Genomic DNA, 454,927 nt, shown 5'->3' with positions numbered 1-454,927 from the left:
TTCACCTTCACCTGCTTAACAAGGTTGACGAGAGAAATACTTGCTGCTGATTGACCAAAATCACTCTGAATATGTTGTAACACTTCCCCATGAGCTATGCAATTGCAATTAAAGAAGCTAACAGCAAAACCCCTACCACAACATTGGGAACTGAATGCACCACTGCTAAGGCAAACATTTCTCCTTGTGTGTGGGTGTACGCATTAAGTGTTGCCTTAACACTGCACTCCTTAGGTTTATTTATGTTTGTATTTGTGATTTTGGATTTGTTGTTGTTGCATTTGCATTCTTTTCAGAAAAATATGCAGGGAGACCTTAGGAAACCTAGGATTTCCCAAGAAGCACATCTGCAGTTTTGAAGCTTTGTTTTCTCTGAGGAGGTGGGGAGTAAAACCCAGCCTTGCTCAGCAACAATTATTTCATTTCATAACAAATAAACAGGGCATTGGAACATGTGAATATCCGAGACACTGACAGCAGTTTTTGGACAGATATCTTTCATCACAGAAAACAGGAGGACAAAAACCAAGTTTTGTATTATTTATCAAAGCCTTTGGATAAAGTCAGTAAGCCCGCATGGTTGCCGAAGGCCTAAGGCAGATTTTTGCGCAGATGCACCCAGCTCACCAGCCAGCCGTCAGTGGTGCTGGCTCCGAGTTGGTTCCTGCCGACTGGTCCCGGGGCTTTCTCTTTTACACAGGCCACAAAGGGCAGTGCGGGCATTCCCGCTCAAATTGGAAGTGGCGAGACAGCTCTCTGTTAACACAGCCTCAACAGAAATAGTGACTTGCTTACACGGCAACAGCCTTGGGATATGCTGTCCAAAGGCTGGTTGTGCAAACGCTTTTTGTGTTGCCCCCACCATGAGAATGGGTGCACAGTCCTTAATCTCAAGCGTTTTTTTGCTTTGTTTTTGTATCCAGGTCATCCTCTAGGGCCTACAGTAGAAATAGGCACATTTTTTCAGATACCATAAGCAGCATTTTCACTCCCTCTCCCTCTGTAATAAATAATTCATTAGCATAAAGTGTTATTTTAAGATACATTGTTACTATCTGTAGCAATCTTGAGCAAACGGTCTCTGTATTAAAGGACTATAATATATATAAAAAAAGGACCCAATTTGTGCTCTCCAGTTATTGCCAAGTCCCAACCCACATCCCATGCAACGGATACCGTGTTTTCAGGAGATGTAAAGGTACGGTCCATCTCCTTGCAGTCCTCTTGCTGGTTAAAATTACGAAACCCGATGAATTGTGACTATTTCTGGAGTGTGAGCTGTGCAGCAGCATGTGGGGAAGCCTGGACACCCCTCGGACCATCTCCTGTTGGAACAATCTCAGGAATAACAGAGCAGAAAGGTGGAGGTCTGCTGGCATGGCCTGTGCGATCTCAAGGAAAGCAACACCCGGGTGCCCCCCATCTCAGACAGGTCTCAGACACCTCGTGGGGTGTTCTGGATCTGAGCGGGAGGCTGCAGACACCGGGGTGACTTCAGAAAGCAGCTAACAAATCTGTGGAGTCAAAACCTGTCAAGTGCCACTCAACACGAACAATGCGGCCTTGGCCTGGGAGGTTGCCGAAGGCGCTGGGAGGCGCTGGCTGGTGGACTTGGTTTCTGCACGGCCTCCTACCGCAGCCATCGGCACTGGCCTGTGTGAAAGAGCAGACCCTCGGCCCTCCGGAGCTTTGACCTGGCCAACCAGGGGAAATTTCATCTTCTCACAGCGTCGCTCTGCGCCCTCGTTTCTTCATTCTAAGTCAAAGGGACGTGTGAGTAAGTCCTGACACAGCTGCGTGGTCAACAGGTAGGCAGAAAACAGTTTCTGAACCCGTGTATTTTGCTTTGGACAAATGCCTCATCTGTGGCAATGAAAGCTGCAAATACAAATACATTTTTCTTCTCTGTATGAACGGTGATTTATAGTTCACACTTCATACCACCGGAAAAAGCCTTTCAGATCTGATCAGCTTTCCTAAGGACGTCATTGCACGTTTCCAGCTGAGAAGCAACATGACTGACTCAAGCTGATCCATTTTGCTCAGGCAGCTGCAATATATATTGTTGGTATAGAACATCTAACACTGGCATCAAATCTAAAAATTCACCCTTTGTTCATGACTCATGCACATAAACGAGCGCAGTTTGAATTACAGTCAAAGAACAACAACAAAACGCACTTGAAAAACAGAATGGTTTCCTCTCCCAGAAGTGATTTGTGATAAGTCTTTGGCCTTCTGTTTGAGGAGCAAGGTGACATTTGGCAATCAGTTGTTGTCCCCAGTGGTGAAGCGCCACGTGCAATGCAAATGCAGTTGCGTGCTGTGCATGTTTCAGTGCAAAACCTGTACATTCGGTGACTTAGTTTACGAGTGGGATTATCATAATTAGCTACCTCCTAATGTTCAATAATTTTAAGTAAAAAAAAATATGACTAAATGATTTTTAATGTACAGCAAAGCATAATAAATGTTTAAGGCCAAAATAGCCCTCCAGCCTTTACTTTGATATGGTGTTAGGTGCTGTGTTGCTTTTGACAGTAAAAGCGTTTATTAAATGTATTGCATTTTTTTAAAGATGAAGAGGAATATAAAATCTTGTTGTCAGTGAAAATATCCAGCAGCAGCGTAGCAAACAGCTCGCTGTTATTTTGCAACGCCATTAATCCCCTTTTAGTTTAGAGGAGTGCAATAGACATGCCAAAATGTTTGCTTTGTATACGTGATGAGCACTCAGCTGTGGGCAACAAAGGTTTAATTACAGGACTCCGTGTTTGCGGCTAGCAGATCACTTTTGTACTGTTACAGAGTCAAAGGAAAAAAGAGGGATTTGCGAGCACGGGGCCGCGCTGCGCAACTCATTAAGCCCCAGGGCAAGGCATAACCTGGGTGACCCGGCACGGCCTCACCACGCAGGACTGACTTTTGCAGGAGAAGGCATCTCCGCTGGGAGCAGGCACAGCTCTGGGGCTGTCCCCCTGCCCTGTGGTGAATTTTACCTTAGCTCGCTTCTTCCCGAGGTTCACCAAGCCACCCAGTAATCAATGGGAGATGTTGAGCTTGAAGAGCACGCGATCCTCTGCTGTCTGATCTCAAATACCAATAGGAGGTTTTTATGGATTATTACTCCCAAGTGGTTCTCTGCCTCGTGGTACTCTTCAAAGCTTTATGCTGGTGTAACGTGTTTTCCCAAGGTCCTTCAGATCTTCCTTCTTGTGGGTGCCTTTGCTTCACCCCCAGATCCTAATTCTCTTCTCTCCGTTGGCTCTGTTCCCAGAAGAAACCCTTCTAGCTCACCTAATGCAGCTTAAATGGAGGTCATTCAGGAAATGCTGACCTCCCTCCCTCCCTCTCCAGGATCCCAGATCTCTGTCAGGAGCTGCTCCGAACACAGCTCAGACTGCACACAAGTTTCTGAAGCGAAGCGATGGAGAACCATTTTGCTTCCTTCCACCTCATGTATCTTTGCAGTCTGTTGTTGATTTCTTTTTGTTAGCTTGCAAGGCTTTGTTTATTAACTGATTTGCATATGAAATGGTACGCGGAGCAGGCTCACAGTCCCACTGAAGCCTATTCTGCTGTCTTCAAGGACACAGAGCCAGGCACAGTGGTACCTGGGGGCCACCTAATTCCCTGTAGCAAGGAGTCCCCATTTTTCCCCCATGATTTCTGAAGTCTAGAATTGACGTGTAATTTCCTAACCTGCCTTTGTAAGTAAACCCTGCCTGAGAAACAGGCTAATAAAAGGAAAAGCACTGGGGAAAAAGAGAGGAGAGGGAAGTGTCTGTTCACTGCTGACTGGAAAACGACGTGCTACAGCAATGGTTCCTGCGATGGCCAACAGCACGTGGCTGCCACGCTGTCCCTCCTCACGCCACACTGTCCCTCCTCACCCGTGCCTGCAGCTCCTGGATGACAAAGCCACCCGTGCTCCTCTGGGGCCAGGCTGTGGAAGAGCATGGTTCCACCAGGGATGGAGAGGAGGAGCCTGGCAAGGCCCTCCTGAGGCAGAGCTGCCGGTGCCACCTCCCGAACCAGCAGCCGGTACCAGACCACCCTGAGGAGAGGCAGCGCGGTGTACGTGTCTCTCAGATCCAGCTCACGGGGCTCTTCGCTCAAGTGACAGCTCAAGGTGCCACAAAGACTTCAGCGCTGGGTTATGAACTGGTGATTTGCCAGGTGGTCCTTAAAGGGCCCTTCCAACCCGAGCAGTTCAACTGGGAGTTTGAACTGGAGAGCCAAGATTCTCCCAAGTCATGCTCTGGTAATAGTGTTTCCCCCCAAAATCCCATCTTCACTTTATTTTATTCTTTTTTTTTTTTTTTTATTTTACCCCTCCAAATTTAATGTGACTAACCGTAACCCCTCCAAACCATTGCCTACACCCAATGAGAACAGTCTAGAAAGATCAGAGGCAAACACCCCAAGTTATGACAAGAGGAGAATTCATTTAACAGCAGTTCAGGAAAATTAAGCCATCCTCACAAAAGAAATAACAGAGAAGCCGTAATAAGCTGCTGGCTCTTCCTCTCCACGCTCAGCACAGGAGATGATTTTGGTGGGCACGCTGCCTGCCGACAAAGCAGGGGAATAAGGCCCTGAGCCTGTCCGGACAAAACACACGTCGTCCCAGCCTGGCCACTCCTTTAAGCAAGGGTTGCCTTCTTTTAACTCCTTTGCATCTACCGGAGGCGAGTGATGCAAAAGCGATTGCTTTTTGCCTAATGAAGCCTTTTGTGTGGTCATGTCCTTACACCGAACCACAACAAAAGGACTCCTGAGCAAGAGGAGCCGCGGTGCAGCCCTCTACCGCTGCGTGGGCAGCAGTGCCAACCCAGAGGACGCAGCACGTCCGACCTGACGGGGCTGCTCTTTGCTGCTTGCTCTTGTGATTTTCCACTTGCCCCCCGGCAGCACGCAGCCTGCTGCTGAGGCCTGGCTGCTTTTCTTTATCATCAGATCCAGCCGCCGAGCTCCTTCCCGCAGCGGCGAGCAGGGCACCAGCAGCCTGGGGCAGCGGGCCATAAGTCACTTCTGATGGCGGATCGCGCTGTCAGCTGCCCTCCAGAGAGACACCGAGCTTTTGAATTGCCTTTTCACGCCGCATTTTCCCTTTAGATGCCTCGATTAATGCGACGATATGATTTATCCTACCTTGTGATCGCAGGCAGGAGATGCGGGTGGGCAGATTTTACTTTGACCTACTTCACTACAGCAGCAGCGAAAGCAGAGCTTTGCCTGGGCTGAGGGGAACGGCAGCAACCCCCAGCAGAATTCACTTACGCGTGCTTACGCTGCCATGTGGGGAAGGCAGAGGGTCGTTATCTGAAAATATAAACTTGTGAAGGATTTCCCATTTGTTTTTTTTTCCCCTTTGCACAAACAGCTCCTCAGCTGCTCCATGGGAGTCCGTGGGCCAGCTCCTGCTGGGCACGGCCGCGAGCACCGCGCTCAGCGGTGCTCAGACCGAGCCTTAGGCATCGCGCCAAGGATATGGGAGGAGACGAGGTGGTTGCCTTGGCTGCTTTTATACAGATTGATGGACAAAGAGGGAGCCTCTCAATTGTATGCCTGTCTCAGAAGCTGTCTTTAGTAATTTGGAGACCTCGTTAGAAAGTAACGGATGAGTTTTGGAGAAGGCAGAAGGACACGAGCTTGATTTCTTATGTAACGTTATTGAAATACTACTGAATAAACTCATATTTAAAAGGGATATAAATCTCCATCTTGCCTAAATAAAATAACTTTTGAATTTTATGCTTCCCATAAATGTAAGCTAAAAAGTTCCACTTACGAAAACACTCGATATTAGAGAAGAATGCTTGCTCCCAGGACATACAAGATTCTTCCTCTTAATTTAGTGGGTGATTGCACCTTTAAAAGGAAACAATTTCTGGTCCCAGATTCTGCCTTTACTTTGAGCACCTTGGGACAACTCAGAGCTTGGGCACAGGAGCTGTTTTCATCAGACTAGAGTACGTGGCCTGACAACCAGCACAGCTCTCTTCTGTTGCAGCGTCTGAGTTTTACTCACTGAAGAACACCCCCGAGCCTTGCCTGGAGCCGGGGACATCCCAAACACATTCAGGAACTTCATCCCAGCCTCTGAACCTCACGAGGAGCCACCTCAAAACCCAGGCCCCACAGGCCTCATCCTCACGAGGAGTCACCACAGTGCCCAGGCCCCACGGGCAGCCTGTGGGAGCAGGGGCTCACAGAGCCCTTCCCCAGAGCACAGGCCTTCAGGTGTCCCCAAATGTTACCTGTCACAAACACAGGGCTCGCGTCAGCTGACCCAATATCATATCATTAACTGAGTCTTTTCAAAATGCTGCATGTTGATTAATGAGTGAATTAAGCCGTGAAATTCGGGCTCCCCCATCTCTCTGAGGTACAGCGCCTGATCCGCTGTGCTTTTGTGTTCCTCTCAGCTGCCTGTAGGAGTTTCTGCTGGGCTCGCCATGCTTGGCGACCTACCTTCGAGTGGCGTATTTTGATTACTGTAGCTAGATGTAGTTACTTGTCTCTTTGTGACTAATACGCTTTATGAGCTTCCCCTGCTGTTAATAAACATAGTGGTGTTTAATTATTGAGACATTTCATAAAAATGTTTTTGAGAAGGAGACAAATTTTATGTTCTGACTAAATAATTGAACATTATGCAAATGCTAACAACTCCAGCGCTCTGGTTATGTAAAACAATACTTGGATGATGGCCTTGTTTGCACACTGAGTTAGTATTGTTGGGCTGTAATTAGCAGCAGATAGAAGTATTACTCCGATTTAAAAACAAAAACAGGTTTTGGTGGAACAGGAAGAGCACCAGGGTAAGGCTGCGGGCCAGGCTGCAGACACGCTCTGAGTAGGAGAAGGTGGGACATTGTCCCCCAGGAAGCCCTTACCATCCCAGTCCCATGCTCTCCAGGAAGCAAGGCCAGCCCTGGGCTGATCCTGCAGCTGGCAGCGTCTCCTAAATGCACAGGGCAGGGCCAGGGCCAGGGCCTGTGACACAGCCCGTGCCGTGGGAGAGCAAAGGAAGAAAGCCACTGCTTGCCACCAAGCCCCTCACCTGTGCCCAGCGTGATGCTCTCCACCTTGGCCTTGCACTTTCCTCCCTTCAGCTCTGGCAGTCAGGGACAAAACGTGGCCCTTGACAGTTTAAAGGTTTCCTTACCCATAAAAAAGTTCATTGCGAGATGAGTCGTCCGGACGGCTGACTTTGAACGCCCTGGTACACATCTGCCATAATTCTGTAACCTGGGGTTAAGTTGTAATCACCCGAAAACACAAAGGGCTCTGTGTGTCAGCACTGCAATATGTTACGGCTTTTTTTTTTTTTTTTTTTTTCAGGAATAACAGCAGCAGTAAGCATGGCATGAAATATGCTAGTGGCACAGCTATTGCAGATATCAAACGTGTCATCTCTGACATGCTACAAACTTCAGAGAGAGTTTAGTAATTGCTTGGTGTGCTCCGGCTGCCAGTAGTACGCCTGCCTTTGATGGTGCCTGTTCCTGACCCCGTCCCATTTGCTCTCATTACCTGCGTGTTTGGTGGGTGGAATTAGCATTTGCCCACGCGGTTGTACAGCATGTGGTATCACACCGGGAGCTGTCATTCTGAAAAGTACTTTTTTTGGTATAAAATATGATATCAACATATTGCTCTTAAACTGCTGTTTTTCTTTTGTGCACGAGGAGAGCAATTTGCATGCGATTGAGAGAAAGCTGAGCGCCTCGTTTGCATGTGGAGACGGGAAGCTAAAGCTTCCTTTGAATCTGCAAAGAAAGGGATACACCACTTTATTTTAAAATGTGTGTTCTCGGTGTCCTTTCTAGGGAATGGAGCTGCCTAATAGTCCCAAAGCTCTCGTGCTATTACTGTCATTTCTTGTTGCTGGTTGGTGCTGCAGCAGTGCCTACGTTGTTGCTACTTACGCCTTATTCCAGATATTCGGTTAGAGCTCCTGTTTGATTGAGGCTCATTTTTCTTTTTCCTAAATCCTTGGTCTAAAAGGCCCTAAAATGCAGGAAAATGAACTCATTTCTAAATGCCACACTCCTGTCCTACCTCTATTTTCCTGGCCATCTACCATCCTCCCACTGCTGCTGGGATAACCGTAGGTTCACTCTGCGGGGAAGAGATGGGATTCTAAATTGGCAGAAAGATAACTCTCAAATGAAAGAAACATCACTAAAACCTTTAAGGCCAGTCAGGATGACTTAATATAGCCCGGATTCCTGCTGCGACAGGGCAAAGAATGAGATCTTTTCATTACAGCAGAGCACCAGCTCTGCTGGTTTAAATGGAGAGTGGCTTTGATAATTATTTTCAGTGCTCCCAAGTTCACGCGCTCGCAGGGATGGTCTTGACGCTTGCTGTGTCTCGGGGGGATACAAGTTAAGGTTAGCGAAACCCACTGCAGGTAATTTGAGCAGAGGGGGTCTAAAGATGTCGTTCCCTTATTCCTTCTCCCTCTCCCCTCCGCTCCAGATCAACTGCTGGCAAAATCACTTTGGCACGCATGGACCTTGGGTTCAAGTGACAGCTCTCATCCTCCCCGCGCTGGTCTCAGCTGCTCAGCATTTATGGCCACTTGTCCGTGGCCCTGCTGCGGCGTTGGAGGACACGCAGTGGATAAGGTATTCGGGGCAAGGTTCAGAGCAGACAGGGCCATGGGGAGAGCTGCAGGGCTTTGCGGAGCTGGTGGGCAGAGGCCGGGCAGCTCGGGTCAGCTGCAACTCTTGAACCAAGGCTGTTGCAGGTGCTTGTGAGCCTGTGCCATTTGGCAGCTTCCAAAAACAGTATTCCACGCTCCTGGGGGTTGCCCTGAAGTGAAATCTAGCATTTCAAACCGCTCCAAAATCCACCAGGGACTTTGCTTTAGAAATACTGACAAGGAAATTTGTGTTAGACAGGCAGGAGACCAAAAAAAAAAAATGTTACCAGTGATAAGGGATGCATCTAGAGTTTGAGCTTTTTACCCGTGTCTGATGCGATAAGGCTGGGCATGATTAAAAGGATGCGAGTTGCAGGGTAGTACTTTGTCAGGGCACTCATGAATCTCTCTCTTCTTCCCCTCATGCCAGTGTGAGCTTGTTTAAGATTTTCTGGTTGTTCTTCACACTTCTGGTAAAGGATTTTGAAGCAAAGCAGTCAGGGAAGAAAGGAGAGTGGCACAGAATCACAGAACCATTAGGGTTGGAAAAGCCCTCCAAGACCATCTGGTCCAACCATCCCCCTACCACCAATGTCACCCACTAAACCCTGTCCCTAAGCACCACGTCCAACCTTTCCTTGAACACCCCCAGGGATGGTGACCCCACCACCTCCCTGGGCAACCCGTCCCAATGCCTGACTGCTCTTTCTGAGAAGAAACGTCTCCTCATTTCCAGCTTGAGTTCGTTCCCTCTAGTCCTATCACCAGTTACCTGTGAGAAGAGGCTGACCCCCAGCTTCCCATGGGAATGAGGACTGATGGTGAAGAGCTGGGTTGGACCCGACCACAGGAGAGATGAGTCAAAGACAATGATGCAAAGACTAACGTGCAGCCAGCCCACTCTTTGGCAGGGGAGCCTGTGCCAGCACCTTGGAGTACGTAGCTTTGGCCTTTGCTTCTTGGCAGTCAGTTTTTTGTTTGTTTGTTTGTTGTTTTTTTGGTTTTTTTTTCCCCCCAGATTTTAGCTCAGACTTCACAAGAAAGAATAACTTCAGAAATCTATACACACCGAGGGCCTGATTCAGACTTCCCTTTAGCTGCATTTTCCTCACCAACAGTGGACTAGCCAACAAGTCGCCCCAAAGCAGGTGAAAGGAGACATCTTTTTGGTGTGTTTTGCTTATGATGATGTCCAATGCACAAAGATCTCAAAAAAAAAAATCCAGAAAATGTTTCTTTTCTGTCTTTTAAAAGACTCTCATGGAATACCACTAGAGAACGCCATGAAGCAGGCGCATGGAAATGAGCTGGCAATCAAAACGCTTAACTCTTAGCATGATTTCCTCTCACTTGAACTCTCCCCAAGAGTAACTGTATCTGACTGTTCCTAACCCGTGTGTTGGGCCTCAGCTACTGTCAGCACTATGGGCGCAACATGAACTTCATGGTTTCCAGGTTTATGTTTATGTCATAGCAGGAACTCAATTGAAAGCTTCTGTCTTCAGAAAGAGATGGGCCATGTCTGCAGTGCTGTGTCCGGTTCTGGGCTCCCCAGTACAACAGGGACATGGAGCTACTGGAGCGAGTCCAGAGGAGGGCTACGAAGGTGACTGGGAGACTGGAGCACCTCCCTTATGAGGGAAGACTAAGAGAGCTGGGACCGGTCAGCCTTGAGAAGAGAAGGCTGAGAGGGGATCCTATCAGTGTATCTAAATATCTTGAGGGAGGGTGTCAAGATGATGGGGCCAGACTCTTTTCAGTGGTGCACAGAAAAAGGACAAGAAGCAATGTGCACAAACTGAAGCACAGGAAGTTCCAGCTGAATATGAGGGGGCACTTCTTTATGGTGAGGGTGACAGAGCACTGGCACAGGTTGCCCAGAGAGGCTGTGGAGTCTCCTTCTCTGGAGATATTCAAACCCTGCCTGGATGCCATCCTGCACAATGTGCTCATGGTGACCCTGCTTGGCAGGGGGGCTGGACTAGGTGATCTCCAGAGGTCCCTTCCCACCTCGGCCATTCTGTGAGTCTGTGGTATGGCAGAGGCTTTTCTGGCTCAAAGAATGTTACCACTTCAATGAGCGAAATGCTGATGGGTGTGAGGGAACAGAAAAATGAGTTTGGAGATTCAGCCCTGTTCCTACATCCCCCAGAGACTTGGACAAATTATTTGCTCTCCCCCACCTCAGTTATTTTGTTGTGAAAGTGAATTGATAATTTACCTACAGAAAAGGAGTCCTGAGGTTTCCACAGGGTACTGTCACGCCTGACTTCTGGGTGAGGCACAGGTCTGTGCTGAGAAGCAGCATCACAACATGTAAGAGATTTCAGAAGGCAGTCATAGAAAACGCAGAATAGATGTTCTAAATGGGGCTCTTTTTTTTTTTTTGGTAACTGAGCATTTGCATCTGCAATCATATTTTAATGTATTTTTCTACATCCCTTTATTTATTGAACATCAACACTTCAATAGATGCTGCACAAGCCACACATTAATACATGAACTGTACATCTAGCAGCTTTGTGTACAAAACAAGTTTACAACATCACAAAACAAAAAATGTTTTTTTCTTTTTGCAAACTAGCTCAGCCACTGAAGCATTCATTTGTTTTGGCTTATGTCTATAAAAATGTAATGAGATCTGAATTTCTATGAGCATCAAAACTGCCTGTGAGATGGGGAAACCTTCTGTATTGTCACAAACGCACTGTTACCTGGTCATACAGAGGAGCAGCTCATGGGCAATCATTGCCAATCCTTCCCCAGTACACAGCGGGTGCATCTGTGCCCCTCTTCATTTTTATTGTTGGTATGGGAGTGCAGGAAAGGCCCAGCAGAAATACAGGTTCATTGGGGTAGGTGCTCCTCTGGCAGATAGCAAAAAAGATTTGGTTGTGAAAGGCTTACAGGTGAAAAAGGGAAAACCGGGGTGAGATGGAGGGAGAAGCACTGAGAGTCACAAGGTGTTTGCTCTGTTAAACAACAAGGTTACTGCCGAACAGGGAATAAATCCTGTCTCTGAGACAGGATTCAATTACCAGGTGGTAAACACAGACAATTTTTGGGCTGCCATTTCTCAGCCCAGCCACTGTTAAGACTTCTGCTGCCCACTGTTAAACACCTTTGCCTTTTTTGCATCTTTCCTCATGCCCAGGAAAGCCAGAGCACTAGCGGCGTGAAATGCAGGAACAACAATGCCTTCATGCTTCTGAATGAGTCAGGAAACGTGCCTGGATAAAAAGAGCTCCGATTTTATGAATGCCAACAATTGTGCAGCCCTACAAAAGCAGACTGACCAGGTGTGCCACAGTTACTGCAGTATACATGAAATTATGGCAGGCCTAGAGCATCTTCCACTGTTTTGTCTTTACTCTGACACTTAGGTAATACCTTAGCAAAAATATCACAGCATGAAATCTTTCCAGTGACGAAAGGTAGAAGAGAACAGTTTAGCTGGAAGGGACCTTCAAAGACCACTGAATCCCAACTGCCTGAGCTCTTCAAGGCTAACCAAAAGTTAAATTATTTTATTGAGAGCATTGTCCAAATGCCTCTTGAACACTGATGGGCATGGGGCATCAACCACCTCTGTAGGAAGCCTGTCCCAGTGCTTAGTGTCCCGCTAAAGATTTACACTTCCTATATTTTAGAAACAATTTCTAAAAACCCCACTACGGCTGCTCTAGCATTTGCACCCTTAACACTCACATGTCAACACAAAGTGTTTGGAAGCGCTTCATCTGCTCCGGATTCAAACTGATTCTCCAGTTTAACAGTGCAGGGTGAAAGAACAACTAGACAAGAAGACCAAATTTGGAGATCTGCAGGCATTAAAAAATGTTCAGGCCAAAAAGTGAACCTGAACCTAGCAGCATTTAAGTGTGTCAGCCAAACAGCCCCAAATCCTTTTCCCTGGCAGCTGCAGTATTCTCCTTCACCACGTAGTTTTTCTATGCATCAAGCCATGGAATATGCCAGGAGGCATTTGTTTATTGCTGTAGCAGGTCAGATGAGGGCAATGTTGAATTAATTTTTTTTTTTTCTCCTGCACTTTGCCTTCCTTCTCATGAAACTAACTCCAGGGGCAGATGTCAGATGAACTGAAAAACAAGCACATTATCACTTACGCTATTGTTCGTGGAAGTTAATAGTTAATTGGATCCTGTCAAGGTCTAGTTGGTAAACCTTCTAATGCAAACGTTCAATCAGCGAAAGAACAAAAAGTAGAAAGTATGAGATAGTCCTACTCAAATAAATGTCATCAAACTCACCTTGTAACACATTATTTTCTTCAGCAGACTGATCTCTCCTGACAAAAGGACTTTCATGTGAAAATATCTCCACCAGTTTGTTTTTTTTTTCCAGCACAGAAATGCAAAAATTCATATCCCTAAGCAACACTAATCTATTAAAGCCAAACAATGGTGGCTCTGATGTTTTTGGCTTGCTGGGATCTCCACTGAAAATGCTGCAGTAGATGTGTGTGTGCTTGTGTACATGCACATACCAGTCTTTGTTTGAAAGGTATTGTACTGATTTTTATTTTTTATATGAAAATATCACTTGATTATAAGGAGGAGGACTGAAGCACATAACTGCACAATAAATTCTCACCACCCAGTGAATAACCTCACAGAACAGCCCAGGCGTAAAGACATTGCAAACTTCTCCTGTGCTTTTTGCCCTCCCCTTAGCTGCTACAAGCCCCTCTTTGCAAGAGTTCAGAAAACAAAAACACTGAGAGCCACTGTGCATGTGAGTGGATGGACAAGAATACTGTAATATGTTTAAACTTTGGTTAAAAAAATCTACGGAGACTTGTTAAAAGTCACTCTTAGGACAGAATAACTAGAAAGATTTTTGTGTGGTTTATAACACAAGGTTTATTTATGCCTTGTTAGGCATTGGAACGGGCTGCCCAGGGAAGTAGTTCAGTCACCATCCCTGGAGATCTTTAAAAGATGTTTAGATTTAGAGCTTAGTGATATGGTTTAGTGGAAGACTTGTTAGTGTTAGGTCAGAGGTTGGACTCATTGATCTTGAAGGTCACTTCCAACCCAGATGATTCTGTGATAAAGTTCTGGTAGAGAACTATCCCACAACACCCACGGAAGTAGCTTTAACTGAAAGCAAGGGCTTCATCTAAATTAAGTGGAAAACAAACAAACAAAAAAAAGGGGATAGGCAGAAAAGGGCTGGACACTTATGTAGTTAGCAGTGTACAGCATGGTCCTTGCTAGGTATGCAGCACCCTACTGTAGTCTGAGGGCACTGGTCTTAAGGAGACCCTGCAGACCCAAAAACACGTGAGGCAGCAGGACCATAAACACACCCTTTGGCAAGAGCTTCACCCTGGAAGGACATGGTGTGTGTTTACAAGTTTGGGGCTGAACATCCTCCAGTGCAGTAAACAACGAAGTGCTGTGGCTGCTAAGCCCTCCTCCACCACAGTGCCCCACACCTCAGAGGAGAGCTCACCTCAGAGCACAACCACACGCTTCCCCCGCGCAGCTCCGACCCCCACCGCAACTGAGGAAGTCCTCGCGAGACCGCCTATTTATACCCGCACCCCAGCGGAGCGACAGGCAGCTCGACCAATGGGCGACGCCCTCGGCCTCCACAGCCCATTGGCGACCGGGGGCGGGGCTCACGCGCAGGAGGGGGCGGTGCGTCGCTGGCGAGAGGCGGGCGCCGGGCGCGTTGGGCTCATTTGGGGGCTGCCGCCCGACGGTGGCGGATCGCTGTGCGCAGGTGAGTGAGTGCCGGGCACCACTGCCCCCTTCCGCGGCTTTTTTTTTTTTTCCTTTCCTTTCCTGGCTTTATAATGAGTGCGGAGCCGGTAGCTGAGCAGATATCGCCCTGCCCAGACCCTCCGAGGGCTGCTGCTGCGGGGGGAACGGGGTTAACGGTCTCTAACGGTCTCTTAACGGCCGCCGGTTAACGGCTGGCGGCCGGGGCGGTCCCCGCCGCTCACCTGCGGAGCCGGTGCCCGTGACACCCCTCCTCGTCCTCCTCACGGGGCGAGTTGCAGCCTCTCGGGGTCGTGTGTCCTCCAGCCGGACCGCCCCTCAGCTCGGCTGGGAATTACCGAGCGCACCCGAAGTGCCCACCCGGGGCTTAGGTAACATACGTCCGCGTGGGCTTTTGCTGCCCTAACTGGCTCCGGTTTTTAAAAGCTGGGGCGCTTGTGGTGCGTGCACGGCCTGGCTGTGCGCGGCGGTTTGGGTCGCGAAAGGCTCGGGCGGCCGCCCGAGTGCCGCCGAGCTGCGGCGCTGGCAGGGGAGGGAGAAGGGGCACAGCGCTGGGAGAGAAAGGGGGAAAAACCCTCAGAACCAGCTAACAAGGCGATGGCAGTTAGCGAGTCGGCACAGTGTTGGGCAAACTCATAGCTAACCGAGTTACGTTACAGCTCAGTAATTATTTTTTCTAAATTGTTTTAGGCTGCGTTTTCCTGAGCACAGTGAGGAGCCCCGATCACAGCCTCTTGGTTTTTATTGCTGCAAATGTACGAGTGATGCCCGGGTTTTCCGGCAAGGCAGGCAGTTCTCTTTCTTACCATTATCAGTTGGTATTTTTATGTTCCTGGCTGTCCTCTCTGTGTGCACATTGGACCAGCTGTCTCTTGCCCCCTCTGGGATAATCCAGCCTAGCTTGCAGCCTGGTCCTTTGTGCACACCTGAGTTGCTTCGGAGAGATCTGGCTGCTGCTAGAGTCGCGGTGAAGGTAGATTACAGTTTAGGCATCCTTACTTCAGAGCTACTTCAGCAGCATGGGCTGTCAGTGTTGCTGTCAGAAGCCCAGTTGCTTATTCTGTTAGTTTGGGAATCACCTGAACTCTTTGCACTTCCTGCCCTGCAGACAGGCCTTGTGAAACTTGGGGGTTTTGACATCTTTTTCTGCCCTTGCTATGAAAGTTCATACAGGCTTTTATCTTTGACCTAATTATTCTTGCATACCCCTCTGGTGTTTATTATGTCCATCTCCTGCTCAAAGTACTGGTGATGATGATGCTTCCTGGCATGCCGTGCTCTCCACCTTAGCTTTCTTTAGCTCTCTCAACTGTCTTTTATCTTTTATTGTGTTAAATTCAGGTTTCTCATACCGTAAAGCCTTTCACAGTTTCTATTCCTTCTCATTACTTGGTTTCTTACCTAATCTTATCCTCTGCTTCGTCCTCTTTCTGTGTGCTTGCATTTGTTCTCCAACTTTGAAATCACACAGTACCTCTAAGGGAAAGTTTAAAGCCACCGACCTATCTGTGCATAAATTTCCTCGAAACAAAGCGTGCTACTGGCATTGTATGTGAGGTAATCGTAGTCAGAAGGTAAACACTTTGTGCAACCTGCATCTTGTGACCAAGGCTCGAATGCGAGAGTGTGTAGTTCCGTAACTGTGTGGTTCTCTTCCTTTCATTTGTTGACCAGGCCCTTTTGTTGTATCTTGTTTTACAAGCTCTTGGGTGAAAGTAGCATGTGCTGTGGTACAAGCCTGGTGAGAGCAGTTCAGACTTGACTGGAATCTCCAGTACAAGCATGATGAGAAGTACTTTCCCCTGTTCTAAATGTACCCAGGCAAGAGAGTGGCAGAGATTGCTTGTAAGGAAAGTCCAAAGTCAGTCTTTATTTACTGCTGGATAGCATGCTTGTATCAGATGTAGCTTGCGATGGGGAAAAACTGCCTCCCTTTCTTTTCTTTCTTAAAAGAACATCAAATGTTTGAGCTACTGTAAATGATACTTTAGCTCTCTGTAAATCAAATCCCCACCCCCCAGCTTCAAAGCAGGCCATCAGTTAATTTATTTCCATCTTCTCTTTGCCTTGCTTGGTTAGGACAGCATGTTTAGATGCTAGCTGGCTTTGGCCAGTTGGGGATTTCCTAGTCCCACAGTCTGGAACCTCCACCTGGGGCGAAATTGAGCTGTGGCTGACTTCTGCCTGCTGTCCTTGCCCCTGCACGGTGGGGAGAGGAGCGGTGCGGTCACATCGTGCTGTTTTTGTGGGGTTGTTGTGAGCTCTTACAGATTGAACAGTCTCTGCTTGCGTGACCGTCGTCTGTCCTTTCCCCGCAGCTAAGCGAGGGGAAAAAAATGGTTGTGGATGGATCAGATGCTTTCTCACTGCGCAGGGAGAGATGAATGATATAGGTTTGTAAATGCTATTTAAAGCTCTGGTCTCTCGGTTCACTGGGGGCGGTTCCACTGCTGCAGTTGCATCAGGGCTCTGCTCGCTGACCTCGGAGAGGCTTTGCTGAGGGGAGTGCTTAGCAGCGGGGCTCTGAGCTGCCGGCTTCCCAAAAAGCCTCCTGTATCCCTTCTGTGCCACCAGAGCGAGGTGTGATCCTGCCTTGGGTTGGTGGTAACATCATAGTGTAGGTGATAGGTGTGTTTGTCCTTTAACAACCAAATTCGGGTGACACGCAGCTCCTCCAGGTACAAGCAGTTCTAATGTAACAGGTGCTGTTCCCTGAGCCGAGACCGGAGCAGTGCAAGAGGGGTGCATGTAAGCCACAGTAATGGGCACACGGAAGTGTTTCTTTACTGTATTTTGGTACATGGGGGACACTTGTAAATATTTTTGGTCTAATTATTAAAACTTTGTTTTCTTTAAACAGGGATAGAAGAAAAAGAAAACTTATGAGAACTACAAGAAAGCTTACAGCAGTTCAGGATGGATTGATTCGTGATTCCTTTGATATGTGAGCTACGTTTTGTGCTGCTGCTGCTGGACTTCAGCTGACTTTGTTGCAGCAAGCCCAACAGATAGGCCCTGATCGCTAGCAGAACATAAACAAGTGTGATGGTGAAATGAGATGAGGCTCCGAAATGGAACTGTGGCCACCGTGTTAGTTTTCATCACTACTTTCCTCAGTTTGTCCTGGTATACTGCATGGCAAAATGGGAAAGGTAAGTAAAGGGCTCCGAAAACAAATTGACCTCTACGTGGCTGTATGGCTGAGGAATGAATAGTACAAGCGTGTGCTTTGCTGCTCTATGTTAGCAATGTGTAAACGGCTTGTTGACTAGCTCTGCTCCAGAAGGTATTGCCTTGGTGAGGGATTAACACCTGCTAGTAGATTCAGGAAAATCAACTTGGAGGGATCCTGACTTTTATATAAAAAAAAAAATGAGGAGAAACAAATCCTGCTGTTAGAGGAAGGCTGAATAGTTTGTTTTGTTTTTCTTGGTTTATGGTTGTTGGAAAAACAGATGTTCTTTTTTTCTTTTTTTTCCAAGTAACATATGGCCAGTGGACCAGGCTGGACAATGTTATTTTTGGTGCAGCTTTCTGTCTTCCCTGATGATTCGGTGATGGCAGTGGCAAACTGCCAAGCAGTGTTGTCCAGAGATTTTTTTTCTTGCTGTCTTTGTAGGAAATGTAAAATATTTCTTGTCTGAGTATGGTATGAGAAATAAAGTAATATGAACAAATTGACTGCGTAATGGGAAGTGTATCTATTTCATGAGATTGCACATATTATTATGAGTAACTATTGTCTGTAATAGATTTCTACCTTTTTAAATGTGTGTTGATTTTATTGCATTTCATGTGAACTCTGGAAAATTGAGTTTTTCTGCTGGTCAGGACTGTTTACTGCAAGTGAAATGTTTTGATTTCTGTCTTTCAGTAAAGCAAATAAACTTATTCAGTAATGCTTTCTAGAAGAAGGTTTTTTTTTCCTTTATAAACATCTGATCTCTTGGAAAAAATACTAGACTGTCCTTCAAAGATCAAATCATCCTGAAACACATTCTGCATTAAATGAGATTGCTACATGGTTTGTTCTGACTATTCTGCTGAGAATGTTATCATCAGTTTTGCTTCAGGTCCAGTAAGAGGAGGCTGAGTTTTTCTAGAAATACTGTCAGTTTTAGAACAACCGACTTGCAACCCTTTTATACTTAAATAAGAAGGGAAAAGATCCTTTGCGAAGAAGCAGATGAGTTTTGTGGCATATTGGTTTTTTTTTTGACACTTGTAGGAGAAGCAGATGCTTTGTGGTCTGATCTCTGCTGTAGCAGTTGGTTGGCAGGCCTGCCCTCTGAATGTAAGGATCAGTAAAAATGTCAGGTTCTTGAGGTTGGGGTAATATACAGATCTTTTAATTTCACAACAAAGTCTGGAAGTGAAAAACACTGACAAGAGAATATTTGAATTGCATTCTAAGTAGTATTTTATTCATTTTGGATAATAACACATTCTATAGTTAAATTTCATGTTATTGATTCTTCTCTTGTTGAGGAACCTCAGAAAAATTTCGCTTTCACTTCAGCAAAGATACAGATATATGAAATTCTGTCTTTGTGCTTTCATTCTAACTGGACGTAGTTTACAGGTCTTGCTCTCTTTTGCCAAAGAATAACACAACCTTTAACTAACAAAAATCCACTGTTGGGAAAGTACTAATATGTATATATATATAGTGCTTGGTGACAATTCAAGCTTTTGTTGGTCAGACAGCTCTATTTTTTTATACTTTTTTCCATCTGAATGCTCAGAATCGATACTTTCTTAATGGTGGTGTAAAAGTTCTGCGTTTATCTTCCACCAGATCTTTCTTTTGAGCATTATGACTAATTTGTTAAATAAACACTTGTGTAACAAGATATCAGTAATGTGTTAATTATGAATCACAGTTATGAAATTACAGTGTTCTAGAGAACTTGCTTTTAAGGTATGGTTTAAGGAGAAATTTATACAGAGAACATTGTTTTTAAAAAACTTGTTTTAATTTGCACAAGTTAACAAAACACAAATCAGGTTGTCTAAAACAGATTTGAGTTCATTTCAGTACCACATTTTAATTCCAAGATGCTTCTACACCAATGGGAAAAGTTGAGACACTAACAATGCACGTTTGTTAAGAATCCGTATTTTTTTCCAATTTCCAATCCTTTTTTTAATTATTCAATAAGCATTGCGTGGTGGTCTCTTAATTCACTGACTCTTTTGTTGTAAATTGAGTGGCTCGGTTAGAAGGAAATAAGGTGCTTGCTGTTCCCATCAACTGAAAGGCTATGAAATGTCAGGTATTATGGTCATAATCTTTTGTTACCTATTACAGTTATATGGCATGCATTACATTCTTATAGGTATTTGTCAGTCTTTGGGCAGCAAAGTAAATCTAAGCTTAGAAAGAAAATATTATTTTGCATTTTAAAAAACTAAAAGGTAAAACACAAATTATTAGCTTCCCATTGGAACCAAACAAAAACCCTAATCCAGTCCTCAGGTGATTCATTTTAATTGAATAACCAAGTTCCTGGATGACTGTTGCTTAAAGTGCAGAGCCACTTGTAGAATAATAAGACTGGGATGACATGGTGCGTTTGCATATCATGTCCTCCTCTAGTAAATACACCTGGTCCCAGTCTGTGCAGGACAGAATTTAGGCACTTCAAAGCGATACAGGCTTTGCTACTTATTCAAAGTCCAAAAAAAAATTGTCTCTGCAAAACAGAGCTTTACAAACTTTGTGGATGTGTTGAGAAGTTGTTGGCAGTTGAAGGAAATACTTTGCCTGAGCTGCCATCACTGGCAACAGCATGGCTCTAGCTTACCCCCTGGCTGAGTTATGTAAGTAACCTTTCACGGGGCAGATGCTGTTTTTGGATGAAATGGCCAATTACATGCTTTCGCTTCTAAAGATATGTTTGAAGAAGGCAGACTGAACTACTTCTCATCTCTGGAGAGTGTTTTCAAAATTAGGGCAAGATCCTGGGCTCTTTCTGGAGGCCCTGCGGTGCCGAGAAGCACTGGAGTTGTAAAGAAGCAGGGCAGGGGGCCCTGGGAAAAACCTCGCTCTTCTGTGGGATTCATGAACAGGAGCTGTAAGGCTGCTTTTTGTATGTTAAAAGCGTGCTATGGTTAGCTCTTAAGTGAAAACAGGTACTGGAAATCCAATCATACCAAAATGGATTACTTGGGTGCGTGTAAGGAACAGTTTTAATGAATCTGCTGTTACTTCAGAGCTAGTTTGGCTTAAGATGTCCTTCGCATCCTCCTGAGGCAATTCCTCCTTTTCCTCTTATGCCAGTGCTAACTTTGTGCTTAACACCATCTCTTTTGACTAAACTGTGCTTTCCAGTACTACTGACCTGCTTAGGGTCACAGGCCTTCACTGCCTCGTTTGTGAGCTACAGAAATAAAGTATTTTTTTATCCTAAAGGCACTGCTCTTAAGAAGATCCAGCTAGTAGAATACTGCTTTGTACCTGGCACACCACTCACAAAAACTGCATCAAAGCTGTTGCCTGCTATGTGGAGAGTGTAGTCTTGGTGCTTTGATATTTAACGTGACCAGTGATCTGAGTGCGTAACGCTCCAGGAGAAGCTGCTGGGGCCCAGCAAACTTCCAGATGCTTGTTAGCGGAGCATGGAAATTGGTAAAGAAGGTAAAGAGCTTTCCTGGATTAGGGCCGGCATGTTAGGATGAACTTCCTCAGCAAAGCTCATCGCTTGCTTCCCATGTGAAAGTCCTGCTCTGATCCTGCCTTTTTTTTTTAGGAAAAAAAAGAGCACAGCAGCTTTTTGTTTAAAGTATGCGTGCTTTGTTCTTGGAGCCAGACAGTAGTTGGCAGTGTCTTGTGTCACTTTCAGAAGGCACTTGGCTACTGGAAGTGATGAGGACGTGTATGGAATACATATTGTGAAAATCCGATGCAGCTTAACCCTTCAGCATTGACTAAGCTACGTCATTTCCAGAGCAGTCTGAAGCTAGCAGTGTGTGCCATCTTTTTCCCTATGTAAAAAACATTCTTCTCTTACGAAGAATTGTTGAAAAAGCTCCAGCAATGCTTGAATTGTTGAAAAGCTGCTGTTTTACAGCTCTTCCAGGACTGTTGTCATAACCATAAAGTCTCCTCACTGTGCGAGGATGGCTGACGCTGGTACGCTGCTTTAAATCCACATGGAAAGATCTCCGAGAAGACTTTGACTTATGAGATGTTTAACCACTTACGGGATGTTTAACCAGCTTCCTAGTTTGCTGAATGTTCCCTCATCCTTAAGTAATGATGGTAGGAGCTACTGTTGTCTTGTGTCAAGCACCACCTTTTCTCTCCTTTGGTGCAAGAATGAAAAATGTTCTGGGCTGTGTAATAAAAGCGTTGTCATCTTTCTTCCCTGGCTACTTTCATAATAGAATTATCCCACTGAGTCTCAGCCACAGTAACCTTAAGTGCTGAAAAATATCTAAACTTAACAAGGATAGGAAAACCGAACTTAGCCTAAAACAAAGGTATCAGCCAGTGATGGAAAACTTTGGAATAAGATCTGGGAATATTAATTCCCAGAGGGAGAAAAGTCCTACAGGGCCATGGAGGAAATAGGGCAGGGAGGAGAGGATTATTTTTTCTTGGCAATGGTTATGCGTATGCTCTCCTCAGATGCAGAATAGAAAGCTGGGAGATACACGTTAGCGCTTTGTGACCATAACCCTTTGTAGTTTACGCTTTGATCCTAAGAGAAGCTGTTAGCTGGGTAAATGCTGGTTACGGTCCCCCGGCAGCACATTCTGATTCTCAGTTACCTGCCAATTTCCCAGTGAGGCGAATTAAGACTGATCAATGAAAAAAGTTAAATGGGCTACAAACTGGGAGGAGTGGAGGCAGGGGAAGGGAAAGAATGGGCTGCTAAAGTAGAATACGCATGTGAAAATGTGTATTGGTTAGCTTGTTTGGGGGGCAAGAGATGTTTGTGTGTTTTTTCTCCCTGTTTAATGGAAAGGAAGTATTGGTTTCCTTTGGAAATTCTGTTGCAAATCTTCCAGGAACTGAAATTAAAGGAAATAGGTGTTTCCTTTTTCTTAACACCAGCACATAGATGTTACTCTTTTTTTTTTTTTGATCTGAAATACATCCTGAGCTTGGTTTCTAGAGCTGACAACCTGGCATATAGATTACTGATGTTAAAAACAGGAGTTGGTTTGCGTTAAGGCCGGTCAGGAGCGCAGGTTTGCAATGGTTGCTGCGATTCCTGTGCAGGTGGTGGTCCTGCTGTCCCAGACGAGTGGAACCGAAGCGGTGTCTGCCCCAGCTGCTCAGGTGGGCCGTGCTGGGGCACGCAGCATCTCCATGCCTGCCTTGCCTGCTGCAGCAGAACTCCTGGCACGGTGATTTGAATGAGTGGCGCCGGGAAGGATCACAGTCAGAATCACAGTCACAGGGGCTTTTTCAGCCCAGCTCTGTCCTCCTGCCTTGTTTGCAAACTGCTAGCTCTGCCGGCGTGCCAGTCGGTGGGGTTCTGAAACGTGGTTGCCGCCAGCGTTTCGTACGGCCAGCCTCAGCCAACAGCTTGAGGCACTGCTCTTGATTGCCATCCAGCCCTCGGAGCTGGGGAAAGTCGATGCTTTTGCTCTGCGTGGGTTCTTTTAATAGCTCCCCAGCCTGAGTCGCCTGTGCTTGCGTGACTCCTCCGAAGCACTGGCTGCTGCTCTCACGCAGAGACTATCATAGGAGTGATTTAGCCAGCCCGGGAAAGACCATTGCATCTGACACAGCTGCTCATAATAACAGCTCTACTGCAAAATACATTTCCACAAGTTTATCTAATAAGATGCATTTGCATTTATTTATTTTCTTGTTCATCGTGTCTTCCCAGAGCAGTTACTAACAGGTGCATCCTCACATTTTTAAGTGAGCGAGAAGGGCTTCACAGTGATCTGTCCTGGTTTTGGTGCTAGCTGATATTTCTGTTAGTGAACCTGGGTGATGAAAAGGAGCAAGCGCTTCCTAAATTTCAAACAGCAGCATGCCGGGAGGAGTAATGGAGGTGGGCTGAGAGACTGGGGTTTAAAGGAACTCAGGCAAGGCGAAGACATCAAGGAGGGGAGTGATGGAGGGTTGGGACAGACCCAAGGTGCTGTTGAAGGTAGAAAAAAATGCCCCAGACAAAATGCAGGGTGCAGTAAGGCAGAAGATCAAATGTACGCATACAGGATGGGGAAGAAAGGTGGTGTTAGGGTTCTGGTTAGGAATGACAGTTTGCTGTAAGTCATATGCTAAACGTGAGTCATCACATTGTTGCAGAGGTTGAAAGCAATTGAACAGAAAAGGGGTGCTTAGGAAGTAAGGGAATAAAGAGTGTACTATCCCAGCAAGATGCAGGAAGCGTTCTTTCTGCTCTGCTTGGCACTATTTCTGCTTCTGGAAGGTGCACTGCAAAGAGGACATTCGTTGGGTAGGGTTCAAAGAAGCAACAAGTAATCAAAGATCAAAATAATGCGTACAGTAAGGAAAGAGTTTGTACCGGCATTGCTTAGCTTGAAGGGAACGTGTGAGAAGAGAGGAAGATAATTTTCAAATATTTTAGAGTCCTTGCAAAAACAAAGGACGTAATCTGTTATTCATGGCCATCCTGGATAATAGAATATAATGGACTGAAAATGAAATAGAGAGCAAGGTTAGATCGTGGAGGAAGTTTTTGTAATGGGAAGTACAGTTAGGTACTGAAGTGGATGGTTGGGAGGGGTGAAGAACTTCCCTTGCAGGCATTTTCAAGAACAGGTTACGCTGGTGATGACAAGTCAGGCACCGATAGCCTGTCTGAGACCATTGGAGGTTAGGGATGGCACAAAAAATGAGTCTCGCTGGTTTTTAAAGCCAGTATGACAACCCCAAAAGAAAGCTCAGGTGGGGATGATGCACAGCTGGCAGGAACGGTCCAACTTTGAACCAGCTGTGCTGCTGAAACTAGATCTGAGGGGACAGGGTTTGGACTAGATGACCCCTAGAAGACCTTTATAACCTGAGTTGTTATGAGGTCTGCTTGACCTTGGCCAGGTTTCTCTCTCCTTGTGCCAGGACTGACATGCCAGCATGTTTCATTACTAAATAATAGCAATGTTTGCGTAAGATATGCAGGAGTTGCCCCTTATTATTGTAAACATCCAATCCCTTAAAATACACAAAATGCTTGCTTGTATTTTAGCAGATTCACTTCACCTTTCATTGTTAATGTCCACGGACCTTTCTATGGCTAGGAACCTTTAAAATATGCTGTTAGAAAAACCACAAAGTTGCTTGTTTTTATTTTTAAGTGCAATTTTTTCCTTACCCCCACAGTTTAGAGCAGTATCTTATTCAATAACCCTATTCCTGCTGTGTAATCACAATTTTATTTGCTGCCCGGACAACAAAAAAGCTTTTTCCTTTATCGATGCGATCTCTAGGATTAGAATCCTGGAAGCTGTTTCTTTTTAGGATGAGACACTGATAAGTCTATAATTTAGATCTGTTTATTTATAATGCACTGTGTTTTCTTTTCCTGAACATGGCAGAAAGGGAATAGAAAGTGGTTTCCTTGCTCACAGCGCAAGGCTTTTCCCCAGCTCGTCTCTGCCTGAAAAGCAGTTGCTCTAGTTTGTATTTTAGAGCTGTGCTTCCAGCTGCTTTTCTGGTTGTCTCCCTGGCTTTCATGCAGCTTTCTGGCTATTCCTGCAGATGCTTCCCACAGCCGTGCCGCCCATCCATCTAGTAATCAACAGCAGAAACCCTATTTGTGCTCGCAGCACTAGATCATTTCACTCTCTTGTTCTCAAAAATCATTTGTTCCCTGCGCTCGTCGTGCATACCTGTTGCTTTTGCGGTCAACAGCTGCATTGCGGTCTTCACATCTCAACATCACGGACATGCAGGTTTCCTCAGGTGCTTCAGGTATGGACGGAACTAGTTCTCTTTTCCATTGCAATTTACTGGTTAAATAATTGTGTCAATAAACAGCCCTCTGCTTTGGTTGCACAGTCCCTAGAGGAAAAACTGCGGAGGTGCTGCTTAAGAGAGATTTGAATATTACAAGTATGATGGGATCGCGTTTCACTTGAGGTGGTGGTGTTGATTCCCAACAGTATGGGAGCGTGGTGGAGCTTTGATTCTAATTTTTTATTTTTTTCCAAGAAGGACAAGTTAGAAAGAAGCTGTACTTGGAAACCAAGCTTGTTCAACATAGTGATGCACAGAGAAGCATCAACAGCCTCAATCCGCTTGCAAGTGCAGAAACAATAACCAAACTTATACAGTACTTGAATTTTGTGCCCAAGCTACTGAGAATTTCTAGAAGTTTTAGCTCTTGGAATAGCATTGTTCATTGTGAGGTGGTAGCGCTCTCTGGATCACTGTTACCTTTTGTTAGATGGATTTTTTCCTAATGTATGAGAATGTTAAACAGTTAGCTGTGGACCTATCATTACTAATCTTACTATAATTTAGGAAACGAGTTTTTCTTGCTGTAGTTTCTGGTTTTTAAGTATATGTTTTGTGGTTTCTGAGGGGGAGGAAAGGATTGATTTAAAGTAAGTGGCTCGGTTTACATGTACAGACTCCCAGATAGTTATTGACAATAATGTGGTAGAAACAAATCATGTTATGATTTTCAAAAGCTTTCAGGTTGTAAGAATGGAAAGGTTGGTTTGTCTTCCTGCACCGTGGTTTTGTTTTCCTGTGTGCTTTGTTTTCTGTGCCACGTTGGTCTGTAGCTGAGATCATCCATCCAAGACCGTACAGCATCTTAAAAGTCGAGCCCTGAACGTTCAACAGTGCCTGGAACAGATTATATCAATGATGAGTCTTGGAGAAGGCTTGGGGTACCTGGGTGTTGCTGGACATGACTTCTTTTTCTGTATGGAAACCTGGCTGACCGGATGACAGCGTGACCAGAAATCCCGACTGCAGTGATCGGTTGGGCGTGCACAGTAGGTGACACCTTTAGGAAGTTTCATGCAAGTGCGGATCTGAGATAACTCCTCACTGAGCGCTTCCACAACAGTGCCTTGGGCATGACCCAGAGGGGTCAGCTGCTCAGCCACTGCCCAGCTGCTCGCCGTAAATCGTGCTCGGGAGAGTGTGTCGAGGTGTTGTGGGTTTTGTTTGCCTGTAAGCGTGAGGGTTAAACATTTCTGCTTTGCAAAATGTATCTGGTGATCAGGGGGGCTCTAAGCAGAAATTCGTGAGACCTTTCTGCAACTCCCATGTGAAGACACGTGCTGGCGTAATAGCTCTTCTCTCTCCTGATGGAAATGGGACGTACACGTTCAGAGCTAGAGATGACCTTTATTAGGTCAGGGCTCATTTTCCCTTGTTTTCCTCCTGCACACTGCTTTACTGAGAAGGCAGTTGAGTTGTTTGCAATAAAAGTGCATTTTTTATAGCACACAGAGACATTTAAAAATAGACTAATGCTTTGCCCTGTATTTACAATGCATTGCATTAAAACTAACAGTATTTAACTTAGTCTGACAAAGTTTTTATCTTGGAATGAGCTAGAATTGAATCGAAGACTTTACTCTCTTGAGTTTTTGGGATGAGTTGCTTCAGATTTTGAGGTATTTGAGCTATGTGTAGCTTGCAGTGATCGAAGATTTGAATTGGGTAAGGCTGAGAGTTCACCCCCATGCAGGAAAAAAAAAAGAAAAGGATGCTAGAACATTCATAATATGTCCCTATATTCGGTATCTTGTTACAAGTGGTACCAATGACTAAGTTGTTCTCCCCTGAAGTCAGACTGATAAACTGTTTACTTAGGTGATGAAAGTAGGAGGTTGCAGTTGACTTTTTTCAAGAATTGAAATGTCTTTGCTGCTCCTTCTGTCACAGGACATGCCACAGTATCCTTTTCCCTCATGTCATTTGAACCATGTTTCAAATTTGGTGTTCTAGATGGTGCTGAGGATAGGTGCAGGAATAGGACAGAACAAGTCCTATGAGGATTGGCTGAGGGCACCGGGGTTGTTTAGTCTGGAGAAGAGGAGGCTCAGGGGAGACCTTATTGCTCTCTACAGGTACCTGAAAGGCAGAGGAAGGGAGGATCCTGGGCTGTGGGAAGGAGCCTTGGGGAGCAGCTGGAGTTCATGTCCCCAGCAATGAGAAGGTGTGGAAGCAGCTGTAGGAAAGCAAATCAGTGGAGCTTGCACGGTTGCAGTATCTACGTTGGTTTTTGGGTGTTGCCTCCCCACCCCGCAATCTTGGCTCTCGCCGATCACATGAAAATACCAGAGAGCAAGGTGACAAAGGGAGCGCTGCTTCATTTGAAACTCAAGCAGACGTTTGCACACAAATTATGAATATTGTTTTCTGGTTGTTCACGCTGCTGCCGGTTAAATCCTGCTTCAAAGCTGGAGCAAACTGCTTCTGATTGTGCTCACGGGTGTGGTTTTGTGCTTGGTCCTTTTTTTGTCTTAGCGGAGAAGAGCCTCCTGGCTCTGGCGAGAATCTGTGCTTAAGCTGTTTGCTCTTATCTGTGCCTGATCTCGTGCACATCTTGCTGTTTGTAGGATACGTGTACCGTTGTTAAATGCACCATAAAGGAAAAGGACGTTCATGGCAGCTTTGCTGTGTTCTTTACTTAGAGGTTATAAATGCATTTTACAAACAGAAATTAAATGTAGGAAGCTGATGGTTGAGCTTTTTCTGATAAAATGGGTGTTGCCACTTGTGGTGTGTAAGGGAAACCGTGGAGCTGGTGGCTGATGCCGTTGACTCTGCTCTTCACAGTCAGATAAAAAGTTGCACAGCAGATTGATTTGCATTCTGCAGGAATGGCCTAAGAGTAATGAGGCTCTTGCACCTCGGCTTTTGATAATTCCTGCGCTGGGCTTGACCTTCCACAGAGTGTTTGCTTCCTTGTTACAGAAGAGATCAGTGTGAAAGTTGTCATTGTACCACGAAACCTTAACCCGTTTGAAATACAAAAGGAACCATGGCTCCCTGTGGCACTGTAGCATCACAAACTAATGTTGAATAATACTGATGAAGAGTAGTGCAATGGAAAAAAAATATGTATGTGTAATTAACCCATTGATTTGAGAAAGTTAAACCAAAGTGTTAACTTCAGCACTGAATATTTTGTACTTTTTTTGTGAAAAGCACAATCTTTCAGCTTCTTATTCAAGTGATACATTCCGATGGCTTTAATCAAGTCTAACTCGAAACCAAGTAGCGCCTTCTCTAACCTTGTGAAAACATGTTTCTTGCTGCTTTTAGGCCATTCCTTTTCTTTTACAGCTTAATTTGCCATGATTGAAATTCTGAGCTGTTGAAATACATTAGTTGCTGTAGCGTTTGCACACGACATAAAATCAAACGTGTCACCTCCACCCTACCCCCGCCGTCAGGATTTTTAACCTTGTACTTGTTTTTATTCAGGTAGAAGTTAAGTCTGGGGAACAACGACAGAAAATGATAGGCTGATTCCATGTTAGAATTGGGATCAAACTAATTTCAGGTGTCCAGCTAGGGTTGAATTTTTAATTGCTCTAATGCTGTAATTATAGCGTGATTGCCGTCTCTAAACCGGAGTACCTGACTCTGTGTTTTTCCAAGTACAGCCCTGTCTGTGTCTATTGTAATCCTTCTGCTAGCTAGTATTTAACTCTGTCATCAATATTTTCCAAATTATAGTTATTTAAAACTTACAGATACTTCCAGAACAAAAAGGACCAAACTCTCACCTTATTCTCAGTTCTTAACCGAGACTTTTTGATTTCATGGCTTCAATCAGGAGGTCCCTCAGCTCTGGGCGCCGTGGGAGGCACTGGCTGGCTTTGGTTCCAGCTGTGTATTTAACAGTGCGTACTGTTAACAACATGGTTCAGTTGTGTAATGAGAGCTGGAGAAGGGAAGTGCAAGCTGATTTGGGATTAATTCATTTTTAAGTTTTCTAATATGAGTTACATCATGAATTCAGGGAATAACATGAGTAACCTTTGAATAAAACTTTATTTAAGATATAGCTGCAACTCTAGCTGTTAAAGCAGAGAGTTGATGTGGGGGCATCAGATATGCAAAAGATTAAAAAAAAAAGAAGTAAAAGTGTAGGATGCAGATTCAGTTAATGAGTGGCTGTTACCAAGATGTGAGTGACTGGTAGTCATTCAGGCTTTCTCTGATCCTAATTGATTTGGAAATTGGTTAACTGTTTGTGCAAACTGGTTTGGATAATAAACTTGTTCAACAAAATGTTTTTCCTGTGGGCTTTTATGCAGACTTTTTCTTCTTTCAAATTCCTTTCCAGTTTTGACCTATCAGATCAACAGCAAGGAAAATCAAGGACCGCACTTTCATAAAATTCTGTTATGGTAGAGAACACCATTTTAGTAAATTGGGTTAGAAGTTCAGTAGCTTATCAAAAGGTGGTTTGCAGAGAAATATATATATATATATATTATATTTATTTTTAAAACCAAATCAGTAACACCCCACAAATTTGAGACCGCTTGACAGCATGCATATTTCGATCAGGTGTCTCAATATGAGTATATGCACTTGTCTGTAGAAAGTAGCTGGACATCTTGGGTGCTTGAGGTCTGAAGAGGAACACGAGATGTCACAGATGACTTCTTCTAGTCCAGCTGACCGAAAGGGGTTGAATTACCTAAAGATAATTACATTTGTTTACACTGCCAGCAAATCTCCCTAAGTACTTCAGGTGAAAGGGTTGTCCCCTGTTCTCTTGTGTCAGATGGGAAAGAACGGTGTTGTACCAGGGATAGTTTGTGGTATTATATTTAATGGAGAAATTGCAATACCACACAAATTGTTATAAAGCCACTCTCTGCTGGAACTACATAAGCAGTTATGGCTTCTTCTCTACGTCTGGTTAGAAAGCAGAACAACCAGCTATTCTGTAGTTTTAAGAAGATGCTGTTTTTATATTGGTAGCAATAACGTGTATGAACTCAAGGATGGAAACAAACCTAACAGGATGCAGTGCCTGCTTAGCATATTTCTGCAGAAATGTAGAGTGCAATGATTTGGTTTAACATATAAAAATAAAAAGCATGCAATCGGCGTGCTTTCAGCTCAGGTGCTTCAGTCCCTCAGCACTGCCAGGAGTGCAGTCTGGGGATCAACCCGTCCTGTATCTGAGTGTTTCAGTGCTCCGATCCTGACGCCTGCCCCGACAGGAGCTCCATGTTGCTTAAGCAGCAGTAGTTCTGCAGGACATTTTAGTCAGAGTTGTAGCGTGGCTTTTTAATTAGTAGTTAATCTGAAAAATAATCACGACATAATGAGCTTTGTAACAGCTGTCCCTGCAAATTGCGTTTTTGAGGCAATGCTGTGACATTGCTATTGACCACTTCCCGGTTTCGGTTGTACGCTTTGAGTCTCATGCAAGACAAGCAGGAACTGTTGAAGTGGAGGTTTTTGATGAAGGCTGTTTAAAGGGAATGTATTGTTTTTTTTCTGACACTGTGAAGAGTTAATATCCAAATTACATAAAATCAATGGATTGCATGCTCATCTGAGCTCCTATTAATTTCTTAAACTGAACTTTTTGAGCTATATATATACCTAAAGCAGAAGTTAGAATATTTTTCCTTGGTCTGCTTTGCCTTTTGGGAACAGACTCTCTGAAGCTCATATTTATTCCTTACTGTTTCTGTTCGGGGTTAGAGAGGTGTTAAGTGCTGATTGCTTATTGTGGAACTGATTTAGCAAATGATTTCAGTGACCTTTTTATATCACTTTCCCTTTAAAGAAGAAATGCCAGCAGAGCTGACAGTGCTTCTTAGCACTGGGGGGTTTATTTATTTATTTATTAAAAAGAAAAAAAAGCTGGAACATTAAAACCTTTGAGGATTAATTTGTCTATAGAGTCCTGGGCACTGTTGTTTACTAGGCAAAGGAGAGTGAATGCTATTAGATGAACAGTCAGGGCAGGAGAAAGCAATTGCAAATGTGAGATTTATTATTATTTTTTTCCATCACTGTAGCTTGCTTTTCTTTCTTTTTAAAGGAAGACCAGATCAAGTGCTGCCAATTACTCTTCTCAAGCAAATCATGTGTTTAATTATCCTCATTGTCTGAAGCCAATGCACAGACAGAACACCATATGCTTCTGTTGACTTGACCTCCTTAGTTGTGGTTGCCTGAGTTTTCTGATACATTATTCTTTCTATTCCTTGCGTCTGAAGTAACGTTCAGAGCCTCTGTCAGCCCTCATCAGTTGACATTTGAGAGTGGTGTCGTAGCAGGTTTTATACCTGTATGGGAAATCTTCTAAATTGACCTTTCTGGTTTGATGATTTGTATATAGAGGCAAAGGTGAGCCTTTGCAGCTGGAGACATTTAAAGCTGTTCCTGGCTGCTACATTCAGCTTTTAAAATATCCCTTCAGTAAAACATTCATTAGTTCTCACAATTCTAGTTTGGCCTTTTTTTTTTTTTTTTTTCTGATTGCTCAGGATAGTTTTTTCTCCAGGAAAATGTTTTATTCTGGAGTTTTTTTAAAAACAACCTGCCTGAAGTACTACTTTGTGCCTCCTTTCTGATGTGCAAGTTGCAGCATTTTTAGTATCTTTAAAATACAAAAATATTTTAATTAAAGACACCAAAAACGGGGTTCTGAAGATTTCAGCTATCTTGCTTTCCCATTTTTTCTGCTTCATGTAAGTGGGATTTCTGAGAAAGTAGGGGTGTTTTTACTACTTCAGAAGAATGTTTAGAAGTAAATTGATTCTGAAGTTTGCATTTCAGAGTGGAAAAGCTTTACCAGGTTGTATTACAAATGTTTATATTCAGATTGCTTTAAAAATTTTAGTAAAAACATCTTCAGCTCCTGCTGCAAAGGAATGTTTAAACAAAAGTATCTGGATGTTGATTGGATCGGGCCCTGGTATTTTCAAAGCAAGCACTTGAGACTTGTGCTAGTGCTTTTAGGATCAGAACAGAAAACATCATTTGTTTACACAGAGCCTGGAAGTGCGATATGTGAAAAAGCTACAATGGAAAAAATAATAATTCTGGTGGTTTTTTGTTTGGTTAGTTTTTAAGTTAGGAAAAGCTGCAGAACCTTCTCTTAAAAAATAAGGTGCTCTTCACAGGGCAAGCTACTTGGAAAAGCATTTTTTTAAATACTTCTTTGTGAAAAACAAGGGCAATAAACAGTAATTCTACCTGATTGCTTGGGTAGATTGAAATACAAGGTTGCTAAAATGATCTGCCAGTTTGAGTAACAAGATTACAGATAAGAGAATGATTCGATCACTTGTTTTCTGAGATTCTGGCTTTTGTTCCATGAAGCATGAATTACTATTTTTTGTGATTAGTAGGATTACCCTACTTTACAGTCTTTAATTCCACAGAATAATATATTTTTAAAACAATTACATACTCTGTAGTCATGTCAGAATAATAACTTTATCCTGGTTTACGTATGACTTAAACAAAAAGGGCCCAGGATGAAGCGTTCAGATAGGGCTGATGAAATTTGACCTTGAGCAGTTTTCTTAACAGCTTTTATTTATAGCATGTCTGTTGTTAGCATTTACAGTATACTGCTTTATTCTATGATTTGCATGGTTGATTACTTTTCTGCTTCAGATTTTATAACTCATCATAACTTGCTTATAAAAGGTTTTCATTTCACTTTAGGAACAAGGAAGCTAATTAGCTTATGGGGAGTAGTCATCCGTGATAATGTATTGTAACATTTCAAGGACACCATTTATCAACGTTTAGGCAGTTTCAAGACAGAAATTCAGAATCTGATTTGTAAACACACTTGATTTAATTTTTTGGGCCAATTTTTTCGAGACCTTCTTTGATCATCACTTAGTTTGACATTTTGGTTACAAATATGATTTGTACCTACATACAGTTTTTCAACACCCGATCATTACCTCAGCTTGTTACAACATTTCACCTCTTTTTTTTTTTTATAAGCCTAAATGGCATGGGTGGTTTCTGGAACCTCTTTAATGTCTCTTTTGTATGGACAGAGCTTTTTGGCCATGTCTCTCTGGTTGGTCTGATGTTTCCTCTCCTCAGCTGCAATGCTTTCGCCTGCTTCATGGGTATCATCTGAGCGCTGGAGTCACTGCTAAAGGGCAACCAAAGTGATGTATTTTCTCAGTCAACGCCACTCTGTATTTCTCGTCTGTGTATCTTGGGTGCTGGGTGGTTGTACAGTGACAGTGAGAGCAGGATTTTGTATCACGGTATTGAGTATTTGTATTTACATTTAAGTTTTGCAAAACCCACGTGAAATAGGAAGTCGTTGTCAAAAAAAGGTGTCAGCGTTAAGATGTTGAAAATCATCATCAAAATAAATGCCAGCGTAGTAAGAAGAATTTTGTTTGACTTGCTGGAGGAATTCAGGCTTTCTTTTTTTGACTGACATTGAAAATAATTTAGTCTGCCATGCATTAGCATAGCAGGATTTCAGTTTAAAGAATATCTGTGTGTGAGGGACAAAGAGGAAGTAGAGATGTGATAGCTTGTAAGCTGCTTGGATATTATAGATCAAGCATGGTCTAAAAAAAATAAATTGCACGCATCCCTGTGGGAGTGAAGTGCAGGTCAGTGCAGGTATTGTCATCACGTAGCGGATACTGATTTCCTTGATACCATGATCTGATGGATCACGTAAAGCATCTCAGCGAGTTTCAGGGGATGTGCAGAACTTCTTTTTTTTACACCTTATGTAACAGAAACAAAGAGACTTTCTTGTAATAGATGTGCCAGATGGAATTGCCTGGCGTGTTGACAAGTCCCAAACTCACCGAGGAGCAACATGCCGTTTGTGCTCCTGCCGACCCTACAGAAACCGCGGGGTGGGAGCTCTCTGTCCATTAAGCTTTCTAGTTTGTATCAACTTGTAAATTGATCAATGTTCTTTCTGCAAGCGTAAGAGGAATTAATTCATGAAGCTTGTTGCTGACTTGGCATAACAGTAACTGCTGCTTTATTTTTGTAATGGCAGTGAGTTGTAGAGTAACTTGGTAGTGAGTGCCTGAATTACTGTTTACTACAGCGTGCTACCACAGATTCACTTATTTACTGGCATTTCCATAATTTTTCAACAGAGCGCATACAGAAAAATATGATGTTTGCTGTGGAACCCTTTGACTTGTAGCACCTCAGCTGAAAGGCTTGGTTTTGTTTTGTCAGGAGGCGCAGGCTGTTTTGCTTTTGGGTGAGGCGCTGAGAAGGAACCCAAGGGCTGGAAGAGGAAAACTGGAAGGGTTATCACTAGGGTGGGCCATGAACTTGAGCGTTGCTGGATTTGGTAGTGTTGCCAGCGAGACGCTGTTCGTTTGAATAACATTTTGAGTATCCCCCTGTTGGATAGAGGAAAGATCCTGCCCCATCAGGTGCCTGTTCTTGCTCCTACCCGTTTTACTAATCGAATATTTGTGTGCAGTGCTTTGTTGCCAGCCAAAGCCTTTTGTCGGTGTGTCAGAAGGCAGTCATTCTTCCTGTTCCCATTTAGTGAACAAAGGGTCTGAGAGGTTTCAAGAGTTCAGTTTGGTAAGAGCAGGAAATATAAATCAGGCCTACAATGTGGCAAAACGAAGCCTTCTGTACTTGCTGTCTTTTATGCGTGCCAGGTCCGTGGCTGGTTATCTTTTTCTCTGTGAGGCAGATCCATTACCGGGGTGTTTAGCTGATTTGCAGACTGAGGGAAGACTCGACTGCCTGCTGTTGATATGGAAAGGTCGTGCAGCTTTTTGTGATTTTTGTCGTCTGGTGCATCTGCCTTTGGAGACAAGCAGCTGTACCACCATAGAGCTCTTGACCAAATTACAGCTTGCTTTTTTTTTTTTTTTTTTTAAATACAGTCACCTTAGTTCAATATGTCCTATTTCCAGTTGTGGAAATGGCCTGTGATTTAACATATTTGTGAACCTGCTTGATTGATTAGACAAATAACAGCTTGCAAAGCTTTCCTGCTGCTTTTCATGTTGTAGGTAGTGCTCCCTTTAGCACACAGTAAAAGGCTTTCCTTGAGGAAGGATTGCAATACTGACTGAGAATTGCTGAAACACGCCTGGGGATTGTAAGGGTCTTCATGCAATTCTGCTTTCCCCAGTCTCCCCTTTCCTGGTCTCACTGCCACCCCAAAAAGAAGAGGTGGCATACTGACATGCAGTCATAGATCTTTTGTTCTTGTAGAGCAGCAGGGTTTTCACTGGAGCCACTGGCTATCAGAGCACGCCTGTTGCAGGCTAGATGGAATAAAGCTTTGCAGAGATTGTCAGGAAAGCAAACTCCCATTTTTAGATGGTTTCTGGCTCCTTGTCCAGTATTTTACTCATTCTTTTTGAAAGAGATGCTGTCAGAGGCACCAAACAACTTGGATTTTCATAGTGCTTGTATCTCCTTTCTCCAGTGCAACATTAACAAAGGTGGTGTATGCACATCATCTAAATATGTACTGTTCTTTGTATCTCCTCTGCTACTGCCAAAGATATGTGAACAAAATCTGAATTCTCATTTCAGCAAACGTGCAGCTTTGGTCTTGTACTTGCATGCTCTCAAAAATACTAAATTGCAACCACAACCTGACTGTTGGATCAAGCAGTTCTACAGACTTCTGAATAGTGAATTGGGTATGTTCCAGCGATTGTTGCTTTAATAATACCAGGGTTTTGACCAGGAATCCTATTCAACTGTACTTTCAGTGTTTTAAGATTTATGCCAATGTATATATGGGTTTTAATATATGGGTTTCAAGTGTGCATTGTGATCGAAGGTTAGGTGCATAGGTTCTTTCTTCAATACTGACCATCTCTGTTTCCTTTTTCAGTGGTTTATGGCAAACAAAAAGGCAGTCACGGCAGAATTTTGCTGATGCTATAGGTGTCCGTACTCCACTCTGACAGTTTAAAAGTGTACCCAAAGTAATTCCCTCACTAACATTTTTAGAAAAATGTGTTTTTTGTTTGCCTTTTTTTTTTTCATGTGAAAACTAACACAAAAAAAAACTAAGAGCTATTGATGGTTTTAAGAGCACTGAAGTTAAATATCCATAGAATTGCTTAACTTGTGTTCCCAGGATATTTTCACTATCTTAGTAGGCTCAGTATGTTTTCTATTTGAAATTACAATACACTGAGCATTCTGCCAGTAAAGGTAATTTACCTACAATTCATACTTTAGCTATTTTAGTGCTGAAATAATCAGCAAAATGCTTTTGTAAATTCCAAGTATAGGATATTTTCTTGTTCCTTTACTTTGATACTATTTTTTTTAATCCAAAGGGAGAGCTCACTTTGCTCTTAAAAATCATGTGTTGAAGCACACAAACAGATTGTAAGTGTAGTACGGAAAACAAAATGAAGAAACTAGATGTATGATAAGATATTCAGAAATTCCATGTTGAGTTTAGAAAATTGGCATGTGGTTTAAAACTTGGCTTATGAGCTGTCTAAATTTGGTGCAAAAATCAAATGATGTAATCAAGAATGTGGCAAATAGGAGAATCGATTGAGTTTGTTACTTGGGGTAATGTTGTCTTGTGGGGATGACTACTTTTCACAGTAGTTTAATAGGAGAACCATAAATAACCCAGAGAAGGAAGAGTAGGCCAAGAACTGCAATTCCATCTCTGGCCAGAAACTTGCAAACCTTCGCAGTTCATAGAATCAGTTTGATTTGCATTTCTAATTTTCAAAATATTTCATCAACGTTTGAGTGAGCTTGTCTGAATTCTAGGTTAGCATATTTAGAAGAACATCTTGCAACAAGGGAAAAAAAAAAGTTGAGAAAACAAACTACAGAATGAGTTGAAATAGTGTTAATTTTCCAAGAAACGCACAGCATCAAGCCAGCTAAAATATTTAAGTTTTAGCTTCTGGGGTTTTGCTGAAAGTACTAGAGTTTAAAAGAAAATGATGAAGAATTAATGCTTTCAGTTCTCAAGTAATTTCTTAACAAGAGTATTCTTATTTGAAGTGTAAGGGCCAGTTATTTTTATTTGGTCTTTTTGGCTTCCCGAACAAAGTATGGAAAAGCATCACCTTCTCATTTCAATGTAAAATAGTATAGCATTCTAAAAATTATGACTATATGCTCAAGCTATTGGAGACTAAACATTTTACATTTGCTACCACTGCTGTTAAAGAGGGATGTTTTATTTGTCAGAGATCAGATGTGTTTTGGGGTTCTTCCATCAGCTATGTAAGGCCAATAACTGACTGTCTGAATTCCTTCCTCTGTTTTGTTAAATGATTCTAGGTTTCAACATTAGAAGAAAAAAGTCATTTATAATATTGTAGAAACACAAATATATTCTTTCAGAACAGTAATCGCTGGTCTCTGTGACTGTTTCCTTTGTGGTTTTAGGTTCAGAATTTTTCTTTTCACCATAACAGCAATGGAAAAAGTGGTTTGATTCTTTTTGACAGAAAATCAATTCATTTTTTTAAAGTTTTAGAGAAACCTTTGAACAATAAAATATTAAATGGTCAAATGTCTTTTGAAAATATTGGCTACACTATTGACTTTGTGTGTGTGTGTGTATATATATATATATATATACATACACAATACTTGTAAGTCAGCTTGCCATACATAAACATTTCAGAAAGACTGCCCTGAATTTCTGGAGAAACTTGTACAGTCATTTGCAAATTTTCATTCCCTCCTCCTTGTGAGGAAAGAGGTGAGATTTAAAATACAGGAGAGACTCTACATAATACAGTAACGTGTGTCTTCACCTCAAACCCATAATTTTTTGATGAAAAGATTTTACTCATGTTCGTGTAAATAGAAGTGAAGGGAAAAAGCTGTCAAATGAATTCCTATTTTGGAGAGGGGAAAGAAAAAAAATACCAAACTTGAGCTAAGTCAAAGTTTAAATAAAAATAAGACCTTAAAGTTAGTTTTGTAGGCTTATGCCTAAGTATTTAGGAGTGAGATTTGATTTATTTATTTTCTTTCAGAGTTTTTTGAGTATTTAGAAACTCCTCCTGCCTTAAGGGACATTTACTTTTCCAGAGTTGGGAGGGGTGGGAGCACCGAAGGTGGTACTGTAAGAGCCCGAGCAGTATTTTCTCCTTCACAAGTGCCTTTCAGTATGAAATCATATTTGGTGTTGCTGCAGTTGTGTGGTTGTGTTTTTTTGTTGTTTAACTAGGTATCTGAGCAGTTGATCTAGGTTTTGAAGTACTGCAAGTATACCTTTTAAAGAAACTGCTAAGTGCTGTTAGAAACTTAAATTTAATTCATTTTATTTCAAATCACAGCCAGTCATATTGTAAAACAAGTACTAAAAGACCAACTTACATGTTAATCTCCAAGTACACAAAAAGAATAACGCATCTTTACTAGTATTAGAGATGTGAATGTTTTGTATTACCGCAGTTCTTGCAAAGAATGAATTTTACTTCATTTTGCATAAATAAGTAGAAAAATTCTTATAGGTTAGTGGACTTAAAATATGATTATGTACATCTTGTTAGCATTTTCTGATTTTACTTGGCTCAATAATATTGTAACCTAACAAAAGCAGTAATACGTTTTTAAAAGATGTATTTCAGGAGTTTACATGTCTTTTAGAGCAGCCTCCTTAACCCAGATGCGTCTGGTTGAAGAAATTGTGCGAATTTGACTACTTTGAACCAATTAATTGGTATTTCTTAAAGAAATTCACTTTTGAGGTCTGAAGTAATATAAATGTAATACCAGTACAGCACACTGGGAGACCCAGAACTACTTGCTAATACTTATATTGGGAACAATTTCATGGTGCCACAGCTAGAAGCCTGAGTTCTCAATGGTCTTTGCTCAAGAACTGCTGTGATAAGTTATGAAAATAAAATTTTACTTCCATTTATATTACTTTAAATTTATTTAAAGAGAAATTAATTTTTTATTTTTGACATTAATTATAATTTGAAGATGTGATAACGACTGCCCCCTTTGAAAGTATCCTGTTTTCAGTAAGCGATTTTTATTGGTAGCTCTTAAAATTGTGATTTTCATTCCTTCACATGATAAAAAGGCCTTTTCATTTGGCTTTTAAGTTTCTCATGGTTTTAGGACTAAGGTTTTTAATTGCTATGGAACAGTAAGGGTCCTGTAATTCTAATTCTTACTACCCACCTGAATTAGGAAGGTAGAAAAATCTTAATTTCTGCATACAGACTGAGTTTAGTAGTAAGACATTACTGATTGTGCAGTATGGATTTTGCTAGGTGGAGGTGGCAGGAAACTATTGCAGTTCTCCACCGACTGACATATTCCTAAAGGAGTTGTTCCCCCTGGACTCTGCTGCTCCTTGGAGCACTGGAATCATCAGAGCGCTGAGCGTGACGCCTTACCTTGGTGTAAGTGCCTGGAGAGCACTGGTCTCTGCCAAAACTTCCTCTTTCAGGCAAAGGAAGGGAGGACATGAATTCATCTCGAGGTGCTCTTCTGAACCACAGGGTCCTATTTGTTTTACCTGGAGAAACACAGACTCTGCCACAGCGGAGTTTAGCCTTTCGGAAGTAGGAAGGTCGTTACTGGTAAAGTTTGTCTGCTATCTTGTACCATAAAGAAAGGCAAGAAGAGAGATCTGATGTGCCAGGCTGCTTTGGAGGCTATCCACTGCTATGGCAGCCCTTAGACATGCTTTGGTGGCTTACCTGGTTTTTCCTGTTTAGACAGAAATTGTCAGGGATCTGTATAACCTGCCATCACCTGTTCTGGGGAGGGATATCAGTGTATTGGGCTTATGTGGCAACGTTTTGGTAGTGTGGGTGCTGCAGGGGTGGCCTCTGTGAGCAGAGCCCAGCAGCTGCCCCATGTCAGACCAGAGCCAGCTCCCAATGGCTCCAGAAGGGGCCCACCGCTGGCCAGAGCCAGGCCAGGGAGCGATGCTGGGTGGGCCTCTGGGAGAGCAGAGTTAGGGAAAGGGGAAAAACCTGCTGGGCTACAGCAGCTGGGAGAGAGGAGTGAGAAAATGTGAGAGAAGCAGCCCTGCAGCCCCCAAGGTGAGTGCAGCAGGAGGGCAGGAGGTGCTCCAGGCAGGCAGCAGCAGTTCCCCTGCGGCCTGTGGAGAGGCCCCTGGTGGAGCAGGCTGTCCCCCTGCAGCCCATGGGTCCCACACGGAGCAGATCTCCACGCTGCAGCCCGTGGAGGAGCCCCCGGTGGAGCAGGTGGCTGTGGCCTGGAGGAGGCTGCGGCCCATGGAGAGCCCCCGCAGGAGCAGGCCCCGGGCCGGAGCTGCAGCCCGTGGAGAGGAGCCCACGCAGGAGCAGGGGGTCTGGGGGGAGCTGCCGCCCGTGGGGGACCCGTGCTGGAGCAGTTTGCTCCTGGGGGATGGACCCCGTGGTACGGAGCCGTGTGGGAGCAGTGCTTGAAGAGCTGCTGCCTGTGGGCAGCCCCCGCAGGATCAGTTCGGGCAGGACGGCATCCCGTGGGAGGGACCCCACGGGGAGCAGGGGCAGAGATACTTTGTAACCTTACTGTAACTTGTAGACATGTCTCCAAGCAATCTTTGATTTCTTTCGATTATCATTGGCAAGTAAGAATGCCCTTCTTGCCAGAAATTCCAGAAAACTTTCCTGGCCATCTCAGTCCTGCTGACTAAAGCAACAGGTCCAGTTTCAAGCAGCAGTCTGGATTCACTTGTCAGTGTGTAAGCATTGCATTGTGCGACAGCATAGCTGTGTTCTGGGTTTGTTGGCACAAAAGCAATAACCATTTGGTTTTAATGAAAAAGGAAAACAAGGTTGGCAAGGGAAGTGTTTTCGAGAGGTAGTGAACTATATTTTTATTTTTCTTTCCTCTACACGCAGGGCATGTTAGCTAATTATGTTTTCAAAATACAATCAGAACAGTACATTCCAACTACAAAAGAAGAAATATGTGAATTGAAAGAAGTTGGAGGAAATGCAGCATTATTAACAAGGGAAAACCGTAATTCCTTCATTATTCCATGTATTACTGTAATGTAGCAACAGGAAGAGACTCAAATTGCTTGCAAAACTTCTGCTTCTTTACCCCTGCAATAGGTGACAAACCAAAACAATATCTCTGTGGATGGCAACTGTGTGGTTGCAATATTGATGACAAGATACAAAGTCACTTAAGATACACCGTTCAATATTTGCAGATTGGCTAAAGGAAAGTGATGGTAAGCAGGAGATTTGAGGAATGATCAGTGGGATGAAGGAAAGATGCACAGGACAGAGATGCTTATTTTGGGTAATAAGAGCATAGGCAAGATGTGAACAAATGAGTTGTGGTGTTTCCTTCTCCCTTTTGGTCTTCTTTCGAAGAAGACATGCATTTATTCCGCTCGTTCGTACAACGTATTCAGAGAGGGCTTTCAAGAGACATGACCTGTGCTCTTTTTAAGGCACTGCTCCTGTCATGCTTTTTAAAACAAAGGGTTTGTTTTAAAAACAGGGCATCTGTTCCAAAAAAGGGACTCAGAATTGCCTTGTGGTGTTGAGTAATGGGAGCTTAAAGGTTGCTCCTGTCTGTGGCTGTGGTGATGAGGAGCATATCCCCTAGCGCCTGCCTTGCATCCCTGCCTGGTGCAGTTATTCTTCCCTCTGTATGGTGTGTAAATACTCAGGAAGGTTTGTGCTGGGCTGCGTCCTTGCTGGCTGTATTTCAGGTGCTACATAGCTGAGCAGTCTCTGTCCCTTGTTGGAGCTCTCTGTAGTCATTTGTTGCCCGAAATAACCAGCATCGTTTTTTTTCTCTGTAGAAAAGTTGATTGCATATCAACGGGAATTTCATGCTTTGAAGGAACGTCTTCGTATAGCTGAGCATCGGACTCTGCAACGCTCTTCTGAGCTGAATGCTATCTTGGAGCAGTTCAGGCGTGCAGTAGCAGAAACAAATGGAAGTAAGAATGCACTGAATAATTTTTCAGGTACATACTGTGATTGAGCTTTTTTTTAATAAGTATGGACTATGAATATCTCTCTATTACTATAGAATAAGAAATTAATACCGAGAAATCTGAGTGAAATTGTTCAGTGGTGTGAATAACGAATCTATGTAATATGTTGCATCTGGTGGCTGGTTTTCTTTTCCAATTTCTATTCTTAGCAAGCCACCCACTCTTTATTCTTATGACTTTAGAGAATGAATACTGATTCCATGCTCTGTTTGGAACTTCTGGTTGTTTATTTAGCAGACTTGGACAATAACTTGCCTCACTTTTTAAATAGAGCTTGAAGGGAAAAGTGAGCAAAGTCTTTATGAAAAGGATGAACTTGAATGAATTAAAATATATTTAAAAATCAGATGGATGATTAAAAAGCATACAGGCAACCTGAAGTATTGTTTGTGATTTGTAAAATGTACAAGTAATGCCCTTTTTAATAACTAGTCATTAATTATTAAATTAGTAAAGTCTTCTGTATTTTTTTATCCATTTCTGAGGCTGATGCTCAAGTTTACTAACAGCTGTGTTTGGCAATGTTAGAGAATGCCTTCACACTAGTCATGAAATTATTAAAGTTACCTTTAAAATCATGCTCTAATTGCTTTAGTTGCTCTGATTATTTTTTTTAGATGGAAAGTGAATAACAAATAAATACAAACTTTCTGGCCAGAAGTCTGATTTGGTCATTTGCAGAAATGTCACTGTATTGGCCTAGTGAGGATAAGAAAAACAAAGATTTTTGCAAATCCAAAAGTTGGATAGTTTTTAAATCTGTTGTCTAGTTGCATTTGTGCAATGTTTTACCATCTTCTATAACTTAAAAAAATTTTTTTTTTGAGGGTTATGATTGTAGGCCCTTAGTGCTGAGATTAATATTGTTCTGATATTAATAAGAGTTGCTCAGACACTAATGGCCTGTCCAGCCTGAACTGTGTAGTTCCCTGGATCTCCAGGAATGGTACGCATAAAGGTTACATTTGACATAGTCTGTGATTCTTGTCTTACTCTTCTGTGTGTATCTTTCTGCTAAAGTAAACAACTATAGAGGAAGTTGTGTAAATTTGATACTGGATTTACAATTGGATTTACAATGTGGTATTACCACATGCATTTCTAAAAGTGAGTTAGCTCGCTTATATGCATGGTAGTCATAGACAATTACTCTCTTCTGATGCAGTTGAAGTTACTGATTCACATTTTTAACATTTTAGCATCTCTGGATCCCAACTGCCTGTGGAGCATCCTTTTTTTTTTTCCATGTGGAGCCATGACTGGCAATCAGCTGAAGTCTGAATTCCTGAGCTTTGTCACGATTTAGGATTAGATAGATTTTACTAAGTTTAATGTACTTAAGTATACATAATACCTTGTACTATTTGCTGTCTTTGAATCTGGAAGAATTCTGGATTGTTTTATGTAAATCATTATTCATTCATACAAAGAAGGTCATATTTTGAGGGACTTTTAGGCCTTTTTTTTTTTCAGTTGAAACTAAACGAAATGTTAGCAAAAAGAAATGAAAACTTGTATTGGAATCTATCAAAAGTAGCATCTCTACTATGGCATCTATTTTCAAAGCATTTTTCAAGAGCAGAAAGTGCTATGAATTGTTTCATTGCTCCCCCCTTAAAAAATAAAAAATAAATCCTCATAGCAAACCGAAAGACAATGAGCAGGCAACCCTTCTGTTTTTGTTGTAGTTATGCTCAGAATCTGAGAGGAGTGACATTTATGGAATTACTTTAGGCACTTCTGTACAACTCAGATTTTCTTGGAAACCTTGAGTCCAGTTTCTCACTTAACCTGTGAACCTTACAATATGAAGTTTTTAAAAGCCCATGTGCTATCATATTGCTCGCTTGAAATGAGAGCTGTTTTCACCCTTGATGTAAGAAAATTAACACATAAGAAACTGTTATTTGCAACTTTATGAGAACCACCTGGGTGTCCTGAGAGGCAGTATTCTCTAGAGAAAGCAAGAAGTATTTTAAATAATCTAGTGGAATAAATTAAATTCACATCAGTGTGTGCTTTATTGCAGAAACACTCAAAATCTTGATTATATATTTAATATTAATTTTGTGTCTATATTTACAATCTATCCAACATGTATTTATAGTTTTGAAAAATTAATTATTTGCAGTAGCATTACTACGTGGTGATGACTCTGTAGGTTTATGTAAAAAATAATCTAGGTAAACAGACCTGCCATTTTGATCTGCTGGAGGGGAAAAAACAAAAACCACTAAATAAATGGAGCATTCTTTACTTTTGTGATTAGGCACTGCAAGTCTTGTGTTATCAGGTGAGTATTAACTGTATCTGGAGGAAACTAATCCTGACGATTGTTTACTTTAAAATTTAAAATGAGAAAAGACTTCCTTTGTACACAAGATACAATGCCTCAGTAAAATGGATCATTTCTTCCTTTTTTTTTCAGTTAAGATCAAGCTGTGAATCTTATATGATTTACCACTGCATAAAACTTTTCACTGTTTGTTTTTCTGCATGGCTGACTTCATGTGTGTTTGCAGATGAGACACTGAAATTGTTAAAAGAACTAACAAGTAAAAAATCTCTTCAAGTGCCAAATATCTATTACCATTTGCCTCATTTGTTGAAAAATGAAGGAAGCCTTCAACCTTCTGTGCAGGTTGGCCTTGGAAGGACAGGAGGTAAGCTGATACAATGTTTGTTTTATGTTTTAAATCTGGAGGAATTTCTAGTTCTTGTAATACAACATACTGCATTGCTTAGTAGATCAAGGACATCTCATTTAACTTGTGTGATATTGATATCTCTCAGAATTCACACTGAATCCAGGATGAAAGGAGTTTGGCTTCAGCTTTGCTCTTTTCTGCATAATCTCAGTCACGCCCCACCCCACGTTAAGCTCCGCATTAAGAAGCATTTAGTTTGGATGAATTTTTGTAACTAAGTAAAAGAGAACAAAGCACAGAAGTGTTACAGTTTCTGAACTGCTAATGGACATACCCCTTGGGCTTTTTCAGATTTGTGTGGCAACCATGCATAGATATAATTATTTTAGAGTTGGTCATAAATTAAAGTATAATTTAGAGTTGGACACACTAAGATAATAAGATAGAATTGCGTCAATAAAATGTGGGCATTGGTTGGAGGGGAAGAAATAAATATTGTGCTGCAATACCATTGATCCCCTTTTCTTTTTAATCCTCCCAAATTCTGAACTTTGGTCATTAGGATAGCTCCATTGAATCCCATTCTTATAGCTCTAGAAAATAGTTAGGCTGAAGCCAAACCAAGCTGGCGTACCTCAAAGCGTATGTATGTGTTTCCAAGCATGAAGGCCCCACCAGTGAATCCGCAGGCATGCCTCTGTGTCAAATGTGTGGGCTCAAGCCATGAGGTTATTTTTCTGACTATAAACACCATTTGTTTCGAAGTTGTTAATCAGGAAGGCAAATGTTCATATTCCTTTATTGTTTTAAGTGAAGCCTGTGTTATATTCCACTGGGAATATATGACAGAAGTTTGAAGTTAGAAAACAGAAACTAGAGTCAGGTTTATTTAATTAAAAAGAGGGAGAAAAATGAGCTTAATTTATTTTCCTATCTTCTCCTTTCCTGATCATGATGCTTTTTGAGTGTTTGTTTTAAAAAATCAGAACTCACTAATGTATAGTTGCTAGGTGAAGCAGGTGGTGTAAGTAAGGATAAACAAAATTTTTAATAGTTGTTTGATTTTATATATTTATGATCTGGTAAATCATTTCACACAGGTGGCTCGGAGCACTGAATGACTTCATGAAGTCTGGTCTATCCTTTTATTGTGTTCCTGTTGTTACCTGTTGTGTTTACAGTAGGGTGCCAGCCCTGTGTGCAGGGTGGGGTGAGGAAGAAAGAAGACTATGGTGAAATTAAGGAACTTAGGAGCTGAATGGCCATCTGGCCAAAGAATTGTAGTATGGGCCAGAGTGCTTTGCATCTGAGGTACTTTTAACAGGGATGAGAGGCTTGAATATGGAATTCTTGGGCTGCCCTGATGACCTGAGCTTGTTTTTCTAGAAGAACCAAAATCCCATGCAAAGGAAGTAAGAATTTTTCACCAGTACAATTTTAAAAGACTTCTGAGGAGTTAAAAATAAATACTTGAGTTGTGAAGAATGATTATGCCAGCTTGAAAATAAAACTAGGTTAGGGAGGTTAATCATTCTGTGAGTCGTGGTGCAGCCTTACCTGATTAATATCGTGGTGGTTGATTATTACCTCTGCAATAGCCTGGCATGTCTAGGATTACATTTTTTTGTTTGTGATGTTTGCTCTGAGCATTGGTGGTGATTATGTTAATCATGTTCCTGTTGATGGGTGTTATATTTTTAAACTATTTTAAATTACTGCTATCTCAACCTTTTAACTCTTTGTGTTTCTTAAGTGATACTTTATTATGAGACAAGCTTTTTGTTTTCACTGTGTATGAAATTACTGAAAGTACATTTCTGTTTTGTTTGATTTCAGTTTCCATTGTAATGGGAATACCTACAGTGAAAAGAAAAGTCAAGTCTTATCTTACAGAAACTCTCCACTCCCTTATTGATAAGCTGTCCCCCGAAGAAAAACTGGATTGTGTTATGGTTGTCTTTATAGGAGAGGTAATCACATAAATATTTTTATATGCTTTCTAACCTGCCTTTAATCACAAGTATTCCTTTCAGGAATTGATGAGGAGCTCCTTTTTCTTTGCAATTTAGACAGATGACTGTCTGTGCCTCGATCTCCTTTACATTTAAGGAAAAGTCTTGTTTCTCTGAGATAAATGATTGTGAAGAGCCCAGCCTTTTCTATTTATGAAGTGGGTGTGGATTCAGTGGACTGCTTATTTTGCACATCTTCTGATGTTATACTTAATGATTGAGATGTCCTAATTATCTTACTCCTTCAGTATCAGCATAGTGGCTGAGGCTCTATGGTATGGTAGGGAGTTTTTTTTCCCCTTCTCTTCATGCTCCTTTTTAGTCAGTCCTTCCTCGGGTTGGTGCCGCAGTTGGGGAAGTTAGGTGCAGATTGTTACTGATTTTATTTTTTGGACTTCCTGGACATTAAAAGTCCAGACCTTTTTGATGGACTAATTCAAACATTTTTCAGTTGGACTCTGGTCAGTTTGACTCTTGATTTAGCTGAACGCTTAAGGAAAATGATAGACTGCTTTCAGAAGTAATTTTGTTGGCTGCTGAGAGTTGTGTATGCTTATTTTTTCTTAAGAGTCTGACATGGAATGGGGGATTTTTTTTTTACATATGTTTGATCTTCAGCCATCTAACCATGTAGTGCTCTGTTCAATCAGTGTTTTGTGAATCCCACAGAGGAAAATTTGAGTCCTCTAGTTATAACTGTGAACACCGTTTTAATCTTGTGAGCCAGTGTCCTTTCAGCGATGATTAAGTGACAAAACAGCGTGCTAATACATCTAGTTCTATTAACAACAGATTTTAAATCTTTCTTTTAGAAGTTTATAAACTCTTTTGCTGTACCTGAGACTGACCCTTATAGTCTTCTAATATAAATCGCTCTGGTTTGTTTTTTTTTCTGACAGTGAGTCAGTCAAAAACCATCAGTCTAATAGGTACTGCTTTTCTGCAGAAAATGCTCTTAAAACATCTCTTGGTTGAGAATATCAAGTGATCAGAATTAATTTAGGAATTACTGGAGCAATGGCATTCCTTCTCTGTACTGATTGGAATAATTTTATTGCCTTTTAATACGGCTTCTTTTCAAGGTTTAAAACTTTCAAGGTTTAAAAGTTCCATTTTGTTTTGTTTAAGGAGGTCTGAGCTGTGAAGACTGTGTGTTATCATTGGATTCTCAGTCTTCTACAGATCTTAGAGTAGGGGTGAAGAGAATCCACACCCCGTCCCCAAATGCACAAGTTTCCCTTGTAACCTTAGACAAACCATGTAGGTATGCTTGAGTTTTCCATAGTTAAATAATTTTTGTCCTTTGAGGTGTTGTGAAATTTTCTTTTGTCTTGGGAATGATGCTGTGAAAGCAGCCTTGAAGAAACTCAACATTTTAAAATGGGAGCTATGGCATCTCTGAACAAGGAGACTTGTGTGTTTTACTCTGGAGTGGGACCCTCTGTATCTTTTGGATATGGCTGTTCGAGGGGAGCACAATGTACTTACTCCCATGTCTGCTTTGGGCACAGCAAGCCATGAATGTCTGGGAAAATCTGAAGAGCCTAGGTTTGGATTCTTGTCCCATTATAACTTTTCCCTAGCTTTGCATTTCTTTTTCCATCTAATTTCTCCATCCGATTTTGTCTCCCCTGCTTTACTTACTCCTTTTACCATGCTTTATATTTCCTTAAGTTCAATATCTTATAGTTTGTTCTGTAATTATTACAGAAAACTCTTCCGGTGAATAATATGGTACAGTAAATTCGTTATCCTGAACTGTGCTGTGTTATTCTCTGGGTTATGCTGTATTTTTCAGCTTCCTTTTGCAAGATGGATTGTGTAGGTTTAATAAGCATTTTCTCTGGCTACTTGAAGGAAAATCTATTCCCCTATTGGACTTCTGTTTGTTCTTAAACAAAAGGAAGGGCTTTTACTCTTAAACTAACTTTAACTGTGGAGTTTCCTAGCCTAAAATGTGTTAGACTGTTGCTAGAACTAACGTTTGCATTAATGAAGGCAATTCAAAAATACGTTAGGACTTTGATCAACTATGCCTGTATTAAAGATGATGGCAAAAGCTTCTGAAAAATGGTATGGCCTCTGCTAAACATTTGTGCAGCCTCAAGTACAGCAAGAAATGGTCATAGTGTGAGGTTAGGTAATGTTACTAATAAATTTAAAACTACTATTTGTGCTTTCTATATAGCTTGTACCACCACCACCACCAACAAAAGCAATAATTACAAAATTATTTTTACAAGAGAACTATATGAAAAGTGGTATTTTAGAAGGATTGCACGAGTATTTTCTTGTTGACTCGAACTGAGAAATCGAACTGACAGTGTTTAATAAGCATTGCTGGGAGACAGTCTTAAACGATAGTTGCACCCTAAAACTTCTTCAATGGTTAATTTCTTTCTTTTAGCAGTTCTACCTCACTTCTGTCTCACAAATTTGACTTTTCTGGAACACAAGTTGAAAATTACAGCTAATGGCCTTCTGCAAAGAGCATGAACAGTGTAAACAGATAAGCTAGCAAATATAGGTGCATTATGGTTGCTAAATAAAGAGATCTGCATATTCATTTACTGTATGGATATTTCTCAGTAATGTGATTATACACAGTAAATTTCCATTACTGAAAGTTCAAGGAATTCTAAAATATCTTGGTTGATGTGATACCTAATCACCAATTTAAATAATTACTAGAATTGCTTGACAGTAAACTGTGCAATTGTCCCAGTAACTGACATATGTCTGTGTTCTCCAATTTGTTAAAATAATTTTATTGCAGAATAATTTGCAGGGATTAATTAGGATGACTAATAAATAGGCATGAATCATTATATGTCTATACTTAAAATCTTTTTATTCCCCTTGACTGTGTAGTTAGCTCAGATGCTCATCAGATGATTTGAAACAAACAATTCATCTCTTACCAACCCGGTTTGTATGAAAACCTTCTTTCTGAAGAAACTATAGGCTCTGGGTTTAAGGAACTGTGAACTCCACATGAAAATGAATGTCCAGTTTTTTATTTTTTTTTCATAGGGATTGCAAATAACAAGGGAAACAAGGTTTTGAAATACTTTACATCATAGTGAAACAACAGATATAAACATGTATGCTACTGAATATGAGAGAAATTAAAATATTTTTCTGGTATCTAAAGATTTTTTTTTTGTATGAGGAGATCTCATTTACCATGAAGAAAGTGCATCTTAGACTTGTTCTAAATATATCACAAATAATCGTCAGTCCACTTCATTAATCAGTGACTGTGGTTAGCACAGCCTTTTGTACAAACAGTAATCAATGTATATTGGAAAGATCATAAGTCCTTTATTTGACCAAGAATATCAAAAAGGCAGATCATTTCAGAAAGAATCAGAAGACACTTAGAGCTATGCAAAAGTACGTTGCTAATATTATATACTACTGATTACATCTGATTGGGCAGTAATTGTCCAGCCATTTACTCTTGGAGCACCAGTCCACATGCTATGCTTTCTCACACATTGCTTATTAAATCTTATACTGTTGTTTCACATGTAATCCTAGCATAAACACACGCATGTATACATATGTATGAATGTGTATATATTAAATAAATAAATTAAAGCTAAACAAGGCTGTTTTGCTAAATAATATAATCATCACCAGGTAATTTTAAGGGCCTGCACAGGTGGTAACCTTAGTTTTGGATTCAAAACCAATCAAGATGACCGCAGTTTCTAGTTATAATGTTAGCTCTTGTAACTAGAAGGCAGCTTGGCATACCAGTTAGAAGTTGAGATACCTATTTAAACTGCTGTTTTATTCTAAGCTTCTTTGGCATCCGAAGACTGTGGACTGTTGATACTGGGCAACATCACAGGATTTTACATTCCTCTTTTCATGGTAATGGCTAGCAAAGTTTTATATGAGATTAAATTGGTGATAAAAATCTTTCTTAGATCTTGGAGAAGATTTTTGACAGGAGTTTGAAACCTGCTATGGACCTGAGACAAATTTAGTGTCTCAACAGAAAGATGAAATTGCGCTTTTTTTCTCAAGCTCTAGATTTGAATGACTGAAATGCTTCTCTTTATCTACAAGATACCTTTTGAGATGTTCCAGACCCACAGTAACTATCTGATGTTTCTCATAAGGGAACATCACTGTTAATAGTTGTAAATGTTCTCACCAGTAACATCTAGAGCATGTATTTGTGAGATGAAAAGTAGCAGTAATAATCTTATTTCAGAAGCCTTACAGTAGGCGACTTTGTACCTGGATGATTGACTGAATTAACACTGTATTAATAAGCAAGTTTAGGACAACATTCTCAAATTTTACTTCCGTGGTCTGCTTTGGCCTAAAGACAATGAGGACGAATTCCTTCTGTCCTCCAAGTAAACAACACAGTTCACCGAAGTGTGCTTTTGATTGTACACAACTGCTCCCTGCGTTTGACTGGAAAAAATAGACCTTCTAGACCTTTTCAATGATTTACAGGCTCACCCAAGGACACGAAAAAATTTCCCCAGGTTTCCAGGCCACATGTTCTGCCTTCTTTCAGACTCTACAAAGAAGGCTTTGTCTGTAATACATTACAAAGTTAGCTGAGAGCTATATGATGTTAACATGATTTCCACCTAAATGTGCTGTTCTGAGTTGTCCCTTGACTTTTTGTTCTGGCTGGCCTTCTTAAAATCTAAACTTGTTCTCTGATGTGGTGCTGTGGTTCACAGCACGACTCCTAGGGACTTGTGCCTTCATGACTGAGGAGGTGGCATGCAGGATACGAGGGTAGGGACAAATGAGAGTGGAGTGATAGAAGAATAAACTTGTATTCCTGATACTGCCATGAAAGGCTTTGCATTGTGAGACCCTGTCCATTAGACTTTTTTTTTTCTTTGTGCGTTGTTCTCCTTGTTCCTGTGTTTAACTTAAAACTGCTGCTTCAGATCTGAAAGCAGAAACTGTATTCCTGAAATAATCTTTTTCAGCTGTATTGGTTGAACTTTAACAGATACTGTTACCTTTTTCCGCAGGCTTTGTTTATATCCTTACACTGTTGAAACCACTGGAAAACACTGCTGTATTTCTATTCCTTAGGGCTTTTTCACTGTATAAATCTTCAAAAATATGTCTAAATGCTATTTTAGTGGATGATTTTTTCTAGGTGAATTTTAAGGTCTTGTATATAGGTAATCATATTCATATGTACTTTCACCATTTTTCAAACACAGGTTTACTTTGCCTTTTCTGGAGGTTGTTCAGTTTTGCATTGCTTGTTATTTAAAATACACTGTAAAAATATTCCACCCATATTCTACAAGGGTGGTGAAAGATCAGATAAAATTGTTGAAATGCATAAGCAATTAAATTACTACTTTTTTTTGGGTGGGGGGGTTGTTTCTTGAATAAGTTAAGACTGATTTATAGTAGATAATCATTTAAGAATTAAGATCTGGGCAAGTTGACAGACTAGATAAAGCACATTGTTTAGAAGGAACTGTACAGTTGATGTCTCAATTCTTCACTGTTTTCCCTGCAGCTTCCCATCTTGAATTTATAGTATTTTGATAGTTTTAGTGCCATCTTTGATCTATTTGCGCTTCTCTTCCTAAAACCAACTGTTAATAACAACTGAAATAGAAATTTAATCCGAACAGATGTTTGGTCTGCTGAGGCAATACCCAACAGACTCACAAAGATTGGAAGGGACCTCTGGACATCGTCTAGTCCAAGCCCTCTCCCCTGCTCAAAGCAGGGTCAACTGCAGTAAACCTGTGCATTTTGCAGAGCATTTCAACGTGCATCTTGAAAATTACAGCTTATTAAAAAAGTTAAGCTTGGTAAGTCAAGCTTCCAGAACAAGAAAATCATAGAATCGCAGAATGGTTTGAGCTGGAAGGGACCTTTAAAGACCAGCTAGTTCCAACCCCCATTCCATAGGCAGGGGCATCTTCTACTAGATCACATTGCTCAATTGCACCGCTCAATTGCTTGTACGTGGTATCATGGCATTCCATCATGTTTTACCTGCTTTTTTTTGTGTGTGTGTCTGTGTTTTTTTTCTACTCCACTTGGAGAACCTAATAAAGGAAGTGCTCATTGGCTGGGTGTCAGCGTTGATGCATAGAGTTTAATTTTGTATAGCTGCTGCTATTTTGTAGTGCTTTATTTTGCCTAAGTCCAGTTTTTAGCACTTCTGCTCACTTGTGGTGGAAACGTCATGGAAACTGGGATAAAGTTTAGTGTTGAGTGGCAAACTATGGAAAACTTAAAATTTAAGTGATGTCTCCAGTAAGAGTAGAGAAGCGTTTACAGGAAGAGTGGGACAGAAAATAAAATAGGACAGGAATCCCATGCTTTACAATGGAATGTAGTTGTCTGAAATTCAATTCAATATTTTTGCTTCTTCTAGCTTTACCATGTCTTGTTCATTCTGTGGTTTGATGCAAAACACTTGTGCACTTACTGTGCCTGTGTTTCAACCAAGTTCCAGTCCTGTTTGGACTCACTGTTATTGCTTGTTTAGATTTTATATATGTGGATTAGAGCTGAGTCTCTGTGGTGGTATGGATGCAGTCTGGATGCCTCTAAATGAAATTAAGAGGCGAAATCTGAAATGAAGACAACATTTCTCATAGAGTACATAGCTAAATTGTGAACCTTGTTGCTACTGGATATTGTGAAATACAAGTGAGTAAATAGGTTCCGGAAGGCATTAAGCAAATTCACAGAGAACAGATACAGAAGGAGTTAATGAATCTAATGACATGGATGCCACTCAGGCCTAGCAATTATAAATTGTTAATTACTGAGAACTGGGAGGTGTATGAAAGGAAGGAAGATTTGTTCTGTACATACCCTGTTTATTACTTCTTTTTTTTTCTGAGCATCTGCTACTGGCTAAGATCGCACATAAACTTTAGATGCAGATAGACCTTTGTTCCGTACTGCCATGGTTTTGAGAAGCAGTTCACCTTCTGTATGCTTGCAGGTATTAAATAGATAGGTTTTAACAATATGAAAGAGTTGGTTCTTAAAACTAGAAATCTTTTTCTCTGACAGTTGGTTAGCCATTAATGAGAGCATTCTAACCTCTTGTTTTGTCTGCTAGCTAATGTATTCTACTGCTTTACTATGTGCATCCTCGCTCATAAAATCAATAAAAAAAGATTGGACTTTTGTTCACTGCTGCTCTTGTTCTTTGTGCATTTGTTACGAATAACAGTGTTTGTTCAGACAAACCTTAGAATAATTGCAAATTTGAAATATGGCCTCACATAAAGTAGAGAAGGTACTGTAAGCAACTGTAGAGCAGCATCTTACAAAAACAGGAAATTTGAGAAAGACTCTGACTCTCTGAAACTTTTTTTCCACAATGGACTCCAGGTTTTCTTTTAGAGAGATTCATCAAAGCACTGTGTGTGTCTGTCATCAAAATAGCTGATATATGAGTTAAACCTTAGATGTTGCCAGTTCAGGCTTATGAAACACCATAGATTTCATAAGCTAAAATCTTCTTGTCCTGCTGAAAGTTTAGGTAGGCTCAAGGGGGGATACTGGCGAGGTACATGGAAAAGGGGTCTACTGAGGAATATTAAGTATACAAAATCACACCTGGCTCAGGAAGTGACCGGAACTGAAGGCAGTCAGAGCATGGATGGTAGCAGGAGGAAGTACTACGTGTGCTTGTCCTGTTTGTACTCTTTTCTATGTATCCATTTTTGGCTGTTGCTGCTGGAAGCAAGATGCTGAGTTGGGCGAATCTTTGGTCTTGATCTAGTATGAATGAAAAAAGGAGGATGTCTCACCCCATGTGTTCTTGCTTTGTCTGAGATCAATAATTTCTTATGACTAGGAAGAAAGAATGGGCAGGAAAAATTTTATCTGCTGATATTGAAATAACCACTCGTGTTTACACCTTTCATTAGTCCTCAGAGATCTACTTAACAAGACAAACTTGTTTTTGAAGCTCTGCAATTCATTGATAAGATGCATCTTTTTGGCTGGCGGTGTTAACTCTTTGGCTGTGGACTATCACAATTTGGCATTTAATCTTTAAGGGGATTAGTTCTTTAAATATTAATTTTTGCTGCTTTTTCTCAGGTTCCAAACTCCTAGGGATTATTTCATCTCCAACCTTAAGAGTTTTGTGAAGGAACGTTAATGCCTTCTGATGTAGTACATCATTCATTGTTGTTTTCTTACAGGTTGTGCTGCTTTGATTGGGATCACCAGTGACATTTCCTTTCAATAGTTGCAAATAGCACTGATACCATGAGCCAGGTTCTTCATAGCTGTTCCAAGGTCAAACTGGTATCTACCAGATGATCTTTAGTGGAAGCCTGAAGAACAGTTACACTTTCTTTCATGGATGATTTCCTTTTGATTAATCGGGATTTGTCTTGTCCTCTTTAAGGTTCTTGGAGAAGACAAGGTCTCCTTTATATTATCTGTTGTTCATACTTGTTTTCAGCAGTCTCATGTCCTGTAGGTCGATAAAGAGGACCATAGGTCTTATTTTATCAGGCAGTAAATGCCTTCTTCCTCAAAAATGGAGAATAGATCTTGGTCAATAATAGATTTTTCCATCACTCTTCAGTTACTGGCTGAATTTATTGATAGTGCTTGGAAGATCCTTAGGCTAGAGCAATTCTCTGACTATTCCGGATATCCTGCTATTGCTGCACTATGAAGTCTTCTCTGTAGTTTTAACTCTTCCCTTGGGTATTGCGACAGATTGATCGAATTAATTGGACTCTCTCATATGTATTTCATCAGGTTGTGTGAAATAACTTCCGAGTGCCACCGTCCTGGCACCTGTCCACAGCTGAAGGGTGTTGGCAAAGATCCCATTGAGCATTAGGCTGGGTAATGAGAAGAGGTGGTTGCCTCTGGAGGTTCTGACGTGGAAGGATGGCGCTCAGCCTGCTGACCTGAGGGGAGGAGTTTGGTGTTGAAACCCTGCTTCTGAATCTCAAATGCTGCTGGTAGATAAAAACACCCTTATTTAGAAATAATGGCAGGATATCAAGTTTTTAATGCATTTGCTCGCATAAAAAATGGCATCAGCAAGGTTACTACTAAACCAGCAGCAGCATTTGCCTTCTGTTTTGTGTAGCTAGACCAGGCAATCTTGACTTGGTTTGACAGTAGCACAGGTTACAATATGAAATTGAAAGTCTACAGGCTACATCACTTTAACGTGAAGCTATTGTGATTGCTGTTCTGACTGGGAAATTGCCAACCTTGTGTGTTGAGTGTGTGACACACACACACAAAAATAGTTGGAAGTACGGAAAAAACTCTTATTCCAGACTTTCTAATCTTTCTGGATGTGGTCCATCCTGTATTAAGGACATCAGGTTTTAAAAGCACTGTAAACCAGGACAAAGCTATGTTCATTTTAAGGAGAGTTACAGTGAAGCATGGGCTTGTTACTAATTATATGCTTCCAATTACAATAAAATTCTGCTTTTATTTTAATGTCTGGAATACTGTGTAGAGACTAGCTGTGCTTTTGGTGTCTATTCATTTAAAAACAAAATGAAAAACCCCACAACTTGTTTTCCTACGTAATTACATTATGGACAGTTTAACAAGTATTTAACTTATTAATCCTAGACTAAGTAATTGGCGTTTGGAATGTCAACTAGAAATTCAGATTGTTTCTTTTTCCTGTGTTGACTAAACAATTTTTAATGTTTAAAAGTAAAAAAAAAAAAAAAAAAAAAGGAAATGTTTCAGTAAAAGATAGAAATATTATTGAATTATCTTTACATAGTGATTTGCAGCTATTAAATCACAACAGAAGTTGTTGTCTTAGACTCCATTCTTGTAAAGAACTGTGCCTGAACAATCCATATGTGTAATTAAAGACTTAGTGATATGTGAAGGTCCATATGGGTCTGTGAGTCTGCTTGGGTGGAACTCATTGTGGGACAAGTTTTAAATTGCTAACACCTTAACTGCTTATTAGGATTTCTATCCTGTGAAGCACTAGGAATAGTGCGTACAAAGGAAATATTTATGGAAAAGAAAGCATGAGAAATGCTTTCAACTCACTTCTTCATATAGTGTTTGCAACCTGCTTTTGGAAGAAACCCACTGCTATCCTTTTTGAAAATGTGCGTGTCACTGGCATTATGTTGGATTTTATATAAGTAAATCTTTAAAAATAGGAATGGTGATTTCTAAGATCAAAGAGTAAGAACCTTTATCAAACAAGATTAGTGGTTCTATAGAAATGCTTGGGAAGGACTTATTCTCGGTGTGTATAATCCTTTAATGATAATCTGCATTACAAATTCATCAGAAAGATAGTATGAACTGTTCCTTTGTTTCCAGCATTTCAAAGGCAGCTGTTTCTGCAGAATCCTCTTGAGCTACCAGAATCTATATTGATTTACAGACTGTAACTTTTCTTTTTAAAACTGATAAATAATATGTCAAATTATTAGGTTAGTAATACAGCAGAGACTAGTTTTTCTTAGTCTAGTTTGTGAATTCAAAACCTCTCCTTTCCTGCATGCATAAGACCAAGCTAGTAGGCTGCATAAGAGGCCTGTTCTGGCAAGTTAGGTGATCTATACTCTTCCTGAATGTCAGAATTAATTTTTTAACCGACAAGTAATTTTTTTAGAATATTTGCATCTTAAGAACCAGGTGATTTATCAAATTAATAGTCCCTCAAGTTTAGTCTCTGCAAAAAAGCAACCCTTGTTAGGAAAACAGCATGTTCATTGTTGTCTGAGGTTGGGGTATCCATGCTTTAAGTGCAAAGTTTAGGAGATGTATTTATGAAAGAGGTGTCTGTTTATTGCCCTGTTCTTCAGAAGTCTTTCCTTGATAATATTTTTGTATAATGTAATATTGTTAACAATATGTTCTTCCTACACAAACACTGGGTGAGCATTTTGTCATTAAGACTATGAACTGCAAGAAAATGCCAGTTTTGAATTAGGACTGTCTATTAAAAGCAGATATAAAGCAAATGTTATTTCCCTGTGTTTACATAAAAGAATCATTTTTTCTTCTGTTAGTCAAAGGACACAGTTACCTGAGTGATGTGTTCCTATATTACTCAAATATCTTACACGCTGAAATTGATTTTCAAGTACCTCACCAATTGTTACTGGGTTCTTTTAAAGAGTAGCTGCAAAACGGTTAAGTATTTTATTTGATAGTGTGTTTTTGTTTTTCAGACTGATCTTGATTATGTTAACAATGTTGTTGCAAGCCTGGAAAAAGAGTAAGTTGTAGTTCTAAATAACATTGTGATAAGTAATAAAAAGTATTATGGAAATAGAAGTTCATACATTTTTGTATTTTGGGGAATTTGTACTTTCGAGCCAAAAGGTATTAGATAATAAATTAAGGGCAATGATTCAGTCAGTTAAGTTGTAAAATAATAAATGGAATTAAGTTGATTCTGTGCACCATAAATAGATATAATTGCCTTTAAAATAAATGGGAATTTGTGACATCTCTGTTACTGTCTTGTATTCCATACATTCCAAGAGAACTGTAGGGGGGAAAAAAAAAGCAAGCAGTGTTTAGAATCTAGTTAGAATTCCAATTATTGGTCAAGAAACTAAGAGGCTATGCTTTTCTGAAAAAGCTATTAGGGAAAACAATATCTTCTTATATAGTAATTTTACTTCACATCCCTTATTTGAGTAAGTCCTTGCTATAACCAGGCATAGTAACTATACCAACAGAAAGCTAGCAGGAAGTCTACAGAACTCAAAATATCTCATGACTTTATGATGATTCTATTGGCAGATTTTCTACAGAGATCAATTCTGGCTTGGTGGAAGTAATAGCCCCTCCTGCATCTTACTATCCTGACTTGTCAAACTTGAAAGAGACATTTGGAGACTCAAAAGAGAGAGTGAGGTTAGTTTATTCCTCCAAATCCTTTCCCATCTCCTCCCACATTCACACTTTTCTTGTTTATAAAATGACAAGTGGGATGTGAATTCTTTAAATGTTTTCTTACTGTAATTCTTGAAAGTGTGGGGAAGTTAAATGAGCACTGAGTCCTTTTCAGTCTTATCTGCATGCTGTTCTGTGCGTGATCAGAGCCTAATGCTGAGCTTGGTTGAACTCATTTAGTGTTAGATTCTGGGAGGTGAACAGAGACTTTTGTTGCTGTTTTTTTGTTTACTGTTTTTCTTTCTGAAATATGGTGTAAAACCGAGTAATTCCTGCTGAATTACTATTTAAAATGCACATGTGTTTGTAGTGAAATGCCAGGTAGTTTTCACAAAATTGGAATCAAAATAAACCAATTTTTTGTCTGTATTAAAACATAAGGTGAAAGCTTTGTTCCTTTTTTTCAGACAGAGGATTTCCTGAGGGAACGATGCCAAAAGCAGTTGTCCTAACATTTCACCAATATGCGTCATTTTTCATAGTGAGATTTACTTTGAATTACCAGTGTGTATTGAAATAACTTTTTTATTATCCTTAAGTTTTTAATTGAATTTCAGATGGAGAACAAAGCAAAACTTGGATTACTGTTTTCTCATGATGTACGCCCAGAAGAAGGGAGTTTATTACATTCAGGTAAATTTCTGTTCTTTCTTTTCAAATGAGTCTGCATAAATTTTCAAATGAGTCTCCAGAAATCCTGCTGTTGGGTACACCAGAAGGACCTACATAGAGCAGAGATAACATGGTTCTATTCTTGGAGGGCACTGAGTATGGGCGTAATGGTGTCTGAGGAAGTAATCTGTGGAGGACACTGTCTCTGAAGTAGAAAGCTATTTGTCATACATGATTGATTTTATCTTAAGAAGCTTAGCAAAAAAGGTGAAGGAATGTAGACAGCTTAACTACTGTTTTCTCCCTTGTCCCCCAACTGAGGTACAACTGAGTCTCCTAGGCAGAAAACACCAGCATAGTTTTAAGTGGAAATTAAGCTAAAATCTGTTCTTCTTTCTCTTGAAAGCAGGTGCAGTGTAACTTTAATATAACTCTGTGGTGTATAGATATATTTTGAATGTGTTGCTAGACTTGTTTTCTTTTTTGTTTCATTTTTTAAAAGAGGTTTTCAAGAACACAGTTAAGCAATTAATCTTAAGTTTAATCTAGTTCAGAATCGTTCCTGTCATGCCTTCCTGCTTTGAAGTAGAAGCCTTACCTATAGGTATGGCAGATCTAGTGGGTAGCTGTGCTTATGATCTTTATTTAGATTTTGGGACTGTATCCTCTGGGTGTAACGCCCCACTCATCTAGTTTTTACAAAGCAAGCTATGCTGTCTGCTCTTTGAAAGCTGTTGGAGACTGATTTTTCCTGGAAGCTGTGCAGCCAGTGATATATTGACAGCCTGTTTGAAACTAGGCAGTCACACAAATGTTAGTGCCAGCACAAGGGGGAGAGCATGAATGTTCTAGGAGATAGGACAGGAGGAGCAGCATCCTTAAAGCAGCAGCCTTCACTTAGTGTGAATTAAAAGGATTGTAGCACAGCATCCTGGGAATTGCACTGTCTGGACTAGATTGGACTACGCACCTGTTCTTCTCTTTGGCAACTGATGTAGAAAATGGAGAAATGAATCCTGGCTCTGTAGATAACGTGTCTCTTAGCTTCTAAGAGGAGAAATTATTTTAGTACTAGTAGGGAAGTGAGTAAACTGAGTCACATTTTTGTACAAATAGTACAGAAGTTCTAGTTTTTCTCCACATAATGTCCTGATGATGTCACTTAGTCCAAAATTATTTCATGGATGATTCTTCTTTGAAGAAAGAAGCTAGAAAAGCAATGTGATTTTACTACCTAGTTTACATCTCCATTATGTTGAGATATATTCATGGATTCTTATTACAGTAAAATTCTGGATTAATTCTCCACAAACAGACAAACTGTGATCCCTATAATAGTTATTTTTGTCTGTAGAGTCTAGGCTTTATAGCAGTGCTTGCACTAGAAATACGTGGATATGGGTTAGCAATATATTATAAATCAATATTTCCTACTAGTACTTTTCCTATTGCTTTGGTGTTATTTTATTTATAGTGATATCATTGCTACCTTCCTCTAGCTTGAAGACGACATCGTTGTCAAGCAGAATTATTTCAGCACAATAAAAAATTTTGCGCTTCAGCTTGCTTCTGAAGATTGGATGATTCTAGAATTTTCTCAGCTGGGTTTCATTGGTAAGAAAAAGTTCGTTTCAATAGTTTGAAAGAACACATTCATCCTTAGATGCTGTGATTAATAGACTTCAAAGCTATCTTCTTTGTACTGGAAATAGACCAAGAATTAGAAATTCATTGGCTTTTTTAGGAACTCTGTGGTTTAACTCATGTTTGCTTTTGTTAGGTTTTTCATCTATTTTTGTATAGCAGTTAAATTCAAACTGTTGGAAATGGAGACATTTTTATAACCAAAAGTTGGTTTATTTATAAAAATATTAACAGTTCAACTGCAAGGAATTACTTATTTTAAATTTGACTGCAGTTAAAATAGAAATATCATTAAAACAAAATGACTGTGAAGTAAAAGGAAAGAAGCATAAAAACTAACTCCACCTAAAACAGTCTCACTGGTGTTTATGACAAGAGTTCCCAAAAGAACCAACAGACATCAGTTTGTCTTGGTTGCTGAGCCTGTTCTATCTTCGTCATTCTGCTCCATCCAGAAGTTAGGACAGTCCTCTCCTTAGAGTTAGGTAGAGTCTGCCTGTCATTTGCAGTCAACTACAGTGAGAGAAGCTAACGTAGCATCTGGGGCTGTCATGCATTGACTACCAGGGGACTGATGAAATTACTTTATGAGTATTTGTTCTGTCTTACACTCACACGTTTTTACAGAGAGATACTAGTCTTAACAGAAAAACAATGAAAGAAGTTTTGAAGGGATTTTACACATTGAAAAGGTATTTTGTTATTGCAGTGATGTGTCATGAACTAATAAAAAGCACCAAGGTGGAGATACGTGAGGAAAAATTAAACTAAATCAGGCTGGGGAGATTCCTGTACTATCCTTTTTAGAGCTCAGCATCAGATGTGTTGCTGAGGCAATAGTTTCCTGATACTCAGCATTTCAGAGACTGATAGATTTGAAAGGAAACCAGCAGTCATCTCCTAAAATACTGCTAGGTTACAAAATTGTGCTTTGTAAGTTTGCCTGCCAGTCTCATCTGTGATGAAGAGCAAGAGAGGAAATGGGCAGAGGGAGGTCTCCTAATCTCCTTTCCGGCTACCCACATAACCAGTCTGCTTGGTTGCCTTGGGCTACCAGCAGAGAACGATTTCAGCTGCAACATATGTAACTGGTATCTTTGCCTCAGAGTTGAAGGGAGAAACAGGAAATGGAGCTGCCTAGCATGGAGAAAAAAGTATTTAAATAATTTACTGGAGCTTTTGCCTTAAATAGACTTGTCTCTTGCTAGGGGGCCAATTTGCAACTCTTGGCTCTTTGTGGTTCTTGTGGCTGGAGAAATTGCTTGAATAATGGCATCTGATTAAACTTTATTTCTACTTTTTTTAATTGTGGACTTAGATGGGGTTAGAGTTTTAACTCCTGTCCTAATTGCACTTTGAATGTAAATTCTGTGTGAAGTTTCTAGGCTGTAGAAGCAGCTTACCTCCATTCTGCATTTGCTTAATTAGCGCAGTACAGATGGAATAGTAGAGTGCGACACTTGCAACTTGCATTTTCATAATACTGAGATATCAAAATGGGCATAAAACCAACAGTTTAGGGCAAGCACTGTCTAGCGCCTGCAAATATATTTCAGAAAGCTTATTTTCGTATTTTGCCTTTCACATCCCTATGTTCTTAGTCCTGCTATAGAGGGGACAGAGTCTAAGCCAGAAGGGTTAGTTAGATGGTTCTCTTTAATACTGAGATTTGGCTTAATCATATGCAAAGCTGTATAAAAATATTTGAAAATTTGTTGTTGTTCCTGCATTGTCTACATGCTGATTGTTTGCAGTGTAGGCTCTAAAGATAATTGTAATTACATGTATTTGTTATCTCCTTTGGCTGGGCATCCCTGTTATGGTCCTTGTATCATATTTGCTTGCCTGGTATCTAATTAGATACTATCAGTAGATTTTCAGATGCATTTAGCTACAGTTGCACATCTTAATGTTGTTTTTTACCCAGAAAATTATTTTTTTTCCCACTGAATTTATCTACTTATCCTGTTTTTAAGTTTTGAGAGAAGAATTAGCATTCATGAAAGGGATTAATAGTTCTGGCTTGGAGACACATTGGTGTACTGTAACTATATCCTGCATAGAAGTTTTATGCAAGTAATATAGATTTGTCTTGTCTCTAGTATTGCTTTATGGATCTTGATGCAGACTGATAGTATGATAATTTGGTAATGCAGATAGCTAGGGAGAAGAGCAAGAGTAGTTGCTTGCAATTTGGGATGATTTTTACGTGCAGATATCTGAGAGAGAAAGCAGAGTGCTGAATTGCTAGTGATTCAGAAGTAGTAACTTGAAAAGAGGTATGACTGATTCATCATAAGCTATTGCAAGCCTTGATCAGCTTGCAAATTCTGCTAGGAAAGTGATTTTTGTCATGGTGTATTTCTGAACTGAAAATCTAGCTTACGCAAGTAGTACATGAGGAAGTGGCAAATGCAACTGTTTAGGCTGACAGCAGAATTACAGAATTCTGTCACCTCTGCCATAGAGCAGAAGTTGCTTTCTTTGATTTTTAAAATTTTTTTTATATTTTATTTTTTGATACTGAAAGCATAACCCTAAGTGCTGTCAAGGGTCTAATAAATAATGTGTGAGATGTATGCTGTTTCCCTGAGAAGCTCTGTGGAAGGAGGTGTATCTTTTGAATTCTGGGCTGTGCTGCAGTCCCTGGCATAACACAGTAAAGTCCTGCCAGACTTTTATGAGAAACACCGATTTGTCTTCCAGCTGCTTGTGAGCTGAAGTGCTTTCCTGGGGATCTGCAATACCTTGTCCTGTTGCTATAATGTCAACTGTCAATTTTTTAATGGAGCAGTCAGAGATAAGCCTCTTGGTTGAATTTTGCAGTTCCTCTGGCTCTTGTTTTATCCTGATGTTTTAAGGCCTGTTCTGATTTTTTTAAGTTGTTCTGATTACAGTTTTGCTCAAGTTGTTCACATAAGTGGAAGTTTGGGAAAGAATAGATCAAGTCAAATATCTGAGATATAAATAATTCTAAAGCCATTCTGGTTCTAAGGTCAGTAATTTGCATATCATAAACAGGGAAAACATTGAAAGGCTTGAACCTTAGAAAATATGTGCTCACAGGTATAAAGTTATTGTTGTAGACTGAATACATGCATCATAGTGCTTATACAGAAGAATGCAAATGAATCTTTGCAGTCCAGAGAACTGTAGAAAAAGTTATTTTTTTTATTTTTTTTATTTTGCATGTGTCTTAAACTTGCCAACAGAATGCTGTGAGAAGGTCAGAACAGTTCACTAGGGATAGCATTTAAATGCACTGAAAATGAGATGGAAGCCTTGGAAGGGCACAATAAATAGCAAAAAAAATGTTCCACAGTATTTTTTTCAGCCCTAGCACTCACTTTTGTCTATGTAAATAAAACAAAAGTGAGAAAAGAAGAGAGAGTTTCTTCCACATCTTGTAAACCTCTAGGGATTTATGGAGCATCATCTTACCTTTGAGTCTAATTCTTTTGTGTTTTGAAGTTTCCTTGCAAGAGTAGCTTGTGTGCACCCAGAATCTGAAACCTCTGAAGTTTTGTCAGCAGTATCTCCCTGATGCCTGTCTGTTCCCAGGCACTTTAACAAGTGCATGAACGTGGTGCAAGGCTAGCCATTGCTTCAATTCTTTCATTTCCTCTTTGGTTTGAGGCAGTACATGTAGACTCTTATTTTTGCTTAGGTCTCTGGCTTAATGATTTTTGACTGCATGTTAGGGATGGCCAATGGGCAACCTGCAGGCTGGATTTGGACGGCATCTGAATGACTTGATGGCTCACAGCCCTGTGGGAGGTCACAGGACTGTGGGGCTCAGGCAAATGCTGCTGCTTGTTCTCAGGCCCTGGCTATGCCCCAGGGGAGCCAGGCTGCTGCCGACACCCTCACTAAAGAGAGGTTAGGCAAGGGCTTGGCTGGTTGGGATTCAGAGGGGCTGGGCTGATGGATGTACTGGGCTGCTTACATCGCAAAGAATAGCTGTGGATGGTCAGGGGTCCAGAGCTTTGAAGAACTGTTTTGCTGCAGGCTCCCCTGCAGAGGCCTGTTCTTGGGCTGCTGTGGGAAGGGTGTTCTGGGGCAGCGATCCATGGTAGTGTGCAGCTGACAGAAATGAGTGATGGGTGGATGTTGTGTCGTACTGAAGGGCAAGGAACTGGGGGAAAGCTGTGCCAAGCTGTGTGTGAAAAGTGGTGACAGCATTTCAGCAAGCAGCGTGTATGTGTCTGTCCTTGGTTAGAGGCAGCGTTAGTCAAGGTAGGTGTCTCAGGCTTGAGGAGCAGGGTGTTGCCTGTCAGTCTTTGCTCCAGTGCTCATTGTGAACTACCATGGGAAGGCTTTGCCTGCGCTATTGAACCCTTCCACAAGCTGGGGAGTGTAACACAGAGAGGCCAGCTGGATCTGAAGGTCCTGGTGCAGGAGGTACAGCCAGCTGATGCTTACCTAGCATCTTTTGACTAGTTGCAGTTGAACGTATCAGGCTGTGGTTTTTTGTTTGGTTTGTTGTTTTGTTTTGTTTTATTTCCCTGGTCTGTTCTGTAACATCACCATATTACCTGGAGTCTTCCCTGAGTCAGGGATGACTGTTACGTTGACAGTAGCATGCCAATGCCAGCTTAGAGGAGAGTGCCTCTGGACCTATGCCAGTTTGCCATATGGAAGTAAATACATATATGTATATAGTTAATATATCCTGTTTCTCTTTTAGATGAAATTAGGATAATTTAAATTAGGGAGAAAGAGTATGTTCCTACTCTTACCTTCAGTCTTGTTCTCTGCTTATTTAGTTGTAGGTAAGGATCCTTTACCTTAACATTCAGGTTTTAAGTGGCATGTTCTGTGAGTGTCTTTTCACCACAGATGACAACTGAAGACTACAATCTTTGTACTCTTCAGAAGATGAGGTAATCAAAGGAAGATGTGGTGCTATGCTGTGTCCTTGAGTAGAGAAAGAAAAGGATTCCAGAGCATCTTGAGTACATATAGCTCCTGGAGGAGGATAAACTGTTTCTTCAGTCAGTCAGCTTCCACTGGGATTGGAACAATAGTGTGAGGATGTTTTTGTCTTCCGGTCGTGTGGTATTGTGCATCTCTGTCACCACATGGAAAGGTCCATTTCCTGTGGAAGCAGGTGTGACTGACAGACTGCCTCGACAGGTGTCATCCAGATGGTTTCAGTCCCACAAACACTTGATGAGCCCCTCCATTTTTCAGCTGATCTTTGATTAGGGTTTCTTGTATTTTTCCCTTCTCCTGTGCTGTGTTGTTGAAAGCAGTAGGCAGAGATGAATCATCAGGAAAATTGGGAGCCCGTTTAGCTGGAAGTGTGACAAGCTGAATGAGCTGTTATTCCACATGAATATTTTACACAATATTGTACAAATCATTTGATTGTTTCCTACACAATTTTAAATATTTACTTCTACAAATAATGTTAAACAATATGACAACAATAAAAGTATGCAAATAGTAACAATATACTAATAAAAACCATGACATCGTTCTTATGTCTTTAAACAAGAAAGCTCTGCAGTAATCCTTTGTTTAGTGGGAGTTGTCCCTTGTTTAGTGGAGCCTCAACTTAGTCACACACAGTATTTTCAAGTGGAGATGTCTATTTGAGGACCTCATTGCAGCAGGCACTAACAAGTAGTGTCAATGTTTTTGCAGTAAAAAAAGCAAAATTTAAGGTTTGTGTAAGGGACAACTTCCTGATTTAGCAATGTCAGGTCAGTTAATGTATGTTACCACACTTCCTTCTCCACCCAGCTGCATGAATGGTCTCCTTTATGATCATAACATCATTCCAAAGGATGAAATAATTGGGGCTTATGTCAGATGCTGCTTCCATATTGTACTGTGTCATGATATAGTGGTTTTTTTTATTTTTATTATTTTTGAAAAAGATCTAAAATTAGTGGTTGGTGGTCCACCTCTGCTTTTTGTACCTTCAAAAGCTGAACTTGTGTGACTGGACAGATAACACTTGCAACAGCTCCATGTCTCAGATGCTTGAAATTTACAACATGGAGAATAATAGACACACATCCATAACATTTCTTCCTCTATTTTTGCAGACTGAAAATATCTGTTCTTAACAAGACTGTGTTGTAGTACACGCTGAATATTTTAGTGGCATCCAGATACATTGCAATGAGTTCTTGTTTGAATAGTTGTTCTGTTTTATTTAGCTTTGCATAGCTGACAGCTATGGAAGCAAGGACAGCCTGGGAGCAATACAGAGAAATTGTCCGAGCAGCAAGGGATCAGGTTAGGAAAGCTAAAGCCCTGATATAATTAAATCTGGCTATGGACATCAAGGGCAACAAGACTTCCGTAAGTACATCAGTGATAAAACAAAGATTAGGGAAAATCTGTGCCCTCTCCAGAAGGAAATGAGAGACCTGGTTACCTGGGATATGGAAAAGGCTGAGGTACTCAACAACCTTTCATCCTCAGTCTTCATTGACAAGTGCTCTAGCCACACCACCCAAGTTACAGAAGGCAAAGGTAAGGACTGGGAGAATGTAGGATTGTCTCCTACCTGCTGTAGGAGACAACTGGGTCTGAGACCATCTAAGGAACCTGAAGGTGCACAAATCCATGGGCCCTGAGGAAACCGGTGGATGAAGTTGCCAAGCCACTGTCCATCATATTTGAGAAATCATGGCAGTCTGGTGAAGTTCCCACTGACTGGAAGAGGGGAAACAACCCCCATTTTTAAAGAGGGAAAAAAGAAAGACCTGAGGAACTACAAGCTAGTCAGTCTCAACTCTGTGCCTGGCAAGATCATGCAGCAGATCCTCCTAGCGTCTATGCTAAGGCACATGGAAAATAAGGAGGTGATTGGTGACAGCCAACATGGCTTCACTAAAGGCAAGTCGTGCCTGAGAACTTTGGCCTTCTACAATGGGTTTACAATATTATTGGATAAGTGAAGAGCAACTGACATCATCTACTGGACTTGGGCAAAACATTTGTCCCCCATGATATCCTTGTCTCTAAATTGGAGAGACATGGATTTGACAGATGGACCACTGAGTGGATAATGAATTGGCTGGATGATCACATTCAAGGAATTGTAGTCAATGGTTCAATGTCCAGGTGGAGACCAGTTGATAAGTGGTGTTCCTCAGGGGCTGGTATTGGAACCAGCGCTATTTGACATCCTTATTGGTGATGTGGACAGTGGGATTGAGTGCACCCTCAGCAAGTTTGCTGATGACACCAAGCTGTGTGGTGCAGTCAACACGCTGGAGGGAAGGGATGCCATCCAGAGGGACTTGGACAGGCTTGAGAAGTGGGCACCTGCAAACCTTGTCCAGTTCAACAAGGCTAAGTGCAAGGTCCTGCACCTGGATCACAGCAATCCCGAGCATAAATACAGGCCAAGCAGAGAATAAATTGAGAGCAGCCCTGAGGAGAAGGACTTGGGAGTACTGGGGGATAAAAAAAATCGACATGAGCTAGCAATGTGCACTTGCAGCCCAGAAAGCTAACCATGAGGGAGATGATTCTCCCCCTTTGCTCTCCTCTCAGACCTGACCTGGAGTGCTGTGTTCAGCTCTGAGGGCCCCCAGCATAACCAGGACATGGAACAATTAAGAGCAGGTCCAGAGGAGGGCCATGAGGATAATGAGGGCCTGGAGCACCTCTCCTGTGAAGACAGGCTGAGTGAGTTGGGGTTGTTCAGCCAGGAGAAGAGAAGCCTCTGGGGAGACCTTAAAGGGGCCTAAAAGTACCTAAAGGGGGCCTACAGGAAAGCTGGGGAGGGACTCTTTGTCAGGGAGTGTGGCTACAGGACAAAAGGTAATGGATTTAAACTAAAAGAGGGTAGATTTTGACTAGATATTCAGAAGAAATTTTTCACTCAGAGGGTGGTGAGGCTCTGGAACAGGTTGCCCAGAGAAGCTGTGGGTGCCCCATCCCTAGAGGTGTTCAAGCCCAGGCTGGATGGGGTTTTGAGCGACCTGGTCTGGTGGGAGGTGTCTCTTGCCCATGGTGGATGGGTTGGAACTACATGATCTTTATGGTCCCTTCCAACTCAAACCATTCTGTGATTCTCTGAAAAATATAGAGTTTTTAATAACATTGAGATTTCAAGTTGTTCATCACTAACATACCTTGTGATGGTACATACTTATCCATTATCTCAGTGATTTCAAAATACAATGTTATCTTTAATCTAAAGTAACTCCAGTTATTTTTAATGTCATTGCAGGTAAAATGTTCCAGTCTCCAGATATCACTCTTATTGTAGAGTTCATATTTATGTTTTATAAGGAGAAACCGATTGATTGGCTTCTGGACCATATCCTCTGGGTGAAAGTATGCAACCCTGAGAAAGATGCTGTAAGTTTGATTTATTAAGAAGCTTCTGAAATGTTCTCATGTTAGTGAACAAGTTGAGTTTGGTGAATTGAAGGCTAGCATACTGTGTATCCTGAAAGAATCTCTCTTCCTACCACAATTTTAATCTCAAATAAACCTTCAGAGACAGTTTTCAGAAGCATTATAATTGTTGTTTCAGATTTCAGAGATGGATGCGGTAGCTGGTGAAAGAAAAAGTCTGGTTAGTTTCTGTATGTAACGCTCCTAAAATAAATTCATTCTTGTAACCCCTGCTGAGGCTCTGCAGAATACTACTACTTGGATAACAGTCATAGAGAAAGTTCCAAATGGCGATAAAATAGAATTTTTGTCCTTCATTCCTCAAGTAGTAGCTCCCTTGCTGAAAGACTGAATAAACGAGTTCTGTGCAAGAAGGAAGAGATGTAAATTTCTCCTTTATTAACTAGTATTATATTTGCACAGCAGTCTTGCTCGATTTCTGGAACAAAACCAGGAAGAATTCAGTAAATAAGCCTACGTTCTTGTTGAGTCTTTTTGGTTCATGTAACATCACATACTTTCAGTAAAAACTCAGCAACCTTTTGTTGAATTTACTAATGTGTTTTTTATCCCTCCCCTCTTTATTTCAGAAACATTGTGACCGACAGAAATCAAACCTACGAATACGTTTCAGGCCTTCTCTTTTCCAGCACGTTGGCCTCCATTCCTCCCTGGCAGGGAAGATCCAGAAACTTACAGTTAGTAGCTAAACTTTTCCTTCTTTCCTAGAACAGGCTGATTCAATGAACAATTTTTTTTAGCCTTTGAGAAAGCAGGCATTTTCTTGGTTAGCATTTTGAATTGTGTTATAGCAGTTGGAATGAAATCTGATTTAAACTGGTTGCTATCAAGTATAAGAACTACCAATCTTAGCTTATTTTTGTGGATATCTGTTACTGAATATTTTTATTTTTTACTTGATGGCATGTTCATCTTATTACTTAGATTACAAGATCTGATATATTCAAAAATGAGTAATGCATTTATTTTCCCATTTTTTCCAAGTGTTTATTTTAAGTGTAACTACTTGAGAAAAACAGTAAAAAAAAAAAAAAAAATCTGACCAGCATAATGTTTGTCTTTCAATTAGGATAAAGACTTCCTGAAACCATTGCTGCATAAAATCCACGTGAATCCACCTGCAGAGGTTTCCACATCTTTAAAAGTCTACCAAGGGCATACACTAGAAAAAACCTACGTAGGGGAAGATTTTTTCTGGGCTGTCACACCGGTTGCTGGAGACTATATTCTATTTAAATTTGACAAGCCTGTCAATGTAGAAAGGTTAGTAGTTATTTGCCTTTGGTCTCATATCTAAAGCTGCTTGCTTGCCAAGAATGCTTGAAGGTAGAATTTGAGGCTGTCATAATACACTAAAGTGAAATCATCTGGGGTATTTGAAGTCTAGCTGAAACTGTGATCATCAGAGTCTTTTCCTCCAATTCTCTTGCTGCTTTAAATGTTGTCTTCCTCTTTACTTTTTCTTTTAATTTTATCTGGAGCTTTTTTGATAAACGCAATTCAAACCCAGTGTTTCTCTGGCAGGTCATAAGGGAATTCAAAAGAAGTCAATTTGATTCTATTTGTGTTTGGTTGGTCTGCTTCTAATTACAATTACAACTGTGCAACATGGTGTGTGCTCCAGAATGTTGTGCCCTGCAGGCTCAGTCCATTGATTGTCCAGACCAGCAGTCTTGCTGGAGCATGTCACAATGTTCCTGTACCTGGAAGTTGGAAACTGGGAAGGGTAGCATTAATTTATTTTGTTAGATTTTGCTTTAGGGCTTGAGAAAAAACACCATGCTAAGACTCCAAGTTGACCTATTTAAAAATTAAAAAAATAAAAAGACTTGAAATAAAAGTATCTGTGATTTGTTAGAGGACTAAAAGTGACTTTTCCTTTGGATTTACTGAGACTTGTTTGCTGTTTTGGTTTTTACTGTCTTGCCAACAGAATAGTCCTAGACATACAAAATAAATTGTTTATTTAGTGTCTGCTTAAGTGTTGCTGTGTTAGTAGATTTCTTTTTCCTTTCTTCACATACTTTATATGCTTTTTTAAGGTCAATACCTATAGTCTGGTAGAGCAAAGTTTCTTTGGCTCGATTGACTGGATGCTTTTCTTGTGAAGGAGCCCTTTCTGCAGTTCTGAACTGAATCCAGTTAGTCAACTTCTGTGCATGGGTACATAATCAAAGACTAAGTCTTCACCTTGGCTTAGCACAACAGTGAGGATCAGTAGTTTCCTTGTTCTATGTTGTACCAAACTGGTCTGACCTATGAAATTCAAGTTTGTTGTGTGACATGTCAAATTAATCTCCCAGTTGATTGCTGTGCTTTAAAAGACTTTCTTGGATAGCTTTCACAACAAGATGTATGTGTTGAGAAATATGACTGCCATACCTCCTTGGATTAAAGGCAGAATCTTTTTTACCCTGTGCCAGTAGTATTAAAAAACCTACATATTTTTCAAATCAAGTGCATGAATTCATTGATTCTTTTTTGATCAAGTTTTCCTCTTCAAAATTATGCTGCGAATGTTGTCATTTTTTAAATAATTTTTTTAAGAATAATATGCCTCTACAATATGAATAGGGTAACTGTAACCAACAAACATTGATCTTAGGTGGACTGTTTTTTTATTAGAATGAGTCAAGTGCACAATGGCAGTTCTGGAAAGCGTTGCTAGCAAGTGTCTTAGGTCAGCCCTGTAATTCAAAAGTCAGCATGTGCAGGTCTGAAGAAAATAGATATTTTTATATATACCACCTTAATGGTGAGGGAATTGGGGGAACAAGTAAATACTTATTATCTATGCAAAAAAGCTGGTGAGGGGTCTGGAGAACACGTCTTACGAGGAGCGGCTGAGGGAGCTGGGAATGTTCAGTCTGGAGAAGAGGAGGCTCAGGGGCGACCTTATCGCTCTCTACAGGTACCTTAAAGGAGGCTGTAGAGAGGTGGGGGTTGGTCTGTTCTCCTACGTGCCTGGTGACAGGACAAGGGGGAATGGGCGAAAGTTGCGCCAGGGGAGGTTTAGGTTGGATGTTAGGAAGTACTTCTTTACTGAAAGGGTTTTTAGGCATTGGAATGGACTGCCCAGGGAGGTGGTTGAGTCACCATCCCTGGAGGTCTTTAAAAGACGTTTAGATGTAGCCCTTAGTGGTATGGTTTAGTGTAGGACTTGTTAGTGTTAGGTCAGAGGTTGGACTGGTTATCTTGGAGGTCTCTTCCAACCTAGACGATTCTGTGATTCTGTGAAAATGTGGGAAGACGGTGTTCATTATTATGCTTTGAAAAATTGTAGCTAGGGCTAAGGTAGTTGTGTCTACCTGATGTGTTAAGAACAGTGTCAGCAATAGAGGATTATACAATTTTTTTTGGTATTTCTACTTGTCGAAGAAAGTCATTCCAGTTTTAGAAAAAAGGGAACATCTTGGATCCCATTGCTTTCTCAAAGGAAGTCCACTAATTAGAATGATGTTACGTGTTTAGACTTAAAAACTTAGGTTTACCATTGTTTAAACTATCATTATAGGCCATTTCAATATTTATTGTGATTTGTGTTTCTGTTGCCACAGGATCCTCAAAAATACAGTATTTTGCCTTTGTATATATTGTTGTTGTTAAAATTATTTTATTTTTTTATTTATAATTATTTTATTTTCCCTTCCTTTTCCGTCCTATTAAACTGTCTTTCTCTCATGAGCTTTACCTTCTTTTCTGGTTTGCTCCCCCATCCCACTGGGGGTGAGTGAGTGAATGGCTGGGTGGTGCTGAGCTGCCTGCTACCTTAGACCACAACAGCATCAGGAAAAGTTGCCCTGTGGGGAGATGTATCTGATTGTGGCAATTAAAAGCAGAAAAGCCCTCTTGTGTTTGTGAACCTACATAACAGGTGCTGTTTGTTTTATGTTGTTGTTTTTAAAGTAATAGAAAAGCTCCTTGAATTCACACCAAATGTTGTCTGCCAAGTCAGTTTGAGGTGCAGTAATAAATCCAGTAATAAATTCTTGGTAAGCAAGCTTTCTAATGGAAATATTTACCACAACTGACAGAATGAATGGCAGGTCTGTTACGGTGTGACAGAACACCAACTTGTTCCTATAGCTTGTTTTTCCATGCCAAATGTTTTACTGAACTGAATTTAACGTTTCTGTTGAATATAGCAGTACAGTAATTAGCTTTCATCGAGTCTTTAAATATTTAATTTCTGAGACCTGAGAATATTGTCAGGGATAACAGTGGCAAGGATCTCTTAATAATCTAAAGTGAGATCTGAACTCATGTAGTGGAGCAGAAAATAACATTTGTGGCTATTTTGTGCAAGGCCTACTTGACATAGCCCTGCTGAATGTTGAAGTCTGCTGCTGATTGTTTTAAACCACACCTGAAGAACAGGGATGTGTAAATTGAAATTGTCTAATGTTGCCTAAGTTTGAGCACTCCCTATAGGTTTGAATGACATAAGTTGGATAGTGCACGTGTTTTTTGAAAACACTAACTAACACCAAGGAAGTCCTTGGAAGTGCCTAACCTATGGCCATTTTGATTATTGTCAGCTTTTCTGCAATAGGAATTTAGAATAGATATTTACAAAAGTAAAGGGTTCCAGGTTTAAAAAGGAAAAAAAAAAGCTGTGGAAAATGACAAGGGTGTATTTTATACTGTGGGAAGGGGAAAAAAAAACAACCTCACCAATTTATGTTAATTTGCTTTATAATTTTTGGAATATGAGGCTCATTCTTTTTTGTATGTGACTGCTTGGCAGTGTTAGTTTGAATATCTTCAAGAGGGTTAGCAGAATTTTTGTGGTTTTGAGTGTTTTTGGAGGGGAAGGGAAAAAGGGGAGGTGGTGATTTATTTAATTATTTTACACCCCATAACACTGCTTTTAACTCTGTAGTTGCCCAGTAGTTGTCCTTGCTTTTAACAAGTTGTTGGTCCTAATGTGCTGTTGGTTGTTAATAAAGTGATTTTTATGAGGCCCAACTTGCTGTCCAGAATTTCAACTTTAAACTGAAATCTTAATACTTTGACAAATCAGCTTGTAGATTACACGTACTTCTTTGCGTTCTGATGTTGGCATAGATACTTGATGTGCAGTATTTGAGACTAATCATCTAATTTTCTGTGCTGTTGACCCTAGAATCGCAGGGAATGTGTGATGTTAACCTTGCACGTATGTCCTATGGTGGCTTCTTGCAGTGTATAATTCTCACTCATGCGAGAAATATATATTTGACTATTTAAACTAGAAAATCATTGTATTGTGTGAAGAATATCATTTCTGGCTCCTGATAACATACAAGTTAATTTATCTGCTTTTAAATTGTTGTGACACTGCTGAAAATTACCTGCACAAAAGGTGATGGTTGCTTGCCTGCTATTACTGCCACTAAGTTGTAGAGAAAAAGAAGCACAGCTTGTAAAGCATGTTCTCTAGCAGTGAGAGTTTGTGTTGGTTTTGGGTTTTTTTTTTGGTGTTTGTTTATTTTAAGTAGAATAAAGTTGCTAAAAATGCATCATAGCACCTGGTTATATATGTATCTAAAGTATAGTTAATTATCTATGCAGTGGGATGCATGTCCTCTTTTTTGAAAAGAGATCCACAAAATCAAGTGTATTACAAAGGAAAAAAAGGTTTTCTACAACAGCTTTGCAAAACTGGCAATGAAGTGGAGCCTTCTCATTGTTTCCTTTTGCAGTAACAACCACGTAAAACCTAGGGAATTATGAAATCATTGGGGTTTGGAGTAACACAGCAGTAACTTAACTAATGCGTAAGCTGTTCTCTGTTCATAAGCAGTGTCCAGTATAGAAACTCTCCTTGCACAATGCAGTATGTTCTACTTTTCTTGTGCAATTTTAGCTGAAGTAGCACACACATACATGCAGCCACACACAGCCACTATGTGTATGATTTAGAAATAATCTTTGTTTTGATTTCAAATATGTAATTATGATATAGGTTGTTAAAGCTTAATGTCAGCTTCATTTTATTAGGCTTTAATGGTGGTGTCAGATGATAGAAAATGTTTGGAAGTCTCTTAAATTTATTAGACTTTTGGTTTGTCAGTGTATTTCAGGTAGGCTAACGTTTTTAGCATGTATGAAAAAAAAAGAGAGGAATTGAGGACTTGATTTCTGTGTTTATATAAGATTCTGTACTAATGAGCAGAACATCCTCCAATGGATACCCTGACAGCAGGGATTTGGCAGACAGGCTCCCAGCCACTGATGCTGTTTGCTCCGGGCATGGGAACTCTGCCCACAACGATGAGGCAAGAACTTCGTAGGAAAAGAAAAATAGTACAGATCAGAGACAGAAGAAGGGAGCTCTCTGAGCCAAGGACATGCTGCTTTCTCCTGATGGCACTAATATTCCAGATTGGTGTCTTTGGCAGCATTCCTGGGTTTACTGTTCTTAGTCAGAAATCTTAGAGGTTTAATGCAGTTGCCTAAATGTTAGGTGTCTAATGCCACTTGAGATACCCTAAAATGTTTCACCTGATTTTCAGAAGGGCTTGAGTCTCTGATATGTCACAGTTGCATCTGCCAGCCTGTGAGGACGTCCATACCCGAGGGCATCCCAAATGACAGTAAATGCTGATGTTTAAGAAAACTGAAGGGAGCTCCTGGTGTCTGTGCTTTCTGGAGAAATAATATTCCAGGTGTGTATGTGTATATATAAACTTAAATAAACACATACACACACACATCTCCAGTAAAATGTGGAAAGATTTTTTTGTTTTATTTATTATAGATATATTATAAAACATATATTCCAGCTTTACATATTTATGTATAGAATATATGTATATGACCTATATAAAACAAAAATAAAATCTGAAACTTTCTACATTTCATTGGTTTAAGAGCTTAGCAGAATTAACCTTGCAGAAGAACATAAGGGCCTTTTAACTAATGTCAATCAGATTGAGAAAGAGCTAAATTTCTTAAAGAAGAGTGAAGATTTCATGAGAGAACCCCTCCCTTTAATAATAAAACAACCCCAAAACCAGTGCTCTCTGAAACCTCACGTTAGAAACAGTGAAAATGAATTTAATGCCAACCCCTTTTCTATTACAGTTGACCTGTATGCACTCCAGAGAGCACACTGGAGGTTTAGAAAGCTGTTCTCATAGTCCTCACCGGGACATAATATATATGTCCATAACATATATTGACAGTGAGACTGGCTATTTTGGGCAGAGAAAATAAAATCCTACCAAGCATTGTGCATAAGAGTTAATGGGGTAACCGTTCCTTCCCCACCGCCTCCCCCCCACAGTGTTTTTGGATCAGAAACTAACAAGATGAAAACCTCTTATTGGTTTTCTTGCCTCTTATGAGTACTTGTGTGTGTATATATATAGGCTTGCAGAATTAAGCTTTTTCTTTTTTTCCCAATTATAAGCAATTTTTGCAAAGGAATGGGTGAGAAGCATAAAGGATAGGAAAAGAAATTGAACCTGAGAGAGGGAAAATAAGTTATTCATCTTTCTTTTATAATATATACAAGAAAAACAAAAAATAATGCATGGTTAATACCTGTTTCCAGTGACAGTAAATTAACATTTCCTGGTGAGGGTTCTGGGAAAATGACAGAGTGGGGTTAGATTAAATTTCTTTTACCACATTTGCATCCAGTGATCAAAAATCCTGGACAGGATTGGTGGATAATGACTCTTGCAGGGGTGACAGCGTTTGTAGAGAGCCAAAAATTTGCTGACTGAATGTTGCTTTTATAGAAATTCACACTGTGTGGAATTTAAAACTGTTGTCCTGCAGATAGTGCAAAAGTGGAAGGAAACATTTCCTCTCTGCCTTCCTATCTCTTCCTTTTTCTGCAAATGGGATATACTAGCATATATCAAATTGCTAAAAAGAGACGTAAGGAGGATATGCAGAGAAAAAGATTTGATTCCTGATATTTACAGCGGACAAAGGCCTGTGTTCATAAATAGATTCTTAGAATATTTTTGTTTAGCATCCAGTGAGATAAGACTTTTGTTTCTTTCAGAACAAAAATGTATTGGTAGTCGATGTGAATTGTGCTTTTTTTTTTGGTGTGTGTATTATTTCCTTTTATAAAGCTGCTATTTACTGGTAAGTTTTTTTTGTGTGTCCTGTTCTCTGCTCTGTTTTTAATGGCTCAACAAAGCAGAAGATGCATAGAATTGCACTTTTGTTTAAAAAAATTTAACACAATTGGCATTTCCATTTTTTTTGAATAAGATATAAAAGGCAGTAAGACACACTTGTTAATGCCTAAAAGGAAACAAATCAGGTAATGGAAAAAATTACACTTTTCTGAGTCTAAATATACTTTGATGTGGGGGGAAAGAAGAAAGATACAACCCCTCCATAAGCAAAGTAAGAGGAGGGTAAAGAGGTGCGTACTCGCTTTGTTGTTGTTGTTTTGTGGTGTGTTTTTTTGTGCCAAAAGTGCAAGTGATGAACTTGTACTGAAAGATGGAAAAGTTTAGCCATTTAAAGAATACTAAAGGTAACTAAAGTTAACTGCATTGGCAAGCTAATGATATCTTATGTCAATGTATTAATGATGATCGTGCTTCTGTCCTTCCATTCCTCTGTGTTAGGATGTATATGAGTACTGGTTTAGCTGAGTGGTTTTATTTTTATTTTTTTCCTCCAGCTGACTTGACTGTGTAGGTGAATCTAGTTCCAAGACAGAAGTCAAACCCGCAGCTTTCATATTCAAATCACTCAATATGGAAACTGAAATCTTATTTGCAACTTTGACTTTGCTCCCTTTTGTGTTTGTTTGTTTTTTAACCTTTGTTGCTCTTTAAATTTTATTGTGTAGGTTTTTATATGCCACGTGAGATGTTAATGTTTAGCATCCTCTTTTACTCTCTTATTACACTGAGGTCAAGAACCGAATGTATGTGAGCTGGTTCATACATCTAGGAACTTCTGGCAGATAGGAAGTTGTGTCTATTCTTGAATATATGTACAGTAGCTAGTTATTATATTTGACCCTTGCCTCTTTAAAGAGAGACTGAAAATGGAAAAAGGTTCTCTGAAGTTTAGGTACATTGGTATTTCACTTAGCAGTTGTGAGTTAGTTACTTTTTGCTGATGACTCCCATCAAGAATGTCCAAATGTGCCCATCTTCATGTTTGGTAATTAAAACAAGCTGTGAAGTAATGTTTTATAAGGCAATAGTAGTTTGGTTTTTTTTTTTTAGGTTAATATGTATTTGTTTGGGATTATTATATTTAGAGGTCTGTGGCTTTCAGAATTTTAATTGGAAGGAACGCTTCAGAAGGCACTAGGTTTAAACAGCAGGTAGACAAAAAATGTCTTTGATTCAACCCCAGGAAAAATGTCAGGTAACCAGAGGAGAAAAAAACCCCACGTTTTTAGTATTTACACAGGCTGTCACCTGCAAATCCCAGGACAGATGTCAGAATAACTTAGCCAAAAGCACAGCTACTTCCGTGGCTTTCAGTTTCTGTCTTTCAGTCTTCAGAAAAACATTTCATAGCCTGAACGCCTTGTGATTTAGCAGTGTGTCGGGGAGGCAAGTTTTATAAAAGAACAGCTAAATGATGCTTCTTTCAGAAGCTGTAGAACAGCAACTCACTTGTAAATGAACTGTTATTCCTAAGCAAATTTTCTAATTCATAGATTTTATTTCTAAGCAAAAGATTGATTATAGACACGAGCTGTGTATGTGCATTCATACTTCCATTTTTAATCTCTGTGTAACTTCTGTCTAAGTAGGTGTTATCTAACAAATGTTCAGGCAAGGCTCAGATTTAAAAATGTCCCTTCTGTTCTAAACATAATCTGAAGTAAGATGTGGAACATATGCATATGTTATAAATGTATGTGCATATGGCAAACATACTGGAAAAGTGGTTTTGACTACATGGAAATCTGCAAATCCGTTTTTATTACTTCCATAAATTGTTTCAGCTTTGTGCCGGTTTTTGAGCTCGGTGCCCTAATGGCACAATATCTGTGGGGAGTGCAGGGGGAGAATCCCCCCACCCCTTTAATTTCAGAAGTCGATAGCACTGTAGGACAAACAGCTGGCTGTGTTGTTCTTCAAACCAAACCCCCACCTGCCCCCACAGCACCCCTGAAGCATTATCTTCTGTTGAGAGCGCAGGATCACAGAGGAGGGTTATTTTTAATTTTTGTGGCTTTTTAGGTGTGTCTTCTCAGAAATGAGATTTGTGAAATAGAAAGCACTACAGAGAAGTACTGCACCTGGGGTTTGGTAGGAGAGTTTGATGATGGCATCTCAGATGCAAGTGTTCAATCTCTGGCATTTAAAAATATAAATCTTGGGATTTTCAGTGTTTTCGTGAGAAGAATTCCCGTGAATGTTTAGAATAATCGACAGGCTAAAGGAGAGCAATTCAGATCTGCTAGGTCAGAATACATCAGAATATACTTATAGTCCTCTTCTGGTCAGCTTTGCCAAGAGTTTGTTTTGCTTATTAATGAAACATACAGTAAAAACATTTTCTCAGAATGGAAGCATGAATCTTTGTGGGTGTTTAGATAAAACTGCTTCTAATAAGATTCATAACATTTTTCTTTAAAGAACTGTATATGTCTTAGGTTGCTTCTGTACATTAGAATCAACTAACCTCTATATTAAACTGCTGTGAGGCAAAAGTTCTTCAAGCACGTACAACACCAGAGCTTTCTGAATCCAGTCAGTGCAATAGAAATCAATGTAGCTTTCATAGATCTGAGTGTGTGATTTTTACTCCTCTTCTGAGCCTTGACAGAAGACATGCTACATGCCTCCGAGTGTCTGTGTATTTTTAAAATACTTCCTCTCATTTTAGGATCACAGACCCTTCTAATTCAGAGTCAGAGAGCTCTGTTTTCTTCTACTTTTTGACTTGTAGCTATGGAGAATGGATTAATGGCAAGTACTTACCTGGCTTCAGACGTACTGGATAAAGACAAACTGGAATTTACATCTCCAATTACGTCTTAATAAATTGCAAATTGAGCTAATGTTTGTAATTTTAATCAAGTGATAATTTCTGAACTAATTTTGTCCCTGGCTGGTGATGTGTGTAATGTAGAAGATAGTGCTTACTGTTTATTTCTCCAGTTTCCATCTGAAGGAAGGTTTGAAATGTGTTGATGGATCGTTACATATTCATTTAAACGCATTAAAAGGAAAATAGATTTGTTAAAAGTGACATTTGAGTAGGTATAATATATAAGTAGTTTTCAGATAGTAAACTGAATAAACTCCTCTGCGGTCTACTAGAAAAAAATGACAAGGAATAATTTTTCAAGCATTGATACCACCTAGTGGTAAAAAAAGATTGTTACTTATTTGCATAGTGTGTATTTGACATCAAAAATACTATCAAGTTTGTGTTATATATAAAGAAAGGTAAATTAAACCCTGTCTTTTGTAACTGATTATCTACAGGTGCATAGTACTGCAAAAACTGTTGGAGAGCGGGTACTTAGATTTCTAAGACCTGCACTTCACCAGGTGATACGTATAGGGATGGTTTTGATACAGTTCTTGACATTAAAGAATTGACAATTCTTTGATACAGTTCTCTCCATTAAAAAAAAAAAAAGTTCATTAAATGCACATCTGAGTGAGGGTAACTTTGTACAGGTTTAAAATAATAATAATAATCCTTCTCTGTGTATACAGTTAAAAGAAAATGCTTTTGTAAAAATAATAATCTGTCTTTGGAAAAGAATTTTATATTCAGATAACGTTATGCTGTGCGTATGGGCTGGGAGTTCCTGGCACAATCATTAATGAGAGTGTGCAGTGAACCAGAGCAGAGAACTGGTCTTAGGGAAAACTGGCCTGGCAAAAGAGTTGCTGCAGATAAGTTCCCTGACCTGGCTCTGAATGGATCTGCAGAGTTCACTCTGCTGGAACAAGGTGGGGGTGACCCATGGTGGGAAGCATCTTTTACTTATAATCAGCTGATGTAGGTCAAAATAGAAGATACATTATTGTAAAACATACAAAGCGATTATTAAGATACAAGGTTAAGTTATTAATACACTTAGCTAATTCTGACTGATGTATGTAGGCTATTTTTCCTTTTCCATTTACAGGTACTTGTTTCACAGTGGCAATCCAGAGCACCCAGGAGATATACTTCTAAACACAACTGTGGAAGTTCTGCCTTTTCAGGTATGAATGTATTGATTTGTCTCTTCTCCATTCTAGGATAAAAGCAAAGTCTGCTAATTGTATTGATTTTTCTTCTTTTATAACTGTAGGCTTTTGATGCTCTCATACTTTTTTTTAAAATTGGATCTATTCACAGAGAACTAATGGAACTATTCAGATGTTCATTCAAAGTGCACCCTGCTACATGTGCTGTTGGTAATTTGGAGGTGAACAAACTCATTTTCTTCCAATTCACTGTTACTATTTAAAACAAAAAATAACCAACCAGTCTGCCATCTCCAATGTATTTTGGAAAATGGGAAAGCTATGTCAATCTCCTTTTTGACTTAGTAAAAACAAAACAAACAAAAAAAACCCTCTTGGTTCAGGAGTTGACATGCATCTAAACCATAGCACAAATACCTTATAGGAACTTCAGTAACTGGATTCTCAGACTAAGTCTGAAATTTGTTTCAGGAGGGCACTATACTGTCTAAAGTATATTCTTGCTTGAAAGAAGATGATACAGGTTCTTTTTCTTCAACTGAATATTGTACCTGATCATTTATATCACAAAACTCTGTGTGAAGATTAAGATATTACTTAAAATAGGTTTATTTTATTTAGTCTTAAAACAGCAAAGTATTTCTGTCTTCTTCCATACACCTCATGCGGGTATCTTGAAATTTGTGCTTTAAGTGCTATACAAAAAATTAAAACAAAAACAAACAAACAAAAAACCACAAATGATCATGGAGGGATTCATTTCACTATTCCTGTAGTCCACTCTCCAGGAAGTGGAAAAAAAAAAAATACAGATTTCTGACCAGCTCCATCTCCCAGTAGAAGTTTGATTCTAGTTATACGACATGATACCTGGGCTATCATGTTGTACTATAAAATTTAAACAATTTTGTTTCTCAAGACCTCAATACCATATAGGTAATTCAGTATCTGGATTCTAAGTCTGTTCCTTTCCCCTGATAACTGATTTTTCCTGATAACTGATATTATACCTTTCCTCAAGGAAATATATTCAGCCATAAAACCAGCAGCAGCCCTTACCTCATCTGGCCCCAAGATATCACGGGAATGGTTATGTCTGGCTTTCAGGTGCCCCTCAAATGGGGACATCCATTAAGCACATAATGCTCCCAAACTTCCCTTGCTATTGATGCAATGTGCGGAAAGGTGAACAGGAAATTCTGTACCTGGCGCATTCCTAAGCCATTGGTGTTACCAGAAAATGTCACCAGTACAGAGACAGCAGCTGCAGAATGATAGGTGCTGTTTTGAGAGAAGGATTTCTCCACCATGGACTTGAGTACAGCCAGAAGCCCATTCATATACTTCTACCCGGATCCCCCATAAGCAGAAATCAGGTTGGGGGCAGGAGGAATCCTTAGAAAACCAGTGTCCCTAGGCTGGATTTGTCAAGGAACTCAAGCAACACACTCAATAAGTAAATAAATAAAAATCCACCAGACCAAAACCAAACAAAACCGCTTTTCAGCACCATCCCTTCAAAGTAGGAAACAACAACAAAAAGCTGATGGATTTAATTTTCTGGGCCTGTCAAGAATTTTTAATTGATTCCTAGGAAATTTTTATAGGGGTCTTTTAGTACTGGGTCATGTGATTCTGGTTGCAATTTCCAGGCTGTTTTTGAAGCTCTGGTCTACAATTTCATTTTTCTGTTCTTATTAAAGAAGCTCATTGATATCCACCCTTTTTAGTAAGGTGGCGATAATTGAAATGCTTCCCTTGCTGGTCTGAAGGCTTTTCATTTTACCCAAATTCTTACATCAAGAAGTGAGCTGCAAGATTCATTTGTCATGAGAGAAATCCGGCTCAGCCATAGGAAAAGAAGGCAAGGTTTTGCCTTTGCTTTTCTTCTTCTCTGTTTGCCAGTATCTGCTGTGTATTCTGTTCATGTGGCAATTAGCATATCAGTTAAGTGGGGCACCTGAAGTACTTCCTTTTTCTACCTTGAAGCCAAATACAGTTCAGTTCTGGAGCACTGCTCCTTTTTCTTTTCTGTGTTGGTTTGTCTAAGGCTATAAATAATTATTCTAGGCTTGTTCATAATTATTTAGAAAAGGTGGATGCTGGATACACACATGACTTTCGCTGGCAAAGTTGTATGTCAAAATAAATGATCTTATCTGTGCTTTGTTGTCGTAGAATGAAGAATTGGTATTGAGCAAAGAAACCAAAGACAAACGCTTAGAGGATGGTTACTTCAGGATAGGTATGCCACAGACAGCAATGCTTTTTTGTTACACATGTAGAAAGACATGTATTTTGTTACTGTTGCACACGTTGAGACACTTTAATTAAAAACAAGACAGACTTAAAACTGAGTTTTTTGATCCTTCATTTTGGGTGTGTGACCTTATGTAGGCTTTCCTTACTATTGCTTCCAATATTTCTTCTTTGAGACTGATGGTCTGGCACCACTCTCGTTTGGATTGCAGCTACACCCAACTTATCTGCCAGAGTAGACCCACTTAAGTTATTATAGAGGCATCTCCAGGTTGCTTAAGATCACCTCTAATGTCCTGTGACTACATAAGTGCCTCTCTGTGAGCTGTTGTGCTCGAGTGTGTGCCGTCAGGGTCTGGGCTTGAACCAACCCTACAAGTAGAAAATCGGCTCTCTCCTCGTGGGATGAGATTGGCGTTTCCATAGCCAAGCAGCTGCTGGGGCAAGTGGCAGGATACCTGTTGCCAAGGAGGAGAAATTTTACTCATAGGTTGTATTTAGCTTGTTGGACATAGGTTGGGCATCCCTGTTATAGTGAAAGCAAGCTTTTTCATCTTAACGAATTGCAGTTGGTGTATGCATGGTTTAAGTGTAAATTCTAACTAGGCTTTTAAATTGGATTCTTATCCGTCCTAATACAGTTGAGGATTCTTTAAATTGGAGTACATTAGGCTTGAATGGTGTCCCATGTAGGTGCATTTTTCTGGGCGTAGATTCTGTACTTTGTTAAGAGGAATTAATGGAAGATATACTTTCACTTCTTTCGCAGGGAAATTTGAAAACGGCGTAGCTGAAGGAACAGTTGACCCTAGCCTAAACCCTGTTTCATCATTCCGGCTTTCAGTAATACAAAATTCAGCAGTATGGGCGATTCTGAATGAGGTGAGAGGTGGTATATTCTTTTAAAAATAAAAAGACAAATGTGAGATTTCATTCTTTCAGTGTGTTTGAAGCTCAAAATTTTGGCTACCACTGAGAATGTTTACGTCTGATTACTAAGAGAACTGTAGTGTCCTTAAAATATAACTTTCTTTCTGATTCTTTGTTTCAGATTCATATTAAAAAGATTACAAGCTGATCATCGAATCCTCCTTTAGAGGAAAAAGAAAGAATCCTTGAAAACTTTTCCTGTAAAATCTGACATCCTTAACAAGTCATAAATTGAAAATACTGAGCATGCACCTTATCCCAAATTTCTTTCATTTTCACTTGAACTCTACCTCTTGTGAAATCTACTGTAGATGAGAAGATTGTATTTACCCCTTCTTATCTGATCCATCCAGAAACTGATGCTCCACACTGATATTGTTCATCTGAGGCCTAGGTTGCCCTCCACTTTAATGTGACTTTACCATCTTATGGTTGCAGAACCCTACTACGCTTAATCTGTACTATTTTGATAGTATAGTAATATAGAGAAGTTGTACATATTGTTACATTCCTGGAAGAAGAAGAAAAATATAATTATTGTTAAATATGTTTTATGAAGGGGGTACTTTCGGAGTTCCATTTATTTTCTATAACAAGAACCCTCTTTTATAGATTGTCAGGGATATATATTAAAAATGTTAGGGATATTTAATTTATTAAAATAATTTGAAAAGTACATATTTTTATGCAGTAAAATTTTAAATTGATATAGTTTTTTTTATGAATTCTCTAGTTTAAGTTATCTTTCTACATTTTTCTTTGGAGATGCAAACATAAATTAATACCATATTTCAAATATACTGCCATGTTAAAAAAAAAAACTAGATTAAGTTTCTAAATTATGTAGTTTTGTACACAGAATCTGAATTATGTTCAGTGGCATTAACAGAGTTCTGAAGAGCATTATTCTTTGGAGCTATGAATTTCCACTATGTACAGTTTGTAGCCACATGGAGACCATGTTGAAATGTCTTATTTCATATTATGTACTAAATCTGCAGTGATTTTAGATTTAATCCATTGCATTTTAGAAGAATTTTTCAATTCCTAACTGTTCTTTCTTAAAAAAAAAAAAAAAAAGAAGAGGAAAAAGAAAAAAAAAATTTTAGACATTTCCTAGCCTGGACAAATTCATTTTCTGTACTACAAAAATCAGTCCCCAGCTTTCCTTGGAGTGACAGAGGTTAACCTCTTTAAAAAGAGTTAGTAGTAATTAGATATACTTGATCTACAGCAGTATCCTCTTAAGCAGTTATTGCAGTATTTATTTTAGATACATTACAGTGAATAGTTCTGGTTTACTTTTATTTTGTTCCATTGTTCAAGAATAAGGTTTCAGTTTGACTCTCTTTATCGATCAGTGTAATAACTCGCACTAATTTTACTAAGAACTGAATTTGGCCGCAAGTTAGTACCCTGCCTTTTTGTTTCAAGGGAAACAACAGTGATCTTGAATCAGAAACTCCGTCAGGAACATGAAATGGTTTGGATTAAATCCAGAGTGGATTTGTTGCAGTATTAATGCTGCCAATGTTCTTAAGAGTTTTTCTGTTAGGTGCTAATGTGTAAAGGACACAGGCACAGGAAGATTTAAGTTACCCAGTCAGAAATGGTCGGGAAGGAAAGAGGCAGGATCTTCTCTCTTCACTAGGAATGAAGTGCCTGATTGACACCGGAGGGGGGCTGCTGCCCTGGCTTGGGGATTCTCAGCTGCTGTGAAACAGCCTCCTCGAGCTGACATCTCGAAAGGTGGCACAGTTCTTGTGGGGTGGAGGAATTCCCTTATCCCCAACAGCTCCGTGGCCAGGGCACAGACATGGAAAACTGCTGCGGGGTCCCTAAACTAGGGCAGGGATCTTGAATTCGTGTCTCCAGCAGGAATGTTCTTCTAATGGATTTGGTCTCTTTTTCATGACCTATTAATAAGGATTAGGAGCCTAAACCTGACTCTCCAGCAGTGCAAGCTGAGAGCTGTCACCACTGGGATATGGAGTCAACTTGTGTTTTCTTCTGCCTTCCTGGCTAATTGTGTTGTATCTTAGAGACAGTTCAGCAGTATTCAAGTTTGTAAGGTTTATAAAGCTTAACTACTTCTACAGACCGTAGTCATTTTCTTTTAGCTATGTCATCTGAGAACACAGATAAGATAAGATTTGTACACGGAAGTAAGATCTTCTATTTAGACTAACTGGTGTAAGTTGAAAAAATAAGGAAGCTACTAGGCAGGCCTTGTTTACTTTTTTTCTGATTATATCGGATGCTATAAATAAAATATGTTACTTGGAAAGCTTGCCTTGCCCACAGAGACTGTGGACAAGCTAAGCACTGGCCTCATACATAGAGTTTATTCTTGGAGTAAGGAAGGTAAGGTAATAGGCTCAGAATCCTACCCGAATCTAGCCTGGTATGATGCACAGCCCAGTTTGTTATATGTGCAATGCTATTGCATCAAATTATTACCAGTGGCTTTTTATCATAGATCAACTAGCAAAGGTCTAAGGAAGTATTTATGTTTTCTTCTCAGCTGTGCCTGTGAATGAATGATGCAGACAAGGTAGGCTCTAGCTATTTACTACAATTTAGGTTGCGGAAGTACATTAGATACTGCAGTTTCTTAAAATAAGTAGTTCTGTTGGTAGTGGCTTTCATCTTTTTCTGTGAGTTCGTAAGTTTACTGGTACCATTAATCAAGGATGCTGTGTGCTTACTCTCAAAGCATCACCATTCCTGATGTTTCATAGTAGTTAAGATGAATCATTGATAATACACCTAATCACACTGAACCCTTCCAGCACTGATTGCAGAACTCTGGTGTTACCATTATATTTAGATCTCAAGAACACCAAGATGGAATTTATCAAAAGCAACAAATTAACTAGTGCTTGATAAAGTACGTTCGGTTGGTTGGTTTGGTTTTCATAAAGATTATTGCATTTTTACTGCATTGTACTAGAAGGAATTGGAAATACTCAGGGCTCCTTTGACACTTGCAATGTTCTTGAGCATATGTACTATTGAGATAATTGTGCCACATTAATACAAATCGTGTTCTGTAGATTCAGGTAAATCAGGCTTGGTGTTTTCTGAAAGTTCTGCAAATTTGCTTGGAAATTATCTCTACAGACAGCTATTTTGGGTTTTCAAACTTTCAAATTCTAATCCCCAAGTCAGTCTAGTGCAAGTCTCCCTCCTGGAATTATGCTTGAAATAAGAAAGCTTCAGCTGTTTGGCTCAACAGTCACTAGCTTGGGTACTCTGTGACCAGATGTGCTCCGAATGGGCTGGGCTGTCTTACATATGTCACAAGTTACGTTATTACCGCAAGAGTTCCTCTCAGCATCTTAAACCAATTACCTGATTTTGGGGGAGTTTTTTTCTATATTTATTTAACTTCAAATTATTTTTGTTTTGGTCTTAAAAATCCCCAGTAGGTCAGTGAATCTTATGGTAATCAAGTAATAGAAAGCGTTTCAAAATAAACTGCATTATCCTATTAGCTCTTTCTGATGTTGTTAAAGCCTCAGAAAAGAAGCCGAAGTTATTACTCAAAAACTTCATTTTCTGGACAAATTATTCTTAACTTCATGTATTAGATGATAAACAGACCAGCTGATTACAGCTCTGGCTTTTCTGAGCTGATCATGACTGCTCTGGACCAAGGAAATACAAGTCGCAGTATTATCTTGCTTTGCTCGTTTGGTGGGTAGACTTACTGAAACCCTTGTAAATAAGAAGAACAGGATATGATCCCAAGTTAACACTTTAAAAACAAAACAACTGAAGAGTATTTCTAAAGCTCTGTATAAGGCTTCATGCTTTTGCAGACATCTTAACCATTTGTTGGCATTGATAGAAAATATTCCTATAGGCACATTTATTTAATTAAACATTTATTAAATTAAATGTTACTCACGGACCAATGACAGACTGGACTCCTGTTATATCACTGCTTTTCTAGCTCTTCCAAAAGAAACTTTTAAATATCTTGAGTCAGTCAAGAGCAAAGCAATTTATACTTTGCCCATATGATATATGATTCCTTGAATGGGCTGGAGTATTAGTCTTTGGCAAAACCGTATGAATTTGTAATGCTTTTCTTTCATTTTTTTTTCAAATATATATCATTTCAATAATGCTTGTTTTTTGTTGGAAATGCTGCAAATGAAATATTGTAGTAATTTGTAGTTTGCTTCCAACTTGGCAAAACATTAATTTTTTAAAAAAGAATCAAATTTTTTCAATCCTTACTCCCTTGAAATAAATCAACCTTCAGTTCTATATTCGTTCCTACCAGGTAGGATGTGTTCTGAAAAAGCTAAGGCAAGTAACTGTAGTAGAAATGGGAGAAAGCCCTACATTTTATAACATCGTTACAATCACCAGCATAATGCTGAAAGACTTTTAAGCAACTGGTGTTTTCAGGCTAGCATCAAATACTCATTTAAAAACACCCCACCCAGACATAATGAATTGTTCTTTAAGTGTTGCTTTTTTGACCTTGGTGTTCTCCTAAGGGTTTTTCTGATTTCTGTTGTAAACAGTGAGCAGCTAACCCTTCAGGAAGCTTAATTTTGAGATCTGAAGCCTTGTTTCAAGGGGACAAACTTTGATCTCTCTAAAGGCAAGGTATACAGGCCCCGAGTCCTCCATTGATTTCAATGGTATTGCACCGTAGGGCACTAAACATGAAAAATGTTCACAGTTGAACTTCCCTGAGTGGGTGGTCGCTGGTGCTAGGATTCCTGTTAGGGAATGCTGTACAGTTTAGGCCGCAGCTGCCTGCAGGACAGGAGCTCGTACTTTTAGCCAGGGCGGATGGCGGTTGTGACTGGAGTCCTTAGCCTTCCTTGGATCCGCGGTTCAGCGCGCTCCTTCTTAGGAGGGGAACTTTGCTCAGTGTCTGCTGGGAGGGGAACACAATTCTCTTCAAGCCTTAACAGTGGCTGAAACACACAGTACTGTAAGATGCACTGCCAGCATATTTGGTATTTTAAGGTAAATGTGGTTTTTCCTTAGAGATCAAGTTCTAGTACTGGAATATTAAGTCTTACTGTATCCAGTTTACTCTCGTGTTGTTTTTGAAACTGAATCCTAGTACTCATGTTTCATATTGAACACAATCTTTGGAAAATTGTCATCTTCATTTTCTGGAAGGTGTTGTTTGTGACGGTCAGTTTATACTCCTGCCTTGTGGACTTCACAGCTGTAGGCATTGCCATAAGTCTGTGTGGCCAAATTAACTTGGACTTTCCTTCCCTTTTCATTAACACGCCACTCGTAATAGTGGATGTAATAATACCCAGTGGACTTCTTTAGATTAGGTTTAAAAACTTGCTGCTATATTTGGGAACCTGATATGGGGTCATGTTAATTGTGCCTTTCATCACTGTTTCTCCTGTGTGCCAGCATTGTCCATGTATAGTTGAAGTAATCACGAAAATGAAGTGATCTAAAGTTCTTTCACAAAAGGAAGGGACGGTTCTATACCTAGAGCTACTTGTTGCTTTACCATTGCAACACTGTTAGGAGTTCTACTTTCATGCAATCCCAAGGCAAGGTATTCCAATATTCTTCTTATATAAAACTGCTCTTTGGTGTCATTTGAAACCCTAGTAACGTAGAGCTTATGCCAGTATGTGTAAAATAGCTGCAGTAAGAGTTATGCTAAATAGACTTGTTGCAGTTAAATTTAAGTTACAGTGTACAATTGTTTTTAGGAATGTATTGCAAAAGTATTTGAACAAAATTGCTAACATGTTTACTGTTGTAAATATTTTAATAAAAATGACACTTCAAACTTTTTTTTACACAATTATCTACAATAAAGAGAAATTTACAACCATTTACAATAAGTTCTTAACTGTTTTTCTTTATCATCAAGACAGCTAAGGTAAAACCAAAGTAAACATTAGATAGATGAAGTCCGGTTTTTATTTCACTCTGTATTTATAGAAGGAACAAAGCATCTTGGTGAAGTTCCATCCACATGCTAATGAGATCAAATAGAGCATGATGAGAAGTGCAAACGGGTACAAAAGAATAGCTGTGTTCTTCAAAAATGGCAATGCTGAAAAAGAAACAACAATGAAGCATGTGTAAAGTAGTGCTCTTTCAAAAAAAGGTGCTTTGTCTAGAATGGCCTTGGGGAAAAACAGCAAGAAAAAATAGTACCCCTCTAGAAGGGGTTCTTAGAAGAAGAGGCTTAGAAGAACAGGCTGGTCATCTCTATGCTCTCAGTCCTACTCTCACCACGGAGTTAAGAGTACTTTTGTTAAGCAGTACAGGTAAAGTCCCGAGAAACTGTTTCACCTAAAACTGTACACTTGAACTTGATACAGAGTTTTTATCCAATGCAAACATTTTGAAGTGGATTTACAGGGGAAAAAGAAAACCAAGCTGAGTTGTTACAGGTCTAAAAGAACATGAGGCTGGTATGGTGAAGAACATAAAGCCTGCTGTTGTTTACCCACCTGAAAATATACATTAGGTACATTTTTATCAAACTTTTTAAGTTTTTAAGTGGTAAGTCAAATACTTACCACTGTATCCTAGGAATGTCACATAGATGTAGTAGCCAATTGCTATCAGCCATAACGTGTTCCCAACAAAATATCCGATGACTGAATCAGATATGATGACATCTGAAAGAAACAACTGCTCTCAGCTGTTGCAGTAGAGCATGATTTTAGAGCAGAGAACACATAAAAAGTCTACTTACAATTGATGAAAAACAGCTGGATAAAGTGCAAAATGACTAGAAGTGGATAGAAGGCATTCAGATGAACATCAAAGGCATATCCCCACTCCACATCATAGTCTCTGTTCTGCTGCTTCACCAAGTACTTATTAGAAATGAACCTACACAAAGAGATATTTGAGAACACGGTTAATGCAGAGCTTCGAAGTTGACTGACAAAACACTGGTCTTAGACAGTCAGCCATATGTGATCCCAACTCTGTGCTCTGACGTTTCTGTTATATGGGAGAAAGATACCCAACAATGAGCACTGCTGGTGTTTTAGATTACAGAACGAACCTTGAGACCTTACATTTTCTTCAGCTTAAGGCCTGCCGACATCAGAAAAACGATCCCTTTTACAAGTGGAACAAGAAGTCAGTATGTCCTCAGAAATCAGAAGCTGAGACTGCAGATTTTGTGGCAGCTTTATCTGAAATACTCTTTGTACCAAAAGAAGGGTCAGAAAGAGGCAGACCATAGATGCAGAGTAAAGCAAGGCAAGAAGAGGTTTAGATTCATTAGGCACACGGGAAGCTTTTGCAAAAAAGTTGAGTCTGTACAGAAAGAAAGGACTTGAACCAAAGTGGAGCCAGGTGACTGGTATTTAGGCCTGTAGGAAGCTAACGCAAGGACAGAGGAAAACTAGCAGATGCAGAAGTGTTTCTGGTTCGGGACAGCACAGCCTGAGACACAAACTGCGGGAGGAGAAGAAAGGCATTACTGATTCTATGATTCTGTTTCAGGAAGCATTATACTTATGCTCCTCCTCAGGCATTTTATGGGCTGCTGCCCCAGACAGGACAGAAGATGAGATGGGCCTTTCATCTATCAGATGCCGTTCTTGTATGTATCTGATTCCTGACTTTTCCAGTTAGAATCACAGAGTCATTAAGGTTGGAAAAGCCCTCCAAGACCATCCGGTCCAACCACCCCCTGCCACCAATGTCACCACTAAACCATGTCCCTAAGCACCACGTCCAACCTTTCCTCGAACACCCCCAGGGACGGTGACTCCACCACCTCCCTGGGCAACCCGTCCCAGTGCCTGACTGCTCTTTCTGAGAAGAAATGTCTCCTCATTTCCAGCCTGAACCTCCCCTGGCACAACTTGAGGCCACTCCCTCTAGTCCTATCACCAGTTATCTGTGAGAAGAGGCCGACCCCCAGCTCCCCACACCTTCCTTTCAGGTACCTGTAGAGAGCAATGAGGTCTCCCCTGAGCCTCCTCTTCCCCAGACCAAACAACCCCAGCTCCCTCAGCCACTTCTCAGAGGACTTGTGCTCCAGGCCCTTCACCAGCTTCGTAGCCCTTCTCTGGACACACTCCAGGGCCTCGATGTCCTTCTTGTAGTGAGGGGCCCAAAGCTGAACACAGCACTCGAGGTGCGGCCTCACCAGAGCAGAGTACATGGGGACGATCACCTCCCTGGTCCTGCCGGCTGCACTATTCCTGATACAAGCCAGGATGCCGTTGGCCTTCTTGGCCACCTGGGCACACTGCTGGCTCATGTGCAGGAGAGCATCAGTCAGCACCCCCAGACCCTTTTCCTCTGCACAGCTTTCCAGCCACCCTGCCCCAAGCCTGTAGCACTGCATGGGGTTGTTGTGGCCAAAGTGCAGGACCTGGCACTTAGCCATGTTGAATCTCATCCCGTTGGCCTCTGCCCATCGATCCAACCTGTCCAAGTCTCTCTGCAGGGCCTTCCTACCCTCTGACAGACCGACACTGCCCCCCAACTTGGTGTCGTCTGCAAACTTACTGAGGGTGCACTCAATTCCCTCATCCAAGTCATCAATAAAGATATTAAAGAGGATGGGACCCAACACCGACCCCTGGGGAACACCACAATTACAAGTGGGAGTTTCCAATGTCGCTGTTTGAAAGGAACCTATCCTCTTCTGATCAGCATCAATTTAAGAAGTCAGATACATTACTGAGAACTCTTAAGTGTCCTTGATTCGTTGTACATTTTTCTTTCCACCATTACCAAGAAAAAGCTCTTGGTAAGATAAAAATTCTTTCTTTTGTGCCCTCGCCTTGCCACACTGCAGAAACACTGATGTCCTGTTTTACGGTTCCCTTGCTGAGGTAGAATATATTAATAACATGCTGAGGCCTGGGTTACAAACTGTCTTGTCACTGCCTCTCCCCTTCTCTAACTCTCTAGAAGTTACAAGGTAAAACTGGTAGTAACTACCAGCAAAGGCAACATGCACGAAATAAATACGAGAGACATTGCTTGTAGTGGAAATAATAGCTAAAATCTTCAGCAAGAAGCACAGACCAATTTTATATCACCCTACTTAAACATAATCATCCTCAGGCTTACATTATTTAACCAAGCTGTTCAACCAAATTAAGGAATGAAGATTCTTTTTTGATTACCAACTTTCTGATCTGGAATTATTGCTGAAGGCCAACCAGCTCAGGAAGAAAGAACGCAGAATGAAATGTTCATCATAATACAGACTGATTATTAATTATCTTCTCCAGGAAACGGTAAAGAAAACTATGCCTTTTTTAAAAAGCAAGTTTTAAAATAATTCCATCAACAGCACAAAACCTACAGTCAACACTGTAGTTTACTTTATAATTTTGCCCCAGAGAGGGAACCAAGTGTCTCACAAACAGCAGAAGACTATCAGTGTCTATCTAGTGTCTATCACTATCAGTGTCTAGAAGACTATCAGCAATACTGAACTCAGTTTCAGACGTTAATACTTACCACATTAAAGTTGCTATCAGGAGACCAACACCTACACAGTCTATGAATACAACCCAAAGAAGCAGCTTTATTGTTTCAAAAAAACCCATGTCCAGCACAAATCCAAATCCTACAGTGGACACTAAAAAGAGAAAAAAAATATTATTAAAGTTAACTGCAGAAAAGAAAGGATGAGATTGTAAATCAATATTCTTTTTTGAGTATGCTGTTAGGAAATCTCCAGTTTTCTTTTTCACCTTGTGATTTTTTCAGTCCAACAGTTCATTTTTCCTCCAAATACTAAGTGCATCGCAATTAGTTTATGATATAACTCCTTTACAAATTGAAGAATGCTAACATTAAGCCCAAGTGCAAATTAACACCAAACTTCTATTGCCCTCCCAATTATTTTAAAAATTCACACAATGCTAAAGCAGAATATTCTTTGTTTCATAAAAGCCCATTGTTAACCAAAACCATGTATCTGGTGGGGTATGCTTTTATTTTGGAGTTAACAGCTTTGATATAAGTAACAGCAACGTGCTATATAGAAGAGAAGTCAACCAGGGTAATACTTCTGGGTTTTCAATTCAGTTTAACAATTATATGCGAGAGACTGTGCATAGTTTAATTCTGCAATATACAGAATTGCTCTTAAGGCCTTTATTGGAAAACAGTATTTCATCTATGTTAGATAAACTGGATGTTCAGTACTTTTTAACCAAAGTATTGCTATGTGACGTGGCTTTTATTGTTGTCTGTGAAGTTACAGGGAAGTACCTCGTTCGGAATGCAGTAAGAAGCGAGTTGCAAGAGATTTATTCAAAAGAACTACAGCTCTGCTTCTGGCTTTCTAGCTGCCCAAAGGATGGGCCACCTTCTTTCACTCCATTCTGATTAGAGGATACTCCATACAGACTGGACTTTTCTCCCCTGGAGTGAGAAGGGATACAGATGTGGATCCCCTCCGTCTCCCCCGCACTCACCGCAGAGCCAGATGCTGAGGAGCACCAGGAACGCGGGGTCGTCCCTCGCCCACTGGTCCTTGGTCTGCTTCCTGTAGTGGAAGTTCCTGTAGACCCTCTGCGGCGAGGTGAACAGGTAGAGCATCTGCCAGAGGGCGAACTCGAAGTCCATCTGTCGGAAGTGGAGCAGCCTCCGCAGGTACTTGTAGCGCTTCGCCCCGGCCGTGTGCCGGGCCGCGTCGCGGGGGCTCAGCGCCCCGTTGCCCTGGCTGCGGGCGCTGACGGAGGTGGTGGGCAGCATCGCGCCGGGGCGGGGCGCTCAGGGGCCGCACCTGCCTTGGCACACCGAGGGGGAAACGTCCGAGTTCAGTTTGCGTTACGCAGGCCCGAAGCAGGCCGCGAGCAGCGCCGGCTCGGCTGGGCAAGCTGCGAGCGCGGGGGCGGCCATTTCGCGACCCCCCCCCCCCTTCCCCCCCGGGGCGGCCATTTCGCGACCCCCTCCCCACCCCGGGTCGGTCATTGCATCGCCCACCCCCCTGCTCCCCTTCCCCCCCCCCCAGCCGCAGGACCCCCAGCGCCCCCCCATGGCTCGCACCCCCTCACGGCAAGGCAGAGCCGGCGGGGGGACGGCGGGACCCCGGCTCGCTTCAGCCCCTCAGGCGGCGGCGGGGAGCGGGCAGCGGCGGCGGGGCCCCTCGGCGGTCCCCACCTCACCCGCAGCCTCTTCCGGCAGCGCTGCCCCGCGCCTGCGCGGCGGCCGCTGAGGGAAGCGCCAAGATGGCGGCGGCCGCCCCGGGCCGGTGGCGGTGCTCGTGTGGGGCGTAGCGGGCGGCGAGGGGTCGTTGGCGCCGCCATGCCCAAGTACTACGAGGAGAAGGAGGAGGACGGGCGGGCCTGCGGCGGGGTGCGGGAGGACCTGCGGCAGTGCCTGCTGGAGAGCCCCTGCGTGCTGCAGGTGAGCGGGGCGGGCTGAGGCAGTGCCGTGAGGGGCAGTGCCAGCCCCTCTCAGCCCCGTCCCCAGCGAGCCTCTCCTCGTGCCTCTCGGCGTCCCCCCGAGCTGCGGAGGGTCCTCAAAAGATAAAAAAAAAATAATCCTTTGTTTGTCATCCAACAGGAGAACAAAAGCCCCAAGCAATGCTTGAGGGAAGGACACTGTAGAAGTTTGCAAAATACGTTTTTTGCATGCAAAAGGTCGATGGTAAGTGCCCGTGTGTTTTCTTCGGCCAACGGCCAGGCTGCTTTCTGTCCCTCTCCTTGTTTTTTTAAACAAAACACTTCAATTCGGTAAAGCTGGTGTCACTAAGCAGTGTCACTAAGCAATGTTTAATGTTCTTGCTTCTGAATTTCATGTAATAAGTGTGAATATTGCCCACTGTTCTCATTGAGAACAACACAATTCTAGAGTGAATAAGCTAGAAGAGATGCATGTCTAAATTGAATCAGACTTAAAATGTGGCAGCTAGGGTAAATGAGTTACACGTTCTTAGTATTGCTTTTAGTAAGGCTTTGATTTAAGCACTATTTATGGATCGTGTAGTCTTAAGATACTGACTTAGGCTAATATTTTTTTTTTTCTGTGAGGTCACTGGAAAAAATGTGTGTAGATAATTCTTTAGTTAGAAGGATGTCCTGCTGAAAGGGACTTTCACTACTGATGCAGGCTTCTGCATTTGAAGGTAGGCAGACATTGTTTCTTTTTGGAGGACTCAAAAGAGCAGGAGTTTGTGTTTTTCTTAACTGAGTTGTCAAGAAAGGTAGTGAGAAGCCAGTTGTAAAAATGTAATTAGATGATGTTTCCCCAGTTTTGATAGGAGTTCCTTATCCAGAAATGCCTTGCTTGTGTTTCCGTAACATTTAAAATAGCTGAGTCATGGCAAAGATGGTATCAGATGGTATCAAAACTTTGTAAACACTAGTAATAAAAGCCCCCCCCCCCCCCCCCCCCCCCCCCCACTTTTTTAAGCCAATTGTGATACCTAGTGAGGGATATACAGCTGGAAATCAAAGTAAACATCCTGTCCTGTACAAATTGCATTAATTTGTGACAAATGGATGTAAAGATATGCTATGTATGTAATACTTTAAATATTTACCATTTGATACTGCAGCTGCAATACATGTGTCTCTAGATGATGGGTCTGTGTTTCTGTCTGTATATCGTTAAGCAAGCCTGGTGAAACAAGTGTTCTAGCAAAGTGTCTCTAGTCATGTGGGAAGAGGCCTGGCTCTCACCTGCTTACATTTAACTGCTCCAAATTCTGAGGATGAAGAGTGATGTTTTTCCTGTCCTCTTAACTCTGTAAATCTTTGTGATAGTGCTCTGCCAAAGCTGTTACTTGATATAACAGTGAGGCCAAAAAGAGTAGTTTTTTTAAAAGGTAGAAAATAAATGCAACTGTAAACTTTAGTATGCTTCAGATATAAAAGTAGCAACAACGTTTAAAACAGAAGTTGCTTGGTTATTGGACAAGCCCATTGCGAGTTAGCTCTTTAATTTTGCTGCAGTTCTGAATTCTGAAAGAGGATCAGTTATTGGAGATAAGATACCTATTCAATCTAATATCTAGATGTTCTGGATGTGGCTCAATTGCAATCTGTATCTGTAATCTTCAAGACTGACTATCTAAATTCATAAGAACTCTATCAAAATCAAAGTATGTTTTTCTGCTTTACTGGGAAAGAACTTGCCATTTAGTTTCAATCGGGGTTGCGTGAGAGATTATATTTTAGCTTTACTGACTTGCCCTCTATTAAATGCTGGTTTTTTTGTAACTGCCAAGAATAAACTTAAAGTTTTAATAGGCTGAATATTTATTTCAGTTTTTACTGATTTTTTTTTTTCCAGACACTTTCTGTATATGTTATCCCTGTCCTCACTGACATTTCCAGTGACTCTCACTTAAACCCAACCTGAATTTTCCTCTTTCTACTCATCAGTTGTTGGGGGGGAGCTCTTAGCAGATCTACATTCCTTTGTTTTCATGTGTTCCTTGCCAGCCCCCAATGCTGTTCTTTATTCGTGGTGTTATAGTGTTTATTTCAGAATGCACAGGGTACTTACCACTTCATTTTAACTTTATATGAGATTTAAGGTAGTATAATATCTGTTTAACTGGAAAAAAAAACACCCTATGGCATGTTGGTTATATCACTAATTTTCTGTACAGTGACTTCTGCTTTATTTTGTACTTTATTCTGATGTTACCAGTGCCAAAATAGCATAAGCGCTCTGAAATACTTCTTTTGTAGGATGTAGTATGATCTTAATATATTGCCTTCAATTTTCAGTTGGATGCCAGGGCAAGATTCAGAGGAAAGAAGGGATACTGAAGTCCTTGTGAGAAAGAGAGCCAGCCGCGGGAAATCAGGATTCATCAGCACATTAACCAAAACAGAGGCTTAAGTAAGAAGATTGTATCTGCTGCATCCTTTCGTGCAGTATTTTCATAGAAGGTATCTACTGCTGAGAATTCTGACAGATTGACCTGGATGTGCATTTAAATGTTAAAAAGAAGGTGTGCATAAAGCTGCAAGTTCTGGCCAAAATGGGTACCTGTCATGCACTTGTAATAAAATATGTATAATCAGAATAAGCTGCAAAAGTTATCACTGTGTTTTGAAGTTAAATTTTGGTTATATTAACTCTGATAACGTTTTACAGTTGCAAATAATACAGAATTACAGACTTGGGGCTGGTACTTGACAGGTATGCCAGAAGATACCTCAGGACAGAGATGTTTCTGGAGTTGATGAGTTGACCAAGGTTATGAAATGTGTGTGCAAGCTGCTTCCTTCCCAGTAGGTTTGTTACACAATAACCCTGCACTAATAGGTAGGAGTGTCAGTGCTTTGCAGTGCCACGTATACAAGGGTGGCATCTTTTTCCTTGTGCTACAAACGCCCTTTAATATGATGTTGGCATACCTGTTTGTTAGCATGGTCTAGTTGTCAGATTGGACAACTAGATTAAAATATGGTTTCTCTAAATTAAATGTCTTAATCAAATGTCTGATTAATCTTACAGTAATCTGATTTCTCATTGTATTGACACAAGTACAACAGAATGATACCATTATTTTATTCTGTAACTTGAGTGCTGTATGCCAGGACATGGCTAGTTATATACTGTTGGATGGGGGAGGAGGGAGTTCCTGACAGGCCAACAGGTAAGGAGACCGTGGATGCTGTCACCGTATTCTAGAAATAGTTACAACAGTTTTTAAGTTCCTCTGGGATGATGCTGGACCATCCATTTGCGTTATTTTTTCAGGCAAACATAGAGTACTCATCCCAACATATGTACAAACTATGAGTGATGATTTGGACCTTACTGTTTGTTGGAAATTGCGTTCCACAAACTGTGAGAATATTCCTTGTTTTCGCTTCGTCGCTTCTCTGAATTCTTTGGTTTGCATTTATGGGTGTAAAAAGTTCAAATTGCCATTCGTGTTCAATTAAATTTTAACTGGTTTCTATTAGAACTTAAACTCATGCTTCCTTTATTTATTTTTTTTCTTGTGCTCAAGAAAAATTTCATGTAACTCCATAAGTTATGGAACAGATGCAGTGAAAAAGCAAATGAATGGAGGAAAATGATGTTTTGCTTTACGTTGATCAAGGGTGACTGGCAGATCTGCCTGCAGCATGGCAGTGTTCTTTCATATGTAGGTAACATCTATGTTAGTCTCTTGCCACACCTTGGTAAGGAAGCAGGATTTATGGGGGTAGCAAACATTAAATAACACTTAAACCATGACTAGTCAATATTTGCAACTTTTGTTTAAGAACTTGTTCCTGAAGAACGGGTTTCTTTCCCTCAGTTCCTTCCTTCCTTACCTGCCTTTTATATAAGAAATAAGTAATAATATAACTCACGTAGAAACTCAAGTACTTACAGACAAGCTGATTAGAAGCAAGATTAGGAAAGAGTGAGAAGGGAGAAAGCCATAGTAACTTCTTTTCTTGGCTAAAACTTGCAGCCATGTAGCTGATTTGCATTTAGTCTGAACAGATGGATGCAACACTTACTGTTGCATTTCATCAATGATAAAATTGATGGCTTCTGTGAATGAGCATGTTGATGATGTAATTCTGTCTTGAGAAACTTCCCTGTGATAAGTCAAAGTATGTTTATATTGCTTGTATATATAGAATTTGCATATTTTTTGCAATCAAATCAGCACTGATGTCACAGTTTCATTTTCTGATGATCACATGAAAACTAGTTCATTTGTTGAAGTGCTGCAAATGTTGTTTTCCACAATCTAGGTACCACATTATCTATATATAGTAAACTGCTGAATTGATGTGATATCTTTGAGACATCTTAACTTTGCCCAGGGAGGTAGTGGCATCACCGTCCCTGGGGGTGTTCAAGGAAAGGTTGGACGTGGTGCTTAGGGACATGGTTTAGTGGGTGACATTGGTGGTAGGGGGATGGTTGGACCAGATGATCTTGGAGGTGTTTTCCAACCTTAATGATTCTATGATTAGTGCTCTAATTTCAAAATATTACTCACAAGCCTTCTTTGGAAAAAGGTAATTAAATGGGAGTAAAACCAAATTTAAATCTACTTGGCAGATAATTAAATGTCACTTAGAGTGAATGCTACAGAGTAGGAATGGGATGTGGTTTGGTACTCGAGGAGTCTTCCACTGGCTGCCTTACTGCAGGGGACTACAGGCTCGATGCTTCATGTGGTCTGTTCCTTTCTCTCAGCCCTAACCACTGAACTTCACCTCATGGTGCTGCAGAAGCTCCTTTGGGGAAGGAGCAGACAGGAGAGCACAGGCAGGTGACTAGCTGAAGCTATTTTTAGTCATTGGCTTAATCCAAGTGTTGAAATTACATCTAGCATTTGGTACTGAATGCATCAGGGTTTCATAAGGAATTTAACAGAAGTCTTACAAGATTTGATCTGTTACAATTTTTTGGTGTCAAAACTTCCTAATGGTTCACTGGGTTATCTAGACCACCATAAAAATGCATGTACTGCGTATCTAAATACTGACTTGCTCAAGAGACTATCATTGTTCAATTCCAATATTGTGTAACATCATATTCTGTCTAAAAATGACTAATTATATAATTGCCTTGGGAGTTTAAGCACTGTTCTACTTGAAAGCTGTTAGTGTTTCCTGTGTGACTTCTAAAAATAATTTGTTTTATTAATGGAAAGCCCTAAATACTCCAAACTTGTGCACATGATTGCAGCTTTCTTTCTTCTATTGCAGAAAAATGTTTTCCTTTGAACAATCTGACATTAAGTCTTGTGTGTTGTGCTATTCCAGTTTTCTTTTATTTAAAAATACAGATTTCCAGCCCATGGAAGGTTCTGCAAGATTGACCATGTAATGTCTTGGAAGTTGCGAAATTGGACTGCTGAGAACAAAAGGTCAAAATGGTGCCCAAAGGCTCCTGGGTGTTTTATAACCACTCCTACACGCAGTGGTAATAATTCCTGTCAAGGAAGTGCAGGATGCAGCTTGCCAAAACCTTTCATTGCTGCTCTCGCTTCTCCCATTGGTTTCACGTGGTGGTGGAGTTCAGGGGTGCTGGATGCTTTGAGTTCCACGCTGCAGATGGGGCTCAGCCGATGTTGGGACATGTCTGTTGTTACCACATCTCATTTTGTCAGGGAGCATGTTCTCTCCTTAGTCCAGTCCTGCAAACACTTCTGTATGTGCATAGCTGTAAGCACCTATTGCAGAACTACTCACATGTTTATTATGATTTAAAAAAAAAAAAAGGTTGCAGTCATACTGTGGTCTGAAAATTCGTTAGGACAATTCTTGCTGGTTAGTATACAAAGGTAAGCACGTTGTTTAAGCAGAATCTGTTTAATGAAGGCCCACCTGTATGTACTGAGGCATGAAAGAAGGGGGTTGGCTTTTAACAAGGATGCACTGCTGAGTAATGCTAAAGTGACACCTCTGAAAAGAAAGGACATGGCACCCTAAAAATAATCGCTACTGAAAGCTGTTCAGCTTCCTGAATGCATGCATTTGTATTACAAAAAGCTTTAATCACTGGTTGAACAAGTTACGTATCCTTTCTTCACTTCTAAGTTTCTGGAGAGTAGCAGGTTGGATGATGGAGCCTGAACTTTTGAAAGGTACTTTTAATTTTTTTTCCAACATAGACTTTTTAAATAATAGTCTTATTTGAGTGGAACCCCCCAACAAACTAGACTGATACCTCATACTCATAAGAAAGACACTTATTGAAGTCATCTTCTAAAAATTCAGCCCCAGAATGTAGGTGGTAAGTAAGCGGTAGCTGTTGTTTAAGCCTTTTGTTGGAAAGCTTTGAAACATGGAATTGCAGCAGCTTTGTTGATGTGATGAATTTCAGGAAGTATTCATGCTGCCGTAGCAGTTGATACATGATTGTTTAGGTTATGTATATTTATTGTATGTGTGTATATCGACCATTGTGTAAAACTAAGATCATGGCAGAGTTTTCCATCATAAACTGCAGTTGACAGAACAGTAACCAGAAACTTTAAGATCCTTTCTTTATCCAAACGTGCATGCTGAATTTTTGCTTTATCTGTCTCTGTCATGGTTTTGCTGCAGTTATCTTCAGAAAATTATTTACCAATTATTTCTGTAAGTGGTGCACTCCACAGTGACTTACTTGGTTGACTCTATCCGGAAAAAAATCTGTAAACATAGAAGGTAGCTTCTTGAAGTGAACTGTGCTTTATTTTCAGTATTTACAGTAGGTTGATTAATAATGCCCTTAAACATTGAAGGGAGAAGCTTAATAGCTGCTTAATGATGTTAATAACAGGTGATAGATTTAAAATGTTGATGTATTTAACAGATAAACATTGAATTTATTTTTATATCAAGCTGAGATTTTTTTTTTCCCATGATGAAAGCTTTCATGTGCTATATTTTTATTTTTTTGCAGCTAGGTACTAATGGGCTGCAGTGAAATGGAAGGGAATAATTTCTTAAAGATTTCTGGTAGCAGAGGAAATAAGTGAATCTCTGTGACTTAGTACAAGATCTCCAAAATGATTTTTGCAGTATTACTACTGTTATTGTAAAAGGAGTTAGGGAGAAAACAGTGAATCTAGGAATTGGTTTGTAATTCATAAGTTTTATCATAACCATGCTAATGTAAAATTGTGTTGTCCTTCATTATTGTGAAGGATGAGGAATATATATTTTTTCTGACAATGCGTTTAAAACTAAATAAAAATACCATAACATTTTTTGAGGAAATGCATACATTGAGTTCCTAAAACCTTGTGTTATGCCTCTCTTAGTCCCATCACAAAACTGTAGTGTTTTTTTAAGAAGGAGATAAATCCCTGTTACAGGGGTTTTGAGTGATCTCTGTATATGTAAAGTCCTCTCTTCTTCCCTTGTATACTGTTGATTGTGCTTCTTAGGTGTGTGTCACATTTTGTCCCAGTGTGAAGTTGGGATCTTGTATCCAATTCCTTCTCCATTATGACCCTGATTCCATTTTCAGTCATAGTTTTTCAGTCTGCTGTTTTCCCAGTATTCAAGGTGTGCCTTTGTAATCTTTGCCTGGATGTATAGCCTATAACCTGAGATTTGCCTTTATAAAACAAACAACCCACATACATTTTATCAGCTGTTCCAGATCTGTCGTGGGATGGCCCAGTCCTTCTGTTTACCATATTGCTCTCATTTGTGGTGTCCACAAAATCAGCAGTGAATTTAAACTTGCTTTCATGTAGTTGAGGAAAATGTTGAGCAGTCCTAAACCTACTGACAGTCCCAGGGCAACTGTGGCAGTGCCTCTGCTCGAGTACACCTCCCCTCTGGCAGTTAGGTTTTGAGGTTTGCTACTTAGGTGTGGTTGGCTTTGTTCTGAACTGTGACCAAAGATAAATGTTAAAAATCACGTATGTTTGACTAGGCACTGAAAGCAAGCTCTCCTCTGTAAGCTCTGTCTATGGCTTTGAAACAGAAGTGCTTGGATCAGTCCTACTGCCCTGCTAAAAATTGATCTTCACCACTGACAGGTGGAAAGAAAAATGACAAATTCAAGCCATGTCCCCTGGCTTCTCCCCCAGCTTCAGCTCATGTTGAGGTCTCAAGCTGACAGCTTTAGCGGCAGGCAAATTAAAATCCTTATACTAGGGTGATGCTGGGACTGACTCAACTCGGAGCTGGCAGCAGCCCTCTGCAGATCTTACAGGGCAGGCTGGGGGGTATCCAGGCAGCTGTGTGCCTCCCTAAATCCCTCTTCAGTGCCTTTTCTCCCTGCAGTTCCCGCAGGACGTGCCCTCTCCGAAACGCCCGGTCCCCCCTTGCCGCGCCCGTGGCGTCCTCTCAGCGCCGGGGTTGACCAGGCGGCCCTGTGGCTGCCGCTCAGGGCGGGCCGTGCGGGGCCCGCAGGGGGCCGGGCCCGGTGGCGGGGCGGGGCAGGGCCGCTCCCGGTGCCGTCACCAGCGGGCTGGCGGCGGAGCCTCGGCGGGGGCCGGCGGCGCTGCGGCGGTGAGCGAGGCGGGGAGAGGCCCTGAGGGGCGAGGGGCGGCCGGGGGGGCGGCCATTATGTGGGGTCGGGCCGGGGGGCGGGCGCCATTTCGTCGCCGCCGCCGCCCGCGCCCTGGGGCGGGTGGCCGCGGGTCTCGCCGCCCGCTCGGCTCCGTCCCCGGCGTGCCCGCGGCACCTGCACGCTTCTTGCCCCCCCCGGGGGGCACCGGGCACGGCTGTCGTGGCCGGGTGCCCCCGCCCAGCCCTGGCGGAGGGGGAGCTGCGCGGCTCCGGCGGCGATGCCGCGGTCGGGGAGCGGCAGCGAGGGGCGGAGAGCGGTGCGGTGCCCGGGAGCCCGTAACCTCCGGTCGTTCCTTCGGGTTTTGTCGTTCCCGAAAGGAAGCGGGTTGCTCGTAGGGTTTGGTGCACGGCTCGGCGGGTTGCAGGGCACAGCAGACCTGCCTCCGCGGTGCTGATGCGCCCTCGCCCCTTTCGCTTGGCTCTGGCAGAGCGGCGGGCGAACGCAGCTGTGGCTCAGCCCCGCTGGCCTACATTTCCCCCGTACAAAACCCAGCCGAGTCAGCTGGTGATGCTCAAAGCCCGGCGAAGTCAGCTGCGGATGGCCAGGGCTCGGCGTGGACTGCACGACGGCGGAGGGGCTCTTTTGCCCGTACAGCCCGGCACCCTGTGCTGGCAGCAGCCCTCCGTCTGCAGGCCGATGCGATTCTTCCTGCACAAGTCTGTAATATCAAGCTTGACCATACTAACAGCTTGCAGGGAAGGTTTTGGTCTTTAAGCAACAGAAGCAGAGGCTCTTGTATGTTTTTATGCCCTCAGACTGTAAAGCAAAGGAGATAAGCTTGCAAAACCCTGTTGTCCTGGAAACCAGATTATCTGTTTCCCCTTGAGAAACCGCCATATGCTAATGCTTATTTCAGAAGGTTGTATTTTAAAAACTTAGCAAGGTTTTTCCTGCATCTGAAGACTTAACTCGGTGAGCTACCTGGCTTCTAGGAACTCAGCGGGCCCGCAAAGGAAACGCGATGTTTTTGTAATTCTCCCTCAAGTCTCTCAGACTCTCGATGCAGATGTTAGGTGGAAGCAAATGGGGGCAGAAGATGGACATAAACCATTTTAGCAAGAGTTTGAAATTCAGTATTCTTAAATTTGGAAGTCTGGCGCTTTCCAAACTTTGCAGTGGATGTGGCCCCTCTGATTCGCTTCTGCCTGTTGGCAGTACCAAGTTGTTAGCAAGTCATGATTTCAGAGCTGTTTTCAAGTATCCATGTCTAGGTTGTATGCGTTTGTCTCGATAAATGACAGTGTTGCCAGTGGTTTAATTTATTTTTAATGCTCTGATTTTAACTTAATCTATAATGGATGGCAGGTTGTAGAGGTCCACGGAGAAACAAACAACCTTGCCAAAATGCGACAAGGAGTTGCGTGATCTTAGGAGGGTGGCTCTGTTACCAAAGACAGTGATCAAACCTCTGCAAAAACTCCTTTACTTCTGTCCCACTTGCTGTCAGCTGAGTCAGAAGGCATCAGCTCTCTCCCCAGGCTTGTTTTAAATGTTCCTTCAGCTTAAGATCTGAGATATGTTGAAGGTTGGACATCATCTGTCATCTCAAACCTCTTTAAGTTCAGTCTGGTAATGCAGGTGCTGTATTGAAGGGAAGAATTTCTCCCTGTGGAGCGAAATGGGCGCTAGGAGAAGTGGCTGCTCTACTTCCTACACGTTCTGGTCTCCTTAATCTTCTTATTGTTGTAGTAGAACTGGGAAGGAAAATAGGAAGACCAAGGATCCCCTGCAGCTCTTGCCTTCCTGTTAAGGTGAATCCAGGCATCTGGAATGTGCTTGGTTACAGCAAATTTTAATTATCTAATTACTAGTACATAAGATACAAATTTAGAATATAAGAATACCTCCTGGACCCCCTTTGTAGATTACTTTGCTGAAAATACTTCTCCATTTCTTGCCTGGGTGTTGCTCGGAGATGAAGCTTGAAACCTCTACCTGTGGGGAGGTAGCAGGTCGAGTACTGCAGGCAGCGTAGCTCAGAGCCCTGTTTTACGTGCTCTTTGTTTCTGCCTGTCACTCCTGTTCCTGTTTCTTTTCTGACAAACCGAATTTCCTCTCTATTGTTGGATTATCTACCTAAATCTCAAACAGACATCCTTTGCAGAAAGGATGTTGGAAAATGACCTTGGAAGAAGAAAGCTTTGGGGCGTATCTACCTCATCCACGTCAGTCAGGCAGCTCGGCATAGCCTCACGTGTGTTTGTCCAACACGTTGCTGTTTAACCTAGTATGATAAGTTCTTTACCATAGGCGAAGTTGTTTCCTCTGGCCTTCAGATACAAGAAGTTTCCCTTTCCCATTTCACAGCCATTTACTGCTCTCTTTCCTTCACTTCCAGTGATATTTTCCTTGCAGTGGTCTGCGTACTGCAAGGAAATTGTCACCGCGGATCAGCAGCAGGCCGTCCTGGGAGGCAAAACCAAGCAACAAAGCAAAAGGCAAAGCAGGCTGAGCAGTAAGCGTGGGCCGAGTGAAGTAAGGAAAATAAAAGGGGCATTTGCAAGTTCAAGAAGTGACCGAGAGAAGGGTGTGTGTCTTGGCTGCGCAGGGGAGTGGTGGAGTCATAGCTGGCTTTTGTGGTTTGTACGGCACGTGTTAAGGGAGGCATGCAAGAGATAGCAGAAGGAAACTCCCGGGTCGCTTACCTGGCGGTTGCTGCTGTATTTTCCCTGTTTCAGGAGCTGGGGTTAATTGCGTTACATTAGCCAGCACAGGTAGAGAGATCACACTTCTGCTTCTGCCAGGCTGCTGAGCTGGCCGCTTCTCTCTCTCGCAGAGGAAAGGGAGGTGCCAGCTCTGCAGAAATATATTTGCACTTCTTGAAAACAATATCTGAAAGCTGCAGTAAAGCGCATTCACTCAGGAAGAAGGCTGTTCCTGGTCATTTGTACTTCTACCAAGTGTGAATTTGTTGAATTTATGATATTTTTTCCAAATATGCAATAAGTACGGAAATGGAAGTGCCAGGGTATGTCCTAACTTAGCTAAAGCCATACTGATGAAATATGAGAGAGTAACATGATTTTCCCTCTAATCTTCAGGATCTTGATCTTAGGTGAAGGAGATTTTCTGTGCTGCTGACATGAGAAAGGATTTCTGTGCAGCTGAGGTTTGTGAATGTGTGCCTGTGCTCACTGAAAGTTCATACAGCAATGAGCTGTTGTTACGACCCAGTATGAAATCAGCAGAATACATTGAGAAAGCCATTGACATTCTCGAGTTGGTGCGTGTAGACCTGGCCCACTCACGGGAATATGACCTCTTCCCTGTTCTTGTATTTCCCATGAAGGCCTGCGTCGCGTTTGTGGCCTGCTGCTCTGTCATGCTGACAGAGGAGCCTGTTGTGTGCGAGCTGCTATTCCCTAAACGCGGCTCTGTTCTTCCAGTTTGCTGCGGGCAGAGCAGATTTTGTGGTGGAGATAACTGAGTGGTGTGAAAGGGAGTAGCATGTGAGGAAACGAGCGTGGAGACAGAGGGGAAAAGTGAAGGAGAAAGCAGAGAGGGTGTGAGCGTAGATGGTCCCTGCGGGAAAGAGAAGAGACTGCGACAGAAAAATACACGCAGCATGGTTCTGATCCGCGTTTCGTAATGCTTGCCTGTGGAGCGCTTTACAGCTGTCCCTTCTGCAAAGAGCTGGAGAAGGAGCCACAAGCCCGTCGTGCCAGCAGGGCTGGGCGATGCCTGCTGGTAGCACTGCACCCCATGGCAGGCACAAAGAAGGGGAACGAGCGCATCCTGAGCCTGGGCAAGGGCCTGGCCCTCGTCCTGCCTGTTCCATCTGGCTGACAAAAATTTTATATCACCTCTGTAAACATTATAAGAGTAATTATTCTTTCCACCAGTTCATGTTAATATGACTAATTATAGGAAGCGTAGGTGTACAGGTGTCACCCGTCTTTGGCAACAGCACCAAGTGCTCAGAAAGAATTAGATGCCTGGAATTTCGCCTTGCAATGAGTAGGACAAGTCTCTTAAGGTAGAAATTATGACCAATAGGGGAGGAACAGAAGATACTGGATTTGCTGAGAGTTTGTTCTTCCCGTCTCCCTAACTCAAAATGTATGGGCGTTGCCATGTTGCTTGAGAAAACTTGAAGAAATACTTGAGAAAGCTACATGTGCTCTGACCGAATCCTTTCCCCAGCCTGTTTCTCTTGGCAAGAACAGATTACCCAAGAATAGTTATTTTTTCCTGTTAGTTTGACCAGATCTGTATTTTAATAAAATTATCACTTTCCAAGAAGTAGTGATAAGAACTGTATTTCTGATAGAAGTGCTAGTGGCTATGGTAGCAGCATTTGCGATACAGGCTTCCAGCATGAGGCTTAGGTTTGGGCTAAGAGATGGACAAGGAACAAGCCACGTTAACGCCGCATCAGGTTCTCATGTAGCTTTCTATCTCTGTTTGCTATTTCTGTGTCATGGTGTCTGAAATGTTCTGTACTTTATATATTAACGGCAGATTACAACCCTGTGTTCCCAAGAGGCTTTCTAGCTGCGAGCAGGCAATCTGTTATGACCCGTAGATTATATACCCTATAAAAAGATCGTACAGCAAAATATAGTCCGTCAAGAAATCTACACAAAAACTTCGAATCTGCAATGAGACTTTGGATGTGTGCGCTCTATTGAACTTTGAGAACATTTCAGGTTAAATATCTAATGAATATATTGAATGAACGTGCCTACATAAAATATTTAGCAGTTCCATTGTGAAGCGTAGGTAGACCTGTAGGTAGAGAGATATATATGTTCAGGTGTTTTCAGAAACAGGGAACTTCAGCACCCTGCGGGCTTGGGTGTGAAATGAGCAATTGTATTAAAATCTGTTAGATTAAGTAAGCATGCTGCTAAAAATGGGCTGGTGGGATGTAAATGAAGCCATTAGAAGTTATCAAAGGCTCAGCGTTGGCTTTTTGTATGTGGACTGTGCTGCTTTTCAGTAGGAGCACAATGCTGTCACCTCTCCGCAGGACAGCACTGCCCTGGGCGAAGCGATGGTGGTGGAGTGGAGGCTTCTGCCCTGCTGTGTAGGAGCAGCTCAGCAATTAGGCTGGCTGAGAGGCACAGGGAGCCTTGGAGAGCTGCCCTAAACACACCCTCCAGTCCTAGTGGAAAGCGGGTATGTGGGAAGATGATTAGGGGGGAATGAACTGCAAGGCATGGTTGTAGATCAGTGTTATTTATAGTGAGATTTTCCTTTCCAGGAAGAGTAGTGAGAACTTTAGATGTCTCCAGGGGCTAAAAACATAGTGTAGGAATAGAAGTTGTTTATTTTCATGCTTGTCTTTTGTTGCCTCTGTGTCCTGTTGCTCTGAAGGGACATTTCCCCCCCTGCTTCCCCTTACCTCAGAGTTAAGGTGCTACTACTCAGAAAGTGATGTGCTACTTGTTACCCTTGGAAAAACAGGGCGATATTGCATTGTCAGCTTGCTGTAGCATTCCTGGGTCTAGCTTTGAACATCTCCTGCCTAGCTTTGGAGTGTTAAAATCCCCAGAATGTTTGCTCCTGGGGTATCTGCTGTTGTGTGGAGAAGGCAGGGCAGCACAGTCTCGTCCACTGGTGCGTATATATGAGCAGGGTAGTTCAGCCCAGCAGTTACCATTAGATGAGCAAGCATTAGGTAACAATCTTCCTTTCCATACCATGTCTAACAGGTCTCAGCTGGAGAGAGAAATGGTGATAGAGTATTCCTCCTGCCAGGATGCTCCCGAGACCTTTCAGTCTGTGTGTGGAAACTTATTTTGCTGTAAGTGCATCTTTCCCCCCTACCATTTCTTACTCTGGATATTTGCACTTGAGCCTGGCACCTGGTGAGCTTTAAGGGTGAGGTTGGCAGGAGGGGGAAGAGAAACAGTTCTTTGAAATTAGTTGTGAGAATCCAGTGATAGATTCTTTTAGGACAGACCATGGTGGTCATGTCCCAAGTAAAATAAGGCCATGAGTAATTCTCTCTTGATCAAAGGAGTTGTAAGGCCTGCCTTTTACATGCAACAGTTGAAAAAGTTTCAGAGGATGTATGTGGCAGTAGTATTATCAACCTTGGGCATTTGGAAATCACGAAGCCTTCAAAATCATGAGAGGTTTTTGAAATAATCTTTGTCATGTACTTCATACTTGTCTTCCAGCTTTGGAGCTTTTAGGTGGCTCCCAGTCTTGATGGCTCCTGTTCAACAATTTTCAGTACAGTAGCAAGCTGTGGGCATCTTATACATTGACCTTCCATTTTCACCTCATGTTTTAAGTTTTATGTGCCTGTGAATGGTGTTGAGGAACTAACGTGTCCTGCCAGCTTTAGGAATTGACCTGCAAGGTGTGTTTACAAGCTCTGTGCTGAAACCAGTAAGCTGAGAGGTCTTGGCTCTTGTCTTTCCTATGTGTAACATGTCCTTCAGGGAGCTGGGGTTTTCAGGAAAAGGCCAAGTACTGTGAGACTCGGACAAAACAGTCAGAAAGACCTGAAGGATCCCTGATGGAATAATTGCTGGAGGTTCTACAAAGCCCGTGTGTTTCTGGGTTTCTGCGAGGCCTTTAACAATGGTTGTGAGGATGGGCAAAACCTACCTTTATTTGGACTTCTGAATACGTCTCGACTTGTGTAACTGTGCATGGTCGTTGTTTCCGGGGTTTGCGGTGCAAAATTATGCGCAGGATGCCAGTTTGATGCTAACACCAGTATCTGTATGTGTGGCACTTACCTGGGGCGTTTAGAAAGCGAAAAATCAGCAAAATGCAAACAGTCCGGTTTGTGGTATTTCTGCAGCAGAGCAATAAAAGGAGCTAGGCAGTCTCTGACCTGAAGGTTTTGAGCTGGGCGCTTCATGGAAAGCGTTTAATTTCGGGCTGCTCCCATAGCCAGCGTGGTGACCCTCCTGTCACGACAAAGGCCTACCAGGGCCCTGAGAGCACAGCGTACCCTGGTGATTTACAGCTGGGGCCTAGTACTGAGGTTTGTAAATTAGAGCTGACAAACACTTGGTCTGGGTTAAACTGCAGCATCTAAGGGTTGGAGGAGGCAAGTGGTAGTAGAAATCCGTCTGTACTCCTGTCCTTTTTGGATTTAATGTTTATCAGCTAGGCTGGGGAGCCCAGGAAGGCATATGTCTCTGGGAAGCATAATGCTGTGTGGCTCTGGAAGGAGAGCTTTGAGTTCATCTAAAAAGTGTCAAGAGCTTGGGAAACAAAAGAGAAAACAGAAGTGCTATTCTCTGTAAGTAGAAGGAAATGTGATTTCTTTTGTTCTGTTTTTTGATGACCCCCTTTTCTGGAATGCTGCAGTTATGCTTACAGATTAGGCATGGACTAGAACTGAGACCTTTGGAAACAACGAAGCCATGCTGGTGGAAAGAGATACACCTGAACAGAAAGAGTACTGTCAGAGCACAAGGTGAGAGGCACGGGCTGTCTGTGAAAGCTGAACAGCGTTAGGAACAGGAAAGCCCGTATCTATAATTCCCAGGGAAACAGACTTCAAAACACCTTTATAATAATTTGTGGGTAAGACAGGGAAAATGTCATTTCTCTGTCATTATTTTTGTAATGTAGTTGATGGGAAGGGGATAGTGAAAGAACCTCTAGAATTATCAAAGACTGTGACAGTGTAACTTACAGAGCTGCAAGAAACCAAACGTGATAAAAAGGGGGAAAAAAAATTAACAAGGAAGTGGAACTGCGAGCTCTGAGGGAACTTTGGTAGTACCAAAATAACAGAATTAGCAGTCAGAAAGTGAAAGTGTGCAGGAGTATAAAAACTTCTATTTTATATTTCTCAGAAGGAAAATGAAAGGAGAAGCAGCCTTCTGTGCAGTAAATATTCCAGATTTTGAAGTGACGATTGACGGGCCCACCTTCAGTGCATTGTGTGAGTTGGAAGGTCTGTTGCAGGGGCAGCGTAACAATTTTAAGTGATAAGAATTTGTTGTACTTTCAGAATCAGCCTGGTAAAACACAACAGGGAAAAAACAAAACCCCAAAACGAAACATGAGGTTACCACATTGACATCTGCAGTCAATACCTAAATCAAAGGAAACTATTAATTGCAGTTAATGCATATAGAAATAGCATTTCACTTCTCAGGGCTATCCTAAAATATTCTGGTTGGTATGCTCTGATTTTTAGAGATGATGATTACTAATATAAAAACTTCCTTTTGGTTAGCCTGTGGGTGAAGAGAAGTATGCAAATTTAGTTAATTTCCAGAGAGGCAGAAAGATGACTTAAAAATAAACCTCTGGTTGTTTATGTGACTGTGTCTTCAGCAAGCCATTGACACCGAGGACATTGCTAGTTGACCTGCCGTTGGTAATCCCCAGGCATGATCTCATCTTGCCCATTTCCGACAGCTCCAAGATGCACAGCAATTTCTTCTGTCTCTGTCCAAAGCAAAAGCTTTTTATTTCTGACCAGGCACTTTGGTAGGGTCCTTTTTTAAGGTCAAACTCTTGTGGCTGGAACTTTGATGGGTTCCTGAAACGCTGGCTCGTAGCCTTTCTGTTTGTTAGCTCTGAGTACTGCAGCGTATTGGATGCAAAGGGTTCTTTGTTTCCTACTGAACCAAAAGAGTGGGCTAACATCCCATGGGTGAGCTGCTCCTCGGTCAGTTCCTGTCCGAGGAACAGCTGCCGGTCTCCGAAGAGCTGCTTCCTGGCCTTTCCAGTCTGTGCAGTGGCAGCCAGCCCCGTCCCCATCCTGTCACCTGCAGTCCCATTTACTTGTGCACAGCTACCATACTCTGTTACAAGGTGAGAGGGTGTGTTAACCAAACCCGAGGAAGGGTTTGGTTGACAGCCTTGAAATGCTTTGTGCAGGTGGGTAAGTGTAGGGGGGGGGGGGGGAAGATTACAGGTGGTTTTCTTTTTTAGTGGAGATTCTTTGTAATAGAGTTCTGTATTTGCCTGAGGTGGTTGTTTGCAGACAAGAATGAGTTGATATAATGGTGCAGGAGGTATTTGTGCTTTCCTGTTGTGGTACGTGTGGTTGGAAGGAATCTGGGCGTAGACTTGTTTTTCTCCTGAATGATGTTGCACAGGGCTGAGAGTGGGAGCTGTGAATAAGGTTGTGGGGACATGCTTGAGGACTTCCTATCTGGAGGTTGAAGAGAAAGGGAAAGCAACACGCTTCCTTTTAATGGTTGAGTAGTTTCATTTTGTTGTTGCTTTTTACATGTTTTGGGGCATTTGTTTGAATTTTCTTTAATAACCTTTGGTGAAGATTTGAGAGAGAGAGACTGCACCTGTGTGTGGATATAGCATGTGCTTATAATTACCAGAATATCAGTATGGATGATAGCCCATCTCCTCTTGTGACAGCCCAGTTAAAGCCATCGTCCATGTTGCCTTTCAGGCCCCTGTCCTGCTCTTGCCCCAGATTTATACAAAGAAACCCTGCCATATCCAGTCCTGACTTGATACCCTGGCTTACTGTGCTCTGGATACTCAAAGTCCTTTCCCAGAGAACTCTTCTTCTGTTGCATTCAAATTTGAAAGTGATATTTTGGTACTGATGCCTGCGTATGACTCTGCGTGTACTGGATGCTCAGTCCCCCTGCACCATTCAGTATTTTGTGCTAGCAGAGGTGGAAGTGAGGGAAAGGTTTAGACCCAAGAAGAGAAGTGTCACTGGCAGCGACGGCCAGCGTGGAAGCCCTTGACGTGATGCACACGATGAGCAGAGTTTGTAGGGTGAGTAGGAAGGGAGTGGTTTCCTCTCTGGAGAACAGGACTTTTACTGGGTGGCAGTGGATGACGAGAGGGATTTGCAACACATCGGAAGCTTTCAGAGATGTGATACTGCCATTTGTTCGCGCTGTCAGGCTGACTGGCCTACTTTTCCTCCGAAAAGGGTTCGGTAACAGCTGTGTTAAAAGCCCTCCTAGTGCAGGCCCAGCCCCACACAGCAGCAGCAGTCCCTACCTGTTGGAGCTGGAGTTCCTCCTTTCCATCTGCTTGAATGTGAAATGTGCTGCTGCTGGCAGCAGCTCAACCCCCAGGCTTTAGCTGAATTTCCATATTCATTGCACTAGTTGTTGGCTCGCAGATGGAAGCGGAGACAAGTTCTCTGCTAAAGAGTCACAGAAAATCTGCTGCTGTCTGCACTGCCGCTTTGCTGATACCACAGCGTTTAATATGGCCAGCGGGGTAAAGCCACCACAACTGCTAATTAACTTTATACCCCGCTTCCGCTGCCAGAGAAGTGCTTGAAGCAGTGTGGGTTTGCTCCTGTTGTTGGAGTACTGATTTCAGGCAAAGCTGAAATGAAAGAAGAAGGGGGGGGGGGGGCCTCACTGCAGCTTGGTAACACATTTATATATTTATTGTTTTAAGGTGTGATGCATCAAAATCAGCTGTCTGTATTTTTCAAGCAAGTTGTTTTTTAATTTTGTTAATATAAAGATATTTTGGCATTACGAAATGTGTATGCAACACCTGGGACGGCATTGCACAAAGTTCCCATTTAATGCCGGAGCTTTAGCCTCTGTAGGACAGAGTGTTTGCTTAATCATACCCTGCTGGATCTTACCTTCTGCTTTTTCCACCCCTGTTTTTCACCCCCAGTTCAAACGGGTGGCTGAATATATGTGCTTTGGATGCCTCAGCATGAAATTTTGCAGATGGCCACCAGCCTTAATACACGCAAAGCTGTGATCACAGTTTTCTAAACAGTGCCAGAGATGCTGAATTATGTTTTCAGTATTGCCAAATCTCTTTAATCAGTCTTGACTGAAAAATGATGGCAGAAATCCCGGATTAGTAATGGTGCTTCAGTGAGTCATTAGCGGTGAGAGCTGATTTTATGAGATACTCCTTACAGGCACGAAGGGGCTGGCGTAGGACGGAAGGGGACCGCCAGGGCATGGTTGAGGTAAAGCCATTTTGGGTTTCTTGAGCATGTACCAGAAGAACCTTCCTACCTAATTTTCTCAACCCAGTCCTTTTTGTAGCTAGGATCTAGAATCCCATGCTCTCTGCTGGTAAGATTTTGTAAGTCAGGACTGGACAGGTGCCACTTTTCTGCTGTCTCAGCAGCAGCTTGAGAGCTGTGGGGCTAGGACTGTGGGGCAAAGGGTGACTCTCCTGTCTCCGCGTTAGAAACGTTTGATACTAAACAAAAAATCAAAATTGTCATCCGCAAGGACATTCAAGCTTGCACCAGTATCTCCATAATGAGTATCCTGGGGGACACGGGGGGGCCTTTCTGTTGGTGGTGGTTCCAGCCTGGCGAGAATTGCCCGTTGCAGAAGGCTTTCGTGCCAGCTCTGATGCAGGCCAGGTTTCCCCTTGTGAGCCCTAAGGTGTTGGTGAATGTTCTCTCTTTTTTTTTTTTTGTTTTTTAGCTTTAACTTTCTGAAAGGTTGTGTTTTGACAGCCCTGAGGAATTAAGACTTAAACAAATCGTGTATAAAGTTTGAGCAACAGGAGCATATTTTCCTTCACACTGCAGGTCTTGAACTGGAAGGCCTGCTTTTAATGAAAAAAAGACACCTACAGAGAAAAAAGGCCTCTTTGTTTGGATCACCTTGGTTTCATACAAACACTAAAAAGACCATTTTCTAAGCTCCTGTCCAGAAATATTTCTTAAATGTACAAGCTTAACTGAGCAAAGTGATTAAACTTTTTCCATTATCCAGACTAAGAGCTCTGTTTGAAGAACATGAAGCACTTGTCTTCTACTTGGATTGAATGCTTCTACTTTTAAAGCAGTCTATTTCTGCTCACCACTTAAATAAGAAACAGGAAAGAGAAATGTTGTGGTGTTTTTAATCCTACTTGAAAACATTTGCATGAGAAAAATGCTGTATGTTTTTCTGGACTTGTGCTTAAGTTATAGGAGAAAGGATATAACAAGTTTTATTTTGTGCCAATTTAAGTGGCAAAGGTGTGTTGCTTATTTTTGTCCTTGAATTTTGTCAGGATACTTGGAATAGTGATCACTTCTATATGTGCAGACATGCATTTTCTAGGATTTTGTTCAAAGTTTCACTCGTCTGATCACTAACAGTCCTGTTGTTAGATACAGAATTTCACATTTATATGCCAGAGTTTCAATGTCTGTAACTGTGATGCCATACACCTTCCAAATTCTTTCACAAGTGTATGCTCCAGATTTTGGATCATGATTTAGGTTACAATTTTTGCAGATATTTTTAGAAATTTCTTTAATATTTGTTATTCAGTGCCTGTGGTTTCAGATTTTCTTTGGCTTTAAAGTTAGTGAAGAAACAAAATATTCAAGAAAAACAGTAAGTTTCTGTTTATTAAAAAATATACATTTTAGCAACATATATTTGAGCTTGAGATGTTTTCCTGGTGAAGGAAAAGAGAAGCAGTTCAGACCAACCACAGGCAAATTCATCTGTAAGATAGTCAAATTACTCGTTTTCTTCCAGGTAACAGTAGTTTAAATAGAAGAAGGGAATAAATGTATTTTCATGTCTAATTAATAGATGTCAATGTCTGTTGAATGTAATGATGGTGTCTACATAAGGCAAACACGCATTCTGTGCTCTGGCTTTGGGACAGTTTTGTAGTTTTTGTGTGTGTGTTTGTTTTTATACGCTGTAAAGCTCTGGACTTCAGATGCTAAATTTGTTCGGATCAATCTTCCTCCCCATCCCCAAGATAATTCTAAATGTATTTAAATGTACTGCATTATTGTTATTTTCTTCCTTTCGTCCTCCCTCCCTTTTTAAGTGAAGAAACCAAATCCCACAAAGCGCATTTGGTATTTTTGGATTCCCATGTCTATTTTTGGCTGCTTGCATGATGGGGGGAAAAATGTGACACGGCTCTTAGCAGAGTGACATACGAGGCTCCACGCGTCTGTTCCCTGGTGGGAGTTTTAGTCCTTTGTGAACGTCCCGAGGAAAAGCGTAAGCACGAACATTGCAGTGGTTCTTTACGGCCCGGGGTGTTTCGGTTGGTTTGTTGATACAAGTCCCCGCCTGCATCAGAATCTGCAACTTTCCTCTCCTTCCCTGCCTCTGGTTTTGTCCCAGGCAATCACTGACGGCGGGGCAGAACCAAGGAGGGACCTCCAGCGGCACAAAAGGAGCCTCGTTGGCATTGTCAAGCCAGCACCGTGCTGCCAGGCGAAGCAATCAGCTCTTTGCTTGGTCCTGGGCCTCACCTGAGCTTGTGCTGCCCGTGGGCTGTGGGTTTCTCGAGTTGTTACGCCGGGTGATTTTAATCATCTGTCTCTTTTGGGGCAGTTGAATGAGGCTGGGGTCCTGAATTTGAGAGGGAAGCTTTTAACGTAATTTTGGGTTTGCACAGGGATACGAGGTATATGGCACTTGCTGGTTGTTATGGTATGATCAGTATTGACCTTCCTTTGGAAAAAGGGTTTGGTTTTCCCTTGCAATGTGAATGTAAACTTTAATACAAAGAATTGTGTTAATGTGTGAGAAATTAAAATGAAGAATTCCTTATTGCTCAAAGAAAACAAAGTATCAAAAGGGAGATAGCTCAGGACAGTAAATTATTATGATAATTTATTTGCTGGACAAAATTGTTGCTACCCTTGAAAGTGGCTTTTAATTTCAGTGAAATAGAAAACAGTTAGTAGCTGTATCTTTTACTGTGTGGAGGTCTCCAAAAATAATGAGGAAGCCATTCAAAATAGTTTTTTCTTCTGACCCGTTGGCTGCTTTCCTCTTTGAACTGGACGTAATAATGACAGATTTGCTTAAGAAAAGTTGTGGGCACACACAGTATTCTTTGGTGATGGCCACGGAGAGGGCAAATAAATGAGACAACTGTAGATGGGATTTTGTTCAGGAATAGTTGTTTGTATACACATCTCTGGGGGACACACACTTATAAACCTGTGAACTTGTACATCCATGTAAGTTACCTACATGCACAAACTCCTAGATCTGGCTTTATGGCTGTACAGATCGCATATTTGGCTAAGTAGGGACAACAGACCAGAAATTGCAGGTAAAAGAAGATAGGCTAATATTTTTTTTCTCCAATATTTTTCTAAGCAATTCCTTTTTAAAGAAGAATTTCAAGTTCTGTTTTGTTTCAGGAACATAAATAGGTCACAGCAAGTGCATAGAGTTAATGCTGACTACGAAACCCAAGAGAATGAAGACTACACAAAACCCAACCCCATCTTTGCTCACGGTATCTGCCGACTCTCAAGCTCAGTAGTCTTTGTTCTTGGCTCTTGCTGGTGTGGTTACAGACTGCTAATTCTAGGCACTAAATTGGTCACAACAGACCTTGTACAACCTGGCTATTTTCCTCTCTTTATGGTCTGTTTGTCTCTTCCTCTGACATCAGTGGGTGCTAGATCAAACTTTTATTTCAGTTAAAGTCTTAGAGATGGGAATTAAAAATCTCTAAATGTTTGCAGCAGGAGAAAATGCAAGCAATGCAGGAAGTAGTGTTATTTACAACAGCCTCATAATTTTGGCTTTGTAGCAATTGTTACAAGTTTGTTGCAAGTTCATTAACTGACTTCCGACCCTGGTTTGTGCTGCCTGTGGTTGTCACAGGCAATTAAACCTGAAAGTCTCACAGTCAACGCTTGCCGTACTTCTAGGTGGAGACGTGTCATCTGGTGTGCAGGAAGAGGCCACCTTCTCGCGCTGTTAAGTCACAGTCCTGTAGCCTTGCATCTCGGCCTCTAAAACCGGGCAATCTGGTGAAAACATCTAGCAAATGCCTTACCCACTAGCACGAGTTTGCACCTCTGCAGCTGTAAATGTTGCAAAATCGTATTACTTGCTTATACACGTTTTGCTGTTTAAGTGCAGTGAGGTGTCGTATTGCAGGATTTATATTTTACCTGAATTCTTCATCTGAGCTATTTTATTGTGTAATAGCTGTTCCTGCAAAGGTAGAACTTCAAAGCAGAGCAGACCAAGGAGGAAGGAAATAATTTGTAACTAATCATGTCAACAGATAGGGAACAAGTTGTTCAGGATTATAAAAGTATATGCATTTCTCTCTTATGATATACATAAAAGAAAAAAATCCTTCTGGTGGGCCACTGAAAATAATTTTTTACCGAGCTGTTCTTTCCTCCTGGAGTGTAAGTCCTCAAGAAGTTTGAAATAGGACAAGCAAACATGAGGCAAGATAACAAGCAGTATATGGGGAAAAATACTGCTAGAATTTATAGCTTTTTGGTTTTAGATGGGAAAAAAAAACATGACTTCTTTTAAACAAAAATGGCATCATATTCTGGTTCATCAACAAAGTCTTGCCAGGTGAGAGTTGAGGTGTCTGCACGTAGCTTCTTTGGGGAATAGAAACTCCCTGCTTTAGCTTCACCGTCTCCTTTCTACCCACAGACCTTTGGACCCCAGAAATGATTAAATGTAAGAGAAAATACAAAACTGGTTGTTAAGAGTAGTTTAGGCAAAGTTAAGAGGTTTTTAGGTAACTGTTGGAAACCAGCTAAAACAAGATGTGCTTGTTCGCATCAGCATTGTTGTTTTTGAGGAGGATGCCTGCATGCTCCTTTTTGTCTGGGCTCTAACCCCGTTGCCTGCACCCTGAGTGGCATGAGCCTGCTGGCAGAAGCTGGGTGGGAGTGAAGGACTGACTCAGAATGGTTTTTCCTGCAGGTTTTACAGGTGTAACCAGCACCAATCTGGCTTGAAACAACTTGCTTAGGCTTCTGCAAGTAGCCATGTTAGAAAGTCTGGTAATAAAGAGGTGAGAAATTACACAACGTATCTGTGAGTTCTTCTTGGCGAAGGGTTGTGGGAATAACGTGCACAAGCCAGCTGAGGCCTAAAGCACCGATGGATTTCAGCTGGGGATAGCTGTCTGTAGCCAGAGGAACCTGAGGTCTCTGTAGAGTTAAATACTCTTTTTTTCCTTAATGTTTTTTATTCCTGCCACTCAGTTATTTAAAGTACTTTTGCTGTATTAAGCAAAGGAAACAAGGAAATAGTTGCTAAAAAGGATTTCTTAAGTAGTTTACGTTTTACAGTAGAGGTTCTCAGGTTTTGTGGTCACTTTTTCATTTTTGTGGTCACAAAGCCTGTCAAAAGAAACACCAGAAATGTGGATCACAGATGTGTTAGGTCTGCTAGTCTCTGCTTTATTGTGTGCCTTGTGTCCCCACAGATTCTCTTGCATTCTTTTTATTCATTGATAAATGGAATATTTCAGCCATATACAAAGTGAAGTACTTCAGAGCTATGTATATCTGTTGATCAGTGCTTCCTGTCTATTTTCTGAAGGGTACAAATTTGCACAAGTCTTGAGACACTTGGGATTGACAATGTGTATTGGGTTTCTCTTCCTTGTCTGGTGCTGTGCTCAGAGAACCCCAGGCACAAAACTCTCACCTTGGGAAACTGGATTCTTCCTGTGTTGCACCCAAGCCTACATATTGAAAACAACTTAATGTCATGTGTTGGTGCTTTTCCTGTGCTGAGGTAAGTTTCACTGACATCAGTGAAGTTACTTGCGGAATAAGGAGGTATGTGAGTGGACTCAGTGTTTTAGATACCTTCTGTTAAAGAAATTATGCAGCCATAGGGAAAACCAGTTTGTTCTTAAGCATTTTTCACTGAAATTGAAAGGAGTCACTGGAGGGAGAAAGGGAGCTGGCTTTGTGGCGGTGGAGTCAGAGGGCAGGAATAATTAAGGTGGCAGCATCCAGTGATCTAACAATGCGTAGGAGATGCCTGTGTCTTTTTAGGGGGAAGTCTCACATTGCTGTTGTCCTTCTGAGAGTGAAGCACAGTCCTTACGAAGGGAGACAGCTCTCTTTTTACAGGGTTATGGAGAAGGAGAAACAAAATTCATTGTAGAGATCCAAAATCAAACCACATTGCTAATACTTCTGACCTGCATAGGCTGCCTAACATAATGTTAAAAATTAGGATGGTACTTGCACTGATACTTACTACAGTATCTACTTATTTCTAGAATAGGAAATTTGTCTTCAGATGCTTACTTAATGTAACCACTTGAGAACTTCAAGGAGTTGCTGATTTGTGTGGAAAACCATGAATTGGGAAAACCTCTCTCTTGTTTAAGTAGCTGTCATCTTTAAACCTCTCTAGTCCCAGTGGTAATAACAGAGGTAAATATCTTTTTAATTGGAAAACCTCTGAGTAGTAACCCTGTTTCTTATCTTTGACTCACCTGTCTCCTGACTTACTTCTTTGTGTATGTGACTGTCATATTCATATTCACCATGCAGCCGTCTCCCCCAGGGATGGTCTGAGAGGTCAGAAGGTGTTCTTGCGCCGTGGCTTCAGCAGGTCTCAATCTGTGAACAGTCTAGCTTGTAAGAGATGTATTTGGGATGATTTTGTCTATTCAGGTCAGTGACCTGAGAATCTGACCTCTTACCCTGTCACTGATGTTTAACTAGTAATCTTATGCAGGTGTATTCTTAGCTTGCTGCAGCTGTAAAGAAGTTTATTTATCTGTGTGTGTATATATATATATATATATAGTTTACAGCAGAGCGTGCTTAAGCTAAGTGACCTTGGTTTGCTGTGGTTCAGCTGATGTGTTATAACTCATTAAACTTCAGTACTTTGATCCTTAGCTTTTATCTTTGTAGCCATAAATGTAAAATGTCTGATCATAGCAAGCAGGTCTTCTGAGTCCACGGTTGGCATTCCTGTCTGTTGCGTCTGTGCTTTTCCTGTGTCTAAGATTGTGTTATGCTATTTTGATTCTAAGAAATATTCCTTGAACTCCTTCCTCCACCTCAGCACCCTGAATGCCAACGTTCTGGTCCAGAGTACAGTTCTTACAGCGTAGTGTCTGGATTGCATTGGCTATTCTTCATCGGTCCCTTAATCATATCAATCACAGAATCATTAAGGTTGGAAAAGCCCTCCGAGATCATCTGGTCCAACCATCCCCCTACCACCAATGTCACCACTAAACCATGTCCCTAAGCACCACGTCCAGACTTTCCTTGAACACCCCCAGGGACGGTGACCCCACCACCTCCCTGGGCAACCAGTCCCAGTGCCTGACTGCTCTTTCTGAGAAGAAATGTCTCCTCATTTCCAGCCTGAACCTCCCCTGGCACAAGTTGAGGCCATTCCCTCTAGTCCTATCACCAGTTATCTGCGAGAAGAGGCCGACCCCCAGCTCCCCACACCTTCCCTTCAGGTAGCTGTAGAGAGCAATGAGGTCTCCTCTGAGCCTCCTCTTCCCCAGACTAAACAACCCCAGTGCCTTCAGCCGCTCCTCACAGGACTTGTGCTCCAGGCCCTTCACCAGCTTCGTAGCCCTTCTCTGGACACTCTCCAAGGCCTCGATGTCCTTCTTTAAGAGAGATCATATTCTAGGGGAAATAAGCTTCAATTAATTCTGCCCTGCACACGTGTTAATACTACAATGTTACTGCACTGAACTGAGCTTTACTTTTATTTGGTTGCTGGAAAAAAAAAGGTGGCAGGAACCTATTTCTGTAGTTAAGATCTAGTCTGGCGTACTGCCGGAGTGAATCTTTATACACTTGTTTCAATTATCATGAGCATTTTTATGTGAAGAGCTGCTTGTTTCAGACATCACTGCCCTTGCCGGAGGGACTCACAGGAGACAGGAGGTTGCGGCTTTTCACTGGGCTAGCTGCTGCTTCTGGGCCTGCGGCCGAAATGCTGTGGCTGCAGCTTGCCTGGGCCTCCTCTCTGCTCATGAAGGAAGGCTTTGGCACAAAGTTAACATTGCTTAAAAGTTGCCAGGAGAAAACACTTCTGCCTTTACTTTAAGAATTACCGCTGCCTGTAGGCCTAGCTTTCAGGTAGGCCGTCAGCTCCGTGCATTTTTTTGTCAGGTGTCTTTTAATCATTTGAAGGGTGACAAAGCAGGTAGACTTAGCAAAACAGAACAAACTGGCTAACAGACTAGCTGCTTGATCTTATTTTGTGTTTTTACCAGCAAGGAAAGTTAAATGCTCGATTGTGGTGCATTAGTGGGACATTGCCCTTAATCAGCCCCGAATGTACAAGTCTCACCCTTCTTTAGTACCCATGTGTCAGTCTGTATGCTGCAAAAATAGATTATATTTTGTTTGTTGGTTGAGCTTTTTTTTTTTTTCCAAACTGGCAACATGATAAAAATTTTCCAGAACACTGACTGCTGTTTGGATGTTTGACTGTTTAGTTGATGTCTAAAATAAGACGTATCAGTTTACCTACTTGAAAAATGTTATTGTCTTTTTCTTCTTTTTTTCTTGGTATTATTAAGGTGGTTGGCTCTCAGGCTTGAGAGACTGAAGGCAAAGAAAAAGGACTAACAGCCTTTTCCTTATTTTTCTCATTTTTGTGCTTGCAGATGATGATAGGAACACTGTGGGACTTGATAACATCGTAGAGATTAGCTTGGAGACATCCTGCTCAGCACCAGCTGCTCTCAGTGCTCTCCCAAATTGAGTACTAAGGATGCTATGTTCTGCTAGGATTAATTTTAGGCTATTTTGAAAAACTAGGGCTGGCCTGCTTTGGTGCACAAATTGGTGTATGTTGAGTGCTACGTGAGCTGAAAACGATTTTTCCTTCTGACCGATGCTTTATTCTCCACAATGTCGTGTCTATGCTAGGTTTGTCTTGCACATCAGCTGCTACTGCCTTTAGTTTTTGGAGACCAGGCAGCCCCTGGCTGAGGCTGGAGTACCGTAATACTGATTATGTATCTGTCTCTCCATCTGTCTTTTCTCACCTTCCTTCACTGCTCTTTGCACTGTGAGAAGACTGAAGAGGAAGCGATTTCTGAGGAAAAAGGGAGATGAGCAACCCCCAAAAGTTCCAAGATCCAAAAAAGCAGTCCTGTTAGTTATCTCTTCTTCAAGTATTTGTCATCCATCTCCTCAAGAAGGCCCTGTACTTAGGAGCTCCTTCTGCTAGTGCTCAGTTGACAGGGAGGAGAACAAAAATAAATCAGGAAGAGGACTGTGGCTGGAGAGCAGCCACTCATGCGTGGCCCTTCTTGAAATAACCTGTGTTCCACCCAGATTGCTGGGCAGATCTTAAATCTGGGTTTTGCCCTGCACAATTTACTCCTTAGAGTATAAAAAGCAGTGTGTGGACTTCAAGAGGACAATAAAAGGCAACTGCTTCAAGCAGCTGTGATATAAATTTCAGGCTGTTGGTAAGAGTATCGTAGGAGGCTTAAGCATCACAGTACTGTTTTTTCCTTTCTCTGCGGATGTGTGGGCTCTGCAGCAGTAGAGGCCAAGCCTGCCCCAGTTCCTTTCCAGGCCTATAGCCTGTACAGCAAAACGTCCCTTCACACCATGTAGCACTTGACTGGATGGAAGAATTTTTTGCACAATGAGAAGTGGTTAGTCCACTGAACAAGGAAGGCTTGATTTTGAACTGAATGAATCTTGAAGCATCTGATATAGAGTTTTAAGGCTTAGTTTCTCACCAGGTACCTGCCAGTCAGACTGAAAATTTTGAGAAGTGAAAGGTTCGCATCTTAAAGTGCCATTGGCCAAGGGACGATTTGAGCCTTTTCCCAGACTGATGCCTGCGGAGGTCTGCATGGCTCTTTGGTCACCTGCCTCAGTGGAGAAGCCCTATCACCGTGAAGGAGTGCAGTTCAGCAGGCGAAGTCTTAACAGCATTAAAACTTTCTTATATTCTAAGCTGAAGGTACAGGAAACAGAGCTTAAAAAGTTTTTTTCCAGAGACCTGACAAAACACTGTTTTTCTTGCCAAATAACACTTTACAATGCTTTCCTGATGACTTCTGCCCAAGTCCCTATGCCTCCTCTCTCTCCCTTTACTGTTAGAGAGCTTCCCTAAGCATCTCATTTTCTTGTCTTGCCTTCTGAGCAGCCTGTCAGTCAGGCAGCTTACAAATGTCTGTCTGTCTCTATACCAACTACTCCTTTCCTGAATCCACTCCAGATCTTTCTCCATCATACTATTAAACATGTGGTTTGACTTGCCATCCGTTCTCCATTTCCCATTCTCTAAACTAGTTTGCCCTCTGCTTCCCTGGCTCCTTAGCACAGCCATTAGCAAGCCACTGCAGTGCCATTAGCTTCTCTCCTTTCAGGGCCACGTGCTGGGAACTGCACACAGGTTGATATATTAACTGGAACTCATTTTGCCTACTCTTTCCTCTTGATGCTAACATCGATCTTCTTTGCCTTGGTGAGAGTCTTGATTCACCAGCTCTGACATTTCCTCTATCTGTCATCTTCTAAAAACATCCATCTCATACCTCACAGCCAAATCCTTCCCATCTATATTCTATTTTGAGCTCTGCTTTTACTGGATAGTCTGCCTATTTAACTTTAGCACTTAGAAGACATACAGAAATGCTGCAGTGGCCTGTGGACTGCTTTGTTCTTTGCTGAGCCTGGTTGGAGCATATTAGCGCGAGCAAACTTCAGCCCCTCTGCAGTTTTGAAGGGAAGCAAGTGCTTTCAGAAGGTGATTTTTGGCACCTAAGTCAGCAAATTAGCTCCTGCTCAGCTTACGTGCTCTGACTCCCCTCCTTCCTGCCTTGTTTCTGAGGAAGTGGAGAATTCAATACGTTTTCTGACTCTCCTGGACTTTCTTGTTAATGTAGTCTGTTCAAACTCCACATTGCATATAATGGGTATGCATGGACTGAAGTAATTTTCTACCTATTAAAGAGATGAGAAGCATTACAGAATGTTAAAATACTACTTTTTGATTTATATTCTTAAATAATCCTTTATTTCTGGTTAGCAGGTAGGAGGAATCAATAGATTTTTCTTTAATGCAACTTCTGCAGTTCCTACTTTTCATTTTTTTTCTTAATGGGAGATTTTTCAATAAAAAATAACTTTACAAACTAGATATTTTCTCTTTGTAGTACCTACATCACAAGTTTTTAGCCCATAGTGATAAGGATCATCAGAGTAATAAAGCTGAAAAGGCTTCTCTTAAAAACAAACCAAACGAACCAAGAGATCACAAGTAAGATGCCAACAATATGCTACTTTCCTGTGTGGAGAATTTTTTATGTGGGTTAAAAAATAATTATTTCCTTCTCACACTCTTAAAAAAAAAAAAAGCTACAATTGCTACCAATTTAATGCAACGTTTGCTAGTATTTGTAAAAAGGCTCAGGCGGGTCTCTATGATATTTTTTGAACCTTCAATCAAGGACTTTGGGGAAGAAGGAGCAGGGGGTAAAGAGTGGGTAGACGAAATGCGCAACCACAACAAAAAATGGCTTGTGCTGATTAGCTGCTATCTAAATTATAGACTATAAAAATGAATATTAAGCACATTTAAGTGACAGCTGGCAATGTCAGGTCCTTTTGAAAGTGTTTGACCAGTATGGGTTTCAGCTTGTTATACTGCTTCCTTTTTATTTTTTTATTTTTTAAAGAAGCAGGCTATTTAGGCACAGTGCATAACAGGTACTGCTTGCATCTTCTCCCTTTTTAGACTTACCGTAAAAGGAAAGCATACTGTGAGGATGGCTTTTACTTGTCTTCCTTTAATTTTAATTTTATTGTGTCAGTTTCCTTTTCCACCTTAACCACAGCTGTTATGCTGTTTTAGGAGCCCTATTTTAAGAGTCCATCCATAGTTAGGGGTTTGGCTCACACAATTGCGGGATCCTGCTGCGCCTGGGTAGGACTCGAGGAACCTGCAGTTTAGCACCAGTGTTCATCCTTACGTGTGATTTCCTCAGTGAACCAGTGCTGTGCAGTAATTAACTGAGCTGGGGATAGTTCGCTGGTTCTCAGGCAAAATGAATGGTTCTGAAGCTATAAATGACTATTCTTGTGTCAGGGAGAGAATTTCTTTCTCAGATTGTGCTGAAGACTTGGTACAGTTTAAATGCTCTGTCTTCTTTCTCTTTGTTCATCTTGGTGTCTCCATTCAATCTTGATACAATCAACAAAGAAGAATGTGCTGTGTTCTATTTCAGAAGCCCTCTGATGAAGAGAAATTTTTCCCAAGAGAAATTAACAGAGAATTAATGCTATTTTGGACTATAGTAATCGATACAATATTTTTACACTACCTGTCTTTATGGATCTTGCTGGCTTACGCTTGCATCAGTGATCATGACTTAGAGTCAGCCCTTTTCAGTAGATCTTCTTTATCTCTGCAATTATTTCATGAGTGTTTGAAATCCTCAACTTGCAAAACCGAATGTATTTTGGAGTGTCTCTTTATAAGAATGTGACTGCCATTTATTAACTAGTTCTTTAAATAGTTCTGCGTTGGTAAGAACCAGCCTTACAAGGTTTGGATGGTGGATAAAAAGATATCTTCCTTCCAAAACTAAGAATTCTCTCAAAATTACTCAACGCTGTCTTGAAAGAAAGCTCCTCCAATGTTAATGCACTAATCAGAAATTAAGATTGGGGCACCTCCCACCAGACCAGGCTGCCCAAAGCCCCATCCAGCCTGGCCTTGAACACTTCCAGGGATGGGGCACCCACAGCTTCTCTGGGCAGCCTGTGCCAGGGCCTCACCACCCTCACAGTGAAGAATTTCTTCCGAATACTTAATCTAAACCTACCCTCTTCTAGTTTAAAGCTGTTACCCCTTGTCCTATCACTACAATGTATGAATGAATATATGCCTTACACTTGATAGGAAACTGAGTGGATGAAGGCTTTGTAGAATCATAGGATATAGATGTCAAAATATTACTTCTAAGAAGCACACTTACCGTTATTTTTTCCATGGCCTGATTTTGGGAAAAATCCCAAATGATCTAAAGTCAATTAAGTTCTGAATGTCAAAATTTAGAATAATCATGAAATAAACACTTTTCCATCATGAGCGTTTTTAATAAGCTTTTCCACCTCAGGCTCCTACTGGTGTTGATTCTGATCCGCAATGCAGTTTGTGCAGTACTTTAATCTTCGAATGGTCCCAGTGATATTTGGTGGCATTAATCTGGAGAATAATTTATGGTGCACCACAAATAGAGGTTGGATTCACACGAGGCAATTTTGTGAGCTTCTGGATAGCTCTTTCTGATTGAATTGTTACATAATTTATTTTGAAAGAAGAAATTATCAACTTGGAGAAGGAGAGAGAGATGAAAAATATTCAACTTTGGCTTTCCTCCTTATTAGATCTGTTACTATTCCACATGCATTTGGGGTTCCTCTTAGCTCTTGGTGTAGTGCTGTATTATACTGTACTGACTAGAGGGCTTTTTTTGCAAGGCAAGGGCAAACAATACCAAGAATGGGAATAACAGGACAAGGTCCCTAACGTGTCTAGGTAGGCAGTTCCTCTTCATGACCTTACTAATGAGGAACATAACAGAAGATGATTTCCCTGCTAAAAATCGGAGCTGATTAACTTGCAAAGGAGTACGGATGAGTTGAGAAGACAAGACAAAGCATTAAAAATCTGTTGTGCAAACACAGAAATCTTGCATCACAGTTCTTTCTTCATGCAAATAAGGGGGAGTACATTATATTAAAAAAATGCTGAGGAATAGTCAGCAAAATTGGCCAGCTTCACATTCACAGTTTTACGTGTTGTTGGTTTTTTTTTTTTTTTTAATTTAGTTTACCCAGTGCAGCAGATGGTATTGAGAAAACAGTAAGTCTTTACTTCTACTTTCTTCCTCCAGCACGGGCAATTGTTCTTTCTGAGGCATTTTAAGAACCTACCACTCACAGGTCACAAAGACTGGCATGAGATCTGCAAGTCCTGCATTGTGAAGACAGCAGGAAGAATTTAACTCAGAAAACGTATAGGGTATAATGAATAAGCAAAATGAGTGGATGTAGACAATTCCCACCAGAGTACAGTGTTTTGTTTGATGGTGCAAGGAAATGAAATGTTTAAGTCATATAGTAACATCTGAATGCCTCAAAATGAGTTTACACCTGGGTTTGATCATCTCTTTCATTGGATTCAGCTGAACTCATTGTACCAGTGCTGCAAACAGGGCATGCTGGTTTGAAACAGAGAGGCAGTTGTGCATTGTAGAGAAAAATAAAGATGGTTTGGAATGGGAAAACTGTGTCTATGTTGGTGGAACAAACTATAATATTCTCAGAAGCCTGGGGAGAACAGGTGTTTTCTGAAGTGCCTTCTCTGTTATCCAGAGTGATTTTTAAGGCACATACATGACACTTGAGATTACAGATGCTTCCACGTTTGCACTATCTAGTTTTTTAGGAAGAGGCAGAGCTCTGAATTAAGGGGAGTAATATTGGGCAGATGTTAATTGGAAATGGTGCATCATTTGATTGAGGTTTAATGTATTATTAGGCTTGCCGACCTTCCCTGTCAATGCAAAACACGGGCAGATGTTGGCAGTAAGGAGAAAAAGAGAACAGAAGTGGATAGATACGAGCAGGCTAGCTGCCAAAAAAGATCAGCTGACACTATGCTGACATCAAGGGCAATCTGGGGAGTCCTTATGCCAGCGAGCTTTCCTAAGCAGCAAATGTGTCCCTGTCTGGGTCCCTGCTCTGCAGCAGCCACAGCAGTGTCCGTGAACTCGGCTCTCATCCGGGCAGTGCGTCTTTGTTGTCATGAGATACGTTTTTCTTGTCTTGGTTTAGCTGCTTTCTCTGATCTTAATGTCTCAGTCTCTGGTTTCATCTGCTGAGGACAGAACGTAAAGAGGAAAAGGACAGTAAGGTCATCTTGTACATTGTCACTACGTGCACAAAAGTACTTCCCTCTGAGAGAATGATCCTTATGGGTCCCTTCCAACTCGGGATATTCTGAGATCTGTGCGCAGCGTGTTACAGGTGCCCCGGAACTGTGTAGTTGCTTTCCAGTGCAGGATAGGGAGCTTTGGGTTGGTACAGGAGGAATAAAAAATGTCTTGCTCGGGTCATAGCCGTAGCAGTAGCTTGAGGAGGTGATCTCTATGAAGAGATGTACTTGTGTGGTATGCTGGAAATGGCTTCACACAGCTTCTTCTGGCTTGCTTTGCTAGCTACTTTTGTAGAGATGGGTGCAAGATGCTACCGAGATGTTGGTGGATGAGGTATTGATGGTAGAAAGTAGTGCCTCCTGTTATTTATCTTCAGAAGCCTTGAGATGAAAGTGATAAGTGCATCCTCTCCTCTCCTCCCACACCGTTCAGTCAAGCTCCACTTCCACGTGTGGCTTCCTCTGGCGCTGATGCTATTGCCAGCAGGATTTTTAATTTTCCTGAGAAGCACAGTGCTTCTGTCGTGGTGTATCACAATTCCCACGAAGGGTGATCAGCTGGAAGAAATGTCCTTGCTACTGAGGTGCACTGGAAGGGGAGCCTGAGGTTCATTTCAGCAAGACACTGAAGTCTAGTTTCTGCTTTTGGCTTTGCTATGGACGTGTTAAGCAACCTTGGTCAAGTAAAGTAGCTGTGCTTTGTAAGATGGAAGGGTATTTCCCTTCTCAACTTGTAATCTCTCTCTCTTTTCAAAATATGTGCTCCTTCTGCAGTGGGTCTCTTCTGTATGCATAGTGCTTACCTCCATATGTGGCTGCTCACTGGTGAGGGCTTATGGAAAGCACTGTAATGCCTGTAACAATGATAAAGAGAGTATGAGCCTGTTCAGAAAACAAGCTCTGCTTTTGTCTTGAAAACAAATGTCAGTGCTCCTCAGCAATTAGTCTCTCTGAACACCCTCCTTTCCATAGGGCTCAGATAAACAGGGCTGCAAACCATCGTCAGGATGCAGCAGAGTGCATAGCGGATGGAAAGGGGACTGGAAGGAGGAAGGAAGGTGTCACTGTGGGTACAGCCAGTGGTCCTTGATCTGCCTCTGTTACTCTATTGCAGTGGAAGCCAGCTTTGTCCTTGAAGAACATGAATGCGTTTTTTTCCCTCTTACAGTACAGCTAAGAAAAAAAAAAGGCTCAAGAACAGAGGTGCAGTTAAATATACTCAGTAAGGACAATTTGACTGTAGACCGAGCTTTCATAAGAAAGCAAGTTAATATGGAATCGGATGACCTGCAAGAGGCAGCAGGAAGCCGTTTCCACCATCACCGGCATCATGATGGCTTGAAAAAAAAAAAAAAAAAAAAAAAAACCAAAATCCCCGAGACAGGGAAATGATAAGGAGGAACAGGATTCCCTGCCCTAGCGTGCTCTGGAGTACCGTGTTGAATAGGTACTATAGAAGAGCCATGGCTTGTTTGTTTTCTGAAGGAGGAAAAGGAAAAAAAAATATTATCTCTAGTCCTTGAAAAGTGTGTAATAGTCTGCAGTGCCTTTAACACAAAATCTCTTGCAGTAGCGTTCAGTTTAGCAGGCTGTACAATATTCATGTTCAAGATTTCATCCAAAGCAGTGTCAGTTTTTAGATTTTCACTTCTCCTGGGGCAAGAGTCTTTAGGTTTTCCCACTTTCAGACCCGGGATCCAAACCCTTTCTGCAGCAGAAGGTCAAGCCAGGGCAACTGAAATTAGGCAACACAGAACTGCTGCTTACAGCAGCTGGATCACTTCTCATTTTTAGGTGGGATCATTTGCAGATACGTATTTGCATGTTACACAGTGTGTGCTCGCTCTTGATGTGTTTCGTCTCCTTATGTCTTTAACAGCTCTTTTCTTTGAGTCATCTTTGATCCCAATCTATGCTTTTAGGTGAACCACAGCACAAAACTGAGTGTAGAGATATAAATGCATGCCATACTTTCAAAAAAACAGACAAAAAAAACAACAAAAGAAAAAAGTGTGAAGTACTGCCCCGTTCGGTCCTCTCTACCTGTGTCATAGATGCCATTCGGACTGTGTCCTGGCTGTTACTTTTAATATTTAAAAGACTTAGGGGTCTTGGTTGGTTTTGGGGTTTTTGATTATATTTTTCCAGGCATGCTGGGGAGTTTAGCATTCTTCTGCATATGCAACATTTTCAAAACAACAAAGCCCTGAAAGCTTGGCTGGAGCAAAAACTCACTGCCATTAGTAAATTGAGGAAAAGGGTGGGATTTAGCAGCTCCTGAAGATATTCCAAGGGATAGATATAATACGGGTGTTTTTAGGGGAAAGACACCAGTTATTCTTTATCCCTTTGTTTGTGTTATCTCCATGGCCATGCTTCCAGGATTGTTTTGCTCAGCTTGATTCCTTCTCATCTCGTGATCCCTGCCAAGCCAGTGTTCTTGGCTGCTTCGAGATACAAGGAAGGAGTAAACATTACCATCAATAGTATGAAGTTTGTTCAGCGGCTTTAATAGCAAGCAGATACAGTAATGAAGGGTGTAGTGCACCTGCTTGGATCGGACGGAGAGGCTTACCTTAAATTTGATTGGGCTTTGCATAAGAAGTATGCCTTTAACAAAACAAAACCCCACAAAACCTGTGAAAGTCAGTCATGCTTTGCTATCAGCTTTTCCGTGAGAAATCTCAGCCCAAATCTGCTTATCTGGGCGATAGCCAGCAGGACATTTGCTAAGTATGAGGAAAGATGTTTCGCTTGTAAATGCTTTGACATAAACCAAGTGCCTTTTCCCAGACTGTCTGGGATGTTTATATGAATGGCTGATAAGCAGGTCTGCATGTTTTAATGGCATAGTTCTTGGGCCAGCAGCTTCTTCTGACAATGCTCTCTCTTCATTCATCCCATCATTTGTTTCTGTGGGGTTGACCTGCTGGCTCGGTAGCAGAGGGCTTCACCTGCCTTGCTCGAGCCTGGGTTTGCTCAATGCTTAGTGTAATATGCCTTTCAGAAATAAAATGCAATCAGTACTGCACTCCGTCTTCACACTGCCTAGCATTAAGTGCCTAACAGGCTGCGTAGCACCTGCCCTAAGTTAAATGTGGTGGGGAGTCTGGCAGGCCTGGCGAGTAACCGCATGGATCGCTGCTGCTGCTGTGACAGTGGCCACCAGTGCCTGGTGAGACAGGTGACTATGGGGGAGGCTGCAGGAATCAGTTTTTCCCCCAAGGCACTGCCCCTGGCCGTCATGCAGCGGTGCTCTCTCCTGCAGGCGCTTCGCCCTGGTGTCAGGCATGTGGGGCTTCTGCTCGCCTGCATCCCCCAGCTCTCCTCTCGCTGCATCTCAGGCTCAATTTGCCCCCAGAGGCACTTTGTTATACACTCATGGTGGGTAAATGGATATTGCCCCAACTTATTTTTTCTTCTGGAATCTTTCCTGGGGTAGTTGAGTTCTTCCCTTGAGTCTTGATGGGAGGCGTGAGCTCACAGATAGGCGCCCGTCGCATACCGCCTGGCACACCACGGGACTGACCTGGCTCGCAGAGCAAGCTTCGCATTCAAGACGAATATATTTACAGCGAAGACAGAATCAGAGTTGCCAGCCCAGAAATAAAAAGCAAGATTGCACAAAGAAAGAAGCCCAACTCGCTGCCGAAAGGCCGCGGCCGTCTGCAGGCGTGCGTACACCCAGGCACACGGGCGGCGCGTGCGTGCGTGCCTGTGCGACACGGAAAGGAAGCCCTGAAACTTAAACTCCTCCTGCAGCTCTGCATCTGCTCTGAGTCACTGCTATGACTCACGCTGACAGCGTTCACGTTTGCTAGCGTGCAGATGGAGCAGCTCTGGCAACAGGAGAGGCAGGTTGCATTATTGATTACCTGCTGCAGCAGACGCTTGCGCCAAGGTTTTCTTTTACGAGCACAGACGAAACGCAGCAGGCTCTACTGAGCACGGTTATGGTTCTTGCTTGCTTAAAGGTAAGAATGCCTGTTATTTACTAGGGAAAGACAGGAAGGGGAAATTAGAGCTTGGGAAGGTTGAGTCTTGCTGCTGCTGCTGCTTGTTCTCAGAGGGAGCTGCGTTACCGCAAAGCTTTGTCTTGGCTTTGCAGAGCCGTATGGGGAATCGTGCGGCTAACGGGCAGTGCATGTCCGAGGAAACAAAATAACATGTTCTCATTCATTGTGTTATGTAAGGCATGGCAGCCATGTTAAGGACAGAAGACCTCTTTCGAAGAAACAGTGCTGCTAGACATCAGGGCAGGGAGAACGGCGGGTGTTTAAGCAGCCCTCTGCCTGCGCTTCGCAGATCGCTGCAGTTCCCTAGCTCTCGCTTCCGACTAAGCGGACCCACTTCTGAATGGCTTTGGTAATAGAATAAAGAGCAGTGGCGGTAGGAATAGCAAAGTAATGATTGTTTACCTTTAAAATCACAGCGCTGTTTTGCCTTCAGCGTTCAGGCTGGGAGCGTGCACACGCCGTGCTCTGTGCAGTGCCTGGATGTAAACAGTCTCCTCACATACTCGAAATGCTGTATCCTGGTCCCGGGGTTGTTTTCATTTTGTGCTGCCAAAAACCCGTGTATATGTCCTGCTTTAACAATTGGTTATATGCAAAAAGGGGGACATGTTCTAGTTAGTGTTCACTTATGCAGAGTGAGGAAAAGCAGGTTTTTCGTAGTGGTTTGCTGTTGTTTTCTTCACTCTGGTGCAATAATTTTAATGTAGTCTAGATTTGTATTGCTAATTATCCTCAGGTAGAACCCACTGAGTGTTGAGCCTTTGCTTTGTCCCCAAGAGATTTGCTAAGTTATGAAGCCTTTGGTTTTGAATTGCGATAATGAATTTATCTTAAGTTCATTCTTCCTTTTTTTTTTTCTTTTTCTTTTTATTTCTTTGCATTTATGTTGTATTTGCAAGACAGCGTCATTTTCAGGTGCATATAACAGTGAGGTCAGCAGCTGCTCTTAATAACAAGGGAGTCTGGTCACTTCTGTGTATTATTTTTCAGAATGAGAAAAAGAGGATGTTTTTGAAAACTCATCATTTATTAGCTTACTCTCAGCTTCTTGAAACTGCCATGCATTTCCTTGTAAAATCTGCACAGAAATCACTGCTCTCGAGACGTAGTAAGCAATGTAGTAAGATCATTTAAAATGACAGCATGCTTTAGGTTCGTCTTCTGTTTATAATTTACAGCGTTCACTGACGCACAGTGTTTTCATTGCTATGAATTAATTACATTTGGCATGACTTCCTTAAAAAAAAAAAAGATTGAGTTTCATAACAAAATGGAGAGCAAGGTTTGTTAGCACATCAGTAGTGTCTGTACACATCTTGTGACATCCAATTTAGAAAACCACTCTGAGTGAAGCTTGTAAAACAGTGTCACTCATGGACTCCCATCTCCAAGAGCAAAATTTTTGTCGCTGAATTTAATGATTAATGTTCTGGATATAAAATATTTCGGATGTTACAGTGTTATGAATGCAAGCTAATTTATCCATTATTTAATTTTAGGGTTGTTTTTAGGGCTGCTTACTAACAGAGTTCTGGCACGTGGCAGTCTTTCCTTCCCCTCCCACATCAAACAAATCTGAATAAAACACTCTTTAAAGTCCTAATTTTTCCACTGATTTGTATCTAAATTATTGTTTTCTGAGATTGTGTCAGAATTGTGTTTGCCTTCACGTCTGCCTTTCAGTATGTATACATTTAGACTACGAACTCTCTACTATGTCAAACCAGAACAAATAATTTATGATAATAAAACTTAAATATCTTCAATTGAGTTTACTACATTTCCTTATTAATATGTTGTGGGTGCATTTAAATAATTAACAGTTAACATTTTTGAAAAGAAATTGCAAGAACGTGCTTAAAATCAAAAAGAGAGGATGATGGGTAGCCCGGGAGTCAACCCAGCCCTGAACACAGCCTCTCCGTCCCGATTGTCCGTAAACCATCCGTGGAAGAGATAACCATCAGAGAGGCTCCTTCTCTGCAGGGATTTTGTAATAAGTATAATATGGTTTGTCAAAAGTCTGCCCTCTGGTCACCCTGAAAGTTGTTTTTTCTTGCCTGAAGTTGGCTTTGCATTAGGCCATGAAGGCAACATGGAAGAAGCTGCTGGGGCCATTTCACCTGTACTTTTAGCAGAACACGAAGCGTGAGAGTTCGTGATCTCCTCGACTTTCTTTTCTGCAATAAAGGTACGGTGTTCGGCTGTCCTTTTATTTGTTTCCTCCTTGGTCCAACCTGCAGCTTTTTCCTCCGGTTTCCCATGTGGCTCTGCCCTACCGATGTTATTTTGAGCCCTTAGGCTGCCTTCCTGGCATGTGCAAAGAACTTTGAGGAGATCCAGTCTCCTTATTAGAATGAGTTTGCGCGAATCGCATTTAACATGGGTGATTTTTGGACCGTATGACAGCTTTACCCGGTTATCAGAAATGAAGCACTGTTGCATCAGATGCTGAGTTTATGCAGAGCAGAAAATGGCCCATGCGTTGAGTAAGGATTTATGTCACAAAAAAATGATCACCGTATTTTATATGGTGATTTGGTATTGATATTAGACTTTTTGAAAGAGGGCTCTGCAGTATATGAAAAAGCAGCAATATATCAACGTTTATTTAACACTTCTTTGTGTCACAGAACAGCATGGCATTTTTATTTTCAACTCAAAATTTGAAAAAGAGGAGGGAAAAAGTTTGTTGGAGCTGGCTTGGTTACAAGTTTTTTGTTTCTTTTTTTTTTTTGTGTGTGTGTTTGAAATAAGCTCCTGGAGTTTATATGGGAATAAAAATCCGTGCACGTGGGCAGTATGAATAGCACTGCTTGCAATACTGAACCGTCTCGTTTGTTGGAGAACTCACCTTTTGTATTTGAGTGATTTTTAGAAATGGCAACTTTTCTGTGAGTTGTTTTGGTGCTCTTTCATTTATATGTCTGTACACATCTACAGGGCATCCACTTTGTCCCTATAGCTTTTCCTGTTTTCTGAATAAGTGGTCTTGTGTGGATTAGATTTGTTCCCTGGTTTTAAAGAGGAGGGGGAAAGAACTGTTAAATCTTTTCACATACCATGAAGCTCTTTACTTAATCCTGGGGTAGGTTAAGCGGGGGGACGCCGGGAAAGGTGGTGGACTCATCCCGTTTGCCCTGGAAGGCCCCTGTTGTAGAGGGCCTCCTGCCTCATCATATCGTGAGGTTTTGTATCGTTTATGATTTTTGCCTGTTGAAACTTTTGTGTATTCTTGAGTGTGTGCAAATTTAAGTAAAGGGCAAAGGGTGATGCCTGTACCTCGACTCTATCAGTGATGATTTGCCTTCAGGGGCCAAGTTTCCACCTGACTAGTTCTTCGTGACTGAAGTCTCTTTGCCCCCTGTTCTGGAATCAGAGCCAGTTTGAGGATGAGTATAGTTCATTCTGCTCTGGTTAAATGAGATTATGGCCTGGATTATGATGATGTGTTATTTCTGTGCTGAGTTCTCCTTGTATTTTATAGGGATGTAGAAATCTGGGATTAATTCTGCTTTCAGTTTGGTGCTTCATCTGTTAAAGCAGCAGAGTACCTCAGAGTTTGCTGCGTGGGCTTAAAGGAAGAATAGTGAATTGGTAAATAAGATGTCTTGCATGACTGTAAAGTGACCTCCTGTGCCCAGGTAATGCAGAATTAAAAAGGAGTGGGTTCATGATCCTTAATTCAGATTTATTTTTTAGATAAATGCTTGGTAGTGCCAGATGGCAGAGCTGCTGCGGGCAAAGGTGAATGACGGAGCGTGTCATTCCTGCCTCCATTTCTGCAGGCTATTTTCAAACCAGTAAATGTGATTTTTAAAATGCAAAACAACACAAAAGACGCTGCAGTATTCTGGACTGCACTAAAAAGCCACTAATTTCAGCAAGTTTCCGGTGTGTTGTGGGTAAGATTTTAAGCCCTGGATCTGTGAAAACAAGCTGCTATAAAAGATTTCTTCTTTCTCGCTTCAGAAATAGACACTAGTGGTGTGACTGTAAAGCCAAAGATATATTTTACCCCGTCATCGGTGTGATTTCTGTTGGGCAGGTGGGTGGGCTTCTCCTGGGGACTTACGGACCAGCATGGCAAAATGTTGGTTCTTTTAATGCATGGAAGGCCATGAAATAATCACATCAGGGTGACAGTTTCTTCTACTGTTTCAGGAAAGTTTGCAAGAAGAGAAGTTTCAAGCTCTGTGCGCTACTGTAGTGGGTTTGGATGAAAAGGATCGCATCCTGAATGTTGCTAGCAGTAAATGCAGTATCGTGGCTATGAATGTGTGACATAAAAATGCATGCAGTTGAGCTGGCTAGGATGAGGTCTTTCTGTTTTAAATTCTCTCTGACGTGATTGCCTGGGAAAAGTTAGTTAAATTATTCTCTTCCTGAGATAAGTGGATGACTTTCAATGGCATTTTGGTAAACAGGAGGTAGTGAGTAATAGGAAGAACGTGGCCTTTGTGGTTTTGCCTACATAAGAAAGATTTCTATTGTCCCATACCTTTGGAGGTTCACTGCTGAGAATACGAAATTCAAATCACCGATACTTCTACAGAACAGCGATTTTACACTGAAAAGTTGTGTGAAAAAGTGACTACTGTTTCACCAGTATGTATGCAGTGAGGCAGACTTGCAAACTGGACTACCAGAGACGGGCTTTGGAAAGAGAAATGGGGAATTAGAGGAGATTTGTCGTCTTGGCTGCTCTTCTGTGAAGCCTCCCCAGTTCAGCTGGGGAATAGAAGAGGGCCGGGACAAATTTGGTCTCAGATTTGTGAATTTCAGAGAAATTGCTCACGATCTTCTTGCAGAAAGCAAATAGGGCGTGTCTATATTTGCAGATTGGCCATTTTTAGAATTTATAACATACTGTAACTACTCATACTCTTTTGTAATTTGCTTTTTTCCAACAGTAGGTATTGCTACCATGCAGAAGCAAATTAAATGAAGCTTTAGTCCTAAGCTTGTTTTGAAATAACTTGGTGTCTTATGGATACTGAGAGAGCTCCTAGAGGGCTTTGAAGTCTATACTAAATGTTCACAAAGGGCTTGTACAATCAGGTTATCCACAGCACTTACACTAAAATGTATGGTGAATGGAAGTAGCCAGTTTAAGGGTGTGGGTAATACGATAGATTAAGGTCAGAAATGTTGAATTGAAGGGAATTGTGTCTGGCGGTGTTTAATCCGTGCTCCAGTGATCCAGACCTGTGTTCTATGGAGGGAAGCCACCAGGACCATGACTGGAGGTTTTTGAGAGACTCGTTTTGGGGAGCCCCATGAAGCCATAGCTGGAGGGATCGGAATGAAATAGTCAGACTCATCTCCCTTGCCGTGACCTTAATTTGTCACATTTATTGCTGTATGGTAAAATTGCATCCTTTATTGTTGCCTCCCTTTATCAGCAGCTTTTGCAACTGAATGCACGTGAGTATTACTGACTTTTACTGTCCTTTCAGCTCAGATGGTCTGAGAGAGACTCGGGGCCTCGGCCACCTGAGGGCTCCTCCTCAGTGAAATTGCAAATGGCGCCCAGCAGCGAGCTCCTGTGGCGGGCAGGAGGGCCCCGCGGCAGCCTGGGGCTTACAGGATCCTTCTCAAGACACCGAGTTGTTTCAGTGCATGGGGGTAGTGGGAAGGGCTGAGCGCCTTCAGGGTACAGAGAGCAGTAGAGAGGGAGCATGCTTGGGCACCTGGAGGGACAAACTTCCATTTGCACAGGGAGCACTTGAAGGAAGCATCTGCTTTTGTGCGTGGAAATAATGCGAGGCTGCCAACGTGTGATTGTGTGGGCTGAGGAAGGGAGGAGCTTGGCTTCAGCACCAGCCTGTCTGAATTTTGGCTATCTTGTAAATGCTTTGCCTTTTCTTTGGGGATGGAAGGATTTCCTAATAGCTCAGGAAGAACAGAACATTCTTTTCTGTGCTTGTTAGGAGGATTTATGTTTTGGATACGAGAACATCCTCCGTCTTTAATCAATGGCAAATCCAAGAATGTCAGAAGGAGACACTGGTCAGGTTTTATTGAGGGCTAGAAACAGTTTGACATGTGCAATAATTGTCTCTTTAAACACTGGAGGTGTCTAAATACCAATTGCGTGTTACATTTAGCAAAAAGAAGAATGGAAGACAGAACAGTCACTTACCATTCTGAAGATCTGTTTAGCTGGTGTTATATTCAGGATAAGCAGCAGACAGGTACCCACTAGTAACTTGACTCAATTTGCCTGAGGAGTTGATGCCCCTTTCTGCCATGAGCAAGGCACCCAGGATAGATGGGAAGAGTGGTTCCTTCCTAGCACGTGGCTGACACGGCACTAGGAACATTTGCGAGCCTCAAAAAGGCTTCCAGGAGAAAGAAGGCAGGTGGCACACAGGCACTTGGGAGGGCTGTGGTAGCTGATGGAGAGTGCAGTATTTTGCAGCATTTAGTTTTTGAAAGTTTAACATTGCTTTCCCAACTTTGCTACATCTTGCACTTTTTTTCCCCACCATTCCTCTTTGGTTCATATTTCTGGGACCCAGGAGAACAGTGTCTTCCCAGTAAATGTGACTGTTTGTGTGACTGTAATACAGCCTAAAATTCCCCGTGTCACACTGCACGTTCCATGGCAGAAGTGCTCAATGTTCCAGTCTGCATCAGCCCTCATGTTGCGTTTGGGGCTACATAAAATCTGTGTGTATGACAAGATCAGTGTGGTGGATTACTCTAGAGGGAAAACTGCTCTTAATGTCATCTTCCTAGGGATTTTCATAAAACTGAACTAACTCCCTTGGAAAATTATCATATGGTTACATTGCACGAAGATAATTTTCATCCGTTAGTACTTGAATGTTTGGCTTTACAGTGGAATATTATTTAGCCTGAAAGCATAGCCTCCTGTGGCAAGAAAAACAGGCACATGGACATTCAGTAGCTAAGAGAAATGTGTCTTGTTTATTTGTGTCTTATTTACAGCGTTCCTGTAGGCCCCCTTTAGGCACTGTCAGGCCGCTACAAGGTTTCCCCAGGGCCTTCTCTTCTCCAGGCTAAACAACCGCAAATCCCTCAGCCTCTCTTTGTAGGAGAGGTGCTCCAGCTCTGATCACCCTCGTGGCCCTCCTTTGGACTTGCTCTAGTACTTCCATGTCCTTGTGCTGGAGGCCCCAGAGCTGAACACAGTGCTCCAGGTGGGGGTCTCGTGAGGGCAGAGAGGAAAATATTAAAAAATGGAAGAAGGGAGAGAGAATTTTAGGTACTGGACTCAATTCATTTTACTGTGAACAACATCACAAACCTGTTAAAGTTCATTCACTGTTATCCTGGGTGTTCTTCATGTACCTCATCTCTTCTGCACAAGCACATAGTGAACAGTTGGGCTGGTCACACTTGTAATAGCAAACCGAGGCCCCTCCTTAATATTTAAAATGGAATGTGAAATACAGGATGCACTCGTGTAAACCAGTTTGACCTCGAGACTGTGTTTTGTAATCTTGCTTTCCTCTCTTCCTGTGTTGTGGGACAGCGCTCGCTAGCCAGACTGACTTGTGGAGGTGGCGGCTCTGTGACGACTTTGAGGAACAGGCCTGATGTCGGGGCATGCTGCTGGAGGTTCTGGCTCCATGTTTGTTTGAGCTGGGGAGGTATTGGCATGTACTGTGATTTTCTTTCCATGAAAATCTAGTGCAGAGTAAGTAAATGGTGGCTGTGTTTCTGCCCAGCAAGAAGCTGCGACTCATTCAGGAGCACAGCCAAGCATTAGGATGCTAAAGAAAGCACTGCTGCAGCCAGGAATATGGATACAGCCATAGATGAGTGTTTTATTTCTTTCCAAACTAGAGCTGAAAATAGCTGAAACTTTTATGTTCTGAAAGCACAAGCCGCATACATAATGCAAGGAAATGTGATACAATTCTGAGGAATCAGATCGAGACAGTTTCCTCTCTTTCCGTAAGGCCTCTTGATATAAACGTGATTGCATCTTGTAGAAGTCACTACTTCAGAAAGAGTTCCCATACTGATCACAGTAATCATTTTCTCAGAATGGAGAGAGCTTTTGTTCTTTAAAATCTTGAAGACTGGTATTTTGAAATGTGGAATGTGAGCTAAGACTCGAGGAAGTAACATACAGTTAGTCTGTGAAAGAGTTTAAAGAATCCTGCGTTTTATTTGCCACAAGGCAAAGGACAAGGACAGACAGAGCACAGCAGGATGGATGCACGGTGTCTTCTACCTTCTGTCTAGTTGAGGTTTGTAGCAGGGGTCGTGACTATCTTGACCTAGAAAAAGAATATGTTGCCTGAGTTTGCAGGCTGATTATTGGAAACTTGAGCCTTTAAAATATGTTCACAGGAAATGTCTTCTGTGCTACACTGAGTCTGACAACTTGCTTTGAATGAGCATTTGTTTGCAGCTCTTCTGTCATGTGGTTCATCTGCAGCTGCTTGGCTGCTGCAGGGGTTCCTGCTCCTCAAATTTGCCATCATAAAAAGCTAATATAGTTGTTCCTCAGAATGATACTGTCAAAGGGATTTGGTTTAAATTGTTCCTGTTGTAAAGTGTTTTGTTTTATTTTTTTCCTGTCCAAGTATTCTAGGTCCAAGGTCCTAAAAAAAAAAAAAGGTTGGGTGGTACCAACATGCGATTATGCTGACAGATACGAGGTGCAGAAAAATGAGGACAAGCAGCGGGAGGCAGTAACTTAGATTGGCTCAGCTCCCATGGAAATAAAATGTCTGTTGGACTGAGTCAGGATAAAAGCTAGCCTCTGTCAGATTAGCTTTGTTTTTCTCTGCTTAACTAATGGACAAAATCACTCCTTGTATCATGGGTTGCAGGTACCCTTCAGAGATGTTGACAGCACATTTAATTAGAAAGGAAAAGGGTTAGTCATTCATTCCACTCTGGAATGATTTAGCTGTTCTCTAGTGAGTGAGAAAGAAGGAAGGAGCATAGGGAGGGAGAGAAAGTGAAGAATTTCCAGTAGAAGCGCGTGCTCCCAGTCATTTCTGTGTTTGTTTTGTATCAAACTTTCAGGAGGTTTCTCCGCAGGGAATAGCATCACATGCTTTGTGCTCTGCAGTAAGCAGAGAGCAGGAATAAAAGTATGGTGGATTTAACTCTTAACTCAGAACTGGCATTCTTACCAGTTTGCATGGTGACCCTGGTTGCAAGTACAGGGACTGGGGGAAAAAAGTCTCACTACATAGCATCTCCTTACAGTGAAGGATCTGAATGGCTTTTAAAATCTTGCAGCAAGCATTAGGGTTTGAACTGCCGTCGTCAGTCAGTTGCATACCAATTTCCATTTAGTTTTAATTAAGCAAAAATATACTGCAGTCTTTGAAGATTCTTTTCCTTATCATCATCATTTCTTAATGCAGGAAGCCAGAGGCGGAGCACGCCAAGAAGAAGCTGGTGCTCTGGTGTGGCTGTAGTGCATTACCACACTCTGCTGTGGTCTTACTGCTATGGCAGGGCCGTGTAATTTAAAAAGCACACAATGTAGGCTAAAGCACAGGGGTCTGAGCTTGCACCCAGTCAGTCTTTCATATGCAAGTGAGGTTGGCCTCTTTGGGATTACTACCTGGGCATGTACCTCCCTTCGGTGGTTCTACATCCAGTGCCAAAGCAGAACAGAACTGGAGTGCAATTCAAAACCACAAGTGGTTGTGTCAAAGAGGAGAAATCATAGGCAGATGAGAAGTGCAGTTAAACCAAGTTTCTTTTAGAGTGCAGTTCAAAGAGGGCACCTGCAGGAGATGGCAACGTGCTAGGGTATTAGTAGGTACGACATGCCTTCTGTACAGAAGCTGCAGTATTTTTCTAAAAATCTCTTTGACAGACTAATGATAAGACCTGTCACTCTGAAATGTGTGATTTCCGGTGTAGCTCTGCAAAGTAAGTGTGACTTCCTGATGCTAGGGAGCAAGGTTTCAATGGAACTTGCCTGCATAAAAACTCTTAGGTATTTACAAAGTCACATCATCTGTGTGCAGATGTGCTAACTAAACCACAGAGGTGATGGGACTTCCCTGTGGCCACTGCAGTAGTCATAGTATATTAATAGGATTTCTAAATTCCTCCATCATCTCTTCCATTTTCATATCTTTATTTTAAGTGAAATGAAAGATAATGTACCATGTTTATGTATTTATATTAAATTTCCTGAAGATGAATGGTGGTATAACATGTTACAGGGTTATAATGTAGCACGTCCATTGTATCAGCCCTTGATCTTGTGACTGTGGCTGGCTGGCAGTGACTTGCTTTGTGAGTAGCTTTTACTGTGCCTACAAGCTTTCACAGCATGTGCTCTGCTTTTAGAATGGAAAAAGAAAAAAAATAGCTATACTAAGTAAAAGCAGTTATAAGTTATAAATAAGGATACCAATTAGGAACTTTATGTGCCTGCACTGAACTTACCAAAATGAAAATGATTAAAAATAGTAAATGACTTTGCCAAAAACTATTGCACATCGCATTTAACCCTGAACATGGCTCCACATAATGTCATATGTCTCTGTCCTTACTGAGGAACTCTCCAACAGACAGGGTAAGTAAAATGCTGTCTAACTTCTGTGACTGTCAGTTCAGATGAGAAGTGAACCTCAAGTTTGTTCTGCCTTTACCTTGGAGAATGAAATGAGAAGAAAACTTGAGCTACCTCGTAGGCCACTTCTGTGAGTGGCCTACTTGAGCTGCTGAGTCTAGTCTCCTGTTAAAGTAATAGCATAGTGTTTCTTTTGTATGGATACCATTTTTCTCCTTGGTTAAATTAGCTTTCTTTGTTGCTGTTACTCCAGTTAGGCTAGCTGTTTCGGTGACATCATGTTTGTCATAACTCTGTTTTCACCCCTCTGGTGCTTATCCTTTGTCATGTTTTTCTGGAGAGCCAACTGTAAGACATCTTAGCCTCCATTTTGTTGAGCTTAACAATCTTGTGTTTAGCTCTGGTGAGGATGGCTCTGTTGTCCTCATAAGCCTTTCTCTACACCTGTTACCGACTGAGGTGGTCAGTGTTTTGCCTGCACTATCCAATATTCTTGATTCAGTTTCATCTCTGCTTTTTGTGCAGGTCATTGCCTGGTACACCCTAACACAATATCTACCTCTTTTGTGGGTGCGCTGTCTGACGCTGAGGTCTTCCTTCTTTGTTCTTTTCAACTGATAAAAATTATAGCGGAAGCTCTTCTTGTTAGTCTGCAGGCGTGTGGTTTCGTATTAGTGCTTTCTAACTTCATCTGCTTTCTTTTATTTCAGTGCTGGTGGATCTTTAATAGTTTGATTTTCTGAATGTTTACCAGCAACATTGTAAACTGATAAATTGCATCTGAACTACTATATTACAGATCTGAACACTGTTTGCTTTAGGTATGAGCTTCCCCTGAATTTAACATTTTCAGAAGTGTTTTGCTTGTGACTGGTCAGTATATTTTCCTTTGAACTGAAGTTTTAGCTTTGTTAATCCTTCTGTATATATGTATGTATCTGCCCCACTTGTATATTTTACTGGAGAACTACCTTCTCTACGTAGGAGCAACCTGTTGCCTTGCCACAATTTTGTGGTGTCACAGTCTGAGGTTTCTATCGTGCACTGCTGTAGCAAAATGGCCAGTATTTTAGGTTAAAAATCATTGTTGTTCTCATCCCAGAGAGCATAGTAATTGAAGAGTTTTTGTTTTAGCCTTAAGATTGAAAAAAAAAAAGAAAGAAACTTCCCAGGTACCCAGTTAATGCCTTTGTTCTATAGTTTGGAAATTCAGTGAGAATAGGTGGGCGAAGATGTGAAACCTAAAGATCATTTTGCCTCAGTTGTGCAGTAATTAATTGTGAATAGATTATTGTTTTCCTTCTCTAAAGCTTTTGGAAATGTGAAATAATTGTACTACTGGTTCTAGCAGCACTTGTAATAACAGGTTATCTAGCAGGCAAGCAGTGTGCTGAGAGAGGATGAGCAGTTTCCATCTTTGGAGGTTTTAAGACCCAGCTGGAGAAGCTCTTGTCTGACCTGAGAGGCAGCAACTTCAGTGGTACTGCATTAGAGGAAGCCTGGCTGTTGTCTTCGCAGTGTGAGGATGAGGAGAGCCAGAGCATTCGGCTGGCTGCTGTCCTGGGCTGCCCTGTCGCAGCCCATTTCCCATCAGGTTTATCCACACGTTGCTTTCCAGTTCACTCCCTCATGCTGATCCCTTGCTTGTGGTGTGACCAAGGACAATATGTTCCCTGTCACAATGGAAGAGCTGTGAGTTTTGGAAACAAGAAATGAAACTGTTGAACCTCTCTGTCAGTGACATCTGAATTCAGTCTGGGCCTGCAGGGAGTGAAAATTGCTTGGGGACCTTCACAGAAGAGGGCAGGGGCTTGGTGCCGTTGCTGGTGTTCCTTTTGTGTGGAGAAACCTCTCAGGGAAGGAGTTGTGGTGTCGTGCAGTCACCCAGCACTGACAGCAGCTGGAAGGAGCAGACAAGACAAGGTTAACAAGAGTTAAGAAGCTGTGCTGGGAGAACGAGATTGTTGCTGGGGACATGAGGCAGCTACGTTATTAAGCTTCCTATATCATGCACCGCGTCTTTATAAGGTTAATAGAAAAGTCACCTTACTTAAATGCATATTTTCGTCAGTATAGTAGAAGGAAGATGAACAGTCCCTAAGCGTAAAATGGTACAGTAACAGTACCCAATTCTGAAATTTCTCATCCAGCTTTATTCTTAGGTTCTCTTTGCTCAGAACTGATCCACAATCCAGATTCTATTGGATTCAAATGGCAGAGGAACTAAACTATAAAATGTTAGCACTCTGCATTTTTAATGAGTTTTTAGTGATTTTTTTTCTACTTGTTCCTATATTTGTTGTTTTCCCTGTAATACTAGACTGTTTATTTCGATCCATTCAGTCAGAAACACTTTGTCCTTTTTAATCTTTCAGGCTTTATTTAAAAAGAACTGGGTACCCATGCCAAATTTCATCTCTGAAAGCTATGGTAAGGTAACACAAATTTAGTGATTAGTACTATCACATGTGGTGATCTACGGGCACTGAATGCAGAGGTTCAAAGATGAAAAAAGTTAGAGGCAGGTGAAGCAAAAGGAACTTCAGCCTTAGAAATACCAAAGTGGAAATTTGTGAGATTTAAAGTACTTCCTGTGCTGAAAGGCCCATATTTTAACCTATTTCTGCTATAAGAACAAACTGGTGGTTCTTTAGATTTCCTCCTTTGAACATCCTGAGGTAATGGAGAGGGAAGAAAGCAGATCTGTTTTTTGTCGTCAACTGAATATTGCTCTAGCATAGAGCAATATCCTTTAAGTCAGGAGCTGAATCCTGTCGGGCACATCGCAGACATTTGTCAAGCATTTCCTTCTCCACAGTTAAAAAGCATTTAGGTCCTGTGATGTGGGAGTGTGAGGAGATTGACGGCTGCATTACCAGGCCGTGAGGTGAATGTGTGTCCTGGTGGGGTTCCTGTTAGCAGAAGACTCTTTATGGGGTGACCTTCTTCCCCTCTTGCTCCCGGAGATCAGCCATGGGGCTCTTCTTGCCTCCTCTGGGCCACAGTGGCTCGTGGTGGGCCTTGTGTCGGTCTCACCAGCTGCACCTCACGTCTGGGATTTCAGGGACTGAGAGAAGCGGTGGCACACATGCTGGTGGTGTGAGGGACACGGCCTTTACCACAAGGCATTACGAAGCAGGCAGCCAGTCCATTAGGTCATCTGGTAGAGGCAGAAGGTTTTGCTGGCCTGGGAGCCGGAGGCCGTGAGAGGTGAAATACCAGACTCGTGGCCATGTGGTTAATCATGTGCAGGAGTTGGGAGGGAACCCTCCTCAGCCCTGATGCAGTCTCCTCAGGGTCGTTTTACAGAGCTCAGCAAAGGGTGTTGTCTTGGAGACAGCGGTGAACAGTTGTTACTTCTCAGAGACATTTTTTCCATACTACTGCTGAGGGCGAACAAGCTTATATATATCTCAGGCAGAGTCAACAAACGCACTTTCTCATGTAGCAATTGCCTTTCTTGTGTCAGATGTGTGTCTCAATGCAGACTGAGGAACAGTTTCTGAAAAGTCCAGGGAGGGGTATTACCACGATTGTACCTGAATCTGGAATTAAAGCAAGCAGTGAATACCGTGGACTGGGCTATTTAACTGGGGCAGAGTGGAATGCAGTGCACAACGGGATGCTCCGGGGTCTCGTGTGTAATTTTTCCTTGTGCTATCTCATACGGTTCAGTTAAGAATAGTTTGGGAGTCAGGCAGGCACTTACAGATCTTTCTGGATCCCAAGAAGGCGGGGATGAGGTTGCCAGCAGCAAATTAGCATTGTCAGAGCCTGGAGCTAGCTTTACTGAGACTTAAAAGGAATTGCAGTAATACTAGTCATTCATGCCATCTTTCTTTCTTCTGTTAGTCATTGTCTCCATTGGAAAAGATATGCCTGGGGCAATCCTGCATCTCCATCCAGTTCAGTGCTGCTTCTTACTGAAGAAATTAAAAAAGAATTTCTTATTCTTCCCCAAGACAGCCATGCCTTCTCCCCTGTGGGGTCTGTCTCCACACTTTAAAAGAAATCCGTAACAATAGAGGAAAAAACAGCATTTAGGGCTGCCCTGCAGGGACAGCATGTCATCCTAATTAAGTGTTTCTCAAAAATGGCCCTGGCTGCGCAATCAACTCCTTATAGACAGATCCCACTACTCATTTGAAGCTTTGTGTTAAGTTGGGTCTGAAGAGGAAATGTGAAAGAAAGAGAAGAGAATGCCACCCACTTCTGTTTGCCTGCTTGCTTGATGTTGTGGTGCATGCTTTCTTTCAACTAATTTGGATTCAGTGGTTTCTTCATCAAGAGTCAAGCTCAGTGTTGTATGTATCAAGCTCCACATAGCTTTTTTGGTTGCGCCTCCTTAACGTGTGCGTATGAAACATAATTTGTTTCCAGTGGCACCCTTTTTAAGTAGCAGTCCTTGCCATCTCTTCAGTCAGTGCCTGGGTGACATCTACTGAAAATGTGCTCTGCTAAAGCACGTTCTGGTCTATGTGACTAGTAGGCAAACTGCACAAGTGACTGACTAAGGAGAAATGTTTTTTCCGAGCACATAAAGCTTCTTTGTGACTGTTAATGTTAGTTTTTAATGCAAGGGTGCTATCTGCTTTTGTTATGTTTTCTTTTTTTTTTATAAAAACCAACATTAATTACCTTGTTTCTTCCCCTCTTGCTTTTCCCTTCTTACCAGTTTGGTAAAGTATATTAAAATGCAGAGCAGGCCACATGTGAATACATGGCTGTGTTAAATATGCAGTGATTGTGTTTCATAGACCATCATGTTCATCATCCTCTTGTTAGTGCTGGAACAATTGCATATGCCGTGACTGATTAGTGTGTATAATTGCAGTAACTACGTGTGCAGCTAGTGCGTAATGTGAGGCAGTTGGCCTTTTGATAATGTTCTACATTACATTAAGTGGTTTTCTATCTGACTCTGCTGATTCTAGTCTGAAGAATTAAGCATGACACCAGCAATGCAGACAGAGACAAAGGGCTGAGTCTGAATAACACACTAAACGAAGGCGTAATCAGATTGAGTAGAGCCTGAATGCACGGAGAGAGACCGACAGCAGGGTTAGAGGACATGGTGATACTGAGCTAATGAGAACATCTGTAGAGGGCAGAGACTTAGGGAGAAGAAAGAAGCAGAATTTCAAATGTTTTAAGCATCTGGAGAATACAATCGTCTGTGGGTTATTACTTTGTTTCTTCACTGTGATGACTTCTATGTCTTTTTGCAAGTATTTAACCTACATTAGGTTCCATGCAAGCACAAAATAAATGAAGGGTTTTCTAGAATTGAGTGCCACTGTTATGTCAAGATATTAGGAGTGTTTGAAACATTATCCTGTCCTAGTTTACATTTGATTCAATAACATACTAATTTTACCGCTGTGCTTGCATTTTAATTATAAAGCTATTACAGTGTTTAAATTACAATTTTTCCAGTACCTAGTTGTTAATAATCTCAGTGTTATCCTTGGGGGATACACAGCCAAACTACCACAGAATAATCATTGTGAGCATTTCAGGAAGGATGGTTTCACTAAAACATGCTGAGAGGGTAGCATTTAATCCAAAACATCTAACCCAACCCACAAAATCAGCTCCCTGTCATACTGCTTTCATTCTTGGGAACTTCGTTTATGGATCATTTTCTCTTTCGGGGTCAGAGTTTGCCTGCAGCGATATTTTCCATATAGCTAGGAAGGTAAGATTGGAAGTGACCGTGTGAGTCCTCAAGTCTAGACCTCCATACATCAAAAGCAGCCCTTGGTGAAGTCAGGAGCAGTTGCCAGTGATCCAGGGCTCCCAGGAAGATGGGCCAGTCTTAAAATCTACATCAGGAGAAATCTTTTGGTAGAGATATAAAAGTGCTAAAAGAACAGGAAATTTCTCATAGGAAAAAAAAAAAGAAGGTTCTTAAGTGCTATTGAACTATTTTCTTGAACTGGGTAATGTATTTATCCTTTTAAAAAACTTTTAAATTTTATTAGGAAAATCATGGCTCAGCATGAAAACCTCTCCAGATCTAGAATGCTTGAAAGAGACCCAACCAATCAGAAAGTCTACGTGAACGTGGTTAACAGTTTGTGAATGTAAGGAATTGTCCTGAATGGTGGGGGGTTTAAGGTACTATGCACCTCTTGCAGAGGTTGTGTAACACAGATCCCAGACAGATTGGCAGGGGGATTTCGCTTGGCAAGTTAAAAAAGGGCCATAGCTATATCTTGCTGTATATCTTCTCACTTGGAGGTCTCCGGAGATTTCAAGAAGTCTTGGATATTTCACTCATAATTTCACATAACTCCTTGTAATCTCAGAAGAAGCATGCGGTTTTTGAATCTTGTGCTTCTTGCTGTAAAAGCAATCACTTTCACGCTGTCAGAGTGGCTTGTTAAGTTGCCATGCAATTAGGAATTTCTTACAAGAACCTTTTTTACTGTGTAATTAAAATATAGATCAGCTAAGATTTTTTAAAAGGATTTTGGTAACTTGATACTATTGGATATAATATAACTCTCAAAGGAAATGGAAAATATGATTTAGGCAACTTTAGAGTTGTTAATTTCACCTTAAAAACCTTACAAAAAATTTGAAGGAGTGAATAATTAAAGACATGGGAGGTGAATAGAAAGAGGATAAAATATAACCTATTTTACTAAGACAGGTCATGTCAGACTGACCTAATATCTTTTTTTATTTTATTAAGAAATTAGGTTTTCTAGAAAAAGAAAGCTGTGCTAGATCTGGTCTCTCTGGATTCTACTGAAGCATTTAATATCGGGTGCCTTCAAAGTTACTGTTTAAGGTGGAGGAAGGTTAGTGGAGTACTCAAGTAGAGAAATGGCACAAGGGGGGACAACAGGTAGATATATAAGATGAATTAGTTATGAAGTTAGTTGACTTTTTTTTTCTGAGTTGTTATTGTTGTAATGTATCGGAAGCAGGCTGTTGAAACTTGCTGGTGGGAGAAGGACATTCATTCATTCCCAGGGCGGTGTCTTAGATGAAGTGACTGTACAGGAACAATTACCTACACTATTAGATAGCACTGAAGGGGTGGAATTCAACACAGCAAAGTGTCAGGCCTCACGCTGGCAGGAATTCACTTACCGACTTTAACCTTGGTGTCAAAATTAGCAGGCTAAGCTCTTATATAATCAGTGGAAAGAGGCAGATTTTTAATTAGGCACCCAGCTCCTGCCTTTTTCTCTTAACAGAGCCTAGGCACCTGACTGGAATGCCTGAGATTGAGTGGTGCTACAGCTTCGGTTTAGGAAGTAAGGCAAGACCTTTTCCCATGAACAGGAAGTTCAGCAGCTGAAGACTTCGAAGGAGAAAGGCCTGTGTGAGGGTAAGTGGGTTCGGGTTGGTATCTGGCCCATCAATCTGACACCCTCATGAAAACGATAGATGGGATCCAGGAAAGTGTCAGGAGTATTTCCACTGAGGGAGGGCACCTTAGCTGGTGCTTAGTAAGTGAGCAACGCTTACTGCAGCATCCGAGAAGCTGCAGCTCAGGGTGTAACGGATGCGGAGAAAGGCTACGGGGATGATCGATGGCACGATGTTACAAGAGGAGTCTGGATATGTCAGGGAGGCTGGCAAAATGTGGTTTTTAATTGCCGCAGCTATGTAGCTGGAGTAATAGGGAGCTTGGGAATGCGGCTGGTAGCAGCTAGGTGATAACTGACAAGCAGGATGTCGTAGTCCACCAGAGGACTAATGACAGCCTACGTGTAACAGCGTGGTACTGTAGGAAGATAGCGGCACAGAAACAGAAGTGCCCAAATATTTGATTTAGAGGTGGTGTGAACTGGTTATGGACAAAATATTTCACTAGTGTAAGCATGCATATCGATAATACCATAATATCAGACGGTAGTCGGTAGGAGAACTCTTGCTGTATATTTAAGGAGCAGCTTAAAGATTTATGAAGGACAGCTTGGGTTCTCTGGATTTAGGCTGTTTGGCTGCCTGTGCTTTTTGATCACCAGTATACAGGTGAAACTTGCTGTCTGCTGTATTGCCCTGCAGTTTCCCAGTAGTACACAAGGAAATCTGTGATAAATGGGCCTGAAGTGAATTTGTAGGGCTGAACAAAGGTGTGTAAGGTTAGCCTGTGATAAGGATGCATTTAGAGGCAGATTGTTGGGCAGCAACTCATGGGCAGTGGAAGAAAAGCTTGCTCTGAAGTGAAAACTGTGGCTGAAGATCCCCGATGTGCCTGCGGTGACAAATGACGGGTGCAGTACTTACCGGCAGTGACAGCCCTGCCCCAGATACCTTCTTAGTTTGACAAATGCTTAAACTTGCAACTGTCTGCTGGCGAAGGACTGCTCGTTGTGTAGATGCCAGTTCGTCTCAGCACCAGGTTCAAAACAGAGCTGAATTCTTGGAGTAAGGGTGAGTAACCTGCTTGCTGCTGTTCTTGTTCTACATGGCTTTGTCAGCAATTAAGACATTGATCAGGTCATTCTTTAAGAGAATGATCCATAAAACAGCAGGAGCACAATGCCGCAGCGAGAAGCCTTTTAAATGGCTTTTAAGTGGTGCCTACTTCTGGCACCACTGTGTTTAGTTCTCCAGTTACTTGTTTATTAATAAGTGCTTAGCTTGTGTTTTTGAGGTTTTTAAGTGCCTAGCAGAATATCAGCAGAGAATAGTGCAGCTTCTCTTTTTTTTTTTTTCTGCTTCCTAATTAATGATTACATAGTGGTACTAAGTAGTTATTGTTCCGTGGTAAAAACAATTGTGTGGTGATCTCACAGTCCTTACTTGGAAAATTGCCACAGTAAAGAAAAAAAAACAAAAAACAAAAAACAAAACACTGTTTATGGACCGAATTGTTAATAGTTTGGAAGGGGAGTGCTCTGTTGGAAACACAGAGCTTTGAGTGGCGATCCGAGAGGGTGGATGGCAGGGGGGAGGACTGAGGAGACAGGCATGAAAACGTGTGAGTGCTTTTTCAGAGTTCCTGTTTTATTTATTAGAGTCGTGGTCTGTTTCCTTAGATTTAGAATCTGTGTCCCAGTTTGGGTTTGGCCTTTTTTTTCAGTATTCTGGGTTTTATTTAGCTCTAAGTGAAGCTTCGCTGGCTAGTAAACATCCCAGAGTTTTAATTTGAAGTTCTGTCTAAGCCTTTTCCTGAGAGCTGACACTTGAGAGAATCTCAGACTTGCACGGCTGTTGCTTATAGGATTCCCAGAAAAACGGGAAGAGCATCAGTTGAAGGTGTTTCTGGTTTAAGTTTCAGGAAAAAAGGCACCTCACATTCCTACTGAAGAGAGAAATAGAGGAATTTGCAGTAAACCATTTTTTGTAGAGTTAAACAGAGCCTGTATGAACTGTATCTCTGCTAAGCTGTAGGCAGTACAGAAGAGAAGGTAGTTCCAGCTCAGTTGGAGCTTTCTGTCACGGTATTTTTAACGGTATGTTTTCTGTTTGGAGAGATTCTATGCTACAAAAACTAAAAATAAGATGTGCCAAAGTATTTTGGGGGTTTGTAGGCAAGCATGACAGGCAGGGAATGTCAATTTCTTTTTCAAATGTGTTTATGCTAATTTGGCTTTGAAATGAAAATATATCCATTTGGGAATAATTATGTTCAAGATTGTTCTGTAATTTCCATATTAAAAAAATCGTGAGGCAACTCCTGCTAGATTTTAACCCCAGAAATGCCTAGAACACGCAGATGAGTTGGTCTAAAAGATGGATTGTGGCTCAGGCCTCTGCAAGAGCGTAATTGTCTTTGAATGAATTTTAAAAGTACGCTGTCTGAAATTGTACTTTCTTGTTGACTTTTTGCCCAGGTTAACTTGAGCAAACAAAGACAAAGAATAAGAAAGCACTGCTCAGCTGTTAACACCAAGCTATTTTCAGTGGAACATTTGAACATCGATCTTGTGCTTCTGAAAGGAGGCGTTTTCACTGTGACTGTACACGTTCTCTTTGGTGACTTTCCTTTAGTCAGATGTGCTGTGATTTTGATAAGGTGATGTTGGGAATTGTCCCAGGCAGCTGCCAAGTAGAATATTTGTGTGGAAAGACACCGGTTGTGTGGAGAAAGCTCCAGCTGTGTAAACCTATAGGCTTGGTAGAAAGTCCTGTAAACATCCTTGGTTAGCGGGGTTTCCACCACTTCAGTTGGGAGCTTCGCTCCAGAAATGTAGAAATCTCCATCTTGAGGTGTTTTTCTTGTTTTTCAGCAGACACTCTCATGTTCGTTAATGCCATCCCACAAGGTGACACAGGCTCCATTTGATAGACGTGCATGTTGATACAGACAGGTACCTTAGTCTTCAGTGAAGGTGATGAGCACTAAATGAACAAGGTCTGGCTTTAGAAGCTAAACCTGTTTGAACCAAGGCACCAGCACTGATTTTTATGGGTGGTGGGAGAGAAAGCAACCACTGTGAGACACCTTTTGTTGATTTTCTTCTTTTTGGTGGTCTTCGCTGGGCATTAAGATGTGGAGTAAAGATATTGTCTTCAGGGGGAATTTCTAGCTAAACTGACACAGAACCTAAAGGAAAACACTTCTGAAATATTTTTCAACACCTTTATTCCTTGCATAGAAAATGGGATTCCCTGTATTCTGTTTCTTTTAATGCATGAGCCCAGGTTAATACAGGAACTCTGTGATTTTACTATGAAGAATCTGCATAGTCTTTAGGAAAGCAAAAAAAAAAAACAAAAAAAAACTAACACCTTCCTTACAAAAATAAAGTTTCCTTACAAAAATAAAGTAACAGCTTTAGGAAAGAGAAGAAGACTGGTAAAAACAAAGCTAAAATTGTGGCAAGTTAATCATTCAGATATCACGGTAATGGTCTCTTTGTAATAGGAATGCAGAAAAGATGGTAAATAATCAGACTCCATTCAGTTTGGCTTGATACCATGTCCTGCAGCAAGAGCCAATTTTTAATGTAATTCTATCCACTGTTACTCATTGGGAGAGGGATTTCTTGCTTTCTAATTATGCATGTACATAAGTAGTTTAGTTTGGTTCGTGCTATATATATATGTGTATTTTTTTTTTCTCTTGATGGTTCTTCAACATTTTAGCAGAAGAGCTGTTAGTATTTTCACATTCCAGTCTGCGGTGGTTTAAGCTTGGTACAGAATTGCAGTTATCAATCCAAGTGATTTTGATGCTTTCATTGTTAGTGGAAAAAATGTTTCTGCTGCTTTTGCTCATTGCTGTTTCATAGTTTGTAGGCTGTAGAAATAAGAACTAAGGAAAAGAGAAATCAGAGGTTAGGGGTAGGAAGTAATATGAGGTATTCTAGATCAACTGATGCACTCTCAAACAAGTGAGTTCTTTGCTAGTGTTCAAGTGTGATGTCTTTAACAGTATGCTAAAAAGATGGTTGAAGAGAAATTCTAAAAGAGTATCTTTTGTAAACATTTCACATGTGTAGCTAGGAAGGTAGCATTTCGTTTCTGAATTGCAAGCTTTAGTATTTTATGTTTATTTCCCTGCTATTTCTCTATGAATCAACTTTGAAATCCATATACTGTAACAGGAAGAAAACCCTTTTCTATTTTGAATTGATATATATGACAAATCAGCTTTGTTTTGTATGGTGCCTGTTGGTGCGCTTCATACGAAGATGAACAATGGGTTACGTGTGTTAACCCATTTGCACTGCTGGGTTAAGTGATAAAGTCAAATAGCATCGCCACCCAGCCTTTTATTTCTTTGAGAAGGAAAGTAGGAATATAATATCTTTCAGATAGTATTTGTGTGGAAAGAGGAAAAATTGATTATTTTTTCCAGATTTTTCAAGAAGGCACTGTTGGGAGCAGTGGTTGTGGATAAAACAGCCACCCAGAGCTTTGAGCAAGTGAGCTCAAGTGATTGTATTTTGCTGTGCAAGTTTGTTGGTATTTATTCAGCTTTATGGAGAAATGGATTTGGTGGTACTCCAGATTATCTGTAATTGAGAGCTTGGATATCTTGTTCTGCAGTGAAGGGAAGAGACAGCACAGACAAAAAAAATTCTGATGATTTTTCTTCAAGACTTAAAGTAAAAGCAGCTTGTAATTTCCCCATTGGGTCTTGTTTAAAAACTGTGCTTTTTCTCTTTTCCCAGAAGCACCAGTAAGTACCAGTAAGTACTTGGCATCCAATACAAGATGTCTTTTATTGGAGTAGACAAAATAAGTGCACTAAATAGGAGCATCACAGACTAGTCTATGACCAGCTGCATCCATCACTAGTGAGATGACACCGGCATATTGTAACTTAACGTTCTGGCTTTGAAATCATATAGCCCAAAAAGCATAAGGTGTATTCTGTCCTGAGGTCACTTTCCATACTCGTGATCAAAAAAGGAAAATCTGAATGTGAAAGCTGAAAAGATTGTGGTTGTAAAGGTGCTTGAAAAGCAGATGCAGCAATTACCACACGGTCACAGCTGTCCCAGAACCGGGAAGAAAATCGTGGATTTTAAACTATTGACTCCTGCAGTCTGATCTGTAATCTTGGCAGAATAAAGAGCCCTTTTCTAATATGACTGATTAGATTGGGAAAATCCATGTAGATAAGTCTGTGCAAACTTTATTGTCACTTATGCAGGAGTGACTTGTGGGTGTCACTGGGAAGGAAAATAGAACGTGCTTTACGCTGGTTGTCTTGGTGCCACCATTGTCCGCTCCCAGATAGAAAAGGCAAATATAGCTGCAGTTTTGTGATGTTTCCTGTTACACCAGTTTAGCTGCACACGAAACTGCCCATTTGTGTAGTGGTCATAGTGTTTTAAAAAATGAAATCTTAGTAAATATCTTACGTTTGCATCTTCTACTTGACTGTACTGTCAAACTTTTATACCTTCTCCCCTGTATAGACTTCTGAAAACACTGATCGACTTGTAAGATTGGACTTCAGGGTACCAATCAATCGAATTAGCTACACTGTGAGTGGGGCTTAGATCATTAAAAAATTTATAGTACAGCAGAAGCATAGAGAACAATATTGTTGTGACTTTATTGTGAATGGAGGTTGCATCCCTGAAGGTTGTCTAGCTCTGCGTTTCACAGACAAGATAATGCTGCAATTCTGTAGCTCGTTGTCTATGGAGTTGTCTTTAAAATCTGTGTCTTCAATATCGCAGAGCCATCCCTCCTGTACTTAGCCTCAGGGCTTTTCAGAGTGGAAGAGTTAACAAAGAGCTGACATTTGTGGAATGCACACTGATACCAGTGTTTCTGCATCACCCATGAGTAGCCCGAATTTTCATAGGGGTTTGGTACAGTTACAGGTTCGGTATTAAAAGACCTGCTGGGCACAGGTCAAGTGCTGGTCTCACGCATTTCAGCCAGAGGTGCCTGGCTTCATTCGCTGTAGGTAATGCCAGACTCTGATTTTTTTTTAACTCACTTTCATTGTTGTTAGTGAGTTGCTTGTTTGTTTGCTTTTTCTAAGTGCATACCTCACAAAGAACTATTTGCCATGTAGGATTTCAGTTACAGTTTGGTTTTATTTTCTTTGTTGGAAAAAAATGACTTTTTTTTTTTCTTAATTGGATAAAGAGGTATTATTAGGCTTCCATTTTTCACTACTAGAAAACGCCCAGAAAGGCTTATGCTCACACTTCCCGAATACAAATTTTCTTCTAGATTAAGACCAAACATGGAAAAATGTAGAATGTTAGGTGAATAATTTGTGTAGTCCTGAGCAGATGGAAGCAATGTAAAATGGAAAAACAAAGATTAGTCCTGACAGTCACAGCTGGTTTGGTTCTTATAACGTTTAAGTCAGTGGTTTTACATTGTCCATCAGCTATGCAAATAAGCCCATGAAAAGTGACTAAGGAAAGCAAGCCTACAATCAGTAGCTTTAAATTAGCTGATACTGAAATGTTCTTCCACTGGAAAATTTTCATGGAACTTTCAAATCAGAAAAGACAGAAAAGAAAGACACGTTATAATTCACAGTGGTACCACTGCAAGTGGGCAATCATTTTTTGTTTTTAGTGGAAGCAAATAGATTGTGCTTGGAGCATGGATCCCAGCGACCACAAACTATCCTGACAATGTTATTTCTCTCTCTCTCTCTCTCTCATTCTTGCATTGTTAGTCCATAAGGACTCTCTAAAAGAAGCTACAGATATGAGATCTGCAGGACTCAAAAAGCTGGAAACTTAGTAAAATTAGTGCTCCCAGCTGTTTAAAGATTTCTCTCCAGAAATACAGGATGACAGGAGCATCTGCTGGTGCAGGTAAATGGTGAAGAATGACATTAAATTCTACATCTGTGCTGCTACAATAAAATCTCTTTTTATGGGCAAAGATGAATCACTTTATATCTAATGCCAAGAAGCTGTTGTTGTTGATATAAATAAAATCTTTGTAGTCTAATTCAGGAATCATTCTTTGTCCAGATCCAATAATTACAGGAAAAGAAATACTTAATGCAATTAAAACGATTGGGCGCGTGCAGTGCCTACCTCTTTTTCCTGCTGTAATGCTCACCCTTCCCCTGCTCCTCTGGATCCTAAGGTTGGTGGTTTCATTTTGCTGGTGGGGATGGGGGTGTTTCAGCAAGCTGTCAGCATCTGAAGTCCTTCACTGGGAGGAAAATGATGTTTGTGTTGAGGGTTTCTTCTTCTTCGCTCTAGGATCCACCTGGGGTCATTTTTCATGTTTGCTAACAAGCTTTCAAACTTGCCTCTTTCTCCACTGGTTTGCAGTAACACATTACATCCGAATTTGGCATGTGTGGTACTCTTCACACACAGGATACTATTTCTTTCTTCTGTTTATGACCCCTAAAAGCAGTTTTGGCCATCCTCACGTCTATATTTCTTTAGGTGACCATGGGTGAGCCATCTACAGACACGATGCCTCCAGTGTCTATAGTCTGTGCCCAATCTCTTGTTCTCCTCCCTGCTGCATCCTCCATCTCTGCTTCTCAAGACCTCTGTTATCGTACCAGGCCTGTATTTTTCTACGCCACATCATTGTTTTAGAGTTGTAAAATCATGATGGTACCACGCAAAAATAAACAGAAGTAAAAACAATTAGTCACAGACATCTGGGCAATCAAGAAAAAAGGTTGTTAGAGCTGAACCGAGTTAAAATAAAGTTGCGGGCAGGTCAAGAAAAGTTCAGATAAGGCAAACCTGAGAAGCCTCAGTCCGGCCTTGCAACCCCTGCAAAGCCCAGGGCCAGTCACTGGTGTTGCTGTAGGCTACCACAGGGCTACAGGATAACGGTGCTGCCAAGTGCAGGGCAACACTGAGTTGTTGCCCTACCAGTGACCAGTAAATGTGGTCGTAGTTTGGGGCGCTGACTCCTGGGGTGCTCCTCACCCCAGTCTGGGAGGCGCCTCACAAGATCCCAGCCCTGCCCGTTGTGGGGTTTGCCTCAGTGTCTGTCACTGCCCACTCTCAGAGGGGGCCGCAGGCTTCATTAACCTTTTGCTCTGAGCCAATTTTCGTATTCAGCTCTTGGTCCTGCTCTTGTGCCAGCGGGTACTCCCTCTAGTCTCTTAGTTTAACCCGGTGCTGAAAGCGGTTTTGATTAGGTGGCAGACTGTGATCCAGCAGAGCCGAAATGCAGATACCTGCTCTCAGCTAGGCCGGAGGAGCGAGGCAAGGAGCTGTGGGCAGAAGCACCATCCCTGCTGCCTTGCCTTGGAGATTTGACTGCTGGGGTTGGCAGCTTGCGTATGAATTCCTGAGAAGGTGTGGTGGGAGGAAGGCAGGAATACTGAGGCGCCAGGAGGTAGCAGGAGAAGCTGGCGTCACTGCTGCTAGCCTTCAGCATATAAAAAAAAAAGTCAAGTACATCAGTCGTGAGAGTGACTTATTCATGAACTTTAAGAAAAGCAAATAATTTGCGATGCATCCTTTGCATTTCCAGGCTTTTCTGCATCCGTGAGAAATGTGCTTTAGAAGAAGTGAGATCCTGATAAACTTGGCCTGCAGCAACACAGCACTTTTATAAGGAATGCTAGCGCTTGGAGAATTGACAAAACCATGACATTTAAGCTCGTATTTTTGAGTACTGAGTGCTGCAAGGAACTCGGCACTAATATTTGCCCTTTGTCCTTGCATAGCGTTTGTATCTTTTATGGTCGTTGCTAGCATCCCTGCTGCAGTTGTTATTTTTTCAAATAAACTTCTGTAGCCCTCAAAATTACGTCAATTCTAAAGACTGATCATTAGCAATTGCTGAAAATAAGCCAGTAGATTAAGGATACAAGTATTTGAAAATAGTTTTTAAAAAAACTGGATTCCGGAAATGCAAGATCTATGGCCATAGCCTGTAGGAGGCTGAAGTTTTCTCTGAATTTGTGACTGAATGTTTATTACATTTGGTCTGTTAGTAGATGGGAGTGAAAGAAAAGAATATTGTTGGAGCAGGACAAAGAAAATGTTGCACAACACATACTGCAGCTACACAAATCCTTGCTACCTTCACGTGTTGGACAGACTGCTTTCATCTGTACTGTATTGGGGTGAGGAGACATGAAACTGTGAAGAGCCCACAACAGTTTTGTTTGTCCATGAGTGTTTCTATGCTTGTTTATTTTACACATTAAACTGATCAGAATAGTAGGAATGCTTCTAATTACTCTTTTCAAACTTTGTCTTTTCTGTCTTAGAGCTGGCATCACAATGTCCCCTGCAAGATACGTATTTTTTGTAACAGCTCATCACACCTCAAGAGCGAATACAGTATTTCACTAAGGCTGATATTCAAAGCTAAAAAACCTCATGCAAATTTTCACAAGCTGGGGACAATTGTTGAAATACGATATTCTACTAGAAAGCTGCTGAACTTACATTGGAGAATTATTTGTAGTTAAATATGTAGAAATATTTCAGTGATATTTGGTCTGATTTCTATAAGTAAGTTTACTTCAAGGACACACAAGCCACTTGTGGTCTATTTTTTTTTGTAGGTCACATACTTTAATCTAGTTTGTGTTACTCATTTAGGCCTTTTTAGTTCATCAATCAAGTAAGGCAGATTTCAGTATATTCCAAATATTTTTCCGGTGTGTTTTAAAAACCGCCCAAGTCTGTCAATACATGTAATCTTTTCCAGAGAGTTGTTTTTCAGTAGCTCTGCTGGAACTTAAGAACCCATTCAGTAAATGACGGTCAGGTCCTGGTGGCAGCAGTTCAGTTCGTTCTTGCTAGGGACATTGATTTTTGCAAATGTGGTGAAACGTACTTTCTCTTAAAATCTGAGTGTTAAAAATATATAGGCAAATACGTTGGTCAGCAAATTTGTGTTCCTGATTTCTATGAACTGTTTCAGTAGGCCTTGCTTATATCTTCCTATTTCTGTTTTCTTTCTAGCTTGTAGTCTTTCTGTCCGCTGCTGACAATTCCTACCAACACAGTTGCTAAAATGAAACTATTGCTTTTGAAGTGTAGAAAGGTTTGTTACTCTGAAGTTACGGTCTTAACGTGTTTTTTTGTTTGTTTGTTTGTTTTTTGTTATTTTGACTTTTCCGAAAATCCTCATAGTGTATTTGCTTGTGACCTGGAATGGGCAAGTGGTGACATTCTGCGACTTCTGAAAAGCTGCTTCTTAACGTGGTCAGGGTTTGATGGAAAATGAAATCGTGGCTTCCTTTTCTGAAAGAGAGATGTCTGCAGCTGTTCCTTGCCTATCTAGCAGAAAGCAGTTGGACAAACTGCTGTGTCTCAGCCCCCGTCGCCTCCTTTCCCACTTCCCCTTCTCATTGCTCTTCATGAGAGTGCAGCTGCTGTGACGGCGCTGTGCGGGGCAGGGAGGACGGGCGGGTGGTGGCGTGAGTGCGGGCGTGTGGGAGGGAGGGAGGCACAGGATGCGGGGGGCAGCTGGGGCAGCACATCTGCATCGTCTGCCCCAGAGCACAACCATTGCATTGGGCACTGAAGGCAGAGGATAACACGGTCCCGTTAGTTGTCCCTGTCTTGCAGCATAGCCAACAAGTGATGAGCTCTGCGTTTTGCTCCATTAGTCCCAAGCCCTACCACTTCTCGAGAAACAACTCAGCTCTCCACCTTTCCTCAGACCTACCGGCTGTCCTCCCTTCTGGCTGTTATCTCCTCACCTCACAGCTGCCCAGAGAAGCTGTGGGTGCCCCATCCCTGGAGGTGTTCAAGGCCAGGCTGGATGGGGATTTGGGCAGCCTGGTCTGGTGGGAGGTGTCCCTGCCCATGCAGGGTGGGTGGAATTGGATGATCTTTAAGGCCCCTTTCCACCCAAACCTTTCTGTGATATACCAGTAGCTTCTGGTTCCTTTCTGGAGGCCCTAAAGGCTGTAGCTCAGCCAGGGCCAGAGGAGTATGATAGGGGCCCCTGTATTTTCACTTATGCTTTGTCTCGTTTGTTTTTTTTTCATGGAAAGGACAATGGCCAGGAGAACTACTGTGCCCTTTCCATGTCATTTCATCCCACAGCATTTCCACACTGTGCTTGGATTTCCCCTCAGAGCACAGCTTTCCTCAGCTCTACAGAGCAGCAACTGAGGCAGACGTGCTGGCTGCCTTCTCCACAGTTTCTCCTCACAACTTGGACAAGAAAGCAAACCAAATCTTGGGGGTCTTTGGCCCAGCTCCTAAGAATCCTGACAGGATTTTCTGGATGAATTTGGTCTCTGACAGTGCCAATAAGCTGGGGTCTCTGCGTGCTGTCTAAATAGATCTTCAGGGAAAATAAGACACTGGCAAATAAGAAACTGGCAAGACACCGAAGCAGCAGTTGCGCACATACGCACGCACACCTTTTATCTTACAGGGTCGTCTTACTTTTAACCCACAGGGTAGGACTGGAGTGAAAAAGGATTCCTTTCACCCTGACAGCTGTCCCAGCGAGGCGTTGAAATGAGAACAGTGGTGGGAAGTGTAGACTGTTGTTGGATTGTGTGGAGCTGGATGCTTTACGCTTCAAACCGCCAGCATCCCACTGCTTGGGAAGGGGGGGCTGTTTACGTGACTGCAGAAGTGAGTCGAGGGAAGAGCCTTGCAGTCAGCATTTTGGCCCACAACAGCCCTCTCCCCCACTGATTTGGAGAGATTGGGGTAAACAAACAAATCTCTTTGTTTTCCAGGAAGCACGAATGAAAGCAGCACAACGGAAACAGATATCTGGAACCAAACAAGAATTATTTTGTTAGAAAAGACATACAAAATCATTGCCAATAGGCACAGACTAGGCATGCACAATATAAGAAAAAAGATGTATCAGAAGTACACACACACACCCAGTTTAGAAGTACAAACCAAATGTTGATGGAGATACGCATTGACAGATTTGTGTTAGTTGCAGCAGTTTTGCTATGCTGCATCACTGCTGGTAATAACCTTTGTGCAATATTACTCCCACACTAGCATTTATTTCAAACTTTCTAAATACATGACACTGATTGTTTCATTTCCTGAGTCAATTAATTATGTCTTATTGAAAGCCACATATGTTAGAGAAATAATTTGTACGTTTCTGGCTTGCCCTCTGCTTCTCTTTGGTATTTTTAATTTATATAAACGTTTCAAATGGTAAGTGTAGGAAGCAGAGCATGTCAGATGAATGCCACATGAAAATGAAGAGTGCTTGGGAGATTTTCTGGTGTGTTTGTGACCTAATGGAGCATTTTTTTCCATCTGGGAAAATTCAGAGTCAAGAAAGTAAACTAATGTTTAGTCTGTGACCCCGGAGCACAGCTGAAGCTGAACACAACCCAGTGGTTTCCGAGCAGAATGTGAGATCTGACCCAGGCACACAGAGGACAGCGCTAACAGTAGCTCGTCAGTGATTCCCGGGTTGTTTTGACCAGAATAAACTGCCTTTAAGTAGTGCTACGTTAGTCTGTGAAGTGGATAAGTATCGCAGGCAGACAGTTCAGATAGTTCCCTGGGCTTTCTGTTGTAATCAGATTTGAACCAAAACTTCCCACTGCACATGCAGTTCGCGTGCTTTTATTCCTCTGTGTTTTCTGTGGTCCCCACAGCCTCTCACTGCCTGTGTGATGGGGGATATTTCATTGCCACCCGTCGTGTCGGAGAAGAGAGCCAGCCATCTGTAATCAACAGCTGTAATGAACGCTGCAGCAAATGTAAGGGTGTATCTGGTTCATCTCCAGGCCATAAACTGCCAGATTTTTTTACTTTTTTTTTTTTTTGTCCCGTTCCTCCCTTCTCCCCCACCCCTTTCCTGCAGCAGGAGGACCTTGGAGGAGGAGGTTTAGCTCTTTGCTTTGCCAGCCATTACTACGCTGTTTCTGCTCTGTGAGCATCAGGTTATGGTGAAAGGTGGCTTCAGAAGAAGGAGGCTTTAGGAGGGTGCCCAAAGGACCGGCACATTCAGCCGTTTGTTCCCCATCCAAACTCCTCAACAGTGAATATGTCATTCGCCAGTCTCGTGGGCTTCTTCCGTGTCTGCGTGGGCAGTGTGAGAGGCCCAGGTGGTATGGAAAGAAGTCATCCCGTGCACAGGAAGCTTTACTGTAACATACCCTGTATATTTCTCGTGAAGAGCCTAAAGATTAACCTAGAGAAAAGACCATCCGTAAGCTGTTGGTAAAACAGTGGAGGAGGCTGAGAGGGCTGGACTTGAAGCTGCTCTGTAGCAAGGCTCGTCGTTTTCCATGGCGTTGTGCCGTGTTCAACATGATAAGAAATCTGCAAAGTGAAAAAGAGCTGTGCTTTTTCTTTTTCAGTTAGCAAACCTGCACCTTACGGATGCTCTCTTTCACATGGGGGTGTGCATAATCTTGCGCTCGCAGAAGGAGTACTGAAGAAATAGAAGCGTTGTGAGCACAAGAAAAAATAAAACGGTATCTCATTAAGCTAGGAAGAATGTTAATTGTGTTTCAGTTGTGGATATAGACAAACGGTCTTCATTTGCACAAAGAACTAAGCGGCCTAAATTGCACTTTTCTATTAGAAGTACCTAAATAGATTGAGGAGAGAAAATCAGGTTTTTAGATTAATTGGGTTTGCTGAAGCTTCTCATGACTTTGTGGTGGGGGTGAACGATCAAGAAGAAAGAGTGTGACTTAGATTTGTGTAAGTAAGTGGGAGAGGGTGGAAGGGAAAACAAAGAGAAAGCAAGCTACTTCCTGCTGCTGAACAGGCATTTTATCTAAATATCACCGAAAGGTCGCTTTTGGGGATTTCCATGCTGCACAGCTACGTTCATTGTGTCTTGCAGCAGTTGATTTCTTTTTCTTGTGGAGGATGTTTCCCTGTTCTTGCTGAGGTCACCCCCTTGATCAGAGTCCTCAGGAGGGCTTCCGGAGGACAAGAGACACCATTCAGGGCAAACTTGTTTTCTGTTCCTGATAGTGGGGTTTCTGGTCAGTGAGAGGAGGAAACATTGAGCCGTCTCAGGAGGGGAAGCTAGACTTAAGGAGCCGACTGAGGGGGGAAGGCAGCCTCTCTGTGGGGCTGACGGACTAGCACCTGCTGAGGATGTTTTGGTTGGGGAGGTAATCTCGGTGGGAGGCAAAGGTTCACACTGGGTGCTGGCACCGCTTGCTTCTTTCCGCCTTCCCAGGTGGCCTGGTAAAGGGGATGTCCAGGGTCACCGAGGGCGCGAAGGGGAGTGAAATTTGTCAACCCATAGATCTGCAGTTGGCGTTGAAATAGTTTATATTTGGTCAATGGCAACAGCTGGAGCATTTGCAACTCATGGGAGGCTGCTGGTAGGACAAATAAATGAGCCATAGCTGGTCTTATGGCTGCATCCATCTCCGCATTTTGTTTCAGATTAGGAGTCCATTTCGGAAGTAAATCTTGCGATCATCCCCAGTCACTGCATTTTTTGTTCGTATCTTGGAGCACACGAATCAGGCTTCTTGCCTGAAGCTAAGTTGGAGAGGGCACGCTGTTTAATGTGTGTTCATTCCCCAGAGCCAAATTAGCTCTGGACCATAGTGCTAAGTATCACCTTGAGGTGTGCACTGGGTGGATATCAGCTTCTTGCACCAGCTGCTTCATTCTACAGATCCCATCCTTACTAGCATCGATATCCTCTGTGTTGTTGCTCCCATGGGTTTGGCTGGAAGGAAAAATCTGACTCCAGGTATCAAGCTCATGCCTCCGATTTTTCCTTTTGTTGTGTGACCTGCACCAGATTCAGGACATTCAGTGTGCTGTTAAAAAAGACAGAAGAGCAAAGTGCTCATGAGACTGCAAAAAACAGCAGTTAATCGGTGTCGGTCTTAGGAGGCTTTTGCTGGAGCTGCAGACCTTGAGCTGGCGTGCTGCTCTTGGGCTGCCTCTGCAGCCCTGAGTGATGGGCTTGGTCCAGACCTTCACCTCAGACCCTGAGGCAGGGTCAGTAAGGTTCCTTGCACCCTCCTTTGAAATGGCTACCGGAGATGGGATGCTGGAACTGCTGGAAGATTGGTCCTGAGACAGCGTGGCAAATCTCATTTAAATACTGAGGTTTTCAGTAATTGGAGGTAAAAAGGAAGAAAAAAAAGTATCTGATAAGCATACTGGAGATGGTGCTGTTACGTGCAAGGAAATGTAGTCATAACTTAGTGTCTGGTATTTCATCCTTTCCTTTGTTTTGTCCATGATGATACAGTTAATAAGATGCTAATTGAAAACCTGGCTACGTTGCAGATTCAATGTAGTGTTTTTCAGGCAGTATTCATTTCCACTTTTTTGATCACTCACTGTATTGCTAAAATATTTTCAACCTGAGCACAGGAGACTTTTTACTATGATGTTACCTGAAGAGGCCAGTTGGCTGGAGGTGCCCTTTTGAAGTTTCAGAGCGGATTGTTGAGGAGCAGCAACCCTAATTTGTAAGGTCCAGAGAGTGGGCCTGGCAGTACAGAGAGCAGTAAAACAGTTTGTTAAGTACCCACAATTACTCTTTTTCACTCCACCTTGGAGATGATGGTAAACTGTCAGCAGGATTTCATCCCCAGACCTTTTTTCAAAGCATTAAATGAGCTGCCACATTTTCCCTTTCTCTGTTATGCTCCTCCTGAAGATTTATCAGCAACATCCACTGTTCGCAGTATTAGTAAGGGCAAAGCCAAAGGCTATGTGTAGGTGTGTCATGCCGTGTTCCAGATGAGATTTGCCTGGACATGATGACTGAATTACGTTGCCCTTTGGGACAGGTGTGATACCCGTCTTAGGTGCCGTCTCAGGAAACTGCCAGGTGTGTTTGTACTACCTTTAGTTCAGAAGGAATCACGCCTCCAACGATTTCTATCAAAAACATGTTCATAAAGTTGCAATGGTAGAAATGGTTGCAATCCAGGAGCAGCTATTGTTTGGGTCTGTCAGGCCATGCAGTGAATGGGAGGAAGTCATCCCTGCCTGAGCTAGCACAACTGGGGGAGGGATTCGGTTTGCCCAGCTGCAGTGTCAGGCCTAAACTAGTCATCTAAATGGTTTCTAAAATGAGAGCGAGAGGTATCTTCATGGCGTGATTCATCCCACCTACCCTGGGAAATGGTGAATCATTTTCTGGAGGTGCCTGTGTCTCACCATTGATTGCGTAGAGAACCTGGGCAATGAGGTGAGATCAGCTACTTGCCTCCTACACGAATGAAGTTAGGTGAGATGAAACCCTTTCCGTAAGTGATGATAAGAGCTCAGACCTGTTTTCTTAAGCAATCCTGGGTTATTGGTAGGGCTGGCGATGAAATCCAAAAGCTGAGCCTCGACTCCCTCATCTCTTTTGTTTGTATGCCATACATGTGAGGTCTTAAAAGGCATATCCTATTCATGTAAATATACTTGAATTAGATGGTACCATTAGCAAATGCAAACCTTCAGGTAACCTGTAGTATATTTATAAATAATTCACTTTTCCTGTATGCCTATTGCTAGCTGTTCATGGAAGCCTACCTCACGTAATTTCACCAAATGGAGAAACAGCCCTACGTCCCGATATTTTGATTTTCCGTGTTTTGACTACTTTGCATGATCTTTCCTTGTGATGTTTTAACTGTTATAAGTTATAACTCTTCCAAACAATATAAATTGGGAAGTTTAACTTATAGAAAAGCAAGTATAGTAACTTTTTCATTATAGAAGCTTTTCATTCTCAATGTGTGTCATCTACAATCCTTTTTCTTATAGCACCAGGCCTTTCTGTAAACATTTTAATGTATGTTTCTTACAGCCATTGCACCCACTCACCAAATTCTGACCTGAAGTCAGTCCTTTTCAGCATAAGCTTATTTCTTTGTGTTCCTGCTCTGTCTGGCTATTGCTATCACCAGTAGTGGGTCAGGTTCATCAGAGGATTGTACTCTTCTTTATTTGCCTCTTAGTTTTCAGTAGATTGTAATGCAAGATCTAGTAATCAGAAGTGAAACTTACAGTTAATCTAAGAAGGATACTTTTCTGTTGGCAGTGATTTACACTGTATAAAAGATGATTATTTATACTGATTGTTTTGTTCATTTCCAGATGTGGACTTAACCGATGTTATGACATGCAAAATCCCTCCGCACATGAGGAAAAGAGCCCTCTTGTAAGTAAGATTATTGTAAGCTATTGCCAGTAAATTAAGAATTTATCATATTATCATAGGTGATAAATTAATATTGCAATGTAAAGGAACAGTTGAGGACTTAGGCTTGGAATATTATTCTCAGTAATATTTAGATAGAAATAGTTTTAAAAAAAATCTATCCCTATTTTAACTTTTGAAAGATTGACCCTTTTTAAGGATGTCAGCAATTACAGAGATTCTGATTTTAAAAAAAAAAGTAGACTCTTTCACCTATCTGCTGTTTGATTCTTAGCTATGAGAACATGTTAGTTATTGTCTAATAGGGTATTTGTAGGATTTGGGGGAAGGGACTATGGCATCCTGCCTAAATCTCTGCAACCACGTTTTGTAGCTGTTCTGTTTCATTAGGCACTTAGGTTTAATGTACTTACAAACCGTTAACATTACATTACATAAAGAACAAACCAAGAAAAATGTATTGCTGAAAGAAGGAAAAAGAATAGAATTGTGAGGGACTTGTAAACCGGCAAAGAGTTCTGATGGAAGTTTTATTTGACCAAATCTTAGGACATTCAATACTATTGCAGAAAGACTGGTGGTTCTCTAGCCACTTTACCACTTAAATGTTAAAAGAAAAGATAAAAAGCTTTTTTACTGTCAGTAATCAGACATGGGAACAACCAGGTTGCCCAGAGAGGTTGTGGAGTCTCCATTCTTGTCCACAACTCAGCTGGAGGCAGTCCTGAGCAACTTGCTCTAGGTGACACTTCGTTTGAGCAGAGGGTTTGGGCTAGATGAACTCCAGAGGTTCCTTCCAACCTCTGTGATTCCAACCTCGACTATTCTGTGATTCCGCAAGAACTGGAAAACTACCTGCTCCAATTTTTGGCTGTCATTTTGCATGCTGTTAGAGTTTCAAAGCTTTTGGAGATGGGATGTTCAGAGTTCTCAATTTCTGCTTCTTCCACTCAACAGTTTCCTTTTTTTTTTCTACTTGGAATTAGTTTATGACATCCTATTAATGATTTAGTACTGTATTGAGTACGACAGTATTCAGTTGTGAATTGAATCACTGAAGGAAATTACTAGTTCTAAGGGGCAATAGACCGGCCCATCTGCTGGACATGGCCCAAATTCCTTCCTCCTTAGAATTAGTTGCCCATTTCAAATCCCATTCCTAATCTCATGTAGATGGCCAGGACTGTGCTCAATTCAGTAGTCTTTGGTACTTAACTTGCATCTAAATATTAGATGTTTAGTGAACCAGAGCTAGTTAAGGAGACACTTGAATTCCCTGTGGAGAGAGGGAGATTATTTTGAAGTGTTCCAGAGGGAGGTGCTCATTAAATTTAGAGTTTTGAGTTAAGCAGGTTGAATATTCCTCTGGGTGGCCCTCAGACAGATTTAAAATGCCTTTTAAAAACACAAGTAAAAGTTAGGTGGTTTATTTAAATATAATGCATCTTGTCCGTTGTTAGGTCCCTCAACCTAAGAGGAAAAAAATGCTACCATTATGCAGTGTGGTTCAAATATTTTGTAATATGAATAAAGGGCTTCTCTGAGGGCATTAATCATTGTATTTCTACCTTTCAGTTTTTCAGATTTTACTCCTAATGTCACTTTCTAAATGAATGGATTTTGTCAAAATACTGTGAAAGGAATAGAAAAGTTCCGTAAGTGCAGTGCTGACGTGGCTGATGGAAGGAAAATACAAATTTACCAGTGAAACCAAGTGCACTACATTTAACCAAATTTAACAACGTAATCAAATGTTCTGTGGGCACTGTGTTTCTTTTCTAGCATAATAATTGACTTTATAGACATTGTGAAAGGAAGAAAACCTTTCAAGTACGTTCACAGAGTACTGGGTGAACAAAAAGCACAAACGCTGCTGTATGGCACATCATCAGTCATCCCGTTTTGCTTTTTCTTTACATTGCCATGCCAGAATTTCAACCTCACCCTGACCCGGAAGGTTTTATTTATAGTTTTCAATATCCCTTTCTCATGGTGATAGAGCCTAGAAAGACACAGCTTGCTGACACTAAAAACATTTCCTGCTCTTTTGTTCCACATTCTGCCAACCCCGTGTCCCTTTGTCCTAATCTGTTGTCCTACCTCTGCAGACGGAGGCCCCATCTGACAAATTTACTTGTGCTCCCTAGGGATTATGAAAACCAGGAAGCTTCATTAAGCGTGATTTAATAACTTAGACAAAGGGGAAGAGCAGCTGGTCTGTTAACGAGTCTCTCAACCCCTGTTCTCTGACAGAAGAGCCTTTCTTGCGTGTGGTACAGTCTTCAACAAGTTGCAGTAAAATGCTACAGATGTACGGTTCATGAAAATTGACTTACTGTGCTTTGGATCTGCCTTGAGCGGTTTATTTGAGTGACCTGAGGCAATTTTATGGCAGGAAGTTTGCTGCTGTTAAAAAGAGCAACAGCTGATCGTGGCCTAAAATTCTGGTGTACATTTTTTCTCCCTTTATGGTTTAGCATGGTAATGTTAGAGGAATAGCACTTGGAGACAACCTGCTGCACTCTGCTGCTCCATAAGACAAACATCAGTAAAGCCAAGCAGCAAGAAAAGAAGGGTTCTTCATGAAAAAATGACAGCAAGAGAACACAGTCCCCGCCATGGTGCAAAGTCCCGCACCGTGCAACGGGCCTCCACCATTGATGTCACCTCAGACATGCTAGGCCTTTCTCTCGCAGGTACGTACCTTCTTATCAGCTATTGCTTTATTGCCCCTTTCAGAATCTGCCCTTTACTAACATTACCGTTTTTTAATTCCCATTTCTAGAAGATTTAGATGTGTCTTATTATCTGAAGTGTTCAACAGTCTTAAAATTGTCATTCTTAATGCAGACAAAACACTCAAATTGGAGAGGGAAGAAAAAAGAAATTAAAGTAGATTTTGTGCAGTTATGTTTTTCAGTGAAAAATAGGCAACGGGGAAAAAAACAGTAAAAGAATGTCAAGGTTGTCTAGGAAGAGTCTTGGCAGCCTCCTAGTTTGACATTGCGTATAATTTTCAAGAGAGTTCAGGAATCTTAGATTTATCTTCCCCATCTTTTACGGTGAGTAAATTAGCACTGTAATCCCTGGAGTCTTTATTTGATTAGTGAGAGAGACAGGTACTTTCCAACTCTTCCCTGTTCACTGATCACTGAGGAGATATATCTGATTTAATAATTTGGAGCTAATAGTGGCTCAGACACTAAGTGGCTTTAATTCTTTTATTTTCCACTGAGATTTGGCATTTTGTATTCCCATATTCAGTATAATCTTGTGTAGTTTTACATATTTTAGTCATTGTTTTAACATATCTTAGGAAATCAGTTCATCTCAGGTTTTTAAAATAAATTTTAAGTACCAAAGATTAGCTAATGAATATTCTAAATATTCATGGCTCATTGAATTAAGAATGTTAATATTTTCTATCAAATCTAATTTCTTCCCCTGTAACTACAATTTCAAGGACGGGTTCACATGAGAGCAATGCTTCGCTAACCTTGTGCTAATTTTTTTGGTTTACAGGAAATATTCAAGATCCAGATGAGCCGATATTAGAGTTCAGTTTAGGTATGTTTAGTGTTTTTTAGGATTGTTTAGACTTTTGATAATTTTGACTATATGTGCTATTAAGTATATGTGGATTTATTTTTTTTAATTTTGATTTTGAAGTGCCTTTCATATAGTAAGGATTGAATCTTTGCTGTGATTCTTATGGAGATGAGGTACAGCTTTCTTGCTGCCTGTACTGTAGCTTTTGATAGACAGCCAAAGGATTTTGTGATGTTTTTAAAAATCTGCATTTAAAACATCTGCCCTATAAACTTCTAAATGTTTGCTATGTGAATGTTATTTTTAAATGTACATTTAGTTTATGTGAAGATACTATGAAACTGTCCTCAGTCTCAGTATATCAACAGTTCAAGTCTTCAAGCAAACTGAAGATTTGCTGGAAACACCATTTTCAGACGGAATATTTTGTAAGAGTTACCAACTATCACACATACCTTTTTTCCTGTGGTCTTTGCTATCAAGTGATAATGTGAGATGCTTCAGTGACCTAATTTCTGGGATGTTTCAGTATGGACAAGAAACTTGTGCATTGACTCACCTCACTTGAAAAATAAGTGAGAAACATTTTTTTCATTAAAATTCAGTCCACATTTTCAACTGCAGCATGCTTTTCTTGCTCTAATAGTGTTCAGTTGTTTGGAAGTTTCTGCTCTTACCAGTATGATTGAAATGAAAATTAGATAATTTGCACAGATTAGATAAATTGCACAGATGTGTATAAGATTACTATGAATAATAATGTTAACTAGAATTCCTCGGAACTGAATAAGGATTTTTAAATATTTTCAGATAAATTTAAAAATACACAGAACTGCAAAGCTGTTCAGTGTACATTTAAGCATTTTGCTAGCCCAGGTAAATTCAAAATTAACCTTGCACATCTAGCTGAAGCAGAGCAAGACCATGCTGTAATTACTTGTATCTAGCTAGCTAGAATTTAGCTCTGAATTGCAATGTAGTTGTGTAGAGTCATTCACTGGAATTTCTGATAGTTGTTTTCTATTCACTGTAGTCCCTTCCCAGCAGTTAAACTCTCTGTATCATTTTAGAAGAGATAAATTATTGTCCTTTTGTAATTACAAGCTAGTTCTCCTCATAGTAGTGCTTCTTGATCAACGTTCAAGGACTCCTTTTGGTTCTCCATGGCAAAATAGGGTTTGTTAAAGGGGTTATTGGAGTGTGACTTCAGGTCAAATACAGCCGTGCTCATGAGATTCCCAGTGGAAATTCTCTGCATGTACACTGTTTTAATGAGCTGTGCTGGAGGGATGGATAGGCAGGTGTTGGAAGAGAACAAGCTTAATGTACAGTTGTACAGCTTGGAGCAAGAGTGATCTGATGGCGTATTTACTGTCTGTATGCACAAACGTGAATGATGTCTGCTTTCATGGTGTAGTGGTAGACTGAATCCTAGGCCTTTCATGGTTTTCTTGCTCGCATTATATGCTTTTAAAACAATGTAGAGTCTTACAGAATTATGAGAAAAACTGTGGATCTAAATTTATTTCTCTTTTACATGCCTCAAGCTTGCAGTGAGCTGCTAACTCCATCACTAGACCGAAAGCCAAATAGTTTTGTAGCAGTGAGTGTAACTACACCTCCTCAGGCATTCTGGACGAAGCATGCACAGACAGAAATTATTGAGGTAAGTGTTGAGGTACTGCTGGATTAGATTTAAAATTGAAGTTAACACAAGAAGTATTTCCTCCTAACAAACATCACCTTGTGTTATTCTCTGCCTCTTTCGTTTATGATTACAGGGAACAAGTAATCCTATATTTCTAAGCAGCATTGCCTTTTTCCAAGACTCTCTTATCAATCAAATGACACAAATCAAACTCTCCGTGTATGACGTCAAAGATAGATCTCAGGGAACAGTAAGTATTCGTCATTCTGTTGCCTCCCCAGTCAGTGTGGAGCAAGCAAATGAGAAGCAATGAGATAAAACTAGGAAGTTTTGTGGAAAAAAGCAAAGACATAGCAACATGCCTCCTAGAGAAAAGATGGGTAGGGGAAGGAGGGACAAATGCCACAGGGTGGACTTAACAGAGTGGGGAGTACTGCCAGTTTTCTCAGGTAAGGCTGGTCTGTAGCAAGATTGCCCTTAGTTTAACCACAGTCATTTTCTTCTGTAAGATAGCAAGGCAGAGAGAGCAGCAAAAAAGTTTCTGGGGAAGAATGTTTTTCCTTTGCTCTCAGAAATTCCCCTGCCCTGATCCCTTAGTGATTTTGTTCAGGGATAACATTTGCTGCCTTACAGAAAAAAATGTAAGTGCCAGCCCTCCCACGTAACTACCTGAATCAGGGGGCCATTCGAGCCGATTGTGCTCAGGCTGTTGCCCAGCATACTGATTCAGGCCCCGTTTGCCTGCTTTCTCGCAGCTTCCTCAGGGGCAGCCGGGCTGTCCTCCTCTGTAGAGTGCTTCATGGGGGAGGCTGTAGGGAAAGAGGAATACCTCCTGAAAAGGTGTGTTCTTCACAAGGAGCCAAGTCTGGGTCAGGGAGGGACTATGAAGTGCTGACCTACTCAGTCTGAGTCCCATTCAATCATTGCTTTCAGTGTTCCTGTATCACTGGGCCTTAGCTTCTAAATACTGAGGTGCCTTCTCTTAAATCTTTGAGAAAGAAAAGGACTTACCGTCCTCAGATAGAAAAAATATTTTTAATAAATTACTAAATTTATTAATTTTTAAAGGGTTTTAATTAGTTATATATGGGCATATGTAATTAGGTTTTTCCCCTCAGACTTTGAGGAAGAATAGAAATTGTATTTTGGACTTTGGTGGACATAGGCTTTGTTTGTTGCGAAGGTAAATAATTACAGTTTTGGTAATCATCTTCTTTCCAGATGTATCTGTTGGGTTCTGGGATGTTCACTGTAAAAGAGCTTCTTCAGGAGAAGAATCACAGGTTGCACTTAACACTAAGGTTTGTAGTGTTTTCCTCCATTTAGGAATCATCTATCTTAATTTTTGGAAGCTGGTTAGGATGTAGTGAAAGCTGTCCATGAGATGGGATGAAGACTTTTTTGTTTATTTTATTGTTTTTAAGTTCCAGGCCACTACTAAGGAAAGAAAAAAAAAAATTAAAAAGGGGGAGATTTTATATTACATGGCAATTAAAACTTGTGGAACAAGACCTTTTCAGACATGCTGAATTGTGTTAGACTTTGGTTCTAGTTCTACAAGTCAAAGAGTGTTGTCAAGACCAATTGCATTTTTGTTCATTTTGTCCTATCGTCTCTCTGTATGTGTGTGTGGAGAGTGGCAAAACAGAACATTTTTAGCTATGCTGATAGGTGAAGAGCTTGTGGGAGGGAGATTGGAACCCATCAAAACAGAGGCTTACCTTACCTGTTTGGAACACTTTGGCTTAAATAGGTAATAGAAGAGAAATAATAGATAAAAAGTAGGAAATGAAAAAGAAGAGGGTGTGAGTTTGCTACACATCCTGAAGGTAATAGTTCTAATCAGAAGAGTTAAACCGCACACATGAAATCCAGTGTGGGATGAAGTTAAGTGGAGGCTTGGAGAAGAATGAGGAAAGCAAAGTGAGATTAAGAAAAGAGAGCCTTGGAGTGTAAGTGTGCATTGTAGTAATGTGTGTTGAAGGCTGGACAGGAATTCTTGTCGGAGAAGGCAAGGGAAAATCACTTGAAGGGGAGAAACATAATCAGAGAGGCTGAAGAAGAATGTGTTTGTAAATCAGCATTATTAGCACTAGAAACGGTGACTGTGACAAACATTCAGAAACTTCATAACACAACTAACCAAGCCATGGACAAAGCTTTTGACGTGAAGAGGAGAGAGAAGTAAAATTTTGGGCTTTTCTCTCCAATGTTTTGTAAAGAAAAATAAATACATGATTTAACAGGGGGAGCAGATGAGGGAGGTGAGTCAGAAAAGACACCAAAAGTATGACACTGATGATGGGTGGAATAGTATAATTTATCGTAACTGTGAAGATGAGGGTGAAAAAGAAGAGGAATGTGATAGCTGAAATTTCATGGTTGTGTGATAGATGTCATTATTCTATTAGATTTAATCTTTCATGACACAGTTGAAAGTGGGCTTTAATAAATGCCCTTTGTGATATCAAGTGTATTCTGATTAGTAGAGCGAAGTGTGTGAATACATGCATATCTTTTCATTGTCATATTACCTGTCGGATGTGTAAGCTGGATGCTAAGCAATGTTTATAAACATACTGCATGACTTGGATGTTTAGACCTTTTCTTGTAGCCTTCCAGTGTGCTTATTTCTTTTGTCTCTCCAGTGTTGTCTTTTCAAGGGTGGTGGTGGTTGTTGTTGTTGTTGTTGTTATTGTCTTGATTGTCCCAGCATATTTCAAAATGTAAACAACAATCTTAAAATACCACTCAGAACTTATCTTCAAATAATAACATATATCTCTGCCAAGATTACTCTGTGTCGTGGGAGAGACAGAATAAATAGCAGCTGTGGTAGATGAGGGTACTGGGGTTTATTTAAAAACCAGCAAGGTTAGAGCTTTTACCTTATTGGGTTCTGTCTCACACACACACTTCCTCCCTCCTCTGTGATACGCTCATGTGGTCTTGACTTCCATCCCCAGCAGGGAGATTGCTGCTGGTCTGGGAAGGTTGGGCAGAAAGTTGTGTCAGTTCATGCTGTGCGGCTGCTCAGCTGTTAGTGGCTAAGGATCCTGGCTGTCCTTGGTATTTGTGTCCTTGCACCTCCCTGATCTGTAGGATAATCCCTCACCTCCATCCTCACCTTTCCTCCATTGAGGATCTTCACCTTCTTCTTCCCTAGACCACTTCCTTTTGGGATCCGTCTCTCTAGCATCAGCTCTTCTTTCTGGAATGTCAGGCCCCTGATTTTCCCAATCTAAATAACCTAACTGCAGAAGCACAAAACGTGATCAGACTCCTAATGGGTGGCTTTGACTCAAGTCTCTCTTAACTGGAGGGTTTTCAGTGTGCTACTTCTATCTAGTCCGTGCATTATCAGAATTTACAACCAGCCTGTACCAGTTGCTGCATGCAAGTAGCAGGCTCCTGATTGAGAGTTAAAAGATTAGATTTTGGATGTACAGGCACACATGTGCAGGTATGCATCCAATTATCTGCTCTCTGTTAATGTTCACAATTTCAGATCTTTATTTTTTTTGACTACAACAAGCTAATTGTAAAATTTGAACCCTTTCTGGTTTTACAAAAGTATTGAAACACACTCATGGTTTTAGGTTGCCTTCAATTAGGAGGTCTGACAGTATCCCTAAGGAACGAGAACATTTTCCTATTGGAGTAGCTTATTGTAAGAATATGTAAAATTAAATTGAAAAGCTTCCTATTTAAAATGTTCATCAAGTCTGAAGATTAATAGCCTTTTATAAGTGTTCCCTTGTTGATAAACAGGTCCACCTCCAAAAAAATTTCAACGCAGAGTGTTTGTTGCAGGTCTGCTGAAAGTGACCGCGTAGGTAACATTACAGTTATTGGATGGCAAATGGAGGAAAAAACTGACCAAAGGCCTCCAGTGACAAGGTCACCTGATACAATTAATGGAAGGGTGAGTATAACCATTATATCAGCTTCAGAAAGATGAAGATTTATTGCTAGCGTTGAAATAAACTGTGTTGAGACCTGCTGTCAACTTGCCTTGTAATTTATTGGTGCTTTCCAATTTCAAAATACTATGAAGAGCAGCCTAATGCTGTGGAGCACTTTCGTATTTGGCAGAGATCTTATTGCTCATGTTTGGAGTTTAAAATCTAGAGGAAAAAAATAGCTTACAGTAACTAAGCTTTAGCTTCAAGTGCCTTTCATCAGAATAGGCTTGTGGTAGTGTATGTTAGTACACCTGCTACACTGAGGCATCCACAAGCAGTTTCACTAAGCTGGGGTATTGCACACTGTGAATTGGACAGTGGTATCAAGCAAAGCTGTATGGGGTGGTCAGGGAACATTAGGCAGAATTTCCAGAATTTTCCCAAGCACCTTTTAAAAACGTATCTTAAAAGTAGCATAAAAGATTTTAATAAAACTGAACAGGTTACTTGAATACTGCTTTTTTTTTTGTGATCAAAAAAAGTTTTATTAGAACAGGTATGGTGATTTCTCAACCCAGACATATGCTTAATTCTGTAAACCTTGTGTGCTGAATGTACTGGTGATAATTGCAGCCATATCTGTGTATCACAGTTGCAATGTGTATCAGTATCACTTTATATCAGAAAAAACCTACAGCTGGCGTATGTTTGAGTAGCTCTGAGGACTCTGGAGCTGTGCTAACATTAAGTAGTTCAAGGACTAGATGAAATTTTTTACAGCATTTGAAACTGCAGTAGCATTGAACAAGAATGTTTAAATTGTTGCATTTAAGTGGATTTATTATTTCAACCTGCGATAGTTTGTTTTTTTTTTTTTTTTTTGCAGTGAACATATCTGGAATATCTATTTTTAAACCTGCCTTGTGTCGAATATTTCCTTTAAGTCTGTCTAATAGGGTCATCACTTCATGTTGCCTTGGCACTGAGGCTTTTTTCTTTATTGTTTGTTTTTGTTTGTTTTTGTTTAGACCGTGTTACCAGTTGACGAAAGTTTAACAGAATCTTTAGGAATCAGATCCAAATATGCTTCATTACGGAAAGATGCACTACTGAAATCTGGTAAGCTGCTGTGGACTGTAACAAGTAGGCTTTCAGCATCAGTAAAAGCTAAGCTCTTGCTCTTTGCTTTGGCCCCAGGGCATTTAAGCAGATGTTTCATTTGAATAGGAACAGGCTGCTGACTGAGCAGCCTATTTGAGGGTCATACAAGAATAAATTATTTTATCATTTGCGCTATCGTTTTGTGTCGTAAAAGCAACAGAAGCAAACTTTTTAAATTGTTGATTGTGCTATAAAAGTTTCCATAAAATTTGCTAGTCCACTCCTAAGCATTTTTTTGGGGTGGGGTGAAGCAGAGCAGTTGTTTAAATTTTTTATCTTGAAGAAAGATTAGCTTTCCAGCAACTGCTTACATGAGAGGAAAGTGCAGGAAGTGAGGAAAATAAAAGTTCACAAGTTGAATCTGTGTTTTATTTCCTTACCAGTGTTTTAAATCATTTCGAGACTTTTCATGTGAATGCTGGAAGAATGATCATTGCAGAATGTGCCTGTTTGGAAAAGCTAGATGGCTACCTAGTTAAATTGGATTTTTATAGCAGTGTGTTACAGCATGTTAGTGAATCAAAGCCTCTCTAAAAAAAATAGTAGGAGAGACTTTGTATGCTTTTAACTCAAACCCTCTGATTAAATAACATGTTTTTATTACTTCAGTGTTTGGTGGCGCCATTTGTCGGATGTATCGCTTCCCCACCACCGATGGAAACCACTTGAGAATCTTGGAGCAAATGGCTGAGAGCGTGCTGTCGCTGCACATACCCAGGCAGTTCGTGAAGCTTCTTCTAGAAGAGGATGCAGCAAGGTGAGTATGGACTGGTTTCACATGTGGTAATAAAGCAGTGATGTGGCTGTTACTGAGTTACCAAGGAATTTATCTGTGCTTCAGCAGCACTGAAGGAGAAATAGTACAAGCAGCAACTTGCTGACTGTGCTGTTACAGTGAACAAGATTTTGTGTCAAAGTACAGAGTTTGGGCTTGAGTATATGATAACATGAGCATACAGAGGTGTTAATGGAAGAAAATTCTTGGCAGACTGAACAATTAAGATCATACTGCAAGTATCTGCACTTAGGTGTTATCTGTTCTTCTTTCTGAAGCAGTTATCTCTCTTCCAGGCAGCTTACCCATTTATGTGTATTACTTCCCTACATTTGTAGGCTGTGCTTTGCAAACAGAGGGTCATACAGAACGGTGTATGTCTTCTTTAGAAAAGACAGGATTTCCATTGGGATGGTAAAAGAATTTTAGCCTTATTTCTGAGTTTTCAGTGTGTGTTTTTGGCTGCGTTTGAATCCCTCTCCTAGAGGCCTAATTAAGCCCAACCTTACCTAAAAGTAAAGCTATTCAGTGCTCTCAGTGTCCTATATTAAAACATTTCAACCCTCTTGGGATGTTCTGAAAGAAAATCAAGTGTTAATCCATATGAGGAGGCAGAAGCAGTCTACAGCGTTAGCAAGTATTTTTCATATTTTGCAAAAATGATAACTTCAAAAGAACATTGCAGTGATTTTTTGTAATGTATAGAAAAACTGCACAACACAACTGAGTTTCTGAAGTTCACACTGATTTTACTTGCTATTGCCTTTTGTTTAGAGGGCTGCACTTACTTAAGAGTAGTCAGGTTAAGTCAAGTTAAGGCTTTTAAGTTCTTAGACTTTAGAGAAAGAATGATGTATCTTGCATAGCAGTGCTGCTACATCCTTGGTGGTGGAAGGGGCTTGGGATGTGCCATTACACATTTAGATATGATTTATTCATTGTTTATTTTATACTTGGTTCTCTACAGCTTTCCTTGCAGTACATTTAAAAGCACCTATTCTGTGCAAGGTTCAGTCAAGATAATGTAAACAGTTGGCATGCTTACCCGTCAGGTACCATTTGTGATAGATGTGTATTAAGGACTTGAAGATAAGGAGAAGAGAATTCAGGGAGAATGGGGAAAAAAAAGATGTGGCTTCCTTTAAGACTGTGGGCAGTGAAGTTCCTAAAAGTCTTAGCCATAACATATGATAGCTCAGAGGCTCTCGCTAAAGTCATATAGAGATCAATGGATGCATACTGCATACAGTTCGGGGTTAGTAACAGCCCAGGTGATTGCTAGTATAATTCTTTATGCTCTAAATTGCATGGCTGAAAGGTAAACACCATTTCTGTGTAATTAGTGAGAAAGACTTCCTTCTCTCCTTTCAGCCAAGGGGACCCTCAGTGACATGCAGAATTCTTTTCTGTCAGTGCTTTTATATTTCCAATGAATAATTGTTTTCCTTTAAGGTGTGTTACTGCTGTGTCCATGTTGAATTAGTGCCCTGTTTTGTTCTAGTGTGGGAAATAGCACAGTCACAGTTTGTATTTAGCAGGATATCTCAGATTTGGCCAAGTGCTCTTTTCTTCAGTTTCTGTGCTGTAGCCCAGAAAAGTGGTGAGCAGCTACACAAGCACAGCTGCTTCTGTCTTAACGTTATGGTGACTTCTAAAATACCCTTGGATAGTCACAGCTGCTGTCACTTACATAAAGCCATTCTGGTCCAGAGCTCTTTGAAAGGAAACATATAACGAGGGAGATATTTTGACTACCTAATTACTTATGATATGCACATCCCCTGCTGTCTTAGCCTCATAGGGTAAACAAAGAAGCTTGTTTTAAGCTGTGAATTTACTTCAGGAAGACCTGGGCTCAAATGCATGTTTGTTTGTTTTGTTTGTTTGTTTGTGTTTTGAGTAGGGAACTGGACAAGGAGGTTACTATAGCATATCATGTAGAAACAGTTTATAACATGAAACTAGAAGTGTCTTTTTCCAAGACACTGATACATGTAGTTTACAGTGTTGCCTGTTGGCAAATCAATATGAAGGGTTTTTTTGAAACCTGCCTCCTTCTAATATATCTTAAATAATGTAGGTAGAAATTATTCTGTCACATGCTGCCTCAAATTTTGTATAGACAATTGATTAGCGCTATGGATTAGGGATATTGAGAAAACTGCAAAAAAACTTCTACATCATTTTGACAGATGATCTACCTTTTCTATGGTAATATTCTGTTGAATTCTGTCTAATGTTGACTTGTTTACTTTTTCCCACTTCTTTATTACAAATAATGTATTAGTTCAACAAGGCAATAGTCACAAGCATGACATGAGATACACTGAATATTTTTTCAGCAGCGCTGTTGGGGAACACTATGTAACATAGGATAGCCATGCGTGACTGAAAATTTGGCAGTCAGGGTACAGTGGAAACAGATCTGGGGGGATTTGTTCATCCTGTATTCCACCCAAAGTGAAACTTGAGTGCCTAAATTCTGGAATCCTAGGTGAAGGCTTTGTTGGGTTACCTCCTGTCTTTCCAAACCCTTATTAATGCTTATAGAATCATAGCATCATTAGGGTTGGAAAAGACCTCCAAGACCATCTGGTCCTACCACCAATGTCACCCACTAAACCATGTCCCTAAGCACCACATCCAGCCTTTCCTTAAACGCCCCCAGGGACGGTGACTCCACCACCTCCCTTACTTCATAAGACTTCCCTGCCTGGCCTTGAAAACTGTCATGTAGATATATCTGGCCAGCACAGATATTCCTTGTACCTAATGTCAGGTGCTTATCTCCCAGCTACAGTCTGTCGTAGCTCTGATTTAATTTAGAGCCATAAATGTTCTGTGGAGTGTCCTAAAAAGGTCATCATTGTCCCAAGTCACCTGACATGATGGCAGTGCTCATCATTTGCAAATCATCGTATAATCTGAGGGCTCCTGCAGAAGGTGGGAAGCTTTGCTTTTGACTAACACCTTGGGTTCCTGGGGAAACACGGTGTATTCAACCTGCAAAGAACCTCTGTTCCTTGGGACAGAGCTCAACAGAAGTGCTTTGAGACATACGGTGGGGAGCATTCCCAGTCTGGTGACTGGGTTAAATAGGAGTGAGTTCACAATGCATCAGCTGAGGAAAATGCTGCATTGCTACAATGTGAAACTTATTCTCAGTCAAGTAGACAATGGAGCTAAACACCTCTCTCTTTTTTTTCTTTTTTTTTTTTCCCCTAGGGTTTGTGAACTAGAAGAACTGGGAGAATTGTCTCCTTGTTGGGAAAGCCTTCGTCGACAGATAGTAACTCAGTACCAAACGATTATTTTAACCTATCAGGAAAATTTAACTGACCTGCATCAGTATAAAGGTCAGCAAGATTTCTTTTTCATAATAAAGTGATACTAAAGTGATACTTGTCAAACATGACTGTTAGTGCTTATCTTAAATTGGGAAACTGGAATGTTTTAGTTTGAGCAAAAAATACTATTTAGATTAGTTTTCTTTATTATTTGTGAGGGAATATTTGCTACTCTATTCATTCCCTATCTTTACTCTTAGAGTATGGAATTATAAACACTAACAGAAAGACACATCTTTTTATATTTATTTTCCTCTGCTTTATTTTCAGCATGTAGCCAATGATGAATGAAGCCCCTTGAGTATTTTAACATAGGCAGATGCAGTGTTTTTATGCTTACTTTTCTCCTGCATTTCTCAGGTCCTTCGTTTAAAGCCAGTAGCTTGAAAGCTGATAAAAAATTGGAATTTGTTCCCACGAATTTGCATATACAGAGAATGAGAGTCCAGGATGATGGAGGATCAGGTATTTGTTTCTTTATGTCTTTCTTCACACTGTTCTGTTTCTTTTGTCTTTTTTCATAGTCAAGTTTCCACAAACTACTGCTCTGTAGTATTAACACTACATGGCGTTTGTATAACACTTTCTATCCTTGGATTCCAAAACTCTTTGCAAAAGAATATGTGTAGATATAATTATACCTGTTCTATAGGTGGCAAAACTAAGGTTTGGAGTTAACTTTGCCCTAGGTGACACAGGCCAGCCTTTGTGCTAGGGAATATATTGGATTAAGCTGCTGTGTCACTTCTACTTGTTTTGGTTTGTGTCAGAATAGCAAAGATTCTGATCATTAATTACTGTTAAGTTTGTATGCTTTTTCTCTCGAGTCACCGTGTAGGGTTATGCAAAATTACACCAGTTTGTTCACGTCAGGCTTGTTTCTTCATAAATAATCTAAGTTATCTCTTCTTTTAACACTGATTCCCAGATTCCTACTAACCATGGGCACACACTTGTCCCGTGTGTCCATGTGAGCAATTCCAGTAATGGCAGTTTGGGTGTAAAGGCCAATTCTCAAGGCTTCCTTTTCACTGTCAGACTTGCAGATTAAGAAATGGAGGACTTGCATTCAAGTAGAGTTCTTTTACCTCAAAAGTACTTGATGGATTTCCAGGGCCTCTAAAACAATACGGGTTTTACATGTCCTTCAAAACATTGGCACAATGCTTTACAAAATTATTTACAGAATAGTTTTTGAATTTCCACAACTGTTCATATAAAGATGATGAGCTTTCATCTGTAAGTCCTTTTTGTCCATCTTAGATCAGAACTACGACATAGTCACCATAGGAGCACCAGCAGCTCACTGTCAAGGCTTTAAATCAGGTGGCCTGCGGAAAAAGCTTCATAAATTTGAAGAGGCAAAGAAACAGTAAGTAGAAATGTTGTTGTGTCAGCTGATATCTTGGCCTTTCCTAGCAGCCCATGTTCAGTGATTTAAAAAAACATTCCATTCTATGTTTTCGTTGCACCTCATTCAATAGTTCTACTATACAGTGTGAAGATTGTTCTATATTTTCTTCCAAAGGAGGTGAGGAAAAACAGTTTCCCCTTTATATTACCGTATTTGTTTGTTTAATGATAGGTCCTTACTAATAGTTCTTTTAGTGAAATCTTTAATTTTCCTGAATACTTGTTGATTCATTTATTTAGCTACTTTAAGTGTTGGGTTTGAGTTTACCAAATTGTGGCGTAGAAAATTTTCCTTTAGAAGCTCTTCAGCTGCACTACATCGTGCTTTCAAACCACAGCTGTGCCTGATGGGCAAATGCCTCATTGACAATTTGTGTTTATTGCTTTTCTCTTGAGGCTTTTCTATATTCCCTCAATGTTTATGTACAGTTTAGGCTTCTGAATCTGGCCTCACTCCGCTCTACAGGCAGGATACTTGACCTCCATGGTCCTGTCTTCAGGGACTGTCTAGTGATCTCTCTGGCAGTACAACCACATGTACTACAGGAAGAGTCAGAAAATGGGAAGGTCACATATACTAAAGGGAGAGTCAGCAGTGTGCCCTTGACGCAGAGAAGGCTAATGGTATCCTGGGCTGCATTAGGAGTGTTGCCAGCAGATCAAGGGAGCATGCCTGAAGAAATGCATCCAATTCTGGGCTCTTCAGAACAAGAAAGGCATGCACATACTGGAGAGAGTCCAACAAAGGGCCACAAAGATGATGAACGAACCAGAGCATCTCTCCTATGAGAAAAGGCTGAGAGATCAGATCTATGACTGTTCAGCCTAGAGAAGAAAAAGCTCAGGGGGATTTCATCAATGTCTATAAGTACCTAAGGGGAGGGTGCAAAGAAGACAGAGCCAGGCTCTTTTCAGTGGTGCCCAGTGCCAAGACAAGAGGCAGTAGGTGCAAACTGGAACGCAGGAGGCTCCCTCTAAAGCCCAGGAAGCACTTTACCATGCAGGTGAAGGAGCACTGGTACAAGTTGCCCTCAGAGGTTATGGAGTCTCCCTCCCGGGAGATCAAAAGCCACCTGGAGATGGTCCTGGGCAGCCTGCTCTGGGTAGCCCTGCCTGAGCAGGGGTTGGACCAGGTGGCCTCCAGAGATCCCCTCCAATCTCAACTATTCTGCATTTCTGAGAGACACTGCATGGCATCCACGCCAATTACTAAGGAAAAGATAATATCATTTGGGTCTGCATTAGTTTTGCTGCAGTATGGAGAATTGGAGGAACAGCGAGAGCAGCATTATACAGAGTCATTGTAGCCAGGGAAAGGAGAGTTTTATAATGCCCTTCCAAAGAAAGGATTTATACTCTTCGGAGCTGATCTGCCAAGTGCAGCATCAGTTTTGGCAGCTGATAATGAGTAACAACATCCTGTGGACATCAGTCAGATATGTACTGGAAAGAAAAGTGCAAAAATATGCCTGGTGCAATTATTCCCAACTTAAAGAGTGTGCTAGGATGGGACTAGGGAAAACTGTAAACCAGGAAACACTGTTAGGCTAGGCTTACTTTTCCCATTCTTTTGACACCACTGTTGCTTTCTGAAATACTTCCCTTCTATTAGGTTAGGTACTTAAGTGGGCCTTACTCCTGCAATATCTAAATTCCCATGTCTTTCTTTTTCTTTTTTTCTTTTTTTCTTCTCACTCAATAACTGAGCTCATCAGAGAGCTTAATTTCTACCCAGTGCTTTTCCTGTAAGTGTTACTGAACTGTTCTTTCTGGGTCCATTAAAACTGCAGGTTCCATATTTGAAGAATAACATTTCTGTGGTAGTATGCTCAGCAGAAGATTACACAGGTTGTGGGCCCTTCTTCGGCTACCCCGTAGAATCAGTTTGGGGGGAATTTTGTTTCTCCAGCATTCACTTAGAAGACAGGTAACAGTAGTGTAGCAATTTATTCCTAGTCATCTAAAAGCAAGGAGGCACGTATAGTGTATCTGTCCAGAGAATCAGAGTAGATTTTTGATGCAGCAGAACAGAGAATCAGGCATTCCATTTCAGCCAGTTTATTCCGTTTAAGTAGGCATTTCTGTCTTGGAGCAGTTGCTACACTCATTATTTGGGAATGTAGAAAGCACACAAAAAAATGAAGTGCTCTGATGTTTGAGGCTAACAGAATACACTGTGAAAGACCTTGTACTGTATAATTGAACCCTCCTGTCATGAGCTTAAAGTGTAAAACCATCTCTATGGGCTACAAAAAAAAAAAAAAAGAAAATATGAACAAGTGCAAAACAAATTCAGTTAATACAAAAGAGTCTCTTCCATTTGAGTAGGTGTTTAAAAAAAAACAGTGACACTCCCAACAACAACAGTCTGCAGAAATCTGCAGGTAAAGACAATGTTTCAGTCAGGAGTGGTAGAATTCACGTCCTTCATCTTTAGATATCCTCAGTGCAGATGTAAACATCTGAGCTAGTTATCTTGGGTTGCCTCCAGAGTCAGCGGGGGACATGGTAGATACCTGCATGTGGTGGGTCAGCCAAACTCCCAGCCAGCTGCTTGCCACCCCCTTCTCTCCAGAAGGACAGAGGGAAGAAATAGGAAATAAACAGGAATGGAAAAGCTTGTGGTTGAGATAAAGACAGGGAGATCACTTACCAAGTACTATTGCAGGCAAAACAGACTTTTACTTGGGGAAAATTAGCTTACTGTCAATTAACACAGATTCAGATAGTGAGTAGCTGAAAGACAAACAGTAAAGCAGCACCTTTTCTCCCCTGTCTCCCAAGGTCAATCTCACTCCTTTGCTGCAGTCTCCTCTCCCCCTACCCCGAGTGGCTCAGGGCAGGCGGAGGTGGGAAAGGGGTTATATTCAGTACATTGCAGTTTCCCTCTGCCACTCCTTCCCCCTCATACTTCTCTGCTTCAGAAGGTCCTCTGTGGGCAACAGCCCTCCAGGAATACCCATCTGCTCCAGCATGTGTCCTCCTCTGGCTGCTGGAGATGTCTGCTCAGGCGCCTGGAGAACCCCCTGCTCTGACCTTAGTGCTTCCTCAGCTGCTACTCACCGATTTTGCTCCCTCCTCCTCTCTCCGCCAGATGTTTTTTTCACCTTTTCTTACACACATTTTCCCAGAGGTGTCACCAGCATGGCTGCGGGGCTTAGCTGTGCCCTGCGGTGGGGCCATTGGAGCATGGGGTGGCCCCTGACCCCTTCTCACAGAGGCCACCCATGCCATGCCCCACTGCCAACAGCGTGCCAGGTAAATCCGATGCACTTCAGTAAGTCCTGCTTCTTACCATGGACTGCGCAAAGAGACCAAGACTAGCTAAAGTTATAGGGTATAGGTACATCTAGGTTATAGGTGTCTGAAGCTAGGGGAGTTGTAGCTAGTCCTTTAGCTCTGTATACATCAGTATTGATTTTAAGGCGTATATTTCCAAGAAGTTAGGGTTTGCTATTGCAGGGGGCCCTACTAGCCTAAAACACATCGGGAGTGAGATTCTAATTTGGATTATTGATTAAAAAATGCATTGTGTTATGAATGCCATGTCTTGATAGCTAACTCAAGATATGCCAGTAAGCTATTCTTTGTACCACTCTGGAGATACGAATTTCATCTTGGCTGTTAATATAAAATACAATTTTAGGATCTCCCTGGTAAGATGGCTCTTTTAATTATTTCTATGCTATCATAAAAACACTATAGTAGAACTGAGTTCCATCTCCTCAATTTCATCGTTATATAGATACTGTTCAGTTCTTTCTCCTTTCACTGGCAAAATTGTGTGTACTGCATCCCCAACATTTCCCAAAACAACACACAGTCCCCTGGCAATCTGTGTTTTTTTGCTTAAAAGTTTAATCATATGTACCTGCCTTGTTGAAAAGATGACACAAATATGTTATTTCCCCGAGCATTTGTTTTGTTTTCTGCTTTTGGTATTTGCTAACAATCTGCTAATTTTATTTTGGTTTTTGTTTTTTTTAGCAGTTATGAGGAGTGTTGGTGAGTTTTCTGTTTCTGAGAGTTCTGTAGAGAGAGCTTATGTTCTTTGGGTTGTTTTATTTTCCTTTTCTTTCTTTTCTTTGGCAGAGATCTGGTGTGTTTTAATGTGTGCAGGGCTTTTTAATGTCATGCATCATGGCATCCCTAATTGTGCTCTAAATAATCATAGCTGCTTTGTAGAACACAATGTGTGAATGAATTTCATTTCATCTGCAATGTTTGCTTATAATGAACAGCTTCCTGGCTCTCTCTGAGTATAAGAAGTTAGAAAGCTGAAGAACAGAGCACGAGGATGTTGTACCTTTTCCTCTGTTATTTCCAGAGAGAAACCTTCTGCCAGTGATGAAAGATAATTAAGACAATGCTACAGATTTTTGAACCTTTGTAGCAATAGATTGGGCATAGGTTATATTTTTGTGATCTATGTCTGCATTTAAACATTTCCACTTAACTCTTGTTTATTTTTCTTCATGTTGTGGTGCTCAGTGCTATGAAAATGAAACATTACTCGATGGTTCAACAGTGCAGAAGTTCTCTCTAAATTGCTTGTATTAAAGGTTGAACCCCTAATTCACTGAGCATTTAATCCAGTGTTCCAGCTTCCTGATATTATGCAATGAGAGCTGTTCATTTGAAAAAGCAATTGCAGGTTGGAAGGTGAATTTATGTGAACTTTATGCCATAAAATTTTCCCCCAGTCATCCCAGCAAATGTTTGTGATTGAAGATGTAATAATTCTAAATCAGATCTCAATACGCTGCATGGCCTTTCCTGCCAAATACATCTTTGTGCATGTTGTCCACGTTGTTGTGGAAAGAAATTGCTCAGAGGAATTGTCACTAAGATCACTTGTCAATACAGAGCACAAATCACGTTCAAAGAAAGACCTAAAAGCTAAGATTAATTTGCTATATAGCATAGCAGTACTGGGCAGTGGTTGTTCTCTGCTCCACTCAGGTGGGTAACCAGAGGGACACAAACAAGGAAACTCTTTCAAGAATCATTTCTGCATTATGTCCTATCCTTGGAAAATGAATCCCCCATCTTTTCCTGTAACAGAGCTCAAACAAGATAAGGGATTAAGTTCCCCCTTGCCTTAATACCTAGTAAGGGGCAAGAACTGGTATTTGTGGATTTTAAAGCGTGCCTCATGCAACTCTCCTGTATTACCTCACAGAGACACTGCAGAAATGAATGGTATCACTCTAGGAATAGCAGAGGAATTCACATTTCCCAGAGGTAGCGGTCTGAGGCAACTGTGCCTGGAAAAGAAGCTCCTCTCTGTGTAGTCCCTCGGCATTGCTGTGTCCTTCAGGCAGTGCTGAGATCGATGCTCACAGCAGGTTCGTCTGTGCTGTGACCACACTGAAACCATTTGTGAGTGGAAAAAAAAGAGTGTAATTAAGATAATAGAGAATGGATGCTCGTGCTTGATGCCACGTCATGAACGGGCATCACACTTGTCACAGCTGGAGCTGAAGTAAAGTCTTGATCTTCGTGTAGCTTTCCCTCCAGGGAAAAAGAGTCTTTTGTCTGGCAAAAGGAGAGGTGGTGGGTGGGTTGGTTCCAAATAGCTGTGCCCTTTTAATTAACTTCAGTTTAAATTAATTTCCTAAGCTAGAAGGCAGCTTTTGTGATTTTTTTTTTCTTTTTCCATCAGGTAGGATTAACTCATCCTTTAGATGAGTTAACTACTATCTCCCCATCAGTTAGAGAGAGAGAGTCAACATCTGTCTTAGGTTAGGAAAGCAACTTCTGTAGGTGTCTAAACAACACGTGAACATTCATCCTCTCCACTACCAGGTAAATGGTCTTAGTGGACCTGCAGTGTACCAATATAAAGATACGTTTTACCTCAATAGTTTTATATAATTTAGTAGTATAATATTTTTATAATTTGCTTTCCTAGATGGAAAAAGCTAGTTTTTTACAGCTGAGCTTGTGCTAGAGTTTTACCAGGTCCCTAGTTTAGTAGAGTGAGGGTGTGCTAACAGAGGCTAAACAAAGGATGGAGGCCTCGGACTAGCCTAGAGATACAATTTGTGTTTGATATATCATAAGATTGATTTTCCTGCTGTAACTCCAGTCAGGCCTGCAATAGAGGGAAGGATATGCTAGCAGAAGGAATTTTTGTTAATACTACACTGTCTCCGTTACAGACCTGGGTGCCATTTCTGTATTGGAAATAGTGCAGATTTTCTTTTCACAGCACTGATAGCTGTGTGGTAATACTGTTTTGCAAACCAGGCCTCAGTGAAGTGTCTGTGTTGTAAGGAGAGGGAGAATGGGGCAAGCTGTCATTGCAAACGCTGGTTCTGTCGCTGACAGTAAAATCTATCTCATCAGCAAAATTGTCCCTCTGGTATACACGCTCTGCCCACAGTCACTTGGCATAAGGGATGAGTAAATCTGCATCTGCCTTTCAGTAAAGGCAGAGAAAGCTCTAGGATCATGTTCCTGCTGTGCAATTGCCCACTGGCCTTTCACTGTTGATTGCTAGCTCAGGTAAAATTTTGTTGTCTGCCATTAATTCCCCAGCATGCTGCCGTAATGTGTGTACCTCTAGAGCATTTTTCCGCCTTAAATCCATCTTTCTTTTTCAGCACTTCAACAGGTTCCCAGTCTATAATATACATCCCCCAGGACATTGTTAGAGCAAAGGAAATTATTGCACAAATCAACACCCTGAAAACTCAAGTCAGCTACTATGCAGAAAGGCTTTCAAGAGCTGCCAAGGACAGATCAGCTAATGGCCTTGAAAGAACACTTGCCATCCTGGCAGATAAGGTAGGACAATAATATATCTTCACACTGAAGCACACCTTTTTTTAACCCTTCTTTAGTAAATTTTCTTGAAACATTTATTTTACCTTTTCAGTAGTGTATTGTAATATGCATAGTCCTAAATAAAAAACGAAATCAGACTAGCTTTTAGAATTTGTTGCATTTTATTTGGGTTCTCTCCTACTCTTCACACTCCTTTGCCTTCACCTCCTCTTGAGAGTGCAATGAAGAGCAATGTCCTCTGTTTGCCTCTCTTCAGTTGTCCTATTCCAGAAATGAGCATTTGTTTGTTTTCTTTTATACACTTTTCTCCATAACCACCTTTTTTTAAATTCCCAAGTCACCTGTCAAGCAGCAGCAACAGGACAAAACTTAAGTATATCAAGCTCTTCTTAGTGTTCCACTGGTGAAATAAGGAATAACGGTGACAGCCTTTGCCTGAATTAGTGATGTCAATCAGTTATTTTTTGATAGCTGTTAGCAGAAAACAGACTGAAACCACATCTGAACACAATCTTATTTACAGAGATAAAAACAACTACAGTTTTAGTGATGTCTTCTGTCCCAGAAGCAGATCTGAAGGTTGTAAATGGCAGGAATAGCAGTGTCAGATCACCTTGCCATAAATTGTTCCAGCTGAGGGGATATGTATACAGCTTTGTAGACCGCAAAAGATAATGTGACCACATGTAAATGTATTAGTTATAACGTTCACTCTAAATGACTACAGTGTGTATAACTAATCTGTGGGATTTTCTAAAGCTGGACAAAGTGTGTATATATAAAGAGAAGTTTGTTTTCTTAATAGACAAACAGGCCAGAGCCTTTTCATATTCACATAACTTATAGAAATCTTTTGATATAACATTACTAAATAAGGAAGCAGGTTATATTGATTCGTGAGTTATAACTTCAACTTTTCCTCTTAATTGCTGTGATTTGAGACAGGTTGGTGGGGCTTAAGCATGGTCCGTCTGGTGTGGTAACTATAGTGTGGGCTATAAAAATGTCTGCATGTTGTTCTAAACTTTCATCAAATGCAGGGTGAAATGCAAATAAAAATGCTAAGAATTGCACATCTATTAGCGAAATTTTCATCAACAGCAGGGCTAGTGTAGTAGTACAGACTTTGGAAATGTACCCTTTGTGTTTTGGTACCCCATATAGCTTTTTAAGGCCATGGTATAAAATGATTTAAAGGCACCTCATAGATTCCTAAACAGTGGCTATTTTCTTTTATAGGATACTAGTGTGGTTTATTTATTTATTTATTTCTGTGAAAGAATGTAGTATAAATTGTATGTAGAATAATAGAAAGGTGTTAAAATTTGAGGGGTTTATTGCTTTTTAGACCCGGCAACTTGTCACAGTCTGTGACTGCAAACTGTTGGCAAATTCAATACATGGACTGAATGCTGCAAGGCCAGATTATATAGCCTCAAAGGCATCTCCAACCTCTGGAGAAGGGGAACAAGTGATGCTGAGGAATGATCAAGATACACTTGTGGCCAGATGGACAGGAAGAAATAGCCGATCTTCTCTACAGGTGGATTGGCATGAAGAGGAATGGGTATGTTTGCTCAGTGGAGTGATGAATATTTTTTCCTATTTTTTGTTTTTCTCTGTTCTGTTATTTATAATGTTTGTAACTGCTCACCAGATATGCATAGGATTTTTTTTTGGAGTATATTTTTATGCGTCTTACTCATCTACCGGAGGTACTAGTCAACAAGAAAAGAAACTCTCCAGCCTATGCGCACTTACTCCTTGGCATGGAGATGTAAACTGGCCTTAATAAATAATTCTCAGTCTCCTAAACATCAGAGATCGCTACAATTGGTGCATTTTTTTTTAAGTCAGTTCCAAGGGAAAGTAAACAGCGTTTAAAGTAAACTGACCGTACTACAAAGGGCTCTTAAACTTCTCCAAAATAAAGCATATTTTGTGTGTGTTAGCTATACAGTTCAGCCTTCCAAACTTTTCTCTGGTTTTATATTCTCATCTAAATATTTAGAACTCGCTGTCCATCTCTGTTTTGATTATGAACAGCTTTTAAAAACTGTTTGCACAAAGAATATAAATGGTTTTCCATACCACACTGCCAATTGAAATGAGACTTGGCCTGTGTAAATTTTGTCATTGTGTAATATAAACAGAAGTAAATTAAATCTCAAAAATAGTCAAGATAAATTAAAACAATGATTAATATTGTGCAATTCCACTTTAGAAATGAGATCCGATTTGTTTTTGAAATGCATCCTTGTTTGTTTTAATTGTTCTGGCATGCTTTGACTTAGAGTCAGACTCAAAATGATGAGATACTAATAAGGCCGATTCAGTTCATTAGATACCAATACGATACAGTAATTTTATCTGTTACTCTGATTTATATAGGAAAAAGGCATCTGTATAGAATTATTGTCATCTTTCTTATTCATAAAGTGTTTCTTGCTATTATTTCAATTAACAGTATAGTTGAATAAGTTTTTCTGCAATACAAAATGGTAGATCATTCTGAATCTTTGTAGGTATTCCAGAAACATTTTAGATAATTTGACTGTGGTGTTTTTACCCAGCTGGACAGCTGAGCTCTACCACAGCTGCTCTGTCACTCCCCCTCCTCAAAGGGAAGGGGGGAGAAAATGCAATGGAAAAGTCTCAGGGGTTGAGATAAGGACAGGGAGATCACTCAACAATTATCATCACGGGCAAAACAGACTCAGCATAGGGAGATTAATTATTTATTACGTATTGCTAACAAGCTAGGGCAGTGAGAAACTTAAAGCAAACTAAAAACACCTTCCCCCATATCCACCCTCTTCTCTCTCCTCCCCCTGAGCGGTGCAGGGGAATGGGGAATGGGGGCTGTGGTCAGACTATAGTGCTTCTCCTCTGCTGTGCCTTCACTGTCCCTCTCTGCCCCTGCTCCCCGTGGGGTCCCTCCCACGGGATGCCGTCCTGCCCGAACTGAGCCTGCGGGGGCTGCCCACAGGCAGCAGCTCTTCAAGCACTGCTCCCACACGGCTCCGTACCACGGGGTCCATCCCCCAGGAGCAAACTGCTCCAGCACGGGTCCCCCACGGGCGGCAGCTCCCCCCAGACCCCCTGCTCCTGCGTGGGCTCCTCTCCACGGGCTGCAGCTCCGGCCCGGGGCCTGCTCCTGCGGGGGCTCTCCATGGGCCGCAGCCTCCTCCAGGCCACAGCCACCTGCTCCACCGGGGGCTCCTCCACGGGCTGCAGCGTGGAGATCTGCTCCGTGTGGGACCCATGGGCTGCAGGGGGACAGCCTGCTCCACCAGGGGCCTCTCCACAGGCCGCAGGGGAACTGCTGCTGCGTGCCTGGAGCACCTCCTGCCCTCCTGCTGCACTCACCTGGGGGGCTGCAGGGCTGCTTCTCTCACGTTTTCTTACTCCTCTCTCCCAGCTGCTGTTATGCAGCATTTTTTTTTTCCCCTTTCCCTAACTCTGCTCTCCCAGAGGCCCACCCAGCGTCGCTCCCTGGCTTGGCCCTGGGCAGTGGTGGGCCCCTTTGGAGCTGACTGAAACTGGCCCTTACCTAACACGGGGCAGCTGCTGGATTCTTCTCACAGAGGCCAACCCTGCAGCTCCCCTGCTACCAAAACCATGCCATGTAAACCCAATACATATTTGTACATATTGTGTCTTTTTATTCCTTCATCCCATAGAAAGCTAGAATGGCTTGGGTCAGAAGAGACCTTAAAGATCTAGTTCCACCGCCCTGCCATGAGCAGGGATGCCATCCACTAGATCAGGTTGCCCAGGGCCCCATCTCAGTTCCTTTCAACAGCTTTTCTAAAAGTAGCATTTACACTTGCAGAAATAACCACTTTTAAACATAGAGCAGACACACCCACTGTATCTGACTTAACAAGTCTTCGATCAAATTTCTAAAATGATTTTAAAATATTTTCTGCATTTAGCTAGCTTTTGGGCTCATCCCTGTTTATAAGGGAATGCCAGTTGTTTTTTTTTTTTTTTTCCTATCTGATCCTAGCTTTGAAAAGAATGGAGGATGTCAGCTTCTGCTATCCTTTTGAAGGGAGGAGAGGCTGTCACTGAATTTTAATTGCTCTGGGCCTTAAGGAAATACAACTTTAAAGGAGAAATGTAAACATTTGTCAGCAAAAGTGATTAGGCATTTCCTAGTCAAACATTAGAGTCTAAAGAATAAACAATAGTGCAACTTTAAATGCGACTAATTGGTGAAGGAAGAGGCACTTAAAATTGTTCAGCAAATTTACTTTGAAAATAGTTTTGCAATTTAACACTCATTGATTTTACTACATGTTGCTGACTTGATCGTGTATGTTATTTACATATACAGAGCTTGTGTGTGCACAAATGTAAGCATGATTGCCCAGAGGAAACTTTGCAGAGGAATTGGGACTGAAATCATTGGAGGAAATATATTGCCAAGGGATTTGTTACCTAATGTCTCTTCTTATTAAATTGAGAAAGGAATGTTTTCTTTTAAGGAGAAAGTTTGGTTGAATGTTGACAAAAGTCTGGAGTGTATTATACAAAGAGTGGACAAACTTCTCCAGAAAGAGCGCTTGCAAAGTGACAGCTGTGAAGATGTTTTCCAGTGCGACATCAGCTGTACTAGTAAGAAAGGTAATCGTGACACTCGTGCCTACTGGATAAATCCAGAAGATTTAAATGAGAGCTCATCATCCTCACCACCACCATCATCATCCTCACCACCACCATCATCCACACCATCCTGTGCATGCCATTCTCTCACAAAGACAAGTGCGTATGCCAGACACTGCTTCTCACTGCTGCTCTCTCGCTGTGCGCTGGCATCGTTCCTACGCCTCTGTTACATCCTTCCATGTGTTTTTAGTTCGGTGGTGTTGTTAGGCACTGACATCAGGCAGAGAGGGCTGGTGGCGTACGTGGAGCTGCTAAGTCCGTAACTTACTTTGAAATCGTGATCCCACTGAAATCATTGCTAAATCTCCTACTGATGACAGTGACATTTGGGTGTCTTAAGCTAGCAAAGCAGAGGTTTGGGTTAGCATGTGTAGCTTTCCTCTTAGCTTCATCTTCTTTGCGGCAAAGCTTAAAATGGTGAACCTCTATAAAAGATTAAATAAAACGTGAGAGAAGTGCAAATACTACTGCAACATGAATCATCCCAACTGAGCAGCCAAAGTGTAGGAGGGGAGCCAAGTAGTCCCATGTAGACTGAACTCAACTTGCATGAACCTACCGGAGTTTAACCCAAATTATCAAAAGCTGTAGTGCTGAAGGACTCAGTTAGTTAGACTTCATGTAGCTGGAAAGTAAGAATTGGCAGTGCAAGCTCTCAGTAGAATAATCCTAACAAAAATTGAGGTAAAGTGGATGCTGTATTGAATGCAGTTGCATGTTACCACGAACATGCGAATGAGAGGGACCCTTACCAGTTTAAGGCAGCCTTGCATTAAATTTCAAAATTATTTCATTTTTATATGTACTTCTTTGATTTACTCTCACATTCGTTACATGTGGTCACTATGATATGACCACTTAATAGAGCAGGTATGCCAAATTAAGCTATAGCAAGATTGGTTTGTGTTTTTGTTTCCTTCTGTTATGTCTTATGTTTGATGGATCTTTGTCCCTCAGTGTCTGTCTGTGACTTCACGTCCATTCCATTGGTAATGTTGCAGAAAAGTTAGAAGGCAATACCTTTAAGAAAAAGAAAACAAGAAGAAAGTTAAAATAAATGTTTAAATATCTTTGTAAAGCTCTTGTTACATGTTAATGTATGTTTTGCTTAGTATTTTAAATGACCATATTTTTCTAGATTAGACTGACATTTTTGTGTATTGTAAAGGAGAGCATAATAGGAGAGTTGGCTCTTGTTTCAGAATGTGTTCTCTATTAATCTTTGACTAAGTTTGTTCTAGCAGTTTGACACCTTTAAATGCTTTTATTTGCTGGCTAGTTTATATGAAGTTTGGTATGTATTTACATGAAAGTTTTATCGGTAAACTTCAATGTACCTTCATATCAATGATTACCAGTTTTGCATTGTTAATATTAAAAAAAAAAAAAGGAAGAATCTGTTGTGGGTAATATCAGAAGCTTTTCCCAAGGCAATTCTATGCTGAAAGCATCTTAGAATAGTCATTTTCTTTCCATTTACTCAGCATTTTCAGTCAATCTTACATCTGCTCAGGATCTTGATACCTGTGCAATATTAAAGCGGTATCAAGCTTTAAAGCTATGGGGCTTGGTGCTGTTTCCCATTGCTACCTAAGCATAAGGGCTAAACCTGAAGTCTGACTGTTGACCAGTGTTGAGCAAATGTAAAAAATCCTGGAGAGGCAATCCTGTTTCTTAGGTACCTGGTCTTAATGAGGAATTTGAATTGCACATGGGAAGTTTTCTGTAAGGCCAGAGTGAGCCAAGTTCTCAATCACATTCTCATAAGATTTTGTTCCTAGTCAATAGTCAGTATTTTTGACAGAGGAACAGGTTCCTATGGAATAAATAAATAAATAAATAAAGCTTTGCATCGACTCCACACCAAACCTGGCCTCTAATTCCCTTTCTGTGTCACTTTCCACAGCTGATCACAGGAAAAACTGAGAGACAAAGAAGATCCTTTCTCTAAGTTTAGAATCAGAAAAATTTAAAGCTTTTACTTCTCATATATTTAAAGAACTAACGCTTTTTTGTTAGTAATTCTGAGTTTTGAATAAATGACACTGAACAGATAGCAGCCAGAATTTATTTTTTTAAACAATGTAAGAAACAACAAATCAAGATAGAACTGGTAGAGACCAGAATGTTATTGTAATACTCTAGATCATCTCTCTGTAAATGGATGATTGTATAGAAAATACTGCCTGAAATAGTAGAAAGAAGAGTTAAGGGATTTTGTTTTGTTTTTATTTTATTTTATTTTATTTTATTTTATTTTATTTAGAGGTATAGGTATTCATTACTAAAATTGCATGGGATCATATAGCATCTTTAATGAATATGAGTTTTAATTTACTGAGAGGTTATCCCAGATTGTATAGCTCAGCTGATTGCCCTAATGCATAAAATCGAATGTGATATTTCTGTTGTTATTTTGGAATTCATAATTCATTGAGTAGTGAATCCAGATATAAATAGGAGAAGTTTAAATCTTGCCAGTTGAATAAACTATTTTTCAAAAACGCAGGTGTATGCAGGGTATATATTATCCTTTTACTCTTTGCACTGCACTGCAGTGTTTTTTCATCTGAGAGCCTGTTCTTCCCACCGAAGTGAGCGTGACACACTTACAGGCTTCTCTCGTGAGGTTTCAGCCCTCAATATACAATCTAATTTTTGTGTTACCTTTCTTAGAAATTGTATAACAGAGATGTGTCTAAAATAGCATGGTAACGATTCTCTATTACTCTCGCAGTGTGGGTGCCTTAATGCCTTTTTCTGTTAAGTGCATTGAATTTACTGCTAGTCTTTTGCTATTCTGTTTAGCAGCCTTTCAGCCAGCTTATTCTATAATTGCACTAGACCAGTGGTTCTCAAATTGTGCCCTGTGGATCTCTGGGGATTGGCAGTGCACTCACTGGTAATCCACAGCGAACTCCTGAGCTAGCAGGTACTGGCTTTCCTCCAAGTCCCCATCCTCGGGTCTCTCTGAAAAGAAACAGTGGAGTGGAGGAGGCAGCCCACGCCCTCAGGGCCCACAGGTATCTGCTGAGCTCCTGTTCAGTCAGCGAAAGTGTTTGAGAACCCTGGCGTTGAGCATTTGAGTTGCTTATGTTGGGACTGTGTTGCCGCTCCTTAATCATGCATGTTGCCCCTCCATTTCTGTGCAGATTGCAGCCCCGCTCCGGAAGAATCTGGCCCAGGTATGTGCGTTCATGGCTTCTGCTTCTTCTGAAAATTGCAAGTTTTTGTTCATAATTTACAACTGAACAACTGCCTTGCTGTTAAGAACGACCATTTTCAAATGGTAATGCTCTGCAATATCACATGACCTACCTAAAGATACCGAGAAGCGATTATTTACCCATATAATAGTGCAAGCAGGTATCTGGTAACTTCTCAGCTGTGGGAGAACGCTTGTTAATGGTCACTTCGGTTTCTCCAGTTGACATGTTTTAGCAAACTAATGCGGGTGACAATGATTTTCCAAATGTCACTGAAGTCTGTGAGGGTCTGATCTTAATGATCTTTCAGACATGTCCTTTCACATGTGCTGTTGAGCTTGCCTTTCTGAATGAGAACTCGAACAGAACACAGAGCAGTCAAGAAGAGTGATGGTACAAACCAGTCAGTATCAGGCACTGCAAATCTAATGTTTCAGAATACAGAATTTAGAAGACTTTCTTCATGCTGTTAGTCTTTCCTCTCTCATTGTGCTTCTGTACATTGGTGTTACAGTTACAAGGTCTCCCAGCTGGATGGCTGTAATTTCTCCCATTTCAGACTGGCTAATGTGAGTTCAGTGAAGGTTCAGTCTTCGAATTGTTACAGCGTGGGCTCCTGGGTTTAGTGAAACCCATGGGAAATAAAGCCCCTGTGCAGGTGTGATTTTCATCTTCAGAGAGACTATAATGAATAAAATTCATTATGCACTAACTTTTAGTTCTTGGAACATCCTTTTAGTTTTCACAAAATAGGAATATGGTACATAAATGAATACGGAGTTATTTTTAAGATTAAAAGGAGTCAGGTTACCCCAGCTGGGTACCCAGATGTATCCAAAACTGCAGCTTAAACGTAAGTGGCCGAGGCTGCAGTGCAGTGAAGCACGTAGTGCTTGCTTCCCACTGAAGTCAAATGTGACGTGACTCTGTGCTCAAGTGGGTTCTCAATTACTCTTTGCTGGATTAGGGCTAAGCAATTAATTTAATAAATAAGCAATTTATTAAATAAATATTTCACTTTTTTTTTTTTTAGAGGTGAGTCCTTGCAAGCCTGACCTAAATCTAAGGGCAACTGCAGGTGCCCAGTACTTTGATTTACAGTTGATAGTTGTTTGTTTTTTTAATATGAAAAGACTCAAGATATCTTTTCAAGGCTCTGGAGGCCAGTTACTTTAATAATGATATTATTGTTCTGGGGAAGAGAGACTCTTGGGGGTGGGAGGAAGCAGAAGCTTTTCCCACCTGCTATTAGATATTTCCTTTATATAGACATATGTATTAGGATTTCTTATCACATTGACATTACTTATCCCTCACCTTTGGACAGTGTATAGTCAGAGAACTTCCAATGTGTGACTTTGTAGACTTTCCCAGCATTTCTTTTATGTATTTATTTATTTATTTATTTATTTATAATACCACATTTCAAAGAGTACATGAAGGTATGACTTCTGTCAGCAGTGGTCATAAGAAAAACAGCAAAGATTTACAGGGTCACATCTGGCCCTTATTTACTGGGCAGAATTTAGTTATAGCTGCCTGAGTGGAAACTGCAAGATTTGTCTTTAATGTTCAATATAAAACACCTAAAGTAAATGACAGGCTTCCTGTCAGTTTGCCTATTGCCAGTTTTTAAACAAAATAGCTTTTAGCATGAAGTAGAAACTTCTGATTAAGAAGTGGGGCTTGTGTTCAGGATATATCAACAGTTAGCTTGGATCAGATCTCTGTCTGTTTTAAATCTATAACAGCTTGTTGAATCTTCATCGTTTCAGGCACTTTGCCAAATCGTTCTACATATGGATCTGCACAAGGGAGTGTATAAATAGTTTTAAAATGGTCTGGTCATCTCACAGAACATAAAAGCAGATCTGAGAATGGTTTTCACATTAGAATTAGTGCCTCATGGTGTTTAAAGATGCCACTGATTGATTAGATAGAAAATACTCTTTCAATAATAAAAGTTTTGTGAGGTAAATTACAAGCAATAGACTGAAGAAAGGTGGAAAAACCCAAGTGAGCACTTACAGTCCTTTCAAATTCATTTAAACGCTGTCAATGAAATATTTCAACCTGATTTGAGCCTGAATAAAATTCCTTCGATTCTTGTTTACTGTTAATGGCAGCTACCATTGAGCAAGCAGTTAAAAGCAACACCTCTGTGAAGCAGTGTTTAGAATTTTGTAGGCTGACAAGGACTTATTTTTTTCATGACCAATATCTGAAACCAAGAAGTGGATGATTTTTGCTCACTCCCTTAGATGAGCCATTGCATTGCATGTGAGCGCTGGGAGAAGAAAGCACCTAAAGATTGCTTTCTCTTCAGGCATGCAGTATACCACCAGTATACTTTGTGATTACCACAGATAAACTTATCTTTCAAATGAAGTGCTGCCCCACACACTACAATCTTAAACCTCCACTGAGTTAATAACTACATGCATGTATGTATATCCAGGCAATGAAATGATGATGTTCTAGATGATCTTTTCAGTTCTTTCTGTCAGTTTTACACATTTATACAAAAGCTCTTAAATGTAGTAAGAGAAATGCTCTATTAGTATTATCTGTACTTTGCTTTATAATTATTTACAGGTCCATGTTACAGTGTCTGTTTTATTTTGAGAGAAGAACAATTAATAGAATAGAAAAGCTGTAATTCCTTACCTGCTCTTTTGATGTTTCCTGCTTTCTTTGTGGCAGTGGAACAGAGCCAAATAACTTCCCCTTTGTGTAGTTTGTAGGTATTGCTATGCAGTTTATCTACCACATAACAAAAAGGATAGTTCTGTTAACCTTGTCAGTTATGTTTTTGTTAGCCAGTTTCCAAAGTTCTCTTTGTGTCTGGTTATCAAAATATATATATATATGTATATTAAAAAAAAAAATTATATATATATTACTAGCTCTTAGTCCAGTTGAGTCAAAATCACAAATAACTTCCTTTCAGGGGCTTGAACTGACTCCATTCTTTAAGGTTTTGATCTGTACATTGCCTTGTTTGTACAACCTACCAGGCTGGGGTCACACATGTGCTGTTTGTGGTGCTTTTTAAATATAAAACAGTGTCCTTTCCTTTAAAAAGAAACGTGTTCTTCTCTTTCAATGTTCTTTACATTCAAAAGAGCAAATTTTCCATTCTGTTTTCTTTTTATATTGCAGAGAGAATGGATTTTGATACAGTATCTGAGTAATATTTTATACAGTCATGGAAATAGGTTTTAAAAATTGGTGGTTGATTGAGACAAAAGATGAAGGAAGGAAAGAAAAGAAATTGAGCCTATCGGATATTTTAAAGCAGCCCAGTCCCTTCAGGGAGAATGAATGGCACAATGTTTGGGGTACTAAAATAGGACTTTGGCAACCCAATTTAATTTCTTTGCTTCCTGTGTAGGACCTTGAGCAGAGTCACTCTGGGACATATTTCACGTGTTTCAGTGCAAGTCAAGCTCATAAATACTTCAAGGATCTGGCCAGCTCCCATCTAAGTTACTGTTCTTAGTGTTTCTTGCTAGCTAGCTGTAGGCCTTCAAAGCCACTCAGCCCAACAGACAGGGCACATGTAAAAGAGTACCTACACAAGTTTTCACCTCTTTACTTTATTACTCCTATGCTGCAAATGGGGAAAAGCGTTGCCTTACCTGACTGAAAATAAATATCTTTAAAATTGTGAGGTAGTTGATTGATACACCCAAGTCCACAAAAGGTTCAAAGGCAGAAATATCTGGGAGAATTCTCATTCATAGAAATGGCCAAACAGATGTTCACTGTATCTGTTATGCGATGGGCTCCATACTGTCTGTCAATGAATGCACTGTGAAAGGGTGTGTTTGAACATGTACACACAGATCTGTACACTTGTGTGTATAGATATTCACCTTTCTGTTATGCTTTCCAAATCAGCTATTGTATGGCCTGTTCTGCGGGCACAAATCTGGGAGCTACTACATGGCCGGGAAAGTCATAACAGCCTTAGAGAGTGAAATTCTCCATGTTTTCCCTGTGCAATATCCACTCTGTAACATTAATTATTAACAAGCAGGGAGTAGCCAGCCAGCCAAAATAAAATGAGCACCACATGTGGATTATCAATAACTTTTACTTGCAATGGGAAGTTTCTTCTTAATGTATGTTGGGTTTTTTTTCAAATAAAGTACTTACAGTGCTGTTAATTTTTTTCTTTCAACCAGGTGAATGGAGCGAAGCTCTTTATCCCTTGCTGACAACACTCACAGACTGCGTGGCCATGATGAGTGACAAGGCAAAGAAAGCCATGGTCTTTTTATTAATGCAGGACAGTGCCCCAACAATAGGGCTCTGCCTGAGTCTTCAGTATCGCAGGGATGTTGTCTTCTGCCAAACTGTAAGCAAGCAAATTTACAGGATTTGATTACACTAGGACCTGTGCTGGGTTTTTATGATATATGAAAGATGGCTATTTTCAGAATTTTTCAGATCTGTTCTTAACGCTGTGGTCTCCTCTCACAGACTGTGCTATCCTCTCCTTATTGGTCACTTACATGCATTTGGCAATATAAAACTTAAATGTTCCTTGGGATATATATTCCCAATTTCAAAACAGATTGTGACAGAAATACTGAAAATTCTCCTGTGTAAAGAAACAACCTTTGTCATCCAGTGCCACCAAACTAAAACCAAAAGTGAGATGTGATGTGAGAGAGGTTGAAAAAAGAAAAAGTCCCATGAGCAGAGAGTGTACTCCTTTGATTACCTTCTATTGTTTTCAGCATCAAGAAAACCAATAGTACCAGCAGTCCCTAAGGAGGAGAGAAGCAAGGAGGAATGAGTGCTGAGGTTTCTCTAAAAGTTCTGTTTCTGGGCCTACTGGGGTCTCTTTTGTGTCAGTCACTGACTAGCAGATGTCTGTAATAAAAAACCTTCCACACCTCATCTGCCCAGTGCACTTCTGCAGTGTGTCTACTCCCTGTGAGATTAATATCTCATTCATTTATTTCAAACAGCTTATCTCTTGGACATTGTTTGGTAGGGTTGTTGTCCCAAAACATAGTATCTCATAAATTCAGAGAATTTTCCTATACAAAGCCCACTTCATAACACAGCTTTTTTTTTTTTTTTTAACTCAGTGCCTTGAATGTGTTTACTCATCATAAATATAACTTTAGTCCTTCCTTTCTGGAAGTCGTATCCCTGTGTATGTAGCATCTGGCAGTCACCTTGGAAATTCCTGTGTTGACAGAAAGGGTGAATTACAAATAGTACTAGTTTTAGATCTTAGTACCGACCGTAGTACTAGATCAATCCAAGAGCCTTGTGTAGAATATCTCATAACACTACAGAGTTTGAATCTTTGCATAATGCAGACATCACATTTTTAAGCTTTCTTAAAATATCATTTTAAAAAATCATTTATTCATGCTATCAACATTTTACCTTAGAACTGGTAGTATTGCTTTTCCATCTGTAACTAAAGTAATTCTCCAAGGAGACTCTTTTGTAATTCATAAGTTGTAGATTCCAATACAAGTGGTTGTGTCAAGAAAACAAATAGCAGCAAGTCCACCTTGGAAGGGTTTGCGAGATGAAGGCAGTGTGCCCTAAATCAGTTTTTATGAGTGTTTTGATTTTTGTTGGTTGGCTGTCTCTCTTTAGCTGCAAGGAAAGAAAGAGTGTCATTTAAGGTAAAAGAGCATCAGTCTGACAGATTTTATGGCACCTCTTTCTTACGTGCAGTGTTGTTTCCATTTGGGGCTGAAGAGCCTTTTCTGTCTTTGTTTTCTCTCCCACAGCTGACAGCTCTCATTTGTGGTTTCATTATCAAGCTGAGGAACTGCCTGCATGATGATGGATTTCTAAGACAACTCTACACCATTGGCTTGCTGGCGCAGTTTGAGAGCCTGCTGAGCACTTATGGTAAAGGCACAGGGCAAATGGGAGATAGCAGCTGTTGAGTCAGCAAATTCTGCTTTAAATTGGCTACAGCAGAACATGAGTGTTTGGTACAATCTGCAGCTCAGCTACACAATGGTTTTGAAAATTGAAATGCAAAACCAGATTATGTATGGGGTATGTAATTTGCTAACAACTCCGAATTCTTCACTTTTGATTGAATTACTTCTAAAAATAAAATGAACTTGCCTTATGACATAATAAGGCCAACGCTTAAAAAATAATTTTGATTATTTTTAAAACAAAGAAATGGAGTAAAATTCCAGTAAGCTGGGAGAAACTGTGCACAAAATATGCTTTCTGGATTTTCTTTGTAATTTTTCTTTGTAATTTTCTGTTGTAATCCTACAGTACAATGTGAGATTGAAGAGAGAATATAAAAAGGGAAAGTACTTCACTAGTACTGTTCTTGTGTCAGAATAGCTATCTGGATTCCAGTTAGGGAATAATTTACTGAACAAATCTGGAATACCTTGTAAGGTACTGCAGTACAGTATGCCAAAAACAGATTTCCAACACAAAGGATGGCATGTCTGTGACAACGCAGGGAAGATCTTACTAGCATTGTCTAAATAAGAAAATCAGTGTGCAGTCTACATGAAGGACAGTAGCCTGGACTGTGCTAGATAATTGGTGTTTTCTAACCTTGGTAAACTCATAAAGTCAATCACGCCATCATCTGCAGTCTGTAGACCACGGAGAAGTCATGGGCTCCCTAGCCTCTTCGTCCACAGAACTTCATGAGATCGATGACCTACAGCCTTAATCAAATCGATAAAGGGAAGTTGTACATAACAACTAGTGATTACGATCCACTTTTTCCTCCTTGGTTTAGGTGAGGAGCTGGCAATGCTGGAGGACATGAGTTTGGGAATCATGGACTTGAGGAATGTAACCTTTAAAGTAACTCAGGCAACATCAAGTACATCTACTGACATGCTGCCAGTCATCACTGGAAATCGGTAAGAAAAAATGGGGAGGGGAGGAAGTGGGGTGGGAATGCAGAAGGGAGAAGTAATGATACTGTGCTTAAAATTCAAGTGAATTATGAGCTTAGAAACCATGCTGTATTTTCCCTCAGAACTTTAGAGAAATGTCATGAAGCTGACTTACCGTTTTTACTGATGCTTCATTTTTCAAGGAGTTAAGCTGAAATGGGATATATGGCAAAGCTCAGACTGACAGTATTGTTTTACAAATAAATATAATCTCAACCTCGCCTTCTATAATCACAAGACAGAAGTATACAATCTTTTCTTAGGCACTTGTGCTGTTTCTAGATTTCAGACTGACTTTTGAGGCTGATCGCTTCTGAAATTCACTGGGGTTGATAAGTTAGTCAGTGCTTTACTGTATGCCATTGACTAACGGGTCACCATTAGCACAGTAGGGCATGAAATGTCTATCAGGCAGTTGATGAGCTGCTGTTGAGGCCTATTTAGCATCAGTTTCTAAACTATCAGGGCCAAACTGGATTTAATGTATAGATGCTTGTGAAACACAAGACTGCTTCTCGTTTTGGCCACTTGTCTAAAAAGAGCTGTTTTCAAGTTTGAGCTTGCAAGCAATTAAAAAAAAAAAAGTCTGTCTGAAGTAACAAGCATCCGCATCCTTTTGTAGCGTGAGAGTGATCTGTTACAGCTTTATTGTGATGGGAAGCTTTTACAAGTCTCACTTCCATCAGGCTGCTCAGCCTGCTTATCAGCTGTCCTCACACTGGCTTCTGAGGTGATGCTGATGGGCGCCTGCAGGAGAGCTCTTGCCCAGAGGAAGCTAGTGCACAGATAGGGATAAATGGATGCGAGGACAGTTGCCTCGCGGAAGTCAGAGTTGTAATGTTTTAATGTTTCTGTGTTTTAGAGTCTGTAGAATCTTTTAGTTTTGAATCTGATTTCTGGGGGAAATAAGGCTTATTCGATTACAGTTTGGTGTGACGAGCTCCATTGAAGCTCTGCCCAGCTTCATCCACATATGAAAAACAGCTGGAATTCTCTAAGATAAGGACTTTAAGAGAAACTTAATTAAGTTTAGGTTAACATGCAATGAAAAGTGCACTAGCTGAAGGAGGACTTCAGTGAAATCATGTACGTAACAGAAATTGATGAGACCGTTGAGAAGGGCTGAGAGATGACAGAAAATCCTGTTCAAAGAAATTTTTTTTAGTTAAAACTTGCTGTCAGCCGTAGGACACAAATCAGTAGGAAACCAGTCTCCACTAGATTCAGGCCTTGTTTATTATTTTGCTTTAGAGATTTTATCCTAGAAAGAAAAGAAAAAAACCCTGCTTATTTATTTTGTGCAAACTACTGGAAGCTTTAGAGTCAGAGGTGAAAACAGGCTTTTTGCTTTCAGACACACTCCAGGATTTGTACCTCCATCCAACGTAAATGTGGGACAGGCCAATTTTGATTACCTTGTATACTTCCCAGAGCTCTTCTGCTATGCTTGAAAGTATATGCTGTACTTGAGAGTGCTGCTGACAGTGTCTTGTGAGCAGAAAAATGATCATAGGAATGTTGGTTGCACTGTAAAAACTTGGACTTGGACTGCTGCTGTTAGGTTAGCGCACAGCGCTCAAATCAGAGTAACTTTTGTCCTTGCAATCCCTCAGCCTATAGCAGGTGTAAGGTAATGTGACTTACCTTAGTATGCTCTTACGTTATGTGTGAAGGTAAGTTGCATTACCTCACATTTATCAGGAGACAGAGCATTCACATTGCTCTTTGGTGTAGCTCAGCAGACCCAAGGTAACCTGCTGTGCAGCAAGAACAGGCTTGTAGGTCTGAGTCACACGGTTCCATATCAGGGCTTGTGTTAGCTCCCCCTTCAATTTACGCTTGGGTCACTCCTATCATTGCCTCTGTCCTTCAGCTATGAAACGTCAACACTACTTACCATATCCAAAAATGTATCCTTCTTTGCACATGCATCATCATCAGCCTCTACCAGTTTAAAATCAAGTGCACTTTACTCTTGATGAGACAGAGACATGACAAAATTTGGCTTTTTTTACCCAACTTGTATGAGAGCTGCAGTATTAATGAGAAGAGCAAAATCAGCTTTTATTAGTAATTGGCAGATCTGATTGAAAAGTCCATGATGACATAAAATCAACATTGCAGGTTGTTGCTGGTTTGGGTTTGAGCTAGAATAGCTTGTCTGACTAGGAGCAAGCTGTAGCAGTTCTTTCAAGTCCTCAGCCTTGACCAATACTTATTTTTTTAATAACTGGGTTACATTCTGGATGTAAGCCCATTCTCAGAATGTTGCTTTTTGATCTGTATGTCTAATATCTGTTTTTTTATTCACAGTGATGGATTTAATGTGAGGATCCCTTTGCCAAGCGCCTTGTTTGATTTACTGCCGCGAGAGATTCAAAGTGGCATGTTACTGAGGGTTCAGCCTGTTCTTTTCAATGTGGGAATCAATGAGCAGCAAACCCTAGCAGAGAAGTAGGTATTCGTTCATGCAAGCTTGCCCTTAGTGGCAGTTCAGCATTCTCTTCTGATGGTAGTATATCTCTGTGGCATTACACTGTTGCATTATTAACAGCAGTTTGGTTTCTCCTCCAATACAAAAACAAGGGAACATTAAACGAAGCTGGCAAATTCGAAACAAACAAAAGGAGATACTTCACATGGCACATGGCTGTGGAGCTCCTTACCTCATGGGTTTGTGTCTAGTACAGGTTCAGAAGTGGATTTACGGAAGAGGAGATGTATCGTGGGCTGTTTAACACAGAGGTGCTGCTCGTGACCTGAAACCTCTGTGAGCCGTAAATCACTAGAGGCTGAGATTATTCTGAGTATCGTTGTGTATTTGCCCTTGTGCTTTTGCATTCTTCTCTAGACTTCCTCTTCTGGAGGAAAACTGTCAAAAAACAGGATATTGGGCTAGATGGTCCTTTGTTTTAATGTATTGTTGCAGGTTTTACATAATGCAGCATCGCTCTAGTAAAGCTGAACAATGTTATCACGTAACAGTTTTTGTAAGGGAAACTCCAGTTCTGGAATAGCCACCAGAGCTTCCCTTTGTTACGGCCATATCTTTAAGAAGCACGTTGACAGATTCTGCTTTAATGGAGAACTCCGTGAAGTCAGGCACAGGCATATTGTGGCAGCAGGATTGTGCAGACAACTAGAAAAATCTAACTATGGCATTCCAGGACTTGCTTTTGCCTACAAAGGAAGCTCAAGGTGACTAGCATAGCTGTAGATGTCAACACCATGTGCATGCTTATATGCATGTATGTGTATATATGTATGTACATATACATACAAGTATATATATAGTTAGGTGAGTTGTATCACAGCATTGATGACTATTACATTCACATTTTATCACTCTTGGATCCATATTTCTCATTCACATGTCTGAAATCAAAGTTCTTAAGCCTGTGTCCTGATGCCATGGTCATTATTAGTTTATGAACTAAACTGGTAAATCAAAATTCAAAATCAAAGTTTATGAACTAAACTGGTAAATCAAAATTCAAAGTTTGAGTTTTGGCAAAATGATTTACCAGATGGGCATTTAGTATTGAAAGAGAGATACAAAACGGAAAGTGTTTTAAGTATTGTTTTCTACAAGGTTTTTCTTTCTGCCTTCCTTCCCACTTTTCCCATCACACCCAAGTATTTTCTTTTTCTGGAGTGAATCGCTGCAACTCCTTTCTTTTCTGCTTTACTTTGCATTTAAGTGTTTAGGAATTTTGGGAGATGAATCTCTGAACTGTTTTCTCATAGTTGTATCACCAAGTGAAGTTGTTTTGAAGAAAAGGAGAAGGATTACCTTATGTTTAACTATTCCCTTCTTCACCCTTTAAAGGTTTGGAGACACCTCACTGCAAGAAGTAATTAACATGGAAAGCTTAGTGCGGTTGAATTCGTATTTTGAGCAGTTCAAGGAAGTTTTGCCTGATGATTGTAAGTATTTGATAATCCACAGCAAATTTGGTTGAACAGCGGTTCAGGCTGATGTTCTTGTTTGCTTGCTTCGAGTTAGGTGCTTACACGTTGATGATAGGCTGGAGTCAGTAACCTCTAAGAAATGATGCGACTCTATTTTAATACATTAGTACTAAGTAGAGTAAATTCAATTTTTTTGAAGTTCAGTCTGATTATCTTTCCTTTTTTAAATTTACTTTTGCACCTAAGTGGCATTATGTATTGTATAAACATACAGATAGTAACATACTATGAGGGGAAGGCAAAAATGTGACAGGTCATAGCAGCAGCACTTCTATGTGCAGTTTTTGGTCATGTTCTGTTGATGACCTGTACAGAGAGCAACTGACATTTTGGGGAACTTCTTAATCACTTTCCCTCTGCTTATTTGGCACTTGCATGAAATCGTTGCATCTGCAGCCAACAACAGAGAAGTCTAGAACCTGAAAGAGAGACAGTAGCTACAAGCTTGAACTTCACTGGCTGTATAGGAAAATGTCTTGCTTACTGTATTTTGAGGAGGCAGTGGAATAAGCTGCCCCCAGAAACGGTGAGAATTCATTGGTTTGTTATCAGTAGTACCAAACATCTTGTAAGCTGATTTCATGGGTTCCACAACTGCAGTTTATTGCAGAAATAGAATATTTTGATGCAGATGAGAGCTCTCTCTTCCCAGTTGTTCACAATTGCGCATAATAATTTCTCTGAAATTTAGCTGCAAAATTTTAAACTGTGTTTTACTATATGGTAGTCTAGCATCAGATTTTCTTGTAAACTTCAGAAGTTAATTAGTTAACATTGATTTTTCTTCCACTTTTCTCCCCATTCCTTCCTGTTTCTGTCCATAGTCTTTCATAACATATTTCTCATTCAGTTCCTTCCTCTCCTTCTTGGTTTAACTTGCCTTTTTTTTTTTTTTTAACTTCAGTCGTTTTCGTCATTCTCAAACCTCTTATGCAGTCATCTGTTAACTTTTGCCTTTTTCTGTAAACATCTTTTATTCTGCAGTCTGTTTTCCGTCCTGTAATTTGTTCATTCTTTTCCATGGCTTTTGAATTCTGTTTTATCGTTACACTTACTCTCCTCTGTTTGTAAGGAGCACCGGTGCCACAACTTTGACCTTCTCATTTGCCAGTAACACTTCCTCCTTATACCAGAGGTTTTTCCTCAAGCAGCTTGAAATTCTGAATAAAACTAGAGGCAGTGTTGGACAGGTGGTGTTGACATGCACCTTAACAGTAAAACAAAAGAAAACAGTCTTGTGTCCACCTGCCTTTTCTCCTTCAGTCCAGTTACCTGTCATTACACTAAACTCCCTGCCACATGAGATGAATACCACTAAGGGGAAAAATCTGCCCTCTGCCTAAACTTCATTCTGCTTCACTGTTTGTCCTGGGTCAGTGCAGACATATTTTTGCAATCCAGCTTGGATAAATGTTTTGTGGTTATAAACACTGAGCAAAAATTTGGAGTAGAAGTGTGAAAAAAATACTGCAGGTGTCCCAGCAGATTTGTTAGAGATACTCTGTGAAAAGCTGGGACTATATGGACAAACCTTGGGATTGTGCTTGTCCTAAGAAAGGTCTGAGAGTATGTTTGGTACCTCCTCTGTGGTGATATTTGGGTTGTATGTAGTGAAACATGCTTTTCCATGAAGCTTGTCAATAGAAAATAATGTTTTCTTTAACTAGAAGACCAGCTGGTAGTATATTATACTATGATATAGTATATTATGACCAGCTGGTAGTATAGCCTGTGTAAGTTTGGGAAGAAAAAAAAGCAACAACAAAAAAGCTCATTCTAGGGGTCAAGTGAAGTATCTGCTGGCAGCTTGTGGAAAATGTTCCCTTCGAGAACAATGCATAAGGAAAGTTGATGCCTGCTCCACTGTCCTTTTTCTGAAAAATGTGTGCTATGAGTTCTAAGCACTGCAGAATTTCCAACAAGCCAGCTACTGCCATAGTTGCTCCATTAGATCTCCTTGTCTTTAGACATACCTGGATAGATGGTCTGTGCCCTCTTTTCAATCACAAATATGTCTTTCCAGGTGTATAGTTTACATAGAGCAGACCAGGACAGGCACAATATTAGCTTACATACTATTTGAGATGAGAAAAGATGTGTCCCAAACTAAAACCTCATATACCACCCATGCAGGGACTTTTTAACACAGCAGTTTTCTAACAGTGCATACCACCTTATTTATCCAGTCACAACTTTAGTTGGTGTCCTCTGTAGATAACCCTTAAAAAAAAGAAAAAGACCTATTTAATACTTATCGTTGGTTGTCATTGAGTACATTGCTACATGTGTGAGAGACAATGTGTAGCACTTCAAACATGTAGGCATGAGACGGCTGTTGAAAACACTCTGGCATGCTGAAAAATTTCAACAGCTTTATTTGCACTTACTGAAATATTAATAAATGAATTTTGGCAGTTCTATTGGAGTGTGTGTTTCTTGTAACCGAAAACTGCCTAGGCTGCAAATTGAATATGTGAGCAGAACATAAACTGATACCTTTAGGGTTTCTGTGGAGACATATATGTTATCCTATCACCTCTGAGGGGGGAATGATACAGTTACATGTTTATGCACAGTTCTGAGCAGTATGTCAAAGGAAGTATGCCCAGGACACACCAAACAAGACAATATACCAATCTTTCTCCCTTTGTTCCCTCTATTACTATATTGCCATCATTATTCTGGATCTCTGAATTTTTAAATAACCTGAATGCATATTTCCAATTGAGTTTAATTAAACTTGAATTTGGTTTGTTAGTGTTACTAAGTAATTAAGAATTGGGTTAGTTGTAAGCTTTGATAGCTTCAAGAAAACATGACTGCCTTTCCAATGGACATATAGGAACACTTCTCTTTATAAAAGTTGAATACAACTAAATAAGTGGAGTTTGTGTTTTTTGTATTATAGGTCTACCTCGATCTCGTAGTCAGACGTGCCTGCCTGAACTGTTAAGATTTCTGGGACAAAATGTACATGCAAGGAAAAATAAGAATGTCGATATCCTTTGGCAAGCTGCTGAGGTATTTATTAGTCTAAGCATCTCTGTATAGTTCAGTTGATTTTTTTGTATATGTGCCTATTTTCTCCTTTTTTATTACTGATATGTTTAGATTTCATCATTTGCATGCATGTTGTTTGGAAATGCTGCCTTGCTCCCCTGGCCATGGGGAGATAAAGAAAATGTTTTTATTTTCACATCACTATTTTCCCTACAACTCATGCAACAAAGTACTGCTGCACCAAAGTTGACAACTTTTGACATCACAGTCCTACAAAAGATTTTTGTCTATGTAGGGAGGAGAAATACAGGTGTGTTCTCTGATGGAAAATTATACTTGAGGAAGGAATGATGAATTTCATATCTCGTTTCTAGATATGCCGCAGACTAAACGGTGTTCGGTTTACGAGCTGTAAAAGTGCCAAGGATAGGACTGCCATGTCGGTCACCCTAGAGCAGTGTTTGATCCTACAGCATGAACATGGAATGGCCCCACAGGTCTTCACCCAGGCTCTGGAGTGTATGAGGAGGTAAGAGATTGACTGTGTCCCTTATTCCTAAATGAGGAACCGTGCAAACTGCAGAGGAGCAGTGGTGTCTGTTTCTATCAAAAGAAACAAAAAGAAAAATAAAGCTAGAAAGCTGCAAAACTGGCTGCTAGGATTCATCCCTCACTTGCATGTATTAGTGTGTTTTATATGGTAAAGCTGGCGGTTCCCAGATTTGCATCAGGTGGGTTTTAGTTTTCAATAGTGAATTGGAAGTTTTCAGAGAAGCATGTAAAAACATGTTTTCAGTTAATGCTGAGCTTAACAGAACAGAAAAGTGATGCTTCTCTGAAAATTGTTTACTGAGGTTGCCTTTACTGTCATAGTAGTGGGTTTCTTAGTTCTAGATTAGGCAAGTTTGTCCGAGGTGACTTGTATGTTGTTCGTTGAAACATAGACACCTGCAGTTTGCACTGGGTTGCCACCATGTATTCTTTAGCAGTGAAACACTTTGCTCACTGGGCAAAACGTTAGTGTGAGTGTTTCACAATACAGCACCCAAATTTCATCACAGCGTGTCAGTGTGCTGTTGTCATATCGATATAATGATGTTCTGTATTCTGAAGCAGCAGAGATGTTTGCAGAGTTAACTACTGTACTAAAAAAATCTGTTTACTGTTGTTCAATGCCTTGTTTCAAGCACTGCTGGAAAACTCCGTAACTCACATACCAAAAGAAAGGATAAGAAATCTAGCTTTAGTCTTTATCAATGTAGTTCAACAATGCTGTTCAGTCCTGTTTTTCAACATTCACTCTTACTGAATGTACTGTACTGTGTGTCTTCTCACCAAATTCTCTAGAGTGTTCAATTCTCTTATCCTTTCTGTATGTTTTTGCTGTTTGACCCTTTCTTACTGTTCAGTTACTTAGAAGGAAAATATCTCGTATAGTAGTACTTGCAGCATCTCACACTAAAAATTTGATTTTCATTTCTACATCTAACTGGATGTCACCGGACTTTTTTATTTTCACGTTTTTGCTGCACTTTTTGCTGGATCATTACACAGTTGCTCCAGGACATGAAAACTGTGTATCCAGAGACTAGCTGAACCTTAATATTAGAAAAAAAAAAAAAAGACAGCTTGGACCAGCTTTGTGAGGGAGAAGTTACTGACTTAAAAATGGAGCTAAGTGTCTCTCAGATATCTCATTATTTAAATTACGCAACTTGTTGACTGAGACACCTGAAACAAAAAGCTTTGTTGCACAGTTTCAGTAAAGTTGTTATTAAAACAGTTTAGTAAGTTTTGAATAAAAACTGAACAAGTATATTGCTAGAAATCTTGCTATTTTCTTTAAGTTGGTTACTGAGTTAATATTTTTTAATGCAGTCATGGTCACAGTAGAGAAAGAGATCAATAATAACATTGTTTTGGACCATCAATTTAATTTAACACAAAATCAAATAAAGCATTGACACAAGAAACACATTGCTTTATGTCAACCAACATTGGGATGTTGAAAGTGGGCCAGCTTAATCAAAACGTTTGGCTGACATGTTCTAGCAGCATCGGGAACTTGCTCTAATAGGTGAAAGATGTGTCATTCTCTTCTGTTAAATTGTTGACCAAGAGGGATTGTGCAGAACAAATACTGAGTAGACCTGATGGAATACAAAGATTGGATGGGTTTTCATCAAGCCCATCACTCTTCCTCACATCTCATTGATTTTCAGGGTAGGACGTGATTTGTTGTTGTTTGTGTGTTTTTTTTCATAAGTTCTCCAATTCTATTCGGAAACAATGGCACAGAATTAACAAAGCTTGAAGAGACATATAGGATTACAAAACAAATATGTAGGAACCCAACTCCACCCAAAACCATTTCAACATGGACAGGATGACCTGACCAAGATGACATATACAGGAAGTGAAAGAGTTGCAATTTACTTTTAGGGCATTCAAAAAGCTTCCTTTTTCTGGTAACTGGGACCTTTGATTTATGTAGTTGTACTAGAAAAGGAAGGCTTGGTTCAATCTTGAATCCTTCGGAATTTTCTGGGCCAGCTGGAAGGTCAGGGAAGAAGTTATGAGAGTCAAAGACTTGAAGTGTTTCATCTCTTTGCTGGGAAGTTTCCAGAGAAGAAAAGCATCTTTTCTTACAAGATCCTTTTGCTCTATGGGCTGCAGTTTCCTTCAGGAAGTATCCGGCTATTATGTTGTGGGGTCCTCCATGTGAATGTCTGCCTGGCCATGGTCCTTTCCACGGGCTGCAGGGGAACCTGCTCAGGTGCCTGGAGCACCTCCTGCCCCCTTCTCTGACTTCAGTGATTGTAGGGTTGTTTCTGGCACTTTTTTTTTTTTCCTTGCTTCTCACTTCCATGCGGCATATCCTGTTCCTTAAGTATGTTTTCCCAGCGACAGCACCAGCGTGGCTGCCAGGCCCAGCTGTGCCCTGTGGTGGGGCCATTGGAGCCAGTTGGAACCAGCCTTGTCCAGCACGGGATGGCCCTGGCCTCTTTTCACAGACAGCCCCCCGGTTTGTCACCCCACCTCATTGCCTGCACCCAATACAAATATTTTGGGAAATCGCTCAGGATTCATGTTTTGGTTTTGATAAAAACACATTTTTAGTTGGGCCAATATACAGAACTGTTCCTGAATCTTGGAGAATAAACCAAAGCGCTGCTGCCTTATTATTCTTTGAAGCATACTGACAGTATATCAGGTGTATAAAGTTTTCCCTGCCTTTGTGGGAACTCTGGGGAACTGATTTTGTAATCTACGAACAAAATAACACAGGGCAGGTTACCTGAAGAAGTGTATCCCCCGATAGGCCCTCTGTGCTCAAAGCAACGTAGGAAGCAGGGGCATAATGAGATGGGCTGTGCAACATCTTCCCTTCACACGTGTACATTGGGGCACTCCAGAAACAGGTATTTTGGGAAGTGTATTGATACACACTTGAATTCATTCTGAAGCTGAAAAACAAGCGGGTGGTTTGGGTGTTGTGGTTTTTTTTGTTTATGTGTTGAGCAAGTAGTTAGGAGGTTAAAGTATTTCACTGCAGCTCACATGGAAAGATGTTTGAAAGGGTCAAATACGACAATGGTTATTCATGTTCAGCTTGCTTTTCAGAGCTCCACTTTTTTGCAGCATGCGGGAGCATGGCAGAGCAGCATGGGATATTGCTTGGTAATCTGAAAGAATGAACATGGAAAACCATTTATGTTCAACCTACATGTGTTTATTTTCAGTAGACTACAGTACTTCTTTCTTATTTTTCTCTTTTATTCTCTTTCCCTCTCCTTATATCTGTAATTGTGCTGATATATATTTTTGAGATGTTTTTCCACTCTTTCTTTACTTCATATTCTGGTTTTGTTGTGGCTTCTTCCATCTTTTTTTCATCTTCTTGACCACCTTGTGTTGCCATCTCTTTTTATACATTCATTTGCATGTCCGTCTTCCTTTCTGTTTTATTTTCCCTCCTCCCAACCTTCTTCCTTTTCACAGCATTGGAACACGGGAGGTAGTCACCCAGAAGAACTTGAGTGGCTTGGTGCCCATCCGAGATTTCAGACTAGATCCCAGCCTCCTCTACTCTATTCCTTTACTAGCTCTCAGCCCCAATTTACTGATTGTGTGGCTGTTTCTGAGCATAGCATACCTGGTGGCCAGATTACGTTGCAAGTGAAGATAAAGTTAAAATAAAAACAAAAACAAAACAAAATATTGCTTGAATGTGTATTGCCACTTGGTACCTGCTGGACAAAGGAATGTGTCATAGCATTGTCTGCCAAGAATTATTATTATGCCTTACAATTTTACGTTTCTATTGTACTAAACTGTAAATATACATCAAATTATTTTATCAAAAAGAATTGTATCGAAACTTTAAATTATTGTTCTGCTTTCAGTGCTTGTAACATAGTCTGACATTTGGCCTGTTACCTCGTTACTTTAGCCGGCCTGAAGATCTCTTACCAAATATAGTTTTGTGTTATTTGTTTCATGTATTCCAGAGAAAGGAACTCTGAAAAAAAATTTGTATCTTTTGTATATCAAAGATGTATGGTAATCTTGCCTTTCATTTTTACGAGGTATGAAGAGAAAAATAAAAATATGGGTGGGGTTTATAAGAAATTATAAGAAATTTATTTAAAGAAATAAACAAATTTCTACCTTCATTTCAAAGCATAATAGCCAAATTACATTATTATTATACAGTTTGTAGAACCATAGTCGTGTTCCTTTCTCATGGTTAAGTATGTTCCAGTAGACTAGTGTACCCACTCAAAATGCAACTTGCGGTGTGCTGCATGCAGAATTATTTCATTATATTTGTAGATCTGCGTTTTGTAATGTACTAAAGACATAATGACTTGTGGTTAGGGAGAGTATGTAATCGGCAGAGCCTGCTAATGATCCATTATCAGTTTCAGGTGCTTTGTTATATAACTTACTCTGGAACAGGGTCATTGTCATCCTACTGAAGTTAGTCTTCAGTATTTCAGGCGAGAAAATGAAGCTGTTAATTAGCTCCTTCATTTAGGTGGGTTCTAGGTTTTCCATTGGGCTTTGTGTTAATGACACTAGGCTAAATATTATTGTTATTTTCACTGTTAAGTGTTGGACAGCTTTAATAAATGATGATGTTGATAGATGGTGACTTAGAGATAAATGAATTATGGTAAGTTAACGTTTATTTAAGTGGTGATACTAAAGAAACTTACCAAATTTAGTCATGAACGATGGTAGAAGAAATTTGATCACCATTTATATCTAACACCAACCTGGCAGATGCCTGTTTAAATTGAAGGGTTTTGTTGATGTAGTGGTCTGGAAGAGCTTGTCAATAGCAATAGTTCATCAAAGACCTAACCTCATTTAACATAGTTTGCTAATTTCATAAAGGGATTTACTTTGCTTGGTGCCTGAGATGACAGAAAATTGGGCTTGATGACTTGAGAAGAACTCTTGTAGTACTGTGATTTCTAATTTCTACTGTTACTGACTCACTCAGAAAACATAGGTAGCTGCAGCTTGTATTATTAATTTTAATCAATTTTGAAAGCTTCTGAAAGAGGCAAGCCTAAAAAAGTAGAGAAAAAATAAGATAAAATCAAATGCTGAATTTGGTAAATATTCTGACTAATTAAAGTACATATTTATATTTGTGTCTTCATGAAATAAGGCTGTACAGTACACCATCTCCTGGTATTTTTCTCACTATTCTTCAAATGTTGTTTTTAAAATAGAAAAAAAAAGCCCACAAAGACGTGTGTATATATATATACACACACACACACACACACACACTATTTATTTATTATTTTAATGAACTTAGGCAAAGCCTTACTGCTGATGAGATTTAAAATCATAATATGATGGTAATGGTCATTTCCGCATCCTGTGCTGCTACCCAGTACCACTGCATCTCTGTACAAATCATTTCTTGTCTCTGAAGAAGACTGGTTCATTTGCTATGTGTACCAAAATCTATTTTTTCACACATTGAAGGAATGTCAGGTTGCACTGTAGCCTTGTTGTAGCAATGCATTGAATGTCCTGGGTTCAATCTAACAAGGTGTGAAAGTAACTTTAGCAGGAGCATCTCCACTGAACTCCCTGGAACAATTAATCTGTTTTAAAATAAAGTATGAAGTGACTTTGCTTGTGACTGTTGATAGGCCAGATTAGGACTACCCCTAAATGAATTTAGAAAGAAAGCCTCGACCTTTTGAAAACAGTGTGTTGGGGAGGGGGTTCCTAAACTTCAGTAGGGGCAAGTTTTGTTTTTCTTTTTAGCTCGGTTTGTGCTTTCACTCAGGGTTTCAGATTTAAAACGCTGCAGTGCATACTGCCCACGTGCCTCTGGCAGAACCACGGCACATGAAGTGGTGTGAAACATGTCTTTGTCACTGAACGTGGTCAATAACCAGATGCAGTGGAATAGGTAATGAACAGGACGATCCACCTCCGACTGAAAATGCTCAGTCAGCATCCTGTTATGTTTTATTTAAGCTTGATGGTTTCATTACTACACTGAAACATATTTTCTGCTAATTCTTGATTAATCTATTTGTCTGCAACAGTTGGCGAGGGTGTCTGTAAAACAGAAAACAATGTCGTAGAGACAGTGTCATAATGTACGGTCCATTCTATAAAAGACCGTCACAGAATACACTGCAGAGACAAATTTCAGATATAAACTGTTCCTTGGAATGAAAAGTTATGGTGCCAATACATTGTGAAGCTAGGTGGTATATATATATATGTATATCTGTAACAGAGCTACAGTCGGTTTAATTAACCAAAATCAGACGAACAATGAGATCAGGAAGAGCAGAGAGCTTTCACACTGAGCCAGGATCCAAACCCTCCTTTTAAAAGAGATTACTGACATTTACCTGATACCTGCTGCAGCCACCTCCAAGACAGGAGCAACAGGACATTTCCACCATAAGATTGTGTACTGTACACTTGGTCATGAACCTTCACTATTAAATGGTTGTTTAGGTTCCAGTTCTCTATCAGGGAAAGATGTTCTCATGCAAGCCTAATTTGATTTATAATATATATTTAAAACAGTGCTTCCTCTTTGTATGTCTGTTTTGGATATAATCAAAGGAACTTTGATGTAGATTTACAATTGTAAAGAAGCCTTATAACTGGAGTAATATTTTTTTTTATCGTAGCGCAGGACGTCTTTGTAATGTGGGGCAGTTGCACCGAAACATTGGGTAGAAGTTAAGCTCTACGTTCTGCACAGCTTTGTTTCATTGGGGTGATGACTGCCAACGCAGCCAATCTTTTTTGCACCCACACAAAGCTGATATTTCATGATTAAGATTTTTTTTTTTAAATATGCTGGTTTTCAAGTCAATTTATGCATGCAGAGATAACTGGAAAGCCATTATTTTTGTATCAGCTCTAATCTTTAAGTAAGTTCTGATAATACCAACATGCAGGGAACAGGAGAATTACTTTAAAGCTCCTTTGGAGAGATCAGCAATTTTTCTTTTTCAGCTTAATGTACTAATAAATTAGCAGAACTGCTTTTAAGCAATCTTTTGGGATCCCTTGTGCAATGAAGCGGCATGTGAACTCCACAACAGTATACCTGGAAATACATGAAACCTCCGTAAAAGAACTTTTTCAGTAGATGCACTGCTGCTTTTTAGAAATGCAAAACTAGCAACCAGACATAGCATGTGTCCATTCTGTGTGCTTCTTACTAGCATTGTATGATGAGTCATCATTTTTAATATTTGCAGTGGCAAATTAATTAAACGCTCATTAAATATAACCAACTTTTTTTTTTTAATGCTATAAAATAACCAGTTCATTTCATCTTAGTTTAAGTCTTTTTTTTTTCTTTTTCCTTTTTACTGCTGTCATTTTTTTGTGCTTGTTTTTTTTCCCCAGCGAGGGTTGTCGGCGAGAAAATACAATGAAGAATGTTGGATGTCGCAAGTATGCGTTTAATTCCCTGCAACTGAAGGCTTTCCCAAAGTATTACAGGCCTCCAGAAGGAACTTATGGAAAAGTTGAAACATAAGCATACCATGTCCTTTAATTGCTGTTCCATTAAACTCTGTGGATACACTCTAGATTAACACCTGATTCTGTCATCCAGAAGAGATAAATAACCTTTTTGTACGTTTCACTAGGTTATACAGAGCATGTTACTTACCGAATTGGAATCTATAGTAACAGTTATTCTGACACCTTAGCTTGAGAATAGTGTGATGACTGTGCCCATTTAAATAGCCTCCAGTGTATGTAAGATGAGCAGATATTGTACTACTCGGTAATTACCTATATGCAAAGCGCTAGGTACCTCCTGGATGGGCAAGGACTCTATGAATGGCATTTAGGCAGCTGTTTCACACAACATCTTTTTATACTGAGTTGACTTGAGATTGAGCTTTTCATAAACTTTTTAAAACAGAGTAAAACTCAAAAGTTGTAAATAAAAAGAGATTGGAACCTGGGCAGTCTAATAACTGTAGAATGCATCGTTACAATCAAGAAACAGGTGTTTAACTTTTAAAAATAATCAGCACAATAAAAGCCAGGAGTAGAAATCGTTTCACTGTATATAGGATACCATCTTGATAAATGAAAATAATAATGCATAAAAGGCATATGAGGTCTAGTTTCTAGTTCTGTCCAAATAAAGACAAATTCCTGTCATTTTCAGCACAAAAGGACTTTAGCAAACATCTTAACCAGTTTTTAAAAGTGTTTTTCAAAAACGTCATGATGCTTAACCATTGATGCCAGCAACAGTTCCCCCAGCCCTTCCCAACTATAACATGTTGAGTATGTCTCATGGTACTGTAAATTAATTAACACATTTTTTTATCCATGGCTTTTTTATAATCGCTTCTGGATTGTAAGCATTAGTATATCAGGAGGTTAAATTTTTTTGACTGATTTTTTTTCAGTATCTGTCAATTCGAAAATGCTCAGAATGCCCAGCACATCCCTGTTACTCCATAACAAAAATTTGTTTCTGGTATTTTAGGACTGTAAAAAATAGCTTTGCATTTTACCTTACTGAATGTTCAGAATCATGTGTGGGCAGCATGACTATTTTCAGAATATTTCTGAAGAAGATAGCAATGTCCCATTTTGATAGAAAGTAAGTCATGTGCTAATGCACGAGAACCTCAGATGTGTTCTAGCCTAAGACTAAGGTGATCAGTTTGATAGCATTTGATAAAAAATGTTCAACAGATCTCCTTGGAAATCATGTCCCAACGAATGCCTTCGAAGATGAGATACCTTCTTAAAAAGCAGCTAAACATTAAGTTCCAAATTTTAACAGGATTAGATCATTCCTAGCTAGCTTCATCCAGCCCACTGTGCCCTCCCCCTCTTGGTTTCTAGGACAGAAAAATCTGGTCGTTTGTTCTTGTGAGAGTAGCAACAGCCAGGTAAGTATATGGCTGGCTTCTTTCTCCCTCGCACTGATGTTTGTCTGTGCTGTCACTGCTCTATCAGTCATGTTCATTCTGCTCCCATACAGGTTTGGGGGTTTTAAGTCTAGCAGTTTTTGCATTTTGCTTTCTGCAGTTTAACACTGAGCAGCATGTCACAACGCCAGTTAAGAGAGTTCTGCTGAACTAGGTTGTTACCACTTCTTCAGTCTTTCTAGGAGAACAAAACAAAAAATTCTGTGCAAATTCAATGCATTTGTACCCAACCTGAACAAATCATCTGTAGAAGAACAGTCCCTTGGAAACTTTATGGACCTGTTCTCCAACTAATAAATGTGTTGCTTTTTTTTTGGTTTTTGCAAATACGTAAACAAATATACAGTGGAAAAACTTTTCAGTGGGATTTCTTTAGACATTATTCCATTAGTTCTGCTCAACCTTCAGTCCCTGGCCTGTTATTAAATGCTACATTTATTTTTGTATAAACTATACTCTTTGTATCCCTTAGTTTTTATGAGTTGATGATTTTATTTTGTATATTTCAAACATAGTTAATATTTTAAGTCCTGTATTGTTACACTAAAAACCTTCCAATGTTCAGCTTCAGAAGAAAATACCAAGAGGTCTGTTGTAACAATTAGCAGAGCCACTCTCTTAGGTTGTGGCCAACAATCATTAGACCTACTCTAGAGCTTAGTGAGCCTTTATTTATTTTGTATACCAGTGTAATCAGAAAAAGTTCCCGACTTTTCTATATGCATGGTTTTCGCTGACCTTTTTAAAGTGGTGGCATACCAGTCTCGAGTATTGTGTTATTTTGTTTAAAATATTCTGATTTTAGTACGCTTACATGTAAAACATCATCGTCCAGCTAACGTTTTATATATACAACGGTGTCAGTACATGCACGTCAATGGCTTGTTTTAAAGGGCATAATGAACAGTAAGATCTTGAGCAGTTCATCGACAAAGAAAAACTGTGAAACTTTAAATCCACATAGGAGACTTCACAGGGGTGAAGTAAGCTTTTCTGTTGCACAGGAGAGGCAAATTTAAGGATTACTGTAAAATGAAGTTCTGTCTAATGTTCTTTTTTGAGTAATTTTTTAAATTATAAAACATACAAAGGTAAAAAAAAAAAGTTGCCAAGTATGTTCTGTGTATGTTCTGTGAAAGTACCTACAGCACAGTTGCCTTTTGTTTCATTTATACATGTAAAATTATTGTATAATACAACACTGTTTTGTCCCAACACAATTGTATTTGCCAAGCTTTGTGCATTGAAATATTTTTATTTATTTGTTTTTGGGCAGTATTAATATATCATAAACATATGGCTACTGTTTTATATATTCTAGTTCATCCAATCCATGTATGCTGTAAATGTGCTAGTCTTTAGGATGAAAACCAATAAAGAACTGACAAGAATAACAGATGGTGGCTTACTTTTACTGCTTTGGGGGTGAATTAATCAATGCTTTCAGGTTGCTTGGCTTGACATGCTTTATCTGTCGGAGAATATATGAAGTTGTTTGTGGAGATATTTTTACACGGATTTGCAAGTTGGGAACTCCTAAACCCTGCCGCTATCAATTTTCTGCAGTGAACTCAGGCACTGGTTTGTCCCATGCGCTGTACGGTCTGCAGCAACAGTTAAAGAAGTGGTAAGAGATTTGGGGGTTTCGAGCTTGTTTCTTCTCCGTTCATCTTCTGTAACACCTTCCTGAGCTTCCGTCTCCATTTTGCACTCTTTCTTCCAGTAACAATTCCTCCTCTCTTCTTCAGTCAACGCATCCCTACAGCAGCTTTGGTAGCTATGCTGCTTTTCAGTAGAGATGGGTTGTCATTGTTTATTCTCATTTTGATATCAGATTAAATAAATTTCATGTGGGAGTGTAACAGACAATCATCCAAAGCATTCGGGTTTCAATAAAATAAAAAGAATAGAACATAAATATTGAATTCTTATGTCACTGGATGTTTGAGAATTGCCAAATATAATTTTATTTGTGTGATAGAAGACCGAAGGCCACAGATGGGGAATGACTTCTATGAATTTCTTTTTCAGGTTACACAAAGAAAAACAGTACCAGGGAAAAAAAAAAGAAAAAAAAAAACACACTGATTTTGTTAAAGATGCAGAAAGAGGAGATGCTTGACAGGTGGGATTTCCTAAATGGAATATACAAAATACATCTACATATGTGTGTGGGTATATATACATACATTAGTATTTCGTGACTTTTTAACTGGTGTCAAAAAAAGTTCATTTTAATTTAAAATAATCAAAATCCTACAAAAATAACGTTTTGGATTTTGATGCATACTCATAGCAATGATGAGCACTGGGATTCGTGGGTCTGCAGAACAGAGCTGGTTCCCACGTTGCCATGAGTTTCGTTAAGCGATGCTTTTAACCTGGGGCTATTGATTAGTGCTCGACTCACCGGAGCCACCCGGGGTGCCTGCAGTGACTCGGTGTAAGCACAACGTAACCGCTCTGTTCACAACGTGAGACCCTCAGGTGCTGCTTAGCATAAAATGCAGGGTAACCCCTAAGAATAAGGGTTAGTTACAGATGAAAAAGCATCGGGGGTCTCTTCTGTGGGACAAAGATGCCTTCAATATTTGCATTGCCCTCTTCTTACAGCTGCATACAATACACAAATCACCCAGCTCAGCCAGCCACCAGACTGCACGTTGTGCACAAATACAATTCGCTGCCAAGCAGTTGCTCCACAGAAGATTCATGTGCTGAGGGTTTTAAATCATGTTCAATCACAACAGAAATACAATGCTTAAAGACCTGACTTTCATAACCAGTTTTTAATGCCCCAGAGCTGACGTACCAAGCACGTACCTCTCTCCTAACATAAAAATGTTGCTGTGTAGCTCTTGCCATGAGGTGTTTAAAAGATGGCTGGAAGTTTAACATCACTAAAGGGCAATCTGAGCTGTTAGAGAAGTGGTTTGTCGCTGGTTTGAAGTTGATGTACGTCTCCACAAAGACTGCGTCTTTCCAAACCCAAGGCAACGAGGAATCCAGGCAGCCTGTGTAGCTACGGCTATGCGAAGGGCACGGGTACGTCCAGAGGTTATCACCACCAAGGTGAGGCGCTGCTGAGAGCAGCACTGACCGCTCTCGAGTCTCTACATCCAAGTCCTTGCCATGACTTTTGCTGTGCTACAGCCTTCAAGCAAGACTTGAAGCTCTGGTACAGCCTTCCGAGTAAGGATGCTAATTGTGCTTCAGCAAAGCGTACCCGGTGTTGCAAAAGTAGCTTCTTACAGTTTCAGAAATGTGCTCAGACAGCAGAGAGGAAATTTTAGTAAGTACAATACAAAAAATGCATCAAAGGATAGGAAGCAGAGTACAAGAAATAGCAAAATGCTTCTTTAAACTGGAAAAAAAGTCGTCATCAGAAGAAATTGAAGGTAATTCTGGTGAGCACAAATAATAAAGCTCTTTCACCATTTTTCAGTTTGTGGGTTCCTAAACATTTCTAACATCTACCTTAGAAATTCTGTATTTATGTATTATTGCTGGCTGCATAGGGCTTTGTTTAAAGCTGCTTTCCTAGTGAACGTGTGACACAAGAATTTCAGGCGATGAATTGAAAGCTTAGCCCAACAGCAACCTCTTTTTCTCAGATTATTTTAAACACCGGGAATACTTTCCCCTCCCAATGCACTTGGTGTAGTAGTGCATGATGGTGACATGGGGAACTGTGCCCTGCTTTATTCAGGAGTGTCCAACACAATCAGCTGATGGCATGAAAGTGTTTTATAAGAGCCTGGTATCTGTGCCAGGCGTCCCATTTTACACTGTAAGGAATGTACTGCGCATCCCCTGGAGTAATTTATTGTAACGTTTAGGTCCTTGCAGTCAAAATATTTGGGATAATGTGTTTATTACTTCTGTGTATCATTTAGTACTAACCCCAAATCAGCGTGCTTTTCCCCCGTTCCTGAGGGAGCAAGGTGGAGGAGTCCCCCCCGATGTCTCCAGCAGCACTGACAACTGCAGCCCAGACTGAATCACTTGGTCTGGAGTCAGTCTTTGCCCGTCAGGCTCCTTGGGTATTTAATTATTCATAAAGTTGAAAAGTTCAAAGGAAAGAGATTGAGAAGACCCATCCTACAGTGGCTAATGGTGGAGGAATTATCTGGGACATTAACACTGTGGCGCAAAGCAGCGATCTGGGGTGGGAAGGTGTGCGTTTGCTCGGCTCTGTCATCAGGGACACCACGAATCTCTTCTGCTGAACCTGCACAAAGGTTCCTGGCAAAAGCCTTTGTTGGGAGGAATGAAATAACTTCCGTTTGGCTGGGGGGGGGGGGAGAAGGGGCAACATTTCAGAAAATTCTCAATCTATTTGAATTAAAATTTTAATGATAATCAATATGGAACTGGGGCATAAACAGCTGCTTATCCACATGGCCTCCAGATCAGCCCTGGTTCTGGCGACTAAGATGTATGCTTAATTGCTTCAGTCTACTCCTTCACACAGAGCCATAAAGCTTCTTGAACATGCACATCACCGCTTCAACAAAATCTTATTGCTGCCTAGGACTCATGGGAGTTGTACTTACTTGCCAGTATGATGCAGAGAAAAGCTGCTCAACTCTTAGGCTTTAAATCAAGTCAGGATGGGTGAGGTTTATCAATTTATTGATGACATGTAATTAACCATCAATCAGTGAATATGTTCAGAATCAGTGTGAGCAGTACAGAAGATAAACCACAGTCTCAGACACTTATAAAATCTTCCTGGACACCTAAAAATGTCTAAGTACCCTTCTGTAACTAATTATAAAAGTTTCACAGCTTTGCGTGTGTGACTCCTTTACAGCCACATGGTTACACGTGTGCACCCCAGTCCCCCATGTGGTGGGTGCCTCCTTCTTTGCCCACTCCTTCAGGCAAGGAGGCTGCAGCAGCTCCATGTCATAGAATCACAGAAAGGTTTGGGTTGGAAGGGACCTTAAAGCCCACCCAGTTCCAACCCCCTGCCATGGGCAGGGACACCTCCCACCAGACCAGGCTGCCCAAAGCCCCATCCAGCCTGGCCTTGAACACCTCCAGGGATGGGGCATCCACAGCTTCTCTGGGCAGCCCGTGCCAGGGCCTCACCACCCTCTGAGTGAAGAATTTCTTCCGAATTTCAGAATTTCTTCTGAATATCTAATCTAAACCTACCCTCTTTTAGTTTAAAGCCATTTCCCCTTATCCTGTCATTATCTGACTGGATATCTGACACATTTTCCCCCATGTCAGGCTCACATGACTCAACTCGGTGTTGGTACCTCTGCATTTCAGAAAGCTTGTCTTAAGATGCTCTGCAAAGCATAAGGAAGTGAAAACTATCTAATGTTACAAAGGAGAAGATGAAGACTCATTGAAGGAGGATGGAAGATTTATTTGGCCTGCCCTCACATCCCAAGAGAAAAAAAAAAAAGAAAAAAAAAAGGAAGTGTTCCTTTTTTGTTGTTTTGTTTTGGTTTTTTTTTTGAATTTATGCATCTCTAAATTTTGTTTGGTTCCCTAATGTCAGCTGAATCAGAATGTGAAATTCACATTTCAGCCTCAGCTCCGTGCTCTACTTACGCAGTTACACGACGTGTCTTGTTTGCTGCTGGCACCCTCTGCTCTTTGGTGCCCCACTCTTCCTCTCTGGATCCTTTTTGTGGCTCTGCTGCATGAGCTTGTTGCATGGGCTGCTGGAAGCTGGGCTTTTCTTTTTCTTTTTCTTTTTCTCTTGTGCATCTCTCCCTTTCCCCCAGCTGTCATCAGAAGACAGCGTTAAAAGCACCAGGCATTTTTGTGAGTGCGTTGGTTGTCATCCAGCACGGCCTTTTCCAGTAAGGCCGCGAAGTGCTGCCGTGTAATGCTGTGGAAACTTGGTGGGGATTTCAGCGAGTGGAGAGGTAGGCGAGGGACTTCTCGTCTCACCGGGTGGAATTGTCACTCTTCCCGCTTCCACGGGGGATTCCCAGCAGTGACCGGCTTCCTGGGGCAGAGGCCACCCAGATTAAGTACCTATTTCCCTATATGAGGGTTTGAATGTGTGGAAAACGCCTCTTATTCGTAATGCCATAGCACGATTGTTCCCCAGGACGCAGGGCCCTCAGGGGTAGTTTCGCAGCCCAGTCCTGCTGGGGCCTGGTGAGCGCTCACACCCGTGGAGCTGCTCTGGGCGGGATAACGCGTGTTGTGGGTCCTGCAGGGGGGCCTACACAGCTCCAGGGCTGCCTAATTAAACGGGCAGGTCATCGGTAAGTTTAGGCAGCCAGCCAGAGTCGAGACTTACCGACCTAAATTAAGAACCCCCCCAAATGCCTGTAGTTTGTCACACTATTTTTAGGCCGAGCGTCCTGTCTCTGACAGCAGCTTCTAACTTCTAGCCCTGAAAGGACGGAGTAGACATAGCATGGGATTTCCAGGTGTGTTTGTACAATCTTTTTGTGACGTGTGTTTTAGGAAACATCTACCCTCTTCTTCAGGTATTCATTTCTTCCTTTTGGGGCTCTCATCATTCAAGTCTCGGAGGAGAGGGATTGTGGGGTTTATGCAGCTCACGCATGGAGTACTGGAATTAACCTATGATGAGTTTGTTCTTGTGGTGGAGGTAGTTAACTAGACAGTAGATGTCCTGTAAGCCAGAATTTTTAGGTGATTTTATTTGTATTTTACTGTTTTTGACCCTGTCTACTGCCAGATTATGGATCTAGACAGACATTAATCTGATTATTATTCCTGTTTTGGTATCGTAAAGCAAGAGTGATAGTTATTTAAAGAACACAGGGCTCTTGAACAGTGGCACTAAAAGTGCACGAAGGAAAACTTTTGAACTCCTGGCAGCTTCACAAGACTGATCGAGGAGAAGCCAGCGGCTCTTCTGGTCCCACCACGTACTCTGTCGGCCCAACAAAAGGTGTGCTGACAGCCCAAAGCCTGTGCTCACGGTGGTTGAGCAGCACCGTGTGAGGGCGTGCGGGGCTGGTTCAGAGCCATACAGCTCTGTAACACCTGAGGGCCGTGACGGTGTCTCCCAGGGGTGCTGTGCTCTTGTCCCTGAGCAAGGAGACAGGGCTAAAACTGAGTAGAAAAGTAGAAAAGAAGGGCGGAAGCAGTGAAGGTGCTTAAACTGAGGGTGCTTTTTTGCTTAAGCATGTTTTCTTTAGTTACTATTTACTGCATCAGAAACCTTGATACGAAGGTGAGCTCTTGCGAGGGAGCTGTGTTCTGCACGGGGCTCTTTGGATCTTAGTAAGGCATGACAGCAAGCAGCATAACAAACTTCACCATTTTTGCTAAAACACAATAAAAAAGAGGAAAGTAGCTAGGCAGTAAATCTCACGTCCCATCAGGTGCTGGAAACCCTGCTTTGGTGCAGCATGAGGCAGGGCTGGATGAACCCCAGGGCTCGGCAAAGGCCTCCTAGAAGCGGGCCGAGTGACTGGGGGCACGCCAGAAGCTACTGCCTTGGGGACTTGAGCAAAAATACCAAATAAAGGCACAAAGTGCCTTGGGCAGGGGTGTAGAATGGAGTTGTCTGGGGAGAATTGGAGGAGCTGAGTGTCGTGAACATCAGGGAAATAAACACGGAAAGGATTTTGCTATGTGAGCAGATGTAGAAGAAAAGATACCAAAAGCATGGAAAACAGGGGAGAAAGAAAAGTGCTTAATTTGTTGAGAGTTTGATTAAATACTAAAATAAAGATAGTAAATATATTGATCACATTAGGCTTGCCTAGCATGTTGGGATGTTGTGCTTGAGTAGAAGTAAAAGCTTGAGAAGACTAATGGGGGTGCCTTGATGCTTAGGCTTCCACACTTTCACCATTGAACTGCAAGAGCTGTATATTGCCCCATGTACAACTTCTTAAACCAAAATGCTGCTGCTAGAGCTGAGGTTTTTTTAAGGTGTCAGGAAAAAACACAGAGGAAATTTTTAAGGCCAGCTGGAATTGCTGTGAGCTCCCGAGTGCCATTTGTAGCCACACAGGGGTGCTGTTTTTCTAAATATTAGGACTGTAATTCTTCACTGGGTAGAGAGAGGGAAGTGCATTATTAACATTTATTGAATTAAGAAAAATGTTTTCCAGTTTGCTGATTTAATCAGAATTCCCAAAAGCCTACAGGATTTTTTTTCCCCTGGGGGGTAATATTGCTGTATTGACCAAATCTGTGAATTTTTTCACAAGGACACTCCATTTTAATTAAGAACGAGCAAACAAACAAAACAACAGCAAAGCAAGCACAGCAAAGCACTGTCCATTTTCTAAAACTGGTCTTACTGCTGTAATAACAGCATTATACGGCTTTTTGCTTGCAGTAGATCAGTCAGTGGCACTAAGGCACCATGCCCTGGGCTGCACCCTCATTCCCGGTACCTGGCACCACAGGTTAACGCTCCCTGCCAGTGCCCAGGTCCCACATTTGCACATCTGAAGCTAAGCTCTGCCTGCCACTGAGGCTGTCCTGTGCACTGCTTGTAGTAGTGCAGAGGTTGGGGTTGTGTTACAGCTGGGACAAGCTACCCTTTTGAAGTACATCTCCAGACCATTGGGTTTGTCTGCTTCAAAGCAAGGAACCCTCTTTCAGTCCTCCTGTCCTCCCTCCCATCCTAACATGTGCATAAAGTCTGAATTTATTGCTAACTAACTTTCTAAATTAAATACAGCTGAACTATTTTCTTACTTCCTTTTATTTACTTACTTATTTATTTATTTATTTCCCACTCAGGTTATTGCAAAGCATGAAGCTATTCCCTTCTGCCACGACCTTTGGTTGCTTAACTGAGGCACTCAGGCTTTATCCTACTGCCGTATGCTGCAGCTCCATTAACTTCCACCCACCCCCAAAAACTGGAGGCCGAGCTGTCAGCCCCAGCAGGGCTCTGACAGGCAGGCAGGCGTGAGTCAGAGCAGGCAGTCAGCCCCGCATCAGACGCTCACAGGAAGAAGCCTCCGTGTTGCTGGTTTGTTATGGGATGCGAGTGAGTAGTCCTTGGGGCTGGCACGGTCCTCCTGTTAGATCCCCGGTCTGTACAGCACAACAAGAATTTCCCCGCGACTCGTAAGCTGAGTCATACCCACTTTACGTAGAAATGGGTAATTGCGTAGTTTTTAGGGACTTTCTTCATTGCCAGACTCTAAATCTCAGCAGAATTTTATTGGTAGCTTGACTGCTGAAGGAGGGGATATGCTGTGTGGACCGGTGACTGAAGGGGCTAAAAGTTCTTTCCCTTCCCCCAGAGCCAACAGCAGCCAGTGAAGCTGTTTCCCAAGGAGCATTTTACTCTCCCATCCAGTTCCAGTATTCCCCTGTTGAATGACTGAGCCAGCCCCCCGAGCTTCTGCCGTTTTCCTGCGTTGCCACAAAACTGGTTAGTGTCCTTTGCCTGGTGAATATCATCTTCCCTGAAAATAACTCCAGAAAGGGGCAGTGAATGACCTTGGGTGAAGCAGAAACTGCTCCAGATATTTGCCCCCTGGTAGATGTACTGCCCAGCAATTTTCTTGTAACTAACCCAAAACAGTCTCAAGCCACTTCATCTTCTTGTAGCCCCATAGCACTGCTGCCACTCAAGGACCACTTGAGTGCGGTAAAAGTTCAGGGGAGACTGGGGTACCCACTGAAGATACGATGTTATCCAGTGTTAATGTCACTAACGCACGCTTTTGCTTCACAGTAGGCAATTAGAGTGAAGTCAGGTCTCAGACACACGGTTCTTCCTGAAGGACCACTAGGTGTTCCTCGCTTGAAAAAACCCCTTAAAGGTATTTCCTTAGGTAGTTTCCATAAAATCCGTCTTGACCTTCCACTTGGCGCACTGCTCTCGGTGCAGTGCGACGTGCTGCTTCCATCCAGCTGATCCAGCCGATGCTTTTGGACCTGAGCAGCTACTTTTGCGCAGTTCTGCTCAAAAAAAAATCTTTCTTTAGGGCAGTAAATATGATGTTTATTGCTCCTTAAGACTCTACATTTTTATTAGTCCCCCAGAATTTAGGCTAGCATTTTATTGCATTTTCTATGGCTCTTGCAGATGCTTCTGGTTTTGTGTTCTGGATGTTTGAGTTCTCTACTACATAGGGGGAAAAAAAAAGAAATAACCATACTCCACTCACTGTTGGATCACAGAACGGCTACGTAACAAACTACTGGTAGTGAGCACGGTTAGCACTCGCATTCGGTGTGCCAATCCAGACATCCTGAAGACTGCTTCAGTACTGATGCGAGTGAAGCAGCGGTTGGACGTGACGTCCACCCTTGACTGGTGCTAGATGAAACCGGACACTGGGCAAAAGGCTGCTTCGAAGCAGAACCTGTTTGAAATGAAGCGACCGAACCTCAGCTCTTCCAGTAGCTGCAGGCACACGGTGGAAGCTGGGCTGTTTCCGATCTCAGCACGTCTTTGTTCGTGCTGTGACTCACCGTGAGCTGAAGCCGTCATCCTTTCATGAGGCCGAAACACCGAAGCTCAGAAAACTTGCTCATAATTACAGGCTGGCAAACCAGACAGCGCAAAGTCAGAGCTACGCTTGGCAAAAACATCACTCCGAGTGGAATAGCTTCAGTGAAAGGTGGCTCCTTACCCCACGAAGGAAAACACCTGGGCACTCCCAATTTCACCTTCAGTTGGGTCAGGCAGGTGGCCCAGTGGAAACCTTCAGGATGCCCTGACTGTCCCGCTCCTGTGTCGAGAGGCTGTGCTTTAATCACGTTCTGCATCCCGTGCCATCGCAGCACTTGGCACCCTTTGGTACTTCTCTGGCAGGGCAGCGGCCACGCTGTGGTACTTTGCTGGAAGATCCATCGTCAGGGCGGGGGCCAGACCCAAGTTTCCATGGCTGCGAAATAAAAACCAACTGGGCCTTCCTTGGAATGGTGTAGCCTGTGTCAATTTGGTCTTATGCTAAACCAGGACCTCGAGTGCCTTTCGAGTGCGTTTTGAAACAGAACTAATGCTAACGAAACTGATTGCACGTTAGGGATGCACTTAGCCAGGTCAGGCTTCCAGATTTCAACAGAGCAGGAACTTTGCAGGCTTTTAAAGTTTATTTGCTAAAGTTGGCAGAATAGAAATGCCATTTGGAGCACCAAAATAATTAAGAAGAATTAACAGTAATTATTTCCCCTCATTGCTGGGAACTCTGTACTCCCAGTAGCTTCCAGGTCTGGAAGAAAAGAGCTGACTCATGGTAGCCTGGCCCTGATGCTATTTTGGGCCAGAAAAAAAATAATGGTTTGAATTATCAGCAGGGCTGTGAGCTCCAGCCCATCTTCAGAGAACCCTTTTTTTTTTTTTTTCTTCCTCTGGTCTTTGTATTTGAGGTGGAACCTCCCTTGGGGGCTGAGCTCCAGCCTCAGTCAATTCCACTTCTGAAAGCACGGTCTGCTTGTTTCAGGGCTTCTGACCTTACTCTGCTCCCTGGCTTCGCATTTTCAGCCCTATCTGGATTTTTTTTTTTAATGCAGTATACCACTCGTGTCATCGCATCTTCTTTTATTTTTACCTCATCATCAGAGGTCTGTTGTCATCCACTATTCTGGGATGTCTGTGGAGAAGGTTTCTGGATTATCACCCCCCCCCCTCCCTGCTTCTCCCCAGGCTCGAAAGCTTTGGATATTGCTTACTCTTGAATGATTTTATTCATGGCAAAACTAGAAATAATACTTCGGACTTCAAGGTGACCACGCCAGGCTCACCAACCAGCATTTTCAGTGCCTGTGAGGAGTGACTGCACCATAAAGCTGGCAAGCAGGGTTTGCTGTTTCCTTCCTGAGCTTTCTGTGTTGTACACAAACCATACACAGAGGTTGCTTTAGAAATGCCTGAGTTTTGTCCAATTTCATTTGACCAAAATTCTGTAAATTAGCTAGGACTTATTTTTTCAAAAGGTAGCTCTTTTGATTACTGTACCTGGGCAGAACAGAGTGAAAGCGCTCTCCAAAACAAACTCTGAATAGAGAAAAGACTCAGAAAGAAGAAGCTTTTGGCCCAGGACTTTTTCCATACAGATCAGTGGAGAACAACTTGAATGACTTGCTGCTGCTTCTCTTGTGAAACTGAAAATCACCTGCCGAAGATCTTGAACTTTTGGGTTGTTTCAACACTGAAATTTAATAATATTTAATTGGTGTTTGCAAAGAGACTCTTCAAAAGCAAGAAATTAAAATATTCTAAAGGCAGCAGAGGTTATTTGCATTAACACAGAGGAACAGCTCACATTTTGGGGGGAAGAGTCTAAATTACATGTGGTGCCTTGTCTTGTTCAAAGGGGAATTTTCACAGAAGATTTTTTTTCCTGTCCCCACAACTGCTTAAGCCACGGGGACTATCAGCGTATCTAGAACTCATTTCTGCTCATAGCCTCCGCGGAATCAATTCTAATATAAAGACCTCTAATATAAAGACCTGCCAGGGAAAGGAGGTGGTCCATTATTAAGTTAAGCAGCTTCCTTCACCCTGAGGTTACCGCTCGGTTACCTTCCCAAGCTCCATCTTACAGAGAAGCAGGCCCCAGCATGCCAGTAGCTGAACTACTTATCCTTTATTTTGCACGCAGTAAGAGACTTGTTTGCCCAGTTGCTCAAAAGGAAATTACACATAAACCCAAGTTGAACATTTCATTAGCTTGCATGGCCCTAGAAATACCCAGATTTTAAGGACAAAGGAGTTCCAGCAAGTTTGCATTTCAGAGCTCTCTCTCTGCAGCTGCTGCTGGTGGCAGCAAGACAACAGCAACCTGACATCTGTGGAGATTCTGTTTGCATAATGCTAGCTGGAAAAGTGCTCACTTTAACCCTTGTTGGTTGTTGGTTTTTTTTTTTTTGCATACAATATTATTTGTAGCATAAGGTTTTAACTAAAATATCAAGTTCCTACACTTTAAAAAAAAGGATTCTGATAAAAATCTGCTGTAAATGTTGAGCAGTGCCACTGAGCTGTAAGTGATTTTATGGTGCTAGTGTCTATTGATGCTTTCTTGTAACAGAAGGTTCCTTTTTTTTACCTGGCATTAGCACAGATGAATATATTTAGTCAATTAGACTTGCCTTACAGTTAGTGGAGAGAAAGACACATTAAAGGGAGAGTAAAATTGTGTCTACAAATAGTGAAGTTCTTTAGATCTGTCGGAGAAGTGTTACAAAGGTATGGGTGCAGCATGAAGAAGAGCAGCTGCTCTTATGCCTGATACTCACAAACTTTAATAGTCTAGATGTTTTTTCAGCATTTTGTTATCCAGCAACTCTTCAAGTGGGTGGCATCTCAAAGCACTGTGTAACCCTGAAAACAATTTATAATTCTTATATGCTATACAAACCCATGCTGCTGAGAAACTGGGTTTCAGTTGCAGTGAAGTTTCTGTTAATATAGGCGCTGTGCACAGGAGATTTTGGCCTCAAGGCTACTACCATCAAGTAGATTCATGCAGGCACAAGCTTAGAAAATAGTTGGAGAACAGAACTACAGTGGGCAGATCTTGAAAAAAGCATTATTTATTTTAAAGTACAACCCAAAGTTGTATCCCTAAGAAATGCACAAGGTATCTTGTTTCTTCCACAAGTCTTGGCTGTGTGCATTTCAGTTCAACTTAAAAATGCATTCAGGTTTACAAATGTACAAACAGCACAGAAAGTGTATTACAGTCTTAACAGAATGCTCTTACATTCAGCCATTTTACTCTTAAGGTTTTGTGTTTTTTTTTTAATTTTTTAATTTTTTTCCTTTTTTATTTTTTTTATATTTTTTTTACATTCTTAGAACCTGTGTTAACAAAGACAGCCTTATTTTAAAAAAATACTCTGCATTTTAGCACAAAGTGCCTTTTTTCTCTTTAAATTAGAACTTGGAGGGTAATACTGGAAAAAATTTAAAAACCAAAACCGGTACTTTCATAAAAGTATTGCATGCCAGGACCGTTTTATAGTTCAAATTGTTTTCTAAATGAAAGTGGCAGATGGTAAAATATGAAACCAGCTAAATTGTTCGAATTTACAGGCTTCAGCTGCAGTTTGGATTTGTGACCACACCCAGACTTTTTCAAGCTTATCCGCAATCTCACACTACCATATCGCAGGGTAGACTTTAAAAACGAGCAAGTGGTGAAAGCGTGACTGGCGGGATGAAGGGGAAGGGAAGGAAAGGGGCAGGAGAGAAAAAGAAAAGCAATGACCAGCAACAGCCTGAAAACGATGTTTCAAAAATCCGCATTCAGAATTGTTTCATGACCTGGATGAGAGTCCTTTCCTTTTGCTTGACTTCAGATTTCAGTTTTCGTGAGGATAGTGTGAATTAGACCAAGGATCTGAACTTCTTCTTCCAATTGTTGGGCTCCAAATTCTCCAAGGATTGTAGGTCTGTCCCATGTCTTCAGCAGGATTGGCAATGGCGGCAGCAGTGGATGGAGGAGGAGGAGAGGAGTTCTCACTACCCATGAGATCAATACCTGACAAGGCGTTTGTTGGAGTGGTGAAGGGAAGGCCACTGTTGAGATTACTTGACCAAATGGAACTGCTGAATGGAGTGGTGGACCACAGGCCGCTTGGGTTGCCAAGGATCGACTGTAGTAAAGACAGAGCCGAGTAAGTAGCCGTCAGGTAACCTCTATTGTCACCACTTTTTAATTCTATTTATTTTTACAGCCCCCCTGAAAGAAAAGTATCTAAGAAAAAGCAAGCCTGTTGTGGAAGCCCTTCCATCTTCACTGCACCGTGCAGTTTTGAGGTACCTTTACTAGAGTTTGCCCAGAGGAATCACACTACTAACGATATCACCAAGTGTGTCCAGTAACTGATGGGCCAAAGAATGCAATTACATCACAGACTTAAGCTGGTTTCATTTGAGCTTATACATCCCCATACCATTACTAATTTAAGCACTACAGGTATTCAAGCTTAGACACACAAAGGCCAAAAAGCTTAAGCTTAATTAAACTAGTTAGAACAAGGTAGATAAACGTGGTTGAAGTCTGGAAAAAAAAAATTCATTTGGAAGGTAGCAGTGAAGTTTATTCCTTGATCCTTTTTTGGCAGTTTGCAAAGCAGTCTCCTTGTATTCATACATAATCATTAAAAACATCATACAGTTTGGATGACCCTACCTGTGTTCAGCCCCACTGTATCTCCCCATATTCCCAGTATTTGCTCTTTTCTCCCATCCAGATGAAGGGAGATGAGATGGAATAACTGGCCATTTGTCATGGAGTTCAGAAAGTCTGTCTTGGCTCTCAAGACAGGTCTCTCTGACAAGCGGTCGTGGTGCAGACACAGCTGTGCTGCAACATGTCACAAACGCACTTGGGAGGCATGGGACATGTACAGCAAGCCTAGAGAATGCACGCAGAAATGAACAGGGGCCAGTTTCTGTGAACTGCTTCATGACAGCCCAAACAGTGGCAAGCAACAAGCAGAGGAATCTAACCAGCGCTGTTGTGGGAAGTGATACTCAGAAGCAGCCAGAGACGGCGATGAGAAAGGTTAGCGTAACTTTCATGCTAATATTAGCACAGAACCTGCTCCATGTAGGCTTAACGCACTACATACCTCCGTGCCAGACTTAAAGCACATATGCTGTAAATTCAATTTGCAAATATACAGCAAGCTTGATACATCCAAAAGGCAGTGGACTTGCTGAGTATGTGCTGTAAGGTACAAACAACCTTGTGTTTGGATTTACTGGGTGGAGAGATGGCAACCCTTCCCAAGATCTCAGCCCTCAGATAACGCACACTGAAGGTTAACCAGTACCAGTGTGCTCTGCATCTGAAGACTAAAATCAGAATACTTTTAGAAAAGCAAACAAGGTAAACTCTGAAAGTGGTTTTTTTTTTTTTTAATCTTTTCCCCTGGAATGAAGATAAATTCAACCTAACCATACCTGAAACTAACACACTGGACGCTAACACGTTAGCAAAAGGCCCTCCCAGAATTTGATACACAGAGGTGGATAGGAATTTTGAGCATCTGAAAGGGTTAAACTAGGCCAGCATCATTAGGACCCTCCAATGTCACTGAGGTGTTGAGTTAAACTGGGGTCACAGCTTATAACCATTACATAACTAAATGGTTATATTTAAGCTATGCAAGCATTAGACTACTAAGCCTGCAGCAAGAAACACTCATTCAGACAGCATCTCTGACACACTAAATCCACTCTATTTCTTGCTATGGCCAAAAGAGCCTGGAACTATTCCTGTGTGTCCCAAAAGCACTTGGGAGAGTCTGGTAGAAAGGCGATTGCTCATGAAGTAGAAGCAGCAACCAGGTAAGGACTGGCAGAGAAGAATACCTTTGATTAGACAGCTACTCCTATTCAAGGCTTGTGGAGGGAGGTGCAAAGCAGCCCACACACAGAAGTACACGTAGGAAAACGGAGGGAAGACAAATAAGGGGTTGTCATTAGAAAGAAACTTGGGGAGAAGTAGCACTAATGCAGTAAGGCTTGAGGGGAGAAGAGATGCAGAAGTCAAATGCTGTTTAGTACAAAAGCAAAGTTATGCATAAAATGGGAGAGCAAGAAGGATAAGGAAGGATAAAGTCAACTCCCTAGAGTCCTTCCTAGAAAAGGGTAATACAGAAGCCACTATATAGCTGCTATTTGCAAGAAGAGATCTGGCTTTCGAGCCAGAAAGAAAAAAAGCACAGGCCCTGGTCTGGTACCCGCTGTCTTATCTAGAAACTAGCTTCAGTGGCAGGAGTAGCAAAGTCTTCCTATTCTGTCTCACCATAAGCACTAGAAAAATGACTAAAAAAATTACTGTAAATAAAAAGGCTTTGCACATTTCCATCTGTTTCCTGCTTTCTTGTTTATTAAGTGATTTTCTTGAATAATGTTTATCTTGAATAATGTTTAAAATGCTATTTTTTTCAAAGCAGAGACTAACAATTTCTCTATACCATTTGTCTGGCTTCTGTCTCAATGCTTCCTGAAACACAAGTGGCCAAGAAATAGTTTGAGAGCTAGAGAGAGTGTTCTGGTTGTCCTTGATCCCTCCTTGCATCACTTGAGAAATCTGCCCTCCATGTGACCAAAAAGCAAAAATTTGTTTTTATACAGTGTACTTAGCAATATACATAGTTTTACACAGTGATGTTATAGCCGCAGTTTTAATGACATGACAAACAAGGGATCAGCAAGTGTGCATCTGTAAGAAGCCATGTCATGTTCTTCAGATTTCCCTGCCTGCCACCCACTCCACCTGAGCTGCTACCAGGTGAAGTAAATACTGCATCTTATTCACTACAGAAACACTTTCAGGAGACAAGATGAAGAACAGTTTCAACTGGCACTGAAGACAGCTATTGTGGTATAAATTTTATTCTGACTTAAAGGCAGAAGGGTGAGAGAGCAATGCTACAGTCTGTGTAAAAATTTTTTTTCCATTTTTGTCCATACAGATCTTTTGTCAAGATCTCCATCAAACTTAAAGACTTCACCTCATGCTCAGTCCCCTAGTGTTTTTCTGATGCTGAAAAACACACTTGAGTTTTTTGGTTTTGATTTTTACTTTAAGATTATTATTATTAGGTCTTACGTTAATTTACAAGGAGGTGTCACATTGGATTCAGCAAGCAGAATCAAAATCTGAAAGTTATCACAAGGCTGTTTTGCAACTGTCCATCAAATTGGAAGTGACAGAAGTGGCCTTCAGCCATAGTGCGTGCTCAGAATGTCTCCTCACAATCCTCAAGCATGTGGAAACAGAGCACCCTTTTGTAAGTGCTGTATGACCCTCTCATGGCAAATTTTATGTGAACCAATTGACTCGGCTTCCTTCATTATCTGCGTGCGAGCAAACTAATCACTCTTTGTCCAACAGCCATTTCAACTTGAATACGTAGAACAATGTATACATTTAACTTTCCTTTTCCTTTATAATTCAGCTGATTTTTTTCCACCTCTATTAAAAATCCCCTAACTGAAATTACATGGCAGGTACAGAACAGGTCGGTAACAGTAACAAAGCATTGTATTTGCACAGAATACTTACTGCAGTTGTGTGAGTCGGAGAACTTGAGCTTGTCGGCCAGGAGGGTACAGAATCTGTAGCTGAAGGATCCCAGATGGATGATGGAACATTATTGAATTCACTCCAGTTTCTTTGAACATCCTGCCCATAAGCAGATCGAGCTGAACCAAGTTTGCTAAAGACCTCTAAAAATAAAATGAAATAAAACTGAGTACACGTGGCTGTTCCTCCTTTTTCAAGAACAGCAGCAGACTAATATAGTTCACTGTTACTTCCCATATTTTTCTAGTAGGTCCTGGTGCAGTACAAGAACAGAGATTAGAAAAGGTCACGTAGTAACACAGATCTCATCTCACCTGCCCTGTATCAGACACTGGCTACAAAGTTGAATCAAGATTGTAGTGGGGAAAAAAAAAGTTCTACGCTTACTGTGCACATTTCAGTATCAAGCAGTGGAATTGATTTCATCCCAGATACTGTTTGCACAAAGCCAAATAGTCAGAGAACCTGGCACAAGCACAGCGATACTGAAAATCCTGCCGGTTCATCGTAACAAGTGAACTGCAGTTGGAGTAAGTGATGGTGCTGAAGCAGCCTCTTGCAAGCGCAGCGCTCCCTTCCCAGGTAACTCCTGGTAGGGGACACGGCACTGCCTGCGCCCTGGCCCACCCAGACCCCAGCTCTGCTAAGAGAAGGAAAGGGCAGCTCAAGCACTCGTGGTTTGCCTAGTCCTTGTGCACAGAATTGATCCCAGGCATCTTACTGCAGTCCTTTGAGTCACTGGTGCCAGGAGCTTCAGATGAAGGTGCAAGCAGACCCCCAGCATTTTTCAGCAAACATACAATCAAACAGCATGCAGACACCTTAAAAAATACCATGCACACCCAAACATGGTATGCAAATCTATGTTAAGTATGTAGAACATTTGTCCCTGACAATACAGCCTGCCTGCATTAAGGTCTCATCTTATTAGCCACTTATGGGAAGTTTACCTAAATATTTCTATATTTAAACACAGGAACTAATTGCTGGTTTTAATATGCATCAGTTCATTATGCAGCCATATGAATGCTGAGGAATACACAAGAGGAAAGCGACGTGAGGGATGGACCATTACCTCATGTATATAGCAATGGCTTTATGCAAGTGTGAACTGTTCAGGAAACCACAGGCTTAGTGGCACACTTCTGAGACTTACTGTAAAGCTTTGGGGGAGGGATGGAGGGGAGGAAGACAAACAAAGAAATTGTTCTGAAACTGAGAAAACTTCAAAGACACTATTTTCAGCACAACAAAACCTGAAAGTTTCCACTAACACTCTCTGGGCTGAAACACAGAACGTGGCACCAAATTAGAACGCATTTTCCTATACAGTCATCCTTTTGGGGGTAGGCATGGAAGCATGGGCCCATACTTAGAATGGTGTCATGGAAACATCATTTCTTTACCTGTGCTCCAAAATACTGGAAAAGAAAACCTCACCTCCAGTTAAGTTAAAAGAATGTCCAAATGCAGAGAACGAATTGAGAGGCGTGAAGTCAGGACTGCTGGGATTGCTGATAGGACTCCACAAACCCGAACTAAATATTAAGGAGTAATGGGAAAGAAATACACAACTCATTAAAAAAACATTACCAACAACTAACAAATGCAAATACGTATATGGACAAATGTGTTTGTACACACACACACACACACGTATAAAAACTAAAATGGTATTAAAAAGTTGGGAAATTAGCTTATTTTAATTTTAAAAAATGATTACAGTGAAACACCATTATCCTGTGTATACATCCACTTTAGAGCAGCACACTCCTGTAGATACAATGCTCTTTAATCTGTATACTGAGCTCCAACACAAATCTGAGGACAGCTCTTTTGCTCTGTTTTTCAGAACACTTGCAGACATAGTGCAATTTTTTGAGAAGCAGATAAAATTTAGAACTGCTCAGGAGCTGTAACAAATGCTCACACTCTATCTTGTAGGCAAGTTTATCAAAAATACAGATGGGCTAAGTGGAATCAGTGATAAACATTTACAAAAACAAACCAGAAACCCACCCACAAACCTTGCTCAGAAAAGCAACTCTGTTGTGTATTAAAACTTGATTTCCAGTCTCATTCCTATTCCAGAAAGGCTAACAGACACACACTGCTCTTTACAGACATGCACAGCCAAAATATATCAGAAAAGTCACTGTGCATTGGGGAATATGACTGAGTGCAGCTATATTCTCTTTCTACATGTGACAAAAAGGCCAGTTATTGTTCTGGTCTTAGTGTTAAAATTGGGAGTGACAAACATTGCTGTACAGTGTGAAATTCTGCCTGTGAATTATTTTGAGTCACCCTGGTACATACTCCTCAATACTGAAACAGCCAAGCTGATTTCTCATTGTTTGGATGCCCAGAGAGCACAAAATTATTGAGTTACTGGGAATGGGGGGGGGGGGGGGGGGGGGGGGGAGTTCCTATCATATCCAGAATATTCTTTTCTCTACTTTTGAGTCTAAGTTCTGATTTATTTTTATTTTGTAAATGAGAGATGCTGTGCCTGAACTTTATATATTAAAAAAACAACAGAACCAGAATAAACTCTGCTCACTACCTTCAAAATGCTATTAACTGCTTTCTAGGAGGCTAGATATTTTCAAGGGGTATAAAGGTTACCTGTCAGATCCATCACTGTCAACAACTGCGTGGGAAATGCTGATATTGCTGGAAACATCCGTCTTACTTGGTGAAACCTTTGGTAAACCACTGCCACCTGCAACAATATATCTAAACTGAGCAAAAAGTAAACCAACCAACTAAATAGAATATTCAGGAAATATTCATAGGTATTTAGTATGCCAAGCTGGTTCTAATACCTGGGCTCTTGTCATAACCAGCAGCTACAGCAGCAAAAGTGGGGTTACCATTCCTGCCTGGAAGAGATGCTGCCTTTGCCAGCTTGTGTTTGGTACCACTAGGCTGCTTGCTTTTCATTTCGCTGAAAGGTTAAAAAAAATGTTTAAGGTTTTGGACTTCAGCACTTTGAACAACCAATAATTTAAGCTGGTAGTCATGAAAATGTAAACAACAGTTCAACAGTTTTATCTAAGTTCACATTTTTCTAATCTACCAAGTTGTAACAAACCCCAGAAAAAATACATATAGCACGGTAAGATATGCACGGTAATATCTGCAAAAAAGCAGTTTCCATGGGAAGAGGAAATGGGTATGAGAAAAGGGAGATGAACCATATCAAGCCCATCGGTTCCTCAAGTATTCTGTGCTTGTGACATCAGGAGGAAGTACAGATCTGAACTCACTTGCTGCAGCTGCTGTTCACAATGCTGCTGTAAGTGCCTCCGCGTGGCCCAAAAGCTAAGGATGCAGGAGGAGGAGGAGGAGGAGGAGATGGAGAGGCAGGGGTAGGTGAGGGCTGTCGCTGTTTCAGGAAAGCATCTGCGTTCATGGTTTGTAGAGAGAGTTTATAAAGGTTGTCCGTAGCTATAAAAAGAAGCATAAAATACCTTCCTGTAGTATTTACTTTAAAACGATGGCTACTCACACTCTGCTATTATTCTGTTCAAATTGAGGAATTATTTCAAAGGCTGTTCCCAGTTACTGAAGAGGTGGCTCCTTCCCTATATTCACCTACTATAGATCAGGTTTACTAAATACTGTGAGACTGTATATCAGAGAAAGCACCAACATAAACTGATTTGTACGGAAGAAAAAGAATGAAACTTTTAACCTTTCTAAGCGAGCACCACGGAGAGAGATGACTTTATGATCACATGCAACCAAGAGGAAGGTGACTCGGTTCCCACAAGGGGACTTACCATGCAACCAAAACTTATAATAGTGCCCCATGCTAACCACTGCAATAAGGTGTTTCCAATGTTTCCTCTCAAGCAGGGATCACTTAATTAGTTTAAACTTTGGCTGCAGCAGACTCGAGCAAGCAAAACCCCACCTGCTGCAGAAAATACATTTTGTTTTCAAGAGGTAATTCTCATTTCCTCAGCAGCTTCTGAAGAATTATTCATCACTGAAGAACTGTGGAATGACCCATGTGGTTTTCAAATCTCCCAAACTGTACAGGTTGCTATTAGTATTAGGCCTACAGCAGAAAATGGGAGCACAGCTATGCAGTGAAAAAAGGCTAGGAGGATCTATAAACAGATTAAGCCTGCCTACAGATATTCATTGCAGAAGACTAATTCTGTCATCCTCTAGTGACTACTTACAGCTGCCAGCTTTGTGAAGTGGAACAGAGTCCCACTCTGGTGGTGGAGAATCCTTTTCACCTTCTGAGCTGCTGGTGTTTCCTAGTTCCTGTCCAGAACCACTGGGGAGAAATTTTGCTAATACTGATGGCCTGCTCTCCATTAACTTACTGTTTGGACCTATTAAAACAAACAAACAAAACAAAAGCAAGTCCGTGGATAATAAAGTGAGCAGCCTTATAACACCAAACTGAGAATTACACATTTAAAAGGGGTTACAAACAAGCAGAATGAAAGTTCCAAGATATTTCTGAAAACAGAGTCACACTACCTCTTGTTTTTGGGAGGTTTCTTGATTTGGACCCATTCGTCAAGAGGTGCTGTGTAGATATCTTGGATGGAAAGGTTTTGCGCTGCTTGTTTTCCAGGGGGGGAGTATAAGATAATTCCAAGGAACTAAACGAAAATAGAGATACATTTATTTTTTTTGCTCTCTGAAGTGCTGAATTTTTTTTTTTAATATATACACAAGGTACAATACATACTTTTTTAAAAACTATATTTATATATAAATATGCGTATGCCTGCCATACAGTCAGTTTTACAGAAGACTGGTCTCCTGTGGCTTTTTTACGTCAAACTTATGCTCACTTCAAAGCTATTCATGAACATAGTTTTGCTGTCATCTCTTGTATTTCTCCTATATGCAGCTCCACCCTTTCATCCTTCCTAACCCCAGCTCATTTCCTTCCCACACTACTGCGCACGTGTACTATGGCTCACTCATCTTGCAGGAGCAGCCTTCATCCTGGAGCTCCACGATTACAAAACCTGCTTGATTTTGCAGGGGCAACCAAGAGATGGCAATTGCTGTTTTACTACTCTCATGCCACTTGTGTGCTCCTCATAAACTATTGCCATGAATGCACAGGACGATCTATTAATCAATGACAAAACTATTCCAACCCACCAGCAAATTTATTTGGCTATATATTTTTATTTCTCCAGCTATATATGTCTCACTTACTGTAAATTTTCTAGGGATAAACTATTTTATTCATTTCTTGCAGAAGAATTCCAACTCAACTCTTACTTGGGCCTTTGAATACTGTCACATGTAATAACCTTGTGATTTAGATGACAGAGGAAAGTAGCTAACGGTAAGAAGAAAAAAATTCAAAGGGACTTCGCCAGGCGATGTTCTCAGAAATGTTTTGAAGAAAATGAATGTATACTAACTACTCAAACTAAATCTCCGTTAGTCTAGTATTAACTACAGCAACAGGGAAAACAACGCAATGCCACACCTCCATATGTGGCAAAGGTTACCTTTGTGGCACTCTAATACTGATCTGACTTTAGAATTTCAGAATAAGATTTCAAAATGAACTGGATACAGCAAGACTGAGGTTCTTTGTTTTCCCTACTCTATAATCTGCAATCAATTACCTGTCAGTGAAGGAAAGGGACTGACAGCAGCAGCCTCTTTTAACAACATATCCAAGACACCAATTTTATTCTGATAAAAACGAAGGGAATTGCATGGCTGTAACTCCACCAAGAGCAACTAAAGGTACTCATGCTAACACTGGCTTACAGTGCTGCCACTAGAAGCTCCTGTAGAAATGTTTACCTTGTTTTGTGTCTGTGATACTTATTACAAAAAAACCTCAACATTGCTTAACGTGATTTTCTTCTCTGGATTTAGTTCTCGTATTATTAACGCACCATACTCCCACCAAATAATTCATTATTTACAAGCTTCAGATATTCCCTGATATCAGGAATGAAGAGGAAGCTGCCTGAAGCTATCTGCTGCTGTCATTAGCCAGACTGGCAGCCACAACAGTTGAACACAGATTTTTATCAATCCATCTTCCCTCCAAGCATGATGCCTTCCTACCAATAAACCTGTTATGCTTACCTGGTTTTCACATCTACAGGGATTTCTTTCTTGATACTTGTTAGCAGTTTTTTACTTTTCTGTTTTACTTGCACTGTTTCATTTTCAGTTTTTTCTGGTGTAACTTTTCCCTTTTGTTTTTCAGGTTCCTATAAAAGACATTATAATAGCGTATCAACAGTGATGAGAAGTAAATGAGAAGTCCCTCTTGCATTGCAACAAACACAGTGCAAGTAGGACTGAGGAAAGAATGCCAGTTGAAAATAAGAGCAATTTTGAAGCACAGAAGTTATCTTTTTACTTCTTAGTAAGTATGCTTATAAAGCACACTATCCAATTTTTCCTAGATGTTTTAATTCCTGCTTTTCCAAACAGCAAATTAACATACACTGAGCAGATCAAAGCCATGGCCTCAAAAAAGATTAGCTCTGCACTGAGACCTACATAGCATCCATTATACGCAGTCCAGACCATTTATAACAAACTGTTAGATTTAATCAACAAAGCAATGAGTAAGTGCACCTTCACCATACAATTATTTCTACCTGCACTTCTAAAACTTTCTGAATAGGTGTATACAGTCAAATAGCCATCCTGAAAATCAGAAGTGATTAAACTAAACCGTAACTTTTAAAATGAAGTAGATGGACTATTTTTTTCCCCTCCAGCTAGAATGTCCATCTTTTCTGAAGTTGAAATTTAAGACATGCCAAAACTTAGGCTTTGTTTTCTTCTCTCACCAACTACCTTTGCTTTGTTTGGTTCCATCGTATATGCTTTAGAAGAAAACATTCATGACAAACTGACCACTACACAAGTGGTTAAAGAACTTCTGTTTATTACCTAGAAGCATGTAAGCTCAGTGAATAAACTAATAGTAGAGGTATGGTTGCATTGGCAGAGGTAATTAAGTTAATACCTGTTGACAAGTTACCACCAGAGAACTGACCCTTTGTAACCGATTAAATGCATTGTTTTAGTGTACGCTAAGTATTGAGTAAAGTTAGCGTCCATACCTTGTGTTTTATTCTGCAAACAGAATAGGCTAGGAGCATGCAGAGATGATTACCACAATTCTGCTGACAACTGGTAGCTTTTCAAACCATAGTCACTCAAGCACTTTGCCCTGAGACTACATGATTCAAGCATGTTTACATTCCTCGTTTGTAGAGAAAGAAACTGAGAAATGAAAGCAAGGATTGTGAAAGAGGGTTTTTAACGTTCTTTCTTTGCTAGGTATTATAGTACATGAAGGTTGGGGAAAAAAAGACCCTATTCCCAAAGTGCCATGCTGCTCTCTAACAGGCGATCGATCCACCAGCTCACAGGAACCTCCTTTTGCGAGCAGTGCTGTACCTCTTTGAGAAGTGGTTCTGTATCTGGGTTGGAGGTTTCGGTTGTGGTTGAAGAACTGTCATCATCTGCCAAGGAATCCTTCAGTTCATCTTCCTGTTGCTTTCCCTTCCCTCTTCTGTCCTTTTCTTCCCGTTTCTTCTGTGGCTTAGTCTTCCGCTGAAGTGTTTTCCCTTTCCCTGGGGAGATAAGGACACCTCAGATTCTCAGCAGCAGTACTCTACAATGGACTAGTTCACTTCATTTTGGTGGCTAATACACATGATTAAACATCTGAAGTTAATCTTGTGTTACGATACAGAAACATTTACAACCACTTCACACCAAATGCGAGCAATATCAAACCTGAAGAACTCTTATCACCACTGTTACATTTATGCTCCTGAGCCCTACCTCCATTGCCTCTCTGTAGAGATGGGGCACCTGGCTATATGCAGTGCTCCTCTGCTATATTTCTGGGATTCAGTTTGACAGTTTCACCACGCAGGAGTAGATTTAAACAAGAACTTCAGAAGTTGGTACAAGCTTTATCATCCCAACAAATGAATAACAGAAATGCTTAGCATGCTTGTCAGTTAAAACAAAACCAAACCTTACAGTAAGACTAGAGTGGATAAGAAAGATCACTAGCAGTGTTTGCTTGGCAAAGATGTCAAGAAAAAAAGAAGAAAATTGAAAATCTCACACCCAAGTGAACTTTCTCTCCTTGACATGTTTTATTCTTTCAGAGTGTACTGTTTTAAGAGCTATAGCTAAGCTGACTGTAAAATAGATTGGCCTTGACACATTTAAGTGTTACTGCATCTCAAGGTAGGGAAAATAATGCATTAGGTGTTCTCGAAGCAATCCACATATAAATAAATAGTGCTACATGAACAATCAATCATGTTTTTCCTGCATTTTCTACAGGCTAACTGAAATGTAGCCTAGTATAAGTTCAAAATGTGGAGGTTTAAGAACCTTCCAAATCAAGCCGGAGGTCCTGGCTTGCAAAATAGAAGGGTATAAAGTAAGCTCCTGGGGAGTAAAAGTTATCGAGAAACACATCAGTACAGAGAAATTGTGTGCGCCTGTAGAGTCATCACGATCTTACCATCGCCTCTTGTTATTCTCATACAGGATGAGAGCATTCACAGTACTATTATCATATCTTTCATTAGACACTATATACGCCATTACCAATAAGATCTTTTAGATATTAAACTTCAGACTAAGTGTTTTCATTTATAAGCCATGTGGTGCTGGCCGTGCTGCTTGCAGGACAGACTTAATAGTTCACTCGAAGATTCACTTAACCTGTGCTGAATAACTGGGTTCAAGCCCTACTGGGATTTGTACCAGCTCACATCCAAATTCAGTTTAGTAGAAGAACAAAGGCAGCTGTCATATTTAACTTGACAGTATGTCCCTCAGGGACAGTTTGTACCAAAACAAATTTGCTTTCGGTATTTTAGTAAATACCAGGTACATATCAAAGGGCAGTGTCTTCACATTTTCTTTTTCAGACAATGTTTTCAGTATCAGTAACAACAAAAACACTGTTGATAATTATCATTTTTTTTTAACGTGAATGCAAATAGAAGTGTAAATACAAATAGGTCTGTACATAAATTTTATGGAGGTCAACTCCAAACTTATTGGGGGTATTCTATTTTTGCCTCAGAAGGCCTCATTATAAGATTTGCAACTTTAGTCTACATTCAGGATTGCTGAGCAATTTAATGCTCATCATTAGCAAAAAGGAATCTGAAGTGCTGTCATAAAATAAAAATGTAACATGAAGTAGCTGTTTAACAAAAATCTAGTGTAGCCTTTGCAGCACTCTACTAGGACACAGGTATTAGGAACGTGAAACAAGACTGAAATCCTGCACAAGATATTCTGACAGAATTTTAGTTCAGAAGCTGCTGCTTCTGCAAATGTCTGCAACTGGCTCTAGCTATTTATCTAAAGAAAAAGATCAGAATGTCTACATAGATTCAGATAGATATGGAACTTCCCTTACAGTTTTACATTTTTGAAGAGGGCAAATGGAAACAGGCAAATTTTATTGGATGTGTTGAGCTTCTCAAAGTCTAGTTATGGTTTATAGATAATGCTGGGGTTTCATATAAAGCTTACCCAAAGAAAGTCCACGTGAATAAATCTCATTTATTGATCTCAGGTGGCAAAGAAGTCAAAAAACTACCTGAATTGCAAAAAACTCATTATATATTTTGCAATACGTGACATGCTTAAATATTCAGTACACCACCATGCTAAAACACAAATGATGAAAAAGCTCCATAATAGGAAGAAAGAAGTGAATTTATCCAAATGCATTTGTAATCAGGAGAAAGTTGGAAAAAAATAAAAATGAAAGTTGTGCCAGAAGGTGATTCCCATGTAGAGTGATAAAGAAACAAGTATTTTTATCACCTTTCAGAAAGCTTTCCAAACTGATAGACAAATCAATAGAAGCATCCATCTCAAGAAATTGTATTTAAATATGGTTGGAAAAAGTAATCAAAGGTCCATCAAACACTTAGGAGCAACTACTTGCTAAGACAAGTTTCCAATACGTAAACTGCTAGAAATTGCTATCGGTGCAAAAATGTTAATGTAGATGTATATACCATGTTATTTGGATCAGGAATGTTTCTGAAACAAAACTCAGTTGTCCCCACATACTGTGTAGCAGCTACATTGTACAGCAGTCTTGGAGTGCAAGAATCAGTTTCTTTTTGGACTGAACTACAAATGGAAGATGCACTCCTCAAACGCTCCTAACTCTCTGGCATTCAAATACATGGACTGGACCAGACCACTGTAAATCCCCTCAGACATTGCCCATGAAGATGTTGCATCCTCTCTACCAGCAATTTTACTTTACAGAGCTCCAATACCGCACTATTTGCTAATGTCAACACTACCTAAAGTCATGTAATTAGTTGGAGTACCATTTAACCTTTATGAAGTGGATACCTGGCGAGCTGGTTGTAGCTCTCTTAAGAAGCTTTTTCTTCTTTAATTCCTCCTACCACATCCCTCAGCTAAATTAAAAAACAAAACACAAAGTAGCAGCATACTTCAGTAGGACCCCAAAACATCTCATCACTTCAGAGTGTCCCATTTGAAAGTCCAAATGCAACATTGCATCCTGCTCATTACTAAAAACAGCGAAGCTTTCTTCTGCTGTTGTGCGTGACCATACTTCAGGATGTACCTTCCCACCTTTCTTTTTCTTAATCTTTAATAAATTAAATAGTACCAGTACCGTTTCTGCACAACATTGCTAGGAAAAAGTGAAAAATTATTTAGAAAGAAACACATGAAGATTAAATTTGTAACAACATAGCTCTAGGACAACTAAAATGGCTAATACAAAAAGCATAGTAAGAAGTTATACTCTAACAAAGTGTTTATAGAAACATGTATTTTTAAGATATGAACGTATCTGATGTATGAAATCCAATAAGTTACTTAAAGCATTAGACAACTGAAAAGATCCACAAAGAATTAAAACTCAATTCCAACCTCATACAAAGATAATGGTAACATTAATTTACTGACCACCTGACATCAAGGATTTTCTAAAACAACTGCAAGCCTGAGCATGAAAAAATCCATTCCTGAACAATACCACAAGGGTTTATAGATCTCTCCTCCTCTTTCTTTCCTTTCCTCAACCCCCAGCTCCAAGTACAAAAGTTGGAGGTGGGAGGGATTGATGCTAACCCACAGGGGAACGGGTTGCAACCAAAATCATTTTTTTCTTCAGAGGGTCAGATGTCTATATATTCACATTTGCTTTCATCAAAACGTTCCAAAAATTTTGCAGGAAGATCTAGCACTGTATGGAGAACTTTACTGCTGTAAAATAGAAAGAGGAAGTGTTTCAAGGCACGGATGCATACAGTAGAGTAGGGAAGAGCTATTACCTTCCACGCTATGAAAACATGACCTTTACAGTTGATTAAATCTTGTTCTGTGGCTTACATAATGAATCATCCTGTTAAAAAAAATGCAGAATTGTATTACCTTTGTTTTTTGCTAGCGGAGATGGGGGCTGCTCTGTAAACACATCTGGGGACGGGGTTTCTGGGTGGTCAAAGTCTTTTTCCATAGTTTCTATGAGCCCAGTGAGATCTGAGTCCTCTGAGCTGTGCCTCCTGCTGCTGGCACATTCGACATGAGGCGTGCTGAGAAGCGGTAGCTGTGGCAAAGCACTTTCAGTCTGTTGCTCTTGCTGCTGGGGCCCGGATGCTGGGGCTTGCTGGAGGGGCTGCTCTGCCAAAGCTGGTGCCTGCTGCTGTGTTGGCTGCTGGTTCTGCCTCGTGCCCTTGGCTCTTTTGCCTGTGGCATGAGTCTGAGCTGTGGCACCTGAATCCAAGGTAAAGGGGCCCGTTCTGTTCACTGTTTGCATGGAAGCTGCTTGTGCTGAAGTCCTATTAGGTATGCTTGAACTGTTTTTGGATTTGATGTTTTCAACATCAGGTGCACTTCTATTGCTGTGAAGGTGTGCTGTTGCATTGCATTGTTTATGATTTCCTGCACTGGATCGTGAAGATGAACTGCCTGCTCCATAGATCCCTCTGGACGAGCCGTGATTGGAATCCGATCCAAGTGCATTCAAGCTGAAAGAACAGCAAGTGTTTAAATGTACTCCACAACGTTTCCATTCTTCCACATGACAAAAGAATCACTAAGTCCAAAAGAAACCTTTAACTACACTGTTCTTGGCAAATAATCAACAGAAATGTTGAAAACTTGCTTGACAAGTCAGTAGCTTTTACCATTTCCTGTTCACTTGCTCACTGTACATATGGACAAAAAGAGTAAGATGGCATTCAAAATTAATGTTGGAGGAAAAGAAGATTGCCTTTAAAAACAATTTAGACCTCAAAGGTAGGAAATTCAGGCCTGCTATTTTTTCTGCAGTTTATACCTCCCGTTTTTCTAGAGCAGAACCAGAAATTTTACAGGGTTTGTTTTTAGAAAGAGATGAATAATCCTCTCAACCACAAAGTCCATTTTTTATAACTCATCTTCCACCCATGGGAGACTCATTCATTCATCTGTTCTAAAGAGCATATTACTTTTTAACTGGCCTTATAACTAAAGAGGAAAAAATAAAGAGGAAAAAAGAAAAAGGAAAAAAAAGAAACATGTACTTACTTTCCATCAGATGAAATTCCAACTATTCTCCTGAGATCAAGTGGCCTTCCCATATCAAAGGGTGGGCTTGAGGCCTCAAAAGACAAGCGTCTCCTAAATGGCTCCCAAATTCCTTGAGCTTCTAGATAGGCTGTTCCAATTACCAAGAGAAAGAGCACACTGCAGAGTAGAGAGGCAGTCATTTAAGTATTTCTATGTTTTGAGTATTTTAAGGTTAATGACGTTAATAACACAAGATGAAAAGTTTGTATCTTCTATAAAAAAGCTGAAAACTGCATCCAAACCACATTTCTGTCTAACAGAAACATAAATTACAGAAGTCTAGGATAACATGCACATCAACAATACTGAGAATAAAGGTTAAAGATGCAAATCTGATATGAAGTCCCCAATTACATTAATTGAAATTTAAAAAATAAGATACAATCAAAATATTAAAATGGCATACAAGTGGTCAGCAGCTCTCACAGACTGTTGGTGTAATTCTGTTTTAAAAGCAGAGATCCTCCATAGATAAATGTACTGCTGAGAGAACTAAAATCTAGCATTATGTCAAGTTTTACAACTAGTTGCATCTGCTGCAGTAGTGTTTAGGAGTTCTCCACTTACATAACACACTGCAGTGAACTGTATTTCTGATGAAGCCATAAAATCACTGCAGAGACATTCAGCACAGTGCTATGGAGTACATCGTCTAAGAGGTGGGAATTTTGGGGTGATGGTGGGGGTATGAGACACACTGTTGATTACTAAAGATTGCCTTGCCTATTACCCTAGAAGGTTTATGCAAAAATAACTTCAAATTAGCAACTTCAGTTTCTGTTCTCTTCTCAGTTTTGACTGCTGGTTTTTGTAAGCCAAACGTATGAACGAGCATCAATTCACAGAAAAGGATGAGATACCTCTTGCTTAACTTTAGCTGTCTCGAAGGAATTTAGTCTAGATATCATCTTAAGTTTCAACTGCCCGCAAAAATGCAAGCAACTCTGGAGACCAACTCAGCTGGTTATAGCTGGTTATAAGTGCTTTTTTCCACCCCAGGAATTAAAAAGGATTGCAGACATATAACCCGACAGCAGATGGTAGCAATATAAATTTCATCCAAAGTGTCAACAAGCTACAAAAAAGGTAAATAAATAAGGGAAGTTTTCAGACAAGCTTTCACAAACTCCTACGCAACAGAGCGATGCCTGCCTTGGGTGCTATACCATCAAATATACAATTATTTTTGGAATATAAAGAATAAGGTATGACCTCGTTCATTTTTTAAGTATAATCCATGGTACTATCTCAAAGTTTCAGGAGACTGATACCAACAAGAGTATTACATCTCTATAGTGCCAACAAACTTGAGACGGAGCACACAGGGGTTTGGTGGGCTGGGTGAACATGGTTCCCACTCAAGCCCACACCACTCCCCTCAGTGTACCAGTGCTGGGCCATTCTGGATAAGAACTCTACTCCCTTTTTCCTTAGTAAACTTTGTTGTTTTCATAAACGAGTACCAACTTTGAAATTAAAAACAACAAAAAAAACACAGAACAAGTCTTGCTTTGTAGTCTTTTTAACTGCACTTTTTTGTCTTGCTATGGTGGTAACAGTGCTGGTCCATTTTTTTTGTTTGCTTCTTTGATAACAATAGAAAAAGATAACTAGCCTAGTGTATTTATGTCATTTAAACTAGTGTGAGGAACACCATGCAGTGGGGAATAACATGTTCTAGACAGAGTTGCTGGTAACACCTTTTTCCCCTCAAAGTTTTAGCCTGGGGCAAACACGTGCATCCTTAGTAAGTTCATAAATAGGACTGGGTCCTTCACACAAGGCCTATCAAGTTGGACTTAAAAACTTGGAGCCACAAATATGGTACCAATACATGCCAAGCAGTGATTTAGGGAAGGCACACCTCAGACAATATTTTATTAAAAGAGAAAGATGAACTAGACAAACTCGAGTTGTTCATTTGTAGAAATTAGGGATAACTGATAATATGGAACTACGTTAGTGGCAACAGGCAAAACTCTATCTTATGACTTCCTGAAAGTTAGAGGCTGTCTGTGCACCTGATCCTTGGAATATTATGAAATGGTCACATTACGACTCCTCTAATTTGCTGCTGAGTTTTGTACTTGCAAGAAAAAACAGTGAGCGAAAGGATTAGCATTCTGTATCATTTTGTAAAGTCTAATTAACAAATACAGTACACATAAAATTACAAACTACACCTAGGAGCTGGCAAACATCATTCACTCCATCAAACTAAACAGATACGTAGAAGAAAAATAAGAAAAACACTGCATTACTTTGGAAAGTGCTGAAGAATCAAAAAAGAAAAAGAAGCAAGCTTTATCTTCTCTATTTCTTTTATCAATCCCTAGACAAGGAAAGAGCTTCACCAAATATTTATATAATGCAGTACAGCAAAATGGAAAAAGCAGTATTTTAATCTGAAAGAAACACAAATATTACACCCCTGACTTGCTACAAAGGCTTTGGATAATGCTTCAGATTTGCAGCACACAGGAAAATCACTTTTTCGTCACAGCAGCTATTCATCACTCACTAAAACACAAGTTTAACACTAACTAAACAGTAAAAACATTTGTTGCCACTGATTAACTTTCTATGCTACGGTTTTCTCTGGATAAAGGCAGTGGAGGACAGTGTCTCATATCCAGTAGACAAGTACAAAAGCATTGTTTATAACTTCAGATTATTTATAACTTCAGACTAAAAAAACAGGTAGAAGTTAGACTAGGAAAACACAATGGAACTTTCAACTCAAGTTTCAACCAGTCATAGCTAACATACGTCACTGAGGGGAAAAAAGTGCACCAATACAATGCCCTTCAGGTTCTCAGAAATGCCATTATTAGTACCACCAGTTGCCTGTCACATACAAGTGGCAGCAAAGTTAAATTCATCCAAGGCATCTGCTAAGCTCACTGCAGTCATTGCCTCATCTTTCTAAAGCACAGTACTCATGAAGAATGCTTCAACCTGTACATAAATATACTGCTAGCAGTGCTCTAATACCTGATTTGATTCAAGTTTGGCTGAACATGTATTCAAATGGTGGTACCTCATGCACATATACTGATAAGAACAAACATATACACACTACCTCATTATTCCTGAGGTAAGGATGTACAGTGCCAATTCCCAGTTGGGCCTGGGTAGCGCTTCTGCACATGTTGCTAACATATGATATGGAAGGGATGCATTCAAGATAAATACGAATTCAGAGCCTCCTGCAGTGATGAATTTTAATTCACGAATTACTCTGGAAGCAGTGAAATCGGGTGTAAACCTGAAAACAAAGTAAATAATGTTAGAACCTGTCATTTGAACAGCACAAAAATTTGAGATAATATTCAGCCATTTAACAATCCCCACCCCTTCAATTACTGTCATGACTGGGATTCCATTCAAACATTTACAATAAATAACCCTAGCAGTACAAGTAAGAATCATCCACACAATTAGCTTACAAACACTAATGAATACCTTTCAAATACCTCAAGATGCGTTCGAAGTTCATAAACACCTACGCTTAACACATCTGATACTAGATTACCCTGATATACCATAGGAAAATACAACTGAAATCAAGTTTTGACCAAATCTGCTAAAAAAGCTATGAATGTGGTAAAAGAAAAAAACAAAAACACAGCAATGGCTATAACTAAGCAATAGAACCGATCATTATGTGAGCTATAAAGTTTTTAAACATTTCACTTTTAAATCAAAATTGCATTCCTTTTCAAAACATTGCTACTTTCCTGTCTCCAACTAAGATTGTAGCAGAAATATTGGCGAAGTTTCACTGCCTGCAATATCTTCTATGTTCTCTTGCATAACAGTACTACCTTCTGAACTATTTAGACACTGTATTCTGAACAACTAGCTTTAAATCCAAGCAGTGTTAAAGAATAGTTTTTGATGCAGAGATTTTTTTTACAATAATACAAATAACTGGCAGAATTTAATTGTTGTCATGAAGGTACCGGACATAATATTTAAGACTGAAATGCTGTGTATTATGATGCTAACCCTTACACTAAAGGCCCTTTTGTATCTACTGCAATGCACCAAAAACATACATAAATCTACAGCTCATGTGCATTCATAACCCAAATGAAGGAAGTGTATAAAAAGCTGTATATAGCCCTTTTCCAATGCAGGATAATATCAAAAATAATTCTATAGTCAGTCATGAAAACTTGAAGTTCTTTAAAAATCAAATAGTTGTTTGCAAGAAGAGAGGTTTTATGTTTTATAAGAAAACAAGAAAAAATACTCAAAGCTTAAGTAAAAAAAACCTTAGAATTTAACCAACACTCACTTCCTCTAAAACAGAAATAGGTACACAGAATTTCTCAGGTATGACTATTTAGATGTAAGAAGAAAAAGATACTTACAATATGACAATGTCTTTAGAGGCATTGGCACTTAGTGCAAACTCTTGACAGTTAACTACTTTAAATCCATATCCCTCACATGTATAGCCACTGATTTCCATTGTTTTCACATTAATCTGCAGCTGCCCTGTATTCTCCACTTTAAATGTTCTTCTCAATGTGAAATTTGGTTCCTTGTATTTCATTTCTGGAAACAAACAGATAAAAGTAATTAATACTGTGCTAAATGGATATCCTTGACTATGCTCATCTTCTACAACAGGGCCTATGGAATCATTTACATAAGTGACAGAACAGATTTCTGTTACCAGACTCTTGTGCATTCTAACTCATAAGGGAAGAAAACAAAAACCCCCAAATGTGACAGCGCTACCTCCTTACACAAAAAAAAAAGTATCTCAGCTGTAAAGTTCTGTGACATACTGCTTAGTGTAGTAGTATTCAGTGAAAAGTCTCAGCACTTGGAGTATTAGAACTTACTTTTTGTGCCTTAAAAGTAAAATCCATTGCTGAGCTACAACAGCAAAAAAAAAATCCCTAACTTACAACATGAAAGAGGTAATGACTAAGCTTTACTTGATTTTTTTTTTTTTACTCATCTCCCAAAAAAGCAGTAAAATTTCAGACAGTAATTAACGGGGTATCTTGTAAATACATCTGGAAATTTGCAAAGTAATAAAGCGGATTTTAATACCAGATAAAAACTAAACTGCTTTTACCAGTTCCTTTAGAAATACAGGTACTCTTGGCCCTCTGCTCAGAAGCAAGCCTGGGGCATGGAGTAGAAAACCTCTGACCCCAGAGAAGAATTTGCCTGGGATTTAACTTTCATCATGGAATCAAGGAACATCATATCCTTCCCTTTTCCCTGTTGGTCATGTGCATGCAGATTCTGAACTTTCTCAGTTTTCTTAATTTTCATGTTAAAATGAAAAGAACAAATATACCATTTTCTGTCTAAATTAAGAAGCAATTTTAATGTATTTAAAGGTTAAAAAATTCTGGCCCACTAGAACAGGGAAAAAAACATTTCCACACATACATATTTTAAGCTGCACATGTAAAATGTCATTTATTTTCTGTTCAGCACAGTAGTTCATGAAGTACTCACTTTCTGAACAGTCTTTTAATAGTGCTTCTGTGATTTTAAAGCGTAAAGAACTTCCAGGACCAGGAGGTTTGCCTGCAACCTTCAAGCTCTCAGTCGTTCCCTGTCCTTGTACCATTATGGCATCTATTACAGTCAAATTATTTCTGTGTGTAAAAAAGAAAGGGGGGATTGGAAACACTCATGAAAGAATTATGCAGTCTATTGCTTCTGCAAGCTTCTCTACAGAATACAAAGCTATACCGTAGTCCTGAAAGACAGAAATATAAGCAGTCCCACAGGTAATTCCCCATGTAGAGGAATAAGTAGTGCGAATTGCCATATATATAGCTTTTGAAAGACTAAAGCCTAGGAAAGCGCACCATAGCATACAATTAATAGAATGATGACATACTAGTTATAGTTCGTATTTCATCATCATATTAAAGTATCACATGATACAAAAGGTAAATAATTACGCAAAAAAACTCTTAAAGGGAAAAACTGAGATTGCAACTTTACCTTGCAAATGGCACCTATAACTAGATACTCTACTTTCAAAGCAGTACAGTATGTATTTAAGGAATTGAATCAAACTATAGCTATGGATTAGCTTGCTAATATATCTGTATTAGCAAGTACATACCGAATACAGCTTAACTACTGCAAAACATGTCAAAATTACATTTAAAGTAAATTTTTCTCCAGACACACGATTCTACAATTACTCTTGTAAAAGCAATAGTTTCTTATTGACAGTAAGTATGACTATATAAGTAAATAAAGACATATCAGAAACTCTAACTCATTTCAGAAATATCTACCGTACCTGATAACAATTAACGATGAAACAGTTTTATTAAGAACTGGAGTGAATTTTACTTTGACGGACTTTCTCTCACCAGGTTTTAATAGCAGGCTTAAGACTGAATGACGAGCCAGGCCCTTTGTAAGGCCTACAGTGCTCTGTAATGGCTGGACCTTAAAAGAATGGGGAAAACAAAAGCAACACTTTAAAAAAAGGAATTTTTAACACATATTTAATAGAACTTTTATTAAGATAGAAAATTGTGTTGTAGACTAGTGTACTACCAAATGGAATGCACTGATTTTTGTTTTTTAACAGAAAAAACTTTTAGCACAAGAAAATCCACATTTATTAGTAAATCATCTGTTTGACAAGCAGTAGAACACAGCAAGACAGAATGGAACTAAACTATACACATGTGGATTCATAAAACTCTAATACTGGGAGTCGAGAAGGTTTTAAATGTATAGTTTAATACCAAATTAACGTTAAGCCATTATGTAACATTTTCTACCTTCAAAATGTTCCACTAGTAAAACATTTTTAAAATACCGTCTTTCCAGAGTAAAGAAAAAAAGGGGAAAAAACTTAGAATAGAAGACCTGTTGAAAAAAGTATATTTTGCCTAGTTTGCCTTTAGATGCATTGCAAATTGCTAATATAAAACTATTGCTAATATAAAACAAATGGAGAGGAAAGTGTCTATATATTGGATAAGAAAAGTGTTCAGGATGCGGCATACTCTATACAAAAAAATGCATATTTAAAGTTGTACACAAAATACTAAAAAAATACTTTAACATGAAGAACAAAGCAATGGAAAACTCAGTACTTTGCTAATTTTAGAACTACCAAGCACAACACTGAATAATCCTGTATCAGTAAGAGAATTGATAAAGCAGTAGTTTTCCTGCAACTTGTGCAATTGTGTTGTTAACACAAGCATATAAAGTTAAAATGTAACTGTTATATTTGAAGAAATATTTTACCCATTTCTGTAAGAATATACAATAGAAGTACCATGTTTTTCCACACACCCCCCTCTAAAATTCAATGCATGTATGACTGAACTCTTCTTAAAACATTAAAAAATGTATCTAAAGAATGTAGTGAAATACTTACACAATTTCTGAAGACCTGGAACTCTAGAGTCCTCAGATTGAAATTAGTTGGTTTACTCAAATTAAACCTGAAACACATAAGTGTTTTTTTTTTTTCTTTCCCAGATAATTGAAGATAGCAACATACTTAAGTACAGGCTTTAGCACAAATCAATAGCTTATGGTAGGACTCAAAACGCAGCTGACAGAATCACCTGACTTTCCTTATTTCCCCCCTCACCTCCTCAAGTTAAGGAAAAAAAGTAAACATTATTTTAACTCAGCAAAAAATATATTCTACGGGAATTCACCCTGATTCAGTTCCCAACTGGACTAATGATACAAATTCTAGAAGTGGACAACACTAACTATGAACACAGTGTGCATTTTTTTGTAAAATGCATTTTGCTGTACAGTGAAAATACCCTATGCACTCTAAGGCAATACTTACCGTTCTAGCATTTTATCAACAAATGTGGATGGGTTAGAATACAGGGCTACAGGAAGGAACTGAACATACACAGGAACATCAGCTGGATTTTCTAGAAAAATTTCTTCTTCCTAATCAGAAACACAATTTTTTGTAAAGCTTACTTTTGATTAACTGTAATTAGAAGCTATTAAAAATGCAGAAGCTATTAAAAAGCTATTAGAAGCTATTAAAAACATTTTTAAAAATGGTACTACCAACAAAATAACTTACTGATGAACTGTTTGTATTGGTGAGTGGGAAGCTTAATTGGCGTGGTGAACTTAGTATGGAAGGCCAAGTCATTTCTGCTGTAATTTTCAACCGGACATCTTTCTGAAGGTCTGTGTCAACTTCAAATATAGCATTCAGTCTGGAAAAATAGTTACAAAGCTTACTTTACAGGAGTAAAATGGCAAAAGCCTTGATAAAAACAACCCTGTAAAAAGCAGAGTGCTTAACAGTACCCTGAAAACAGTATTAGTTTGAGAAACAGTATATCACATTTGTACACAAACAAAATTAAGCTCTGCCCGTATTTACTGCTATTAAAAACTGCAATAGAACCCCCCAAATATGCTCTAGGAGACCAAGTGAAAAATTCTAAAGATGTTCACCATTTAAATATTGTTGTCAACATCCATCCGTTCTAAATTCTATTAGGGCCTATTTATGGAGAAAGATGGGCAGAAAACACAATAGGACTTATGTACTGTATCACAAATCTTTCATTATTTTTCTTACATCAATATTCTCTAGACAGTGAGACATTTTATTGTTTGTGAGAAAATGCCTAGCTCTTACTTTTGCAGAAACAAGTTTTGAGAATATGATTGAGATTCAGATCATTAAACAGAAATAAAAGTTTGAGAGAGATTATTTAACAGTGGTTGACTATGACAACTTGCAAAGGTATAAACAGCTGAAAGGAAAAACATCAGCCCTACTACAGTGTGTTTCTAACACAACATTCAGATATCCACTATCCAGAAAACATACTGTGCATCCATCAAACTGTACAAGCATAAAGTACAGTAAATCTGATGCATGTTAGCTGCAGTGGAAACAATGAAATATGTGCCTATATTCCCATCTAACAAATCTTCATGAAATCTGAATTAGCCACTTGGTGTGAGCTACTATTTTCACAAGTGAATGAAGTCCTTTGCTGTCAGCCAACCTGTACAACAGACTTGACTCCTGTCCCCCACAAGCTTTCCACCATGAGTTGAAACAAGACTAGTAGCACTGAGCTCTCCTGTTAGCAAAACAGACCAAACGCTACACTTCAAACCGAGGGAAGTATTTTGGAGAGAATCTAAATACTCAAGTCAGAAACCCTCTGTATTCAGGAGCATTTTCTCCTTTGCTTGGATAGTGGGTTGATTTTAACGCTCTTTAAAAAGCATTATACATTCACTAGAATTGCAACTTAGTCAGAAGTAGTTTTTAGATAGTATATTCCTTTACTGTCTTTTTACTCTAGGTGATAAAACATTCCTGTAGAGAATTCTGTTTATGTCAAATTTATTTATGAGTTATTAATATATCAGCATTATAATAAAGAAGTGATAAAGGAAGTATGTTTTTGTTACTCTAGTTAGTTAGTCATTTTGTTTTTCTGCAAATGTACACTTTTTTGAAACGAGTCTAGATGTTATCACCATCAAAGACACTTGGTGTTACAGTTAACATCTCTTGAAGCTTAATTGCTTTACATATTAGAAAACAGATATTTAAAAAGTATATAGAAGCCTGCAGAGTTTTCTAAAAATTAGATAGCAGTGATTAATGACTTTTTATTTAGCATCTCTCAAGGAGAAATACCAGACAATTTGACAATTCCCTAAATGATCTCAGAATAGCAGCAATAGAAAACCTTATGAAATCCTAAAGGGATATTGAGGTTACTACTTTAAAACAGATTAAGCAGAGATACTACAGAAACAGTATAATCTCTTTTAGGAAAGTTTTGCAGAATAGAGACTGTCCTGCTGTTGCCATGTTTTAAAGAACTGCAGCATGCTCCAGTTAATAGTAACTTCTAAAGCTGTGATTGACTTGAGGAAATTATTATTAGTAGTAGTATATTTAACTTTTTACATGTTTTCTTTAAGGTTTTGCACAGAAGGCCAAGTGACTCCTTGACCCTCTCTCATAGAGCACCGCAATATATATATAAAAAATAAACTTGTATATTATAATATCACATGTAACAGAATTATCTAGTGATTTAACATCTGAGGAAGTAACAGGCATAAAACACTTACCTATGGCTTGAGTTCTCTCTTATTTCTGTCCATGCTTTGAATAAGTTCTCGTGCAAATCCCAGTCAGAATCCCACACATCATCTTGCATTGATATGCTGTGCTGAACTTTAGATTCCGCTTTAAAAACATAACATTTTTAAACCCTTCATGTAAAATCAATGCAAGGAGGAAACAATTGTTTTTTATTTTCATTAAAAAGGTGACTGTTACTTACATTTTGATAGAAAAGGCAATCCTACATAACAACGATCCCCACATTGTAAACCAGGATCAAAATAAACATTTGCAATCTGCAAAACAGGTAAAATCAGACCAATTAAGAAACTGCACAGTAAATCTGATGACCAAAGAAAGAAGGAATAAGATTTGACCACAGGACACTTACACCAAAAGACAATTTGTGAACTTGTAGAAATAAGGCAAAAAACAAACCTTTGATTTTTTTCCTGGCTCTAAATCTTCTTTATTACTTCTTAGCCTCTTATAATAAAACCTTACATCTTCAGACAGGGAGCGAATGTGTTGTATTTTCACTTTCTGAGAGAAGGAGTTCATAATGTTCAGGCTCTGGTGAACTACTTTCCCCTAAAGAAAAGAAAGGATGAAAAAGGCTGCATGGCAAGCATCTTCCCTAGCATATATATTTAGGTAGACTGGCAAAGACCACAGTAGAGCTGCAATAAACTCAGATTTTAACTGTGCTTTCTTAAAAATGCCATTTGTAACTTTAAGGTAGGTTTCTGTGAATTTGACTTCTTCCTTCATCTGCTTTCAAACACAGTTCATCTCTTTTTAAAGAAGTACAGCTTAAGGGTTTTGGAGAACTAGGACAACAGTTCTGCTTAATCAAATCATGCTTTGAGAGAGTGCCAGAGGAGGAAAATTTTGGTTTTCTCAGCCCCCAGAAGAGAAACAAGCTTCTTGTAATAGATCTAGGACATAGTTACTACTAGTTAGGAATTATCTTAACAGAGCAGACGAATGAAGCTGCAGATTATCAACGTTCCAGGTGAGAGGCCATTTTAAAACACAAGTATAACCCTCCCTTCCCTTCCCAATGACATTAAGACACTAGGCACTTAAACTACAACATTTAAAAGGAAAACAGTGTATGTTTTTTCCCCATCACACCTTTACATCCTGAACCTTCTTCTGAGGCCAACACTGTTTTATCTTTTAGATAGAGCATGTAAGGTTTCATAGTATGTCATGACCAGAATCATTGCAATGTTCAAGCTCTATACTCCGTACCCTTTTTAAAGCTCACTCCAGTGTGATCTCAATTGTAAGTCACTGATTCCGTAACCGTATTTTTCCTCTTATCTCAAAACCAGCCCTGACAAGTATATGGCAAACAATAAATGAAAGAAGTGAAAGGCTACTCAAGAGTGGTGACTGGTTTTCAGTCCTACATAAAAAAAACAAATAGAAGCAAATTTAAATGCCTAGGACTATCTTCTAACAAACAGGTTTTAATGTTCCCCTTAAATCAATATTCCAGTTGTTGTTTTTGTTTGTTTTTTAAATAAATTTGTCAAGCGGGAAGATGAAAAGATGAACTTTGCATGATCAAAATTTAACTGTTGTCTGAGGAAATGATCACATAGCAAAACAGTCTCGATGGTAACAACTGAAAAAGAAATGAGACAAGAATATTTCTCTAAACAATATAGTCCTGTTAAAATGAATGGGAAGTAGAAATGACAATGCCTGAACTCCATCTACAGAATCCTATGAGTAACCAACTTCCACCAATTGGGCAAGATAAAGGTTCATTAAGCAATGCAGAACAAATAGAAAGTAGTATACTGAGACCCTTACACAGCTTTAAAACGTGAAACAACAGACAAGGAAAGACTTTACCACTCAGTAAATACAAAAATATTAAAAGATAACATATTTAGCATACAGTTTCTCAAAGATAATTTTGGTTCAGGGAAGAGAGTTGAGAGGTGGCTCTGTAAACTAACAATGCCCTTACAAAGCAGAAGTCAGCACAGCAAAGGTGTTTAAATCAAGTCACTGATCTTCAGAAGGCCTATATGCACCATTAGCCTATTGCTGATGGAATTTTACAGAATATCAGCAACTGGACTTAGGTGCAGATACAATAAAATTAGAGACAGCAGCACGGGGAACTGGGCAGCTGCAGGAGAATTATATCCTAGGTATGAATTGATAAGTAAGTGTTGCTAAAATTGTAGCACCTAGTTATTCCTGGATGTTATAACTGTCAGATTTCTCTACCAAAAGATGGAACTAGAAGAACTAATGCTATTTTAGGCTTATTTTCATAAGTAATAGAAGCATTAGAGAACAGCTAGATGCAAGAGTATCATGAATTCAGTGATCACAAGTTTAGTTTGCCTTTTTTTTGGATTAATTTCAATCTGCTTTCAGTGTTTTCAAATATCAAAAGAACTAAGTGATCAACTAACAGTAGTAGTCAGGGAAGCCAACTGCTCTGAGAAGCTTGAGGCCTGAACACAGAAAAGAGCCTAGAATTCTGTCAAAGGTGATAATGCTCTCTGAATTTATACTCTCAAACAAAATGTAGGAGCTCAAGGGCTCCCTGAATGAATCATCTTGTGAAAATCTAAGATACATCTAGAAGTTACTTAGTCATCCTAGTTAGAAGAATGAAACAGAAAGTTAGAAAATTACTCCTTTATGACTCCAAATTTAACAGAATAGTTTATTGCAGTATTCGAGGGACAAAGACCTTGATAGGAATTAGGATATATAAACTAGGATACAGCATATAGAAATTGCTTAGTCTATGGTGAAAGGGAAATGAACCATTAAGTTATTTCTGTTTATCAAAGACTCATGGAGCAGCTGATGAATGAAGTTACAGATAGAAAAGTCAGTGCAATAAATATCCAGAGAATGGTGAGGCTGTACTGTAAAACAGGACACACAGATAAAAGATAAAAAGTAACAAATAATCCCTGCAACTGTAGGCATGACTGTTTGACCTTGAGAGTAACAACAGACTTTAGAACAATTTGTGAAAGAGATGGATTGGATAATGGGACAAACGTAGCGACAATTTACTGAAGTCCTGCTGCTTAGCCTGTCTTCCCCTGATGAGCCCTATTGCGTTACTTTTTCAAAAAGTGATCATTTATCTACTGAACATGAAGTAAAGCACTCGATAAAATAGCGCTGAAAAGTACTATTTAAGAGTACACAAGTGGTAAGATCAGCAAGAGGTATTAAGGAGCTATTGGAAGAAGACGTAATGAACAGGCAGTGTTCTAAGAATGAAAAAAATCAGGGTGAAATAACTCATGTTTATTAAAGTTTAGTAGATACTGGTCTAGGAATATTTTTTATTAATTGCTTTGGTACCAAAAAGTAGGAAGAGAAAAGTTTATCTTACAAAGTTAAGAGGCATTTTCAGAATAGGAGGAAGAGCAAGATGGCATATAGATTGACCTACTGAACTTGAGTAGGGAAAGTAGATTGAATTCAATAATTGCAAATATAAGGTTGTGAATCTAGAACCTCCCTGTTTGAAAAGACAAAGCAGGTAGAGGGGATGAAGGCCTGTATCTTGTCATGGATCCCACAACAGATTAAGACTATACAGGACAGACAAAGAAACAAAACCATTTCCACCAATATGCATTACCTGAGGTATCCTCACTAGAGATAATTAAGACTTTTAAGAGTGTGGTAAAACCTTACTCAGATGACAATGTACAATTGCAATCACTCATTAAGAAAAGAGACTGCTAAAGATGAAAGATCAGAATGATGAGCAGGGAAATGCACAGCCTGTAAAGTAAGATAAAAAAACAAAACACAAACCCTACCTCATGGCTTTTTAAATAAAAAACAACTACCAACAGGAAGCCCCAGCAGAAGCACTGCTCTATACCAATGTCAAGTGCTAAAAAAGAGGGGAGGGAACTAATTAAACTCAAGTACAGGGATGACATGGGATCAATGGTTACAAAATGACAAGGAATAATTGTGGGCTGAAAATGCAGGAATGTTTGCAGCCCTAAATACAATCCAAGAGGAGCTTCTTAGGAGGAAGAAGGAAGGCAAGTGCCATTACTATCAAAAAAAAGAAATAGTAAGAACCTTAAAATATTGTAAAAATGCTCTGGCCCCCGAAGAATTAAAAAAGGGTCAGAGGAGATCCATACCCTTATCTGAAACCAAGAAAAGATGGGAAAAAAATTGTCCTGACTAAATACGGTGCTGTGACAGTGGGGTTACATACTGAAGGCAGCCCTGAAACATATGCCTCTAAGCTAAACTAAGCATGAAACAGAATGTGTTCACATACACAAGTCATCTGAGTGGTATACAAGAGACACCTGTCAAATAGGCACCAAGCCAGACATTGCTTCAAGTATTTGTACAGTGTAGATGTGACCAGTCTGTTCAGGAAGGTGCTGTCTATAAGATGTTGATCTCAAAGTGACCTGCAAAAGACAACTCACCACTGACTGCTTACTGGAATGGGTAACAAAATACAAATTAAAGGTACAAACCTCTCAGATTCAGAATATATTCAGACTATATATACTATATAGTCACATGGTCTAAACTTTGGGCAGACCTGTGCAGTGCCAAGAGTTGGACTAGATGATCCTTCTGGGTCCCTTCCAACTCGGGATATTCTATGATTCTATAGGAGGGATGGTGTTTTGTTATTCTGTCATAACACACTGTCAAGTCTTTATTTTTTTCCTAAAGCTGCACAGTAGTCACAGCAAAAACACTGGAGAACTATCCCTTTTTTGCATTGCTGCTTTTTCAAAATACATTTAATGTAGTTTTACTATTTCAGAAAATTGCCTGAATAGTATTTCCATCCTGCTGTCCCTAACTCCTTTTGCTACTTTTTTTTCGGTTTTCAATCTCTCCCTATGATTTTCCATCATAGTATGTTCCCTATTCATTATAAAGCCACATGAAGCTCTGACTTCAATGAAATACCAATTGCAAAGTCAACATAACTCAATTCCCCATGCTTCTACGGTGATGTTGAATGCCCCATAAGAGAAAGGTTTTATCTGGTTAATAGCTTGGTGTGCAAGTCTGTAACCCTGAGCAAAGACACTGCCTTCAGCACTCACTCAATAACCACTACTGCAGGAGCAGGGATGAAAACAGCCTCTAGATACTTTTGCCGAGAGTTGTAGACCCTCAGAGCTTTCTTGCTTTCCTGTTCCTGTACTCCATCACGTACCTTCAAAGATATCTACTTTCAGTGTGGAAACAATACAATAATGCTTCCACAGAGACCAAGGATTTCTTACACTGAAACTTCAGTTCATTAGCTAACTTTGCTCTTTGGCATTACACTTCAGAAATCTGGAAAGTGTCTTTATGCAATTTTATCTCTTAGTCTTCATGCTAATACACACAGTAACCACAGTAACTTTAGAATGAAGTTGCAAAGAATCAGTTTTGGTATCGTAACAGTATTCTAAGATCTCATTCAAGTGCTCAGTAGAGGAGAAATAGGGATAATTCATGCTTGGGACATCAGGGGGAAAAAGTGACAAACACAATCATATAAATAAAAACGAATCTCTCCAGTAATTTGACATTTAACAATTCAAGACAGAGATCTCTCTTGAAAAGACAGATAAATAAAAATAAAAAATACAATAAGAAAATATTTAATGCTGTGATCTATCTTACCGGAAAAGAAGGTGGAAGAAAAACATGTTTGGGGGAGCAAGTAAGTGAGCCTACAGCAATCACTGCCTTCACTGGTATAGTTAAAATCTGGAAGAAAAAAAAGAACAAGGTAAGTTGAGGAAAAAACATGTTAATTTCAGCTTTCAAACATCTCTTCCACATAAATTGCACAGAGTAGCAAAACCTGAAATTTTACAATTAATGTAGCCTAGGCTATAAACACCTTTAAAACATGGAAACACAGATCAAGATTTCAACATCATATTTGAAACAGTCATTTCATACTGTCAGGGAGCACACCTTTGCTCAGTCATACTTAGCATCATTCTACATGGAACACAAAAGCAAAGTTAAAATAAAAGCTCTCCAATGGGGCATTACACAGGTCGCACCTGAGTGGAGCTCACTCTCTTGAAAAGCAGCAGGATGACATTTAAAATGAATTACTATGAGGGAAAAGAATATACTAAATTTCCCCAAGAACATTAGAAGTCATGATAAGACATAAGACCAAGATAGAAGTAGACTTCGAAAAGGGAGCGTAGAAGGTCCAGCAATAAGATCCTTACTGTGGATGGTTAAAGCTAGCAATAGAAGTAGAATAACTTCTAGGAAAAAAAAAGAAATAGAAGACTTCAGGCTCTAAAACTGGAGTCACATACATATGTGGACATATAAAAAAAGTTCAAAATCTCAGTTTCTATTATGTATTGGAAGCTTTCTCTTCTGCAAAAAAAAATTAACACGAAAGGCATATGAAATTCAGAATTAACTACTTGTTCTTCTCTCCCTTACTACCTTCAGTGTAAGATCTGTTTCATCAATTGTCAGCAAACTGCAGTTTCTCCAAAGCAATTTTCACATTGGGTTTTGACAAAATCCCTTCAAAGTTATAGCTCAATTTCAGTAACTGACAACGTACTAAAAAGTAAATTATAGGTGTTAATGTCAGAACTTTCTTGCCTTGATGCTCAAGAACCCATATCACAAAGCATCAGGTGAGACTTAAATGGAAATTCCTGAAAGCCGGTTGAAAAGCTCAATGTAAGTCATTCTTGTTCCTTGAGAATATACAGTAGCATTACTGTAGTTCCCTGCAAGAGTTAACCTGCAGAGTTAACTTGACCTCCAGATGTCCCTTTCAGCCCCAGCTTCTCCCTGATACTACAATCTGTCTATTAATACAACCCTTCGAAATTCACACTTAAAAATTGAACACTCCATTTGGACAACACCCATGAGTATACAATAAATGTACCTCATAATCTGTTGTGATCTGTACAGCTCCATCATGAATTCCTTCAAGTTCTTTTGCTGTTAATTTTACTCTAAACACAGCATAATAACCTGATGTTAGTATCACCTGTAAATGGCAGAAAAGAGAGTCATCCATTGTATTTCATTAAAAACAAAAAGAAATTTCACTAAGAAACACATCCAACAATCCCCGATTTCCTTGAACTGAATCAAAATCCAATTGAAACAGCTTACAGTGGTAAAAATAAAAATTCAGACAAGTATTTCTTGTGCTGATAAATTCCACTCTTCCCTAATGATAAGCATCATTGAGTTTACGGAGATAACTTTCTGAAATTCCCCTTTCAAATTCTTACCAACCCGAAAGTAACACTATTACTTGGAATATATTAATAATAATTTTTAAAAGTTTACATGCTATATCTTACTGAATAATTCTTATGTAATAATTCTTATTCTCCCTATCCCTTGCTAAAATTAAATTATAAAAAAAATTGCACTTTTTTATTCCCCTCCAAAATCTAGCTTTAAGCAATAGATTCAAAGGATTACTTACTGAAGACTGATCAGATGCAGTAGCATTTTGTAGTTCATGGTGGTTTGCGATTACTGTTGTTCTGTTGCCCTTTTCAGTTGTTAGGAGTTCTATGGCCAAACCATCCCCTATAATATGCCAACTTTTTATAGCCAGCTTAAAAAGAACAAAAAGGTACTCTTTCAGTAACAAGACCAATGTAAAATTTTTAAAAGGCAAGCTAAAAATAAACCCATCCTTACCTCTATCGGATTGCTGTTGATGACTGCAAATAAAATGCTGGTAGCTTCTGTTGCACTCAATATGCCAAAATCTATAAATCGTTCCTCAGTTTTTGGAGGCAGTACAAAGTACTAGAAAGATTGATAAAGGTGTTTTAGCATATGTTAAATATAAAATATGCTCAAATTCTACTAAGCTCATTAACAAATTAATAAGTCAAATGCAGGAAGCAATACTGTGATAACCTCAAAAGTCTATACATCTTCTACGTGTAACTAGAGGGAACAAAATTTTTTTAGCAGTAACAGAAGTTGTTTAAGGACAAATCTGGTGAAGTGGGTGACATTTTCCATATCTGTAAAATCTGTTAAAATTTTAAAAAAGCCATCCTCCCATAGAAGCAGAATAAAGGAAGTCCCATGAAGTCTGCCTCTAAGTAGACTGGAATAGCTAAAAAATGAAAATACTTACATCTAAAAATCCTGTGTATGCTCGGACAGGTAGGTGAAATTTAGAAGCATTGGTGATAAGTAAAATATTGTTATCTATGTGAACAGATGATGTGGAAGGCATAAAATGAAGTGTAAAAATATATCTGGATTCATTAGGTGGAATTAAGACAGGTTTGCTGAAGTTCTGGACCTAGATCAGTGAAGAATGAAGATCAAAGTTAAAATTCAACAAAGTGCAGCATGCTTAAACATTTACTACTAGGTAAAAATGTTCCACTGAAACAAGACTCACTTTAAACATTGGTTTTGCTTCTTCTGGTAACACAACATCATGTATAAGGACTGCAAAATTGAATGTGTTTGTTAAATAGATTGGTCTTTCCACGGACTCAGAAGCACTGTCGCGGATGTGGAAGAGTGTAGCAGCATGATCAAATCCTAAGTACCTATTAAAAGAAAACAGCATGAAAAAAATGAAGACTTTCCTCAAATATATATTTTTCAAATACATATGGAAAATCTGGAAAAATTTCTAACATCTCATCTAGTCTTCAGCTACTCTGAAAAACAACTCATGCAGGTCACTTTGAATCCAAGCCTTCAAACCAGTTTGTGCGTTACTGAGACTACCTCATCTATTAGTGTAAAAACAGAAAATTTTACCAGTAATTGTAGTTCTAAATTAGCTCCAGATATAGAAAACATAGGTACCACCTCTCTATATCCCCTCACTCCCCAAAAAGGCTGATTTTACCTTCTATACCAGCATTTAGTTTTTGAACAATGTTCAACTGTAAACTTACCCATCCAATACTTCTGCTTGATATGGAATTTCAAGTTTGGAGTAGCTTTTCTCTTTTGCTTTAACAGTTATTTTCCCAGAAGACTGTGATGCCTTTTTTGCTTTTGATGCTGTAAAAGAATATAAGCCAACCATCAGGTTAGATTAGCATGAGTGAAAAAATAAAAGCAAAGGGCTAGCCCAGAGAAAGTACCACAGAAGAGGAAAATGGATCTTCATGAAGTTCCAATAAGCATCTGACATGGAGTGAGTCTTGGAAGTAAAAGATCTGAATTCATCCCCCTTATACCAGTTCGCTGACATAGCTAAGTTATTGGCCTGGCTTCATCTGGGACAGAGTTAATTTTCTTCCTATTAGTTGGTATGGTGCTGTGTTTTGGATATAGCATGAGAATAATGTTGGTAACACCCCGATGTTTCAGTTATTGCAGAGCAGTGCTTACACAGAGCCAAAGACTTCACTTTCTCGTGCTGCCCTGCCAGCCAGGAGGCTGGGGGTGCACCAGGAGCTGGGAGGGGACATAGCCAGGACAGCTGGCCCAGGCTGACCAAAGGGATATCCCGTACCACATGCTCAGCAATAAAAGCTGGGGGAAATTGGCTGGGGCTCAGCAGCTCAAGTACTGGCTGGGCATTGGTCAGCAAGTAGTTAGCAATTGCACTAACCATCATTTGTTTTGTGTGTGTGTGTGTGTATATATATATATATATATACACACACACACACACACATATATATATAAAAAAATTGGTTTTAATCATTATTTTCCCTTCATTTCCTGTCATAGTAAACTCAACCCATGAGCCTGCTGGTTTAAACCACAACAGTTATGTACTTTATGGAAGCCTTGTTGTTCCCATCAAACAAACAAACATGTCCAGAAGATAGTTCAGATCCTAGATGAGCCAAATTCCCCACTTACAGTATGGATCTCTCTCTCTACACTAACAGAACAGAAACTTATGGCTAGGCTCTGTATTTACAACTACCAGTCGAGCAGAACCTTGGACCAGGAACACAGGGATAGAAATAGGATCAGAATCCATGCAAGAACCCAGACCACACAAGTGCCAAGAACAAAACTGACAGGTCTCTTCCAGTATCACAGAACAAGCAATGTTATCCTGATGGCAACACCACCAAAAAAGTCAATGAATTCAAATACTGGTTAGTAGAAATTGCCAGCCCCTAAAGCCCCTGCATATAGTAGGACAGCTGAAAGAGCAAATATTTATAGCAGGCAGCTTCACTGAAAATGATTCACCAAGTCAATCCCTTACACATAGTAAGCAGTTTGACTGGATTTTTTTTTCCACCTACCAATCCTTTCAAAATCTACCATGTGTTGGTCAGTATGTCCTCATACAACAATTTCTTCCAGCTTCAAAATCTGGACATATTACACCACCTCAGGTTGGCAGAGCTCAGCTATTTCAGAATTTAATATTTATAGGCTAAGACATATTTAACTCATCTAATAAACTGTAAGCTATTCAAACTCTGAAGTACTAATCAAAAATGATAAATAAATCCTTTCTATGCATACAAATTCTGAAATTATGTCTACCTGAAAAACACTGCAACTACACAATTCCATTTTTAAGCAATCCAGGCTGAGAGACTTACAGCACTGACTAGTATCTTAATGCAGTAACATCTGAATAGGTCAACAGCATTCTGACAGTTGATTAAAATTTCTAATGAAAATGGAGGTACCTTTCTATAAAATGTCAGCATAATATTTACAGTCACACTACATAGGAGGGAAATAAACCAGCACTTCTTTCATAAAGATGTAAATGAAAGTCAGTATCAAGATACATATCTTTGTAGGAAAGGTAACAGTGAAAGGTTTTGCCACCCTCACCTGCCTTTTTCTTTAATATGAATTCAAGACAACAAATAAAGCTAGCTAAAGTAAGATGCTCAAGCGCATGACAGAGCCCTATTTCTGTGGACATTACAATATTTATGGGGGGAGGGTGGAACAGTATTTTGGATTCTTCTTTAAACTTTGTGAAGCTTGAAGGGTAATCTAAGGGATATACTCTCCTTTAATTTACATTACTGTGAGGAATGTGTCTTGGTTTGTTAGGATTTCTCCAAAAAATGCATAAATAAGCATTGTAATAGGTTAATAATACTTTTTTAAAAAGGGTGTCCTAACATAAGAATGCCACTTATGTTAAATACAATCTGATGTTCAATTTTTTTTTTTTTTAAACTACGCACGTATAAGATTGCTTAGGAATTCCTGTTCTTCTATTAGTTAGCTATCAGTCTAAGTTACTGACCAATTGTGATTTCAGAAATGACCCTTCTCAAATACATGGTGTTGGAGGAGATGTAAAGATGTAAAATTTTCCAGATAGGTAAATTCCATTTCCTCCTCGAAACAACAATTACCATTTTCTTAAGAGACTGGAAAACAATTCATGAAGTTTCAGGAAGTGTAAGAAGCATTTGACAAGTTCTAAGAGGAGAGAAGCAGTACTTACCATCAAAGCTAATACTTGCAACTTTGGTATATTTACTTTCAGAGGCTTTCAACGTAACTGGCTTGAAATGTACTGTTATAGCTTCATTCTGTGGTGTAGGTCTAACACTCTGCAAAAAGAATCAAAATATGAAGCATCTTTAAATTTATCATTGTTAACACAGTGTAGCCTTCAAGTATCTTTCAAAGTGATACAACTGCAAATAGTTTTTGCAGAGTTACTACAGGTCTGTCTTCTCTATAACAAAGCAGAATTACACGAGGCTTTAGATTATTTTTTTCAGGTCCTGAAATTACTCAGTCACCATTCAGGAAAGTGGGCAAAAGAGAATTCTCCTTGGGAAAACTGGGTAAAGTGACAGTATAGCCAGAAACACACAGATGAAACAAAAAATATATATATTTTAAAATTAAGATTTATTTTTTATTCTTAATGCCGCAGGGTACAATAGCTACAGCCTATTTGTTTCTGCTTCATTCATTAACAAAGCTGTTAGCTGACTTGTGTAATTCCTGGTGATACATTCAGCTTGTCTCTGATCCCATGCTAAGTCTGCAAAGCTGCCACAGGAATAAAAAAATCCGTACAGCGAATAGTTCTGTAAGTCTGAGACGATGTTCACTTTATAAGAAAAATTTTACAAGATTGCCTTTTGTAACTGAGAATTACTGTTTTAAACTAAATCGAAAAGGTGAATTGGGCTGCAACAGGATTATAGATTTTGAGTACCAATATCTGAAGAGTCTATACTGATTGCTAGCAAACTTTATCTAGATTCCATAGATAGAAACTGGGTACAAAGTACTTAAATGCTCTTATTCTTATTTTGCATAAAATTGGGATGGCTGCCATGATTCCTCCTCCCCAGCTGCCGTCTTCTGCTGTAAGAACAGCTCAGCTGCTCATGTAGCAGCTGCTAAGCTACCGCAAATTACAAGACACCGCACTAAGGAAAGTGAAATGAGTGCTGGTTTACCTTATGCTATGCTGCAGAGGTTTAGCACCTGCTTCATCAGCAGCTGAGCCCTTCTTGCTCAGAGAGGAGAAAGGCAGAAAGCTAGTGCTACATGCCAGTTACAGTTCTTCCAGTTAAACTGTTCTCAATTGTAAATTAAAGTCATAAAATTTTGCATACATAATTAACTTCTGCTACGTTATATAACTAACACATGACCCTTAAAGGAAACAAGCTGCGCTGCTCCTGTAGCTAATGAATAATCTGTTAGCTCAACTAAAAGATTTTGTATTTTGGATTTACAGCACTGACCTTTGTCAACCACCTGCATATGCATGGTGCGGATATTTGATACCTCTTGTCATGAGTTGACTTATAAATATCACAATTTCTTTTTAATGAAATCCATATTACAAAACTGAGATCTTGAGGTATCTTTAAAAAAACTTAAAAGCAGACAAAATTGAAGCCACAGTCAAGTTCATAATTTTTGCATGGCTCAAAGAAGAACCATTTATAGCAGCTTTTTTCATACAAATGGCTGGTTTTTGAGTTATTAAAGTTTAAAAGGATGCTGATTTCATTTGGCAAATCAAACACAAAAATACTCAAAAGGAGAGCCTATTGTAAGAAAAACGACCCGTTTCAGAGGTTTATTTCTTAAAGTCACAAATACAACAAACCTAGATGGATTTACTCAAAATGTCCACAGCTAATGAATTTAGTTAAGGAAGGAATTTAGCACTGTTTTGTCAAAAAAATCTTAGCTTTATCAGCCACATTTCTGTCTTGCTGCTTGACTACATGCTACAAAAGAGGGTAGATTTAGATTAGATATTAGGAAGAAGTTTTTTACTTCGACAGTGGTGAGGCAGTAGAACAGGTTGCCCAAAGAAGCTGTGGATGCCCCATCCCTGGAGGTGCTCAAGGCCAGACTGGATGGGGCTTTGGGCAACCTGGTCTGGTGGGAGGTGTCCCTGCCCATGGCAGGGGGGTTGGAACCGGGTGATCTTTAAGGTCCCTTCCAACCCAAACCATTCTGTGATTCCATGATACTATAAACAGAAATACAACATTAAGACAACTAAGGGAAAAAACAAACTTCCTTAAGAATCCTTCCAACTTTTTTCCTCAAAATTTTAACCCATTTCATATAAAGCCCAAGCAAAATTTGTTTCCTGAGATGTGCTTTACGAACCATCAAATATGGACTCCTAAATAACAGATCATGAGAAAACATGCAAAAAAGTTCCACTGAGAATCTAATACCACCGATTTTCTCAGAAAATCTCCAATCAGCAACTTCTGTGCAGAAAAATCATTTCAAATACATGTGCTTCATTAACATATGGCCCTCTCATGGAGTGCCCCAGTCGAGCTTCAAGACCCTGTTTTATGAAAATACATTCAATATCGAGCATAACAGCAGAAAATGTGGACCTTAAACGTTCTGGAGAACATGAGATGTGGGGGGAAGATTTGTGTAATAGCCATCAGTTACTGGGGGAAATTTATAAGGTTTAAGGGCTCACGGACTATACCCATTCTAGTAAGACAAAGAAGAGTATGAGCTGAAACATGTTCATCATACTGTTTATCTGTCAGCAAGCTCCCAAACATAGTTTTGCCTCATCCACCTAGCATATTGCTCTAAAGACTGAGCAGGCCACAGAATTTTTCTTATAGATGGTAAAGACAAGACCACTCTGGTACAAGAGGAAAAAAACCTGTGGATGCAGGCAGCACTCTAAGGGGGGTTCTATTAGTATCAGAACAACCTCTGTGCTGTTTTATCCACATTAACAGATAATTATTTTGTCAGTTTAACTCATTTAAACTGGCCTCCAGTTTAAACAGGGACACAACTTAACCTAACTTCCACAGGAAGTGGAAACAGAACTATAATGCACCATCCAGAACTGCCGTGTGACAAACTACTACTAGACTTTTATCTTTGAGATAACTTTCCCCTGATTACTTTAGATGCACGCACTCCAACACAGACTGAAAACGTAACTCAGAAGTAAACTACTTCTCAAAAGTTGGTAAGAGCAAAAAAAACTACTCAAGTATTTGAATTGTGATGAAAGCAAGTACTTTCCTATAGAAGCACTTTTATTATCAAACTGATAAAACAGCTTCATTATGCAGCTGTCCTCGAGTTCCTGCTTTATGCACGAACATGATCAGCAGCTGGAACTTTAAAATGGGCCTTTGCTCTTCGCAATCAAATTGGCTTAAACTGCCTCAAAAAACATAAAACTTTTGTGCTAGAGAAGGGAAAAATTCACATGATCAACCATCTAGATTTATTAGACTTTTGACAGCATGGCTTAATTGTTGCAGTGTGACAACAGTTCATACATGAAACGAGCATGACGCTCCTTAACATAGAAAACTCTAAAAAAAATGTGAATAAGGAAGTCCTTACAAAGAGTTCTAGAACTCAGAAAAGAAAGTCAAGTGACTCACTATTATTTTCCTTAACCAAATTGTTGGAACACAGCATGACTAAGTACTTGAAGGCAGAACTACAACTCTGGCAACACTACTAGCAGTCTCTCATACACAGATGACCTGAAGATATTTAGTTCCTCCAGCAGCCAGATTAAATATATGCTAAATATAGCCCTGGCCTTTTCTTCTGACATTAAGATGAAATCTGTGACAGAACTCTGCCTCACTGCTTTTAAACTCTAGCTCTAAAGGGCCAGAAATCCATTTCTTAAGCCTTCCTAGAAATAAACCATTTGCCAGGTTCTTTCCAAAAATTCTTTACTCTTTCTTACATTTTTGAAACTATTTGATTGGCACAGCAGTGGAAGTTCACACAGTGCTTTAACTACTAGGAAGGTTACACAGTTCACAAACTTCACAAAGTTGTACCTTAATGAGAAGAACAATTGACTTGGATGTGCCATATGCAACAGCAAAAATACATCATATTTGTACTTAAATAAGGTAACTTTATCATCACAAAATTAAGTTCTAAAGCCCTTCAAGATCTCCAAATTCACTGCTTTGATACACTGTAAAAGAGTAATTCATCCAGAAAAAAAATCTGTCATGACCTGTAGAATGGCCTACAGCCATGGTATATGGCCTAAGACTATAGTTTAAAAAAGTGTACATTTATTTATTTTTCTCTGGAGAAGTATGATTCAGGTCTTAAGTTATCAGATATCGGAAGTGATACTGGTGGTTTGAATATGAAGTTATTTGTGTTGCACTCACAAATTATGTTAGCCACTTTACAAAAAACATGGCAAATCTATGAACATGGGCATGATATAAGAGAGCATACATAGCTGGAAAAGCTGTTTAATGAATTTACCAACCCTCTGATTGTAAGAACTATACAGAGATTTTTTTTAGAGGAAAATAAAGACAAACTTTTCAACTAGAACGTATTACCACACTCTATTGGAGGGTGGTTCATAGCTTACAAGGCCACAAGGGACCATATAAGATCATCTAAGCCTCACTAACATAACAAAGAGTAGGACTTCCATTAATTAAATTCTCTTTGTACTACGCTATGAATTTGTCTTGACTTGAAAATTATCAGCGAATAACAACTTAGCAAGCATTGCAATTGACTATTCACTTCAGTGGAAAGCTATCCTGGTTACTAAACAGGTGTCCTGTTTCTACTGTAAATTTGTCTCACCTTATGTCTTGTATCCTGTTTTATGTTTGTTAGACCTCTACCATTAAAATATCATTCCCTACAGTTATAGCTATAAGCTTCAAAAACACAGTAACGCCCTCCAAGAGCTCAGTAAGAAACCTTTGCCAATCCTTCAGTCATTCTTCTGGCTCCTTTGGTTTCCTTTCAACACTTCAACATCTTTTGAAATGCACCAGGACAAGATATAGCTAACCATACAAATAAATCTGGAGAACAAGGAAGACAGGAGGAAAAGAAAGAAGAACTGAGAAAACTAGTGGACAAAGAAAAGTTACACAGGAAAAAGGCATGAATGAATACGGGTGGACCACAAGAACACAGCCAAAATTCTGTAATAAAGAACAGAAAGCAGAAAATCCCCAAACTGGAATTCTGAAACTGTCTGCACTTTATGTGCAGCTGCAGTGATCTCACTGGAAAGGGCTCTAGAGTGTTCTCAGGACTTTTTCTTATTTCAAGCTACAATGGAGACAGACTTAAGAAAACAAGGGCCATTTCACAGTCTGCTTCTGAAAGCTACTCTTTGCTTATGTTAAAAGATTACGTTGGACCATCACTTACACACACTCATGGAGTCTCAGTTAATCTCTCACATGCTGAGCTGAGTTACTACTCACGAGCAGAAAAGCCTCAATAGGCTACGATATTGTAGACACAACCTATTAAATGCTGTTGAAAGAAGGCTATGAAGCAAATTAATTTTACCATGCATACACATTATTTCTGGTCCAACTAGAAAGTTATATTTTAAATCACATATCACCTAGCTTCTAATTCTGAACACCGTATCATGAAACTGGAAATGATCAATTTTTAGGAGAGGAAGTAAATCCAAGTAGAAAGTTTCAAATTGAAAGGAAATAAAACTTACTGTAATTGGCACATCTTTTGTTCCTGAATTTAATAAATGCAGATTTAAAATTTTTGGCAGATCTGTTAAAGAACAAAAAACATACCTGGCTATTAGGCTATATTAACATGAAAATCTTATACAAAGTCATCTGCACTAACTCGTTCCTCATAATAATCCACTGTTGTTCAGTGTTTAAAAGTGAGATTAACATGATAGTACAGCCAGTCAAAATTGCTAGCACCAAGAACCTGACACACTTGAAAACTGTATTTTTGTATAGTAGCAGGTATTACATGCCTCAGCTAACCATTCTTATTTCTACCACATTAAGAAATGAGCTGGCTAAAAATGTTAAAATGAATGATTTTGCCAGGTGCACCCATGTTCAACAGAGACTAATCTTATTCAATCTTTACATGTTAACTAAGCTGCATGGAAAAGTACTTCAGAGGCTACCTTGCAGTGGTTTCTTGTGTGTTGTTTTTTTTAAATGATAGAAGTGGAATATTTTTCATCAGTAGTGGCAAGCCCTTTTACAGCTTCAAAAGATAGCTTTGGTTTTTACTATTTTCCGTCATACACATATAATTTTCCTGATTCCACTAAACAATATTAACTTAAGATGTAAAACACATTTGCTAAAAAAAAAAGATCAAATCATAAACAAGTTTAGTCAAGTTCATACACCTTTAGTGTTCCCTGTGTCTGAATGTTAAAACTTATGCAGATACAAAGCAATCTTTCAAGAAAAAAAGTTCACAAAGTAAACTGACAGCAGTTTTCAGACAATTCCATGTGTAAGACTAATGTCATTATTAGACTTATAACTGGATGTGCAGACTACTGTTTGCTTGTACTCTTCTCAAGTGCACTCAAAGGTGAATACATTTGTGCACAGTTGAAACATATCCTATTTTTGAAACTGTCTCTTAAAGAAAAAACAATATCACACCACAATGAATCCTGAATAGTACAAAGATAACCCATCTTTTTTTTTCCCTTCCCTCTTTACAAATACTTTGAAGTCATTAAGTATAGTTTTACCTTGTGTTCGTAGTGTACCAAAATCTAGCATTTCTGTTGACGAATAGATTCCTGGTGCTTTAAGAAAAAAGAAGTTAACTTTTAAAAATTGTATTACAAGTTAATTAAGCTGAATAACTTCAAAAATGCTTTTCTACAAACCTGTTGTAACCTCTACCTCAACAGGGAGAATGATAAATTCTGTGTTGTCTGATGCATTTGTTTTTATTCTAATGAACGCTGTATGATTATCTGCTTCTCTTGATGAAAAGCTGGCTCTCATCACTCCTTTTGTTTCATAGGGAGGTATTTCCTAATAAAATATTCAAAGCACATCTGTGAGAGTGTAGTAATTACAAAAAGAGCTGCCACACCAAAAAACTACAACTTAAGTATAATTGTATTAAGAGAAAAAGCTGCAATAGCAGCAAGAGATAGGCTGTATGTCTTTAAAGTAACCATTACATTTAGTTAGGAGAGTTTTTTCATTTAACATGATACTGATTAAAAATAGTTAATAAACAAGAGGACTTTCACGCCCCATTGGTTTAAGTTCTAATTATTAAAACTCCGGCAAAAGGACAGTAGATTAACTAAATTGACAGAACCTATCAATAAGAAAAATCTAGTGATGTTTTTGAGAACAGTAACATCAAACATTGCTTTTACACACTTTTTTTTTCCTCTAAAGCAAACACAAGGCATACAGAGTTTCATACACATGCAGAAACACATGTCAAAACAATCTAGCTAAACCCAAAATAGTGTAGAATTGCAAGTAGCCAGAACTTTGTGGAGTTGAAATACTAATATTGCATGCTGTTCCCATCAGATTATGGAAGGGTTAGAAAGCTCAATTTTATTTATTTATTTATTTATTACCAATAGAAGATGAAAACCTTGATTTCAAATTTGGAGCTCCCTCCACTTCAAATGCAAATAAATATAGTAGAAAATAAGAATTTTTGATCAGTAGCCTTTGCACCAACTGATCTTTCTTCAGCTGACAGCTTTTTTCTTTTATGTTTTTGATAAAGGAAACTGGACAGGACATGATTCACATGGGTACTGATTGTCTCACATCTCTTCTGCGCTTTCTGTAGTACAAACTCATTATCAATCCATTGAGGAGGTCAAGCCATATTTTGCATGGCATAATGACTGTAGATGTATTCTTTTGAGGTGTCAAAGATCACAGTAAGTATATTGAACTACTACTATTTGATGAGTTCCTAAACTAAAAATTACACAGGCCAGTCTAGCTCTCAAGTTGTTTTCACACTTATTCAGAGACTTAACATAATACAGCAGTTTATTAACACTTCCAAGGGTGTGATTTGACTCTTCCACACGTGTAACCAGCGATCCAAGGTTTGTCAGATCCCTGAATTACCTTTAAACAGTTATCACAAAAACACCCCTGCATATGTGGACTGCTTCGTCCAGTCATTGAAGCATTTGGCATCAATACAACTTGAGACAATGATGCACATCCATATATCAAACTATCAGCATCATATTTCAAATAATTTCTTCTACTTTGTGGCTTTTTCTTACTGCAATGCAGCTCTTGACAGAAGCAATACAAACTTTTTTGAAACACCAATCGTTGATATGACAGCAAGGGAATTAATGCCGAATAGAATTAATCCGTCTTACTATGCAATACACTGGTAGCTTCCACATGCATGTCAACATTGCTTTAACTGGCAACCTGGCCTAGGGAAGCTGAAAAGACACTTGCTCAAGAAACAGAAGTAGAAATAAATCAGACATTTTAAAGTCTTCTGTGCTTTCGCTAGTGGTTCTAACCACCAAACTGGTATGTTTGTTACCTACTTAATGACAACTACGGAATTCAACGTTCCCCTTATCACTTGTCAGTGATCTTTACAAGCAATGCCATTTGACTAAAACTTTGTCAAAATATTAGGATCTTCATTTTTTTAAAATCCAATTTTAATGTTTACTTCTAACTCCCAGCATTTGTTTGATCCTTCCACTAATTTTTAAAATGCTTGCAATCTGTACTCCTACTCACTTGTTTGTATTTTTTGCATCTAAAACTAAGATGCTGCCATTATCATAGACATTCTCCAGAAAAGTCAGGAATTAATTTGTGTGATCTTCCTTCTTGCCTTACTTGTAAATATCCTGGCTTTACTCATTACAACAGATGTAACAGTCAGTAACTATAATGATACACTTGAGGAAGAGACAAGTTTTGGAGACCAGTGACTCCCAGACAAAAAACAGACGTCAAAAAAAAGAGTAACTTTAATCACAGAGGAATATAGGTTTCATCTCCAGTTGGATGTTGCCAAGTTTCTGATATACAGCACGAAGCCAAACTTCACCTTCAGGATGCTTCCAAAATTTATTTGACTTGAAGATATCAGTATGTGCTACTTCAAAACTACATTAAGCAAAGAATGCAACAAAATAGTTTTAACAGGCTGGACCAAGTGTCCATCCAACCCATTATTCTGTCTCCAGCAGCAGATATGTAGAATAGAGTAACTGCATAGCATGCATAGAAGAACATCCTCCAGAACAGCGTGCCTGGCCACTTTTGATTCATGATTCAGGGATTTATTGTTGCTGGACACACTTTGTTTTATTTAATAGTCCTCAACAGATTCTTCTTCCTTAAGTTCATCCAGCTGATTTTTCAACCCATGTAAATATTCCTAGTGATTTACTGAAAGGACTCCCTCAGTTTAAAAAAAAAAAAAACACGTTTTTTCCATATTTTGCATTTTTCCTGTGGGCTAGATCCAGCTCACAAGCCATAGGAAGGACTACATTGCCCCATATGTTCAAGTGGGTGTAATTAATCCTCTCATTTGAAAAAAGAACAATTTAATGCAGATGGCTTCCTGTAATTCTTCCTTCAACTATTCCTCTAATTTGTGTATTACATACTATTCTTGTAATTCTTCTTCCAATTCCTATTACTGTACAATTAATAGACTCTGCTATTGTTTCAGTTTTCATGGGCTACTTTTAATGATTACGTGACAAGAAACTAAGTTGGTAAAAACAAACAAATCCTAACAGTATATCAAAATAAAACCTCCTCAAACAGCTATAATAAATGCTGCAAGACATTATTACTCACCCATAGTTTCCTTGTACCTCCTTGTTGACCTGTTGGAAGCTCTAAATGGAGATCACCTCCACTGGAATACATTTCTACCACCTAGAGTGGACAACAGGGAAATATTAACACTCAGCGTTAAAGGGAGCCTGTTTTAGCGATCAGATAATTATAATGCGCAATGTTTGGCATTAGCAACTATTTGACCATTGCAGTTTCTCATAAATTCACTTTCAATGATGATAAAGCTACTGCTACACTTTATCTGTTGTCTGTAGCATTTTGCAGTCTGTAGATCATTTACTGAACAGAAGCACAACTTCATCATCAGATTATTCATTTACTTGTTCGGTTAGGTTCAGACATCATTTCAGACATTTAACCCGCTTAATATAAGAACACTTGCCATTGCTACATTGTAAAGACACCTTGAGCTATAAGGAATTATAATCATAGAATGGCTTGGGTTGGAAGGAACGTTAAAGATCATCTAATTTCAATCCCCCAATATAGGCAGGGATGCCACCCACTAAATCAGGTTGCTCAAAACCCCATCCAACCTGGCCTTGAGCACTTCCAGGGCTGGGGCATCCAAAGCTTCTCTGGGCGACCTGTGCCAGTACCTCACCATACTGAGTGAAAATTTTCCTCCTAACATCTGATCTGAATCTCCCCTCTTTTAGTTTATAATAGTACTATATTGTACTTTTCAATAAAGTCTGGAGAGAAATTCATTTTATTGTATTTGTGTCACTGGTGAACCTTTCTGGCAGTATTTATCAGATCAAGAGAACATTCTTCATTCGTTGATTAATGATAAAGCTCATCACTAATAAAATACTAATAAAACATGGATGACCACAACAACCTCCTCATATCATGCAAAACAAGCAAAAGGGAGCTAAGAGATACGCCTGGATTGAAAACACAAAATCTATTTTACTTTGTTTCATTGTTTTTCTCAATTACCAGTGAAGTTTAATTCTTTGTCTTGCAGTAATTACGACCATTTTTAAAATGGGAATTTTATAGTAAAAACTCAATCCATCAAAATAAGGAGATCCATGAACATAACCTATAATTTCTAGAACTGATTTGCATTTAAACAGAGAAACATTTATATAACCTATAAAATTTCAAATATCCTCAAGTAGCTTTACAGTTCAAAGAATTTTAAGAAATACCAAAATAAACAAAATTTCAGTCTAATATTGTGACTATAAATGAGCATTTCATGCTCTTAGGCTTACCTGCAAAGGCTCACTGTGAGGGTTATGTATATTTATTATAGGAGAAAAACTGCTATTTACAGGAACTCGTGCCCCAATAAAGGGGCGCAAACGATAGGGGTTCGGTACTCCAATGCCAAACACCTGGTTCAGAAAAAGAAAAAACAAGCTTAAGTAGCTGTATGCAATTGTTGTAGAGCCTAATATAAATGCCAACTTTAGTAATCTACCGAGTACTCTTTTAAATGAATTTTTTAACATACTTCTAACTGAACACTTAAAATCAGCATCATGCTAATACACTGAAATAAAGCTGGTTTCATTTACAGCAAACAAGTATTTCTCATAGCTACTACTTACTTACACTGACATATTTAGAACACAGGAAGTCAAAATACCACCTTTTTTCTGATTCTCTAAAATAGATAGCAACTAAAGGTTAAAAAGATGTGAAATATCCTTTAATGATATCACTGTGGAACAAACTACCCATATGGGAAGGGTTTTTCCTGTTGTTTTCTAAATTTTGCCATGTAAGACTTATCTTTCAACAGTAGGATTTCTCTCACTTTTCAGACTCTTTCATCTGCATGGTTTATCTTTTTGAATTTCAAGTGAATAGATTTCTTTTTTGCCAGCTAAATGAATAAAATTGTCTTGTCATTATATCAGATGAACACAGAGCAAAAGAATGAGCTAGATCACTGCAATTAACTGCTCAAATAACACACAAAAAAAGCTGTTGGAAGGATTTAAAATCCTATATAATTCCAGCAATCTGGCTTAACAGTACTGCCCTACAGATATTTGCTGCGGTATTGCATTACAACAAGCAGCTGGGAAGGAAACTTCTTCAACTAGGCTGAAAAATATTGTTGAGCAAATATCCTTGGGTGGTTAAATACACAGTAATAGATACAGTTGTGGCTGATTCACACTTTACAACTTTTTCTGACAGAATGTTCTGCACTTCTCTTACCTGATAAGTAAATACCCCATGGTTAGAAGTGTTAATAAATAAAGTGTTCTCTACATTTCCCACTACTCTTGCGAGGAAAACTACATCGAAGGATGTATTGCCTCCTGGAAGAATTTTCTGGAAAAAAAATTTAAAAGAACAGAACTGTTTATTGGGGTCATTGCACCTTGCAGATGAACGAAATTTTGTGATACAGAAGATTCCTATGTGTTCTTTATTGAACACTGAAGTTAGAAATCCTGTTACAGATTAGGAGAAAAAGCACAGAAGCATGTAATAAAATAATCAAAATAACAGTATTTTACAACTAATGTCTAGTGCAAAATTATATTTAACCGTATTTTTAAGCTGAACTGTAAATTCAGAATTGAATGTTGCACAGAAGTATTTTGGACTGAGTTTAGAGAACATTGGAGAAAGGCAATTACAACTGAACTTTATGGAACCTGCTAAACCACAGGCCCTACATACAAAACTGAAACTAGATGACTATGTCTGACATTAACATGGTTAAGAGTTAACCCTACTGATACCAAGCTTTTCAACTTGCAAGTTCCCGTGACATGACTGTAGTAGTTACACCTGCATTAAAGTGACTGCTTCAGGCTAATACCACCTCACTGGACCTACAATTTTCACTAATATTCTAAGAACAGCATGTTCCTCTACACGTTCTGATGTACAGTACACTTAATCGTCACTTCAGCAACAAGGGATGTCTGCAGTTAAACTGTCCGTGACAGCATATACTTCCACCTCTGACAGACCTCCGACGAAATATTTTATTTCTTCTCTTATAGTAGGACTTGCACGTTTCCATGCTCTGTTCAAATTTGCTTGGTAACCGTTTTGAGATCAAGAACCAATGCATCTTAAACACTTTAAGGTATGTAATTATTGCAATAAGTAGCTCTGTTACAGAAGCAGCAGGGCAAGCAGGAATCAAGTTCACTTTCGGGAAAAATAAAAAAAGTCTTGGAAAAAGCACAATAGCTTACCCTATTTTGAAAAAATGACGCATGAAAATGCGATGTTGTAGCAGATATTGATACTAATGTAATTGTTTCTTCTGAGCTAGGGTTATGTAGGTAAACTTTTTCCATTTTTGGCATTCCAACTGGCCTGTCAAAAAACAAAACATTTTAAAGAGTTAGAATTCTGGAAAACAGAACACTGAGCTGTGCCCCTTAAGCCAGATAGGTACAAAGCAATCATGAACACCGACAATAAGACTTCGCATTAAATGCTGTGAGTTTTTTTCTGTTCTTTTTTTTTCCTTAAATAATACGTACATTTAATCTTAAAGACAGGATTCATATTTTTTCTGTTCTCTTATTGAATACTTTTTGTGAAGGTTTACTTAACATTGTATCATCCTGTAACTTGGTACCTATCCAAAAAGAAATGCTATTTTTCAGGTTTCTATTTCACAATCAGAAGAAGCAAAAATTTCTATTCCTAGGCTAGAACCTTTAAATAATCCTCTTTAAGCATTCCTTCAGTGACATCAGTATAGAAGGACTTGAGCATTTTATCTGCTTTGTAACTGAAAGACTCTCATAAGCCAGCAATTTCACAGTTAATTCATTGTTTAAAGAAAGCAACCATGCCTTAAACAAGTACTTTCTGATTCTACTGACACAAAAAAAAATGAATGAAATTAAATAGTCCAACTCCTCCAATACTGAAGAAAGCTTTCAGTGTCTCCTGAGGATCGGCTGTCTATTCCCAATTCTCACTGCAATTTCTCATGCTCTCCAGCTGAAGACAAGTTCCCAGCACCTTGTTGCAACTCTCTTGCTTGCCATAGTGCAGTTTCTGGACATTTCTCTTCCCCTTGGAGAGCCTACTGAGCATGATCAGAAGGGGAACCCATCCTCTTCCTCTATGACATTGCACTTGACTGAGTCTTCATAAGAGGAGCTTAACAGCCAACACCGAAACCAAAGCAGAATAGTTCCAGCCAACTACAACAGCAGGAATTGACAGAATATGAGGTAGATTTTGAGCACTGTATTACTTATGAGCAACCTACATGATGAGCATATCACCTGTGCTCTCAGCAGAGAACCAACTATGTACAGAAAACGTAGGATTGGAGTTGATTTAAATACCATTTTTTAATTATGTGTACCTAACGTGTGAAACAGCACAAAGCCAAGAGAATCGTGTTGAATGAACTGCTAATACCGAAGTGCTAGCCTGTTCCTGTCAGAATGGGAGTGGGGAAGTAAAACCCATTATCCCTGGAAGCATTCCAAATGCTAACAAACTCTTAAGGCATGACCACTTTTCCTATACTGAGGTGAATGTAAGTGAGTATATTTGAGAGGCTAAAACCTACAAAAATAACTGGTAAGGAAGCAGTCACTTGACAAACACCACAGTTCACTGAACTTCAGATTCCAAACTAAAACACCACATTATAGGTGAAAGGCAAAAGTCCCTACAAAAGGAATTCTATTGTTAGGACTACCTTTTATTTTACTATTTTGTTGACCATTCTGATTTTGTAACAAGTCTAATTATTTTATTTTCCTCAAATGTTGCTTTCCTTGTGTACCTTAAGCTTGATGTTAGCCAAATCTACGGAAACATGAAAAATTTTGCCTGTTTTTTCCTCTTATCAGACATGGTAAAATTGAGGTAAAGCAATGTGCACCAGACACCTTTGATGAACCTACATCCAAGGCAAAAACCAGCTAAGGGGTGCTCTCCAGGCTGTGGATTACAACTTGCACAAGTACAGTGTTACCTGGTGCCTAGTTTTGCAGAATTCCTGGAGCAGTTACAGCTAGCACATTTCATTGCAAGAAGCTGGTATAGATACGCACCATCAGGCAAACATGAATTGTCAACGCGTGCAAGAATTTGCTCCTGATCTTTTGGTTCTGCAAAATGCTAGGTCCACCTACACTGATAAAAAGCAGATACATCGACCTGGATGAGAAGATGGTAATTAACAACGGTGAGGTGCCTGTTCAAATGGGTAAATAAAATAAGCCTATGTTGATGTTTTTTACTGCTGCACCTCAACTCTTTCCAATATCTTAGTATCTGCAGTACACTGTAAGCACATCTTTGTAATGGAATTAATTTCTACTCTAGGGATCAAGAGGCAGACTGTTTTGACTAAAGGAAACCAGCTCCAGCAAGAAACTGGGGAGACAAGTCCTTGAGCTACTGGCTCAATCTTAACTTGGAAAAATATTTAACTATTCACTATAAAGCAAACATGGATTGAGAAACTGTCCTTTTAAAAGAATAACTACCATTTTTTCTTATTGCATATAGTTTAGACACTTCTGTAAAAAAGATGGCCTAACTTACAAAAAGTGATACCAATCCATTTGTAAAAAGCAAGTGAAGGAAATTCGGCCGATGCATTCTTCCTCTTCCATCTCCTATTTTTTCAGTGAGACTAGAAAGAAAAACGAAGTCAACCAAGAGCTTCCCACTCAAGATTAGGAAATGCTTGGAGTTACCCCTGGAGACTGAAAGCGAATGCCTTCTGTACCCTGCTGTTAAGAAGATGCTAGCTCCTCACATGAAGGAAGCCTGTGTGGTGTTCAAGAGTAGGGAATTAGTGAATCAAGCACTCTTCCTGTTTGACACAGGACTATACACATCGCTGGCTGAGCGACTCATGCATGCTACTTCACTAACTGAAGTTAGAGTAACTGAAGCACAGGAGTTTGAGAATGCAAATACGTCTCATTAACTGAGAAAATCTAAAAAAAACAGAAGGGATCTGTATACTAGCATATAGGCCAATTGTTTATCAGCTACCAGATTATACCATCTTTTACCAAATCAATAAAGTTCTTTTCTATTACACTTGACAAAAAAAATTGCGCCCATGTAACATACAAAGCAGCAAATGCCTCATTTTATATGAGGAATCAAAATCTGATCCCATTAGATGCATCATGATTTTTCCAAACAGTTAGCAAAACCCTGTGTTCAAAACACCACTAGTTGAGTCCTAACCAATAATGTCACCAGCTGTGATTTGAATGAAGTTAGTAGTGTAATAAGCTGTTGTTTGATTTGGCAGCATTTCTACATGCAAACAAAAGCAGAGGTAGATCTGGACTAAATGGCAATTTACTGTCAACAGTTTCTTACATTTAACCGACTCCAACAGAAATGAAAATTTCATTTTGCAACATTAAAAAAAAATCTAACAATCTCAACGTTGAAGAATATCAAATGTACTTTATAAATGCTTGGCTGCAATTGTAGGTACCTTGGAAGCCCTTTCACCATTTATAAATATACCTGTTTGAAATAAAAGATTCTTACAACATCTAATGATTTGGATAAACACTTCAGCTGATAAAATTCTCTGCTATTTACTGTTAAGAGATCAGAGTTCTTGAAGGAGAGAGATCAATTTACTAATTTCCCATGCTCTTTTTTAAATTTAAGTCATACAATTGCAGCAAAGTCTCAAATATTTGAGTACTGCCAAACAATTCCTTTCAAGGCTATCTCAAGCCTTCAAAGATGAAACATCCTTCCAAATACTACAGCTCATAGATGTGAAAATTCTACTAGAGCCCCCTAAGCAAAATATTTTAAAGAAAACAAAACAAGATTGTTGATAAACAGAAAACTGAAAGACAGCTTTTCAGAATACTGCCCTACAACCAAGAAAACTTTGTTTGTAGAATGGGACCTTGCTCAAAGTGAGCGATGCAAGAATGCCTATCCACCACAGAAGCACAGTAAAAGCATCTTTTCACATGCTACCATTCATTACTCTGAAAAGCAGAGGTAACAAGACAACTTCAGCTTTAAAATAATTTAACATTTAAAACCTTTGATGGTAAGCAGTTCTAGCTTATATTGTTAGTATCCTAAACTTCCCAGTACCCAAATACTCCATTACCAGTAGTTCTGCCAGAAGTTAATCGCAAAGAACTTACTAACTTTACTTTTGATATTGCCAGAGTTGAATTAACCCAGATGAAAGCAATGTATCCAGATTTATCAAGATTCAAGTTTCATCATAAAGCAGGTGCAAAAAGAGTATAAGCTACCTGGTATCAGTAGTGTTCATCTAGATGGGCCACCTGCGAGAGCTCCAATATGAAGATGCGTGCCAAACAGAGAAAGTCGTAAGTAATGACTGTACTGCCAAAACAACCCCTGAGCAACCAGCTCCCAAAGTTATGGAAGACAACCCAATGGTTACTCTTTTCACAATAAAAAACAGAAGGTTTTTGTGTTAAAAAAATCAAAATAAAAATCAAGAATTCCGCTTAGTCTAAGCAGTTCCCTGGAGCACTGATCTGAAAGAACTTGCCTCAGTCCCACCCCATTCCCAGAGGCCTAATGTGTAACAAGAACGTTTGGGATCTTCTGAAATGAACTAAAGATTTGCTTATCATAACACAGAGCACACACTTCCTTTGATAAATTTGTGATTACCTGGACTGTCTCCAAAGGGGTAAAATATTGTATTGTTTGTTTTATATTAAAACAGCATTACAAAAACCACCCATTATAAAACAGAAGCTTAAATCCACTGAAATCTCATCTCCAGGTGCAACACAGGATGTGTGCCAACAGCATCTATTTATCAAGTGAATACTGATTTTGATTTTCTACAATCACCAGATAAAATAGCTTTTAATAAATACCATGTGTTCACGTTGCCATATTTTTGAAACATCTGATTAAACCCAAAGAGTATTAGCAGATGAAAAATATCACAAGGATAGGTTTAATACCTTATGGCTGAAATTAAATAGTGCAACCTTATTTAGCCTAGGAATGATACTACACGTTGATAGTTCTGCATTAACACAAACTTTGAACAAGCTTACTCTACTAAATGCTACCTACTAACAAAACCCTGTTTAGGTACAATTCTTACTAAGAAACTAAAGATACATTTTATGCCTTTTCTATAATCCATTATTAACACAAAAGGAAAAGACAGAAATTTAGCATGAAAAGCCTGCCTAATTTAAAGCTATTGGCTTTTTGCCTTTAAGTCTGCATTATATGACTTCCAAGGTGCTTGGCACCTGCAGTTTATTCACACCATAAAGCTGAGTTACTCAGCATTTCTCCAAGTTGGTTCACTTTAAAATCTATATTTAGGCATTAAAATAAAAGTGAGCTGTGGGGCTCCAGATCAAAAACCTTTTCTAAAGCTCTTTTTGACATCTTACTGAAGTTTTAATAAATTAGAAGATGATTTCTGCATGAAGTTATGATGAAAACTATGACAGCTAATTGAATGATCATGTATTTCTAGATTTAAAAAATAAAATGAAAAATAAAATACATAAAGAACAAAGAATACATAAAGATCTGACACACAGGATTCCTATTTAACTGATAATAATTAGCAATCCCCTGGTACAGTTCTGTATTTATTGTACAGAATCGTTCATGCCTTTCCTAAGTAATTGATTTGCATTACTTTTAACAGTGTACTAGAGCTATACTACTTTGGTGCTTTCAGCTCTGACAAGAACAGCTTACATAAAAAGCCAAAATATAATGAAGAACAGCTAAAAAAAGAAAAGGAAGCATCTCTGGAAATCCACAATAAAAGCGTATGCAGCTTTCTTCAGAGAAGCATGTAAACTACAGATGACCTTTAAAAGTAACATACTTCAAACTACATCAAAAGAATACTTCATTCATATCCACTGAGAATCAAAAAGCTATATAAAATATAATTTTAAATGTCAAATTCCGTAATTATATAAGTTGAAAACAATTTTAAGAGAAATTCACCTAAAAACAAATCAATAAGCAAGTCTATACAGGAACTCAAGTTACACTGCTGAGCAAACTGCTGTGCAAGTTTCTGAGTCTGTACTGCACTCACCATTATAATTTAACTATAACATAATGGTGTTTGTTATAGCAAAGAAGCAATAAAGCCAGGCTTACCACTATGTATCTTACTACTCAGTTTAGAACCTCGATATCCTCTTAGCTATGACCAGTTACTGACAAATAAATAAGAAAAAACATTAAACGCTAGAGATTCTGATACTTTGAACAAATAGTAAAGAGGGGAATAGAGTGATTTATGTTGTTTTTCTAATCAGAATATTACGAGTTCATGGATTATTGTATTTCTGTCAGACTGAGCACAGATAACCTCTATAAAATGAGGCATTTCCATATAGCTTTGCTATTTAGCGACATTAAGGTGTGGTTTTTTTTTTTGGATAAAGGCTACTTCTGGAAAACCACTGTCTACAAACAATATTACAATTACAGCTTTTCCTTCTTCAGAAATGCATAAGCACGCACTGTATCAATACGCAGGAGCCTCCTTGAATATATCTGTAGTCACTGCACTGACCATACATTGGTATTTCCTACAAACAAGGGGTACTATAGTTTTTATTAATAATTTGTGATTTATTTGAAAACAAAACAGCCTTTCATCCAGAGGCAGTGCTGGCTGGAGATGGTGGAAATTTATGTCACAAGCAATACCGCACTAGGGCATGCCTGGTCTGCTTTCTTTCTACCTTGTTGAACTGTTAACAACACATAGGAAATGTCATCACTTCGCTTTACATTGTGCCAAAACACCAGTCAAGCACAGAAACTGCTGCACCTCTGCACACCAAGACCGGAACTAATTTCAGCTGTTAACAAGAAAACGATGGTAGCTACCTATAACACAGTAACCAGTCACTGGTAAGAAGAAACTCCATAGCAGTTCTCATGAGAACTGATTACAAATGGGTAACTCTTTAAAAAAAACTCTTAAAAACAGCCTTCCTCCTTCATGTCTTCTATCTTTTAGAGAAGTCACGTTTGCTGTAAACCACTCAATTCATCCACTGAGAATCAAAACAGCAACTAGGTGTGAGGTGGAACACAGGCCCAGTCACGGAGGAGCCTCAGAGCTGCATGTTCACAACTCCACGTTACTGTTTTAATAACCGCAGATCTATTGACAAAATTTCTGACAAAGTTTCTTTTTGTACTGGACCATTTCACAGCTTACAAGTTGGTCAAACACTTAGAAGAGTAGAACTGAGTGTGTAAGCACTCACAAGAGCACTAGAACAAGCTGTGAGGATGAAAAGAATATTGTGCACCTTTCAAGTTGCACCTGCCACCAAAACAGCTGTAAAACGGACAGACTGAAGTACCAGCTCTCTGAGGTAGGATATTTATAGGCAGAAAGGTAGCATTGCCTCAGTATGTTAGAGGTCTAAATTGAACAGTTTCCATTCTTCAGAGCAGTTGTACAAGGACATATTCCACCCCTGGGTACTCCGTGGAAGTGATTTCTACACAAAGACTGATGTGATTCTACACAAAGACACGATGTTTAAGACCACATACACCGGCTCTCTGGAACATGCAGGTCAACTACATGTACAGATGAGGTAACAATGCAATCCATATACACAACCTTTTCCTTCAGTTTTAAATGCTCTTCAGATTTATTCTATTTGCCTAAACAAATTAATCAAAAGATGTGTCAACTTACTGTTCATGGAAATCTAGCATCGGTGGCTCGAACCGGAGAGGTCGGCAATTTCCCCGATATAGGGATACACTGCAAGAAAAATGAAAATGCTCTAAGAGATACTGTAGATGATACATTTTTGCTCCCTTTCATCTTGAATTGCCCTGTCTTAGCAGATTTATGAATACTAATAACAGCATAACTAATTCAACAGAAGAAACAGACTGACAAACTTGCCCAGTAAGAATATCATAATTTTACCAATACTACATGAATATGTCGTGCCTACAAGAAAGACTACCCAAGAGTACAATTTTTAGAAATCGATATAATAGAAACATCAGTCATCGCTATTTAGAGGAAAACTAAGTATAACAGTAAACTAGATAGGTTTATATCATCTGTCAGCTATATCCAAACATCCTCCTCGGAACATATAACAAAGACATTCACATGCACATCATAAGTTTCTCTACTTACAACCACACTAGCACATAAACCATCCTGAACCAATTTGCTGGTACTGAGGCCATATGGGAGAAATCAGCCCATGTCTCTACTGTTAAAATCTCTTCATCTACAAAGTACAACTACTTTGCTCTAGAAACATTCCTTGGCTTTGCCTGTACTAACCTCCTGCTGGTAACTGTTTTGGAGAGTGGTAGTAGATGAAGGCTAAAACTTAAATACCACTCAAACAATCCAGCAGTAAAGACCGTAAATTATCTGGATATATTCTCTGGTACTGCTTATTTTACCAGAACAGTCGTAGTCAGAGAGCACAATCAATAAGCCACAACTTAAGTTACAACAAAGAATACAATGGCAGTTTAATTGACAGAAACATTTTCTCTTTCACAATGAAGAAACTGCAACCACACTTCTGTATCTCTGCAATTCAGTAACACTCTGTCTTGGGCTGGGTAAAATTCATATTCACACTATGAACATACAACAGGGAGACAACGTAAAGTAAACAGGAAAGGCTAAAGAATGGCTCGAGATCAATGGCTGCTAAATGGCTCAAGATCAATGGCTTTGCTTTTTCTTTAGATGCTTCTTTTTCTGATAGTAGAATACCACTTTTCTTCAGATACTTGGTTTCTGACTTGGCATCAGCAATGACAAACTCCTGAAGACTGAATTGCAACCAAGCATCCTGAGTAAACAGAGCTGCTCCACAAAGGCCGCCAGGGCAACTGAACCACCCAATTCTGCCTCCACAGAGAGAAAAACAGAGAGGTAGAAGATGCCTTGTGGTTGGGCTTATGACAGCTGAGGTCTTAAACTTGATCAATTTAAGTCCATCCAGCATGCTTCCAGGAAAACTAATTATCGATCAAATTCGGATGCCCTTTCATAATCCAGAACCATTTCAGCAAAGACGTTATTTAGAGGAGTAAAACTTCTAAAATGGGTATGAAATTTCCCCTGTATTCTCTCATAGCCTAGATTTGGGCAACTACAACAACAGCATATTTTATAACAAATTCAAGAATTCTCAATGATTCACTCCAGTATTCTATAACAGAATCTTCCCGCTTCAAGTATAATACATGTGTAATAGGGAGGTCTATTTATGTTGATTGTTACAAAGCTCTCCAGGTTTGGATGTTGAACCATTTTCAATGCTGATTATAGCTTAGCCATTAAAAATAGCCTTATTCACATGGCAAAACTAAAACACTATTGGGATAAGAGTAGGTATAAAACAGCTTTAGTCACACACATCTCAAAACAGTAAAAGTGAAGGTGCAAGACACAGTGACAGGAAGAACTGAATTCAAGTTTACAGAAAATAACAATTCTTGCTACTGTCAAGTGTTGCTATGACTTGGACTATTCAGAGAGCACTTGGGTATACCTTTTCAGTCTAAAACCAAACCTCACAGGAACACATGCTCAGCAAAACAAAAGTTAAAAAGACAATTAATTTGGAAAATTATATTAGCATTAATATTTTGAAAGGATAAAATGAGTTTAGAACAAGTCTTCAAAGTGATCAACTCACTTTTCAAAGTTTATTGTAAAATTTAAAAAAAAGTTTTGAGTGCACTTTTTAACTGAAAATGTTAAAAAGGCCATGCATCTCTATTATCAACATAGTCCTAACACCAAATGGAACTACTTTTCTTCTAGAATGATTGTTAAAGCAGTTCTTTCAATAATACTCTACAATTTGTCCCAATTTTAAACCTCTGAATAGTCAGCCATGCAGCACCTCTGTTGTTGTGTTTGGTTGTTTTAATGAAGAACGTATTTCTTGGTAAAATGAATCAACTTTTAAAAAGTTACCAGAAATATTTATAATATTTACAAAACTGATTGCAAAGATCTTTATTTCAAATGCATTGAAAAGAGTCAAGAGTCACTTAACCTAATTGCAACAATCAGGACATACGCAACTCCTCACATACTTGAAAGGTTTAAGTATCATTTTTCTTAGAATTCATAGCTATGTTATCCTGAATAACCATTTAGACAACACAGAATTTTTAAATGGCTATATTTTGGTAATGGCAGCTACATCATAACAAATGCCAATTATAATAAAAGTAACTGTAATGAGGTTCAAATGGGAACAAACAATATAGGAATTCCCAAACTTTGTCTACTGAAAGGCTCAACACGAGTCAACTTGCAGCAGACCTACAAAATGATGATAATGTCTGCTCTGCTGGGCACTTGCTCACTGAAGACTGGATACACCCATGGGTAGGGCAACTTTACAGCATAATGACATTTAAGTTAATTATTATGGATGCATGTAGAGCTATTGCTTGCTTCCCAGACTTATACCAGAATTTAAACATTTTTCTTTCCCTACCCCTCTGAGTTGTCTAATCTTCAAAGTCAAAAGAACATGAAAAAAAGATGCAACTGAATGAGAGAGAACTACTGACATATGCCAACAAGCTCCAGCAGACAAGAATTAGCCAGAAGTCATATGAGTCTATGAAGTATCAGGAAAGTCTAGTTCCTCATAGTGATTTAAGATGGTCCCTACACTTTTACCCTTCTGTGAGAATTTTGACTTTAAAAGTAAGACTTGAGAGTGAACTCCAATCAGTCCTGGAAACAACCATTTCCCTCACTGTACCATCCATTCTGTCACCAAAGCATTTACCTCAACTACTAAAATAACTACTTTTGTAGTAGAACATAAGCAGAAACAGCATACTACAAGATGTGATTGAAAAAAGGTAACAAACTCCCAATAAGTTTGATCACAGATGCAGTTATACAGATGGTTAAAATATCAATGCCTGGGAAGACTGTAGGGGAAATAGATATCCACCAGTGCCGAGATACAATATTCTACTATCTAAGGACATTCTGCAAAATTTTATTAAAATGTTTTGCTGCTTACCATAGCATGCTACGTGTTCAATTTTAATCACCCCCACACACACTGCATTTGGACAAAGTACTTGTCAAACATAATATTTATAGAGTTCTGTAAAGTTGGGCAGTAACTGTTTTTCTGTATTCTCACTTTACCTTTCTAGCTGTTCTGGGATTTCTGGAGGAGGTCGGTGCTCTGTGGAATCTTATCTGTACCATCTTTAATTGCTACTGCGGAAAATTCAAATCTAACATTACTCTATATGTATTTTTCCCACGTTACTTTAACATTTGTTTAAAGGGTTTTACTTCCTTTCCTGTGCCATAAATCAGCAATAAAAAAGAAATAAAGACAACAAAACCATCAAATGACAATGACATTTCATGATTTTAGCAACATTTAGGCTCTTAGAAAGCCACTACTTTGTTATTTCTACTACCACAAAATAAAATGAAAGTATCTCCAAAAATAGCTATGTGAATTTTTAAAGTAACAAACAGTCAAATTTCTCATAATGGGAACTTTTTATGCCAGAATGTCCTTGAAAGAGTCACCTAAAAGCAGAACATTTTTGGCTAAAATAGTAAGTAACCAATCACATTTCCCCAACCACATCCAGAATTTGTGAATATTAAAAAAATAAGGCTGAGCTGCAAATATCCGAAGATGTATTCAAATTTTTACAGTTGAAATGATTTTAGAAATATGGGTATTAAAAGCAGCCTCAGGGAGAATGTTAGCTCCCACAAAACATTTGACCCTTTAGATATTTGGCAGTAGCCACAGCTATAAGCACAGATGAACAAAAACACTAGCAAGAAAGGCTTCTCATAAACTACACCCAGCTAGTGGCTGGCTCAGTTATGCCAACATTAACCCTTTATCAGGAAAATGTACTCATAATATCAAAAGTTAAAATCCAAAGTTTTCTTCCTGAGGGGTTGTCTGTGGAAAGGGTGGGGAAAAGATGGAGAAAAGCTTGAATAGATGCACTGTAGCCTGATCACGGGCAAGAACAAAACAAATTAAATGGCTAGTTCATTTCCCTCCTTCCAATTAGTGTTAAAAAGCAGATCAAAGAAATGAATAAACTGTCTAGGTGGTGAAGATCTACAAGCTGTACCAAGAAAGATTATAATCACTAATAAGGACTGTGAAGGATAAGTCATCTATAGAAGTTAAGCATGTGGAGGAGACACTCAGGAGATTTCAGCAATGCCATTTAAAAAAATCACCTAGCAAGAAAATACCTATAAAGAAAAATGCATGCAAAAGCAATAACCGGGGCGGGGAGGGGGGGTTGTTGGGAATTGCATATTCACTTTGCAACACAGCATTGAAAAGTTTGCAATGCTGGTCTTTATCATACTGCGACTGAACGACAAATAGGCCAGTGATCTTAAGTGGAATGGGCTGTTTGTATATTTCTTTTACAATATGAAAATGAGGAGATTTTTCAAATCTGCAAAGCCACTGTTTTTATCAGAACACACTCTAATACACCAGAACTTCAAACACAGAAAGCTATCTTCTTGGACGAGAAATGAAAAGAAAGAAAACTGGAAGATCTAATCTGTGGACTAAGCCTCTTTCTCAAAGACCACTGAGAACAGGTCTAATGAGCAGGGACCTGGGGATGTTGGTTGATGAGAAGCTCAACACGAGTCAGCAATGTGCACTTGCAGCCCAGAAAGCCAACCATATCCTGGGGTGCAAATCAAAAGAAGTGTGGCCAGCAGGGCAAAGGATGTAATTTCCCTCCTCTGCTCTGCTCTCATGATACCCCACCTGGGCCCTACGTTTGGCTCTGGGGCCCCCAGAGCAAGAAGGACACAAATATTAGCATGAGTCCAGAGCAGGGCCACAAGGACCAGAGGGCTGGAGCACCTCTCCTGTGAAGACAGGCTGAGGGAGTTGGGGTTGTTCAGCCTGGAGAAGAGAAGGCCCCAGGGAGACCTTATGGCAACCTTCCAGTACCTAAAGGGGACCTACAGGAAAACTGGGGAGGGACTCTTATCAGGGCGTGTAGCGATAGGACAAGGGGTAATAGCTTTAATCTAAAAGAGGGTAGGTTTAGATTAGATATTATAAAGAAATTCTTTACTGTCAGGGGGGCGAGGCCCTGGCACAGGCTGCCCAGAGAAGCTGTGGATGCCCCATCCCTGGAGGTGTTCAAGGCCTGGCAGGATGGGACTTTGAGCAACCTGGTCTAGCAGAAGGTGTCCCTACCAATGGCAAGGGGTCTGGAACTGGATGATCTTTAAGGTCTCTCCCAATCCAAACCATTCATTGGTTCTATGACCACAAAGTTCTGCTGTTTCTTGGGAGACAAAAAAGTTGCACATAATCCCCAAGTCCCAGTAAAGGCACCTTCTTTTTGCCATGGAGACACAATGATTTAAACAAGATATTATTCCACTTAAACTCCATAAAGACTGACTCTACATAAGATGAAATACATTAAACACAGGTCTTAGAAGTTCCATCATTATTCCTTGATTCATGTTTTCATCCTTGCAATCTGACTGACATATGCTACAGCTATACGTGCTGCAATATGTGGAAGATCTATGCTGTAGCACGAAGTGGAAACATTAAGCTGAGAGACTTCACAGATGAGAAATGAACAGATAGAAGTCCTGAAGGGCAGAGAGAAGCCTCCATTGTTGGGGAAGGGGAAATAGGAAAGATGTAGGGAAGGTGCAGCAACAAGAATTTTCAAGTTTTATGCAGACTTTTTTGACTAAGCCAAACTTCTTTAATTAAAGAAGTAAATGAGAAGTTAGGATAATACAAGTTTGACAAAATTTACATTACCATAATACAGAAATTGCCTCAAGCTTCAGATTAAAATATGCAGTAACTGCCTTATTTCAATACATAATATTAACTCTTCTCTTTCACATTATCACAATAAAGATAAAGTGAGTTTATATTTTAATTTCATCTGAAGACTTGCCACATCCTCAAATTCTTCATGTTTGCTCTTTCCTCCTATTACCCTGCTTTCCAAGTTCACTGAGAAACCTAATACAAGGTAAGCCAAAACTTAAAATATTTTCATGCAAAACAGAAGATTTACATCACAGGATTTATGTCAATGTCTAATCAGGAGGCAGCAGAGTCTTGCAGCATGTGATAGAAATAGAATGAAGGCTTTTTAGGTGTAAATTGAAAAAAAGTCATGTTCCCCCCTTCCTTCCCCATCCCCACCCCCAAGATTTTTCAAAACTTCATGCGAAGAGATGCTCTTAAGCCCACATTTAGGCAACCTAGAACTACATACATAGCAAAATAAGAACTTTTCATTAACTCTTCTGAAATTATGTAGTTTAGTCCTTCCCCTAGATTTCTTTGGAAAGAAATGGAAACAGCTTGTGAAAAAGTCTAGCTGTATTTCTTTAAATAGATATGTTGTACATCCCATCTTGTTGAAAACCCAATCCTTTCTCAATAAAACTTCAGTAAAACGATACTAGTAGTCTCTACAGTAGCAGTCTCAGTTTATCGCCCCTCTTTATTTACATAGAATCACTCTGTGGTATATATTATAAACTGAATTAAAGAATTCAATTTATTGATTCTTCTATTTCTTATTTCATATGCTAAGTGATTTAATTGTCCTAGCCTTCTCAATATTAAAAATACTATTACTCACACAGATACAGTGGGTATTTTCAGTATAATAGTGGAGACTCTTATTAGCAAGAAAATTCTTATCAAGTATGAATAAATTGAATCATTTTAAATGCATAAGTAGTGTGTCCTTCCTCATACATTCAAAGGACATAAAATGTCTAAGCAAAGGCATTTTATCTATACAGAAATACTTTAAAACAGAAGTATTAGAAAATGTTTTACATTTAAAAATTTCTCTGTACAATACAAATAATTGAAAGGTTACAAGATTTGTACTTGATTTTTGTTTACACAAAGACTTCACTATTCTTGCAAAAAATATTAACAATCTCTCAATAGGATGTCTGGATTAAACTGTCAGACAATCATGCTTACCTTTTCTGTTGATATGAACTGAGGCCTATAGTTGTCTCAGTCTGTAACAGAAAAAGAAAATGACAGTATTATACTTCCTGCAGGGGGAAAAAACAACTGTTACAAGTTATTAGATCAGATTTTGAAAGACGAAAGAGAAAGTTCTGATCTGGAGCAGAAAATGCAAACTGGCTTTTTTGCACTTAATTACTTGAAGAAATTAAGCTATCAGCTTCTATCCAAAGACAACTTGGCCCCAGACGAGAACTACAGGTAATTCCAGTGGCAGGAACTGCTACAAACTGTGAGATAAGCAGTAACTAAAAATGTTAAAATTGAGAGAAAGAAAAAAAAGATAACGTAGGGAGCAAAAGAAAAACTTACCATAGACATAATAAAAATATTACCAAGAAAAACACATAAAACAAGTAACAGCCAAGCATACTGATGTAATATAACAAGCTAAAAAAACAGATATGTGATTAGGAAACTTGAACCTCCTTCCCAGCTATCTTCTAGCCTCTCTTATTCATACAACTTTACTACCTCTCTACTGGACATTACAGCTAATTACCTGAAAAGAAGGAGGTTAGGTTTTCTAAGAAATTTCAACTAGTTTACCCTTGCCTAAGGAATCCCAGCTAGTTAAGAAGGTTATGTATGGAACGTCCTCTTTGAAACACTAAAATCACAGAATGGTTTGGATTGAAAGAGACCTTGAAGATCTAATTCCAAACCCCCTTCTCCCCAGGGACACCTCCCACCAGACCAGGCTGCTCAAAGCCCCATCCAGCCTGGCCCTCAACACTTCCAGAGACGGGGCATCCACAGAGGGTAGAGAATCACTTCTCTCACCCTGCTGGCCACACTTCTTTTGATGTAGTACAGGGTACGGTTGGATTTCTGGGCTGCAAGTGCACACTGCTGACCTGTGTTGAGCTTCTCAATCAACACCCCAGTTTCTTCTCCTCAGAGCTACCTACTCTCAATCCGTTCCCCACTCAGCCTGCATTTGTGCTTGCAATTGCCCCAGCCCAGATGCAAGACCTTGCACTTGGCCCTGTTGAACTTCAGGACGTTCACACAGGCCTACCTCTCAAGATTGTCAAGGTCTCTCTTGATGGCATCTCTTCCCTCCAGCATGTTGAATGCACAACACAGCTTTCTGTCATTAGCAAACTTACTGAGGGTGCACTCAATCCCACTGTCCGTGTCACTGACAAATATGTTAATACCAACTCCTGCGGAACACAACTCGTTACTGATCTCCACCTGGACATAGAGCCATTGACCGCAACTCTTTAAATGTGACCATCGAGCCAATTCCCTACTTATTGAGTGGTCCATCCATCAAATCCATGTCTCTCCAATTTAGAGACAAGGATGTCACATGGAATAGTGTAAAATGCTCTGCACAAGTCCAGGTAGATGACATCAGTTACTCTTCCAATGAAACTACCAACTTTTAAGAAATTCTGTCTTGCCATAGGATACAAAGCTCAAATTTAGGATTTCAGTCCTTCTCGAAAATGCAATTTATGTCTAAGCCCAAAAATATTAATCTTCTGGGAGAAGGAAAAAAGGTTACAGGTTTGATAACGCCTACAGTGCACACCCTGACTCACCTGACACAGTTCATACCTCTAGTAAAAGGATATCTGTTCTCAAGGAGAATGGGATTTTTTTCATACTGCATTTCAGAACCGAAGTCCCTTAGCTGGGTCACTGACTTCTATTTCAATTAGAAATTACACTTTGTCCTCCTCTTCGCTAAGAAAAAAAATCCTTTAAAAAAGTACCAGAATGTGCAAGTGTGAGAAGACCTACAATTAAAGAAGCTGTATTTTATTTTGCTTTTTTGGAGACACTTATGAAATTGCTACTACTAATAATTTACTTCACAAAAATAATGCTTGATTCACAGCAAGGACCAATTCCTTACCAGTGTCCTTGGAAGTGCATTATTCACCCTAAATAAGTAACAACTTCCTTCCAATAACCGATTTTCTTTAGAATCATAACGAAAGCACATCATTAAACTATTAGCACTTACCTAACAGTCAGATGATGGAGCCAACAGGTTCAGATCCTATGACAGGGCAATCAAAATAGTTGCTACCAACACTGTCCCACCCTTGACAACTAGCTTTGGCTCTAGCAAGAGAGCATATTTTTGACTATTTGGGAGAGGAAGTTGTCTGTTATCTACTCTTAAGCATTGCGACTGGTGGTCAATATTCCCTAATGCTAGTCTTAGTCTAAGATCCCACTCAGGTCAACTTTTAGACAGAAGGCAGTGGAAACTAAATTTAACCCAAGAACATAGAGGAACAAATGGAAATATACATCATTAACAATAGTTGAACTACTGCACAGCTAGAGCTGTAGTTGACTTTTTGGAGTTAAATTCTCTGGCTGATTTTACACACAAGTTTTCCCTCCTATATTCTGTAACTACAGATCTGCAATGAAAATATTAGTCTGTACATCAAGTTTAAAGTGACAAATCACTTTGGCAGGACATTGTAAGTCTGAAACATTTTAAACATCTTCTTCAAATTCTAAGCACGAAGTAAAAATATACTGAAGACTCATGCTTATGAAGGAAAGCTTTTTTCTTTTTTTTTTGCTTAAAAATGCCTGTTAAATACAACAAAATGACAAATTGATTTCAATGACTTTTTGGGGGCTTGAAATCCGGGTCAATCAAGAGCAAAGATACAGCATACCAACTTCAGCAGCTCATCAGCTTAACCACAGCATCATGGAACTAAACCAAAAATAAATCTCATGTGGCAGTTTCTATAATTATCACTCATTTTTATTACATGTCAACCTTTATAGTCTTGCAGTAAACAAAAACATACAAATGTGCTGTGTTACATGTTTTAAATTATTCTTATTTGATATTCAAGCAAAATCACGGATTGACTGTGTTGCAGTCTGGTATGCTATGTTTCCTGTGTGACTATACCCCCTTTCCAAAAACTGTCAAACAAATACCAAGAACTATATAATGGATTGATCTGATACACTGTTTTAAAGTGAACGTTTTGTTGAGTACTGCTGGTTTATCAGGTAAAAAGAACTATAAATTAAGCTTTTAAATAAATATAGTTTATTCTTTCCTAGTGCAGAGGATAGACCTGTAATACAGCAGTACAAGAAAGTAATTTATAGGAAAAATTTATTACATCTTATCTGTACAGAAGTACTACAAATAAGAAAACAGTACCTTGCAATGGCAAGCTTAGTACAGATCCAGAAGAAGGTTGCATGTGAACACTATTAGTATTTCAACAGATATAGTAACCTAAGTTATAGGGGGAAAAATGCAATTGGAATAGTTTTCAGATCCAGCTGACTGCCTAACAACAAAAAATTAAGGTCAGCATAAGAAAAGCAGTAGAAAATATACAACCGAGTAGGATAATGAAGTGGGAGAGGGAAAGATCAGTACTGTGGGCTTTGAAATCCTCCCACCCCAAAAAAACGTGCGTTCAAGTCTTGAAAATGGATTAGAAAATTTGAAGGCATCGAGCACTGGTTTCAATACATCAGTTTGCATCCAGGGGCTTACACCCTCAAAAAAAAGATTTCACACACAGAATCTGTACCTCAAAGCATGCCTTCCAAACTCAGTAAGAGTTGTGGGGTGATCCTGGACAACAACTCTATGGCATACACAAAGAATCCCAAAAAACAGACCTTACAGACTGAATGCTGTGTCTAAACAAGTGGGTTAACTTTAGCCAGAAAAACAAAACAAACAACAAAACCCAACCAACACCCAATTTTAATATCTCACCTGTTTGTTATAACTGCTATTCTTCAGTTCTTGGTAAGAGGTCACATTACCTAATACTACATTCAGTTATCTAAACATAGGCCTCCGCTGCTGCTCGAGATCAACGTCCCATGGCAACGTGCCTGGCCACAGGCTGACAGTCCAGAAGGGTGCCCGGTTTCTCCTATGCCCTGTGCCATTATCTGCCACGTCTGTGTAGACGTCCTGGATAGTCTGGGGCATCTCAAATAGCACCGGTTACCTATGTTTAGACAAATGAATTAAAGCCCTAATGTCTTGAACAAGGTTAAAAAAGGGTGAAGGGGGGTAGGGAACAAGTGGAATAAAGCTCTTGATCAAAACCTGAGGTTTCTGGACACCAAATGTATTCCTTTAATGTGAAATTCTCAACTACAAAACCTTTCTGTATTCCTACATCCTTCCAGGTTCCTTTTTCTGTAAAGATTCAAAATATTTTTATTTTATAGTATGGCAGGTTCCTACTCATAGCAGAGCTACGTGCTGCTTGCAACTACATGCTGAGACAACTACAAAACTGATACACAGATGGCAACTTAAGTCTTCATTGCTGCATTCATCAGCTCTATGGTAAGTAGTAGGATAATTAAAATAAAATTATTGATGAATATCTTGCTTAAGGTAATGTAAAAAAAAAAACAGACTGCTGTAATCTGGGAAGTAGCTGAAAGTGGACTGAGAATGCACTGCCATGCACTTTCATGACCCAAACTCAGAGAAAGAAACAAAAAGCATCAGTTGACTTTAGCTGATGCAACACATGCTTATTGACAGTGGCTTTGCAGCAGTCACTGGCTCCTGGGCAGCAATTAATGATTTTTAAACTAAAGCCTGGGGATGGCAATTCTTCCTGCACAAGAAGAAACTGCCTTTTTTTTTTTTTTTAAAGGAGCAGAGGGATATCAGCCACTCATAAGCAACGGTGAAGAACTGAGATGATGGCTATTCTTTTGTAACGTCACATGCATTGGAAGGGAGCTCCAGAGGCCAGCTAGTCCAAACCCCAGCTCAGAAGAGGTCCAGTTAGTACAGGTCACTCACAGCTTTTTGCCACTGGGTTGTAAATATCCACAAAGACAGAATTTCTACAATTTCTTTGAGCAACCTAGTCCAGCGTGTGATCAGCCTCAGGTCTAAAAGCCTTTTTTCCCCTCACATTAGTTTGGAATCTCCCATGGTGCAACCCGTGTCCAACGCTGCTCATCCTTCCACTGTGCGAAGTCTGGCTCTGTCAACTGTACACTGCCCTTGTGGGGCAGTGCGAGGGAAATCACATCCTTTATCTGCTGGCTCCATTTTTGTTCATACAGATCAGCAGGCAGTTGGCCGCCTTTGCAACAAGGGCACACGGCTGACTTCTGTTCAGCTTGTTGTCTACCAGGACCCATCCAGCTGCGTTGCATGGTGTTACTCAGTTCCAGGTGCAAGCCCCTCCGAATGGCAGCCCTGCCTTCTTCCAGTGTATCAACTACTTTGCACAATTTGGCAGCATCCACAAACTTACTCATGGTGTTCTCTCCCCCATCATCCAGGTTGATGAAGACGAGGTTAGGTTGCATTGTGATCAGTATCAAGCTCTAAGGAACATCACACAACTGACTGCCAGCAGAACTTTGTACTGTGGAGTACACTCATAGAGGTCATGAGTCCAGCAAATTTTCCACGTGCTTTTTTTTTGTCCATTTATGCAGCCTCTATCTTAGCAGTTGGGCTATGTGAGTATTAACGCAGATCATGTCAAAACCATGTTTTAAGTCAACATACAATGTGAAAATCTGAGGTAATAAAAAACATACTTCCACTTTACACCTGAATCCAGTCACCAATACACCAGAACCAAACGGTTGCCACTTCTGTTGAGGTGATAATTCTAAATTTACCATGCCATAACAAATGAAGTACAGATTCTGCAGAAAATACTGAAATTCCTCCAGAAAGCAATAGCAATGCTGATTTCCATGCATGTAACTGAGTCCCTTAGTATTCAGCTTCCTCATGGCAAAGCCACTGCTAGTCACATTAAGGTTCTATCTGTTTGATTTTAAGGACAGTTGTGTTTCTGATTACCAGCTTTTGTGACTAACAGTTCATAGCAGTTTATCAACTTAACGAGTTTAGCAAATACGTATTAACAATATATATCACACCATTCTCTATTGCTATTTCAGCTATTCCACAATACGAGTAAATAGCAGTAAAAAAAATTTCTAGGAGTCAACCTGAAAAAAAAAGGGGGCATTTCATACCCTTACTGTGATGATCTTAAGTGTAAGTATAATGAATGAAGTATTTCATATTAGACAATTTGACTGAAAAGGAGAGTTCTACCATTTTCCTTTTTCCTTGCAGGAATATCACAAGAATTACTTTCCAAACACTTATCCTCAATGGAAGATCACTCACTATTGAGCTGGAAATATGAGATACCTATGATAAGAGATGTCACGATAAATAGATTGACCTGGGAAACAGCCTTTTATAAACTAAGAGCAAATGAAAACTTTGTTCTGAAACATAAATTTTGCACTACAGTTTACTTTTCACAATACATTCCTCAAAAAGACAGTGTGTTACCTTAACACGCAACCTACAATTGTTACTTTTAACAAATTATGTCAGCACTCCTAATATTTGCAAATGACATCAGAGTCAGAGGGGCTGGAAGCATCTGTCAGGTCTGGATGAGGCACTGAAGGGGGGCCTGAGACTGACAAGGTGAAATTCTGCTGAAGGAGAGCTCAAATATAAAACTAGGAATAACTGACTAAGCAGTAGTTCTAAAGAAAGAATGTGTCTGGAACTCACAGCGAAATGCAAACTACATGAGCACACAAGATGCTGCTGAAAGTCTACATCTCATTTGAAATTATTAAAACAAGTGTTATTATGCAGGGAAGCAACTACTCTGTCCTTTCGCAAAGCCTCAAATCATTAATGCCCTGATTAAGTGCCATGCCTTAAGTACTGGATTTCTATTTGTCTGAGCACTAAAGAAAGTTACCCAGTGTTTTTAAAATTCTGTATAAATAAGCTATAGGTATTTTTAGTACAAAATGATCATTATGAAGAGGGCAGGAAAAAAATCAACTCAAATATGTATTAGAGATAAAAGAAAAGCAAAAACAACTTAGGTATGAAACATAGGTACTTCAGGAAGCCTGTGAAAATTACTTCACTAGAGGTTTTAACAACAGGGGAGAGAAGCATCTGCGCCAAGGGCAGTCCATCTACTCACAACACTACCCATATAAAGTACCAGGTCATCTCCTGAGGTCCATTTCAATAAAATCTATGTCTGTAAAGTGCCAACCAATTAAACAGACTTCTGCAAATTGCCTGCAACTGAAGAAACCTCCACGTATAAATTAAGGAGAATCTTGTATTGAGCAGCAGACAATTTGCATTAATACAATTCTTACGCAATGCTCAGGATCTAAATAAATTATTTCAAGAGTTCAAAGAGTTGTTGGGTTCTTAAGGGGACTGAATTACATGAACCAAAGATGGCAGAAGGAAGTTCTCCCATTACATGTAACTTACATCCATAGGCAGAAGTAACAAATTTATTCAGATATAAACCTTTACTCTAAGCATGTATGTTAGAGAATAAAGTTCTCGCTATTGCTCTGTTAAGGCTACTTGGTGGAATATTGTGTTCAACCTGAATATTGTGTGCAGTCTGGGGCCCCTCACTACAAGGTCACTGATTTGCTCGAGTGTAGGCAGGGAAGAGCAGAGAAGCTGGTGAAGGGACAAGAAAACAAGACTTAGGAGGAGCAGCTGAGGGAACTGGGGCTGGAGAAGAGGAAGCTGAGGGGAGACCTCATCGGTCTCTACAGCTACCTGAAAGGAAGTTGCAGTGAGAAGAGCACTGCTCTCTTTTCTCAGGTGAAAAGTGATAGAACCCAAGGAAATGGTCTCAAGTTGTGCCAGGGCAGGTTTAGATTGGATATCAGGAAGAATTTCTTCATGGAGAAGGTGGTCAAACATTGGAACGGGCTGCCCAGCAAAGTGGTGGAGTCCCCATCCCTGAAGGTATTTAAGAGACATGTAGATGTGGCGCTAAGGGACATGGTTTAGTGGTGGGACTCAGTAGATGGTTGGACTTAGTGACCTTGAAGGTCTTTTCCTACCTACATGATTCTAAATGGAGAACTCTAATCCATGTACTCGTAGCCCACACTCAAAGGTAGTCTTCACTTTGCTACAGTTACCCATTAGCATTAACTAATGAAATTTCCACTGCCACTTCATTTTTACTAAATTCAAGTTATTTACTTAAATATGTAAAGATTAATGCCTTTTCAATAAATAACTTTAAGTCAGCCTGGCCAAGCACAATTTTCCCAATACATTTTGCTTGTTTTTGACAAGAGAAGTCCTAAAATGTGATTGCGTCCAGTGGTTTCATAACATGCAGCGAATGTTCACCAATAGTACCTAGTTCAAGTAAGTACAGAAACAGTATTGAGAAGATATACTCTTAACTGGAGAGAGGTGGCACGAATTCCTAACAAGTAAGTTATGCTGGATCCAGCACTTGATTTGCCTTATTTAGAAAGCAATTCCTTCAAACAAGAAAAAGGCCTGCTTCCGCTGAAGAGATACCAAATTCTCTGAGGATAGAAAAGTAGACCAAGATTGGAGAGGGCTTAGAAATTATCATTTATTGAATATTAATTGCTTTGTGCACAATTATTTTTGATATTTAAAAAAATAATCTGAAGGTCACATAACAACTAGACAATATGAAGTTACTACTACATCACTGTATTTACTCTGCAATGATGGATGACCTAGAATCAAGAGACATTTGTGAGAAATTACAGAAAGACTAAAAAAGAAACACTCAATGACATGCAGTAGAATTAAAACTTCAGGAACTGCTGTTCACAAGATATAAATCTGTTTTTACAGCAACGAATATGCTCTGGTCTTATTTTTTAATTGCACTAGGTAGTCACAAGAGGTCACCATGTTAAAATTGACAGAAAAGGAAATAAACTGTAAGCTACAGCAAACTTGCTGTATCATTCTGTTTAAAAGGAACTAGCTTTAATTATGTAAGAATTTTTGGCCTAAAAGCCATAAGTAATTAATATAATAATATCTAACATATGAAGCAATTATTAAAATTTTTGTCTCCCTTGCTGTGTTTTAAATTAAATATTCAGTGATGTATTAGGAAAAGTGGCAGCCAAATGCAATCCAAAGCATTGCAAAGTTTACACTGTCAGTGTTTGACTGTTCCACCCTCATATTTAAACTAACTTTTCCCTGTCACAATAAAGTCAGAATGATTAACAATCCATTTTACTTTTCTTTTTCATTTTTAAATCAATTATTGAGGTGGTTCAAAGCACCACCATCCTAGTCCTGAGAGCTACAGCAATTAAATGTGCTAATAAATAAAAAGAAATAAATATCAAAATTTGTAAAATTAATCTTAATTGGTTAAATAAGGAGTCCTGTGGAAAAAAATCCCTAAAATGTAGATAGCTGAATTAACTACATCCTTTTCATCTCAAAGATTGGGCCAACAACTGTCAGTCATTTTTATTAAACCACTCTTGTCAAGCAAAATATATTCTAATCGAGTATGCAACAGAAAAGAAGCTAAGCCTAGTGATTTTTTTCCTACATACTTATACTGATATGTGGCATTTCCATGCAAGTTAAAAAAATATTGAGTCAAAAATGCAGTAATTGAGACCATAACCACTATTTGGAAAGTTTCCATCATTCTACTCTAAGTCCAAAAATAAGCCTACATATGCATCTAGTAGAGAATGTGTTTAGTGTATGACAAACTACTATTTGATTAGGGACCTGATTTTGGGGTGGCTTCTTTTTGTATGGGGGGGAATGTTTTGTTTTTTTGACTGCAACCTTTTCAATTGTCAGTTTAGATCATTTTGAAGGATCTTACCCTTGCACAATATAATCTTAAAACCTGCAATAAGTTATTTTTGACTCACATTAAAGGCCAAGCAGTAGAAGGGAAAAAAACACAACTTAGGAAAGTAGATGGGAGTAGGGGGAGCCCTCACTAACCTGAAATAAATGATCGCATCATGAACCCAAAACTACACAGCTTTCACATTTGTAGACTCTTCTGGACTAGACAGGAGGTAGGAACTGTAAATCAAATATTAACTAATGAAGTTAAACACAGTCATCTGACTGACACGTTAATTGTTTAAACAATTACTGTTGTTGGTTTTTTTCCCCACTCATCTCTCCTCCCTTTCACCTACCATGGCTAACAACATCAAGGAATTTTAACAAAACATATTCTCACCATAAATACTACCCACAGGGTGTACTTATGAAATTCTAGTCAACAAAACTTCAAAACTCAGTAACTCAAAAGCATTAAGCCATACTGCTATGTCTTTCAACCCAACATTTATCACCATCTCAAAGTTTTAGTACATAATTCTTTTAAAGTTATGTATTTTTCAGGTAGTGTAGTGCTGCCATTCTTGTCAGCTTTCTTTTGGCACATGACAAACCAGACAAGATAGGATTTGCAACAGCAGTCACCTCTCTGCATTGATGTGAACTTTCTTTAAACCTGGTGGTGACTTGGTGCCAAGGTCTACATTTACATTAAGGAATCCTGTAACACTTCCCAGTTCCTCTAGCTGGACTATCCAACTGAATCATGACTCTGTATCAAGATGAACCTTAAACACAAAGAAGTAGTCAGATTTCCAGGGGTGGTGGGTGGGTGGGGGAATAAAAAATTGAAGGGAAACCTGAACAAGCTGACCAGACGGAACTTGTGGTAAGCTCCATCAGTTTCCTGACATGAAAAGGCCAGGGAACAAGAGCCTCCGAACACAAGTGCATACTGTTGAAAATAAACCTGGAAGGCCAAAAAGTCTTTGGACTAGCTGAAGTTCCATGTTTATCTGTCTTCAAAAATCCACTTACCCTTGAGCTTCAAAAAAACAGCTATCAAAAAGGAGATGGTGAAACATTGCTAATTCAGATCATTTACTCCGAGTACGTACCTGCAATAGGTCTCCTTCATCAAAACGTAGCATTTCTATTATGCCATCCGACTGGATGAAAGCTATGAAGAAAAACAAAAAACTAAGTTACTTAACAGAAAAAGACATCTTGTTATTAACAAAAATAACTTACACATCTAAAATCAGCAGTACCTTGTTTTTTTAAATAAAATCATAGAATCATTAAGGCTGGAAAAACTCTCCAAGATCATTTGGTCCAACCATCCCCCTACCACCAATGTCACCCACTAAACCGTGTCCCTAAGCACCACGTCCAACCTTTCCTTATACGTCCCCAGGGACGGTGACCCCACCACCTCCCTGGGCAACCCATCCCAATGCCTGACTGCTCTTTCTGAGAAGAAATGTCTCCTCATTTCCAACCTGAACCTCCCCTGGTGCAACTTGAGGCCATTCCCTTTAAATGAGAACCCAAAATAAAAATGCAGAGTTTAACAAATCAGCAAACACAAGCTTATGATATTAATTATCTGAGAGCTCCAAGATGTTCAAATTAATAAGCAACACACTTTGCAGATCAGTCTTTTAGCACAACAATGTTTAACTTCAAAGTGAACAATTTCTTCTGGGTTCCCTAAAAAGATTAGCTGTACCATGCTAATTTAGTATTTTAACTGGTATGAATGACTGGGTACCTAAACAAGTTCAATGCACCAAAGGCCATGCTGAATTCTGACACTTAGAAATAGCATTTCAGTTTCATAATCCCTACATCTAAAAGTCTTAACTGTACATCTGGAAAACCTTGTTCACACTGTTCCCTAATCCTCAGGAAAGCAACGACTCTCCCCATCTTGACAGTAACATAATAAAATTTGGAAGTTTAGAAGTGTTTGCACCAAGAACTTCCACGTGACTCAAGTCAATGGAAAGCTCATGCCTCGGTCACATATAGGATAAACAAATTGAGCATTCCTCCTCCACTCACTTCCTCTAAATGCTTGGTCAAGTAATTGTTCTCAATTCCTCTAAAAAGGGAATGCACAATTCCTCTCTGTAGGGAATGCTATTTTCTTTGAAAGACAAAGAAATAAGGGCATTGCCCTTCCTGTAAAATATAAAAAACTGTACAAGAACGAACATGGGTTGGAAAGGAAAGAAGTTCAAAGAGATTACCCCTCAAAAGACTATGCCCCCCCACATACAAATCACAGGTCTTTGAGATGAAATACAGTAACAACCTCAAGCCAGAAAAGTAAAAAAAATAAAATTAAAACCCCTCCATATAAGTAACTCATACCCTCTTCTACCACCCTTTTTCATAATTGTCTTTAAAATTAAGTTTGATGAAGTTAATCAAACTTCACACAAACCGTGTGTGAGAACACACACCTCTCTCTCTGCAAGGAGGCACAACTTCAACAGGAAGAAGCTGAAGGTTTCCAGTTCACACAAGCACACTGTGCTTCCAGAAGATGTTACTGCAATCACAGCCCAAAAAAAGGGGATTTGAATCTTCATCTCCCCCTTTAAAGTCAGTGTTCTAACAACTACAATTGTAAGGTCACCAACACTGCCACTCGCCTCTGATGTTTTACAAGAAAAAGCAATATGCATTATTTTCAAATGCTACCTGACATATCAGTGTTTGCACATCCCATTTCGGGCCCCTAGCTCCCCCCATACTCTGACACATCCTCCTAAAAAAAAGGTACACTGCTCCTGAACCTTGATTTCCTATTTTCAGAAATACAAGTTAACACCAACCAAAGATCACTGCTGCCATCTCCAAGTCTGTTTTTATGCAAAACAAAAGCAAAAAACCAACACCCCAAAACAACATGATGTATTACATATCACTTTTCAAGCCGCCACACTTCAGAATTGTGAAGCTGAGCAAGGCCAGGCTGAGAACACAGCCCCAGCTCATGCCGAAGGGTGAAAATCATGGTAGAGGGAGAGGCGGGCTCTGGCTATGAAGGAATGCATTGCACACCAGGCATATAACAGTGGCATGAGCAGGACTAGTCATCATGTCAGCAGTAACTTACAATTTTGTGTATTTATCATTACCTTAATGATTTTCAGAACAAACAAAAGGCATCCTTACGGTAAGAAATGGGGTATTTGTCAATCCTTTATAATGAAGAACTATACAGAACACGGGGGAAAAAAAACAAACACACCAGAACAAAACAGCATTTTAACAGCTGTTATAATATCAAGTCCTAGAGTTCATCAAGATCTGGGCTTTTAAAACTTAAATTACTGGAGCAGATCTGTCAGTTTAAAGTTTAATCCGTAAAACAAAGAACAAGAGGATTCTTGTATGTGCATTGCCAGTTGAATCGACATTTAAGTCACTGTTTATTTTTGTCTTTAAAACCACCCAAAAATCTATACAAGAATCGCAGCACAAAAAGAAAGTAAAGCTCTGACATGTTACATTTAGAACCAAAGTATGACAGTGGATCAGGATTTCACACGAAAGTCATGCCTATCCTCTGAGCAAAAAAATCCAAGCTATGGATTAGCTGATACTGAGGGAAAATTCTCCACTTCTAACTTAGGGAGAAATCCAGAATGAACTGATGTTTTTTATTGTACTTCATTGAAAGTAAGTTTAACAACACTAGTTTCATAAAACAATAAGAGCACCCCTTTCCTAACAGTGAAAAGGAATTGTACCTCTGAGGTTGGGCTTGTTGGTATTCCTTTAGTTTTCTAGCTTTCAGCTCCAGAGATGAATAATATGCAGAATGTGACTGCAACATCAGGTGGGAAAAATAATAATTAGAAAACAGCTTTTTCTATTCATAATCTATCAGTAAAATGCAAAATGTTACTTCTTCATATGTACATTTTTACATCAAATTACAAATTCTTAATGTTTTCTCTTAATATTTTCATGAGGCTTTTTTCTCCCCATTTTTAATGATACACTGTAGGTACAAAGAGCAGACAGTAGCATTATTTCTTCCCTAAGGACAGTAATACAGAGGCTCACAGGATCTAGCCAAAATCTTACACTTGAGCAGTTTGAATGCAGGCAGCCCTTCCGTAAACACTTTTCTCAGCCATTCCACTGTTATTTCATCTTCGGTATACCTTATGAACAAAGCAGCAGATGTTACAGAACATGTTGAGCGGATGACACTGTTAAACAGAAGTGCCATTCATCATTGTATCATTTGAGAAATGTTTTCCTAGAGCAGGTGACAGTGCCAGGTGAAGTCAGATGCACTGCAAAGCTTGGCTGCTGGCCATTTCACAGCAGTTGCTTCTGAAGTCAGATCACGAAGCAGTTTCTGCGGTTATACCTTTTACTTTGTTTTAGACTAACTTTCAAGCTTCTGTTGGTACTTTATCAGTGATTTCATCAGAGCAAGGAAATGACAAGTAAATACCTTCACGAGATGAAAGCTCGTTTTTAAAACCGACTCCTCCGACTCTCAATTCAGGCTGAAGCAACAAGTCACCTCATTCAAATGAGGCAAAAACAATTACATTTTTAAAAACCTCCACAGGTGAGTCAAAGGATCACCCAAACCCCAGTACGAGCAGCTCTCAAACTGCCCGACATGGCCCACAGTGGGGACAAAGGCTTCTTCAAAGCGAAGCACAGACGCTGCCTGGGCAGCAGCACGCTTCCTTCTCAGTACGTGCCCCTTCCAGAATTAGAAGCAGCTGCTCACTACTTGGACTTGCAGTACCTGAGCTAAACGAGTTCACAAGGCAGTGGAAGCCCAAAAATAGTCTTTTCTGCCCCTTTACACAAAATATGTATGTCACCAATGGAGAATAGGCTATTACCAATGCCAAAAGACTCTGCCAGCAATTAAGTGTGAGATCATCTGGGCACGCTGTATTAGGTGAACCATTCCCCACACTACAGAGGAAGAGCTTCTACAAAGTCCTCGACAACTTCTCGAGGAAAAACTCCTTCCCAAAGTCTGTGCCCACACCACCGTGCCCCGTAATCAGCCTAATATTGTAGCCAACCTCTAATACAAAGGCAAACATACCCCACTGCTCTGGAAGAGTGAACTGCAGCAAATTAAGAACTGCTGACTGCGCCATGTCAGCCACCCCTGCCACATGCCTGGCAACTGCTACGAGAGGGGCACAACACAACATTTGGGGTAGGAAGCACTTCAGCTGTCACGGCATGATCCGCCACTGCACAAATCAGCAGCCAAGAAGCCAAATTACGCATTAGGAAAATAATTTCTTCCTGACCCTACAGGCAGCTGAAGCCCTGAAGCCTGATTAATAGTTATTAGTCAAACTTAAGTGTTATTAGCATGTTCAGGGCCCAAAGAAAAAAAAAAGGGGATGAAGATTCAAATCCATGGATTTCAAGGCCAGAAGAATCAGTCTCCTTTCTTCCTTGCCTATGCCAGAGTATTCTCTAAAAGGTATACACAGATCTCTCTAAACAGACAGCCTTTACCCTTTAAAGCACCTCAAGAAGCAAATTTATCGGATTCAGGAGAATCCCTTACAGTATCAGTCACTCTCACTGCTAGGACATTACATGATTGCAGGGTCAAGTTTTTCAGCTTCCAGCTTGTGTATCCTGTTTTCTTCCTTTCAGACAGTAGGTTAGTATTGACAGAATAGATAAAATAAGCAACAGTAAATGCTAAAAATACCGTTTCATTTTCTGTTTTCAGTTTACAGCCCTTGAAGTGTCAATTCTTTGCTTAAGTTAGCTTTCCTATGAAAAACCCATAAAAGATACTGTAAAAAAGGACTATGAACATAGGTCTTTCCACTTGCTCCAAGTGTCCCTTTTTTTACAGAGCCTTTATTAAGCCTTTTCAAACCCTTTAAAAGAAAAAAAAAAGCAGAACAAAAACCCACTACCACAGCTGTACTCCTCCTCCACCCCAAACCACAGTTTTCTTTAACAGAAAAGCACTATGTAGTCGTTATTACCAGTAGATTTTAAAGGGTTTTCTCCTCTTCAACAATACCATAGCACCTGATGATGCGTAAACACCTGAAGTAACAGAACTGGAAACATCATCTAGGCCAAAACGGATACTGAATTCACTTAATGTTCCTCAAAAATTAGGCAGTATCTTTTCACGAGTTTATGTAGTTAGCAGACATGTTTGGCTCAAATACATTCATATTTTAATTGTCTCTGGTTAGAGCGTTTTGTATTTCAGCTTAAAGTAAGAAAACTTTATACAGACCTATGAAGTATCAAGTAACAAAATCTTAAAATCCTACAGTTCTCCAAGGTAAGATGGAACTTAGTATCGAAATCCCGTTAGTCAACATCAATCTTTAGATATGCCTGAATTACATATAACAGAATAAATCTGCATGTAATGCGAGACCACTGAATACGCCAAGACTCTTGGTGCGTAACAATAAAAAACATTCTCCATGGTTCATAGGTTATGAGGCCTACTTCTGACTGAGATCTGATTTTTAAGGTGGCTTTGCAAGATTTTCTTTCATTTAGCCACTGACAACTACTTTGGTTCAATACGAATATTTGTTCTGGCATATAAAAACACTGTTCTGAAACATTACTTAGCTCTGCAACAGCTACTCCAGACCAGCCTGTTTATTTTTACATTAAGCATCATTACCTATGCTCTTACATGCTTGTAAAAAGTATTTTCTCCCTTAACTCTTATCTAAACCAATTTTCTTACTCTTTTATAAGCTGTGTTTATAGATCCTGGTATCATCTACTCTGTGGATTCTCTCCAAAGTCTGGAAATAGTGTCCTAACTTACTAAAATAAAGCCAGGTTGATTATTTAAATCTCTCCTAATTTACAATAAGATTTTTTTTATTAAAAAAAAAAAGTCGAACTTCTAACCCTTAGTCTCAATGACTAAGCTCACTTCAAGAGAACTATAACCACAGGAGCCAATTACAGTGTGCTAAATGTCATGCACTTCTGTCTACGTAATTGTAATTACAGCATTTGTACCACTACCAGTTAAACAGCACAACTAGAACTGGACAAGTTGGTTTTGAACCTTTGACTATGAATTAACTGCTTATGCACAACCACACAATTTCAATCATCCTGAGCAGTGGAAAACTGAGCAACATATAAAGTACAGGCAGTTGGGTATATAATGATAAATAACATTATTATGAAAGGAAGAATCACATGCTAAAAATTAAATACCACACCGATAAACAGCATTAAGCTGTAATGCAAGCAACCATTTTTATTGGCTTCAAGAATATAAAGGTCTGGTGAGCCTCAAGAAACACACCTCAGTTCAGCATTCAACATGATAAAAGCTGTTTAAAATACGAAGCCATCTCTCCAAGATGGGAGAGTCAGCGTTCCTATCGGTCTGAGCATCTGCCTACATCCTAACCGCTGACAGTTCACTGGAAACACAAAAGATCATTCTCTTATGTGCCAGTGAATTGCAGGCAACCAGCTCAGAGAGACTCCCCAGTCAGCGTGCTTCCTTTCCAGCTCAATCCTCTTGCAGTTCCACAGCCAATTCATTTGCTTCTCTTCCAGTGGTCCATAAGGAAGGGAAATGAATAATTTTTCCAACAGACCTCAGGAAGAGCCATCAAAGCCAAGGCTGTAAATACATGCAAAGTAGTAGAGATCATATACAAAAATAATTTATTTTGAACTTCTTTTACATAGAAATATATTCATTCTTAGTTACCACCCCTTAATAAAGCCAGCTTGCTAATTGTTTTTGTTTCTGTTGACATATTAAGCAGCTGAAATAGGATCCCTAAATAATGCACTTTAATCATCATATGAAACTAAGAAGCAACACATTAACCTAAGTAAAATGAATAGTCTACTTTTTCTTAAGAACACCCTTTTGTACTACCACTTATAAGCATTAATTTTTATGACTTTAGACAACACACACTCCAGTAAGTGCTTATGCACAAACCTGTGCCCAAGTTCATAAAAGCTAAACCAGAGACTTGAGATCACTTGCACTGCAATACCCGAGTGCATGGATCTCCATTCCACAAGAGTGGGGGAGCAAACGATTTTAATTTTATTGCACACAAAGGCACAAATTTGAGTCTGTACACCCAACTAAATCTGCATGTAATGTTTTACTAACTTGTTCATGTGTCTTCTCTGATTTCAGATATAAGACAAGCTGCAGGCTAGTTTTCTTCGTACAGCCAAGCTCTTTCCTAGTAAAGCTGTCACGCTGAATTCATCCACTCATCTCTTTCCCCCTTAGTTAAGACTGATGCAGATTTTTAGTAACTCAGTTATCAATTTGGTTTTAAAAGCCAGCCACAAAACAAAGTGGCAACGTAATTCTGATTCATAATACAGGCCACAGAAAGACAATGAAGGTACAGCTTTGATAAAGGAAGAAAGTGGTTCTCTGTCCTGAAGACAGTTCACGTACTTGACTCACCACGCCTGTTTCATGTTTTAGAAGATGGTGCAACTGCTTCAAGGTTTCTTTTAAAGACAGAGCAGGAGCATTTACTGTCTAGAGGTGTTGTGTAATAGATATATTCTTGCAAGAAAGCTATAAAAACATACATAGGGAAAAAAAGCTGACTGAAGAACATATACTACACCAGTCTTATTTTTAAGAAAATGACTCTAGAAAGACAGAAAAATTGAATCACAGGGTACTCAAATACCCTTCTCAAATGCTTATTCCGTACTCAGCCCATACTTCCATCTTACAGAAAACGTTAATTTTCATCACCTGGAGCAATTTTTCTTTTAATCTTTTTTTGTAATGAGTTTAAAAAGTTATCTGCCATTGACCAAAACAGTCAATTTCAGATGACAGCGGTAAATATCACAAGACCCCATTTTTTAAAAACCTCAAGTGCTACCTTAAAAGATGCTAGATGCTTTAAAATGCCTATTGAAAACATCTTCAAGTCAGTGCTTTACTTTTAAACATTTCAGTCTTTTCCCCAAAGACACTTAATTGCTGGCTCCAAAATACTCCTTAGTATGAAATTATATCGCATTCTGTTTTTTCAATGAAGAATTTCATAGATGGGCATTAGAACACTTATTTTAAATAAATAAGGAGAAGTAAATCTCTCATCTGAAAAAAAATAAAAATTAGATCACATTATTTTAAACTAAAGAGAACAATACTTCTGATACTCATGGAAACTTCTCCCAAATCATTAAATGGGAGAAAAGAATGTTAAATAGAAAACCAACATCTGAAAATAACTTGTTTTTCCTAGCTGTGGGCCATACAAATTGATCATGGCTTTTTTATTCTTTCAAATGATGGTGATTTTAAATGTTTCATAACTTCAATATGCTAAATTAGATTATAACTCTACAAATTTGTTGTAACTGAGCTTGCACAGGCACAAAATTAATTGTAACTAGCTTCAAAACCAAGATAATCTGGCCTGCAATGAAAAAAGGGAAAAATAGCAATCCTCCAAACTGTCTGCAATCTTCATCACATTCTCTTATTTTAATTCTCAAATTTTAGACAAAAACTTTTAGTTGTGCCAATAAGTTTACCACTCGTGTAGCACTGCAAATGGATGTGGGCACACAGAATTTGGACTTACTGGAATTCTAACCTTTACAGCGCATAAAAGCATTTAATATTTAGTTTACAAGAAGTGACAGACAGTTTATAGCTTCTGCAGCCTCAGGAGCACAATGCATTAACTGACAATAATTGTTTATTCCTTCCATTAACATCAGCCTTCCAAACTTGCACTCCTATGAAATTAAGCCACTGAACAGACCTATGAAGCCCACTTACTCAAAAAATGGATTGTGTCAACACAGCACAAAGACCTGCTTAAGAGATACATCCAGGCTGATTAACGACCTTAATAAGCCTAGGTTTACTAAACACAGATCAAGAATTGTTCTCTGTAGAAAAGAGGAAGGAGGATGGGATTTTCATACTTTCCAAAAAACCAAAACCACAGAACAAGACAGCACCACGCAGATACCTCCTAACATCTAAATGTTTGCCACCTATGGGAATGCAAGCAGAGAAAAGCTACAGCTATGCTTTCTGATCAGTTTTCAGCTCCTGCCTCTGAATCTGGAGGTGCTACAGAGGATGCTTTGCATCACTAATCTCAACTGATATAATCACACAGGAACAGTGGCCTTATGGGCAATGCGGTTCTGCTCCCCTCTCCTAACACCCCTCTCTTTTTTTTTCCTTCTTCTTCAGTTGTTTGTCAGGGTGCAAGTGATTGAATTTATAGAACAACCACAGAACTTGGAAGACATTAATTTACCTTTTGCTGCATAAGACTTGCAGCATGTTCAAGACCAGGTTACAACTGGAGAGAACTATTATGAGGGAGGAGTGCCATACCTCCACCCTCTCCGTGCTCATGTGGCAACTGTTACCCAAGTGTCCACTGGAAACAGCTATTAAGCCTGGAGGACAAGGAAAAGAGCAGCAAGATAACGCTTAATCAGCTACCATGCAAAGCCTACAAATGCAGTGATCGAAGGTCAAGAAGAGGTAGAAGCAGCCTTAATGTTAAACCTCTAGCGCTAATGATGTGGCACTGACAGCAGCTATTGATTGCTCAGCAAGGCATTCTGTTCACTTGCAGTGGGGAAACAGAGCCACAGGAAACAGCTGGCTGCACCGTCCGATAAAACCAGAAAAAAATGGGTGGAGAAGAACTGCAACAAGTTCTGGAAGAAGATAATAATACACAGACCAAGAAGAATGAAACAAAATAGAAGAATTCCAGTCTTTGGGGGGGGAAAAATCCTAAACTGTTAATAAGAAACATCTTGGAAGCAATTACCCCTGGTAAGCAAATAAACAACCTCCTCTGGTCAGACCCTTTCAGAAACTTCTATGACGATCTGGGTTGACACCCTGCGTAACATAGACCACAATTTCACCCAATATTTCCAACCCCCTAGGCTTAGCTGCATGACATCTTTTGAAGAGACATCCAATTCTACTTTGAAGACTGCAAATACCACAGAACTCCCCACATCACTAAAGCGCCCCTTAACTAAGATAACAGTTAATTATCTTCACTCAAAAATACCTCTCTTGTTTCTCCTTTGATGTGTCTAGCACCACGTCTCAACCTAAATATGCTTGATTAAATGGCCCTTCAGTATTAGAAAATTTCCCCTGACATAAGTACTTTTAAAGCACAATTAAATTATGCTTTATCGTTCCAAATAAATAAATCGCACTAAATACATCTGTTTCATTTTTAGTACCTTATTGTAATGTCTCTTTCCCTTGAGAAATTCAGTTTAATCAAAGGACTCACGGTACTCATCAAGTCCTGGAACTCTGATAAAATTTTCCTCGATAACTGGAAAATTGTTTCAGTCTTTGCTCCATCTGATAATGATATTCAGTGGTACCAACTGGCAGAGTAACTCCCCCTGTGAAGATTCAATCTCTGTCAATGAAAATGACCCCTCTTTTCAGCACCAGACATAACCAGGCTTCCCCCAAACCAAGGAATTTATTCAGCATTTCATTATTTTGGAAGATACAGTTTAGCCAAAGCAATTTGGGCAGGTCATGCCCTGGTTAAGCTATGTGAAAGGCAACCCACAAGCCCTATGAAAATATAAAAGCAGCTGTATGATAATATGGAAGCTCCACACACACACACACCCCCTCCCTCCTGTATGACATTTAGGAACAATAACTCGGAGGGCAAGGAGAGTCTCAGTGCTTCCCCCCACCTCTGACAAAATTAAGCAGCAGGAGAGCTGGGGGCAAGGGCATCCCTGATAATGATCGCTCCTGGCACCCCTACGCGTCTCCCTGATGGCTCCCCAGCCCGCAGTTACACACGGATGCGAACACCAGCGCAAACACATGAGGCGGCCGCGGATTCCAGTAGGACCCAGCACTCCGTGTCCCCTGCCGCACGCAGAGAACTGCCAGACCTGGCAGCACTCGCTGACCAGACTGCTCAGGATCTCCTCAGATACACAAGCCGCGCAGATCATTTGTTAAGTATTGCTTTAAAGTATCTCGTATATTAACATGGCAAGCACAATCCAATTTATTGTCGTATTACCAGCAGCTGGCAAAGATGGGGAACTAATGGCTACATTGTTCTTCACATGAAAGATGGGGTATAAATTTTACCACTGAAACAAGTTTTAAAAAAAAAGAAAGAATAAAAACTAGGGGACAAATAAAGACTAGTTTACACACAAACACTGCAACAAGGAATGGCCAAGAGGTCTTTTTTTTTTTTTGAATTCTACGATCAATTTCCTTTAGTGATGCAGGGACATGTGGAACTTTCTGGATCCAATTACAGCTCAGCTTCCGTCTGAGCTGTGTATATATATATATATATATAAAAATTATATATGAATTGCTACCACCATAGCACTGATTTTACCAGCATTCCGGATTTTCCTGTCTTAGAGATATTCCCATCAGTTGTGATAGAGTCACTATGACTTCCAACTGAGTTTTTAAGGTCATGAGGGAGATCCAACCACAGAGGTAGCATATAAGGGTGGACCTTAAAACACCATCTAGGTCAACCTCTTGTTGAAAGCATGGTGAACACTGAATTTCGACCATGTTGCTTAGGCTTTTGTATAGGTTGGTCTTAAAAATCTTCAAGGACAGAGATTCCCCAGCCTCCCTAAGGAATCTGCTTCAGTGTCTGACCATCCTTACAGCGAAAGATACTCTCGTTATGCCAAACCAGAACAGAGCATTGTAGTGACCCGGATCCTTGCACACTGAGGCACCAGCCATCCACGTTAGAAATGACCTGAACAAGTCCGTGCCTGTGTTGCACTCTCAGGCTGGCCTTCAGGCTCATGTTGTGCACACATACTCCATGTAGCAGAGGCACCTGCAGCAGCCCCCACCTGCTACAGGCAATTCTGCCACCTGGGTGGCCTCACCTTGATCTACAAGTGCGACAAGAAGATACATGTGTGAACCCTCCTCTGTTTGACAGCAGAAGCTATGAATAGAGTCACAGCACAAGTTACGAATAGAGTTGTTTTCTTGTAAGGAAGTCCTATAATAGCTCAAACAACCGAAGTGGCATAACCCTTTCTATGGGCAGGGGCCACACGGTATGTTGTGTGTGAACTGGAGGCCTGTTCGATGATGCACAACTTGGGCTTCCCAGCATCTGAAGGGATATAAGATTACCCGTACTATTCTCTCTTTATAGCATTAGCTCTGATTCAATGGTATTTTACAGAGTCCACATGACTTTCTTACTCAACTCATCACACACCGGCACATCCCGGCGCAAACCAAACCTTCCCTGTTTCCATTTACTGCCACTGTCCCTCAGCCTCCTGCCAAGCATCTCAAGTCTGGCTCCCTTTTGTTGAGAACCACTATTTTGATATCAATGGGCTGCCCCTGGGTCCCTCCAAAGCCCCATCACCCCGTGCTGCTTCCAGTCCCTCAGCCTCTCTGCATGACCATGTGTCACCTTCATGGCCTTCCAGTGGGTCAGGGGGAACAAAAGTGGATGCAATGTTTTAGCTGTGGTCTACTAAACGCTGAGTAAAGGGGAACAACCACTTTGTTCCAGCTGCTGGCTACACTCCCCTGGGATGCCAGGGTACATTGCTGACTTGTGTGTAGTGTTTACAGCTTGTACCCCCTGCAAATGGTTATTCTGCCTCAGATGAAGGACTTTCCACTCGTCCTTGCTGTTTTCCGCGATGGTCCTGTCAGCTTGTTTCTCCATCTGTTTAGGTCCCTCTGATATGCAGCCCTGCCCCTGAGCACACCGACTGCTCCCCAGACTCAGCACACCCCATCTGCAGCGCAATGACAAAGATATTAAGTAAGAGAGGTCCCAGAACAGAGCCAAGAGGAACTCCTTGTAGCCATCCTCCAAGGCAAAGCAAGCATAAACCACTGCAGAAAATAAGCCAAAACCAAACACCGTACAGTTTATCAAGTTGCCTGGATAATTTTTTACCATTATCTACAAATTCTGCCTGTAATTATTTGCAGAATATTTTGGTGCAGATCACTGATTCATTAATTATTTTTCTGTATTGCTGGATTATATCATTTCATATTTATTTACAAGCTTCAGATAACCAGCTTTTAAATCCACTTAACATACACATCAACATCTCAAATGGGAGACAAAAATCCCCCAGTGGAAGCAGCTACCATGAAAACCAGCCAATTTCTTTACTCAATTTCAATATCTTCTATCATCTTTAGTCTGAGTCAGAATTTTCAGCCTACAGCTTACCTATTACAAAAAGAAAGGAATTTCATAAGCCATTCAGATCAGACTACACTGAAGCCATCCAATTTCACACTGAGAAATAAACTACCTCGAGGTGTTTCCAACACAGTATGCCTGTAAGGAAAGGAGAGCACCTTCAGCTTTTAAAAGCTAACATGCCCTTCTTTAAAACTTCCTCTCTGTCAACTTTCCTCAGCCATTTTTCTCTTCACTAACACCCTCCTCTGCAACGACCCATTCTACTTCAGGTCTGTGGATCTAGAAAGCAAGGCTGATGAACAGGGGGCACACAAGGAGGTTCAACATACATAAGTGTGTCAAATTATTTATATGAGAACCATGCTCGGCCATAACTTTGACCCCCTATTCTCACTCCTGCAAATGGTGATTTAATCTGTTTACCACCATCGTTAGCTGTACTTCCTGACTCAAATGGCTTTAAAAATACAAAACCCAAGGTGTGGGGCTTCATTTTTGGTTATTAAGTTTAAGTAACTTTTTTAAAAGTCTGCCTGCACTCTATTACACCAAATATGTACAGTCCAACCAAGATCTAGATGTTCAACTGAAAAAAAACACTCAGATAAGCCTCAAGGCATCCTTGTGAAGACAGATTGTTTTATGAAGAAAATCTAATGGATATATTGGTAAAATAACTTTAATACCCTATGCATGTTATAATAGAGTCAGCCAAACAGTTCTTTGAACTAACATTTTTAACTTCTTACAGGACACAGACAGAAGTAACTGTTAGTTACATAGTTTCATTTCCTGTATATCTCCTCCCATTACATTTCATTCAGGTGTCCTTAAAACCAGTTCAATGACTATAAGAAAACGCAAGTTGTTCTCGGACCATTCTCTACTGCTATGCATGCCAGGCAACAGGAGGAAAGAGGCATTAAAAAGGCCTCCAAGACAGTCTCAGTGAGATGATAAATATCATAAGTTTAGCTGGAAACTCTCAAACTAGCGTGTGTGTATATATATATATAAATTTTTTTTTTCCTATTCAGAAAGTGGCATCACATTGCAATCCTTCAGCTCTTTGCTACTTCCACTGCTGGAGGGAGAAAAGGCACCTGAATTTGTTCATGTAATATACCAGAGTACAAGCTAGCCAAGCCAGTTTATCAGAAAATGTTAAGTTTTAAGCAGATACTGCATCACATCTTTGCTACAGTCAGTAGGTTTCTAATTATTCCATGCAGACATTTCAGAAAACAGAAATAACTTATTTCTGCATTGCTATTTAAAATTTTACCAGCTGCCTCTGTACAAACCCGTATCTGACACAAGATTATTCTGCACTTGTATTTATATCTAGAAAGATAAATATCTACCCTTTAACTCTAACGGTCACCGATTCCTTTGGTTTCCTTGATAACTGTTTTAATTTACAAGCTTTACAGAATGGAAAAAGGGAATTTTGCAGCAGGAGTTACTGCCGCCATATCTGGCCTAAACACCCAACGCAAGAAGGAAATGTGCATCCAACATCTTGGCATTTAGTCATCAAAAATGTTGAAATACCAACACTTTTTTTAAATGGAAAAACAAAGAACTTTTAAAATAAGTGTAGTTCAGGCTCTGATGTGGTGACTACCTCAGAGGAAGGGAACCAGTTGGTTCTGTGAGGAGCGCCCAGCGCGCTCACCTCCTGCAGCCACCGCACACGGCGGGCTGGTTGTGACCTCCGGAGGCCGCTGGCCAAAAGCAGGTCCAGTTAGAGCAGGCCCACCAAGGCCCTGCACAGACCAGCTCCCAGCACCACCACAAAGAGCACAGGTCTGCTTCAAAAGCTGCCTTTCAAATGGAGGGAGAGGAAGGGACCCCCTCACGGACCCGTTACACCCGGGTGGGTTCCCGCTGTGGAGGCACCACACCGGAGAGCAGCTACGAGCAGCAGGAAGACCCATCTCCACTGCCTTTTATTCTTGCCAAACCCACAAACACAGGAACAAACCAAACTGGTTCTAGGTTGCGCTTCAGTCGCAGGACTTTTACTGCTGGTTATGCATGAACCACAGCATCCGCCATTTACTGTCAAGCTCCCAGTGGATTCACCAGCGTACAGCTTGAAGGACTCTTCACACTTGTGAACTTGGTCAATCATGCTGGGGAATCATGGTATGTTTATCTTTAAGCAGAGCTGAAGTGGCTAGGTTGTGAAATAAAGCGCTACGCAGCAAATGATCAAGCTCTACTGCAACCAGCTGCAATTTTAAAACGCACAAATGTATCCAAATGACTCAACTCGTATTGCAATGCTGGCAATCAATCACAAAAATTACAACCGAACGCTCTGAATTAATCAGTGCCCATAGACTTCCTCATCAATGCCCACAGACTTCTGCAAAGTTTGGAGGGACTTCATCACGTCGGGCACTGCCTGGGTACGCAGTACATTTCCCCCTGCGAGCGAGGGAACCGCAGCCTGCCTCACACAAACCATGTAACTGGACGCTGGCTAAGGGAGAAAGAGATGCAGAGGAGGGAGGAACAGTTACTTCAAGATTACACACAAGGTCACGGAAAATACATGGTCTCAACTTCCTGTCCTCTGCATTACAATGTTTGCTTACATTTAGTTTCGCCCGAAGATCCTGCGAATGAGTTTGAGACCTTCCAATGCCAGCACGTGGTTAATACTTATCATTCAGGAAGCAAAGATACAGCGCCAGCCTCACCAGCTCTCCCAAACTTAAGTTTCAAAAACACAGCAAGACAGCATGGACAATTTTTGTTCTCACAGAGCTTGCCTCACACCGTACACGATTTTAGCACGCTACTTCAGCTACTACAATGTTTTCAGGTTGACTGAGGTCATTCTTTCTGGATCACATTTTCATTTATGTCAGGGTCAAAACATTATCATTAAGATCAACGGTAGGATGTTTCATATTAGTTCTAACAGCAGGATGCAAGAAACAAGCAGAATACGTGAAGAGTTTTTATAATGTTATTTTAAACACATAAGCTGTCTCCCACATCACCTTCCTGCATTGGTTTACTTTTGATACTCATATGAAGCATCCCGGGTTACCATTTTACATATAAGCAAAAAGAAAAAGCTACTTGTCCCAGTTCAGATACAATGACAAAAGCAGAAGAACCCGTGTCCCAGTGCACTGTTCTAACAACAAGATCACCCTTCAGCTCCTCCGTCATTATATTAGCGATCATTTACACTTGGTCGCTACTTTAGTTTCTAAGATATTACTAGAAAATATGTCCAGCTTTAGAAAAAAATAATATTCATTATTTTCACTGATTTAGCTGGTGCCAAAACTTAGATGCGTAAGTAGAAGTTTTTCCCAGATTCAGCACTAAAATATGAATTCAAAAATTACAGCTAGGGATTGAACCTAGCCTAAATATCCGTCTTCTATCACATTTGTGAACAACCTGTAGGGTAGGTACTACAGAACTATCAAGATAGTTTCAAAGGGCTTTCAGTCAGCTCTCTAAACTAAAAGCAGCAAAATTTTCAAAAGTTGCTGTTGTATAATATGAAGATTATTTTTTTTTTCAGGAAGTTACACACTGAATAGGAACAAAGGAACAAGCACAAAACAATTCCCAGGTTTTAAAGCATGCTCGTGGCAGACATTTGTCTTCAAAACATAATACTGACCCTGAGCTTATGGCATTACTATGGCTTCCTTCAACCTGAAGCACAGAAGCATATTTTGACACCCCCTCAAAAAAACAACTAAAACAAAAACCACATGCTCACATATAAAAACTGAAAGTTGTCCTCAATCCATGTGGCAACACAGTACGTGGTAATTACACCAGAAAAGGATGAGTCTACAAAAAGCCTGAGAATCATATGTATTTGCAAAAGAAACTCTTTAAGTTATATTTTCGCTCCTCCCAGATTGCAGGCAGCTCTGAGACTGAAAGCACCACTTTCTTCCTGTCATGTCATTCTTCTGCTACAGGTTCACGGATTTCTCAAGTGACAGAACCAAAACAAAAAAAATATAACAACTTTCTTCTCAGTCTTACTCATTCCTCAGTAATACAGGGTCCAGCTAAGGACCCAGCTAGACAAAGAAACAAGAAGTCGCACAGCAGTATTTAGTCTGAAACTGATGCTTATATTTTTTGGCCAGTCTACATACAGTTTTCTCTGCTCTCATGTTTTTTTCATGTACTTTCAACAAGCTCTATTTCTCTAACACAGAGAGAGCATACAGCAACATCACTTTTTCCTCACAAGTTTGATTTACAGCTTGTATACACAAAGGATTTGAGTTCTGTTTTTTCCCTGTTAGACAAATGGCAAAGCTGTTTATTTTCCATTTTTACTCCCAAACTCTTTAACTAGGATTGGGGACCAGAAGCAGTCACGTCCATCTGAAACACGCCAGCATCATTATTCTTCTCACTTGTGACAGCTCCACAAAGAACGGCTTGCTGCTCCTACTCCAGAGGCACACGAAGCAAGCATTACTCTTCTGTGCATTGGCTCTGTCCTTCCCCCAGCTTCTCCTCATACACACACATAGTAGAAGAAAGTGTTCTCCTCCTTCATTTTTCACTGTTTTTGTGATATTCCGATTTATTATTCTCTCAGGTCTGTCATCCATCTGAGCACCTGCTCTTATCCTTTTTTTTTTCCCCCTGTAGCATCTTCTCTGGAATTGTACTGCACCGAGTCTTCCTACAGTCACCTTCACCTGAGCACTGCAGAAATAGGACGGGAGCAAGAACACACAGCCTCAGTTCCACCTCCTCTCCACAGTTTCCTTCCTGCAGCTGTAGTGAAACACATACGTCCACGTTTGCGGGATGGAAAGGATATTCCTATTTTCTTACTTCCTGTTTTTTTTTTTTTTTTTTTAAAAACAGTGTCTTACTATGTTTAACTTGACACAACCTAGTAGAAGCCGAGGTGCCAAACACCAGAGGCTGAAATGCCCTCCCCTCCCTTCCTCCGAACTACCACTTCATCTTGAGCTCCTACCTACTGTCCAAACTGGTCCTTCCTCTTCTGTGCTCAATCACTGCCCCTTGCAGAGTGGCACTTAGATTGTAGTTCAGATCAGCGGGACTGGATCTCACAAGCCATCATTTGAAAAGTCTTACTTTAAAAATCCACTGCTTCTTTTTTTGTCTTATTGTTGTCTTCTTCCCAGGGCTACACATGGGCATTGTACTCAAGAAAACACTGGAGACAACATTTTTAAACGTATGATCGACAAACGAAGGTCATCAAAGAATTGTTCTAGGGAATCCATGAAAGATGAATTTAAAAAATGAGCAGAAATCCAGGACACCCAACAAAGACTTATTAGTAAGCTTAAACATACTACTTGGAGACTACACACGAGGAATACATTTTAAATAATGAGCTGTATTAACACAAGGAAATGGGATCAGTACAAAATCTTCCATTTTCATGAAGGGCTTCAAGCATATCTTTTCGACCTCTATGAACCAAAAACTGCCTTCGTTTATCCAGGAACGCCAAGGAAGTCCATAGAGAAAAAGCAGTCTCTCTTCCACAAATCAACAAAGCCATGCAAGGAAGTCCATAGGGAAAAAGCAGTGCCTCCTCCACAAACCAACAAAGCCACGCCACGGCTCTAACTGTCCCAACTTCCAGGGCATGAATCAATCCCACGATATTGGCATATGACATCTCTGATGAATCTCATATACTCACATAAGCTATTACATGTGAAGGAATGCCATCAAAATCAGAGTTAAAAATACGCATTACCGAAGCACCTGCATTTGAGCTATTCTAGCACCACGAGACACTACAGACTGAACCGACAGACTTACAAGTTTTTGTTGCTATAAGAATACTGAGCCTTCTTCACACTCTTTTCTACATGTTGAATTCTCTGAAAACAGTGAAATGGGGTGGCCGTGAGCCAAAATTGATGGTTTTTAAGATCGGCATCATCGTGTTTGTAGAAAAAGATGTTACTGAGGAATTCCTCGCACTGAGGCGTCCCTTAGGAAGGGGAAGGGCTATTTATCTGTGTTTGCGCTGGTACTTGCGTTGTTAGGATCCCTGCGGTCTGGTCCGGAGGCACTGCCACGGCCTCCTCGCCGGCTCCTGCCCCGTGCCCTCCCAGCTCTGCCTCCTGACCCTGCTGTTTCGCCCCCTCCTTCCCCCAAGCCCTCCCGCCGGTGCGGCAGCTCGCTCCCAGCGGGAACCCTCTCCTCGGCTCAAGCGCCGGGCTCAGCCCGTCCCGCCCGCCCCGCGCCACATCGCACCGTGAGTCTGCACCTCGGGAGCCGGCCGCCCTGCCACGGGAACCGCTCGGCCGCTCGGCCCGGGGCTTTATTTCGCTTCTCGCCCCTCGCTGAGCCGGGAGGGTGCCTTTTCATCCCCCCCCCCCCCCCCGGCCGCCTGCTCGCCCTGGCTCGCTCCCCGCTGGAAGCCTGCCGCGGGCGAGCCAGCCTTTTTTGTCCTCCCCTCGCCGCGTTTAAAGGGCAGCTCGGGCCGCTCGCCTTCACCCCTGGAAGGAAAATAAAGGAGGGCAGGCAGAGCCCCGGGGAGGGCTCCCGCAGCCCAACGGCCCCAACCGCCGCCGCCGCCGGGGGAAGAAGAGGAGGAGGAGGAGGAGGAGGAAGGGCAGAGGGGAGCTCACCTTCCTTCTCGGCCTGCGCCGCGTGGAGCAGCACGGCCAGGGCGAGGCGCAGCGCGGCGCCCCACCACGCCGCCGCCCGGCCGCTGCCGCCGCTGTGACGAGACGGGGAGCCGGAGCCGGGCACGGGCACCGCCACCACCGGGGCCGCCGCCGCCGCCTCCCGCCGCGCCGCCATCGCGCTGCCGCAGCCGGCCGCGGGTCCGCCGCCTCTCCCACGGGCCGCGGCGCGCGCGCGGGGCAGCTCGGCGAGGGGCGGGGCCTAAAGGGGGAGGGGGCGGGGCCTGGGGCGGGCACCGGGGAAGGCGGGGGAGGGGGAGGGGGGACGGGCGGCGTGACGGCGGGGGGCGGGGGGAAGGAAGGAGGGAGCGGGGGCCATTTTGAGTGAGGGCAAGGGGCCCCCTTCCCTTCAGCGAGGCTGTCGGAAGACTCTTCTCATACACAGATATATATTTCCTTTTTTAACGTGACTTTATATCTCCTTTAATATCTATTGTTCACGAAAGCAATCCCATCTCTTTATTACTTTCCCTTTGAAGCCTCACGGGTCACTCTCATTATTCCACCCCCCCCCCCCGAAACCGTGTCGAGGGTTCTCCTGCCCGCTCTCAAGATGGCGGCGACAGAGCGCCCGCACGGAGGCAGGGGGTTGCCCGCTGAGGGCGTCTCTGCATGGCGGCCCTCTACTGTTCCCTCCCTGCCCCACTGCCAGCAGCCCTACGAGGACATAGGGCACTGGTGGCCGTCGCCGCAAGGAAGTGGCCTCCCAGCAGCATGGCATTGGCATTAACACCCTAGGCAGTGGGGCTGTTGCACACCTTACACAGGGTGTGAGGCTCGGCGTGATGCCAGCTGTCTGTCAGGGAAAGGCACAAGACCTCCTCCAGCCATTTTAGCAGCATGTGTGGCCTTTGCACCTTCACAAGACATGGAAAGGAAAGCTGTGGCTGGAGGGTGTGCACATTATTACAAGTACAGGTTGCACATCCATCAGACAAGGTGGTTTTGGGAGCTTTGCACCAGTGCTGAAAGGAGCCCTGGGTGTCCGCTTTCCAAGGTCAGGAGGGATGCTGCCAAAGCCGTCTTGGACAAAGTGTCAGAGGGAAAGGGCTGTGGTACAAATGGTCTATGTTCATTGATGAACTGCCTTAGGGTTTTAGAGTAAAATGTTGCATGCACCAGTGCTCTCCAGTCACTCATTTCCCTGCAAGGTCAACATCCCATATCGGGTCTGAAGTTCTTGAACATGTGGTCGTGTTTTAGCTGCCACAACAGCATAATGGATTTGGGAAGGATAGTAGATCCAGAGTCTCAAAGGAACTGACTGATGCACAGACTAAAAAAAACAGTAACATTTATTATAGCTCGTACACAATCATACTATGCACTGTTCTTTATTGTCAGAACACCCCAAAGACACATCAAAATTCTCTATATCATTGCTTTCTTGGACTATGGCCACAGCATCAAGTAGGTTTATTCTTGAAGGGAAAATGGAAAATTAGTAACATTGGGTTGAAGCCTTCCGCAGCAACAGTGACCATTTCCAGAATACATGTTGTATGAGGAATCAAATTAAAAGCCTCTGTGTAAATATTCAAGCTGCATAATCTTTTGACCACTGCATTGAAAAAGCACGTATATGAGTGAGTGACTTGGGATCATGAGTCCCCGTTAACGTTTCTCAGAACCACCCAAACCACAGTGAATATGAAGTCAGATCAATGCTGCGAGCAGAAGCCCACATGTTGACATCTGTGGGGAATAGGTATGTACATCAAAGGGCACAAATTAAGGACTCAGAAAGACAAACAGCAGTTAGTGCTGCTTCTTTATCCCAGTGGATGTTGCATGATCTTGATTTTACCTTCTTAACTAGGCTTCTACTGTACACACATCACTTTTCTGGGAAGTCAGCTTTTTTTCTGTTTATTCTATTTTAAATCTGATGTTGCACAACTGCACAACTTTCTCACTGTAATTCGTGCTGTAGAGCATTCCACAACTAAAATGAATGGGAACTCTAATGAAACTAAGATGTAAGGATGGCAAAATCTGCCTCAGAGTAAAAATGGAAATACCAGCTGTGTTATTAAAAAAAAAAAAAAAAGGCTATGAAATAAAATGAGATAACAACTGTGAGTCCTACCATTATGGTATGTATGAATCTTAAACCTTACAGCATAAAAATACAGCCAGTTTTTAATTGTTCTGTACACAGAATGTCTTTCTCCAAAGATATTATTAGATGTGTAGAAAACAAATAGCTCACAGTACATATTCTCCCTTTCATCTTTGTCCAGAACTCCCACTGTTTTCAGTCAAGAGTTCTGTGCAGGAAAAAACAATACAATATGGTTCAATGTCTGTAAATGATAAAGCAAAAGGCATTCTGTTAATTTATTTCTGAATTAATCTGGGTTATATTACTTCATACATGTTTGAGGCTCTTCAAGCTGCTTGGTTTATGCATGCAGGGCATATGAATATTAACATTTGGATATTGCAGTATTACTTGAGCCTGTTGAACAGTTTTTAAAAATACACAGTTCTTCTACTGAAAAAAATAAATTATGATGGGACATAGAATATAGTTCTTATGGAAATATAATTCCACAGATGAACAGAAACTGTGTGAGTACTGAGGCACTGAAGTTCAACAACTGATTAGTCATATGAAGGAACACCCACTTCTACTGGAGAACGTCAGAAATACTTTGAAATGGGCAGTCATGACTCTGTAGTTATTCTCAGCTTTGTTAGCATAATTGTTAAAAAATAGTAAACGGAACACAAGAAGAGGTACGGTCAGTCTACCTTCAGTGTTGGCTACCTTCAATGGAAAGTTGTGTTCTTAAAGACTGCAATATTTACTGACCTATGGTAGTTTAAAATATTTCTCCTATGCATACTCAAGTGTCAGTTTCCAACTGTCATGGAAGTTACCTACACTGATAGTTGAAACTCTTTTTCTAGGCAAGGAACAACCAGAACTGCTGAAATACAGACATGCATTTTCCATCCTGACATCTTTGCAATGGAGGCAAAAGCTTCTCGGAGAGTGGTGGAGCAGTCAGTTAGAAGCCATAACCTCGTCAGCTGCTGGTGTTCATTAGGGGTTATCTGTCAGACTCCTAAAGCCATAGACTGATATTTGAACCACCTCAGAGGGTTACCTCTTCTGTGAGATACTGATCAAATCCAGGTGACATTGCACTGTTCATGGGACCCCTTTGATAGGTTTAGCAGGGAGTCAGTAACTCGCAGTAGAAATTGTAAACTCTTAAACTCGCATGGAGATTTCTGTCGTCAATATACCCCAGGTTACCTTCACTTTGCTTTTAACAAATGTTAAAAATGGACGATTGGTTTAAAATATACCAAGAAAAGAAAGAAATGGGGAGAGAGGAGGCTGTTGAACCACCCAGTCAATTTCCTGCCAGTGGAGACATACTTCTGGTAGGTCGTTCAGAAGTGTATTTCAAATTCATTTTTAAATGATTTAACTCAAAGAATTCATACCACTTCTGCTTTAAGATGTATTTAATACTAGATGTATTTAGCTCTTTTAACCTTTTTGTATAACACAGCTCTTCTGGATAATTCCTCCTGCTGTTCCTTAAATTGCCTCATTTGCCTTGACGTTATGATGGATTGCACAGAAACGCTGCACATACCAGCACTGAGTCTGCTAGGGAAAAGTTGTCCTTTCAGAAATGTTTCAATAAACTTGAGCTGCCCAAATGAGTTTGCATCACTTCAGCATCTTGCATCACTTGGCTATATTTTTGAGCTAGTACCAGGCACCCCGCAGCTGGGTTTACTGCTCTGGGAATCTGTGGCTTGTCTTTTACTTGCCAATACTTTGCAGCTCTGGGTACTCAGCTGGACCTGTGAGCTAAAGGCAAACCCTGCAACCAAGGGTGAGTGGCTCAGGGCTCCCCCGTGCTTCATTATCCGTGGCAGATGCAAGTCATTGAAGGACTTTGTTTCCAGCATTTTATTTATGGCATTGCGAAACTGGTGCCTTGAAGAAAACAGAGGAGATATGATATACTGGAGTTTTAATATTCAAGTTTGTCTACAAGATTTATTTGCAGTGAATCCTTGTTACTTTTTTCTTCATTCCATTATTCTCTAGATAAACAGTGGTAAACTTGCTTCTTTTTTATTCTTTGTTTCAATTTAATTTTCTGTTCAATTCATCATTCATATGACCATGCGCCTAATTTAGAATCCAAAATGTCACATCGTTTTTGTTAACCTATTGAGAGAAAATACCCTTTCTTTCTTTAAGAATTTTACATTTTATGAACTAAATGTAACGATCCAGAAAAGACTTCATCAAAGAAGGGGGTGAACAACTTCTGATTGGTCTTGGTATTTATGACAGCTACTTGCACTGTGAGAGCTTCCTTTCAGCTTTGTCGTGATAAAGACCATCACACTGTGTGATTTGGGCCTACCAGTTTCCTTTAATAAAATAAATTAGACAGTATTTTAAGGGCAATAGTACTAGCTGTGGTAGCTCTATGGTGAACTGCGATGTGAACTGTTGCTGTGGATATGACACTTTGGAGGGAAGGAAGAGACCTTGACAGGCTTGAGAGGTGGGCCTGTGTGAGCTTCATGAAGTTCATCAAGGCCAAGTGCAAGGTCCTGCACCTGGTTTGGGGCAATCCCAAGCACAAATACTGTCTGGGTGATGAGTAGATAGAGGGCAGCCCTGTGGAGAAGGAACTCAACATGAGCTGGCAATTGTGTGCTTGCAGCCCAGAAAGCCAACCGCATCCTGGGACATGGACCTGTGGGAGGGGGTGCAGAGGAGAGCCACAGGGACGGTCAAAGGGCTGGGGCACCTCTCCTTTGAAGACAGGCTGAGGGAGTTGGGGTTGTTTAGCCTGGAGAAGAGAAGGCTCCAAGGTGACCTTCTAGCAGCCTTCCAGTACCTAAAGGGGGCCTACAGGAGAGATGGGGAGGGACTTTTTGTCAGGGAGTGTAGTGATAGGACAAGGGGTAATGGCTTTAAGCTGAAAGAGGGTAGATTAAAATTAGATATTAGAAAGAAATTCTTTACTGTGAGGGTGGTTGGAACTGGATGATCTTTAAGGGCCCTTCCAACCCAAACCATTCTGTGATTCTATGATTCTACACATGCCTTTTTGTTGCATGCAATGTGCATTAACCTTGTTCATTTGACCACTGCTTTATGTTTCCCTGCTGCTGAATCTGTGTCATGCAATTGCCATAGCACAGCCCATCTCTTATATTGTGATGTCTGCACCAAAGAGATTTGGTTGATCTGATCTGGGGTGACCCATGACATGTAAGTTTGATATACAAAAGGTGAAGGCAGTCAGAGGAGCCTGGCTAGAAGTGGGTATTGCACAGCTGTGACATGAGCTGTCAGTGCTGAGTGACTGCACGGATCACTGCTATTTGACCTAACTTGTTATCACTGTCGTCATGACCTACTCATCCCATGTGGTATTGCGCTGTGGGGACATAGTGAAGCTGGGAGATGCAGCACAAAGGTTTCAGTCCTGCCACAAAGTCCAACACAGCAGAAGACTTCAACACCAGTTTAGTTCTGTGCTTAAGAGTAGTGTCAGTGAAGGGAACTGTTCCCATCTGACCATGTGTTTGTTGGATGTCTTACCGGTATGCTCCCAGCTTTCCAGTTTCAGTCCCCAAGGGTGCAACAACACAGCCCACTTGGGCTGCCAGCACAATTGTATTGCCTCCACAATGCTTGGCAACCTGGCAAATTTTCTTTTCTGGTGGCGTAGCTGATAGGTGTTCTGTTGTCACAGCAAGGTATGTGATATTATTCCTCCCATACACTCCACTGATACAGCAAGGCTGGAACTTTGTAGCACACAACTCCTCTCAAGACTGGCCTGGTTCTTTGCTGACCTGCAGAGCAGAAATTGAAGTTGCTGACATGTTATCATAGCGTGGTACCCACAGAATCATCCTAGATGGGTGCTACATGTGCTCAATTCTGTATGTTGATTTTTCTGCTGAAAGAGAAGGTATCGAGTGCAAAACCACTCTTGCATGCAGAAGCAGTCTATTGATGCAAAAGAAGGAGAGAGCAAAGAGGAAGAAATAGAAAAGGAGTAGGCCTGATCTGAGTGTGACCACCCAAATACCCTATTCAGCCCAAAGTTACATAGATGACATTCTTAAATTCCTAACACTTTTCTGAGTTTTGAAACTTTGTTGTAAATCTGTTTGTTTTTGTTTGCTTGTTTGTTTGTTTTTGAGTTAAATGGGATTCCACCAAAATGGTGATATACTCAGCTACATGTGTCTTCTCTGGCGAGCACATCCAGCAACGTTGCATCTCACTACCGAAGGATATCTGTGCCTGGGTGAAAAGATATTAGTTAGCTACTCAGACTTGGCAAGTACAAGTGATTTTAATGGAAAACTGAAAAAGATCAATGTGCTTGATCATTTATCCAGTTGTCTCCATGTGGGTTCAGAAGCCCAGCTAAAGACACCTCCATCTGAAGTTCATGGAGTGGGTTTATTCAGTCCCAGACTAGCTGCCAATGCATGTAGAACCCTGATATCCCTATCAGATGTCCCTAGCAGGACGTTTTTGTGAGATGCTGTTGATTTCAATTCATCAGCTGAACAAAGCAATATATGAAGCATGCAGAGAGGGCATACATCAGGGGCAGCGTCACCTATGGATTCTGGTTACTGTCTGGGTCCCTCATTCTCAAAGGAGACAAAAGTCAGAGACATCTGTGCATGGAGATGAACTTACGGGATGAGGCAGAATGAAATTGTGTTGGTAGGATTTGATTAAATGGCCTTAAAACTCGAAAGCAGGTCTGTCTGCTTGTTTCTGCCTTCTGTGCTTGTGACGTCTCTTCTCAGCTTTTTAAAATCTCTCTTCTGGACGAGCTCGAAGAGTTTGATGATTACCTCCTCTTTGCCCTTCAGACGGCTCTAGATATTTTCTCCATCTAAACTGAGTCATATGCTACATGATATGAAGACTGAGTAGGAGGATGTCTGGATTTTCCTGTCCTTTCAGGTAGCCTGTTATAATTCAAAGTGGCATTATGGGTATACGCTTTGGGTGTGCACTTCTTCTTTTTTGGTCTTTTGCTGTCTCTTTCATTTCTCTTTCTGGGTTGGATTGTATAAATGATGGTTCTTCACTGTTGGCTGACTTCCCCTTTGCTGCTGTGGGTAAAGATCTCTTTCAGTTCTGCAAGTTAAAATAGAAAAAAAAAAAGAGAGAGAGAGAGAGAAAGAGCAAAATCTGGGGTAGGCTCTCATGGTGCAACTTCGTAGCTTTGAACAGACTTTCACTGGTATTTTATTGCTATGGACTGACGGACATCACTGTAAAATGTCTCCAAGGGCATCCTCTCTCACGCTGGGGAATAAGGGCTCCCAAGGAACAGCATGGCAATATTTATGGACGAGAGTTGGCCCCAAGGTCCATTGACTGCAGTAGTGCTATCATTTGAGGCTAGCTTTGCCTTATTTGTGACTTCCCCACATTATTTTAAAATACGCTGTGCTGTCCTTTTTGTGCTGTGGGCTCTGGGGCGAAGAGCGGGGTCTGCAGAGCTGAGGGAGGGAGCTCGTGAGTGTCATCTCCTCCCCTTCACCCTTCAGAGGAGATACCAGGTCTGCCAGTGCAGACAAAAGAGCAGTGGCACCAGCTGGGCTGGACAGGAGTAACACAGCTCCTGCAAGAGGCTGCCTTTATAGTGTGAGGCTGGGCTGTCTACGAGCAGGTTGTAGCAGGTGGTTTGGGAACTGGCTGCAGTTCCCACCTCTGGCTCATCCTAACTGGGTTAACGTGTGCTCCTGTCCTGCGAAATTGTATCTCTCAAATCCCAGATCTGCATAAGCTGAGAGGTGGTTGAGTGTGAAACATCCCAGTCTTTTGCTGCACATGGGAGTACAGAAAGATTCAAAAGCGCTCGCTTGGATGAGGAGCTGCAGTAGATTACAGGGGCATGGAAGCTTGTCCTGAAGCTCCTGAATAAGTAGTTGATTTTCTTGAAGAATGAAATGCTGAATGTTGAACTTTCTCGAAGAATGAATTGTTTTGCATAAGAACCAGCTGCTCTTCATCCACATCCCACCAGCAGAAGAAGAGCTGTCAGCCTTGCCTGTCCAAACTATAGGTGCCTGGGCACACATCAGCACGGAGGTGCAATTTCTTTTAACAGAAAGAATGGGGGGGGAGGAATGGAGAGCCATGAAAAGACAGCGTTAAAGGATCCTATACGTACCTCTAGGGTTATGTCTACCTGGATGAGTGTGGATAGTTGCTTGTCTACTCTTTTACTTTGAGCTACCAGGATGCAGGCCAGCTCTGATAAGAAAACTGAAACCACAGCGGTGTGACACTGTGCTTGCATTTACCATAACCGCTCTCCGAGCAGGGTTTACCAACACAGCTCTTAGCTTTCTGGTCAATGCATCTACCTAATATCCAGACCAGTCTGGCTTACATCCAGCCAGCTCAGACCACAGGCAGCTGCACGTATTGCCCCGCACAGACACTTTATCCTCACTTGCATTTTTCTTTGGTTCGTTACAGCCATCAGCTATCACAGTGGCTTCTGCAGCAGTTGTGCATGGGTAAGAGCAAATTGTCAGTCCTTCTCGCAGCAGAAGAGAACTGCTCTTGCGACAACAACATTCCTGGTGTATAATTTCATCTCTTTCAGATTGTTCAAGTAAAATGTGAAAATGAGAATGTACTGAAACCAAAGGGGGGGAAAAATGAAAAGCAGAACAGCTCTAAGCTATTACATATTTAAAATCACTTTGAAATGAAATTAAGCTTTTCAAAGATGAATGGGTTTCTTGTGGCTCCAAAACAAACAATAAGCAGCAAAATCCAGACTTGCTTGTGCAGAAATGATTTAGGTGCTGAATGGGGAGGAGATGCTCCTAGCGGGCTGAGCTGAATAAAGTACACTTGCAAGTTCTTGAAAAACCCACGTAGGAGGGAGTCCCACAGCAAATTTGTAAACTGATATGACTCAACATCATCCAGATAAGGTTTTCACAAGGGAACAGAAGACAAAACCTCTGATCTTGGTTGCTGTCATAGAAAACAGGGTATTAAATGGTCCTGTTAGTGTCTCAATCATAGCTTACGCAGAACGTTGTATTGCCAACATTCCTTTGCTTCGTATTGTACCAGTATCGTACTTTGACACAGCGCGATTGCATGAGTGTTTCAAGGGAACTCGATAGTTCTTCCAAGAGGAGGCCACCAGGGTCGGGCATGTCAGAAGAAAGGCACAAGATGAAAAGCCGCCGAGGGGACTTCCTGGCCAGGGATTATGCAGCAGGCCGTCAGCCTGCTTTCGTAGGAACAGAAGTAACAGAAACATGCTGAGAGAACTGAACCGTCCAGGCAAACAATGACAGACGGATCTGGGAAGTCCAGCTTCTCCCTCAAGCAATGTCTGCTGGTGCTGGAAATATTCAGAAGGCCACACCACGCTTAAAATGAAACAAACAAATAAATCTACAAGAAGAAAACGAACAAACCAAGATAACAAATTAGCAGCTAAAGTACATGCTTGCTGTGATAAAATGGCATTTTGACAATAAAGCTGCATGAAATGCTCCCTTGCATTTGCACAGTGCCAGCCATACAAGATAGAGAACAAAGATCATTCAGTGCTGTAATCAAGAGTCTGAGCCCTACTGGTTCTGGTCTCGTCCAGAACTTGCAGGTACTAACCTCCTGATCCTGCTCCAAAATGTTTATTTATTATCCCTTCTGGTTTACCTGCATGTTTCTCCTAAAATATGCAGAATGCAAACCACTTCAAAATATCAGTAAGTGAAGCTTTAGTAGATTCTTGTGTGGTTCTTGTTGTGATCCATTTAGAGTCAAGAAACAGAGATGCTAAATGGTTACACTCACAGAAAGCACAGAAAGGCAGGGAGAGGGAACACCCTGGCTTTGAACAATGTTATTTATATAGAAGACCTATACTTTCATAAATAAAGAGATGAGGAAGCATATTTTTTAAATAATGTCCCTAATTTAAAAAATAAAATAAAATTGTGCTACAGTGAAATTCTGTGAAGTTCTCAAAGTTGTTACTACATTGGATCACTGATAAATAAACATGTTGGTACCCTAGTGGCTACCTCTATAGAAAGCTGTAGTAAGCTTCTGGAGCACAAGTGAAAACTGAATTATTCATAGTTTAGCATGTCATTTCTTTTCATGCTTCATATCTTTGAAAACAGTGTCATTTTTAGCTCTTCAAAATACATAGGCAGCAGTGTCGTTTTTGCAAAACTATGTATTTTAAAGAGGGTGTTTAAACAGTGCTGGCAACTTCATCTTCCTAAATGTTAGTGTTCTGGTTTTCATCTAAATAAAGAAAGCGGGTTTGCAGTGGAAAACCAAGTTTTTAAGCTCAAAAAATATGGTTAGAAAAAATATTTTGAAAATGAAAACATAAATGAAAAATATCTGTGTTAAAATTGGACCACGATGCCTGCTGCAATATTACTGTTATTGATGCAGCTGCTGTGGAGAGCAGAACACCAGTACAGGTATAAAGGCACAGGAATTGACTTGTAGCTATTCCAGCAGGGCAGAGCCCTATGAATCACCCTACGAAGCACACATCAAATCCTTTTATGTAAACATCATACCGGGCTGGCACTAATTCCCCATGCACCCTAGGAGGACTGCTGATGTGGCATTCCCCAAGCGCACATTTGCTTTGCGTAATTGTGGGCAGTCGTCCTCCGGCACAGTGTGCCTAAGTGTAAGCTTCTACATCGCCTGCTATGGGTGAGCAAAAATAGATGGGGAAAAGCAAACTCTGAACGTGGCCACGTGCTCACCAGGTCACCTCTAACACCTCTCGTGGCCATGTCTCCCCCAGGAGACAGGATCCGTCCTGTGCACCACAGTCCCATGCCTGGATCCAAGCCCAAGGAGAACCAGACCATGTCCTGCTGGGTCTGCATCATCGTGCAGGGGCTCCAGAGCCACGTCTCTGGCATCACCTGAGGCTTCCCAGCAGCCTTCTGATCCAGTACAGTGTGCTGAGGGCACGTCTGTGTTCACAGCAGTGTTTAATTTGCTGAATCAGGACTCCGTGAACTGATTCAGACCTAGGTTTTGGTGACTAATGCCAGGCACTCCCTTCCTCCTAGGCAGCAGTAGCTACTCAGCGCTCCCAAGCCCTGTTCAGCCAGGCAGCTACGGGGCTGGAGACCAGCTGTGCTTTCCACCGTGTGAACAGGTGGTGACGGATAAGGCCTTACTTATCCCCAGGTGGTTGGTTTTTATTCATGCAAACGTGTCAATTAATAGCCTGAGCTTTTTTTTTTTTTTTTTGCCTTTTTTTATTTTAAATCTGTGTAGTTATACGATCGTAAAATATAATCCTTGCACACCCTGTAGTTTACAGGACTGCTCTTCTCGAAGAGAGAGCCTGGGTGGGGTACTGTGAAACTCCTGTTGTTGCTCTTCTCAGACAGCTGGGATCAGATGTAGAATAAAGCAAATATCTTGGGAATACTTTTAGCACTGAAAACTGTATGATAGGCACAGTTTTATCTATGTAAAGCTGTCTTCTGCCAGGTTGTTTTATCATTCACACGTAGAAGCCTAAGATTTATAGGAACGCTGAATAGAAGCTGTGGCCCAACTTCCCTTTGCCTCTCCTCATCCATCAACCATAAAAAGCATAACAAAATATAAATGCAGCAATTTCACACTCGGATAACCATACAGCATCACCTCCAGGTGCTCTCTGCACTCCTGGTGCAACTTTCCCCTATTTTGTTCAGCAGGAATTGGAAAGCACTAGCAGTTTGATCATTGCTGTGATCTCCGTGGTTCTAGGAAGCCCACTGGTCCTCACGGGCTTCAGCGTGGGACTGCCTGCTCAACTCTGGGGGATACCCCAAATTCTTTATTCTAGGTCTCTTTATTGGTGAGATCAAAATACTTGTTCTGCCGACCAGGCTTATCCATTACATGCAATTTGTGCCTTGAGAGCTTCGATGCGGAAGCCAATGATACCCCCGTGATTCAAACCTTCTAAACCAATCTTCTAAAAAAGCTTCGGAGTTCCTTTTGCTTGGGCCGGATCTTCTTCCTGTGGGTTTTCTTGGGTATCTTCAGTTTTCATATCTTGAGCTAGATAATTTATCATCCGCTGAAATATCTTTGGCATATGCATGAATATGAAAGGTGCTGTGTAGAATTTGCGGTGGTTTTGTGCTCTGCCTTAATTTGTCAATGTCACCGTAATTGGATGACCCAGAATCCAGATCAAAACCAATAAGACATTTTGCTCTTGACTGCAGGAAAGTGGGCCACTATTTGGAATTACATTTCTTGTAGTTATTGCAAAGCTTTGACTCAGTTGGGGAAGTCATTGATTTTTTTTTTGTTGTTTTGTTTTTCCTTAATAGTTGCTCTATGGGTAGTTCAGGATGATGCAGATGTGGTCAGGCCACTTTCTATCACCCAATGTAATCCCTCGCAGTTAGGGATTATGACAAGAAAAAAATGTAAGGGCACATTGTGTTGTGTCACCTTATGATATACCTGTTTGTGTTGCTTGAATCCTTGCAAATTTAAGGAAAATGGTTTGCATTAGAGCTTTAGCTTCTATTCTTTGTCTTCTATGAATGCTTCCCTCAATTGTATACCAAGTGGGATGTTTCACTCTTCTTTTCCATGACACACTGTGAAACATTTGGCTATTGTCATTATGGTCTGGTATGTCAATTATGTTTTTTTTGTTCTCACTTACAGTCCAAGTTCTGATGCTGTGTGAGGCAGCATACTGACTAGGAGAAAACCTGACTGCACAGCTGTAGTTTCAAATCCTCCAACAGGTTCGCTTAGGAGGAATATTGCACAATGACCTAGTTTAGAGCTATCATGGGGAGAAATTCATCTTTGCCACTCCGTACTCATTCAAGAAGCACCTGAAGCCTGGAGAACTCCATGGACCTATATCTCTTCCTGCCATCTTTCAGTGGGGGGCTTCAACACTGTTCCAGAGCCCATTTAATCCATCAGGTACCCCACAATCCCATCAGGGCCCTCACATGAATGTGAGTCCCACTACGGTAGCAGTAGAAAAACCGATCACACAAGAGTTCCACCGATCCACTGAGTTTCCATAGGTTTAATGGAAGATGAATCTGAATTTCCAGATTTAATGGAAGATGAATTTGTGTTTGTGTCTGCATCAGGCAATCATGGATAGTTCCATGTTATTCTGGCAGTATGTTTTCTTCCCCTTTGGCTTGTGAGGATTTTCCATGGATCACATTTTCACCAAATCACAGCCCAACAGCACTCTGCCTTTTCAGCTATTGACCTCTGCGGAGCACAGCAGGTGCCTGGACAGCTCATCACATGTGTTCTCCCCATCGTTGCTGGTTGTGTGTTTACATCTCTGCAGCTCCTGGTTACTTGGATGAGGCTTCCCTCTATATGGGCAAGTCCCCCTCCTGTGGCCTTTGTCTCCACCTCATCTGCAAGCACCATCTGGCCTGGGATCCCCTCAACAAACAACTTCTTTCATCTGACCCATGGGATGCCTATGAACACGTTGCGCTTGGGCCTTCTCCAAAGCTTTAGTCACTTCACTAGAAATGTTTCCTTGAAATGTTGCATCTGGTCTAAATGACTCACCCTGAGGCTGGGAATTCACAGCTGATACTTTCGAAAATCCACCCTAAATTTCTTCCTCTGTGTTTATATCTCATTCCATAGCCTGTCCATTGCATTACCACCAGTTACATTTGCTTCCTCAGCTAACAAACTACGATTTGCTTTGTTAAACTCTTTTCAAAGTTATTGGTAATACGAGAGTTTCTGATGGCTTCCCCCCCAGCACGTGGTCCCTGGGTATTACTCATTCTGAATTCAACAGAGTAAGTTCTGCTTCACTTGAACCATTTTCTGACCCAGGACATAAAGGGAAACCCCCAGTAAAAGCTTCCTCAATGTAAATAACCATCTGCCTAGAGGTTGCCCCATTGCTGCTCTTGGATGTGCTGTTTATTTGGCATTTCCATGTCCACTTTTTTCCTTCCTGCAGTCCAAGAAAATGTCTATAAATGTCTGCTTTGCAGTGTGCACTGCCTGTATGTGAAAATTCATGGCAAAAGGCTTTGGCTTTACCATCCAGAAGCATCCAGATGCTGTCCTGTTTCCCTTTACCTGCAGTGAGCAACAGCTCAGTGACTGGAAAGCCCTCCTACTCAAGGGCAACACATTTCTTGGAAAAAATGCTGCTTCTATTCCGAGCCCACTGCCACAGTTACAAAGTAGAAAAAGGCTGGTGGGAAAGGCACTGGCTTCCTTTACCACCACTTGCTCAGAGGCAGCAATTAAAATATAAAACTGCATAGCGTGTTATGGATAAAACACAGCACTGTCTTTTGGAGCAGGTGCTCTCGGGACTAATCATTCTAAAGCACTCATTGCCTTGCCTATCTGCAGGGGGCTGCGGGCTGCAACCTAGAGGCAGCTAGGGAAAATTGTCAGAAAGGTAATGGTAGAGATAAAGCCATGCAGTTTTTATTCGAGGAAGACCTAATTCAAGTCGAAGCACTGATGAGAGACTCATGTGACTCTCCTGAGCCTGAATCTGTCTTTGGGCTGGGACCTAGACCTGAAGTGTTCTGCTTTGAGGTGACCAGGCTTGTTGCTAAAATACTCTCCTTGTTGCAAACAGCAACCGAGGCAGTTTGCCAAACCATCTTGTCCTCACTGTCAGCATGAAAGAACATTGACTCATAGCTCTGCCAATCTGGTTTATGGTTGCCGTGTGGTCAGAGATCAGGAGGGTAATGTAAGGCACCGATCCAGGTGGGTTACCAATCCCTTTGCAACAAAACGTTTGCTCAGAGTAGGCATTCATAGGCAGGCAAACATCAGGATTGTACATCATGGCTTTTTTTTCCCCCCTCTTTTTTGACTTTTAAATGGAAAAGAAAAGCCTAGAATAGTTTTTTACTATGGCGGCACAATCTCATTGAACTTTATAAGCTCTGTACCACAGAATGACTTTCATACGGCACAACAGCTGACACATAAAGATAAACAGCATTATTTTATCATTTCTGTGACTCACCTGACATCAGTCCACGTTTAGTCATACTTCAAGGAGCATATTGATGGGTAGGGAAATTTGTTTTAGTTATCAAGCAAATGAATATCTTAGTTAATTTTATTTATGGTGTATATCTACCACTGTAATAAAATAAAATTGAGAGCAAAAGTCTTTTCTGAGGCCCATGGCTCGCAGCCTCAGATTTGTAGGCAGCAGAGAGCTTTTTTATTCATTTATGTCTGCCTTTTTCTTTCCCCCCTGAAGGGGAAATTGCTTAGTAAGCAGGGCCTTCTGGACTCACGAATAGAAATGCTAGATGTGTGGCTGAGACCCCTCTATCTGTGCTGAGGGAAAGCCGGCTTGCTTCACGTTTTTCTCATGAAGGGTGACTTCTTCCACCATTCCGAGCATGAGAATTATCGATCCCCCGTTGCCAAAGATATCTGAGATCTGCCCAGCCATCTGCCATTCCTCTGGGACCGCGGTGCTGTGCCTCCCTTCCCTGCAGCACGGATCCAGGGTTTTCCTCTCGCAGAAGGAGGGAGATGAGGGTACCTTGGCAGCCTTCAGCCCTGACGCCTTCACACCTGGCACTCTGCTAACCCAGCATACCATAAACTTTTTCTTATCAGTAAAATTCTGTGATGAAAGAGGAACCCGGGAGGTGATATAAAGAGGAAAATGACCCACTATAAATGCACTTTTCTAAGGTGATCAACAGATCAGTCATCGTTCCTCTTACGCATTCAGCCAGCTTCTAGACACTTCTGCAAGGAGTACTATATAAAACCAATATGCTGCAAAATACTTCATTCTGCTGAAAAACTGTTTTTTGTGTTTTTCAGTTCTTCTGTTCCATTCCTATGACAGCAGGAATGAAAAATAAAACCACCTATATTTTAACAGTATTAAAAGAAATTGCTTAAACACAGCTATTTGAAATGGAGGAAAGGATACTAGCTACAACAGGGAGAACTTTTTTCTGGCTGCTCCACTGAGAAGTCCCTGCTAATACCCAAATTTATTAGCATTGCTGAGACACATCATCAACTGCAGCATCAGTCCTTTCCTAGGTACAAGTTGAAAAACAAAGCTGTATTTTCTGCTCGTCTTCCTCTGATGATTTTCTGTATCTCCATTTTCCCACTACTTTTTGTGCTCGGCTGCTGAACAGCTTTTGGGCACAAACTTCTTTTCACTAAGCAGATACAGCTGAAGTTTTCACAGTGCCTGCATTCTCTAATTGGGAAAACCTCAAGACAAATAGGAGAGGCTACCAGATCCCTTCCTGTCATTTGTAATAATTTTCAAAGAATACAGAGAATGGTGTAGACATGTCAAATTTTCAGTAATCTCAGAAAAAGACATAGGAAGATCCTAGTGTAAATACCAAGTAGTGTATGTTATCTATCTTGGGAGGACATCTTGCCAATCAAACTAAAAATATGCCTTTTAGTAGAAAACTGCCTGAAGCTCTAATTAGCTGGGGGTTTTTTTTGCCTTTTTTTTTTTTTTTTTTTCCTTCAGGCAGAGCATTGTACTTATCAAAGCATAAGGCAACCTTGAATGTAAGGTGACCTCTTGTTGTCTGATTTAGAAGAAAAAAAATCAAATGTTGAGTGCTGAAAATTCCCTGAATTATCACTGCAAGCCAGAATGATCCTATGTCTCACCAGCCACTTCTAATGCCCCACAGAGAGGAGAGAATGAATGTGGACTGCTGCCTGTGAGAGCTGGGCTTTGCTCCTGCGTGTGGCAGTCACTGGTTCCATGTGAAGTCAAGAAAAATCCAATTGGTTTGAAAGAACCAATGAAAGTTACATTTCTTGAAGTCTTGAAGGGTATTTCCAGGAAAATTTCTAGAGAGAAGTGTATAGAAATGACAGTAAAGACTTCTTCAGTAAAGAGCGTGTGGTTTTGCGCCTATGATACACGGATAATGACATGAACGCTACATGCAGGCAATTATGTAGCTTATGGGATTCTACAACATAACCCATACAGGGGTGGAAACAATTATATCAGTAATTAAAGGCATGCCTTATGTCTAGATCCTAGGATCAACAACTGTGGGAAACCACAGCAGGTTCAGTATTGTGTTTGGTAACCAGGTAGTAAAAGAAGGAACCATGAGCTACAGATACTCCTCGCTAGCAGCAGTGCCCTCAACTGGCATTTCAGGACGCGAATGTGAGCGGTGCTACCCTAAGTGATCCTTTTGAAGCATTTTATAAAGTCACAAAAAGTAATTACGTTTTTGTCCAGCTTTATGCAGAGAATAAGGTACCTGGAGTCATCTGTGCCTTTCTGCTATGCAGCCAGCCGGATGCCGGGCAGAAGAGCTGAGCTGCCTGCTGTTGCTGAGCGCTGCTTTGCTACCTGTGCCGCTTCCAGTTGCAATGGTGAGACTGAATTTGTGGCATAACAGCTCAGATGGAAATTGTACGCATTGATTCCAGAGGTAGGCCAAAAGATCTCGACATGGTACGTCCATCCCAAACACTACACGGGCTGAACGCTGGAGTCTCCGGTGAAAATTACTTCATTTACTTCAGTTGATTTATGATTTAGGCCTCCATTTCTTTGGGGATCAGATTAATATTGTAAAAAGTCTGAGGGCCTAAGTTTCCAAGAAGTCTTATCTCTTGCTCCTTCCCCCTACCACTGATTTTCTTCCAAATCTGGAAGAAAAAAACAACATTCATTAAAGGTTTATAGATTTATTTAGCTGGAAAAAGCATTTACTGTATGTAATAACATGTTTGAACAGAAAGAGTACTCAGTTTTTAAATACCTTGAAGTTCTTGTGTCAGATACAAACTTCCCAGAAACTGCTCAAGACATCCTTCAGACCTGTGGTTCTGAGAAGCATGTGGTTGCCTGGATTTTAGCTGTAGCACTACAACTTTGAGCTTACAAGAAGTTTTTTGGGGGTGATTCACAAACGTTTCACTTCACTCAGCCATAAGCCATCCTATAAAAACAGGACAGATGATAAGAAATCGTTTTATTTAGACCCGCGTGCTGATGTTGAGTATAAAGTGCTCAGTGCCATGTTAAAACACGGCCTTATTCCAGAGGAGAAAAGCCATGGCTCAGGGATGTGTCACACACCCGTGAGGACTACACGGATGACTTACCGCTTACAGATGCTGCAGAGGAATACATTTCAGGAAGGCCAGAGCTGTAGATCACTGTCTGGGATCTCTTCAGCCTTGTAACCCCTTCTTTCTGGGTTTGGGTAAAAGAGAGGACAGCTGTCACGGGTGTTTTTGCACCGTGACTAAAACTGCTGGCTTTCCAGGAGGATGATTAACCTTCCCTTCCATTTACTGGTGCAGTCCTGAATCATTACACGGTGGAACAGCAGGGCTAAACACCCTGCCTCAGGAGCATAGGTATGAGTGGAGAAAGTGCCACTCATCTCCCCAGCATCATGGTCTCGCCTCGGAGAAGGCAGGGAGAGCCCTCATCTGCAGTCAGGGGCCTGGTACACGGAAAGAGCATGAAAAGGAACTGGAGTTCACTGTCGGCTTTGAACCTAGCAGAGAAATTATCTATAGAAAAGAGTGTCCCAGGCTGCAGTACATCTTCTGCTTCATTCTCCATGCTGGAGAGGCTGCAGGAAGGTTTTATGGCCACACAGTTGTACCAGAGACATGGTTCTCTGCTGCTTGGAAATTGACCTGGGACAACTACAAAACACACCATTTGCTGTATGGCAACAAACCACCAGCTAGGGATCAAACCTTAACCTGTAATTGCATCATATTATTTTTTTTTTTCTTTTGGTTAAATAGTTGGTAGTCAGTTATTACTCTGAAAGATCAGTAATACTCATATGATGACAGTTGCCTAATGACACAGAAATGCCAAGTTTCTTACTAGCTGCTCTGTTGCACCAACAAAAAATGTACCTCAACATATAAAAGTCCAAAGTGGGAAATGATATAAACATCGCTAACTCGTGCTCTGGGCTTGCTTCAGTCACTGCCAGTGCTCACAGGTTCTTTATGAGTTACAAGTTTTTGCTTGAATCCCAGCTTGAATCATGCGATTTTTGAGATTTTTCACTCTTGCCCTTCTCCTCTCAGAGGACTAGGTTGGCAGCCATCATGGAAGTATTTGGAGCTGTAGTCTTGCTGAGGTCTGAAAAAAAAGAGAAAGCAAACAAACCCACCTTATGTGTGTATATACATACACTTGCATACACCCATGGGTATGTGTGTACATGGTATGTATGGGTGCGTCCACGTCTATCTGTCTGAACGGAGGGAGGGAAAGAAGGAGAGAGGGAAGGAGAAGGAGAAAGAGAGACGTAAATGTAATTTCTAATAACATAATTTCTAACCCCATGATCTTTGGGAAGGCAGGGATTTCACTTTCTGGAAGGCAGTCACTGGCAATGCCAGCCCTCTAAAAACAGAACATAATGAAAGCCTGGAGGTGCATGGCCGGTTTGGAGAAGTCTCGGCACGCTGCCCCAGGAGGTCCTTTCTCAGATGGTGCGCGTAGGGCCGGATCTCGCAGGCGCTTGCTGCCCTTGGGCAGCTTTTCATCTGGAGGTGGAGGTTATAGGAAATCGCAAGCTACCGGCACAAGAAGAGCACAGGAGCTCCGTCTCTTCCAGCGAGAGATCCCAACACCCTGGTATGGTGAAGGTTTTGCCTGCACTCAGTTTTCTCACTCGTGGAAGCCAAGTTTGCATCATGCTATGTGAGGTCAGAAGCTAAGGATCCAAAAATTATATTCTTCCTCATGAGTAAGCTCTAGCATGATCTAGGATGACTCATCAAGTTACAGAGTTGTAAGGCCAAGCCATTTATGAAAACACGCTTTTAAATACTGGCTGAGTTTTCCGAGGAGGAAATTTTGTACTGAAAAGCATGAAAAATTGCATCCAGTAAGTGTTGAGTGTTTAAATATATTGTTGGTCAAGATTTGTAACTCCACATGCTATAGACTTCCTTCCTTATTTATTTTTTCTATATGCCAAAATAAATTTTAAAGAACAAAAGAAAGCCAGCAAATATTCTTACCACCCAGTATATTCAGACTTTTTAAATTAACTTGTCAGGCTTGGTTTTTACCTTGCTCCTTCTGTGGCTATGACAAATTATATCTTCCAGATCTGATTATTCATTAAATGTCTGCTGTGAATTTCATGCTCCCTAATGCCTAAAATGCAGTGCATGTTTAATGGAACTAAGAATTAAAGCATGTTTCTTAATTTTATTTAATTTATGTCTTAAAAACACAGAATTTAAATGCCAAGGACGCTACAGAACACATCAATTAACAGTACTGAGCTAATTAACTTTTATAATAATTTTTTTTGATTGCAGTACATAAATTTTCAGACCTGAAAGAAATGAATGGACAGTTTATTAATGATATTAGCTTAGGTTTGTTTTGATTTCAGTGGTGGGAACATTTCTATTCCACTTTTGAAATAAATAATGAGTGACTGTACACATTGCATTCATCAGAAATTTCCAATGATGACATTAAACATTATTTTGGAGTATTGTTTCCCACTGATTCTTCAGCGGCATAACATGGTCTTTGGAAGCTCGTTGCAGGACTCTGAAGACATGAACATCTCACTGCTGTGCTATGGGGATTTTGCTCTCCTGCCTTAGGGGAGCAGGATCAGAGTTTGGGTTCTTGGTAGCTGATGCTCAGAAACCCAAGCCCAACACATGCTTGTCTATGGGAAGATTCCCCAGATACCTATGGATTCTGCATTACAGCTGTGTTGCACAAATTGCTGTCTGTACATTATTTTCAGGTGCCTGTTTTGCCACAGAAAGCTATTTTATCCTTTCTGTTGCAAAGATGACATATTGCACTTTTTTTTTTTTTTTTGGTTTTAAATGAACTATTGTCTCTGAATGGATGACTTTATTTTCTCTATTCAAGGCTATAAGAGAACCTAAAGCACAACCCTGTGCAAAATTTGCATGAGAAATTATTTGTAACATGCAGACAGCCAGCGCTCAACCATACTTATCAGAAATCCCCTCCCCTTTCAACACAGCAAAAATGTAAAAATAGGTCTCAGTGTTCAGAGCCTGATGTTATCACTGCTGTCTTCATCAGCTGCAGTCTTGTCATTTATGACAGCTGAGCAGTTTGCACAGCACAAGTCTTTACAGGCTGAGAATACATTGAGAGAAAAGCAATATTTGTGAAAACGCCATTAGACTAATAAGCAAGAAGGAAGACATGGTGTGAAAAACAAGTTTAATGACCAATGCAAGCATCCCAGACTCATCCCGATAAATCATTTCTACTGTCTTAACTGGGATGGTAAATAAGCCCTGGATGGACAATTTGCCAAAGGTTGCATCTCCTTCACAAGTAACCTCAAAATCCAAATGAAGCATTTTTCCGAAAGATATTTTCTGCTTCTGCTACAGCTACCACAGGCTGTGTTAAGAAGACCTTGCTGACTCTTTCTGAAATGAAAATCAATAAATCTTTCTAGGCAGACACTTGTCAGGAAGATTAAGATTTAATTTCAGTAGGCTACATTTCTTGCAGCCCTTTCATCAATGATTTCTGTGATGATACTTTTTCTCCCCTTTCCCCCCCTTACAGCTCTGTAGCACTTTTCTCCGTGGCATCCTTTTCTGCACGGAAGAAGCCTCCTGAAGTAATCTCATCCTCCCGTAAAGCATTTTCCAGTTCCTCTTTTGCACTGATGCTTGCCAGAGAAGAGCTGCTCCTTCACAGCTCAAGGAAGGCACTTGTAAAACAGGAGTTACATTAAAAGGGTAAGAAATTGTAATTGTTTTCTGCATTTTTGACAGTCCTCCCCTCTCCAAATCCACTGTCGTGCTTGTTTTCAGATTCTAATCTACGAAGGGTACTTCAGGTAGGACATGGAGCACTAACAACCTGCGGGAGCCACCGTAATGTAAGCGTTAATTAAACATGTAACTGTACCAATGCGCACGCCCAGGTTACATAACCCTCCCATCTCCTGCAGCCTTGCTGCTGCTTGGCTTTCTTCTGCACTTGGCAAAAAATAGCCGGGAAATTCCTTGTCCTGCTCTGCAAAGCTAGCCCATGCAGCTGCCAGTAGTCACATGAATAAAATATTGGATAGCTGGATTCCAATTTTACAGTCTGAGATGGAAAGCCCGGTCGTAGCTCTAGCAGGCAACAAACCCTGTCTGGCAATAAAATAATCCTTAAATGCTAGATCTCCATCAGCATCGGATTGAAGGGGCTCCGGCTAAAGCACTGGCTAGCATTCACCACCTCCAGTGTGAATTTTGCCACTGAATTTATGAGGAAAGGAACTGCAGGCAGAGGTGGTTTCAATTGAGAGAAATCAGGTAAAAAATCAGCAGTTTCTGCGACTCCTGGTGTGGCCACACAAGCCCCTCACATCTATGCGTTTTCCTGTGCTCGTGGGAAAGGCAATGGGCAATGCCCTAATTCGATGCAAATTAAAGGGATTTCCTAGCAAAGGATGGTAATTTGCACAGCACTGCAGGTATGTGAAAGTGCTGAGTGGTAACCTGGGAGCAGCGAGAGAGGAAGACCTCCGCTGAGGCAGAGCTATAATCACCTCGCGCTTTCAGTAATTGCGAAGAGCCGGCTCTCTTAAGTAACGTTTGATTTTTTATAAAATCTATTAAATTCCTACCTCGTGGCCATTTTCTCCAGCCATTTATACCAGCCCTTGTTATCTCCTGCCATCATGAGCAAGCCTCAGAAACGAATGCAGTTCCTACAGCCCTGCTTTCATGAAACTGATTGTGGTATAGAGAAACCCTCTATAATGTATAAAAAAGAGTGAACTGCTCGTAACAATGTAATGAAATGGGCTGTGGACCCAGCTTTCCCTCCAAAATCTAAACCAAGAATCATCTTAGACACACAATACCTTGCCTCAGAGCAGACTCTCACGTACCTTATAGTTGATATTCCATACCATCAGGTGCTCACAGCTATCCCCGTTTCCTTTTTCCAATGTTTTTCAGCAGACTGATCAACTAGGCAAGTTCTCAGGAATAGAAATATGCCTTTATTTATTTGTAATAATTATTTAGCTTCTTCACTCTCAAACATTAAACTCTTATAAAGCTTCCTTTTGTCACTACTGTGGGTGTAATAGAGCATGCATCAAAAATATACACATATATCAACAGTGGAAGCATCAAATAGTGCACAAGAAAATTGTAGTTAGCTTAAAATTACATTAACATCTTAATGACATCTGGAAAGTTCCTCAGAAATACGCTAAATGAACCCATCACCGCGCTTCATAAAGTTTTGCCTGCAAAGTGTTTTTATGGAGGCTTAGTATCAGCATTAATTCCCAGGGCTGGTCATTTTTATGTTAGTTTTACCGAGTACATGGAGATGAGAGGGAACGATGACATAAGAAAACCATTAACATTCTCAATGGGAAAGGAAATAATAAAAAATCAGGTCTGCTGTTTTCACTCTCCTTCAGAAATGCTACAAACAAAAGAGAACATGCAGGTCTATACCCCCGTAATTAATAAGCATTTAATTATAAATGCATAATTTGATGAATAGTTTTCAAAAAATCTGCCACTGATTTGGGAATGAATAAATAAAAACAAGAATACTCTCTGGTGCCCTTGTCTAGCACATTCCATCTTACTGTGCTTTGCAGATATTAACTGGAGAGTAAATCTGACATCAGCCTGAGATGAATGTAAGCGTGTTTCATTCCCATTAGCGAGAGGGAAGCAAAAACAAAGAGGGGTTGGGTGATCTGCATAGAAATGTCCCGATACGCATTCCTTTCCTTCCTATGTGAAGTCAACAACAATGAGCTGAAAAATAATGTCTGAATTGCACCTGCACGTACATCACGTGTTTGTCAGCACACTATTTTTTTCTGAACGTTAGCACCAGCCAAGCCATACAACAGGCCATGCATATAATGTTATTTTTATATATGCAAAAGTGCAAAGTAATAACCTCTTTTTTTTTGATATTACATTTTAAACTACAATGTGCTTATATATTTACCAAACATATCTGTGAGAAAGGAAAACATGCAATGAAAAAGATCAAAGTTACCCAATTTGATCTGAGTAATCAAATCAAATAAAAATTACAATCAAAATCAAGTCAAACCAAAATTGTTTAAATGCTATAATACCTATGGCTGTCACAACAAAGGATATTTTCATCTTACAGAGCAAAATATTCTTTAGTTTTAGGAAAAGTAAAGCAGGTGTTCATATAGAAGAAAAACTGCTGGATGTCATTTTGCATGTTTTCAAAAATCTGAAAGCTATTTCTCTCAGGGAAGAAACAGCCTATGGCTGAGTTAATCTTCAACCAGAAAAATAACACTCTCCTTCAGTGAAAGTTTGGATCCTTTTTGCATACCTGGAATGAATGCTCACAGTTAGCAGTTGACCCCCAAAAGGTAAAGCAGGAAAAATGAAAGGCTCAACTTTCATCTTTTATTACCGACTGCATTACAAAGTTGATTGTTTGTCACCAGTATATATGGACCAGTTAAACATTTACACTTCTGTAGCATAGACAGGATACCAGTATTTAACTCTAAAAGGAACAGGGTGTGAAAAATAGAGTGGAGAATGCCTGAGTTCCTTTCTCAGGTAGGGAAATCTGTATTGTCACTGCAGACTGCTTTTTCAGACTTGCTATATTTCACTTATGGAATTACAATGATGTTTTTTGTTATTACAAGAATGTTTTACTGAACAGCAAGTAAAAACAGGGAGGAAGAAAAAAAGTGTGTGTTTTTCTGCATCAGAATGGTGAAGTACCTGAAGATGCTAATAGGCTATGCTGACTTCTTTGTTTTTCTGTCAAAAACATTAGCCATCCCCTGCCAGTTGCCTAAATCTCTTTCCCAGAAAATTCATATGATGTATTTATGTATTCCAAGCATGAATTTCTTCTGAATGATGGAAATTACAGGACAAGGTAATGTCCCTGCCCTGTAAATGCAGCATCAAAGCAAGTGCAGCATCAAAATAAGCTAAAAAGAAGACTGTTGGAGCAGTGCAAAAATAATTCCTTTTTGCTTGCTACACATACAGATCCTTTGAAGAATGATGGCTGCAGCAGGGGTGGAACATGTGTGTGTCTTGCTCTGAACTCTTGGGCTCTGTGTTCAGCTCATCAGTAGTAATCACTCGGTTCAGTGTGTTAAACTGAGGCTAGAGACTGGGGCATCCTGGCTCCTGGTTTCCAGGATGCTGATAACATCTTTCAAAACTAGATACTTTCTGGCAAAATTCTGGTGCTGCTCATTTACGCTTTGTGTCCAGAAGCGGAGTGGGGGTTGTTAGGGCAGTGAGATTTGTTCTATTTCATTGAACCCACCCTGGGAAGACCCAAAAGGGGAAGACTGACAAAGTCTCTGATAAGACTCTTGACAAAGGAGTCAATTAGAGAGGGCAGTCTTCTGCAGCAACTCCCTCAAAGAGCTCCTTGTTTGCTCTTGGAGGCAATAGCATTTTCTATGTTTACTATTGTCGTAGGATGACAATATCAGAAACATGAAGCTACTCAAAAGTTGTCGTGTATCTGTCACCCTGTGCTGCTTTAAATACTTGTAAACAATTTAGCAAAAAGAATAAGATCTGTGAGCGCCAACACCATTTTGATAGTTGGCTACATTTCAAACTGCTTTTGGTACTAATTTTTATGACTAAACTAAAAACTTCTTTGATGTCGAGACCTCTCATTTTATTGTCACAGGCCACTAACCACAGACATGGTGTGCAATCACAGCTTTATTTAAATATTCCTTTGCAATACCACTACAAGACAGAATTTAACTGCATCTGAAGCCCTGGTAGATGGCTGCAGGAAATGGAGCCTGATGGGATTCCTGTTTGCAGATGTGTTGTACTGGGTACACCAGGCATCGCTTGACGGCACAGGTTTTCTCATTGAAGTGGATCTTTGTTACAGGATTCACAGCTTTTAGGTGCAAAAGGGTGGATGGCCTTGTTACAGTGTTTCCTTAAGCAAAGCAGAATAAAAAAACACAAAATATATTACCTCTGTTGAAAAACGAGCATCTTGGTTTTCAGCATGGTCTTTCAGATAGGTTCTCTCCTCCTTATTTCTTTCCTGAAAGAAAAAAGTGCTTTGGATAATATTTGAATAATGATAAACCAATACTAAACTTCTATGAATTAAGAAACAAGACATGAAGTTATTAATTTTATGGATGAGTAACAGCTGAATCACAGCTGACTTGAATTGGCAGACTCTTAGAATTTCCATTCCAAGTGAAATTCCAAAATAAAAAGTCATTTCAAAATGAAAAGGAAAAACTTCAAGATTTCCCATGGAAGGAGATTTTTGGCCTTTTTTCCAGGACAACATTCAGGATGACATATTTGTTTGTTACTTGCAAATTTTTCCTTAAGGTCTTTAAACAGCCTAGAGCTTTGGCTCTTTACCATGCTGTGACGTGGGAAGTGTATGAGCAAGGAAATAAAAAAAATCTGATTTCCTCAGATTTTTGGACTGCTGAGAAGCCCAGATCTTGGAAGCCCTGGAAAAAACTTAACGTGAGCATCTCCTTTAGAACCTGGCGCTGGGTTACTGTGGGATAATTCGTGGGACGACACAGGCTAATCACGAGGGCCTTGTCATTTAAGCACTCCAATTACTTTTTTTCTGCAACAGCTTCTGCTTCTGTCCACATCCCACGGCACATTCCAGGACTACCACATTAATTGGAAGTCTATTCCTGTGCATGAAGTGGACTTTAATTAGCACCTAAGGGGCACATGCTGCTGTCTTGACTCAGGTGGCACGGAGACACACCTCTGAGTGTCTCCATCACAGCCTGTGGGGCTGCTCATGAGAAAGAGGTGTCCTAGCCTGGGTGAAGGCTGGCTGGGATGCTCCAAGCCACCTGGATGGGACAAGAGGCTCCCCTGACTCGCCAACATTCAATGCTGTGGCCTGGGGCCCTGTAAAACAGCAGTTGCACCGACTCTTCCAATTATTTTAATCAAATAGTGAGTAATATGAGTGGCTCCAAATTTTAAGTCTGTGAGCAATGTAGGAACACTGTAGAAATTGGGATTGTAGGCAGTCTTGTAACAAATTAATAACTTTGACTATTATGTGACTCATCCGAGTCCTAAAATAGGCCCCGAGTTATGAAGACACACACCAACCGTGGGGGTATTATGGAAAATTGAGACTAATGTGACATAATACTACTTCAATTACAATAGAAGGACTGCAGCTGGAAAGATGGGAGAAATGGGAGGGACCATAGCTCCACTGATTCGCCTAATTACATCCCCACACCCTGTTTTCAAAAGCAGGGTGCAAATCGGTCTCAGCAAGGTACCAGCACCTCCTGCCAGCCTTCACAGCCTGTACAAGGTGGCGTAAAACATCCCCTCCACCATTGGCCCTCTACTTCTTCCTCCTCATCATCTGTGTGTGCCGAGAACCCGCACCTGCAGGACAGCAGGCACGGGTGTCCCTCAGTATGGTCACCTTAGTGGTCAATGTGCATCACTGTCCTTGTCACGACAGGTCAAACCCTACGTGATGATCCAAGAAGGAGGGACCTGGCCCAAGTTATACATCACCCGGGCAGCGTCCCAGCTGTGCTGGCTGTCTCTAAGAGACACATCCTGCCCACGGAGACAACTTCAGATTAAAATGTCATCATGTACTTCATGAAAGTTGTTATCTATGAATTACTTCATGACTTTAATACATACTAGTGTGTGTGGTAAAATACGTCGTGAAGAGTAGTTGAGAATTATCTTAATTGTGCTCAGATGGGAAAAATAATTACAGTGTACTGAGGCCACTGATCTCTCCTGAAGGGGCTCAGTGGTAGTAACACTTCTTAAAGGGCTTTAAAGTGAGGAGAGAGCTGATATTATTTAGACACAAAGTCCTGCCTAAAAATATCCCAAGCAACATGTCCATCACAAACATAGCACAGATATATATGAAAAGTAAAAGGTGAAAATCATGTGTCTCTGTTGTTTAACACATTTCCTTTCCTGTATTATCAAAATGGTGTGCCGGATTTTATCAACACCAAATGTATGTTATATTGTTAAAAGACAGTATAATGTTTTAAAATATAACATCAATACTTTTAATGTCTCCTGTAGAATCTGGTAAAACTCATACAACATGAGGGGACTGTATGTCTGCCTGTTGTGGTTTAACCCGGCTGGCAGCTAAACACCACACAGCCGTTCGCTCACCCTCCCCCCTCCCTCTCTGGGATGGGGGAGAGAAACGGGAAAGTGAAGCCGGTGAGTTGAGATAAAGACGGTTTATTAAGACAGGAATATAATAATAACAATAATAATAATAGTGATAATGATAATAGTATTAATAATAATAATGTGTAAGAAAACAAGTGATGCACAACGCAATTGCTCACCACCCGCTGACCGATGCCCAGCCTATCCCCGAGCAGCCGGCCCCCCACCCCGGCCAGCCACCCCTATATATTGTTTAGCATGACGTCAGATGGTATGGAATACCCCTTTGGCCAGTTTGGGTCAGCTGTCCTGGGTCTGTCCCCTCCCAGCTCCTGCTGCACCCCCAGCCTGCTCGCTGGCAGGACAGAGCAAGAAGCCGAAAAGTCCTTGGCCTGGTGTAAACACTGCTCTGCAACAATTAAAACATCAGCATGTTATCAGCGCTCTTCTCATCCTAATCCAAAACATAGCACCCTACCAGCTACTATGAGGAAAATTAACTCTGTCCTAACTGGAACCAGGACACTGCCGATGGAAAGAAAGCCAATCCTTAAATATTTTCCTACACATTACACATTATTTCATACAGAAAAAGTATCTAGTATATAAGTGTCCCATGTACATCCTACTGGGCAAAGATGTCATCTGTGATATATGCCTTTAGGCCAAATAACCCCTAGCCTGAACTAATGTAGAGAAATTCACCCACTGCTCAAAGCACAGGCTTGGTCAGAAAGAAGCTCAGTGTAAACGTTTTCAGGAGCAGTATTTATCATCTCTTGGTGACTGTTACACTGCACTGACAAATGGAAACAAACTGTTTTTTCCCCTTTAATTGCCAGTCCCACTATCTTAGCTTAAGATGTAGGAGTCAAGTCTGAGGTCAAGGACCACAGGGAGAACGCAGAGCACCGTACAGGAAAGCGGGCTCCGATCCTACCGAAGCACATGAAGGCACCTCTGCCCCAGCTACTACACAGGTCCAAGCCCACTCATACAGGCAGACCTGCCAGTCACTCACAACCTTTCCAAAACTGCAAACATCCCCTACCTGGCAGGGGTGTACACCTAGCTGGGGCAGACAAGGCATGCTTGGGGATGCAGCAGCCTTGCTCTGCTGACTTCTCAGCAGGTCAGGTGATGAGCTGTGATTAGTCACCTATTTCGTCCATGACTGGAGTCACCTGAGGCAAATCCCCGTCCTGTGGGGCTAAATGACCAGCAGCATGCCACCTGCAGGCCTCATTTCAAAAAGTGAGGCTCCAAAGGTAGTCTTTTTGATACCACCATGATATTATACTCCGTGTAAGCAAATAACTCCATTTAGCTTAAATAATTTTTCAAGTCGATACGTTCCCCTTTGCTGTATGTTTAGTGGTTGAGGACCAGACAAGTCCAGATCAACTTTATCTAAACTGGAAAAAGCTGCTTTCACTGCTCTCCGAAAGAAGGTGATCTTGGTAAAACTTCCAGCCTGGCCGACACAAGAGCAGCTCGCTGAAGTTTCATTTGTACACGTGCAGTGTTGAATTTGTTGTTCTTTAATACCGCCCACCTTGCAGAAGGGTGCTTGCTTTCCTCCGCAGCTGCCTCCTGCTCAGCCTCGCACCTCCTCCACCTGCAGCAGTCACCGCTCCGGGGGCTCGGCCCTCAGCACACCCCTGCTACAGTTTTGGCAGTGGTACAGTAACATTGCAATATCTCTTGTCTAGGCTTGATTAGAAATCTTAACATGCCCGCTTTGCTGTTGCAGTGAAGTTCCTCTGTTAAGTGCTATGCAAGGTGGGCAACCTTTAAACAAAATATTTGTTTTTAACATTTAGTGGTCCCTTTCTTTCTGGCACTCACTGCTGTCACAGGCTTAATCACTGTAAAAGGGATTTTTAGTGAATGCACATTACTCTACAGAAGGCAGATAACGTGACATAAATATATGTAACACACTGGCAAGCACTAAAGAAAAAAAAAGCGGTAACAGAATTTCTTGTGCATGCATTGATGGTTTAATTTGAGCATGAATGGCAGGGTCACGGCACAGCTAGATTACTGTGGATGCAGTGTGGCTCCAGGTATTTACTAGTAAAACAGCCTGGCTTTCATAAAGGCTGTTTTCATTATGAATGAATGTCCTTTAAGTTGGATTCAGCCTCTAGATACTACCAAAAAATTGCCTCCAACCTGGCTGGAATCCAAGGGACTCTGATGCATCTTGATGGCTTTGTCATACATGACCTCTCTCTAACCTTTCACACCAGATGCTGCCAGTAAAATTTCAGTGTTTTTTTTTTTCTTTTTTTTTGATGACACACACAGCATTTGCACAGTTCTCACTTATTATTGCCCTGCACTGAATCAGTTGGTTTCCGTAAACCACCTTATGACTATCGCTTTTGCTCCCTAGTGCTTATGAACAGCCAAACCTTCCCTTACTGGAAGAAACAGTTCATTCTCTATCTTCCCATCGCATAATGAACTTTTAACTTTGGCTTCTCCTAGTATACTCAGTTTGCTAAATTATTTGCTAGCTTTTGAACATTTCTATAGAATGTTAAATTTTTGACCTCTCCTGGCACCCAAATAATCCAAGCCACTTCATTATAAACTTCTGTCACTATGTGTATATGAGCTGTGCCCCAAATGTCTCTCTACATTCAGTATTGTAAAATGAGTGTAAACTGGTGTAAAATGAGTGTTTGAATCCAAAGTAAATTTTAATAAATGTCTTCTTTGCTCTTATTCCAACTCCTCCATTGAAAGTTTTCCTTCCAATGTAAATTAATCTACTTCCTCATTCCTTCTCTCGCTCCTCTCTCTTTACCCCTCTCCATCATCTTTTAGTTTATATCTTGCATTTATCATTGTTGCATGTCTGTTCCTAAGCACAGATGACTGAGCAGGACCTCCTCAGTCACTTTGGTCCTAAATGTTTCGCTTTTGTATCAACCACCATCTTAAAAGAGGACAGTGTCCCACTGATACTCCAGCTTTAAGTCTGTTCCAGGTCCTCACTATTGCCACATTTGGGAACTTTGTTCTGTTTTCTAAACTAGATTTATCAATGTCTAGCTTAGCCTCATCCATTAGTATGTTGTACCAGAACTGGGAAAAACAAACAAACAAACAAAAAAACCAACTTATTTCTCACTTCTGCCCTCTGTGCTTCCCAGCATCTTTATTTGCTCTGACTTTCCACATTTCTTACTAAACTGTTTCTAGACTACTGGTGCCTATGATGTTCAAAGCACTTTCCAGATCTTCCAGAGTAGACATGCTTCCAGAGTAGACATGCTTTGTCCTAGGCGTCCATAACGCAAAAGTTACTAGCAGGCAGATGTTAGTTGAAGCAGGTGGGGACTTTCTATCCATGTCAACTGGAATCATCCTGTGAGGGAAAGATGGAGATGGGAAGACAAAGGAGAGACAGACAATGGCAAACATGATGAGGCATGCTTTTCTTATTCCTTGCTGGAATAAGAAATCCGTTCCCTTTCTTCCACTCACCTTTAAAAGAATGCCTTGGTTTGCAGACAAGGAATAAACAAGACTTCAGAAAGGGGAAGAAGCACATAACTGACCAGGGACTTGGGGACGAACTGTGACAGCCTCTCCTTTATTTGACAAGGCAGACAGGAAGCACTTCCATGCAGCTCACACCTCATATTCTTCCTTTCAGCACAGCCCTTCCAGTATGGGCACTGCGCCTGCTAGGTTGCTTTTGTGCTTGTGCAAGCAGGCTGCCTGGGAAGAAATGTATGTGATACAACTAAGGCAAGATTGCCCTAGGGCGGTGAGGAACCAGCAGCGTTTGTATCTTTCATCCTTCATTCCAGAAGATGCAAACACTGTGGGTGCCAGAAAGTGGCAAACCTAGATGTGCAGCACCTTTCTTAAACACAAAGGTTGTGGAGCACTGCTATCTTATGTCATTGTTTTTGTTTGTTTGCTTGCTTTTTAATTCTCATTTATTTGTTCTGCACTGTCCCAGGTGCCTTTGCCTCCTCGGTGACAAACTCAGCACCATTAGCACCTGGCCATGCTGCTGGTGGGAACTGGAAGACAGATATCTGCAAGAAAGGAAAAGCTTTTGTTTCCTGTCCATTTGGAAACACTTCTATTTAGGTATAGGTCTAAAGAAAATTAAAAAGCAGAAAAAAATAAAAGCCACAAAATGTCACACACATCTTCAGCAACCACCCTCCTTGCAGTACCACTCAGGTGCTCCTACAGCATGGGACACAGTTCATCCAGTGCACCCCAATTTGTTATGCAGATTGTGCATACGTCTTTACATATCACTATGCCAGCCCATCCCTTCCCCATTTCCCTATTACGTGTAGCCAAGTCTTTAACACAGATCTCAATTTTACAGCCTGAAGTCTTCCTTCTCCCTGACATCGCACATCAGTCACAGGCCGCTGAGCCCCCTCCTGTCCCTAGCTTTGTCCCCTGAAGTTTTAGTTTATCCCCACTTGCCCTTTCCCATGCCTTCTTTCATCCTCCACTCTCTCACTAGACAGTCTCATTTTTTATCTTCATACCACCTCCGTACCATGTCTTCATCCACTTTTTTTAAGGAGGTGCTTAAAGGGTGAGAAAAAGTTACAGCTGAAAGGAGTATTTAAAATACTGCACACCTCTGGCTTGCTTTTTACATTCTGCCTGTGCCTGATAAACTGTATTTTCAGTGTATGCATTTTACATAGCCAGCACTGTAAACAATGTAAAGACAGCATTAACTCAGCTTCAATCCAAATTGCTTTTATTTTTTTCCTTGCCCCTTGTAACTGATTCCTGCCTCTCTTTGAGAGGGAGTCAACAGGAAGTATGACACTGCAGGTCAGGATGTGTGACAGCCTTAAACTTCCTGGTGAGGACCCATTCCTCACAGTATCATAGCCGTATGCATCAGTGCCATGAGCATCCTTACTAACCCATCATGAGAGACTCCATCTCTTTATTCATACAATAGCAGTTATGCTGGGTGAACCACTAAAGAACACTAGTATTTATATGTTTTAATTTAAAAAAAAAAAAAAGGAAAATGCTAAAGAGGGCTTTTTTGTTTATTTGTTTTTAAGTATGATGAGACTGGAAGACAGAAAGAGACTGGATTATCTTTTGATTTTGTTTGAATAAGAGTCGTCATAAACACCATGCAAACAGTTCCATGTTGTAAGCACTAACATAAAGGAAATGCTGACAATGCTGATTTTCAGCCACGAGGAAAAAAAAAAAAAAAGATAGAATACTTTTATTGGTAGGCAAAACGTCCTAAAGTAAGGACAAAGTTATGCTCCCTAATGCAATCCCAGTACGTGTTACATTGCAGTCGCTAACGAATGACATAACGACACGCATTCCACCCATCTGTATCACTGCGTCATTCAGCCTAAAGGTCAGATGACAGAATGGCTCAGTGGTTATTTTTATCACCCCTGTGCAAGGAGTGAGTTCCCACTTCACAGTTACTTGGATCCCTGCCTCCTCTATTATCCAGTCTTGCCTCATCCAGCCGGCAGCATCTGGAGAACTCATTCCTCCTCCTCCTCAGCGTCAGCTGAATGGTGAGCAGCAGCCAGGGCAGGGCTTCCATGCAAACAAGGAGATACGCTTATCTGATGTGCAGAGAACATCTTATTTTCCGGCCTAGGAAGAACATTACCTACAAACCACAGCAAGTGGATCAGGAAACCTGCCGGAGCTACGAGTCACTTTGCATTTGCCAGCCTTTGTCCCTGGGCCGTGTCAGGCTCTTGTACAAGCTAAGGAATGTTTTCTTGCAACCCGTAGTGTTTAGGGTAGCCAAGCCCAGAGTAAAGGTTTTTGGCAGATTCCTTGCACAGACAGTTACAGCACATATAATCACTTCATTTTAACCCATAATTAATACATTTACAGACATTTAGACATGAAGATAGACTTGCTCATTTTGTATAATGTAGAAGAACCTACCCAAGCAAGTCATTTTTGGTGTTTGATAAAAAACTTCCATTGCTGGAAGCAGCAAAACAAACCAAGAGATTGATTTGATTGATTTTAGGGCACCTACTTGTAAACCCATTGCACTTGCACTTTCAAGAGAAATTTTAAAAGCACCCTCCCAAAGCTCTGGGTCTGTAAAGCAGCTTGTGCTACAGCAGTTGCAGTGTCTGAGCTGATCCTGAGAACGTTCATTACACTGTTTTTAATGATCTAATGGGAAGCTGTTTCATGGCTGAGAAATAAATGCCTTTTCTATACCTCAGGGGAATAGTTGTGCAATCAAGAACGACTCGTCGTGTCCTGGCTCGTCTTTAAACCCTTGCTTCCAACTGTATGAGAAACTGAAGCTCTGCTTCCAACCAGAAAGTAGCGTCGGCACCCGAGCTGCGTGCCTTATAAGGCACTTTTCTTTCCTATCTCTGTTTACGACGCCATCTCACAAAGCTGAAGCCAATGCTTCGGTGTGCACAGAGTAGCCCTGGCAGTGCGCTTGGGTGTGGATTTCCATCTGAACACGGGTACAGAGATAAGGCCGATCAGTTGATCCTCCAAAGTAACCTATCTTTTACTGCTTTGTGATTGCATGGCAAACAAAGGCAGAAGAGAGAAAGTGTGCACTTCTGTGCTGTTTGTTGCTTTCACGGAAACTGTGCTCACAAACATTTGCAACCCAAACGCGGTGTATATGACACGTGTGTTTCTGGCTTTCTGGCACGAGCTGGAACTTTTTAATAATGAGCTCAGGTTTATGATACACATTTTTTTGTACATTTTACTACACTAGAATATTTTTTAGTCAGGCTACTCCAGAAGCATGCTAATTCTGCTGCAGCATGTGTACAGTTATGCTGGTTTGAACAAAGGACATGTGGGTGCTTTTAGTATAGATATCGCCAATTGCTCAGTCTAAATTAAGAATTAACAAGAACACATGACTCTGACCCACTAAACATAGATTTCTGCGACTCTCCCAGTTCGTGTATGTACTTTTGGTCCCTACAACACCGAACGCGCTTTGTTGTTGTGGCATCTGTCAGCAATTAATTTACTCAGCATTTTCCTCTCTGGCCATAGGTCGCAGCCGCTCCGTGCACCCGCTGCGGCTGAAAGCTTTTCTTTGTGCTCAGTCTCTGCCTGTTTGACGTACTGTAGCAACCCCAGCCCACCCTTCCTCCTGTTTTGGGACACCTCGGCACGGCGGCTCAATAAATAAACACACACATCCCACGGACGCAAGTTTTGGAGCCTGAGGGCCCACAGCAGCGTTTATTGCTCGGTGACCCGCGTTCGGCGCCTGGGTGCCGGGGAGCAGGAGTCGCTCCCCGGCCTCTCCCCGCTGCCTGGGCGGCCGCATGGCACCGACACCGGGTGCAGCAGCGCCCGCCGCCCGTCGGGAGGGCCCCGCGGGGCGAGGAGGCCCGGCCGTAGCAACCGGGCGGTCTCCAGCCCAACGGCGGGGCGGCGGCGCCGCCGCTTCCAAGCGGGTGGCTGCCGGAGGCAGGTGAGGGCCGCGGGGAGAAGGGCGGGTGGCAGCGCGGCCTCGCTGCTCCCACTGCAGGCTTAGCCCTGAGCGGCCGACCCCAAGGCCTGGGCCCCACGGGCAGTGGGTTCCCTGCCCCACGCAGCGTGCCTCGGGGCACGTTTGGCGTGGCAGTGCTGGCCACTGACATGGCTGCCGGCAGCTCTGGGTGGCACAGGCTTCACCCCATGCCCTCAGCTCTTCCTCTGGCCCCAGGGTGGTTTTGCGACGGCACACGCTGCTCTGTTTCCACAGAAATCCCAGCCTGGCGCTGGGTGGGCTGGCAGTGGTTCAGAAAGCACCCAGGGGCTCACCCTGAAGCTCCCACCTGTGTGGGAGAGGTCGCGGGCTCTGCAAACACTGTGCACCTGTGACAGGCGGGGTGCACCTTACAGAAGGTTGGCTGCGCTGGCCGGGGTGGGGAGGTGGTGGTGATTGGACAAACTGGTGCTCGCCTTTTAAAAACAGCGTGTTTTGGTTCAGGCATTGGGCTGACCATTTTCCTGGCTGCCATCAGCTTGCTTGCCTTTCCCACACTTGAGGTAAATTTGCTATTTCCGTTGAAGCCGCTCCATCTCCTTTCCAACGTGCCTTTTCGTACGGTGCCAGCACTTCCCATACAGACGCTGTTCAAGCGGCTGGGAGCGGCACTGGGCAGCGAAAGCACAGGAAAATCTGCTGCCACACCTCTGGGCATCTGGAGAATGAGATGGCATCTGGGATTAGTTCTCCACCTGAAGCGTGTGTCAGCGGTTACCACGAGGGCACAGCGGTACTGCTTCTGCGCAGAGTTAGAAACTGCACGAGTCTCATTGCTCGCTACCGGCGGGCGCTGTCTGCCTCAGCTCCTCTGTAGTAAACGTGCCTTTTTATTGTATTAACACCATGTCCCTTCCAAAGGGGTGTTCACCTGCTAGCAGGCATCTTCTGCTGAATGCTTGGGTGTTAGGATGCAGAACGCACTCCTGTTTTTTTAATATCCTCCCTGCCTTTCATACCATTAATATCTTCCTGTATGAGGAGGACAAAGAACAGAATGGTTTGTATATTTCTGTATGGGTATTTAAACTCATGTAAGAGGAATAAATATATCTGCAAGAGGAATAAATAGCGTGTTCAGTTCTGCAAAGAAGAAAGAGGGAGGAGGCCGTCTGTTCTGGTGCAGTCCTGTTATTATTTTATCCCATTTTTGCTTTTCCCATAGGAAAAACTGCTTGATGACAATAGCTAGCAGCTGGGCTGTTGGTGATTCATAAGTATCCCTCATTCATTTGTCTTATTCATTAAAAAAAGAACCAAATGAATGGCAAAATGTGATGTCTTAAAGCGATACACGCAGCCAACATATGCTACCTTGCTTCCTCTGGCATTTTGTTTTCTATTCATATGTTTTGTTTTAGTCACAGTTGGGCCTTATACCACATACATATACATATATACAAGCATAATGCTTTTCCTTTGTGAATCATCTTGTAGTCTTATAGGCAAAGTTATGAATCTCTTCACAAAATTGTGTCTCAGATACTCCCAGGTTTAGTCATAAATTGGATTATAGCAATGGTAAGGTATAATGCAAAGCAATAATAAAATATAATACAACTGTCTGACAGTAGGCCAAAACACCACACTCATTTTTGTGTGGAAACTTCCACGTTGGCTCTTTTTTAATGGTAACTTACAGGGATAGAAAGGAAACCATATTACCAATATCCCCATTTCTGAGTATGAGTGGGTCCCTGTCAAATCTGATTTCACCCTTTCTTGACAGGGGAGGTAGCTACCCTTTTTAATTTATACTATTATTTTCCTTGAGAAAAATCTTGACCTCAATCTTCTGCCATTTATTATTGCTTGGGCTTGCACATCTGGTCTCCAGTTCATATTGACCTGTTCAGGGGAGTATTTTAGATTATTTTTTTGAATAATAATTTCTCAGGTTTTTAAGAAGAAAGCAAAGAGGAGTTGTCAATCAAGAGATTCATCATGACTGGCAATCCATTTAAGAGACTTGCCTGGAGTGACTGTGAGTATTTCAGGGCTGCTTTTACGTACATTCCATGTTATCCTGGATAACGTGCAGTTTAATTTGCTGAATCGTGGTGTGCATACTGCTAGCTGTGTACGAGCTCTTCTGAAGCTGTGCCAGTCTCCTGTGCTGTGTATGGGGTGCTGTGCTGGCTTTTTTTTCTGAGGAGGAAACTGGGAATGACTGTTCAAGTGACTATAAACAGTGCCTGACTATATATGAAGCCCGAGCAGCTGCAAACCTTCACCTGTGTCTCTCTAGAGTTAACATCTGTCATTGCTGCTTCTGCACTGAGAGGAGGAGGAAGGCTGGTAAAATGCCAGCCCCTACAGGCATGCCAGCCCAGCACCCTGCTTGTAGGACTGCTGACTAGGGAAGAGCTGGTGCCAGCCTGCCCCGTGCAGAAGGCTACTGTCACTGAAAGATGATTTCTGAGGATACATTCTCATTTCCTTTATGTATGATTAACCGAGGAACAAATCTGTCTAATGAACATGTGTAGCCAGGTCGGTTGTTGTAGTATTTGATCTCAGAGACAGCAGAGCTCTGATCATATTCCATACCAGACTGAAAGCTATTTTTAGTCATTACAGAACAGAACCTTTCTTTATATTTTGGACCAATTTCATCCACTCAGTATATTTACATTTCAGCTGGCTTACAGTATATGGGGAAGTGAAGGGCTGGAATACTGTAAATAATGTTGATTCTGGGGAAAATGGGCAGAAACATCAAACGTCCACAGAAAATAAACTTAGATACAGCAAGGGTATTTAATTGACTAGCACCAGCTTAGCTCATGAAGAGTATTTTGGGAATGAACAGGAAATACCAAAGTTCTCCTAAAACCTCTATGCTGAGGAACAGAAGCATTACTGTTGTCATCACTTCCATTTCTGCCCCAACCACTCTAGGCTCTGGTCTGCCTCTGCTCCCTGTTTCAAGTGGAGCTAGCCCAGCCAACTGTAAATCTGTGCAGGCTTGCATTCTTCTGTAGAACTTAATATAAAAATGGACCTTCATGGCCAAGATTTGCTGTGCATGCACATCATCCATCACAGCCTGGAGCAGATGCTGCCAGTACCATTGTTTGCAGTTATGGACAATGATGTGGGGTGAAGGAGTTTCACCAGCCTTGCAATAAAATCAGGGTCTGTTGCTGGCACTGCCATTGCTCATGATAGAAGTTGAACGTATAATTGCTAAGAGATCCTCGTTTATTGAATAATGCTTCTAATGTGTCTGTAGTGGTTGTCTGACAATCTTCAGATGCCTCTTAGGAGCTCTGATTCCCAAAGTGTAGGTGAGATGTCTTAGGAGCTGGAAGAAATGTCATTTGGCAAACTGGATTTAGCTTTGTCTGGGCTTGGATCTCAGCATACAAGAGATATTTTCTTCAATAAATTGAAGGTGAATACATATGGATGAAAAAAAAAAAGGAGGTGTAACTGCAAGCAGATATGTAGAACTGAGAGCAGATTTCCAGACTAAGAACATTGCTCAGTAGAATAAAAGAAAACAAGAAGCAAGCTATATGTATACAGAGTACTGTGGTATACTGGTAAAGAAAGGAAAGAATTCAAGTAAGTCTTTTTTTTTTTCCTTTTTTTTTAAGTGTAAATGTTGTTATCCGCTCATTTCTCTCTACAACAGATGCCTTTGATTCAAAGCACAGAAAAGATCATACGAACTCAAATTTCCACGAGGACCACAAGAAGAAATCAAAAGAGAAGGAAAAGAGTCTGACAGTCAGTCAGTGGGACATGGATGTACAGCCCCTCGTTTCATCTTCTGAATGGCTTAAGTTTCATGGGCTCAAGAGAAAGAAATTGACCCTGTCCCAGATTTTGTCCCAGATTGGATTTCAGCACAGGAAAGGTATTAGAGAAATCAATAATCAAATAATAATAATAGGAAAAGATGTAGAACAGTCTGTAGTGCTCATTTTGCACCTCGGTGTCCTCAGAGGAAATATTCACATTGTCTGTTATCTTATAACAATGGCAGAAAGGGAAGCTGTATCCCCAGTTTCTGGCATTGCCAGTTCAGAGAACTGTGAAACTCCACCTCCTTCTGATCTGAGGACTCGGGATCTGAGAAGGGCTTTTCTTACTGTGTTGTACTGTTGTGTCTTTACCTGAGGCTCCAGTTCAAGTCCTCCACAATTTAACTACAGCTGGGAAATAACTTGCAGTGCTGAGGCTGCTAGTCTTTTGCCTACAAATAACACACCATGAGACCTCTGCCCATTTTTAGATCGCAGATATGTGTACACTGTGCCATAATCTGAGATCTGCTAGTTAATCATCTGGGCTAGCCAACCTGTTCAGGAATAGTTTATTATTTCCAGGGAGCCAGCTTCGAGGAAGAAGTTAGATTTGATTAGAATTCAGGCTGCTTTTTGTGCAAAGTCAGGCTATAGAAAAATGTTCCTTTGCAGTTATCTGACAGCTGGAGGGGAAGAGTTTGCTAATAATTATTAATCACTGCCGTAGTAGTGCTTTGCAGAGCATGGTAAGATACTCTTTTCTTTGAAGAGTTTACTGCCTGAGAAGTCGGAATTGTAATGTATTGCAATTGTTCTAGGTTGTATAATTTAAGATTTCAGCTGGCTTGTGTCCATGGGACATTCAAGGATCAACAGTGCAGATCCTGGAATCCTGTATGCTGTAGATGAAGAAGAAGAAGCTATTAGGCAAGGTTAATGTTGTTACGGTGTAATTGTAGGAGCAGAACGTACTAGCTTAGCAGGGCAGCATGCTGTACAGAGTAGCTGCTTTGTGACGTTGAATATTCCCACCCCTAATGTTTTCCTATCAGTGGAACTACCGTAGAAGATTTCTAGCTACTGAAAGAGCAGAGTGCAACCTTTTCCTTAGTTGCACCCACTTCTGCACCCATTTAGTTGTGTAAGAGAACAGCATTATCTGTTCCAGATTTTGTATTTTGTTTGATGGACAAATATTTGCAAGTCCTGCTGTGAGGTAAATGAATAATATGGAAGTTTAATTGCCTAAACCTTTCCTTTATTAAAGTCCCATGGAGCTTTTTTGCCTATAAATAATTAAATGCATTCCCCCCCCCCCCCATTTCTGATTAAACTGGTAGGGAGCAGCAAGAGCAGGGCTGCTTCAGGAGGGGAAAGTGAGCTGGGAGGCAAAGGGGACCACAGCCCAGGCAGTGCCCTGCCTGACCAGGATGCAATCCCGCAGCATCTGAGCACAGCAGGCAGAGCAGGGTGCTGGCAGCAGCGTCCACTGACAATCCCAGGCAAGGTGAGGTGATGAACCAGGTCTGGGGTCCAGCCAGGAAGTGCAGCCAGGAACAGCTGGAGATGAAGCCAGAGACAAGCCTGGAGACAAGGCCATAACGTAGGGCTGAAAGGTCTGACCAGGAGAGAGGTTTACCAGCAGGACTTGAAGCGGGCACACCTGCAGCATAGCTCAAGCAAAGACTGGGGGCCCAGGCCTGAGCACCCTGCGTGTGGAAACCACGGGTGAGACTGATAGGGGCCGCCAAGGCCAGCTGTTGCCCTCAGGGTCTTAACATAAACAGAGCCAGAAAAAAATCGTAATTTGATATCACTAGAATTTCCCTCAAATTTCTTAATGTCCGGAGATAAGTACAGATGCATGAGCCTCACACATGGGCAGTGTAGTGTACACGTCAATCTGAAAACTATCTGTTTGAAGGACACATGCACTCTGCAATGCTTACTACTAAGGGAGAAGCTCCGACTCATTCAAAGCTGATACATCCAAAGAATCCTCCTCATTCCTCTGAAAATATTTTACTGAATTTTGATTTTACATTTCTGTAAAATAGATTTTGACATACTGAAGGCAAAGTATGTGATAAGAACAAGATTTAATCTCCTTTGAGTTGCATGTATTTTTGAAAAACAGAACATCATGAAAGTAATCCTTATGATTAACAACTTGGCCTTTTGTAACCTTTACTGTAGATTATGTGACCACTTTGGGAAAACTTGTGGCTTCTCGGTATGCAGACGGTCTGTTTCCTCAGTACATGAGAGCACAAGATGGCAGCGTGTATAATGTAAGCGACTGAATTGTGGTAACCTCCCCATGCACTTAAAAGTTGTTACCGCTGTTGCAGAATGATATGGCTAAAATGTCTCCCTATGACAAGAAATACATACATTTGTTGTATAAGAACTTTATCTTTTGATCATTTTTTTTTCCTGTTCTGTCAAACTATTAGTGATGACAATCAGCAGTAGGGAAGCTATATATATATATATATTTTTTTTTTTTCCTTGTAAAGTCTTACACTCTTGCCTTGGTGCAGCATTGCAGTAAATCTTTCCAGAGAAGGCTGCAGTTTCTAAGCAACATTTACCCTGTCACGAAGGAGGGAGCACTTAAAAAGAAGATGCTCAGCTGAGTTTAAAAAAAAAAAATAGTTGTAGTCGATAAAACAAATAGGGATGCTGAAATAAGTCGACATAATATGCTGTCATTGCTGATGCAAAGCACTGCTTTGCTCAGTGCCAGTGGGTCACAAAAGGCTCAGCCCGTCTATAGAGACGGCTGGCTGGATCTCTGCCCAGGCTCATGTTCTAAGGAATGTCTTGGTAACAGCTGCTGGCTGTCCCATTGTTGAGAGGATGGATCCTGACTGAAGAGATACGCATTTGAGCTAGGAGGGGAGAGAGTCAATTCGTAAGGGATTTTACAAAAACACATGGCTTGTCATTTTTTTCTGATAACTAGAATCACTTCTGAGGCACAAGGCATAAAAATAGGAAAAGAACCATTTCAGGGAGACTTATTCCCTCTTTTTTTTTCCCCATGTGATTCTGTGTGAAGTATCTACATAATGTCATTTAATCTAGGATTTGTTTGGAGCATGTGAAAAGACACTTGTGGTAGCCTTAAGGTAGCAACGCCACTATACAAGATCTGGTGAGACCTCCCTTAGAATATGGTGTACGATATTGTATACAGTTACCATAGGGTAAGAGGACGCGATTCATACTGGAGCAACTACTGGGAAGAGCTAGCAGGATGAATGGCAATGGTGCTGATTTTGTAAGAGATCTTGGCTGATGTTGATGTATTTAGGTAAGACCAAGAGATTCTGAAAAATGATAGTCTTACTGCCCTTAAATGCCTAGAGAAAGGCAAGTTGCAGGCATAGAGAGGAGCTATATTTTTCTATGCTAAAAGGCATGAGGTCCAAGAATAAACTTGTGTGAACTGCCATGAATAAAATGAGGGTGAACAGTCAGTTTTCCAGGCCTCAGAGAAATGGGAATCTGGACTGGCCAAGTAGAAGTGAAGGGGTGGGGCAAGAAAAATGCTTTATTTTAAGATGGAGTTTGATCAGTGTAGTGCAATAAGCTACTTGTATGAGTCTGGCTGTGATAGGAGGAAACTGGATTTTCTAAGTGCTTCTTCCCAGGCTGCCGTTCCTTTGGCAGACAGCCTGATACTGTGTGTCTGGAGGCACTTTACAGGGCCCTAGCTGACATTAAAGAACAGAGGAAAACACATACGAGAGGAAGAAATGTGCAGACTGACTCTGAAAATTTCTTCTCACTGAGAAATGTTCTTGTTTAAAAACGTTTGACTCTCCAAGGCTTTTTACTAGTCCTGGAAAGGTAGCTGGATGTAGAAGGTGGCAGGTAAATTAGCTTGTGTGGATCAGAGATATTGGGGGTATGTCTTTACTGGAACCTGCAGAGAGTTTTTAAACCCACAGATCATTTTACACAGTGAATCTGCGTAAATATATATATAATGGAGATGGTCTCCCGCTTTTCATTTTAATACCGAATCTATGTTTTTCTTAATTTACTGTTAGGGCATGAGACATTTTAGTTGCTGATTGCATTTGCCTGAACTAAATTTGCCTAAGTCCCTACCCATAAATAGTTAAGCTGTAATGTTGGGCATTGTTAACGAAATAATAGCACAAATAGGAAGCCTTTTACATTTCCTTTCAAATGCTAAAGACAAGGTGGAGATTGAAGTGCCCCAGAACCAAACCGTTCACTCCCTTGTATCGCTGTTTAAAATTTTAAGAGCTAGTCAAAATTCTAGTCTAAGAAGGTACAAAGTGCCTGTGTTCCTGTTTGTTCATCCATCTGTTCTGCGGCCCTTTCTCCATCCTTGCCCCTGTTCAGCTCACTCTAATTGCTCCAGTCTTGAGACAGACAAGGCAGACAACCCACTGGCACTGTCCCATGCTTGTATAAAAAGATTATGAAAGGCAATTAGGACAAAATGCAGTGTCTTTTCTGTTATAGCTCAGATGCGTTTGTCAAGTATTTGCTCCTGCAATAGTGGAAGAAAAATGGGTTGTTTTCACTGCTACCTTGGCTGACATATCTGGCACTTGCAAACCAGCTATTGCAGCTGTGCTAAGCTTGGGGCTTCGTTTGTGTTGTTTTGATGTTCAGTTTCTTTCTCTCCCTTATTTAAATAAAGCTGACAGCCAAAAAAGAACTGATTCTTCATTTTGTGGATGGTCTAATGGGAGCTATTGAGCTCTATCGGCAGCGAATGGAATGGTTAACCAGTGAAAGCCGGCTGATATTTGGAGTGATTCAAGAACAGTGCATTGTCGTTGTTTTGGATTTTGGCACTGCAGCCCCAACTGAATTCGATGTATGCCGTGATGCACTTTCTATGGTTCTTGTGGAACAGGTGACCCAAATTGCCAAATTTAACCTCATTCGGTAAGCAGAAAGAGCACCATGAGAACAAAAAGGAGTCTCGTGTCATACAGACGTGTGTTTGGATGATGTGTTTTCTGTAGTGCAAATTGTTATGATTTGTTTCACGGTAATACCTACAATACCTATCATGGTAATACCTATACTTCCACCAAGTCTCACCCACAGCAATGCTGAGCTTGCAACTTCCAATTAACAGAAAACCGTTGTGTTACCCTGAGGAACGGATAAAGGCTAACAGAAACCAAATGTTGATATATGCCTTCTGCAAATGTAGGAAATGTAGAAAGATCAGGGACACTTTGCAACAGCAGTAATGCTCTTCGGTAATGCATCTAAGTATTACAGAGTAAAACAGTGAGGTCACGTCTGACCGCCTAGGCGTTCTTGTGTCTTTAGGCACTACAGGTTTCTGCCTTACAGCTGAATGTACGCTCCCCCACGTACCATAGACAGAAGCATAGTCATTTGTATTTCTATAGATTTCCATGGTCACAGAAATCAGTAGTAGGACTAGCAAACAATACTAGATTTACATAACAAAAGACAAGAGCTTGTTCCCTAACATGAGTAAATGAATCTGGGTTTAGTTGCAAGTAAAAAAAAAAAAAAATAGAAGCAGCTATTCAAATTGAAGTATCTTTGAACAAATTCTCACTTATGAATAACTGAAGGCATAATCTTGGGTTTGGATAGATGAATGGAATTTTGTGACTATGAAAAAAATGATGTGCAAATTAGGCCATACAATTTTTGAATAGGTTCCATAAAGATTACTTGCAACTACACTATGATTCTTAATGTTGTTTTACCCAAGCTTCATCCGCCAGCTTTGATTCTGCTGCCCTATCTCAATTCTCTACCTTGTGATACACCTGAGATTTGAAAAGAAAAAAAAGAGATACTTTCCATACCTTTTGAGAAGCACATAAAACATTTTCTTTAAAGATGATCTGCAAAGCTAAGTCAAAATTGAGGCACAATAAATGTGTTCATTGATTTTTCTGTTTGCTTCAGCAGGGAGACAAAGGACAACATAGCTTACAAGTTATTGCTTTAACAGAATCTAAGAAAGCATGCTTGCCTTTCAGATTTGCAAGTAACTCTTCAGAGTGGTGCTTGATGGTATATCATAGATGCTGGAACCAGTTATTTTTTTAAGTTGTCTTCTGTCTTTTATGTGCAAATGGACAGGCATGCATGCTCATATGCTTTGTGCCTCTCTTATGCCATTAAGAGCCCTTTAATCAATTAAAATATCGAAAAGCTTTGCATCACAAATCTCGTTTTGATGGGCAGATAAAGATCAGCACTCTTACAAAAAGCGGAGGTTGGTTAAAATGATCTGGCACAAAGGCCAACCAGCAAGGATGCCATACAGCATACAGTGGAAAGAGAAGCCAGATACATATTTCATATACATATTTTAAAAACCTGATTGTGCTTTTATTGTAAATATAGGGTAAATACGTGAAATGGTAAATAGGAATTAGGAACTGTTTGTAAAGTACTGTAGCCCTCTTGGGTGTACTTTGAACAGCTGTCTGAAAAAATTGTTTTAAAAATTACAGTATTTTTCTTAGGGTTTTATTTTGCCCCTACTTTTATTGCAAGTCTAGATTTAATATGTATGGTTTATTGTTATTATTACTTAAGAATCTAAAAGCATAGTAACAATAGCAGAGTTCCACCTTTTTGCTTTGCCAGCATTATTCTCAATTCTTCTGATTTATAGTTAATGTCACTTTCAGGGCTGCTCAGGAACTTATGAAGTGGCAACAGAAATGTGCTCCTGTGTCTGAACATACTGTAAAGTCTGCTGTTAAGTGGCTCTGGAAACTGGACCATATGACAGCTGCCAGCCATAGCAGCTCTGCTGAAGCCCTGCTGGAAGCCATGAGTGAGACGGTAAGCTCACACATCTTTTTGGAAGCCTCAAGTAAATCCAAGAATATTCAGTGCCAGACTGGTTACTGTCATTTGCCCTGATGAATTTTGCAAAAATAAATATTAATGGGAGGGTTCAGAAGTTTTTTTCCTGTTTTTCCAAGTGTATCTGCATACTATGTTTACTGATGACCTGCTTATGTAAATTTATTGTATTTTGAAAGCAGAAACTTTTCTGTTCTGGAGTACAGAGAATAAATAACATATTCAGTCATTAAGGAAAAGAGTAAATACGTTGCTTTCCACTTTCTTTGCCATATATGTTTTTCAGGGCTTCAAGTTTATGAAAATAGAAACTTAGAATCATTTAGGTTGGAAAAGACTTCCAAGGTCATCAAGTCCAAACATGTCCCTTAGTACACACAGAACTTCCTTGGACAGGAATTTAACCAACTCTGCTGCAGTGCTCCAAGTTAAAAATAAAACAAAATGAAATAATGACAAACACACGCTGTTAGAAAAGCATCCTCAAGCTCTTCACTTCTGAGGCAGTAACATCCAGTAAAATATTCCTTATATCACTACTATTGAAGTCAGGGAAAAAAAAATTACTTTGTATCCAAAATGCTTGGTAAAAAAATATACTTAAAATCCAGAATATAAAGTACAGAGATTTCTTTAAGCATTTGTTGACAGTAGGTGTCTACAAATCCTTTTTCCTCAGCCAGTTATAATTTCTTCCACAGCAAGAAGACAAAGCATACACAGGTATTGTTGTAATTAAATTCTGTCTATTTCTCAAAGTGCCATATTACATTATTCATTATAATAGAGTCAAAAGATATAAAAGATATATGCCATCATTTGAGCTAGTCACTTAAAACCTGTATTGTTAAAGAGATATTTTATGAAATTCGCTTACAATATAAATTGAATTCCTGGCACTTGAATTAAATGGAAAATTGTGTGGACTAGAATCATTAGTTTTTGCTGCCATTAAGATCCAACCCTGTGCACAGATCCAACCCTAACTCCTTTGTAAATCTCATATTGAGACATTGTTTGAAAGAGAAGGTGAATTTGGCTTGAGTTTCCCTCTGGTTCCCTGTGCAGATGGATTCTCAACCAGATGAACCTTGATGTTTGGAAAATGATATTAAAAAGGAACTGGGTGAGGAACGAATTGTGCAACAGTGACATTTTTTATGACTGCTTTTTAAAATGCCTCCATAAATTATGCTAACATTTTCAATTTGCAGTATATTACTAATTTTCTGGTGGGAAAAAAAAAGGATCATATTTAGATTTCAGTATTGTCTGGATGAAGAAAAGGCTTGTTGGACCTGGTAGGTCTGCATACAAATAAACAGAAATTAAAATTCATCCAACAGTGAGACATATTATTTTTTCTGGATATTGGTGGGCTAATGGGTAATCTGGGGGAGTCAGTTTTGGCGGGTGATCAACATAAGACAGACTTTAATTACTCCTAAATACAGTTATTATCATTCATAACTGACAGTTCAGTTTGAGTACAAGCTTCACTGTACTGAAGGCTGGGGCAGACCCATTCAGTCCTAGGCAAAAGCTGCATAGTCACTGAACAGTCATAAATGACTCATTCCTCAGAACTGGCTTTGTCAACAGAAGTTACTCAAAAACAATAGCTCCTTTTTGCCTAGACTTGGGTTTTCCAGTCGTTCCTTTAGTTGAGCTTTTCTCCCATGTGTGGCAAGTCCCTAGATTTCCTTTCCTCATTACCTGTCAGTCCCAGGGTCAAGATCCCTCTGCTCCAAGGTTGCAGTCCTTTGGGCTCCACCTGCCACAGATACATCCACGGTATCTAACTCACAGTTCTGTGCAGGTGCTGCTCTGCAAAGTGTGGGCCACCCATCCCAAATGTACCTCCCCTCCCAGGTAAAGACTGCGAGGAACTCTTTGTCACATTCTCCTCTCCGTTCCTGTATGGAGTTTGTTTGCTTGTTTGGATGGCTGCAGAAATTATAATTTGCAAAATATGGAGGCCTAAATGGTTTGAACCTTTTCCTACTATTCTGTAAGGAACATTTCCTTCATGGTATGTTACTGCTGGGTTTGTAGTTAAGTAGAATGAATTGTCTGTGGTTAGCAATTTTGTTTTCTTGAGGAGCTGGTTCTGCATCAGCTATGCCCAAGAACTTTCAGCATTTTAAAAGTTGCAGAGGCAGGAATTAGATCATTTCAAGGAAGTCTGAAAGCTAATACCCTTATTAAATAGCAAGCTTCTGAGTTATTGGAAGTCTCAGAAGGGAGTGGGAGAAGATGTGAATTTGAAGGAAGACAAGGAAAAGTGGTTGTGCAATCTGCATATGTTCCCCCAGGCCAGGAGTCTCTTCAGCAAATTTCCAGGACAAGGGTGTTGCCCGAGGACTGGGTCTCAGCTGGGTGAGCTGCATGGATGCTCTGACAGCTGTTTTAGCTGGGTGCAACAGAGAGGGAACCTTCTAGAACTGAACCAAAGCACAGATGGGCACAAGTGTTGATTTATTTTGCTTCTAAAGCTAATAGGTATTGTGTTAACCTTGCACGTTAATGAAACATGCTCATTCTTTCTTATAGTATTTGTCTAGCAGCCAGGATACCTGGCTGGCCACAGACCCTCTTACTCCATACAAGTGTGCTCCGTAAGTATGGTCCCTGACTCCCACATGTAGTGCCAAACCCCAAGGTGCTGCTTTGTTAATTCTCCTTGTCTAGCCCAGGATTGGGCTGCTGCTTGGGGTAGATGTCTTCCAGTGCTCACCTTTAGTCAGGGTATTTGTGGCAAAAGGTAGAGAGGGGAGAGAGGCTGAAGCCCAGAAACCTGTGTCAGTTTGTATCACCGTCCTCATGATGCAGGGCAGTATGGGCATCCTGCAGCCCAGAAGGTTTTGGGTACAAACTGGACAAAAGATGTCCATGTGTCAGCCTGTTGGCTCAGGAAGCTGAAATAAAAATCAGTGTCAAAGGCAGTACTGGAAATGGAAGAACATGCTTAGAGATGATACTGAATTTGCTTTCCTGTTGTATGAAATGATGTGGGTGCAGAAACACTTCCTCAGTGCTGTCCCAAACTCAAACAGTTGTCATCTTTTCTCTTTTATGGTGCATGTTTGGGATTCCTTACCATACGTGAATGTCATTTTTCAGTTGAACAGCTATTTATCTGTATTTATCAGTTGGTATGTGCCATGCCATAGGACTGATAGGCCATGCTTGCTGTCTTGAACATCATCGCGGGATAGGTGTTGTTACATTTTTTAATGCTGGTGAAAATTCAAGAAGCATATTTACTAGCTACCATTTAGCATGGATATGTGCAGGCAGCATTGGATCTGTCACAGTGTAATACACAAGCAATAACTACAGGACATTTCTTCATCTTCTCTGTCTTCTTGCAGTAATGTTTTCATAACATAAGTGTATGTGTTCATAACAAACTTGCCAAGTTCCCTCTGCCTTGGGAAGCATAAAAAATATGAATTATCTGTAAATACCTACAGTAGCATTCAAAGAATGATGCATCTCTCCTAGCCCTCAAAATACGTGCTGCTAATAAAAGTATGTCTGGTATAAAAGTTCCTACTGCTTTTCAGCCCTGGCAAGGCCCCAGCATAGTTCCTCTCTTCCCAAAAGAGGAATGCGGCACAGAGCCCCGTCCTGACTAATAGCACAGTTGTCCTCTCTTGCACTTCTTTTTGGTTTCGGTTAACTTCTGTGGAAAGGGGCTTGTACTGAGCTGTACCCAGGGGCTGTGGGTCTGGTTCCCTTCTCACTTCGGGAAATTTTGTGTGAAATTCATTTGAATTACTAGCAAAAATGAGAGGGAGAACTGAAGATCTGCAAACCTTATAGCCCAAATAATGCAGTGCTGCTACCAGACTTTCATACCAGTGCTCAGCACAGGACCGGGCTTGAATAAATACCAAACATCTGTGTAAAACAGTCCTCCCAATTCCTTTTTTTTTTTCTGTTTTATGACAGGTTGAAGCTGTTTATTACTTTGCTGTGGGTGATGTTCCAGCTGAAACAAAGCAGCTGCTCCTTGAGAAGGTTTCTGATGGCTCCTGTCCAGTCAACACCGTATCTTTTAATGCCAGGGAAGATGAAACTATTATTTTTCTGAAGGAGTTGAGCCACTTGGCCTCTGGCAGGTATGAAAAAGAAGCACAGTAATGATTTCAGTATTTGTAAAGTGCTTTGCTGCTAGGAACGCTATCTGGAGATATCTGAATGTTATCCCATTTTACTCATGAGGAAAATGAGACAAACCAGATCAGTAAGTGGTTTGGGGAAACAGAGGAAATAGTCTAAGAGCTGTAACTAAACTACAGGGCCTACTTGAACAGCTTCTCTCCATGTGTGCTCACTGGCTTGTGGAAAGGCCATTCCTTACCTATATCGTGAATTGTCTGTCATCTGTTTCTCTTTCAAGTATGAAAATTTTTCAAGGGAGAGTCACAACATAAACAAGTTTTTATTACATTTCTTTTTACTTCAGTAATATCCACAGGCACCAGCAAAGGATTGATCTAGAGTTTTTTTCGGATCAAATGTCGCACAGACATGTAGTTGAAAGGTAATGCCTGTCCTAAATAGGCAGTGCCTGGAACAACAGGAAATTCGGGTAGTGTTAGGCCTGGCTGTGTGAAGCTGCAGTTCTCTACCATGCTCTCCAGCATCTGTTTAGTGTAGTTGGTAGGAACCGATATATTCCATATGGGCTGCTGGCTACTTTGTCCTGGGAACCAGCTGTGTGACAAGAGAAAGCCTTCAATGCGAAAGGATAATACAGCATTAATCTTGATTCTAATATAAAAATAAGGAAAACGAATGAAGAAACAAACAAACAAAAAAAAAACACTATACCAAACACACTCAACAGCAGGAGGGCAATAGCAGCTGATAGATGTTTGTCTGCTTTACAGAAGCCACCACACAGTTACAGAGCTGTGAAATGCCTGCTATAGCTTTCTGTTTCACTATTGTTTGTGCAAGAGTGGGAAGGACTCCAACAGTAGAAATCCCCAAATGACAGCAGAGCAATTGGTAAGATGGCAGCTGCTTAGCTCTTTTATAGCCATCTGTGTTTAGGAGTAGCTTTTAAGAGACAGAGTGCCTGCCAAAAAAACAAGACTGAGGGAAAGTGTTATGTTTGTTCTATTCGGATGTGTGTCTAAACGACTGTGGTCGTTTAGGACTGTAGTACCTCCATGATACCAGGTACTTTGCCAGTCACTGTACTTCATTTTCTTTTGGCAAAGTTTTTCCCTCCTTTGTAAGAAGAACATGAATGTTTCTTGCATGGTAGAGAAAGAGGCGAGAAGGGTTGTGGCAGGGAGCTGAGAGGAATCATTTTGCCTAATATGATTCTCACTATCTTTTAGTAATTTTTCATGTGTCTAGCTTTGTTGCAGAGACTTATCAGGCCAACATATATCTTGCTGGTGGGTATTTTCCCAATAACTGTCTATAAGATTAAGTCAGTTTTCACGTAGGATTTGCTAAATTCATGGGTTTTTCACGATTTAAGACTGATTCTGGTGTAGTTCTGTTTTAAAAAGGCATCTTTTTCCTGCTCTGGGAGCTTGTCTGTTTTGACAACAAGGGTAAATGAAGTCTGCTTGACTTCCTGATTTGTATGTCGATAGTGAAATAAATGTTCCTGTTGGGCTTTGAACTAGGAGGGTAATCTAATTAAAAGGTGTTAGTGTCCTCTTAGATATCTCAAATGACATGCTTGCTCAGCATGTTAAAAGCATTAATTAAAAACAGATTTCCAGATGATTGAAAAGGAAGGTACCTTAGAATAAGTGATACCAAAATGAAAGGATGTGTGATTCTTCATGAAAAGACTTCAGAAAATACATATACGTATATAAAGGTTTGATAATATCCATAATACTCTTGTAGCTGAACATTTGGTTATCTTGATAGGTAAGGAAATAATTCCAAAGTTGTACACTGCTCTGACTTTGCATGTGTGACATGCATATTAAAACTAGGAAAGTGTTTACGTAGTTTGCATACTGGTGAAAACTCATTTTTTTATTACAGATTCCATGCTTTCGCTCAGAAGAATTACTGTCGAGATGCTACTGGACCTGCACTGAAATGCGAAGATGACAAAGATCTAATTGCCCCGAATTCCAGAAAGGTGAAAGGGCGAACGCCACTAGGTAGACAATTTTAAAACCAGAATTATATTGATTTTCTAGGTGAGGTTTCAGAGTAGCTATCTAATACAGGAACTTGCTTAGTGCTAGATCAAAAGAAGCCTTCTGTAGGCATAGGCGGGGATGGGACTGGTCAAATGGAAAATCTGTGGGTGGGAAGGAGAGGGAAAGGAAAAGAGAGAAGTGAAGAGAATAGAGGATGTGCATATGAGAATGAAAGAGAAGTGAAAAAAGGAGAAGAAGCAAGAACATGTATTTCAGGAGATAAAGATTAGTACTGGTGTGCCTATACCAGTGACCTGGTGGTAATGGAGAGTAATGGCAGAAAGGGAGATGAAAGAGATAAGAGTGGTGTAGAGCATCTGTTACAACAGCCACATCAATACAGACCATGTTCATGGCTAATATAAGGGAATTAAGCCCGCTTATGGTTGACTTGGTTTTCTCAGGATCTGAATTTATCATAAAGACAGGCAAAGAGCACAGTAAAAATAACTAGATAGAAGGTGCAAAGAGAGAGGGAGAAATATGAAAAACATACAGGAGGAAACAGCAGAAAAAAGCAGAGGAGAAGCGAAGTCTCCATTTTGCTGGGGGTGGAGCTGGGCAGAAAGCTCTCAGCATGGTTCTTTTTAGTCACAGTGCTACTTCCTCTAGGAGAGGTCAGCCTTACTGTTCAGTGGGACTGGACTGAGGCTTCAGCCGGATTTGGAGGAGATCAGCTTGTGGTGTGAAGCATGGCTGTGTTATGTCATGTCCGATATCTTTATCAGCAGGCAATTCAGTTAAAAAAAAAGGTTTATTTTTATTATCAGGAGGCATAAAACCTCTTTTCTCTCATGGCTCACATCCCCATTATGCTGTTGGGCATTAGCGTTGCCCCAAAGGTAGAACCCTGTCATCCTCTTCTTACTGCTAGGGAACCTATGGCATAAGGGGGATTTAGTGACTCACCTAAAGTCATATATCAGTCTTGGACTAACTGTCCCATATTTTCTGGGTTGTGGTCTGGATCCTTGCGTACAAACCTTTCAGAATGGCCATGGTTATACAATATAGGAGAACCATAGTTTGGGGGGGGGGGGGGGCAGAAGTAAGAGAACAAGGTGTCATCATCCCCTCCCCCTTTTTTTTTCTTTATGAAAGGTCATCAGGGCTTTCCCCCCTCACACCCCCACAGGGTTTAGAAACCAAGAGCAGAGCATGCTTCAAAGCCCTGCCTTTCATTTCATACTGATTCACAGTGCTGTAATGATTGCCTTCGGTCTGCTCCAAGTGCTTCCTTGCCAGACCCCAGTTGGGTGTGTGCATGGGGAGGGCTGGCTTCCTCTTCCCCCAGGCACCAGCCTGTTTCAATAGATGGCCCTAGAGCTCCTGTATGACTGAAATTACTTCCTCACCACTGTTTCTAAAGCTGAAAGCTGAATAGCTTTAATCGCTCAAAAGGGCAGTAATCTCCTTGAAGTGCATTGTCTGTTGTGTCTTATTGCTATTATGGAGTAGAATTTACACATTAAAAAGGAACACAATTAGCTTTCTGCATTTACTTGGCATTATAACCACAGTTGTGACATCACTGACAGCCAATCAGAGCCTTTTGGTCGTATACAGAACCTAAAATCCTTTCAGAAAAGAAAATACGTAGGAGACATTAATTCTGGCCTGTGTCTGATGTCTCTTGTTTCAGAGACTCCTTCAAGGGTGTAGAAGGCAATAATAATAAAAGGGGAGATTACTCACTAATGTATTCTGAAACCGGTTCTTGAATGTCTGGCATAAACTATATAAGGAAATAAATAGAAAACGAATCAGAGATCTAATCTTCCAAATGCGATGTTTCCTGGAAAATAAGGGGAGGTGCAGGAATATTTTGATTCTGTTTCTTTTTGCACCACAAATGCAACAGCTGGAAACTAACGCTCATTGTTATGTTTTATGGGCTGGAAAAAACATTTTAAGGAAATCTGATAGTTTTCTGGGTATCCACTGAATACCATTTTGCAAATACAGGATATCTTCATGCTCACTCTTTTTCATCTACTTAAACAAACAAGTCGGAAGTGAACTACTTAAAACTCCAGATAAGAGCTGAATTCTCCCCTGTTTTGCATCTTGAGCAGTCATTTAGAAAGCAAGCGTGAGAAACTGCCAAATTTGAATTTTTTTTTATACTCATTGAGTGGGTGCTTGAGATTAAAACAGGTGTAAACCAGTAAAGAATTAAGGTCCTTATGTTGGCAGACTCAGACCTGAGGCAGAAGAAATACTCTCACATAAAGCATAATTTGGACCAATGTGGTGATGTCTCCTCATCCAGCACTGATTTTCCTATTATCACTTCTGCCTATATTCTTTGTGTAGCTTCTGCATCTGCAAAAAGCTGTGGAATTAAGCAATTCTGTTGTATAGTTAAAATCGTAAGTGGAAGGGAGGTGAAATTTAAGTTGGAACATGAAGACTTAGAGGGCAAGAGGCGGTGAAAGCTGTGGAGAAGAAGGTTCTTCCTGAGAGGGGCCATAGTTGTGTTATCTGCTTGGAGTGAGAGGGAGGTAAGTGCTAAACAGGGCTTGAAAAGTAGTGGCATTTTGAGCTAGATCCTGAAATGAACAGTGGTTCCTCGCTAGCTGAAGAGCAAACAGCAGTAGATCTCTGGGCAGTGTTTTCTGTGTGGTGGAACAGATGAGGTGGTACGTGTAAAGAAGATGCCACTGGACCCTGAATCAGGATTTGAGTAACATGACAAATCCAAAGAGGGATATATTTCAGCATGGCCAGTCTTTTGGAATAATGTACTATTCCAGGCTGTGAAGACTGATGTGCTTAACCACTTTTTGAGCTGTGTAAAGCTGTATTCTTAAGTGTGCTTGATTTTCCATGTTTACCTGATGGTCAGAGGGAAAATCGTAGGGTGCTGTGTGTAACATGGGGAGCGTAAGAGCACCAGCCTCCTGCGTAGCATTGAAGTAAATGAGCTCTGCTCTGTTTATGCACACAGACATGGGAGAGACCAAACCCTCCCTTCGGGAAGCCAGAATAATGACTACAGAGTGGCTGCTTTGCCTATGAGCTGTAGCAAAGAGCTTTGTGTTTTCCTCCTATGTGCTTTGTCCAGTCTTAGCAGCCTAACCTTGGCCTGGCAAATCTCTTTGCTAATGTGTAGAGAGTGATGCAGACAGCCGCTCTGCAATACCATGCAGGATACAAAGTTCATTTGCTTTGTGCATTTGCCCAGGGGAAAAGGGGCAGGATCGGGCCAGGGTGAGTTTCCCTGCCGCCTGACCCAGCGGGTGTGCAGGCAGCTGCCCTCCTTTCTCCTCCATACCTCCATTCTTTCCCCTCCAAGGGTGAATTTTGCAAATCAGCACTTCGGGGAATGCTGCTATCTTCTGCTGCCACACAGAGGCTGAGGAAGGGACCAGCAGTGAAAAATTTAAATTGCCCATCTTGCCTTGCAGGCAAACCTAACTTAAAGAGTGTCTTACTCCATTACATTTGGATTTTGCTTCCACAGCCTAAGTCAGATAATCAGGGAAGAAATACTTCTGTTTTCCACTATTTGCTTTTGTGTTGGTATTTTCTTGGTGTTTAAAAGATGTAGTTGATTTTGCAGGCTTCTTTTCGCATGGATTTTTTTCAAAGCAGGATTTGTATCTTGAATATGGAATCAAATGGGTTACTGTGACTTGACAAACTGGATGAGTTTGTCTGCTGGGAGGTAGGTGTGGAAAAGCTTCTAAGATTGCCTGACAGTATTAAATAACTGGGAAATGGAAATGAGGCTGGTTACACATTTCCGTGTACATGTGCCTGTGCGTTTTTGCTTAGGCGCACTATCTTGCTTCAGCTCACGGGTGTCACCAAGATGCTTCTGGCCCTCACCCTCAGCCTTCCCAGCGCCTGTCCCCATCCTCTTCCTCGTTTCTAGGGCCTCTGTTTTCCAGGCCGAGGCCTCGTTGGGCACAGCTGGCCATGCACGATGTAGCGAGCCAGCCCCACGTGCTGGTGCTCTGTGTGAGCCAGGGAAGGCAGAGGAGCGTCAAGGCCATCTCCCCGCTGGCCGCCCTGTTGCCGTCACCGTGTCATGGCTTTTGAAACAGAACTGGGGGTCTGGCCTGGACAGTTAAACTGCCAACCAGCACGGCTGGGGGTGTTTCATGGCGGGGGGCTCTTCCCCTCTGGGGATAACAGGATTTTTAAAGTGGTCTTTCATGTGACGCGGGCGCCTGAGTTGTGCCAAGAGGCCTGGAGCGGCTGGGGGCTGCCCCCTCCGAGGAGGTGGCTTTCGGCCATAGGTGGCTTTTCAGTTGGCGGCCCCCAGAATAGCACAGCAATGAGGTGTGAGCCCAGGGAACTTAGACCGAAGGGAGGTTTGTGCTTTCTTAATCGTTTTTCGCCAATGTGCTTTGAGGGATGGGCTGTGGGCTGAAAACTGCTGCTGGAGGCTGTGATGTGTGGGGGTGTGGGGGTGTGGGGGTGTGTGTGTGTTTGGGGGTTTGGGGAAAGGCACAGCTTTTCCCTCCCACTTCTCCTCAGCTGCAGGGGAAAAGAAAAAGAGGTGCAGGTGGAGGTGGAAGCAGAGAGAGAGGTAGAGGTGAGCCTCCTGAGTAGAGAAAGTAATTTTGGCTGCCACTGAATGTGCTCTTCCAGCTGAATCCAGGAAAAAATGTTGCTGTATAAAAGGTTTTCAAGGCAACTTGGTATTTGCAACATGCAGTTGTTGGTGCCCGTATTTGTCCCATACAATATACACCATCAAACCACAGCACTAATAAGGAAAAAATACTTTCTGTGCAAGACCAATTTAATACACTGTCACTGCATTGCGCTGTGGAGCAATCATTTGTTAAATAAAAAAAAAAGGAAAGTTGACTTATTTCTAAAGCGTTTGAACAGAATATTTTGGTTGAAAATAAAAGTTAATGATAACAGACTTCAAAAATTTTTATCTGCCTTTTATGTTCTATACTGTGGAATTATCTGCTTTGCTTAAGGTTTTTGTTTTGTGATTTAGGAAATGATCTTTGCAGTAATGGCTGAAACAGATTTTTTTTTTTGAAATACAGGAAGGTCCCAGGAGATGGCAGTGTACAATAACACATTTCAAAATATTTCTTGGAAATTAAAAGCATTTCACAATTAAAGTTGAGTTCTTATTTTGTAGAATGTTCCTATTATTATTTCAGGGAAGTTTATCAAAGAACAAAATGATCAGGTTTGTTTGTTTAGTGGTGGCCTACTTTAGCACACAAGTTTGCATATCTTATCTTTTATAAAGGGAATTACCACTGTATATTAACTGAACCACTAGATGCTAAGATACAGTTTGCTTTGTTCAGCATCTTCGTGTGCAATTCAGTAATAGGTTGTAGTCTGCATTTGTGGTTACAATAGCTCATGATTAATTTCTTTTTATATTTTTTACTGTAATACTACACACAGTTTTTCTATATAGTCCTATATTGCAATTTAAACTCTGAGACTCACGTAATTTAACACACTTTTAGTAGTGTCTATTCTACATAGATATACCTGGTGACTCCATTTTGATAATTGAACTCTACTAAATAAATACACATTTTAATCTTTTAATAAAGAGAATCAAATCTATTGAGATTAAGAAAATCTTATGTAAACACCAGCTTTGTATTTTTCCATTTTTTGAGAATATAACCTGATAGGAATATATTTTTTAAAGCGTTTAATTATGGCTGTTGAGATTTGTTAAGATTAAAGTCTTACCAGAAATACCGAAATTACATCACATGCTCTTCTGGGAAAGAAGATTTAATTTTAAAGAAAGGTGTTTAGGTACTCTAGAAGACTGAAGGAGCTGATAATGTCTTCTCTTCAAAGTTTCAGAGTTGGATCTCATATTTGGAGATTGTTTTTGCAGTGAAGTCCAGAGGACAACATGAATTTCTTTGTGGAATTTTCTTATTGTTATCTGAGAGTTTGAAAAAGGATTTCCTCCCACTGTGGGAACAGTCTGGGGCCAACTCTGTAGTTACTTCTACCAGACTAATTACCTCGCAAGTTCTGGTGCCATTTTTGAACTCCGTCAAAGAACTGCACTTGTCACTGCAATGGGACCTTGTGAACAAGGTCATACAGTAACACCTGGATGAACCCAAAGACTTCATGGTAGTAAAGGAGTTATAAAAAGCAGAAATTGTTATGAAATGTCAAGTTCTATTTATTATTCCTTTTTGCAGTAGCTGGTGTTCGTGAAGATGTCTTTTTGATCTGGAAGGAGCTGGAGGAAGCCAGGAGTACACTGAGACAAGTTCAGAAAATTTTATCAGAATCTGACCAGCCTGCTTTTGGAGATGGTATCATTTATGTTTCCTTCAAGAGAGTTACCATTATATTCATGACCAATATCTTGAACAGTGAACAGTTTTGATTGCACATTGATCTGGGGACAATTTTCTCTGAAATGGCTGTGTACAGATAGGATCTATACTTGGCAGCTAAACTTTGTGTGTCTTGAAAATTTCCATTGCAAATCTTTGTTTACTGCTGCTTAAAACTTACTAAACTCTAACAACTAAGGCTGAAACATGCCATTTTTATTTCACTAGTTACTAGGTTTAGAAATTATCTACATTTCAGGATGTTGAAACTCCTTTTTTTGTTTGCTCTCTCCTTCTCTGCCTGGGCTGGTAAGTTTCTGATTTTGTTCTACACAGAGTTGGGGAAATCCCCCAACATGATCTCTCAATAGTCTCCAACTTGATAAGTAGTTCAGTTTCCCTGAAAGGGAAGAAGTGTGGGTTTGAATTCCCTTAGTAGAAGGTAGAGAGGACTGAAGCTAATTCTGTATGAGTGCTCTGATAACTCTTGCATTAAGAAACATGAAGAAATACCAACATCTATTTGTTAAACTAATCGTTTCCACCATTATGTTTGACTTAGATCATGATCCATTTGGACTGAGACTTACTGGGGACAGAAACATAGCTACTTTCTGAATCCCTGGAAGGCTTAAACAGGGGCTGGTAAGACGCTACTCAGCTCTGACAGATAGAGGTGCTCTGAGCATGTTCTGGAGCAGAACGGTAACATTGGCAAGTTTTAGTACTGAAAACTTGGGAATCTGTAGAGTCTAGGAAGCTTCAGGGTTGAATTGTAACTAAGCAACTGGATTTTCACGATCAGACTTGTGATTGCCAGTGATTGGCATATTCTGCATTACTCCCTGGCTTTAAAATAGTTACATGGAGTCTGGTGGTATTTTTTTTGTGTAAGTTGATAAAAGGTTCAGGGCTGAATTAGAATGACTCATCAGAGATTTTTTGTAGCTCTAGTATAGTTTTTTGCACTGCAATTGCTTTCGCTTTGGTAAGGTGGAGGCTGGGGCCAGATGCCCTTTTCTGGATCACCTACTGAGGAACAGTTCGTACAGCTGCTTGATCAGTCACCTGAACTCTCTGCAGTGTGTTGAGGTGTGTGATTAAGGTGGTGATGGTGAAGATTTGAGCCTGAGAGCTTTCTCTGCCTGCACTGGATTTGAACATCTGACAGTAATATAACTCTGCAGGAGTTAGCCTGAGTCAATTCTTCTGTGAAGGCATAATACACTTCTTTGTACTGATAATAGCATCTTCTCAACTAGCAGGACTTCCCATATGAAGTTAAACAGTTCTACCATAATGCATATGAACAAGAAGACCACAATAAAGCTCCAAGGGCAGCGCTAATTTCAGTGTTTATTTATGACTGCTTGACTATGCAGCTTTAATATTCTTTTAGTGTATATCTTCATACATAGTCACTTCGTAAATGAACTAAAAAAAAAATTTACGGTGTGGTTTATTTTGTCACTTCTTCAGCATTATTTGACTGTTGCCCATTGATCTGAATAACTGCAGTCTTTCTTTTTGTCTGCATTTCTTCCTGTTTTTGTCTTGATCTCTTTAAAATGCTCGTCTGCAAAACAGTTTGTTCTTAAGATTGCAGAGTTCTGCAGGGGATGAAAAAGAGACAAATTTTCTGCTGACTTTCCAGATAATGCACTAGTTACCTGAACTGAAGCATGTGAAAAAAAGAAAATAAGTTTTCTTTTTAAAATTGTCTGAGTGTGTTTGTGACACTTGCCACACTTGTTGTCCTAAGGACCACAAACAGTCAGAAGGGAAATGTTTCCACATGAACAGGCTCTGCTCCTGCACCTGCACTGTCACTCTCTGATCTCTCTGTTTGTTAAGGCAGTAGATGGCTACATCGGTTTGTCTACAGGCTCAGGATCTCCACACTTGTCACTGTAGCTGCATCTAAACAAAGCAGAAGTTTATACCACCTAGATACCTGAAATTAAAGTGTGAGAAAATAAATTCACCCTGCTATAAGACCCTAGTGAGCTAGTGATGAGTGACTGCAGAGCCCTTTATCCAATTATCTTTATACAGAGGTGTGCAGTGCCCAACCTTAAGATTGCCCTTAGAAAATTTCTGAAACAATACAACATGAAAAGGGTAAGCATGAGAACAGTCCTAAGAGGTCAGACAAAAATATCCTATTTCTTGCAGTATCCGTAAAAAATGGTAGAAGGAGTGTGTAAACTAGAGAATATATGAAGATGGTACACCAGTGATTTGTGGCTTAGGATAGATGATGCAATATTCAGCCTCTGAAAAGGCAATAATGTGGAGAAACACAGCCAAATCACTTCCAGAGATACTGTAGTTTGCCTTTTACTCTAAATAGTCTTCACTGAAAAAGAACAATGGCAATGTTAGTCTATGTTCTTAACTGTATTTTCATTTATATCTTCCATTGTTTCATTTTCTCAAACGATTCTCCTCAAAGTTGGACATCTTATACTGAATCTTTTATGGCATTTTGTACTTCAACAGTTAAGTCAATCTTTGTATGATTCAGAATATTCCTTCTATGTGTTGATTCTGTAGCTATGTATATTTAAGTTCTCTGTCTTCTGATGGGTTTGTGCCAGTTACAAAGGAATTCGTTGCAAAGAATTGCCCAATATAGAAAAACAAAACAAAACAAAACAAAACCACCGCCACCACCACAACAACAAAAATCACAACAGAGTAGATATTAAAAATGGGTCAGAAATAACGACCCACTCCAGAGCTGTCAGTAGAAGTGTTACAAGTTCAGAGCAATGTGTGAACTTTAGCAGCTCTCTGTCGATCATATGAGTTTTAATCTTGACAAAACTTAGATGATAAGGTTGGCACAGGAGCACGGTTCTGCTACAGGTGACTCTCTGCCAAAGTTAAAATATCTGCTCCAGACCTTGAAGGTGTGAAAGCTTCTTAACAGGCCAAATATGACAAAAGGTATTTTCCTTCATCTTTTGATAGCTGTTCTTACTCTATTTTTCTCCTCCTTCCAGCTGCCCTTGGGCAAATCCATAACAGAAAACTCTAGTGCAGTCAGATAAAATGTTGGAGGAAAAAAAAGAAAATTGATAATTAGAGCCAGTAATATGCTAGGCAGTCTTAGTGACATTTGTATCTTCTTATGCAGTGTATAATGCTGTATTTTAAGTTTGAAGAATATCTGGGCATTTATTATTATTTAATTCTGATGGCCTAATCACTTTTTATTGATTTCAAAACTATGTGTTGATGGTCACATGTAAAACCAAAAACATTTAGGTGCAATTCTAAGCAAGAATTTACGATTTAGAATTTAGTCAGACTTCAGCCATAAATATGAAAATTTTGACCCCAGTATTGTAGCCTGTTGAAAATAGCATATCAAAAATGAACCATATTATGCATGAGTTTTTTGTTTTGTTTTTATTTTTATTTTTTATTTATAGTCTGTTATATTTTTATCTATATCATGTTTTATTTTTATTAATATTTTGTTTTATTTTTATTTTTTATTTATAACCAAAGATGATCATCCAATACAAAAGCATAAATCTGATGAATATTTGACTTCTGAGGAGTGGTTGCAGAGGTATGGCTTGAAAGCTCAGAAGCTCACACTGTATGATGCACTTGCTGATTGTACTTTTCGCCATGTGGATGGGATTGTTGACATCAGAACTAAACCAGAGGATGAATCTTCACAAACTGATGCCGTGAGTAGTGTTAGTTTTCCCTCATAGCCTGTGAATTGCTTTTTTTTCTTTTTTCTTTTTGGTTATTGTTTTAAAACTTGAAATATTGATTGAGAGCTGAATTTATGACAAAGGGCATGATCTGTTGGCATGTGTTTTTTGTTTTTTGTTTTTTTTTCCTAAAGTCAGTTTATTAGTGGAAGGAGACAAACATGGTCAAAAACCATTCCAAAGGGCTATTTGAAAATGATTTCTTCCTGGTCCACATATACTCTGCAGGGAAGAATCAGGCCTGGCTTAAGCAATGCCTTGTTTTCCTCTTTTTTATGTGGGGTAGGGCAAAGGTTGCTTATCATTTTCATTTTCCTTAGAAGTGTTGGTCTCAGCTGCTCCAGTGCTTGCAGGCCTTTAAGCAAATTTGAATTAATTTTTCTTAACTATTTGTTTTTCTCAAGCTCTACCATTGCACTGTTCAGTAAGCTTCTGTTCTTGCAAGCTACAAGAATAAAATCGGTTTCCATTGACTTGTGCTAGAAGCAAATTCCATGACCACCCTATTCTGTGTCCATTTCTGCACCTGTTCATTTGCAACAAGGCGGTACCTTTGAAGTTTGTTTACTAAATATTGTAGGGCACAGCAAAACAAAAATATCTTGTAACTGAAACCTGTTTTTCTTGCCTGTAGGAGACAAAGAGGAAAGTAATTCATGCAAAATACTGTGACAAGTTTGTACATACCTTCTGGAAAGATGGATCTGTAGTTCATGTATATGTTACTACAGAAAAGTATAAGCGGTATGAAGAGAAAATGAGGACTGCTCTCAGACAAGTGGAAGGAAGGTTAGTGTTCTGTCACATAAAAACATTTTGTGTTATTTCACATTAGTGTTAAAATGTTTGACATTTCCTGTCGTAATAAGCTGAAGTAGTTGGTACGTTGCCACTAGCAGTATTAAGCCAGAAATCCATTCGTGTGTAAGATTTCTTAGTAGCCACGTAAGAAAACCGATGAGCAGTATCTTTTATTCTCCTTCTGTAACACAAAGACAAAAGTCAGTCAGCACAGTGTAGAAATACTGTTGGAAGTGGCAAAAAGCATTGGAACTTAGGGTACGTTGGAACAAGGTGGAGAACTTCCAGAGTCATTCATCCTGCCCAGCTAGGAATCCCTTGTGATACCTCTGGCACCAAGTAGCATCTATTGGCTTGTGCCCATACTGATAATGGTTATCTGCCTTTTCTCCAACTTTGTGTTGAAGAGAACAAGTTTGATCAAGGTTAAGGCATGAGCTAACTATTAAGTAACACCTATGATCAGAAGTTCGGTGCTCAAGCTAGTTTTGCTTTTCTTTAGCCATATAGATACACTCTGAGATTCTGTAGGATGGCTGCAAAAAATAGGCAATTAGAGGGTCTGATTCATCTGTCCTAAAGATGCCCTAAAGTAAATCAGATTGAATTGTGACACGTCTGTGCTGTCTGGAAAGAAAGTTTTGGCTAATTTCATTGTGGATATCTTCGTTATAGATTACATAATTCCTAGCTTTTGTTTCTACATTAGGAAGAGAAGGAAACATTCAAAAAAGAGATTGTAGATTCAAAAGGAAGAATAAATATTGCCCTGTGTTTTGTGTATTAGGACAATGAGATGTCTCTCTGAAAAAAGCAGGATGTGAACTTTTGTTTTACTGCAGCTTCTCTATCAGAATATAATAGCCTGAATATATTTAGCAGGGTCAAACAGAGTTTTGTTGTTCATTTTAATTTATCTTCATCTTGCTGTATTTAGGGTAACATTAACATGATTAACATGCAGTGAAAGGAAAATTTGAGGTAAAGGGCTTTGGTGTGTTTATAAAATCCAAGCCAAGGTCATGGATTTGATGTTTAAAAAGGTTCATCTCATTGTTAAAAAGTCTTGGTAGACTTCATCAAACACTTTGGGGGAAATAACTAATGGTAAAATAGCTGTCAGTAGTGAATGTAATAGGATCTTTTTACTTTCTGTGATATAGCTTTTTAAACCTCTGTGGGAGATGAGTAATATTTTTCCCAGGGCCATTATATTCTGTCTGCTAAAATGCCTGTGTTTCAGAGTAGCCAAGTAGTTTATGAATCTCAAGGGAAATTAGATTTGGACCTGTTGCAGCCGTTACTAAGGAAATGTTGTTGTACACAACTGTATGTATGCACGTATTTAACTGGCAGGCACGAGTAAATCCTGTTTAAAATGTAAAACTCAGTCTGTGTTTAAGGCCCCAGGTCAACAAGGCATTGAAGCATCTGTGTTACATTAAGACTCTTTAAAGTGCTCAAGTTCCTTGCAGAATAGGTTCTCAAGTGGTTTCCTGAATAGGGAGGTGTATTAGCATATGCTTAAATGATTTCTTGAGTTCAGGCTGTAGAACAGTTACAGAGGCAATAGTTATAGGTACTTTCTCATGGGATTTGCTAGCTCAAACTACTGTATAATTGACATTATACATATTGACATTATACATATTTTTTTTTGTGTGCATGTTTTGTTCGTCTCCAGATCCCTATTGAAATTAGAAAATAAAAATGTCTTGCATTGTTATGCAGTGATAGATGATATACAAGGCCAATATACCACTCATGACAGGGACTAGTAACAGCACTTAAGCAACAGGAATAGAAAATGCAGCAGTGATAAAAGATCCTTCCTATTAGATGCTGATACACAGTGCTCCCAAGATCTTACATAATGTTTTTTTTTTTTTTTTCCTTGCCCAGAATTAAGTGGCTTCAACAAGGAAGCAGAGGGCTCTTTGGGAATGTGTTTGAAGATGATGTCTATATTCTTATTGATACATCCCAGTCTATGAAGGACAAGCTGCCACTGGTGAAGGAGAAAATATTTCAGTTCATACAGGTTTGATGAAGTGATGATTCTGAAAACTGTTGAGAACTGTAGAATAGGCTGACCTTTTCCGGATGGTTTTTACCCTATCTATCTATCTATCTATCTATCTATCTATCTATCTATCTATCTATCTATCTTTTTTTTGAAATTTATTTATTTTGAAATGGTTTTCCAAAATTATCAGCTTTATAAAATTATTTTGATTTTTCTTGGTGTGCCACTTTTTTAGTTGACATTTTCTATTTTTGTTTTATTTATTTTTTTTCTTTTGTGTCTGTTCAAATGTTTGAAAGAAACCTGGAGAAAATGTTAAAAATGAAAATGGCTTAAGTATTTTTTCTTTCCCTCAAGCCAACTGACTCCTAAAAAAAAAAATAAAAAAAATTATTTTCATTTATTTTAAGCAGTGTCATCCAGTTCCACTGTAATGTTGTGATTTGTAATATGTATTTCATACTGTGACATTAGAGGGTGTAGAGCATTTCGAGGTTGCTTGCATCTTACAGAGTTACTCAGAACTTTCCTAAGTGACTTGCAAAGTGCAGAAGTAGCTTAGAAGCAGTGAGTACTTGAAGACACACCTGAAATGGATTTATCCCACCTAGTTTTAGAAATCTACAATGATATCACCTGAGCTTACATTAATATTTGAGAGAAATAGGTACTGTTAAAACATGGTTCATCTTGATTTTTTCAGATTTGAAAGAAATAACCGACAAACACGCTATCAGTCTGACACTGATAGCAGTCATTAGTAGGGCTAAAAATATTAAAACTATAATAGAGAGGTTTTTGAGCTGTGTGTAAGTGATAGGATGTAGTATGATGTGGTCCATATCTGTGGTAGCAGATCAGCCTAGAAAATGATTACTGTGCCAGAAGTTGTCACAGGAGCTGCACAGAAATGGTGGAGTGAAAGAGACCAGGCTCTGAAAGTTTGTAGTAGCTCGCACAAAGCTTTCACTCCTTGTAACTTCAGTCCAAAAGCAACTTCAGCAAATTCTCAGTTCTCTCTTGCAGTCGTAGTTCCCCTTGCCAGTGTTCTGCATTTGATTCTTGTTCTTCTCCTCTAAATAATGTCTTATTTTGATTCTGATTTCGGATTCCTTTGTTAAGCAGTCAAAATATTTTCCTTATACCAATGTTAATACCTAGTTTCCTAGCTTTCTTTCTTCCTCTCCTAGACATTTGCTGTTCAAGTAGTTTGAGAAATATGAGTAAATGTAGATTAGAATGTGGAAGTTAAATTATCTTAATAATTGCAGGCAGTAATTGTCTGTCTCTTTGTGTCTCTATATATGCCACAATTGAATATTACTGTAATTTATTGTAATGATATAATCAACTGTATATGAGTTAAAACAAGTCTTACTGGTCAGTATTTCAGGATACAAGTATCCTTTCTTTCAACACTGAGTGAAAATCAGGTTTTGTCTCTTGCAGGAACAATTGAGACACAAAAAGAGATTTAATTTTGTGAAATTTAGTGCCCAAGCAGTGGCGTGGCAAGAGAAACTTGCCGAAGTTAATGAGGAGAATTTGCAGGATGCCTGGCTTTGGATAAAAGGACTAGAGGTAACATGGAAGCTAATTATCATGCAGCATGTTAGTACAAAGTTATATTTGTGTTTTCTCTTTCTGTATGGTTGGGGTATTTCTGGATTTGACTTGAGCAAGCTGAAAATATAGAGGATATATAGACTTAAGTAGATCCAAGTACAACATATTATCTGTCAGTTATAATCTTTTAACTGTGGACCAGTTTGTAAGATCATATTAATCCAGTTTACAGCATGCTACGTTTAACAGCCACAGTGCAGGCATTGGCCAGTTTGATTTCTTTAGGAACCGTGACAGTGTTCTCAGACTCTGGATCTAAACTTGTCACTCTTGTTGCAGAGGTGCTGCCTTGGTGAGGGCTCTAGCTGGTAGACTCACAGCTCAGAGGTGGTACAGGAAACTGTTTGGCTGGCAGCTGGTGCTCGTGAGCTGGAGGAGCATTTCTACTCCCTTTTGGTGCCTAGATAGACAGCTGACTTTAAATTTCACAGGAACGTGAGAGCAAGCATACTCAGACCAAACATCTGTCTACCTGACCAATATTCTTTTTCTGACAGTAGCCACAAGCCAAGGGTTTTCCCTGCAACAGAATAGAAATGCTTCTAGTCAGACCCAGTCAGGCACCAGATTGACTGTTGTTGTCAGCTGCTCTAGGACCAATTATTGTGTCAAATGTGGACAGCAATATCACCAGTGCTGGACAAAAAGTCAGTCATGTAAAAGTACAAATATATCCAAAGTTTCTAACACAAACACACACACAAAAATACGTTTATATAATAAAACCCATCAACATTATGACAGCTCTTCATGAGACTTAATAATGAAATTCCCAAGGGTGAGGGAATTGGGGAAGCTAATTATTATTAGCTTTTCCCAATTATTTTATTGGGGAAACTCTGAAACAGCAAAGCAAGATAAATAAGTTTGTATTCTCAGAAAATGCTAACAGACAAATGAATGAAGAAAAGAAAGTGTTGGTGTGGCCTCACTGAATAGTTGGTGAATACTTATAGCTGAGGTTAGTAAACTTAATTTTACTGCCTTCCTTCAGACTTAAAAAATTGGATCTGTTTAAGCCATATGACATGGTACAGCATCATGCATGTTTCCTAATACTTTGAACTAGTATAATTTGATGCCATCTTGTATATGCATTCTGGAATGGGCTTTTTTATCACTATTAACTGAATTTTTGAATTGTTGATAATAAATTTCCTTTTAAATGTTCAGATCTAGATATCTGAAAATATCTAGGGTGTCTGACATCTGCTGCTGACCTTTTAGTCTATATAAAGCAGCACAGGCTTTAAAGAGATCAGAAAGCTGGCTTGACAGTGAAGCTGAATTGAACAGAAGATCACCATGGAATATTAATCAGAGTAGATCCTTTGATCTTGTTTTATACACTTTGGTCCCAGGATGCTGAATTAGGGAACAGAGCTATAAACACGAACTAACTGTTCCTTAAAAAACCTTTTGAGGTAATCATATTTAAATTTGAAGGGTGATTATGCCACGTAAATGAAGCGTGTCAACTTTTTTAAAACAATGATAAAGACTGCTTTTATAACAGTAGCTATTAAGAAATCTAACAGTTTTTATCATAAGGTAGTCTTTTCTCTCACATCATCAGCATCCACAGTATTTTCCCATGATACAGCAGAAGCTGTTTTTTTCAAATCAGATCAAAGCCATGTAACATTATTGAAAAGAGCCAAGATGAGCAATTTACACATAATTACAGGTGATGCGTGACTTGAACTTTATAATGCTTACTAAAATATTGGGAATAATAGATACATTTGACACAAAGCAACTGGCTCAGACTGATTATTTTGCATAAGTAGGTACTGTTAAGAGATTTTTGTGGATTAGTAAATAGGATTATGAAGCATCTGAACTGTTGTGTAGCCTGGCACATACCGTGTTACATAGCCATACAGTGTCACTCCCAGAGTGTACCTCCTATTCCATTTCACCTGCTTTACCTTCTCTACCCATTCTAGTGAAACTTTCGTGGAGGGATAGACTGGGAATAGTTTTAACACAATTAATGGGACTGAAGGAATAATGTTATATCTTAATGTATTTTTGCATGTATGAGTTGATGTTAGTGATTTATATTTATCTTATGTAATGTATTAAACATGTGGATCCTGAGTCTCTTCTTAAACCACTACAATCCCTGCTGCCATCAAGAGAGGTAGTTAGGCATTATGCTAAAATGGAGTTGTATATTTTCAGGGGTATTACTTGGACCCCATTAAAAGAATGACTTGATGAAACAGTTTTGCACACTGGTAAAACCTTACTTTTCCCTTAAATATTGAAGTTTTTGTAGCTTTCTTGAAATGTTTGAAAAGTGGAAACCTGAAGATGTAAATTGTAGGCTTTTTTTTTTGTGGTTCCTGTAAGATGTGAAATGCATTTTAGTCATTTTAGTCAATTTAGAGTTGCATTTAGTCTAAAAAGAAAAAAAGATTATGAACACTACATAAGTGAATGGCACAAGTTACTCAAATATGTTTTTTTAGGGGCCACAGTATTGTTTTATTATGTATTTTTTTGTTGTTATAGCCAACTTTTCTGCTAAAAAACAAATGATACTTAGATTGATGGGCTGAGAGAGTAACTGGGAAATAGTCTGGGAAAAAATTGTTCAGAAAACCAGGAAGTCCTTTACCTATTTTTGAGAAACTCATTTGTGGAGCTTTTGAATCATTTGATTAAGTAAAATATGTATTTCAAGGGAGTGCAATGAGTTGATATTCAGGAGCAGTAGCAGGAAAATGTAATAGAATTTATCTTTTATCTTACTTCTTTCTCTCTCTTTACAGTTTTTTAGTGATTGCAGTCCCTTCTACAGCTCATATTTCTGTTGCTCAGCATTTTGTTTATGTGCGTTTGCATAAGTACTGAATACCAATTTGGTACCAATTCACACTACTTTGACACTTGCTTTGATTTTTCTAGCCATTTGACATAAGTATTTTCAACATATCATTACTCATTTTGGTTCTGTAATACCCCTTGAATCAGTACACTCTCATTATGAATTTAAGAACACAGACAAAGAACTAGTAGTATTTATAACTGTTTCTTTGTCTATTTTTTTGGTATCTTAGGTTGGAAGTTCCACAAATACACTCAGAGCTCTCCAGATTGCTCTTGCTGATGCTGACACACAGGCTATTTATCTCTTGACTGACGGGAGACCTGACCAGGTATTTCTGAAATAAGAAAACAGAAACTGCAGTAGTGTCAGTCAGAAGGCTGAAGCAAATTGTATGAGATATCTTCAGAGCAGAGTTTCTTGGAGGTTGTCGTAAAATTTAAAAAATTGTATTTGAGATATGTGCTGTTTGAGAAAGGCTTTGATTAGAACTCTTCTCCCACAGTCCATTCTTTGATGCATGAAAACACATGACATTTCTAACTAGTTGTTTTAAGAATCTGTTAATTGATGAAACATGAAAGATGTATCTTGGTATCTAAGCTTAGGATTTGTATTAAAACTTGTTCCTAATGTAGTACAAATCTCTCTCATGAAATAAATAAAAAAAAAGATGATCACTGAATATGGTTGGATTTAAATATTAAAACTACCTGGCATGCAGTGAGTGTCATTTTAAAAATATTTTTTTTACTCATGAAAATTTAACTTTGTTTAAATGGCAGATATGAGGCAAAATCCTGACTTTACTTAGGTAAACAGCTGGGATGCAAGGCACATAAAATTAATTACTGAGCAGCACATTGCAGAAATAATACCATGATAAAGAAGAAAAATGTTAAAAGCTCACTTTGCTTTTTGTTTTGCTTTTCTTGATGATAGGAGTGTGGCCTAGGAGGAAGAAGAGTGGATTTATATGCTTCAAAGTGATTTGAATATCAAAATATAAACTTGATTTAAATTAGCATATGATACTTTGACTTACATATTTTAATTTTGTTTTTATTTTTGGTTTTAATCTTTGATCTTTTCTAAAGGCAAGTTGATTGTTATTATTATTATTAAAATTTATCAGTTTACAACTGCATAAAATCTTTGTATTGTTGGGCACTTTTGCAAGCTAGCAGCATACATTCATGTTTTATTAAAGATTACTTTGGCTTAATGTACACTTAGATTCCTCATTTCAATATTTTTATTGTCAGCAATTAATGAATATGTTTTTTTTAACCTATTTAATAATCGCTTTTATGACATATACTTTTTTTTTAGAGGGAAAGTGCAAAATGATCGAGATTTCATTCATTTTTAAAGTTCAACAAATAGATATATTGAAAATAGCAGGAAAAGGCTAAGTTTTTCAAGATATATGACAGCTTTTTGAACAACTAGAGTATTACCAGAATTTAGAGAACTGAGTCAATAATTTCGTGTTTGAAAGATCACCAGATACAGAACATTTATAGACATGGCAGATATACTTTCTCATCTGAGTTTTATATCTTTATTGGAAGAGGATTGCTACGTTTCCTCTTTTCTCAGCCTTTTTTTTGTTTTCTGGTGTTGAAACAACTTGTCGTTGAACTAAGTTGGCTTAATAAAATTATCAACAGATTTTATCCAGTTATATACATTCAGTGATACTAAACACCAATTAATTAGTTTCATTTCCTTTACTTGAATAATTTACTTTAGAACTTCAGAAACAGGTTGTACTGATTATAATTTAAATTTTATTTTATGAGAGTGTCCTGTGCTTTAATGCATTACTTGTGTTTCAAATTCAGTTTTAAATGAGCTTATTTTGTATAATTATGAAATAATATATATAAAATGCATGCTTCTAACTGATCTATATCTATCTGTCTCTAAGCAACAGAATGGCTAATTGCATTATTACAAATTCTCCTTGTTTTGATATGTATATTTTTAGATTCCACAAGTTTCATATAACTTTTTTGTTTTTCAGCCCCCTCAAATAATTTTGGCTCAAGTACAGCTTCATTGTAAAATTCCCATTCATACTGTATCCTTCAACTGTGATGATATAGAAGCTAATAAATTTTTGAATGAACTATCTACTGAGACAGGGGGACGTTTTCATTATTACAATATTTACTCAACTGACCCTGATGGTGCAAAGTCTATTATTGTGAGTATTTTAAAATACATAGGTTCGATTCTTCCTGCTATTGAAGGAACCATGAGACTGACATTATTACAATTTTACAGTACAATAGATGTTTAGAAAAGAGTGTTAATCCTGGTAAGATTTGAACTGATGTGAAAGTAATGAGTGTGCCATTTTTGTTTATGAAATTTTGTTAGATCACAACAACAAAACCCCCACAAATATAATGCAGATTACATTTGTAATGCTGCTGTTGCTAAAACAAAACAAAAATGCCAAAGACCAAAACCAAAAAACAAAACAACAACAACAAACAAACAAGCAAAAAATATATAGACAAAATTCATCTCTGGAAGAAGCACATGATCTCTGTTGTCACAAAAACAAATTACTGTTGAAAATGAAACTGTGTTTTGTATCCTCCTAATGAATAAGAAAAATGCAGGGCTGAATTTTGCTGAAAGTTTGCTTTACAATAGCCACTGGGGAGAGACCTATAATGAGTAAAATTACTAAGATAGCAGTGACCTATCAAGTGTAACTAATGAGCTCAATCTAACAATTCCCGCTAGGAAATTTCTGAATGGACTAACAGAAATACCCATTTAAAGCATATTCTTTTTATAACTAAAGTTAACACTCAGTTAATTAGTTCCACAAATTTTAGAAATGGTGGTAGTGGAACCATGAGAACAACCAAGAACAAGACAGTAGCAGGCACTTTAGAACTTTGCAGAAGAAGGAAGAAGGAAGATGTGAAAATACTCCAACTCTTGGAAGATATTGGAGAGTGTACTGGCCAATTTAGGTGATGCTGCTGATGTGGAGTATTCACATACTCTGCACATGTTGGAAAGATGAGGGTCTAGAGTCCGTGTTGTCCACGTCCAGCCTTTTGACCCTGTGAGAGTTGTACGGGGATCACCTTTGGAATTTCCTCCTGTTTCCCCCTGCAGTCCAAATTATTCCTGGTCAGTTCACTTCCAACATTTACTTGAAGACTACGGTTCTTCACATTTTTCAGGGACAGGATGTGATAGAGTTGTGATCTGTAGAGTGATAGAATGACACTTTTTGTAATATACATATCTTGCATTTTTATCCTTTTTTTTTTCTTTTCTATAAATTCATTTATACGTACAGAAAGTGGGCAAAACAAACCGTGGTTTAGGAAATGGGAAGACTACCTGAAAAAATATACAAAATTATGCAGCTGTCCTAACTGAGTCATTATTCAAAATTATTATCAGAGCTTGCGTAGTTTCAGTTCAGTTCAGAAATGAAACATGCTTAGGAGTAATTGTATTAAAGCATCTGATTTTCTCTTTGATAGAGTGAAGACATACATCTTTTAAAACGAGAGATTGAACAGGGAGAAAAAGACCTAGAGAAAGTGAAGACCTTTCATGCTGAATGTCTGATGATGGATTGTTATAAAGAAGAAAATGATTCAGAGAATTGGTATGTCTTCATACTGCTATTAGGCCAATAACAGATAGGAGCTATCTGTTATGTTTCTTCTTTTTCATTGTCTTGCATTTTTGTTCTCTGACACTCTCCTCTTTTAAAAAGAAAGATTGATTTTTTAAAGAAACAGTTACATTAATGGAAAAGAAAAGCCCGGAAAAATATACTAATAACTGTGATGCCTGAAACTGGAACAAAGTGATAGGTAGTTTCAAATTATTTGGAATAATTAAAGCAAAGAGGTGAAAATATTTTACTCTCTCTAGCACATGGCAAAGTTGTTCCCTCTGTCCTAGGAAATTCAATAAAAATGATTGTCCTATTGGTAGAGTTGGCTTAGTACTACATGACTAGATTACCACTCATTGGAATATGCTGACTGAAACATAAATTGCTTAGGAATGTGTTTGTTTAAAAGACGGTTTGGTTGGCAAACACCTTGGATGAAAGTCAGCTTATTCTGTCCACATTTTTGATCTTACATTGCATGTCTGTATGTTCATGCCATATTTATCTCTGGTTTTTATCAAGAGATAAGTAATCTCATTAAAAGTAGTTCCATGTTCAGCATCAGTTGAAAAGCTCGTTGAAAGTGTCACAGTGCCAAGCACGACAGTTCAAACAGAGGTTCTTCCACAGCATAGTGGAGGCAGACACCTGGGCCATTGTGGAAAAGTTTGCAGCATGGCTGATTATGCTGAGTTTCTGCCTGAGGAGCAAAGACAGACCTGGATTCAAACATTAAGTTAGTTGTATAGGAGCACAGCGTTAGTAAAAAGGAGGGAATAGCTTGCCTGGTGCCTCATTTATCTGTGCAGTAATAGTACAAAGACAAAAAGTACCTTGAAAGTATTCAGCTTTTTAAGACAGGAATCTCTTAAAAACAGTAAGTTAAAATAAATGTGGTTAAGTAAATCAAAAGTGGAGTGTCCTGTGGAATGATTTAGTATGTATAGAAGATGAGGTAGTCTGTTCCGTATAAAAATGTAGATGTTTATTTCAGAATTTATGTACTTTATTTTTCACTACTGTATTGAAAAATATTTATATATTTATTTTTCACTACTGTAGTGAAAAATAAAGTACATAAATAAATAAATAAATATATATATATGTCAGCTACTTTCATTTCTGTTAGTAGGTCTGTTCTTTCCCCACAGAATTCAAAGTGGCTATTAGAGATCATTCTGATGTCTGACTAAAAATATATGTGAGGGTGTTGCCTTAGGAGTAATAAACATTTTTTAAAATGCACTAAAGAATTACTTTTAAATTGTTCAAAAAGCTAACAATAGTTTAACCTCCTTTGAGCTCCCCTTTGAAATGCAGACTAGGACAACAAAGAAAATATTTTGCACTGTTGGAAACATTTGAAATGTCTATTTGTTTTTTTTGTAGACTTCAACTTAGAATTTTTTAAAACAGTGATATCATATGCTTGAAGGTATTTACTGTTGTTTCTTCTCGTTGTCACTTACAAGCAGTAATCAAAAGCAGACACATACTGTGTCTTCTGTAAATGAACACGTTGAAGAGTTCAACACCACCCTTAGCAGTAGGCCATGTTGTGCTTCACAAGAGCCAGCACTGAGTCCACTTCGATGTATGGTAAATGCCTGGCAAACCACTGGTGACAGTCCAGCCCGAAGGAAGAAAGCATTATTTGCAGGTATGACTAAAATGAACTGTAGTTTTTATTAGAATTTATTCACTAACTTGAAAACATTCTGTTAACAATAGAAGAAAGCATCCCTTGTAGGAAAAAATGGAGCCTTTGATGAAGCTTTAAATAACAATCTTTCTGAAATTCTAATTGTTGTCATTTTCACTTTTTACCCATCTTACTCACTTGACTCAAATGAAAAGACAAATGTCTGCTCATTTATGTTTCATCACATTCCCTGCAATGAAAGATTAAACCATTTTGACAAAACATTATAAAACCTCTGTAAGCAGTTTTTTAACAGTAGATATTAAACCCTTATTTCTTTTTATTCTAAATAAGTACATTGTTGGTGAGACTGAAGAGCTGATCTATGTTTCACTAGTTAACAACATTACTTACAGTAATTTCTCTTTACTACACTTACAGTACTATTCCTCTTTGAAATATTCTTTCTATGCAGTCTGAAACTAAGATTTCCTGGTTGATGTGAAAAAGTCTTCATCCTTGGGAAAGCACGAAGTACAAACTAGTGCTGAAGTAATTTTGTATTTGTGGTCTTGTGTAGGCAGTTCTTTAAAAATTGGGACTGGATACCAATGAGGAACTCAAAAATCCCAGGCATTAATCTTTCTTCCTTTCTTTCTTTCTTTCTTTCTTTTCTTTCTTTTCTTTCTTTCTTTCTTTCTTTCTTTCTTTCTTTCTTTCTTTCTTTCTTTCTTTCTTTCTTTCTTTCTTTCTTTCTTTCTTTCTTTCTTTCTTTCTTTCTCTCTTCTCTCTTTCTCTCTTTCTCTCTTTCTCTCTTTCTTTCTCTCTTTCTCTCTTTCTCTCTTTCTCTCTTTCTCTCTTTCTCTCTCTCTTTCTCTCTTTCTTTCTCTCTTTCTCTCTTTCTCTCTTTCTTTCTCTCTCTCTCTTTCTCTCTTTCTCTCTCTTTCTCTCTCTCTTCTCTCTCTCTCTCTTTCTCTCTCTCTTTCTCTCTCTCTTCTCTCTCTTTCTCTCTCTCTTTCTCTCTTTCTCTCTCTTTCTTTCTTTCTTTCTTTCTTCTTTCTTTTTCTTTCTTCTTTCTTTTTCTTCCTTCCTTCCTTCCTTCCTTCCTTCCTTCCTTCCTTCCTTCCTTCCTTCCTTCCTTCCTTCCTTCCTTCCTTCCTTCCTTCCTTCCTTCCTTCCTTCCTTTCCATTTCAACACCTACAGAGCAAACAAAAACAAGTCTGCTGCGAATCCTGAGCCATAGTGTGAAATCAAGGGAAGAAAGCCCAGAGGAAAGAATATCTCCTGAAAAGAAGAGTTTTTCTCTCAGAAAGAGTGTGAAATGCACAGCTGTTTTCAAAGGCAAGTTAACACAACAGGAAGCCCTGGGTGGGGTAGCTGATAACATTTCTCTTTATATGTTTGGAACTAATAGTTCAAAATAGGCAAAACCATGTAGACGCACAGTTGAAAGGTCCAGAGCTCAGCAGAGATGCATAGAGCTGGACAAGCAAGAGGGTGTTGAAACAAGGTATTCAAAATTTACAACTGCTACCAGACTTCTAAACTAGCTTACAGCAGCTTAGTTATGTCCACAGTATGTGTAAGCTGTGATGCCGATATATGTTAGACTGCTGAAAGGAAGTTACTTTTTATCAGTGGGGTAAATACTTTTCGAGAGTCTCTTGTCATGATGCAGTAATATATTGTCGTTTTGATGTAGTAACTCTTAGTTATGTGCAATGTTGAGGCTAAAGCTGACAGCGGTGACAGTGTGGTACCAATATGAAAGGAGGTTGCACTTTATTTATATGCTCTGGGAAGGATGATTGTGTATAGGCAAAAGTATTTCCAGTAGGGCTTGTATATATGTCCAGATAGTTTTCATTTCTCACAGTGATTCAGGCAGCTCTATATGATAGGTCCTGTAAGTTCTTCTAAAACCTCACCATTAATACTTCAAGATGTTGGACTTTTTAGATTTCAGTGTCTTATTTTTAGTTCTTCAGATACATTTTATATAGATTTTCATGGCAGTATACCTTAAATTATCTACTGCTGATCATTTCTTTATTGATAGTACTTGGTACTGCATCTTGAATTGGGGAATAAACTGGTTAATCTTTATTTTGGGTTATAGGAATAAATAAGCACAAAATTCAAAGTATTTTTTAAAATAAATTATTCACCATCTACTTTATAAATTTGCTAATTAGTTAATTAGGACTCATGAGACATACAGTAATACTGTTACCATTGATCAAGCACCAACAAACACAGGAAACATTATTCTTGTTGATTGATTTAGCAAATGAAATGAATGCTATTTTGTAGTCCTTGTGACACTACTAGTAGGCACAAATAAGAAAATTATGCTATTCCTATGTCAGTGTATGTATGTATGCTTTTGTATGCACAAAAACTATAACGTAATGAAATGCAAATGTTTTGTCTCAGATCTGAAAATGCAGAAAACTGTGGAAAGGACATCTACAAGGTATGTGAGTGCATCTAAAGGCACATCACACAAAATTTAGTTTATATTTTTCTTTAGTCTTTTGAAACTTCTCAAATGCATTTCTACCTTCATCTTACAGTCTCTTGTTTCTAGTTCTCTAGATACCTCTTCAGCTTTTTGGTTAAGGACTCATGGCCTCGTTGCTAGGCGACTCACCATCATGGATGCCTTAGCTCCTACAGCTGTCCCTCATGGTACTAAATACATCCCAGTTCTGGACAAGCATGTAGTTTCTAAAGTATTTGATGAGGTAAAGCTTTTATGCTTTTTCAAAGGACCTTTGTACTGTTTCCAAAAGGATTTTTTTACTCATTTCCTTAAATTTAATAACTGTATTGTCTAGTGTTCATGGTAGATGGCTGATGTGCACTAAATGTATAGTGTGTATCTAATAATGTTCATTCATCCATCAGTAAGAAGATAAAACTGATAGTTAATAGTATTTCTTGCAGACATAAGTTTTACAGCTGTATATTTTTCTTTCACAGTTACCAGTTGATGGCAGTGTGCAGCCATCAGGTGTTCAGCAATTTCTTGAGGGTCATAGTCACTTCTCATTCATATTAATTCACTGGACTACTGTGTTTTAAGTCCATAAAGTCATTCGGAAAAATGTGCAGGTGCACAGTTTGTAGGTTGATGCATTCTCAGGTTTTACAAGTGTACTCTAAAGACTTTTTTAAAAGGATTGGTATTCAGTAGTTAAAATCTAATTTTCATAGGTGTAAAGGATTGTGAGATTCTGGAGGTGCAAAATTTATGATGAATCATGTGTCTTAAAATTGCAATTGCCATTCCCTTTAAAGGAAATTCATTTTTTGACAAGTTTCTCTAAATTAATTCCTCTTATGAATCCTATGGAAGTCCTATAAATATGTTGCATATTATTTTAAGTAATAAAAGCCGCTTCTTTGAACAATGTACAAATAAAAAGCTAAACAGCATCTATTTAAATAACAATGAGTAAGAAAGGTGTTTTGGAATAGCCTGTGATATACAATCAAATAAAATGTTTATAACATACACATACGTATACTTTAAAATTTTCATGTTTATATTTTGAATTCAGGAATGCGTTTTGTAACAACATGCAGATTGTGGAAGCAAACCCATATCCTCTATTTTAGTAAAACTAAGTCAAAACCAAGTTCTTTGGGTATTTTTTCTTTAAGTAAGAGGTTTTTTTTTTTTTGGTATACAATTAAAAAGATGGATTTTGTATCAGAAACTCAAAAATACACATTTTCATATTTCAGACACAGATTTTTTCCCCCAAAATACTGGATATTCAGTAACTAAAAAACTGTACAAAACAATCTACTGTAAGTGAAATGCCAAACAAAAAGACAATGTGGCTTTCAGATATCTCTTATGACCTATTTCTGAGAAGTCACATCTTTTTCCATCTTCTTCTGAATACAGCTGCTAAGTAGAGCTCTTTCCTCCACCTTTTTGAATGAATACTCCTTTGAATCATTTCCAAGATAATCCTGAGCTGCATTTGAACTGCTTTTTGCAAAAACTCTAGTCTGTATAACCTAATGGTCTTTAAAAATATTTCAAAGCTGTGATTCAGCAAATAGAATAATAGAATGGAAGGTTGGAAGGGACCCTAAAGACCACCTAATTCTAACCCGCCTGCCATGGGCAGAGACATCTTCCCCTATATCAGGTTGCTTGAAGCCCCATCTAACCTGGCCTAAACACTTCCAGGGATGGGGCATCCAAAACTACTCTGGACAGCTACACTAGGGTACTACACTACTACCCTAGTAGTACAAGCAGAGGTATTTTTTAAATGGCAGTTCATGGGAGCTTATGCTAGCCTCGTTCAGGGTTGAATTAAGTTCAGTGTTACTGTACAGAATCTGGACAGTTAAGTATGGGCTTTCTTTAGATTCAAGCATAGAAATACAAAAAATAGATCATTTTTACCACTTTTGTACCTGATAATCCCCATTAATTGCATAGAAACACTCAATTTCTTGGATGGTGGAGGATTATTGTTCTGTGTGTAGAGGTATGGATTTTTCTGGATCTGAAGCAGTACACAGGAGAAAAAGAAGGTTTGGGGTTGCCAACAAGGTGGAACCAGTACAGCTCATGAGATATGGAAAAGCAAAAAATAGGTTCTGAGATTAGCTAAAGAGCTTAAACAGGAGACATTAACAGATTGATGAAGAATCACAGAATCACAAAATGGTTTAGGAAGGGACCTCTGGAAGGGATCTGGTCTGGACCACGAATTATCTTGATTATTCTGGTACTTTTCGAAAACTTCACTGAGGGTAATAAACTTACAGACATTTTTGCATTCTTTCTTATCTAATTTGTCTTGGTGTGGAATGCAGACATCCTTGACTGCTTTTCTGGGGATGGTATAAGTTTTATTTTCAGCCTTTGCTAGCAGTGATGATGGACTAAGTGTGAGCAGTTTTCTCACCTTGGAGATGAAGCAAGCAAAAGGTTTCTATGACAACAGTTCACTAACAAGAGGCTGACCTCCTTTCCCAATTTTATGTGACCTTTCCGTTTCACCTGAATTATTTCACAGAAATTAATTCATTAAAATATCCGTCAGATTCATATCCAGGAAAAAATCTATCTGGGAGCTTATCTGAATTATATTATGGTAGTTCTGGAGCAAACCTTCCCTATAGAACCATCTGTGTATCTATTGCAAAATGAGGCATCATCATACAGCTTTGCAAGTCATGTTTTGTTGACTCAATTCTTTACTCAGGAGAGTCAAGTTCAGATTTAGCCAGGCCAAGATAACTTGTTCAGTTGAAAGTAAGAAATGTTTTTGTAGGGTTATTATGCTTTAGTTTTGTCTCTAAAATGTTGAAATTTTGGTTTTGAAATAAAAGCCATTTTGAAACAAGTGATTTCTTTTGATATGAAAGTTTAAGTATTTAATTTAGAAAATGACAAAACATTTTGGCACTAAAAAGCCTTCCTTGTCATTTCTTTCAGCTGAATCTGTGAAATTTTAGTTGACTTCATGAGCAGTTTCCATTGCTCTGAAAGTACGCATAATATTTCAAGTTTACTACTTGCTAAGAACACATTCTGTTCTGGTTTTATTCTGCAGTACTGTAATAATGTGTTTATGCTTGTCTGTCCTTCACAATCTATTTAGAGTGTTTTCCAAACTGTATTAAATATTCATTTTTCATGTGATGCTGTTTGTACTTGAATTTGCTCTGGGAATTTGTAAGGGATATGAGAGAAGGCTTCCACATGATGACCCCCTACTGAACTTTTATAAACTTCTTTGGAGTAACACAGCAGACAACAACCATGGCAGCATAGGGCTGGATGAGGGGTGGTCTTAGTTCCCTGCCTTCCAGCTTTCAAACTTCACCTAGAAATGACAGCCAGATTGTATGGCTCACGGTTGTGAGCAGCGATTTGCTTCATCCGTCTCTGGTAAGGTACTTCACTGACATGTTCCCATTAACCTTAGCTTCTAAATGATCTTAAAATTAATCCAGTATGAAGAGCTTTGATGTGGTCTGGCACTGAAGTAACAGAGATTTGTAAATCAGAGAGAAGATGTCTTCAGAAAGAGAGGTTTGCCACTTGACAGCCAGCTGCAGATAGGGAATACAAAGTCACATCATTGCTCCTGAAAAAATGATCCTACAGCAGTAATTTGGAATCTAGCTAGGTTGTGATGATTCAAACACACATATAGGTATACAAAATCACTGAAAAGTGTTCTCAAATATAGAAGTCTTGTTATTGCTTTATTTTCTGATTGCTTGCATTATCCTTCTGAACAGTGATTTTATTTTTGTTTAACTTGAACCTCATCCATCCTTTTGTCATTACATCCTGATCTCAGACAGGCACGTGGAGAAGCTTCTGATTCAACCATATGTGTTAAAAACAGTTCTGGGGAGAGTATCATTCTCTGATTTCTCCATTTTTTCCTTGTATTTTTTCTCTTTATAATCATCATAATGGCATTGATAAATAAATAGCTTTTCTTATAGGAACCGCTGAGTAATTTAAAAGGCTGAAGGATGGTGGGACTTTGGACTGAGAGATGGGAAGGCGTCTTTCCTCCTGTCTGTCATCCTTTTCCACACTTTTCTCTGCTTTTTTAAGATGTACTACTAAGTGTGTGAGTTGCTATTTTGTAATGAATTTGGCTTACAAGGATGCCAAGTTGTGAACTTTGAAAGGTATGGAGGTTTCTGATTATGATCTCCCTGGTCAGGTTCCTAATCCTTATTGTGATCAATTAAGACTAGTTGCAGTGACCGATATCCACCTTGTTCACTCTTTGGTGATCAGTGTGGTAGCCAAAAATCTCTCATGCTTTGGTCCTCTAATTCCTTAGAAAATACGGTCCTCCAGAATAAGAGTATTAAATACACTTAAATAAGTAACTGCCATATCTGTCTGCTGAATTATATGATGAGGGTTGTTTTAAAGCAGTAGAATCTGGAATATGCTTTTGTCCCTTCTTTCATTATTAGAGTGAGTTTTTTTGAGAGTACTGGTTCAGTTAAAAATAACTGGTAGTTAATAACCTTGATTTGCCTTGTCTTACAATAATTGATTTGCAACTTTCTGTGTAAAGCGATTATATCGTTTCACAAGATGTCTGTCATTAACTGCTGTTCAGTGGCCATTTCTTTGAGGTGCTTACAGCTTTGTTTCTGCAGCCTTTCCATGTTCCTTCTGTCTGTTCTGATCCTTGTACATAGACTCATTGACATTCTTTTATTGTGACAGAGGAAAGGTCGTATGATAAATAACATCTTTGTTTTTTTATTGTGTCATAGATTTTACCATTGGCCCATTTTAGCAACAAGAAGGGGATCACACTAATTAATCCTCAGGCAGTGAATCTTGATGCCTATAAAGAGAAGCTGGAAAAAGCAATTAAATCCTATGAAAGGCAAGTCTACTCATCAGAATTGTATCATATTTACAGTCTAATTTCAGATTTTTCTTATGTAGTGGATACTTGCATGCATATTCTTTGGTTGATGCTGGAAATTCCATACATTGGCAAACTTTAATCAACCATTAACCTATAGGAGAAATGTTTATTTACTTCACACAAAAGGCATAACAATAATAACAATAATAATAATAATAATAATAATATAGACAAGGAGATAATAAATAATAAGTTGTTCGTATTTTATTTGGTCAGTGACTTTTTTTTTACTTCCGGGAGTAAACCTGAAAGCAATTTTTGCAGGTGAGGGAACACCTAAACATATAGTGGTGGCAAGACCTTAACCTACAATTAAGCTTATAAATCCAGAGACTGGCATTTATAAGTAGTGGCCTTCTTTCTGCTGCCAGCTGCCTAGCACCTAACTGTGGTTGCAAGAGTATAACTGAGGCTTGTATAAGATCATAGCATCATGGAATGGTTTGGGTTGAAAGGCACCTTAAAGATCATCCTGTTGCAATCCCTTGCCAGGGGCACCTTCCCCAAGACAAGGTTGCTCAAAGCCCCATCCATCCCGGCCTTGAACACTTCCAGGGATGGGGCATCCACAGCTTCTCTGGGCAACCTGTTCCAGGGCCTCACCATGCTCATAGTACATAATTTCTTTCTAATATTTAATTTAATTCTACCCTCTTTTAGTTTAAAACTCTTACTCCTTGTCATAGCATCATAGAATGGCTTGGGTTGGAAGGGACCTCAAAGGTCATCTAGTTCCAACCACCTTGCCATAGGCAGGGATGCTACCCAGTTGTCCTATCGCTACACTCTGAGGCCTTCTCCTGCTTTCCTGTGGGCCCCATTTAAGTACTGAAAAACCGCTATAAGGTCTCCCTGGAACCTTCCCTTCTCCAAGCTGAAGAACCCCAACTTTCTCAGCCTCTCTTTGTGGGAGAGGTACTCCAGCCTTCTGATGATACTCATGACCCTCCTATGGACCCACTCCAACAAGTCCATGTCCTTCTTGTGCTGGGGGCTCACAGAACTGAACTCAGTGTTCCAGGTGGGGTCTCACAAGAGCAGAATAGAAGGGGAGAATCACTTCCCTGGACCTGCTGGCCACGCTTCTTTTGATGCAGCCCAGGAAATGGTTGGTTTTATGGGCTGCAAGCACACATTGCCAGCTTATGTTGAGTTTTCATCCACCAGTACCCCCAGGTCCTCCTCAGGGCAGGTCTCAATCCGTTCTCCACCCAGCCCGTATTTGTGCTTGGGATTGCCCTGGCCCAGGTGCAGGACCTTGCACTTGGCCCTGGTGAACTTCATGAAGTTTGCGTGGGCTCACCTCTCAAGATACTGACCATTTAATTTTTTTTTTTTTGAAAAGGAAATATGTGTTGTGCTTATTAATTAAATGTTGCTAAGAGCACATCAGAAGTAAAAAGGGCAAGGACATTAGATCTCTAAGTTATATCTTAACCTTCATTTGACTTCGTGCAGTTTTTTTGATATAATGAAGTTATTTGGCTACTGATATCATTATGTAACTTTATAGGAGCTTTGACTAGAGCTATTTTAATAAATGAGATATCTTTTCAGGCTGTATTTTAATAACATTTGCAGATGTAATTATTTTATATGACAAAAAAACCCACTTGATGACAAGTGTTTAGTCTTTGTTATTTGATGAAATCTATTGAGATCCTTTAAGTTTTTCTTTTCTCTGCAGCAATATGATAATGTCAGTTCTTTTGTAAGCATGTAATAGCTCTCTTTTTCATTCCCATTTCCTATTGCTAAATATATATGTCTTTTGTGATAAAAATCAAGAATTATGATTTGAAAATGCTGCTTGCTATGTCTAATATCAGTGGAATTCAGTGAAGAAAAATCTGTTATTATTTTGTTATTGAGACAATGCTGTTATCATCAGGCTGATGAAGAACTTAGAGAAATCTGGATTTCACACTCATTTTGACAGGAAGAAGGGCAAGGGGTATATTTTTGACAGACTTCTGAAGAATTTTCAAGGTTTTCATTGCTGTGCAATTTATTTATTTATTGACTATAGGATCTGGATAGGCTGGAGCGATGGGCTGAGGTCAACTGTATGAAGTTCAACAAGGCCAAGTGCCGGGTCCTGCACCTGGGGCGCAACAACCCCAAGCAGCGCTACAGGCTGGGAGATGAGTGGCTGGAAAGCTGCCTGGCAGAGAAGGCCCTGGGAGTATTGGTTGATAGTCGGCTGAATATGAGCCAGCAGTGTGCTCAGGTGGCCAAGAAGGCCAGCAGCATCCTGGCCTGCATAAGAAGCAGTGTGGCCAGCAGGTCTAGGGAGGTGATTGTGCCCCTGTACTCGGCTCTGGTGAGGCCGCACCTCGAGTACTGTGTTCAGTTTTGGGCCCCTCGCTACAGGAAGGACATGGAGGTGCTCGAGCGAGTCCAGAGAAGGGCGACCAAGCTGGTAGGGGTCTGGAGAACAAGTCTTACGAGGAGCGGCTGAGGGAGCTGGGCTTGTTCAGCCTGGAGAAGAGGAGGCTCAGGGGAGACCTCATCGCTCTCTACAGTTACCTTAAAGGAGGCTGTAGAGAGGTGGGGGTTGGTCTGTTCTCCCACGTGCCTGGTGACAGGACGAGGGGGAATGGGCGAAAGTTGCGACAGGGGAGTTTTAGGTTGGATGTTAGGAAGTACTTCTTTACCGAAAGGGTTATTAAGCATTGGAACGGGCTGCCCAGGGAGGTGGTGGAGTCACCGTCCCTGGAGGTCTTTAAAAGACGTTTAGATGTAGAGCTTAGCGATATGGTTTAGTGGAGTACTTAGTGTTAGGTCGGAGGTTGGACTCGATGATCTTGAGGTCTCTTCCAACCTAGAAATCTGTGATACTGTGACTTCAATTTTGAGGGAAAGAAAAGATGTTTTCTGGTTAAACTTCGATGATCTTTTCCAGAGAAGCATTTTCACAGTGCTGTCCCATGTCTCCTTAACACTTTGGTGACTGATAATACAGTTATCTTTACCACCATACGAATGGGTAATGAATCAGGTATATTTACAACAGAAGATAATTAACAATGTAAAAAAGACTTCTCATTGCTTGTACTCTACATGTGAAACAACAAGCCAGTCAAATTTGTTTTGCTATAAATGCAACACTACTTTTCCAGTAATTGATTCTGCAAAGGCTGCAATTCAGCTTTGTGAATAGTGACTAGTCAGAAATTTATTCTGACATCTGTAGATGAGACAATATGTCAGAGCATTCAGTTTCAAGAGTGGAAGCAAGCATGACAATATCTTCCCCATATATAGTTTGACCTTAGCATCAAATTAAGAGGTGAAAAAGTGGTGAGGGCAGAAATTTCATACTCTGACAAAGAGAATAATGAAGGTGAAAAAGGCTGAGAGCTTCAAACTGTATACGATCTTGTATAGCCAGAGGCATTTACGAATGAGTTGGTTATGAATGTGCACATTTAGAAGTATGAAATAGTCAGTGGAGCATGCTGAGACTGCAAATTGTGAATGAACTAAGTAATTTACATTCCAAAAGTGCTTGGTTTTGGTTTCTAGTAGATAAAATTAATCAACAAGAAATTGATATGGAAAATCTGGTGTTAATGGCCTTTTTTAATACTCAACAGTAAAACTAGCATGGTTTTAAAAGTCTAATGGTTGCGATCTGAATTTTTACTAACAATGAATCTGTTCTTGCATTTCCAAAGGGAGTGCATTTTTCTATAATTACAGCAATTGGGATCATTGGTAGAGGTTTATTTCTGTAGTGTGAAATGAAGCAATTGAGTGATGGCTTAATTGTTTTAGAAGCTAATAGAGAAAACTGTGAGCTAGATGACCTAATATGAGTTTATGATTTATGTCTAAAAGCAAAAGCAGAAGGTTTAGTGGTGCTTTTAAAAGATTTCAGTGCTATATTGCTTTGGGAGTATCACTTCTGTTTTCCTGTCAGTAGTTTTTCTGTAGCCAGAGTTTAATTAATCAGAAACCATGATGGCACAATGGAGGGGTTATCTTAGCAGAAAAAAATAATTATCATTGCTGTCCATGTGTCATTAGGCTACAGTTTTCTGAAACTGTTTAATTGGAGGAACTTAACTGGCATTTAATCACTTCTGTTATTTGATTTATCATGCTGGTGCTGAATAGAACCATCCATACAAAATCTTGTCAGGAAACAGCAGTGATTGCCACTAATCCTTCGATGACCCTGAAATAGTCATGTTGCTACTTGATGGAAGATGCTGTTTTCCCATCTTCTCTTGCAGTTAATAATTTCATAGCTGAATGATAAGTACACAGTTTAACAATACAGTGCTCTTGGAATACAAATCAGTGCAGATATCGTAAGAAACTGTGTTTATTTGCTGTTTGGAGATCGTCAGATACAAAAGGAATTCCATTCCCTCAAAACTGCTTTGCTTTCTTTAATAGGCGCCTAAATCTAGTTGTCTGGAGAGCACTGTCTCAAGAGGAAAGAGACAAGTAAGCTATCACCGTTTTGTTTTCTAACTTACCTCTGAAAGACTGCTCATAAATGTGTGACATTTCTTTTTATCACTATTTCTTTAAACAACTTGTTTTGTTTTCAGATATTTCATGCCTGTACCTTGGCTTCAAAAATGTTTGTGTGATATGTAGTGATACTAAATTCTGGACCACCTTCTTGCAGTGTTGATTATTTTTAAAGGAAAGGACTTGCATTCCATTTGAACAGCAGTAGTCTATTCTTGATCAGTGTTGAGTGACAGTGTCTTGGGAGGGCAGCATGTCATTGCCTTTGGCAACATGTTAGATCTTCTCTCATCCAGTAAAGAGCACCTCAGTGGCTGGTTTTTAAATTATAATAAGCACCTTTACGGCTTGTGCTGTAACTATGTATCACAGTGAAAATTCACACTACTTTAACTGGGTTCTTTCTATATATTGATTTAGAAAACTAGAGACTAAATAAACAAGACTGGCATCAGTGAAGTTAGCATCTGTTTACTTCAAAGAATAATGTGAAAATCAAATAATCAAAACTGAATGGGTGGGAAATATTCTAAGCAGAAAAATAGGAATGAAAAAGAGAATGCTTCAGACTTCAGCTAATGAGCCAAATTACAGTGTTCTGTCATCAAAAAGGAGAACAGTTTTGGGCAAAAACCCATTCTGATGCAGAAAGGAAGTGAAGCCTATTAAACAAAAGAACAGTTTATAATTAAAAAGAGGGAATAGATGTTTGCTAATTCAGACAGTGAGGTATAAAGCGTAAAAAGTTGACAATGTGATGTCCAAAATATTTTATTGTGGGTGAGGTATGGCCAATCACATATATAAGGAAAAAAAGAAATCTAGCAATTGTACCGTCTGTTGCTAGAGGGGGCGTAGTAAGATTGTTAATGTTGGTGCGTAGAAGTTGAAATATTTGATCTGTTTCTCTTCTAAATCTGTAATTTGAATGATCATGTTCATGTATAACAAAAGGATGATGGCGTACTCTAAAAATCATTGGGAATCTGTAGGGAGAGGATAATGAAGTCTACTAATTTCGTCACACAACCCCTTAAAGAAGTGATTGAGAAGCTCTCTGATTCACTAGTGTTTACTAGAAGGTTATCTTAGATTACCAGGAAAATTCATATTTACTGGAGAAGTAATAATATTATGGTTGTGTTCAGAATAGTTGAGATATCCAGTTCAGGAGATAAGTTAGCTTAACATTGATTCTAGATGAACAAAGGATTCAGTTAATAGATAACAAAATCTAGGTACGTAACTATACCAGTCAGTATAATTTCATTACAAAACAGTTCCTAGAGGTGTAGAGAGATGAAGTGACAAAGAGTAGGACAACGCAGTAGGCATCACTGTGGTTGTATGTGTTGGTAAGACAGACACTTAAATACTCTCTCCATGTCTAGGTTTCACATTTTTATATGTTGGCAAAGCTGTAGAGAAGGGGTACAGGAATGACTTGAATATGAAAAAGAAGTACCTTACTTCCAATTAGAGATTTAAAGAATTCTACCTGTGCTGGGTTTTGGGGGTTTAGTTTGTTAGTTTTTTATCAAAATGACTGTATGTTACTCAGCTTTCCATGTATAGGTACTTTCAGAGTGCAGGTTCAACATGGCTCTTCAGTGTAGTGGACACTGACATAATCCAAACCCTGGGCGGAAGCAAACTCCTGATCATTGAGAAAAAACTGAACAGAGCAGGACTGAGAGGAATAAGCAGCAGCAGATTCTCTCTCTTTTGATGTAATCATGACATCCACATGATCCATCCTGGTCTCCAAATTAGAGAGATATGGATTTGATGGGTGGACTATTCAGTGGATAAGGAATTAGCTTGAAGGTCACACACAGAGAGTGGTGATCGATGGATCTATGTCCAAGTGGAGGCTGGTGACAAGTGGTGTATCTCAGGGGTCTGTCCTTGGACTAATCCTGTTTAATATCTTCATCAATGACATAGACAGTGTGATTGAGTGCACCCTCTGCAAATTTGCAGAGGACACCAAGCTGAGTGCTGCACTTGATATGATAGAAGGAAGGGATGCCATCCAAAGGGACCTGGACAGGCTTGAGAAGTGGGCCCATGTGAACCTCATGAGGTTCAACAAATGTAAATGCAGGGTGCTGCACCTGGGCTGGGGCAATCCTGGACATGAATACAAACTGGGAGAAGAACTCATTGAGAGCAGCCCTGCGGAAAAGGACTTGGGGGTTCTGGTGGATGAAAAGCCCAACATGAGCTGGCAGTGCGTGCTTGCAGCCCAGAAGGCCAACTGCATCCTGGGCAGCATCAACAGAGGAGTGGCCAGCAGGGCAAGGGAGGTGATTGTCCCCCTCTGCTCTGCCCTCGTGAAGGCCCACTTGGAGTCCTGCATCCAGGTGTGGGGCCCCCAGCACAAGAAGGATGTGGGGCTGTTAGAACAGGTCCAGAGGAGGACCACAAAGATGATCGAGGGGCTGGAACACCTCTCCTATGAAGACAGGCTGAGAGAGCTGGGGCTGTTCAGCCTACAGAAGAGAAGGCTCCGGGGTGACCTCAATCACAGCTTTTGAATACTTAAAGGGGTCTTACAAAAAGGGTGGAGAAGAACTCTTTACTTGAGATAATGATAGGACAAGGGAGAATGGTTTTAAACTAAAAGAGGTGTGATTTAGATTACACGTTAGAAGGAAAATCTTCACTCAGAGAGTGGTGAGGCCCTGGCACAGGCTGCCCAGAGAGGTTGTGGATGCCCCATCCCTGGAGGTGTTCAAGGCCAGGTTAGATGAGACCCTGAGCAACCTGGTCTAGTGAGTGCTGTCCCTGCCCATGGCAGGGGGGTTGGAACTAGGTGATCCTTGAGGTCCCTTCCAACCCAGGCCATTCTATGATTCTATGATTCATACGATTCTATGATCAATCAAGACTGATGCATCAAGTCAGGACTTAATTAGGCATTTAGTGCCATTTTAGATTGTCTAGATGCTTGCCACTTTGCGCTAGCTGCTGCTCCAGAAGGACCAGAAATTTCCGTGATTTCTGGATCATGTCAGTAAATTCTTTATTGATGTCTCAGGTATTCTGGGACATCTAAAATATCACCAAATGCTTATGCTCAGCCACTTAAATTGCTCTGAAGATGTCTTTCCTTGAGATGCAGTTTGGCCAGATGCAGTTGTTTGACTAAGCGTAATGGTAGCTAGATGAAATACAACAGCCTATGTCACACAGAAGATAGATTGCATTTATTTGATGTTTTATTCTGCATTTAAATTTTGAATGTTGTGATTCTATTTGTAAAGTACTGTCAAAATTAAAATTTCTCCTACATGCAATTACAAATCTATTTATTTATTTTTAAAGATTTAAAGAGGATGGGCCAGTTCAATATATGGAGCATAAGGAAGCTTTGTTGGAGGCCTTAGAGAATTTGGGATGGCCAATTTCCTATGAAGATGTAATATTGTTAGAAGATGAGATACTGGCAGCATTAACATATATTCAGCAGGCCTCTGATCTCCAGGAAGCTGTCAAAAAGGAAATTGAGAAGAACTCAGAATTACACATCAGCAAAAATAAAAAGGTACAGATTGGAAGGGCTTTTTTTTTTTTTTTTCTTTTTTCCCAGATATTCATCTTCAGTATGTGCTTCTGCAGTAATTTTGTTCTGTGGTGATAACCTATAAACTAGGCATTTAATGTGATGGTATACAAATAGGGAGAGGAAAACAGTTAAAAAGAGAGCAAGGTGTCATGACTCTTTGGAAGTACTGGTGAAGCAGAATTTCTGCAGCTGAGAGCACTGCAGAAATCAAGCCTCTTTGAAACAAATCTGAGCAAAATATCATTATCTTCTCTGCAAGCACAAGAGAGATACATGAAAGGAGAGATTGAAGAGATATATGAAAGACAATTGCGATACAAGGCTTGTGTTTGGGTTAATATCAGATAAACAGGGAAAAAAGATCTTATAATGTCAAAGTGGTTCATTGTAATCTTCTATGGTTATCTTTCTTCTAAAAGATGGAGAGAGGGGGTGAGATTCAGTTCTGTATTTAGACACTGAAATTTAGCTGTCTGTAAAATATAGGCATCAATATATGAACAGGTAGCTTACAAATTATGCCAAGTATCAGTATACACTAACAGGTCATGTGTAGAAATGTAGTGCCAGTATTAAAAAAGTCAATCTTTTCTTTTATCTGACATTTCTTGAGATATACCCCTCTTTTCATTGATATCAATAGTTTTCTTTAAAAGCTCTGGCCTTTTACATATGCTGACATAAGTTATAAAAAATATTCGTATTAAATTGACAATAATATGGTAAGATAACACAGTCCATATATGAAAATAAATGATTATGGGAAGGAACACATTCAGTTTTCTGTAATTTTGGAGAATTTATTCCACTAAGAATGTGCATCTGAAAACATTTTAATGTCTTCAAAAAACAGAAGATGATCTTAATTCGTTTTACATTAGTCTGAAAATATTACATCACCAATAAAGTTATTTTGATTATTGATTTATCTCTGCCAGATAATGTCCCAGTATAAGAGTAGCAGAAACCTGTTCATGTTTCATTTGTTCATTCTGTAATTTTGCTGTTGCCTTGAAACACCAATGTGTACTTTCAGACATGATGTGATTAACATTGTGCAATCACTTATCCTGAGTCAACCTGCTTTAGGAGCCTAATCAGAGCACCATCTTCAGTAATTGCTAATCTGCAACTGAAAAGCTTTAAGAGTGAGAGGCAGAAATGCAGATGTAATTAGAATTCTGTTTATGTGGCGGAAAAAAAGAATAAAACATAAGCAAAAAACTCTGGAGCCTTTTTAAAATGCTGCCGGAGGCTTTTCCAAGTGTGATTTCTATCTACAAAATGGGTATAAAAAAGTAAAGTGCCAGCTGAAATACATTACATTACTGTGAGGAAATAGCAGATATGACATTGAATGAAAATTACCACTGTAAGATAGTAGAAAAATCCCAATTATTCTGGAAGTCTACTTGACAAAGCAGACTTCTAAATTGCCTGCTATTTTTTTTACTAAACTCAACCCCCTTAGTTTTTAGCTTTTAAGGGTTCTTAATTACCTTTGCAACTTCTTAAAAGAATTAGTAATCCTTTTTGGATGTCCTTGCTATGGGAGCTTTCTGTTTAAGCCTACAACTGAATTAATGGTCTGGTTACCCTCCCTCTGTGCTCTGACCTTCTTTGGGAGTTGTGTTCAGGCTGCTGTGTTTACTTATGTTTGAGAAACGTAGGCTATGTCAGTGCCTTATTGAAAGAGGGTAAAGTAGACATCTGTCTGCACAGGGACATGAGATGACGGAAGACCTCTAGTGATGCAAGAAGTAAATGCTTTGGGAAATGAATAAACACATTTAATTATTATCAAGCAAAATATAAAACACTGAAAATTAAAGATTACCTAATTGAAGGGCTAATTGTAGACTGTATCTTATTTTACTCATTTTTTTTAACTGTACAGATTAAAGCATGTGTTGACAAAAATCTTTCCTCTTCAAGCTGGCACCTTTTTTTTTTTTTTTTCAGTTGTTAAAAAATGAGGAATCTATAATTTTATTTGTTCTAATAAGTAACTGCTTTGACTTAAAATATTTGTATTTTGAACTTGCCAGGCATAACAATCAGCCATCATTTTTTATGATTTTTCTCACTGAATTATAAAAGTTGTTTACAACATGTTATTTTCACCTAGTAAAAGGATGTATTCAGGGTCCTCTATCCACTTCTCATTAGACCACGTAAGGTCTACTGGGGTCCTGGCATTACTATTCTTCAGACACAACCGCTTCCAGGACAGCTTTTTGCATTCTGTTAATGGCCATCATTTTTTCATGTAAAATACTTCTTTCCCTAAGTGTCATAAGCTTGCCTTTGGGCGTGATGAGGAACATTTCTCCTCATACTAAATATTTCTGTTTCTACACATCAGTGGCCATCCAATTCTGCAGACAAAGAAAGCTGCATCTGTTACTAAGGATCCACTCTAATTAAGAATATGTTTTTAAAAGTACTGTGCTTCCCTTAGGATAACCTGAAATGTGCAAGACTTACGCTTGTTTGTGACCCTGTTGAATGGTCACCATGTAATAAAAAGAATTTGAAGTGGCTAATAAGCATAATGTGTGTTCTATAAAGCTTGTTTATTTGGGTGGAAAGAGACCTCTAGTGGTTCACTAAGTCCGTTCTTTCTGAAAAATGTTTCATATCTGATTGATTTAATTATTCCTAATGAAATATTTATAGCTGAGAAATTATTCTTTACAAGAACGGAAATTCTGTATCTCCCTTGGCAGTTTCTTCTATTTCCTGGTGTCCTAATTCTTACACTCCTTATTCTTCCACACCATTTAAGGATCACTAATCACTGTCTGTTGATACCTCTTTTATACTTCATGTGCTTCCTAAGCAGCTTGGCATCTCCTGTCTTTGTTCTTGTGCCTCTTTGGGGAGACAAGGCAAAACAAGCATCCCAAAAAAGCATAACAACAAGAAAGTTATAAGTAATTTTAATAATTACCTAGAAATGTTTTGTCAAATTTTCCATTGTCATCAATAGAGTAATATGTTGGACAAAGTGTGTAGCTACAACAAGGTAGGCTCTTTGATAAAAATGGATTGTAGTCTATACAGAACAGGCTCGTTGCCACCAGCAGCATGGAAAGAGCAGAGGTTGTTTGGCTCTAAAGTGTCAGGTTTGTGTAATTCCAAAGTTAGAGCCAGAGTCTGCTGATAGTCAGTCTTCCTGTCCATTCTCAAGGACAGTAGGAAGGTGCAAAAACTGATGTATTTGAAAAAGAATTTTAAAATAGAGCAGATATCGGCTGTGGGAAACAAAGTTACATACACCTCATGTGATCTCGTGTATTGCCTTCAGCAGAAGCAGAGCTAAACAGGGTGGGATCCTTGTGATTTGGATGGGGCTCTTTTGTAACTAAAATACTGGACAGCGTTATTCCAGAAATGGGCACTCTGAGAGTGCCTGGGTCAATCGCACCGACTACCTAAAGGCTGTGTGGTAGTTAGGAGAGATGGATTTCACTTCACAAGGTCTTTCTGCACCACCTGAATTTTGCACTGCTCGGAGCCCTCCCTGGGGGTGCTCGCACAGCCTTTAGTAGCTGGGTTAATGTGGACTGCTGGAAGTTGCCCAAGTTATTAGTCAAGCATTACAAATTAGTTTAAAATAAATATTCAGCACCAGCTGTCCCTCTAGAGCCTGAGGAACTAAGTAAATGGTTTACCCAAATATCTTTTTGTGTCTGTGGAGTTGGAAGTCTTTGCACTCAAGCCAGACTATATTAGGTTTTACTTTAAGCAGGCAGATAAGCGCTGTGAAGGGCCTTTGTTTTAGACTCAGTTTGAAAAATAGAGGTGTTGATATAGGTTATATTCTATAGGGGTAAAGAGTAAACTAGAGAAACAAAACAAAACAAAACAACAGGTATCTCCCATTTAAAATATCTCCTTGCCTTTTTGTTCTGCTTTGTTTTGCTTATTTTGGGGATTTTTATTTTATTTTATTTTTATTATTATTTTTAGGATCCTGTATGATTTTCTATGTGGGAGATTGGGAAAAAAAGTTTGTAATAGTTACAGTGAAACTGAGAGCAAACAATTTAGTAATTGATTTCCTATCTTTTGCATCATAATTGCTTGTTAGGGCAAACCAAGTATCAAAGCAAATATACCTTTTTTGTGAAGAAAATCTCACCAGACAAGGAAGCAGATCATACTCACCTAAGTATGCAAGGTTTTTTAGGACCATATGGACTGTGGTTATTTTTCAGAAATACAGTTGATAAATGGTGCATAGATATGTGGAAAAGTTTGAGATTTCAAAATGTATGTTTTTGTTACTCAGTGGAATTATAGTAGAGATGGATGCTTGCAAATTGTTTATGAGGTGAGCTAATAAGTAAGTGCTTTAGAAATTAACAGGCAAAAAGTGATTTACTTCATGTTACACTTGCTTATAATTTACATTTAGAAGCATTATCATAAGCAGTATGGAGAAAATAATAGACATTCAAGAATTAATGTGCTATTGTTGTAGCAAATGCAAATGACAGTGTTATTCTAGAGGATTGTATGTATAAAATATACTTTCAAAATACTGGGATTACAGACTTGTAAATGTTAGAAAGAAAAAGATTTTATATAATAGTTTCTCTCAGGTTTTTCAAGAAACCAAAATGTAAAGTATTCTTTCACTTTCTGACATATACACACAATACCCTGATCCTCTCAAAACTTGCAGTGAGAGGTGTCCTGAATGGGAAGAAATTTTTTCTTCTAGAGAAAAAAGGAAAATGATTCAGGAGTATGACTTATTTTAAAGGCAAGTAACAGTAAGACCCTGTGAAATGTGAATGTGAACTATAAAAGGCTTTAGGGTAAAAGAACATAGCTATAAAGTAAAGTACTCAAAATCTGGGAGAGCTGAACAGTATATTTCTATGTAAAGCCACTTGTGATTTGTGGTAGTCTAGCTATTTTTCATATCCTTTGATTTCCACAATGCCATGCCTCAGTAACTGCATGAGATCCATTGTGCTCTTTGCATTCTTTATTCGGTTACTGCTAATTGCAGTCCCTGCCTTCAACTAGGACTTGAACCGGTGTACATACAGCCACCCCTTGGTATTTCTATCCTCACCATCCAGTGCATGGTCCCCCAAACGTCATTTAGGAGCGATCTGACAGTGTGATCTGGTCTTCTGTAGTCTGGGGGGTTGCCCTCCAGAGAGAAGAATACAAACTAAAAGGAAAGAATGATGGACAGTGGCAGCTCTGGAAAATGTGATTTAAAATTTTGCTAAGCTGAAACATTTTAAACTTTTTGAAAAATTTAGTTTTGAATTTATAGCTTGTAAATAAACAGTTTCCAGACACTTCATTTTTTTAAAAAAATTTATTTTACATTTTTGATTCCCTATTTGATATTTTTAATCAGTCATGTCATACAATGCTACCTTTTATAAAAATTAGATTACTGTGAAGACCCACCTATCTGGACAAAATGGATGTGTGAAATGTTCACTTTTACTGCAAAATCAGTGGATTTTTCTTTAGCTCATTCTTGAATGTGAATTGTCTGACTTTTTAAATTATTTCCTAGGAAAACAGCAGCCAGAGCCACAATCATCAAGGTAAATTTCTGCCTGAATATTTAAAAGTCCAAGTATCATTATGACCATATTAAACAGGATTTAATAGTGAAAACTCGTAGGTAGTCTTATCCATGAGAGCTTCCTGTAATGAATTTGTTCTGTTTATAAGTATTCTGAATATTTAAAACAATCCAATTCACTGTGAATCATCAACAGAGTTTATTACATTAAATTGCCTAAATTGAAGTCGGTTCCAAAGAATAGGTTCGGGCTGACTGGTTGGTTGTTGTGAAAAAAAATAATATATAATTGTGTCAAATTACAGAGACTTGAAGAAGAAACTGTGAAGACAAAGTCTAAAAAAACACAAAAAGACAAAGTATTTGTGACTCTCAAAAGCCAAAAGGTGATTGCAAGATCAGACGTCACAGGATTTTATTATCCAGGTATGTATTTTTGTCCACATTTCAAATACTTTTTAGAGTTTCCTAGTACTGATAAAATATTACTTTAGGTTGTGTTTGGCTACTTCTGTTGTAGTCACGTTTAATATTGATTATATTACGTGTGCATATTCATGAAAAGTGAATATATATCTTGTGTGCAAATATTATAGAAAGACATACATTTTGTGTGATTAGAAAACAATGTTTCATTGCTACAGTTTTATTTCTGTTCTTCAAACAGTTTCATTTCTATAAGAAGAGTGTGGAAGAAAATAATTTTAAATAACAGTAGCAGAGAGTATTATAGAATCACAGATTGGTTTGGTTTGGAAGGGACTTTAAAGACCACCCAGTTCCGACCCTCCACTATGGGCAGGGACACCTCTCACTAGACCAGGTTGAACGTATCAGCCTATTCCTCTCTGATGCCTCCCTCAATTGTTTCTGTTGAGCATTTGTCAAAGGTTGAGATTTTGTGTGCATTCAAAGAATGCACCAAATGCTTCTGCCTTTCTGTTGAGCTTTAAGCCAGAATGGTTATTAGGTAAAATGTGTTCTGTTTTTTCTTAATAAATAAATCGTACTTATAAGCAGGCTTTGCTATGGGAAAAAGAAAGTACCGTGGCCAATTCTTCTCTTCTCATGTTCTTTTGTATCTCGGATAGCCGTATTTTTGTGCTTGCTCTGCTCTCTCCATTTAGAAAGAGGGATCTGAGGCATAGCAACTACATATGTAGGGGTGTATGCACGTGTAGTCAGGAAATCCATTATTTTTGTGTTACTTTCACTTGTGTGGTTTTTTTTTTTTTGAATTTGTGTATTTTATCTGTGATAATAGATTTATTGTGAACAATCAGCCACCTGATCGTCTTACAAATGTCATGCCTGCACTAGAAAATTATTCTTTGTTTTAGTTTTATGGTGTTATTTAGAATGCTTAGTAAGACTATTTTTTTCAGGTACAAATTTCTCTTCTGTCCTGATACAATTTATCCTGGCTAAATGAAAATGAGGAATGTATAGTATAGATATGTTTGCCCTCAGTGTTGTGTGGCAGTCTACAGAATTATTTTTTTAATATTTTTTCACAAGGGGTAAAAGAAAAATCATGCTAACATTTTATTATGTTGTTCTTTCAGGAACTGTGACAAAGAATATCAGTTCTACCTGCACACTTGTTGACTTAAGCCATGGGGAGACGTGGATCGTACCTCTGAAGTTTATTATACCTGTGGGAGGTGCTATGCCATACACATATCTACAGGTGAAAGATTTTATATTTTTTATGATAGCTAATACGCATTTTGAATTTTGTCCCTTTGGTTACATACAGAATAAATTATATATATATTTAATATATATTCTAAATGCACTATTTCTTTTAAAGAAGAGTCTATAGTGAGAGTAATATCTCCATTTCCATGTTATTTTCAACATACTATTTTTTATTTGTTTGGAATGATATTGAAAATGACAGTTGTATTGATTGTAATTTTATTCCTTTGTTTCTGAGAAGTCTGTATTATTTTCTTTATAGAACATGAGTATTTGACCACCTGAAGAAGAAATGAAAGATATTTACAACCAAAATGTGTTGTTCCCTAGTTCACAGATTAAGAACTGGGGAGAACCCTTTATACACAATGCAGAGTACAGCAGGTTCTAACTATATAATTTGATTTAAAGAAAATTGCAACTTCCACATTCGTTTTAAAAATGATTTTGTATAAATCAGTTACATATGCAATCCTCTAAAATTCCTGAGGTTAGTTTAAAAGCTTACTAAAAATGTGTAAATTTGAGCAGGGCTAAAGGGGATGAAGAACTGGAAGAATTTTCTCATTCTGTTCAACTTGCTAGTTGAGCCCTGGTGCATTTACTAGGGCTTTGTCCTTTATTTTTGCTTTGTGTTCTCCCCCGATTCAGTGGAAATTATGAGTACATGCAAGGACCAAATTCCTCTCCTTTCCTTTTAAAGATCCATATTAAATCATGGGAACATATTAGAATGATGATTCATGTATAAATATCTTAGTATTTGCCTTTTAGGTCTTGAAAAACTCACAAGCTACATGGTTGTTGTTAACCAAAGCTTTCCTGGTGTGCAGGTCGGAGACTATGTATTTGCCAGAACTGGGACACAGACAGGAAACTGTTATTATGTGCCTGCCATTGTCATAGCAACACCAGAGAGCGTGAATGTGGGTGCTAAACTCTACACAGTTCTGATGTTCGACAACAGGAAAGTAAGTTTCCAAGAGGAAACCAATTTGGCAATGCTATTACCAGCATTCTGGTTTTTATGAGGCAAGTACAATTTTCCAGGCTAATGAGGTCACTGTCCCATTCCCTGTCTCCAGCTAACCAAGGTAAATGAGATTTCAGGGCTTAATGAAGAGCCCATGCAATAAACATTAAGTGAAATTCTGTAGGATAACTTATTCTTAAACCAAGTGCTGTTCTTTCCTCTATAATCCATTTGGTAGCTTTCACAAGCTCCATGCTGCTAAAATGAGAAATACAGAGCTTTTAATCACAGTCAGTACAATCTTCAGTTCATTTCATTAGGTTTGTTTGTAAGCCATTATGATAATTTCACTGTATTTTTCATAGTGCAACATTAAGAAAATGTATTTTGTACTTAAAATTTTCATCTTTAGAGGCTGATTACAGTTGCATTAAAACAGTTGGCTTTTTATACATATATTTCTTCATTGTTTCTGAGCTTTAGATGTAAATTAGATGAATGTTGATGGTATTGCAGGAACACTGTGTAAGAAGTGGGCTTATTAAAATCAGCCAAACGAAGTATGCCTTTTCCTGTCGGTACATAAGAATGGTGCAGAAGATGGATTATACAATGTGAGTATGCTTGAACCTAAAAATAAAATAGTTATTTTACATGAATCTTGAATATTGCACTTTTGGTCCAACTATGCTGTCAGGTTTCCATATATAATACTCAAATTACTGTTGTCATGAACTGGTTTGCTCTAAACATGTAACCAAGTGATTTGACCCACATGCATGTGCAGGAGAAGAGCCTTAACTATCTGTTCCACCATTTTATTATCTGGCAATTTGTTGTCCTGTTTTTACTTGGGGAAAAAAATGAAGGTGTGTGATGGCTTGAAGCTTAGCACCAGGAATTTGTTAGAGGGTTGCTGAAAGGAGAGATGAAGTTTTGATGTGTCAAAGACTGAGTCTTTCTTTTAAGATATTTACTGTGATATAAAGCTATGCATGAAATCAAGAGTTGTCTCTAAGATATGGAATCTTCTACTGGGCGTAAATCTGAGGAAAGATGGAAGAGAGTGTGTAGGATGAATATGAGCCCCTACTTCAGTTCTGCAGAACTAAGTACAGCAGGGAGAATATTTTTCTGGTGTGAAGTGTGTGGTGAATGTGCAGTGGTTCCAAGTGATTGTGGATTACTCTTTCATCTTTTATAAAGTTCTAGGTTAATCCATTTGAAATAGCATGGAATTGTGATAAACTTCACAGCACCAACAGTATGACAGACAGCAACAACAGATCTCACGAAGTAGTATAAGGTCAGAAGAATTATCTGTGGATATTTCCCCAGAATATAATCCTAGTTTCCTGCAATTTGTGATTTAAAGATTTTTCTAAGTCAGAATTGGAGTCTCTGGATTAAACAGACCTTGATGGATTTTTCTTCCATGACTTTGTGCAGGAGTTACAGTTTGTGTGAGGGAAACAGGCTTTTGTTTTGAATCTTCCATCAGCCTTGATGTCCCATAGGGGCTCCAGGCTGAGTCCATGAATATCAGCTCATCACTGGCACTGCTGCCATGGAACCTCATCAAAGGAGATTTCTTCTGTAGAGTTTTCATGAACAGGACAAATCCCACCTTTAAAGGCAATTTTTAAAAAGTTCTTCATCTTTACGGAAATGTTCTAATATGATGGCCAATGTTAAATATATACATATATAAATGGTGAGTGGCCAAGTGCAAGGTCCTGCACCTGAGCTGGGGCAATACTAAGCACAAATACAGGCTGGGTGGAGAATGGTTTGAGAGCAGCTCTGAGGAGAAGGACCTGGGGGTACTGGTGGATGAAAACTCAACATGAGCCAGCAATGTGCATTTGCAGCCCAGAAAGCCAACTGCATCCTGGTCTGCATCAGAAGAAGCGTGGCCAGCAGGTCCAGGGAGGTGATTGTCCCTTTCTTACTTCACTCTCATGATACCCCACCCAGAGTACTGCATTCGGCTCTGGCACTCCAGCACAAGAAGGACATGGAAGTGTTAGAACACATCCAGAGGAGGGCCATGGAGATGATCAGAGGGCTGGAGCACCTCTCCTACAAAGAGAGGCTGAGGGAGTTGGGGTTGTTCAGCCTGGAGACGAGAAGGCTCCAGGGAGACCTTACAGCGGCCTGCCAGTACCTAAAGGGGGCCTACGGGAAAGCTGGTGAAGGACTCTTTGTCAGGGTGTGTAGTGACAGGACAAGGGTTAATGGCTTTAAACTAGAAGAGGATGAGATTAGAGCAGTTATTTGGAAGAAATTTTTCACTCAGAAGGTGGTGAGGCACTGGAATGGGTTGCCCAGAGAAGCTGTGGGTGCCCCATCCCTGGAGGTGCTCAAGGCCAGGCTGGATGGGGCTTTGAGTGACCTGGTCTGGTGGGAGGTGCCCCTGCCAAGGCAGAGGGGTTAAAATCAGATGATCTTTAAGGTCCCTTCCAATCCAAACCATTCTGTGATTCTGTGAGTGTACCAGCAGTGGGCTGATCTGTGGATTCCATGAAAATGACAGGAAAAAAAAAACACAACACTAATTCAAGCCTTAAGTCAGTGGTTCTCACACAACTTCTAGTAATGATTCCACTGCTGTTTGAAAATCCCTCATTACATCTAGGTTTACTTTTGAGTGAAAAGAGGCTTGGCTACCATCATGTAAACCTAAATGCAATGATTTCCTATGTAATACATACAAGCAGTTGAAAAGAGGCAGAAATAACTGAGCTGAGAAATATAATTGAGTCTTTCTCTTCCATTGAGAGTAGTATTATATTCCAAATGAGATACTTGTTGTGGTTTAACCCGGCCTGAAACCAGGACAATACTGTATTCTGAAAAGATGTGACTAAATGCAGCAATAAGAATGGCTTCTATTCTATATGGTTTTTTTTTTCATGATTAATTTCTTTAACATGAAATTTAATATTCATTCTCCAAACAGACTTTATTGGCAAGCTGACTTGCTATTGTTATGCACAACTGATAAGAAAATTGAGTTATTCACTGGTAAACAGAGGGATTCTGGAAAACTGACTGAACTGTATGCACTACATTTTTTTGCAAATTAAAAATAAATGTATTCGTTGAACCTAAATTTTAGATGAAGTGATATCAAACCTGGCATATGTCTCAGTAAAATAGTATGTAAAGCTGCATATTCAATTCATATTAGTTGTGAATTTATATATTGTGTTTCCAGCTTGTAAACACTTGTTTGGTTGTATAAACACCAAATATATTTATGACACAAAGCTGAGTGGGAGTGTTGATCTGCTCAGGGGTAGGAGGGCTCTGCAGAGGGCTCTGGATAGACTGGACCAATGGGGCTGGGTCCTGCACTTGAGGCACAACAACCCGTTGAAGCACTACAGGCTGGGGGAAGAGTGCTGGGAAGAACTGTGCTCACTGGGCCTCATCCCCTGGTTGCCTTGCATGTGCTGTGAATATATTTCTCTCGTTTTTTCCCCATTATATATAATTTCTATTTCTGCTGAATTTTTAGTTTAAAGAATTAACAATAGAAGCCTAGTACTCTAGAAGTTTTATAGGTAAGAGCCTTTTAAATTTCCCATGAAGAATTGTAAATTTCCCAGCTTGGAGCTGTAATGCTCTACTGTAAATTGCTTTGTGAGCTATAGACGGACAGTTTCTGACAATGCATTTACTAATTCAGAATATTCTCCTTCTGCTTGTAACATTTTCAGCTAGGTTTTGAGTTTTCTGTAGAGCCGCATATTTGTGAAGTGAAATCCCATTCTTCTTTTGCTTAGTATGTTACTGTAGTATCATATAGACATACATAATGTTCTCTTCTGGACATTGACTACATTAACTCAGTGGCTGCATGATAAAAAGCCAGCACTGGCTATGATTTTACTTTGTATTTGTTTCTTTCTGTAACCAGCATGCTGTGTTGAATTCAAAGCCATTAGACAACCGTTTCATTAGTCGCACATTATCTAGTTACTAATGTTAGCAATGCTATGGCAGTGATCCAGCCCAGATTGAGTTGGCGTTTCCATTAGAGCCCCCACTTTTCAGGGAGCATGGAAATGCGCTTCCAGCTGAAATGTACTATTTATTATTTCTATTACGTTCTATTATTTCTATTATTTTCTTTTTTCTATTTCTATTATGCTATTATTTCTCAAAGCAAGATGATTCTTTTGTGCTAATTCCTACCTGCAGAAGTAAGGAACCAAAAAGTAAAATGGATAGCCCAGGCTACCCTGTTGACAGGGAGTGCACATGGGACTTGTATTCCAATAGCTGGTCTGAATCTTCAGCTCTGGGTTTTTTGGGATTTTCTTTTTGATGGTTGTTTATGTGGTGTGTATTTGGGGTCATGTTTTATTTGTTAATCTTTAGAGGTACTAATATAGATCTCATTTTAATGAGATGCTAGCATCTGCTTGAGGTGTTTTCCTGTTGTCACAGTAGAAAAAAACAATTACAGCAGAAGGACTCTGCAAATGCAACTATCAAATTCCATACACAAAATAAAATACTATGTGCTCTGGGCCCTAATCATAAAAGACAGTTGTTGCCTAAATCCTGTGTAGAGTCACAAGGTAGACAGAACTAGGGACCAGACAGAAAGGTATTTAGGACCCTTTCTTGTATGATGTCAGTAAAGCTGGGTGCCTAAGTACTTGTTTCAATTTTACTTAATTTCTGATAATCTGGAGTTTAGTGCGGTCAAGGAGACATCTGTCACTGTATTTTGCATTATAACTATTCTGGAAACTTTAGAAAGCTCAAGAGCGGAGTGGGAATGGACTCTATGAAAGATATGAAGGGTATCAATTCTTGCTGAACTATATTAGAATTGTGGTTAACAGGAACACTGTACAGATTTTTTAAAGATAAATAATTGTATGCAATAGTTTAGCAAAGTATATAGTATCCTCAGAAATAAAACACAAACTGTGCATGCTATGTTTTAGGTTATTCTTTCCTTATTTTATAGCTAAAAGGGAAATGGAATTGTAAGATGCTTGAGCCCTGTCAAGTGCTCAAGAGTATAAGTCCTCTTGTCAGCACTGTGAAATGTGGGAGAGGGCAAAATCTATACCACGTTATAAAGGATTTAAAATAGTATATGATAGATGAGCTTAGTGCATTTCCGTCTTTAACTTTCTAGCCCAGGTAAAGAGACCCCAAAGCCATATCCACACTCATCTTTGGAAGATGAAGGAGGAGATGAAGCAAGCAGAAGTGTTGTGAAAGAAGATAGAGGAAAACAGAAAAAGAAGAGGAGAGCTGAGGACAAAAGACATGCCAGGGGGAGGATGTTGGACTCAGATGATCTTTTGATTTTTTCCAGGAGGGAAGTAAAACAAAGACAAAGAAATTCACTGCCTAGCAATGAAGAAGAATTTAAAGGTAACTTAATAGACTCTGGAAAATCATGAATACTGGGGACTAAACAGATCTCATAGGTCTTTAGTTTATCCCCACAAAAGGAACAAGGGTTCTGCATTATCTTTCCTGGATGTTGGACCATCCTGCTTTCCCTCGTCCTACGTGATGGGGTTCTTCCACCTCCTTTGAACACTATTCTTAATGCTGATCATTTTCTGCATATTTCCACAGCAAAGGGAAGAACTAAATAAAGCATGTTCTGGCATATGCTTCCTTAATTTCCCTAACATTTGTAGCATCAGTGAAGATGCAGTAATATCAGCCTTAGTACCTGTTAGTAAGCAGAGTATAAATTGAGATCCTTCTGTTACTTGTTAGATTAAAGGTACATCTGTACTGCTGACATTAAATTAGCACATAGTTTAGAGAATAAATTGCTTTTAGTGTCTGAGCTCATTAATTAATCCAAATTAATTAATTATTTACTCACAGAAGTTGTGGCTTATAGAGTCGCTCAATTACCATGTTGTCAATGTACTTGATTTAGGTCCTCTGGACTTTTCTTCTATGTTCACAGTCATCTTTTAGTAGTTGTCTTCAAATTGCATATATTGAGCATTATGGTACAACTGTGTTATAGGAGTTATATGAGAGGAGAGGTGTTGGGCTTGCCCTGTAGCTGTGTGAGAGTCCACAGCTTCCAAAGATAGGCCTGCTTTACTAGAAATGCTCAGTTATCTCAGACTCTTCCCTCTTGGACATCTTGAGATGCAGATGCTGAGTAAATGTGAAATGATGCTGACGTGATCAGCAAAATGCTGTTATTGATTCCATGCAGGTTGAAGGAAAGACGAAACAAAAGCAGCGTCTATCTATCACTTTAATCCTTCCCAGCCTTAACAAGTAGTCTCATGGTGTTCTGTCAAGACTCTGTCAAGACTTCAAGGTGGAATGCAGGTTGAACATGCTGTTTTCTTCTGATGGCACCAAGGACATTGTTGGCTTTCTTTGCTTGAATTTGTTACTATTTGCTTATCCTTCTGTGTCTTATTAGAAAGAGGAAAGTCAAAGAGCTGGTAAAGATATTAAGTAAGACTATATGGTCATCATCACAGGGTTTCATCAGGTACCTCCTTATATAATCTCCATATGTAATTGTGTATTTATCCTCTTTGGGAGTAGATATTTTTTCCATTTTCAAACTATGCTAATGATTTCAAAGCATTTTGTATATATAACTTTGTAAACTAGACCAAATAAGCAATTGAATCCCAGATACACACATTTGTTTTAACTATGTGTGTGTTTTAATTATCTTTGGATTGTATTTTGTAACTCCTCCATGAGTAAATCAGCATGTCTTCCTACTTCTTACAAATGGTTCTGCTGACTTTATGTGTACATTTCTTTACTGTTCCATGAGGAATTAAGTTCTCCTGAACGTTAATGAGCATTGCCCAGTATAGAGATGGATTTTTGTGCTCACCAAGATAATGTGGATTCAGCAACACGGTTGTCATATAGGTGGTTGATGAAGCCTTTTATTTCCATGAAGCCTTATATTTCCACAGGGATTTGGATACTGAGTGATTAATGGAGTGTTTTGGAGTGTTTGTGATTTGGTTCGTGCTGTGCTAAAATATTTCTCATTGTTAGGAGGATTCAACAACCCTCTCCTATTGTTCCCACTCAGGGAAACAACATTAACAGAAGTGAATAAAGCTTAAGTAGTTGTATTAGTTATTTAGTGTATATTGGCTTCATTATTGTGTGGATGTGTAATTTTGTCGTACTTATTCCAGAACTATTATATTTAACGCAATATTATTTTTATATGCATGCCTACTTCTCCTATTGTGTTAGCTACTTCTGCATGTTTATAGGAGAGTGAATGAAGTCCTGGCAAATTCCTGCTAATTTTTAGTGAGCCAAGGAATCTTTGTCTTGGTAGATCTAATGAAACTATCTGATTGAACAAGATCACAAATCTTTATTTTCTCATTGGTTATTGTAATGATTGTTTTTATAGACACTTTAAGAACATGCATTTGTTTCCATTGAAAAATTATTTTCTTTGCCTTTCTACTCTTCTCTCTGTTCTATAATGCCTACAATAAATGTTCTTTTCATATGTTTCTGGGTTGATTTTTCCAAAGTGGTTATCTAGTAAAAAAAATTAAAAAAAAATAAGATCAGAAAACAGTTGTAAGTGAAGTACAGGTGGGATACACAGTAGTAGACTGCAGTGCCTGATGTTGTAGTAAATTATAGCTAACGGAGCCCAAACTTCCTTTTTAATTTATAAAGAGGTGTGACTTGGAGCAGTTACACTGATTATTACGATAACTGCCAATATGGGGTAGGTGGGAGACCTTTGAAAATGATAATTTGCTATCCTTTTCTGCAGCAAATCGTAGTTCCGTTGAATTGGGTTCGAGTGTGTAACAGCTGTGGCACCTGGCAGTCTAGGGGATTGGCTGGATTTCCCACAGCAGGATTTCACATTTTTAGCACCCACTTGTTTCCCAATCTCATTTTCCAGATAGTTCATTCAACATTTGGAGAAGGCTGTCATTATAAGGCAGTGTTCCCATCTGTTGGTCATGGCTTGTTTAATAAGCAGTTGATGTCAATTCAACCATGCTTGCATCTGTTACTTAGAGCAGCTGTGTGCTGTCGAGGGCTCCCCAACAGCCTCCAGATTTAGCTCTTGCTTTTCTATTGATAGCACGTTACAGCTTGTCCCAAATGACTCTCTCCTTGTCAGGGTTGTCTGTTCATCTAAAGAGGAAAGTGTGTTAAAGTGGGAGTCATCTGTGCTGCCATAAAGAATGAAACATAATGGAAACAGATGTGCAAGGGAAGAAGGTGTAGTCCAACTGGTGTAGGCATGTGTTAGGGTAGTTGAGGGGGAAGAGAAAAAACATTTTTTTCCAGATTCTGGTAGCAAGACCAGAATGGCTTATTTTAACATCCTTATAAGGTACATAGGGAGAATGTGCATTGGGTAAGGAAAATAAATGGTTTGTGAATTGTATGTGATGGAGAACACTCATTTAACAGCATATCTTTCATTTTATTCAAGGTAGCAGTATGGCTGCAGTAGCTTTCAGTATTTTAGTCCAACAATGTTTTTCTACTGCAGAGTGCAGACAGACACCTTCAGCTTTTAGGGTACAATCCAGAAATTTCCTGAACCTCACACAGGTGAACTTCAAGTTGACCAAGGAGAATCAAAACACGCCTTTCATGTATCTAAATGCTGATGTTGTGCATGCATAATAAGACAATTTTCAAAGGCACACTTCTGATTTTTAAGCCTTCAGCTTCAGATTTTTCGGTAGTTTCCAGGGGTGATTGACATTTCTAGAACCAATCGTACTCATACCTCATACTCCCCATCTACTCCGTCTGTGTTGGTTCTTCCCACCCTCTATACCACGTCTTTGTTCTTCAGCTACCTCCTACAGTTTTGTTTTCCACTATATAGATGTTTCTTACATGATCATTTAAAACCAAGTAATGCCCTCGCCCAAAACCCAAACAGACCATAAAGAACTATGTGAAGCAAAACAGAGTATACAACTTTGTTTACTTTTTTTTTTTCTTTTTTCCTGTTTGTTGTTGTTGGTTTTTCTCTCTTTCATTTTTCCTCCTGGTTCTGGTCTTTTGCCATTCATTCATTATCGTTATAATTTTTTGTGCCGTAAGAGTGCTTAGTGGTCAGTGGTCACATTCAATATGATTGTAACAAGTGGCTTTTCAGCCATGCGGTATTGTTAATAGCAAACCAGAGAAGCTGATAGTGGTCATACCGGGTCCCTGTAGCCCAAAGTCCTGTCCCCAGCAGTGGCCAGGAGATGATTCCTGAGGGAGAGACCAGAGGCTGGCATGTGAATACCTCAGCTACAGGCTTAGAGAATGATAATACTTAGAAAGCAGACTGGTTTGAACTTGGGAGGATGAAAGAAAAGAGCAAAGCAGTGTAAGGCCTACTTACACGAAACTACTGTGCTGTGACCATGGTCATGGAGTCATTTGTTGCACGATAAATTTCAGTGTGTGCGTGGGTGGGTGGGCAGGGGCTGAACTGTTATATCTGAGCTCATGGAGGGTCACTATTCTCTCTCACTAAACAGTACCTTTTCTCCCTTAGCTTCTTCCTCCATTTCGTCATCCTGGTGTTCATCAAGGTGTCAAGCTCCGCTGTCGCCAAGTGCTTCAACTCCCAGCTCACCGGAGCATCCCTGTTGCTTGCACTGTCCTGCTGTAGAAAAGTCTCCAGAGCCTGATAAAAGCAGAACCATCAGAATTATTGCTGCCGACCCAGAGCAGCAAGGATTGGCGGGACAGCCTCAGCACCACTGCGCTGAGCAAAGGAAGCTACGATAAGAGTACATGATGAAGCTGGTGAGGAGTGGATGAAGACGCAGATGGGAAAGATTTTTAGCACCTACAACTGTGAAATGTTATTCCTTCAATCTGAAATAAACTGACTAGTCAACGCTAAAATATTTATGATTTTGCAGGCTTGCTTTGGAGGTATGAGAGAGAAACAGTGTCAGAGGTGCAGCTGTGCTGCTGAATAGTATCAAAATTAGAAGATTCTCTGTCTAACAAATGTAATGTGGTGTTCACTTTGGCAGACATGACATTTGAAGTGGCACAAGGCAGGGGGGACGTAGTGTGTTTAGGGTGAAGGTGCAGAGCTTACCAAGAAGGTGTCCCTATCTTGGTGGAGAAGGAGCACAGATCATCAACCACCTTTTCTAGATTTCCTATTTCTTCTTTTTTTTCCACCAGCTCTTCTTTTTTCCGCATTTTTTTTTTTTAATTTTTTACTTTTTTTTTTTCCCTAACACAAACTTCTTTTTTCTTTCTACTAACTCCTAACACTCTATTATCTATTATCTATTCCCTCCCTGGGAAGAGCAGAGCAGAGCACTGCAGAGCACTAACTATTTCACTTAATGCAGCAGAATTATGGTAACATGGTGAGAACCTTGATTTTTTGGCCCTGAAAGCTAAAAGAGACAGGAGAATGAATAGGACAAAAACGGCAACACTGTCAAATGCTCAGCTCCCATCAAAGGCTTTTCTGTATTGGTAGTACCTTGCTGTGGTGAGGTAAATTCCTACTACAACATAGTGGGTGAAACCCTGTTTTGACGTTACAGATGCAGGAAGGTGACATTTGATTTATAGAGATGGTGGTAGAGACTCCCTTAGGGACAGTGTGGAGGGAGTATCTGGAGCTGCTCGTGGTGCTTATTGCTGAATGTCAAGGAGCCACTTGAAGGACAAGGTGCCACATTACTTTCAGATGAATGTGTGTCTCCTGCTGCAGGGGAATTAAAAGTACCCTGCTTAATACTCTATTTCTCTTGGGTTCGACTACTGGCTGTGCTTCTATGGGCAAACACATGTCTCAGGTCTGAAAATCTCAAGCCCCATGCTGTCTATGCTTCACATTATTAACACTAGTTAATATGAAATGAGACTAGCCTGATACCATAATTTAGTAGAGACTGTAAGCAAGATTTACGGTTCTATAGTCAATAAAGCTAGAATCTTTGAGGATAAATATTAAGACATCTCCTCTCAAGTGTTTCTTTAGGCATATCACAAGTGCCTAGTCCAGACAGGTAGTTCAGGTGTACTCTCGGCCAGGCGAATCCTATCCAGTGTCTGTGCAGGTAAGTGTTTCCCAGGGGAACATGGAGCTATCAGTTTTGGGAAAATTTTGATACCTGTTTCTGTCTCAGTGTGGAGCAAAAAAAAAAGGCTGGCATACAGATATTTCTATAGAGTAATGGGAAATTTCAGAGTTTGTGTAACCAGAATGACCTTGCAACCAAAATGTTTCAGTGGGAGATGGGAGGGAGTGTTGACATTTCTGTCTAGCCTGATTTAGGGAAGACTCAAACCTGGGAGAAAACCCTGCAATTCTGAAATGGTCTATCTGGGAAATTGTAATTTAGATAGTTCATGTTACTTTCTGTTCTGTGGGTCAAACTCCTTACATATGCCAGGATGTCCTGGAGTTTTCTCTTAGAGAATGGAGCTGGCATACCCATGGAGTCATAGGGAGCCACTGGACATCTGGCCTACCTGGAGGAAAAGTTGGAAGTGAGATCACTATACGACAGCATCCATGAAATTTTAGGACAGGATAGCCGTGAAGAAATATTTCTGTTTGGGATTTAAACATGTCATTATCAATAAAAGGAAAAGCCGCATAAATTTCAGCAGAAAAGATGTCTCAATTGAAAGTGTTGAACAGAAAATTGACTTTTCCCCAAAAACTGCTTTTAATCACATGGGCTTTGGAATTTAACAACTCATATTTTTAGCAGAAGAAGATGTGCCTCAATCAGACTAACTCAGCTTTACTGCTTCGGACATGGGATCATTTCACCTACATCTCTTGTGATTACTGTGTATTTGAGGTTGAACATGTGCAGCTCCAAAGACATGAACAAAATGGAGCACGGGCCAGTCTTCCTTGTGCATCCTGCTCAAGTATGTGCAGACGGATTGCATGCCACGCCACAGTGATGAAGACTGGGATCTCCTTGAAAAAATGGCTGAAGAAACCTTACGTTAGAGTTCCGCTGGGTGCAATACAAACTTGTCAGAAATATAGATAGGGGTGTTAACCAAGCGCCTGATCAAAACCAGCAGCACAGGAAGTCTGAATGGCAAATTCTTCTGCATAAAGGGGGCTCATAAATCACTGCTGGTTCATTAGACAACCCATGTACAAAAATTGATTTATTATAGAAATATGGAAAGTAATAGATGAGTTCCCTTTTCACTTGTTATTAAGGATCCGTTTCACCATTTCTTTCTGGGTGTGCAGTCTGACCTCAAGAAGCACCTGTCATGGGATAACATTTATTAATTTTCCCTACTGGGGCCCGCAAGGCCTTTTTCCTGCCTACGTTTGGTTAAGTGTTTTGTTGAGTTGTTTTGTACTAAACCTGGGAATTGTCAGGATGATTTATTCTTTTCATTTGAACGCTCTGGTTAGTCTGTTTGCACAACCTGAGCTCTGACTTGAGCTCCACGCCAATCTGCAGATGTACAGGAGGTTATATTGTCATATGCTTGCTTCTTTCTGCAGGTCAGTTTTAAAGAGGTAAGTGTTATTATGATGGGCTGTCAACATGATGGATTTTCCAATTAGTTTTGCCAGATGGCTGAGCTTGACCAGGACAGCCTAATTTCGGGTTCTGTCACTAGAGCATAACCAGATCACTGACAGTCCAGGTTTCTAGTGCCTCACGCTGCCTCACAAAAAGTTGGCAGTGGTGGGGTTTGGGTTGCCCTCCCGGTTTGGCACTGCCAAGGTTACTCTCAGACCTTTTCTTTGTGAATCTTTTCCAGCTACTAAGGTCGTACTTGCCCTATTCACCTCCCTGTGCCCCCAGCACCCAGAGGCAGGCCAAGAGCACCTATCAAACGCTGTCCCTATCCGAGTCTCGAGATGAGGTTTGCTTACGAGGCCGCGCTGCTTCTGGAGAGGCACACCTCAGGCTGCTCTGTAGTGCCCAGGCTCCAATTTAACAGAGAACATGCTGAAGGGTGGAACTGCTTGAGGGATGATTTCAGCACATCATAAGCTCAGTCTTCTAATTACAGGGCTGTAAGGAAAGGTTAGAAAGAAATGAACACAAACACATCTGTGACCCAAACTGAACATCAGCTCTTTTTGCCCAGTTCTTCCACTCCAACCAGCTGCAGTGGCTGGGGGCTCAGAGCTGGCAGTGCAGCCTCTTCCCCCAAAAGCCGCTCCACATCTCAGCCATTAGCTTGCCTAGGAAGGTGCAGTCTTCCCTCTCCATCTCCCTGCTCCAGGCAGTGTCCTCCCCAAGGAACTTGGAGCTGAGCATTGCGGCATCTGAGCAGCTACCCCCCTGCCTCCCTGTTTTCCACATCTCCCCTGACTGCCTGTGGAAAGGATGTTGGAAAACTCAGGGCGTGTAGTCACAGCCACCTGATCTTGAGCCCATTTTTGTGACTGTAAGGTGATTTTTCTCTGTGTCAGAGATGGGGAGGCTGGAGATCCCTGCACACCTTGTCTTTATTTTGTGTTTTATGTTCCTCTCCAGCAGTGATGAAAGAAGGTCAAAGAGGGATGGAGACTTAGGATGGGAGAGGTCACAGTTTCCAAGTAAGTTGCTGAGTCAGGGATATTTTAGAACTTTTCCTCAGGCTGCTCTTGAGTTTTTCCTTTGGAAATAGCCTTTCATCTGGAGAGAAAGGGTTATGGACAGGTATACAAGGTTTTCCAGGCAGTCGTTTTATGGTGCAGTGCGAAAAGAAATGTGATGATGTATTTTCAGGGCCTCATTTACCAAGCTGGTCTTTTATTCTTCCTAGAGCTTGCCTTTGATCTGATTTATAAATTTATTCCCCAGCATCTGAGTGGTTGGTTCTTCTGGTGCATTATGTTGGGACTATTGTCTTTAGTTTCAGTATTTAAAAAAATAATAAAATACTGTCATTGAATTTCATAGGAGGAATTATGACAATATTTGATGGAAGGCTTTTAATTTTAGGACTGTGGCTAATTCCAACATCCTTAGTTCCCCTGGGGTAAGCTGTGCATTTTAGGCTCAGCTGAGCTCTAAAACCCAAGGCCTGAACAGTCTGGCAGGTCTTCCCTGGTTTTGCTGTAAAGATACAGAGCACTTATTCAGAACTTATTCAAACCTGCACAAAGCTTTGTTCCCATGAACTCCCAAGCTCCAGCAAAGCTTTCCCAAACCCTTGGATGTGTTTTGAGACCACAGCATGGTTTATCTGAGCTCACACACGTAGATTTGTATACCTTTCCTGCTCATCCCTTCTAATGTTTCCAGGTAGATTTCTTCTGCAAACGGCTTTGTCAGTGCCTTAAGTCAACCAGAAACCACATGAAGGTGGCTATTGCACCACTTAGCCTGCATTGATCAGCACTGGTGATAAGCAGCCCACACAGGTTTGGGATCCACCCAGCGCTGCTGGAGCTACACAATTTCTACTAGGCTCAGAGCTGAAGCAGAGCTTGGTTGCTTGTGCTTGAAGCCAAATGTGGGTCAGCAGCAAGCAATAAATACTTGTGGATGATGACTTTTCACAGTCAGCATTCTCCTCAGATTAAATCATCGACACGATGTCCTCCTTGGATGGTCCTGTTGGGATCGACGTGAGGCTGCAGCTGGTGCCACGTGTGGTGCGATAGTGCCACCACAGCACCCGGGCCCCAGGTACTGCACAGGCAGCATGGGGCCTCAGGTTTTGGGATGCTGTGGACTGAGGAGCCAGTTTCCTGCTTGCTGAGATAAAGCAGGGTTGTACAAGTTTGCCAGGAACATCAGGAGGGACTTCTGTGGGTGGAGGATCTCCTTACATACCGGCCGTTCATGGAGCTGCTATCTCCCCATGCTCCTTCTGATACAACTCCCGTGAGTCTGCTCACTTTTCATGGCTAAAATGGAAAACCAAACCTTTTACTAAAGCAAATGAGTGTGGAGAGTGAATTCAGGCAATATGGTGAATATAGACGGGGAATATAGCTGAAAATGTTTGTTTTTGTCTGTACTATTCCTCACATTTTTCATCTTCTCTGCTTGTCTGCAGAGCCTGGCTTTGTTCTGAAAGTCTTTTCACACATACTGCATTCATTTACCACCCACAGATGCTGCCTTTTTTTCTTTCCTGTTGTTTTCATTGATCTAACATGAAAGTCACCTTGAACTGAAAGAGCTTTGCCCTTGCTATGCATACAAAATACCAAAAAATATAAATATAAAAATAATCACACAAAATACAAGGGCTAGGCAAGTTTTTGTGGGGATTGCTGCTGTAGGAGGTCACGGACAGTGGATATGAGGTATACATAAAAAAGCAAGATGCTGTTGGATTGAATAGATTAAGTCCTAGTGTGCGTGCAGATAAGAAAACAAGGTGTCATGTATTATACCTTTCAGTATTTATTTTGGTATCTGTTTTTTGGTGTCTTGGTATTGGTATCCTGGTATTTTATTTTGGTATCTGCTGATGCAGATCTGGGTACCTACTGGCCTGTTTTTCATTCATATCAAGAAGGCTGACATGGGATCAGCCTGTAATCTGCCTGTGCATGTGTTATATGAAGCTTATCACTGGAGAAAACATCTTTTGTGAGAAGTTCCTGCCAAGTTGTAGCAGGAACTGTGGCTTCTGTCATGCAGCTGCCTTACAGCACGAAGGAAACTCAGACCTTTCCTAACCAAACAAGAGGTAGCACTTCAATGTGGCTGCTTGGTATTGGGTGCTTGAGTATTTTTTTGGCACATGGATTTAAAAATACGTTGCCAGGCAATTACATTGTGAATAGGCCTGCAGCGCCGGCGGCTGAGTGCTGGCCTGTTTGTTCTCTTCATGAAACATGTGGCTCGGTGCATTTAGCCAGCCGTGGTAGCGTTGGCTGGGGCAAGCGGTGCTGAGCCCGCTGGTTCCACGCAGCCCTGCCAGCCCTCGTGGCCAAAGAGCAGCGACACGCTGTCATCGTGGGCTTTCATCCCCAGCACTGAAGCTACACGTAGGCTTCCCTCATGTCTTCATAGGCAAAGTTAATTTTCTTTGCCTCTCTTCTGTTTGTAACGCGAACCTTCTGCTTAATGCTGGCTGGAAGAGCAGCAAGGAGACTGCATATTTTACTGCCACAGAGAAATAGGTTACACTCAAGGGAGAAGCTTAAGAAGAGGTCTTTTTTAGATGAACCCTGTCATTCTCCACGTTGGTGGGCATGGTGGGCACCCTTCCTCCTATAAATGTGTGACACTTTGAACAGGCTGGAATCCAGCCCACTGACAGGAACCGTCTCGGTGACAAGCAGGCGGATGACTGGTAACTGGTTGTCCTTTTTTCTCCCTTTCCCAAGCCTACCCACCTGTATTACTTAAAGAGAGATCAATGCATTCAGGCAATGGTCTGACTAGTTTTAACCATGACCTGAAAACTTTGAAGTCCGTAGCATGCCAAAGCAATGAACACATTGTGCCTCATCTCTCACCATCGGCTGTGTCTCACACCGAAACTTTTGTTCCTGTAAATATTAGGATTTGTGTATATGTGGTTTATATGTGCTGTGGCAAACTCTTTTTGACTTTAAAGAGGTCAGGAAAAAGAGGAGAGGTCGGGTCCACTCACTCCTTCACAAAAACTGGCAAAGACAGATCTGAGAAGAGGTGTGCAGTAGCTAAGGTAGAGTAGGCTATTAAAAAGACAGTTATATTTTATTATACTTTTTATTTTGTCTTTTATTATAACTTCATGTTATATCCCATACATGTGCAAATGCCCATCTACTGCTGCCTTTTTTTTTTTTTTTCTGTTGAATTAGTTTATGAGTACTTCTGCAAGGGCTTGGGTCTTCTTGCAAGCTATATAATACTGATCTCGATGGCACTGCAGTTTTGCACTTTCCAGCAGTGGCTCCAAATAACTTTAAGGGGTTGTTCTTACAGGCATTGCAGACACAAATAAACATGACTTAATTAATTCCCATAATATTCACCTGGTGCTTATGACTATATAATAATTTCAAAATGCGTCTCATTTGTGATCTAAAAGGGTTTTTATGAACTAAAATACGCAAAAGAAAGTTAGCCAAGTTAGTGGTGAGAGCCACGCTTGAGAATTTTCTTCTGAGAGCTGGTATCTAAATGTATGGACTTGGTGAGCAGTAGGTGAGCATCCAGGATCCAGGTTTGGCATCTAACTGAATTGAGCTGAAGGAAAATACAGTGATTCAGGTTGTAGATATGATGATCATGAATACTGTAGCCAAAAGTGGGCTTCCAGAGGAAGCCAAAATAAATTAAGGAACTTCTAAAATGTCTATGTTGGTTATTTCTATAGGCAATGAAGTCCATTTACCTAGATGCATCTGTCCAGTCCTGAGATACCTAAGGTCTCCAAGACATGTGGTTCAGAGAGGTATACATGACCTATGACTTACGGAAGACTTGGACTCTTGGTCTGGCTGGTAGATGCTGTGTGAGATAACCCACAGCACCCAAAATAGCACTGAGCTCTGTCAGTGGAGTCATTCCCTCTGGTGAATACTGCAGGAGTGTCTCATGTTTGGCTGCTTATATCCATTATACCCAGAGAGACTCTGCTTGATTATTTGAAGCAGAGTGAAAGAAATAATTTTGTCCCTAGAAAGCTTTAGAAAACAAAGGCATACCTACCGATGCCAAGGCAGGCCATGAAGAATGCCACTAAAAATTTCTCTGAGCTGCTGCCCAGAAAGTCACCAAGGGAACATTTATCCATTCTGCAAGGTACATTGAAAAATCATTCAAGTCTAAAAAATAGTCATTAAATGAATGAAAACATTAACATAACTACTATTTTGACACTTTTTAATGGCAAAACCAGGTCTTTAAGCTGGATAATAGAGAGAATGGCTTCCTGGTTGAGGAAGCAGCACCTGTTTTAATCAGCAAGCCATGGATGCGTCCAGCTGTGTGTGGAGCTCAGGCCCTTTAAGGTCTGTTCTCCTTTACTGGCCTGCTTTTGTACCCGACACAGTTGCTCTTCGTGGTTGTTCAAGCAGTACTGCACCAGCAGAAGGAAGAAGCCCCCATGGATCTTTTCTCCCATCACCTCGGCAAAGCTGATGAAGAAGGAGGAAGGAAGCTACTCTCTCACAGAAGAGCACTGGGCTGCTTGCTTGGCGCTCAGTCCTGCCAGGAGCAATTCCATGCCCTAGGTGCCTAAAGGGACAGGCACTTATGGAGACATTCGAAACTACCCACCCGCTTATTCCTTGCTGACTTAAGTGGCCGATGAGCCTGAAAGTCCCATAAAGCATGGGACTAAAGCTCTGGTCCAGGTGGGTATGGTGTTTGAGGGTGCTGATGTGGGCGCAGTGCCCCGAGATGCCTGGCTGTGCAGAGCCCTCCCCAGGGCCCTGCGGCACCGCCATGGTTGATAAAAGATCCATGCATGGGCTGGGGGAACCCAACCATCCTGTCTGGGCTCTCTTTGGGCACAAAGAATTAGTGGAGCAAGATTTGAGGTTAGGACGAGGGGGTTGTTGGCAATTCTTTTATTCCCTTATCTTGGTCTTGAAGAATTGGTGCTGGACAGGTTCCCCGGTGCCCTTTACACTGAGCCACAGCTTCACAGGGACTGATTTTTGCTGTGATTTATAGCAAACAGGATATATCCTATACAGTGAACTCAAGTTTTCCTTTAGGCTGACACCCTCTGCTGTTCACTCCTGCACATTATGTGTAAGCAAAATGTAGCCACAGTTAAAGTGACTGCAGACTTCCTGGAAAGTGACTACAGTGATTTCCTGCGTACTGTCCTAGTTTTTGGTTATTCTTTGAAAACAGCACAGCAGAGATTTAGTCACCTGACCTACCCTATATGTTTTTTAGGAAAAATAATATGCAGTGATGCCACTTTTCAAAAGTTTGGATGTAGGATACAGCTTTGAGATTTATTTTTGAAAATATCTGCCATTCCTGCAGTATCAAGAATGGCCTGATCACACTTTGCTGCTGAGTGCTGGGACCTGAGTTTAGTTATCAGAAGCTTGTGAAGTTGATTTCCTTATTTTTATACTATGTTGTTATTTGACATAGCTGTGAAATGTGAATGGAGTTTCATTGGAGATTGCTCACATTTGAGAGGTTTTCATTTTGGAGAAGACGCTCATCCTCTTTTCTGTGTTGGAAGGATCCATGTGAATGAGCCATCAGAATTGGAATCACCGTACAAAAGAGACATCTGGGCTTGCATACCTCTGAACTGCAGGAGCACACAATTCACCCTCTGGTAGGTAGTAGTGTAGTCAGACTGATCAGTCCATGCTTTGAGGATAATGTCAAGCCAAGTGAAACATCCCAAGAGTAACATATTATTTATCACTGGAAAAAGGGTGCTAAAGCCCAAAAGACTTACAGGTTTCTCTCTTTGAGACAGCTGCATGGCGATGCAAGGGGCAGGAGAAACCACTGAGCTCTTCTTGGTCTCTCAGTAGCTCTCAATAGCATGACACAAGTATCTGAAGCCCATACTCAGTCTCCTTACTTCAGCAGGAAAACCTCTAGCACTTAGTGCTTTCTAGGAATTCTTGTCTCTCTTAGCGAGGAAAGGATTTAAGGACAACCTTGCTTCGGGAATATTATTTCCTCAGGGCATGAAACTTGTCCTTCAGTGCTATGTAAGACAATAAATGGGGAGATAACCTTTATGAATGTAATCGGTCAAAATGTTCCTTTCCTTCCCATCGTTTCCAGCATCAACTCATCCAGTTTCTGTTATTCTGTGTGTAGGCAGGTGCAAGCAGGGTTAATGCTTATCGGCTGCGCAGGATTTCAGCAGGATTAATCTCACGAGTTCTTGTGTTTCACTGCCAGCCTCTGAAGCTATTTCCAGAAACTCCCTGGATCCATCTCGAGCTGTCAGTCTTGCTGACCACTAAAAGTTTTCCCTGAGTTTCCTCTGTGTAGAAAAAGGGCACTGTCCTGGGAAATGCCTTTTCCCAGTGGCAGCTGGGCTGCCATTTCTCATTTGCCTTTCCAAGAGACATCAGAAGATCAGTAGCAGTCTCTTTGAAGGCTGCTGATCCAGAGAGATGCATTAGGGTGCCTTGCTGTCCTTGTGAGTATGAAGTAGACAATAAATACAGCAGGTTTTCCCCATATGAAAAACTGGATTGAAAGAAAGAGAAAATTAGAAGAGCTAACAGTGGGTTTTTAAAGGTCAGCCCGTGTAAGTTCCCCTCAAAAGCTGGTTCCTCCTGCACCGCAAAACTCTGATGGCACACCAAAGACCCTCTTTGTTGTGTGTCTGCGTACAGCCCAGCGGGAAGCTGGGCCAGAGAGGTGTTCATAGCTGAGATCAACAGAGCAGTATTGAAACCCCCACCTCGAGCACCCCTGAAGCGGTCTATACCACTCCCAGAGCAAGTCCATGTGCCTACTCAGGCCAACGGGGGCAGAGGCTGAGGCGCAGCCTTCCTCATTCCTCACGTACAGCAGCATCAGCTTCCAAACGTGTTTTGCTGGCAGCTGCTGCTGTGGAGGCTCTGTGGCCATCGTACAGGACCAACCAACCACCTGTGTGCAAATTAAAGGGAGCTTGGGCACGGGTAGCACAGCACTCACACTGCAAAGGTGGCAGCCCCTCAACGGACAGGCAGAGATGAGCCATCTAGCAAGATCCTGTCTCTGCTGCCAAGAGAAGAGCGAGAGCCAGTAACCTGCTCAGTAAATCAGGGAGAGGGTGCAGTGACCACTGCTGGGGGCTATCAGGAAACTGGTTTATGCCAAGCTTGCCCGCAGTACGCTCACGTTGGCAAAGATTGCTGTTGTCTCTGCCATTACTGGCTGTGGTCCCATCGGTATCACCACACAACAGCTCCCACCGGCCCCAACCAGTGATATGCACTTTTCAAAAGCATTTTTACTTTCTTCAGCATTTCAGCTTTGCCTCATCTGATTTGTGTGAGCTGGGGCTGGCCACATCTGCCTGCGGTACCGCAGTGCTGGGGGCAACCTGATGCCTCTCGGCGTGGGACCGAGTCAGACTGTCGCTGCCTGCTTTATCCACCAGTAAAAGGAGATGGAAATAGATGGTGTTGGCTAAAATAACTCCAGAAGTGGAATAAAGAGGATATGATTTTTTTTCTTCTCCTTTGTGCTCTGTGGTTGTCATTGGTCACTGCTTTCTGCTGAAGGCAAAGCCAGCACACGGACACTTGGAGCTGCCAACCCCTTGTACTTTCCCCACATGCTTTCTTTAGTTCCTCTATTGCTTCAGTTCTTTACTTTCCAGGCTCACAGCTTGGCAAAGCACCCACGGAAAGCAGTGAGATACTGACCACTCAGCGTGTCTCAGGTATTTCAGGGCACAGTCCAACTCCTCGTCTATGCATGCTGTTGTTCGATCCAAGTACAGACACTGATGAGCTGTGAAAGTGAAATCTTCAATCCGTGGTTACCAACATTTGACTGCAGGCCCTCAGCATCCTCAGGCTCACTAGCGAGGCCCAGCAATGACTTCCAAAAGCATGACGAGAAAAGCTTTTAAGCCCTGCTTTACATTTCACGTCAGTGTCTCCCTTTCCCCGTGCTTGCTGCTGATGGACCTCCATTATGTGACTGAAAATGCCCATTTATTCTGGCTGGAGAAGCTGGGCTGCATCCCTACCAGTGCCTCCGGCCTGAAAAACATTTCACTAAAAATCCCCCCTGGAGGGAGCAGGATCGTTTCATTTTCCCTAAGAGAGGCTTGCCCTGAGAAGCGACGTGAAAAATAAGAGTACTTGAGTACGCTGTTTATCCCAAGTGAGTCACCTGGGAGACACTAAGAAGGATGCATTTGCAGTCGTGTTTGGTTAAACACTGCGGCATGAAAATTCACAGCAACACCTCTACAGCTCCCTGAACATCTGTCGTGCTTCTGCACGGCTCGCTGAGCCCGTGTCTGCAGGCGGTTTGCCTCGCACCACATCGTAGGCGACTTCACAGGTAGGCTTGCAGGCAGCGGGAGCTTCCACACCTCTCTCGGGCCGTGAGCTGTGTCCCTGCATCCCTCCGAGCTCTCTGCTGACAGAGAGGGGCACGAGCTGGCTTTTCTGAGTGCTCACCAAGGCACCAGGCAGAGAGGTTCCTCATCTGTCTGTGCCTTGGCCTCCTCTTATGCAAATACCTCCGCTTGCCTCGGCAGTAACACCAAATTGTATTATTTTGAAAGTTTAGCCTGTAATGGCTTGTCGTGTGATTTTGCCTGTAAAAAATGATCGGTT

The 454,927-nt window shown here is 40.3% G+C and overlaps 6 protein-coding genes and 2 long non-coding RNA genes across 36 annotated transcripts; 4 read left to right on the top strand and 4 right to left on the bottom strand.

Moving 5' to 3' along the window:
* The first annotated feature begins 14,307 nt into the window (after positions 1 to 14,307).
* On the top strand, positions 14,308 to 90,676 carry MGAT4A (alpha-1,3-mannosyl-glycoprotein 4-beta-N-acetylglucosaminyltransferase A). Of its 2 annotated transcripts, none has more exons than XM_080575506.1 (16): positions 14,308 to 14,410; positions 17,270 to 17,561; positions 42,078 to 42,245; positions 44,798 to 44,938; positions 46,760 to 46,893; positions 58,122 to 58,168; positions 58,702 to 58,815; positions 59,412 to 59,487; positions 60,966 to 61,080; positions 69,311 to 69,441; positions 70,071 to 70,178; positions 70,571 to 70,764; positions 81,578 to 81,656; positions 83,820 to 83,886; positions 84,670 to 84,782; positions 84,952 to 90,676. In XM_080575506.1, the coding sequence occupies exons 2-16, from the start codon at positions 17,468 to 17,470 to the stop codon at positions 84,976 to 84,978; spliced, it is 1,608 nt and encodes a 535-aa protein (XP_080431632.1). In that variant the 5' UTR covers positions 14,308 to 14,410; positions 17,270 to 17,467; the 3' UTR covers positions 84,979 to 90,676. The 2 variants fall into 2 exon arrangements, with proteins under 2 accessions (XP_080431632.1, XP_080431633.1); XM_080575507.1 differs by lacking the exon at positions 14,308 to 14,410 and adding an exon at positions 16,154 to 16,802.
* On the bottom strand, positions 90,588 to 95,974 carry UNC50 (unc-50 inner nuclear membrane RNA binding protein). Of its 2 annotated transcripts, none has more exons than XM_080575509.1 (6): positions 95,835 to 95,974; positions 95,261 to 95,575; positions 94,296 to 94,416; positions 91,549 to 91,688; positions 91,370 to 91,471; positions 90,588 to 90,897 (listed from the first exon to the last, which is right to left on the bottom strand). In XM_080575509.1, exons 2-6 carry the CDS (start codon positions 95,538 to 95,540, stop codon positions 90,761 to 90,763), a joined length of 780 nt encoding a protein of 259 aa, XP_080431635.1. In that variant the 5' UTR covers positions 95,541 to 95,575; positions 95,835 to 95,974; the 3' UTR covers positions 90,588 to 90,760. The 2 variants fall into 2 exon arrangements, with proteins under 2 accessions (XP_080431635.1, XP_080431634.1); XM_080575508.1 differs by having other exon boundaries at positions 95,261 to 95,571; positions 95,835 to 95,970.
* An 87-nt stretch (positions 95,975 to 96,061) lies between these two features.
* On the top strand, positions 96,062 to 172,050 carry COA5 (cytochrome c oxidase assembly factor 5). 3 transcript variants are annotated; one of them, XR_013944728.1, is made up of 5 exons: positions 96,062 to 96,194; positions 96,354 to 96,437; positions 98,528 to 98,692; positions 169,291 to 169,354; positions 171,832 to 172,050. XR_013944728.1 is itself a non-coding variant. In XM_080575510.1 (3 exons), exons 1-3 carry the CDS (start codon positions 96,093 to 96,095, stop codon positions 98,567 to 98,569), a joined length of 228 nt encoding a protein of 75 aa, XP_080431636.1. In that variant the 5' UTR covers positions 96,062 to 96,092; the 3' UTR covers positions 98,570 to 99,726. The 3 variants fall into 3 exon arrangements, 1 of the variants encoding a protein (XP_080431636.1); XR_013944729.1 differs by lacking the exons at positions 169,291 to 169,354; positions 171,832 to 172,050 and adding an exon at positions 101,554 to 103,461; XM_080575510.1 differs by lacking the exons at positions 169,291 to 169,354; positions 171,832 to 172,050 and having other exon boundaries at positions 98,528 to 99,726.
* On the top strand, positions 171,916 to 224,593 carry INPP4A (inositol polyphosphate-4-phosphatase type I A). Of its 10 annotated transcripts, none has more exons than XM_080575502.1 (24): positions 171,916 to 172,050; positions 172,877 to 172,921; positions 174,451 to 174,569; positions 174,685 to 174,801; positions 175,773 to 175,852; positions 178,365 to 178,476; positions 179,485 to 179,575; positions 180,227 to 180,374; positions 183,618 to 183,748; positions 184,100 to 184,204; positions 185,003 to 185,111; positions 189,143 to 189,157; positions 191,761 to 191,944; positions 193,293 to 193,511; positions 196,438 to 196,576; positions 199,771 to 199,803; positions 204,015 to 204,187; positions 205,593 to 205,716; positions 206,588 to 206,714; positions 209,064 to 209,204; positions 210,580 to 210,677; positions 213,631 to 213,743; positions 214,097 to 214,251; positions 221,640 to 224,593. In XM_080575502.1, exons 1-24 carry the CDS (start codon positions 171,945 to 171,947, stop codon positions 221,770 to 221,772), a joined length of 2,817 nt encoding a protein of 938 aa, XP_080431628.1. In that variant the 5' UTR covers positions 171,916 to 171,944; the 3' UTR covers positions 221,773 to 224,593. The 10 variants fall into 10 exon arrangements, with proteins under 10 accessions (XP_080431628.1, XP_080431620.1, XP_080431627.1 ...); XM_080575494.1 differs by having other exon boundaries at positions 196,438 to 196,714; XM_080575501.1 differs by having other exon boundaries at positions 189,140 to 189,157.
* A 12,059-nt stretch (positions 224,594 to 236,652) lies between these two features.
* TMEM131 (transmembrane protein 131) lies at positions 236,653 to 333,849 on the bottom strand. Of its 2 annotated transcripts, none has more exons than XM_080575492.1 (41): positions 333,626 to 333,849; positions 313,845 to 313,906; positions 303,021 to 303,061; positions 295,682 to 295,750; positions 288,192 to 288,315; positions 287,194 to 287,310; positions 286,236 to 286,358; positions 285,007 to 285,087; positions 282,048 to 282,198; positions 281,907 to 281,963; positions 280,881 to 280,942; positions 275,364 to 275,472; positions 272,866 to 272,974; positions 272,355 to 272,508; positions 272,082 to 272,252; positions 271,631 to 271,741; positions 271,410 to 271,544; positions 270,855 to 270,959; positions 269,597 to 269,683; positions 264,359 to 264,511; positions 264,141 to 264,216; positions 263,926 to 264,043; positions 261,890 to 262,028; positions 261,638 to 261,747; positions 261,209 to 261,275; positions 260,108 to 260,259; positions 259,303 to 259,445; positions 258,192 to 258,378; positions 256,895 to 257,080; positions 253,771 to 253,929; positions 252,634 to 253,229; positions 248,617 to 248,792; positions 247,282 to 247,409; positions 245,689 to 245,813; positions 245,379 to 245,537; positions 244,455 to 244,635; positions 244,011 to 244,132; positions 243,811 to 243,907; positions 242,623 to 242,720; positions 241,162 to 241,325; positions 236,653 to 237,733 (listed from the first exon to the last, which is right to left on the bottom strand). In XM_080575492.1, exons 1-41 carry the CDS (start codon positions 333,798 to 333,800, stop codon positions 237,440 to 237,442), a joined length of 5,673 nt encoding a protein of 1,890 aa, XP_080431618.1. In that variant the 5' UTR covers positions 333,801 to 333,849; the 3' UTR covers positions 236,653 to 237,439. The 2 variants fall into 2 exon arrangements, with proteins under 2 accessions (XP_080431618.1, XP_080431619.1); XM_080575493.1 differs by lacking the exon at positions 333,626 to 333,849 and adding an exon at positions 316,494 to 316,570.
* LOC308187489 lies at positions 331,094 to 333,619 on the bottom strand. The gene is made up of 2 exons (XR_013944730.1): positions 332,808 to 333,619; positions 331,094 to 332,690 (listed from the first exon to the last, which is right to left on the bottom strand). It is a non-coding gene; the product is annotated as an uncharacterized lncRNA (long non-coding RNA).
* A 21,095-nt stretch (positions 333,850 to 354,944) lies between the features above and the next one.
* On the bottom strand, positions 354,945 to 362,558 carry LOC308188191. Its single transcript, XR_013945218.1, has 4 exons — positions 362,162 to 362,558; positions 359,782 to 359,853; positions 356,669 to 359,700; positions 354,945 to 355,644 (listed from the first exon to the last, which is right to left on the bottom strand). It is a non-coding gene; the product is annotated as an uncharacterized lncRNA (long non-coding RNA).
* Positions 362,559 to 369,020: 6,462 nt separating this feature from the next.
* Positions 369,021 to 450,200, top strand: VWA3B (von Willebrand factor A domain containing 3B). 15 transcript variants are annotated; one of them, XM_080576993.1, is made up of 29 exons: positions 369,338 to 369,465; positions 371,420 to 371,506; positions 373,163 to 373,387; positions 375,474 to 375,568; positions 377,965 to 378,215; positions 379,964 to 380,120; positions 384,102 to 384,271; positions 386,175 to 386,296; positions 392,506 to 392,622; positions 396,166 to 396,353; positions 397,018 to 397,172; positions 399,087 to 399,225; positions 400,660 to 400,791; positions 403,905 to 404,003; positions 405,702 to 405,884; positions 407,197 to 407,324; positions 408,812 to 408,999; positions 410,186 to 410,323; positions 411,419 to 411,458; positions 411,573 to 411,729; positions 416,279 to 416,394; positions 420,847 to 420,897; positions 424,258 to 424,477; positions 430,370 to 430,490; positions 431,630 to 431,754; positions 432,599 to 432,736; positions 433,255 to 433,352; positions 437,903 to 438,144; positions 442,280 to 450,199. In XM_080576993.1, the coding sequence occupies exons 2-29, from the start codon at positions 371,467 to 371,469 to the stop codon at positions 442,513 to 442,515; spliced, it is 4,071 nt and encodes a 1,356-aa protein (XP_080433119.1). In that variant the 5' UTR covers positions 369,338 to 369,465; positions 371,420 to 371,466; the 3' UTR covers positions 442,516 to 450,199. The 15 variants fall into 15 exon arrangements, 13 of the variants coding, with proteins under 13 accessions (XP_080433120.1, XP_080433125.1, XP_080433129.1 ...); XM_080576998.1 differs by having other exon boundaries at positions 369,364 to 369,465; positions 370,050 to 371,506; XR_013945216.1 differs by lacking the exon at positions 442,280 to 450,199 and adding an exon at positions 433,945 to 434,044 and having other exon boundaries at positions 369,337 to 371,506; positions 437,903 to 437,961.
* The last annotated feature ends 4,727 nt before the right edge of the window (positions 450,201 to 454,927 follow it).

This window comes from Anser brachyrhynchus, assembly GCF_964034855.1.
Source record: "Anser brachyrhynchus genome assembly, chromosome: 1".
In the NCBI taxonomy this organism is placed as follows: domain Eukaryota; kingdom Metazoa; phylum Chordata; class Aves; order Anseriformes; family Anatidae; genus Anser; species Anser brachyrhynchus.
Note: the sequence above shows the minus strand (reverse complement) of the source record. Positions and strands in the feature narration are given on the sequence as shown.

Coding starts and splice junctions, on each gene's coding strand:
- MGAT4A (XM_080575506.1), top strand. CDS start 17,468: ATGAGGCTCCGAAATGGAACTGTGGCCACCGTGTTAGTTTTCATCACT. Junction 69,442..70,070: donor GCAACCCTGAGAAAGATGCT/GTAAGTTTGATT, acceptor TCTTTATTTCAG/AAACATTGTGACCGACAGAA. Junction 70,179..70,570: donor GGAAGATCCAGAAACTTACA/GTTAGTAGCTAA, acceptor TCTTTCAATTAG/GATAAAGACTTCCTGAAACC.
- UNC50 (XM_080575509.1), bottom strand. CDS start 95,540: ATGCTGCCCACCACCTCCGTCAGCGCCCGCAGCCAGGGCAACGGGGCG. Junction 94,417..95,260: donor CCTCAGCATCTGGCTCTGCG/GTGAGTGCGGGG, acceptor TTCTCTTTTTAG/TGTCCACTGTAGGATTTGGA. Junction 91,472..91,548: donor CCAGCTGTTTTTCATCAATT/GTAAGTAGACTT, acceptor TGTTTCTTTCAG/ATGTCATCATATCTGATTCA.
- COA5 (XM_080575510.1), top strand. CDS start 96,093: ATGCCCAAGTACTACGAGGAGAAGGAGGAGGACGGGCGGGCCTGCGGC. Junction 96,195..96,353: donor AGAGCCCCTGCGTGCTGCAG/GTGAGCGGGGCG, acceptor GTCATCCAACAG/GAGAACAAAAGCCCCAAGCA. Junction 96,438..98,527: donor TTGCATGCAAAAGGTCGATG/GTAAGTGCCCGT, acceptor TTCAATTTTCAG/TTGGATGCCAGGGCAAGATT.
- INPP4A (XM_080575494.1), top strand. CDS start 171,945: ATGACAGCAAGAGAACACAGTCCCCGCCATGGTGCAAAGTCCCGCACC. Junction 183,749..184,099: donor TGACCTGCATCAGTATAAAG/GTCAGCAAGATT, acceptor TGCATTTCTCAG/GTCCTTCGTTTAAAGCCAGT. Junction 206,715..209,063: donor CCAGTCATCACTGGAAATCG/GTAAGAAAAAAT, acceptor TTTTATTCACAG/TGATGGATTTAATGTGAGGA.
- TMEM131 (XM_080575492.1), bottom strand. CDS start 333,800: ATGGCGGCGCGGCGGGAGGCGGCGGCGGCGGCCCCGGTGGTGGCGGTG. Junction 288,316..295,681: donor ATGCTAGATTTCCATGAACA/GTAAGTTGACAC, acceptor GTTTTTTGACAG/GCCAGTTGGAATGCCAAAAA. Junction 253,930..256,894: donor CTTACCTCAGGAATAATGAG/GTAGTGTGTATA, acceptor TCTACTCTGCAG/TGTGCTCTTTCTCTTGGTAA.
- VWA3B (XM_080576993.1), top strand. CDS start 371,467: ATGACTGGCAATCCATTTAAGAGACTTGCCTGGAGTGACT. Junction 400,792..403,904: donor TTTGGATAAAAGGACTAGAG/GTAACATGGAAG, acceptor TTGGTATCTTAG/GTTGGAAGTTCCACAAATAC. Junction 411,730..416,278: donor TTTCTAAAGTATTTGATGAG/GTAAAGCTTTTA, acceptor ATTGTGTCATAG/ATTTTACCATTGGCCCATTT.